A 576,716-nucleotide genomic window follows, 5' to 3' on the forward strand; every position below is an offset into this window, starting at 1 on the left:
GTGTATCTAATCCTCTCCTGTGTGATACTGACTGCTGAGCGGTGTATCTAACCCTATCCTGTGTGATACTGTCTGCTGAGCCGTGTATCTAATCCTATCCTGTGTGATACTGACTGCTGAGCCGTGTATCTAATCCCCTCCTGTGTGATACTGACTGCTGAGCCGTGTATCTAATCCTATCCTGTGTGATACTGTCTGCTGAGCTGTGTATCTAATCCTCTCCTGTGTGATACTGACTGCTGAGCCGTGTATCTAATCCTCTCCTGTGTGATACTGTCTGCTGAGCTGTGTATCTAATCCTATCCTGTGTGATACTGTCTGCTGACCGTGTATCTAATCCTCTCCTGTGTGATACTGACTGCTGAGCTGTGTATCTAATCCTATCCTGTGTGATACTGTCTGCTGAGCCGTGTATCTAATCCTATCCTGTGTGATACTGACTGCTGAGCTGTGTATCTAATCCTATCCTGTGTGATACTGACTGCTGAGCTGTGTATCTAATCCTATCCTGTGTGATACTGACTGCTGAGCTGTGTATCTAACCCTATCCTGTGTGATACTGTCTGCTGAGCCGTGTATCTAATCCCCTCCTGTGTGATACTGACTGCTGAGCCGTGTATCTAATCCCCTCCTGTGTGATACTGACTGCTGAGCTGTGTATCTAATCCTCTCCTGTGTGATACTGACTGCTGAGCCGTGTATCTAATCCCCTCCTGTGTGATACTGACTGCTGAGCTGTGTATCTAATCCTATCCTGTGTGATACTGACTGCTGAGCAGTGTATCTAATCCTCTCCTGTGTGATACTGACTGCTGAGCGGTGTATCTAACCCTATCCTGTGTGATACTGTCTGCTGAGCCGTGTATCTAATCCTATCCTGTGTGATACTGACTGCTGAGCCGTGTATCTAATCCCCTCCTGTGTGATACTGACTGCTGAGCCGTGTATCTAATCCTATCCTGTGTGATACTGTCTGCTGAGCTGTGTATCTAATCCTCTCCTGTGTGATACTGACTGCTGAGCCGTGCATCTAATCCTCTCCTGTGTGATACTGTCTGCTGAGCTGTGTATCTAATCCTATCCTGTGTGATACTGACTGCTGAGCCGTGTATCTAACCCTATCCTGTGTGATACTGTCTGCTGAGCCGTGTATCTAATCCTATCCTGTGTGATACTGACTGCTGAGCTGTGTATCTAATCCTATCCTGTGTGATACTGACTGCTGAGCTGTGTATCTAATCCTATCCTGTGTGATACTGACTGCTGAGCCGTGTATCTAACCCTATCCTGTGTGATACTGTCTGCTGAGCCGTGTATCTAATCCTATCCTGTGTGATACTGACTGCTGAGCTGTGTATCTAATCCTCTCCTGTGTGATACTGACTGCTGAGCAGTGTATCTAATCCTCTCCTGTGTGATACTGACTGCTGAGCGGTGTATCTAACCCTATCCTGTGTGATACTGTCTGCTGAGCCGTGTATCTAATCCTATCCTGTGTGATACTGACTGCTGAGCCGTGTATCTAATCCTCTCCTGTGTGATACTGACTGCTGAGCCGTGTATCTAATCCTATCCTGTGTGACACTGACAGCTGAGCCGTGTATCTAATCCAATCCTGTGTGATACTGTCTGCTGAGCTGTGTATCTAATCCTCTCCTGTGTTATACTGACTGCTGAGTGGTGTATCTAATCCTCTCCTGTGTGATACTGACTGCTGAGCCGTGTATCTAATCCTCTCCTGTGTGATACTGTCTGCTGAACTGTGTATCTAATCTTATCCTGTCTGATTCTGACTGCTGAGCCGTGTATCTAATCCTATCCTGTGTGATACTGTCTTCTGAGCTGTGTATCTAATCCTATCCTGTGTGATACTGACGGCTGAGCGGTGTATCTAATCCTCTCCTGTGTGATACTGTCTGCTGAGCTGTGTATCTAATCCTCTCCTGTGTGATACTGTCTGCTGAGCTGTGTATCTAATCCTATCCTGTGTGACACTGACAGCTGAGCCGTGTATCTAATCCTATCCTGTGTGATACTGACTGCTGAGCCGTGTATCTAATCCTCTCCTGTGTGATACTGGCTGCTGAGCCGTGTATCTAATCCTCTCCTGTGTGATACTGTCTGCTGAACTGTGTATCTAATCTTATCCTGTCTGATTCTGACTGCTGAGCCGTGTATCTAATCCTATCCTGTGTGATACTGTCTTCTGAGCTGTGTATCTAATCCTATCCTGTGTGATACTGACGGCTGAGCGGTGTATCTAATCCTCTCCTGTGTGATACTGTCTGCTGAGCTGTGTATCTAATCCTCTCCTGTGTGATACTGTCTGCTGAGCTGTGTATCTAATCCTATCCTGTGTGACACTGACAGCTGAGCCGTGTATCTAATCCTATCCTGTGTGATACTGACTGCTGAGCCGTGTATCTAATCCTCTCCTGTGTGATACTGGCTGCTGAGCCGTGTATCTAATCCTATCCTGTGTGATACTGACTGCTGAGCCGTGTATCTAATCCTATCCTGTGTGATACTGACTGATGAGTGGTGTATCTAATCCTCTCCTGTGTGATACTGTCTGCTGAGCTGTGTATCTAATCCTATCCTGTGTGATACTGACTGCTGAGCAGTGTATCTAATCCTATCCTGTGTGATTCTGACTGCTGAGCCGTGTATCTAATCCTCTCCTGTGTGATACTGGCTGCTGAGCCTTGTATCTAATCCCATCCTGTGTGATACTGACTGCTGAGCCGTGTATCTAATCCTCTCCTGTGTAATACTGTCTCTTGAGCTGTGTATCTAACCCTATCCTGTGTGACACTGTCTGCTGAGCCATGTACCTCATCCTATCCTGTGTGATACTGTCTCTTGAGCTGTGTATCTAACCCTATCCTGTGTGATACTGACTGCTGAGCTGTGTATCTAATCCTTTCCTGTGTGATACTGTCTGCAGAGCTGTGTATCTAATCCTATCCTGTGTGATACTGTCTGCTGAGCTGTGCATCAAATCCTATCCTGTGTGATACTGACTGCTGAGCCGTGTATCTAATCCTCTCCTGTGTGATACTGACTGCTTCTCTGTGTATCTAATCCTCTCCTGTGTGATACTGTCTGCTGAGCCGTGTATCTAATCCTATCCTGTGTGATACTGACTGCTGAGCCGTGTATCTAATCCTATCCTGTGTGATACTGACTGCTGAGCTGTGCATCTAATCCTATCCTGTGTGATACTGACTGCTTCTCTGTGTATCTAATCCTCGCCTGTGTGATACTGTCTGCTGAGCCGTGTATCTAATCCTATCCTGTGTGATACTGACTGCTGAGCCATGTATCTAATCCTATCCTGTGTGATACTGACTGCTGAGCTGTGTATCTAATCCTCTCCTGTGTGATACTGTCTGCTGAACTGTGTATCTAATACTATCCTGTGTGATACTGACTGCTGAGCCGTGTATCTAATCCCCTCCTGTGTGATACTGACTGCTGAGCCGTGTATCTAATCCTCTCCTGTGTGATACTGACTGCTGAGCCGTGTATCTAATCCTATCCTGTGTGATACTGACTGCTGAGCCGTGTATCTAATCCTCTCCTGTGTGATACTGTCTGCTGAGCCGTGTATCTAATCCTATCCTGTGTGATACTGACTGCTGAGCCGTGTATCTAATCCTATCCTGTGTGATACTGACTGCTGAGCCGTGTATCTAATCCTATCCTGTGTGATACTGACTGCTGAGCCGTGTATCTAATCCTATCCTGTGTGATACTGTCTGCTGAGCCGTGTATCTAATCCTCTCCTGTGTGATACTGACTACTGAGCCGTGTATCTAATCCTATCCTGTGTGATACTGACTGCTGAACTGTGTATCTAATCCTATCCTGTGTGATACTGACTGCTGAGCTGTGTATCTAATCCTATCCTGTGTGATACTGTCTGCTGAGCCGTGTGTCTAATGCTATCCTGTGTGATACTGACAGCTGAGCCGTGTATCTAATCCTGTCCTGTGTGATACTGACTGCTGAGCTGTGTATCTAATCCTGTCCTGTGTGATACTGACTGCTGAGCATTGTATCTAATCCTCTCCTGTGTGATACTGTCTGCTGAGCCGTGTATCTAACCCTATCCTGTGTGATACTGTCTGCTGAGCCATGTATCCAATCCTATCCTGTGTGATACTGTCTGCTAAGCCATGTATCTAATCCTATCCTGTGTGATACTGTCTGCTGAGCCGTGTATCTAACCCTATCCTGTGTGATACTGTCTGCTGAGCCGTGTATCTAATCCTGTCCTGTGTGATACTGACTGCTGAGCCGTGTTTCCAATCCTATCCTGTGTGATACTGACTGCTGAGCCGTGTTTCTAATCCTATCCTGTGTGATACTGACTGCTGAGTGGTGTATCTAATCCTATCCTGTGTGATACTGACTGCTGAGTTGTGTATCTAATCCTTTCCTGTGTGATTTGTCTGCTGACCGTGTATCTAATCCTCTCCTGTGTGATACTGTCTGCTGAGCCGTGTATCTAATCCTATCCTGTGTGATACTGACTACTGAGCCATGTATCTAATCCTATCCTGTGTGATACTGTCTGCTGAGCTGTGCATCTAATCCTATCCTGTGTGATACTGACTGCTGAGCTGTGTATCTAATCCTCTCCTGTGTGATACTGTCTGCTGATCCGTGTATCTAATCCTATCCTGTGTGATACAGTCTGCTGAGCCGTGTATCTAATCCTATCCTGTGTGATACTGACTGCTGAGCTGTGTATCTAATCCTATCCTGTGTGATACTGACTGCTGAGCTGTGTATCTAATGCTATCCTGTGTGATACTGACAGCTGAGCCGTGTATCCAATCCTATCCTGTGTGATACTGTCTGCTAAGCCATGTATCTAATTCTATCCTGTGTGATACTGTCTGCTGAGCCGTGTATCTAATCCTATCCTGTGTGATACTGACTGCTGAGCTGTCTATCTAATCCTATCCTGTGTGATACTGTCTGCTGACCTGTGTATATAATCCTATCCTGTGTGATACTGACTGATGAGCTGTGTATCCAATCCTATCCTGTGTGATACTGTCTGCTGAGCCGTGTTTCTAATCCTATCCTGTGTGATACTGACTGCTGAGCTGTGTATCCAATCCTATCCTGTGTGATACTGTCTGCTGAGCCCTGTTTCTAATCCTACCCTGTGTGATACTGACTGCTGAGCTGTGTATCTAATCCTCTCCTGTGTGATACTGTCTGCTGAGCCGTGTATCTAATCCTATCCTGTGTGATACTGTCTGCTGAGCCGTGTATCTAATCCTATCCTGTGTGATACTGTCTGCTGAGCCGTGTATCTAATCCTATCCTGTGTTGTACTGTGTGTTGAGCTGTGTATCTAATCCTCTCCTGTGTGATACTGACTGCTGAGCCGTGTATCTAATCCTATACTGTGTGATACTGACTGCTGAGCTGTGTATCTAATCCTATCCTGTGTGATACTGACTGCTGAGCTGTGTATCTAATCCTATCCTGTGTGATACTGACTGCTGAGCTGTGTATCCAATCCTATCCTGTGTGATACTGTCTGCTGAGCCGTGTATCTAATCCTATCCTGTGTGATACTGTCTCTTGAGCTGTGTATCTAATCCTCTCCTGTGTGATACTGTCTGCTGAGCCGTGTATCTAATCCTATCCTGTGTGATACTGTCTGCTGAGTTGTGTATCTAATCTTATCCTGTGTGATACTGACTGCTGAGCTGTGTATCTAATCCTATCCTGTATGATACTGACAGCTGAGCCGTGTATCTAATCCTGTCCTGTGTGATACTGTCTGCTGAGCCGTGTATCCAATCCTATCCTGTGTGATACTGACTGCTGAGCCTTGTATCTAATCCTAACCTGTGTGATACTGACTGCTGAGCCGTGTATCTAATCCTATCCTGTGTGATACTGTCTGCTGAGCCGTGTATCTAATCCTCTCCTGTGTGATACTGTCTGCTGAACTGTGTATCTAATCTTATCCTGTCTGATACTGTCTGCTGAGCCGTGTATCTAATCCTCTCCTGTGTGATAGTGACTGCTGAGTGGTGTATCTAATCCTATCCTGTGTGATACTGACTGCTGAGCTGTGTATCTAATCCTCTCCTGTGTGATACTGTCTGCTGAGCCGTGTATCTAATCCTCTCCTGTGTGATACTGACTGCTGAGCCGTGTATCTAATCCTTTCCTGTGTGATATTAACTGCTGAGCTGTGTATCTAATCCTATCCTATGTGATACTGACTGCTGAGCTGTGTATCTAATCCTCTCCTGTGTGATACTGTCTGTTGAGCTGTGTATCTAATCCCCAAATTCCTATAAAGATAGTCTCGGTATCCTCTAGTGGTTGGCACCCTATCTTCTAGTGGTCAGCACCATATTATCTAGTGGTCGGCTTTGTATCCTCTAGTGGTCGGCACCATATCCTCTAGTGGTCAGTACCGTATCCTCTAGTGGTCGGCACCATATCCTCTAGTGATCAGCACCATATCCTCTAGTGGTCGGCACCATATCCTCTAGTGGTCGGCACCATATCCTCTGGTGATCGGCACCATATCCTCTAGTGGTCGGCACCATATCCTCTAGTGGTCGGCACCGTATCCTCTAGGGGTCGGCACCATATCCTCTAGTGGTCGGCACCGTATCCTCTAGGGGTCGGCACCGTATCCTCTAGTGGTCGGCACCATATCCTCTAGTGGTCGGCACCGTATCCTCTAGTGGTCGGCACCATATCCTCTAGTGGTCGGCACCATATCCTCTAGTGGTCGGCACCATATCCTCTAGTGGTCGGCACCATATCCTCTAGTGGTCAGCACCATATCCTCTAGGGGTCGGCACCATATCCTCTAGTGGTCGGCACCGTATCCTCTAGTGGTCGGCACCATATCCTCTAGGGGTCGGCACCATATCCTCTAGTGGTCGGCACCATATCCTCTAGTGGTCGGCACCATATCCTCTGGTGATCGGCACCATATCCTCTAGTGGTCGGCACCATATCCTCTAGTGGTCGGCACCGTATCCTCTAGGGGTCGGCACCATATCCTCTAGTGGTCGGCACCGTATCCTCTAGGGGTCGGCACCGTATCCTCTAGTGGTCGGCACCGTATCCTCTAGTGGTCGGCACCGTATCCTCTAGTGGTCGGCACCATATCCTCTAGTGGTCGGCACCATATCCTCTAGTGGTCGGCACCATATCCTCTAGTGGTCGGCACCATATCCTCTAGTGGTCGGCACCATATCATCTAGGGGTCGGCACCGTATCCTCTAGTGGTCGGCACCATATGCTCTAGTGGTCGGCACCATATCCTCTAGGGGTCGGCACCGTATCCTCTAGTGGTCGGCACCGTATCCTCTAGGGGTCGGCACCATATCCTCTAGTGGCCGGCGCCATATCCTCTAGTGGTCGGCACCGTATCCTCTGGTGGTCGGCACCATATCCTCTAGTGGTCGGCACCATATCCTCTAGTGGTCGGCACCATATCCTCTAGTGGTCGGCACCATATCCTCTAGTGGTCGGCACCATATCCTCTAGGGGTCGGCACCATATCCTCTAGTGGTCGGCACCATATCCTCTAGTGGTCGGCACCATATCCTCTAGTGGTTGGCACCATATCCTCTAGTGGTCGGCACCATATCCTCTAGTGGTTGGCACCATATCCTCTAGTGGTTGGCACCATATCCTCTAGTGGTCGGCACCATATCCTTTAGTGGTCGGCACCATATCCTCTAGTGGTTGGCACCGTATCCTCTAGTGGTCGGCACCGTATCCTCTAGTGGTCGGCACCATATCCTCTAGTGGTCGGCACCGTATCCTCTAGTGGTCGGCACCGTATCCTCTAGTGGTCGGCTCCATATCCTCTAGTGTTTGGCACCATATCCTCTAGTGGTTGGCACCATATCCTCTAGTGGTCGGCACCATATCCTTTAGTGGTCGGCACCATATCCTCTAGTGGTTGGCACCATATCCTCTAGTGGTCGACACCATATCCTCTAGTGGTCGGCACCGTATCCTCTAGTGGTCGGCACTGTATCCTCTAGTGGTCGGCACCATATCCTCTAGTGGTCGGCACCGTATCCTCTAGTGGTCGGCACCGTATCCTCTAGTGGTCGGCTCCATATCCTCTAGTGGTCGGCACCATATCCTCTAGTGGTCGGCACCATATCTGTTATGATCCCAGTGGTAGAGGATCTCTGATATTCCGGCAAGATAGCAAAAACATAAATACTGCTCTAGGGAGGTGGAAACTGGGCTAACCGCATACCTGATCCTAACACAAACAACTAGAAGCAGCCGGTGAACGTGCCTACGTTGGTTCTAGACGTCTCGAGCCAGCCGGAGAACTGACTACCCCTAGAGGGAAAATAAGACCTCACTTGCCTCCAGAGAAATTGAACCCCAAAGATAAAGAAAGCCCCCAACAAATAATAACGGTGAGGCAAGAGGAAAACACAAACGTAGAGATGAACTAGATTCAGCAAAGTGAGGCCCACTAGTCTCGATAGGCAGAAAATAGATAGTGGACTATGCGGTCAGGAGAAAACTCTACAAAAACATCCACGCTGAACATTCAAGGACCCCCACACCGACTGACGGTGCGGAGGGAGAATATCAGCCCCCTAGAGCTTCCAGCGAGCCAGAAAATCCAATATAAAGCAAGCTGGACAAAAACACAGAAAAATGCAAATGATCCAAATTATTCAAAACGGACTTAGCTTTTCTTGCATGAGACAGACTGAAAGGAATCTGGAGGAGACCATATAGGTCTGGATACAACGATGCCAGGCAAGAGACTGAGTCCAGAGGAGACTTAAATAGGGAACACCCGCTGCTTAACGACACAGCTGGAGCTCAGGCCTGCAGCAAGACATGCCTAACACAATACCGTTAGTGACCACCAGAGGGAGCCCAGAAACACAGTTCACAACACATATCCTCTAGGGGTCGGCACCATATCCTCTAGTGGTCGGCACCATATCCTCTAGTGGTTGGCACCATATCCTCTAGTGGTCGGCACCATATCCTCTAGTGGTCGGCACCATATCCTCTAGGGGTCGGCACCATATCCTCTAGTGGTCGGCACCATATCCTCTAGTGGTCGGCACCATATCCTCTAGGGGTCGGCACCATATCCTCTAGTGGTCGGCACCATATCCTCTAGTGGTTGGCACCATATCCTCTAGTGGTCGGCACCATATCCTCTAGTGGTCGGCACCGTATCCTCTAGTGGTCGGCACCGTATCCTCTAGTGGTCGGCACCATATCCTCTAGTGGTCGGCACCGTATCCTCTAGTGGTCGGCACCATATCCTCTAGTGGTCGGCACCATATCCTCTAGTGGTCGGCACCATATCCTCTAGGGGTCGGCACCATATCCTCTAGTGGTCGGCACCATATCCTCTAGTGGTTGGCACCATATCCTCTAGTGGTCGGCACCATATCCTCTAGTGGTCGGCACCGTATCCTCTAGTGGTCGGCACCGTATCCTCTAGTGGTCGGCACCGTATCCTCTAGTGGTCGGCACCGTATCCTCTAGTGGTCGGCACCGTATCCTCTAGTGGTCGGCACCATATCCTCTAGGGGTCGGCACCATATCCTCTAGTGGTCGGCACCATATCCTCTAGTGGTCGGAACCATATCCTCTAGTGGTCGGCACCATATCCTCTAGTGGTCGGCACCATATCCTTTAGTGGTCGGCACCATATCCTCTAGTGGTCGGCACCATATCCTCTAGTGGTCGGCACCATATCCTCTAGTGGTCGGCACCATATCCTCTAGTGGTCGGCACCGTATCCTCTAGTGGTCGGCACCGTGTCCTCTAGTGGTCGGCACCATATCCTCTAGTGGTCGGCACCATATCCTCTAGTGGTCGGAACCATATCCTCTAGTGGTCGGCACCATATCCTCTAGTGGTCGGAACCATATCCTCTAGTGGTCGGAACCATATCCTCTAGTGGTCAACACCATATCCTCTAGTGGTCGGCACCATATCCTCTAGTGGTCGGCACCATATCCTTTAGTGGTTGGCACCATATCCTTTAGTGGTTGGCACCATATCCTCTAGTGGACAACACCATATCCTCTAGTGGTCGGAACCATATCCTCTAGTGGTCGGAACCATATCCTCTAGTGGTCAACACCATATCCTTTAGTGGTCTGCACCATATCCTCTAGTGGTCGGCACCGTATCCTCTAGTGGTCGGCACCATATCCTCTAGTGGTCAGCACCATGTCCTCTAGTGGTCGGCACCATATCCTCTAGTGGTCGGCACCATATCCTCTAGTGGTCGGAACCATATCCTCTAGTGGTCGGCACCATATCCTCTAGTGGTCGGCACCATATCCTCTAGTGGTCGGCACCATGTCCTCTAGTGGTCGGCACCATATCCTCTAGTGGTCGGCACCATATCCTCTAGTGGTCGGAACCATATCCTCTAGTGGTCGGCACCATATCCTCTAGTGGTCGGAACCATATCCTCTAGTGGTCGGAACCATATCCTCTAGTGGTCAACACCATATCCTCTAGTGGTCGGCACCATATCCTCTAGTGGTCGGCACCATATCCTTTAGTGGTTGGCACCATATCCTCTAGTGGTCGGCACCATATCCTTTAGTGGTCGGCACCATATCCTCTAGTGGTCGGCACCATATCCTCTAGTGGTCGGCACCGTATCCTCTAGTGGTCGGCACCATATCCTCTAGTGGTCGGCACCGTATCCTCTAGTGGTCGGCACCGTATCCTCTAGTGGTCGGCACCATATCCTCTAGTGGTCGGCACCATATCCTTTAGTGGTTGGCACCATATCCTCTAGTGGTCGGCACCATATCCTCTAGTGGTCGGCACCGTATCCTCTAGTGGTCAACACCATATCCTCTAGTGGTCGGAACCATATCCTCTAGTGGTCAACACCATATCCTCTAGTGGTCGGCACCATATCCTTTAGTGGTCGGCACCATATCCTCTAGTGGTCGGCACCATATCCTCTAGTGGTCAACACCATATCCTCTAGTGGTCGGAACCATATCCTCTAGTGGTCAACACCATATCCTCTAGTGGTCGGCACCATATCCTCTAGTGGTCGGCACCATATCCTTTAGTGGTTGGCACCATATCCTCTAGTGGTCGGCACCATATCCTTTAGTGGTCGGCACCATATCCTCTAGTGGTCGGCACCATATCCTCTAGTGGTCGGCACCGTATCCTCTAGTGGTCGGCACCATATCCTCTAGTGGTCGGCACCGTATCCTCTAGTGGTCGGCACCGTATCCTCTAGTGGTCGGCACCATATCCTCTAGTGGTCGGCACCATATCCTTTAGTGGTTGGCACCATATCCTCTAGTGGTCGGCACCATATCCTCTAGTGGTCGGCACCATATCCTCTAGTGGTCGGAACCATATCCTCTAGTGGTCGGCACCATATCCTCTAGTGGTCGGCACCATATCCTCTAGTGGTCGGCACCGTATCCTCTAGTGGTCAACACCATATCCTCTAGTGGTCGGCACCATATCCTCTAGTGGTCGGCACCATATCCTTTAGTGGTTGGCACCATATCCTCTAGTGGTCGGCACCATATCCTTTAGTGGTCGGCACCATATCCTCTAGTGGTCGGCACCATATCCTCTAGTGGTCGGCACCGTATCCTCCAGTGGTCGGCACCATATCCTCTAGTGGTCGGCACCGTATCTTCTTGTGGTCTGCACCCAAATATTCCTATCCAGGGCACAAATATGCAGGTGTTAACATTATAAATGGGGAACATTTCCAGTGAATTTGGGGCTGATGTAGACTACAGCACTGATGACTGGGGATAGCAATCAGCAGGCCCCTCTCTGCTGAGTGCCAAATCCCTGCACCCCAGTAGGGGCCCCTCTAAATAGGCACAGTCAATATTGTGGAAAGAACATATTGTCCATCCCCCACTACTACCCCCAGCATGCCCCAACAGGTTAGGCCGGCGTCAGCCGAGTGTATGGCATCGGATGCGATATGCTAATGACCCTCGACTCCTGTTCTGCTGCCAGTGGGAGCCGAGTGTCCTGCGCCTGTGATCCGAGCCTCTCGCACAGAGCTGATCAGAGCACAGCTGCGGAGGAGGCGGAGAAATTAACTTCTCTATGGCTGGAGTCACACTAGCGTATAATAGGGACGACACTCGGCCAGTATTAATCTATGGGGAAACTGAGATCACTGTTTTTTTCTCAGGCGTATTCAGCGTGCTGCGATTTTACGCGCATATCGTCTGAGTCCGGCCAATGCAAGTCTGTGTACAGCCGATGACGCTGATTCTCTGTGCTGCCACCTAGAGGAGAAGAAGAAAACTACATCATTGTCCACACTGATCTCCTGCAGAGCAGTGTTCGGACATCACAGAGGCTTCCGATGCCCGGCTGCTGCAGCGCTGAATCTGGGGCTCAGCCGATGGAGTGTAGCAGATGCCACAGAGCGGAGTGTGATACCGCAGAGCTGAGTGTAGCAGATGCTGCAGAGCTGAGTGTAGCGGATGCCACAGATCGGAGCGTAGCGGATGCCACAGATCGGAGCGTAGCGGATGCCACAGATCGGAGCGTAGCGGATGCCACAGATTGGAGCGTAGTGGATGCCCCAGATCGGAGTGTAGCGGATGCCACAGATCGGAGCGTAGCGGATGCCACAGATCGGAGCGTAGCGGATGCCACAGATCGGAGCGTAGCGGATGCCACAGATCGGAGCGTAGCGGATGCCACAGATCAGAGCATAGCGGATGCCACAGATCGGAGCGTAGCGGATGCCACAGTGCTGAGTGTAGCGGATTCCGCAGAGCTGAGTGTAGTAGATGCCGTAGAGCTGAGATTAGCGGGTGTGGCAGAGCGGAGTTTGTCACTCGGCATCCTTGTTGTGGTTTTACACATAACTGCAATTAAACCTCCACATTACTGTAACCTAAGACCGTGTCACGTATGTTGGGAGAATCCTGTGACCCCTGTGCCTCCGGTACACGTATACCTGCGCTTTCTATAAATTCCTCACATTGCTGCGATGCAGAAGACGTAAGGCCACGGATCCCCCGAAGCTGCGCTCTGTCACTGCGCTGCACCCCTGCGGGGCTTATGTCACATACAGAGCAGATGTGGAGGTCACTAGAGAATACAGGAGTGATCCAGAGGACTCCTGCTACAACAAAACTACAGTGTCTCCCTCACACGCTGCTCATCACACAACTTTCCTAGATTCATGAATGGCAGATCTATCAGGTGATGCAGAAATGCTGGAGAGGCATCGATGAGTCAAAGATAACATTATATAAAAGTCTGGGATTGCCCACCCGAGACGATAACGGACCTGCAGGCTGCCAGAACATGATGGGAGTTGTAGTTTTGCAGCAGCTGCAGAGGGCTGGGTTGGAGCCAGAGTCTCTGTTTTGAAAAGGGATTAGCGATCTCAGGTGTAGTACCACCTACGGCCTGGAGGAGCGCTGTGCTGGCAGTATAGAGCCGCTGAGCCCCCTACTACAGAAGGAAGCACTAAGCCTTGGTGATCGCTGGAGGTCCCAGTAGTCAGACCCCAGTGATCAGCAAGGTATCCTCTATGACACTGATTTTTGGGGAATATTGCATTAGGCAGGCTGCTGTGAGCACTAGAACACGGGAAATCATTTTTTGTCCATTTTGCAGAGCAGTAAACCAAATGACTTCTTCGCACAGAAGTGAGAGCGAATAGCTGAACAGCGGCCAGAGCGGGGAGTGCTCACCAAACATTGTCCAGAAATAGTGTATTTATGTCACCGCTAAGCTCAGCTTGTAATGTATTGGGCTCCCGATAGACTGAACGACCGCGCCTTAAAGGGCCCTGCCCCTAAAATATACACCGTGACTCTGTACACCCTAATACATTGATGATTCCCATTCTGACGCTTCCTCCATTCTTCACCCTTCACTGATCTTCTTTCCTTGTTTCGACATGGACGCGTGACTGCTGCAGCCAATCCCTCGCTGGAGATGACTGAAAACCTTAATGTTCCTTAAACTTACATCCATAATACAGGCTGAATCCTCAAGCAGAAAATCTAGAATTGTTACTTATATGTCCTGACTCCAGAGCCGGGCATTGTGTACTTCTACTTCCTTGGCCAGCCCCCTCTACCTTTTTATGGCCTTGGACTCTGTGAAAAACCCAGCTCTCTTACAGTATATCGCTGGGCCACACTGCCTACTGACTGTGCTATCGCTGGACCACACTGCCTAATGACTGTGCATGCTCTGTCTCAGACTCTGTGACAAACCCAGCTCTCTTACAGTATATTGCTGGGCCACACTGCCTAATGACTGTGCTATCGCTGGACCACACTGCCTAATGACTGTGCATGCTCTGTCTCAGACTCTGTGACAAACCCAGCTCTCTTATAGCACTGATCCACACTGCCTAATGACTGTGCATGCTCTGTCTCAGAATCTGTGACAAACCCAGCTCTCTTATATCACTGATCCACACTGCCTAATGACTGTGCATGCTCTGCCTTAGACTCTGTGACAAACCCAGCTCTCTTATATCGCTGGGCCTCACTGCCTAATGACTGTGCATGCTCTGTCTTAGACTCTGTGACAAATCTAGCTCTCTTATATCACTGGGCCACATTTCCTAATGACTGTGCATGCTCTGCCTTAGACTCTGTGACAAATCTAGCTCTCTTATATCACTGGGCCACATTTCCTAATGACTGTGCATGCTCTGCCTTAGGGCTCTTTTCCACATGCGAGTCACACGTCTGTATCTCGCATGTGGAAACCAAGCTCTGGAGCCGGCACTTGGGAGCGGAGTGTGCAGCTCCATGTGTTCCTATGCGGCCGCACGCTCCGCTCCTGAGTGCAGGCTCCACAGCTTGGTTTCCACATGCGAGATACAGACGTGTGACTCGCATGTGGAAAAGAGCCCTTAGACTCTGTGACAAACCCAGCTCTCTTATATCACTGGGCCACATTGCCTAATGACTGTGCATGCTCTGCCTCAGACTCTGTGACAAACCCAGCTCTCTTATATCACTGGGCCACATTGCCTAATGACTGTGCATGCTCTGTCTTAGACTCTGTGACAAATCTAGCACTCTTATATCACTGGGCCACATTTCCTAATGACTGTGCATGCTCTGCCTTAGACTCTGTGACAAACCCAGCTCTCTTATATCACTGGGCCACATTGCCTAATGACTGTGCATGCTCTGCCTTAGGGTATGTTTCCACTGTCAGGATGGCCGGCGGTATCGCCGCAGCGGCGAAGCCGCTCGGCGCTAAGCCCCGCCCCCTTTCTGGGACGCGATCATGCCGGATGTGTTAACTCTTCACATCCGGGATGATCGCTCTCTCCCATAGCGCCCTGTGATATGCCTTGCGGGGACGCTGCGTCCCCGCAAGGTGTACGGACATGCTGCGATCTGAAAAGACGCGCAGCATGTCCGTAGTCGCAGGGCCGCCGCGTGCGGGTTTCCACGCATAGTGGAGACGGGATTTCATAAAATCCCCTCCACTATGCTGGAACATCTGGACGCTGCTTGTTTGACGCTGCAGCTCTGCGCAGCGTCAAACAAGCAGCATTTCCTGACCGTGGAAACATACCCTTATATTGCTGGGCCACACTGCCTAATGACTGTGCATGCTCTGCCTTAGACTCTGTGACAAACCTAGCTCTCTTATATCACTGGGCCACATTGTCTAATGACTGTGCATGCTCTGTCTCAGACTCTGTGACAAACCCAGCCCTCTTATATTGCTGGGCCACACTGCCTAATGACTGTGCATGCTCTGCCTTAGACTCTGTGACAAACCTAGCTCTCTTATATCACTGGGCCACATTGTCTAATGACTGTGCATGCTCTACCTTAGACTCTGTGACAAACCCAGCTGTCTGATATCACTGGGCCACACTGCCTAATGACTGTGCATGCTCTGCCTCAGACTCTGTGACAAACCCAGCTCTCTTATATCGCTGGGCCTCACTGCCTAATGACTGTGTATTCTCTGTCTCAGACTCTGTGACAAGCCCAGCTCTCTTATATCGCTGGTCCACACTGCCTAATGACTGTGCATGCTCTGCCTTAGACTCTGTGACAAACCCAGCTCTCTTATATCGCTGGGCCACACTGCCTAATGACTGTGTATGCTCTGACTCAGACTCTGTGACAAAGCCAGCTCTCTTATATCGCTGAGCCACATTGCCTAATGACTGTGTATGCTCTGCCTCAGACTCTGTGACAGACCCAGTTCTCTTATATTGCTGGGCCACACTGCCTAATGACTGTGCATGCTCTGCCTCAGACTCTGTGACAAACCTAGCTCTCTTATATAGCTGGGCCACACTGCCTAATGACTGTGCATGCTCTGCCTCAGACTCTGTGACAAACCCAGCTCTCTTATATCACTGGGCCACATTGCCTAATGACTGTGCATGCTCTGCCTCAGACTCTGTGACAAACCCAGCTCTCTTATATCACTGGGCCTCACTGCCTAATGACTGTGCATGCTCTGTCTCAGACTCTGTGACAAGCCCAGCTCTCTTATATCGCTGGGCCACACTGCCTAATGACTGTGCATGCTCTGCCTTAGACTCTGTGACAAACCCAGCTCTCTTATATCGCTGGGCCACACTGCCTAATGACTGTGTATTCTCTGTCTCAGACTCTGTGACAAGCCCAGCTCTCTTATATTGCTGGGCCACACTGCCTAATGACTGCATGCTCTGTGTAATAATTATAGGGGATAATTCAGGAGACTCTTTGCGTGGAACAAGACAACAGGACACAGTTTTATAAGTGGTAAAGTTTATATTATCACACGGTGATTCAAGCAGGTGCAGAGAGAAACTCAAGTCCACATCACTTGGTGCAAATAATAAACGCAGCTTAGCAGTCTATAGGAAACTTCAGAGGTAGATGCAAACAAACAGAAAGTCTATGAAGCACAGTTATACTTGAGGAAACTTGACACGAATAGATCCTTGACTTAGTCCAGACACAGATAGATATGCTATTAGGCAGTTCAAATCATATCTTAGCTCAACCAGGGAGGCCTGGTTAATAGTCTCAGGTTTTGCACAGCAGAAACAGCTTACATGTCCAACAAATGCAGATGGAAGTAACACGAGCAGCAGATGAAGGAGGATTACTGAACACTGGTGTATGCAGCAGGAACTCAGAGCAGAGTGGCAGGATCTCCAACACAGGTTCGCAGGTGCAGGTGCAAGGCCAGGGAGTAATCAGGAGCTGGATGCAAAGCAGAATAATCTAGCACAGACTGAAGGCTGGGGTGGAGTTTTATAGCAGGAAGACAAGTGCACATGAGACCAAAGACGCCATGTTGGAAAAGGGCAGTAATGCACAAAAGGTAAAAAATGTTCCGAGTCCTGACACTCTGCCTTAGACTCTGTGTCAAAACCAGCTCTCTTGTATTGCTGGGCCACATTGCCTAGTGACTGTGTATGCTCTGCTTTAAACTCTGTGACAAACGCAGCTCTCTTATATCGCTGGGCCACACTGACTAATGACTGTGCATGCTCTGTCTCAGACTCTGTGACAAACCCAGCTCTCTTATATCACTGATCCACACTGCCTAATGACTGTGCATGCTCTGCCTTAGACTCTGTGACAAACCCAGCTCTCTTTTATTACTGGGCCACGTTGCCTAATGACTGTGTATGCGCTGTCTCAGACTCTGTGACAAACCCAGCTCTCTTATATCGCTGGACCACACTGCCTAATGACTGTGCATGCTCTGCCTTGAACTCTGTGACAAACCCGGCTTTGCTATATTGCTGGTAAAATCGCATTATTTCTCGGCTAGCTTTGTCTTTTGACACTGTGAAAAACCCAGCTCTGCTTTTTTGCTGTATAACCCTGCTTCTCCACTGTGCCAGCTCTATTTTGGTGTTGGTTACAAACTGAATTCTGCTACATAGCTATACCACAGAACCTCTGTTTCACCCACCTATCATTGCTGATTTGAGTTGCTGTGTCTTCAAATCTGCTTCATGGGACCCTCTGATTTCTATTTTCTGCCACATCATTCTCTGTTGTTCCACCCGGATCGCTCTGCCGACCTATGGATGATGCATAAGAACTACTCTTCCCGACCAAGGGCTTTTATATAATAAAGGTAGAGAGGACATGGACCTCCACTGGTTGCAGTTGTGCCCAGACTGCGGGTGAAGCAGCTCTCTCCCCCCCTATCACAGCAGTAACACAAGTAATGGTAACCAGCTGAATTCTCTCCATCCTTTCCCCATACAAGACCGGTAAGTGACAGAGGATGACTTAAGATGGGACGCTGTAACAACCCCATTATATGGCTTTTGACAGGTGGTAGCCTGTGGTTGACAGCAAGCAGATATATTGAAATGTTACTCTTATAAATGTTGGTGAATATGATTTATTTTCTCGGTGGCTCAGATTTTAGCTTCTGCACAGAGGACGTGGCTGGTTACAGCGGCTCTGGGCGGACTCCTCTACTCTCACGCAATTTGCACAGTTTTGTCTATTTAGACGTTTCAACTTGTTCTAAAGATTTCTCCTCATTTCCCCCGGGTGTGAGATAAATACTCTGTCCTCAGGGTGTTCTGCTAACATGTGTTTACCACAAAAACAAAACTTTACTTTTGGCTGCTCTAATTCAGGAGGACAACTTCTGTCCAAATTCTTGTTCACAAAGCAACTGATAAATAAATTCTATAGAATAGGATCTCTACCAGATTACTACAGGTTGTAAAACTACACACAAGGCTAATGCTGCTATAATACTGCCCCCATGTACAAGAATATAACTACTATAATATTGCTCCCATGTACAAGAATATAACTACTATAATACTGCCCCTATGTACAAGAATATAACTGCTATAATACTGCCTCTATGTACAAGAATATAACTACTATAATACTGCTCCTATGTACAAGAATATAACTACTATAATATTTCCCCTATGTACAAGAATATACCTACTATAATACTGCCCCTATGTACAAGAATATAACTACTATAATACTGCTCCTATGTACAAGAGTATAACTACTATAATATTTCCCCTATGTACAAGAATATACCTACTATAATACTGCTCCCATGTACAAGAATATAACTACTATAATACTGCTCCTATATACAAGAATATAACTACTATAATACTGCCCCTATGTACAAGAATATAACTACTATAATACTGCTCCTATGTACAAGAATATAACTACTATAATACTGCCCCTATGTACAAGAATATAACTACTATAATACTGCCCCCTATGTACAAGAATATAACTACTATAATACTGCTCCCATGTACAAGAATATAACTACTATAATACTGCTCCTATGTACAAGAATATTACTACTATAATACTGCCCCTATGTACAAGAATATAACTACTATAATACTGCCCCCTATGTACAAGAATATAACTACTATAATACTGCCCCTATGTACAAGAATATAACTACTATAATACTGCCCCTATGTACAAGAATATAACTACTATAATACTGCTCCCATGTACAAGAATATAACTACTATAATACTGCTCCCATGTACAAGAATATAACTACTATAATACTGCCCCTATGTACAAGAATATAACTACTATAATACTGCCCCCTATGTACAAGAATATAACTACTATAATACTGCTCCTATGTACAAGAATATAACTACTATAATACTGCCCCTATGTACAAGAATGTAACTACTATAATACTGCCCCTATGTACAAGAATATAACTACTATAATACTGCTCCCTATGTACAAGAATATAACTACTATAATACTGCTCCCTATGTACAAGAATATAACTACTATAATACTGCTCCCTATGTACAAGAATATAACTACTATAATACTGCTCCTATGTACAAGAATATTACTACTATAATACTGCCCCTGTGTACAAGAATATAAATACTGTAATACTGCCCCTATGTACAAGAATATAACTACTATAATACTGCCCCTATGTACAAGAATATAACTACTATAATACTGCCCCTATGTACAAGAATATAACTACTATAATACTGCTCAGTCTGTACAAGAATATAACTACTATAATACTGCTCCTATGTACAAGAATATAACTACTATACTACTGCCCCTATGTACAAGAATATAACTACTATAATATTTCCCCTATGTACAAGAATATACCTACTATAATACTGTCCCCTATGTATAAGAATATAACTACTATAATACTGCTCCTATGTACAAGAATATAACTACTACAATACTGCTCCTCTGTACAAGAATATAACTACTATAATACTGCCTCCTATGCACAAGAATATTACTACTATAATACTGTCCCTATATATAAGAATATACCTACTATAATACTGCCCCTATGTACAGGAATATAACTACTATAATGCTGCCCCTCTATACAAGAATATAACTACTATAATACTGCTCCTCTGTACAAGAATATAACTACTATAATACTGCTCCTATGTACAAGAATATAACTACTATAATACTGCCCCTATGTACAAGAATATAACTACTATAATACTGCTCCTATGTACAAGAATATAACTACTATAATACTGCCCCTATGTACAAGAATATAACTACTATAATACTGCTCCTATGTACAAGAATATAATACTGCCCCTATGTACAAGAACATAACTACTATAATACTGCTCCTGTTGTGAATTCTGTTGTGGGTTCTGCTCTTGGGCTCCCTCCAGTGGTTATAAGTGGTAGTGCTGCTGTTTGTCCTTCACAGCAGTCATCAGGTGCTTCCACTTTGGACGGGGCTATTTAGTCTGGCTTCACCCTTTAGTGAGTGCCAGTTGTCCATTGTTTTTCTGGAGGATTCACATCTCTGCTTGGTTTCTCCTGCTGGATTGTCCAAATCATCAAAGATAAGTCCTGGCTTTCTTTTTGCAGTCCACATGCGGTGGACTTTATAGTTCAGTGAATTGCTATGTTTTTTCTTGTCCAGCTTTGTCTGTGTAAGGATTTATTCAGCCAAGCTGGAAGCTCTGGAGTCGCAGAGTTACCCTCCATGCCTTTAGTTAGGTGTGGAGATTTTTGTATTCTCTGTGGTGGATTTTTGTAGTATTTTAATACTGACCGCACAGTACTCTGTCCTGTCTTTTCTTTCTAGGTAGCGTGGCCTCCTTTGCTAAATTCTGTTTTCAGTCTGCGTTTGTAATTTCCCTCTCCTCTCACAGTCAATATTTGTGGGGGGCTGTCTTTCCTTTGGGGATTTTCTCTGAGGCGAGATAGTTTTCCTGTTTCTTTCTTTAGGGGTAATTAGTCCTCCGGCTGTGACGAGGTGTCTAGGGAGTGACAGGAACATCCCACGGCTACTTCTAGTTGCGATGTTAAGTTCAGGGTCTGCGGTCAGTATAGAGGCCACCTACTCCAGAGTTCGTCCATGCTGCTCCTAGGCCACCAGATCATAACATGCTCCTATGTACAAGAATATAACTACTATAATACTGTCCCCTGTTGATATAATAAAGTAGGAGGAGGAGGACGAAAAGAAAAAGAACAAATCATAAACCATATACCCTTTTACGTGGGAAGTTGTGCATGGGAATACACAGGAAGCAAAGGAACATTTAAATTGGCTTTATTTTCCTCTGCTGTCCTCTGCTGGGATTGGGAAGTGTGGGCCACTCCAGACCTTGTCCATTTTGATAAGACTCAGCCTGTCTTCATTTTCAGTTGACAGGGAGCTGCTCCTATCACATATTCCCCTGGCGGCACTAAAGCCCGCTCTGACAAAACGCTAGTGGAAAGGCAGGCCAGCACCTCCAAGGCATAGATGGAGTGTTCATGCCACGTGTCCAGCTTGGATACCCAGGAGTTGTAAGGCACAGAGGAATCGTGGAGGACGCATGGAGGACAGTCGGCAAGGTACCCCTTCACCATCTTCCAAAACTTTTCCCTTCTTGTCAGACTACCCTGGGCATCAAAGCCTGGGCGCTGGGATGGTCTAATTAAGCTGTCTCAGACCTTTGATAGTGTTTCCCTGCCTCTGTTGGACCTGGTGTGTCTCCCTCATCTTTCCTCCATGGTTGCCAAAGGATCTATGACCTCTGCTGCCAGCATTTTCAGATGGAAATTTTTGTACTAATTGTTCCAACAAGTGCCTTCTGGTATAGCACCATTTTACTAGCCCTCTCCGCAGCAGGAAGGAGAGGTTTAAAGTTCTCCTTGTAGCGTTGGTAGTGAAAGACAAACAACCAGTGTTCATTATTCACTAGGGTTGAGCGAAACGGGTCGGCAATTTTCAGAAGTCGCCGACTTTTGGCAAAGTCGGGTTTCATGAAACCCGACCCGACCCCTGTGTGGGGTCGGCCATGAAGTCGGCGATCTTCTGAATCTGGAATCGGAATTCCGATACCGATTCCCGATATGTTTAAGATATCGGGAATTGGTATCGGAATTCAGATTTAAGTGTAAAATAAAGAATTAAAATAAAAAATATTGCTATACTTACCATCTGATGCGCCCTGGTACTAAGCGGGAACCTTCCTTCCTTAGAGTCAGCCTTCCAGGACCTTGCGGTGACGTCGCGGCTTGTGATTGGTCGCGCGAGCGGTCACATGGGCGGCCGCGCGACCAATCACAAGCCGCGACGTCACCGTGACGTCACCGAAGGTCCTGGAAGGGCTGATTCTTAGGAAGGAAGGCTGCCGGAAAGAAGCAGGGCATGTCCGAGGGTGAGTATATACCTAATAGGAATATACTCACCCTCGGCTTCTTTCCGGCAGCCTTCCTTCCTAAGAATCAGCCCTTCCAGGACCTTCGGTGACGTCACGGTGACGTCACGGCTTGTGATTGGTCGCGCGAGCGGTCACATGGGCGGCCGCGCGACCAATCACAAGCCGCGACGTCCCCGGGACGTCACCGCAAGGTCCTGGAAGGCTGATTCTAAGGAAGGAAGGTTCCCGCTTAGTACCAGGGCGCATCAGAGTGTAAGTATAGCGATATTTTTTATTTTAATTCTTTATTTTACACTTAAATATGGATCCCAGGGCCTGAAGGAGAGTTTCTGCTCCTTCAGACCCTGGGAACCATTGGAAACCCAATGCACTGCATTGGGTTTCGAGTTTCGGCCGACCCCAACCCCGACTTTTTTTATAGGATCAGCCGATTTCACTCGCCCCGACTTTTGAAAAAGTCGGGTTTCGTGAAACCCGACCCGATCCTATAAAAGTAAAGGTCGCTCAACCCTATTATTCACCAAAACGCGTATAACGTGTGGGTCACGGGAATGGTAGCGGGACATAAACTCAGCCACATGTGCCAGACACCCAACAGGCAAAACTTCCCTGATCCCACCAGGAGGACGACTCTCCATCTCCTCCCTTTCCTCCTTCTCTTCAGCCCATACTCACTAAACAGATGGGATGAAGGTACCCTCTGTAGCGCCCTCACCCATCTCCTGTTCCTCCTCCTCCTCACTATCACCCAATCCATGCTGAGAAGATGAGATGAGGCTGGGCTGCGAAGTATCACCCTGTGTATTCTTTTCCTCCATCTCCACCTGGTCCACATGCAAAGCTTCCTCTTTAATTGTGAGCAGCGAGCGTTTGAGTAGACACAGATGCGGGATGTTTACTCTGATTATAGCATCATCACCACTCACCATCTGTGTTGATTTTTCAACGTTTTGTAGAACCACACAAATGTCAGACATCCATGCCAACTTGTCGGTTGTTGTGCAGAGGCTGACCAGAATACCAACGGGCATGTTGTAGCTGGTATTCGACTACTGCCCTCTACTGCTCACAAAGCCTTTCCAATATATGTAATGTGGAGTTCCAGCACGTGGTCATGTCGTCGTTGGTGAGCTGGCACTTGCAAGCACTGTTGCAGCACTGACAGATCGGTGGAAGCTTTTGCTGACTTGCAGAAATTACCTTCACAAGTATCGTAGGCAAATCTAATGCTTAACAGGCGGACCTCTCTCAAAATATTGAGGGTAAACAGGTGGCCCTTGCTCAAAATTTTGAGAGGGTAAACAGGTGACCCTCACTTAAAATATTTAGAGTGTAAACAGGCAGCCCTTGCTCAATATCTTGAGAGGGTAAACAGGCAACCCTTGCTTAAAATCTTGAAAGGGTAAACAGGCGGTCCTTGCTCACAATAAAGAGAGGGTAAACATGTTGCCCGAGCTCTAAATCTTGAGAGGGTAAACAGTCGGCCCTCACTCAAAAATCCTGAGAGGATAGACCGGCATCCCTCTCTCAAAATCTCGAGACGGTATACAGGCAGCCATCACTTTAAATATTTAGAGGGTAAACAGGCAGCCCCCGCTTAAAATCTTGAGTGTGTAAACAGGTGGCCCTCTATCAAAATTTTAGAGGGTTATCAGATGGCCCTCTCTCATAATTTTAGAGGGTCATCATGCGACCCTCGCTCTTAATTTTTTCAGGGTGTGTATAATGCCCTCCTTCATAATTTTTATGGGATGTGTATGAGTCCTACATCTACAATTCTCTTACATATTTATATATGTATACCCCTCATATGAGATAAAACCAGTTCCTTTCAGCTCTGATATACAGCATTCCAATATGGTGTAAATATGCCCCCAATCCGGCCTGGAAAACAAGAAAAAGACCATTTATTACAGTCACCTATGGGGCGGTCCGGTCCGACGGTCGTTGCTGTCTCTCTTCTTCTTGCGATGCTGTCCTCCTTTTGCTTTGTGTGGATGATGCTTCCTATTCAATGCTCCTGTGCTGACATACTTTTATGTGCCCTGTCGAGAGCAGAGCAAAGTACTGCAGTGCGCATGCATCGGGAAAAGTCATAGTGCCCAGGCGCATGCGCACTGCAGTACTTTACTCTGCCCTGTTCAGTAGTGCGATACCGAGGACACTGTGTCTAAGCTGTAGGATGCATGATCCACATGAAGCCGAAGAGAGGAGGGTGGCATCGCAATAAGAAGGGAGGCACTGGACCAAGTCCAGAGATGACCATAGAACCGAACCGCCCCGAAGGTGAGTATTATAAAAGGTGTTCTTCTTTTGCAGGCCATATTGGAGGCATAAATAAAGCATGTTAGAATGTTGTACATCATGGCTGAAAAGTGGTGGCTGTATTCCATATGAGACACACCTGGTGACGGGTTCCCTTTAAAAATGGGAAAACAATGTTTTCTGATGGCCTCCTCTACGTCTCTTTCAGGGTGTATTGCAGTCTGTCCTTCTAATTTTTGGCAGCGCTTGCACTTAGTGCACAGGCTTTATGAGTCTTGGAGTCCCACTACATAACAATTTTAACGCCCCCAGAGTAAGCATGAGCGAAACGGTGTTGCTGTTTGGGAGGCATGGCACTTTACTTCTCTCTGGTCCTTTACACTACTTTTGAGATAATGTAGCTGCTATTAATATATATTATTACTATGCTGTTATCATGATTCTATTGCCATATATAGAGAGTAATTGCCTGTTTAATACTGACTATTGCACTGTGCACATTATTGACGTATTTTATAAGTAATTTGTTCTGATTTAGGAAATATCTTTTGTGGGTATTTATTGATTTTGATTGGAATGACGGCTACTGATTCCTAATGTTATATTATGTAATAGGGTTATGTCTATTTGCACTTGCACTTTATCTTTGATGCCCTTTAATAATATTGAATTACTTTAAGTGACTTCCTGGAAATTTCCATATATTACCCTAGAAATACACTGCTCTCAGCATACAGATTTATATTGACTCTCTTTGATCAGATGTAATGCAGCTATACTATAGGCCTCATTCAATATTTGGAGGTTTTCTGTTGTTTATGTCTATTTTTATTGCTTTTTCGATTTACCGTAATAATTATTACACTTTTAATCTGGCTAGAATCTCTTTTATTCTGTGGCATTATATTGAGCTGCTAGGGTTTGTGTGTATAATTTGTGCAGAATGTGTATGAGGCCCTCCGTTATGTCTAATACAGGGTTTATCAGAGTCCCTCTTCCTTCTGATTTTGTCCACATAGGCTTTGTGGGTTTCAGAGTCCCTCCTTCATGAATTATACAAGATATGTCTGACCGTTGGACACGCCACATACCCAGAAATGGTAGAATAATGGTAAAATTAGACTTACCGTTGACTACCGAGGGGTGTAGTTATATTTCCCCCTCTACTTTGTCATCGTCGACGAGGAAATACGGTAAGAGATGGCCATAGTATACTCCGAGTCCAGACTATACATTGGATTAAAGTGGCCTAGGCTTAATTATACCTGGGGCATATTATGGCCGAAACCAATTTATATTCTGGGGTACAGATCGGCTTTGGCTTTTTCATACTCCATTATGCCAGATTATATATGGACAGTGTCTGAATTGATCTTCTGCGCCCGTGCCGGCACTTCCACAGAAGATCAATTGAGATACTAACCACACAAGGGCGGACAGTGTTCGCGTAACTGCACGATCGCGCAGCGCATGCGCCAGATTACAGCGCTGACCAGGTCAGTATGACGCTGATGGCAGGAGGGTGATAGTATAATTAAGGGAGGTGGCAATGATTTCTTCCAGACATCCATGCCTCGGAGCCTGGAAGAAATCATGGACATAAAAGAATAAAAATAAGTTTCTCAATGTCCACACCACAGCTATGAGGCATACAGGTATTAACCATTCACTTACCTGTATGCCCATAGTAATAGATAAAAATCGTTCAGGGGTGACAGATTCCCATTAACATCCCGCCAGCTCACTGATAGACAAAGACTAGAGATGAGGTCTCTGTATTCAGCTTTCTGCGACAGGGGGCCGTTCTTCCTACGAGGTCCTCCTTATCCTTTCCCTGGTCCCTGGCTTGATCTGGGAACTTGTATTTATTGCGTCCACACACAGCGTCCTCCGCATCCTGTGGATCCTAGAAGCAGATGAAGGCGAAAGGTATGTCACCGCCTCTCCCGCGATTCTTCAGCTTGATGGTATGGATACACCCGTACCAATGGGACACCTCCTACAGCTCCTTGTCGCGCTTGATGCTGCGGGTCCCAAAGCAACCAACAAATCCTGGATTTGGGCTTCTTGGTACTGGGTATTTGCTTCCAGACTATCACTGGATCATTGATTTGGCCTGCAGTTCAGTTCCCTTTGGTCAAACTCATTGTCCTCCGCAATGTTCTGGGAATCCCAAAGGACCAATTCATGGATCAAATCCGACAGTGTCTGTGGCCCTGTATTCGATCCGTAGAAGCTGACATAACTCCTGTAGTTGCCGTTTCCTGTTCAGGCTGTATATCCACTTTGGTCCTCTTCTCAAGGCCAAGCTGGTGGGGTTGGGCATGGTGGTGTCCGAAACCTGCTGTGTATGCCACCCCTATAGTCTGATGAGTCTATCTGCTGTCTTTTTTGTGGAGCCCTTGGACGGTGTCTATGAACCCCTGTCCCCTGCAGCTCAATGATGGGCAGTAGATCAAAACTGTATTCCAGATGAGGCCTCTGTGTCCAGTTCTGGGAACCACATTTTAAAAAAGACTTTGAAAAACTGGTGCACGTTCAGAGACGAGCTACCAGGATAGTGAGCGGACTGCAAACTATGTCCTACGTGGAATGGTTAAAGGATCTGACAATGTTCAGCTTGCAAAAAAGAAGGCCAAGAGGAGACTTAATAGCTGTCTACAAATATCTGAAGGGCTGTCACAGTGTAGAGGGATCATCATTATTCTCATTTCACATGGAAACACGAGAAGCAATGTCATGAAACTGAAAGGGAGATACAGATTAGATATTAGAAAAAACTTTTTGACAGTGAGGGTGACCAATGAGTGGAACAGGCTGCTACGAGAGGTGGTGAGTTCTCCTTCAATGGAAGTCTTCAAACAGAGGCTGGACAGACATCTGTCTGGGATGGTTTAACACCTTTTTGACATCTGACGTACTATCCCGTCGAGGTGGGGTGGGCCCGTATAACCACCGACGGGATAGTACGTCATACGCGATCGGCCGCACTCATGGGGGGAGCGCGGCCGATCGCGGCCGGGTGTCAGCTGCATATCGCAGCTGACATCCGGCACTATGTGCCAGGAGCGGTCACGGACCGCCCCCGGCACATTAACCCCCGGCACACCGCGATCAAACATGATCGCGGTGTACTGGCGGTATAGGGAAGCATCGCGCAGGGAGGGGGCTCCCTGCGGGCTTCCCTGAGACCCCTGCAGCAACGCGATGTGATCGCGTTGCTCTGAGGGTCTCCTACCTCCCTCCTCGCCGCAGGTCCCGGATCCAAGATGGCCGCGGCATCCGGGTCCTGCAGGGAGGGAGGTGGCTTTCCGAGTGCCTGCTCAGAGCAGGCGCTGGTAAGCCTGCAGCCCTGCATAGCAGATCGTCGATCTGACAGAGTGCTGTGCACACTGTCAGATCACCGATCTGTAATGTCCCCCCCTGGGACAAAGTAAAAAAGTTAAAAAAAAATTTTTCCACATGTGTAAAAAAATAAATAAAAAATAAATTCCTAAATAAAGAAAAAAAATATATATTATTCCCATAAATACATTTCTTTATCTAAATAAAAAAAAAAACAATAAAAGTACACATATTTAGTATCACCGCGTCCGTAACGACCCGACCTGTAAAACTGTCCCACTAGTTAACCCCTTCAGTAAACACCGTGAGAAAAAGAAAAAAAAAACGAGGCAAAAAACAACGCTTTATTATCATACCGCCGAACAAAAAGTGGAATAACACGCGATCAAAAAGACATATATAAATAACCATGGTACCGCTGAAAACGTCATCTTGTCCCGCAAAAAACGAGCTGCCATACAGCATCATCAGCAAAAAAATAAAAAAGTTATAGTCCTGAGAATAAAGCGATACCAAAATAATTATTTTTTCTATAAAATAGCTTTTATCGTATAAAAGCGCCAAAACATAAAAAAATGATATAAATGAGGTATCGCTGTAATTGTACTGACCCGACGAATAAAACTGCTTTATCAATTTTACCAAACGCGGAACGGTATAAACGCCTCCCCCAAAAGAAATTCATGAATAGCTGGTTTTTGATCATTCTACCTCACAAAAATCGGAATAAAAAGCGATCAAAAAATGTCATGTGCCCGAAAATGTTACCAATAAAAATGTCAACTCGTCCCGCAAAAAACAAGACCTCACATGACTCTGTGGACTCAAATATGGAAAAATTATAGCTTTCAAAATGTGGTAACGCAAAAAATATTTTTTGCAATAAAAAGCGTTAGGGCTAGGGTTAGGGTTAGGGTTAAGGCTACAGTTAGGGTTGGGGCTAAAGTTAGGGTTAGGGTTTGGATTACATTTACGGTTGGGAATAGGGTTGGGATTAGGGTTAGGGGCGTGTCAGGGTTAGGGGTGTGGTTAGGGTTACCGTTTGGATTAGGGTAAGGGGTGTGTTTGGATTAGGGTTTCAGTTATAATTGGGGGGTTTCCACTGTTTAGGCACATCAGGGGCTCTCCAAAAGGGACATGGCATCCGATCTCAATTCCAGACAATTCTGCGTTGAAAAAGTAAAACAGTGCTCCTTCCCTTCAGAGCTCTCCCGTGTGCCCAAACAGGGGTTTACCCCAACATATGGGGTATCAGCGTACTCAGGACAAATTGGACAACATCTTTTGGGGTCCAATTTCTCCTGTTACCCTTGGGAAAATACAAAACTGGGGGCTAAAAAATAAGTTTTGTGGGAAAAAAGGATTTTTTATTTTCACGGCTCTGCGTTGTAAACTGTAGTGAAACACTTGGGGGTTCAAAGTTTTCACAACACATCTAGATAAGTTCCTTGGGGGGTCTAATTTCCAATATGGGGTCACTTGTGGGGGGTTTCTACTGTTTAGGTACATCAGGGGCTCTGCAAATGCAACGTGACGCCTGCAGACCAATCCATTTAAGTCTGCATTCCAAATGGCGCTCCTTCCCTTCCGAGCTCTGTCATGCGCCCAAACAGTGGTTCCCCCCACATATGGGGTATCAGCGTACTCAGAACAAATTGGACAACAACTTTTGGGGTCCAATTTATTATGTTACCCTTGTAAAAATACAAAGCTGGGGGCTAAAAAATCATTTCTGTGAAAAAAAAGAGGAATTTTTATTTTCACGGCTCTGCGTTATAAACTGTAGTGAAACACTTGGGGGTTCAAAGCTCTCAAAACACATCTAGATAAGTTCCTTAGGGGGTCTACTTTCCAAAATGGTGTCACTTGTGGGGGGTTTTAATGTTTAGGCACATCAGGGGCTCTCCAAACGCAACATGGCGTCCCATCTTAATTCCAGTCAATTTTGCATTGAAAAGTAAAATAGCGCTCCTTCCCTTCCGAGCTCTGCTATGCGCCCAAACAGTGGTTTACCCCCACATATGGGGTATCGTCGTACTCAGGACAAATTGCACAACAACTTTTGTGGTCTAATTTCTTTTCTTACCCTTGGGAAAATAAAAAAGTGGGGGCGAAAAGATCATTTTTGTGAACAAATATGATTTTTTATTTTTACGGCTCTGCATTATAAACTTCTGTGAAGCTCTTGTTGGGTCAAAGTGCTCAACACACATCTAGATGAGTTCCTTAAGGGGTCCACTTTCCAAAATGGTGTCACTTGTGGGGGGTTTCAATGTTTCGGCACATCAGGGGCTCTTCAAACGCAACATGGCGTCCCATCTCAATTCCAGTCAATTTTGCATTGAAAAGTCAAATGGCGCTCCTTCCCTTCCGAGCTCTGCCCTGCGCCCAAACAGTGGTTTACCCCCACATATGGGGTATTGTTGTACTCAGGACAAATTGCACAACAACTTTTGTGGTCTAATTTCTTCTCTTACCCTTGGGAAAATAAAAAAATGGGGGCGAAAAGATCATTTTTGTGAAAAAATTAGATTTTTTATTTTTGCGGCTCTGCATTATAAACTTCTGTGAAGCACTTGTTTGGTCAAAGTGCTCACCACACATCTAGATAAGTTCCTTAGGGGGTCTACTTTCTAAAATGGTGTCAGTTGTGGGGGGTTTCAATGTTTAGGCACATCAGGGGCTCTCCAAACGCAACATGGCGTCCCATGTCAATTCCAGTCAATTTTGCATTGAAAAGTCAAATGGCGCTCCTTTCCTTCCGAGCTCTGCCATGCGCCCAAACAGTGGTTTACCCCCACATATGGGGTATTAGCGTACTCAGGACAAATTGTACAACAACTTTTGGGGTCCATTTTCTCCTGTTACCCTTGGTAAAATAAAACAAATTGGAGCTGAAATAAATTTTGTGTAAATAAAAATGAACATTTAACTTTTTTTCAAACATTCCAAAAATTCCTGTGAAACACCTGAAGGGTTAATAAATTTCTTGAATGTGGTTTTGAGCACCTTGAGGGGTGCAGTTTTTAGAATGGTGTCACACTTGGGTATTTTCTGTCATATAGACCCCTCAAAATGACTTCAAATGAGATGTGGTCCCTGAAAAAAAATGGTGTTGTAAAAATGAGAAATTGCTGGTCAGTTTTTAACCCTTATAACTCAATAACAAAAAAAAAATTTGGTTCCAAAATTGTGCTGATGTAAAGTAGACATGTGGGAAATGTTACTTATTAAGTATTTTGCGTGACATATGTCTGTGATTTAAGGGCATAAAAATTCAAAGTTGGAAAATTGCGAAATTTTCAAAATTTTCGCCAAATATCCGTTTTTTTTAACAAATAAACGCAAGTTATATCGAAGAAATTTTACCACTATCATGAAGTACAATATGTCACGAGAAAACAATGTCAGAATCGCCAAGATCCGTTGAAGCGTTCCAGAGTTATAACCTCATAAAGGGACAGTGGTCAGAATTGTAAAAATTGGCCTGGTCATTAACGTGCAAACCACCCTTGGGGGTGAAGGGGTTAATGAATCCTTCGTTGAGCAAGGGGTTGGACATGATGACCCTGGAGGTCCCTTCTAACTCTAACATTCTATGAATCTATGTATTTGTCTGGTTGGAGTCATGGTCCATGGGCTACTGTAATCTAGAGTCAACCTGTAGAAAGAGAGAGGTCCCTTTTATACTTACAGCTGTCCTTCAAGTCATTATCCATAGGTTTGAGGGGGAGGGCATGGGAAAAGGTCACCTGTAGTGATGAGCGAGTATACTTGTTGCTCGGGTTTTCCCGAGCACACTCAGGTGGTCTCCGAGTATTTGTGAGTGCTCGGAGAATTCGTTTTTGTCCCCCCGCAGCTGCATGATTTACGGCTGCTAGACATCTTGAATACATGTGGGGATTCCCTAGCAACCAGGCAACCCCCACATGTACTCAGGCTGGCTAGCAGCCGTAAATCATGCAGCTGGTTGACAAAAACGAAATCTCTGAGCACGCTGAAATACTCGGAGACCACCCGAGCGTGCTCGGGGAAAACCCGAGCAACGAGTATACTCACTTATCACTAGTCACCTGTCATTGTTCGAGTGTCCAATTAGCCTGCATATTTTGTCCTTCAATGTCCTTGTCCTTTGCAGAACAACAAACTGCATGGACTGATACGATAGGTAGTTAGCAGGTATTCACCAAATTAACAAATATTGATTGTTCAATTAACCTTCTCCTTTGTCCCTCAAGGATAGCAGAACAATAAGCTGTAGGAGCTGATACAATGGGTAATCGGCAGCCTACTGAATAATAAGTCTGGCATTATTAAGAATAAACTTGGTGTCGCCACATTTACAATTTATAGTTCCTAATTTACAGCAGTCAGTAATATCATTCCACAGCATATCCCCTAATGTTTCAAGATATAAAATTAAAACAACTATTGTCTGAACCAATACATTTTGTTGCTAAAAAAAGAACCATTGATCGGGGATATACTATACTTTCGCTGAGGTTATATTTGAGTAATACAACAATATCCCCAAAAAACTCGCTATCACGTCAGGGCTCTTTTAACTGTGGACACACTGTATGTACATGAGCTAAACATACGGTACTAATAATACAGAAACTTTTCAGTACGCTGTCTGGGCTGTGTCTGCTGAAGAAACGTCAAACAGCACAGCGCACCCAGTATCAGGTCAGAATAGTGTTGAGGCAGGAGCGCTCCAGTGAGGGGCAACAGGACTCCAGTGAGTGGCAGCAGGACTACAGTGAGGGGCAGCTGGACTCCGGTGAGGAGCAGCAGGACTTCAGTGAGGGGCAGCTGGACTCCGGTGAGGGGCAGCAGGACTTCAGTGAGGGGCAGTTGGACTCCGGTGAGTGGCAGCTGGACTCCAGTGAGTGGCAGCAGGACTCCGGTGAGAGACAGCAGGACTCCAGTCAGTGACAGCAGGACTCTGGTGAGGGGCAGCAGGACTCCAGTGAGGGGCAGCAGGACCCCTGTGAGGGGCAGCAGGACTTCAGTGAGGGGCAGCAGCACTCCAGTAAGTGGCAGCAGGACTCCAGTGAGGGGCAACAGGACTCCAGTGAGTGGCAGCAGGACTCCGGTGAGAGATAGCAGGACTCCAGTCAGTGACAACAGGACTCCGGCGGGCAGCAGGACTCCAGTGAGGGGCAGCAAGACTCTAGTGAGGGCAGCAGGACACTGCTCACCTCCTGATAACTCCAGCCAGGTGTAAACATGTTAGGGGGGGTTGTCTGGTCTTAGGCTAAAAGTCTGCAGTCTCTGTATGTGACTGTAGACTTGTGAGTCCTCATGTTATGCATGCTGCCCGCTGTTAGGATTCTTCAGTGCCAAGAGCAGCGGGCGCATGACTACAAGCATGTGATTTGCATACATGCGATCTCTGGCCGACTAGATTTGCATGGCCTCACTCAATCCAAATATATTAAGCAACGTCGGAAACAGTCTAGTTGTAATGTGGCTGGGAGTATTTAAATCATATACTTGCGATCACATGATTGTCTGGCACCGGAGTGACTGTAGACTTGAAGCTTAACACCAGGAAACCCTTTTAAGGATGGGCCTCTACTCATGGGCCACTGCTGTGTGATTCCCCCAGGCTAAAATTTGCCTGCCAGCCCCTGAACATAATGGAGATGTTTCTATATTCCAAGTATCAGGCATAGAAAGAGGTAAGCCATCCATCAGAAGAGGAGACGACAAAGGAAAGCTAGTAAATCGGGAAACATGGTGGATCTATATACTACAGACTTAGATCACTGTCATAGAGCAAAATTAAAATCCACAAAGAAAGTCCAGAGAGGGGACATATCACCCTCACATTCAACATATGGGATTAATTGTTGTCGGGGAAGAGAGAAGCTAATTATAACTGGGGAAGTGAGAGAGCTGACACTTCAATCACCAACTACAACAGGAGATTTAGACATAACATAACCTAGACATAACCCTAACCCTTGACATAACCCTAACCCTAGACATAACCCTAACCCTAGACATAACCCTAACCCTTGACATAACCCTAACCCTAGACATAACCCTAACCCTTGACATAACCCTAACCCGACATAACCCTAACCCTAGACATAACCCTAACCCGACATAACCCTAACCCTAGACATAACCCTAACCCTAGACATAACCCTAACCCGACATAACCTTAACCCTAGACATAACCCTAACCCTAGACATAACCCTAACCCTAGACATAACCCTAACCCTTGACATAACCCTAACCCTAGACATAACCCTAACCCTAGATATAACCCTAACCCTAGACATAACCCTAACCCTAGACATAACCCTAACCCTAGACATAACCCTGACCCTAGACATAACCCTAACTTTTCTTCCCAAACTCGACATGACATGAGATGTGGTTTACATACCGTAAACCATTTCATATTCCTATTTTTGACTTATCCATCACTATTAATGTTAGTCGAGTCAGTGTACAAAATTTGGGGGCTCTAGCTGGTAAAATAAAGGGTTAATTCAGGGGAAAAAATGGCGTGGGCTCCCGCGCAATTTTCTCCACCAGAGTGGGAAAGCCAGTGACTGAGGGCAGATATTAATAGCCTAGAGGGGGTCCATGGTTATTGGCCCCCCCCTGGCTAAAAACATCTGCCCCCAGCCACCCCAGAAAAGGCACATCTCACTGATGCGCCTATTCTGGCACTTAGCCTCTCTCTTCCCACTCCCGAGTAGCGGTGGGATATGGGGTAATGAAGGGTTAATGTCACCTTGCTATTATTAGGTGATATTAAGCCAGGTTAATAATGGAGAGGCGTCAATAAGACACCTATCCATTATTAAACCTTTAACATATAAAGGGTTAATAAAGAAACACACACATGATTAAAATGTTTTAATTAAATAATGACACCTAGGTTTTGACCACATTTTATTGCACTGGTAATCCAAGGGTTAAAAAAAAAAATTGCATTAGTTTACAATGGAACCGGTGCAAATGCACCAGCCCCGCTGTAAACATCACTGCAGAATGATATACATCATCTCTGCGCAGCCTCGCCGGCTGACCGGAGATGAACTGATATAGCAAGGGAAAATTTCCCACGCTCCAGAGTTCACCTCCGGTCAGCCGGGGAGTCCGCGCAGCCGCAGTGAGTACCAAACGAGTTCCCCCGAACAGCGCGAGCTGCCTTCGGGAGAACTCGGTATACAGTGAACGGTGTCGCTTTACGATCCCGTTCATTGTATCGGCGGCCGCGGTTTAGAGCAGCCACATGTTATGTGGCTGCTCTAAACTCAAGATCATCGTGGGACACTCGTTTAGTTGGATGCTGCGGAGGGTAGGTATACATTGTGGTTTGTTTTTTTAATTTTTTTCTGACGAGGGATTCGTGGAATTGGGTGTTTAGGTGAGTATGGGTTTTTTTTTTTTTAGGCCTTGTTCACACTATCCTTTTTTTGCTGCGGATTTTTCAGCTGCGGGTTTGGAAAACCCGCAGTTGAAAACCGCGGTGGATTTCCCTGCGGTGTTTTGTGCGGTTTCTTCTGCGGATTCCACTGCGGTTTTCGAACTGCAGTTTCCTATTGGTGCAGGTGGAAAACCGTTGCGGAATCCGCAGAAAGAATTGACATGCTACTTCTTTTTTTCCGCAGAAAATCCGCGCTGATTTTCTAGTGGAAAAAAGCAAAGTGTGCACAGCGGTTTTTGTTTTCCATAGGGTAACATTGTACTGTACCCTGCATGGAAAACGGATGCGGATCCGCAGCTGCAAATCCGCTGCGGATCCGCAGCAAAAACCGCAGCGTGTGAACATAGCCTTATTTATTGTAGGTGGCGATCAGCGGGGACAGGTATATATAATTTATTTCCACAGGTAACCACTGGCCACCAATGAAAATGAATTTAACGGACTATTAAAAAATAGGGACACGACAGGGGGATAATTTAATTTATTGATTTTTACCACTGGCCACCAATGTAAATTACTACACACTGGCCACCAATGTAAACACTGGCCACCATTGTTTTTTAAGGGGACATTTTGTGGGGGAAGTTTTGTTACATTTTATTAGGATATTTAGGGGGAGGGGGCCACAACATTTCGGGGACGTACATTACAGCAGGGACAGTTCGATGGGAAATACTGCTCCCATCGAGCTGAGCCTGCTGCTGCGACTTGGCGGAAACAGACATAGGCCGATGGGAGTAGTAGTCTCATCGGCCTATGTCCGAACACACGCACACACATACACACATATATATATATACACACACACACACTTACCACACTTATCATCTGCAGCACATCCAGGCTCATCTGATCATACCACTCCATGTCGGCTGCCATGATACAGGAAGACGGGAATGATCTGGGAGTCTCGTCTTCCTGGATTATGGGATGCGCATGCATGGCATGATGGGATAGCCATGGGATGGACATTGTGTTGTCACTTCCTGTATTTTCGTGTATTTTACCGCTAAATTTAACGCTTGAAATCCGCAAATTTTTATATGTTTGCTGATTTCTAGCGTTGCAATGCAAGTCTATGTGTGCGGAAAATAAGCGATTTCACAAAATTATTGAACATGTTGCATTTTTTTCCGCGATGCCGTTTTTTTCGCGGAAAAAAATGCAACATTTGCACAAATTTTGCGGAATACATAGAAACTAATGGGAGGCATATGTAAGCGTTTTTTTGGCGTTTTTATAGCGAAAAATACTGAACGTGTGCACATAGCCTTACTCTGGTAAAAAGATACAAGGACTGAGATTCGTGTGTGCACAGGCGGAGAAATACTAATCCAAACCAAAGTGCTTCCTCAGATCAAAGCACGGTTCCCAGACCTTTTGGAGTCAGTGGGCAGTGATGAATATTGGGGTTTGCATTCATCCAATATTTATGGGAGATGTATTTTTGGCATCGTAGTGAAGTGGTGAATATAATGCGTTCACTTACATCACTGTGAAGTAATTCTAATCCCTTCAACTTAATAACAGTCTGAAGGATGATGCTATGCAGGCCATGTTTTCTCTCCATAGAATGGTAAAATTGCGATAAGAGATATGACAACAATGTCTACCGCCTGGGACTTCCAGGGGTGAAGATAACCTTAAAATTGGGGATCTCATAAAATTCTAAAAGACCTAGTACATCCCACAACCAGCCTCCACGCAAGCTCACCAAGGGGAGGTATGTGGGCATAACCTTGATCTAATAAAACACAGAATTTGGGTTTGGTCATTTGTCAATCCTGGAAGGTACAGCTTGCTGTGGTTCTGTCTGTTTTCTTATTGCATAGAATTGTATATACTGCATTGTTTTGTTCCCATTTTGTATCATCTTTGTGTATTTTTATAAAAAAAATTAATAGCTCTGTTCTTCTTGCTCTATATACCGCTCCACTGAAGCCATACGCTACCTTGTAACGGGTGTCCAATCAGCCTGAATAAACAATTGGTGGTGGCAGCTAGTAGTTCTTTTTGTTATTGTGAAATTAGCAGTGATCCATACCGAGGTATATATGTATTACAATCTGAGGTGTTTATACCATAAGCTCACTGTGAGTTCCCCAATAACAGAGCTGCTGTTCTTCAATACATAGAAAAAAACAATAAATACTCATACTCACCTTTACCCATCCAGGGACACACATCCAGCTGAAGTAGGGAATGGCGTCGGCGTCCGTACTACGGCGCCATTTTACTGAAGACACTCCAATTGTGTCCTTGCTGGGCTGAGTCCCAAATAATCAGAAACGCCGTCTCGAAGCTCTTAGGGAATGCCGATCTCTCCAACGCAGTACTTCCATAAGTCCTTAAATATAGGGCCTTTGGAGGCTTAGCCCAAGATGCTGTGTACTTGGTTGTCCTCACTGAGTCAGCTCATGTCAAGCTGAGCAATGTGTCCCAGTGTCACCAACAACAGATCCAGAGTCACACCGCCCTATCCAGACTTACTCCAAGGATCCGTAGCTTCACTTCCACCCAAACTCTCCTTCGACTCCTCACAACTGCCCACCAACTGCCAAAACCATCATGCTCCAACCTTGGCCTCTTGCTGCTGCACCCTACTGGCCAGATCACATATTACCTAATCTCCAACCATACAGTGAACTGTGATTAACCCTTACACTGTCTAACCCTTACACTCGCTATTGAGCTCATGATGGGGCCTGAGGCACTACCTATGTCTGACCCTGTATATGGGGGGGGTGCTTTCTGTCTGGCCCTGTGTGTGGGAAAACTTTCTCTCTAACCCTGTGTATGAGGGCACTCTCTATCTGACCCTGTCACTCCCTATGTATGGGGGGCTCTCTGTCAGTCCCTGTGTATGGAAGTGTCAGTCACTGCGTATGGGGTTACTCTGTCAGACCCTGTGTATGGGGTCGCTCTCTGCCAGATCCTGTGTATGCGGTTACTCTTTCAGTCCTTGTGTATGGGGGCGTTCTCTGTTAGACACTGTGAATGGAGGAGCTCTCTGTTAGACCCTGTGTATGGGGGTCTCTCTGTCAGACCCTGTGTATGGGGAGCTCTCTGTCAGACCCTGTGTATGGGGAGCTCTCTGTCAGTCCCAGTGTATGGGGGGCTCTGTCAGACCCTGTGTATGGGGTCACTCTCTCTCAGTCCCTGTGTATGGGGGCTCTCTGTCAGACCCTGTGTATTGGGTGCTCTCTGTCAGTCCCAGTGTATGGGGGCGCTCTCTGTCTGACCCTGTGTATGGGGGCACTTTCTGACCCATTAGCTGAGGTGGGGGCGCTCTCTGTCAGTCTCTATGTATGGGGGCGCTCTCTGCCAGCGCTGTGTATGGGGGCGCTCTCTGTCTGACCCTGTGTATGGGGGGCTCTCTGTCAGACCCTGTGTATGGGGTGCTCTCTTTCAGTCCCAGTGTATGGGGGCACTCTCTGACCCTGTGTATGGGGGCACTTTCTGACCCATTAGCTGAGGTGGGGGCGCTCTCTGTCAGTCCCTATGTATGGGGGCGCTCTCTGCCACCGCTGTGTATGGGGGCGCTCTCTTTCAGACCCTGTGTATGGAGGGCTCTCTGTCAGACCCTGTGTATTGGATGCTCTCTTTCAGTCCCAGTGTATGGGGGCACTCTCTGTCTGACCCTGTGTATGGGGTGCTCTCTGTCAGACCCTGTGTATGGGCGCTCTGTCAGTCCCTATGTATGGGGGGCTCTCTGTCAGACCCTGTGTATGGGGGCACTCTCTGTCAGACCCTGTGTATGGGGGCGCTCTCTGTCAGACCCTGTGTATGGGGGTGCTGTCTGTCAGACCCTGTGTATGGGGGGCTCTCTGTCAGACCCTGTGTATGGGGGCACTCTCTGTCAGACCCTGTGTATGAGGGGCTCTCTGTCAGACCCTGTGTATGGGGGTGCTGTCTGTCAGACCCTGTGTATGGGGGGCTCTCTGTCAGACCCTGTGTATGGGGGCACTCTCTGTCAGACCCTGTGTATGGGGGGCTCTCTGTCAGACCCTGTGTATGGGGGTGCTGTCTGTCAGACCCTGTGTATGGGGTGCTGTCTGTCAGACAGACCCTGTGTATGGGGGGCTCTCTGTCAGACCCTGTGTATGGGGGCACTCTCTGTCAGACCCTGTGTATGGGGGGTGCTCTCTGTCAGACCCTGTGTATGGGGGGGCTCTCTGTCAGACCCTGTGTATGGGGTGCTGTCTGTCAGACCCTGTGTATGGGGGGCTCTCTGTCAGACCCTGTGTATGGGGGCACTCTCTGTCAGACCCTGTGTATGAGGGGCTCTCTGTCAGACCCTGTGTATGGGGGGCTCTCTGTCAGACCCTGTGTATGGGGGGCTCTCTGTCAGACCTTGTGTATGGGGGCACTCTCTGTCAGACCCTGTGTATGGGGGGCTCTCTGTCAGACCCTGTGTATGGGGGGCTCTCTGTCAGACCTTGTGTATGGGGGCACTCTCTGTCAGACCCTGTGTATGGGGGCGCTCTCTGTCAGACCCTGTGTATGGGGTGCTCTCTGTCTGACCCTGTGTATGGGGGGCTCTCTGTCTGACCCTGTGTATGGGGGGGCTCTCTGTCAGACCCTGTGTATGGGGGCGCTCTCTGTCAGACCCTGTGTATGGGGTGCTCTCTGTCTGACCCTGTGTATGGGGGGGCTCTCTGTCAGACCCTGTGTATGGGGGGGCTCTCTGTCAGACCCGGTGTATGGGGGCGCTCTCTGTCTGACCCTGTGTATGGGGTGCTCTCTGTCTGACCCTGTGTATGGGGGGGCTCTCTGTCAGACCCGGTGTATGGGGGGGCTCTCTGTCAGACCCTGTGTATGGGGGGGGCTCTCTGTCAGACCCTGTGTATGGGGGGCTCTCTGTCAGACCCTGTGTATGGGGGGCTCTCTGTCAGACCCTGTGTATGGGGTGCTGTCTGTCAGACCCTGTGTATGGGGGGCTCTCTGTCAGACCCTGTGTATGGGGGCACTCTCTGTCAGACCCTGTGTATGGGGGCACTCTCTGTCAGACCCTGTGTATGAGGGGCTCTCTGTCAGACCCTGTGTATGGGGGGCTCTCTGTCAGACCCTGTGTATGGGGGGCTCTCTGTCAGACCCTGTGTATGGGGGCACTCTCTGTCAGACCCTGTGTATGGGGGGGCTCTCTGTCTGACCCTGTGTATGGGGTGCTCTCTGTCTGACCCTGTGTATGGGGTGCTCTCTGTCAGACCCGGTGTATGGGGGTGCTGTCTGTCAGACCCTGTGTATGGGGGGCTCTCTGTCAGACCCTGTGTATGGGGGCACTCTCTGTCAGACCCTGTGTATGAGGGGCTCTCTGTCAGACCCTGTGTATGGGGCGCTCTCTGTCAGACCCTGTGTATGGGGGGCTCTCTGTCAGACCCTGTGTATGGGGGCACTCTCTGTCAGACCCTGTGTATGGGGGGTGCTCTCTGTCAGACCCTGTGTATGGGGGGGCTCTCTGTCAGACCCTGTGTATGGGGTGCTGTCTGTCAGACCCTGTGTATGGGGGGCTCTCTGTCAGACCCTGTGTATGGGGGCACTCTCTGTCAGACCCTGTGTATGAGGGGCTCTCTGTCAGACCCTGTGTATGGGGGGCTCTCTGTCAGACCCTGTGTATGGGGGGCTCTCTGTCAGACCCTGTGTATGGGGGGGCTCTCTGTCAGACCCTGTGTATGGGGTGCTGTCTGTCAGACCCTGTGTATGGGGTGCTGTCTGTCAGACCCTGTGTATGGGGTGCTCTCTGTCAGACCCTGTGTATGGGGGGCTCTCTGTCAGACCCTGTGTATGGGGGGCTCTCTGTCAGACCCTGTGTATGGGGGCACTCTCTGTCAGACCCTGTGTATGGGGGGGCTCTCTGTCAGACCCTGTGTATGGGGTGCTCTCTGTCTGACCCTGTGTATGGGGGGCTCTCTGTCAGACCCTGTGTATGGGGGCACTCTCTGTCAGACCCTGTGTATGGGGGGGCTCTCTGTCAGACCCTGTGTATGGGGTGCTCTCTGTCAGACCCGGTGTATGGGGGTGCTGTCTGTCAGACCCTGTGTATGGGGGGCTCTCTGTCAGACCCTGTGTATGGGGGCACTCTCTGTCAGACCCTGTGTATGGGGGGGCTCTCTGTCAGACCCTGTGTATGGGGTGCTCTCTGTCAGACCCGGTGTATGGGGGTGCTGTCTGTCAGACCCTGTGTATGGGGGGCTCTCTGTCAGACCCTGTGTATGGGGGCACTCTCTGTCAGACCCTGTGTATGGGGGGGCTCTCTGTCAGACCCTGTGTATGGGGTGCTGTCTGTCAGACCCGGTGTATGGGGGTGCTGTCTGTCAGACCCTGTGTATGGGGGGCTCTCTGTCAGACCCTGTGTATGGGGGCGCTCTCTGTCAGACCCTGTGTATGGGGTGCTGTCTGTCAGACCCTGTGTATGGGGGGCTCTCTGTCAGACCATGTGTATGGGGGCACTCTCTGTCAGACCCTGTGTATGGGGGGTGCTCTCTGTCAGACCCTGTGTATGGGGGGGCTCTCTGTCAGACCCTGTGTATGGGGTGCTGTCTGTCAGACCCTGTGTATGGGGGGCTCTCTGTCAGACCCTGTGTATGGGGTGCTCTCTGTCAGACCCTGTGTATGGGGGCACTCTCTGTCAGACCCTGTGTATGGGGGGCTCTCTGTCAGACCCTGTGTATGGGGGCACTCTCTGTCAGACCCTGTGTATGGGGGGGCTCTCTGTCAGACCCTGTGTATGGGGTGCTGTCTGTCAGACCCTGTGTATGAGGGGCTCTCTGTCAGACCCTGTGTATGGGGGCACTCTCTGTCAGACCCTGTGTATGAGGGGCTCTCTGTCAGACCCTGTGTATGGGGGGCTCTCTGTCAGACCCTGTGTATGGGGGGCTCTCTGTCAGACCCTGTGTATGGGGGCACTCTCTGTCAGACCCTGTGTATGGGGGGGCTCTCTGTCAGACCCTGTGTATGGGGGGGCTCTCTGTCAGACCCTGTGTATGGGGGGCTCTCTGTCAGACCCTGTGTATGGGGGCACTCTCTGTCAGACCCTGTGTATGGGGGGGCTCTCTGTCAGACCCTGTGTATGGGGTGCTGTCTGTCAGACCCTGTGTATGGGGGGTGCTCTCTGTCAGACCCTGTGTATGGGGGGTGCTCTCTGTCAGACCCTGTGTATGGGGCACTCTCTGTCAGTCCCTGTGTATGGGGGGCTCTCTGTCAGACCCTGTGTATGGGGGCGCTCTCTGTCAGACCCTGTGTATGGGGCACTCTCTGTCAGTCCCTGTGTATGGGGGGCTCTCTGTCAGACCCTGTGTATGGGGGCACTTTCTGACCCAATAGCTGAGGTGGGGGCCTTACAGCTTTGTTCTCGGGGGTCTGTCTCGCTTTTTCTTTGTGTTATAACATCAGACGTGCCGCTTTCTGCTGAGCCGGGACATTTCGGATGATTTGCTGAGCGCCCCGCTGTGCATTACTATTGGCGTGTGGAGAAATGTCGGCTCAGCTGCCCCCAAACCTCAAGTATGCGACCACAGATCCCAATCCGCTACCTCAGTGTTTCTGGAAGTTATATTTAGCTTCTGCGAGAAGAGAACTGGAAGAGGCCGGGCCGCGGTCTGGAAACACGGCCATGTTGGCAGGATCCTCCAACACTTAGGGGCTCAGCCTGACAGCCCCCAACGTCTCCTCATGGAAGAAATGATGGCACCTTTATATCCAATGCCACACGTAGTATTCTTGGTTTGTTGGGAAAAAGGCGGCTTTCTTCATATGTGATGTTATAGGTTTGCATTTATTGAAAGCAGCATTAGCGGCTTCTCCTGCGTATTTCTATAAGCGATGGATCTATAGAGATCTCTCGGCCACTCTGCTTCTTCTTTACTCTACATAAACTGACCTGCGGCACTTGTTACATTTCTGAAGCCTATCAATTTCTCTGGCGGGGATGCTGAGTTTTCTGACAGGTAAAAAGAGCACAAAACCATGGGAAAAAAAACGCATCAAAAACGCATGTAAACCACACCTAAGTACATCAGTAAGGTTTTGATAAAGCCAAATACCAGGAAGTATAAAAAAGAAAGCAGCTTTATTTAAAGCATGACATATCAAAAAAAGACAAAAAAACACAAAATGTTGATAAAAACTCAATAAAAAAAGCACACAAAAAATGAACTTGATAAAAAACGGCATTCAAAAACCAAAAGAACTCAATAAAAAAACACACACAAAAACAAAATGAACTCGATAAAAACTCGATAAAAAACTGCACACAAAAACAAAATAAACTAAAAAAAAACGCACACAAACAAAATTAGCTCAATAAAAACTCAATAAAAAACGCACACACAAACAAAATGAACTTGGTGAAAACTCGATAAAACAACGCACACAAAAATATAGTAAACTGGATAAAAACTCAATAAAAAACACATAAAAACAAAATGAACTGGATAAAAACTCAATAAAAAACGCACACAAAAACTAAATGAACTCGACGAAAACTCAATAAAATGACGCACACAAAAACAAAATGAACTCGATTAAAAAACACCCCAAAAAATAAAATGAACTGGATAAAAACTCGATAAAAAACAACACACAAAAACAAAAACTCGATAAAACAACGCAGACAAAAACATAATGAACTGGATTAAAACTCAATAAAAAACACATAAAAACAAAATTAACTGGATAAAAACTCAATAAAAAACGCACACAAAAACTAAATGAACTCGACGAAAACGCAATAAAATAACGCACACAAAAACAAAATGAACTCGATTAAAAAACGCACAAAAAACAAAAACTCGATAAAAAAATGCACATAAAAAAATTAGCTAACAAAAAAATTGCACACAAAAACAAAATGAACTGGATAAAAACTCGATAAAAAATGCTCACAAAAACAAAATGGAAAAACTTAAATAACCTAATTTAGATAATAGGTACCGAAATGGGGCAGAAATTCTACAACGTAAAAAACACAAGGATAGATATTTCCAATTCTACAAGTGTCAGAGGATAATCTTTACATCAACAACTGAGACACTGAGCAACAAGAGAAATCTCCCTCCCAGGGTTGTGAGAATATGAACATAAAGGAGATGTTAACGACCAATTAAAGTCACGCCAACAAACACCGGTATTTATTCATTGACTTTCTCCGTTTGAGTTTGTACATTTCCAGTTTTTTTGTTTTTTTTGTAAAAACATATAAAACATAGAAAATATCGTCATCCACTACAAATAACTATAAATATTATTATTTTTTTTAAATTATAAGAAAAAAACATAGCTAGAAAATAGACTCTGAAGAAAAGTCCTTAGGTGTGGATCCGGCAGGTTGGAGGACACTCGGGTATATTGAAGGACCACCCATTGAAGAATGGCCATCTGTGTTTCCAGCTCCTATGCAGGTTTATGTGTCTCTATGGTTTCAGACTACAAACAATTCCTGTAGTCAGGGGGTTACAACCTTCGATCTGTGGCCTCTACGGATGGCTACAGGGCTGACAGCAGAGGAATGGGAGGTAGCGGAGTAAGAGATGACTGAGGGATCAAGCTACACAAAGTCTTTTATCTTGGATGGAGGGAGAGCAATAAAACAATTGGGCATTTTATGCTTTTTAATGGGTAAACTTTTAATTGATTTTGTGAGTGTCCACTACATGCTTTTATAGGTTTCAGAAAATGGCACTGCACGGCCAAATTTTTTTATAAAAAGATTGTTTTACCACACAATAAAAACTGCATTAAAAAAAACAATAGTAGTATTGAAAATTCTTTTCAATTTTTTTTTCACTATTTCAGTGCATTATCTGGTAAAAAGAATGGGGTCAATCAAAACTGCAACTCGTCTCGCGCAAAAAAATAAATAAATGAAAAAAATACAACCCACATATGGCAATAAAGACGAAAAAATAAAAAAAGGTTTTGCTTTTAAAAGAAGGGGAGGAAAAATAAATGGGAAGAGCAAAAATGAAAAAATCACGTGTGGAGGAAGGGGTTGAAGTGGCTCTGTCCAAAAGAAGGGAGACTTAAAAGGGTGACCCCCCTCGTCTATAGGCAAAACCTTCTATAGGTTGAAAGACCAGTGGGTGCCATATTAATATGGGGGAAGTTGAGTGGAAGGTTCCAAAATGTAAGATTTTCTTAAATATTTATTTCTCTGGTATGTTCTTTCTATGCTTTCTCCATTATTGATAGCCCTATACTGATCCTAAATGTTGGATTATTTGATTTGGCCAAAAATAGGTCAATAATTTCCAATGTAAAGTCCTATTGTGTGCCCTCAACAGTGGTGCAGCATTAAGCTTCTTGGCCCAGATACAAAATATTTACTAGGGTCCGTCCACCCAATATTTGCACTACATCTGGTCCTTTATGATCTCCACGTTGCAGAACTTCCCGAATCTAGGAGCTCCCACCCTTCATTCAATGCGCACATGGGAATGGTGACAGTCTGAAGGTCACGAGCAGTGTATTACCTAAGTTCAAGATAAACCAGTCCTTGGAAATATAGAAAATTAATGTCCATAAAGTCTTGGATTGTTCGATTCTTGTAGAAGATTCACATTGGCCATCATCACAATTCCTTGTCATGTCTCAGACATTCTTAGATAGTTGATTGACAATTCCCAAAAGACACCTAATGTTTTGGCGGTAGCGTCAAGTATTAGTACCGTAGTCATGATTAACAACAAAATGATTGCACGACGTAGCTCGACTTTTAATATCCTCGTCAGTATTAAGTCTCAAGGCTGAAGAAGGCATGTCAGAAGTGCAGAGGCTGTAAAGTGCTTGTCGAGCCTAGCGGTGTAGTGTTATCATCAAGGACATGCTTCCCATATAAGTTCAGGCACATTAGTTTAAACCAAAAATATCTTCAACTTTGTGCATAGAAAATACGCTAACCCCACAAGTCTCCTGCGCTCTCATCATCTGACTATGGCCACCGAGCCATTAGATGCCGTCACCGGAAACTGTCGAGCATCTAAGAGATCTTTATACTGCAGCTCTGGTGTTACCATTCGAACACAACGTGTCCGAACCTCAGGAGGGAGATCTTTCCGGACAGCCCATCCCAGGATCTTCTCCTGCCCAAACTGGAAAGGCTTAATGGCTTCTTCTTTAATGTGTTCTATCCCTACAGGCTCCGAGCCCTCAAAACAAAGTTTAGCCAAGTAATGTCTCCTATCTTTCAACTTTTTTACCTCAATCTCCATCTTTAGACGCCCAAAATGTTCCACCTTATCCCAGAACGTACGGTTAAAGTAAGAGTAGAGGTACCAGTCGAGAGTATTCCACGCCCTCAGTCTCTCGATGTCTCCACGATCCAGTGGTCTTGAGGTGCCACGGCTGTTCAGTTTGAAGGTCACTACATCATCGAGGTCCCAACACAACTCTTCCTTTAGGAGAATCACCGATTCATCAAAGTGTTCGGCAAGAAGAACCAAGTTGAATGTGTTCTCCACCGCTTGGATTCCGGCTTTTGCGTAAGTTTCCGTAAATGGAACATCAGAATTAAACCCTAGATCGTACCATAATGGGTTTCGGGCATAGTGGTTGGATCTCTCACCTTGTCGATAGTAATGAGATGGGTGAGAAATAAATGCTTTAAAGTTAGGTGCCTTCTTGAAGGCCGACGATACAGCACGATAATAGGAATAAGATGACTCGGCCATGGTGGCTGGGTCTCGAAGAATGGTAAAGTAGAAAGAGTCTGGAGGCATCACTTTCCGAACCTGTGAAAAAAAATATAATCTCATTAAAAGAATGTAAAATTGGAGCAACTCGATAACTTTTCAATGTCCCGTCCCCAGAGCAGTTACCTGAGTTATATATGTTTATATATATATATATAATATATATATAAATATGAACAGAATAAAGCAGGTGTGAATAGGTACAAGCAGCTATGACAGCATATATACAAACTAAAGCATACAGCAGCCTCTGTAAGTGCTAAGATGTCTGCAAACATTGAATACATGACATTTGGATGCACGATGACTGTATAGACTATACTTGTAAAAATGAAGGTGCTTAGTGAACAAATTGGCCAATTCATATGCGCTCACCAACCAAGACAAGGTGTACTTGTTTTGCATGAGGTGCTGGTCAGTTTTTTGTCATATACTGTTGGAGGTGGCAACTTCCTACATATTCGGCAGAGCTCACTCTCCTCCCATCAGTCGGAGGTTGTTTTTAATTAGTGTTGATTGTCACCTGCCTTTTATATTTGAAGCCTGAGAGAAGCATGCTTAATTAATATTAGGCATAAGGTCTCATGAGAAAAAAAAATTCACCTTGTGGTGGCTGGTGGGCTCTAATGAATTGGCCAAGAGCCCGATGGTGCAAAATCTTGAATGCAAGCCAATTGCAAAACTAATTTATAGCCCAAAATGCATGCAAACGGCTTCCATATATGTTAAAGGTTGTCCATAGAGAGTGTAACACTACTTTTCACTAAAGACATTTTTTATTTAGTGGATTCTTAACTGATGTGTTATTTCCTTACAGTGATTCGGTTTCATGGTACTGGCTGACACTGCTGATAGTAATGTTCTGTAACATGGAAATAGCTTGTAAAATAGACACGATGGAACGTAGGAGTAGCTACAAATCAAAGGCTTAGACATACTTGTAATGTCAGTCTGCTGCTTGTGTCAATCTGGTTAATATCAAGCCTTTTTTTCCTGAAAGTCAGAATGTTCTTCTAAAATTACTGGTACTGGAAGATGTGTAATAAGTACAATAGTGGACAACCGTCTAATGAGTATGGGGGCTTCCCGACAATTCCCCTAAATAAGATGTTGTGGGAAAGGAGGACTGTGCAGTTCTCAGGGGTGTCTTATGTTCTCAAGGATGAAGAGCCACCAACAACGACAATGGTCTGCTCCCCATCGAGAACACGTATCCTTGGCCAAGCAGAGCGTCCATGTTTGAGAGGGAGCAGTCAACTAAATAGACAGACAGGTAACGAGTGTGTATTGCCAGTCTAATAGAAAAAAATGATCTCTTCAACCTTTAATGCTCTGTAGGATAAGAAGAGGTGGGAGCAAGAGTGGTAATGCCAGAAGGCTGCACATAAAGGTATGGAAAAAAAGTAGGGTTTCTTTGGAGGGAATGAGGGGACAGGACTTGCCTTCTACATGGTAATGACAGCTTATCACAAGACTTAGGTGTTACCTCGGGATAATTGAAGCGCATATGGTGGCACAAGATGTCGTAGTGCGGCCGGGAGGATGCATTGTATCCCTTCACTCGATGAGACAAGAATGAATTCGGATAGTTGAATTGATACTTGTAAGGAAGAGCGAAAAATAAACCATTCAAGTCGCCGTAACGGTGCAGAAGGTTCAGTATGGTGCTCCCGGCTGTCTTGTGCGTCTTCAGAAACATGATGTGCCGCTTAGGTTGGCACGTCCGGTCGGAAGGCTGAGGCACCGTTACAAGGCGAAGTGGAGATATTTGGTGGGACCTGAAGACATGGAAAGGCCGCATTAAATTACAGTAAAGTTCGGGAACTAGAAGACACAAAAGTCCTTGCCCAATAGCACCGGAAGCCGAATGATACTCAAGAGCAGTATTCCCAATTCTGGTTGGACGCTGCCAACAAACTGATTCCGTATAGAAAATTGTTGGATAATTTTTCCTATTAGTGGTGCAACAATTGTCACACTGGAGTCTCGTGGGCACACAACATCCTTCTGCCCAATATAAGTGGACTAATTTTACAAATTTTGCAAGTTTAAGTGCTGGTGCAGATTTTTCTTGAGACAAAGGACGTCAAATCTACTCATGGGACGACAATGCAAATCAACAGACTCAACTTTTGCAGACACTAAACTAGCAGGAGAAGCTAGAAGATTTCATCTGTGAAGCAAGTGAATGCAGAAATACTGGCTCTAAGTAACGCTCATTGCAAGATAAGTAATGTATGTAGAATCAGTCACAACCCTAAACCTCTACATCACCCAGATTTCAGAGGAAAGGTCCTGTGTCGGTGGGCGACCTGCTCCATGTTGTGTTATGGCGATTGATAGTGTCAATCTCTTCAAGTCTCTTCCACTCATCAGAGCTCATTTTCTTACATTCAATGTTCAACCCCGATTTCCAAAAAGTGAAAAATGTGCAGAAAACAAGAATGCAATGATTTGGGAAACCCTTATCGCCATATTTAATCTACAACAGAACCTAGAACAGATGACAAGTTGGACCTTGGACATTTCACCATTTCATATGAAAAAATTAATTCATTTAGACATTGATGGCAGCGACACATCTCCAAAAAGTTGGTCCCGGGTCATGTCTACCATCCCGTCTTCTTCTTACAACAATCTGTAAACATCAGGGAAGTGAGGAGACAATTGCTGAAGTTTTGGGAGATGAACGTTGTCCCATTCTTGTCTGATGTAGGATTCTCATTGCTCCACAGTTCGGGGTCTTTGCCGGATTTTTTGATTCACAATGCACCAAATGTTTTCTATTGGTGAAAGGTCCGGACTGCAGATGGTTCTTCTTCTGTGGAGCCATGTTGCTGAGATGGATACAGTATGTGGTTTATGATTGTCCTGCTGAAATATACAAGGCCTTCCCTGAAATAGACATTGGCTGGATAGAGCACATTATTCTAACACCTCTATATAAAGCTCAACATTCATAGTTCCTTTCGAGATATGTAAACTGCTCAAATTGTAGACACTAATGCCCTCCATACCATCAGAGAGGCAGACCTGTGTGCTGATAACAAGCTGGATGGTCCTTCTCTTCGATAACTAGCTGGATGGTCATTCTCTTTGATAACAAGCTGGATGGTCCGTCTCCTCCACAGTGTTCGTCATTTCCATAAAAAATTTCACATTTTGATTCATCAGACCACAGAACAGTTTCCCATTTTTCCTCAGTCCATTATAAATGGGCTTTGGCCCAGAGAAGATGGCAGTGTTTATTATTCAGCTGTCACTTGCATTTGTGGATTGCACTGTAAACTGTGATCACAGGCAATGATTTCTGGAAGTATTCCTGAGCCCATGCAGTGATTTGCACGGCTAAATAATGCCAGTTATTAATGCAGTGCCTCATGAGGGCATGACATCCAATATTGACCTTCGGTCTTGTCCCTTGTGTGCGTGAATTTCTCAAGAATCTCTGAATCTCGTGATGATATTATGTACTATAGGTGATAGGATGTTCAAAGTCTTTGCAATTTCACGTTAACATTTTTCTCAAATTTTTCCACATTTTTTTAGTTGCAGTTGTTCACAGATTGATGACCTCTGACCATCTTTACTTCTGAGAGACTCTGCCTCTATATCATGCTCACAGTCATGTGACCTAGTTGAACATTGACCCTCCAACTGTTTTTCATTAGTACCACTTACCTTTGCGGCCTTTTTTCTAAAACCTGTCCCAACTTTCTTGAGATATGTCGCTGGCATCAATTTGTAAATTAGATTTTCAAATGAAATGGAACAATGTCCAATGTTCAACTTCTGATCCGTGTCCTATGTTCTGCTCTGAATAAAATATGGCAACTAGAGATTTCCAAATCATTCCATTCTTGTTTTTTTATATCTTACATAACATCCCAAATTTTGGGGGCTTGGGGTTTTATATTCTCCCTCTTCTTTGAGAACACCACTCCTTTAGATAACTATTACTTACTGTACATTTTTTTGTCTCTGAAAGGTTTCTATATCCGTACAGTATTTAGGCTTTATATACTCTATGGGTCCAATTCATTAAGACTGGCGTTGTACACACTAATCTTATGTTGGGTGTGAAGTAAGATGTGCATTCTTCATTCAGAGGCACAGGGCACTTAACGAATGAGGCGCATCTATCAGGAATGCTGTTACGCCACAACTCCTCATGAATCTGTATGAAGACAGGCTTTCCTCATCTGCCTCCTATATCTCCTTTTCTCAGCTTTCTATCTTTGGACCCAAGTTTTTTTTGTCTTTCTTACCTCCTGTTTCCCCTGCTACCTATGTATTTCTTGTCTCTTGTGTCTCTCCTTCTTCCTGAGTCACCTCAGCCTCCAGCATATCCTTTGCCTATGTGTCCCATATCTTCTATCTCTGTTCTGCTATTTTATCTACCCTATCTCCTATGTCTCCTCAACTTTCTGTGTCTCCTCTGCCTTCTCCTCGGTCCTTTGTTTTTCCTGTCTCCTATGTCTCCCCTACCTTCAATGGTCCTTGTTCTTCCTATGTCTCTCCAGCTTTCTGTGTCACCCCTGCCTCCTTTGTCTGCTGCTTCTCATATCTCATCTGCACTTATGTGTATCCGACCTCTGCCTCCTCTTTCTCCTATGTGGATCATGTCTCTTCTGTCTTTCTTAGCTCCTGTCTCCCCTGTCTTCTATCTCTTTCCTATCTCTTGTGTCTTCCCTGCATACTATGTCATTCCTACCTCTTGTCTCTCTTGCATCCTGTGTCTCCCCTACATTTTATATCTCTACTGCCTTCTGGAGGTCCGGCTCCTGGTTTTCGTGGGCCCTGGGCGAAAGAGTCTCAGTGGGCCCCTTTAACACATACCACAATTCATGATGCACAGATACGGCAGAGAAATCTAGGTATAGTACAATGCCAAAGATTTCACTTCCAACATTACATGAGTGATATCTATTGTACATTCTACAATAGGTCAGAAACCAGAGCGTATAGTCCTCTATATAGTATAATGAGCCTCATATAATGCTCCATATAGAATAGTGAGCCCCACATATTGCTCCATACAGTACAATGAGCCCCATATAATGCTCCATACAGTATAATGAGCCCCATATAATGCTCCAAATAGAATAGTGAGCCCCACATATTGCTCCATACAGTACAATGAGCCCCATATAATGCTCCATACAGTATGCTGAGCCCCATATAATGCTCCAAATAGAATAGTGAGCCCCACATATTGCTCCATACAGTACAATGAGCCCCATATAATGCTCAATACAGTATGAGCCCCATATAATGCTCCTAATAGAATAGTGAGCCCCACATATTGCTCCATACAGTATAATGAGCCCCATATAATGCTCCATACAGTATAATGAGCCCCCATATATTGTTCCATACAATATAATGAGCCCCATATAATGCTCCATACAGAATAGTGAGCCCCATATATTGCTTCATATAGTATAATGAGCCCCATATAATAATCCATACAGTAAAATGAGCCCCATATATTGCTGCACACAGTATTATGGGCACCACATAGTCCTCCATACAGAATAATGAGCCCCATATATTGCGCCACACAGTATTCTGGGCACCACATAGTGCTCCATACAGAATAATGAGCACCATATATTGCTCTATAAAAGTATTATGGGCCCTCATATATTGCCCCATACAGAATAATGAGCCCCATATATTGCTCCATATAGTATAATGAGCCCCATATATTGCTCCATACAGAATAATGAGCCCCATATATTGCTCTAAACAGTATAATGAGCCCCATATATTGCTCCACACAGTATTTTGGGCACCATATACTGCTCCATACTGAATAATGAGCCCCATATATTGCTCCAGTGCATAATGCGCCCCATGTATGATGTTCCAGTGTATAATGGGCCTCATATATCATGATTCAGTGTATAATTGGCCCCATATATGATGCACCAGTGTATGATGAGCCTATATATGATGCTAGAGTGTGTAATTTCCCCATATATGATGCTCCAGTGTATAATGGGCCCCATATATAATGCTCCAAACATAAAATAAAAAAGAAAGTGAAATACCGCTTGTCGCTGGCCGCTGCTCTGTTCCGGACTCCTCAGCATCTTCCGGCTCTCTGCACTGTGACCGCTCAGGCACAGGGCACAAAGTACTGATGTCATCGCATTCTCTGACCTGAACGGCACAATCAGGAGACGCGGAAGATGCCGCAGTGGTGGAGCAGAGAGGTATCGCAAATGCCAGGGCCATGAGCAAGCAGGGGTCTTACTCACGGGCATCAGAACTGGCACAGTCATTGGGCCCCCAGAACGCTGGTGTCCCCAATGGTGAGTGGGCCCCCTTGCCTGCTCAGGGCTCCAACACTTGCCAGGGTGCTGACACCGGCCTTGGCCTTCTGTATCTCTCCTGCCTTCTGTGTCTCCGCTGCTTCTTATATCTCACCTGCCTCCTGTGTCTCCCCTGTCTTTTATCTTTTATATCTCTCCTGCCTCCTGTGTCTCCCCTGCCTTTTATATCTCTCCTGCCTCCAGTGTCTCCTCTGCCTGTTATATCTCTCCTGCCTCCTGTGTCTCCCCTGCCTTTTATATCTCTCCTGCCTCCAGTGTCTCCTCTGCCTTTTATATCTCTCCTGCCTCCAGTGTCTCCTCTGCCTGTTATATCTCTCCGGCCTCCTGTGTCTCCCCTGCCTTTTATAGCTCTCCTGCCTCCTGTGTCTCCTCTGCCTTTTATCTCTCCTGCCTCCTGTGTCTCCCCTGCCTTTTATATCTCTCCTGCCTCCAGTGTCTCCTCTGCCTGTTATATCTCTCCTGCCTCCTGTGTCTCCCCTGCCTTTTATATCTCTCCTGCCTCCAGTGTCTCCTCTGCCTTTTATATCTCTCCTGCCTCCAGTGTCTCCTCTGCCTGTTATATCTCTCCGGCCTCCTGTGTCTCCCCTGCCTTTTATAGCTCTCCTGCCTCCTGTGTCTCCTCTGCCTTTTATCTCTCCTGCCTCCTGTGTCACCTCTGCCTTTTATATCTCTCCTGCCTCCTGTGTCTCCTCTGCCTGTTATATCTCTCCTGCCTCCTGTGTCTCCCCTGCCTTTTATATCTCTCCTGCCTCCAGTGTCTCCTCTGCCTGTTATATCTCTCCGGCCTCCTGTGTCTCCCCTGCCTTTTATAGCTCTCCTGCCTCCTGTTTCCTCTGCCTTTTATCTCTCCCCTGACTCCTGTGTCTCCTCTGCCTTTTATATCTCTCCTGCCTCCTGTGTCTCCCCTGCGTTTTATATCTATTCTGCCTCCTGGATCTCCTCTGCCTTTTCTATCTCTCCTGCCTCCTGTGTCTCCCCTGCCTTTTATATCTCTCCTGCCTCCTGTGTCTCCTCTGCCTTTTATATCTCTCCTGCCTCCTGTGTCTCCTCTGCCTGTTATATCTCTCCTGCCTCCTGTGTCTCCTCTGCCTTTTATATCTCCTGCCTCCTGTGTCTCCTCTGCCTTTTATATCTCTCCTGCCTCCTGTGTCTCCCCTGCCTTTTATATCTCTCCTGCCTCCTGTGTCTCTACTGCCTGTTATATCTCTCCTGCCTCCTGTGTCTCCTCTGCCTTTTGGATCTCTCCTGCCTCCTGTGTCTCCCCTGCCTTTTATATCTCTCCTGCCTCCTGTGTCTCCTCTGCCTTTTATATCTCTTCTGCCTCCTGTGTCTCTCCTGCCTTTTATATCTCTCCTGCCTCCTGTGTCTCCTCTGCCTTTTATATCTCCCCTGCCTCCTGTGTCTCTCCTGCCTTTTATATCTCTCCTGCCTCCTGTGTCTCCTCTGCCTTTTATATCTCCTGCCTCCTGTGTCTCTTCTGCCTTTTATATCTCTCCTGCCTCCTGTGTCTCTCCTGCCTGTTATATCTCTCCTGCCTCCTGTGTCTCTCCTGCCTTTTATATCTCTCCTGCCTCCTGTGTCTCCTCTGCCTTTTATATCTCTCCTGCCTCCTGTGTCTCCTCTGCCTTTTATATCTCTTCTGCCTCCTGTGTCTCTCCTGCCTTTTATATCTCTCCTGCCTCCTGTGTCTCCCCTGCCTTTTATATCTCTTCTGCCTCCTGTGTCTCCTCTGCCTTTTATATCTCTTCTGCCTCCTGTGTCTCTCCTGCCTTTTATATCTCTCCTGCCTCCTGTGTCTCCCCTGCCTTTTATATCTCTTCTGCCTCCTGTGTCTCTCCTGCCTTTTATATCTCTTCTGCCTCCTGTGTCTCCTCTGCCTGTTATATCTCTCCTGCCTCCTGTGTCTCCTCTGCCTTTTATATCTCCTGCCTCCTGTGTCTCCTCTGCCTTTTATATCTCTCCTGCCTCCTGTGTCTCCCCTGCCTTTTATATCTCTCCTGCCTCCTGTGTCTCTACTGCCTGTTATATCTCTCCTGCCTCCTGTGTCTCCTCTGCCTTTTGGATCTCTCCTGCCTCCTGTGTCTCTCCTGCCTTTTATATCTCTCCTGCCTCCTGTGTCTCCCCTGCCTTTTATATCTCTCCTGCCTCCTGTGTCTCCTCTGCCTTTTATATCTCTTCTGCCTCCTGTGTCTCTCCTGCCTTTTATATCTCTCCTGCCTCCTGTGTCTCCTCTGCCTTTTATATCTCCCCTGCCTCCTGTGTCTCTCCTGCCTTTTATATCTCTCCTGCCTCCTGTGTCTCCTCTGCCTTTTATATCTCCTGCCTCCTGTGTCTCTTCTGCCTTTTATATCTCTCCTGCCTCCTGTGTCTCTCCTGCCTGTTATATCTCTCCTGCCTCCTGTGTCTCTCCTGCCTTTTATATCTCTCCTGCCTCCTGTGTCTCCTCTGCCTTTTATATCTCTCCTGCCTCCTGTGTCTCCTCTGCCTTTTATATCTCTTCTGCCTCCTCTGTCTCTCCTGCCTTTTATATCTCCCCTGCCTTTTATATCTCTTCTGCCTCCTGTGTCTCTCCTGCCTTTTATATCTCTTCTGCCTCCTGTGTCTCCTCTGCCTGTTATATCTCTCCTGCCTCCTGTGTCTCCTCTGCCTTTTATATCTCCTGCCTCCTGTGTCTCCTCTGCCTTTTATATCTCTCCTGCCTCCTGTGTCTCTCCTGCCTGTTATATCTCTCCTGCCTCCTGTGTCTCCTCTTCCTTTTGGATCTCTCCTGCCTCCTGTGTCTCTCCTGCCTTTTATATCTCTCCTGCCTCCTGTGTCTCCCCTGCCTTTTATATCTCTCCTGCCTCCTGTGTCTCCTCTGCCTTTTATATCTCTTCTGCCTCCTGTGTCTCTCCTGCCTTTTGTATCTCTCCTGCCTCCTGTGTCTCCTCTGCCTTTTATATCTCCCCTGCCTCCTGTGTCTCTCCTGCCTTTTATATCTCTCCTGCCTCCTGTGTCTCCTCTGCCTTTTATATCTCTTCTGCCTCCTGTGTCTCTCCTGCCTGTTATATCTCTCCTGCCTCCTGTGTCTCCCCTGCCTTTTATATCTCTCCTGCCTCCTGTGTCTCCCCTGCCTTTTATATCTCTCCTGCCTCCTGTGTCTCCTCTGCCTTTTATATCTCTCCTGCCTCCTGTGTCTCCTCTGCCTGTTATATCTCTCCGGCCTCCTGTGTCTCCTCTGCCTTTTATATCTCTCCTGCCTCCTGTGTCTCCCCTGCCTTTTCTATCTCTCCTGCCTCCTGTGTCTCCTCTGCCTTTTATCTCTCCTGCCTCCTGTGTCACCTCTGCCTTTTATATCTCTCCTGCCTCCTGTGTCTCCCCTGCCTTTTATATCTCTCCTGCCTCCTGTGTCACCTCTGCCTTTTATATCTCTCCTGCCTCCTGTGTCTTTCCTGCCTTTTATATCTCTCCTGCCTCCTGTGGCTCCCCTGCCTTTTATATCTCTCCTGCCTCCTGTGTCTCCCCTGCCTTTTATATCTCTCCAGCATCCTGTGTCTCCCCTGCCTTTTATATCTCTCCTGCCTCCTGTGTCTCCTCTGCCTTTTATATCTCCCCTGCCTCCTGTGTCTCTCCTGCCTTTTATATCTCTCCTGCCTCCTGTGGCTCCCCTGCCTTTTATATCTCTCCTGCCTCTCGTGTCTCCTCTGCCTTTTATATCTCTCCTGCCTCCTGTGTCTCCCCTGCCTGTTATATCTCTCCTGCCTCCTGTGTCTCCCCTGCCTTTTATATCTCTCCTGCCTCCTGTGTCTCCCCTGCTTTTTATATCTCTCCTGCCTCCTGTGTCTCCTCTGCCTTTTATATCTCTCCTGCCTCCTGTGTCTCCCCTGCCTTTTATATCTCTCCTGCCTCCTGTGTCTCCTCTGCCTTTTCTATCTCTCCTGCCCCCTGTGTCTCCTCTGCCTTTTATATCTCTCCTGCCTCCTGTGTCTCCTCTGCCTTTTATATCTCTCCTGCCTCCTGTGTCCCCCCTGCCTTTTATATCTCTCCTGCCTCCTGTGTCTCCTCTGCCTTTTATATCTCTTCTGCCTCCTGTGTCTCCCCTGCCTTTTATATCTCTTCTGCCTCCTGTGTCTCCTCTGCCTGTTATATCTCTCCTGCCTCCTGTGTCTCCCCTGCCTTTTATATCTCTCCTCCCTCCTGTGTCTCCTCTGCCTGTTATATCTCTCCTGCCTCCTGTGTCTCCCCTGCCTTTTATATCTCTTCTGCCTCCTGTGTCTCCTCTGCCTTTTATATCTCTTCTGCCTCCTGTGTCTCCTCTGCCTGTTATATCTCTCCTGCCTCCTGTGTCTCCCCTGCCTTTTATATCTCTCCTGCCTCCTGTGTCTCCCCTGCCTTTTATATCTCTCCTCCCTCCTGTGTCTCCTCTGCCTGTTATATCTCTCCTGCCTCCTGTGTCTCCCCTGCTTTTTATATCTCTACTGCCTCCTGTGTCTCCTCTGCCTTTTATATCTCTCCTGCCTCCTGTGTCTCCCCTGCTTTTTATATCTCTCCTGCCTCCTGTGTCTCCCCTGCCTGTTATATCTCTCCTGCCTCCTGTGTCTCCTCTGCCTTTTCTATCTCTCCTGCCCCCTGTGTCTCCTCTGCCTTTTATATCTCTACTGCCTCCTGTGTCTCCCCTGCCTTTTATATCTCTCCTGCCTCCTGTGTCTCCTCTGCCTGTTATATCTCTCCTGCCTCCTGTGTCTCCCCTGCCTTTTGGATCTCTCCTGCCTCCTGTGTCTCCCCTGCCTTTTGGATCTCTCCTGCCTTCTGTGTCTCCTACGTTTCTTAAACCCTAATATGTTTTTCCTAGAGAGAGAAACTGGAGAGGAGACAAGGCGCAAATCTGGGTAACAATATAGAAGGATATGCACGATTGCGCTCACATGGATACGTGTACATGTATACAGTAGAGGAGCTCCCTGATATACCACCAATAATGGACCATTCCCATCTGGTCGCTCATGTACAGGTCCTTCTCAAAAAATTAGCATATAGTGTTAAATTTCATTATTTACCATAATGTAATGATTACAATTAAACTTTCATATATTATAGATTCATTATCCACCAACTGAAATTTGTCAGGTCTTTTATTGTTTTAATACTGATGATTTTGGCCTACAACTCCTGATAACCCAAAAAACCTGTCTCAATAAATTAGCATATTTCAACCGTCCAATCAAATAAAAGTGTTTTTTAATAACAAACAAAAAAACCATCAAATAATAATGTTCAGTTATGCACTCAATACTTGGTCGGGAATCCTTTGGCAGAAATGACTGCTTCGATGCGGCGTGGCATGGAGGCAATCAGCCTGTGACACTGCTGAGATGTTATGGAGGCCCAGGATGCTTCAATAGCGGCCTTAAGCTCATCCAGAGTGTTGGGTCTTGCGTCTCTCAACTTTCTCTTCACAATATCCCACAGATTCTCTATGGGGTTCAGGTCAGGAGAGTTGGCAGGCCAATTGAGCACAGTAATACCATGGTCAGTAAACCATTTACCAGTGGTTTTGGCACTGTGAGCAGGTGCCAGGAAGCATGAAGTGCTCCAAAATCTCCTGATAGCTAGCTGCATTGACCCTGTCCTTGATGAAACACAGTGGACCAACACCAGCAGCTGACATGGCACCCCACACCATCACTGACTGGGTACTTGACACTGGACTTCAGGCATTTTGGCATTTCCTTCTCCCCAGTCTTCCTCCAGACTCTGGCACCTTGATTTCCGAATGACATGCAAAATTTGCTTTCATCAGAAAAAAGTACTTGGGACCACTTAGCAACAGTCCAGTGCTGCTTCTTCTGCCGCTGTTTATGGTTCAAAAGTGGCTTTACCTGGGGAATGCGGCACCTGTAGCCCATTTCCTGCACACGCCTGTGCACGGTGGCTCTGGATGTTTCCACACCAGACTCAGTCCACTGCTTCCTCAGGCTCCCCAAGGTCTGGAATCGGTCCTTCTCCACAATCTTCCTCAGGGTCCGGTCACCTCTTCTCGTTGTACAGCGTTTTCTGCCACATTGTTTCCTTCCAACAGACTTACCATTGAGGTGCCTTGATACAGCACTCTGGGAACAGCCTATTTGTTGAGAAATTTCTTTCTGGGTCTTACCCTCTTGCTTGAGGGTGTCAATGATGGCCTTCTTGACATCTGTCAGATCGCTAGTCTTACCCATGATGGGGGTTTTGAGTAATGAACCAGGCAGGGAGTTTTTAAAAGCCTCAGGTATCTTTTGCATGTGTTTAGAGTTAATTAGTTGATTCAGAAGATTAGGGTAATAGGTCGTTTAGAGAACCTTTTCTTGATATGCTAATTTATTGAGACAGGTTTTTTGGGTTATCAGGAGTTGTAGGCCAAAATCATCAGTATTAAAACAATAAAAGACCTGACAAATTTCAGTTGGTGGATAATGAATCTATAATATATGAAAGTTTAATTGTAATCATTACATTATGGTAAATAATGAAATTTAACACTATATGCTAATTTTTTGAGAAGGACCTGTATATTTAGGAACGTTCCTCTGCGGAGGGTATAAATGCCAAACATTTAGTAAATATTTTAATCTTGGGAAGCATGAGAAGACGGGGTCCTATGGGGATGTGTCCTCAGAGACACACAGTGAGACGTGAGAACCAGTGAGTTATAGCTGGGAAGATGTCCTCACGTGGTGGTCACAGACATCCCCAACCTGCGGCTCTGCAGCTGACAAGCTACAACTCTCGACATGCCCCAACAGCTTCAGGCCCGCTACACAGGATCTGGGTTTTGTCATATAAAGCTGCAAATAAAATATTAATGACATTATCCACAGGGAGCAGACTGTCCGATGATCACTCACCTCCTCGGGAAGTGGATGCCCAGAATCTGAATAGTAATGGCGATGGCCATAAGAACTATGACGCCAAAACCCAGGATCTGCATCCGACAGAATTGACTAAGCCTCATTGTCCTGAATAGAAAGAAACAAAACATAATGTCACATATCATGATGAGTTTTGGCTTGATAATCTGAATAAATCCAGTGTCATTGCATATAGAGAGGCATAATATGGTTCTGTCTGCAGTCACCACTAGGGGGAGCTCCCTGTATACAGAGATACATGATAAGATCCTGTCTGCAGTCACCACTAGGGGGAGCTCCCTGTATACAGAGATATATGATAAGATCCTGTCTGCAGTCACCACTAGGGGGAGCTCCCTGTATACAGAGATACATGATAAGATCCTGTCTGCAGCCACCACTAGGGGGAGCTCCCTGTATACAGAGATACATGATAAGATCCTGTCTGCAGTCACCACTAGGGGGAGCTCCCTGTATACAGAGATATATGATAAGATCCTGTCTGCAGTCACCACTAGGGGGAGCTCCCTGTATACAGAGATACATGATAAGATCCTGTCTGCAGCCACCACTAGAGGGAGCTCCCTGTATACAGAGATACATGATAAGATCCTGTCTGCAGCCACCACTAGGGGGAGCTCCCTGTATACAGAGATACATGATAAGATCCTGTCTGCAGCCACCACTAGGGGGAGCTCCCTGTATAAAGAGATACATGATAATATTCTGTCTGCAGTCACCACTAGGGGGAGCTCCCTATATACAGAGATACATTATAAGCTCCTGTCTGCAGCCACCACTAGGGGGAGCTCCCTGTATACAGAGATACATGATAAGATCCTGTCTGCAGCCACCACTAGGGGGAGCTCCCTGTATACAGAGATACATGATAAGATCCTGTCTGCAGCCACCACTAGGGGGAGCTCCCTGTATACAGAGATACATGATAAGATCCTGTCTGCAGCCACCACTAGGGGGAGCTCCCTGTATACAGAGATACATGATAATATCCTGTCTGCAGTCACCACTAGGGGGAGCTCCCTGTATACAGAGATACATGATAAGATCCTGTCTGCAGCCACCACTAGGGGGAGCTCCCTGTATACAGAGATACATGATAAGATTCTGTCTGCAGCCACCAGTACGGGGAGCTCCCTGTATACAGAGATACATTATAAGCTCCTGTCTGCAGCCACCACTAGGGGGTGCTCCCTGTATACAGAGATACATGATAAGCTCCTGTCTGCAGCCACCAGTAGGGGGAGCTCCCTGTATACAGAGATATATGATAAGTTCCTGTCTGCAGCCACCACTAGGGGGAGCTCCCTGTATACAGAGATACATGATAAGTTCCTGTCTGCAGCCACCACTAGGGGGAGCTCCCTGTATACAGAGATACATGATAAGATCCTGTCTGCAGCCACCACTAGGGGGAGCTCCCTGTATATAGAGATACATGATAAGACCCTGTCTGCAGCCACCACTAGGGGGAGCTCCCTGTATACAGAGATACATGATAAGATCCTGTCTGCAGCCACCAGTAGGGGGAGCTCCCTGTATACAGAGATACATGATAAGTTCCTGTCTGCAGCCACCACTAGGGGGTGCTCCCTGTATACAGAGATACATTATAAGCTCCTGTCTGCAGCCACCACTAGGGGGAGCTCCCTATATACAGAGATGTATGATAAGATCATGTCTGCAGTCACCACTAGGGGGAGCTCCCTGTATACAGAGATACATGATAAGATTCTGTCTGCAGTCACCACTAGGGGGAGCTCCCTGTATACAGAGATACATGATAAGATCCTGTCTGCAGCCACCACTAGGGGGAGCTCCCTATATACAGAGATATATGATAAGATCCTGTCTGCAGCCACCACTAGGGGGAGCTCCCTGTATGCAGTGATACATGATAAGATTCTGTCTGCAGTCACCACTAGGGGGAGCTCCCTGTATACAGAGAAACATGATAAGATCCTGTCTGCAGTCACCACTAGGGGAGCTCCATGTATATAGAGATACATGATAAGATCCTGTCTGCAGCCACCACTAGGGGGAGCTCCCTGTATATAGAGATACATGATAAGATCCTGTCTGCAGTCACCACTAAGGGGAGCTCCCTGTATACAGAGATACATGATAAGATCCTGTCTGCAGCCACCACTAGGGGGAGCTTCCTGTATACAGAGATATATGATAAGTTCCTGTCTGCAGCCACCACTAGGGGGAGCTCCCTGTATACAGAGATACATGATAATATCATGTCTGCAGCCACCACTAGGGGGAGCTCCCTGTATACAGAGATACATGATAAGATCCTGTCTGCAGTCACCAGTAGGGGGAGCTCCCTGTATACAGATACATGATAAGATCCTGTCTGCAGCCACCACTAGGGGGAGCTCCCTGTATATAGAGATACATGATAAGACCCTGTCTGCAGCCACCACTAGGGGGAGCTCCCTGTATACAGAGATACATGATATAAGATCCTGTCTGCAGCCACCACTAGGGGGAGCTCCCTGTATATAGAGATACATGATAAGACCCTGTCTGCAGCCACCACTAGGGGGAGCTCCCTGTATACAGAGATACATGATAAGATCCTGTCTGCATTCACCACTAGGGGGAGCTCCCTGTATACAGAGATACATGATAAGATCCTGTCTGCAGTCACCACTAGGGGGAGCTCCCTGTATACAGAGATACATGATAAGATCCTGTCTGCAGCCACCACTAGGGGGAGCTCCCTGTGTATAGAGATACATGATAAGATTCTGTCTGCAGCCACCACTAGGGGGAGCTCCCTGTATACAGAGATATATGATAAGATTCTGTCTGCAGCCACCACTAGGGGGAGCTCCCTGTGTATAGAGATACATGATAAGACCCTGTCTGCAGCCACCACTAGGGGGAGCTCCCTGTATACAGATACATGATAAGATCCTGTCTGCAGCCACCACTAGGGGGAGCTCCCTGTATTCAGAGATACATGATAAGATCCTGTCTGCAGTCACCACTAGGGGTAGCTCCCTGTATACAGAGATACATGATAAGATCCTGTCTGCAGTCACCACTAGGGGGAGCTCCCTGTATACAGAGATACATGATAAGATCCTGTCTGTAGTCACCACTAGGGGGAGCTCCCTGCATACAGAGATACATGATAAGATCCTGTCTGCAGTCACCACTAGGGGGAGCTCCCTGTATACAGAGATACATGATAAGATCCTGTCTGCAGTCACCACTAGGAGGAGCTCCCTTTATACAGAGATACATGATAAGATCCTGTCTGCAGCCACCACTAGGGGGAGCTCCCTGTATACAGAGATACATGATAAGATCCTGTCTGTAGTCACCACTAGGGGGAGCTCCCTGTATAGAGATACATGATAAGATCCTGTCTGCAGACACCACTAGGGGGAGCTCCCTGTATACAGAGATACATGATAAGATCCTGTCTGTAGTCACCACTAGGGGGAGCTCCCTGTATACAGAGATACATGATAAGATCCTGTCTGCAGTCACCACTAGGGGGAGCTCCCTGTATAGAGATACATGATAAGATCCTGTCTGCAGACACCACTAGGGGGAGCTCCCTGTATACAGAGATACATGATAAGATCCTGTCTGCAGCCACCACTAGAGGGAGCTCCCTGTATACAGAGATACATGATAAGATCCTGTCTGCGGCCACCACTAGGGGGAGCTCCCTGTATACAGAGATACATGATAAGATCCTGTCTGTAGTCACCACTAGCGGGAGCTCCCTGTATACAGAGATACATGATAAGATCCTGTCTGCAGCCACCACTAGGGGTAGCTCCCTGTATATAGAGATACATGATAAGACCCTGTCTGCAGTCACCACTAGGGGGCGCTCCCTGTATACAGAGATACATGATAAGATTGTGTCTGCAGGCACCACTAGGGGGAGCTCCCTGTATACAGAGATACATGATAAGATTGTGTTTGCAGCCACCACTAGGGGGAGCTCCCTGTATACAGAGATACATAAGATCATGTCTGCAGTCACCACTAGGGGGAGCTCCCTGTATACAGAGATACATGATAAGATCTTGTCTGCAGTCACCACTAGGGGAGCTCCCTGTATACAGAGATACATGATGAGATCCTGTCTGCAGTCACCACTAGGGGGAGCTCCCTGTATACAGAGATACATGATGAGATCCTGTCTGCAGTCACCACTAGGGGAAGCTCCCTGTATACAGAGATACATGATAAGATCCTGTCTGCAGTCACCACTAGGGGGAGCTCCCTGTATACAGAGATACATGATAATATCCTGTCAGCAGTCACCACTAGGGGGAGCTCCCTGTATACAGACATACATGATAAGATTCTGTCTGCAGCCACCACTAGGGGGAGCTCCCGGTATATAGAGATACATGATAAGATCCTGACTGCAGCCACCACTAGGGGGAGCTCCCTGTATACAGAGATACAGGATAAGATCCTGTCTGCAGCCACCACTAGGGGGAGCTCCCTGTATACAGAGATACATGATAAGATCCTGTCTGCAGTCACCACTAGGGGGAGCTCCCTGTATACAGAGATACATGATAAGATCCTGTCTGCAGCCACCACTAGGGGGAGCTCCCTGTATACAGAGATACATGATAAGATTCAGTCTGCAGCCACCACTAGGGGGAGCTCCCTGTATACAGAGATATATGATAAGATCCTGTCTGCAGTCACCACTAGGGGGAGCTCCCTGTATACAGAGATACATGATAAGATCCTGTCTGCAGCCACCACTAGGGGGAGCTCCCTGTATACAGAGATACATGATAAGATCCTGTCTGCAGTCACCACTAGGGGGAGCTCCCTGTATACAGAGATATATGATAAGATCCTGTCTGCAGTCACCACTAGGGGGAGCTCCCTGTATACAGAGATTCATGATAAAATCCTGTCTGCAGCCACCACTAGGGGGAGCTCCCTGTATACAGAGATACATGATAAGATCCTGTCTGCAGCCACCACTAGGGGGAGCTCCCTGTATACAGAGATACATGATAAGATCCTGTCTGCAGTCACCACTAGGGGGAGCTCCCTGTATACAGAGACACATGATAAGATCCTGTCTGCAGCCACCACTAGTGGGAGCTCCCTGTATACAGAGATACATGATAAGATTCTGTCTGCAGTCACCACTAGGGGGAGCTCCCTGTATACAGAGATACATGATAAGATCCTGTCTGCAGTCACCACTAGGGGGAGCTCCCTGTATACAGACATACATGATAAGATTCTGTCTGCAGCCACCACTAGGGGGAGCTCCCGGTAAATAGAGATACATGATAAGATCCTGACTGCAGCCACCACTAGGGGGAGCTCCCTGTATACAGAGATACATGATAAGATCCTGTCTGCAGCCTCCACTAGGGGGAGCTCCCTGTATATAGAGATACATGATAAGATCCTGTCTGCAGTCACCACTAGGGGGAGCTCCCTGTATACAGACATACATGATAAGATCCTGCCTGCAGTCACCACTAGGGGGAGCTCCCTGTATACAGAGATACATGATAAGATCCGGTCTGCAGTCACCACTAGGGGGAGCTCCCTGTATACAGAGATACATGATAAGATTCAGTCTGCAGCCACCACTAGGGGGAGCTCCCTGTATACAGAGATATATGATAAGATCCTGTCTGCAGTCACCACTAGGGGGAGCTCCCTGTATACAGAGATTCATGATAAAATCCTGTCTGCAGCCACCACTAGGGGGAGCTCCCTGTATACAGAGATACATGATAAGATTCTGTCTGCAGCCACCACTAGGGGGAGCTCCCTGTGTATAGAGATACATGATAAGATCCTGTCTGCAGTCACCACTAGGGGGAGCTCCCTGTATACAGAGATACATGATAAGATCCTGTCTGCAGTCACCACTAGGGGGAGCTCCCTGTATACAGACATACATGATGAGATCCTGTCTGCAGCCACCACTAGGGGGAGCTCCCTGTATACAGAGATACATGATAAGATCCTGTCTGCAGCCACCACTAGGGGGAGCTCCCTGTATACAGAGATACATGATAAGATCCTGTCTGCAGTCACCACTAGGGGGAGCTCCCTGTATACAGAGATACATGGTAAGATCCTGTCTGCAGTCACCACTAGGGGGAGCTCCCTGTATACAGAGATACATGGTAAGATCCTGTCTGCAGTCACCACTAGGGGGAGCTCCCTGTATACAGACATACATGATGAGATCCTGTCTGCAGCCACCACTAGGGGGAGCTCCCTGTATACAGAGATACATGATAAGATCCTGTCTGCAGCCACCACTAGGGGGAGCTCCCTGTATACAGAGATACATGATAAGATCCTGTCTGCAGTCACCACTAGGGGGAGCTCCCTGTATACAGAGATACATGGTAAGATCCTGTCTGCAGTCACCATTAGGGGGAGCTCCCTGTATACAGAGATACATGATAAGATCCTGTCTGCAGCCACCACTAGGGGGAGCTCCCTGTATACAGAGATACATGATAAGATCCTGTCTGCAGTCACCACTAGGGGGAGCTCCCTGTATACAGAGATACATGATAAGATCCTGTCTGCAGCCACCACTAGGGGGAGCTCCCTGTATACAGAGATACATGATAAGATCCTGTCTGCAGTCACCACTAGGGGGAGCTCCCTGTATACAGAGATACATGATAAGATCCTGTCTGCAGTCACCACTAGGGGGAGCTCCCTGTATACAGACATACATGATAAGATCCTGTCTGCAGTCACCACTAGGGGGAGCTCCCTGTATACAGACATACATGATAAGATCCTGCCTGTAGTCACCACTAGGGGGAGCTCCCTGTATACAGAGATACATGATAAGATCCTGTCTGCAGTCACCACTAGAGGGAGCTCCCTGTATACAGAGATACATGTGTGTACCCCAAAAATGATACCGATATAACGTCAGCTCCATCGATGGAAAAATAAAAAAGGTACAAGTCTCGGAAGAAGAGCAGGAGAAAACGCAAAAAAAAAACCCAAAACGGAAGAATAGAACTGGATTTCTGATAAATCTGCGCATTCTTCCGATGTTCTGTAGCATCTGTTCCCCCCTTCCTTCTCCTAACTCAACATCTTACACCACGTGGGATTAACCAGCTGTAAATTTTTGACTTTTTTTTGTAAATTTTGCTCTAGAATTAAGAGGGCAGGACCCGGACCGACCATCTGTGAGATGACGCAGCCTTCATCCTGCTGGTGGAGATGCGAGAGCCGGGCATTAGGGAGCGGTGCTCCGGAGACTTAACGAGGCGACTTAGGATGGAGCCAGTTACTCATTGACAAGTTTAATTGCAGAGTGACATACAGAGTGCGGCCTGCGCTCAGTGGTTGTGACATATTTTATAATGGACCCCTTCCTCCTCCTCCTCCTCCTCCTCGTATTTATTATGTGGGATATCAATCTCTCTCCAGAACAACCTCTCCTCCCGATCTCAAGTGATCTTTTTATGGTCTCAGCCTCTTGTAACAAGGAACTGGCTTCATTAAGAGGAGAACGAGTAGTGTCCTTGTAAAGTGAGCGTCTTTGGCCCGCGCGCAGACATTTAATTAGATGTCCTAACAAGGGGCTATTTTATTATGAGCTACAGCCGCCCTCCAGAGGAATCTGCACCAAGGACAAACACAGACAACATACAGGAGATAGCAAAAATCTACACCCCCATTACATCACCAGGTAAAAAATCCGACCAAGAAGAATCATTTCAGAGCTTTTAACCCTTTAATCTGTACAAACCCACTGAGAAAGAAAATAAAATCATCAGAGGATACAAATAAGAGGCATTCGATAAGTAACTGTGAGGACGTCAACTAGATGAGGCTTAACTTTGGCATCATGGTGATATTACCTAGAACTAGACATTGCTCAAAAATGATGAAAAATTAAGAAGAAAAATTGGTACAGGAAGCTGTTGAGAGGCATACAGCAACATTAAAGGAGCTGCAGCAATTTCTGGCAAGTGCTGGCTATCTACTGCATGTGACAAAAATCTCCAGTATGCTTCCTATGTCTGGCCTGTGGGGTAGGGTGGCAAGATGGAAGCCTTTTGTTACAAAGAAAACCATCCAAGCTCAGCTATGTTTTGTCGAGACTTCCATCATGTCTGCCAAAAAGCGTGTTGGAAAACATGTTATGTCTGACTAGAGCAAGGTGGAACATTTTGGCTATAATTCCAAAAGCTTGAAAGCTAACACCAATAGAACATCATACCCACAGTGAAGCATGGTGGAGGCTGCATTGTGCTTTGGGGCTGTTTTTCAGCAGCTGGGAATGTGGCTTTAATCACGGTACAGGGAAATATGAATCGTTTCAAGTATCAGCCAATTTTGCAGCAAAATCTTCAGGTCTCTACTAAAAAGCTGCTGATGAAGAGGAATTTCATCTTTCAGTAAGACAACGACCTCAAAAGCAACAAAATAATTGTTTCTCCAGAAGAGGAGCAAAGTTTAGGAATGGCCCAGCCAGAGTCCAGATCTAAATCCAAGTGACAATCTGTGGGTGTCCTGAAGACGGCGCTGTACACAGGAGATGCCCCTGCAAGAGTATTTCTCTTTTCCCTCCCCAAAAGATTTCAGTTTATTTTTCAATTGAATTGTTCAGACTATGGGCAACATTAAAAGTGGAAAAAGTTCTTAAATGAAAAACCTGGCATTTCAACAGGGGTTTCTAGACTTTTTTTATATCCACTGTACATTTTTTTCATAACTAAAATAAATATATTACTTTATGAATCCTAAAAAGGAGCCTCCAATATAAGTTTCATTTGTAATTATATCATCCCTGGTGGTCTAGGGCTATATAAAGGTTAATGAGAGCCCATCCCTGGTGGGCTAGGGCAATATAGATGTAATGATAACATCCCTGGTGGTCTAGGGCTATATAAAGGTTAATGAGAGCCCATCCCTCGTGGGCTAGGGCTATATAGATGTAATGATAACATCCCTGGTGGTCTAGGGCTATATAAAGGTTAATGAGAGCCCATCCCTGGTGGGCTAGGGCAATATAGATGTAATGATAACATCCCTGGTGGTCTAGGGCTATATAAAGGTTAATGAGAGCCCATCCCTGGTGGGCTAGGGCTATATAGATGTAATGATAACATCCCTGGTGGTCTAGGGCTATATAAAGGTTAATGAGAGCCCATCCCTGGTGGGCTAGGGCAATATAGATGTAATGATAACATCCCTGGTGGTCTAGGGCTATATAAAGGTTAATGAGAGCCCATCCCTGGTGGGCTAGGGCAATATAGATGTAATGATAACATCCCTGGTGGTCTAGGGCTATATAAAGGTTAATGAGAGCCCATCCCTCGTGGGCTAGGGCAATATAGATGGAATGATAACATCCCTGGTGGTCTAGGGCTATATAAAGGTTAATGAGAGCCCATCCCTGGTGGGCTAGGGCAATATAGATGGAATGATAACATCCCTGGTGGTCTAGGGCTATATAAAGGTTAATGAGAGCCCATCCCTGGTGGGCTAGGGCAATATAGATGTAAGGATAACATCCCTGGTGGTCTAGGGCTATATAAAGGTTAATGAGAGCCCATCCCTGGTGGGCTAGGGCAATATAGATGTAATGATAACATCCCTGGTGGTCTAGGGCTATATAAAGGTTAATGAGAGCCCATCCCTGGTGGGCTAGGGCAATATAGATGTAATGATAACATCCCTGGTGGTCTAGGGCTATATAAAGGTTAATGAGAGCCCATCCCTCATGGGCTAGGGCTATATAGATGTAATGATAACATCCCTGGTGGTCTAGGGCTATATAAAGGTTAATGAGAGCCCATCCCTGGTGGGCTAGGGCAATATAGATGGAATGATAACATCCCTGGTGGTCTAGGGCTATATAAAGGTTAATGAGAGCCCATCCCTGGTGGGCTAGGGCAATATAGATGTAATGATAACATCCCTGGTGGTCTAGGGCCACTAAAAGGCTGAATATAGAGGTTCAAAATACCATTCCTGTTAAGCTAGGGTGATAAAGAGCGCAATGGAGACAATCATGTGGCCAACAGCAATTAAGAGGTGTATAATAACATCCCTTGTGAGCTAGGGCAGTACAGAGGTAATAATACCATCCCTGGTGGGCCAGTGCAGGGAAAAGGTTAGTTATGATATTCTAAGTGGTCAGTGGCAGTATAGAGTTCAATGCTAATATCCCTGGTGGGATAGGCCAGAAAAATGAAAAGATATAATCTCCATTGGTTTAGGGCATTATAGAGATTGACTATCATCCACTGTGAGCTATGGTGGTAAAATAATATACACGGCTCAAAAAAATAAAGGGAACACTTACACAACACAATGTAACTCCAAGTCAGTCTGTGAAATCAGCCAGTCCAGTTATAAAGCAACACCGATTGTGAATCAGTTTCTCCTGCTGTTGTGTAAATGGAACAGACAACAGGTAGAAATAATCGGCAATTAGCAAGATAACCCCTATAAAGGAGCGGTTCTGCAGGTGGGGACCACAGACCATTTCTCTGTTCTCATCCTTTTTGGCTGATGCTTTGGTCCCTTTTGCATTTTGTCATTGCTCTCACCCCTGTAGGTACAGTAGCATGAGGCGGTGTCTAAAACCCACACAAGTGGCTCAGGTAGTGCAGCTCATCCAGGATGGCACATCAATGCGGGCTGTGGCAAGAAGGTTTGCTGTGTCTGTCATCACAGTGTCCAGAGCATGGAGCAGATACCAGGAGACAGGCCAGTACACCAGGGAATGTGGAGGGGGCTGTAGGAGGGCAACAACCCAGCAGCAGGACCTGTACCTCCTGGTTTGTGCAAGGAGGAGCAGTGCCAGAGCCCTGCAAAATGACCTCCAGCGGCCACTAATATCCATGTGTCTGCTCAAACTGTCAGAAACAGACTCCATGAGGGTGGTATGAGGGCCCTAAATCAACAAGTGGGAGTCGGGCTTACAGCCCAACACTGTGCAGACCATTTGGCATCTGCCAGAAAACACCATGATTGGTGCCCTGTGCTCTTCACGGATGAGAGCAGGTTCTGTTGCCAGCAACATCCTTCAGCATGACCGGTTTGGCAGTGGGTCAGTAATGGTGTGGGGTGGCATTTCTTTGGAGGGCCGCAGAGCCCTCCATGTGGCCTGACTGCCATTAGGTACCGAGATGAGATCCCAGACCCCTTGTGAGACCATATGCTGGTGCAGTCGGCCCTGGGTTCCTCCTAATGCAGGACAATGCCAGATCTCATGTGGCTGGAGTGTGTCAGCAGTTCCTGCAAGATGAAGGCATTGAAGCTATGGACTGGCCGCCCGTTCCCCAGACCTGAATCCAATCAAGCACATCTGGGACATCATGTCTCGCTCCATCCATTAACGTCACGTTGCACCACAGACTGTCCAGGAGTTGGCGGATGCTTTAGTCCAGTTCTCAGAGGAGATCCCTCAGGAGAATCAGGAGCATGCCGAGGCATTGTAGGGAGGTCATACAGGCACATGGAGGCCACACACACTACTGAGCATCATTTCCTTGTCTTGAGGCATTTCCACTGAAGTTGGATCAGCCTGTAACTTCATTTTCCACTTTGATTTTGAGCATCATTCAAACTCCAGACCTCCGTGGGATATTAGTTGTGACTTACGTTGATAATTTTTAGGTTTTATTGTTCTGAACACATTCCACTATGTAATGAATAAAGATCTGCAGCTGGAATATTTCATTCAGTGATATCTAGGATGTGGGATTTTAGTGCTCCCTTTATTTTCTCAGCAGTGTATCTAGTGGTCTATGGCAATAATGAGGTTAATGATAACATCCCTGGTGGTCTAGGGAAATATAGAAGCTAACATTAGAAGCAGGTACTTTTTGGATACACCCTATGCCCATCTTTATATTATAAAACATATTGTTCATTAACCAACTAGATACCAGGGATATTATTATTATTTAATGTTTATTTAGCTGATTTAGTAATCTCTATAATACAGCATGCATTATTCACTAACCCACTAGATGCCAGGGGTATTATTGTTATAATTCATCACTATATTACAAAGGAAATGTTCATTAACCCACTAGAAACCAGGGATATTATTAGTATTTTAATTTCAAAACATACATATTGTTTGTTAACCCATTAGATGCCAGGGATATTATTTATGACGTCCCTAAACACTTTATGGAATATTAATAACCTGCTAGATACCAGGGATCTTTAGTGGGGATCTGGATCATTGAGAATAGTTTATTAAAAGACTTAGCAACCAGGGATTTTAATAAAAACAATCACCCCTCAGACATACTAGTAGGGTCATTATTCCTCAGTCAAACATCATAAATATTAAACCGTTGGACCAGTGAGAATGGCCAATGAGAATGGCCAATAAGACTACACTAGACCACCAGGGATGGACTGTGGCCAAATAACTAAATTGATTATCACAACTGGATGATAAAACCCAACGATTCGCATCAGTGAAGATCATTATTCAGTAAGTGGCTGCGTCAACAGGAACTGGAAACTACTGCAAATGTGCATTACACAAGTAAAAAACAACAGGTGGTCACTTCAACATAGATCTTCTAATATAACCTACATTCATCCTGACTAATGTGGTGTCCTTCACCTTACCCAACCATGTTCTCCTAGTCATAGGACCATACTGTGGTGTCTAGAGGTGTCCCTCACCTTATACAACCATGTTCTCCTAGTCATAGTACCATACTGTGGTGTCTAGAGGTGTGCCACACCTTACCCAACCATGTTCTCCTAGTCATAGGACCATACTGTGGTGTCTAGAGTTGTCCCTCACCTTATACAACCATGTTCTCCAGTCATGAGACCATACTGTGGTGTCTAGAGTTGTCTCTCACCATACATAACCAGGTTCCCCTAGTCATAGGACCATACGTTGGTGTCTAGAGGTGTCACTCACCATACATTACGAAGCTCCCTAGTCATGGGACCGTACTGTGGTGTCTAGAGGTGTCTCTTACCTTAAACAACCATGTTTCCTTGTCATACAACCATACTGTGGTGTTTAAAGGTTTCCTTCACCTTACACAAACATACCTTCCTATTCATGGGACCATATTGTGATGTATTGAGGTGCACCTCACCATACATAACCATGCTCTCTTAGTTATAGAACCATACTGTGGTATCTAGAGGTGTGCTCCACCTTACATAACCATGTTCTCCTAGTCATAGGACCATATTGTGATGTATTGAGGTGTACCTCACCATACATAACCAAGCTCTCCTAGTCCTGTGACCATAGTGTGGTGTCTAAAGGTGTCCTTCACCTTACAAAAGTGTGCCCTCTAAGTCATAGGACCATGCTTTGTGGTCTATAGATGTGCTCCACCTTAATCATGCTCTCCTAATGATAGGACCATATTGCAGTGTCTACAAGTGTCCCTTACCTACACAACCATGTTTTCGTAGTCATGGGACCATATTGTGATGTACTGAGGTGTACTTCACCATACATAACCATGCTCTCCTAGTCATAGGGCCATACTGTGTTGTCTAAAGGTGTGCTCCAGCTTACACAAGCATGCTCTCCTAGTCATAGTACCATGCTGTATGGTCTAGAGATGTCCTCCTAACACAATCATGCTCTATTAGTCATGGATAGGGCCATATTTTAGTGTCTACAGGTGTCCCTCACCTACATAACCATGCTGTCCTAGCCATGGGAATTTACTGTAGTGTCTAGAGGTGTCCCTCAACTACACAACCATGCTCTCCTAGTCATAGGACTATACCGTGGTCTCTAGATATGACCCACACCTACACAAGCATGCTCTTCTAGTCATGAGATCATATTATGACGTCTATAGGTATCCCTCACCTACACAACCATGCTTTCATGGTCCAAGGACCACATTATTGTTTCTAGATGCAGTTAACATCTTACATAACCATGTTCTGCTAGTCACGGGCCATATTGTTGTATGCTGAGGGGTCTTTCACAAAACACAACCATGTTTTCCTCGTCAATGGACATTGTGATGTCTAGAATTGTATTTACTATACACAGTCCTGCTCTCCTTAGCCATGGGACCATATTTTGGTGCTCCGAGTTGTCTCTCACCTTACACCATCATACTATCTGTATACCTGGAGACAAATAATATCTATTTATTGATGTTAGGAAACAGATCGATAACCAAATAAAAAGACAAAAAAATGGTCCACAGATGAAATTCCACAGGTCACCTAAAAGTCCACCCCCCACCCCACTCATGAACTAACTAGTCTAAAAGTATGTGGTGGCCCTCAAGGCAAGTAACCTCTGATCTCCAGCTCCCTCCTTTCTGTCTGATGATAATTACACACATTTATAAGCCCAGATTGCTTCCAGATGTAGGAACAGAGAGGATGTGAGGATCAGAGAACATGAGCTGCACTTTATAAACATCTATAGAGTCAGGAGGTTATATCACCCTGAAAGGCAGAGAGGGGTCTAGTGTGAGCCCTAATGGGGACAGGGATGATGAGGCCTGCAAAGCTGTGGACTAAGGGAGTAAAATACAGAAATAATTCACAGTGTGTTATAGAAATACTTTCATGTAATAGTAATAATCAGTACACCGAGAACTTTTTATCTATCTATTAATCAATCTATCTATCTATTTTCTATCTATCTATCTATCTATCTATCTATCTATCTATCTATCTATCTATCTATTATCTCTCTAATATCTATCTATTATCTATCTATCTATCTATCTATCTGTCATCTATCTATTATCTACCTATTATCTATCTATCTAACTATTATCTCTCTATTATCTATTATCTATCTATTTATCTGTCTGCTATCTATTAATCTATTATCCATCTATCTGTTATCTATTAATCTATTATCTATATATCTATATATCTGTTATCTATTAATCTATTATCTATCTATCTATTATCTATATCTATCATCTATCTATCTATCTATCTATCTGTTATCTATTATCTATCTGTTATCTAATTATCTATATATCTATTATCTATCCATCTATCTGTTATCTATTAATCTATTATCTATCTATCTATCTATCTATCTATCTATCTATCTATCTATCTATCTGTTTTCTATTAATCTATTATCTATATATCTATTATCTATCTATGTATTATCTATCTATTATCTGTCTATCTGTTTTCTATTAATCTATTATCTATCTATCTATCTATCTATTATCTATCTATCTATCTGTCTATCATCTATATATTATCTATATATTATCTATCCTTCTATGCTATCTTTCTATCCTGTAACTTGCTGTCTATCTTTCTATTTATCTACCTTCTATCTATCTGTCTATCCACATTTACCTCTCTCACATCTCACATCTGTCTCTCTCCTCAGGTTGCACTCACCTGTCTGGATGTAGTTGTGGAGGTGTCTCTTGTCCTTAGTTTATAGTGTTGTTGGTTGGCGTCCCTTTCCCGGTGTCCCCTCTCTCACAAGTCACGATGGGTGTCTTTCTTTTGTTCTTCATTTATCTCTGCTCTTTGTCCCTCTGTTTCGCTCTCGGTAATGGGACGGGGCCTCTGTCCTCTCCTGTTTCATTCATAGACCTCTGCCAGTCTCAGAACTTTCTGTCTGCTCCACTTGTCCTATATGTTCCCTCCTAGTCTCCTCTCTTCATAGTTGACTTCACTCTCTCTATCTCCGTCTCCCTCCCTTGATGTCCCTTTCACTGCTCTCTCTCCAGCCTGTGCCTCTGATTGTCTGCCCTCTGGTTCTTCTCCCAGTCTTCTTTATCCTTCTTTCCTCAGTTCTCCTCCATCTGTTCTCCTCTGATCCTCTCTTTAGTTTTTCCTAACTCTCTCCCTGCCTTGCTCTCTCTCCTGATGTCCCCTCCTTCCTCTTCCTCTGGTTTTGTCTACCCCTCCTTTCTTCATCTCTTCTTACTTCTCCATCTGTCCTCAGAATTCTTTCCTAACAAAAGTGCTATTTAGTGATCCTGCTGTTATTCACCAGGAGACAGGAGGAGGAGGAGGAAGAGGAGGGAGTTCCAGAAAGGAGAGAAAGAGGAGAGTGTGCTGTCTGTATCTGGGGAATCTCATTCCCTGGACACAGGAAACTTCCTGACTCCTAATTCAACCTGAGCCAAAGGAGACAGAGAGACAAGTAGTGGAGAAAGAAGAGGGAGCGTCCTGGAGAGTCATGGACACTTCTGTAGTCTCTACAGGAGGAAACATTTGGAAAGAGTCATAGACATTTCGGTAGTCTCTACAAGAAGGAGAGGTTGGAAAGAGTCATAGTACTGGTACTATGGTACATAGTACTGGAGGGGGCACTTGGGACGAGTCATAGACACTTCTATAATTGCTACCACTCGGGCCATTCGGAAAGTGTCACAGACACTTCTGTAGTCTATATTGGAGAGAGCATTCGGAAAGAGTCATAGACACTTCTGTAGTCTCTTCCAGAGTGTTTGGAAAGAGTCATAGACACCTCTGTAGTCTCTACAAGGAGGGGAAGTCGGGAAGAGTCGTAGTCCTGGAGGGGGCACTTTGGACGAGTCATAGACACTTCTGTATTCTCCACTGGAGGGAGCATTTGGAAAAAGTCATAAACACTTGAATAGTATCTACAAGAGTGGGCACTCAGGAAGAGTCATAGTACTGGAGGGAACAGTCATAGACACTTCTGTAATCTCTACCGGAGGGAGCACCCAGGAAGAGTCATAGACTTCTCTATAGTCTCTATCGGAGGGAACATTCGAAAAGAGTAATAACTCATGAAGACTTCTGTAGTCTCTATCGGAGAGGGCACTCAGGAAGAGTCATAGACACTTCCATAGGATCTACTGGAGGGAGCATTCAGAAAGAGTGATACACACTTTTGTAGTCTCTTTCAGAGGGAGCATTTGGAAAAAGCCATATACACTTCTTCAGAGGCAGCATTCGGAAAGAGTTAGACAATCCTGTAGTCTCTACTGGAGGAAACATTCACAAAGAGTCATAGACACTTCTGTAGTCTCTACCATAGGAAGCATTTGGAAAGAGTTATTGATGTTTCTGTAGTCTCTACCGGAGGGAGCATTCAGAAAGAGTCATAGAGTCATAGACACTTCTGTACTCTCTACCAGAAGGAGTATTCAGAAAGAGTCATAGACACTTCTGTGGTCTCTACTGGAGGGGACATTGAGGAAAAGTCTTATACTCTTCTGTAGTCTCTATAAGAGGAAGCATTTGCAAAGAGTCATAGACACTTCTGTAGTTTCTACTGGAGGGGGCATTCGAGATGAGTTATAGACACTTTTGTGGTCTAAACTGGAGGGGGCACTCTGGAAGAGTGATAGACACTTCGGAAGTCTACAAGAGGGTGCACTCAGGAAGAGTCATAGTACTGGAAGGGGCACTTGGAAGGAAAGAGTCATGGACACTTCTGTTATCTCTACCAGACGGAGCATTCAGAAAGTGTCACAGACACTTCTATAGTCTCTACAAGATGGGGTACTTGGGAAGAGTCATAGTACTGGAGAGGGCATTTGGAAACAGTCATAGACACTTCTGTGGTCTCTATCGGAGGGAGCATTAGGAAAGAGTCATGAACCCTTCTGTTGTCTCTACCCGAGGGGGCATTCAGGAAGAGTCATAGACACTTTGTGGGATCTACTAGAGGGAGCATTTGGAAATAGTCATAAACACTTTTGTAGTCCCTTCCAGAGGGAGCATTCGGAAAGAGTCATAAACAATTCTGTAGTTTCTCCCAGAGAGAGCATTCAAAAAGAGTCATAGAATCAAAGAACATTAGAGTTGGCAGGGACCTACAGAGTCATCGTGTCCATCTCCCTGCTCAATGCAGGATTCACTGAACCATCTCAGACACATGTCTGTCCAGCCTCTACATTTGTGTAGTCTCTATTAGAAGGAACATTTAGAAAGAGTCATAGACACTTCTGTGGTATCTGCCAGAGGGAGCACTCATAAAGAGTCAGACAATCCTGTAGTCTCTACGGGAGGAAGCATTCGGAAAGAGTCATAGACACTTCTGTAATCTCTACTGCTTGGGGCATTTGGAAAGAGTCATAGACGCTTCTGTAGTCTTTACCAGAGTAATAATACAGAAAAAATGGAGTAATGTCCGCAACATTTATTTTGATAAAAATGTATAAATTTATTAGATATACCTCAAAATTACATAAATCAATAATACCAATAAATAACATCAAGCTTTAGAATCAAGTAGACATGTGGCAGCAGTGTCTGCAACAATTAGATCATCAGTATTGATATAGTATCATGATTTAAATATGTGTCTGTGTAAGTGGGGGAAGAATATCCTATGAACTAATATTCCCGCTAAAGTGCGCATAAGAATTCATCAATCCTCAAACAAACCCCCAAAGCCCATAGCTGTCTATAAGCGCTTACCCATGATGGACAGAGCAGGACCCGTGCCACGCCGCTGTCGATGCGCGTTTCGCAGACGCTTCTTCAGAATGACCGTATTCTGTCTAGGAAGATAAAACTTGGAAAATGTCTTAGACACTTCTGTAGACTTTAATGGAGGGAGTACTTGGGAAAAGTCATTGACATTTCTTAAGTATTTATTAGAAGGAGCCATTGGGAAGACTCACGTCATGGACATTTCTGTAGTCTCTCCTGGAGGGGACAGTCGAAAGAGTTATAGACCCTTCTATAGTGTCTACCAGAGGAAGCACTTGGGAAGGCTCATAGAAATCTCTGTAGCCTCCATTGAAGGAAGCACTTAGAAATGGTCAGACACATCTGTAGTATTTACTGAAGAGAGCACTCTGCAAGAATCATACACACTTCTGTAATTTTTACCTGAGGAAGAATTCGGTGAAACTCAAACATCTATGTAATCGCTACCAGAGGGAGCATTCAAGAAGAGTCATAGACACACACTTCTGTAGTATCTACCAGAGACAGCATTCAGGTAGAGTCATAGACCCTTCTGTAGTATCTACCGGAAGGGGCTCTCGGAAAGAGTCATAGACACTTATGTAATCTCTACTGGAAGGAGCACTCAGGAAGAGTCATAGAGTCTTCTATAGTATCTACCCAAAGGAGCACTCGAGAAGAGTCATAGAAACTTCTATAGCATCCACTGGAAAGAGAACTTGGGAAGAGTCATAGCCATTTCTGTCTTATCTACCGGAGGGAACATTTGGGAAGAGTCATAGAGATTTCTGTTGTATCAACCAGAGAGAGCATTCAGGTAGAGTCATAGACACTTACAGGAAGGTGAACTCAGAAAGAGGCATAGACACTTCTGTAGTATCTACTGGAAGGAGCACTCGGGAAGAGTCATAGACACTTCTGTAGTATCTACTGGAAGGAGCACTCGAGAAGAGTCATAGACACTTCTGTAGTATCTACTGGAAGGAGCACTCGGGAAGAGTCATAGACACTTCTGTAGTATCTACTGGAAGGAGCACTCGGAAAGAGTCATAGACATTTCTGTAGTCTCTTCGGGATGGAGCACCCGGGAAGGTTTGCAGACACTTCTGTATTGTCTACCGTAGGGTGCATCCAGGAACAGTCATAGACACCTCCATAACTGTTTCCACTGTAAGTAGTGCACAGGAAACTTCATAGACACCTCTGTACTGTAATCTCCAATAGAGGGAGTGCTCCGGAAGAGTTATAGGGCTTTCTATAGTCTGTACCAGAGGGAGCGCTCGGGAATAGTCAAACATTTTATGGTCTCTTTGGGATGAAGCACTTGGGAAGGTTTGAAGACACTTCTGTAGTCTTCAATAAAGCTATTTCTGGCCTTTAATGAGTATTTACGACCATCAAAGAGCTCTTCTTCTTCATAGTCCATCTCCCTTCTTGGCCAGTTTGATTTGACTCCTTAAAAACGTACGGCTCTAAAGCTCAACTAGATTTCATATTCTTCCAAAAGCTGTGCATGGACATCATTTTCTGCTCAGTAGATCCCACTGGTATTGAGATTTTTACCTGTCTAATGGAGATAAATTGGTCCGGAGACACCCGGACAACATTTATTACTAACCCCCTCCTAACTTAACTACTATGGGTAGTCATATTTTTAACTTTTCAAGTCCCAAAAACCTGCACAAAGAAACTCTTCTCTTTCTGCAAATCATTATTTAGTTTTTGCCCCTTTGTTAGAACGGGATCATCAGCAACAATCAGTGTGGAGATCTGGCAATAAGTGTTCCGTTTCCCTCCAGTGCCATCACAGGTGGAATTAAGTGTTGCACAGTGTCCATTCACATCAATGTATTGTCTGCATAATCCAGGACAGGACAGGTCCTCCGGGGAAAGTGACGCTCTTTATAACCACTCTTTATAACCACCAGTAATGAAGATCCTAATCAGGGGATCCCTTATAATTCTATTATTTCCAATAAGGTGTATGACAACAGGATGTAGAAAAAAGCCAACATGATGAGCTAATAAGGAGGATGTAATAAAAGATGATCTAATACAGGAGGATCCCCCTTTCTACAGATTATTTCAGGCAGTCAAAGTAATTCATTACAGGAGGCAGAGAGATAAAAAGTGGTGAGAGTAGGAGAGAGAGCTTCCAGAAAGAGACCTCTGTAATCTCCACTGGATGGAGAGTCCAGGAAGAGTCATACACACCTCTGTAGTCTCCACTGGAAGAGTCATACACACCTCTGTAGTCTCCACTGGAAGAGTCATACACACCTCTGTAGTCTCCACTGGACGGGTCATACACACATCTGTATTGTCCACTGGTTGAATCATACACACCTCTGTAGACTCCACTGGAAGAGTCATACACACCTCTGTAGTCTCCACTGGAAGGGTCATATACACCTCTGTAGTGTCCACTGGAAGAATCATACACACCTCTGTAGTGTCCACTGGAAGAGTCATACACACCTCCGTAGTCTCCACTGGAAGGGTCATACACACCTCTGTAGTGTCCACTGGAAGGGTCATACACACCTCTGTAGTGTCCACTGGAAGGGTCATACACACCTCTGTAGTGTCCACTGGAAGGGTCATACACACCTCTGTAGTGTCCACTGGAAGGGTCATACACACCTCTGTAGTGTCCACTGGAAGGGTCATACACACCTCTGTAGTGTCCACTGGAAGAATCATACACACCTCTGTAGACTCCACTGGAAGAGTCATACACACCTCTGTAGTGTCCACTGGAAGAGTTACACACACCTCTGTAGACTCCACTGGAAGAGTCATACACACCTCTGTAGTGTCCACTGGAAGAGTTACACACACCTCTGTAGACTCCACTGGAAGAGTCATACACACCTCTGTAGTGTCCACTGGAAGAGTCATACACACCTCCGTAGTCTCCACTGGAAGGGTCATACACACCTCTGTAGTGTCCACTGGAAGGCTCATACACACCTCTGTAGTGTCCACTGGAAGGGTCATACACACCTCCGTAGTCTCCACTGGAAGAGTCATACACACCTCCGTAGTCTCCACTGGAAGAGTCATACACACCTCCATAGTCTCCAACTACAGTGTCCAAGAAGAGTCAATACAGCTTTGTAGTGTCCACTGGAGAGAGCATCCAGGAAGAGACACACACACCTCTGCAGCCTCCACTGGAGGGACTGTCCCTGGAGTCATATACACCTCTGCAGTCTCAAATAGAGGAACTGCCCATGAAGAGTCATACACACCTGTGTAGTGTTCAGTGGAGGGAGAGTCCATGAAGAGTCATACATACTTCTATAGTGTCCACTGGAAAGAGTGACAATGAAGAGTCATACAGTACACAGCTCTACAGTCTCCAATGGAGGGACTGCCCATGAAGAGTCATGCACATATCTGCCATGCCATCTCCAATGGAGTGACTGCCCATCTCTGTAGTGTCAACTGGAGGGACTGCCCATGAAGGGTTATACACACCTCTGTATGGTCCACTGGAGGTATTGCCCGTAAACAGTCATACACACCTCTGTAGTCTCCACTGGAAGGAGTGTCCAGGAAGAGTCATAGACACCCGTAGTCTCTACCAGAGAAGACGGTACTGAATTTCCAATTCTTTGCCCTCCTACTCAACCTCCTTCCTGCTTCCAGTAGAACCCTTCCTGGACTCCTTGCTGGTCTCGGTAGGACTAACACTGAAAGCTGTTGACCTTTAGAGTGGGTTAGTCAGTTTTCTTAAAGGGGCTGTCCACAGCTTTAGCAATTCAGGACCCCAATTGGGATAAAAGCAATGGCTACTCACCTTCCACAGTGGCGCCATTTCAGCAATGTTGGTGCTGCCATTCCCAGAGATTGAGGAGACATTGTTGTGCTTGCTGCAGCCAATCAATCAGTCCTCGCTGTTTGGCTGCAGCTGAACAACACCGCATCAGGGTGGAAGGCTTTTCTGACGAAATAGTAAAAACAGCAGCTAAATAGTGGCCACTCATTGGCTGCAATGGGAGAGGAGTGCCATTGTTTTTTTTAATTTTAATTGTGGTCCTTGTTAATTATGCAGGGGTTGACCAACCAGTAGTGGACGACTCCTTTAAATAATATTGATGCTCCTTCTGCACTTTTCTCATTGTGAGGTCATAACCAAGGAAACCAAGTGAGCATGGAGGCTTTTCGGAAATGCTTAATGGGAAAAAAATGCAAGTTAGCGCTCGTCTGGTAGGAGGGATGAATGGAGATGGTTACCCCCTAAGTCAATGTCCAGCCCGCTAAGCCTTGCCCCCTGCCCGGCCATTGTCCACAGTCATCTTTAAGGCTAGGACATTGACTTGTAGGATGACTCACTCTATATTTTTTTATATTCTGGATTTTTTTTTTAGCAACTAAAGTATTAAAAAAATGTACAAGTTTAGTGAATCGTGCTACTGAGTCATTTTTAATGATTGCCACAAAAATTAATAAATAGATAAAAATGAAACGTGGAATCGTGTTTTTTTCACCATTTCACAAAATTTGGATTTTTTTTCCTTTTTATCAGTACATTACACGGTAGAATGAATGATATAAGTCAATGCTACAACTTGTCCTGCAAGGAAAACCGAAAAAACAGATGATGGTAAAATAGAAATAGAAAGGTTATGGATCATGGAAGAAGGGGAGGGGAAAAAAAAATAAAAATACAAAAATGACCAGTTCAGGAGGAGTGAATGGGATAAGATGCAAGTTTTGGAATCAGATGAAAACTTTTTTTTTTCCACTGCGCCACTTTTTTCCAACAGCGCCACCCTTGTCGATAGGTCGTTTGTGGTATTGCAGAATTCTTATAAAAGGGGTTAAACTAGAATACCTAAGGAAAAGATAGACAAGAGATTCTCTGATTTCTAAAACTTTAATTTTATTAAATTTTTTTCATCATTCCAAATACTTCTGCATGAGTCCTAAAACAAGAGAGGGCTAAAACAAGTCTGTGTTGCATGGAGAGTCAGTCTATTGCACGGCAGATACAATTTGTCAACTCCACAGACTGTTAGATGCAGTAAATTAAAGGTGATGTTGTCCTTCCCCATTCTGCCACCGGGGGCAGTATGATAATTATCGTCTTCACAGCCTCATCCCATCTCAATGATATGATGGACGCTCCTGAAGAAGGACGCTATATACTGTGGCTCCCATGTGTCAGTATATGGCTGTGTCTGACAGCTATAAGTTTTAATTACTTACCTCCAGAGATAAGACACTTTGCTAAAGATCAGATTAAAAGCTTCGCCCTAAACCTGCCATCTGTACAGGACCGGAGATGAGACGCCAAGCGCTCCGAGAGGTCAGGATGAGGAGCTTATCAGACATGATGTGTGACAGGCTGGTGGGGACGTGGCGTGAGACTGACAAGGGTACGACAGGAGAAAATCACCGGATCAGGAGAGCCTTATGGCCGATCAGAAATAAATATATACACGTTACGGTAAAAATGCTCCATGATTCTTATTGAAAGGGTGAGACCCTCTGTGACTGGCGGAGAAGACCACCGACGTAGGCGATTTAGTCAGGAAAACAAATGGATTTTCCAATTAGGATCTCAAGTCCCCAATTAAAAAATATTATGTTTTATTATTAAATTATTTTTTCCCTGTAAAATGAAAATTCTAAATTAATTTTCACAGTGTTTTTAGTTAATTAACTTATGTGCTGCAGTGTTAATCCGGCTAATAAATAGTTAAGGTATTTAAATATTTGCATATAGTCGTAGAGGAAAATTAAACCCCATAAGACACCTCCAGAAGTAGAGAAGCTGACAATTCAACCGCACGTTAAACATAAGAGGAAGAGAGGAAACTAGTTGTAAAGGTGATAAAAACTATTTAAAATCTCTTTTGAAGCAGAGATCTCCTGCTATGGACAGGTAATTAAAGCTGGGGAAAAGACAGCTAGATAGAGATCTGTTTACTCATAGGCCTTCCTTTGTTTCTAGGAGGAGAATTGTGTTTCCCAGACATGGAGATTCCCTTCACACAGCACAGATCATAGACAGCCCGTCTCCGGGGTCCAGATAGGAATATTGGGATTTGTATCGATCTGACTTATATAGGATATAGATTTCAATTGTCATAGTGAAGGGGCAGATGTGACACATTTACTCACGTCACTGTGGTGCTGCTAAAACGCCTTCAACTTGATATGGGGTTGATAGATGATGTTAACCTGTTTGACCCTATGTAAGGATAAAATCATGATAAAAATACGTCATTATCTAACGCCTGGGACCTTCAGAGGTGAAGATCTCTTGTAAGTCGAGAATCTCATAGAGTCCTGGAGATCTGAGAACATCCTTTATACAGCCCTCACATGAGGTCATCAAGTGGTGGTATGTGGGTATAACTTAGAGCTAATAAAAAGCAGAAACTGGGGTTGGATCGTTTGTCAGCCCTTGGAAAACATGCAGGTGCTTCTCACAAAATTAGAATATCATCAAAAAGTGAATTTATTTCAGTTCTTCAATACAAAAAGTGAAACTCGTATCTAATATATAAAGCTGAATGTGTGTGTGTGTGTATGTATGTATGTATGTATGTATGTCCGGGATTGGCATCTGAACCGTAGCAGCTACAGCCACAAAATTTTGCACAGTCACACGTCTGGACCCCGAGAGCGTCATAGGCTATGTTGTGAGGTGAAATTTTAACCCCGCGCTTTCCAATTCACCAAACAATTTTGCCCCTATCTACATAATGGGGAAAAAGTGAAAGGAAAAGTGTTGGAGGCGTCGCAGCTACAGGCACAAAATTTTGCACAGTCACACGTCTGGACCCTGAGAGCGTCAAAGCTATATTGTGAGGTGAAATTTTAACCCCGCGCTTTCCAAGTCACCAAACAATTTTGCCCCTATCTACATAATGGGGAAAAAATGAAAGGAAAAGTGTTGGAGGCAAATTAACAGCTGCCAGATGTGAACAAGGGGGACTTAAAGAATGACAGCGATGGCACCAAAGAGTATATACTGTACAGTTGCTAAGGTGGGGCCCCAACATGGGATAATCACACCACCACGGGGATATGAACACACACACAAAATGCGCCACACACTACCACGTGCTCGAACACATATACCACCCTCAGTGCACATTTCACCACACATACACCAACCTCGCCACATAAAAGTAGAAACACAAAAGTCGCCGCTCAAAACTCGCCACGCGCAAAACTCTCCACATGCAAAACTCGCCACACGTGCAAAACTCGCCACACGCAAAACTTGCACACGCAGAAAAATTGCCACACGCAGAAAAATTGCCACATGCACAAAAGTTGCAACACATGCAAAAGTTGCCTCACACAAAACTTGCACATACTCAAAAGGCACCACACATAAAACTCGCCACGCGCAAAACTCGCCATGCGCAAAACTTGCTGCACACAACTTGCTACACTAACCTGTCACATGCAACTCGACACACAAAAAGTTGCTACACGCATGTCGCCACACAAAACTCATCTCACAAAAGTCCCTACATGCATGTCGCCACACGCAACTCAACACACACAACTTGACACACGAAACTCGCCCTAAAACACACACAAGTCTGGTATCCTTCAAAAATAAAAATCTGATTAATAAGCAGACAAACTACAAGAGCAACAAATGTACCATATAGGAATCCGGCAGCTGTCAGTCACATGACCAGTCTATTATGTGTATGTGTGAGCTAATATATACTGCCAGGGGGTGGGCTTACTGTTGGCTGGGGATTTATCAGGCTGCCATTTTAGCTTACAAATACTGAGGTAAAAATACTGACCAAATAACGTGTGAACGAGGGCTAATACAGGAGGAGATGGCATACAGCTATATACTATATACAGGAGATGACACACAGGTATATACTATTTACAGGGGAGATGACACACAGGTATATACTATATACAGGAGGAGATGACACACAGATATATACTATATACAGGAGAGATGACACACAGGTATATACTATATAGAGGAGGAGATGACATACAGGTACATACTACATACAGGAGGAGATGACATACAGGTATATACTATATACAGGAGGAGATGACACACAGGTATATACTATATACAGGAGCAGATTACCTACAGGTATATAGTATATACAGGAGGAGATGACACAGGTATATGCTATGTATAGGAGGAGATGACATACAGGTATATACTATATACAGGAGATGACACACAGATATATACTATATATAGGTGAGATGACACACAGGTATATACTATATACAGGAGATTACATACAGGTATATCTAATATATAAAGCTGAATGTGTGTATGTATGTATGTGTGTATGTCCGGGATTGGCATCTGTACCGTCGCAGCTACAGCCACAAAATTTTGCACAGTCACACGTCTGGACCCCGAGAGCGTCATAGGCTATGTTGTGAGGTGAAATTTTAACCCCGCGCGTTCCAATTCACCAAACAATTTTGCTCCTATCTACATAATGGGGAAAAAGTGAAGGGAAAAGTGTTGGAGGAAAATTGACAGCTGCCAGATGTGAACAATGAGGACTTAAAGAATGAGAGCGATGGCGACAAAGAGTATATACCGTACAGTTGCTAAGGTGGGGCCCCGACATGGGATACTCACCACACACGGGGATATGAACACAAACACAAAATGCGCCACACACTACCACGTGCTTGAACACATATACCACCCTCAGCACACATTTCACCACACACACACACCAACCTCGCCACATAAAAGTCGAAACACAAAAGTCACCACTCAAAACTCGCTACATGCAAAACTCGCCATATGCAAAACTAGGCTCACGCAAAACTCGCCACACGTGCAAAACTCACCTCATGGAAAACTCACCTCATGCAAAACTTGCACACACAGAAAAATTGCCACATGTACAAAAGTTGCACCACATGCAAAAGTTGCCTCACACAAAACTTGCACATACTCAAAATGCACCACACATAAAACTCGCCACGCGCAAAACTCGCCATGCACAAATCTTGCTGCACACAACTTGCTACACTAACCTGTCACATGCAACTCAACACACAAAATGTTGCTACACGCATGTCGCCACACAAAACTCATCTCACAAAAGTCGCTACATGCATGTCGCCACACGCAACTCAACACACACAACTTGACACATAAAACTCGCCCTAAAACACACACAAGTCTGGTATTGTCCTTCAAAAATAAAAATCTGATTAATAAGCAAACTACAAGAGCAACAAATGTACCATATAGGAAATACGGCAGCTGTCAGTCACATGACCTGTCTATTATGTGTATGTGTGAGCTAATATATACTGCCAGGGGGGAGGGCTTCCTGTTGGCTGGGGATTTATCAGGCTGCCAATAGCAACCAATCACAGCTCAGCTTCTATTTTGCTACAGTTAATTAACCTGAGCTCTGATTGGTTAATATAGGCAACAAAGACATTCTCAGTATAACAAAGCTAATATATGTTGTGAAATGCTTCTATTTGCTTAGTTTTTGCCTTTTAATAATTACATTTCTATCTATTTGTTTTGTGGTTTTTGTGTGCAGAATAAATTTTTGTTAACACATTCTATTTTGCTAACAGCAGTCATTAACCCGGGCGAAGCCGGGTAGTACAGCTAGTATTGTATAAAGTCATTACATGCAGAGTGATCTATTTCAGGTGTTTATTTCTGTTAATGTTGATGATTATGGCTTACAGCCAATGAAAACCCAAAAGTCATTATCTCAGTGAATAATTAGCAAAAAACACCTGCAAAGGCTTCCTAAGTGTTTAAAAAGGTCCCTTAGTCTGTTTCAGTAGCTCCACAATCATGGGGAAGACTGCTGACCTGACAGATGTCCAGAAGGCAGTAACAGATAAACTCCACAAGTAGGGTAAGTCACAAAAGGGCATTGCTAAAGAAGCTGGCTTTTCACAGAGTGCTGTATCCAAGCATATTACTGGACTAGATGGTGGCCTGCTTCTAACGCATCGGGTATTCTAGAATATGTATGTAGTTTATTTATGAAGTTTTCAGAATAATGCAATTTATACACAGGATTCGGCCGGGCCTGGCCAATTAGCGAAGCGTGGTTCAAATTCCGTGCCAATTAGCTGCCGGAATGCGCCTGTCACTGATTGTTCGTGGCCGGCCGGGCGTGACCAATCAGTGAAGCCAGGGCCAGCTGCAGGTTTTTGAGGGCCCCGGACGAAAGAGTCTCAGTGGGCCCCCCTCTTTAACACAGCCCACGATTCATGATGCACAGATACAGCAGAGAAATATAGCACAGCCAATTAGCATATAAGACAGTCCACGTAGTACATAACACAGCCCACGTAGCATATAACACAGGTCACATAGTATATAACACAGCCCACATAGCATATAGCACAGCCCACATAGTATATAGCACAGCCACGTAGCATATAACACAGCCCACATAGTATATAACACAGCCCACGTAGCATATAGCACAGCCACGTAGCATATAACACAGGCCACATAGTATATAACACAGCCCACGTAGTATATAACAGCCCACATAGCATATAACACAGCCCACATAGTATATAGCATAGGCACATAGTATATAGCACAGCCACGTAGTATATTACACATCCATGTAGTTTATAGCACAGCCAACGTAGTATATAGCATAGTCCACGTAGTATATAGCACAGTCCACATAGTATATAGCACAGGCCACGTAGTACATAACACAGCCACATAGTTTATAGCACAGCCCACGCAGTGTATAGCATAGCCCACGAAGTATATAACAGCCACGTAGTATATAGCACAGCCACGTAGTATATTGCCCAGCCACGTATATTGCACAGCCACGTAGTATATAGCACAGCCCACATAATATATAACAAAGCCACGTAGTATATAGCACAGCCACGTTGTATATAGCACAGCCCACGTAGTATATAACACAGCCCACGTAGTATATAACAGCCACGTAGTATATAACACAGCCTACGTAGTATATAGCACAGCCCACGCAGTATATAACACAGCCACGTAGTATATTGCCCAGTATATAGTACAGACATGTAGTATATAGCACAGAGACATAGTATATAACACAGCCCATGCAGTATATAACACAGCCCACGTAGTTTCTAACACAGCCAACGTAGTATACAGCAATGAGGGTACCATATCCCTGTTAAAAAAAAGAATTAAAATAAAAAATAGTTATATACTCACCTTCCGGCGGCCCCTGGATCCAGCCCAGGCCTTTAGCGATGCTCCTCGCGACGCTCCGGTCCCAAGAATGCTTTGCGGTCTCGCGAGATGATGACGTAGCAGTCTTGCGAGACCGCTACGTCATCATCTCGTGAGACCGCAATGCATTCTTGAGACCGGAGCATCGCGAGGAGCGGGAAAGGCGCCGGAAGGTGAGAATATAATGATTTTTCATTTTTTAATTATTTTTAACATTAGATCTTTTTACTATTGATGCTGTATAGGCATAACGCAGTGTAACACAGCCATTAACCCAGTGTGAGCGCTGACTGGAGGGAAGTAAGGAGGGGGCATTGACGGAGAGTAGGGGGGGCGAATTCGTGGCCGGACTGTGCCCGTCACTGAGAATCAGCGACTCGGGATTTCCATTACAAACAGACGGAAGTGACCCTTAGATGATTATATACAGAAGATTGAGTGTAAGGAAAAGTGTGGTAGAAAAAGGTTCGCAAGAAACCGGGATAACCGCAGCCATGAAAGAATTGTTAAGAAAAGGCCATTCAAAAATTGGGGGGAGATTCACAAGGAGTGGACTGCTGCTGGAGTCATTGCTTCAAGAGCCACCACACACAGACGTACCCAGGACATGGGCTACAAGTGTCACATTCCTTGTGTCAGCCACTCATGACCAATAGACAATGCCAGAAGCATCTTACCTGGGCCAAGGAAAAAAGAACTGGACTGTTGTCAGTGGTCCAAGGTGTTGTTTTCAGATTAAAGTAAATTTAGCATTTCATTTGGAACTCAAAGTATTATAGTAGTTATATTCCTGTACATAGGCAGCAGTATTATAGTAGTTATATTCTTGTACATAAGAGCAGTATTATAGTAGTTATATTCTTGTGCATAGGAGCAGTATTATAGTAGTTATATTCTTGTGCATAGGAGCAGTATTATAGTAGTTATATTCTTGTACATAGGAGCAGTATTATAGTAGTTATATTCTTGTACATAGGCAGCAGTATTATAGTAGTTATATTCTTGTACATAGGAGCAGTATTATAGTAGTTATATTCTTATACATAGGGGCAGTATTATAGTGGTTATATTCTTGTACATAGGAGCAGTATTATACTAGTTATATTCTTGTACATAGGGGCAGTATTATAGTAGTTATATTTTTGTACATAGGCAGCAGTATTATAGTAGTTATATTCTTGTGCATAGGAGCAGTATTATAGTAGTTATATTCTTGTGCATAGGAGCAGTATTATAGTAGTTATATTCCTGTACATAGGCAGCAGTATTATAGTAGTTATATTCTTGTACATCGCAACAGTATTATAGTAGTTATATTCTTGTACATAGGAGCAGTATTATAGTAGTTATATTCTTGTACATAGGGGGAAGTATTATAGTAGTTATATTCTTGTACATAGGGGCAGTATTATAGTAGTTATATTCTTGTACATAGGGGGCAGTATTATAGTAGTTATACTCTTGTACATAGAGGGCAGTATTATAGTAGTTATATTCTTGTACATAGGGGCAGTATTATAGTAGTTATATTCTTGTACATAGGAGCAGTATTATACTAGTTATATTCTTGTACATAGGGACAGTATTATAGTAGTTATATTCTTGTACATAGGAGCAGTATTATAGTAGTTATACTCTTGTACATAGGGACAGTATTATAGTAGTTATTTTCTTGTACATAGGGGCAGTATTATAGTAGTTATATTCTTGTACATAGGAGCAGTATTATAGTAGTTATACTCTTGTACATAGGGACAGTATTATAGTACTTATTTTCTTGTACATAGGGTCAGTATTATAGTAGTTATAGTCTTGTACATAGGAGCAGTATTATAGTAGTTATATTCTTGTGCATAGGAGCAGTATTATAGTAGTTATATTCTTGTACATCGCAACAGTATTATAGTAGTTATATTCTTGTACATAGGGGGAAGTATTATAGTAGTTATATTCTTGTACATAGGGACAGTATTATAGTAGTTATATTCTTGTACATAGGAGCAGTATTATAGTAGTTATATTCTTATACATAGGGGCAGTATTATAGTGGTTATATTCTTGTACATAGGAGCAGTATTATACTAGTTATATTCTTGTACATAGGGGCAGTATTATAGTAGTTATATTTTTGTACATAGGCAGCAGTATTATAGTAGTTATATTCTTGTGCATAGGAGCAGTATTATAGTAGTTATATTCTTGTGCATAGGAGCAGTATTATAGTAGTTATATTCCTGTACATAGGCAGCAGTATTATAGTAGTTATATTCTTGTACATCGCAACAGTATTATAGTAGTTATATTCTTGTACATAGGAGCAGTATTATAGTAGTTATATTCTTGTACATAGGGGGAAGTATTATAGTAGTTATATTCTTGTACATAGGGACAGTATTATAGTAGTTATATTCTTGTACATAGGGGCAGTATTATAGTAGTTATATTCTTGTACATAGGGACAGTATTATAGTAGTTATACTCTTGTACATAGGGACAGTATTATAGTAGTTATTTTCTTGTACATAGGGGCAGTATTATAGTAGTTATATTCTTGTACATAGGAGCAGTATTATAGTAGTTATACTCTTGTACATAGGAGCAGTATTATAGTAGTTATATTCTTGTACATAGGGGGAAGTATTATAGTAGTTATATTCTTGTACATAGGGACAGTATTATAGTAGTTATATTCTTGTACATAGGGGCAGTATTATAGTAGTTATATTCTTGTACATAGGAGCAGTATTATAGTAGTTATACTCTTGTACATAGGGACAGTATTATAGTAGTTATTTTCTTGTACATAGGGGCAGTATTATAGTAGTTATATTCTTGTACATAGGAGCAGTATTATAGTAGTTATACTCTTGTACATAGGGACAGTATTATAGTACTTATTTTCTTGTACATAGGGTCAGTATTATAGTAGTTATAGTCTTGTACATAGGAGCAGTATTATAGTAGTTATATTCTTGTGCATATGAGCAGTATTATAGTAGTTATATTCTTGTACATCGCAACAGTATTATAGTAGTTATATTCTTGTACATAGGGGGAAGTATTATAGTAGTTATATTCTTGTACATAGGGACAGTATTATAGTAGTTATATTCTTGTACATAGGAGCAGTATTATAGTAGTTATACTCTTGTACATAGGGACAGTATTATAGTAGTTATTTTCTTGTACATAGGGGCAGTATTATAGTAGTTATATTCTTGTACATAGGAGCAGTATTATATTAGTTATATTCTTGTACATAGTAGCAGTATTATAGTAGCTATATTCTTGTACATAGGGGCAGTATTATAGTACTTATATTCTTGTACATAGGAGCAGTATTATAGTAGTTATATTCTTGTACATAGGAGCAGTATTATATTAGTTATATTCTTGTACATAGTAGCAGTATTATAGTAGTTATATTCTTGTACATAGGGGGCACTATTATAGTAGTTATATTCTTGTACATGGGGCAGTATTATAGTAGTTATATTCTTGTACATAGGAGCAGTATTATAGTAGTTATATTCTTGTACATAGGGGGCAGTATTATATTAGCTATATTTTTGTACATAGGGGCAATATTATAGTAGTTATATTCTTGTACATAGGAGCAGTATTATAGTAGTTATATTCTTGTACATCGCAACAGTATTATAGTAGTTATATTCTTGTACATAGGAGCAGTATTATAGTAGTTATATTCTTGTACATAGGGGGAAGTATTATAGTAGTTATATTCTTGTACATAGGGGGCAGTATTATAGTAGTTATATTCTTGTACATAGGGACAGTATTATAGTAGTTATATTCTTGTACATAGGAGCAGTATTATAGTAGTTATACTCTTGTACATAGGGACAGTATTATAGTAGTTATTTTCTTGTACATAGGGGCAGTATTATAGTAGTTATATTCTTGTACATAGGAGCAGTATTATATTAGTTATATTCTTGTACATAGTAGCAGTATTATAGTAGCTATATTCTTGTACATAGGGGCAGTATTATAGTAGTTATATTCTTGTACATAGGAGCAGTATTATAGTAGTTATATTCTTGTACATAGGAGCAGTATTATAGTAGTTATATTCTTGTACATAGGAGCAGTATTATATTAGTTATATTCTTGTAAATAGTAGCAGTATTATAGTAGTTATATTCTTGTACATAGGGGGCACTATTATAGTAGTTATATTCTTGTACATGGGGCAGTATTATAGTAGTTATATTCTTGTACATAGGAGCAGTATTATAGTAGTTATATTCTTGTACATAGGGGGCACTATTATAGTAGTTATATTCTTGTACATGGGGCAGTATTATAGTAGTTATATTCTTGTACATAGGAGCAGTATTATAGTAGTTATATTCTTGTACATAGGGGGCAGTATTATATTAGCTATATTTTTGTACATAGGGGCAATATTATAGTAGTTATATTCTTGTACATAGGAGCAGTATTATAGTAGTTATATTCTTGTACATCGCAACAGTATTATAGTAGTTATATTCTTGTACATAGGAGCAGTATTATAGTAGTTATATTCTTGTACATAGGGGGAAGTATTATAGTAGTTATATTCCTGTACATAGGGGGCAGTATTATAGTAGTTATATTCTTGTACATAGGGACAGTATTATAGTAGTTATATTCTTGTACATAGGAGCAGTATTATAGTAGTTATACTCTTGTACATAGGGACAGTATTATAGTAGTTATTTTCTTGTACATAGGGGCAGTATTATAGTAGTTATATTCTTGTACATAGGAGCAGTATTATATTAGTTATATTCTTGTACATAGTAGCAGTATTATAGTAGCTATATTCTTGTACATAGGGGCAGTATTATAGTAGTTATATTCTTGTACATAGGAGCAGTATTATAGTAGTTATATTCTTGTACATAGGAGCAGTATTATAGTAGTTATATTCTTGTACATAGGAGCAGTATTATATTAGTTATATTCTTGTAAATAGTAGCAGTATTATAGTAGTTATATTCTTGTACATAGGGGGCACTATTATAGTAGTTATATTCTTGTACATGGGGCAGTATTATAGTAGTTATATTCTTGTACATAGGAGCAGTATTATAGTAGTTATATTCTTGTACATGGGGGCAGTATTATATAGTAGCTATATTCTTGCACATAGGAGCAGTATTATAGTAGTTATATTCTTGTACATGGGGCAGTATTATAGTAGTTATATTCTTGTACATAGGGGCAGTATTATAGTAGTTATATTCTTGTACATAGGGGACAGTATTATAGTAGTTATATTCTTGTACATAGGGGCAGTATTATAGTAGTTATATTCTTGTACATAGGAGCAGTATTATAGTAGTTATATTCTTGTACATAGGAGCAGTATTATATTAGTTATATTCTTGTAAATAGTAGCAGTATTATAGTAGTTATATTCTTGTACATAGGGGGCACTATTATAGTAGTTATATTCTTGTACATGGGGCAGTATTATAGTAGTTATATTCTTGTACATAGGAGCAGTATTATAGTAGTTATATTCTTGTACATGGGGGCAGTATTATATAGTAGCTATATTCTTGCACATAGGAGCAGTATTATAGTAGTTATATTCTTGTACATGGGGCAGTATTATAGTAGTTATATTCTTGTACATAGGGGCAGTATTATAGTAGTTATATTCTTGTACATAGGGGACAGTATTATAGTAGTTATATTCTTGTACATAGGGGCAGTATTATAGTAGTTATATTCTTGTACATAGGAGCAGCATTATAGTAGTTATATTCTTGTACATAGGGGGCAGTATTATAGTAGTTATATTCTTGTACATAGGGGCAGTATTATAGTAGTTATATTCTTGTACATAAGAGCAGTATTATAGTAGTTATATTCTTATACATAGGAGCAGTATTATAGTAGTTGTATTCTTGTACATAGGGGCAGTATTATAGTAGTTATATTCTTGTACATAGGGAGCAGTATTATAGTAGTTATATTCTTGTACATAGGGGCAGTATTATAGTAGTTATATTCTTGTACATAGGAGCAGTATTACAGTAGTTATATTCCTGTACATAGGAGCAGTATTATAGTAGTTGTATTCTTGTACATAGGGGCAGTATTATAGTAGTTATATTCTTGTACATAGGGGCAGTATTATAGTAGTTATATTCTTGTACATAGGGGGCAGTATTATATTAGCTATATTCTTGTACATAGGGGCAGTATTATAGTAGTTATATTCTTGTACATAGGAGCAGTATTACAGTAGTTATATTCTTGTACATAGAGAGCAGTATTATAGTAGTTATATTCTTGTACATGGGGCAGTATTATAGTCGTTATATTCTTGTACATGGGGCAGTATTATAGTAGTTATATTCTTGTACATAGGAGCAGTATTATAGTAGTTATATTCTTGTACATAGGAGCATTATTATAGCAGTTATATTCTTGTACATAGGAGCAGTATTATAGTAGTTATATTCTGGTACATAGGAGCAGTATTATAGTAGTTATATTCTTGTACATAGGGGACAATATTATAGTAGTTATATTCTTGTACATAGGAGCAGTATTATAGTAGTTGTATTCTTGTACATAGGGGCAGTATTATAGTAGTTATATTCTTGTACATAGGGGCAGTATTATAGTAGTTATATTCTTGTACATAGGGGGCAGTATTATATTAGCTATATTCTTGTACATAGGGGCAGTATTATAGTAGTGATATTCTTGTACATAGGAGCAGTATTACAGTAGTTATATTCTTGTACATAGGGGCAGTATTACAGTAGTTATATTCTTGTACATAGGAGCAGTATTATAGTAGTTGTATTCTTGTACATAGGGGCAGTATTACAGTAGTTATATTCTTGTACATAGGAGCAGTATTATAGTAGTTGTATTCTTGTACATAGGAGCAGTATTATAGTAGTTATATTCTTGTAAATAGTAGCAGTATTATAGTAGTTATATTCCTGTACATAGGAGCAGCATTATAGTAGTTATATACTTGTAAATAGTAGCAGTATTATAGTAGTTATATTCTTGTACATAGGAGCAGTATTATAGTAGACTAGCTGTACTACCCGGCTTCGCCCGGGTTAATGACTGCTGTTAGCAAAATAGAATGTGTTAACAAAAATTTATTCTGCACACAAAAACCACAAAACAAATAGATAGAAATGTAATTATTAAAAGGCAAAAACTAAGCAAATAGAAGCATTTCACAACATATATTAGCTTTGTTATACTGAGAATGTCTTTGTTGCCTATATTAACCAATCAGAGCTCAGGTTAATTAACTGTAGCAAAATAGAAGCTGAGCTGTGATTGGTTGCTATTGGCAGCCTGATAAATCCCCAGCCAACAGGAAGCCCTCCCCCCTGGCAGTATATATTAGCTCACACATACACATAATAGACTGGTCATGTGACTGACAGCTGCCGGATTTCCTATATGGTACATTTGTTGCTCTTGTAGTTTGCTTATTAATCAGATTTTTATTTTTGAAGGACAATACCAGACTTGTGTGTGTTTTAGGGCGAGTTTTATGTGTCAAGTTGTGTGTGTTGAGTTGCGTGTGGCGACATGCATGTAGCGACTTTTGTGAGATGAGTTTTGTGTGGCGACATGCGTGTAGCAACATTTTGTGTGTTGAGTTGCATGTGACAGGTTAGTGTAGCAAGTTGTGTGCAGCAAGATTTGTGCATGGCGAGTTTTGCGCGTGGCGAGTTTTATGTGTGGTGCATTTTGAGTATGTGCAAGTTTTGTGTGAGGCAACTTTTGCATGTGGTGCAACTTTTGTACATGTGGCAATTTTTCTGTGTGTGCAAGTTTTGCATGAGGTGAGTTTTCCATGAGGTGAGTTTTGCACGTGTGGCGAGTTTTGCGTGAGCCTAGTTTTGCATATGGCGAGTTTTGCATGTAGCGAGTTTTGAGTGGTGACTTTTGTGTTTCGACTTTTATGTGGCGAGGTTGGTGTGTGTGTGTGGTGAAATGTGTGCTGAGGGTGGTATATGTGTTCAAGCACGTGGTAGTGTGTGGCGCATTTTGTGTTTGTGTTCATATCCCCGTGTGTGGTGAGTATCCCATGTCGGGGCCCCACCTTAGCAACTGTACGGTATATACTCTTTGTCGCCATCGCTCTCATTCTTTAAGTCCTCATTGTTCACATCTGGCAGCTGTCAATTTTCCTCCAACACTTTTCCCTTCACTTTTTCCCCATTATGTAGATAGGAGCAAAATTGTTTGGTGAATTGGAACGCGCGGGGTTAAAATTTCACCTCACAACATAGCCTATGACGCTCTCGGGGTCCAGACGTGTGACTGTGCAAAATTTTGTGGCTGTAGCTGCGACGGTACAGATGCCAATCCCGGACATACACACATACATACATACACACATTCAGCTTTATATATTAGATATACCTGTATGTAATCTCCTGTATATAGTATATACCTGTGTGTCATCTCACCTATATATAGTATATATCTGTGTGTCATCTCCTGTATATAGTATATACCTGTATGTCATCTCCTCCTATACATAGCATATACCTGTGTCATCTCCTCCTGTATATACTATATACCTGTAGGTAATCTGCTCCTGTATATAGTATATACCTGTGTGTCATCTCCTCCTGTATATAGTATATACCTGTATGTCATCTCCTCCTGTATGTAGTATGTACCTGTATGTCATCTCCTCCTCTATATAGTATATACCTGTGTGTCATCTCTCCTGTATATAGTATATATCTGTGTGTCATCTCCTCCTGTATATAGTATATACCTGTGTGTCATCTCCCCTGTAAATAGTATATACCTGTGTGTCATCTCCTGTATATAGTATATAGCTGTATGCCATCTCCTCCTGTATTAGCCCTCGTTCACACGTTATTTGGTCAGTATTTTTACCTCAGTATTTGTAAGCTAAAATGGCAGCCTGATAAATCCCCAGCCAACAGTAAGCCCACCCCCTGGCAGTATATATTAGCTCACACATACACATAATAGACTGGTCATGTGACTGACAGCTGCCGGATTCCTATATGGTACATTTGTTGCTCTTGTAGTTTGTCTGCTTATTAATCAGATTTTTATTTTTGAAGGATACCAGACTTGTGTGTGTTTTAGGGCGAGTTTCGTGTGTCAAGTTGTGTGTGTTGAGTTGCGTGTGGCGACATGCATGTAGGGACTTTTGTGAGATGAGTTTTGTGTGGCGACATGCGTGTAGCAACTTTTTGTGTGTCGAGTTGCATGTGACAGGTTAGTGTAGCAAGTTGTGTGCAGCAAGTTTTGCGCATGGCGAGTTTTGCGCGTGGCGAGTTTTATGTGTGGTGCCTTTTGAGTATGTGCAAGTTTTGTGTGAGGCAACTTTTGCATGTGTTGCAACTTTTGTGCATGTGGCAATTTTTCTGCGTGTGGCAATTTTTCTGCGTGTGCAAGTTTTGCGTGTGGCGAGTTTTGCACGTGTGGCGAGTTTTGCATGTGGAGAGTTTTGCGCGTGGCGAGTTTTGAGCGGCGACTTTTGTGTTTCTACTTTTATGTGGCGAGGTTGGTGTATGTGTGGTGAAATGTGCACTGAGGGTGGTATATGTGTTCGAGCACGTGGTAGTGTGTGGCGCATTTTGTGTGTGTGTTCATATCCCCGTGGTGGTGTGATTATCCCATGTTGGGGCCCCACCTTAGCAACTGTACAGTATATACTCTTTGGTGCCATCGCTGTCATTCTTTAAGTCCCCCTTGTTCACATCTGGCAGCTGTTAATTTGCCTCCAACACTTTTCCTTTCATTTTTTCCCCATTATGTAGATAGGGGCAAAATTGTTTGGTGACTTGGAAAGCGCGGGGTTAAAATTTCACCTCACAATATAGCTTTGACGCTCTCAGGGTCCAGACGTGTGACTGTGCAAAATTTTGTGCCTGTAGCTGCGACGCCTCCAACACTTTTCCTTTCACTTTTTCCCCATTATGTAGATAGGGGCAAAATTGTTTGGTGAATTGGAAAGCGCGGGGTTAAAATTTCACCTCACAACATAGCCTATGACGCTCTCGGGGTCCAGACGTGTGACTGTGCAAAATTTTGTGGCTGTAGCTGCTACGGTTCAGATGCCAATCCCGGACATACATACATACATACATACATACACACACACACACATTCAGCTTTATATATTAGATATATTCTTGTACATAGGGGCAGTATTATAGTAGTTATATTGTTGTACACGGGCAGTATTATAGTAGTTATATTCTTGTACATAGGAGCAGTATTATAGTAGTTATATTCTTGTACATAGGAGCAGTATTATAGTAGTTATATTCTTGTACATAGGAGCAGTATTATAGTAGTTATATTCTTGTACATAGGGGCAGTATTATAGTAGTTATATTCTTGTACATAGGAGCAGTATTATAGTAGTTATATTCTTGTACATAGGAGCAGTATTATAGTAGTTATATTCTTGTACATAGGGGCAGCATTATTGTAGTTATGTTATTGTACATAGGAGCAGTATTATAGTGGTTATATTCTTGTACATAGGAGCAGCATTACAGTAGTTATATACTTGTAAATAGGAGCAGTATTATAGTAGTTATATTCTTGTACATAGGAGCAGTAATATAGTAGTTATATTCTTGTATATAGGGGGCAGTATTATAGTAGTTATATTCTTGTACATAGGAGCAGTATTATAGTAGTTATATTCTTGTACATAGGAGCAGCATTATAGTAGTTATATTCTTGTACATAGGGGGCAGTATTATAGTAGTTATATACTTGTACATAGGGGCAGTATTATAGTAGTTATATTCTTGTACATAGGACCAGTATTATAGTAGTTATATTCTTGTACATAGGGGCAGTATTATAGTAGTTATATTCTTGTATATAAGGGGCAGTATTATAGTAGTTATATTCTTGTAAATAGGAGCAGTATTATAGTAGTTATATTATTGTTCATAGGAGCAGTATTATAGTGGTTATATTCTCATACATAGGAGCAGTATTATAGTAGTTATACTCTTGTACATAGAGGCAGTATTATAGTAGTTATATTCTTGTACATAGAGGTAGTATTATAGTAGTTATATTCTTGTACATAGGAGCAGTATTATAGTAGTTATATTCTTGTACATAGGAGCAGTATTATAGTAGTTATATTCTTGTACATAGGAGCAGTATTATAGTAGTTATATTCTTGTACATAGGGGGCAGTATTATAGTAGTTATATTCTTGTACATAGGGGGCAGTATTATAGTAGTTATATTCTTGTACATAGGGGCAGTATTATAGTAGTTATATTCTTGTACATAGGGGCAGTATTATAGTAGTTATATTCTTGTACATAGGAGCAGTATTATAGTAGTTATATTCTTGTATGTAGAGTTTAGTTATTCAGTGTTTATATTGTTATTCCTAGGGGTCATTGATTGTGCAGATGGAGAGCATATGACATGTGATTTATCCTGAAATGTGATTAGATTATAGAATATAAACTCACAATCATGTTCAGTGGCGGATTATAATAGGGTCAATCTGGGCGGTAGCCCAGGGCCCAGCGGTGCTCAGATTGCCCGCCGCCATCAGGGCATTACTGCCCTGAGTGGCGTATGGGTTCAGTGGGCAGAGAGGGGGCCCGCATCGGGCCCCATCTCATCTGCTCACCGGGCCCCTACCGGCGCTGCGGCAGTTTCACCTAAGGACGTGCGGGCGCGTGCCCGCACGTCAATAGTTAACAACAGCCGCCAGCCAACTGGAGGCTGGCAGATGAAGACGGCCGCAGGCGCAGCGCACATGTCGCCGGTGTCTGACGTCATTCTCAGTTTCTGGCGAGTGCGTGCTGCTAGAGGGAGCTCGCCGCTGGAGCGCACAGGTCAGGTGAGGAGAACTCGTTTTTTTTGTTGTTGTTTTTTTTTGCTAACGGAAATCCGGGGGGCCCAGGCCAGAATGCTGGACACTGTCTGGGGGCAATATGCTGGACACACTGGGGCAGATTGCTGGACACACTGGGAGCAATGCTGGACACACTGGGGCAGATTGCTGCACACTGGGGCAATATGCTGGACACACTGGGGGCAGGACTGGAGGCATGGGCAGAATGTAGATACGGGGCATGATTGGAGACACGGGGCAGAATGAAAGACATGGGGCAGGATTGGATCATGGGGCAGGATGGATACGATGGAGACAGATGGGGCAGGATGGGGAGATCATATCGGGTAGAATGGATACTCATGAGGGCAGGATGCGAGAACATATGGCTGGAGCCAGGAATGAGATACACGGGGCCAGGTTGGGGAATATTATTATTACCATACGGGCTAATTAAGGGATATTATTACTGCAGTGATGTATTTATTTTATTTTTTGAGTATACTGTTTTAAATGGGGGGGCGGTCCTGTTACTGTGTAGAGTGACACTATGTCGCCTTTTTTTCATGTGGTGTAATGTAGAAGTTGGGAAAAATTAAGTAATGTGTTCTGCAAGCGGAGCTCGAGATAACTGTGTTATTTCCTGCAGAGACAATCCTGGCTGGAAGAAGTGACGGCGGTCTGTGCTGGATGAAAGATGAAGGACTTCACCTAGAGACGTCACTGGTGAGTCAGTGTGTTACCTATACACTGACACTATGCACTGTATACTATATACAGAGCTCCCGTGTATAATGTCACCAGTGATCTCTGTATTACCTCTACACAGACACTGCATACTAAGTACAGATCTCCTGTGAATACTGGCACTTATGGTGATATTAGTATTGTGGGTTTTTTTTATTACTGATCAGTATTGTAGTACTCAGTCACTTTGTGGTGGTAATATGTGGTCTGGTCATGGTGTTGCGGTATTTGTTCCTTGTATGTGATATTATTCGATCACTGTGGTTGTAATATGTGGTCTCGTCATGGTGCTGTGGTATTTGTTCCTTGTATGTGCAGCGCCCCCACTGTCGCAGGGCCAAGGGGTACCCGGTACCGGGTCTCTGAGTCTCTGTTCTGGAGTTGTCATGGTGGCTAGACCCGGTCCGTGACCCTGCTGAGGGGCGTACAATGAAGGTGGAGGTATGGGATGTCGTTATGGTGCGGTGAAGTGCCGGTCGCGGTAAATAACGAGGACACCAGGTTGCAGTCTCTTTACCTCTTTACTGAAGGCTTCAGGATCCTCAATCCGGAATACGGTTAACCGGGCCGCACAAGTCCGGCCGGTCCGATGGCACATCCAGAGCTCCCTTTGCAGGTGGAAATCTGTGCCTACCTTCTAGCGCTTGTGTGTTGTGGTCCTCCCCTGCTGTGCTTACGGGATAGTCCCCACAACTGTTGTGTCTGTTTCTCGTGTTCCCTCACAACTCGATTCTGATGTTCTTCTACGTCCCCCAGATCTTACGGTTAGGATGCACCCGTATGATGGGGAGGCTCGGAGCTCTTCCGGGACTCTAGCGTTGCCCCTCTCCTGTTGTTACCCCCCTGTGTCTTCCTAGGTCGATTGGGTGAGACAGCCCGCCTATAACTGACTGTCCTGCCGTAGGTTTGAAGTTTGGCTTGGAGCTCTATACTTCCTCGGTGTTCCGGCCACCGGTTATGCGCCTCAGTAGGATGTTGCCTCGTCTTACAGCACGACTCCTACTGGTATTCCCCTTGTTGCGTTGATCTCGTTTCTCACTCAGCACAATAAACCTCGCTTCTGATCCTTCCTTGGGCACCGCCGCTATATCGTGCAGGCGTGGTCCCGTAACGTTCTCTCTGATTGCTAGGCCTCTGTCAGGATCCCACCTCTGACAGGGACCCCTCTGAATCTTCCCCTACAACACCCTCTGCCACAAGGTGTTGCCTGGTTCCAACCCAGTCAGCTTTCTCTCTAACTTCCTATCCAACCCCCAGTTTTACCAGTATGTGAGGAGTGGCCTAATAAATAGAACCCTTAGCTCCTCCTGGAGGCCAGACTGTGAAATGTATTGGTGTCTGTGATACCTGGTCAGATGAACTCCTTCAGTGCCATCAGACGTACCATAGCTCCCCTTAGTGGCGGAGCAACAGTACTGCAACGACCAGGACTCTGGGGCGCTGCATATGTGATATTGGTCATTTTGAAAATTGAAAAATAAATCAAAATATACCTAAATTCTATTGCATATTTTAACAAATATTTAATAGGTTACAGTAGAGTAGGGCCCGGCCAAAATTGTCTACGTTATGTTATGGTGGCGGCTTACAAAATATTTGTAACATGACACACATGACCCCGTCGCATGACCTGGGGGGCCCACATTGTCTGAACAGCCCGGGGCCCTGGCTACCCTTAATCCACCCCTGATCATGTTACTTCTTTAGTGTGCAGTTGTATTATAAGACACACTGTAGCGCTGTCTTGTAATAAACCCTGCTTGTTATGGACTTGCCTCTGTGTCTGGGGACGATGCTTCATCCTACAATGTCTTGTGGTTGGGTATAACGACCACTTTACCTGGAGCTCTGATGAAGGCTTATACTCTGTACTGTAATATGCACCAACTGGACAGATTTTACATTTAATTGGTTATTTTGGATTGCAGCTTATTGATTTTTTACATCTTTCTGTAACGTCTCTTAGCTGCAGCGTAATGTCCGTACAGAATCTACTATGGACATTGAAGACTCAGGATCACACTTTATTTTAGACATATGTGACTTTATCACAAAGAATATAAATCTACAAAAAACCCACAAAATCACTAATATACAGTTTTAGTAGGTATTTCAAGCAATAAAAACCTAAAAGAATTCAATAACCAAATCAAGGGAGGATATAAATAGACTTGTATTAAATATATGACATTCATAAAAAAATTAATTAAAATTTAATGGGGAGCGTCAGACTAAGGGGACAATATATTTGGGCAGTAAAAGTCTATATTAAGTAACTGCTTGGACATTGAGGACATGGTTTTGCATAAGACTGTACTATATAATAGGTAATTTGGCAATGTGGGAGAACGTTAGCTCACACTGCAGATTACCTAGTGTGAATAGCACCAATCAACATATGAATAAATATCAATACAATAATGTCAGTACTATTGCAGCGCCCCAGAGTCCTGGTCGTTGCAGTAATGTCGCTCTTCCACTAGGGGGAGTGATATTACGTCAGATGGTACTAAAGGAGCTCACCTGATCAGGTATCACAGTCATACACTACACTTCACACTCCAGTCCACCAGGGGGAGCCTTGTTCCTATCTATTACAGCACTCCTCACAGTAGGGTAAAACTGGTGGGTTGGATAGGAAGTTAATCAGACGCTGCCTGGGTTCTGACCCAGAGAGGTCCTGTCAGGCAGACGGGGGAAAGGAGGAACATCTGAGCTGCAGACAGAGGGTCCCTGTCAGGGGTGGGATCCTGACAGAGGTCTAGCACGAGACAGAAAGACACGGAGCTGCGCCTGCCCCACGTGCGGCAACCTCCTAAGAAAGGACAAGAAAGGAAGTGTATTGTAGAGAGTGAGAAACGAAGTCACAGCACAAGGAGATAATACCGGGAGGAGTTCTGCCCCAAGATCGGCAGCCTCCTTCTGAGGTGCGTAGCCGGTGGCCGGAACACCGAGGGAGTAATAGACTCTACGCTTTACTTCAGAGACCAGCAGGACAGTCAATTCCAAGTTGGCTGCCCGACCTTAATACCTAAGAAGACACGGTGGCAAATTGTGGGGTCGGGGCGTCTCTAGGGTCCCTATAAACAAGCCTCAGGCCATCAGTCATATGGGTTTGTCCTATCCATACCATCTGGGGGACAGAGAGGAAGAAATAACATCAACAACATTTACAAAGGTTATGAGGACTATCCCGTGGTGCTCAGCAGGGAGGTACTACAACACACAGGCGCTAGAGGAAGGCTACTGATTTCCACCTGGATAAGGGGACTCTGGATTTGCCTTCAGACCGGCCGGACTCTGCCTGCCCTGTGATCTGTACTCTGGACTGTGGACGCTGAAGTCTTCAGTAAAGGTAAAGAGACTGTAACCTTTGTGTCCTCGTTATTCACTGCGCCTTACATCGTCCACCATCACCATCTACACTCCTGGGAAGCCCTGGGGACATACTTCACCTGTGGGAAGGTACACCATCTTGCTGCCATTCCATCTCCCCAGCGGACCCCTAAGCAGCGTCGGTCACCCTGACCGAATACCACAGGTGGCGTCACGAACAATTCCCTTATATATAAACTCTTTTAGCTGGACGTCCCTCAAAGGGCCACGGACCGGGTCGGGCCACCGTGACATCCCCAGAACCGAGAGAGACCCGGTACCGAGTACCCCATTGCCCTAAATGTGGGGGCGATCCACTATCATACCATAAATGGGACTCCATTGCATGTTTCGCCTTGGCTCCCTCAAGGGGACTGTAATCATAACAACCCCCACAATACACTGAGCACGATATTCTTCTGGGCACCTGAACTTGTGCATCATAAAATTTCCATGTTTAAATTCATGTGATTTGTGTATGTCCATGTAGTGTTATATCTAAAGGGGAAGGGTCTAAGCAGGCAGCTGTTATACTGACAGTGGTTTTGGTAATGTTTTTTCGTACTGATGTTGTTTGTGATGCTGTATTTCTGTACTGTTGGTGGTTGTGATGATATATTCATGAACTGTTGGTGGTTTTGGTGTTGTATTTATATTGTATTGCTGTTTCTGGTGCTGTACTCTTAAACTTATGTTGGTTGGGATGCTGTTTATCTGTGCTAATGGTGGTTCTATGATGTGTTCCTGGGCAGAAGGTGGTTGTGATGCTATATTTCTGTTCTGTTTCAAGTAATGTATTCTTGTATTTATAGTGGTTGTAATGCTGTATTTCTGTACTGTTGGTTGTTCTGGTGATGTATTTCTGTACTGATGATGGTTCTGGTGATGTATTTATGTTCTGTTGGTGGTTCTGATGCTGTATTCATGTACAGCTATATTTGCTCGCCTCTGGCACTTGGAATTGCCAGTGTTAGTTCTTATTGCCTGGTTTGGAGTTGGAGGTGTAGTTCATGGTTGTAGTTGGCGTTTAACGATTTGTTCAGGAGATTGTTGCTTGGAGTTTTGTTTGTGTGCACATCCTGATCCTTTCCTACTTTGTTTCTCCTTCCTTTAACTCCCCTGTGTTCCACTCTGCTGTTGGTGAGTAAATTTTGTATGGTTGTTATTTTAATTTGTCCCTGTCCGCCTCCCCTTGTTTGTCTGGTTAGTGTGCTCCTATTTACTTTAGCTTTTCCCTACCCTTGGTGGGGAGGGGAAAGATCAGGGTTGATGTATGATATGATGATGATATATTTCACATGTAAAGCGGCGTGGAATAAATAGCACTATAATAATAAATGCTAATAATAAATAATAATATATAAGCATAGTAAGTCATGTGAACCCGGCATCTCCACCCTCAGGAGTAATCTGCGGGACAGGGATATACTAGAGCATCCCTGGTTCTCGAGACCTGGTTAACCCCTTAGTGACAGAGACAATTTGGTACTTAATGACCAGGCAAATTTTTACAATTCTGACCACTGTCACTTTATGAGGTTATAACTCTGGAATGCTTCAACAGATCCTGCTGATTCTGAGACTGTTTTTTGTGACATATTGTACTTCATGTTAGTGGTAACATTTCTTCGATATTACTTGTGATTATTTATGAAAAAAACAGAAATATGGCAAAAAAAATTTCAATTTTGCAATTTTCAAACTTTGTATTTTTATGCCCTTAAATCAGAGAGATATGTCACAAAAAATAGTTAATAAATAACATTTACCACATGTCTACTTTACATCAGCACAATTTTGGAAACAAAATTTTTTTTGTTAGGGAGTTATAAGGGTTAAAAGTTGACCAGCAATTTCTCATTTTTACAACACCATTTTTTTTTAGGGACCACATCACATTTGAAGTAATTTTGAGGGGTCTATATGATAGAAAATAACCAAGTGTGACACCATTCTAAAAACTGCACCCCTCAAGGTGCTCAAAACCACATTCAAGAAGATTATTAACCCTTTACGTGATTCACAGGAACTGAAACAATGTGGAAGGAAAAAATGAACATTTAACTTTTTTTTGCAAACATTTTACTTGAGAACAATTTTTTTTATTTTCACAAGTGTAAAAACAGAAATTTAATGATAAATGTTGTTGTGCAATTTCTCCTGAGTACGCTGATACCCCATATGTCGGGGTAAACCACTGTTTGGGCGCACCGCAGAGCTTGGAAGAGAAGGAGCACCGTTTGACTTTTTCAATGCAGAATTGGCTGGAATTGAGATCGGATGCCATGTCACGTTTAGATAGCCCCTGATGTGCCTAAACAGTGGAAACCCCACACAAGTGACCCCATTTTGGAAACTAGACCCCTTAAGGAACTTATCTAGATGTGTGGTGAGCACTTTAAACCCCCAAGTGCTTCACAGAAGTTTATAACGTAGAGCCGTGAAAATAAAAAATCGCATTTTTTCTACAAAAATGATCTTTTTTCCCCCAAATTTTTATTTTCACAAGGGTAACAGGAGTAATTAGACCACAAAAGTTGTTGTGCAATTTCTCCTGAGTACATCGATACCCCATATGTGGGGGTAAACCACTGTTTGGGCGCACCGCAGAGCTTGGAAGAGAAGGAGTGCTGTTTTACTTTTTCGATGTAGAATTGGCTGGAATTGAGATCGGACGCCATGTCGCGTTTGGAGAGCCCCTGTTGTGCCTAAACAGTGGAAACCCCCCACAAATGACACCATTTTGGAAACTAGACCCCTTAAGGAATTTATCTAGTTGTGTGGTGAGCACTTTAAACCCCCAAGTGCTTCACAGAAATTTATAAAGTAGAGCCGTGAAAATAAAAAATCCTTTTTTTTCCCCTCAAAAATGATTTTGTAGCCTGCAATTTTTTATTTTCTCAAGGGTAACAGGAGACATTGGACCCCAAAATCTGTTGACCAGTTTGTCCTGAGTACGCTGATACCCCATATGTGGGTGGGGGCACTGTTTGGGCACCCATCGAGGCTCGGAAGGGAAGGAGCGCCGCTTGGAATGCAGACTTTGATGGGATGGTCTGCGGGCGTCATGTTGCATTTGCAGAGCTCCTGATGTACCTAAACAGTAGAAACCCCCCACAAGTGACCCCATTTTGGAAACTAAACCCCCCCAAAGAGCTTATCTAGATGTGTGATGAGCACTATGAACCCCAACTGCTTTACAGAAGTTCATAATGTAGAGCCATGAAAATAAAAAAAATCATATTTTTTCCACAAAAATGATTTTTCACCCCCAAATTTTTGCTTTCACAAGGGTAACAGGAGAAATTGGACCCCAACATTTATTGTGCAATTTATGCTGAGTAGGCTGATACCCCATATGTGGGGGTAAACCACTGTTTGGGCGCATGGCAGAGCTTGGAAGGGAAGGAGCGCCGTATTGGAATGCAGACTTTGATAGAATGGTCTGCGGGCGTTATGTTGCGTTTGCAGAGCCCCCGATGTACCTAAACAGTAGAAACCCCCCACAAATGATCCCATTTTGGAAACTAGACCCCCCAAGGAACTTATCTAGATGTGTGGTGAGAACTTTGAATGCCCAAGTGCTTCACAGAAGTTTATAATGCTGAGTCGTGAAAATAAAAATAAATTTTTTTTTCCACAAAAAAGATTTTTAAGCCCCCAACTTTTTATTTTGACAAGGGTAACAAGAGAAATTGGACCCCAAAAGTTGTTGTCCAATTTGCCCTGAGTACACTGATACCCCATGTGTGGGGTGGACCACTGTTTGAGCGCATGGCAGAGCTCGGAAGGGAAGGAACGCCATTTTGGAATGCAGACTTTGATAGAATGGTCTGCGGGCATTATGTTGCGTTTGCAGAGACCTTGATGTACCTAAACAGTAGAAACCCCCCACAAGTGACCCCATTTTGGAAGGTAGAGCCCCCAAGGAACATATCTAGATGTGTGGTGAGAACTTTGAATGCCCAAATGCTTCACAGAAGTTTATAATGCAGAGTTGTGAAAATAAAAAATATTTTTTTTTCCCACAAAAAAGATTTTTTAGCCCCCAAGTTTTTATTTTCACAAGGGTAACAGGAGAAATTGGACCCCAAAAGTTGTTGTCCAATTTATCCCGAGCACGCTGATGCCCCATTTGTGGGGGTAAACCACTGTTTGGGTGCACGGCAGAGCTCGGAAGGGAGGGAGCACCATTTGACTTTTTGAGCGCAAAAGTGGCTGTGGCGTTTAGAGACCCTCTGATGTACCTAAACAGTGGAAACCCCCCAAATTTAACTCCAACCCTAATCCCAAACCTAACCCTAATCCCAAACGTAACCCTAATGCCAACCCTAATCCAAACTCTAATCCCAACTCTAACCCTAACTTTAGCCGCAACCCTAGTCCTAACTTTAGCCCCAACCCTAGCCCTAACTTTAACCCCAACCCTAACCCTTACTTTAGCCCCAACCCTAACCCTAAATTTAGCCCCAACTCTAACTCTAGCCCTAACTTTAGCCCCAACCCTAACCCTAGCCCTAACCCTAAATTTAGCCCCAGCCCTAACCCTAAATTTAGCCCCAACCCTAACCCTAAATTTAGCCCCGACCCTAACCCTAGCCCTAACCCTAACCCTAGCCCTAACCCTAACCCTAGCCCTAACCCTAGCCCTAACCCTAACCCTAGCCCTAACCCTAACCCTAAATTTAGCCCCAACTCCTCTAGCTGCCGGCCGGCAGATCATGGCGGGCGCACTGCGCGTGCGCCCGCCATTTTCTTACAGAAGGAAGAAGCCGGCGGCCAGAAGAGGACACAGGAGGACCCAGGGACACCGGTAAGTATGATAGGGTCCCCAAATCCCCCTATTTCTCTGTCCTCTGATGTGCGATCACAGAATTACACATCGCTTTTTTTTTTTTTTGCTTGCAGTCGCCGGTAAACAGTTAATTACCGGCGATCGCAAAACAGGGGTAGGTAAAAACTGACTCCGATCATGTTCTTTGGGGTCTCGGCTACCCCCGGCAGCCGAGACCCCAAAGATCTCCCGGGTGCCGGCCGGCGGGCGCACTGCGCATGCTCCCGCCATTTTTTTGCCGGAAGAAGATGGCAGCGCCCATCGGGAGCCACGAGGAGCACCGGGAAAGACAGGTGAGTATCGGGGGGCTATCGGGGGCGATCGGCGACCCCATTTCTCTGTCCTCTGATGTGCGATCACATCGGCGGACAGAGAAATTAAATGGGAAATCGCGTTTTGTTTTTTTTTGTTGCGACCGCCGGTAAACGGTTAATTACCGGCGATCGCAACTCGGGGGTCGGTAAAAAACCCCCGAATCATGTTCTCTGGGGTCTCGGCTACCCCCGGTAACCGAGACCCCAGAGAAAATCCGACTCTGGGGGGCGCTATTCACTTTTTCTACAGCGCCGTTAATTAACGGCGCTGTGGTTTAAGTACCCTTAGCGGCCGCCGTTAAAAGGCGTATCGGCGGTCGTTAAGGGGTTAATGCCTGCAGTCTCAAGCCACTATGTGACAAAAACCTTCATCTTGCGCCTTTTGAGGTCATCTATTGTGGTTTTGGTGTGTGTTTATGATCATTATCCATTTGCAGAAGCCATCCTCTTCCTCTCTTCACCTTCAGCTTTTTTACAGGTGGTGTTACGTTTGCATCAAGAATTTTCTTAAGTTTCATTGAATCCATTCTTCCTTCTACCCTTGAAATGTTCCATGTGCCTTTGACTGCAACACAAGCCCCAAACATAATTGATCCCACCCCATCTTTTAAAGGAACCTGTCAGCAGGATTGTGCACAGTAACCTACACACAGTGTCAGGTCGGCGCCATTATACTGACTAAAATCATACCTTGGTTGATGAAATCCATCCTATGGTTGTTTCTTAATCTTTATTTTCAGTTTTGTGTTAATGATATGCAGACAGGTTTAGTCTGTTAGTGGCGACAGTGTGAATGTGCACCTACAACAGGTGTTTCGGCCCATTTTTCAGTTTTACAATGTGTATGTGTGCGTTTGCGTATAGTATATGTGAGTCTAGTATGTATGTGCTTAGTGTGTGGTGTACATATGTGTATGTTGTGCGTATACATGTGTGTACTGTATATGTCTATGCATAATGTGTATGTGTGATTGTAATATTGTGATAAATATTGTTGTACATGTGTAGTACTTACAAGCTCTTTTCTGTAGAGCTTGTAAGCACTGCTGGAGTGTGCTTTTGTTGTCTAATTCTGGCTAGGTTCAACACAGTTCTTACAAACAGGATGGCAGCGGTGGCCGGTCTCCTAGGCAACGAGCTGTAAACAAAACAAAAGTGTTAATATATCAAGAAAGGCTGCACATTTTGATAAGCAGTAAATTGCAGGCGTGCTTGTATTTAGAAGCTCTATCTGATGGTGTCCATCTAGGAAGATGGGAATAACCCTTTAAGGTTTGTTACAGTGTGTCAGTCCAGGCACAGCAGCTCTCAGTGATGCAGATTTTACCATCAGTCTCGTATTAATGTCCCGGATTAGTATCTCGGTGTGAGAACTCATGACTCTCATCATCCGCTGGGATCGCAGGGGGGAATTCCATGCAGCCCTGTGCACAGCGAGGACCCTGAGGGAAAAAGACTGATCCCACAGCCGGTCACAACGGTCAGGAGGAAGCCGCGCCTTTCATCTCAGTCAGGGGCGCAGATCTCCGCGCAGTAATGGCCGATCTTCTGCCAACTCCGGTCACAGCTGATGTATATCAAAGTGTTATAGCAGACCTCAACAATCCGACTCTAAATGACATTTATACAGTGCCCTGAAAAAATATTCATACTGTATTTTATTGGGATTTTTGGCGATACCAACACAAGGTAACAAGTATTTGTGAAGTGTGAAGGAAATTATACAGGGTTCACTAATTATTTAAAAAATAAAAATCTGAAAATTGTGACGTGCATTAGTATTCAGCCCCCTGAGTTAGTGGGGTCTGTCTCTCCAGCTTTGCACATCTACAGGTGACATTTTTGCCCCATCTTCTTTGAACACTCGCTCAGTGAGATTTGATGGAGATGTCTGTGATCAGTAATTTTCACGTCTGGTAACAGATTCTCAATGGGTTTTCGGTCTGGACTGTGACTGCGTCGTTCATACACATGGATATGTTTTCATCCAAACCATCCATTGTAGCTCTGGCAGGATGGATGTTTAGGGTCGTTGTCCTGCTGGAAGGTGAACCTAAGCCCCTGTCTCACGTCTTTTGCAGCCCATAACAGGTTTTCCTCCAGGATTGCCCTGCCTTTAGTGCCACCCATCTTTCCATCAATGCTGACCAGCTTCCCTGCCCCTGCTGAAGAAAGGCTTCCGCTCAGCATGATGCTGCCTCCTCCATGTGTGATGTTGGGGCTGGTGTTTTCAGGGTGATGTGTAATGTTAGTTTTCCACCTCGCATAATGCTTTGGGTTTAGCCCAAATAGTTCTCCTTTGTTCTCATCTGACCACAGCACCTTCTTCCATATGCTCGCTGTGTCTCCTACATGGCTTTTTGCACACTGCAAACACAACTTATTATCACTTTGCTTTGAAAAAGGCTTTCTCCTTGTCACACTTCCATAAAGACCAGATTTGGGGAGTAGACGACGACTAACAGTTGTCCTGTGGATAGATTCTCCCACCTGAGCTGTGGATCTCCACGGCTCCTCCACAGTGACCACAGGCCTCTTGGCTGCTTCTCTAGTTAGTGATCTCCTTGCTTGAGATGTCAGGTTAGGTGGACGTCCATGTCTTGGTAGGTTTGCAGTTGTGCCATACTCCTTCCATTTTTGGATGATGGATTGCACAGTGCTCCATGTGGTGTTCAGAGCTTTGGCTACTTTTTATAACCTAACCCTGCTTTACTCTTCTCCACAACTTTATCCTTGACCTGTCTGGTGGGCTCCTTGCTTTTCATGATACTGTTTGATCCCTAATGTTCTCACACAAACCTCTGAGGCCTTCACAGAACAGCTGTAGTTATACTGAGAAGAAATCACACACAGGTGGACTCAGTGTACTAATTATACGACTTCTGGAGGTGATTGGTCACTCAGGATTTTATTCTGGGTTATCAGACTACAGGGGTATGAATACAAATGTAAATCTCAATTTTCAGATTTATGTTTTTAAAACATTTAGAAAACCCAGTATGATTTCCTTTACACGTCACAAAAACTTGCTACTTTGTGTTTGCAACACATAAAATCCCATCTAAATATATTTTTGGGTGTAATGTGTAAACATTGAACAAGTTCATAGGGTATGAATACTTTTTCAAAGCATTGCATGTGTAGTTCACCAAGCACACACGCATATTGTATATAAAATTTACACGTAAACATTTTTGCGATGCATATTTTTTATATTTTTTTTACAAACAAAACTTTTTTTTTATTTTTCCACATTCTTCACTTTGGAAAGATGAGCTGCAGTATTTTTGGCATCATTTCCCCGTACACATGTGTAAGCGTTACATTTATGTTCATTTTTATGATGGATTCAATTGAAAAAAATAATTGTGTCATTTTTTTTTACACCATTTACCAATCAGTATAATGTATTGTATGGGGCGTGACGTGGAGACCAAATATGTCCGTGTTACTTACAGCTTTGTGACATTTCTTTAAAAAAAGGGACTAAGATAAATGCAATTATTGTTTTTCTACATCTTTACAGGTAGAAAAAAAAATTCTGTTTTTTAATTTGCAGCTTTTTTTAAGGTTTGTGTGAAGACATTAGGGATCAAACAGCATCATGAAAACGAAGGAGCCCATGAGACACGTCGGGAATAAAGTTGTGGAGAAGAGCAAAGCAGGTTTAGGTTGTAAAAAATAGCCCAAGCTCTGAGCATTTCACGGAGCACTGTTCAATCCATCATACAAAAATAGGAGTATGGCATAACTGCAAACCTACCAAGACATGGCTGTCCACTTAAACCAACATCCCAAGATAGAGGTACTCGGTACCGGGTCCGGTCGCAAGGGGGGATGTCACGGTGGCTGCGACCTGGTCCGTGTCCCTGGGCATCAACATTAAAGGGGTTAATGTTCAGGAGTTCGGTCAATAGGGGGACCGACGCTGCATTTAAGGGGTCCCCTGGGGGGATGTTACGGCAGCCCAGATGTAACACTTCCCACAGGTGAAGCGGGGTTCCCAGGGGTCCTACGGTGTGTGGTGTAGATGGTGTAGCCGGTGAATAAATGGAGGAGACAAGTGATAAGTCTTTACCTGGTTTACTTGTGGCTGACAGGCCACAGTCCAGGGTGCCAGCAACAGGTTCGTTAGGAGTCCGGGCAGTCCAGAGACAAGTGGGGTCCCTTGGGTAGGTCAGGTAGGGGCCTTCCACTCTGCGCTCACTGTCTCTGAGGTCCTTGCTGCCACTAAGTGTCTCAAACAAGGTCCTTATTCATTCTCCTGTCCTGGGAATGGTACCTGTATGGCAGGCAGCTTGAGCCGTGCCTACTGGGGTTCTTTCACGGTGACTCCAGGCTCCAAGGTGCTGCTGTGCCACAGGTAGCTATGGGCAAAGTCCATGTAATTCAATGCCCTTTCGGTTCTGCTCTGTGTATTATAATCCACATAAGCCTCAGGCTCCCGGTTCCCGGATTCTCTGCGCACTGACTCCCTGGGGGCCTACTCGTGGCCTCCTGGAGTCCTGTATTTCCACTGTGCTCTGTCCCTGTCTGTCCTCGCACACAGACTGTCTGCACTAACTGAACCCACTCCGCCTCCAAACCAGGAACTTTATCCAGGGAAGCTGCCCTAAAACAGGGTTTTGAGCTCCCCCTCCAGGCCTGGACTTGGAAGTTGTTGTATGTGTGTGATAACCTACCAAAGGGAACCTCACTTGTCTCCAGACATAGCTAGCACTACCCTGCCCAAGAGGAAGGCAGCATTACTGTGGCACCCGAACTCTTGGGGTGCCACAAAAGCACTAAATAGAGAAGCAGACAACAGATCTATGGTCACTAGTGAGTAGCTGCAGAGATCTACATCTCAGGTGGGAGAATATATTCACAGGACAATTTGTCTTATACCCCACAAATCTGCCCTTTTTGGAGAGTGGCAAGAAGAAAGCCATTTTTGAAAGTCATGAGAAGTCCTTTTTGCAGTTTGTAAAAAGCTGTGCAAGGGATACAGTGAGCATGTGGAAGAAAAGGCTCTGGTCAGATAGGACCAAAGGAGAACTCTTTGGACTAAATGCAAAACCCTATATATGATGGGAAACTAACACTCCACATCACTCTAAAAACACCATCCACACAGTCACACATGGTGGTGGCAGCATCATGCTGTGGGGAGGCTTTTCTTCAGCAGGGGCAGGGAAGATGGATGGTGCTAAATACAGAGCAATCCTGAGGGGGTCTGAATACAAATGCACATCACAATTTTCAGATTTGTATTTTTTAAATAATTAGAAAGTCATATATAATTTCCTTTACACTTGACAAATACTTGTTATCTCGTGTTGGTACCACAGAAATTCATAATAAAGTAAATTTAAGTTTGTGGGTGTAACGTGACAAAATGTGGAAAAGTTGATGGGGTCTGAATACTTTTTCAAGGTACTTTATTTGTGTGCAATGTGTGTACGTGTGTTATGTATTAACTTGTGCATATTCTTGTATAAGCAGCTGGAGCGTGACAGGGGTGGGCAGACACATCCCGCACGGGATAGATATGTCTTGTCTGTGATATATAGTCCATATACAGTACCTAGATTTGCAGTAGGTGGTCATGACGCCACTTTCCTAGAATCGTATGTATAATATGATACGGCTGAGACAGAAGAGCAGGAGGGATGAAGTAATGGGGGATTATGGGGGCCGTCCTGTGTACTATAGTGTCAGCTCCAGATGTAATAGCTGTCTACTGCCACCTAGTGCACATATAGTAAGAGGGGGACTCAGACTGTTTTCCCTGTGCTGTGTTGGAGCGTCCTCTCTCTGTCACTGTGGGGGTATCTTGTGCTGTGCTTCATGGAGACACAAGTCTTATGCAGGTTCAGTGCCGGCAAAAAAAAAATCTTTAGAACTTCATCAAGAAATCTTAACATTCAAGTGTTTTATTGTGAATATTTTGCTACAATTAGTATTGAGAAGTGAAAGGTGAGCTTTGATTGGTTGCTTTGGTAGTTTTGCAATCAGACAGTTTTAAAATATCTCCCCCATTATGAAATTATTACATGGATTTTACATGTAAAGTTTTTTTTAAATCTATTGCATTCATCCCGCTAAAGTCTGAACCTTCCTTTGAATCTGTGCATCAAAGTAAGCACATACTTCCCCGTATACACTGCTCAAAAAAATAAAGGTAACACTTACACAACACCATGTAACGCCAAGTCAGTCACACTTCTGTCCAGTTATAAAGCAACACTGATTGTGAATTAATTTCTCCTGATGTTGTGCAAATGGAACAGACAACAAGTAGAAATGATCTGCAATCAGCAAGACAACCTCTATACAGGAGTGGTTTTACAGGGGGTGACCACAGACCATTTCTCTGTTCTCATCTTTTTTGGCTGTTTTTGTTACTTTTGCATTTTGTCATTTCTCTTACCCCTAGAGGTACTGTACAGTCACATGGGGCATTGTCTACGACACACAGAAGTTGCTCAGGTAGTGCAGCTCATCAATGATGGCACATCAATGCGAGCTGTGGCAAGAAGGGTAGCTGTGTCTGTCAGCACAGTGTCCAGAGCATGGAGCAAATACCAAGAGACAAGCCAGAACACCAGCAGATGAGGAGGAGTCCATAGCAGGACAACAACCCAGTAGCAGTACCTCTACCTCCTCCTTTGTACAAGGAGAAACAGGAGAAGCAGTGCTAGAGCCCTGCAAAATGGCCTCCAGCAGGCCACTAACATACATGTGTCTGCTCAAACTGTCAGAAACAGACTCCATGAGGGTGGTGTGCTGGCCCTATTCTGACTCATGGATATGTAGAACGTAGTGGTGCTTGGATAGACCTCTACTTTTAGGCGCTTCCGTATTCACCTGTACTCACGTTCATACCGATTTAATCAGACAGCTTAACTCAGCCACGATCTCATGTAAGAAGACTCCAGGAAAAGAGGGTTGCTTTAACTGAAATTCTTGTATTATGATGAAAGTAGCAGGTAAAAAGGAATATTCAACAGAGGACATGCAGTAAGATGCATACAGATGGAGGAATGATGACAAAATGGAGACTAAGGGCGAGAACAAACATACATCACAAGACTACAGGGAGAGAGTTGGGACAAAATACAGAGAAAGGCAAACTTCTGCCTAGAAAAAAGGATTGAACACAAGCAATGCAAATATTAAATGATTTCTCAAGTCGTGAGACATGACACTCCCCGTCTGAAATCCTTGGATTTCACGATGTCCGCAATTCTTCGAAGTCGTTCGAACCTGGAAAGGCAAGAGAAAAGAAAACATGCGTGCAATAATAAACATCAAACATTTTTAAGTCAAACTCGTCGTCGACCCTTAAATCACAGCGAAAGATAAGTCCAAGTATATAAAACCCATATTCAGATTGGGGAAGCCGCAAACATGCCAACTCTTCCACCAACCCAGAATCCAAAGGGAATATTAACAGTTCAATCCAATGGAAAATGTCAATATCCAATAAAACTAGGGAACGAGGAGGAATGCTCCCCGCCGTGAGCAACGTCGGGAGCATGTTCAGTTCATGTGATGTCTTCCTTTAGTAGAAGCAGCACGAGTTCAGTCACCGGGCGGAAGAAGGTTCGGGTAGAGCCCCCTTTTGTCACCTTAACTTCTACCTTACGAGTCTTTCCATCCTCACTGGGTAGGACCTTAGTGATAAGTCCCATTGGCCAGTTATTACGATGAGCCTCTTTGTCCGTTTAAAGAACAAGGTCTCCTTCTTGGAGATTGGGACTGGGCGTCTGCCATTTGTGACGGTTTTGAAGCAAGTGCAAATATTCAGTCTTCCAACAATGCCAAAACACGTTAGCCAGATGTTGTACTTGCTGATCCACTGATGTTTGTAAATGTCCTTGTTATCGAAATTCCCAGGCGGAACTGTAGCAGCTCCAGTCTTCTGTGTAAGAAGTGTAGCTGGAGTAAGGATCGTTGGAGCATCGGGGGTCGGATGACACTGGAACCAAAGGTCTAGCATTTATTATGGCTGACACTTCTGCGAGGAAAGTGACCAGAACTTCATGAGTAAGGGGAAGTTTATGGTCCAGCAACATGGAGTCAAGGATCCTACGTGCAACTCCAATCATGCGTTCCCAAGATCCACCCATGTGTGAAGAGTGTGGAGGATTGAATACCCAAGTGCATCCATTGTCGGACAAGAAGTTGTCAAACTGCAGTTCCTTACAGGCTCCTACAAAGTTTGCGCCGCAGTCGGACCGGAGTTGCTTGGCAGGTCCCCGGATGGAAAAGAATCTTCTTAGGGCATTGATGAAGCTGGAGGTATCCATAGATTCAATTACCTCGATGTGAACTGCACGGATACTGAGACAGGTGAATAGGACAGCCCACCGCTTACTGTTCGCGGCTCCTCCACGGGTTTTCCTGGTAACAACTGACCATGGCCCAAAGACGTCTACACCAACATATGAGAACGGTTGGTCCATGCTTAGTCGATCTGCTGGGAGGTTCGCCATTTGTTGATGTTGGTGTTTTCCTCGTAACCTTCGACACTTGACACATCTATGGAGAACTGAGGAGACGCACCTCTTCATTCCCATGATCCACAAGCCAGCAGACCTGATGGCACCTTCAGTAAGATGTCTGCCTTGGTGCTGTACTCATTCGTGATAGTGCCGAATCAACAGAGTAGTGACGTGATGTCGACCTGGAATGATGATAGGGTTCTGCTCCTTATCGTATAGGTTTGATTTACTTAAACGTCCACCCACTCTTAGAAACTTGAGATGATCGACTACTGGGTTCAAGTCGAGTAGGGTGCTATTTTTGGACACACTGACTCCTTTGGTAATACTGCCAATCTCATGTGAATATTCTTCTTGTTGCACACACCTGATGATGACTTGTCCAGCATGGTTTCTGTCAAAGATGTTCTGCATAAAGTCAATGAAATGCTTCTCCATCTCTGGTTTCCTCTTTAGGGTACGCTTTAAGGATGAGAACCTCGCAGTTGCTTGCTGTAGGTTGTTCGGCAACCTCGATCTTGGGAAACGAAAGAGTAAAGGAGCTACCCAACTGTTGGAGTCATCTTGAACAAATTCTTTATCCATAACCTTTATGAATTCTTTATCTTCCCTTGTGGGTGCAAACTTGTTGTCATCATTACTTGTGGAAACGAACACTGATGACCCGAGGTTTTCATCCCAGGGCTGGTGCGTGTTCATGTTGTTGAAGGATTCCTGTTGCCACTTGGTGTTGCTCACTTTCTCTTTCACGCAGTAGTGATGTGGGCATGGTTGGAAATGGGTGCTGCGACCATTTGACAAGATGTGTGTCTTGTAAGAGGAGATGTTGTTAGGTCTCTTCATCTTGTGTATGCAAACATTGCCTATGATTACCCAGCCTAGATCTAAGCGTTGGGCAAATGGTGCATCGTGTGGTCCGTTAATTTGCTGACGTACCTTGTGCAGCCGGAGAATGTCTCTGCCCAGCAGAATCAGGATATCTGCATTGTTGTTGAGGGCTGGTATCTTGTTTGCTATCCTCTTGAGATGTTGGTGATGAAGAGCGCCTCTGGCGTTGGGATCTCTTCTCGATTGGACGGAATCTGGTTGCACTCGACCAATGTAGGTAACGGTATCTCGACGGTGTTCTCGAGAGATGTCGCTGTAAGACCACTGGCCCTTCTCCCAGAAACCTCTGTAACACCACTGCAGGTGCCTAAGGTGTAAGGGTAGGCATTTCCCTTTAAGTTAAACATATCAAAGAGTTCTGACCTTGCAAGTGATTGGTTGCTCTGATCATCCAGAAGGACGTACACCTTCACGGCTTTCTCTGGGTGACCGTTGGGATATACGTTCACCAGGCAAATCTTCGCACAGGACTTGTCCCAGAGGTCTTCTCCGCAGACTTCTGTGCATGAAGAAGATATTGTGGTATGGCTCGTGGTGGGGGAAGGAGTAAGTGTAGAGTCAGGACGGAATGGGTGGAGTGCTTGTACGTGGTCCTCACTGTCACACTCCATGCACTTAATTGTAGTTTTACAGTCTTTAGCAAGGTGTTCAGTAGAAGCACAACATCTGTAGCATACCCCGAACCTCTTTAGAAGCTCCTTGCGTTCTTGGAGCGGTTTCTTCCTGAAGCCGATGCACTTTTTTAAGGGATGTGGCTTCTTGTGGATGGGACACTCATGATTTGGGTTCTCTATCTTTTCACCCTTGTTACTCTTGTCTGGGGGTGATGTTGGTAAGGGAAGAATATCCGTCTTCTTCACTGACACTGGACCCCTGCGGTTTCTATCATTTGAGCGTGCGCTTACGTATTTAGAAGGAGGTGAAGCTGGGCCACTGGATTCTTCGTAGGAAAAGCTTGAGTCGTTCTTACGCTCTGCCACATCTTTTATAAACTCACAGAAGTAGGAGAACGGAGGAAATAACACTTGATGGTCTTTCTTGTATTTTGACCCTAGTGTAGTCCACTTTTCTTGTACATTGTACGGTAGCTTGGAGATAATGGGATTTACTCCACGAGCAGTGTCCAGATAGCTGAGGCCAGGTAGGTGGGTGTCTGCCTTGGCCAGATGGAGCTCTAACAGCAAGTCACTGAGCTCCAGGAACTTTGAACTGTCTCTGCTTGATATCTTTGGAAAACTCTGTAGTCGCTTGAACAGTGCGTCCTCTATGGCTTCTGGACTGCCAAAGTTTTTCTCTAGCCTTTCCCATGCAGCCATGAGACCAGCCGTTGGATTACTGATATGTACAGACCTGAGTCTCTTGACACGCTCGGTGGATTGTGGTCCAAGCCATCTGATTAGCAGGTCCAGCTCTTCGGCAGCAGTGATGCCGAGGTCACTAGTTACGGTTCTAAAGGCATTTTTCCAACCTCTGTAATTTTCAGGTTGGTCGTCAAACCTTGTGAGACCGGTTTTAGTAAGTTCGCGGCGAATCATGTACCTTGCGAAGTTGGACATGTCTGTTCCTTCTGACTTAGGATGCACGAATGTAGGCTGAGCAGTGTTGTACATAGGGGAGGAGACGTCCTGGCCTTGAAACGTGGGTAAGTATGGAGAGGCATATGCATTTAGTCCAGCAACTGGTTTGTTGGGTATAGTCTCTGCTACATGCGGAGCTGGTACTGCGCGGTTGTCGAGAGTATAATGACCTGCCGGCATATTGGGTTGCGTGTGGATATTAGCCTGTGGAGTTTGGTGAGATGCGGGGTCTTGGCGCATACTGGAATACGAAGGAAGTTCAAGTTTGGGAGCATTGTACTGACCTTGAATGCAGGGTTCTGTAAGTGGATCGGCATTTTGGTGCCCTGGAGAAGCATGAACGCCATCAGGAGTGTTAGTAATGATCTGCGGTTTGCCATTTTGGCTTAGCACGTAGTCTCTTGTGCGTTCAATAGGGTCTTCTGTCTCCACTTCACACAAACTGATGCTGTCTCTTTGACTCCCACTGATAGCTCGCTCCAGGATCCTTAACTCTGCCATGGCTGTTGCGTGCTCACATTCCTTCTCCAGAGCTTCCTTGCGTGCTGCATCCGCATCCATTTCTGCTCTCTTTTGTGCTGTGGCTGCATCCATTTCTGCTCTCCTTTGCGCAAAGGCAGCTTGTATCTTAGACGTTTCTGCCTTAGCACGTGCCCTTATAAGCTGCTCGCTGAGGGTGGAATATTTTGAAGAACTTGACCTAGATGAGCGTTTTGAGTGCTTGGACGATTTGGATGAGCGTGTTGATGCATCTGGTGTCCGTGCGATTTTAGCCTCTATCTTGGTTTTAATGTCGCGCACGGTGTAGTCTCTTTCAGAATTAAGCTGCTGGAAACTTTGCAATTCATTTAAAGTCTCTGGCAGATTCAGTTTTTTCAGGAGAGTAATGTATTGGTCAGTCTTCTCCATATACATTTGGTATGCTGTGCATAATTGTTCTAGGACTCCCTCTAGTGGTAACTCATGAGAAGCAGGCCTTGATACAGTGTCTATGTGATTCAACACTTTCTCCCACAGTGAAGACACATCACGATATACGACACCTTTTGCAGTCTCTAAATTCTCCATGACTTTCCATGTAGGTTTGACTGTACGTTTTCCTCTTTCACTAGCTGGTGGATGGGGATCTGGGTCTCTTTCCTGTGTTTGTAAGTCTGGTAGGGACATTGTATACCTCGCTTCAGACATGATTTGATTGCAGGCAGGAAGAGTGGATGATGAGGGTTATACTTCTGACTGTTTATCTGCAGTGTGTGCTTCTATGCACGCTGGGGTCTGGCTGGGAACTGGGTTACTATCTATCTGGGAAATGTCCTTTTCCACTGAGGTTCAGCACAGACCTTGAGTTACTGTCTCTGAAGGCAGGATATTCCTTTTTACTATTCTGACTCATGGATATGTAGAACGTAGTAGTGCTTGGATAGACCTCTACTTTTGGGCGCTTCCGTATTCACCTGTACTCACGTTCATACCGATTAATCAGACAGCTTAACTCAGCCACGATCTCATGTAAGAAGACTCCAGGAAAAGAGGATTGCTTTAACTGAAATTCTTGTATTATGATTAGTGTTGAGCATTCCGATACCGCAAGTATCGGGTATCGGCCGATACTTGCGGGTATCGGAATTCCGATACCGAGATCCGATACTTTTGTGGTATCGGGAATCGGTATCGGGATTAATATCAATGTGTAAAATAAAGAATTAAAATAAAAAATAGGGATATACTCACCCTCCGACGCAGCCTGGACTTTACCGCCGTAACCGGGAGCGGTTGTACCTAAGAATGCGCGCTTGAAGGGCCTTAGATGAGGTCACTGCGCTCTGATTGGTCCGTAGCGGTCGCGTGACTGCTACGCGACCAATCACAAAGCAGTGATGTCACCTAAGGTCTTTCAAGCGCTTGAAATACCTTAGAAGACGTCACTGCTTTGTGATTGGTCGCGTAGCAGTCACGCGACCGCTACGGACCAATCAGAAGCTGCGGACGTCTTCTAAGGTATTTCAAGCGCTTGAAAGACCTTAGGTGACATCACTGCTTTGTGATTGGTCGCGTAGCAGTCACGCGACCGCTACGGACCAATCAGAGCGCAGTGACCTCATCTAAGGCCCTTCAAGCACGCATTCTTAGGTACAACGGCTCCCGGTTACGGCGGTAAAGTCCAGGCTGCGTCGGAGGGTGAGTATATCCCTATTTTTTATTTTAATTCTTTCTTTTACACATTGATATGGATCCCAGGGCCTGAAGGAGAGTTTCCTCTCCTTCAGACCCTGGGAACCATACAGGATACCGTCCGATACTTGGTGTCCCATTGACTTGTATTGGTATCGGGTATCGGTATCGGATTAGATCCGATACTTTGCCGGTATCGGCCGATACTTTCCGATACCGATACTTTCAAGTATCGGATGGTATCGCTCAACACTAATTATGATGAAAGTAGCAGGTAAAAAGGAATATTCAACAGAGGACATGCAGTAAGATGCATACAGATGGAGGAATGATGACAAAATGGAGAATAAGGGCGAGAACAAACATACATCACAAGACTACAGGGAGAGAGTTGGGACAAAATACAGAGAAAGGCAAACTTCTGCGTAGAAAAAAGGATTGAACACAAGCAATGCAAATATTAAATGATTTCTCAAGTCGTGAGACATGACAGGCCCAACGTCCACAAGTGGGTGTTGTGCTTGCAGCCCAACACTGTGCAGGGTGATTGACATTTGCCAGAGATCACCGAGATTGGCGCCTTGGAGTCTTCAACGGATGAGAGCATGTTCACTCTTAGCACATGTGACAGACGTGATGGAAACTTGAGAAGCCATGGAGAACAATCTGCTGCCTGCAACATCCTTCAGCATGACTGGCTTGTCAGTGGGTCAGTAATGGTGTGGGGAGACATTTCTCTGGAGGGCCGCACAGACCTCAGTTTGCTAGCCAGAGGTACCCTGACTACCATTGGGTAGCGGGATGAGATGCTCAGATCCATTGTGAGACCTTATGCAGGTGCAGTTGGCCCTGGGTTCCTTCTGATGCATGATAATAATGCTAGGCCTCATGTGGCTGAAGTGTGTCAGCAGTTCCTGCATGATGAAGGCATTGATGTTTGATGTTATGGACTGGCCTGTCCATTCGCAGACCTGAATCTGGGACATAATGTCTCGTTCTATCCACAGACTGTCCAAAAGTTGACTGATGCTTTAATCCAGGTCTAGGAAGAGATCCCTCAGGAGAATCAAAACCATACCCAGGCATTGTTGGGAGGTCATACATGCAAGTGGAGGCCACACACACTACTGAGCATCTTTTCCTTGTCTTGAGGCATTTCCACTGACGTTGGATTAGTCTGTAATTTGATTTTCCACTTTGATTTTGAGAATCATTCCAAACCCAGACCTCCATGGGATATTAATTTTGATTTACATTGATCATTTTTATGTTTCACTGTTCTCAACACATTCCATTATGTAATGAATAAAGATTTGCACCTAGAATATGTAGCGCCGGTGCCTCTGCCTCCTGTCCCTATTGTCCGGCAGAGACACCGGTGTACTCATAACTGCAGCCCTGCTCTCTCCTTCTTCCAGGCCTGCAGCTCCCCCCGGGGTGCGCACAACTCATGCAGGTCCCCGGTCACTGTGCTTAGGGCGCACGCACTTTCCCTCTGTCAAAGGGGACGCGCGAGTCCTCGTATAATTGTCCCCAGCCAATTGCTGGAGAACACTTACTAGTTAAGGGACATCCTCCAGCATGAAGGTGCCTGTACAATGACTTAACTTTGTTCCTAAATACTATTGTTAGATCCCAGTGCTCATATACCAGTATACCTGCCTGTCTATCAACTGAGTCAGCCTGCCTGTCTGTCAGCCACGCCAGCCTGCCTGTCTATCCGCCGTGCCCACTTGCCTGTATACCAGCCACGCCCGCCTGCCTGTCTTATCAACCATGCCTGCCTGCCTGACTACCAGCTGTGCCTGCCTGTCTGTATGCCTGTCTGTATACCAGCTGTGGCCACCTGCCTATCTACCAGCCACACACTTCTGCGTGTCTACCAGCCGTGCAAGTACCTCTGCTGTTCCAGTCCGAATCAATGGTTCCTGTGTTCCATCAAAGCCTGTCCGTATCTACTGTTCCTTCCTTTGGGCCATCTTTGCTACCAATCTCTTGGGGGTCAGCTGCCATTTTCCCAAGGTTAGTCTTGGGGCTTGTTTCCATTTGCGAGAAACACGTCCGTGTGTCGCATGTGGAAACCAAGCTCTGGCGCCGGCACTTGCTATGCGGCCGCCCGCTCCGCTCCCAAGTGCCGGCACCAGAGCTTGGTTTCCACATGCGAGACATGGACGTGTTTCTCGCAAATGGAAACAAGCTCTTGGAGTCGCATCTGGTTCCCCCTCCTTATTCCTATCTTGGATCTCAGTATCGCTAGCTGCTGTGTACCTGAGCTCAGATTGGTGAGGCACCTAGCTTTACCCTTCCGGGCTCTGCTTGGTCCACAGCACACTGGTTCCACCACACAACCCATAACAGTTTGCACAGGCCATGGAATCTGCTTGTTCCCAGACCTCCCCTTTATCAGACCTGTACGCGGAGGTCTTCCGCCAGAAGAAACAGCAGGATAAAATGTCCTCCTACCTACAAACTGTAACCACTGTCTGGATGCATTGATAACTTTGGTGGCATCCGCTCCTACTCTAGCTGTGACCACCTTAGCCGTAAGCCAAATGCCTGCCAGCCATGTGCCCGGTCCTGGATCCGGTCTGTCTGTGCCTGCACGCTATGGGGGAGGCTATGCCCTATGTGCAAAGTTTATTAATCGGTGCACGCTGCACTTCAAACTTCTGTGTAATGCAACTGCAAGGCAGTTGCACGCAACCTCCACCAAGGGGTGCAGATAAGGGGCAAAAGGTAGCACTCACCTTGTAGCACCACAGTGCAAAGCGAGGAGCGCCACCAGGAGGCGGCAGAGTAGTCAGACAGGCCAGGTCAGCAACAAACAGGAAGACAAAGTACCAGAGGGCACAGCAATGCGCGAGGTCAGAGACAAGCATGAAATTCGAACCAGAACCAGAAACAGAAGGGAGCGCGGGATCCAAAACGTGAGACAAAAGACGTAGTCAGGGTGCGAGCCAGAGAGTCAAAGCCACCAGACGGGAAACGTAGTAACAGAGACGGAAAGCAGGATGCAGGGTTCAAAATATGAGCCAAGTCATACACTGTAGGAAACCACCACCACACACTAGGTCAGGGATAGGGAACGGGTCAGGCACAAATACAGGTAATCAGAGGCAGAAGGATCACTAGGGTATACGGGTCAGCTACTCAAGCCAGGGACTGGAACTATCACTGACACATGCTACCTGGAGTGGCACCAATAAATAGCCACCCATGAACCAAAGAAAGGCAGGAAAGGTTAACCCCACCATATCCAGGCCTGGAAAGAAAAGGCAAGAAGCAAACCCCGACCTGGATCATGACATTCTGGCTCATCAGTTCATCTCGACCTGGACAAAGTGGCTTTTAACATGCCCATCCTCTCTGGTGAGGCTTTGGCATGGCTCAATTCCCTATGGGAGAGAGGGGATCCCCTTGTATCAAATCTCCAGTCTTTCTTAGAAGCCTTCAGGAAGGTTTTCAATCACCTTGTATGTGCGTCCTCTGTGTCATCTTCTCTCCTCTGTGTCAGGAAAACCTCACTGTAGGCCAGTATGCTGTACGTTTCCACACACTCTCATCTGAACTCGCCTGAAACAAGGAAGCTCTAGTGGCCACCTTTGGGAGGGCCTTTCTGGGGGAATCAAAGACAAGCTGGCCTGTCACGACATACCTTCCTCTCTAGATGACCTGGTGTGTCTTGTGCTGACATCAGGTTCTAGGAGCGCTCCAGGGAGGTGAACTGTGAGGGAAGACCCTGATGCTTGGCTCCTACCCTCCAACGGCTGGTTTTACAGCAGGTCTCTGCCTTGGCTCCCTCCCAAGAGTCTATGCAAGTGGACCAGGTGATGATGGCCCAGCATTGCCATACCGAGGGCAGGTGCTTATATTGTGGCAGTTCCGACCATATCATCTGTTCCTGTCCTCAGAAACCAGGAAGCTCCAGAGCCTATGGTCTGTGGGAGAGGCCACTCTGGGCAAAAATTACCTCTCTTCATCACTGTCTCTGACAGTAGCTGTTTCCCATAGCAACAGTCATTTCTTTGAATCAGCCTTCCTGAACTCTGGGTCTTCAGGTAGTTTCATCCAATAGGCCCTTGTGGAGTGATGTAAGATTCCAGTCCAACATGTACAGGATCCGTTAGTGGTTTCATTGGTGGATGGAAGACCCTTCTCCGAGGCCATCCTTTCCGTGACCAAACCAGTGGAACTTCAGGTAGGAGTGCTGCATTCAGAAAAGATCTGTCTTTATGTGCTGTCTGGTCTGTCTCACCCTCCTAGGTCTGGTATGGCTGCAGAGACACGAGCCTGTCTTGGACTGGAAGTCCGGAGAAGTACTCCTCTTGGGTCTAGTCTGCCATGAGAGTTGCCTTGCTCCCATTCATCCTGCACGACCTTCGACTTCTCACGCTAACTTGCTTGATTTACCTGCAGGATATTGGATATACGTAGATGTCTTTGACAAGAGGGAGGCTGAGACATTGCCACCTCATAGGCTGCATGGCTGTCGGATTGACCTTCTGCCTGGTACATCACCTCCGCGAGGCCGAATCTATCCTCTGTCACAGACTGAGACTCGTGTCACGTCTGAATATATAGAAGAGACCCTTGCCAGTTGACTTATCTGGAAATACTCCTCCCCAGCCAGAGCAGGGTTCTTCTTTGTGAAGGATGGCTCTTTTCGACCCTGTATCGACTTTAGGGGTATTAACCAAATAACGGTTAAGAATAAGTATAATCTGCTTCTCATCATCGAGCTGTTTGAATCTATCGGTCACTGCTCCCTGCTGATTCTCTTGGATCGCTCTCCACCATTCGACACTGTGGATCTCCTCCTCACTATGCTCCACTCCATCGGCCTCAAGGACACCGTTCTCTCCTGGTTCTCCTTCTACCTCTCTGACCGCTCCTTCACTGTATCTTTTGATGGCTTATCTTTCTCTTTTCTTCCTTTACTGTCTGGGTTGCTCAAGGATCAGTCCTAGGCCCCTTCTTTTTCTCATTTTACACTGCCCCTCTCGGACAAACAATCAGTAGATTTGGTTTCCAGTACCATCTCTATGCTGATGATAGTGCAGCGCCCCAGAGTCCTGGTCATTGCAGTGATGTCGCTCTGCCACTAAGGGGAGTGATGTTACGTCTGATTGCACTAAAGGAGTTCACCTGACCAGGTATCACAGTCACACACTTCACACTCTGGCCACCAGGGGGAGCAAAGGGTTCTATGTATTAGGCCACTCCTCACAATCTGGTAAAACTGGGGGCTGGATAGGAAGTTAGAGAGAAGCTGACTGGGTTTTGCCCAGGCAACATCCTGTGAGAGAGGGAGTTCCTGGGAAGATTCAGGGGGGTCTCTGTCAGGGGTGGGATCCTGACAGTGGCCTAGCAAAAAGGACAGAACGTTACGGAGCCGCGCCTGCACCCGTTGCGGTGGCATCTTAAGAAAGGACACGAAGCGAGGTTTATTGTGGAGAAGTGAGAAACGAGATCGCAGCACAAAGGAGAATAGAACCAGTAGGAGTCGTGCCCCGAGATCGTGGCAACATCCTACTGAGGCGTGTAGCCGGTGGCCGGAACGCCGAGGAAGTATTGGGCTCCAAGCATTACTTCAAACAGCAGCAGCACAGTTAATTATAGGTTGGCTGTCTCACCTAAATCACCTAAGGAGACAACGGAGGCAATTGTGGGAGAGGGGCGTCTCTAGGGTCCCAGAATAACTCCAGGCCTATACCGTCATACGGGTGCGTCCTAGCCATATCATCTGGGGGACGGAGAGAGAAAGCACATCAGAAACAGACACAACAGTTGTGAGGACTATCCCGTGGTGCTCAGCAGGGAGGTACTACAACACACAGGCGCTAGAAGGTAGGCACTGATTTCCACCTGCAAAGGGAACTCTGGATGTGCCTTCGGACCGGCAGGTCTCAGCCAGCCCTGTTAGCAGCGCTCTGGATTGCAGATCCCGAAGCCTTCAGTAAAGCGGTAAAGAGACTGCAACCCTGTGTCCTCGTTATTCATCGCACCTTGCACCGCACACCATCATCACACCTCTCATTGGACGCCCCTTAGCAGGGTCACGGACCGGGTCTAGCCACCGTGACAACCCCAGGACCGAGACAGAGAGGCCCGGTACCGAGTACCCCGCGGCCCTGTGTCTGGGGGCGCTCTAACTTGGCGTCACGAACAGGATCTACTTAAGCCTGAAGAATCAGGTCATGTGTGCCTTGGAACTGTGTCTGAATTGTGCTTGAACCGTGATTTATTGCAAAGACTGTGTATTGCTATTTGCCGCCAAAAGTTCCCGCCAATACCGCCACCATTACAGCGCAACGTGGAGCGCAGGAGAAGAAGAAGGGCGTGGACTTGTGGGCGTGAACAAGCTGAAGAGCGCGAAGAGCAATGGCCGCCCAGTCTAAATATTTCTGTACTTTGAGGACGTGTCCGTCAGCAGCCGAGATCCGCCTCCTGATCCTCAATGGGGAGCGGCAACAACGCAAGCGAACATGCCCACAAAGGAGAGAGCGGGAAAAAGACCAGGAAGTGAACCACGTGGAGAATGCCATGGCTGATAGCTCAGAACCAGAGTGTGGGGTAGAAGCGGAGGACTCCCCCATTTACCCGGAAGAGCAGAACGGCCAAATCTCCACAGTCGGCACTAACCTCCTGCAGATCGAGATGGAGGGATTAATCGAGCAGCTCCTTCAACTGCGGGTGGAGACCAAGGCCGCACCCCAGGAGACGCCAGCGAAGGATTCCCCGACATCGGTTCCTGTGCCGCTGCCCGGACTACTGCCGATGTCTCCACCGACGCCACCGCCAGCGGAGCCAGCCACGATGGAGGAAGCCGCACCGGCCGGTGAGTCCGCCGACCCTGCCCCGCCAGTGGAGGACCTGCTGATAGGCCCTGTCGCGGCACCCCCTCTCCCTGGGACCTACAGACTCCAGCACCTTACCCCCTGGGACCAGGCCACGGGTATGGAGCACCTCCTAAAGGTCCCGATCTCGCCAATCATCTTGCCGGGCGAGGTCTATGCGGAGCGCACAGTGTGCCGCTGGGTGAACCCAGGATCCAACTTTATGGGGTTCCCCGGGGTGAAGACGCAGGAAGGGGAGATGGTGGAGGCCCTTAGCTGGGCGGAATACCCGGCCCAGCTAGACCAACGGTGGGAGCAGGAGGAGAAGGACTACCAGGCCCGACGGGAGGCCCATCACCAGCGGGACTTGGCAGTGAAGGACCGGGCCCGTAAGGACCGCACCACCACCAGGCCCCACGCAGGCAGGGCATCATCACCACCTTTAAACTCCGTGGGGGCTGGGGCTTTATTAAGGAGCCGGGCCTGTACGCTGAAGTTTTTGTGAATCGGAGGGATGTAGAGTCCCACCTTAAAGAGGGCCACCCGGATCGGGATCTACCCAGGGGATGAAGACACCTACACCCGGCACTTTGGGGAAAAGGGGTGGTTCGCCCTGAACGTTCACCAGAGGCGAAGCTCCATGACACCCCCGACTAAGGTGCCGGTGAAATTGTCCCCCATGGCGAAGGCGCCCCCTTGTGGTCAGGCTACGGTTACCACCAAGACCACCGTTGCCACCCCGACGTGCACCATCGTCAAGACCACGACCTGCACTATTGCCACCACCGCCACTGTGGTGGCTAGGGAAATGACTGCGGTGATGGCTAGTGCCCAGGCCATCCCAAGATCTAAAATTGTGGGTACCCAGACCCCTGTCTGGAGTGAGGAAGCTCCTGGAACAACATCTGGTAGCTGCAGGTACTCGGGCGGATGGCCTCGCCCACTGCTGCCTGTGGAGCTGCAGCCGCCTGAACAGGAGTAAACCTTAGAACCGGACCCAATGTATATAGTTCATTTAACTATTTGTCTTCTTGCGGTGTTGCTGCTCATACCCGACCAGGGTTGTCCTTAAAGGGATCCCTTAGTTGACCCGGGATCCCTATTGTTTTTGCTTTTTGTTTTTGCTTTTGTTCATCATTGTTACAAAGACTGCTGTTATGATCCGGTGACCTAGGAGCCGCATGAGAGACTTTATCAGGAGTAGTGGTATCTGTACTGACCGCGAACCCTAAACTGATACCGCAACTAGAAGTAGCCGTGGGGTGTGCCTGACCCGTCCTAGACACCTCGACACAGCCGGAGGACTAAATACCCTATAGGTGGAAATGGGAATTCTATCTTGCTTCAGAGCAGAGCCCCAAAGGATAGGCAGCACCCCACAAATATTGACTGAGAGTATAAGAGGGAAGACACACGCAGGCAGAAAAACAGAATTTAGCAAAAGAGGCACTTCTAGCTAAATAGAAAAGGATAGGACAGAATTCTAAGCGGTCAGTATTAAAATCCTAAAAATATCCACAGCAGAAAATACAAATATACTACATCTAACTAAAGACATAGCAAGTATATCTGCAACTCCTGAGAATCCAGCATGACTGAAAAATCCAAACAAAGTCTAAACTGGACAAAAACACAAATGAATTGCACTGAATTACAAGCACACTGCATGTGTGCACAGAGACAAAAAAAACAGACACTTAGCTGAATTGGCAGCAGAGCATGAGGAACCAGAGAGAGAAGCAATCCCTCCAAGAACAATGGACAACTGGCACTGACTAATGAATCCAGCAGCCCTAAATACCCCAGTCAGGCCTGCAATCATCAGGGACACCTGACCAGGATTGCAAGCCAGGGACAGCTGCAATACCACCAACAACCACTGGAGGGAACCCAAGAACAGAATTCACAACAGTACCCCCCCCCCTTGAGGAGGGGGCACCGAACCCTCACCAGAGCCCCCAGGCCGATCAGGACGAGCCAGATGAAAGGCATGGACCAAATCAGCAGCATGGACATCAGAGGCAAAAACCCAAGAATTATCCTCCTGGCCATAACCCTTCCATTTGACAAGGTACAGAAACCTCCGCCTCGAAAGGCGAGAATCCAAAATCTTCTCAACCACATACTCCAACTCCCCATCAACCAACACAGGAGCAGGAGGATCAACAGAGGAAACAACAGGCAGCACATATTTCCGCAATAAAGATCTATGGAAAACATTATGGATGGCAAAAGAGGCCGGAAGGGCCAAACGAAAAGACACCGGATTGATGATCTCAGAAATCCTATAAGGACCAATAAACCGAGGCTCAAACTTAGGGGAAGAAACCTTCATAGGAACATGACGGGAAGACAACCAGACCAAATCCCCAACCCGAAGCCGGGAACCAACACACCGACGACGGTTAGCAAAACGCTGAGCCTCCTCCTGAGACAACACCAAATTGTCCACCACATGAGTCCAAATCTGCTGCAACCTGTCAACCACAGAATCCACACCAGGACAATCAGAAGGCTCAACCTGCCCCGAAGAAAAACGAGGATGAAAACCAAAATTACAAAAGAAGGGCGAAACCAAGGTAGCAGAACTAGCCCGATTATTAAGGGCGAACTCGGCCAATGGCAAGAAAGCCACCCAATCATCCTGATCAGCAGACACAAAGCATCTCAAATAAGTTTCCAAAGTCTGATTAGTTTGCTCGGTCTGGCCATTTGTCTGCGGATGAAATGCGGAAGAAAAAGACAAATCAATGCCCAGCCTAGCACAAAAGGCCCGCCAAAACCTAGAAACAAACTGGGAACCTCTGTCGGACACAATATTCTCCGGAATACCATGCAAACGAACCACATGCTGGAAAAACAACGGAACCAAATCAGAAGAGGAAGGCAATTTAGGCAAAGGCACCAAATGAACCATCTTAGAGAACCGGTCACAAACCACCCAGATAACCGACATCCTCTGGGAAACCGGAAGATCTGAAATAAAATCCATAGAAATATGTGTCCAGGGCCTCTCAGGGACCAGCAAAGGCAAAAGCAATGCGCTAGCACGGGAACAACAATGCTTGGCCCGCGCACAAGTCCCACAGGACTGCACAAAAGAACGCACATCACGCGACAAAGAAGGCCACCAAAAGGACCTATCAACCAAATCTCTGGTACCAAAAATACCAGGATGGCCTGCCAACACAGAACAGTGAACCTCAGAAATCACTCTACTAGTCCATCTGTCAGGAACAAACAGTTTGCCCACTGGACAGCGGTCAGGTTTGTCAGCCTAAAATTCCTGCAGAACCCATCGCAAATCAGGGGAAATGGCCGAAAGGACCACCCCTTCCTTCAGAATGCCGACCGGTTCCAGTACCTCAGGAGAATCAGGCAAAAAACTCCTAGAAGGGGCATCAGCCTTAATATTCTTAGAACCTGGAAGATACGAGACCACGAAATCAAAACGGGAGAAAAACAAGGACTATCGAGCCTGTCTAGGATTCAGCAGTCTGGCAGACTCGAGGTAAATCAGATTTTTATGATCGGTCAAGACCACAATACGGTGCTTGGCTCCCTCAAGCCAATGTTGCCATTCCTCAAACGCCCACTTCATAGCCAACAACTCCCGATTGCCGACATCATAATTGCGTTCAGCAGGCGAAAACTTACGAGAAAAGAAGGCACACGGTTTCATCAAGGAACCAACAGAATTCCTCTGAGACAAAACGGCCCCTGTCCCAATCTCAGAAGCGTCAACCTCAACCTGAAAAGGAAGAGAAACATCCGGCTGACGCAACACCGGGGCAGAAGTAAATCGGCGTTTAAGCTCCTGAAAGGCAGAGACAGCCACAGAGGACCAATTCACTACATCAGCGCCTTTCTTCGTCAAATCGGTCAGGGGTTTAACCACACTGGAGAAGTTAGCAATGAAACGGCGATAAAAATTAGCAAAGCCCAAAAATTTCTGAAGGCTCTTCACGGATGTGGGCTGAATCCAATCATGAATGGCCTGAACCTTAACCGGATCCATCTCTATAGATGAGGGAGAAAAAATGAAGCCCAAAAAAGAAACCTTCTGCACTCCAAAGAGACACTTAGACCCCTTCACAAACAAAGCATTATCACGAAGGATCTGAAATACCATCCTGACCTGTTTCACATGAGACTCCCAATCATCGGAAAAAATCAAGATATCATCCAAATATACAATCATGAATTTATCAAGATAACTCCGGAAGATATCATGCATGAAGGACTGAAACACAGATGGAGCATTAGAGAGTCCGAATGGCATCACAAGGTATTCAAAATGGCCTTCGGGCGTATTAAACGCAGTTTTCCATTCATCACCCTGCTTAATACGAACAAGATTATATGCCCCCCGAAGGTCAATCTTAGTAAACCAACTAGCCCCCTTAATCCTGGCAAACAAATCGGAAAGCAAAGGCAAAGGTTATTGAAACTTGACCGTGATCTTATGCAAGAGGCAATAATCAATACAGGGTCTCAAGGAGCCATCCATCTTAGCAACAAAAAAAAATCCCGCTCCCAACGGTGAAGAAGATGGCCGAATATGCCCCTTCTCCAAAGACTCCTTTACATAGCTCCGCATGGCGGTATGTTCCGGCACAGACAGGTTGAAAAGTCGGCCCTTGGGAAACTTACAGCCTGGAATCAAGTCAATAGCACAATCACAGTCCCTATGCGGTGGAAGGGAACTGGACTTGGGCTCATCGAATACATCCTGAAAATCAGACAAAAACTCTGGAACCTCAGAAGAGGTGGAAGAGGAGATTGACATCAAAGGAACGTCACTATGAACCCCCTGACAACCCCAACTAGTCACAGACATAGACTTCCAATCCAACACAGGATTATGTATCTGCAACCATGGAAAACCCAGCACAATAGCATCATGCAAATTATGCAACAACAGAAAACGACAATCTTCCTGATGGGCTGGCGCCATGCACATGGTCACCTGTGTCCAAAACTGGGGTTTATTTTTAGCCAAAGGTGTAGCATCAATGCCCCTTAAAGGAATAGGGTTCTGCAAAGACTGCAAGGGGAAACCACAACGCCTGGCAAATTCAAAGTCCATTAGATTCAAAGCGGCGCCTGAATCCACAAACGCCATGACAGAAAATGACGACAATGAGCAGATCAAGGTCACAGATAACAGAAATTTAGGTTGTACAGTACTGATGGTAACTGAACTAGCGATTCTCTTTGTATGCTTAGGGCAGACTGAAATGACATGAGAAGCATCGCCACAATAAAAGCACAACCTATTCTGACGTCTGAATCCTTGTTGTTCCGTTCTAGACAGAATCCTATCACACTGCATAGGCTCAGGCATCTGCTCTGAGGACAACGCCACAGCGCGCACAGTTCTGCGCTCCCGCAAGCGCCGATCAATCTGAATGGCCAGAGACATAGAACAGGCGTGGGAAATCCCACCATAACATCTTTAACAGATTCAGAAAGACCCTTTCTGAAAATTGCAGCCAAAGCTTCATCATTCCATTTAGTCAGCACAGACCATTTTCTAAATTTCTGACAATACAATTCTGCCGCTTCTTGACCCTGAGACAGGGCCAACAAGGTCTTCGCCGCTTGATCCACAGAATTTGGTTCATCATATAATAATCCTAGAACCTGAAAAAAGGCGTCTACATTAAGCAAGGCCGGATTCCCAGATTCCAGGGAAAATGCCCAATCCTGAGGGTCGCCACGCAACAGGGAAATGACAATTTTAACCTGCTGAATGGGATCACCAGAGGAACGAGGTTTCAGAGCAAAAAACAGTTTACAGTTGTTTTTAAAACTCAAAAATTTGGACCTGTCCCCAAAAAACAAATCAGGAGTAGGAATCCTAGGCTCTAAAAGCGGAGTCTGAACAATATAATCCGAAATACCCTGTACCCTAGCAGCAAGCCGGTCTACACGAGAAACTAATCCCTGAACATCCATGCTAGCACAAGTCTCCTCAGTCACCCAGAGGAAAAGAGGGAAGGAAAGAAAAAACAGGCTACAGAAAAAAAAATGGCTCAACACCTTTCTTCCCTTCTTCTGAGATGCATTTAACTCATTGTTGGCCAGTTGTACTGTTATGATCCGGTGACCTAGGAGCCGCATGAGAGACCTTCTCAGGAGTAGTGGTATCTGTACTGACCGCCAACCCTAAACTGACACCGCAACTAGAAGTAGCCGTGGGGTGTGCCTGACCCGTCCTACACACCTCGACACAGCCGGAGGACTAAATACCCTATAGGTGGAAATGGGAATTCTATCTTGCCTCAGAGCGGAGCCCCAAAGGATAGGCAGCCCCCCACAAATATTGACTGTGAGTATAAGAGGGAAGACACACGCAGGCAGAAAAACAGAATTTAGCAAAAGAGGCACTTCTAGCTAAATAGAAAAGGATAGGACAGAATTCTAAGCGGTCAGTATTAAAATCCTAAAAATATCCACAGCAGAAAATAGAAATATACTACATCTAACTAAAGACATAGCAAGTATATCTGCAACTCCTGAGAATCCAGCATGACTGAAAAATCCAAACAAAGTCTAAGCTGGACAAAAACACAAATGAATTGCACTGAATTACAAGCACACTGCATGTGTGCACAGAGACAAAAAACCAGACACTTATCTTAGCTGAATTGGCAGCAGAGCATGAGGAACCAGAGAGAGAAGCAATCCCTCCAAGAACAATGGACAACTGGCACTGACTAATGAATCCAGCAGCCCTAAATACCCCAGTGAGGCCTGCAATCATCAGGGACACCTGACCAGGATTGCAAGCCAGGGACAGCTGCAATACCACCAACAACCACCGGAGGGAACCCAAGAACAGAATTCACAACAGACTGCCGAATCATGGACGGTGAATGGTTCACAAACTGTGTTGTAAATAGTTCGCACCTTCTTAAAGGTGCCCCCTACTGGTTTTACAAAAAGGAGAACTTTTTGAAGAGACTGTTCTTGAATACAGCACAGAAGTTCTTGCCTTAAACGACCTTGCAGATGAAGAGTCTGCACTACCTCAAAGAGACTTAGTTCCCTCTTAAAGGGAATGTTCACGTGTTGCACTTGAGTATGATGTTGCCTTAAGAAAAAGTTGGATTGTAATAATGTTTACATAGGAATAGTATGTAGTTAGTTAGGTAGCAATAGGAATTGTTTGATGATGTTACTAGAGATTGAGGACAGGAAAGAGTTGAAAGCCGAATTTCAATAAAGTGAACCCGTAGGGGTTAGTGAGTCCTCCTGGAAACCATAGAGAGATGGTTGATTGATCTTGTACTGTGAATAAAAATTGAGCTAATAGAAGAAAAGAGACTGTAGGCCCGGACGAGTAGCCAGGCGGTCCTGCATGTTCAAAGTCAGAGAATAAAGAAAAGTGTTGCATTTAGAAAAGAGAAATATATTGTAGAGTATTATAGTAAGCCTTTAGTGGGTTCAGCTTATACGCCCTTAAAGGAAAAGTTAAATTATTGTTCAAAATTTGCACTTAGTAGATAGAATACCCGGCTGGGTAATGATGGTTATTTATAGGTAAGTTAGTCATGAGTGTTATTTAAAATTTTAAACACTAAGTAAATATGTTTCCGTTTGTAATGTTCAAGTGTCCTTACCTCCCATAAAGGGAAGCACTGTTAAATTTACTTGTTTATTGCATTTCAAAATTTTGTATGTCTTTTGCTAACATGTATTGTTGTTCTTCTTCCCAGTCCGGGAGTACTGGATTTAACCGGGGAGGGGGGGAGTGCAGCTCCCCAGATTCCTGGTCGTTGCAGTACTGATGCTCCGCCGCTAAGGGGAGTGATGGTACGTCTGATTGCACTAAAGGAGTTCACCTGACCAGGTATCACAGTCACGCATTACACTTCACACTCTGGCCACCAGGGGGAGCAAAGGGTTCTATGTATTAGACCACTCCTCACACTCTGGTAAAACTGGGGGCTGGATAGGAAGTTAGAGAGAAGCTGACTGGGTTTTGCCCAGGCAACATCCTGTGAGAGAGGGAATTCCTGGGAAGATTCAGGGGGGTCTCTGTCAGGGGTGGGATCCTGACAGTGGCCTAGCACAAAGGATAGAATGTTACGGAGCTGTGCCTGCACCCGTTGCGGTGGCATCTTACTGCCCCTGAAGAAGCCAGTTCGCTGGCGACACGCGTTGGGCATTCTTGCCCAGTGCCACCCCTGCTGATTGCCATCTCTTATCAGCCCTGACCTACTTTGCAGGAACGCTACCTAGGAGGCCTGGTCTATTCATGTCAGGTAGTATAGGATGGGTTACTTTTCTTGGCTATCTATAGCTACAGAGGCCTGATACATTGGATTCTTTTCTATCCTCATATCTCCCAAATTCGTCTTGGTAGTCTGCATGTGGGGTGACACTGTGGCTTGACCTTATTATAGGTCGTGTTTTCTTGTTTGCTTTATGCTGTCATTTTAAGTGTTTTTAATACTTTTTTGTAGTGTATTCAAGTGTGATTCAATAAAAATTTGCTATATTTTGTTTATATTTTCTGTGGTGATCCCTTTCATTATGCATGCTACCCTTTTCTCTTTGTTTTGGGCCAGTGCTTCTCTGTAGCATGCTATAGGTGATCCCCGACGGTGGTGCCGACCTATATCTTGTTGGGCATCTTAAGAAAGGACACGAAGCGAGATTTATTGTGGAGAAGTGAGAAACGAGATCACAGCACAAAGGAGAATAGAACCAGTAGGAGTCGTGCCCTAAGACCGTGGCAACATCCTACTGAGGCGCGTAGCCGGTGGCCGGAACGCCGAGGAAGTATTGGGCTCCAAGCATTACTTCAAACAGCGGCAGGACAGTTAATTATAGGCTGGCTGTCTCACCTAAATCACCTAAGCAGACATAGGAGGCAATTGTGGGAGAGGGGCGACGCTAGGGTCCCGGAAGAACTCCAAGCCTACCCGTCATACGGGTGCTTCCTAGCCATATCATCTGGGGGACGGAAAGAACATCAGAAACAGACACAACAGTTGTGAGGACTATCCCGTGGTGCTCAGCAGGGAGGTACTACAACACACAGGCACTAGAAGGTAGGCAACTGATTTCCACCTGCAAAGGGAACTCTGGAGGTGCCTTCGGACCGGCCGGTCTCAGCCAGCCCTGTTAGCAGTGCTCTGGATTGTGGATCCTGAAGCCTTCAGTAAAGAGGTAAAGAGACTGCAACCCTGTGTCCTCGTTATTCATCGCACCTTGCACCACCTACACCTTTCATTGGACGCCCCTTAGCAGGGTCACGGACCGGGTCTAGCCACCGTGACAACCCCAAGACCGAAACAGAGAGGCCCGGTACCGAGTGCTCCGCGGCCATGCGTCTGGGGGCGCTCTAATACCCAATTATACACATCATCTCCTGACATCACCCCTGCATTATTACAAAATACCAGTGTTTGTCTTTCCACTATCTCTAACATCATGTCCTCCCTGAAACTGAACCTGTCAAAAACTGAACTCCTTGTGTTCCCTATACCCTTTACTATATGGAGGGCAATGTGGTGGCCCTTATAGTATTTGGAAGGCTATGTTGGGTGATTTTTATTATACTGTTTGGAGGGCAATATGGGGGCTATTATACTGTTTGCAGGGCTATGTGGGAGCCATTATACTGTTTTTAGGCTATGTGGGAGTCTATTATATTGTTTTCCGAGCTATGTTGGAGGGCATTAAATTATTTTGAGGGCTATATGGTGGCATTATACTGTTTGCAGGACTATGTGGGGGTCATTATATTGTTTGCAGGGCAATGTAGGGTGTCATGATTCCCAATGACTTAGGCAAAAACGGACTGCTCTAGGATGATGGAATCTCAGATGACCGCGATACTGAACCTAACACACAACTAATAGTAGCCGGGGGCGTGCCTACGTTTTATCCCTAGACGTCTCGCACCAGCCAGAGATCTAGCTACCCCTAGTAGAGGAATACAAAGACCTGGCTTGCCTCCCGGGAAACCCCAAAAGTGATAGTAGCCCCCCACATATAATAACGGGTAGGCAAGAGGAAAACACGTACGTAGTATGAATATAGGTTCAGCAAAGAGAGGCCCTCTGACTATATAGCAGAAGATACAAAAGAGGACTTTGCGGTCACCTAAAAACCCTTACAAGCCATCCTGAAATTACTTTAACTCCGATATCAACTCATGACACCGGAGTAGTAATTTCAGATCACTAGAGCTTCCAGCAACAAGAGTATATAAATGCGTGCTGGACAAACAAACACAAAAAATGCAGAAGATCCAACTTAGCTGAATTGCAGACTTGGAGCAGGTAGCAAGCAACAGAGGTACTCTGGTAACATTGATTGCCGGCACTAGAATGACTGAAAAGCCAGACTAAATAGGAAACTCCCAATACCTGATGGGAACAGGTGCACTGGAAATAAAAGACAAAAGTAAGCCAGTACCACCAGTAGCCACCAGAGGGAGCCAAAAACAGAATTCACAACAGTAGGGGCCATTATACTGTTTGGAGAGCTATGTAGGGACCAGTATTCTGTTTGGAGTGCTATGTGGAGACCATTATACTGTTTGGAGGCTATGTGGAGGGGGGCATTATACTGTTTGAACAGATATATGTGGCATTGTTGTATTTGGAGAGCTATGTGGGGGCTATTATACTGTATAGAGGGCTAGTATGACCATTTTACTGTATGCAAGCAGTTATACAGTATGTAAGTTTGTGTAAGTTCCATCATGCAGTGTGTGGAGGGCTGTGTGGGGGCCATTATACTACTTGGAGGACTAGTGGGGCCATTATATAAAATGGAGGATTGTGTTACAGCCATCATACTGCATAGAGGGTTGTCTTGGGTCCATGATACTGTATGGAGGGCTCTGTGGGGTCCATCATATTGTGTGGAGGGCTCGGTTGGGTTCATAGTTGTAACAACATACTATGTTGGGGTCACCATACTTTGCTGAGGGGTAAATTAGGGTAATCATACTGTGCATGTGGAGGGTACTGTGGAGTAATTCACTTTGGGGATATCATACTGTGTTTGGGGGAAACTTTTGTTTTGCATCATATATTATGGGGCAATGCAAATGAATACAGGGGCTTCAATAGGAGGAAAATTACTTTGCTGCAAAGTTGTGGAATTTGCTCCTCTGTGAACCCACCAAATATTATTATTACCTTTTTGTGGTGATGCGGCCCCAATTAGAACTTCTGCTGTTGAGCCCCATAATTTATATATATGCCCCTGCTTACTTGCTTACAGTGACCTGTGAAAGTATTTACCCTCTTGGCATTTTTCTTGTTTGGCTACCCTGCAACCTGGAATTACACTTTTATTTTTAGGGTTTGCATCAGTTCATGTAAAGAACATGCTTATAACTGTGAATATTTTTTTTTGTTTATCGTGAAGCAAACAACTAGGAAAAAATAACTGAAAACTTAATCTTGCATAATTATTCACCCCCTAAAGTCAGTACTTTGTAGAGCCTCTTTTTACAGCTGCAAGTCACGTTGGATAAGTCTCTATGAGCTTTCTATATTTTGCCACTGGGATTTTTGCCCATTCCTCAAGGCAAAACTGCTCCGGCTCCTTCAAGTTAGATGGTTTCCTCTGGTGAATAACAATCTTCAAGTCTAACCACAGATTCTCCTTTGGATTAAGGTCTGCGGAATATGTTAGCGCTATATAAGCGCTGCGGAATATGTTAGCGCTATATAAAAATAAAGATTATTTGTTTATTTATTAAGGTCTGGGCTTTGACTAGGCCACACCAAAACATTTACACATGTCCCCTTAAACCACTTGAGTGTTGCTTTAGCAGTATGCTTTGGGTTATTGTCTTGTTGGAAGGTGAGCCTCCGTTCCAGTCTCAAATCACTGACATACTGAAGCAGGTTTTGCTCAAGAATATCCCTGTATTTCGCACCATCCCTCTTCCCCTCGACTCGGACCATTTTGCCTGTCCCTGCTAACGAAAAACATTCCCACAGCATGATACTGTCACCACCATGTTTCACTGTGGGGATGGTGTTCTTGGAGTGATGAGTTCTGTTGGTTTGACACCAGACAAAAACTTTACCTTGGTGGATTAAAAGTTCAATTGTGGTCTCATCTGAATTTCATGTATGCCTATATTTTTCTCACTTTAACAACTTAGACTATTAAGTGTTATGCATCTCACACAAATTGGATTATAAAATCCCTGGTGTGCCTAATACGGTTTAGTGTCCGTGAAGTGTCCTTGACGACTGCACAGGTTCCCGGATACCTCTTATATCCTCAGGGGTGTCCTCTTCGGAGGTATATCACGGGCCTCCTCACTCTGGCTCTCACTAGCCAGCACTGCCTCCCTTGCACAAACACAGACTCCATCTTTGGGTTGGGTATGTAGGTGATCTCTCCAAGTCACCTGGAAGCCTTCTGAATGTATAGTAGTAGATCTGCTGAGCAAAAAAAGCCCAGGCTTCCATCACCGGGCCACCCACCTCTGTGATGCATAGCGCCCATTAACCAGATGGACAGTCGCCATATCACAAACAAAATAGGTAAAAAGCCAAGGCGGTGAATACTTTTGCAAACCACTGTATATAGTCTCATAATATCCTGCAGCGCTGTACAGACATCATCATCACTGTCCCCATTGGGGCTCACTATCCAAATTCCCGATCTGTATTAGAATGTGAAAACATTTTGCATTGGCATCAGGAAAAACGCTGCATAAAATACTAATGTATTAGAGGCGTTTTGTTGCTTTTTTGTCCCTCTTCTTTTGAGTGGGTGAAAAATGCTGCTAAAACGCTGGTAGCATTGACATGCTGCAAATCTGAAAAAAAATGTGATGGTTCAAATCTGAAAAGAAAAAAATAAGGAGTGTTAGCGTGAGACTTCTGACATCTCATTAACTTTGCCGGCACCGTAAAATGCTGATTTCGGTACATGGCGGAAACGCAATGTTTCAGAACTGCTTGATCTAAAATCTATATTGGCCTGACCTCACGTGACTTCGCCCAAGAGAACATGTTAGACAGCAAGGAACCTGGCGGCTATTTCTGTACTAACGACTATTCTTAGGGACTTCAAGATTTTTCATGACTGCGATGACTTTTATCAGGCATTAAGACAGATTTTTAATTCTGAAAATGAATTGGTCTGACCGGTGCACGGTTCTCTCCATTAGACGTCTATTTCTTATTGTCGCTTTGCACTTTATGTTTTGTGCACTAGATGTCACCTCTTCCATATTCTTGTGTTCTTCTGAATCATTGTCTAGAGAAGGGGTGAGCAATTCATTTTTCCTAGGGGTCACATGAGACACCGTGACTGTTGCAGAGGGCTGAACAATACATTGAAATTAATTCTGCTCAATATTAACATATTATTTGTTTTGATTTATGGTAATACTCATTTTATTGCTTATTGAGCAGATCAAAGCCATATAATTTACTGATTTCTATAGTTTATAGGTCATATTCAGCTCTTGTACTATGATCAACAGCTCCTTCCAAAACTGTATGATGTTCCCACAGCCCCCACACAGAATGATGACCCCACAGACCCCGAACACAGAATGATGACCCAAACCCCCCAAATACAAAATAATGACCCCACAGACCCCAAATACAGAACAATGACCCCACAGACCCGAAATATAGAATGATGACCCCAAAGCTCCAAACACAGAATGATGAACTCAAAGCCCCAAACACAGAATGATGACCCCAAAACCCCAAACACAGAATGATGACCCCAAAACCCCCAAATACAGAATGCTGACCCCACAGACCCCAAATACAGAATAATGACCTCAAAGCCCCAAACACAGAATGATGACCCAAAACCCCCAAATACAGAATGCTGACCCCACAGACCCCAAATACAGAATAATGACCTCAAAGCCCCAAACACAGAATGATGACCCCCAAACCCCCAAATACAGAATGCTGACCCCACAGACCCCAAATACAGAATAATGACCTCAAAGCCCCAAACACAGAATGATGACCCAAAACCCCCAAATACAGAATGCTGACCCCACAGACCCCAAATATAGAATACTGACCCCACAGACCCCAAATACAGAATAATGACCTCAAAGCCCCAAACACAGAATGATGACCCCAAAACCCCCAAATACAGAATAATGACCCTACAGACCCCAAATACATAATAATGACCCCACAGACCCCAAACACAGAATGATGACCCCATAATGCCGAAGTAGAGAATGATGACCCCACAGACCCCAAATACAGAATAATGACCCCACAGACCACAAATAAGGAATGATGGCCCTACAGCCCCCAAATACAGAATGCTGACCCCACAACCCCTGTCGGTCTATAATAGACTTAGCAGTGGAAGAAAGACCTGTCAGTCTATAGTACAATCAGCGGTGGAGGAAGGACCTATCTACCTATAGTAGACAGAGTGGTGGAGGAAGGAGCTGTCAGTCTATAGTAGATTGAGTGGTGGACGAAGGACCTGTCGGTCTATAATACACTGAGCGATGGAGGAAGGACCTGTGAGTCTATAGTAGATTCAACGATGGAGGAAGGACCTGTCGGTCTATAGTAGACTGAGTGGTGGAGGAAGGACCGGTCAGTCTTTAGTAGAATCAACAATGAAGGAAGGACCTGTCGGTCTATAGCAGACTGAGTGGTGGAGGAAGGACCTGTCGGTCTATAGTAGACTGAGTGGTGGAGGAAGGATTTGTCAGTCTATAGTAGAATCAACAATGAAGGAAGGACCTGTCAGTCTTTAGTAGACTGAGCGGTGGAGGAAGGACCTGTCAGTCTATAGTAGACTGAGTGGTGGAGGAAGGAGCTGTTCATCTATAGTAGACTGAGTGGTGGAGGAAGGAGCTGTTCATCTATAGTAGACTGAGTGGTGGAGGAAGGAGCTGTTCATCTATAGTAGACTGAGTGGTGGAGGAAGGAGCTGTTCATCTATAGTAGACTGAGCGATGGAGGAAGGACCTGTCCATCTGTAGTAGACTGAATGATGGAGGAAGGACCTGTCCATCTATAGTAGACTGAATGATGGAGGAAGGACCTGTCCATCTATAGTAGACTGAGTGGTGGAGGAAGAATCTGTTGGACTATAGTAGACTGAGTGGTGGAGGAAGGACCTGTCCATCTATAGTAGACTGAGCGATGGAGGAAGGACCTGTCCATCTATAGTAGACTGAATGATGGAGGAAGGACCTGTCCATCTATAGTAGACTGAGTGGTGGAGGAAGAATCTGTTGGACTATAGTAGACTGAGTGGTGGAGGAAGGACCTGTCCATCTATAGTAGACTGAGCGATGGAGGAAGGACCTGTCCATCTATAGTAGACTGAGCGATGGAGGAAGGACCTGTCCATCTATAGTAGACTGAGCGATGGAGGAAGAATCTGTTGGACTATAGTAGACTGAGTGGTGGAGGAAGAATCTGTTGGACTATAGTAGACTGAGTGGTGGAGGAAGGACCTGTCCATCTATAGTAGACTGAGCGATGGAGGAAGGACCTGTCCATCTATAGTAGACTGAGTGGTGGAGGAAGAATCTGTTGGACTATAGTAGACTGAGTGGTGGAGGAAGGACCTGTCCATCTATAGTAGACTGAGCGGTGGAAGAGGAAGTTTCTTGTCCCTACATATATCATTCCCCTTGTCAACTTCTGATCCAGCTGCTCCTCCCCCCTGCCAGGGACTTTTGCAGTGACTCGTGACTCATACATGGAAAATTGACCTCCTGTTTCTACATAGAGCTTAGAAGGATTCAGCTCGTCAGTTATTAATCATGTGATGTCATAGACCTATTGGAATAAAGAAGAATTAACTGGGTAAAAAGAGAAAATGAGCAATTGTGAGTACACAGTGCTATATTATGTGATGAGTGCATTATATTAAGATGAATTTGATGATGGGAGGAGGAAGAGGAGAAGGAGGGCTTTTTAGAAAGTTGGGAGGTATGCCTTTCTGTGACTTTTACTATGGGGCTCCTGTTATTTATATATACACCCCTGCTCAGGAGCATGATTACAATAAAGAGGCACTGAGCATCACTATTATAAGGAAGCACAATAGGGAGGCATTATTATAAAAAGACACACTGGGGGATCATTGCAAAAATGGAAGCTGGGAAAGGCTCTTAGAGGAAAAATTAGTGTTCCATAGGACCAAAGAATATCACACTTATTCATTGTGCTATTTCTCATGGCTTTGAAACAAAAATGGAAGCTATCACGTTTAGGCTGGCTGCACTGCGGGAATGAAGAGCCTTTGAAGAGCCATCCTCTGTGTCTAGATATAGCCCGATATCTCTTCTCCTTTATGCCTCAAAATTACTGGAACAACATGTCCATCTTGAACTGTCCTCCCACCTCTCCTCCTGCTCCCTCTTTGACCTGTTACAATCTGGCTTCCGACCTCATCACTCAACCGAAACTGCCCTAATTAAAGTCACCAATGACCTACTAACTGCCAAGAGCAAGCGACACTACTCTGTCCTCCTTTTCCTGGACCTGTCTTCTGCCTTTGACACTGTGGACCACTCTCTACCACAAGACATCAGACTCTCGCCTACCACAGAAATCTTCAAAAAGAACCGGAAGACTCACCTCTTCCGACAAGTCTAGAACCTGCAGTGATCCTCAACCTACTGAACCGCCACACGACCAGCTCTACCCTCTCCTAGTGTATCCTCACCCATCCCCTGCAGACTGTGAGTCCTCACGGGCAGGGTCCTCCCTCCTTATGTACCTGTGTGCCTTGTTTTTTGCTCATGTTTAGGTGTATTTGTCTATATTTGCCCCATTTTCACATGTAAAGTGCCATGGAATAAATGGCGCTATAAAAATGTACAATAATAATAATAAATAATAATAAAGTGAGTCGTTATCATTTTAGGGGAAGCAAACGAAGCATAACAATATTACTAATAATAAAACTTAACTAAAAAAAGCACCGGGGTGTTTTTATTGTTATAAAGTGGTACGGGATCATTATTATAAGTGTTCAAGGTGGAGTATTATTAAATGAGGCACAGGAGAATTATAATTATATATTATAAAGCAACACAAATGGATATTATTACTGTATGGTGCTGTATAGCTGTAAGGAGGCACAAGGGAGCATCTATATATATAACTAGCTGAAGAGCCCGGCATTGCCTGGGCATAGTAAATATCTGTGGTTAGTTATAGCACCTCACTTCTCTTATTTTCCCATCACGCCTCTCATTTTCCCCATCACATCTTTCATTTTCCCCCTCACTCCTCTTATTTTCCCCCTCACGCCTCTCATTCCCCCCTAACACTTGTCATTTCGACCTCACATCTGTCATTTTCCGATCACTCCACTATTTTCCCTCACTCCTCTCATTTTGCACTCACACCTTTTCATTTTCACCTCACACCTCTCATTTTCACCTCAGTATATAGATGTTTGTCATCTCCCTTATATATAGTATACACCTGTATGTCATCTCCTGTATATAGTATATACCTGTATGTCATCTCCCCTGTATATAGTATATACCTGCTGTGTGTCATCTCCCCTGTATATAGTATATACCTGTATGTCATCTCCTCCTATATATAGTATATACCTGTATGTAATCTCCTCCTGTATATAGTATATACCTGTGTGTCATCTCACCTATATATAGTATATATCTGTGTGTCATCTCCTGTATATAGTATATACCTGTATGTCATCTCCTCCTATACATAGCATATACCTGTATGTCATCTCCTGTATATAGTATATACCTGTATGTCATCTCCCCTGTATATAGTATATACTTGCTGTGTGTCATCTCCCCTGTATATAGTATATATCTGTGTGTCATCTCCTGTATATAGTATATACCTGTATGTCATCTCCTCCTATACATAGCATATACCTGTATGTCATCTCCTCCTGTATATACTATATACCTGTAGGTAATTTGCTCCTGTATATAGTATATACCTGTGTGTCATCTCCTCCTGTATATAGTATATACCTGTATGTCATCTCCTCCTGTATGTAGTATGTACCTGTATGTCATCTCCTCCTCTATATAGTATATACCTGTGTGTCATCTCTCCTGTATATAGTATATATCTATGTGTCATCTCCTCCTGTGTATAGTATATACCTCTGTGTCATCTCCCCTGTAAATAGTATATACCTGTGTGTCATCTCCTCCTGTATATAGTATATATCTGTATGTCATCTCCTCCTGTATTAGACCTCGTTCACACGTTATTTGGTCAGTATTTTTACCTCAGTATTTGTAAGCTAAATTGGCAGCCTGATAAATCCCTAGCCAACAGTAAGCCCACCCCCTGGCAGTATATATTAGCTCACACATACACATAATAGACTGGTCATGTGAATGACAGCTGCCGGATTCCTATATGGTACATTTGTTGCTCTTGTAGTTTGTCTGCTTATTAATCAGATTTTTATTTTTGAAGGATAATACCAGACTTGTGTGTGTTTTAGGGCGAGTTTCGTGTGTCAAGTTGTGTGTGTTGAGTTGCGTGTGGCGACATGCATGTAGCGACTTTTGTGAGATGAGTTTTGTGTGGCGGCATGCGTGTAGCAACTTTTTGTGTGTCGAGTTGCATGTGACAGGTTAGTGTAGCAAGTTGTGTGCAGCAAGTTTTGCGCATGGCGAGTTTTGCGCGTGGCGAGTTTTATGTGTGGTGCCTTTTTAGTATGTGCAAGCTTTGTGTGAGGCAACTTTTGCATGTGTTGCAACTTTTGTGCATGTGGCAATTTTTCCGCGTGTGCAAGTTTTGCATGTTGCGAGTTTTCCATGATGTGGGTTTTGCACGTGTGGCGAGTTTTGCATGTGGAGAGTTTTGCGCGTGGCGAGTTTTGAGCGGCGACTTTTGTGTTTCGACTTTTATGTGGCGAGGTTGGTGTATGTGTGGTGAAATGTGCGCTGAGGGTGGTATATGTGTTCGAGCACGTGGTAGTGTGTGGCGCATTTTGTGTGTGTGTTCATATCCCCGTGGTGGTGTGGAGATTATCCCATGTCGGGGCCCCACCTTAGCAACTGTACAGTATATACTCTTTGGCGCCATCGCTCTCATTCTTTAAGTCCCCCTTGTTCACATCTGGCAGCTGTTAATTTGCCTCCAACACTTTTCCTTTCACTTTTTCCCCATTATGTAGATAGGGGCAAAATTGTTTGGTGAATTGGAAAGCGCGGGGTTAAAATTTCACCTCACAACATAGCCTATGACACTCTCGGGGTCCAGACGTGTGACTGTGCAAAATTTTGTGGCTGTAGCTGCGACGGTGCAGATGCCAATCCCGGACATACACACATACACACATTCAGCTTTATATATTAGATTGTCTAAGGGGTATGCGGCGCCCCAGTGTCCTGGTCGTCGCAGTGATGTCATTATCCTTTCAGGGGAGAAGTGATGTCATGTCTGAAGGCAATGAAAGACAACCACATTCAGGTATTACATGCATGCAACATGTTTACACTCCAGACCAGAAGGGGGAGCTCTAAGCCTGTTTAGGGTGAGCTCCCCTATTTACATCCTGATCTGGAAGCAAAGGGGTTCAGTTCCTGTCAGGCAGACAGAAGAAGTGGAGCTCTGCTGGCTTGAAGTGCTGCAACTCCTGGAAAAAGACACTAAAAGGTGAACATACTGCAGAGAGTGTGCAGGAAAGCAGAGCACAGGAGAGGAATACCAGAGGGAGATCAGCCAGGAACAAGCTGCTCCTTTCTGAGGCGCAGAAGCCGGTAGCCAGGAACACCGAGGGAGCAACTGTCTGAGCCTTGCTCCAGAGACCGGCAGGACAGTCAATTCCAAGTTGGCTGCCCGACCTTAATACCTAAGAAGACACGGTGGCAAATTGTGGGGGTCGGGGCGTCTCTAGGGTCCCTACAAACAAGCCCCAGGCTATCCCAGTCATACGGGTTTGTCCTATCCATACTGTGATAGAAATATATATATCATGTAGATCTCACTTCCATGTATACTCCTCTATAATCATATCTAATATATAATTGCCTAGAATACTACTTCCTGCAATTTGTGCCAACTTCCGTGGCTTTGTCCGGAGCTAATGTCCGGAGCTAATGTCCGGAGCTAATGTCCGGAGCTAATGTCCGGAGCTAATGTCCGGAGCTAATGTCCGGAGATAAGTGACGTCACCAGTGTCCTACACCCAGGCAGAGCACAGGGGCCCCAGGCAGCATATGGGGCCCCAGGCAGAGCACAGGGGCCCCAGGCAGAGCACAGGGGCCCCAGGCAGCATATGGGGCCCCAGGCAGAGCACAGTGGTCCCAGGCAGAGCACAGGGGCCCCAGGCAGCCTATGGGGCCCCAGGCAGAGCACAGTGGCCCCAGGCAGAGCACAGGGGCCCCAGGCAGCATATGGGGCCCAAGGCAGAGCACTGGGGCCCCAGGCAGAGCACAGTGGCCCCAGGCAGAGCACAGGGGCCCCAGGCAGAACATGGGGCCCCAGGCAGAGCACAGGGGCCCCAGGCAGAGCACAGGGGCCCCAGGCAGCATATGGGGCCCCAGGCAGAGCACAGGGGCCTCAGGCAGAGCACAGGGGCCCCAGGCAGCATATGGGGCCCCAGGCAGAGCACAGGGGCCCCAGGCAGCATATGGGGCCCCAGGCAGAGCACAGTGGCCCCAAGCAGAGCACAGGGGCCCCAGGCAGAACATGGGGCCCCAGGCAGAGCACAGGGGCCCCAGGCAGAGCACAGGGGCCCCAGGCAGCATATGGGGCCCCAGGCAGAACACAGGGGCCCCAGGCAGCATATGGGGCCCCAGGCAGAGCACAGTTGCCCCAGGCAGCATATGGGGCCCCAGGCAGAGCACAGTGGCCCCAGGCAGAGCACAGGGGCCCCAGGCAGCATATGGGGCCCCAGGCAGAGCACAGTGGTCCCAGGCAGAGCACAGGGGCCCCAGGCAGCTTATGGGGCCCCAGGCAGAGCACAGTGGCCCCAGGCAGAACATGGGGCCCCAGGCAGAGCACAGTGGCCCCAGGCAGAGCACAGGGGCCCCAGGCAGAACATGGGGCCCCAGGCAGAGCACAGGGGCCCCAAGCAGGGCACAGGGGCCCCAGGCAGCATATGGGGCCCCAGGCAGAGCACAGGGGCCCCAGGCAGCATATGGGGCCCCAGGCAGAGCACACACCAAATCGGAGGCCGAGGGGCCCCGCCAACCAAATCGGAGGCCGAGGAGCCCTGCCCACCAAATCGGAGGATAAGGGGCCCCGCCAACCAAATCGGAGGCCGAGGGGCCCCGACAACCAAATCGGAGGCCAAGGAGCCCCGCCCAACAAATCGAAGGCCGAGCGGCCCCGCCCACCAAAGCGGAGGCCGAGGGGCCCAGCCCCGCCCACCAAAGCGGAGGCCGAGGGGCCCCGACCACGACATCGGAGGCCGAGGAGCCCCGCCCACCAAATCGAAGGCCGAGCGGCCCCGCCCACCAAAGCGGAGGCCGAGGGGCCAGGCCCCGCCCACCAAAGCGGAGGCCGAGGGGCCCCGCCCACCACATCGGAGGCCGAGGGGCCCCGCCCACCAAATCGGAGGCCGAGGGTCCCCACCCACCAAATCGGAGGCCGAGGGTCCCCGCCCACCAAATCGGAGGCCGAGGGTCCCCGCCCACCAAATCGGAGGCCGAGGGTCCCCGCCCACCAAATCGGAGGCCGAGGGTCCCCGCCCACCAAATCGGAGGCCGAGGGTCCCCGCCCACCAAATCGGAGGCCGAGGGGCCCGGCCAACCAAATCGGAGGCCGTGGGGCCCCGCCAACCAAATCGGAGGCCGAGGGTCCCCGCCCACCAAATCGGAGGCCGAGGGGCCCCGCCAACCAAATCGGAGGCCGTGGGGCCCCGCCAACCAAATCGGAGGCCGAGGGTCCCCGCCCACCAAATTATTCTTACATTTGAATAAATAAAGTATATATGGATTCTAGACTCCTGATTCTTTAGAATCGGGCTGCCATCTAGTATACTCATATACTCACAGCTAATATATACATTATAATCAATGGCTTAAAATGGCTGACAATGAACTAATATAAGCCAGACGGATTGTATGGGGGTTTTCCATCTCAAAAGCGGAAGTTGGGTCAGATGTCTGAAATAATGCCTAGAATATAGCTGAATCTTGCTGAAACGGCAGACCAACAGTGTCAGATGTCTCAACTCTGTCCTACATGCAGAGAGCTCAATTCTAGTTGCTTAATCAGCTTAATCAGCAGTCATATGAGCATTAATCACAATATTCCATATATGTTTAGATAACCAATGACAGAGGAGCTAGACAATATGGTAATTAACTAACCACCCCTGACAACCCCTAACCACTCCTTTCTATGTGAAAATATAAAACTATGTACGTACAATAAAGTACCAGTATTGATGGAATGTTGTTCTGACACAATGGTGTTGCAGTCTCATTCCTTTGAGCGCTCAAAATACTCAGTCTAATTGGGAGCGGCCACAGCACACACAGGGATATATTTATCCAACCCAAATATTTCCATATCAATACCATCTGGGGGACAGAGAGGAAGAAATAACATCTAGAACATCTACAAGAGTTGTGAGGACCTTACCGAGAAGCTCAGCAGGGAGGTACTACAACACACAGGCGCTAGCTAGCTACTGATTTCCACCTGGACAAGGGGACTCTGGAATTGCCTTCAGACCGACCGGACTCTGCCTGCCCTGTCATCTGGCGCTCCGGGCTGAGGATACCATCTGAAGTCTTCAGTAAACAAGGTAAAAGACTGCAAACCTGTCTCCTCGTTCTTTATTGCACCTTGCCCATATATAAACTCTTTTCCTGGACACCCCTGAGGGCCACGGACCGGGTCAGTCACCGTGACATCCCCCGAACCGCAGGACCCGGTACCCAGTACCCCATTGCCCTACACTGGGGGCGATCCATTTTGGCGTCACGAACAGGATTTACTTAAGCCTGAAAAATCAGGTCATGTGTGCCTAAGAACTGTGCTAGAACTGTATGTGAACTGCGCTTTGCTTAAAGACTGTGTGTTGCAATTTGCCGCCAAAATCCGCCATTGCCGCGACATGTGGAGCGCGAGGGGAGGAGCCATAGCTTTGTGGGCAGAGCCAGCCGAAAAGAGCGCGAAGCAAGAAGACCAGTGCCGTGCTGCTGCCTGGGAAAGCCGGAAGTGGAGACGCCGTGCAGCAGAGCCGCCAGAAGAGACGCTGCAAAGTGCCGATTCCAGAGAGGAGCTCCGACTTCCACCAGGTTAGCAGAGGGGAGGAATGGCCATGTCCGATCCGGGAAGGGAAGTAGCGGCGGTCGCAGCCGCAGACCTGGAAGCACCTCCAGGCCCCGCAATAGGCGCAGCCGCAGACCTTGTACCACCGCCGGGTTGCGCAGAGCTTGCTGCTTCCATCAGCCAGCCGGACACCGCCACGGCTACAGCGGCCATAATGCCCTTCTCCATGCCATACTTACCTGGAGCAGCCTGGCCCCCACGATACTCTGGAGAATCACATACATTAACTGACTTTAAGGAAGGGATCTGCAGCCTGCTTGAGTTTTATCCCTTGACAGAGCCCCAGAAAGTTCACATGGTAACGGGCCAACTGTTTGAAGCGGCTCTGAGAGAAGTGAAGTCCTGGCCCGCTGCGGATAAGAGAACTGCGCAGCAGGTCTTTGCAAAGCTTAAAACCACCTTTGACACCCGCACCGCTACAGAAATTAAATTGACGTTCTATGGGTGCAAGCAGAGGCCGCAGGATAGCTTACGGGACTATGCCCTTAATCTCCAGGAGGCACTGCGGGCAATCAAGCAGGATGATCCAAACAGCATGCAAGATGAGGATAAACTCTTAAAGGAGCGGTTCATCGAGGGGCTCCTGTGCAGTCACCAAAGGGCCCAACTGCACCTCCTGGCCATGCAGAATCCTGACCTGACCTTTGCGCAATTTAAGGACAAGGCCATCCAAGTGCTACAGGAGCGACAGCCCAGCCGTGCAGTACTTCCCAGGCGTGAAGCCCTCGCGTACCTCCAGGAGGTGGCGCCAGATGCTCAAGTGTCTGCCGAGGCCGATGCCCAGATCCTGGAAGACGATTCCCCTGCAGGACTACGCCTCCAGATGCAGGAGCTGAGCAAGAGCGTTGCAGCCTTAGCTCGGACCGTGCAGTCCCTACAGGAGGCCCCCAAGGAGAAGATCCAGCTGGCTTTCAGACCGGAGGATGTTCCCTGGTGATGACAGAGGAGGATCCCGCCAACCAGAGGCAGAGACGACGATCGCTTTCATCGGGACGGACGACCTATCTGCCGCCGCTGCCACCAGGTGGGCCACATTGCAAGGTACTGTCATTTAAACAAGCAACCCCTGGGGCAGAGGGCCAACCCCCAGGAGTAGGACGACCAGGCCCGCAAAACTGGAGAGCCAAGTACATTGGAGGATGACCTGTTCTCCCCATTGTGAACGCTCTGTTGGACACCGGTTCTCAGGTGACAACTATGCCTTACATCCTTTATAAACGTTATTGGGAGGACACCGACATTACTCGTGGCCCTGATGATGATTTCACCATAATAGCCAGTAATGGTCAGCCATTACCACAAGTGGGGTACAAAGAGGTCACCATTAAAGTGGGGCGGGTAGAATTGAAGGTACAAGGAATTGTAATTGTTGATATTGACCGACGTGAATGTAACCCCATGATGACCATTGGTACTAATGTCATAGAAAATTGTCTTGCAGAGGTTATTGTCTTGTTACAGCAGGTGGCAGACACAGCTGGTTACAGTAAACAACGTGCCCTTCAGAAAGAGATCCGGGCTCTGATGCAGAGACAGCAGATAGAACTGACTGGTGGAGAAATTGGCCGTGCCACAGTGAGTGATTCAATCCCTATTGCAATACCCCCAGGAGTGAAATGTTAATATGGTGTCGGGCAGCAATAGGCCTCAGAGGTAAACACTACCAGGCCCTGGTAGAACCTGTGTATTCAGATAGTAGGCCCACCCTCCTGACAGCCAGAGGGGTGGTTGAAGTCCGCAAGGGGAGGGTGCCAGTACGTGTCCTTAACTGTGGAGAGGAAGAGGTCCACCTAACCAAATATGCCACACTTGCCAAACTGTTTACTGTTGATAATAATGTGATACAGGCACCAGAACCCTTGGTCCCATCCAACCAGGCGGAGGACAATGGCTCTGCAGGGCAAACGGAAGATTGGTGTCAGAAGTTACACGTGGGCATTGACTCTACCCCATCACTCCAGAAACAAGGGGCTTACAGAGTGGTTCATGAGTATGAGCGGGTATTCAGCAAGCACCCCCTAGATTTTGGGCAGGTAAAAGGGATTCAACATCATATCCCCACGGGAGATCATCCACCCATTAAAGAGAGATACCGTCCTGTACCCCCAGCTCATTATCAGTGTGCCAAAGACATGTTGCGAGAGATGAAGAAGGCTGGGGTAGTGAGAGACAGTTGTAGCCCCTGGGCAGCTCCATTAGTCCTCGTCAGGAAGAAGGATGGCACGATGAGGATGTGTGCTGATTATAGGCAGATAAACCGCATTACGCATAAAGATGCATACCCACTGCCCAGAGTAGAAGAGTCCTTGGCTGCTTTAAAATCTGCTAACTACTTCTCTACCTTGGATCTCACCAGTGGGTACTGGTAGGTTCCCGTAGCAGAGGCGGACAAGGAAAAGACGGCCTTCACCACACCGATGGGTCTCTGTGAATTCAACTACATGCCATTTGGACTGTGCAACGCCCCAGGAACATTCCAGAGGATGAAGGAGTGCTGTCTTGGACACAAGAACTTTGAAACCATGTTTCTATATCTGGACGATGTCATTGTCTTCTCCAATACTTATGAGGACCATCTGAAGCACCTGGCCGAGGTGTTCGAAGCCCTGTCCAACTTTGGCCTAAAGGTAAAACCGTCCAAATGTCATCTGTTAAAGCCCAAAGTGCAGTACCTGGGCCATGTAGTGAGTGCTGAAGGTGTGGCCCCAGACCCTGACAAGGTCACTGTGATCAGAGACTGGCCGAAGCCCAGCAACCTCCATGAAGTCCGGCAGTTCCTCGGGTTGGTAGGCTACAACAGGAGGTTTATCAAAGACTTCACCAAGAAAGCCGCGCCATTGCAAGACCTGTTGGTGGGCCAATCCAAGAAAACCAAGGGTAAGAATACCTCATTTGACTGGAATGACGGCCTGGAAGGATCCTTCACTTGTTTGAAGTTGGCGCTGATGGGAGAAGAGGTGCTGGCCTACCCTGAATATGACCAACCGTTTGTGCTGTATACGGATGCCAGCAACATGGGACTGGGAGCCGTATTGTCCCAGGTCCAAAAAGGCAAAGAGAGGGTAATTGCCTGTGCCAGCAGGAAACTACATCCCACTGAAAGGAACCCTGACAACTACAGTTCCTTTAAGCTGGAGTTCCTCGCCATCGTTTGGGCAGTGACGGAGAGGTTCAAGCACTACCTGGCCTCAGCAAAATTCACCATCTTCACGGACAACAATCCACTGACACACTTGGACACAGCGAAACTTGGTGCCCTGGAGCAGCGGTGGATGGCCCAGTTGTCCAATTATGATTTCACCATCAAGTACCGGGCAGGGCACAAGAATGCGAATGCCGACGCGTTGTCCATGATGCCCAACTTGCCAGAAACCGGAGAAGACTCGGAAGCACTCGAAGAAATAGAGTTGCCAGCTTTCCATCGCCCCAAGGCCACTCAGTATTCCCATCATGTGGGGAACAGGCGCAAGAATAAGCAGGACGCCACGCTGAATCCCCTGCCCCACCACGGATGGGCAGAGACCCAGGACAGTGACCCCGCTGTCCGTCGGGTGAAAGAGCTCCTGACGCAGGCAGTTTCACACCCTGGCCCGGATGATCCACAAGAGACGCAACAACTGTGGAAGAGGAGAGGCAAACTGTTTATTTACGATGGTAAGCTGTGCCAAAGAAGCATCGACCCACGCACTCATGAGTTGGTATGGCAGATAGTAGTCCCAAGACAAGATGCCCCAATGGTTCTGGAAGCGTACCACGATGGAGCAGGACACTTAGGATGGAGGAAGTTGGAGAGTCTACTCCGTGGAAGGTTCTACTGGATTGGCATGAAGAAAGCCATCGAAAAGTGGTGTCGAGAGTGTGGCCCATGTAGCCTACGCAGGAAGGACCGTGACAGCCAAAGGGCTCCCCTGCAGCCTATCATCACCAAATGGCCGCTTGAACTGGTCGCGCTAGATCATGTAAAGCTAACTCCCAGCCGGTCAGGCTATGTCTACACTCTAACCATCGTGGACCACTACTCTAGATTTCTGGTAGTTGTGCCTGTCAAAGATCTGACGGCTAGGACAGCAGCCAAAGCCTTCCAGCAGTACTTCTGCAGACCACACAGGTACCCAGAGAAGGTACTGACTGATCAAGGACCAGCATTTGAAGCAGAAGTGTTCCAGGAATTCTGCAATTTATACGGGTGTAAGAAGATCAGAACGACACCGTATCACCCACAAACCAACGGGATGTGCGAAAAGATGAACCAAGTGGTAATCGACTTACTGAGGAACGGAACTTATGGCCAGCAAAGTTGCCTGACTTGGTAGACATGTACAACCACATCCCAGTGAATTCCACCAACTGCACTCCAGCATACCTGATGCGAGGAAGATCCAGTAAGTTACCTGTTGAACTAGACATGGGAGTCCTAACCCCAGAAGATACCTCGCCAGATGCAGATTGGGATACCGAAAGACATCAAAGGTACCGCAAAGTACAGGAATGCGTGGAAAGAAGTCTAGCCCAAGCCAGACAAAAAAAAGAAAGGGACTACAACCAGCATGCTCCTGCAATTCCCTTGTCGCCAGGTGAACAAGTACTCAAACAGAAGAGGAGAATACACAAACTTGACGACCAATGGGAAGCGGAACCATATACCATCCTGCCATCCGACTTTGACAATACAAAGGTCTGTCTCATCAGCAAAGATGGAGGAGAAACTTCGACAGCAATATCCAGAGACTACCTCAAAATATGCCCTGATAAGTTGAGAGATAGGGAAACAGATCCAGGAACATCTCTGTTATGACCCCAATGGCGAGGGTCTCAGAGAAACAAGTAAGTCTGCGACATACAAAAATCCAACTCATAGGGCAGTGGTAACTGGGTTGACCATATATCTACTCCTAACGCCAACACTAGCAGTAGCCGGGGAACATGCCTACGTTGGTCGCTAGATGTCTCGCGCCAGCCGGAGGACTAACTACCCCTAGAAGAGGAAAACAAAGACCTCTCTTGCCTCCAGAGAATAGACCCCAAAAGTAGGATAGTAGCCCCCCACAAATAATAACGGTGAGGTAAGAGGAAATGACAAACACAGAGATGAACTAGATTTTAGCAAAGAGAGGCCCACTTTACTAATAGCAGAATGTAGTAAGATAACTTATATGGTCAACAAAAACCCTATCAAAATCCACGCTGGAGATTCAAGAACCCCCGAACCGTCTAACGACCCGGGGGGAGAACACCAGCCACCCTAGAGCTTCCAGCAAGGTCAGGAAACAGATAATATGCAAGCTGGACAAAAATGCTAACAAAAACAAACAGCAAAAAGCAAGAAAGCAGACTTAGCTTAATCAAGCAGGAACCAGGATCAGTAGACAAGAGCACTACAGATTAGCTCTGAAATCAACGTTGCCAGGCATTGAACTGAAGGTCCAGGGAGCTTATATAGCAACACCCCTGACCTAACGACCCAGGTGAGCATACAAGGGATGAATGACATACCCAGAGTCAAATCACTAGTAGCCACTAGAGGGAGCCAAAAGGTAAATTCACAACAGTACCCCCCCCTTAGTGAGGGGTCACCGAACCCTCACCAAGACCACCAGGGCGATCAGGATGAGCGGCGTGAAAGGCACGAACTAAATCGGCCGCATGCACATCAGAGGCGACCACCCAGGAATTATCCTCCTGACCATATCCCTTCCACTTGACCAGGTACTGAAGCCTCCGCCTGGAGAGACGAGAATCTAAGATCTTCTCCACCACGTACTCCAACTCGCCCTCAACCAACACCGGAGCAGGAGGCTCAGCAGAAGGAACCACAGGCACAACGTACCGCCGCAACAAGGACCTATGAAATACGTTGTGGATGGCAAACGACACCGGAAGATCCAAGCGAAAGGATACAGGATTAATGATTTCCAATATCTTGTAAGGACCAATGAAGCGAGGCTTAAATTTGGGAGAGGAGACCTTCATAGGAACAAATCGAGAAGACAGCCATACCAAATCCCCAACGCGAAGTCGGGGACCCACACCGCGGCGGCGGTTGGCAAAACGCTGAGCCTTCTCCTGTGACAACTTCAAGTTGTCCACCACATGCCCCCAGATCCGCTGCAACCTATCCACCACGGAATCCACCCCAGGACAGTCAGAAGGCTCGACATGTCCCGAGGAAAAACGAGGATGGAAACCAGAGTTGCAGAAAAATGGCGAAACCAAGGTGGCGGAACTAGCCCGATTATTAAGGGCAAATTCAGCCAACGGCAAGAAGGTCACCCAATCATACTGATCAGAAGAGACAAAACACCTCAAATAAGCCTCCAGAGTCTGATTAGTTCGCTCCGTTTGTCCGTTAGTCTGGGGATGGAAAGCGGATGAAAACGACAACTCAATGCCCATCCTACCACAAAAGGATCGCCAGAACCTGGAAACAAACTGGGATCCTCTGTCCGACACAATATTCTCAGGAATGCCGTGCAAACGAACCACGTTCTGGAAGAACACAGGAACCAGATCAGAAGAAGAGGGCAGCTTAGGCAAAGGAACCAAATGGACCATCTTGGAGAAACGATCACATATCACCCAGATGACAGACATGCCCTGAGACACCGGAAGATCAGAAATGAAATCCATAGAGATGTGTGTCCAAGGTCTCTTCGGGACAGGCAAGGGCAAGAGCAACCCGCTGGCACAAGAGCAGCAAGGCTTAGATCGAGCACAAGTACCACAGGACTGTACAAATAACCGCACATCCCTTGACAAGGAAGGCCACCAAAAGGACCTGGCCACCAGATCTCTGGTGCCAAAAATTCCCGGGTGCCCTGCCAACACCGAGGAATGAACCTCGGAAATGACTCTGCTGGTCCATCTAGCAGGCACAAACAATCTGTCAGGTGGACAAGAGTCAGGCCTACCAGCCTGAAATCTCTGCAACACACGTCGCAGATCTGGAGAAATAGCAGACACGATAACTCCTTCCTTAAGAATACCCACAGGTTCAGCGACTCCAGGAGCATCAGGCACAAAGCTCCTAGACAGAGCGTCGGCCTTCACATTCTTAGACCCTGGCAAATACGAGACCACAAAGTCAAAACGGGAGAAAAACAATGACCAGCGGGCCTGTCTAGGATTCAGGCGTTTAGCAGACTCGAGATACATCAGATTTTTGTGATCAGTCAAGACCACCACACGATGCTTAGCACCCTCGAGCCAATGACGCCACTCCTCAAATGCCCACTTCATGGCCAACAACTCCCGATTGCCCACATCATAATTTCGCTCTGCCGGCGAAAACTTCCTAGAGAAAAAGGCACAAGGTCTCATAGTAGAACAACCAGGGCCTCTCTGTGACAAAACGGCCCCTGCCCCAATCTCCGAAGCATCCACCTCAACCTGAAAAGGAAGTGAGATGTCAGGCTGGCACAAAACAGGCGCCGAAGTAAACCGGCGTTTTAACTCCTGGAAAGCCTCCACGGCAGCAGGAGCCCAGTTAGCTACATCAGAGCCTTTCTTGGTCATATCCGTCAGCGGTTTAACAACACTAGAGAAATTTGCGATAAAACGACGGTAGAAGTTAGCAAAACCCAAGAACTTCTGAAGACTCTTAACTGACGAGGGTTGAGTCCAATCATGAATAGCTCGGACCTTGACTGGATCCATCTCCACAGCAGAAGGGGAAAAAATGAACCCCAAAAAGGGAACCTTCTGTACACCAAAGAGACACTTTGAGCCTTTTACAAACAAAGAATTTTCACGCAGAATCTCAAAAACCATCCTGACCTGCTCCACATGCGAGTCCCAATCATCAGAAAAAACCAGAATATCATCCAGATAAACAATCAAAAATTTATCCAGATACTTCCGGAAAATGTCATGCATGAAGGACTGAAAAACTGAAGGTGCATTAGAGAGACCGAATGGCATCACCAAGTACTCAAAATGACCTTCGGGCGTATTGAATGCGGTTTTCCATTCATCTCCTTGCTTAATGCGCACAAGGTTGTACGCACCACGAAGGTCTATCTTGGTAAACCACTTGGCACCTTTAATCCGGGCAAACAAATCTGACAACAGCGGCAAAGGATACTGAAATTTGACAGTGATCTTATTTAAAAGCCGATAGTCAATACAAGGCCTCAAAGATCCGTCCTTTTTGGCCACAAAAAAGAATCCCGCACCAAGAGGGGAAGAAGAAGGACGGATATGCCCCTTCTCAAGAGACTCCTTGATATATGAACGCATCGCGGTATGTTCAGGTACCGACAGATTAAACAGTCTCCCCTTAGGAAACTTACTGCCAGGAATCAAATCTATTGCACAGTCACATTCCCTATGAGGAGGCAATGCACTGGACTTAGACTCGCTGAAGACATCCTGATAATCAGACAAATACGCCGGAACTTCCGAAGGCGTAGAAGAAGCAATAGACAAGGGCAGGGAATCTCCATGAATTCCATGGCAGCCCCAACTTGACACTGACATAGCCTTCCAGTCCAAGACTGGATTATGGGTCTGCAACCATGGCAACCCCAAAACAACCAAATCATGCATTTTATGCAGAACAAGAAAACGTATTACCTCTCGATGTTCGGGAGTCATGCACATGGTAACCTGTGTCCAAAACTGCGGTTTATTTTTTGCCAATGGCGTAGAATCAATACCCCTAAGAGGGATAGGATTTTCCAATGGCTCAAGAACAAATCCGCAGCGCTTGGCAAATGACAGATCCATAAGGCTCAGGGCAGCACCCGAGTCCACAAACGCCATGACAGGATACGATGACAGTGAGCAAATCAAAGTTACAGATAGAATAAATTTAGGTTGCAAATTACCAATGGCGACCGGACTAACAACCTTAGTAAGACGTTTAGAGCATGCTGAGATAACATGTGTAGAATCACCACAGTAGTAACACAAGCCATTCTGGCGTCTATGAATTTTCCGCTCATTTCTAGTCAGGATTCTATCACATTGCATTAAATCAGGTGCCTGTTCAGACAACACCATGAGGGAATTAGCGGTTTTGCGCTCCCGCAACCGCCGGTCGATTTGAATAGCCAGGGCCATAGAATCATTCAGACCTGTGGGAATGGGAAAACCCACCATCACATTCTTAATGGCTTCAGAAAGGCCATTTCTAAAATTAGCAGCCAATGCACACTCGTTCCACTGGGTCAGCACGGACCATTTCCGAAATTTTTGGCAATACACTTCAGCCTCGTCCTGGCCCTGAGACATAGCCAGCAAGGCCTTTTCTGCCTGAATCTCAAGATTAGGTTCCTCATAAAGCAAACCGAGCGCCAGAAAAAACGCATCAATGTCAGCCAATGCCGGATCTCCTGGCGCCAGCGAGAAGGCCCAATCCTGAGGGTCGCCCCGTAAAAAAGAAATAACAATTTTTACTTGCTGAGCGGAGTCTCCAGATGAACAGGGTTTCAGGGACAAAAACAATTTACAATTATTCCTGAAATTTCTAAATTTAAATCGGTCTCCGGAAAACTGTTCAGGAATCGGTATCTTAGGTTCTGACCTAGGATTACTGGTAACATAATCTTGTATGCCCTGCACACGAGCAGCAAGCTGGTCCACACTTGTAATCAAGGTCTGGACATTCATGTCTGCAGCAAACACAAGCCACTCAGAGGTAAAGGGGAAAAGAAAAAAAAATGAGAGAGAGAAAAAAAACCCTCAGAACTTTCTTTCTTATAATCCCGCTTCTGCAATGCATTTAACATTTAATACTGGCCTGGCAAACTGTTATGACCCCAATGGCGAGGGTCTCAGAGAAACAAGTAAGTCTGCGACGTACAAAAATCCAGCTCATAGGGCAGTGGTAACTGGGTTGACCATATATCTACTCCTAACGCCAACACTAGCAGTAGCCGGGGAACATGCCTACGTTGGTCGCTAGATGTCTCGCGCCAGCCGGAGGACTAACTACCCCTAGAAGAGGAAAACAAAGACCTCTCTTGCCTCCAGAGAATAGACCCCAAAAGTAGGATAGTAGCCCCCCACAAATAATAACGGTGAGGTAAGAGGAAATGACAAACACAGAGATGAACTAGATTTTAGCAAAGAGAGGCCCACTTTACTAATAGCAGAATGTAGTAAGATAACTTATATGGTCAACAAAAACCCTATCAAAATCCACGCTGGAGATTCAAGAACCCCCGAACCGTCTAACGGCCCGGGGGGAGAACACCAGCCACCCTAGAGCTTCCAGCAAGGTCAGGAAACAGATAATATGCAAGCTGGACAAAAATGCTAACAAAAACAAATAGCAAAAAGCAAGAAAGCAGACTTAGCTTAATCAAGCAGGAACCAGGATCAGTAGACAAGAGCACTACAGATTAGCTCTGAAATCAACGTTGCCAGGCATTGAACTGAAGGTCCAGGGAGCTTATATAGCAACACCCCTGACCTAACGACCCAGGTGAGCATACAAGGGATGAATGACATACCCAGAGTCAAATCACTAGTAGCCACTAGAGGGAGCCAAAAGGTAAATTCACAACACATCTCCTCCCGTAGAAGAAGAGAAGATGATACACACTGTTCTTGGCGATTTTCCCCAGTCTTGGACTCAAATAAATCAGGCCATCGTGGTACCTGTTTTAACATTTCATCAGCCGAAGCCGCCGGAACCAAATGTGATGCCAGATCATATGGAGCCAAAAGAGACTCTGCACCAACAGATTCTCATAGCCGACGCGATCCCGGCTGTAACTCAACCACAGCAGACTCCAACAGAGGATGCCATGCCAACAGTTGAATCAGCAAGTCCTCCCTCTGCTGTCAGTGAATCTGCCATGCCCACAATTAGTAGCAGCAGTCCTGTGAGCTCCAGCATGCCAGTGCTACCTAGACTCACTAGAAGTGTAGCCAGAAGACAGTGCACTACACCAGCGATAGGAAGCACAGCGGACCCTGTTAGGTCACTAGCAATCCCTGCACTGCGGAGGTCTACACGTAGCACTAAAAATCAGACCCCAACTCGCTACAAAAATTGGAAATATTAATGGTTGCTGCTGTTTGTTTGAAAATGTCTGTATACATATCTTTGTCACAGGTTTAAAATGGACAATGGAGTAATGGACAGTGAATTACGCAAAAACTTTCATTATACTTTTAAAAGGATCCCTTTGTTTACCCGGGATCCTTGCTGTTTCAAGTTTGCACTCACTGAACTGGGAGTCATGAACTGTGTATGACCAAGACTTTAGCAACGTTCAAGTGTCCTCACTTCCCATAAAGGGAAGCATTGTTATCTTAACCTGTTTTAAAGCATTCCAAAAATGTGTATGTCTTTTTGCTAATGTATTGTTCTTCTTCTTTTCCCAGTCCCGGAGTACTGGATTTAACAGGGGGGGGGGGGAGTGCGGTGCCCCAGTGTCCTGGTCGTCGCAGTGATGTCATTATCCTCTCACGGGAGAAGTGATGTCATGTCTGAAGGCAATGAAAGACAACCACATTCAGGTATTACACGCATGCAACATGTTCACACTCCAGACCAGAAGGGGGAGCTCTAAGCCTGTTTAGGGTGAGCTCCCCTATTTACATCCTGATCTGGAAGGAAAGGGGTTCAGTTCCTGTCAGGCAGACAGAAGAAGTAGAGCTCTGCTGGCATGAAGTGCTGCAACTCCTGGAAAAAGACACTAAAAGGTGAACATACTGCAGAGAGTGTGCAGGAAAGCAGAGCACAGGAGAGGAATACCAGAGGGAGATCAGCCAGAAACAAGCTGCTCTTTTCTGAGGCGCAGAAGCCGGTAGCCAGGAACACCGAGGGAGCAACTGTCTGAGCCTTGCTCCAGAGACCGGCAGGACAGTCAATTCCAAGTTGGCTGCCCGACCTTAATACCTAAGAAGACACGGTGGCAAATTGTGGGGGTCGGGGCGTCTCTAGGGTCCCTACAAACAAGCCCCAGGCTATCCCAGTCATACGGGTTGTCCTATCCATACCATCTGGGGGACAGAGAGGAAGAAATAACAACATCTAGAACATCTACAAGAGTTGTGAGGACCTTACCGAGAAGCTCAGCAGGGAGGTACTACAACACACAGGCGCTAGTAGGAAGGCTACTGATTTCCACCTGGACAAGGGGACTCTGGAATTGCCTTCAGACTGACCGGACTCTGCCTGCCCTGTCATCTGGTGCTCCGGGCTGAGGATACCATCTGAAGTCTTCAGTAAACAAGGTAAAAGACTGCAAACCTGTCTCCTCGTTCTTTATTGCACCTTGCCCATATATAAACTCTTTTCCTGGACACCCCTGAGGGCCACGGACCGGGTCAGCCACCATGACATCCCCCGAACCGCAGGACCCGGTACCTACACTGGGGGCAATCCAGGTACTTCCGTCTTTCTGTCGGCAACTTCCGTCACGGAAATCCCGCGTCGCTGATTGGTCGCGCCAGCTGCCTGTCATGGCTGCCGCGACCAATCAGCGATGGCCACAGTCCGATTAGTCCCTCCCTACTCCCCTGCAGTCAGTGCCCACTCCATACTCCCCGCAGTCACCGCTCACACAGGGTTAATGCCAGCAGTAACAGACCGCGTTATGCCGCGGGTAACTCACTCCGTTACCATTGCTATTAACCCTGTGTGACCAAGTTTTTACTATTGATGCTGCCTATGCGGCGTCAATAGTAAAAACATCTAATGTTAAAAATAATTAAAAAAATAAAAAATCATTATATACTCACCTTCTGCCTCCTTTCCCGCTCCTCGCGATGTTCCGGTGCCAAGGATGGTATGTGAGAAGGACCTTCCATGATGTCACGGTCATGTGACCGCGACATCATCACAGGCCCAGAGCGCCTGCGTGAGAAGGACCTGCCATGACGTCACGGTCATGTGACCGCGACGTCATCACACCCTGGGACCGGAAGCTGCCGCCTGCACCGAACACAGGCGACAGAACTACAAGGGGCCCCTCGGAAGGTGAGTATATGTTTATTTTTTATTTTTTAACCTGTGATATACGTGGCTGGGCAATATACTACTTGGCTGGGCAATATACTACGTGGCTGGGCAATATACTATGTGGCTCTGTGCTGTATACTACATCCACTGGGCAATATACTACATAACTGGGCAATATACTACGTGGCTCTGTGCTGTATACTACGTCACTGGGCAATATACTACATGGCTTTGTGCTGTATACTACGTGGCTGGACAATATACTATGTGGCTCTGTGCTATATACTATGTCGCTGTGCAATATACTAAGTTGCTCTGTGCTGTATACTACGTGGCTGGGCAATATACTACGTCACTGGGCAATATACTACGTGACTGGGAAATATATTACGTGGCTGGGCAATATACTACGTGGCTCTGCTGTGTACTACGTCACTGGGCAATATACTACGTGGCTCTGTGCTGTATACTACATAACTGGCAATATACTACGTGGCTCTGTGCTGTATACTACGTGGCTGGACAATATACTATGTGGCTCTGTGCTGTATACTACGTCGCTGTGCAATATACTACGTTGCTCTGTGCTGTATACTACGTGGCTGGGCAATATACTACGTCACTGGGCAATATACTACGTAACTGGGCAATATACTACGTGACTGGGCAATATATTACGTGGCTGGGCAATATACTACGTGGCTCTGCTGTATACTACGTCACTGGGCAATATACTATGTGGCTCTGTGCTGTATACTACGTCGCTGTGCAATATACTACGTGGCTCTGTGCAATATACTACGTCACTGAGCAAAATACTATGTGGCTGGGCAATATACTACGTCACTGGGCAATATACTACGTGGCTGGGCAATATACTACATAACTGGGCAATATACTACGTGGCTCTGTGCTGTATACTACGTCACTGGGCAATATACTACGTGGCTCTGTGCTGTATACTACGTAACTGGCAATATACTACGTGGCTCTGTGCTGTATACTACATCACTGTGCAATATACTACGTGGCTCTGTGCTGTATACTTCGTGGCTGGGTAATATACTACGTCACTGGGCAATATACTACGTCACTGGCCAATATACTACGTCGCTGTGCAATATACTACATGGCTCTGTGCTGTATGCTACGTAACTGGGTAATATACTACGTTGCTCTGTGCTGTATACTACGTGGCTGGGCAATATACTACGTCACTGGGCAATATACTACGTAACTGGGCAATATACTACGTGACTGGGCAATATATTACGTGGCTGGGCAATATACTACGTGGCTCTGCTGTATACTACGTCACTGGGCAATATACTACGTGGCTCTGTGCTGTATACTACGTCGCTGTGCAATATACTATGTGGCTCTGTGCTGTATACTACGTCACTGGGCAATGTACTACGTCACTGGCCAATATACTACGTGGCTCTGTGCTGTATACTACGTCGCTGTGCAATATACTACGTGGCTCTGTCCTGTATACTACGTAACTGGCAATATACTATGTGTCTCTGTGCTGTATACTACTTCGCTGGGCAATATACTACGTCACTGGCCAATATACTACGTGGCTCTGTGCTGTATACTACGTCGCTGTGCAATATACTACGTGGCTCTGTGCTGTATGGTACGTAACTGGGCAATATACTACGTAACTGAGCAATATACTACGTGGCTGGGCAATATACTACGTGGGCTGTGCAATATACTACGTGGGCTGTGCAATATACTACGTGGGCTGTGCAATATACTACGTGGACATGCATATTCTAGAATACCCGATGCGTTAGAATCGGGCCACCATCTAGTTATTATTATGAGGGGGCACAGTGGGATGTTATTTCTATAGGGTGCTGTATAACTATAAAAAGGTGCAGCATTATTACTATGAGGAAGTACAGAGGGAATATTATTACTGTGTAGGGGCACAGAGGGGGCACTGTTATTGTGTGGGGCACAGTTGGAGGGTACAATTACTATATGGTCAGGGCCCGGAGTTAGGGGTAGGCTGACCAGGCAGCTGCCTAGGGTCCCGCTACTCCAGGGGCTCCCAGCCAGTGGTGTGCTACTAATAGCGGCACACAGCATGGCCACTATGGGGCCCTTAAGAGGGAGTCATAGATGCCGATGCAATTGAAAGCAGTGATGGAGATAGCATCTCCCATCACTTCCCCTCTGCTTGTGACTCAGCAGGTGCGAGATGACATCACTTCATTGTGTGGTAATCCCTTCATTAGCCTTGGCTTATTACCTATATCTGTCTCCCTATACAATGGAAATGTGTAGCTACACCTGGCAAGTTAATTTTTGCAAACAGCACAGTGTGATGTAATTTATCTTCAGTCATCATACCCATTGTGGACCTTGCATATTGCTGAAATTTATTGTTTTTCACGTTGCCACATTTACAGTTTTGGGACACATATATATTTCTTCTCTACACCATCCATACCTCCCAACCGTCCCGGATCCCGCGGGACTGTCCTGATTTTGACAGCCAGCCCCGGGATCCCGGGCGGGACACTAATGTCCCGTGCCTGGGGCAGGGACAATGCAGGGGGCGGCACCTGAGTAGCTTAGGTTTGTGGCTGTTTTTTTTTTTCTTATACATGCTGGGTCTCCTCCCGACCGATCCCTCCCCCCGCCCCCGCCCCCTGTGTGTGCGGCGCTGCCACGCTGAGGAAGAGAGCCAGCAGCGATCAAGATGAGAGGTCAGCGACTCACTTCCTCCTGTGTGTGCACGGAGCTCCGGCGTCTCCTGCTCTTAGCTGCTATCCCGGCAGAGAAGGAGAGACGGGGGAGGTGCCGGGACAGTGCAGAGCTGTGAGCAGCCGGAGAAACTGAAGAGCTGCACATGGACAGATCGGCCGCCCCTGCACCACAGAGGAGATTGTGTGTGTGTGTGATGTGTGTGTGATGTGTGTGTGTGTGTGAGATGTGTGATGCTGCATTTGTGTGTGTGTCATGTGTGTATGAGGTATCTGGTGTGTGTGATGGCTGGGTGTGTGTGTGATGGCTGGGTGTGTGTGTGTGATGGGTGTGTGTGTGTGTGTGATGGCTGGGTGTGTGTGTGATGGCTGGGTGTGTGTGATGGCTGGGTGTGTGTGTGTGTGTGATGGCTGGGTGTGTGTGTGTGATGGCTGGGTGTGTGTCATGGCTGGGTGTGTGTGTGTCATGGCTGGGTGTGTGTGTGTGATGGCTGAGTGTGTGTGTGTGATGGCTGGGTGTGTGTGTGTGTGTGTGATGGCTGGGTGTGTGTGATGGCTGGGTGTGTGTATGTGATGGCTGGGTGTGTGTGATGGCTGCGTGTGTGTGTGTGTGATGGCTGCATGTGTGTGATGGCTGCGTGTGTGTGTGTGTGTGATGGCTGCGTGTGTGTGTGTGTGTGATGGCTGCGTGTGTGTGTGATGGCTGCATGTGTGTGATGGCTGCGTGTGTGTGTGTGATGGCTGCATGTGTGTGTGATGGCTGCATGTGTGTGTGTGATGGCTGCGTGTGTGTGTGATGGCTGCGTGTGTGTGTGATGGCTGCGTGTGTGTGATGACCGTGTGTGTGTGTGATGACTGCGTGTGTGTGTGATGGCTGTGTGTGTGTGATGGCTGCGTGTGTGTGTGTGATGACTGCGTGTGTGTGTGATGGCTGCATGTGTGATGCATTTGTGTCAAAGCTGCATGTGTTTTTGAGCTGCGTTTGTGATGCTGCGTGTGTATGTGTGATACTGTGTGTGTGATGCTGCATGTGTGTGAGCTGCGTGCCTGTATGTCATTATACAGTATGGAGAACTGTGGCCATAATACAGTATGGAGCATCATGTGGGGTCATTATGCAGTATGAAGCATCATGTGCAGTCATTATACAGTATGGAGCATCATGTGCAGCCAGTATACAGTATGGAGCATCATGTGCAGCCAGTATACAGTATGGAGCATCATGTGCGGTCATTATACAATATGGAGCATCATGTGCAGCCAGCATACAGTATGGAGCATCATGTGTGGTCATTATACAATATGGAGCATCATGTGCAGTCATTATACAGTATGGAGCATCATGTGCAGCCAGTATACAGTATGGAGCATCATGTGCGGTCATTATACAATATGGAGCATCATGTGCGGCCATTATACAGTATGCATGCGGTCATTATACAGTATGGAGCGTCATGTGTGTTCATTATACAGTATGGAGCGTCATGTGCGGTCATTATACAGTATGGAGCATCATGTGCGGTCATTATACAGTATGGAGCATCATGTGCGGCCATTATACAGTATGGAGCATCATGTGCGGTCATTATACAGTATGGAGCATCATGTGCGGTCATTATACAGTATGGAGCATCATGTGCGGCCATTATACAGTATGCATGCGGTCATTATACAGTATGGAGCGTCATGTGTGTTCATTATACAGTATGGAGCATCATGTGCGGTCATTATACAGTATGGAGCATCATGTGCGGTCATTATACAGTATGGAGCATCATGTGCGGTCATTATACAGTATGGAGCATCATGTGCAGCCATTATACAGTATGGAGCATCATGTGCGGTCATTATACAGTATGGAGCATCATGTGCGGTCATTATACAGTATGGAGCATCATGTGCGGCCATTATACAGTATGCATGCGGTCATTATACAGTATGGAGCGTCATGTGTGTTCATTATACAGTATGGAGCGTCATGTGCGGTCATTATACAGTATGGAGCATCATGTGCGGCCATTATACAGTATGGAGCATCATGTGCGGTCATTATACAGTATGGAGCATCATGTGCGGTCATTATACAGTATGGAGCATCATGTGCGGCCATTATACAGTATGGAGCATCATGTGCGGTCATTATACAGTATGGAGCATCATGTGCGGTCATTATACAGTATGGAGCATCATGTGCGGTCATTATACAGTATGGAGCATCATGTGCGGCCATTATACAGTATGCATGCGGTCATTATACAGTATGGAGCGTCATGTGTGTTCATTATACAGTATGGAGCATCATGTGCGGTCATTATACAGTATGGAGCATCATGTGCGGTCATTATACAGTATGGAGCATCATGTGCGGCCATTATACAGTATGCATGCGGTCATTATACAGTATGGAGCGTCATGTGTGTTCATTATACAGTATGGAGCATCATGTGCGGTCATTATACAGTATGGAGCATCATGTGCGGCCATTATACAGTATGGAGCATCATGTGCGGTCATTATACAGTATGGAGCATCATGTGCGGCCATTATACAGTATGCATGCGGTCATTATACAGTATGGAGCGTCATGTGTGTTCATTATACAGTATGGAGCATCATGTGCGGTCATTATACAGTATGGAGCATCATGTGCGGCCATTATACAGTATGGAGCATCATGTGCGGTCATTATACAGTATGGAGCATCATGTGCGGTCATTATACAGTATGGAGCATCATGTGCGGCCATTATACAGTATGGAGCATCATGTGCGGTCATTATACAGTATGGAGCATCATGTGCGGTCATTATACAGTATGGAGCATCATGTGCGGCCATTATACAGTATGCATGCGGTCATTATACAGTATGGAGCGTCATGTGTGTTCATTATACAGTATGGAGCATCATGTGCGGTCATTATACAGTATGGAGCATCATGTGCGGCCATTATACAGTATGGAGCATCATGTGCGGTCATTATACAGTATGGAGCATCATGTGCGGTCATTATACAGTATGGAGCATCATGTGCGGCCATTATACAGTATGCATGCGGTCATTATACAGTATGGAGCGTCATGTGTGTTCATTATACAGTATGGAGCGTCATGTGTGGCCATTATACAGTATGGGGCATCATGTGTGGTCATTATACAGTATGGAGCACTGTGTGGCCATATTTTTTTGTTTATAACTATTGTATATGAAACAGTGTGATCAGCAGTGCTAAATGTGTGTGCTTGGGACGTGGATATGGGTGTGACTAATTATGAATGGGTGTGGTCAGAGGCGTGGCCTAAAATTTGCCGCGGCGCGCTAAGCGCGCCGCAAACTTTGTCCCTGTTTCCCATCTTCAAAAGTTGGGAGGTATGTTATTCTGATTGTTTATATACCTGTGCCTTGGTCTTATTCACACATATTTCTTACTATTCCTCCATACAACCCGTATGATTTTTTTACCAGCACCATGAACTATCAAGTTTTTAGCACCATGCTGATTTTTTTGCCCTTGCAATTTTTGACATCATCATTAATTTCACATGTTTTTTACTTTGTGCTTATCATGTTGTCCATGTTCCTTATAATATGTTGTTGTTTTCCTATGGTTCCCTTGTGGTTGCAGTATAATAGTATAAAATATTCCTACCACGCCATCCCCCTAATATGCTAAAACTGTGATACTGTCCTCCCTAATAAATTATATCTACCACACCTTCCTCATTGATGAACTATGATCTCCATGCTGCCCCCTCTCCCTCATGATACCCACTTTCCATACTGGACCCCACATGCTGCTCTATCTCTGCTCTGAACTTTCATGCTGCCTTCTGCATACTCAGCCTTCCAGGCTGCCCTCTCTCTATATTGAGCCCACCATGCTGACTTTTCTCCATATTGAGCCTCCATCTTGCTCTCTTTCCATATTGAGCACCCATTCAGCCTTTTTACTATACATAGCCCCCTATACTGCCCTCTCCCCATACTAAGCCCTCATCCTGCCCCTACTCCATAATGAGCCCAATATACTGTTCTCTCATCAAACTGAGCCCCCCATGCGTCCCCATCTCCACACTAAGCCCCCAAAATGACCCTTCTCAATACTGAGCCTCATATATTGCCCTCTCACCATTCTGAGCCCCCATGTTGCCCCATTTCCTTTCCTCCATACCGAGTTCTCCATGCTTCTTATTCTCCATTCTGAGCTACCTATGTTGTCCTCTCTCTATAGTAAGTTTCCCATGCTGCACTTCTCCATACTGAGCTGCTATAATGGTTCACTTCATATTGACCCCCCAATCTGCCCTCCTCTCCATGTTGAACCCACAATGCTGCCCTCTTTCCATACTGAGATTCCCATGCTACCCTCTCTCCACACTTAACCCCTTGCTGCTCCTCCATACTAAGCCATCCACGCAGCCCATTCTCCATACTGAGCCCCCGATGCTGCTCCTTTTCAATAATAAGCCCCCATGCCAAACCCTCTCCATACTGAGCCCTCCATGATGCCCTTTCACCATACTGAGCCCACCATGCTAACTCCTCCCCATGCTGAGCCCTCAAAGTCCTTCTCTCCGGAGCCTAGTGCCCAATATGGGCCTGGTTGTTTGATTTATACATGTGCTTTGTTATGTAAGTGTTAATTAATGTTTCCATGTATTTTATTTCTGTCTGTTTGAATATACAGTGGGTACGGAAAGTATTCAGACCCCTTTAAATTTTTCACTCTTTGTTTCATTGCAGCCATTTGGTAAATTCAAAAAACTTCATTTTTTTCTCATTACTGTACACTCTGCACCACATCTTGACTGAAAAAAAAACAGAAATGTAGAAATTTTTGCAAATGAATTTAAAAAGAAAAACTGAAATCTCACATGGTCATAAGTCTTCAGATCCTTTGCTCAGTATTGAGTAGAAGCCCCTTTTTAGCTAGTACAGCCATGAGGCTTCTTGGGAATGATGCAACAAGTTTTTCACCGATGGATTTGGGGATCCGTCAGGTTGGATGGTGAACGTTGGTGGACAGCCATTTTCAGGTCCCTCCAGAGATGCTCCATTGGGTTTAGGTCAGGGCTCTGGCTGGGCCAGTCAGGAATGGTCACACAGTTGTTCTGAAGCCACTCCTTTGTTATTTTAGTTATGTGCTTAGGGTCATTGTCTTGTTGGAAGGTGAACCTTCAGCCAAGTCTGAGGTCCGGAGCACTCTGGAAGAGGTTTTCATCCAGGATATCTCTGTACTTGGCCTTTCAGGTTTCCTTCAATGACAACCAGTCATCCTGTCCCTGCAGCTGAAAAACACCCCCATAGCATGATGCTGCCACCACCATGCTTCACTGTTGGGATTGTATTGGGCAGGTGATGAGCAGTGCCTGGTTTTCTCCACACATACCACTTAGTATTGTCACCATAAAGGTCTATCTTCGTCTCATCAGACCAGAGAATCTTATTTCTCATAGTCTGGGAGTCCTTCATGTGTTTTTTTTTAGCAAACTCTATGCGGGCTTTCAGATGGGGTGTGTTTTGAGCCCTTTCTACTAGTGGTTGTCCACCTTTGGAGACAATTTTTATTTTTACTTAAATGTACTGTACATCTTTGCAGCTAAAATAAATCTTTGCAATTGGGTTTCATTAAAAATTGTGTGTAATTTTTTTTGTTTTTTTTGTTTTCCTGCATGTTTTACTTTGATGTGGTCTGTGGTAATAAATTTGCTGAGGGAACTCAGAAAGACAGATACAAAAAGTTACAAATGCCCCATAAGAGTAATAGCATGTGAATGATTTACAGCTTTCTGGTAACTAGCCAACAAAGGCTTTGTTCTCCAAAACACAAAGTTTTATTGTAAAGTTATAAAACACTAAATGACTACACAAGATGTGGGCTTTGGAGGAGTTTCCAAAACTGATGACAGTCCTCTCTTCTGATTTCCATCCTTGTAAGGCTGTCATCTCATGTCTATAGTGATCAGTGTACAGGCGGTGTTATCCATTTACTCCTTATTTATTATGGATATGTTATCCGCAGTACGAGGTGAGAACCAGGGATAAAAGCCAGCTTTCTTATTATTTATTACATATTACACACTGATCTGATGCAGCGCCTTTCTGATAATTTATCATAAATCACTTAAATAGGACCTGCTGACAAAGTGAAGTAGACCAAAAGATCCTCAACAACTAGACACCATGCCGCAATCCAAAGAAGTTCTGGAACAAATGAGAAATAAAGTGATTGAGATCTAACAGTCTGGAAAACGTTATAAAGCCATTTATAATGCTTTGGAACACCGGAAAACCACAGTGAGAGCCATAATCCACAAATGGCCAAAGCATGGTGAACCTTCCCAGGAGTAGCCAGGTGATCAAAATTACACCAAGAGCACAGAGACGACTCATCCAAGAGGTCGCAAAAGACCCCACAGCAACATCCAAAGAACTGAAGGCCTCACTTGCCTCAGTTAAGGTCAGTGTTCATGACTCCACCATAAGAAAGAGACTGGGCAAAAAGGGCCTGTGTGGCAGAGTTCCAAGAGAAAACCATAATAAGAACATAAAGGCTCATCTTGGTTTTGCCAGAAAATATCTTGATGATCCCCAAGACATTTAGGAGTATATACTGTGAACGGACGAGACAAAAGTTGAACTTTTTGGAGGGTTTATGTCCCATTACATCTGGCGTAGAAGTAAAATAGCATTTCAGAAAAGGAACATCATACCTACAGTAAAATATGGTGGTGGTAGTGTGATGATCTGGGGCTGTTTTGCTGCTTTAGGACCTGAAAGGCTTCTTATGTAAATGGAACCAGGAATTCTGCTGTATACCAAAAAATCCTGAAGGAGAATGTCCGGCCATCTGTTTGTGACCTTAAGCTGAAGCGAATTTGGTTTATGCAGCAGGACAATGATCCAAAACACACCAGTAAGTCCACCTCTGAATGGCTTAAGAAAAACAAATTTAAGACTTTGGAGTGGCCTAGTCAAAGTCCTGACCTTAATCCGATTGAGATGCTGTGGCATGACCTGAACAGGGTGGTTCATGCTCAAAAACCCTCCAATGTGGCTGAATTACAACAATTCTGCAAAAATGAGTGGCCAAAATTCTTCCAGAGTGTTGTAAAAGACTCATTACCAGTTATCGCAAACACTTGATTGCAGTTGTTGCTGCCAAGGGTGGTCCAACCAGTTATTATTAGGCTAAGGGGGCAATCACATTTTCACACAGGCCCTGATGGTTTGGGACCCATTTTTCCATTAATAATAAAGACCTTCATTTAAAATCTTCATTTTGTGATTATTTTTGTTATTTTTGTCTAATATTTACATTTTTTTGGTGATCTGAAACATTTAAGTGTGAGAATCATGCAAAAGAATAGGAAATCGGGAAGGGGCCATGCCTTGACAGGTTTGTTGTGGTGCCATATTCTTTCCAGTTGATGATGGTGGATTTGATGATGCTCCGGGGGATCTTCAGAGATTAGGATTTTTTTTTATAACCCAACCCTGACTTGTACTTCTTATCAACATTGTCCCTGACTAGTTTGGAGATCTCCTTGGTCTTCATGGTGTTGTTTGGAGATCTCCTTGGCTGAATGGTGGTGTTTGGAGATCTCCTTGGTCTTCATGGTGTTGTTTGGAGATCTCCTTGGGCTTAGTGGTTTCGTTTGGAGATCTTGGTCTCCATGGTGTTTGGTTAGTGGTGTCTCTTGTTAATGGTGCTGCAGCCTCTGTGGCCTTTCAGTATAGGTAAAGTGTATATACTGACAGACATGTGACACTTAGATTGCACACAGGTGGACGTTCTGTCCCTAAGCATGTAACTTCTGAAGGGAATTGCTTGCACCAGAAATTTTTAGGGGCTTCATTGCAAAAGAGGCGAATACATATGCCCATGCCAATTTTTAGTTATCTGATCCCATAAATGTAATTTATTCCTATATTTTTCTCACTTCACTTCACCAACTTATTTATTTAGTGCTGATGCATCACAAATAGTGCTTGGATAATGCGTTATCCGAGGATGCTCGGGCGTTATTATCCGAGAAAGCTCAAGATACTCGGATAATACCCAAGCATGCTCAGATAACATGTAATCTGAGCACATTCGCTTATCACTAATCACAAACAAAACAGATTGCAAAAATATTTAAACATAGGTTGTAATGTAACAAAATAGATAAGAAGCCAAGGGGTGAATACTTTCGCAAGCCACTGTAACTATTCCATTAAATAATTCCAGGGTACTCTGGTAAACAATTCAAAAGTGATCCCATATAAATGGGCAATATTCCATGAATAGTGGTGGTAGGCAGTTAGCCCCCTATAAACAAATAATCCAATGTGTAACCACAAAACCCTCACTTTAACCATCTTCTAACTTTGTGGGAAAATCTGTTTCACCCTGGAGGTCTTTTACATTACATAAGGTACACCTTGTTTTTGACGACTGGAGGGTCCTGAGTGGATGTTGTCGGGAAGGTAGTGGTAGGATCTCATGTCCCAGACATCCCGGATTCTTACTATCATTCCCTTGATTTATCTTCTGTAAAATGCCTAGCTGAAGAGACAACCATTCACTGCCGTGTCTTGGCGCACTGTAGAATTTGCACTACCGATAAGACTTATTGACTCAACATGCTTGGTTTTGGTTGGCCAACTCATAAACAACCTTGTACTCTCAGCCAATCCCACCACATGAAAAGCTTCAAATATGATATCCATATAGTTACTGAATTAATACCTAAAAAGTTACTGAGGTTTTTGATGTAAATGGTATTCAGGAGAGACTTAGGGAGGGGTACCTTCCGATTGTGCAACAGGGCATCTTCTAATATGGGCAGACAGTCCAGGGCGCATTGGAGGACCTCTATGGTGACTAACCATATTATCTGTTTTGGAGGGATATCCATGTATATGAGGGTAGTATCGGAATATCGGAAGTGCCATAGAATAAGATATAGTGGATTTAGAGATAATCAATGTATATGAGGGTGTACTGTTGTGAAATTGGATTTTGGGCTCCCCCGGTGGCCACTGGTGGAATTGAACTGGTGTGCATCATCCTCTCTGTTCACCTGTTTCCATCAGGATGTGGGAGTCGCTATTTAGCCTTGCTCCTCTGTCACTTCCATGCCGGTCAACATTGTAATCAGAAGCCTTTCTGTGCATGTTCCTGCTGCTAGACAACTCCCAGCTAAGTTGGACTTTAGTCCTTGTTTGTTTTTGCATTTAGTTCCAGTTCACAGCTGTAGTTTCGTTTCTGTGTCTGGAAAGCTCTTGTGATCTGAAATTGCCACTCTGATGTTATGAGTTAATACTAGAGTCTTAAAGTAATTTCAGGATGGTATTTTGATAGGGTTTTCAGCTGACCATGAAAGTGCCCTTTCTGTCTTCCTGCTATCTAGTAAGCGGACCTCAATTTAGCTAAACCTATTTTCATACTACGTTTGTCATTTCATCTAAAATCACCGCCAATATTTGTGGGGGCCTCTGTCTGCCTTTCGGGGAAATTTCTCTAGAGGTGAGCCAGGACTATATTTTCCTCTGCCAGGATTAGTTAGTCCTCCGGCCGGCGCTGGGCGTCTAGGGATAAAACGCAGGCTACGCTACCCGGCTACTGTTAGTTGTGCGACAGGTTTAGTTCATGGTCAGTTTAGTTTCCATCCTTCCAAGAGCTAGTTCTGATGTTTGCTGGGCTATGTTCTCTTGCCATTGAGAACCATAACAGTTTGACCGGCCTCAAAAAGGGTTAAATTAATTGACAGAGAAAGGAGAGAAAAGAGAAGTCTGCTGAAGATTTTTTTTTTTTTTTTTTTTTTTTCCTTCAGTTCTGAGTGTGCTTGTAATTGAATCTCTTGCAAGTCTGCCTATATTGCAGCCTTTCTCTCTCTCTCTCCTTCTAATCCTGGAATGGCTCTGTGTTCACCTGTTTAAAATGGATATTCAGAGTTTAGCTGCAGGTTTGAATAATCTCACCACGAAAGTTCAAAATTTACAAGATTTTGTTGTTCATGTTCCTATATCTGAACCTAGAATTCCTTTGCCTGAATTTTTCTCGGGGAATAGATCTTGCTTTCAAAATTTCAAAAATAATTGCAAGTTGTTTTTGTCCCTGAAATCTCGCTCTGCTGGAGATCCTGCTCAGCAGGTCAGGATTGTGATTTCCTTGCTCCGGGGCGACCCTCAGGATTGGGCTTTTGCATTGGCTCCAGGGGATCCTGCGTTGCTCAATGTGGATGCGTTTTTTCTGGCCTTGGGGTTGCTTTATGAGGAACCTCAGTTAGAACTTCAGGCGGAAAAGGCCTTGATGTCCCTATCTCAGGGGCAAGACGAAGCTGAAATATACTGCCAGAAATTCCGTAAATGGGCTGTGCTTACTCAGTGGAATGAGTGCGCCCTGGCGGCGAATTTCAGAGAGGGTCTCTCTGATGCCATTAAGGATGTTATGGTGGGGTTCCCTGTGCCTGCGGGTCTGAATGAGTCCATGACAATGGCTATCCAGATCGATAGGCGTCTGCGGGAGCGCAAACCTGTGCACCATTTGGCGGTGTCTACTGAGAAGACGCCAGAGAATATGCAATGTGATAGAATTCTGTCCAGAAGTGAACGGCAGAATTTTAGACGAAAAAATGGGTTGTGCTTCTATTGCGGTGATTCAACTCATGTTATATCAGCATGCTCTAAGCGTACTAAGAAGCTTGATAAGTCTGTTTCAATAGGCACTTTACAGTCTAAGTTTATTCTATCTGTGACCCTGATTTGTTCTTTATCATCTATTACCACGGATGCCTATGTCGACTCTGGCGCCGCTTTGAGTCTTATGGATTGGTCCTTTGCCAAACGCTGTGGGTATGATTTGGAGCCTCTTGAAACTCCTATACCCCTGAAGGGGATTGACTCCACCCCATTGGCTAGCAATAAACCACAATACTGGACACAAGTAACTATGCGGATTAATCCGGATCACCAGGAGATTATTCGCTTTCTTGTGCTGTATAACCTACATGATGTGTTGGTGCTTGGATTGCCATGGCTGCAATCTCATAACCCAGTCCTTGACTGGAAAGCTATGTCTGTGTTAAGCTGGGGATGTAAGGGGACGCATGGGGACGTACCTGTGGTTTCCATTTCATCATCTATTCCCTCGGAGATTCCTGAATTCTTGACTGAATATCGTGACGTTTTTGAAGAACCTAAGCTTGGTTCATTACCTCCGCACCGGGAGTGCGATTGTGCCATAGATTTGATTCCGGGTAGTAAATACCCTAAGGGTCGTTTATTTAATCTGTCTGTGCCTGAACATGCTGCTATGCGAGAATATATAAAGGAGTCCTTGGAAAAGGGACATATTCGTCCTTCGTCATCTCCCTTAGGAGCCGGTTTTTTCTTTGTGGCTAAGAAAGATGGCTCTTTGAGGCCGTGCATTGATTATCGGCTTTTGAATAAAATCACGGTTAAATATCAATATCCGTTGCCACTGCTGACTGATTTGTTTGCTCGCATAAAGGGGGCCAAGTGGTTCTCTAAGATAGATCTCCGTGGGGCGTATAATTTGGTGCGAATTAAGCAGGGGGATGAGTGGAAAACCGCATTTAATACGCCCGAGGGCCACTTTGAGTATTTGGTGATGCCTTTTGGTCTTTCAAATGCCCCTTCAGTCTTTCAGTCCTTTATGCATGACATTTTCCGTGATTATTTGGATAAATTTATGATTGTGTATCTGGATGATATTTTGATTTTTTCGGATGACTGGGACTCTCATGTCCAGCAGGTCAGGAGGGTTTTTCAGGTTTTGCGGTCTAATTCCTTGTGTGTGAAGGGTTCTAAGTGCGTTTTTGGGGTTCAGAAGATTTCCTTTTTGGGATATATTTTTTCCCCCTCTTCCATCGAGATGGATCCTGTCAAGGTTCAGGCTATTTGTGATTGGACGCAACCCTCTTCTCTTAAGAGTCTTCAGAAATTTTTGGGCTTTGCTAACTTTTATCGTCGATTTATTGCTGGTTTTTCTGATGTTGTTAAACCATTGACTGATTTGACTAAGAAGGGTGCTGATGTTGCTGATTGGTCCCCTGCTGCTGTGGAGGCCTTTCGGGAGCTTAAGCGCCGCTTTTCTTCCGCCCCTGTGTTGTGTCAGCCTGATGTTGCTCTTCCTTTTCAGGTTGAGGTCGACACTTCTGAAATCGGAGCTGGGGCGGTTTTGTCGCAGAGAAGTTCCGATTGCTCCGTGATGAGACCTTGTGCTTTTTTCTCGCGTAAATTTTCGCCCGCCGAGCGGAATTATGATGTTGGGAATCGGGAGCTTTTGGCCATGAAGTGGGCTTTTGAGGAGTGGCGTCATTGGCTTGAGGGGGCTAGACATCAGGTGGTGGTATTGACTGACCACAAAAATCTAATTTATCTTGAGTCCGCCAGACGCCTGAATCCTAGACAGGCGCGCTGGTCATTGTTTTTCTCTCGGTTTCATTTTGTGGTGTCCTACCTGCCGGGTTCTAAGAATGTTAAGGCGGATGCCCTTTCTAGGAGTTTTGAGCCTGACTCCCCTGGTAATTCTGAACCTACAGGTATCCTTAAGGATGGAGTGATATTGTCTGCCGTTTCTCCAGACCTGCGGCGGGCCTTGCAGGATTTTCAGGCGGATAGACCTGATCGTTGCCCACCTGGTAGACTGTTTGTTCCTGATGATTGGACCAGTAAAGTCATTTCTGAGGTTCATTCTTCTGCGTTGGCAGGTCATCCTGGAATCTTTGGTACCAGGGATTTGGTGGCAAGGTCCTTCTGGTGGCCTTCCCTGTCTCGAGATGTGCGAGGCTTTGTGCAGTCTTGTGACGTTTGTGCTCGGGCCAAGCCTTGTTGTTCTCGGGCTAGTGGATTGTTGTTGCCCTTGCCTATCCCGAAGAGGCCCTGGACGCACATCTCGATGGATTTTATTTCGGATCTTCCTGTTTCTCAGAAGATGTCTGTCATCTGGGTGGTGTGTGATCGTTTCTCTAAGATGGTCCATTTGGTTCCCCTGCCTAAGTTGCCTTCTTCTTCCGAGTTGGTTCCTCTGTTTTTTCAAAATGTGGTCCGTTTGCATGGTATTCCGGAGAATATCGTTTCTGACAGAGGTACCCAATTCGTGTCTAGATTTTGGCGAGCATTCTGTGCTAGGATGGGCATAGATTTGTCTTTCTCGTCTGCTTTCCATCCTCAGACTAATGGCCAGACCGAGCGGACGAATCAGACCTTGGAGACATATTTGAGGTGTTTTGTGTCTGCAGATCAGGATGATTGGGTTGCTTTTTTGCCTTTGGCGGAGTTTGCCCTCAATAATCGGGCCAGCTCTGCCACCTTGGTGTCTCCCTTTTTCTGTAATTCGGGGTTTCATCCTCGATTTTCTTCTGGTCAGGTGGAATCTTCGGATTGTCCTGGAGTGGATGCTGTGGTGGAGAGGTTGCATCAGATTTGGGGGCAGGTAGTGGACAATTTGAAGTTGTCCCAGGAGAAGACTCAGTTTTTTGCCAACCGCCGGCGTCGGGTTGGTCCTCGGCTTTGTGTTGGGGACTTGGTGTGGTTGTCTTCTCGTTTTGTCCCTATGAGGGTTTCTTCTCCCAAGTTTAAGCCTCGGTTCATCGGCCCGTACAAGATATTGGAGATTCTTAACCCTGTGTCCTTCCGTTTGGACCTCCCTGCATCTTTTTCTATTCATAATGTTTTTCATCGGTCATTATTGCGCAGGTATGAGGTACCGGTTGTGCCTTCTGTTGAGCCTCCTGCTCCGGTGTTGGTTGAGGGCGAGTTGGAGTACGTTGTGGAAAAAATCTTGGACTCCCGTGTTTCCAGACGGAAACTCCAGTATCTGGTCAAATGGAAGGGATACGGTCAGGAGGATAATTCTTGGGTGACTGCCTCTGATGTTCATGCCTCCGATTTGGTCCGTGCCTTTCATAGGGCTCATCCTGATCGCCCTGGTGGTTCTGGTGACGGTTCGGTGCCCCCTCCTTGAGGGGGGGGTACTGTTGTGAAATTGGATTTTGGGCTCCCCCGGTGGCCACTGGTGGAATTGAACTGGTGTGCATCATCCTCTCTGTTCACCTGTTTCCATCAGGATGTGGGAGTCGCTATTTAGCCTTGCTCCTCTGTCACTTCCATGCCGGTCAACATTGTAATCAGAAGCCTTTCTGTGCATGTTCCTGCTGCTAGACAACTCCCAGCTAAGTTGGACTTTAGTCCTTGTTTGTTTTTGCATTTAGTTCCAGTTCACAGCTGTAGTTTCGTTTCTGTGTCTGGAAAGCTCTTGTGATCTGAAATTGCCACTCTGATGTTATGAGTTAATACTAGAGTCTTAAAGTAATTTCAGGATGGTATTTTGATAGGGTTTTCAGCTGACCATGAAAGTGCCCTTTCTGTCTTCCTGCTATCTAGTAAGCGGACCTCAATTTAGCTAAACCTATTTTCATACTACGTTTGTCATTTCATCTAAAATCACCGCCAATATTTGTGGGGGCCTCTGTCTGCCTTTCGGGGAAATTTCTCTAGAGGTGAGCCAGGACTATATTTTCCTCTGCCAGGATTAGTTAGTCCTCCGGCCGGCGCTGGGCGTCTAGGGATAAAACGCAGGCTACGCTACCCGGCTACTGTTAGTTGTGCGACAGGTTTAGTTCATGGTCAGTTTAGTTTCCATCCTTCCAAGAGCTAGTTCTGATGTTTGCTGGGCTATGTTCTCTTGCCATTGAGAACCATAACAGTGTACTACCCTATCCTGCTTAGTATGCTTACTAGACTCTCTCCATGTTCAGTTGGCCAAGTAGCGTACCTGAGAAACCATCCCAGCCGACAGACTGATTGTTTTCTTAAGCTCCACCCAACTCTCTTGGTTATTTTGCGATGGCAAACTTTGAGGAACAATGCGCCAACATCGAATTCTGTTTCCTGTTAAATGACTAGAGGGAGAACCGTCTCCCAGTGTGTCAGGATTTGAAAGAACAGGGACAAACTGAACTGATTTTTGTCGAAAGTCATCAGCGGGGATGAATCTTGGTGTTGATCCAGAAACAAAACAGCAGACCAGCCAGTGGAAGAAGCTTCATAGCCCAGACCAAAGAAAAGCACGGCAAGTGAAATCAAACTTGAAGTCCATGATGGTTTGTTTTTTTGGGCTACCCCTTCATAAATATAGGCTAATTACATTATAGGTGAAAAAAATATAAAATAAGTAAAAGAAATAGTAAAAACCCTGACAAAAATTTGTATTACTTTTTAAAAAATAAATAAACTGTATTAAATATAAGGACATAAATTAATTAACACACATTTGTTATCAGTACTGCAACAACCAGAAAAATAAAAAAGTTATTTTTTTTTCATCAATGTGGACATATGTGGGACAACATAAGGTCCACCTCATTCTTGATGACTGGGGGTCCTGGGTGGATGTCGTCAGGAAGATAGTGGCAGGATGTCATGTCCCAGACATCCAGGATTATCACCCTCATTCCCTTAAAGATCGCCCTTAATAAAATGTCCAGCTGAAGAGACAACCAGTCACTGCCGTATATTGACTTATAACCGGTATTGGCCGATTTGATGATCACCGTCGTCTCCGGGCTTCGGAATAGCAGAGAAGAGATTGCCTGCTGGAGTTTCTCCAGACGTTCTAGATAAACCCTCACAGGGTAGGTGGTAAAGTGAGCCCATAGAGTGAGCACGATCACAGTGTGGGGTCCTCCACCGATCCCAGCCAAGTCAGCCGCTTCATAGTGTAGGTCGGACATCATGGTCTTGGTAGTCCTCAAGGGCAGTCCATGAGCTTTCCATCGCATGACCAGACCAGCGTTGGTTTCTACAGCTATCAGAGGTCCTGACTGGTAGTTGACATGCAGGTCTATCCTCTTGAGGCCTACAGAGAAAATAAAACATTTTTGAGCTTTGTGGTTTTGTTTACACACAGGTAAAAACAACTGAAATTATCTATGTGCATTGTTGGTTAACCATTCCCAAAACATTCCCATTTTCTGTCATATAGGCCCCTCAAAGTCAATTCAGATGTGATGTGGTCCCTAGAAAATGGTTTTGTAAATTTTGTTGGAAAAATTAGAAATTTCCGATCAACTTTTCACTCCTCTAACTTCCTAACCCAAAAAAGTTTCCAAAATTATGCTTATGTAAAGTAGATATGTAGACATGTGGAAAATGATACTTACTAACCATTTTGTGTGACATAACTTATGTGTAAGGGCATAAAAGTAAAAAGCTTGAAAATTGCAAAATGTTCAACATTTTTGACAAATTTCCAATAGTTTTACAAATAAAAGTAAGTGGTATTGAACAAATTTTACTACTACCATGAAGTACAATATGTCACGAAAAAACAGTCTCAGAATCACTAGGATCCATTGAAGTGTTCCACAGTTATTACCACATAAAGGGACACTGGTCAGAATTGAAAAAATTGGCTTGGTCAGGAAGGTGAAAACAGTATTCAGGGTGAAGGGGTTAAAATAACATTATACCAAAATAGAGTCCAGTGTTCCAACAGCTTTATCTGGGCTTGACTCAAGGGAGTTTCCTGTGTAGTGTGGTCTTAAGGGGTCTGGCTAACTGGCTACAGCTCCCAAAGAACTGGATTTACTCAGACTGACACATCTTTTTGGATATGGCAACTAAAGCAACATTTTGCTTTCACCATTTTTTTAAGTAGAAAAAAAAAGCTTTTAAAAAAATGTACAAGTTCATTTATTTAAATAATTAAAAATAAACAGCATGGGGACCCCTCTATTCTTCATAACCAGCCATGATAAAGCTGACAGACGAGGGTTGCAGCCCACAGCTGTCAGTTTTGCCATGCTAGTTATCAAATTTAAAAAAAGATGTGAGGTCTTTCTATTTTTATTTATTTATAGCGCAGGCGCAAGCTGATTAATACTCTCATCAGTTGCACCTGTTGTCGTTGTTGTTAGCGGCAGCAGGTGTAGGCTGATGGGAGTAGTACTCTCATCAGCCGAAGCCTCTATGACTGGAGGTAAACTTTTTACTGCCGGTGACAGCTGCTGGCATTCTGATCAGCGGTAATAATCTTACCGCCGATCAGAGCCACCAGTGTTTCTCACGCTGTCATACAGATGACAGCGTGGGACACACCCGATGTTCAGGGTACCAAACCCAAACAGTAACATGAACTTCCTGGAGAAGTCTGTGTTGAGGGTTCGTGCTTGAACAGTAGGTGTTTGCTACGGACCCCGAACTTTACTGTTCGGTTTCGCCCATCACTAATCTTGACTGCTTTGCTAAAATGCTGCCCCATCAGAGAATCTTTAACCTGCCCCCTGATGCTCATCTCACCTCATGACAGAAGTGGATGGTATCGGCTGCCCTCTGCTCTTGGGGCACATGTCCTCCTATTCCCCTCCCCAGATACACCACTGCTCTAACAGCATATTGAGAGAACATTAACATGGATGAGAACAGAGGATTTGAGTTTGGGAACAGTGGTCAATTGTGAAGTTCTTTCCAGTCTACTGGTCACTGTACTATGGATTCATCTAGAAATTACACAATATCATCTTCATGATATATGTTCCTCTCAATCTACTTGTCCAATATCTTCTTCTGAAGATTCACTTCAAACCTAACTTGTTTCCATTGTAGTAGTATCAATGGACTCCATGAGCGGAAACCCCCTTATCGCTATAATTTAGCAGCCACCATGACTAAGACATTCCTGAGCCATGTTGTGTTCCGAATAAAATCAATGGGACTGTAATAAAAAGTGGTGAATGTAAGACAGCAAGATTCATACAATTGTAACTGTGTCTGGTACAGCAGCTCAGCCATGATAAAACCCAATAATTTGAATAAGCCTAACTGCAGTGCCAGGTACGGTCAAATGGATGTCACTCTTCCGGGTAGAGAGATTGTGGTACTCAGCTAAGGGTTACTTCCTCTTTGTTTTCCTCATTGATGGAGGTCATGGAAGTAAGCCCACTACCGATAACGTATTTAAGTCCAAGCCTTAAGAAGATCAAAGTGATGTTAAATCATAACAAATATTTAGTTCTTACTAGGTATGAACTTCTCCAAGTACTCAAACCACTGCCGCAGGGTTGAGTCTCCAAACATATGGATGTCTTTCCCCTTAAGACAGTCAAGGGCACCCGAAGGATGGGGAAAATGATGTCCCTGGCACACTAAGGATGTCCAAATGTCTCCATTATAAAATCCAGATGGTTGGGAGATATTTAGTCCAGATTTACAGATGGGAAGCTTGGAGAGGAGATCTGCAAGACAATGGAATGGTCAAGGTTATGAGATGAGATAAGGTCTGATCATGGAAATATGGTGTAAACGTGGCCCTCCTTGGGCTATCTGACATTATGGACCCTAGGGAGTCATGTCACCAGATTTTTATTCTGAGGTGGGATAATTAAATACTATAATCACTTACAGAATTTGAAGTTGATTCAAGAGCAAGCAAAACCTTTGGCTGATGCGCACGGATATTTTCTTGGCACAGCTCACAGTATGAATGTGGCCTTTGAAGTTAATAACTTTTCCCAAGGCAAGGTAAACAAAATGAAAATTTGTAGTGCCATGCCGTGGGTCACACCGGCCCAAATCCATCCTAAGGCATTTCATCCATAATTTCTAGTAAAGGTTGAACATCTTTTATTTTTGAGTAGCTGACCGAAGGAAAACCATGAACTTTGGGCCTATGCCACAACATGAAAAGATTCAACAACAATAGATACATCTTTATTGATACATAAAAGTGAAATAAAATTGGATTGCAAAAATCTGTAAAAATAAAGATAGTAAATAAAAAAAACCAAAAAGGAACATTGATTCATATGGCCAGTTAGGTTATTTGGAGCAACATCAGCAGCACACGCACCTCTGTCTCTTTCACATCTGGGCCGGCTGAAGAGGACTAGGCCATGGATTCTCTTTGATACGGTGTTGCATGATGGACACCACCCGTCACCATCAGGACACCCAACCACGGGATGCTTTACCTAGCAGCTGCAACTACCAGTCTAATATATCTAACTGATGTAAGTGTAATTTTCATCTACGAGTCTTACAATTTGAGTTGGTGGTTTCTATTTAATGGTATTTTAATACGAGCCATAGTCCAAAGCCTTGCCATCCGTGAGAGGAAAAATTAGTGTCACTGTTATATCTGTATACAATTTGGTAGACATTACAGCAGAATCGTAAAGACAAAGATCTGCCTCCATTTCTTCTATAGAGATAAAAACCTTCCACCACTTCCTCTAGATAGACGAAGAAACATCTCCACTGCCTGTGGAGAAACAAGCAAAAACCTTCACTTCCTGTTGAGGGACAAATATCCACCTCAACTTCTTCTAGTGAGACAAAGAAACACCTCTACTTCCTGTAAAGAAAAAAAGATGCAGCTCCACTTCCTGTAGAAAGACTACTTCCTGTATAGAGACACACCTCCACTTCATTAATGAAGACAAAGACCCCTCCATCTTCCTTTAGAGAAAAGAAGAAACACCTTCACTTCATGTAGAGAGATACAGATGCCGCCACTTACTGTAGAGACAAAAACTCTCTTCTACTTCCTGTAGAGAGACAAAGACACACCTCCACTTCCTCTACAGAGATAAGTACACACCTTCTCTTCTTGTCGTGATGCAAAGACACACCTCCACTTCCTGTAGAGAGACAAGTATGCACCTCTACTTCCTGTAGATAGTCAAAGACACGTCTCCACTTCGTGTAGAGAGACAAGTATACATCTTTACCTCCTGCAGACAAATACATGCCTCCACTTCCTGTACAGAGACAAGTTTACAGCTCCACTTCCTGTAGAGACAAGTACACACCTCCACTTCCTGTAGAGACAAGTACACACTTTCTCTTCCTGTAGAGATGCAAAGAAACGCCTCCACTTCCTATAGAGACAAGAATTCGCCTCCACTTCCTGTAGAGAGACAAGTACACACCGTCACTTGCTGTAGAGACAAGTACACATCTCCACTTCCTTTAGAGACAAGCACACCTCCATTTTCTGTAGAGATGTAAAGACACACCTCTAGTTTCTGTAGAGATGTGAAATACACACCTCCACTTCCTATAGGGACAAGTACACACCTCCACTTCCTGTAGATATGCAAAGACACACCTCCACTTCCTATAGAGACAAGTACACACCTCCACTTCCTGTAGAGCAGTGTTCCCCAACTCCAGTTCTCAAGAGCCACCAACAAGTCTTGTTTTCAGGATTTCCTTAGTATTGCACAGGTGATGGGATTATTACCTGTGCAGGTGATGCAATTATCACCTGTGTAATACTAAGGAAATACTGAAAACATGACTTGTTGGTGACTCTTGAGGACCGGAGTTGGGGAACACTGCTGTAGAGAGACAAGTATGTAACACCCCATGAAGCCGGTTGTAACATTGGTATTGCCTTCCTCATGGGGAGGGTGATGCCATGCCTCGAAGTGAGGAAGATCCCTTTAACAGGTGACACATACACACAACACTGTTCTGACTCCAGGCCAGAAGGGGGAGTTTTCATCCAGTTTGTGGGTGGCTTCCCTTGATATATTCTGGCTGGAGGAGGAGTTAAGTAGTCTGTCTAGAGAAGAGCTAGAGTCATGCAGACATGAGGTTCTGCAGCTCAGAAGTAAATTTGAGGGGGCACCACGGTCAGTGGGATCGCGCCAAGACCTATAAATAGACCAATGATTGAGAACAGAAGAAACAGACCAGGTCTTAAAAATGGGGATCACCACACATAAGGATAAGGCACAAATTAAGACACAACTTTATTTTGAAAACACAAATAAGTAGCAAAACACAGACAATTTAAAAACATTTAAAAACATTATTATACAAAAAGCCCATAATAAGGCTATAACCCGCACAGGACTCAGAAAAAAATATATTGAAGAAGGTGGCTGCAGCTCCTGACAGAGCAGTCTTGAGGAAAGCTGGGGCTGTGCATACATGAGGCTCTGTAGCTTCTGGAAAGAGCAGAAAGAGAGAGGCAGAGCAGTCTGTAGGAGACTGTGTAAGGAGGAAGGGGCAAAGGAGAAGTGAAGAGCTGAGGGCAGCTGCGACTGAGTTCCCTCCACGCTGAAGCGCAGAATTCCGAGGTTGTGGGGCTAAATGTATGCCCCAAAGCAGAATCCGGCGGGCAGGAGATTTCAAGTCTCCTAGCCACCATTACACCCGAAGGCACAGCAGCACATAGAGCCTGGAGTCATCACAGAGACACCTGTGAAAAGGCTGGAGTTGCCTGCCTTGCAGGTATTGTCCTATATATAGGACAGAGAGAGAGAGAGGACCTTGTGTGAAGCCTCAGGCAGCAAGGGATACACACTACAGCGCAGTAAGGAAGGCTTCCAACCCCACCTGGCTAGGGGGATTCCGAATCACTTCCAGGCTGGCCAGACCTCACCATCATATGTGATCCGTATCCTGGACTGTGGCTGAATACCATCAGTAAAAGGTAAAGAGACTGTAACCTTGTGTCCTCTCATTCTTTCTGGCATCATACCATCTATCATCTTTGCCACTACACTGCCATACCATCCCTGCTGCAATAACATCATCCCCGGAGGACTCCTTTAAGCAGTGTCGGTCATCCCTGACCGAATACCACAGGTGGCGTCATGAACATTCTTTATTCAAAACAACCCCCTTAAAGTCCTTCCCATTAACTTAGATGCCCAGGGTCACGGACTGGGTCACTGCCACCGTGACTACCCCTTTAACGACCACCGGACGCGATACCGAGTACTTCTAGGCCCTAGTGGGTGCTCCAAGTATATACCTCCACTTCTTGTGGAGAGACAAGTACACAACTCCACTTCCTATAGAGACAAGTACACAACTCCACTTCCTATAGAGACAAGTACACCCCTCCACTTCCTGTAGAGACAAGTACACCCCTCCACTTCCTATAGAGACAAGTACACACCTCCACTTCCTATAGAGACAAGTACACACCTCCACTTCCTATAGAGACAAGTACACACCTCCACTTCCTGTAGATAAACAAGTAGACAACTCCGCTTCCTATAGAGACAAGTACACCCCTCCACTTTCTATAGAGACAAGTACACACCTCCACTTCCTATAGAGACAAGTACACACCTCCACTTCCTGTAGATAAACAAGTACACAACTCCGCTTCCTATAGAGACAAGTACACCCCTCCACTTTCTATAGAGACAAGTACACACCTCCACTTCCTATAGAGACAAGTACACCCCTCCACTTTCTATAGAGACAAGTACACCCCTCCACTTCCTATAGAGACAAGTACACCCCTCCACTTCCTGTAGATAAACAAGTACACAATTCCGCTTCCTATAGAGACAATACACCCCTCCACTTCCTATAGAGACAAGTACACACCTCCACTTCCTATAGAGACAAGTACACCCCTCCACTTTGTGTAGAGACACAAAGATACACCTTCATCCACCACCACTTCTTCTAAAGATATAAAGACCCCCACTTCCTGTAGAGGCAAAGACAACGTTTCAATTCATCTACAGACACCTTCCCCCATTTCTTCTAGAGAAATAAATAATCTCCATATTTCCTCTAGATACATACATGCCACATTTTCTCTAGAGATATTAAAATCCATTAAACTTCCTGTAGAGAGATGAAGACCCACCTCCACTTCCTGTAATCCATCTTGGGGCCTGTGCAGCTAGAGGGGGACTAGACATGAGACTGGACAGTGCACTGCAAGTTAGAGTTCAGACACCTAGCGCTTGGCACTTTGGAGCAATGGATCAAAAATGAAGGTCTTTTTTTGGATTTTTTTTTAGTTTTTTCGAGTTTTTATGAACTAGCAGGAAATTTCTTATTTATAGTATATACACTTTTATTCGTTTTTATTCCCTTTTATTAGTGTTAATTTTTCACCTTACGTTCTTAGTAATAAAGCTTGTTTTAGCAGTTTTACCAACTAAATTAAATTTAATTATATACGTATTTTTTAACAGACACACATTTCCCTTTTTTTAATAAATCATTTATTAGTAAGCTCCGATTTCCACTCATTGCCCCCTGGCATGTTTATCACGCTGATTGCCCAACATACATGCACATGGAGGCTTGCAGGCTAGTTTCAGGCACCACTCTTCCTTTGTAATTGCTCCATTTGGTGGCAGCACAGTTGCTTATTATTGGACCATAGGTGTAGCGCGGTGTCAGGACTTATGGGCTGTCTATATCTATATATAGTTGGGTTCTCCAAGCATACGGTAACCCTGATGAAGAAGGACGGAGTTCCTTCGAAACGCGTTGGTAATCTTCTTGGTCCCAGTGCTGTCCTGTAGCCCCTGTGACATCACACACTAGGCGCTCCCTGTCGGCCATTTTTTCCTGTGTATATCCAGGGACGCCACCGGCCGGAGCGCTCCCTGTCTCTAGAAAGACTCACCGCTATGGTGCCTCGCTGCGGCTGCTGCCAGCCCATTCCATCGCCTACTATCCATTCGCCAGGACCGTCATCAGGACATTTGACAGGCAACCCACGTAGTCAGAGCCAGCCATGTGCATCCACTATGCCTCGGCAGACTGGTAAGTTAGACCAGAGTGACTGGTGCAGGACACCAGATAGTACCGTGCAGGCTTGCATTGTATATCTATACTTCACGACATACTGCATTATCTGGGCATATTTAGCAGTACTAGTGGGGGGTTCCATCTGTTTTTACATGCCCTCTTGCTAGTGGCATATCCTTTAGCGTGGTATCTATTCTGTTTGGCTTTCCAATTTTGTTTGTCATTGTATAAGCCTCTAGATGAGGCCATGTTACCGTGAAAAGAAAAGATGTCCGTAAATACTGCAGGCACATAACTATGCATTACTGTTTCATACTGTACAGTCTCATGATACCTAACAAGCCTAGCAAACTCTTAGGTTTTGGCCACTGGGAGTATACTGGTCATGGCATGCTTAGTCTGCTGCCACAGGAAAGCTATATATGTCTGTACCGTGTTAGCCAGTGGATAGAAAAATATTTAGAATTGAGAGTCCTCAGTGGCTGATACCTTTTAATGGCTAACTGAAAAGATGGTAACAAATTGCAAGCTTTCGAGACTACTCAGGTCTCTTCATCAGGCATAAACTAATACAAATTCTGAAGAATCACATATTTATGCACAACACATCACAGAAATAATGCCATAGATAAGACAGGTGACGTGAAGCAGAACTACCATTATGTGAGAGGGATAAACAGTTATGTCCATAAATATTGAAACAGTTCATAGATAAGGAGTGTGAATGTTTTATTGTCCTCTGATTGGGGTTGGTTCTATGTTATGATGACCCCACACGGTCTGAGGAGTAAATTCCTTAGTTGATGTAAAAAGACATAAATCCATGCGACACATTCTTTCCTGCACTGAGAGTGTCAAAGGTGATCATCAGCTTATATTCCCAGACTCTTCTGTCTCTCTGAGATTTGAAGTTACCTTTTAATTCAAGTAATTGTGCATCAGTGCCCAGGAGAGAAAGTCCATACTGTCTTTGAAAACCAACAAAGAAATCATCATTAAACCTGCTGACAAGGGAGGTGCAATAGTCATGATGAACACATCAGACTATATGAAAGAAGCAAACAGACAACTTATGGACACACGCTACTACAAAAAATTGGAGTCGGATCCTACACAGGACTATTACAAGGAACTAAGCAAGTTAGTATCTTGTCTGCCAGATGAATCCATAAGAGCCGTTGACCTGATACCAGAAAGTCCAAGAACAGGGACATTCTACATGCTTCCCAAAATCCACAAATCTGGAAATCCAGGAAGACCAATTATTTCATGTGTGGGCACCTTACTGAGCAGGTATCTGGATGGGTAGAGGGTATTATTAAACCCCTGGTAAAGGATACACCCAGCTTCATTCAGGACACAACTGACCTATTGAATAGACTATCAGTAATAGGTCCTCTACCAGAAGAAACCATCCTGGCCACCATGGATGTGGAATCTTTGTACTCTAATATCCCACACCAGGATGGATTAAATGCCTGCAAATTCTTCCTGGAAAACACAGGGACTGATGCGGATTCTGTGGTGAAACTTATAAAATTCATCCTCACCCACAATTACTTTGAATTTGACAAGAAGATCTACAGGAGACTGGCACAGCAATGGGAAGTAAAATGGCCCCACAGTATGCAAATCTTTTCATGGCCAAGCTTGAAAGCGACTTTTTGTCCTCATGTCCCATCAGGCCTCTAGCCTACTACCGCTACATTGATGACATTTTAATCATCTGGACGGAGTCTGAGTCACAACTAAAGACGTTCCATGAACAGTTTAATCAATTTCATCCAGTGGCGTAGGAAGGGGGGGCGGGGGGGGGGGCGGTCCGCCCCGGGTGGCACAATGTGGGGGGCGGCACTGCAGCTGTTTAAAGCTTGTTTCCATTTGCGAGAAACACGTCCGTGTCTCGCATGTGGAAACCAAGCTCTGGCGCCGGCACTGTGGAGCGGAGCGTGCGGCCGCATAGGAACACATGGAGCTGCACAGCTCCGCTCCAAAGTGCCGGCACCACAGCTTGGTTTCCACATGCGAGATACGGACGTGTTTCTCGCAAGTGTAAAGGGGCCCTTAACGCTATTGACGTGCGGGCCCGTGCCCGCACGTCAATAGTTAACAGCCGCCAGCCAATCTGAGGCTGGTAGCTGACGTCAGTCCCAGCGTGCATGTCGCCGGCGTCTGACGTCATTGTCAGTCGCTGGCAAGTGCACGCTTCAGCTGCATGAAGATCAGGAACGCGGCAGGTAATCAGAACTTGTGTTTTTTTTTTTTTTTTAATTGAGAGCGGCGATAGGGGGGCCCAGGGCAGAAAGCTGGACACTGGGGGGCAGAAAGCTGGACACAGGGGGGCAGAAAGCTGGACACAGAGGGGGCAGAAAGCTGGACACAGAGGGGGCAGAAAGCTGGACACTGGGGGGCAGAAAGCTGGACCCTGGGGGGCAGTATGCTGGACAAAGGGGCACAAAGCTGGACACAGGGGCACAAAGCTGGACACAGAAGGGGCAGTATGCTGGACACAGGGGGGCAGAAAGCTGGACACATAGGGGCAGAAAGCTGGACACAGGGGGGCAGAAAGCTGGACACTGGGGGGGCAGAAAGCTGGACGACACAGGGGGGCAGAAAGCTGGACACTGGGGGGCAGAAAGCTGGACACAGAGGGGGCAGAAAGCTGGGCACTGGGGGGCAGAAAGCTGGACACTGGGGGGCAGAAAGCTGGACACTGGGGGGCAGTGTTGTGAACTCTGTTTTCGGGCTCCCTCTTGTGGTCACTGGTGGTATTGTGTGACTTTTGCTTTGGGCTCCCCCTGGTGGCTTTGTTTGTTATCCTGCTGGTCTCTGGCTATCAGCTGGTTCGTTATCCTCTGGGAGGTTCCTATATAGCTCTGTTTTACTTCCACTTGTGGCCGGCTGTACTGTTATGATCCCTAGTGGCGGAGGATCACAAATAGATCAGCAAGTGATTAAACTAAGGACGAGCTCTAGGGAGATGGTAACTGGACTGATCGCAAATCTGAACCTATCCAAAACAACTAGAGGTAGCCGGTGAACGTGCCTAAAAAATTCTTAGACGTCTCGAGCCAGCCTGAGGAACTAGCTACCCCTAAAGAGAAAGAAAGACCTCGCTTGCCTCCAGAGAAATAATCCCCAAAGATATAGAAGCCCCCAACAAATATTAACGGTGAAGTAAGAAGAAGGCACATACATAGGGATGAAATCAGATTCAGCAAAAGAGGCCCACTAGTACTAGAAAGCAGAAAATAGAGCAGGGGTCTATGCGATCAATAAAAAACCCTTACAAAATATCCATCCTGAGATTTCAAGAACCCACACACCAACTAACGGTGTGTGGGGAGAAACTCAGCCCACTAGAGCAACCAGCAAGCGAGGGAATTAAATTTTAGCAAGCTGGAACAGAAAACATGATAAATACTGCTGATCAAAAAATGAGCAAACAAAACTTAGCTTATCCTGGATGGACTGGGAGCAAGGTAGTCAGAAGGAATCTGAGTAGCACTGATTACATCGACAGCCGGCCACAAGTGGAAGTAAAACAGAGCTATATAGGAACCTCCCAGAGGATAACGAACCAGCTGATAGCCAGAGACCAGCAGGATAACAAACAAAGCCACCAGGGGGAGCCCAAAGCAAAAGTCACACAATACCACCAGTGACCACAAGAGGGAGCCCGAAAACAGAGTTCACAACAGGGCAGAAAGCTGGACACAGAGGGGGCAGTATGCTGGACACAGAAGGAGGCACTATGCTGGACACAGAGGGGGCAGTATGCTGGACACAGGGGGCAGTATGCTGGACACAGAGGGGGCAGTATGCTGGACACAGAGGGGGCAGTATGCTGGACACAGAGGGGGCAGTATGCTGGACACAGAGGGGGCAGTATGCTGGACACAGAGGGGGCAGTATGCTGGACACAGAGGGGGCAGTATGCTGGACACAGAGGGGGCAGTATGCTGGACACAGAGGGGGCAGTATGCTGGACACAGAGGGGGCAGTATGCTGGACACAGAGGGGGCAGTATGCTGGACACAGAGGGGGCAGTATGCTGGAAACAGGGGGCAGTATGCTGGACACAGAGGGGGCACTATGCTGGACACAGAGGGGGCAGTATGCTGGACACAGAGGGGGCAGTATGCTGGACACAGAGGGGGCACTATGCTGGACACAGGGGGCACTATGCTGGACACAGAGGGGGCAGTATGCTGGACACAGAGGGGGCAGTATGCTGGACACAGAGGGGGCAGTATGCTGGACACAGAGGGGGCAGTATGCTGGACACGGGGGGGCAGTATGCTGGACACTGGGGGGGCAGTATGCTGGACACTGGGGGGCAGTATGCTGGACACTGGGGAAGCAGTATGCTGGACACTGGGGAGGCAGTGTGCTGGACACTGGGGCGGCAGTATGCTGGACACTGGGGTGGCAGTATGCTGGACACTAGGGCGGCAGTATGCTGGACACTGGGGCGGCAGTATGCTGGACACTGGGGCAGCAGTATGCTGGACACTGGGGCGGCAGTATGCTGGACACAGGGGCAGGATGACAGACATGGCAGCATGACTGGAGACAGATGGGGCAGGATTGAGACACAGGGGCATGATTGGAGACGGGGCAGAATGGTGATACGGGCATGATTGGAGACACTGGAGGCAGGATTGGAGACAGATGGGGCAGGATCATGGGGCAGGATGGATACGATGGAGACAGATGGGGCAGGATGGATACTCATTAGGGCAGGATGGGAGAACATATGGCTGACGCCAGGAATGAGACACATGGGGGCTAGAATGGCGAATATTATTACCATAGGGGCTAATTAAGGGATATTATTACTGCAGTGATGTATTTATTTTATTTTTTGAGTACACTGTTTTAAATGGGGGGGCATTCCTATTACTGTGTACTGTAGAGTGACACTATGTCGCCTTCTTCATGTGGTGTAATGTAGAAGTTGGGAAAATTATGTAATGTGTTATGCAAGTGGAACTCGAGATAACTGTGTTATTTCCTGCAGAGACAAGACCTGGCTGGATGAAGTGATGGCGGTCTGTGCGGGATGAAAGATGAAGGACTTCACCTAGAGACGTCACTGGTGAGTCAGTGTGTTACCTATACACTGACACTATACACTGTATACTGTATACAGAGCTCCTGTGTATAATTTCACTAGTGATCACTGTATTACCTATACACTATATACAGAGCTCCTGTGTATAATGTCACTGGTGATCACTGTATTACCCGTACACAGACACTGCATACTAAGTACAGATCTCCTGTGTATAATGGCACTTATGGTGATAGTATTGTGTTTTTTTTTATTATCAGTATTGTAGTATTCAGTCACTATGTGGTGGTAATATGTGGTCTGGTCATGATGTTGTGGTATTTGTTTCTTGTATTTGATATTATTTGATCACTGTGGTGGTAATATGTCATCTGGTCATGGTGTGGCGGTATTTGTGCCTTGTAGATAGTATTATAGGTCACTGTGGTGATAATATGGTGTCTGGTCATGGTGCTGTGGTATTTGTTCCTTGTATGTGGTATTATAGGTCATTTTAAAAATTGAAAAATAAATAAAAATATACCTAAATTGTACTGCATATTTTAACAAATATTTAATAGGTTACAGTAGAGTAGGGCCTGGCCAAAAGAGTCTACCTTGTCATTTTGGTGGCTTGAAAAAATCTTTTGAGCCGGGGGGGCGCCAAACTCGGGAACAGCCCCGGGCGGCAAAAGCTCTAGCTACGCCTCTGATTTCATCCCACCATCAACTTAACACTCAACTACTCCTGCACTGAAATTAACTTTTTGGACACCATCATTAAGCTGCAGAACAATAAAATAGAGACATCCCTGTATCAGAAGCCAATCGACCGTCCAACATACCTGAAATGGGACAGTTTCCATCCAAAACACATAAAAAACTATTGTCTACAGCCAAGCCATCAGATACAATCGTATATGTTCCAACCCCATGGATAGAGATGAACACCTTGGTCACCTCAGAAAGACCTTTTTGAATCAGGGCTACCATCCAAGAACAATTGAAAATCAGATCACAAGAGCCACCAGAATATCAAGGAATCACCTGCTACATTACAAAGCTAAAGAAGAAAACAACCGGGTGCCTCTAGGAGTTACCTACAATCCAAATCTGGAGGTGCTAAGGGAAGCTGCACAGTAATTACAACCTTTACTACAAAAAGATGCCCGATTACAGTCCATTTTTCCAGACCCCCCACTACTGTTTTTTAGGAAGCCCCCAAATCTAAGAAGCATCATTGTCAGAAGCTCCCTGTCCTCTCCAACAGCTGCAGGAACCTTTCCTTGCAACCAGAAAAAAAATGTAAAACCTGTCCGTTTATAATGACCACGGACAAGATAAAGGTCCCCAATTCACATCAGCACTACAAGATCCCAGGTACATTCAGCTGCGACACTTCTAATGTGGTGTACTTAATCATTTGTACTAAATGTCCTACTGGGGGTCTGTATGTTGGGGAGACAGGGCAGAAACTGAGAACAAGAATGAATTCTCATTGCCATACAATAAGAGAAAAAAGAATGGATCTACCTGTGGCAATACATTTCTGTCTCTCGGATCATAACATTATGGACATGAAATTACTTGTACTAAAAGGTAACTTCAAATCTCAGAGAGACAGAAGAGTCTGGGAATATAAGCTGATGATCACCTTTGACAGTCTTAGTGCAGGAATGAATGTGTCGCATGGATTTATGTCTTTTTACATCAACTAAGGAATTTGCTCCTCAGACCATGTGGGGTCTTCACAACAGAACCAGACCCCAATCGGAGGACAATAAAACATTCACACTCCTTATCTATGAACTGTTCCAATATTTATGGATATAACTGTTTATCACTCACATAATGGTAATTCTGCTTCACGTCACTTGTCTTATCTATGGCATTTTTCTGTGCTGTGTTGTGCATAAATATGTGTAATAGAATTTCTATTAGTCAATGCCTGATGAGGAGACTGGAGTAGTCTCGAAAGCTTGCAATTTGTTACCATCTTTTCAGTTAGCCATTAAAAGGTATCCACCACTGAGGACTCTCAATTCTAAATATTAGTCTGCTGCCAAAAATTTATCCTCATTTCCACCTTTCCTTTTTCAGTTCACATCTCTCCCAAACTGCTTCCATATCTTTTCTATTTGCCCTGTTTGCGTATTTGGACACTGGAACTCCATCATCAGCTATAGCATAATGCACAAGAAACTTTTCAAGAGATATTAGGTATCCATGGTGTGGAGAAACGGGGGCCAGTGTGTGCTCTTGTCCACTGGCCTGGCTGTCTTTAGCAAGACTGCGTGGACCAAGGCCCATAGCACTCAACGCCCATGCTCTCTCCCCGTGGGCGGGTCACTACTCAGATGACACACGGTGAGGGTAAGACAGTGTGGCAATACTTTATTGACCCACAACTCCCAATAGCACACAGAAACGTCCCAGCAAATACCCAAGATGATGAAAATGACAGGGTCTCACCCTTCCGCTGACTCGCCAGGATTAGAGCTGCCTACTGTGTTCTTTCAGCTGGGTCCATCATACCCTCAGCTGAGATCCTGAAGAGTCACACCGACCCAAAGAAAAAGTCTCTTGATATAGTGGCATGTACCCTAACAAGTGTCCTTTCAGTCCCGCATCACAGATAAGGGGAACAATGGGGATGAGATCAATAGCACTACTTGAATATTTAAACTATTTACATAGGTTTTCCCTGTCTGCTTTCGACGGCAACAAACTGGCTCTGTAACACAATGCATAGTTAACATATCAGCAGACCTCACTATTCATCAAGGATGAGAGCACACTTTGTTATATCAAATATCAGCTTATAAGTCAATATTCCAGGCTCACACAAACAAAAGCCTGTTTTCTTGACCAACCAGAAATTAACATTTAAATCCAAAAGCCAACATGCAGGTCAAAAGTCAATTCTTCTTGGTTTGCTAAACATGGTTGTCTGGATGATTAAGATATCATCTGGTTTCTTCACACAAGGCTATCATAAGAATGGCTGTTATAAGGAGCATGTGAGAAGCACTGATCAGACGAACTGGAGGAATTATTAGGTGGACAGACCAGATCAATACTCTAAAAACTGATCCAGTTATATATCACCGCCATTGTAAGCCTGGACAGAACTAAGTCCTATCCAATCTATAATTGCACAGACTGGAGGCAATCCTCTGTGAGCTAAGCAGTCCGGACTGATTCACTGACCCAGGAAAGGAAAAGATTTATGTACCTCATTCACTGGCATGTAGAAGAGATCTTGGATATGTTAAGGAAATGATTAAAATAATTTAACCTTATTTGTGTAAAACATAATCTAAACTTATCATAGTCTAGAACCTTACCTGAGAAGCGCTCATCAGGCTTGATAATGATTGGAGGAACTGTGCCAGATATAGTCTTGTCAGTGACGGAGCTGAAGGAGGAAAATCATAACTTTGAATTATTTGAATAGTTTAATATTATTTCTGGAGACTGTCTGAGCTACCATCCAACCCAGACTAAGGCTTACACCTCTACTTACTGAGTGACCAATCAGCAGTGCAGGCCAGCTGTATTGTATAAATCAATACGTTCTATGGGCCATATCATAAAGTAGAGCCACCAGGGGAGGTGGACCAGTCCATCTCTGGCACCATACCCGACTTGAGAGCATGAGGTGACAAAATGACCTTAATGACATTAACATAAATCACATGTGACTTTGAGTCCACTGATTTTTTCATGTTGGCATCTCTCCATGAAATTATTCTAAAGATTGAGGACAAATATTGGAAGTATGATAGTCCATCTAGTCAATCGTAATGTCCTACATTGTTGATCCAGAGGAAGGCAAGACCCCAATGAGGTGTTTTCTAATTGGCTCAAATTATTGGAAACATGGCCTTCCTGACATCAAATATGGAAATTGGATTAAGTCTTGTACACTGTCCCACAACCAGCCCCCATATGAGCTCACCAAGGGGAGGTATGTGGGCATAATCTTGATCTAGTAAGAAGCAGATTTGTTTTTTTTTGTAGTTTGTCAGTCCTAGAAGGTACAGCTTGTTGTACCTGCACTTGTTCTGTACCTCACCCCGCTAAGCTCTGAGCCATTTCGGTGACATTAGGTTTGGTACTTATCTTTCTTTATTCCTTTTCATTCTATATAAATGCATATATCATTTTTTTGCTCCCATTTTGTACCATCTATGTATATTTTTTTTATAAACACTGCCTAGCTCCTCTTGTTAACTATATAAAATTTGATAGCTCTAGTGCTCTTGTTCTGCAAACCGCACCCCTGAAGCCATATGCTACCTGTAATGGGAGGCCAATTGGACTGTATAAAGGATTGGTGGTGGCATCTAGTAATTTATTTGGTTTTTTTTGTAGTTTGTCAGTCCTGGAAGGTACAGCTTGCTATGGGTTCTGCACCACCCCCCGCTAAGCTCTGAGCCATTTTGGTGACATTAGGTTTGGTACTTATCTTTCATTATTCCTTTTTATTCTATTTAAATGCATACATAATTTTTTTGTTCCCATTTTGTAACATGTTTGTATATTTTTATAAAAGAAAGCAGCTAAGGCTTGTAATGAAACTTGCCGTATATAAATCCTCAGAATAAATATTACAAAAGCTATGGAGGATATCTATTAAATTAAAACTTAACCTTTAATAAATATGTATAAAATACTCGGGTCCTAACCAAACAGTGAAACAAAGTGCTCAAGTGAACCAGTGCTCAATATAAAAAAATTGGAACAGTCTTACCAATTTGGACGGACAGATGGAGGAAGTCTCACCAATATTGTAAGGTAGGTGGTTCCAGGGTAAATACATAAACTGAAAAAAGGGCCAAGGGTAGGGAATGATATATTACCTCTGTCTTCCCTGTAAACCCTTGAAGAGCTCCTGTCCTAACAAGGACAGGCCCCAAGTGAGCCCTGCTATGGAAACCCACCAACCAAAATATCTACCTAAATGTCTCTTTTCTCCCTACGCGTTTCAACTCCAATGAAGGAGAATCATCAGGGGAGTTATATACCATGTAAAAAATACCAATGGGTATTCTTATTAGTTCAGAAAAGGCAGTCCATTAAAATCCATACTGGTCCGTATGCATCTGAGCAAATTGGGTCCCGCAGTGGCTGGGAGTCCCACCAAAGTTCAGCAGAAGCAGTAGCTGTGTCCGCAGTTTAGAATAATCCTCGCATACTAACCGAAAAACCTCCCTATTTATATATTTATATATTTGTCCGCCGTTGGTCTATGCCCCAATTAAAGAGAGAGTGGTATTACATACCAGTTCCTAGCTGCGTCCATTACCTCGCCACGCGGTAAACTAGTTCCGGCAACTGTGACGCCTATACCGGAAGTTCCTACATCACTGCGAGAGGTCGTTTCCGCCCACCATGTTTTCGGAGCCTCCGCGGGTAGTAGCTGCGTCCATTACCTCCCCACATGGTAACCTCGTACCGACACCTGTGACGCGTATACCGGAAGTTCCTACATACTTGCAAAAGGTTCCACCCACCATATTTTCGGAGTCTCCGCTAAACAGAGGGAATATCCAAAATGCAACATAGCGCTTACAATGATATTGTGTGGATAAGGTGTAAATGCCCCAGTGCCATAAAGCCACTATGGACGCATATTTCCAGTCCACAACCAGCATTCATACGGGGCAAAGCAAGCGTTCACGCCATCTTGTGTGTGCCATTTCTGGCGGACATCATATAAACAATGCAACTGATTTGTATAACGGCGCCCTCTTATAAGCGCCATACTAACACTTTACCAAGATACTCCTACATCACCAAAGGAGAAATATCCTGTGCGTCTAACTCCATATTGCCGGAGCTCCGCGCCCCCATAGAGGGTAATAGTTGGTAGATAGGTAGAGGGTAATAGTAGCAAGGGGGAGGGGAGAGGAACGGGGGTATGGGGGGGGGGGAAGAATATGTTGCTATATAATCCCACCTAATGACGATAATGTATAGCATTCCCACCAATAACCCCAAGTGACAAAAAATTGAATAGCTAATCGTAATAGATGTAAAGTTGACCATAATGATGGTACAAAAAGGATCCATATATAGAAAAGTAATATTGCATGGACAAGTATACAGGAGGGGGCCAATATAGAGGATAGTGATAGTAACATAAATGATAGGTCCCAAGAAAGGAAAAGGGGGGGAAAAAATTACTTTCAAGGCTCCAAAGGGGTTCAATATCCAAAACGAGACATACATTAGGTGTTGCCACTGAAAGTAACTGTACGTAGGAGCAATGGCTCCATTACTGTATGATACACTTAAATATGACTTATTTTGTTCTCTTTGGCTGCTTCTATAGCTCAAGGCCTATGACAGAGTCCAGACACAGGGATGGAACATAGATATAAGTAGATATATATAGGGCCATATGAGATTTTCAACCATGCCCACTAGCAAGTGGTTCATGTTTATACAATAAATAATCCATTTTCAAATGGAGAAATATAATCAGATGCCTATGATAAAGAAATATGAGGAGGAAGGGAGAATAGAAAGAAAGAAGGGGAGGGGAGCATAATTATATTATAGAAAACATCCGAAGTTGATCTGATCGTTCAGGCCTCGGGGATGGCAAGTGTCCAACGTAAAGATCCAACTAGCCTCTCTCTGAAGCAGCAATCTGTCAAGGTCACCGCCTCTGACTGGCATGTCAATTCTGTCAATCCCCATGAATCGTATGGCTCTCACATCTCCCCCATGCATATTATTGACATGTTTTGCAATTGGGGTGTCTCTTTTATTTCGTATGTCACCTAAGTGTTCTCCCACCCTTCTCCTCAGCTCCCTTATTGTTTTACCAACGTAAGTGATGCCACATTGACAAATGGCTCTATAGATGACCCCTGTGCTTTTACAATTTATAAATTTCTTAAGTTTGAAGGTTTGTTGTGTACTTTCATTAAAGAATTCTTTACCAGTGTACATAGAGTCGCACATCATACATCCACCACATCTGAAACACCCCGCTGGTCTCTGTGGGAGCCAGGTCGTTTCCTTAGGTGTGCTGAAATGGCTATGTACAAGACGATCGCCTAGTGTCTTAGCCCTGCGATAGGTGATGACTGGTTCATTTCCCAGGGTATCCCTCAAATCCTCATCCATCTTTAGGATGCCCCAGTGTCTCCGTATGATATTTTTGACAGATAATGCACCATTGTCATAGGTGCAGATTAGTCTCGTCACCTTGGAGGGTTCAGTCTCCTCTCTCCGAGGTGTTAAAAGACTTTCCCTCTCCTGTTGGTTAGCGTGCCGGAATGCTTCCCGCAAAATCCGATCCGGGTAACCTCTGGCCAAGAACCTCAGCCTAAGGTCATCGGCCATGACTTTGAAATCTCTCTGGTTAGAGCAGTTGCGTCGCAATCTCAAGTACTGGCCCTTTGGGATGCCCTTCTTCAAAGAGTAGGGATGATTGCTATCCCATCTTAGGAGAGAGTTGGATGCAGTGGGCTTTCTGTATATAGTGCTCTCCAGGCGATCTCCATCCTTTGATTTAGAGATCAGCACATCCAGGAAGGGTAATTGTGAATCCTGTATGTCAAAAGTGAACTTGAGACCCACATCATTAATGTTTAAAGACCTCACAAATTCACTGAAATCATCTCTCGTCCCTTTCCACAAGACAAAAATATCATCAATATACCTGACCCATAGGTCAATATGGGCCAGGTAATTGCTATGTGCTTCTGAAAAGGCAATACAATCCTCCCACCAGCACAGGAACAAGTTTGCGTAGGTGGGCGCGCAAGGGTTCCCCATAGCAGTGCCCCTGAGCTGGTGGTAGGTCCTGCCATCAAAAGTAAAACAGTTGTTCGTGAGTACAAACTCAAGAAGGGTCAGAATGAATCCGTTATGGGCATTAAATTGACAACCCCTAGTACTGAGGAAGCGACGCACTCCCTCAATCCCGCAATCATGCGGGATTGAGGAGTACAAAGCCTCAACATCAATACTGGCAAGCAGTGTACCAGGTTCCAGGGAAATACCCTCTAGTTTGCAAAGTAGGTCCATCGTGTCCCTAACATATGATGGGAGTGATAGTACAAAGGGTCTAAGGACATCATTGAGATAAATACCAATGTTTTGCCCTATACTCCCTATGCCAGACACAATGGGCCTACCCCTAAGAGGGTCCAGGCCCTTGTGGACCTTAGGTAGGGCATAAAAAGTAGCCATTACAGGGTGACGGGGTAACAGGAAGGACAATTCATCCTCACTAATAAGCCTGTCAACCAAATTGGTAAGACTGTTCCAATTTTTTTATATTGAGCACTGGTTCACTTGAGCACTTTGTTTCACTGTTTGGTTAGGACCCGAGTATTTTATACATATTTATTAAAGGTTAAGTTTTAATTTAATAGATATCCTCCATAGCTTTTGTAATATTTATTCTGAGGATTTATATACGGCAAGTTTCATTACAAGCCTTAGCTGCTTTCTATTAACATTGCCTTTGTTATGGCTGGTTTCTTGGCAACAGGCCCAGACACAGAGTTATGGCTTACTGAAGCCAGGGACATTTTTTCAGAGAAGGAATTTTCTCAGAAGAAATATACACCCACTTACACCGCAGTGTTCAAGGATTTGAACAGACTCTATAGGGAACAGATAGTTTCCTGGTGGGAATTACAAAGCTTAGAAAACTATATTAAAAACGGGATTGTTCCAAGGGGACTACGCATCCCCCTACTTCCAGCCGTACGGTGTAGGACCCCTCAACTCATGAGCCTCTGGGAAAAAGAGGCCACCTGTAGTTCTCTGAGATTCATGCAAATACTGGCCAGTGAAGAAAAAATAAATCTTGAAAAACTAAATAACAAACTTAAAGAGCAGATTGACATTACAAAAAAATTCAAATCAGAAAGTGATTTCACAATTAAAGAGAGCCAATTACAGAACTCCATTGAGAAGTTCCAATACAATCTCAAGGAGAGAAAACACAAACAATATCTCAGAGACCTACAGGATTTTAAGGAAGGGAAAGTATACCAGACTGTGGTGGATAGAACAGAGAGAGAGAGGGAGACTGATCTATCCTCCACTGAAACGGATATCTCGGACACTGAGGGGAGAGGGAACTACTCCAGAGGTCGGCAAAGGGGTAGGGGAGGTGGATATCATAGAGGAAATAGATATCAATCTTCCAATCCAAGAACTGGTTTTTTAGACAGGCCATATCAACTCCGAAGTCAGACCACCTTCAACAGGGAGGAGAATTACAGGTTCTAAACCTATCAAGTAAGCGATTAACTACAGCAGAAATGACAGTACTGTCCAAAGGACTGTCATTTGTCCCTAGTACAGATTTTAAGATCTTTGAAATGATTAAAGATCTTAATCTTTTTGTTAGAAAACTCAGGTGGCACAAATTCTTTAAATTAAAGGACAAAAAAATGTGCGGTGATCTCAATATCCCGCAAGACATGTTATCTGATGTACGCCTGTTGGCGGATCTTGATACTGTACCTGACAATCGTAATGGATGTGGTCCTTTTACCCAACTAAAAAATCCAAGTAATAAAATGGCACCAGTAGGGGGCGATCTATCTGCTATAGATGTTTTTCTTAATTTGAGTGTTACTGACATTAAAAAACATGCGAAAAATCAGTCCAGGCATAATCTCACTAGGGAACAGATGACAGCACTTAGGGGCTTGGAAATGGATACATCTCTTGTCCTAAAACCTTCTGACAAGGGAGGAAATGTGGTCGTAATGGACGTGGACATATATAAAAACATGTGTTTATCACTCCTGAATGATCGCACGACATATGCGCGGGTGACCTCAAATCCCACTAATGACTGTTTGAAGACTTTGGGGACAATTCTTAGAAAAGCTAAGGTTGACAGGCTTATTAGTGAGGATGAATTGTCCTTCCTGTTACCCCGTCACCCTGTAATGGCTACTTTTTATGCCCTACCTAAGGTCCACAAGGGCCTGCACCCTCTTAGGGGTAGGCCCATTGTGTCTGGCATAGGGAGTATAGGGCAAAACATTGGTATTTATCTCGATGATGTCCTTAGACCCTTTGTACTATCACTCCCGTCATATCTTAGGGACATGATGGACCTACTTCGCCAACTAGAGGGTATTTCCCTGGAACCTGGTACACTGCTTGCCAGTATTGATGTTGAGGCTTTGTACTCCTCAATCCCGCATGATTGCGGGATTGAGGGAGTGCGTCGCTTCCTCAGTACTAGGGGTTGTCAATTTAATGCCCATAACGGATTCATTCTGACCCTTCTTGAGTTTGTACTCACGAACAACTGTTTTACTTTTGATGGCAGGACCTACCACCAGCTCAGGGGCACTGCTATGGGGAACCCTTGCGCGCCCACCTACGCAAACTTGTTCCTGGGCTGGTGGGAGGATTGTATTGCCTTTTCAGAAGCACATAGCAATTACCTGGCCCATATTGACCTATGGGTCAGGTATATTGATGATATTTTTGTCTTGTGGAAAGGGACGAGAGATGATTTCAGTGAATTTGTGAGGTCTTTAAACAGTAATGATGTGGGTCTCAAGTTCACTTTTGACATACAGGATTCACAATTACCCTTCCTGGATGTGCTGATCTCTAAATCAAAGGATGGAGATCGCCTGGAGAGCACTATATACAGAAAGCCCACTGCATCCAACTCTCTCCTAAGATGGGATAGCAATCATCCCTACTCTTTGAAGAAGGGCATCCCAAAGGGCCAGTACTTGAGATTGCGACGCAACTGCTCTAACCAGAGAGATTTCAAAGTCATGGCCGATGACCTTAGGCTGAGGTTCTTGGCCAGATGTTACCCGGATCGGATTTTGCGGGAAGCATTCCGGCACGCTAACCAACAGGAGAGGGAAAGTCTTTTAACACCTCGGAGAGAGGAGACTGAACCCTCCAAGGTGACGAGACTAATCTGCACCTATGACAATGGTGCACTATCTGTCAAAAATATCATACGGAGACACTGGGGCATCCTAAAGATAGATGAGGATTTGAGGGATACCCTGGGAAATGAACCAGTCATCACCTATCGCAGGGCTAAGACACTAGGCGATCGTCTTGTACATAGCCATTTCAGCACACCTAAGGAAACGACCTGGCTCCCACAGAGACCAGCGGGGTGTTTCAGATGTGGTGGATGTATGATGTGCGACTCTATGTACACTGGTAAAGAATTCTTTAATGAAAGTACACAACAAACCTTCAAACTTAAGAAATGTATAAATTGTAAAAGCACAGGGGTCATCTATAGAGCCATTTGTCAATGTGGCATCACTTACGTTGGTAAAACAATAAGGGAGCTGAGGAGAAGGGTGGGAGAACACTTAGGTGACATACGAAATAAAAGAGACACCCCAATTGCAAAACATGTCAATAATATGCATGGGGGAGATGTGAGAGCCATACGATTCATGGGGATTGACAGAATTGATATGCCAGTCAGAGGCGGTGACCTTGACAGATTGCTGCTTCAGAGAGAGGCTAGTTGGATCTTTACGTTGGACACTTGCCATCCCGAAGGCCTGAACGATCAGATCAACTTCGGATGTTTTCTATAATATAATTATGCTCCCCTCCCCTTCTTTCTTTCTATTCTCCCTTCCTACTCTTATTTCTTTATCATAGGCATCTGATTATATTTCTCCATTTGAAAATGGATTATTTATTGTATAAACATGAACCACTTGCTAGTGGGCATGGTTGAAAATCTCATATGGCCCTATATATATCTACTTATATCTATGTTCCATCCCTGTGTCTGGACTCTGTCATAGGCCTTGAGCTATAGAAGCAGCCAAAGAGAACAAAATAAGTCATATTTAAGTGTATCATACAGTAATGGAGCCATTGCTCCTACGTACAGTTACTTTCAGTGGCAACACCTAATGTATGTCTCGTTTTGGATATTGAACCCCTTTGGAGCCTTGAAAGTAATTTTTTCCCCCCCTTTTCCTTTCTTGGGACCTATCATTTATGTTACTATCACTATCCTCTATATTGGCCCCCTCCTGTATACTTGTCCATGCAATATTACTTTTCTATATATGGATCCTTTTTGTACCATCATTATGGTCAACTTTACATCTATTACGATTAGCTATTCAATTTTTTGTCACTTGGGGTTATTGGTGGGAATGCTATACATTATCGTCATTAGGTGGGATTATATAGCAACATATTCTCCCCCCCCCCATACCCCCGTTCCTCTCCCCTCCCCTTTGCTACTATTACCCTCTACCTATCTACCAACTATTACCCTCTATGGGGGCGCGGAGCTCCGGCAATATGGAGTTAGACGCACAGGATATTTCTCCTTTGGTGATGTAGGAGTATCTTGGTAAAGTGTTAGTATGGCGCTTATAAGAGGGCGCCGTTATACAAATCAGTTGCATTGTTTATATGATGTCCGCCAGAAATGGCACACACAAGATGGCGTGAACGCTTGCTTTGCCCCGTATGAATGCTGGTTGTGGACTGGAAATATGCGTCCATAGTGTCTTTATGGCACTGGGGCATTTACACCTTATCCACACAATATCATTGTAAGCGCTATGTTGCATTTTGGATATTCCCTCTGTTTAGCGGAGACTCCGAAAATATGGTGGGTGGAACCTTTTGCAAGTATGTAGGAACTTCCGGTATACGCGTCACAGGTGTCGGTACGAGGTTACCACGTGGGGAGGTAATGGACGCAGCTACTACCCGCGGAGGCTCCGAAAACATGGTGGGCGGAAACGACCTCTCGCAGTGATGTAGGAACTTCCGGTATAGGCGTCACAGTTGCCGGAACTAGTTTACCGCGTGGCGAGGTAATGGACGCAGCTAGGAACTGGTATGTAATACCACTCTCTCTCTAATTGGGGCATAGACCAACGGCGGACAAATATATAAATATATAAATAGGGAGGTTTTTCGGTTAGTATGCGAGGATTATTCTAAACTGCGGACACAGCTACTGCTTCTGCTGAACTTTGGTGGGACTCCCAGCCACTGCGGGACCCAATTTGCTCAGATGCATACGGACCAGTATGGATTTTAATGGACTGCCTTTTCTGAACTAATAAGAATACCCATTGGTATTTTTTACATGGTATATAACTCCCCTGATGATTCTCCTTCATTGGAGTTGAAACGCGTAGGGAGAAAAGAGACATTTAGGATATATTTTGGTTGGTGGGTTTCCATAGCAGGGCTCACTTGGGGCCTGTCCTTGTTAGGACAGGAGCTCTTCAAGGGTTTACAGGGAAGACAGAGGTAATATATCATTCCCTACCCTTGGCCCTTTTTTCAGTTTATGTATTTACCCTGGAACCACCTACCTTACAACATTGGTGAGACTTCCTCCATCTGTCCGTCCAAATTGGTAAGACTGTTCCAATTTTTTTATATTGAGCACTGGTTCACTTGAGCACTTTGTTTCACTGTTTGGTTAGGACCCGAGTATTTTATACATATTTATTAAAGGTTAAGTTTTAATTTAATAGATATCCTCCATAGCTTTTGTTATATTTTTATAAACACTGCCTAGCTTCCCATGTTAACTATATAAAATTTGATACCTCTAGTCCTTTTGTTATGTAAACCGCACCCCTGGAGCCATATGCTACCTGTCATGGGAGGCCAATTGGTCTGTATAAAGGTTTGTTGGTGACATCTAGCAAATTATTTTGTTATTGTGGAGTTATTGTGGCAGTCACCGTATCAGGGTATATATACACTGATGAGCAAAAGGGAAACAATGTTTTGAACTTTTGAATTTTAGGCTCCATATCTCACCATCCACTACTGCTTCTAACGTGAGACTACCATAATTTTATAGACCATCATCTTGGCTATCTCATTCGTAAATGTGACATGCAACTATTTAGCATATGATTAGTTATGCAGATTCTTGTCGTGTCACTGCATCGTTACTGCTTAGCTCCTGTTGGTGGAATAATCTTTTTCTTCCTGTATACTACAAATTACATCCTGTTCTCACATTCTCTAATAACTCAGTGTGTCATTAGGTTGATTCCCAAGTGTAAAGTCACTGGTTTGAATCGAAGAGCAGTCATGAAGAAGATTTCCCTAGAAAAGGGAAACAGCATCATCCAGCTCATCGATAGTGGTCTTTCAGCCAAGAAAATTGCCAAACTACATCATGTGAGCGCCATGACAGGTGGTAATATGCAAAAAGAAGTCCATCCATCCATCCATTCAAGAGCCAAGAGGTGGATGTCCAGGCAAAATACCGGATTCAACAAGTTGGCTTATGACAAGGTCTATCAGTTCTGGTGCGGCAAACATGACAGTGGAGGTGGCTCGTATACTTCATAATAAGTGTGATCACAGAAGTCCATGCAAGCACCGTGCAGCGCATGTTACACGGGTCTGGAATGGTGGCCCGAAAAAAGATGAAGAAGCCTCAACTTCAATATTGTCATAAGAAGAGTCGACTCGAGTTTGCAAACAAGTACGAAAAGGGGACAGTAGAAGATTGGAAACTGGTGATTTGGAGCAATGAGATGAAAGTCAATAGACCTCTCTGATGGGTGCAAATGGGTCTGAAAAAAACAAGGGATAAAAGGGCTAATGGATCAAGAAATTGAAGGAAATGTCAAGTTTGATGGAGGAAGCCTGATGATATGGGGTTGTTTCACAGCCAAAGGCGTTGGATACTTGACCAGGATCAATGGTGGCCTCAATGCTGAGCTATATATAAGTATCCAACAAGACGAGTTACTTTGTACCCTCAAGTACAATAGGTATGAAAAGGACAACAAAGTGTTTCAGCAGGACAACATGAAGCATGCGTCGAGATTGACGAAGAAATGGTTCATTGACAATGAAGTTGAGGTGCTGGATTGTCCCCACAGTCTCCAGACCTCAACCCAATCAAAGACTTGTGGATAGAGTTGAAGAAACAGCTGTACATATACCTAAGTGAGGCGACCAGTATGCACCAGCCATGGGAATGAGTAGAAGAGATCTTGGATCAGATTTTGGTCGAGAAAACTTGAATCTGATTGAGAGCATGCCCAGAAGAGATCAGGAAGTGCTGAAAGCAAAAAGGAGGATTAACAAAATAATAAAAAATTTGATTTTTAGGGGCAAAACAGTAACAATGCAGTGACATGACAAGAATATGCATAACTAATTATATGATAAATAGTTGCAAGCCAAATTTATGTATGAGATAGCCAAGATGTTTGTCTGAAAAATGTTGGCAGTCTTAGGTTTGAAACAGTAGTGGATGGTGAGATGTAGAGTCCGAAACTGAAAAGTTGAGAACATTGTTACCCTCTTGCTCCGCAGTGTATATTCCATACGTTGGAGTCTGAGGAGTATATACCATACACTCACTTTGAGTTCCCAAATAACTGGCCTAGTAGTGGAAGCAGTTGCGACTTGTCCATCACTCGTCTGTCAATTTTCAGCCTAAGTTTTCGTTCCCATAGTAAAACACTTCATACTAGAATCGAACTAGAATCGGCCAAAAATTATCCTGACGATTGGAGGTAGTGGAGTTGCGTCCCCTGACAAAGTGGTAACAGTGGTGGGATCTGTGGGATCTCCCTGGTGTTATCCATAACAATAATGTAATCCACTTTTTCCATTATCGTCCACCTCTGAACCTATTCATGACACGTAAATCATGTACTATCTACCGATTTGCTGCATGCTATTGCTCGTCTTGGCAGCAGCTGCCTGACGCTGTTTATTACTTTATATTGTCTAACAAGTCCGTGTAGTTGCGATGTCCATAGATACTTCCACTGCACGACTTTTTTGGTCTTTTCTATCTACTGAAATAAAGGTGTGATTAAACCTTTGGAGAAAGAAGGCATCACTCACCCACTAAATAAAGAGTCCTCCAGAGCGTTTGTCACTTTTCGGTATCCACCCATCGAGTGAAAGATTAATGAATGGCACGGCAGGTTCTGAGGTCTCACACAATGCCACTTGTCACCGCTAACAGGATCTATATATGTGCACACATCTTTTCCAGCAATCTGCAGATTACACTCTGCCACTGCGCTGCGGCCATTATAGCGGAAATATCCATTAAAATAGACCTAAAAGTAAAAAAAAAAAAAAAAAAAGTGAGAAAACCCAGGCAGAATGGAATTGGGCAAATTCGAGACATTAAAGGGGTCATGCAGTATTGGTGTTACTTAAGTGTCCTGGCTCCTGCGCCGGGCTTTGCTTTCTTCTCTTTTGGTTGGCTCCCTCTGTACTTGATTCCACACTGGGCTCCTAAGGTAACCAAATATGCACCACTGATGTCCACAGACATGAAGGGTTTTTACCTACATGGATTTACATATCGGGACAATATCTGGTCCTTAGACGGCCTTAAATGAAATACAACCTCAGATGAGGAACAATGACCAATTAAACCATTATTTAGTTATCAAAAACTCATCAAAAATGAATTTGCATTGTGCAAAAAATTAAACACACTCTTATTGCTTCCACAAGGTTAAGAGGGTGAGTAGCAGTCCATCACTCATTGTTCATCTGCGAGTGTGACCACTAGTGGTGAGCGAGCGTGCTCGCCGCTGTTCAGTACTTGATCGGTACCGGGGTATTTGGGCATGCTCGTTACTGGTTGAGAATCACTGATGCTTGAGCACCATGATGGAGTCCCCACCCCATATTTTTGGCACCTGTCAGACAGCCAAAAAACATGCGGGGATGCCCGTCACACACAGTAATGCTGTAGCATCACGTCATGGGGAGCTATATGAGACCTAGCGATGTGATGCACAGCACACTGTGTACAGGAAGCCGTGCAGAGAGAGCTGTTATAGGAGGGAGAGTGTCATTTACAGCAGGTATGTAGACAGGGTTTAATAATATTGCTATTACAGTACTTGTATACTGCTCCTGCACAGGGCTAAATGTTTTATTTTCTGTAGTAAAACTGCTGTTACCTGCATTCAGTGGAAGGAAAGTTTAGGCTCACAGGCATCTAGGCAGGGTTTAATATTACTATTGCAGTACTAGTATACCCCCGCTGCTGCAGCACCATTAAAACAACAGTTTTTGTCTGGGCTAAATATTTTTTTCCCATAAAGTTTGCAGACATATACAGTAGACCAAAAGTTTGGAGACACCTTCTCATTTAAAGATTTTTCTGTATTTTCATGACTATGAAAATTGTACATTCACACTGAAGGCATCAAAACTATGAATTAACACATGTGGAATTATATACTTAACAAAAAAGTGTGGAACAACTGAAATTATGTCTTATATTCTAGGTTCTTCAAAGTAGCCACCTTTTGCTTTGATGACTGCTTTGCACACTCTTGGCATTCTCTTGATGAGCTTCAAGAGGTAGTCACTGGGAATGGTCTTCCAACAATCTTGAAGGAGTTCCCAGAGATGCTTAGCACTTGTTGGCCCTTTTGCCTTCACTCTGCGGTCCAGCTCACCCCAAACATGTCGATTGGGTTCAGGTCTGGTGACTGTGGAGGCCAGGTCATCTGGCGTAGCACCCATCACTCTCCTTCTTGGTCAAATAGCCCTTACACAGCCTGGAGGTGTGTTTGGGGTCATTGTCCAGTTGAAAAATAAATGATGGTCCAACTAAACGCAAACCGGATGGAATAGCATGCCGCTGCAAGATGCTGTGGTAGCCATGCTGGTTCAGTATGCCTTCAATTTTGAATAAATCCCCAACAGTGTCACCAGCAAAGCACCCCCACACCATCACACCTCCTCCTCCATGCTTCACGGTGGGAACCAGGCATGTAGAGTCCATCCGTTCACCTTTTCTGCGTCGCACAAAGACATGGTGGTTGGAACCAAAGATCTCAAATTTGGACTCATCAGACCAAAGCACAGATTTCCACTGGTCTAATGTCCATTCCTTATGTTCTTTAGCCCAAACAAGCCTCTGCTGCTTGTTTCCTGTCCTTAGCAGTGGTTTCCTAGCAGCTATTTTACCATGAAGGCCTGCTGCACAAAGTCTCCTCTGTTGTGAATTTGGTTTTTGGGCTCCCCCGGTGGTCACTGGTGGTACTGGACTTGTGTGCTTCACTTTCTCTGTTCACCTGTTTCCATCAGGATATGGGAGTATCCTATTTAGCCTTGCTGCTCAGTTATTCTAGTGCTGGCCATCAATGTAACCAGAGCCTTTCTGTTGCATGTTCCTGCTTCTAGACTACTATCAGCTAAGTTGGACTCTTAGTCCTAAGTTTGTTTGCATTTTTGTTCCAGTTCACAGTTATGTTATTTTTCTGTAGCTGGAAGCTCTTGTGGGCCGAAATTGCCACTCCGGTGTCATGAGTTGACACATGAGTCTTAAAGTAATTTCTGGATGGTATTTTAATAGGGTTTTCAGCTGACCGTGAAGTTCCCTATTGTATCTTCTTACTATCTAGTAAGCGGACCTCGCTTTGCTGAACCTACCTTCATACTGCGTATGTCTTTTCCTCTGAACTCATCGTCAATATATGTGGGGGGCTTCTGTCTCCTTTTTGGGGGAATTTCCCTAGAGGTAAGCCAGGTCTGTTTTTTCCTCTATTAGGGTTAGTTAGTTCTCCGGCTGGCGCTGGGCGTCTAGGGATAAAACGTAGGTACGTCACCCGGCCACTGTTAGTTGTGTGGTAGGTTTAGCTCGAGATTCCATCACCCAAGAGCTAGTCTGTTATTTAAGTTCTCTGACGTTCCCTTGCCATTGGGAACCATGACAGTATGGCCGGCCAAGGGTTAAAACCGTTGGCAGAAGAAAGGAGAGAAAAAGAAGTCTGCAGATTTTTTTTTTTTTTTTTTTCTTCTGAGCTTGCTCTATTGTCGACTCAGTTGCATTTCTGCTCTAATTGCAGCCTTTGCCTCTCTCTCTCCTTCTAATCCTTGAATGGCTCTGATCTCACCTGATTAAAATGGATCCTCAGAGTTTGGCTACAGGTTTGAATAATCTTGCTACGAAGGTTCAAAATTTACAGGATTTTGTTATTCATGCTCCTATATCTGAACCTAGAATTCCTATACCAGAATTTTTCTCCGGGGATAGATCTCGTTTCCTGAATTTCAAATATAATTGTAAATTATTTCTTTCCCTGAGATCTCGCTCCGCTGGAGATCCCGCACAGCAGGTTAGGATAGTAATTTCCTTGCTGCGGGGTGACCCTCAAGACTGGGCATTTGCATTGGCACCCGGAAATCCTGCGTTGCTCAATGTGGATGCGTTTTTTCTGGCTTTGGGGTTGCTTTATGAGGAACCTAATTTAGAGATTCAGGCTGAAAAAACCTTGATGGCCCTATCTCAAGGGCAAGATGAAGCTGAAATATACTGCCAAAAATTTCGTAAATGGTCTGTGCTTACTCAGTGGAATGAGTGCGCCCTGGCGGCGAATTTCAGAGAGGGTCTCTCTGATGCCATTAAAGATGTTATGGTGGGGTTCCCTGCACCTACAGGTCTGAATGAGTCCATGACAATGGCTATTCAGATTGATCGGCGTTTGCGGGAGCGCAAACCTGTGCACCATTTGGCGGTGTCTTCTGAGAAGGCTCCAGAAAATATGCAATGTGATAGAATTCTGTCCAGAAGCGAACGGCAGAATTTTAGGCGAAAAAATGGGTTGTGCTTCTATTGTGGTGATTCAACTCATGTTATATCAGCATGCTCTAAACGTACAAAAAAGGTTGATAAGTCTATTTCAATTGGCACTTTACAGTCTAAGTTTATTTTGTCTGTGACCTTGATTTGTTCATTATCGTCAATTACCGCGGATGCCTATGTCGACTCTGGCGCCGCTTTGAGTCTCATGGATTGGTCCTTTGCCAGGCGCTGTGGGTTTGATCTAGAGCCTCTGGAAGTTCCTATACCTCTGAAGGGAATTGACTCTACACCATTGGCTAGTAATAAACCACAATACTGGACACAAGTGACTATGCGTATGAATCCAGACCATCAGGAGACGATTCGCTTCCTTGTGTTGTACAATCTACATGATGTTTTGGTGCTCGGATTGCCATGGTTACAATCTCATAACCCAGTTCTTGACTGGAAAGCAATGTCTGTGTTAAGCTGGGGATGTCAGGGGGCTCATGGGGACGTACCTTTGGTTTCCATTTCGTCATCTATTCCCTCTGAGATTCTGGAATTTTTATCTGATTATCGTGATGTTTTTGAGGAGCCTAAGCTTGGTTCACTACCTCCTCACAGAGATTGCGATTGTACCATAGATCTGATTCCGGGCAGTAAATTTCCAAAGGGTCGTTTATTTAATCTATCTGTACCTGAACATGCTGCTATGCGAGAATATATTAAGGAGTCCCTGGAAAAGGGACATATTCGTCCTTCTTCATCTCCCTTAGGAGCTGGTTTTTTCTTTGTATCTAAAAAAGATGGCTCTTTGAGGCCGTGTATTGATTATCGACTCTTGAATAAAATTACAGTCAGATATCAGTATCCTCTGCCACTGCTGACTGATTTGTTTGCTCGAATAAAAGGGGCTAAGTGGTTCTCTAAGATTGATTTCCGTGGGGCGTATAATTTGGTGCGAATTAAGCAGGGGGATGAGTGGAAAACCGCATTTAATACGCCCGAGGGCCATTTTGAGTATTTAGTAATGCCTTTTGGTCTTTCAAATGCCCCTTCAGTCTTTCAGTCCTTTATGCATGACATTTTCCGGGAATATTTGGATAAATTCATGATCGTGTATCTGGATGATGTTTTGATTTTTTCGGATGACTGGGATTCTCATGTCCAACAGGTCAGGAGGGTTTTTCAGGTTTTGCGGGCTAATTCCTTGTGTGTGAAGGGTTCTAAGTGTATTTTTGGGGTTCAAAAGATTTCTTTTTTGGGGTACATTTTTTCCCCCTCTTCCATTGAGATGGATCCTGTCAAGGTTCGGGCTATTTGTGATTGGACGCAACCTTCTTCGCTTAAGAGCCTTCAGAAATTTTTGGGCTTTGCTAATTTTTATCGTCGATTTATAACTGGTTTTTCTGATGTTGCTAAACCTTTGACTGATTTGACCAAAAAGGGTGCTGATGTTGCTGATTGGTCCCCTGCTGCTGTGGAGGCCTTTCGGGAGCTTAAGCGCCGCTTTTCTTCCGCCCCTGTGTTGCGTCAGCCTGATGTTACTCTTCCTTTTCAGGTTGAGGTCGATGCTTCCGAGATCGGAGCTGGAGCGGTCTTGTCGCAGAAAAGTTCCGATTGCTCTGTGATGAGACCTTGTGCGTTCTTTTCTCGAAAATTTTCGCCCGCCGAGCGAAATTATGATATTGGTAATCGGGAGCTTTTGGCTATGAAGTGGGCTTTTGAGGAGTGGCGTCATTGGCTTGAGGGGGCTAGACATCAGGTGGTGGTATTGACCGATCACAAGAATTTGATTTATCTTGAGTCTGCCAGGCGCCTGAATCCTAGACAGGCGCGCTGGTCGTTGTTTTTCTCTCGGTTTAATTTTGTGGTCTCATACTTACCAGGTTCTAAAAATGTGAAGGCGGATGCCCTTTCTAGGAGTTTTGAGCCTGATTTCCCTGGTGATTCTGAACCTACAGGTATCCTTAAGGATGGGGTGATATTATCTGCTGTTTCCCCAGACCTGCGACGGGCTTTGCAGGAGTTTCAGGCGGATAGACCTGATCGTTGCCCGCCTGGTAGACTGTTTGTTCCTGATGATTGGACCAGTAGAGTCATCTCGGAGGTTCATTCTTCTGCGTTGGCAGGTCATCCCGGGATCTTTGGTACCAGGGATTTGGTGGCTAGGTCCTTCTGGTGGCCTTCTCTGTCTCGAGATGTACGAGTTTTTGTGCAGTCTTGTGAGGTTTGTGCTCGGGCCAAACCTTGTTGTTCTCGGGCTAGCGGATTGTTGTTATCTTTGCCTATTCCAAAGAGGCCTTGGACTCACATCTCTATGGATTTTATTTCTGATCTCCCTGTTTCTCAGAAAATGTCTGTCATCTGGGTGGTGTGTGACCGTTTTTCAAAGATGGTTCATTTGGTGCCCTTGCCTAAGTTGCCGTCCTCTTCCGAGTTGGTTCCTCTGTTTTTTCAAAATGTGGTTCGCTTGCATGGTATTCCGGAGAATATCGTTTCTGACAGGGGGACCCAGTTCGTGTCTAGATTTTGGCGGGCGTTCTGTGTTAGGATGGGCATTGATTTGTCTTTTTCGTCTGCGTTCCATCCTCAGACTAATGGCCAGACTGAGCGAACTAATCAGACCTTGGAGACTTATTTGAGGTGTTTTGTGTCTGCGGATCAGGATGACTGGGTTGCCTTTTTGCCGTTGGCGGAGTTTGCCCTCAATAATCGGGCTAGTTCTGCCACTTTGGTTTCTCCTTTCTTTTGCAATTCGGGGTTTCATCCTCGCTTTTCTTCTGGTCAGGTGGAGTCTTCGGATTGTCCTGGAGTGGATACTGTGGTGGATAGGTTGCATCGGATTTGGGGACAGGTGGTGGACAATTTGGAGTTGTCCCAGGAGAAGACTCGGCATGTTGCTAACCGCCGTCGTCGTGTTGGTCCTCGTCTTCGTGTTGGGGACTTGGTGTGGTTGTCTTCTCGTTTTGTCCCTATGAGGGTTTCTTCTCCTAAGTTTAAGCCTCGGTTCATCGGCCCGTATAAGATTTTGGAGATTCTTAACCCTGTGTCCTTTCGATTGGACCTCCCGGCATCTTTTACTATCCATAATGTCTTCCATCGGTCATTATTGCGCAGGTATGAGGTACCGGTTGTGCCTTCCGTTGAGCCTCCCGCTCCGGTGTTGGTTGAGGGTGAATTGGAGTACGTTGTGGAGAAGATCTTGGACTCCCGTGTTTCCAGACGGAAACTTCAGTATCTGGTCAAGTGGAAGGGCTACGGTCAGGAGGATAATTCTTGGGTGACAGCCTCTGATGTTCATGCCTCTGATTTGGTCCGTGCCTTTCATAGGGCTCATCCTGATCGCCCTGGTGGTTCTTGTGAGGGTTCGGTGCCCCCTCCTTGAGGGGGGGGTACTGTTGTGAATTTGGTTTTTGGGCTCCCCCGGTGGTCGCTGGTGGTACTGGATTTGTGTGCTTCACTTTCTCTGTTCACCTGTTTCCATCAGGATGTGGGAGTATCCTATTTAGCCTTGCTGCTCAGTTATTCTAGTGCCGGCCATCAATGTAACCAGAGCCTTTCTGTTGCATGTTCCTGCTTCTAGACTACTATCAGCTAAGTTGGACTCTTAGTCCTAAGTTTGTTTGCATTTTTGTTCCAGTTCACAGTTATGTTATGTTTCTGTAGCTGGAAGCTCTTGTGGGCCGAAATTACCACTCCGGTGTCATGAGTTGACACATGAGTCTTAAAGTAATTTCTGGATGGTATTTTAATAGGGTTTTCAGCTGACCGTGAAGTTCCCTATTGTATCTTCTTACTATCTAGTAAGCGGACCTCGCTTTGCTGAACCTACCTTCATACTGCGTATGTCTTTTCCTCTGAACTCACCGTCAATATATGTGGGGGGCTTCTGTCTCCTTTTTGGGGGAATTTCCCTAGAGGTAAGCCAGGTCTGTTTTTTCCTCTATTAGGGTTAGTTAGTTCTCCGGCTGGCGCTGGGCGTCTAGGGATAAAACGTAGGTACGTCACCCGGCCACTGTTAGTTGTGTGGTAGGTTTAGCTCACGGTCAGCTCGAGATTCCATCACCCAAGAGCTAGTCTGTTATTTAAGTTCTCTGATGTTCCCTTGCCATTGGGAACCATGACACTCCTCTTAACAGTTGTTGTAGAGATGTGTCTGCTGCTAGAACTCTGTGTGGCATTGACCTGGTCTCTAATCTGAGCTGCTGTTAACCTGCGATTTCTGAGGCTGGTGACTCGTATAAACTTATCCTCAGAAGCAGAGGTGACTCTTGGTCTTCCTTTCCTGGGGCGGTCCTCATGTGAGCCAGTTTCTTTGTAGCGCTTAATGGTTTTTGCAACTGCAACTTTCAAAGTTTTCCCAATTTTTCGGACTGACTGACCTTCATTTCTTAAAGTAATGATGGCCACTCATTTTTCTTTACTTAGAATTTGTATTATGGCAAGAAAAAAGCAGCTAACAGTCTATTCAGTAGGACTATCAGCTGTGTATCCACCAGACTTCTGCTCAACACAACTGATGGTCCCAACCCCATTTATAAGGTAAGAAATCCCACTTATTAAACCTGACAGGGCACACCTGTGAAGTGAAGACCATTTCCGGTGACTACCTCTTGAAGCTCATCAAAAGAATGCCAAGAGTGTGCAAAGTAGTCATCAAAGCACAAGGTGACTACTTTGAAGAACCTAGAATGTAAGACTGTAAGGATTCTGGACTTTCCTGGTGCCTGCTCGCCCTGATCAAGATGTAGTCTTGGATCTCGCCCTGTCATGGAACTTCCTGTCTGTCCTGATTATTTAAGTCCGGGTCATGCGTTCTCATGTGCCTGAGTATTTTGTGCTGCTGGCACCTGAGCTTCTGCTGGTTTGCTGGTGAACTCCCTGCTTCTTCTGCTCACTACTCAGTGGTCTGCTTTTCCCCATTCAGCTACCTCTCGCCTCCGGAACTTCTGCGACGGACAGTGCACTAGTGGAAGTATCTTCTTTGTTTGCAAAACTTTTCCCAGTGTTGTGCCTCTTTGCACAACCACACCAGGTGAGCAAGATTCAAGCTGTGCTTGTCTCATGAAGAAAGATTTACTCATTTGCTACGCTTAGATAGCGCTCTCTCTCTTTTTCCCTCGTCCTCTCTTTCCCAGGACTGCATTCACATAATGCATCATCAGCGAATTATTGGACTCCTACTAACAAGTACTGTGCACATGTGTGATCAAGTTTTGCTGGACTTCCTCATTTAAGTACTGTGTGCATACACACTAATAACCTTATTGGACTTCCTTGTTTAAATATCTGTTCACCTCTCAGTCTGCTGTGATTTACTTTATTGTTCTGAGGACCTTGTTACTACTGCAGGAATATCTGTTTGCTATTTACTATATTGAGCTGAAGACCTCATTGCAATTGCAGAAATATCTGTGTCAATTCTGTTTACATTTCTGTTTCGAGTAAAAACATTCTTTGCTGCAACTTTGTTCTCGGACTGGCTTTATCCCATGCTATTAGATTCCGTAGTACCCATATACTGTAATTATTACAAAGACATATTTTCAGTTGTTTCACACTTTTTTGTTAAGTATATAATTCCACATGTGTTATTTCATAGTTTTGATGCCTTCAGTGTGAATTTACAATTTCATAGTCATGAAAATACAAACAAATTTTTTAATGACGTGTGTCCAAACTTTTGGTCTGTACTGTATATTTAATTTAAAATGTGCAAGGTGTGTGGTAAGGAACAGGAAAGTGGAGGTGCTGATGATGGTGCACGCAGAGGCCATGGTCATGGGCCAAGTGAACTGTGCAAACTGCACAACAAACATGCTCATCCACGAGACCTAGCTTCCTTTCCTACTTTGCAGGGAGGTGCAGGACACCACCCTTGATGCCAGAAGAGTGTGAAGAGGGAGTTGGTTGGATGGCAGATAATGCTTCCAGTATTTCTCTCAGCACCACCCTGTCTTCCACTAGCCAAGATCCTCCCTCTTATCCTCCTTCAGAGGCGAGTCCCAGGAGACAAGTGATCCCACACTCGGCCATTCCGAGGAGCTCTTTACATTTCCATTTATTGGTTCTGGCCTCTTGCTCTGTAGTGTTGCCCAAATATTTGAGCAGCCCCGGTCATTAGAAGATGACTTTGGAAAAATGTAATTAGTTTATCAAGAGTCAAGGGCAGCACGGTGGCTCAGTGGATAGCACTGCAGCCTTGCAGTGCTGGAGTCCTGGGTTCTAATCCCACCTTGGACAACTTCTGCAAGGAGTTTGTATGTTCTCGCCGTGTTTGCGTGGGTTTCCTCTGGGTACTCCGGTTTCCTCCCACACTCCAAAGACATACTGATAGGGGGACAGTGATGATAATGTGTGCAAAAACTGTAAAGCGCTGCAGAATATGTTAGCGCTATATAAAAATAAAGATTATTATTATTATCAAGAGTCAGATGATTGTGAGCAGGTTGCGGGATGCAGTAACGGACAGGAGACAGAGCAAGATTTAACATAGTTTTACTTGAACAGGGGTGTACTCCATGCAGGGAGGAGAGAGGATAAAACTGGGGTTTAACAGTTGGTATACGGGACTGGGTAAAGTTTGTAATAGAGATAACAACAGTTCTCAAGTGTTAAATTATCAGTCTGATGGCTTCCTGACTGAAGAGTCCACATGTCCCAGATCAATCTGAGAGCGAAACAGATGACTACTGTAACGCTCTATTAATTGGCCTCCCCCTCACGCGACTTTCCCCTCTCCAGTCCATCCTTTATGCAGCATCCAGGGTTGTCCATCTGGCTAATCGTTACTCGGACGTGTCCGCTCTTCGCCAGTCGTTACACTGGCTGCCCATTCATTACAGGATACAATTCAAAGTACTTGTTCTCACCCACAAAGCTCTCCACAGTGCGGCACCCCCTTACATCTCCTCCCTCATTTCTGTCTATCGGCCTAACCGACCACTGCGCTCTGCAAATCACTTCCGACTATCCTCTGCACTAATCCGTACCTCCCACTCCCGACTCCAAGACTTCTCCCGTGCTGCGCCAATCCTCTGGAATGCTCTACCCCAAGATGTTAGGACCATCCACAACTTGCATAGTTTTAGGCGCTCGCTCAAAACACATTTGTTCAGAGCGGCCTATCACATTCCCTAATCAAATTCATTTTATGTTTGTGTGTGTGTAGCCCATTCACTATCTCCATCTACCCCCCACCCCCTGAAGATGGCTGGACCATCATTGTAAATACATCATTGTAAATAAGCTCCTGTACTTTGTATCTCCCCACCTCATTGTAAATTGTAAGCTCTCACGAGCAGGGTCGTCTTATTTTGTCTTATTTTGCTTTATTACTGTATTGTTAACATTGTTACCCATGACTGTTGTGTTTGAAACTGTTAAACTGTAAAGCGCTGCGGAATATGTTGGCGCTATATAAATAAAGATTATTATTATTATAGATGACACTTCTGAGGCTTCACTTTCAGGCAGTGTTTCTGAAGACAACTCAACACCTGTTCCAGCCTTTGCAGATGTTCCTCAAATGTGTACACAATGATATCATCCAGATAGATGAGAGTGGCCTCAAAATTTAAATCACTTAGACACCTTTCTATGAGTCGCTGAAAGGTCCCGGATGCATTAGCAAGGCCAAACGGCATCCGATTAAATTCAAACAACACCATAGATAGTATGAAGGCTGTCTTCGCTCGCTCGTGCTCGGACATGGGTATTTGCCAATAGCCACTGGCTAAATCCAATAACGAGAAGTATTTTGCGTTTCCCAGGGGAGACAATGATTCTTCAATCCCGGGTAGAGGATATGAATTACGCACAGTGCAGGCATTTAATTTCCGATAGTCCACACAGAAACGCAGAGTCCCATCTTTATTCCGCACCAGCACAATGGGAGCCTCCCACGGGTTCTGGCTTTCTTGAATAACACCACTCTGTAGCATTTGTGTCAGCATCCCCTTCACCTCTTGGTATATTTGCGGTGGGATCTGTCGGTATCATTCTATAATGGGCGTGGCATTTCCTGTGGGAATTTCATGGGTGATTGCTGTAGTGCAGCCGAAATCATAATCATGACAGGCAAATATGTCCTGATATCGCCCCAGCAGAGCTTCCACCCGTTGTAACTGTTGAGGTGAAAGTTCTGTGAGTTCAGCGCACATTTGTTCCCAGATTCAGCACCCTTCCTGTAGGTGCTGGTGTTCTGATACAGTTAGCATTTCCACTGCCACTGTCCAAGGATCTCCCTGTTTCACTGTCAGTTGAACAGCCTCCGGTGGTATCAGCTCTTCCAGCATGCCCAGAATTTGCACCACTTCCCTCCTGGGCAGAAGCCTGAGGTTACCTTCTCCCAAGTTAACACATCGCACTGGTACAGTTCCGTCATGCACAGTAGCTAACGTTCGTGCAACAAGGAGACCTGGAAGTACAGTAGCTGCTCCATCAAAACTGGCACTATCTGAATCTCGACTTCCTCCAGGGGGGTGCAAGCTTGGATTGGGAGGGTGAGCACAGTTTGGCCCGGTGGTAGAACAAGGTTGGCTGTGGCTGGAACGGTCACTTTTCCCAGTGTTTTCCCATCACTAAAGGTTTTTTGGGATTGGGCCACGTGGATCAACTGCTGAAACACTCTCCTCTGAGGAGTACGAGGGCTCCACTGTTTCAGGAACACATCAGTCAACTCGTTGATAAGAAGACTCCCCAGTTTCTTCAAAACATTCATCCCCAGAGTAACAGCATGACCGTTGCCTGCATCTCCAGCGGTCAACATCACTCCCTTTCGACCCAGATCTTTGCCACAAACAGTAACTTTCATCCAGTCTACCCCTGCAAACGGGATAGGTAAATGATTAGCTGCAGTCAATTTTATCACCGGGCCCCATTTGGGCCATATCGTTTCGGGGAAATGTCGTCTGAAGTATGTCTCAGGCATCGTGGTTACTTGAGAGCTGGTGTAAACCAAACAACGTATGGCCCGGCCATCCATTTCAGCCCAAAAGAGAGGACACATGGAAACTAGTCTTGTGGGACTTCTAGTTCTCCTCTTGACTGTTCAGGCTCTGAGTAACGTCCCCCAGCCACGGAGCCTCCTAGTTTAATGGACGGTGTTGAAGGGGAATCCCCCATCATACACAACCCTAAGCCAAATGTCCAGTCTCACCGCAGTTGTAGCATGTAGGCAGTTCTTCTCTGCGGGACAGTTCTACCTCCGGACAAGTTTAATGATGCTGTTGGCTTTTTCTTTGACTCAATCAATTCTTCTTGCATATCCTGGATCTCTTTCTGCAGCTCAACCTCCCATCCTGGTTCGGTGGCCATGGTCACAGATACCTCCCCACTCCCGACCTTCCCCGTCGGGACTGTCAATCCCTGGTCCTGTTCGCGTGCACGCTTCGCTCCCTACTTCTAGAAAGGTAATGCGCGGATTTACCGGCAAGCGCTCCTGGAAGGCCTGTTTCAGTATCTCTCAAGCCTGTCACCAACTGATCCCGCAATACTACGTCAGTAGACTCTATACCTGCACCGTCTTTCTTAATAATTGCAGAATGGATTTCCTGTAGCACGTTCATGTACTGGGTAACTGTCTCCCCCTCCCTTTGAACACTGCTAAATAAACGCATACGTAATTCCCCTACGTCCATGGGGTCTCCATGGATTTCTTCCAGTATTTTAAGCACCTTGTCAAAAGTGTTAAACTCTGGAGGTCTGAGCATGACAGAATTCCTCGCCTCTCTGTCTAGAGCCAATATGGCAACCTCTGCCTCTAACACGGGGGTCATGGTGTGCATCCTCATCATTCCCCTGACCCACTCAGTCCAGTCCCAAAGCAGAGTGTTGCTTCCAAAAATTTTCAGGAGGTTATTTAACATTGCCCCAGGGATATGCTGAACCTTGGGGCTCCCCCAGCTGCCCCCCCAACTTCTTGCTCTACTGCCTCCATGCTGTTGGACTGCATCCTGCCAACTATGCGTAGTGTGAGCAGGTTGCGGGATGCAGTAATGGACAGGAGACAGAGCAAGAGTTAAAGTAGTTTTACTTGAACAGGGGTATACTCCACGCAGGGAGGAGATAGGATAAAACTGAGGTTTAACAGATGGTATATGGGATGGGGTAAAGTATGTAATAGAGAAAAAACAGTTCTCAAGGGTTAACTTATCAGTCTGACGGCTTCCTAACTGAAGAGTCCACAGTGGGTACGGTGGCGCCAACACAGTCAGTGTGGGGTGGATCCAGTGTCGTCCTGCGGGCGTCCTTGAGTCTAATCCGATTTCAGCGGCTTGTCCTCAGCATCTTTAATGAGTTCCTTGGTCCAGGGTTTGCTGAGTGGGGTGCAGTACAGTCCACAACACTAACGGAGCCTAATGTGGCTCGACAGATGTACACCGGGGAGTAAGAGCACAGTTGACGATGAGGTCCTTCCTAAGCGGTGCGCGCGCGTTACTCACGGGCCCGGAGCATCTGGCACCTCGCGTCACAGCAGCCAGCGGGCACATGGCAAGATACTAGTCACAGTCTTTGTGAGTTACCGCAGGGAAGCACGAACGCGGGCCTGTGCTATTCCGGTGCTCAGGAGTCGGAGCACTCACTTGTCCCTGCTGCGAGCTGCTTCTTCCCGCCAAGTCTGTCTGCTTACGTGCGCACTCAGGCTCCCCCTTGTAGCCATGCCCCCTGCTCTGTAGTGCAAAGGTTGGTCCGAGTCTCTAAGCTTTCCCCCAGACAACAGAGGAGACAGCTCCGACAGTTCCGGACCCGGCACAAGACAGTTACCCCCCAGTCTGATCCCTCTTTTTAAATGATGATGAGAGAAAATTGCCAGCAAGTGATGTTGTTAAGTCAACAAGTCAGTAGGAGGACCAGGATAAGGACATGGAAGACAAGGTGGTGGACAATGAAGTCACTGACCCAACCTGTGAAGGTGCCATGCAAAGCAAGGCCAGCAACAAAGATGTGGATGAATCCACAGCACTGCAACAGTTAGAAAGAGGTAGTGGTGTGGCCAGAAAGGGAAGGCAGGAAGGCAGGCAACTGTTCCCCAGATCAGACACACGCGTGAAGTTCCCAGGCCAAGGGTTAGGTGCTCCCCAATTTTTTGTTTTTTTAAAGAAAGCAGAGACGAAAAACTAATTGCCATTTTCATCCTGTGCCCTACCAAGATCAGTAGGGTTCACAATCAGTGTCTGCAGGTGATACCACTGCCTCTTCCCCTGTGCCTGATATACTTGTGAAGGTACGCCGCATGTGCGCCCATTTCTGCAAGTCAGGAACTAATACCACCAGTCTGGTAAAACTGCAGAAGCAATTTAAAGTGGCAGCTCACCTACTTGTGTGCGACATGACCGCATGCTGGAACTTCACATTACATATCTTGACAAGGCTCTGTGAGCATCAGAGGGCAGTTTGTATTCCTGCCAGCCTCTGCACAAAACAACCGACAAGCGGACAAGGATGTCTGACATGTGTGAGTTTCTACAAAACTTTGAGGAATCAACCAAGATGGTGAGCAGCGATGATGCCATAATCAGCGTAACCTTCCTGCTTCTGTATCTACTCAAATGCTCACTGCTCACAATTAAAGAGGAGGCTTTGCATGTGGACCAGGTGGAGATGGAGGAAGAAAGAACACAGGCTGATACTACCCAGCCCAGCCTCATCTCATATTCTCATCTCGGAATTGGTGATAATGAGGAGTAGGAGGCTGAGGAGGAATGGGAGATGGGTGCCTGCTCTACAGACGGTACTACCCACACCAGCTTCATCCTGTCTGTTCAGCATGGATGGGCTGAAAGGAGGAGGATGAGGGGGAGGAGGAAGAGATGGACAGTTGTCCTCTTGGTGGGGACAGGGAAGTCTTGGCTATTGAGAGTCTGGCACACATGACTGACTTTATGTTCTGCTGCCTTTCAAGTGACACTTCTTGACCCACAAGTAGAAGTTTCTATCTCTCCTTCCTGCTGCGGTGAGGGCTTGTAAAATGGTACAATAACAGAAGACTCTAGTTGAACAGTTAGCAAAAAAAAATCCCATCTGACAACACTGATGGCAGAGGTCATAAATCCTTGACCAAGGAGGAGAAGCGAGGGAGACATATACCAGGTCCAACAGAGGCAGATGAACACTACCAACAGTCTGGGACCGTTTCACTAGACCCTCTCAGCGGCCAAGCTCTGATGCCTGGATTAGCCTGACAAGAAGGGAAAAGATTTTGAAAATGGTAAAGGATTACCTAGCCAACAATACCAGCATCATCCGTCATTCCCCTGTGCTGAATAACTATTGGGTATCGAAGCTGGACATGTGGCATGAACTGACCCTCTACACCTTAGAGGTGCTGGCCTGTCCTGCCACTAGCGTTTTGTCAGAGTGGGTTCGACTGGCTTGATTCAAGTACTGAGCACTCAAGCATGTTAGAGTTTGATCATCACTAGTGATCACCTCTATAAAAGCAGACAATTTTTGCAGTACATTGGCCTGGATTATTCAGTAGTACGTTAATACAATGCCACTGTCACGGTGTGACCCGATCCAACGGGTGGCCGGTCAACGGACGGCACAACTCACAAACAACGGATGGAAAAGGTGAGAGGAAGGCCCTACCCGTAGGGAACGGGGGATGGTCACCACCTAAGCTCAAACCTGAGCCTGTCCCTGCACTCACCTAATGCCCTATGTGGGTCCTTTCCCCCAGGATACTGTTAGGATACCTCATCTCTAGTAGTCACCTATTAGTGCCCTGGCCGGCAAGGAGCACTAACCTCACCTCTGCAGATAATACACACAGGGGGAAGTGACAAACACCAAAAGCTTATGAACACTGCTGCTAAGCTCCACACCGCAGATAACAACAGCAACTGGACTCCAATCACCAGACGTGGCTGACACCAGAGAGCTGCTCCGGCTAGGCCGGTCTCCAGAAAGAAACTGTATCATCAACAATCAGCTGACCTGCATCAGGTGACCTTTTAAAGGATGGTGGGAGTGGTCACCACCTGCATCAGCTGACCCAGCAGCACTGCAGTAACACCAGATTGCCTTGGGGGGGGGAAACTGACATTGACCCCCGATAGTCCAAAAGGAAAAAAGTTTTAGTCTGAGTGGAACCAGAGCTGCCGCAAATCCAAAAATGGATTGTGACAGCCACAAATGAGAGACATTAGCCATGATCTTAGAGAAGTAATTGTTGCTTCCCATCAATCTGGGAAGTTTGGCAAATTTTGAAACCGTTTGGAGTCCATTGTTCTAAAGTAGGATTATTTACAATTAGAAAACTTTAAAGACATTTGATGACCTTTACAGGAGTGGACGACAAATATGCCCCCAGGTCAGACCGTGTAATTTTTTTGAAGAATTGCAAAAAACCTAAGAGCTACCCCTGCATAACTTTCTCTACCCTCTCCTAGTGTATCCTCACCCATCCCCTGTAGACTTTGAGCCCTCGCGGGCAGGGTCCTCCCTCCTTATGTACCTGTTAGTGCCTTGTTTTTGCTCATGTTTATTGTACTTGTCTATATTTGCCCCTTTTCACATGAAAGCACCATGGAATAAATGGCGCTATAAAAATGTATAATAATAATAATAATCATAATAAAAAAGCTACAGCTCAGACTCTAAAGTCCACATAAGCAAGGTAAATGATCAATTTGATGATAGTACTATTATATAAAGAATGAACAAGCATGGCTTGATCGAGAGGGTTGCCAAGTGAAAGCCTCATCTTTCTAAAAAGAACATGTCAGCCTGGCTAATATGTGCAAAGTTGAATCTGAAAAAACTACAAAACTTTTAGAAAAATGTCTTTTGGACAGATGAGACCAAAGTGAAGATATTTGGCAAAAAATAAACACAGCATATCAGCATAAACACTTCATACCAACTGTCAAGCTCCGTAGTTTAGGGAGGATGATTTGGGCTTGTTTTATAGCTACGAGAGCGGGGCATCTTCCAGTCATTGCGTCGACTATGAACTCCACTGTAGGCCAAGCTATTCCAGAGTCAAATGTCAGGCTAAAGTTTTCCCAAAAAAGAACTTTGACTTGAAAAAATACAAAGACTCCAAACGCACCAGCAAATCTACTTCAGTATAGAATGAAGAAACAAAATAGAATTAATGTATTGCAATGGCCAGGTCACATTCGAGTACTAAAACCCAAAAGGTAAGCTTAGGGAAGACCATAAGAAAGATGAGAATAAACAAGTGCACACAAACCACCATGACTGTAAGCACCGTTATAAAGAAGAGTTGGCCAAAATTCCTCCAGACTGATAAAGTCATACAGAAATCCATTACTGCAAGTCATTGATGCTACAAACTATTGATTTATGGAGTGTACTTATTTTTTTAGCACCCTGCTTTTGGATATAGAATTTGTCACATGTTGCTGTTCATCTCTTCATCAATTTGAAAAACTTCCCAAAGAAAGTTTTGCTTTCTAACATGTCCAGATGCGTGAAACCGTAGTGTTCAAGAGGGTGTACCTGGTTTTGTCTCATATAACCAGGTCAGATTTCTACTTCACGGAAGTAAAACAAAAAAGTTCCTTCCGATCACAGCATCTTTAAACCTTCATTAAAAACCATCCATTTCGCCTTCCGAAAGTGAAAAAAAAAAGAAAAATGTCTGGGTTTTTCAAGGCGTTAAGTTACCGATGAGCATTATTTTTTTGGGTCATGTAACCTACGTGTTCCACATTTGAGCCTACTCTGGACTGTAAAAAGGGTCTGCACTTTAAGCCAATAATGACTTTATAACTATATTTTGAATATACAGTGGGTGCGGAAAGTATTCAGACCCCATAAAATTTTTCACTCTTTATTTCATTGCAGCCATTTGGAAAGTTCAAAAAAGTTCATTTTTTCTCATTAATGTACACTCTGCACCCCATCTTGACAGAAAAAAACAGAAATGTAGTAATTTTTGCAAATTTATTAAAAAAACCTGAAATATCACATGGTCATAAGTCTTCAGACCCTTTGCTCAGTATTGAGTAGAAGCCCCTTTTGAGCTAGTACAGCCATGAGTCTTCTTGGGAATGAAGCAACAAGTTTTTCACCAATGGATTTGGGGATCCTTGGCCATTCTTCCTTGCAGATCCTCTCCAGTTCCGTCAGGTTGGATGGTGAACGTTGGTGGACAGCCATTTTCAGGTCTCTCCAGAGATGCTCAATTGGATATAGGTCAGGGCTCTGGCTGGGCCAGTCAAGAATGGTCACAGAGTTGTTCTGAAGCCACTCATTTGTCATCTTAGCTGTGTGCTTAAGGTCATTGCATTGTTGGAAGGTGAACCTTCGGCCAAGTCTGAGGTCCAGAGCACTCTGGAAGAGCTTTTCATCCAGGATATCTCTGTACTTGGCCGCATTCATGTTTCCTTCAGTGACAACCAGTCGTCCTGTCCCTGCAGCTGAAAAACACCCCCATAACATGATGCTGCTACCACCATGTTTCACTTTTGTGATTGCATTGGGCAGGTGATGAGCAGTGCCTGGTTTGCTCTACACATACTGCTTAGAATTATCACCAAAAAGGTCTATCTTCCGCTTATCAGACCAGAGAATTTTATTTCTCATAGTCTGAGAGCCCTTAATGTGTTTTTTAGCAAACTCTATGATGGCTTTCATATGTCTTCCAATGAGGAGAGGCTTCCGTTGGACTACTCTGCCATGAAGGCCCAACTGGTGGAGGGCTTCAGTGATAGTTGACGTTTTGGAACTTTCTCCCATCTCCCTACTGCATCTGTGGAGCTCAGCCACAGTAATGTTGGGGTTCTGCTTTACCTCTCTCACCAAGGCTCTTCTCCTACGATTGCTCAGTTTGGCTGGACGGCCAGGTCTAGGAAGACTTCTGGTGGTCCCAAACTTCTTCCATTTAAGGATTATGGAGGCCACTGTGCTCTTAGGAACCTTGAGTACTGCAGAAATTATTTTGTAACCTTGGCCAGATCTGTGCCTTGGCACAATTCTGTCTCTGAGCTCCTTGGCCAGTTCCTTTGACCTCATGATTCTCATTTGGTCTGACATGCACTGTGAGCTGAGAGGTCTTATATAGATATATAATAGATTGTAAACTTGCGAGCAGGGCCCTCATTCCTCTTGGTATCTGTTTTGATCTTTGTGTTTATTGTTATGCTGTAATGTCTATTGTCTGTACAAGTCCCCTCTAAAATGTAAAGTGCTGCGGAATAAGTCAGAGCTATAGAAATAAAATTATTATTATTATAAGTAGAGTGTCTGAGCAAAGGGTCTGAGTACTTACAGTACCGACCAAAAGTTTGGACACACCTTCTCATTCAAAGATTTTTCTGTATTTTCATGACTATGAAAATTGTACATTCACACTGAAGGCATCAAAACTATGAATTAACATATGTGGATTTATATACTTAACAAAAAGTGTGAAACAACTGAAATTATGTCTTATATTCGAGGTTCTTCAAAGAAGCCACCTTTTGCTTTGATTACTGCTTTGCACACTCTTGGCATTCTCTTGATGAGCTTCAAGAGGTAGTCACCAAAAATGGTTTTCACTTCACAGGTGTGCCCTGTCAGGTTTAATAAGTGTGATTTTTCTTGCCTTATAAAGGGGGTTAGGACCATCAGTTTTGTTGTGCAGAAGTCTGGTGGATACACAGCTGATAGCCCTACTGAATAGACTGTTAGAATTTGTTTTATGGCAAGAAAAAAGCAGCTAAGTAAAGAAAAACGAGTGGCCATCATTACTTTAAGAAATGAAGGTCAGTCAGTCCAAAAGATTGGGAAAACTTTGAAAGTGTCCCCAAGTGCAGTGGCAAAAACCATCAAGCGCTTCAAAGAAACTGTCTCACATGAGGACCGCCCCAGGAAAGGAAGACCAAGAGTCACTTCTGCTTCTGAGGATAAGCTTATCCGAGTCACCAGCCTCAGAAATCGCAGGTTAACAGCAGCTCAGATTAGAGACCAGGTCAATGCCACACAGAGTTCTAGCAGCAGACACATCTCTACAACAACTGTTAAGAGGAGACTTTGTGCAGCAAGCCTTCATGGTAAAATAGCTGCTAGGAAACCACTGCTAAGGACAGGCAACAAGCAGAAGAGACTTGTTTGGGCTAAAGAACACAAGGAATGGACATTAGACCTGTGAAAATCTGTGCTTTGGTCTGATGAGTCCAAATTTGAGATCTTTGGTTCCAACCACCGTGTCTTTGTGCGACGCAGAAAAGGTGAACGGATGGACTCTACATGCCTGGTTCCCACCGTGAAGCATAGAGGAGGAGGAGGTGTGATGGTGTGGGGGTGCTTTGCTGGTGACACTGTTGGGGATTTATGCACAATTGAAGGCATACTGAACCAGCATGGCTACCACAGCATCTTGCAGTGGCATGCTATTCCATCCGGTTTGCGTTTAGTTGGACCATCATTTATTGTTCAACAGGACAATGACCCCAAACACACCTCCAGGCTGTGTAAGGGCTACTTGACCAAGAAGAAGAGTGATGGGGTGCTACGCCAGATGACCTGGCCTCGAGATGGTTTGGGGTGAGCTGGACCGCAGAGTGAAGGCAAAAGGGCCAACAAGTGCTAAGCATCTCTGGGAACTCCTTCAAGATTGTTGGAAGACCATTCCCGGTGACTACCTCTTGAAGCTCATCAAGAGAATGCCAAGAGTGTGCAAAGCAGTAATCAAAGCAAAAGGTGGCTGCTTTGACGAACCTAGAATATAAGACATAATTTTAGTTGTTTCACACTTTTCTGTTAAGTATATAATTCCACATGTTAATCCATAGTTTTGATGCCTTCAGTGTGAATGTACAATTTTCATAGTTATGAAAATAGAGAAAAATCTTTGAATGAGAAGGTGTGTCCAAACTTCTTGTCTGTACTGTATGACCGTGTGATATTTTGGTTTTTCTTTTGTAATAAATTTGCAAAAATTTCTACATTTCTTTTTTTTTCAGTCAAGATGGGGGCAGAGTGTACATTAATGAGAATAAAAATAAACTTTTTTGAATTTACCAAATGGCTGCAATGAAACAAAGAGTGAAAAATGTAAAGGGGTCTGAATACTTTCCGTACCCACTGTATATTCAAAATACAGTTATAAAATCATTATTGGCTTAAAGTGCAGACCCTCAGTTTTAATTTGAGGGTATTTACATCCTTGTATGAGTAAGTGTTTAGGAATTACAGCTTTTTAACATGTGGCTGCCTTTTTAAAGGGACCAAAAGTAATTGGACATATATCTCAAAAGTTGTATAATAGGCTGCATGGGCTATTCTCTTGTTAACCCATCCTCAATTAAGCAGGTAAAAGGTCTGGAGCTGATTCCAGGTGTGGAATATGCATTTGGAAGCTGTTGCTGTGAACCCACAACATGCGGTCAAAGAGGCTCTCAATTGAAGAGAAACTGACTATGATTAAGCTGAAAAAAAGAAGAAATCAATCAGAGAGACAGCAGAAATGTTAGGAGCAGCCAAATCAACAGTTTGATACATTCTGCAAAAAAAGAAAAGAGTGCACTGGTGAACTCAAAAAGTCCTGGACATCCATGGAAGGAAACAGTGAAAGATGATGGCAGAAACCTTTCTATAGAAAAGAAAGTCCCTTCATAACATCCAATCAAGTGAAGAACACTGTCCAGAAAGTAGGTGTTTCAGTATGTAATCTACCACAAAGAGAAGACTTCATCAAAACAAATACAGAGGGTCATTGTCTTTCAACAAGACAATGGCCCTAAGCACACAGCTAAAATAACAAATAAGTGGCTTCAGAACAACTCTGTGACCATTCTTGACCGGCCCAGCCAGAGCCCTGACCTAAATTGAGCATCTCTGGAGAGACCTGAAAATGGCTGTCCACCAATGTTCACCATCCAACCTGACAGAACTGGAGAGGATCTGCAAGGAGGAATGGCAGAGGATCCCCAAATCCAGGTGTGAAAAACTTGTTGCATCATTCCCAAGAAGACTCATGGCTGTACTAGCTCAAAAGGGGGCTTCTACTCAATACTGAGCAAAGGGGCTGAAGACTTATGACCATGTGATATTTCAGGTTTTCTTTTTAAATAAATTTGCAAAAAATTACTACATTTCAGTTTTTTCCAGTCAAGATGGGGTGCAGAGTGTACATTAGCGAGGAAAAAAATTAACTTTTTTGAATTTACCAAATGGCTGCAATGAAACAGAGAGTGAAAAATTTAAATGGGGTCTGAATACTTTCGCTACCCACTGTATTTTCGTAAACAACTAAAATGCCAAAACTTGTGTAAACGTCCATATAGTTCTGAACTTAACAGTATGTCCACGGACATCTCAAGCGATAGCCCCACTTTAAACACTTTTAAAGTTTGTACCATTTGTAGGTGGGCTTACGGTTAGGTCACCATTTTGGTATGTTCTCCTTTTTTCCTGGAGAGTAGCTGTCTCCATTTCCTTACAGTCCAAGTTTTGAATAACATTGAAGCCTCTGAAGTGGTGCCAATAATATGTTTCCTACCCCCCAGTATTATACTGACTAGCTGCTGACTCCTACTGCTCCTCCCCATGTAGCTTCTGACTGACCGAAAATCAGAGGTAATGGTCACAAGCGCTCAATGTAAGTCTATGAGATCCTCATTTTGGTCTCTTTCCGGTACTCAAACACTTACATTGAGTTGTTACTTCCAGATTGCCCAGATTTACTTATTGTTTTTTTCTATCAAAAAGTGTAGAATCCATCCAACCATGTCAAGATGTACCTACAAAAGGATGGTCCCTGTCATTGATGTCCTACCTCTCCATGTGCCAAGCCAGGCCTCATCTGAATGGTGAAGCGAATGGTGAGACCTTGCTGGGAAAAAAGGGCGGAGAAGGGTTCTCAGCCCAGGAGGGGACCACATCCTAAATACGTACTACAGAGCTGAAAGTGAAGTAGCAGGGCTTCTTAATAGCTGATTTTCACAGAGAGCTTATTAAATAACTAATCCTAATCAAGTAAAAATTTTGGTAAAATTTATTTCTTTTTTTCAAAAATAATGAAATGCTTATGGCAGGATTCCTGCATAGACTCTCAAAAATTTCCTTTATGTAGGTCAACATTGTCCCAGTCTGTAGTACAGAAAGAGAATATATTCGTCACGTGAAAAGTGTATGATTTGGAAGTGACGGAATGATGGAATTGTAGAGTAGATACTCGGGGGGGGGGGACTCTGCTTTTCTTGGGACAAAAACCCCCCACTACAAACTACTGTATAAGTATAGAGGTGGAATCCCAGTCAGTCTGATCCTGTAGACTTGCTTCTTCCATCTATCCGCTATTTCAGTTGGGACTTACCTGTTAAAATGGATTCTCAAAGCTGCAGGAACACACAGACCGAGGGCAATGGCACAGCAGCCTGGAGGTTGAACAACAAGGGCCAGGACAGCAGGCAGGCGGAGCAGAACAGACCAGAAGACACCAAGCGAGGGGCGTAGGTACTGAAGATGTATAACCAGTCCAGGAATAGCAACAGCATTTGTAAAGCGAGCAAGTCACAGAAAATTTTTTAATGCTTAAAGCAGATGAAGGAATAATCAGCAAGCAAATGCGTAACTGCAGGCAGTAGTGATGAAGAGGTAAAGTTGTTTATAGAGCGTGTACCCACTAATGCAAGAGCATTTGAAGTATGAACAAGTCCAGATAAGAGTTCATTATGCTTACAGCAGATGAAGGGTTAATCAGCAGGTCTGAACTGGGAAGTAGGTGCAGGTTGTAGAAACTACAGCTATGTGCAGAGAATATAGCAATCTAGAAGAACTGATAATACCACCTGTGAAGCACATGGTAACTTGAACACTTGCTCACTTGGTTGAGAGAGTCACCCTCAAACGGTCTTGGGAGATTTGCCAGTAACATGTGAAACTCATTGTGTATCACAGCAAAGGAAGCTGGTCATAGGAGAAGGAAGCAGTGACTGGAGGTGAAGCTGGGAAAGGTGAGCAAAAATTTAATTCCAGGCTTGCAAGACGTAGGGGGGAGTTGGATGGTAACATGACTGCAGGACAAGACCACTCAAGGATTGTTTGCAGTTTGTTACCATGAAGACCCAAAGACCTGTTTATCCAAATCAGTAGGTTTGTGCAGTGACACATCAAGTCATTCTAGAGACTAAAAAGACTTGTAGACAACCTTTATGGTAGGCACTTAATGGGGTATTATTGGTTGTCACTCAAGGTTAGGCCACATTTGTAAGATATATGCTGTAACCTTCATGGATCACCTTTCCAGGATGACTTTCCCTCTTCTTCTTCAGAACATCCACAGCCTCACTGGAATGAATTAGCCTGATGTGCACTTCAGCTTCCCCTGTCCATGGAAGGAGGAACGTAGCTACATAACTACCATTACCATGGTCTTTCACCTGTCCGGTCACTCCGGCCTTCACTTTTCCGGAATGAAGCTTAGCCTGGAAGAAATCTCCACCATAGTTCTTAGGTTGTCCAAAGTGATCACGAGCCGTGATTAACACTTGCAAGGACTCGCCAATCCTATAGGTATCCCGTGGATTTAACAAATGGTAATCACAATTCTTGGGACTTGTTGAAAAACTAGCATGACTGACAGTTGATGGAGGCTCAGGCCAGTCAATGAGCTCAAGAAGTTCTGATAAATTGGACTTCATTGGTAATATCGTTGTAAAGGAGATGCTGATGTTGGGCTGTTTGAAGACCTTGAAAGGTGGAGGTCTGTATTTATCCAAAGTATCCAAGATTAGGAACCTGTAGAAATACTGAAGACACCAATAAATTAGGTTTTGGAATAGACAATTTGCAAGAAGTTTATATGGCTTGTTCAAAAGACTTTCTTATCATTCTATCAGATTGACTATTTATTTACATCTTCACAGATGTCCATTTATGGTCCTATCATTTACATCAAGCCTTCTAACTATTTTCCTCAGTGTTTGGGTGCTAATCTGCTCCGAACAGCCTTATAACCTAGTTCTATCCATGATCACCTGGTAGCTCTAAATGAGCTTCCACAGACAAGTGTTGCACTATCTATGCCAACTATCAGGACCCATATGAACCCTGGCCTTCACCCTTTGACCCATTTACAGTATTGTGGACTTATACAGGGGCACTAGGTTAAGTCCTTGGAATAGCTGCTGGCCGGTGGAGCCATCTAGTAGGAAAGATCATAACCAGGAAGGAACACAGGTTTTGCATTATCTACTCCAATTATCAAGTCCCAGAGGAATCCTGGCCTTCACCCTTTAACCCGCGTACAGGATAGTGGACTTACACAGAGGCACTAGGTTAAGTCCTCAGACTAGCTGCTGGCCGGTGGAGTAGTCTGGTGGGAAAGGTCAGAACCAGGAGGGGAAAAAAAGGCACAGGTATGGTCTGTGCTCTGCACGGTCTGCTGGAGTCTGCAATCTCACTTATGTCTAATGTTAGATCTGAGCTTAATATTAACCCCTTGCCCATATTCATACTGAGCCTCTTATTGCTCAGATTGGCCATTGTCCACGAGCCATACCCAACAGCTTGGTAGCCACTGGTCTAGACTGCCATCACTGCCTTGTCTTGCTGCTATGGATTTCTCAATGATTATCAGGCAATTTTCTGTTCCATATGTATCAATGAGTATTAACCCCTTTATGTGGTTTGCACGTTAATGACCGGGCCAGTTTTTACAATTCTGACCAGTATCACTTTATTAGGTAATAACTCTGGAACGCTTCAACGGATCCTGGTGATTCTGAGACTGTTTTTTCGTGATATATTGTACTTCATGATAGTGGTAAAATTTATTTCTATGGCTTGCGTTTGCGTAAAAAATGGAAATTTGGTAAAAATTTGGAAAATTTTGCAATTTTCCAACTTTGAATTTTCATGCCCTTAAATCAGAAAGATACAGTATGTCACACAAAAAAGCTAATGAATAATATTTCCCACATGTCTACTTTACATCAGCACAATTTTGGAACCACATTTTTTTTTGTTAGTAAGTTATAAGGGTTAAAAGTTGACCAGCGACTAGGGTTGAGCGAAACGGGTCGTTCATTTTCAAAAGTCGCCGACTTTTGGCAAAGTTGGCGTCTCATGAAACCGAGCCGATCCCAGCGTTGCATCGGCCATGCGGTACGCGACTTTCGCGCCAAAGTCGCGTTTCAATGACGCGAAAAGCGCCATTTATCAGCCAATGAAGGTGAACGCAGAGTGTGGGCAGCGTGATGACATAGATCTCAGTCCCCACCATCTTAGAGAAGGGCATTGCAGTGATTGGCTTGCTTTCTGCGGCGTCACAGGGGCTATAAAGGGGCGTTCCCGTCGACCGCCATCTTACTGCTGCTGATCTGAGCGTAGGGAGAGGTTGCTGCCGCTTCTTCAGAAGCAGGGACAGTGATAGGCAGGGTACATAAAGCTGCAGACCGCTTGTGCTGTAGCGATTTCCACTGTCCAACACCACCTTTTGTTTGCAGGGACAGTGGAAGCGAAATTTTTTTTTCCTCAGCGCTGTCGCTCATTGGGCTGCCCTAGAAGGCTCCCTGACCCTGATAGCTGCGTTGCTGTGCCTGTGTGTGTACGACGCTGTGCAAACCAACTGCTTTTTTCAAAGCACAAATCCTCTTGTTCCTTCCTTTCTGCACAGCTATCTTTTTTGTTTGTCCACACTTTTTATTTAATTTGTGCATCAGTCCACTCCTTATTGCTGCCTGCCATACCTGGCTGAGATTACTGCAGGGAGATAGTAATTGTAGGACAGTCCCTGTTTTTTTTTTTTTTTTGTGGGAGATTAAGATTGGCATTTCTGCTAGAGTGCCATCCTTGTGTGTGCCATCTCTCACTCAGTGGGCCATAGAAAGCCTATTTATTTTTTTGCTTGATTTGGGTTCTAAAATCTACCTGACAAAAAATCACTACATCAATCAGTGGGAGAAAAATATTGGCCTCAGGGCTTGTGTGCCACTCCTGACTCCTGTGTGTGCCGTCTCTCACTCAGTGGGCCATAGAAAGCCTATTTATTTTTATTATTTGGTTTCTAAAGTCTCCCTGAAAAAAAAAAAAAATTCAAACAGTGGGAGATTAATATTGCCCTTTCTGCTTGTGTGCCACTCCTGACTCCTGTGTGTGCCATCTCTCACTCAGTGGGCCATAGAAAGCCTATTTATTTTTTTGCTTGATTTGGGTTCTAAAATCTACCTTTAAAAAAATCACTACATCAATCAGTGGGAGAAAAATATTGGCCTCAGTCAGGGCTTGTGTGCCACTCCTGACTCCTGTGTGTGCCATCTCTCACTCAGTGGGCCATAGAAAGCCTATTTATTTTTTTGCTTGATTTGGGTTCTAAAATCTGCCTGACAAAAAATCACTACATCAATCAGTGGGAGAAAAATATTGGCCTCAGGGCTTGTGTGCCACTCCTGACTCCTGTGTGTGCCATCTCTCACTCAGTGGGCCATAGAAAGCCTATTTATTTTTATTATTTGGATTCTAAAGTCTCCCTGAAAAAAAAAAAAAAATTCAAACAGTGGGAGATTAATATTGCCCTTTCTGCTTGTGTGCCACTCCTGACTCCTGTGTGTGCCGTCTCTCACTCAGTGGGCCATAGAAAGCCTATTTATTTTTTTGCTTGATTTGGGTTCTAAAATCTACCTTTAAAAAAATCACTACATCAATCAGTGGGAGAAAAATATTGGCCTCAGTCAGGGCTTGTGTGCCACTCCTGACTCCTGTGTGTGCCATCTCTCACTCAGTGGGCCATAGAAAGCCTATTTATTTTTTTGCTTGATTTGGGTTCTAAAATCTACCTGAAAAAAAATCACTACATCAATCAGTGGGAGAAAAATATTGGCCTCAGGGCTTGTGTGCCACTCCTGACTCCTGTGTGTGCCATCTCTCACTCAGTGGGCCATAGAAAGCCTATTTATTTTTTTGCTTGATTTGGGTTCTAAAATCTACCTGACAAAAAATCACTACATCAATCAGTGGGAGAAAAATATTGGCCTCAGTCAGGGCTTGTGTGCCACTCCTGACTCCTGTGTGTGCCGTCTCTCACTCAGTGGGCCATAGAAAGCCTATTTATTTTTATTATTTGGTTTCTAAAGTCTCCCTGAAAAAAAAAAAAAAAATTCAAACAGTGGGAGATTAATATTGCCCTTTCTGCTTGTGTGCCACTCCTGACTCCTGTGTGTGCCGTCTCTCACTCAGTGGGCCATAGAAAGCCTATTTATTTTTATTATTTGGTTTCTAAAGTCTCCCTGAAAAAGAAAAAAAAAAAAAAACAGTGGCAGATTAATATTGACATTTGTGCTTGAGTGACAGTCCTGCGTGTGTGGCATCTCTGTGATTTGGTGCCACAGAAAACAGAGTGTGTAACATTGTGCCTGATTTTCCTTGTGGTCTCACCAACCTGTTAAGGGATATTGAAATCATACTGAAGTTATAGCTCACCGTGTAAGTTGTTTGACAGCAACAAATAAAGTTACTTTGGTTAAGATTTTAAAACAATGAGGAAGTCTGGTGCAAGAGGTTGTCGTGGCCGTGGGCGTTCATTGTCAGCTGGTAATGATGGTAGTGGTAGTGGAGCATCAGGTGGTCGTGGGGATAAAAATATTCCACCTAAGTCTGGAGCTGTGGAGCCAGTTTCGTCGTCTGGCTACACAAGGCCTCGAACGCTCTCTTTTCTGGGAGTAGGAAAACCGCTTTTAAAGGCGGAGCAGCAACAGCAAGTTTTGGCTTACATTGCAGACTCAGCCTCTAGCTCTTTTGCCTCCTCTTCTGAAACTGGTAAATGTAAAAGCAGCGCGTCGCTTGTGGATGTTCACGGTCAGGGACAAGTCGCTTCCTTGTCCTCCTCAGCAAAAACAACAACAAGAGAGAAGGATGCAGCAGGCGACACAACGGGTTACTCCATGGAGCTCTTTACACATACCGTCCCTGGCTTAGAAAGTGAAACACTTAACAGGCCATGCCCATTACAAGTAGATTCTGACATGGAGTGCACTGATGCACAGCCACAGCCAGAGTACTATGCTGCTCCTTTGACTCAGACCACCACATTGCCCTCTCAGGGTACTGATCCACAATCAGACCCTGATGAGACTATGTTGCCCCGCCACGAACGCTATACCACCGACCGACACAGTGACACAGACGAAGTTGCACACGAGCTCGAAGAGGAGGTAATAGATGACCCAGTTGTTGACCCCGATTGGCAGCCATTGGGGGAACAGGGTGCAGGCGGCAGTAGTTCAGAAGCTGAGGTGGAGGAGGGGCCGCAGCAGGCATCAACATCGCAACAGGTTCCATCTGCCAGGCCCGTATCTGGCCCAAAACGCGTGTCAAAGCCAAAACCTGTTGGAGGACAGCGTGGCCATCCGGTTAAAGCTCAGTCTGCAATCCCTGAAAAGGGATCCGATGCTAGGAAGAGTGCAGTCTGGCATTTTTTTAAACAACATCCAATTGATCAGCGCAAAGTCATCTGTCAAAAATGTTCAACTAGCTTAAGCAGAGGTCAGAATCTGAAAAGTCTCAATACTAGTTGCATGCATAGACACTTAACCACCATGCATTTTCAAGCCTGGACTAACTACCAAACGTCCCTTAAGGTTGTAGCACCCTCGGCCAATGAAGCTAGTCAGCAACGCAACATCCCTTCCGTCACTGTAAGGCCACCATTTTCCGCACCACCGGCAGTATCTGTGCAGGTTTCTTTGCCAGCCAAAAGCAGTCAGGGTCAGGGAATCACCAGTTTTGTAGGAGGAAATATTGCATCTAGGTCACCGGCGGAAACAATACCGTCTCCAACCGTCTCTCAGTCTGCCATGTACACCGGCACACCCGAAAGTTCCTTGATCTCCAGCTCTCCAGTCCAGCTCACCCTACATGAGACTCCGGTTAGTAAAAGGAAGTACTTATCCTCGCATCCGCGTACACAGGGTTTTAACGCCCACATAGCTAGACTAATGTCGTTAGAGATGATGCCCTACCGTTTAGTTGAAAGCGAAGCTTTCAAAGCCCTGATGGAGTACGCTGAACCACGATATGAGCTACCCAGTCGACACTTTTTTTCCAGAAAAGCCATCCAGCCCTGCACCAGCACATTAAACAGCGCATCGTCCATGCACTCAGGCAATCTGTGAGTACAAAGGTGCACCTGACTACAGATGCATGGACCAGTAGGCATGGCCAGGGACGTTATGTGTCCATCACGGCACACTGGGTGAATGTGGTGGATGCAGGGTCCACAGGGGACATAAATTTCGGGACAGTTGTGCCTAGCCCACGGTCTAGGAAACAGTTGGCTGTAGGCGTTCGCACCCCCTCCTCCTCATCCTCCTGCAGAAGCTACAGCTCTTCCACAGACCGCAGTCGGCCAACCACTCCATCGGCAGATGACACTGTTGCACACCAGTTGTCCCATTATGGGCCAGCTACTGGCAAGCGTCAGCAGGCTGTATTGGCTATGAAGTGTTTGGGCGACAACAGACACACCGCGGAAGTTCTGTCCGAGTTCTTGCAACAAGAAACGCAGTCGTGGCTGGGCACAGTAGATCTTGAGGCAGGCAAGGTAGTGAGTGATAACGGAAGGAATTTCATGGCTGCCATCTCCCTTTCCCAACTGAAACACATTCCTTGCCTGGCTCACACCTTAAACCTGGTGGTGCAGTGCTTATTGAAAACTTATCCTGGTTTCTCCGACCTGCTCCTCAAAGTGCGTGGACTTTGCTCACATATCCGACGTTCGCCTGTACACTCCAGCCGTATGCAGACCTATCAGTGGTCTTTGAACCTTCCCCAGCATCGCCTAATCATAGACGTTGCAACAAGGTGGAACTCAACACTGCACATGCTTCAGAGACTGTGCCAACAGAGGCGGGCTGTTATGTTTTTGTGGGAGGATACACATACACGGGCAGGCAGTAGGATGGCAGACATGGAGTTGTCAGGTGTGCAGTGGTCGAAGATACAAGACATGTGTCAAGTCCTTCAGTGTTTTGAGGAATGCACACGGCTGGTTAGTGCAGACAACGCCGTAATAAGCATGAGCATCCCCCTAATGTGTCTGCTGATGCAAAGTTTGACGCACATAAAGGATCAGGCGTCTGCACCAGAGGAAGAGGAAAGCCTTGATGACAGTCAGCCATTGTCTGGTCAGGGCAGTGTACAGGACGAGGTAGCGGGCGAAGAGGAGGTGGAGGACGAGGAGGATGATGGGGATGAGTATATTTTTAATGCGGAAGCTTTCCCGGGGGCACTGGAAATTGGTTGCGTGGCAAGGCCGGGTTCTGGTTTTTTGAGGGACACAAGTGACGTAGATTTGCCTGAAACTGCCCCTCAAACAATCACAACCGGAGATTTGACAACTGGAACTTTGGCCCACATGGCGGATTATGCCTTACGTATCCTAAAAAGGGACATACGCATTACGAAAATGATGAACGATGACGATTACTGGTTGGCCTGCCTCCTTGATCCACGCTATAAAGGCAAATTGCAAAATATTATGCCACATGAGAACTTGGAACTAATATTAGCAACCAAACAATCAACTCTTGTTGACCGTTTGCTTCAGGCATTCCCAGCACACAGCGCACGTGATCGTTCTCACACGAGCTCCAGGGGGCAGCAGACTAGGAGTGTTAGGGGTGCTCACATCAGAAGTGGCATTGGACAGAGGGGTTTTCTGACCAGGTTGTGGAGTGATTTTGCTATGACCGCAGACAGGACAGGTACTGCTGCATCAATTGAAAGTGACAGGAGACAACATTTGTCCAGTATGGTTACGAACTATTTTTCATCCCTTATCGATGTTCTCCCTCAACCGTCATTCCCATTTGATTACTGGGCATCAAAATTAGACACCTGGCCAGAATTGGCAGAATATGCATTGCAGGAGCTTGCTTGCCCGGCAGCAAGTGTCCTATCAGAAAGAGTATTCAGTGCTGCAGGTTCAATATTAACCGAAAAAAGGACTCGTCTGGCTACCCAAAATGTTGATGATCTAACATTCATTAAAATGAACCACAACTGGATTTCGAAATCTTTTGCCCCACCTTGCCCGGCCGACACCTAGCTTTCCTACGAAAAGCTCTTGCCTGTGGACTACTGTGAATTACTTTTCTAATGTCTAATTTGCTGCAGCTGATTGTCCAGCATACGACATGTTAACACCTCCCTAAATGGCCAAACTCCCCACACGGGGCCGTGGTATCGCGACTTGGCGCAAGCACCCGTGAGACTGCTGTTTGTCTGAAGAGGTGGGTGTGCTCGCTTTTGGTCGACGGCATTGCTACTGGGTCCCTCATAGTACAATAAAGTGTCTCTGGCAGTGGTGGTGCGCACCCAACGTCAGACACACTGTTGTAACATGAGGGGCCCTGGGCCTGTACCGCCGGCCACAAGAGAGTTCACCCACCCCCAGGTCAAACATTGCTCTACCACTTCCACAGTTATCTCTCACACTTCCACCAATGTTTAGTCTATGCGCTGACATCCTTCCATACCTGCCACTGACAATACCATTGTGTTGACATGTATGATGGTACTTAACATAGTCAGGGGCAGTGTCCTCTATTTACCACAGTAAATACTTTGCGCTAAATTAGTAGGTCTGAAACAACGCAGAGGATCCCACCCCTGAACCTAACGATTGCACCCTTTAGTGTTTTTGTTTTGTTTTAATGCGAGACATTCACATTTATTTTTTGTTTTTGACTACTAACTGGCAGACACTCATTCCACTAGGCCTCCACTGACCTGACCACTGCTGCCCGTGTACCCCTGGAGCCTATTTTACAGTGCCTACAGCCAGCCCATTTTATTATGTTAGGCCTTCGAAGCCTGTCTGCGGTCCCTCCTTCCACTAGGCCTCCACTCACCAGACCACTGCTGCCCGTGTACCCCTGTAACCAATTATAAAGTGCCTACAGCCAGCCCATTTTATTGTGTTAGGCCTTCGAAGCCTGTCTGCGGTCCCTCCTTCCACTAGGCCTCCACTGACCAGACCACTGCTGCCCGTGTACCCCTGGAACCTATTTTACAGTGCCTACAGCCAGCCCACTTTATTGTGTTAGGCCTTCGAAGCCTGTCTGCGGTCCCTCCTTCCACTATGCCTCCACTGACCAGACCACTGCTGCCCGTGTACCCCTGGAACCTATTTTACAGTGCCTACAGCCAGCCCATTTTATTGTGTTAGGCCTTCGAAGCCTGTCTGCGGTCCCTCCTTCCACTATGCCTCCACTGACCAGACCACTGCTGCCCGTGTACCCCTGGAACCTATTTTACAGTGCCTACAGCCAGCCCATTTTATTGTGTTAGGCCTTCGAAGCCTGTCTGCGGTCCCTCCTTCCACTAGGCCTCCACTGACCAGACCACTGCTGCCCGTGTACCCCTGGAACCTATTTTACAGTGCCTACAGCCAGCCCATTTTATTGTGTTAGGCCTTCGAAGCCTGTCTGCGGTCCCTCCTTCCAATATGCCTCCACTGACCTGACCACTGCTGCCCGTGTACCCCTGGAACCTATTTTACAGTGCCTACAGCCAGCCCATTTTATTATGTTAGGCCTTCGAAGCCTGTCTGCGGTCCCTCCTTCCACTAGGCCTCCACTCACCAGACCACTGCTGCCCGTGTACCCCTGTAACCAATTATAAAGTGCCTACAGCCAGCCCATTTTATTGTGTTAGGCCTTCGAAGCCTGTCTGCGGTCCCTCCTTCCACTAGGCCTCCACTGACCTGACCACTGCTGCCCGTGTACCCCTGGAACCTATTTTACAGTGCATAGAGCCTATTGTTTTATTTTATTTAATATTAATAAAGCCATGATGGACTACGCTGTACCACGCTATGAGCTACCCAGTTGACAATTCTTTTGCGAGAAAAGCCATCCCACCCCTCCACCAGCATGTTAAAGACCACATTGTCCTTTCATTCTGTCAATCTGTGAGTCCAAAGGTACACCTGACAACAGACAAATGGAGCGGAAGGCATGGCCACGGAAGGTTACGTGTCCTTTGTGGCGCAATGGGTTAATGTATTGCATGCATGGTCCACACAGGGGACAGCCTGGTAAGTCTGTCTGCAGTCCCTAATTCAAATTGTCCTCAACTGAATAAAGCTGAGCTTCTACCTTCTGGCTCTGATTAACTGCTGTTTTTAAAAAAATTGGTGGTTCCGGCCTACTATCGGTGTCTGCCCCTGCCTGGTGTTGTCCTCAACTGAATAAAGCTGAGCTTCTACCTTCTGGCTCTGATTAACTGCTGTTTTTAAAAAGAAATTGGTGGTTTCCGGCCAACTAACGGTGTCTGCCCCTGCCTGGTGTTGTCCTCAACTGAATAAAGCTGAGCTTCTACCTTCTGGCTCTGATTAAGCTTTTTTTTTTTTTTTTTTAATTGCTGGATGGGGCCTAATACCTCTGTTTGCTGCTCCCTGGTGTTTGTCCTCAACTGAATAAAGCTGAGCTTCTACCTTCTGGCTCTGATTAACTGCTGTTTTTAAAAAAATTGGTGGTTCCCGCCTACTAACGGTGTCTGCCCCTGCCTGGTGTTGTCCTCAACTGAATAAAGCTGAGCTTCTACCTTCTGGCTCTGATTAACTGCTGTTTTTAAAAAAATTGGTGGTTCCGGCCTACTAACGGTGTCTGCCCCTGCCTGGTGTTGTCCTCAACTGAATAAAGCTGAGCTTCTACCTTCTGGCTCTGATTAACTGCTGTTTTTAAAAAAATTGGTGGTTCCGGCCTACTAACGGTGTCTGCCCCTGCCTGGTGTTGTCCTCAACTGAATAAAGCTGAGCTTCTACCTTCTGGCTCTGATTAACTGCTGTTTTTAAAAAAATTGGTGGTTCCGGCCTACTAACGGTGTCTGCCCCTGCCTGGTGTTGTCCTCAACTGAATAAAGCTGAGCTTCTACCTTCTGGCTCTGATTAACTGCTGTTTTAAAAAAAATTGGTGGTTCCGGCCTACTAACGGTGTCTGCCCCTGCCTGGTGTTGTCCTCAACTGAATAAAGCTGAGCTTCTACCTTCTGGCACTGATTAACTGCTGTTTTTAAAAAAATTGGTGGTTCCGGCCTACTAACGGTGTCTGCCCCTGCCTGGTGTTGTCCTCAACTGAATAAAGCTGAGCTTCTACCTTCTGGCTCTGATTAACTGCTGTTTTTAAAAAAATTGGTGGTTCCCGCCTACTAACGGTGTCTGCCCCTGCCTGGTGTTGTCCTCAACTGAATAAAGCTGAGCTTCTACCTTCTGGCTCTGATTAACTGCTGTTTTTAAAAAAATTGGTGGTTCCGGCCTACTAACGGTGTCTGCCCCTGCCTGGTGTTGTCCTCAACTGAATAAAGCTGAGCTTCTACCTTCTGGCTCTGATTAACTGCTGTTTTTAAAAAAATTGGTGGTTCCGGCCTACTAACGGTGTCTGCCCCTGCCTGGTGTTGTCCTCAACTGAATAAAGCTGAGCTTCTACCTTCTGGCTCTGATTAACTGCTGTTTTTAAAAAAATTGGTGGTTCCGGCCTACTAACGGTGTCTGCCCCTGCCTGGTGTTGTCCTCAACTGAATAAAGCTGAGCTTCTACCTTCTGGCTCTGATTAACTGCTGTTTTAAAAAAAATTGGTGGTTCCGGCCTACTAACGGTGTCTGCCCCTGCCTGGTGTTGTCCTCAACTGAATAAAGCTGAGCTTCTACCTTCTGGCACTGATTAACTGCTGTTTTTAAAAAAATTGGTGGTTCCGGCCTACTAACGGTGTCTGCCCCTGCCTGGTGTTGTCCTCAACTGAATAAAGCTGAGCTTCTACCTTCTGGCTCTGATTAACTGCTGTTTTTAAAAAAATTGGTGGTTCCGGCCTACTAACGGTGTCTGCCCCTGCCTGGTGTTGTCCTCAACTGAATAAAGCTGAGCTTCTACCTTCTGGCACTGATTAACTGTTGTTTTTAAAAAAATTGGTGGTTCCGGCCTACTAACGGTGTCTGCCCCTGCCTGGTGTTGTCCTCAACTGAATAAAGCTGAGCTTCTACCTTCTGGCTCTGATTAACTGCTGTTTTTAAAAAAATTGGTGGTTCCGGCCTACTAACGGTGTCTGCCCCTGCCTGGTGTTGTCCTCAACTGAATAAAGCTGAGCTTCTACCTTCTGGCTCTGATTAACTGCTGGTTTTAAAAAAATTGGTGGTTCCGGCCTACTAACGGTGTCTGCCCCTGCCTGGTGTTGTCCTCAACTGAATAAAGCTGAGCTTCTACCTTCTGGCTCTGATTAACTGCTGTTTTTAAAAAAAAATTGGTGGTTTCCGGCCTACTAACGGTGTCTGCCCCTGCCTGGTGTTGTCCTCAACTGAATAAAGCTGAGCTTCTACCTTCTGGCTCTGATTAAGCTTTTTTTTTTTTTTTTTTTTTTAATTGCTGGATGGGGCCTAATACCTCTGTTTGCTGCTCCCTGGTGTTTGTCCTCAACTGAATAAAGCTGAGCTTCTACCTTCTGGCTCTGATTAACTGCTGTTTTTAAAAAAATTGGTGGTTCCGGCCTACTAACAGTGTCTGCCCCTGCCTGGTGTTGTCCTCAACTGAATAAAGCTGAGCTTCTACCTTCTGGCTCTGATTAACTGCTGTTTTTTAAAAAATTGGTGGTTCCGGCCTACTAACGGTGTCTGCCCCTGCCTGGTGTTGTCCTCAACTGAATAAAGCTGAGCTTCTACCTTCTGGCTCTGATTAACTGCTGGTTTTAAAAAAATTGGTGGTTCCGGCCTACTAACGGTGTCTGCCCCTGCCTGGTGTTGTCCTCAACTGAATAAAGCTGAGCTTCTACCTTCTGGCTCTGATTAACTGCTGTTTTTAAAAAAAAATTGGTGGTTTCCGGCCTACTAACGGTGTCTGCCCCTGCCTGGTGTTGTCCTCAACTGAATAAAGCTGAGCTTCTACCTTCTGGCTCTGATTAAGCTTTTTTTTTTTTTTTTTTTTTTTTATTGCTGGATGGGGCCTAATACCTCTGTTTGCTGCTCCCTGGTGTTTGTCCTCAACTGAATAAAGCTGAGCTTCTACCTTCTGGCTCTGATTAACTGCTGTTTTTAAAAAAATTGGTGGTTCCGGCCTACTAACAGTGTCTGCCCCTGCCTGGTGTTGTCCTCAACTGAATAAAGCTGAGCTTCTACCTTCTGGCTCTGATTAACTGCTGTTTTTAAAAAAATTGGTGGTTCCGGCCTACTAACGGTGTCTGCCCCTGCCTGGTGTTGTCCTCAACTGAATAAAGCTGAGCTTCTACCTTCTGGCTCTGATTAACTGCTGTTTTTAAAAAAATTGGTGGTTCCGGCCTACTAACGGTGTCTGCCCCTGCCTGGTGTTGTCCTCAACTGAATAAAGCTGAGCTTCTACCTTCTGGCACTGATTAACTGCTGTTTTTAAAAAAAATTGGTGGTTCCGGCCTACTAACGGTGTCTGCCCCTGCCTGGTGTTGTCCTCAACTGAATAAAGCTGAGCTTCTACCTTCTGGCTCTGATTAACTGCTGTTTTAAAAAAAATTGGTGGTTCCGGCCTACTAACGGTGTCTGCCCCTGCCTGGTGTTGTCCTCAACTGAATAAAGCTGAGCTTCTACCTTCTGGCTCTGATTAACTGCTGTTTTTTAAAAAATTGGTGGTTCCGGCCTACTAACGGTGTCTGCCCCTGCCTGGTGTTGTCCTCAACTGAATAAAGCTGAGCTTCTACCTTCTGGCTCTGATTAACTGCTGGTTTTAAAAAAATTGGTGGTTCCGGCCTACTAACGGTGTCTGCCCCTGCCTGGTGTTGTCCTCAACTGAATAAAGCTGAGCTTCTACCTTCTGGCTCTGATTAACTGCTGTTTTTAAAAAAAAATTGGTGGTTTCCGGCCTACTAACGGTGTCTGCCCCTGCCTGGTGTTGTCCTCAACTGAATAAAGCTGAGCTTCTACCTTCTGGCTCTGATTAAGCTTTTTTTTTTTTTTTTTTTTTTTTATTGCTGGATGGGGCCTAATACCTCTGTTTGCTGCTCCCTGGTGTTTGTCCTCAACTGAATAAAGCTGAGCTTCTACCTTCTGGCTCTGATTAACTGCTGTTTTTAAAAAAATTGGTGGTTCCGGCCTACTAACAGTGTCTGCCCCTGCCTGGTGTTGTCCTCAACTGAATAAAGCTGAGCTTCTACCTTCTGGCTCTGATTAACTGCTGTTTTTAAAAAAATTGGTGGTTCCGGCCTACTAACGGTGTCTGCCCCTGCCTGGTGTTGTCCTCAACTGAATAAAGCTGAGCTTCTACCTTCTGGCTCTGATTAACTGCTGTTTTTAAAAAAATTGGTGGTTCCGGCCTACTAACGGTGTCTGCCCCTGCCTGGTGTTGTCCTCAACTGAATAAAGCTGAGCTTCTACCTTCTGGCACTGATTAACTGCTGTTTTTAAAAAAAATTGGTGGTTCCGGCCTACTAACGGTGTCTGCCCCTGCCTGGTGTTGTCCTCAACTGAATAAAGCTGAGCTTCTACCTTCTGGCTCTGATTAACTGCTGTTTTAAAAAAAATTGGTGGTTCCGGCCTACTAACGGTGTCTGCCCCTGCCTGGTGTTGTCCTCAACTGAATAAAGCTGAGCTTCTACCTTCTGGCTCTGATTAACTGCTGTTTTTAAAAAAAATTAGTGGTTTCCGGCCTACTAACGGTGTCTGCCTCTGCCTGGTGTTGTCCTCAACTGAATAAAGCTGAGCTTCTACCTTCTGGCTCTGATTAAGCTTTTTTTTTTTTTTTTTTTTTTTTTAAATTGCTGGATGGGGCCTAATACCTCTGTTTGCTGCTCCCTGGTGTTTGTCCTCAACTGAATAAAGCTGAGCTTCTACCTTCTGGCTCTGATTAACTGCTGTTTTTAAAAAAATTGGTGGTTCCGGCCTACTAACAGTGTCTGCCCCTGCCTGGTGTTGTCCTCAACTGAATAAAGCTGAGCTTCTACCTTCTGGCTCTGATTAACTGCTGTTTTTAAAAAAATTGGTGGTTCCGGCCTACTAACGGTGTCTGCCCCTGCCTGGTGTTGTCCTCAACTGAATAAAGCTGAGCTTCTACCTTCTGGCTCTGATTAACTGCTGTTTTTAAAAAAAACACCAAGGTTACTTACCGGTAGCCGGTTTTTCCGGAGCCCATGACAGCACACCTGAGAGAGGGATCCGCCCAGTCAGGACAGGAAACCTACTGAAATAAAAGGGCAGTACCTCTCCCTCGCTTCAGTTGGTTTTCAGAGCATGAGAGGCCCTTTTGGTTAGTACATGGTAATCCATCACCACATTATAAATATAACAAAATACACCCAGCTAAAAAGTGCGCACCAAAGGGTGAAAAAGAGAAGGGAGGGAATATACAGGTGCTGTCATGGGCTCCGGAAAAACCGGCTACCGGTAAGTAACCTTGGTGTTTTCCCATCTCCCATGACAGCACACCTGAGAGATTTTTGGAGAAAGAACCACCTTAGGGAGGGACCACCGCTTGTAGCACCCTTCTACCAAAGGTAAGGTCAGACGAGGAGGATAGATCTAGCCGGTAGTGTCTAAAGAAGGTAGACGGAGAGGACCAGGTAGCGGCTTTACAAATTTGATCTATCGATACCTCTGCTTTTTCAGCCCAGGAAGTAGACACGGCCCTGGTGGAGTGAGCCTTGATGCCATCAGGGATCGGGGCGCCACAGGAAGCATAGGATAAGGAAATAGCCTCCCTAATCCACCTAGCAATAGTACCCTTGGATACCCCATATCCTTTCCTACTACCCTGGAAGGCTACGAAAAGGGATTGATCTTTTCTCCACTGATTAGTCAAGGATATGTACTGCACAATAGCCCTCCTCACATTCAGCACAAGGGGTTCCCATCAGGACAGGAAACCCAACTGAAGCGAGGGAGAGGTACCGCCCTTTTATTTCAGTAGGTTTCCTGTCCTGACTGGGCGGATCCCTCTCTCAGGTGTGCTGTCATGGGAGACGGGAAAATTGGTGGATCCGGCCTACTAACGGTGTCTGCCCCTGCCTGGTGTTGTCCTCAACTGAATAAAGCTGAGCTTCTACCTTCTGGCTCTGATTAACCCCTTCCTGACATCGGACGTACTATCCCGTCGAGGTGGGGTGGGCCCCCATGACCACGGACGGGATAGTACGTCCAGCGCGATCGGCGGCGCTCACGGGGGGAGCGCGGCCGATCGCGGCCGGGTGTCAGCTGCCTATCGCAGCTGACATCCGGCACTATGTGCCAGGAGCGGTCACGGACCGCTCCCGGCACATTAACCCCCGGCACACCGCGATCAAACATGATCGCGATGTGCCGGCGGTGCAGGGAAGCATCGCGCAGGGAGGGGGCTCCCTGCGGGCTTCCCTGAGCCCCCCGCAGCAACGCGATGTGATCGCGTTGCTGCGAGGGTCTTACCTCCCTCCCTGCCTGCTCCAGACCCGGATCCAAGTTGGCCGCGGATCCGGGTCCTGCAGGGAGGGAGGTGGCTTCACAGAAGCCTGCTCAGAGCAGGCACTGTGAAGCAGCCTGCACTTCTCTCAGATCGGTGATCTGTCAGAGTGCTATGCAAACTGGCAGATCACCGATCTGTATTGTCCCCCCCTGGGGCAAAGTAAAAAAGTAAAAAAAAAATTTTCCAAATGTGTAAAAAAAAAAAAAAAATAAAATATTCCAAAATAATGAAAAAAAAAAAAATAAATTATTCCCATAAATACATTTCTTTATCTAAATAAAATAAAAAAACAATAAAAGTACACGTATTTAGTATCGCCGCGTCCGTAACGACCCGACCTATAAAACTGGCCCACTAGTTAACCCCTTCAGTAAACACCGTAAGAAAAAAAAAAAAAACGAGGCAAAAAACAACGCTTTATTATCATACCGCCGAACAAAAAGTGGAATAACACGCAATCAAAAAGACAGATATAAATAACCATGGTACCGCTGAAAGCGTCATCTTGTCCCGCAAATAACGAGCCACCAATCAGCATGATCAGCAAAAAAATAAAAAAGTTATAGTCCTGAGAATAAAGCGATGCAAAAATAATTATTTTTTCCATAAAATAGTTTTTATCATATAAAAGCGCCAAAACATAAAAAAATAATATAAATGAGGTATCACTGTAATCGTACTGACCAGCGAATAAAACTGCTTTATCAATTTTACCAAACACGGAACGGTATAAACGCCTCCCCCAAAAGAAATTCATGAATAGCTGGTTTTTGGTCATTCTGCCTCACAAAAATCGGAATAAAAAGCGATCAAAAACTGTCACATGTCCGAAAATGTCACCAATAAAAACGTCAACTCGTCCCGCAAAAAACAAGACCTCACATGACTCTGTGGACCAAAATATGGAAAATTTATAGCTCTCAAAATGTGGTAACGCAAAAAATATTTTTTGCAATGAAAAGCGTCTTTCAGTGTGTGACGGCTGCCAATCATAAAAATCCGCTAAAAAACTCGCTATAAAAGTAAATCAAACCCCCTTTCATCACCCCCTTAGTTAGGGAAAAAAAAAATGTATTTATTTCCATTTTCCCATTAGGGCTAGGGTTGGAGCTAGGGTTAAGGCTACAGTTAGGGTTGGGGCTAAAGTTAGGGTTAGGGTTGGGGCTAAAGTTACAGTTAGGGTTGGGGCTAAAGTTACAGTTAGGGTTTAGATTACATTTACGGTTGGGAATAGGGTTGGGATTAGGGTTAGGGGTGTGTCAGGGTTAGAGGTGTGGTTAGGGTTACTGTTGGGATTAGGGTTAGGGGTGTGTTTGGATTAGGGTTTCAGTTATAATTGGGGGGTTTCACTGTTTCGGCACATCAGGGGCTCTCCAAACGCGACATGGCGTCCGATCTCAATTCCAGCCAATTCTGCGTTGAAAAAGTAAAACGGTGCTCCTTCCCTTCCGAGCTTTCCCGTGTGCCCAAACAGGGGTTTACCCCAACATATGGGGTAGCAGCGTACTCGGGACAAATAGGACAACAACCTTTGGGGTCCAATTTCTCCTGTTACCCCTGGGAAAATACAAAACTGGGGGCTAAAAAATAATTTTTGTGGGAAAAAAAATATATTTTTTATTTTCACGGCTCTGCGTTATAAACTGTAGTGAAACACTTGGGGGTTCAAAGTTCTTACAACACATCTAGATAAATTCCTTGGGGGGTCTAGTTTCCAAAATGGGGTCACTTGTGCAGGGCTTCTACTGTTTAGGTACATTAGGGGCTCTGCAAACGCAATGTGACGCCTGCAGACCATTCCATCTAAGTCTGCATTCCAAATGGCGCTCCTTCCCTTCCGAGCCCTCCCATGCATCCAAACGGTGGTTCCCCCCACATATGGGGTATCAGCGCACTCAGGACAAATTGGACAACAACTTTTGGGGTCCAATTTCTCCTGTTACCCTCGAAAAAATACAAAACTGGGGGCTGAAAAATAATTTTTGTGGGAAAAAATTTTAGTTTTATTTTTACGGCTCTGCATTATAAACTTCTGTGAAGCCCTTGGTGGGTCAAAGCGCTCACCACACATCTAGATAAGTTCCTTAGGGGGTCTACTTTCCAACATGGTGTCACTTGTGGGGGGTTTCTACTGTTTAGGTACATTAGGGGCTCTGCAAACGCAATGTGACGCCTGCAGACCATTCCATCTAAGTCTGCATTCCAAATGGCGCTCCTTCACTTCCGAGCCCTTCCATGCATCCAAACGGTGGTTCCCCCCCACATATGGGGTATCAGCGCACTCAGAACAAATTGGACAACAACTTTTGGGGTCCAATTTCTCCTGTTACCCTCGGGAAAATACAAAACTGGGGGCTGAAAAATAATTTTTGTGGGAAAAAATTTTAGTTTTATTTTTACGGCTCTGCATTATAAACTTCTGTGAAGCCCTTGGTGGGTCAAAGCGCTCACCACACATCTAGATAAGTTCCTTAGGGGGTCTACTTTCCAACATGGTGTCACTTGTGGGGGGTTTCTACTGTTTAGGTACATTAGGGGCTCTGCAAACGCAATGTGACGCCTGCAGACCATTCCATCTAAGTCTGCATTCCAAATGGCGCTCCTTCCCTTCCGAGCCCTCCCATGCATCCAAACGGTGGTTCCCCCCACATATGGGGTATCAGCGCACTCAGGACAAATTGGACAACAACTTTTGGGGTCCAATTTCTCCTGTTACCCTCGAAAAAATACAAAACTGGGGGCTGAAAAATAATTTTTGTGGGAAAAAATTTTAGTTTTATTTTTACGGCTCTGCATTATAAACTTCTGTGAAGCCCTTGGTGGGTCAAAGCGCTCACCACACATCTAGATAAGTTCCTTAGGGGGTCTACTTTCCAACATGGTGTCACTTGTGGGGGGTTTCTACTGTTTAGGTACATTAGGGGCTCTGCAAACGCAATGTGACGCCTGCAGACCATTCCATCTAAGTCTGCATTCCAAATGGCGCTCCTTCACTTCCGAGCCCTTCCATGCATCCAAACGGTGGTTCCCCCCCACATATGGGGTATCAGCACACTCAGAACAAATTGGACAACAACTTTTGGGGTCCAATTTCTCCTGTTACCCTCGGGAAAATACAAAACTGGGGGCTGAAAAATAATTTTTGTGGGAAAAAATTTTAGTTTTATTTTTACGGCTCTGCATTATAAACTTCTGTGAAGCCCTTGGTGGGTCAAAGCGCTCACCACACATCTAGATAAGTTCCTTAGGGGGTCTACTTTCCAACATGGTGTCACTTGTGGGGGGTTTCTACTGTTTAGGTACATTAGGGGCTCTGCAAACGCAATGTGACGCCTGCAGACCATTCCATCTAAGTCTGCATTCCAAATGCGCTCCTTCCCTTCCGAGCCCTCCCATGCATCCAAACGGTGGTTTCCCCCACATATGGGGTATCAGCGCACTCAGGACAAATTGGACAACAACTTTTGGGGTCCAATTTCTCCTGTTACCCTCGGGAAAATACAAAACTGGGGGCTGAAAAATAATTTTTGTGGGAAAAAATTTTAGTTTTATTTTTACGGCTCTGCATTATAAACTTCTGTGAAGCCCTTGGTGGGTCAAAGCGCTCACCACACATCTAGATAAGTTCCTTAGGGGGTCTACTTTCCAACATGGTGTCACTTGTGGGGGGTTTCTACTGTTTAGGTACATTAGGGGCTCTGCAAACGCAATGTGACGCCTGCAGACCATTCCATCTAAGTCTGCATTCCAAATGCGCTCCTTCCCTTCCGAGCCCTCCCATGCATCCAAACGGTGGTTTCCCCCACATATGGGGTATCAGCGCACTCAGGACAAATTGGACAACAACTTTTGGGGTCCAATTTCTCCTGTTACCCTCGGGAAAATACAAAACTGGGGGCTGAAAAATAATTTTTGTGGGAAAAAATTTTAGTTTTATTTTTACGGCTCTGCATTATAAACTTCTGTGAAGCCCTTGGTGGGTCAAAGCGCTCACCACACATCTAGATAAGTTCCTTAGGGGGTCTACTTTCCAACATGGTGTCACTTGTGGGGGTTTCTACTGTTTAGGTACATTAGGGGCTCTGCAAACGCAATGTGACGCCTGCAGACCATTCCATCTAAGTCTGCATTCCAAATGGCGCTCCTTCCCTTCCGAGCCCTCCCATGCATCCAAACGGTGGTTCCCCCCACATATGGGGTATCAGCGCACTCAGGACAAATTGGACAACAACTTTTGGGGTCCAATTTCTCCTGCTACCCTCGGGAAAATACAAAACTGGGGGCTAAAAAAATAATTTTTGTGGGAAAAAATTTTTGTTTTATTTTTACGGCTCTGCATTATTAACTTCTGTGAAGCCCTTGGTGGGTCAAAGCGCTCAAAACACATCTAAATAAGTTCCTTAGGGGGTCAACTTTACAAAATGGTGTCACTTGTGGGGGGTTTCAATGTTTAGGCACATCAGTGGCTCTCCAAACGCAACATGGCGTCCCATCTCAATTCCTGTCAATTTTGCATTGAAAAGTCAAACGGTGCTACTTCCCTTCCGAGCTCTCCCATGCGCCCAAACAGTGGTTTACCCCCACATATGGGGTATCAGCGTACTCAGGACAAATTGTACAACAACTTTTGGGGTCCAATTTCTTCTCTTACCCTTGGGAAAATAAAAAATTGGGGGTGAAAAGATAATTTTTGTGAAAAAATATGATTTTTTATTTTTACGGTTCTGCATTATAAACTTCTGTGAAGCACTTGGTGGGTCAAAGTGCTCACCACACCTCTAGATAAGTTCCTTAGGGGGTCTACTTTCCAAAATGGTGTCACTTGTGGGGGTTTCAATGTTTAGGCACATCAGGGGCTCCCCAAACGCAACATGGCGTCCCATTTCAATTCCAGTCAATTTTGCATTGAAAAGTCAAATGGCGCTCCTTCGCTTCCGAGCTCGGTCATGCGCACAAACAGTGGTTTACCCCCACATATGGGGTATCGGCGTACTCAGGACAAATTGTACAACAACTTTTGGGGTCCATTTTCTCCTGTTACCCTTGGTAAAATAAAACAAATTGGAGCTGAAGTAAATTTTTTGTGAAAAAAAGTTAAATGTTCATTTTTATTTAAACATTCCAAAAATTCCTGTGAAGCACCAGAAGGGTTAATAAACTTCTTGAATATGGTTTTGAGCACGTTGAGGGGTGCAGTTTTTAGAATGGTGTCACACTTGGGTATTTTCTATCATATAGACCCCTCAAAATGACTTCAAATTAGATGTGGTCCCTAAAAAAAAATGGTGTTGTAAAAATGAGAAATTGCTGGTCAACTTTTAACCCTTATAACTCCCTAACAAAAAAAAAATTTGGTTCCAAAATTGTGCTGATGTAAAGTAGACATGTGGGAAATGTTACTTATTAAGTATTTTGTGTGACATATCTCTGTGATTTAAGGGCATAAAAATTCAAAGTTGGAAAATTGCAAAATTTTCAAATTTTCGCCAAATTTCCATTTTTTTTGCAAATAAACGCAGGTAATATCAAAGAAATTTTACCACTATCATGAAGTACAATATGTCACGAGAAAACAATGTCAGAATCGCCAAGATCCGTTGAAGTGTTCCAGAGTTATAACCTCATAAAGGGACAGTGGTCAGAATTGTAAAAATTGGCCCGGTCATTAACGTGCAAACCACCCTTGGGGGTGAAGGGGTTAAGCTTTTTTTTTTTTTTTTTTTTTTTTTTTTTAATTGCTGGATGGGGCCTAATACCTCTGTTTGCTGCTCCCTGGTGTTTGTCCTCAACTGAATAAAGCTGAGCTTCTACCTTCTGGCTCTGATTAACTGCTGTTTTTAAAAAAATTGGTGGTTCCGGCCTACTAACGGTGTCTGCCCCTGCCTGGTGTTGTCCTCAACTGAATAAAGCTGAGCTTCTACCTTCTGGCTCTGATTAACTGCTGTTTTTAAAAAATTGGTGGTTCCGGCCTACTAACGGTGTCTGCCCCTGCCTGGTGTTGTCCTCAACTGAATAAAGCTGAGCTTCTACCTTCTGGCTCTGATTAACTGCTGTTTTTAAAAAAATTGGTGGTTTCCGGCCTACTAACGGTGTCTGCCCCTGCCTGGTGTTGTCCTCAACTGAATAAAGCTGAGCTTCTACCTTCTGGCTCTGATTAACTGCTGTTTTTAAAAAAATTGTTGGTTCCGGCCTACTAACGGTGTCTGCCCCTGCCTGGTGTTGTCCTCAACTGAATAAAGCTGAGCTTCTACCTTCTGGCTCTGATTAACTGCTGTTTTTAAAAAAATTGGTGGTTCCGGCCTACTAACGGTGTCTGCCCCTGCCTGGTGTTGTCCTCAACTGAATAAAGCTGAGCTTCTACCTTCTGGCTCTGATTAACTGCTGTTTTTAAAAAAATTGGTGGTTCCGGCCTACTAACGGTGTCTGCCCCTGCCTGGTGTTGTCCTCAACTGAATAAAGCTGAGCTTCTACCTTCTGGCTCTGATTAACTGCTGTTTTTAAAAAAATTGGTGGTTCCGGCCTACTAACGGTGTCTGCCCCTGCCTGGTGTTGTCCTCAACTGAATAAAGCTGAGCTTCTACCTTCTGGCTCTGATTAACTGCTGTTTTTAAAAAAATTGGTGGTTCCCGCCTACTAACGGTGTCTGCCCCTGCCTGGTGTTGTCCTCAACTGAATAAAGCTGAGCTTCTACCTTCTGGCTCTGATTAACTGCTGTTTTTAAAAAAATTGGTGGTTCCGGCCTACTAACGGTGTCTGCCCCTGCCTGGTGTTGTCCTCAACTGAATAAAGCTGAGCTTCTACCTTCTGGCTCTGATTAACTGCTGTTTTTTAAAAAAATTGGTGGTTTCCGGCCTACTAACGGTGTCTGCCCCTGCCTGGTGTTGTCCTCAACTGAATAAAGCTGAGCTTCTACCTTCTGGCTCTGATTAAGCTTTTTTTTTTTTTTTTTTTTTAAATTGCTGGATGGGGCCTAATACCTCTGTTTGCTGCTCCCTGGTGTTTGTCCTCAACTGAATAAAGCTGAGCTTCTACCTTCTGGCTCTGATTAACTGCTGTTTTTAAAAAAATTGGTGGTTCCGGCCTACTAACGGTGTCTGCCCCTGCCTGGTGTTGTCCTCAACTGAATAAAACTGATCTTCTACCTTCTGGCTCTGATTAACTGCTGTTTTAAAAAAAATTGGTGGTTCCGGCCCACTAACGGTGTCTGCCCCTGCCTGGTGTTGTCCTCAACTGAATAAAGCTGAGCTTCTACCTTCTGGCTCTGATTAACTGCTGTTTTTAAAAAAATTGGTGGTTCCGGCCTACTAACGGTGTCTGCCCCTGCCTGGTGTTGTCCTCAACTGAATTAAGCTGAGCTTCTACCTTCTGGCTCTGATTAACTGCTGTTTTTAAAAAAATTGGTGGTTCCGGCCTACTAACGGTGTCTGCCCCTGCCTGGTGTTGTCCTCAACTGAATAAAGCTGAGCTTCTACCTTCTGGCTCTGATTAACTGCTGTTTTTAAAAAAAATTGGTGGTTCCGGCCTACTAACGGTGTCTGCCCCTGCCTGGTGTTGTCCTCAACTGAATAAAGCTGAGCTTCTACCTTCTGGCTCTGATTAACTGCTGTTTTTAAAAAAATTGGTGGTTCCCGCCTACTAACGGTGTCTGCCCCTGCCTGGTGTTGTCCTCAACTGAATAAAGCTGAGCTTCTACCTTCTGGCTCCGATTAACTGCTGTTTTTAAAAAAAATTGGTGGTTTCCGGCCTACTAACGGTGTCTGCCCCTGCCTGGTGTTGTCCTCAACTGAATAAAGCTGAGCTTCTACCTTCTGGCTCTGATTAACTGCTGTTTTTAAAAAAATTGGTGGTTCCGGCCTACTAACGGTGTCTGCCCCTGCCTGGTGTTGTCCTCAACTGAATTAAGCTGAGCTTCTACCTTCTGGCTCTGATTAACTGCTGTTTTTAAAAAAATTGGTGGTTCCGGCCTACTAACGGTGTCTGCCCCTGCCTGGTGTTGTCCTCAACTGAATAAAGCTGAGCTTCTACCTTCTGGCTCTGATTAACTGCTGTTTTTAAAAAAAATTGGTGGTTCCGGCCTACTAACGGTGTCTGCCCCTGCCTGGTGTTGTCCTCAACTGAATAAAGCTGAGCTTCTACCTTCTGGCTCTGATTAACTGCTGTTTTTAAAAAAATTGGTGGTTCCCGCCTACTAACGGTGTCTGCCCCTGCCTGGTGTTGTCCTCAACTGAATAAAGCTGAGCTTCTACCTTCTGGCTCCGATTAACTGCTGTTTTTAAAAAAAATTGGTGGTTTCCGGCCTACTAACGGTGTCTGCCCCTGCCTGGTGTTGTCCTCAACTGAATAAAGCTGAGCTTCTACCTTCTGGCTCTGATTAAGCTTTTTTTTTTTTCTTTTTTTTTTTAATTGCTGGATGGGGCCTAATACCTCTGTTTGCTGCTCCCTGGTGTTTGTCCTCAACTGAATAAAGCTGAGCTTCTACCTTCTGGCTCTGATTAACTGCTGTTTTTAAAAAAATTGGTGGTTCCAGCCTACTAACGGTGTCTGCCCCTGCCTGGTGTTGTCCTCAACTGAATAAAGCTGAGCTTCTACCTTCTGGCTCTGATTAACTGCTGTTTTTAAAAAAATTGGTGGTTCCGGCCTACTAACGGTGTCTGCCCCTGCCTGGTGTTGTCCTCAACTGAATAAAGCTGAGCTTCTACCTTCTGGCTCTGATTAACTGCTGTTTTTAAAACAATTGGTGGTTCCGGCCTACTAACGGTGTCTGCCCCTGCCTGGTGTTGTCCTCAACATGAGCTTCTACCTTCTGGCTCTGATTAACTGCTGTTTTTAAAAAAATTGTTGGTTCCGGCCTACTAACGGTGTCTGCCCCTGCCTGGTGTTGTCCTCAACTGAATAAAGCTGAGCTTCTACCTCCTGGCTCTGATTAACTGCTGTTTTTAAAAAAATTGGTGGTTTCTGGCCTACTAACGGTGTCTGCCCCTGCCTGGTGCTGTCCTCAACTGAATAAAGCTGAGCTTCTACCTTCTGGCTCTGATTAACTGCTGTTTTTAAAAAAATTGGTGGTTCCGGCCTACTAACGGTGTCTGCCCCTGCCTGGTGTTGTCCTCAACTGAATAAAGCTGAACTTCTACCTTCTGGCTCTGATTAACTGCTGTTTTTAAAAAAAATTGGTGGTTCCCGCCTACTAACGGTGTCTGCCCCTGCCTGGTGTTGTCCTCAACTGAATAAAGCTGAGCTTCTACCTTCTGGCTCTGATTAACTGCTGTTTTTAAAAAAATTGGTGGTTCCGGCCTACTAACGGTGTCTGCCCCTGCCTGGTGTTGTCCTCAACTGAATAAAGCTGAGCTTCTACCTTCTGGCTCTGATTAACTGCTGTTTTAAAAAAAAATTGGTGGTTTCCGGCCTACTAACGGTGTCTGCCCCTGCCTGGTGTTGTCCTCAACTGAATAAAGCTGAGCTTCTACCTTCTGGCTCTGATTAAGCTTTTTTTTTTTTTTTTTTTTAATTGCTGGATGGGGCCTAATACCTCTGTTTGCTGCTCCCTGGTGTTTGTCCTCAACTGAATAAAGCTGAGCTTCTACCTTCTGGCTCTGATTAACTGCTGTTTTTAAAAAAATTGGTGGTTCCGGCCTACTAACGGTGTCTGCCCCTGCCTGGTGTTGTCCTCAACTGAATAAAGCTGAGCTTCTACCTTCTGGCTCTGATTAACTGCTGTTTTTTAAAAAATTGGTGGTTCCCGCCTACTAACGGTGTCTGCCCCTGCCTGGTGTTGTCCTCAACTGAATAAAGCTGAGCTTCTACCTTCTGGCTCTGATTAACTGCTGTTTTTAAAAAAATTGGTGGTTCCGGCCTACTAACGGTGTCTGCCCCTACCTGGTGTTGTCCTCAACTGAATAAAGCTGAGCTTCTACCTTCTGGCTCTGATTAACTGCTGTTTTTAAAAAAATTGGTGGTTCCCGCCTACTAACGGTGTCTGCCCCTGCCTGGTGTTGTCCTCAACTGAATAAAGCTGAGCTTCTACCTCCTGGCTCTGATTAACTGCTGTTTTTAAAAAAATTGGTGGTTCCGGCCTACTAACGGTGTCTGCCCCTGCCTGGTGTTGTCCTCAACTGAATAAAGCTGAGCTTCTACCTTCTGGCTCTGATTAACTGCTGTTTTTAAAAAAATTGGTGGTTCCGGCCTACTAACGGTGTCTGCCCCTGCCTGGTGTTGTCCTCAACTGAATAAAGCTGAGCTTCTACCTTCTGGCTCTGATTAACTGCTGTTTTTAAAAAAATTGGTGGTTGCGGCCTACTAACGGTGTCTGCCCCTGCCTGGTGTTGTCCTCAACTGAATAAAGCTGAGCTTCTACCTTCTGGCTCTGATTAACTGCTGTTTTTAAAAAAATTGGTGGTTCCGGCCTACTAACGGTGTCTGCCCCTGCCTGGTGTTGTCCTCAACTGAATAAAGCTGAGCTTCTACCTTCTGGCTCTGATTAAGCTTTTTTTTTTTTTTTTTTTAATTGCTGGATGAGGCCTAATACCTCTGTTTGCTGCTCCCTGGTGTTTGTCCTCAACTGAATAAAGCTGAGCTTCTACCTTCTGGCTCTGATTAACTGCTGTTTTTAAAAAAATTGGTGGTTCCGGCCTACTAACGGTGTCTGCCCCTGCCTGGTGTTGTCCTCAACTGAATAAAGCTGAGCTTCTACCTTCTGGCTCTGATTAACTGCTGTTTTTAAAAAAATTGGTGGTTCCGGCCTACTAACGGTGTCTGCACCTGCCTGGTGTTGTCCTCAACTGAATAAAGCTGAGCTTCTACCTTCTGGCTCTGATTAACTGCTGTTTTTAAAAAAATTGTTGGTTCCGGCCTACTAACGGTGTCTGCCCCTGCCTGGTGTTGTCCTCAACTGAATAAAGCTGAGCTTCTACCTTCTGGCTCTGATTAACTGCTGTTTTTAAAAAAAATTGGTGGTTCCGGCCTACTAACGGTGTCTGCCCCTGCCTGGTGTTGTCCTCAACTGAATAAAGCTGAGCTTCTACCTTCTGGCTCTGATTAACTGCTGTTTTTAAAAAAATTGGTGGTTCCGGCCTACTAACGGTGTCTGCCCCTCCCTGGTGTTGTCCTCAACTGAATAAAGCTGAGCTTCTACCTTCTGGCTCTGATTAACTGCTGTTTTTAAAAAAATTGGTGGTTCCGGCCTACTAACGGTGTCTGCCCCTGCCTGGTGTTGTCCTCAACTGAATAAAGCTGAGCTTCTACCTTCTGGCTCCGATTAACTGCTGTTTTTAAAAAAAATTGGTGGTTTCCGGCCTACTAACGGTGTCTGCCCCTGCCTGGTGTTGTCCTCAACTGAATAAAGCTGAGCTTCTACCTTCTGGCTCTGATTAAGCTTTTTTTTTTTTCTTTTTTTTTTAAATTGCTGGATGGGGCCTAATACCTCTGTTTGCTGCTCCCTGGTGTTTGTCCTCAACTGAATAAAGCTGAGCTGCTACCTTCTGGCTCTGATTAACTGCTGTTTTTAAAAAAATTGGTGGTTCCGGCCTACTAACGGTGTCTGCCCCTGCCTGGTGTTGTCCTCAACTGAATAAAGCTGAGCTTCTACCTTCTGGCTCTGATTAACTGCTGTTTTTAAAAAAAATTGGTGGTTCCGGCCTACTAACGGTGTCTGCCCCTGCCTGGTGTTGTCCTCAACTGAATAAAGCTGAGCTTCTACCTTCTGGCTCTGATTAACTGCTGTTTTTAAAACAATTGGTGGTTCCGGCCTACTAACGGTGTCTGCCCCTGCCTGGTGTTGTCCTCAACTGAATAAAGCTGAGCTTCTACCTTCTGGCTCTGATTAACTGCTGTTTTTAAAAAAATTGTTGGTTCCGGCCTACTAACGGTGTCTGCCCCTGCCTGGTGTTGTCCTCAACTGAATAAAGCTGAGCTTCTACCTTCTGGCTCTGATTAAGCTTTTTTTTTTTTTTTTTTTTTTTTTTTTTTTTTATTGCTGGATGAGGCCTAATACCTCTTTTTGCTGCTCCCTGGTGTTTGTCCTCAACTGAATAAAGCTGAGCTTCTACCTTCTGGCTCTGATTAACTGCTGTTTTTAAAAAAATTGGTGGTTCCGGCCTACTAACGGTGTCTGCCCCTGCCTGGTGTTGTCCTCAACTGAATAAAGCTGAGCTTCTACCTTCTGGCTCTGATTAACTGCTGTTTTTAAAAAAATTGGTGGTTCCGGCCTACTAACGGTGTCTGCCCCTGCCTGGTGTTGTCCTCAACTGAATAAAGCTGAGCTTCTACCTTCTGGCTCTGATTAACTGCTGTTTTTAAAAAAATTGGTGGTTCCGGCCTACAAACGGTGCCTGCCCCTGCCTGGTGTTGTCCTCAACTGAATTAAGCTGAGCTTCTACCTTCTGGCTCTGATTAACTGCTGTTTTTAAAAAAATTGGTGGTTCCGGCCTACTAACGGTGTCTGCCCCTGCCTGGTGTTGTCCTCAACTGAATAAAGCTGAGCTTCTACCTTCTGGCTCTGATTAACTGCTGTTTTTAAAAAAAATTGGTGGTTCCGGCCTACTAACGGTGTCTGCCCCTGCCTGGTGTTGTCCTCAACTGAATAAAGCTGAGCTTCTACCTTCTGGCTCTGATTAACTGCTGTTTTTAAAAAAATTGGTGGTTCCCGCCTACTAACGGTGTCTGCCCCTCCCTGGTGTTGTCCTCAACTGAATAAAGCTGAGCTTCTACCTTCTGGCTCTGATTAACTGCTGTTTTTAAAAAAATTGGTGGTTCCGGCCTACTAACGGTGTCTGCCCCTGCCTGGTGTTGTCCTCAACTGAATAAAGCTGAGCTTCTACCTTCTGGCTCCGATTAACTGCTGTTTTTAAAAAAAATTGGTGGTTTCCGGCCTACTAACGGTGTCTGCCCCTGCCTGGTGTTGTCCTCAACTGAATAAAGCTGAGCTTCTACCTTCTGGCTCTGATTAAGCTTTTTTTTTTTTCTTTTTTTTTTAAATTGCTGGATGGGGCCTAATACCTCTGTTTGCTGCTCCCTGGTGTTTGTCCTCAACTGAATAAAGCTGAGCTTCTACCTTCTGGCTCTGATTAACTGCTGTTTTTAAAAAAATTGGTGGTTCCGGCCTACTAACGGTGTCTGCCCCTGCCTGGTGTTGTCCTCAACTGAATAAAGCTGAGCTTCTACCTTCTGGCTCTGATTAACTGCTGTTTTTAAAAAAATTGGTGGTTCCGGCCTACTAACGGTGTCTGCCCCTGCCTGGTGTTGTCCTCAACTGAATAAAACTGAGCTTCTACCTTCTGGCTCTGATTAACTGCTGTTTTTAAAACAATTGGTGGTTCCGGCCTACTAACGGTGTCTGCCCCTGCCTGGTGTTGTCCTCAACTTGAGCTTCTACCTTCTGGCTCTGATTAACTGCTGTTTTTAAAAAAATTGTTGGTTCCGGCCTACTAACGGTGTCTGCCCCTGCCTGGTGTTGTCCTCAACTGAATAAAGCTGAGCTTCTACCTTCTGGCTCTGATTAACTGCTGTTTTTAAAAAAATTGGTGGTTTCCGGCCTACTAACGGTGTCTGCCCCTGCCTGGTGTTGTCCTCAACTGAATAAAGCTGAGCTTCTACCTTCTGGCTCTGATTAACTGCTGTTTTTAAAAAAATTGGTGGTTCCGGCCTACTAACGGTGTCTGCCCCTGCCTGGTGTTGTCCTCAACTGAATAAAGCTGAGCTTCTACCTTCTGGCTCTGATTAACTGCTGTTTTTAAAAAAATTGGTGGTTCCGGCCTACTAACGGTGTCTGCCCCTGCCTGGTGTTGTCCTCAACTGAATAAAGCTGAGCTTCTACCTTCTGGCTCTGATTAACTGCTGTTTTTAAAAAAATTGGTGGTTCCGGCCTACTAACGGTGTCTGCCCCTGCCTGGTGTTGTCCTCAACTGAAAAAAGCTGAGCTTCTACCTTCTGGCTCCGATTAACTGCTGTTTTTAAAAAAAATTGGTGGTTTCCGGCCTACTAACGGTGTCTGCCCCTGCCAGGTGTTGTCCTCAACTGAATAAAGCTGAGCTTCTACCTTCTGGCTCTGATTAAGCTTTTTTTTTTTTCTTTTTTTTTTAAATTGCTGGATGGGGCCTAATACCTCTGTTTGCTGCTCCCTGGTGTTTGTCCTCAACTGAATAAAGCTGAGCTTCTACCTTCTGGCTCTGATTAACTGCTGTTTTTAAAAAAATTGGTGGTTCCGGCCTACTAACGGTGTCTGCCCCTGCCTGGTGTTGTCCTCAACTGAATAAAGCTGAGCTTCTACCTTCTGGCTCTGATTAACTGCTGTTTTTAAAAAAATTGGTGGTTCCGGCCTACTAACGGTGTCTGCCCCTGCCTGGTGTTGTCCTCAACTGAATAAAGCTGAGCTTCTACCTTCTGGCTCTGATTAACTGCTGTTTTTAAAACAATTGGTGGTTCCGGCCTACTAACGGTGTCTGCCCCTGCCTGGTGTTGTCCTCAACTTGAGCTTCTACCTTCTGGCTCTGATTAACTGCTGTTTTTAAAAAAATTGTTGGTTCCGGCCTACTAACGGTGTCTGCCCCTGCCTGGTGTTGTCCTCAACTGAATAAAGCTGAGCTTCTACCTTCTGGCTCTGATTAACTGCTGTTTTTAAAAAAATTGGTGGTTTCCGGCCTACTAACGGTGTCTGCCCCTGCCTGGTGTTGTCCTCAACTGAATAAAGCTGAGCTTCTACCTTCTGGCTCTGATTAACTGCTGTTTTTAAAAAAATTGGTGGTTCCGGCCTACTAACGGTGTCTGCCCCTGCCTGGTGTTGTCCTCAACTGAATAAAGCTGAGCTTCTACCTTCTGGCTCTGATTAACTGCTGTTTTTAAAAAAATTGGTGGTTCCGGCCTACTAACGGTGTCTGCCCCTGCCTGGTGTTGTCCTCAACTGAATAAAGCTGAGCTTCTACCTTCTGGCTCTGATTAACTGCTGTTTTTAAAAAAATTGGTGGTTCCGGCCTACTAACGGTGTCTGCCCCTGCCTGGTGTTGTCCTCAACTGAATAAAGCTGAGCTTCTACCTTCTGGCTCTGATTAACTGCTGTTTTTAAAAAAATTGGTGGTTCCCGCCTACTAACGGTGTCTGCCCCTGCCTGGTGTTGTCCTCAACTGAATAAAGCTGAGCTTCTACCTTCTGGCTCTGATTAACTGCTGTTTTTAAAAAAATTGGTGGTTCCGGCCTACTAACGGTGTCTGCCCCTGCCTGGTGTTGTCCTCAACTGAATAAAGCTGAGCTTCTACCTTCTGGCTCTGATTAACTGCTGTTTTTAAAAAAATTGGTGGTTCCGGCCTACTAACGGTGTCTGCCCCTGCCTGGTGTTGTCCTCAACTGAATAAAGCTGAGCTTCTACCTTCTGGCTCTGATTAACTGCTGTTTTTAAAAAAATTGGTGGTTCCCGCCTACTAACGGTGTCTGCCCCTGCCTGGTGTTGTCCTCAACTGAATAAAGCTGAGCTTCTACCTTCTGGCTCTGATTAACTGCTGTTTTTAAAAAAATTGGTGGTTCCGGCCTACTAACGGTGTCTGCCCCTACCTGGTGTTGTCCTCAACTGAATAAAGCTGAGCTTCTACCTTCTGGCTCCGATTAACTGCTGTTTTTAAAAAAAATTGGTGGTTTCCGGCCTACTAACGGTGTCTGCCCCTGCCAGGTGTTGTCCTCAACTGAATAAAGCTGAGCTTCTACCTTCTGGCTCTGATTAAGCTTTTTTTTTTTTCTTTTTTTTTTAAATTGCTGGATGGGGCCTAATACCTCTGTTTGCTGCTCCCTGGTGTTTGTCCTCAACTGAATAAAGCTGAGCTTCTACCTTCTGGCTCTGATTAACTGCTGTTTTTAAAAAAATTGGTGGTTCCGGCCTACTAACGGTGTCTGCCCCTGCCTGGTGTTGTCCTCAACTGAATAAAGCTGAGCTTCTACCTTCTGGCTCTGATTAACTGCTGTTTTTAAAAAAATTGGTGGTTCCGGCCTACTAACGGTGTCTGCCCCTGCCTGGTGTTGTCCTCAACTGAATAAAGCTGAGCTTCTACCTTCTGGCTCTGATTAACTGCTGTTTTTAAAACAATTGGTGGTTCCGGCCTACTAACGGTGTCTGCCCCTGCCTGGTGTTGTCCTCAACTTGAGCTTCTACCTTCTGGCTCTGATTAACTGCTGTTTTTAAAAAAATTGTTGGTTCCGGCCTACTAACGGTGTCTGCCCCTGCCTGGTGTTGTCCTCAACTGAATAAAGCTGAGCTTCTACCTTCTGGCTCTGATTAACTGCTGTTTTTAAAAAAATTGGTGGTTTCCGGCCTACTAACGGTGTCTGCCCCTGCCTGGTGTTGTCCTCAACTGAATAAAGCTGAGCTTCTACCTTCTGGCTCTGATTAACTGCTGTTTTTAAAAAAATTGGTGGTTCCGGCCTACTAACGGTGTCTGCCCCTGCCTGGTGTTGTCCTCAACTGAATAAAGCTGAGCTTCTACCTTCTGGCTCTGATTAACTGCTGTTTTTAAAAAAATTGGTGGTTCCGGCCTACTAACGGTGTCTGCCCCTGCCTGGTGTTGTCCTCAACTGAATAAAGCTGAGCTTCTACCTTCTGGCTCTGATTAACTGCTGTTTTTAAAAAAATTGGTGGTTCCGGCCTACTAACGGTGTCTGCCCCTGCCTGGTGTTGTCCTCAACTGAAAAAAGCTGAGCTTCTACCTTCTGGCTCCGATTAACTGCTGTTTTTAAAAAAAATTGGTGGTTTCCGGCCTACTAACGGTGTCTGCCCCTGCCAGGTGTTGTCCTCAACTGAATAAAGCTGAGCTTCTACCTTCTGGCTCTGATTAAGCTTTTTTTTTTTTCTTTTTTTTTTAAATTGCTGGATGGGGCCTAATACCTCTGTTTGCTGCTCCCTGGTGTTTGTCCTCAACTGAATAAAGCTGAGCTTCTACCTTCTGGCTCTGATTAACTGCTGTTTTTAAAAAAATTGGTGGTTCCGGCCTACTAACGGTATCTGCCCCTGCCTGGTGTTGTCCTCAACTGAATAAAGCTGAGCTTCTACCTTCTGGCTCTGATTAACTGCTGTTTTTAAAAAAATTGGTGGTTCCGGCCTACTAACGGTGTCTGCCCCTGCCTGGTGTTGTCCTCAACTGAATAAAGCTGAGCTTCTACCTTCTGGCTCTGATTAACTGCTGTTTTTAAAACAATTGGTGGTTCCGGCCTACTAACGGTGTCTGCCCCTGCCTGGTGTTGTCCTCAACTTGAGCTTCTACCTTCTGGCTCTGATTAACTGCTGTTTTTAAAAAAATTGTTGGTTCCGGCCTACTAACGGTGTCTGCCCCTGCCTGGTGTTGTCCTCAACTGAATAAAGCTGAGCTTCTACCTTCTGGCTCTGATTAACTGCTGTTTTTAAAAAAATTGGTGGTTTCCGGCCTACTAACGGTGTCTGCCCCTGCCTGGTGTTGTCCTCAACTGAATAAAGCTGAGCTTCTACCTTCTGGCTCTGATTAACTGCTGTTTTTAAAAAAATTGGTGGTTCCGGCCTACTAACGGTGTCTGCCCCTGCCTGGTGTTGTCCTCAACTGAATAAAGCTGAGCTTCTACCTTCTGGCTCTGATTAACTGCTGTTTTTAAAAAAATTGGTGGTTCCGGCCTACTAACGGTGTCTGCCCCTGCCTGGTGTTGTCCTCAACTGAATAAAGCTGAGCTTCTACCTTCTGGCTCTGATTAACTGCTGTTTTTAAAAAAATTGGTGGTTCCGGCCTACTAACGGTGTCTGCCCCTGCCTGGTGTTGTCCTCAACTGAATAAAGCTGAGCTTCTACCTTCTGGCTCTGATTAACTGCTGTTTTTAAAAAAATTGGTGGTTCCCGCCTACTAACGGTGTCTGCCCCTGCCTGGTGTTGTCCTCAACTGAATAAAGCTGAGCTTCTACCTTCTGGCTCTGATTAACTGCTGTTTTTAAAAAAATTGGTGGTTCCGGCCTACTAACGGTGTCTGCCCCTGCCTGGTGTTGTCCTCAACTGAATAAAGCTGAGCTTCTACCTTCTGGCTCTGATTAACTGCTGTTTTTAAAAAAATTGGTGGTTCCGGCCTACTAACGGTGTCTGCCCCTGCCTGGTGTTGTCCTCAACTGAATAAAGCTGAGCTTCTACCTTCTGGCTCTGATTAACTGCTGTTTTTAAAAAAATTGGTGGTTCCCGCCTACTAACGGTGTCTGCCCCTGCCTGGTGTTGTCCTCAACTGAATAAAGCTGAGCTTCTACCTTCTGGCTCTGATTAACTGCTGTTTTTAAAAAAATTGGTGGTTCCGGCCTACTAACGGTGTCTGCCCCTACCTGGTGTTGTCCTCAACTGAATAAAGCTGAGCTTCTACCTTCTGGCTCTGATTAACTGCTGTTTTTAAAAAAAATTGGTGGTTCCCGCCTACTAACGGTGTCTGCCCCTGCCTGGTGTTGTCCTCAACTGAATAAAGCTGAGCTTCTACCTTCTGGCTCTGATTAACTGCTGTTTTTAAAAAAATTGGTGGTTCCGGCCTACTAACGGTGTCTGCCCCTGCCTGGTGTTGTCCTCAACTGAATAAAGCTGAGCTTCTACCTTCTGGCTCTGATTAACTGCTGTTTTTAAAAAAATTGGTGGTTCCGGCCTACTAACGGTGTCTGCCCCTGCCTGGTGTTGTCCTCAACTGAATAAAGCTGAGCTCCTACCTTCTGGCTCTGATTAACTGCTGTTTTTAAAACAATTGGTGGTTCCGGCCTACTAACGGTGTCTGCCCCTGCCTGGTGTTGTCCTCAACTGAATAAAGCTGAGCTTCTACCTTCTGGCTCTGATTAACTGCTGTTTTTAAAACAATTAGTGGTTCCGGCCTACTAACGGTGTCTGCCCCTGCCTGGTGTTGTCCTCAACTTGAGCTTCTACCTTCTGGCTCTGATTAACTGCTGTTTTTAAAAAAATTGTTGGTTCCGGCCTACTAACGGTGTCTGCCCCTGCCTGGTGTTGTCCTCAACTGAATAAAGCTGAGCTTCTACCTTCTGGCTCTGATTAACTGCTGTTTTTAAAAAAATTGGTGGTTTCCGGCCTACTAACGGTGTCTGCCCCTGCCTGGTGTTGTCCTCAACTGAATAAAGCTGAGCTTCTACCTTCTGGCTCTGATTAACTGCTGTTTTTAAAAAAATTGGTGGTTCCGGCCTACTAACGGTGTCTGCCCCTGCCTGGTGTTGTCCTCAACTGAATAAAGCTGAGCTTCTACCTTCTGGCTCTGATTAACTGCTGTTTTTAAAAAAATTGGTGGTTCCGGCCTACTAACGGTGTCTGCCCCTGCCTGGTGTTGTCCTCAACTGAATAAAGCTGAGCTTCTACCTTCTGGCTCTGATTAACTGCTGTTTTTAAAAAAATTGGTGGTTCCGGCCTACTAACGGTGTCTGCCCCTGCCTGGTGTTGTCCTCAACTGAATAAAGCTGAGCTTCTACCTTCTGGCTCTGATTAACTGCTGTTTTTAAAAAAATTGGTGGTTCCCGCCTACTAACGGTGTCTGCCCCTGCCTGGTGTTGTCCTCAACTGAATAAAGCTGAGCTTCTACCTTCTGGCTCTGATTAACTGCTGTTTTTAAAAAAATTGGTGGTTCCGGCCTACTAACGGTGTCTGCCCCTGCCTGGTGTTGTCCTCAACTGAATAAAGCTGAGCTTCTACCTTCTGGCTCTGATTAACTGCTGTTTTTAAAAAAAATTGGTGGTTTCCGGCCTACTAACGGTGTCTGCCCCTGCCTGGTGTTGTCCTCAACTGAATAAAGCTGAGCTTCTACCTTCTGGCTCTGATTAAGCTTTTTTTTTTTTTTTTTTTTAATTGCTGGATGGGGCCTAATACCTCTGTTTGCTGCTCCCTGGTGTTTGTCCTCAACTGAATAAAGCTGAGCTTCTACCTTCTGGCTCTGATTAACTGCTGTTTTTAAAAAAATTGGTGGTTCCAGCCTACTAACGGTGTCTGCCCCTGCCTGGTGTTGTCCTCAACTGAATAAAGCTGAGCTTCTACCTTCTGGCTCTGATTAACTGCTGTTTTTAAAAAAATTGGTGGTTCCCGCCTACTAACGGTGTCTGCCCCTGCCTGGTGTTGTCCTCAACTGAATAAAGCTGAGCTTCTACCTTCTGGCTCTGATTAACTGCTGTTTTTAAAAAAATTGGTGGTTCCGGCCTACTAACGGTGTCTGCCCCTACCTGGTGTTGTCCTCAACTGAATAAAGCTGAGCTTCTACCTTCTGGCTCTGATTAACTGCTGTTTTTAAAAAAATTGGTGGTTCCCGCCTACTAACGGTGTCTGCCCCTGCCTGGTGTTGTCCTCAACTGAATAAAGCTGAGCTTCTACCTTCTGGCTCTGATTAACTGCTGTTTTTAAAAAAATTGGTGGTTCCGGCCTACTAACGGTGTCTGCCCCTGCCTGGTGTTGTCCTCAACTGAATAAAGCTGAGCTTCTACCTTCTGGCTCTGATTAACTGCTGTTTTTAAAAAAATTGGTGGTTCCGGCCTACTAACGGTGTCTGCCCCTGCCTGGTGTTGTCCTCAACTGAATAAAGCTGAGCTTCTACCTTCTGGCTCTGATTAACTGCTGTTTTTAAAAAAATTGGTGGTTGCGGCCTACTAACGGTGTCTGCCCCTGCCTGGTGTTGTCCTCAACTGAATAAAGCTGAGCTTCTACCTTCTGGCTCTGATTAACTGCTGTTTTTAAAAAAATTGGTGGTTCCGGCCTACTAACGGTGTCTGCCCCTGCCTGGTGTTGTCCTCAACTGAATAAAGCTGAGCTTCTACCTTCTGGCTCTGATTAAGCTTTTTTTTTTTTTTTTTTTAATTGCTGGATGAGGCCTAATACCTCTGTTTGCTGCTCCCTGGTGTTTGTCCTCAACTGAATAAAGCTGAGCTTCTACCTTCTGGCTCTGATTAACTGCTGTTTTTAAAAAAATTGGTGGTTCCGGCCTACTAACGGTGTCTACCCCGCCTGGTGTTGTCCTCAACTGAATAAAGCTGAGCTTCTACCTTCTGGCTCTGATTAACTGCTGTTTTTAAAAAATTTGGTGGTTCCGGCCTACTAACGGTGTCTGCCCCTGCCTGGTGTTGTCCTCAACTGAATAAAGCTGAGCTTCTACCTTCTGCCTCTGATTAACTGCTGTTTTTAAAAAAATTGGTGGTTCCGGCCTACTAACGGTGTCTGCCCCTGCCTGGTGTTGTCCTCAACTGAATAAAGCTGAGCTTCTACCTTCTGGCTCCGATTAACTGCTGTTTTTAAAAAAAATTGGTGGTTTCCGGCCTACTAACGGTGTCTGCCCCTGCCTGGTGTTGTCCTCAACTGAATAAAGCTGAGCTTCTACCTTCTGGCTCTGATTAAGCTTTTTTTTTTTTCTTTTTTTTTTAAATTGCTGGATGGGGCCTAATACCTCTGTTTGCTGCTCCCTGGTGTTTGTCCTCAACTGAATAAAGCTGAGCTTCTACCTTCTGGCTCTGATTAACTGCTGTTTTTAAAAAAATTGGTGGTTCCGGCCTACTAACGGTGTCTGCCCCTGCCTGGTGTTGTCCTCAACTGAATAAAGCTGAGCTTCTACCTTCTGGCTCTGATTAACTGCTGTTTTTAAAAAAATTGGTGGTTCCGGCCTACTAACGGTGTCTGCCCCTGCCTGGTGTTGTCCTCAACTGAATAAAGCTGAGCTTCTACCTTCTGGCTCTGATTAACTGCTGTTTTTAAAACAATTGGTGGTTCCGGCCTACTAACGGTGTCTGCCCCCGCCTGGTGTTGTCCTCAACTTGAGCTTCTACCTTCTGGCTCTGATTAACTGCTGTTTTTAAAAAAATTGTTGGTTCCGGCCTACTAACGGTGTCTGCCCCTGCCTGGTGTTGTCCTCAACTGAATAAAGCTGAGCTTCTACCTTCTGGCTCTGATTAACTGCTGTTTTTAAAAAAATTGGTGGTTTCCGGCCTACTAACGGTGTCTGCCCCTGCCTGGTGTTGTCCTCAACTGAATAAAGCTGAGCTTCTACCTTCTGGCTCTGATTAACTGCTGTTTTTAAAAAAATTGGTGGTTCCGGCCTACTAACGGTGTCTGCCCCTGCCTGGTGTTGTCCTCAACTGAATAAAGCTGAGCTTCTACCTTCTGGCTCTGATTAACTGCTGTTTTTTAAAAAATTGGTGGTTCCGGCCTACTAACGGTGTCTGCCCCTGCCTGGTGTTGTCCTCAACTGAATAAAGCTGAGCTTCTACCTTCTGGCTCTGATTAACTGCTGTTTTTAAAAAAATTGGTGGTTCCGGCCTACTAACGGTGTCTGCCCCTGCCTGGTGTTGTCCTCAACTGAATAAAGCTGAGCTTCTACCTTCTGGCTCTGATTAAGCTTTTTTTTTTTTTTTTTTTTAATTGCTGGATGGGGCCTAATACCTCTGTTTGCTGCTCCCTGGTGTTTGTCCTCAACTGAATAAAGCTGAGCTTCTACCTTCTGGCTCTGATTAACTGCTGTTTTTAAAAAAATTGGTGGTTCCCGCCTATTAACGGTGTCTGCCCCTGCCTGGTGTTGTCCTCAACTGAATAAAGCTGAGCTTCTACCTTCTGGCTCTGATTAACTGCTGTTTTTAAAAAAATTGGTGGTTCCGGCCTACTAACGGTGTCTGCCCCTGCCTGGTGTTGTCCTCAACTGAATAAAGCTGAGCTTCTACCTTCTGGCTCTGATTAACTGCTGTTTTTAAAAAAATTGGTGGTTCCGGCCTACTAACGGTGTCTGCCCCTGCCTGGTGTTGTCCTCAACTGAATAAAGCTGAGCTTCTACCTTCTGGCTCTGATTAACTGCTGTTTTTAAAAAAATTGGTGGTTCCGGCCTACTAACGGTGTCTGCCCCTGCCTGGTGTTGTCCTCAACTGAAAAAAGCTGAGCTTCTACCTTCTGGCTCCGATTAACTGCTGTTTTTAAAAAAAATTGGTGGTTTCCGGCCTACTAACGGTGTCTGCCCCTGCCAGGTGTTGTCCTCAACTGAATAAAGCTGAGCTTCTACCTTCTGGCTCTGATTAAGCTTTTTTTTTTTTTCTTTTTTTTTTAAATTGCTGGATGGGGCCTAATACCTCTGTTTGCTGCTCCCTGGTGTTTGTCCTCAACTGAATAAAGCTGAGCTTCTACCTTCTGGCTCTGATTAACTGCTGTTTTTAAAAAAATTGGTGGTTCCGGCCTACTAACGGTGTCTGCCCCTGCCTGGTGTTGTCCTCAACTGAATAAAGCTGAGCTTCTACCTTCTGGCTCTGATTAACTGCTGTTTTTAAAAAAATTGGTGGTTCCGGCCTACTAACGGTGTCTGCCCCTGCCTGGTGTTGTCCTCAACTGAATAAAGCTGAGCTTCTACCTTCTGGCTCTGATTAACTGCTGTTTTTAAAACAATTGGTGGTTCCGGCCTACTAACGGTGTCTGCCCCTGCCTGGTGTTGTCCTCAACTTGAGCTTCTACCTTCTGGCTCTGATTAACTGCTGTTTTTAAAAAAATTGTTGGTTCCGGCCTACTAACGGTGTCTGCCCCTGCCTGGTGTTGTCCTCAACTGAATAAAGCTGAGCTTCTACCTTCTGGCTCTGATTAACTGCTGTTTTTAAAAAAATTGGTGGTTTCCGGCCTACTAACGGTGTCTGCCCCTGCCTGCTGTTGTCCTCAACTGAATAAAGCTGAGCTTCTACCTTCTGGCTCTGATTAACTGCTGTTTTTAAAAAAATTGGTGGTTCCGGCCTACTAACGGTGTCTGCCCCTGCCTGGTGTTGTCCTCAACTGAATAAAGCTGAGCTTCTACCTTCTGGCTCTGATTAACTGCTGTTTTTAAAAAAATTGGTGGTTCCGGCCTACTAACGGTGTCTGCCCCTGCCTGGTGTTGTCCTCAACTGAATAAAGCTGAGCTTCTACCTTCTGGCTCTGAATAACTGCTGTTTTTAAAAAAATTGGTGGTTCCCGCCTACTAACGGTGTCTGCCCCTGCCTGGTGTTGTCCTCAACTGAATAAAGCTGAGCTTCTACCTTCTGGCTCTGATTAACTGCTGTTTTTAAAAAAATTGGTGGTTCCGGCCTACTAACGGTGTCTGCCCCTGCCTGGTGTTGTCCTCAACTGAATAAAGCTGAGCTTCTACCTTCTGGCTCTGATTAACTGCTGTTTTTAAAAAAAATTGGTGGTTTCCAGCCTACTAACGGTGTCTGCCCCTGCCTGGTGTTGTCCTCAACTGAATAAAGCTGAGCTTCTACCTTCTGGCTCTGATTAAGCTTTTTTTTTTTTTTTTTTTTAATTGCTGGATGGGGCCTAATACCTCTGTTTGCTGCTCCCTGGTGTTTGTCCTCAACTGAATAAAGCTGAGCTTCTACCTTCTGGCTCTGATTAACTGCTGTTTTTAAAAAAATTGGTGGTTCCGGCCTACTAACGGTGTCTGCCCCTGCCTGGTGTTGTCCTCAACTGAATAAAGCTGAGCTTCTACCTTCTGGCTCTGATTAACTGCTGTTTTTAAAAAAATTGGTGGTTCCCGCCTACTAACGGTGTCTGCCCCTGCCTGGTGTTGTCCTCAACTGAATAAAGCTGAGCTTCTACCTTCTGGCTCTGATTAACTGCTGTTTTTAAAAAAATTGGTGGTTCCGGCCTACTAACGGTGTCTGCCCCTACCTGGTGTTGTCCTCAACTGAATAAAGCTGAGCTTCTACCTTCTGGCTCTGATTAACTGCTGTTTTTAAAAAAATTGGTGGTTCCCGCCTACTAACGGTGTCTGCCCCTGCCTGGTGTTGTCCTCAACTGAATAAAGCTGAGCTTCTACCTTCTGGCTCTGATTAACTGCTGTTTTTAAAAAAATTGGTGGTTCCGGCCTACTAACGGTGTCTGCCCCTGCCTGGTGTTGTCCTCAACTGAATAAAGCTGAGCTTCTACCTTCTGGCTCTGATTAACTGCTGTTTTTAAAAAAATTGGTGGTTCCGGCCTACTAACGGTGTCTGCCCCTGCCTGGTGTTGTCCTCAACTGAATAAAGCTGAGCTTCTACCTTCTGGCTCTGATTAACTGCTGTTTTTAAAACAATTGGTGGTTCCGGCCTACTAACGGTGTCTGCCCCTGCCTGGTGTTGTCCTCAACTGAATAAAGCTGAGCTTCTACCTTCTGGCTCTGATTAACTGCTGTTTTTAAAACAATTGGTGGTTCCGGCCTACTAACGGTGTCTGCCCCTGCCTGGTGTTGTCCTCAACTTGAGCTTCTACCTTCTGGCTCTGATTAACTGCTGTTTTTAAAAAAATTGTTGGTTCCGGCCTACTAACGGTGTCTGCCCCTGCCTGGTGTTGTCCTCAACTGAATAAAGCTGAGCTTCTACCTTCTGGCTCTGATTAACTGCTGTTTTTAAAAAAATTGGTGGTTTCCGGCCTACTAACGGTGTCTGCCCCTGCCTGGTGTTGTCCTCAACTGAATAAAGCTGAGCTTCTACCTTCTGGCTCTGATTAACTGCTGTTTTTAAAAAAATTGGTGGTTCCGGCCTACTAACGGTGTCTGCCCCTGCCTGGTGTTGTCCTCAACTGAATAAAGCTGAGCTTCTACCTTCTGGCTCTGATTAACTGCTGTTTTTAAAAAAATTGGTGGTTCCGGCCTACTAACGGTGTCTGCCCCTGCCTGGTGTTGTCCTCAACTGAATAAAGCTGAGCTTCTACCTTCTGGCTCTGATTAACTGCTGTTTTTAAAAAAATTGGTGGTTCCGGCCTACTAACGGTGTCTGCCCCTGCCTGGTGTTGTCCTCAACTGAATAAAGCTGAGCTTCTACCTTCTGGCTCTGATTAACTGCTGTTTTTAAAAAAATTGGTGGTTCCCGCCTACTAACGGTGTCTGCCCCTGCCTGGTGTTGTCCTCAACTGAATAAAGCTGAGCTTCTACCTTCTGGCTCTGATTAACTGCTGTTTTTAAAAAAATTGGTGGTTCCGGCCTACTAACGGTGTCTGCCCCTGCCTGGTGTTGTCCTCAACTGAATAAAGCTGAGCTTCTACCTTCTGGCTCTGATTAACTGCTGTTTTTAAAAAAAATTGGTGGTTTCCGGCCTACTAACGGTGTCTGCCCCTGCCTGGTGTTGTCCTCAACTGAATAAAGCTGAGCTTCTACCTTCTGGCTCTGATTAAGCTTTTTTTTTTTTTTTTTTTTAATTGCTGGATGGGGCCTAATACCTCTGTTTGCTGCTCCCTGGTGTTTGTCCTCAACTGAATAAAGCTGAGCTTCTACCTTCTGGCTCTGATTAACTGCTGTTTTTAAAAAAATTGGTGGTTCCGGCCTACTAACGGTGTCTGCCCCTGCCTGGTGTTGTCCTCAACTGAATAAAGCTGAGCTTCTACCTTCTGGCTCTGATTAACTGCTGTTTTTAAAAAAATTGGTGGTTCCCGCCTACTAACGGTGTCTGCCCCTGCCTGGTGTTGTCCTCAACTGAATAAAGCTGAGCTTCTACCTTCTGGCTCTGATTAACTGCTGTTTTTAAAAAAATTGGTGGTTCCGGCCTACTAACGGTGTCTGCCCCTACCTGGTGTTGTCCTCAACTGAATAAAGCTGAGCTTCTACCTTCTGGCTCTGATTAACTGCTGTTTTTAAAAAAATTGGTGGTTCCCGCCTACTAACGGTGTCTGCCCCTGCCTGGTGTTGTCCTCAACTGAATAAAGCTGAGCTTCTACCTTCTGGCTCTGATTAACTGCTGTTTTTAAAAAAATTGGTGGTTCCGGCCTACTAACGGTGTCTGCCCCTGCCTGGTGTTGTCCTCAACTGAATAAAGCTGAGCTTCTACCTTCTGGCTCTGATTAACTGCTGTTTTTAAAAAAATTGGTGGTTCCGGCCTACTAACGGTGTCTGCCCCTGCCTGGTGTTGTCCTCAACTGAATAAAGCTGAGCTTCTACCTTCTGGCTCTGATTAACTGCTGTTTTTAAAAAAATTGGTGGTTGCGGCCTACTAACGTTGTCTGCCCCTGCCTGGTGTTGTCCTCAACTGAATAAAGCTGAGCTTCTACCTTCTGGCTCTGATTAACTGCTGTTTTTAAAAAAATTGGTGGTTCCGGCCTACTAACGGTGTCTGCCCCTGCCTGGTGTTGTCCTCAACTGAATAAAGCTGAGCTTCTACCTTCTGGCTCTGATTAAGCTTTTTTTTTTTTTTTTTTTAATTGCTGGATGAGGCCTAATACCTCTGTTTGCTGCTCCCTGGTGTTTGTCCTCAACTGAATAAAGCTGAGCTTCTACCTTCTGGCTCTGATTAACTGCTGTTTTTAAAAAAATTGGTGGTTCCGGCCTACTAACGGTGTCTGCCCCGCCTGGTGTTGTCCTCAACTGAATAAAGCTGAGCTTCTACCTTCTGGCTCTGATTAACTGCTGTTTTTAAAAAATTTGGTGGTTCCGGCCTACTAACGGTGTCTGCCCCTGCCTGGTGTTGTCCTCAACTGAATAAAGCTGAGCTTCTACCTTCTGCCTCTGATTAACTGCTGTTTTTAAAAAAATTGGTGGTTCCGGCCTACTAACGGTGTCTGCCCCTGCCTGGTGTTGTCCTCAACTGAATAAAGCTGAGCTTCTACCTTCTGGCTCTGATTAACTGCTGTTTTTTAAAAAAATTGGTGGTTCCGGCCTACTAACGGTGTCTGCCCCTGCCTGGTGTTGTCCTCAACTGAATAAAGCTGAGCTTCTACCTTCTGGCTCTGATTAACTGCTGTTTTTAAAAAAATTGGTGGTTCCCGCCTACTAACGGTGTCTGCCCCTCCCTGGTGTTGTCCTCAACTGAATAAAGCTGAGCTTCTACCTTCTGGCTCTGATTAACTGCTGTTTTTAAAAAAATTGGTGGTTTCCGGCCTACTAACGGTGTCTGCCCCTGCCTGGTGTTGTCCTCAACTGAATAAAGCTGAGCTTCTACCTTCTGGCTCTGATTAACTGCTGTTTTTAAAAAAATTGGTGGTTCCGGCCTACTAACGGTGTCTGCCCCTGCCTGGTGTTGTCCTCAACTGAATAAAGCTGAGCTTCTACCTTCTGGCTCTGATTAACTGCTGTTTTTAAAAAAATTGGTGGTTCCGGCCTACTAACGGTGTCTGCCCCTGCCTGGTGTTGTCCTCAACTGAATAAAGCTGAGCTTCTACCTTCTGGCTCTGATTAACTGCTGTTTTTAAAAAAATTGGTGGTTCCGGCCTACTAACGGTGTCTGCCCCTGCCTGGTGTTGTCCTCAACTGAATAAAGCTGAGCTTCTACCTTCTGGCTCTGATTAACTGCTGTTTTTAAAAAAATTGGTGGTTCCCGCCTACTAACGGTGTCTGCCCCTGCCTGGTGTTGTCCTCAACTGAATAAAGCTGAGCTTCTACCTTCTGGCTCTGATTAACTGCTGTTTTTAAAAAAATTGGTGGTTCCGGCCTACTAACGGTGTCTGCCCCTGCCTGGTGTTGTCCTCAACTGAATAAAGCTGAGCTTCTACCTTCTGGCTCTGATTAACTGCTGTTTTTAAAAAAAATTGGTGGTTTCCGGCCTACTAACGGTGTCTGCCCCTGCCTGGTGTTGTCCTCAACTGAATAAAGCTGAGCTTCTACCTTCTGGCTCTGATTAAGCTTTTTTTTTTTTTTTTTTTTAATTGCTGGATGGGGCCTAATACCTCTGTTTGCTGCTCCCTGGTGTTTGTCCTCAACTGAATAAAGCTGAGCTTCTACCTTCTGGCTCTGATTAACTGCTGTTTTTAAAAAAATTGGTGGTTCCAGCCTACTAACGGTGTCTGCCCCTGCCTGGTGTTGTCCTCAACTGAATAAAGCTGAGCTTCTACCTTCTGGCTCTGATTAACTGCTGTTTTTAAAAAAATTGGTGGTTCCCGCCTACTAACGGTGTCTGCCCCTGCCTGGTGTTGTCCTCAACTGAATAAAGCTGAGCTTCTACCTTCTGGCTCTGATTAACTGCTGTTTTTAAAAAAATTGGTGGTTCCGGCCTACTAACGGTGTCTGCCCCTACCTGGTGTTGTCCTCAACTGAATAAAGCTGAGCTTCTACCTTCTGGCTCTGATTAACTGCTGTTTTTAAAAAAATTGGTGGTTCCCGCCTACTAACGGTGTCTGCCCCTGCCTGGTGTTGTCCTCAACTGAATAAAGCTGAGCTTCTACCTTCTGGCTCTGATTAACTGCTGTTTTTAAAAAAATTGGTGGTTCCGGCCTACTAACGGTGTCTGCCCCTGCCTGGTGTTGTCCTCAACTGAATAAAGCTGAGCTTCTACCTTCTGGCTCTGATTAACTGCTGTTTTTAAAAAAATTGGTGGTTCCGGCCTACTAACGGTGTCTGCCCCTGCCTGGTGTTGTCCTCAACTGAATAAAGCTGAGCTTCTACCTTCTGGCTCTGATTAACTGCTGTTTTTAAAAAAATTGGTGGTTGCGGCCTACTAACGGTGTCTGCCCCTGCCTGGTGTTGTCCTCAACTGAATAAAGCTGAGCTTCTACCTTCTGGCTCTGATTAACTGCTGTTTTTAAAAAAATTGGTGGTTCCGGCCTACTAACGGTGTCTGCCCCTGCCTGGTGTTGTCCTCAACTGAATAAAGCTGAGCTTCTACCTTCTGGCTCTGATTAAGCTTTTTTTTTTTTTTTTTTTAATTGCTGGATGAGGCCTAATACCTCTGTTTGCTGCTCCCTGGTGTTTGTCCTCAACTGAATAAAGCTGAGCTTCTACCTTCTGGCTCTGATTAACTGCTGTTTTTTAAAAAATTGGTGGTTCCGGCCTACTAACGGTGTCTACCCCGCCTGGTGTTGTCCTCAACTGAATAAAGCTGAGCTTCTACCTTCTGGCTCTGATTAACTGCTGTTTTTAAAAAATTTGGTGGTTCCGGCCTACTAACGGTGTCTGCCCCTGCCTGGTGTTGTCCTCAACTGAATAAAGCTGAGCTTCTACCTTCTGCCTCTGATTAACTGCTGTTTTTAAAAAAATTGGTGGTTCCGGCCTACTAACGGTGTCTGCCCCTGCCTGGTGTTGTCCTCAACTGAATAAAGCTGAGCTTCTACCTTCTGGCTCCGATTAACTGCTGTTTTTAAAAAAAATTGGTGGTTTCCGGCCTACTAACGGTGTCTGCCCCTGCCTGGTGTTGTCCTCAACTGAATAAAGCTGAGCTTCTACCTTCTGGCTCTGATTAAGCTTTTTTTTTTTTCTTTTTTTTTTAAATTGCTGGATGGGGCCTAATACCTCTGTTTGCTGCTCCCTGGTGTTTGTCCTCAACTGAATAAAGCTGAGCTTCTACCTTCTGGCTCTGATTAACTGCTGTTTTTAAAAAAATTGGTGGTTCCGGCCTACTAACGGTGTCTGCCCCTGCCTGGTGTTGTCCTCAACTGAATAAAGCTGAGCTTCTACCTTCTGGCTCTGATTAACTGCTGTTTTTAAAAAAATTGGTGGTTCCGGCCTACTAACGGTGTCTGCCCCTGCCTGGTGTTGTCCTCAACTGAATAAAGCTGAGCTTCTACCTTCTGGCTCTGATTAACTGCTGTTTTTAAAACAATTGGTGGTTCCGGCCTACTAACGGTGTCTGCCCCCGCCTGGTGTTGTCCTCAACTTGAGCTTCTACCTTCTGGCTCTGATTAACTGCTGTTTTTAAAAAAATTGTTGGTTCCGGCCTACTAACGGTGTCTGCCCCTGCCTGGTGTTGTCCTCAACTGAATAAAGCTGAGCTTCTACCTTCTGGCTCTGATTAACTGCTGTTTTTAAAAAAATTGGTGGTTTCCGGCCTACTAACGGTGTCTGCCCCTGCCTGGTGTTGTCCTCAACTGAATAAAGCTGAGCTTCTACCTTCTGGCTCTGATTAACTGCTGTTTTTAAAAAAATTGGTGGTTCCGGCCTACTAACGGTGTCTGCCCCTGCCTGGTGTTGTCCTCAACTGAATAAAGCTGAGCTTCTACCTTCTGGCTCTGATTAACTGCTGTTTTTTAAAAAATTGGTGGTTCCGGCCTACTAACGGTGTCTGCCCCTGCCTGGTGTTGTCCTCAACTGAATAAAGCTGAGCTTCTACCTTCTGGCTCTGATTAACTGCTGTTTTTAAAAAAATTGGTGGTTCCGGCCTACTAACGGTGTCTGCCCCTGCCTGGTGTTGTCCTCAACTGAATAAAGCTGAGCTTCTACCTTCTGGCTCTGATTAAGCTTTTTTTTTTTTTTTTTTTTAATTGCTGGATGGGGCCTAATACCTCTGTTTGCTGCTCCCTGGTGTTTGTCCTCAACTGAATAAAGCTGAGCTTCTACCTTCTGGCTCTGATTAACTGCTGTTTTTAAAAAAATTGGTGGTTCCCGCCTATTAACGGTGTCTGCCCCTGCCTGGTGTTGTCCTCAACTGAATAAAGCTGAGCTTCTACCTTCTGGCTCTGATTAACTGCTGTTTTTAAAAAAATTGGTGGTTCCGGCCTACTAACGGTGTCTGCCCCTGCCTGGTGTTGTCCTCAACTGAATAAAGCTGAGCTTCTACCTTCTGGCTCTGATTAACTGCTGTTTTTAAAAAAATTGGTGGTTCCGGCCTACTAACGGTGTCTGCCCCTGCCTGGTGTTGTCCTCAACTGAATAAAGCTGAGCTTCTACCTTCTGGCTCTGATTAACTGCTGTTTTTAAAAAAATTGGTGGTTCCGGCCTACTAACGGTGTCTGCCCCTGCCTGGTGTTGTCCTCAACTGAAAAAAGCTGAGCTTCTACCTTCTGGCTCCGATTAACTGCTGTTTTTAAAAAAAATTGGTGGTTTCCGGCCTACTAACGGTGTCTGCCCCTGCCAGGTGTTGTCCTCAACTGAATAAAGCTGAGCTTCTACCTTCTGGCTCTGATTAAGCTTTTTTTTTTTTTCTTTTTTTTTTAAATTGCTGGATGGGGCCTAATACCTCTGTTTGCTGCTCCCTGGTGTTTGTCCTCAACTGAATAAAGCTGAGCTTCTACCTTCTGGCTCTGATTAACTGCTGTTTTTAAAAAAATTGGTGGTTCCGGCCTACTAACGGTGTCTGCCCCTGCCTGGTGTTGTCCTCAACTGAATAAAGCTGAGCTTCTACCTTCTGGCTCTGATTAACTGCTGTTTTTAAAAAAATTGGTGGTTCCGGCCTACTAACGGTGTCTGCCCCTGCCTGGTGTTGTCCTCAACTGAATAAAGCTGAGCTTCTACCTTCTGGCTCTGATTAACTGCTGTTTTTAAAACAATTGGTGGTTCCGGCCTACTAACGGTGTCTGCCCCTGCCTGGTGTTGTCCTCAACTTGAGCTTCTACCTTCTGGCTCTGATTAACTGCTGTTTTTAAAAAAATTGTTGGTTCCGGCCTACTAACGGTGTCTGCCCCTGCCTGGTGTTGTCCTCAACTGAATAAAGCTGAGCTTCTACCTTCTGGCTCTGATTAACTGCTGTTTTTAAAAAAATTGGTGGTTTCCGGCCTACTAACGGTGTCTGCCCCTGCCTGCTGTTGTCCTCAACTGAATAAAGCTGAGCTTCTACCTTCTGGCTCTGATTAACTGCTGTTTTTAAAAAAATTGGTGGTTCCGGCCTACTAACGGTGTCTGCCCCTGCCTGGTGTTGTCCTCAACTGAATAAAGCTGAGCTTCTACCTTCTGGCTCTGATTAACTGCTGTTTTTAAAAAAATTGGTGGTTCCGGCCTACTAACGGTGTCTGCCCCTGCCTGGTGTTGTCCTCAACTGAATAAAGCTGAGCTTCTACCTTCTGGCTCTGAATAACTGCTGTTTTTAAAAAAATTGGTGGTTCCCGCCTACTAACGGTGTCTGCCCCTGCCTGGTGTTGTCCTCAACTGAATAAAGCTGAGCTTCTACCTTCTGGCTCTGATTAACTGCTGTTTTTAAAAAAAATTGGTGGTTTCCAGCCTACTAACGGTGTCTGCCCCTGCCTGGTGTTGTCCTCAACTGAATAAAGCTGAGCTTCTACCTTCTGGCTCTGATTAAGCTTTTTTTTTTTTTTTTTTTTAATTGCTGGATGGGGCCTAATACCTCTGTTTGCTGCTCCCTGGTGTTTGTCCTCAACTGAATAAAGCTGAGCTTCTACCTTCTGGCTCTGATTAACTGCTGTTTTTAAAAAAATTGGTGGTTCCGGCCTACTAACGGTGTCTGCCCCTGCCTGGTGTTGTCCTCAACTGAATAAAGCTGAGCTTCTACCTTCTGGCTCTGATTAACTGCTGTTTTTAAAAAAATTGGTGGTTCCCGCCTACTAACGGTGTCTGCCCCTGCCTGGTGTTGTCCTCAACTGAATAAAGCTGAGCTTCTACCTTCTGGCTCTGATTAACTGCTGTTTTTAAAAAAATTGGTGGTTCCGGCCTACTAACGGTGTCTGCCCCTACCTGGTGTTGTCCTCAACTGAATAAAGCTGAGCTTCTACCTTCTGGCTCTGATTAACTGCTGTTTTTAAAAAAATTGGTGGTTCCCGCCTACTAACGGTGTCTGCCCCTGCCTGGTGTTGTCCTCAACTGAATAAAGCTGAGCTTCTACCTTCTGGCTCTGATTAACTGCTGTTTTTAAAAAAATTGGTGGTTCCGGCCTACTAACGGTGTCTGCCCCTGCCTGGTGTTGTCCTCAACTGAATAAAGCTGAGCTTCTACCTTCTGGCTCTGATTAACTGCTGTTTTTAAAAAAATTGGTGGTTCCGGCCTACTAACGGTGTCTGCCCCTGCCTGGTGTTGTCCTCAACTGAATAAAGCTGAGCTTCTACCTTCTGGCTCTGATTAACTGCTGTTTTTAAAACAATTGGTGGTTCCGGCCTACTAACGGTGTCTGCCCCTGCCTGGTGTTGTCCTCAACTGAATAAAGCTGAGCTTCTACCTTCTGGCTCTGATTAACTGCTGTTTTTAAAACAATTGGTGGTTCCGGCCTACTAACGGTGTCTGCCCCTGCCTGGTGTTGTCCTCAACTTGAGCTTCTACCTTCTGGCTCTGATTAACTGCTGTTTTTAAAAAAATTGTTGGTTCCGGCCTACTAACGGTGTCTGCCCCTGCCTGGTGTTGTCCTCAACTGAATAAAGCTGAGCTTCTACCTTCTGGCTCTGATTAACTGCTGTTTTTAAAAAAATTGGTGGTTTCCGGCCTACTAACGGTGTCTGCCCCTGCCTGGTGTTGTCCTCAACTGAATAAAGCTGAGCTTCTACCTTCTGGCTCTGATTAACTGCTGTTTTTAAAAAAATTGGTGGTTCCGGCCTACTAACGGTGTCTGCCCCTGCCTGGTGTTGTCCTCAACTGAATAAAGCTGAGCTTCTACCTTCTGGCTCTGATTAACTGCTGTTTTTAAAAAAATTGGTGGTTCCGGCCTACTAACGGTGTCTGCCCCTGCCTGGTGTTGTCCTCAACTGAATAAAGCTGAGCTTCTACCTTCTGGCTCTGATTAACTGCTGTTTTTAAAAAAATTGGTGGTTCCGGCCTACTAACGGTGTCTGCCCCTGCCTGGTGTTGTCCTCAACTGAATAAAGCTGAGCTTCTACCTTCTGGCTCTGATTAACTGCTGTTTTTAAAAAAATTGGTGGTTCCCGCCTACTAACGGTGTCTGCCCCTGCCTGGTGTTGTCCTCAACTGAATAAAGCTGAGCTTCTACCTTCTGGCTCTGATTAACTGCTGTTTTTAAAAAAATTGGTGGTTCCGGCCTACTAACGGTGTCTGCCCCTGCCTGGTGTTGTCCTCAACTGAATAAAGCTGAGCTTCTACCTTCTGGCTCTGATTAACTGCTGTTTTTAAAAAAAATTGGTGGTTTCCGGCCTACTAACGGTGTCTGCCCCTGCCTGGTGTTGTCCTCAACTGAATAAAGCTGAGCTTCTACCTTCTGGCTCTGATTAAGCTTTTTTTTTTTTTTTTTTTTAATTGCTGGATGGGGCCTAATACCTCTGTTTGCTGCTCCCTGGTGTTTGTCCTCAACTGAATAAAGCTGAGCTTCTACCTTCTGGCTCTGATTAACTGCTGTTTTTAAAAAAATTGGTGGTTCCGGCCTACTAACGGTGTCTGCCCCTGCCTGGTGTTGTCCTCAACTGAATAAAGCTGAGCTTCTACCTTCTGGCTCTGATTAACTGCTGTTTTTAAAAAAATTGGTGGTTCCCGCCTACTAACGGTGTCTGCCCCTGCCTGGTGTTGTCCTCAACTGAATAAAGCTGAGCTTCTACCTTCTGGCTCTGATTAACTGCTGTTTTTAAAAAAATTGGTGGTTCCGGCCTACTAACGGTGTCTGCCCCTACCTGGTGTTGTCCTCAACTGAATAAAGCTGAGCTTCTACCTTCTGGCTCTGATTAACTGCTGTTTTTAAAAAAATTGGTGGTTCCCGCCTACTAACGGTGTCTGCCCCTGCCTGGTGTTGTCCTCAACTGAATAAAGCTGAGCTTCTACCTTCTGGCTCTGATTAACTGCTGTTTTTAAAAAAATTGGTGGTTCCGGCCTACTAACGGTGTCTGCCCCTGCCTGGTGTTGTCCTCAACTGAATAAAGCTGAGCTTCTACCTTCTGGCTCTGATTAACTGCTGTTTTTAAAAAAATTGGTGGTTCCGGCCTACTAACGGTGTCTGCCCCTGCCTGGTGTTGTCCTCAACTGAATAAAGCTGAGCTTCTACCTTCTGGCTCTGATTAACTGCTGTTTTTAAAAAAATTGGTGGTTGCGGCCTACTAACGTTGTCTGCCCCTGCCTGGTGTTGTCCTCAACTGAATAAAGCTGAGCTTCTACCTTCTGGCTCTGATTAACTGCTGTTTTTAAAAAAATTGGTGGTTCCGGCCTACTAACGGTGTCTGCCCCTGCCTGGTGTTGTCCTCAACTGAATAAAGCTGAGCTTCTACCTTCTGGCTCTGATTAAGCTTTTTTTTTTTTTTTTTTTAATTGCTGGATGAGGCCTAATACCTCTGTTTGCTGCTCCCTGGTGTTTGTCCTCAACTGAATAAAGCTGAGCTTCTACCTTCTGGCTCTGATTAACTGCTGTTTTTAAAAAAATTGGTGGTTCCGGCCTACTAACGGTGTCTGCCCCGCCTGGTGTTGTCCTCAACTGAATAAAGCTGAGCTTCTACCTTCTGGCTCTGATTAACTGCTGTTTTTAAAAAATTTGGTGGTTCCGGCCTACTAACGGTGTCTGCCCCTGCCTGGTGTTGTCCTCAACTGAATAAAGCTGAGCTTCTACCTTCTGCCTCTGATTAACTGCTGTTTTTAAAAAAATTGGTGGTTCCGGCCTACTAACGGTGTCTGCCCCTGCCTGGTGTTGTCCTCAACTGAATAAAGCTGAGCTTCTACCTTCTGGCTCTGATTAACTGCTGTTTTTTAAAAAAATTGGTGGTTCCGGCCTACTAACGGTGTCTGCCCCTGCCTGGTGTTGTCCTCAACTGAATAAAGCTGAGCTTCTACCTTCTGGCTCTGATTAACTGCTGTTTTTAAAAAAATTGGTGGTTCCCGCCTACTAACGGTGTCTGCCCCTCCCTGGTGTTGTCCTCAACTGAATAAAGCTGAGCTTCTACCTTCTGGCTCTGATTAACTGCTGTTTTTAAAAAAATTGGTGGTTCCGGCCTACTAACGGTGTCTGCCCCTGCCTGGTGTTGTCCTCAACTGAATAAAGCTGAGCTTCTACCTTCTGGCTCCGATTAACTGCTGTTTTTAAAAAAAATTGGTGGTTTCCGGCCTACTAACGGTGTCTGCCCCTGCCTGGTGTTGTCCTCAACTGAATAAAGCTGAGCTTCTACCTTCTGGCTCTGATTAAGCTTTTTTTTTTTTCTTTTTTTTTTAAATTGCTGGATGGGGCCTAATACCTCTGTTTGCTGCTCCCTGGTGTTTGTCCTCAACTGAATAAAGCTGAGCTTCTACCTTCTGGCTCTGATTAACTGCTGTTTTTAAAAAAATTGGTGGTTCCGGCCTACTAACGGTGTCTGCCCCTGCCTGGTGTTGTCCTCAACTGAATAAAGCTGAGCTTCTACCTTCTGGCTCTGATTAACTGCTGTTTTTAAAAAAATTGGTGGTTCCGGCCTACTAACGGTGTCTGCCCCTGCCTGGTGTTGTCCTCAACTGAATAAAGCTGAGCTTCTACCTTCTGGCTCTGATTAACTGCTGTTTTTAAAACAATTGGTGGTTCCGGCCTACTAACGGTGTCTGCCCCCGCCTGGTGTTGTCCTCAACTTGAGCTTCTACCTTCTGGCTCTGATTAACTGCTGTTTTTAAAAAAATTGTTGGTTCCGGCCTACTAACGGTGTCTGCCCCTGCCTGGTGTTGTCCTCAACTGAATAAAGCTGAGCTTCTACCTTCTGGCTCTGATTAACTGCTGTTTTTAAAAAAATTGGTGGTTTCCGGCCTACTAACGGTGTCTGCCCCTGCCTGGTGTTGTCCTCAACTGAATAAAGCTGAGCTTCTACCTTCTGGCTCTGATTAACTGCTGTTTTTAAAAAAATTGGTGGTTCCGGCCTACTAACGGTGTCTGCCCCTGCCTGGTGTTGTCCTCAACTGAATAAAGCTGAGCTTCTACCTTCTGGCTCTGATTAACTGCTGTTTTTTAAAAAATTGGTGGTTCCGGCCTACTAACGGTGTCTGCCCCTGCCTGGTGTTGTCCTCAACTGAATAAAGCTGAGCTTCTACCTTCTGGCTCTGATTAACTGCTGTTTTTAAAAAAATTGGTGGTTCCGGCCTACTAACGGTGTCTGCCCCTGCCTGGTGTTGTCCTCAACTGAATAAAGCTGAGCTTCTACCTTCTGGCTCTGATTAAGCTTTTTTTTTTTTTTTTTTTTTAATTGCTGGATGGGGCCTAATACCTCTGTTTGCTGCTCCCTGGTGTTTGTCCTCAACTGAATAAAGCTGAGCTTCTACCTTCTGGCTCTGATTAACTGCTGTTTTTAAAAAAATTGGTGGTTCCGGCCTACTAACGGTGTCTGCCCCTGCCTGGTGTTGTCCTCAACTGAATAAAGCTGAGCTTCTACCTTCTGGCTCTGATTAACTGCTGTTTTTAAAAAAATTGGTGGTTCCCGCCTATTAACGGTGTCTGCCCCTGCCTGGTGTTGTCCTCAACTGAATAAAGCTGAGCTTCTACCTTCTGGCTCTGATTAACTGCTGTTTTTAAAAAAATTGGTGGTTCCGGCCTACTAACGGTGTCTGCCCCTACCTGGTGTTGTCCTCAACTGAATAAAGCTGAGCTTCTACCTTCTGGCTCTGATTAACTGCTGTTTTTAAAAAAATTGGTGGTTCCGGCCTACTAACGGTGTCTGCCCCTGCCTGGTGTTGTCCTCAACTGAATAAAGCTGAGCTTCTACCTTCTGGCTCTGATTAACTGCTGTTTTTAAAAAAATTGGTGGTTCCGGCCTACTAACGGTGTCTGCCCCTGCCTGGTGTTGTCCTCAACTGAATAAAGCTGAGCTTCTACCTTCTGGCTCTGATTAACTGCTGTTTTTAAAAAAATTGGTGGTTCCGGCCTACTAACGGTGTCTGCCCCTGCCTGGTGTTGTCCTCAACTGAATAAAGCTGAGCTTCTACCTTCTGGCTCTGATTAACTGCTGTTTTTAAAAAAATTGGTGGTTGCGGCCTACTAACGGTGTCTGCCCCTGCCTGGTGTTGTCCTCAACTGAATAAAGCTGAGCTTCTAACTTCTGGCTCTGATTAACTGCTGTTTTTAAAAAAATTGGTGGTTCCGGCCTACTAACGGTGTCTGCCCCTGCCTGGTGTTGTCCTCAACTGAATAAAGCTGAGCTTCTACCTTCTGGCTCTGATTAACTGCTGTTTTTAAAAAAAATTGGTGGTTTCCAGCCTACTAACGGTGTCTGCCCCTGCCTGGTGTTGTCCTCAACTGAATAAAGCTGAGCTTCTACCTTCTGGCTCTGATTAAGCTTTTTTTTTTTTTTTTTTTTAATTGCTGGATGGGGCCTAATACCTCTGTTTGCTGCTCCCTGGTGTTTGTCCTCAACTGAATAAAGCTGAGCTTCTACCTTCTGGCTCTGATTAACTGCTGTTTTTAAAAAAATTGGTGGTTCCGGCCTACTAACGGTGTCTGCCCCTGCCTGGTGTTGTCCTCAACTGAATAAAGCTGAGCTTCTACCTTCTGGCTCTGATTAACTGCTGTTTTTAAAAAAATTGGTGGTTCCCGCCTACAAACGGTGTCTGCCCCTGCCTGGTGTTGTCCTCAACTGAATAAAGCTGAGCTTCTACCTTCTGGCTCTGATTAACTGCTGTTTTTAAAAAAATTGGTGGTTCCGGCCTACTAACGGTGTCTGCCCCTGCCTGGTGTTGTCCTCAACTGAATAAAGCTGAGCTTCTACCTTCTGGCTCTGATTAACTGCTGTTTTTAAAAAAATTGGTGGTTCCGGCCTACTAACGGTGTCTGCCCCTGCCTGGTGTTGTCCTCAACTGAATAAAGCTGAGCTTCTACCTTCTGGCTCTGATTAACTGCTGTTTTTAAAACAATTGGTGGTTCCGGCCTACTAACGGTGTCTGCCCCTGCCTGGTGTTGTCCTCAACTGAATAAAGCTGAGCTTCTACCTTCTGGCTCTGATTAACTGCTGTTTTTAAAACAATTGGTGGTTCCGGCCTACTAACGGTGTCTGCCCCTGCCTGGTGTTGTCCTCAACTTGAGCTTCTACCTTCTGGCTCTGATTAACTGCTGTTTTTAAAAAAATTGTTGGTTCCGGCCTACTAACGGTGTCTGCCCCTGCCTGGTGTTGTCCTCAACTGAATAAAGCTGAGCTTCTACCTTCTGGCTCTGATTAACTGCTGTTTTTAAAAAAATTGGTGGTTTCCGGCCTACTAACGGTGTCTGCCCCTGCCTGGTGTTGTCCTCAACTGAATAAAGCTGAGCTTCTACCTTCTGGCTCTGATTAACTGCTGTTTTTAAAAAAATTGGTGGTTCCGGCCTACTAACGGTGTCTGCCCCTGCCTGGTGTTGTCCTCAACTGAATAAAGCTGAGCTTCTACCTTCTGGCTCTGATTAACTGCTGTTTTTAAAAAAATTGGTGGTTCCGGCCTACTAACGGTGTCTGCCCCTGCCTGGTGTTGTCCTCAACTGAATAAAGCTGAGCTTCTACCTTCTGGCTCTGATTAACTGCTGTTTTTAAAAAAATTGGTGGTTCCGGCCTACTAACGGTGTCTGCCCCTGCCTGGTGTTGTCCTCAACTGAATAAAGCTGAGCTTCTACCTTCTGGCTCTGATTAACTGCTGTTTTTAAAAAAATTGGTGGTTCCCGCCTACTAACGGTGTCTGCCCCTGCCTGGTGTTGTCCTCAACTGAATAAAGCTGAGCTTCTACCTTCTGGCTCTGATTAACTGCTGTTTTTAAAAAAATTGGTGGTTCCGGCCTACTAACGGTGTCTGCCCCTGCCTGGTGTTGTCCTCAACTGAATAAAGCTGAGCTTCTACCTTCTGGCTCTGATTAACTGCTGTTTTTAAAAAAAATTGGTGGTTTCCGGCCTACTAACGGTGTCTGCCCCTGCCTGGTGTTGTCCTCAACTGAATAAAGCTGAGCTTCTACCTTCTGGCTCTGATTAAGCTTTTTTTTTTTTTTTTTTTTAATTGCTGGATGGGGCCTAATACCTCTGTTTGCTGCTCCCTGGTGTTTGTCCTCAACTGAATAAAGCTGAGCTTCTACCTTCTGGCTCTGATTAACTGCTGTTTTTAAAAAAATTGGTGGTTCCGGCCTACTAACGGTGTCTGCCCCGCCTGGTGTTGTCCTCAACTGAATAAAGCTGAGCTTCTACCTTCTGGCTCTGATTAACTGCTGTTTTTAAAAAATTTGGTGGTTCCGGCCTACTAACGGTGTCTGCCCCTGCCTGGTGTTGTCCTCAACTGAATAAAGCTGAGCTTCTACCTTCTGCCTCTGATTAACTGCTGTTTTTAAAAAAATTGGTGGTTCCGGCTTACTAACGGTGTCTGCCCCTGCCTGGTGTTGTCCTCAACTGAATAAAGCTGAGCTTCTACCTTCTGGCTCTGATTAACTGCTGTTTTTAAAAAAAATTGGTGGTTCCGGCCTACTAACGGTGTCTGCCCCTGCCTGGTGTTGTCCTCAACTGAATAAAGCTGAGATTCTACCTTCTGGCTCTGATTAACTGCTGTTTTTAAAAAAATTGGTGGTTCCCGCCTACTAACGGTGTCTGCCCCTCCCTGGTGTTGTCCTCAACTGAATAAAGCTGAGCTTCTACCTTCTGGCTCTGATTAACTGCTGTTTTTAAAAAAATTGGTGGTTCCGGCCTACTAACGGTGTCTGCCCCTGCCTGGTGTTGTCCTCAACTGAATAAAGCTGAGCTTCTACCTTCTGGCTCCGATTAACTGCTGTTTTTAAAAAAAATTGGTGGTTTCCGGCCTACTAACGGTGTCTGCCCCTGCCTGGTGTTGTCCTCAACTGAATAAAGCTGAGCTTCTACCTTCTGGCTCTGATTAAGCTTTTTTTTTTTTCTTTTTTTTTTAAATTGCTGGATGGGGCCTAATACCTCTGTTTGCTGCTCCCTGGTGTTTGTCCTCAACTGAATAAAGCTGAGCTTCTACCTTCTGGCTCTGATTAACTGCTGTTTTTAAAAAAATTGGTGGTTCCGGCCTACTAACGGTGTCTGCCCCTGCCTGGTGTTGTCCTCAACTGAATAAAGCTGAGCTTCTACCTTCTGGCTCTGATTAACTGCTGTTTTTAAAAAAATTGGTGGTTCCGGCCTACTAATGGTGTCTGCCCCTGCCTGGTGTTGTCCTCAACTGAATAAAGCTGAGCTTCTACCTTCTGGCTCTGATTAACTGCTGTTTTTAAAACAATTGGTGGTTCCGGCCTACTAACGGTGTCTGCCCCCGCCTGGTGTTGTCCTCAACTTGAGCTTCTACCTTCTGGCTCTGATTAACTGCTGTTTTTAAAAAAATTGTTGGTTCCGGCCTACTAATGGTGTCTGCCCCTGCCTGGTGTTGTCCTCAACTGAATAAAGCTGAGCTTCTACCTTCTGGCTCTGATTAACTGCTGTTTTTAAAAAAATTGGTGGTTTCCGGCCTACTAACGGTGTCTGCCCCTGCCTGGTGTTGTCCTCAACTGAATAAAGCTGAGCTTCTACCTTCTGGCTCTGATTAACTGCTGTTTTTAAAAAAATTGGTGGTTCCGGCCTACTAACGGTGTCTGCCCCTGCCTGGTGTTGTCCTCAACTGAATAAAGCTGAGCTTCTACCTTCTGGCTCTGATTAACTGCTGTTTTTTAAAAAATTGGTGGTTCCGGCCTACTAACGGTGTCTGCCCCTGCCTGGTGTTGTCCTCAACTGAATAAAGCTGAGCTTCTACCTTCTGGCTCTGATTAACTGCTGTTTTTAAAAAAATTGGTGGTTCCGGCCTACTAACGGTGTCTGCCCCTGCCTGGTGTTGTCCTCAACTGAATAAAGCTGAGCTTCTACCTTCTGGCTCTGATTAAGCTTTTTTTTTTTTTTTTTTTTTTAATTGCTGGATGGGGCCTAATACCTCTGTTTGCTGCTCCCTGGTGTTTGTCCTCAACTGAATAAAGCTGAGCTTCTACCTTCTGGCTCTGATTAACTGCTGTTTTTAAAAAAATTGGTGGTTCCGGCCTACTAACGGTGTCTGCCCCTGCCTGGTGTTGTCCTCAACTGAATAAAGCTGAGCTTCTACCTTCTGGCTCTGATTAACTGCTGTTTTTAAAAAAATTGGTGGTTCCCGCCTATTAACGGTGTCTGCCCCTGCCTGGTGTTGTCCTCAACTGAATAAAGCTGAGCTTCTACCTTCTGGCTCTGATTAACTGCTGTTTTTAAAAAAATTGGTGGTTCCGGCCTACTAACGGTGTCTGCCCCTACCTGGTGTTGTCCTCAACTGAATAAAGCTGAGCTTCTACCTTCTGGCTCTGATTAACTGCTGTTTTTAAAAAAATTGGTGGTTGCGGCCTACTAACGGTGTCTGCCCCTGCCTGGTGTTGTCCTCAACTGAATAAAGCTGAGCTTCTAACTTCTGGCTCTGATTAACTGCTGTTTTTAAAAAAATTGGTGGTTCCGGCCTACTAACGGTGTCTGCCCCTGCCTGGTGTTGTCCTCAACTGAATAAAGCTGAGCTTCTACCTTCTGGCTCTGATTAAGCTTTTTTTTTTTTTTTTTTTAATTGCTGGATGAGGCTTAATACCTCTGTTTGCTGCTCCCTGGTGTTTGTCCTCAACTGAATAAAGCTGAGCTTCTACCTTCTGGCTCTGATTAACTGCTGTTTTTAAAAAAATTGGTGGTTCCGGCCTACTAACGGTGTCTGCCCCGCCTGGTGTTGTCCTCAACTGAATAAAGCTGAGCTTCTACCTTCTGGCTCTGATTAACTGCTGTTTTTAAAAAAATTGGTGGTTCCGGCCTACTAACGGTGTCTGCCCCTGCCTGGTGTTGTCCTCAACTGAATAAAGCTGAGCTTCTACCTTCTGGCTCTGATTAACTGCTGTTTTTAAAAAAATTGGTGGTTCCGGCCTACTAACGGTGTCTGCCCCTGCCTGGTGTTGTCCTCAACTGAATTAAGCTGAGCTTCTACCTTCTGGCTCTGATTAACTGCTGTTTTTAAAAAAATTGGTGGTTCCGGCCTACTAACGGTGTCTGCCCCTGCCTGGTGTTGTCCTCAACTGAATAAAGCTGAGCTTCTACCTTCTGGCTCTGATTAACTGCTGTTTTTAAAAAAAATTGGTGGTTCCGGCCTACTAACGGTGTCTGCCCCTGCCTGGTGTTGTCCTCAACTGAATAAAGCTGAGCTTCTACCTTCTGGCTCTGATTAACTGCTGTTTTTAAAAAAATTGGTGGTTCCCGCCTACTAACGGTGTCTGCCCCTCCCTGGTGTCGTCCTCAACTGAATAAAGCTGAGCTTCTACCTTCTGGCTCTGATTAACTGCTGTTTTTTAAAAAATTGGTGGTTCCGGCCTACTAACGGTGTCTGCCCCTGCCTGGTGTTGTCCTCAACTGAATAAAGCTGAGCTTCTACCTTCTGGCTCCGATTAACTGCTGTTTTTTAAAAAAATTGGTGGTTTCCGGCCTACTAACGGTGTCTGCCCCTGCCAGGTGTTGTCCTCAACTGAATAAAGCTGAGCTTCTACCTTCTGGCTCTGATTAAGCTTTTTTTTTTTTCTTTTTTTTTTTAAATTGCTGGATGGGGCCTAATACCTCTGTTTGCTGCTCCCTGGTGTTTGTCATCAACTGAATAAAGCTGAGCTTCTACCTTCTGGCTCTGATTAACTGCTGTTTTTAAAAAAATTGGTGGTTCCGGCCTACTAACGGTGTCTGCCCCTGCCTGGTGTTGTCCTCAACTGAATAAAGCTGAGCTTCTACCTTCTGGCTCTGATTAACTGCTGTTTTTAAAAAAATTGGTGGTTCCGGCCTACTAACGGTGTCTGCCCCTGCCTGGTGTTGTCCTCAACTGAATAAAGCTGAGCTTCTACCTTCTGGCTCTGATTAACTGCTGTTTTTAAAACAATTGGTGGTTCCGGCCTACTAACGGTGTCTGCCCCCGCCTGGTGTTGTCCTCAACTTGAGCTTCTACCTTCTGGCTCTGATTAACTGCTGTTTTTAAAAAAATTGTTGGTTCCGGCCTACTAACGGTGTCTGCCCCTGCCTGGTGTTGTCCTCAACTGAATAAAGCTGAGCTTCTACCTTCTGGCTCTGATTAACTGCTGTTTTTAAAAAAATTGGTGGTTTCCGGCCTACTGACGGTGTCTGCCCCTGCCTGGTGTTGTCCTCAACTGAATAAAGCTGAGCTTCTACCTTCTGGCTCTGATTAACTGCTGTTTTTAAAAAAATTGGTGGTTCCGGCCTACTAACGGTGTCTGCCCCTGCCTGGTGTTGTCCTCAACTGAATAAAGCTGAGCTTCTACCTTCTGGCTCTGATTAACTGCTGTTTTTAAAAAAATTGGTGGTTCCGGCCTACTAACGGTGTCTGCCCCTGCCTGGTGTTGTCCTCAACTGAATAAAGCTGAGCTTCTACCTTCTGGCTCTGATTAACTGCTGTTTTTAAAAAAATTGGTGGTTCCGGCCTACTAACGGTGTCTGCCCCTGCCTGGTGTTGTCCTCAACTGAATAAAGCTGAGCTTCTACCTTCTGGCTCTGATTAACTGCTGTTTTTAAAAAAATTGGTGGTTCCCGCCTACTAACGGTGTCTGCCCCTGCCTGGTGTTGTCCTCAACTGAATAAAGCTGAGCTTCTACCTTCTGGCTCTGATTAACTGCTGTTTTTAAAAAAATTGGTGGTTCCGGCCTACTAACGGTGTCTGCCCCTGCCTGGTGTTGTCCTCAACTGAATAAAGCTGAGCTTCTACCTTCTGGCTCTGATTAACTGCTGTTTTTTAAAAAAATTGGTGGTTTCCGGCCTACTAACGGTGTCTGCCCCTGCCTGGTGTTGTCCTCAACTGAATAAAGCTGAGCTTCTACCTTCTGGCTCTGATTAAGCTTTTTTTTTTTTTTTTTTTTAATTGCTGGATGGGGCCTAATACCTCTGTTTGCTGCTCCCTGGTGTTTGTCCTCAACTGAATAAAGCTGAGCTTCTACCTTCTGGCTCTGATTAACTGCTGTTTTTAAAAAAATTGGTGGTTCCGGCCTACTAACGGTGTCTGCCCCTGCCTGGTGTTGTCCTCAACTGAATAAAGCTGAGCTTCTACCTTCTGGCTCTGATTAACTGCTGTTTTTAAAAAAATTGGTGGTTCCCGCCTACTAACGGTGTCTGCCCCTGCCTGGTGTTGTCCTCAACTGAATAAAGCTGAGCTTCTACCTTCTGGCTCTGATTAACTGCTGTTTTTAAAAAAATTGGTGGTTCCGGCCTACTAACGGTGTCTGCCCCTACCTGGTGTTGTCCTCAACTGAATAAAGCTGAGCTTCTACCTTCTGGCTCTGATTAACTGCTGTTTTTAAAAAAATTGGTGGTTCCAGCCTACTAACGGTGTCTGCCCCTGCCTGGTGTTGTCCTCAACTGAATAAAGCTGAGCTTCTACCTTCTGGCTCTGATTAACTGCTGTTTTTAAAAAAATTGGTGGTTCCGGCCTACTAACGGTGTCTGCCCCTGCCTGGTGTTGTCCTCAACTGAATAAAGCTGAGCTTCTACCTTCTGGCTCTGATTAACTGCTGTTTTTAAAAAAATTGGTGGTTCCGGCCTACTAACGGTGTCTGCCCCTGCCTGGTGTTGTCCTCAACTGAATAAAGCTGAGCTTCTACCTTCTGGCTCTGATTAACTGCTGTTTTTAAAAAAATTGGTGGTTGCGGCCTACTAACGGTGTCTGCCCCTGCCTGGTGTTGTCCTCAACTGAATAAAGCTGAGCTTCTACCTTCTGGCTCTGATTAACTGCTGTTTTTAAAAAAATTGGTGGTTCCGGCCTACTAACGGTGTCTGCCCCTGCCTGGTGTTGTCCTCAACTGAATAAAGCTGAGCTTCTACCTTCTGGCTCTGATTAAGCTTTTTTTTTTTTTTTTTTTAATTGCTGGATGAGGCCTAATACCTCTGTTTGCTGCTCCCTGGTGTTTGTCCTCAACTGAATAAAGCTGAGCTTCTACCTTCTGGCTCTGATTAACTGCTGTTTTTAAAAAAATTGGTGGTTCCGGCCTACTAACGGTGTCTGCCCCGCCTGGTGTTGTCCTCAACTGAATAAAGCTGAGCTTCTACCTTCTGGCTCTGATTAACTGCTGTTTTTAAAAAAATTGGTGGTTCCGGCCTACTAACGGTGTCTGCCCCTGCCTGGTGTTGTCCTCAACTGAATTAAGCTGAGCTTCTACCTTCTGGCTCTGATTAACTGCTGTTTTTAAAAAAATTGGTGGTTCCGGCCTACTAACGGTGTCTGCCCCTGCCTGGTGTTGTCCTCAACTGAATAAAGCTGAGCTTCTACCTTCTGGCTCTGATTAACTGCTGTTTTTAAAAAAAATTGGTGGTTCCGGCCTACTAACGGTGTCTGCCCCTGCCTGGTGTTGTCCTCAACTGAATAAAGCTGAGCTTCTACCTTCTGGCTCTGATTAACTGCTGTTTTTAAAAAAATTGGTGGTTCCCGCCTACTAACGGTGTCTGCCCCTCCCTGGTGTTGTCCTCAACTGAATAAAGCTGAGCTTCTACCTTCTGGCTCTGATTAACTGCTGTTTTTAAAAAAATTGGTGGTTCCGGCCTACTAACGGTGTCTGCCCCTGCCTGGTGTTGTCCTCAACTGAATAAAGCTGAGCTTCTACCTTCTGGCTCCGATTAACTGCTGTTTTTAAAAAAAATTGGTGGTTTCCGGCCTACTAACGGTGTCTGCCCCTGCCTGGTGTTGTCCTCAACTGAATAAAGCTGAGCTTCTACCTTCTGGCTCTGATTAAGCTTCTTTTTTTTTTCTTTTTTTTTTAAATTGCTGGATGGGGCCTAATACCTCTGTTTGCTGCTCCCTGGTGTTTGTCCTCAACTGAATAAAGCTGAGCTTCTACCTTCTGGCTCTGATTAACTGCTGTTTTTAAAAAAATTGGTGGTTCCGGCCTACTAACGGTGTCTGCCCCTGCCTGGTGTTGTCCTCAACTGAATAAAGCTGAGCTTCTACCTTCTGGCTCTGATTAACTGCTGTTTTTAAAAAAATTGGTGGTTCCGGCCTACTAACGGTGTCTGCCCCTGCCTGGTGTTGTCCTCAACTGAATAAAGCTGAGCTTCTACCTTCTGGCTCTGATTAACTGCTGTTTTTAAAACAATTGGTGGTTCCGGCCTACTAACGGTGTCTGCCCCCGCCTGGTGTTGTCCTCAACTTGAGCTTCTACCTTCTGGCTCTGATTAACTGCTGTTTTTAAAAAAATTGGTGGTTCCGGCCTACTAACGGTGTCTGCCCCTGCCTGGTGTTGTCCTCAACTGAATAAAGCTGAGCTTCTACCTTCTGGCTCTGATTAACTGCTGTTTTTTAAAAAATTGGTGGTTCCGGCCTACTAACGGTGTCTGCCCCTGCCTGGTGTTGTCCTCAACTGAATAAAGCTGAGCTTCTACCTTCTGGCTCTGATTAACTGCTGTTTTTAAAAAAATTGGTGGTTCCGGCCTACTAACGGTGTCTGCCCCTGCCTGGTGCTGTCCTCAACTGAATAAAGCTGAGCTTCTACCTTCTGGCTCTGATTAACTGCTGTTTTTAAAAAAATTGGTGGTTCCCGCCTACTAACGGTGTCTGCCCCTGCCTGGTGTTGTCCTCAACTGAATAAAGCTGAGCTTCTACCTTCTGGCTCTGATTAAGCTTTTTTTTTTTTTTTTTTTTAATTGCTGGATGGGGCCTAATACCTCTGTTTGCTGCTCCCTGGTGTTTGTCCTCAACTGAATAAAGCTGAGCTTCTACCTTCTGGCTCTGATTAACTGCTGTTTTTAAAAAAATTGGTGGTTCCGGCCTACTAACGGTGTCTGCCCATGCCTGGTGTTGTCCTCAACTGAATAAAGCTGAGCTTCTACCTTCTGGCTCTGATTAACTGCTGTTTTTAAAAAAATTGGTGGTTCCCGCCTGCTAACGGTGTCTGCCCCTGCCTGGTGTTGTCCTCAACTGAATAAAGCTGAGCTTCTACCTTCTGGCTCTGATTAACTGCTGTTTTTAAAAAAATTGGTGGTTCCGGCCTACTAACGGTGTCTGCCCCTACCTGGTGTTGTCCTCAACTGAATAAAGCTGAGCTTCTACCTTCTGGCTCTGATTAACTGCTGTTTTTAAAAAAATTGGTGGTTCCGGCCTACTAACGGTGTCTGCCCCTGCCTGGTGTTGTCCTCAACTGAATAAAGCTGAGCTTCTACCTTCTGGCTCTGATTAACTGCTGTTTTTAAAAAAATTGGTGGTTCCGGCCTACTAACGGTGTCTGCCCCTGCCTGGTGTTGTCCTCAACTGAATTAAGCTGAGCTTCTACCTTCTGGCTCTGATTAACTGCTGTTTTTAAAAAAAATTGGTGGTTCCGGCCTACTAACGGTGTCTGCCCCTGCCTGGTGTTGTCCTCAACTGAATAAAGCTGAGCTTCTACCTTCTGGCTCTGATTAACTGCTGTTTTTAAAAAAATTGGTGGTTCCCGCCTACTAACGGTGTCTGCCCCTCCCTGGTGTTGTCCTCAACTGAATAAAGCTGAGCTTCTACCTTCTGGCTCTGATTAACTGCTGTTTTTAAAAAAATTGGTGGTTCCGGCCTACTAACGGTGTCTGCCCCTGCCTGGTGTTGTCCTCAACTGAATAAAGCTGAGCTTCTACCTTCTGGCTCCGATTAACTGCTGTTTTTAAAAAAAATTGGTGGTTTCCGGCCTACTAACGGTGTCTGCCCCTGCCTGGTGTTGTCCTCAACTGAATAAAGCTGAGCTTCTACCTTCTGGCTCTGATTAAGCTTTTTTTTTTTTCTTTTTTTTTTAAATTGCTGGATGGGGCCTAATACCTCTGTTTGCTGCTCCCTGGTGTTTGTCCTCAACTGAATAAAGCTGAGCTTCTACCTTCTGGCTCTGATTAACTGCTGTTTTTAAAAAAATTGGTGGTTCCGGCCTACTAACGGTGTCTGCCCCTGCCTGGTGTTGTCCTCAACTGAATAAAGCTGAGCTTCTACCTTCTGGCTCTGATTAACTGCTGTTTTTAAAAAAATTGGTGGTTCCGGCCTACTAACGGTGTCTGCCCCTGCCTGGTGTTGTCCTCAACTGAATAAAGCTGAGCTTCTACCTTCTGGCTCTGATTAACTGCTGTTTTTAAAACAATTGGTGGTTCCGGCCTACTAACGGTGTCTGCCCCCGCCTGGTGTTGTCCTCAACTTGAGCTTCTACCTTCTGGCTCTGATTAACTGCTGTTTTTAAAAAAATTGTTGGTTCCGGCCTACTAACGGTGTCTGCCCCTGCCTGGTGTTGTCCTCAACTGAATAAAGCTGAGCTTCTACCTTCTGGCTCTGATTAAGCTTCTTTTTTTTTTCTTTTTTTTTTAAATTGCTGGATGGGGCCTAATACCTCTGTTTGCTGCTCCCTGGTGTTTGTCCTCAACTAAATAAAGCTGAGCTTCTACCTTCTGGCTCTGATTAACTGCTGTTTTTAAAAAAATTGGTGGTTCCGGCCTACTAACGGTGTCTGCCCCTGCCTGGTGTTGTCCTCAACTGAATAAAGCTGAGCTTCTACCTTCTGGCTCTGATTAACTGCTGTTTTTAAAAAAATTGGTGGTTCCGGCCTACTAACGGTGTCTGCCCCTGCCTGGTGTTGTCCTCAATTGAATAAAGCTGAGCTTCTACCTTCTGGCTCTGATTAACTGCTGTTTTTAAAACAATTGGTGGTTCCGGCCTACTAACGGTGTCTGCCCCCGCCTGGTGTTGTCCTCAACTTGAGCTTCTACCTTCTGGCTCTGATTAACTGCTGTTTTTAAAAAAATTGTTGGTTCCGGCCTACTAACGGTGTCTGCCCCTGCCTGGTGTTGTCCTCAACTGAATAAAGCTGAGCTTCTACCTTCTGGCTCTGATTAACTGCTGTTTTTAAAAAAATTGGTGGTTTCCGGCCTACTAACGGTGTCTGCCCCTGCCTGGTGTTGTCCTCAACTGAATAAAGCTGAGCTTCTACCTTCTGGCTCTGATTAACTGCTGTTTTTAAAAAAATTGGTGGTTCCGGCCTACTAACGGTGTCTGCCCCTGCCTGGTGTTGTCCTCAACTGAATAAAGCTGAGCTTCTACCTTCTGGCTCTGATTAACTGCTGTTTTTAAAAAAATTGGTGGTTCCGGCCTACTAACGGTGTCTGCCCCTGCCTGGTGTTGTCCTCAACTGAATAAAGCTGAGCTTCTACCTTCTGGCTCTGATTAACTGCTGTTTTTAAAAAAATTGGTGGTTCCGGCCTACTAACGGTGTCTGCCCCTGCCTGGTGTTGTCCTCAACTGAATAAAGCTGAGCTTCTACCTTCTGGCTCTGATTAACTGCTGTTTTTAAAAAAATTGGTGGTTCCCGCCTACTAACGGTGTCTGCCCCTGCCTGGTGTTGTCCTCAACTGAATAAAGCTGAGCTTCTACCTTCTGGCTCTGATTAAGCTTTTTTTTTTTTTTTTTTTTAATTGCTGGATGGGGCCTAATACCTCTGTTTGCTGCTCCCTGGTGTTTGTCCTCAACTGAATAAAGCTGAGCTTCTACCTTCTGGCTCTGATTAACTGCTGTTTTTAAAAAAATTGGTGGTTCCGGCCTACTAACGGTGTCTGCCCCTGCCTGGTGTTGTCCTCAACTGAATAAAGCTGAGCTTCTACCTTCTGGCTCTGATTAACTGCTGTTTTTAAAAAAATTGGTGGTTCCCGCCTACTAACGGTGTCTGCCCCTGCCTGGTGTTGTCCTCAACTGAATAAAGCTGAGCTTCTACCTTCTGGCTCTGATTAACTGCTGTTTTTAAAAAAATTGGTGGTTCCGGCCTACTAACGGTGTCTGCCCCTACCTGGTATTGTCCTCAACTGAATAAAGCTGAGCTTCTACCTTCTGGCTCTGATTAACTGCTGTTTTTAAAAAAATTGGTGGTTCCCGCCTACTAACGGTGTCTGCCCCTGCCTGGTGTTGTCCTCAACTGAATAAAGCTGAGCTTCTACCTTCTGGCTCTGATTAACTGCTGTTTTTAAAAAAATTGGTGGTTCCGGCCTACTAACGGTGTCTGCCCCTGCCTGGTGTTGTCCTCAACTGAATAAAGCTGAGCTTCTACCTTCTGGCTCTGATTAACTGCTGTTTTTAAAAAAATTGGTGGTTCCGGCCTACTAACGGTGTCTGCCCCTGCCTGGTGTTGTCCTCAACTGAATAAAGCTGAGCTTCTACCTTCTGGCTCTGATTAACTGCTGTTTTTAAAAAAATTGGTGGTTCCCGCCTACTAACGGTGTCTGCCCCTGCCTGGTGTTGTCCTCAACTGAATAAAGCTGAGCTTCTACCTTCTGGCTCTGATTAAGCTTTTTTTTTTTTTTTTTTTTAATTGCTGGATGGGGCCTAATACCTCTGTTTGCTGCTCCCTGGTGTTTGTCCTCAACTGAATAAAGCTGAGCTTCTACCTTCTGGCTCTGATTAACTGCTGTTTTTAAAAAAATTGGTGGTTCCGGCCTACTAACGGTGTCTGCCCCTGCCTGGTGTTGTCCTCAACTGAATAAAGCTGAGCTTCTACCTTCTGGCTCTGATTAACTGCTGTTTTTAAAAAAATTGGTGGTTCCCGCCTACTAACGGTGTCTGCCCCTGCCTGGTGTTGTCCTCAACTGAATAAAGCTGAGCTTCTACCTTCTGGCTCTGATTAACTGCTGTTTTTAAAAAAATTGGTGGTTCCGGCCTACTAACGGTGTCTGCCCCTACCTGGTGTTGTCCTCAACTGAATAAAGCTGAGCTTCTACCTTCTGGCTCTGATTAACTGCTGTTTTTAAAAAAATTGGTGGTTCCCGCCTACTAACGGTGTCTGCCCCTGCCTGGTGTTGTCCTCAACTGAATAAAGCTGAGCTTCTACCTTCTGGCTCTGATTAACTGCTGTTTTTAAAAAAATTGGTGGTTCCGGCCTACTAACGGTGTCTGCCCCTGCCTGGTGTTGTCCTCAACTGAATAAAGCTGAGCTTCTACCTTCTGGCTCTGATTAACTGCTGTTTTTAAAAAAATTGGTGGTTCCGGCCTACTAACGGTGTCTGCCCCTGCCTGGTGTTGTCCTCAACTGAATAAAGCTGAGCTTCTACCTTCTGGCTCTGATTAACTGCTGTTTTTAAAAAAATTGGTGGTTCCGGCCTACTAACGGTGTCTGCCCCTGCCTGGTGTTGTCCTCAACTGAATAAAGCTGAGCTTCTACCTTCTGGCTCTGATTAAGCTTTTTTTTTTTTTTTTTTTAATTGCTGGATGAGGCCTAATACCTCTGTTTGCTGCTCCCTGGTGTTTGTCCTCAACTGAATAAAGCTGAGCTTCTACCTTCTGGCTCTGATTAACTGCTGTTTTTAAAAAAATTGGTGGTTCCGGCCTACTAACGGTGTCTGCCCATGCCTGGTGTTGTCCTCAACTGAATAAAGCTGAGCTTCTACCTTCTGGCTCTGATTAACTGCTGTTTTTAAAAAAATTGGTGGTTCCGGCCTACTAACGGTGTCTGCACCTGCCTGGTGTTGTCCTCAACTGAATAAAGCTGAGCTTCTACCTTCTGGCTCTGATTAACTGCTGTTTTTAAAAAAATTGTTGGTTCCGGCCTACTAACGGTGTCTGCCCCCGCCTGGTGTTGTCCTCAACTGAATAAAGCTGAGCTTCTACCTTCTGGCTCTGATTAACTGCTGTTTTTAAAAAAATTGGTGGTTCCCGCCTACTAACGGTGTCTGCCCCTCCCTGGTGTTGTCCTCAACTGAATAAAGCTGAGCTTCTACCTTCTGGCTCTGATTAACTGCTGTTTTTAAAAAAAATTGGTGGTTCCGGCCTACTAACGGTGTCTGCCCCTGCCTGGTGTTGTCCTCAACTGAATAAAGCTGAGCTTCTACCTTCTGGCTCTGATTAACTGCTGTTTTTAAAAAAATTGGTGGTTCCCGCCTACTAACGGTGTCTGCCCCTCCCTCGTGTTGTCCTCAACTGAATAAAGCTGAGCTTCTACCTTCTGGCTCTGATTAACTGCTGTTTTTTAAAAAATTGGTGGTTCCGGCCTACTAACGGTGTCTGCCCCTGCCTGGTGTTGTCCTCAACTGAATAAAGCTGAGCTTCTACCTTCTGGCTCTGATTACCTGCTGTTTTTAAAAAAATTGGTGGTTTCCGGCCTACTAACGGTGTCTGCCCCTGCCTGGTGTTGTCCTCAACTGAATAAAGCTGAGCTTCTACCTTCTGGCTCTGATTAACTGCTGTTTTTAAAAAAAATTGGTGGTTTCCGGCCTACTAACGGTGTCTGCCCCTGCCTGGTGTTGTCCTCAACTGAGTAAAGCTGAGCTTCTACCTTCTGGCTCTCATTAAGTGCTGTTTTTTAAAAGATTGGTGGTTCCGGCCTACTAACGGTGTCTGCCCCTGCCTGGTGTTGTCCTCAACTGAATAAAGCTGAGCTTCTACCTTCTGGCTTTTGGCCTACAGTAGCAAATATTAAACTGCATTTGGCCTATTAGTGTGTTTGGGCCCTTAAAACAGTGTCTGCTGCTCCTGGGTTTGCTACTCCACTCAACAAAGCAATGCCGCCTGTTTAGTCCTGTTACCAATTTTGAACTGCATTTAGCCTACTTTATTCTTTGGCCCTATATCTGTTTCCTCCTCATCCTGCCCATTCCCCAGCCACTGCTAGATGAGTCTGCTGGTACATTGACCTAGACCACTACATTCCCCTTGTACTCTACACAGCCAGAATCTGACCCTGCTGAAAGTAAGGTTCCCCTTCCGGCATGTTATACCACCTTACACAGGGACAAAGAGGAAGGTGCAGATGAAAGTGCAGGTTCCTTCATCAGGTGGGGGGGGCATACTCGTTGGCGACGTCACTGGCACAGGGCCCCTCAGAGTACGCAAAAGTGTCGCTGCCGGTGGGAGGCGCCCCCGCCGTGCAAACACACCGCTGTACTTTGAGGGGCCCTGTGCCAGTGCCAATGCCAACGAGTGGGCCCCCCCTGCTTGCTTAGGATCACAGCACTTGCAAACTTGACATACTTACCTCTCACTGCTCCACCGCTGTGACGTAGTCCACGTTTCCTGTGCCCACTAAAACCTTGAACCAGCCCTACCCCCCACAACTTTTGCCAAATTACCCCAATTTCCAATGCCCAACTATTATTATAAAGTTAATTAAGATTGACAAGCTTCAGAAACAAGAATGGATGTTTTTGCCATTAAAATGGGCACTGTAGGTGTTTTCCTGGCCTCCACTCACTGCCGACTATGCTTCCCCATTGACTTGCATTGGGTTTCGTGTTTCGGTCGATCCCCGACTTTTAGCGATAATCGGCCGACTGCACTCGACTCGACTCTGGACAAAGTCGGGTTTCACAAAACCCGACTCGACCGTAAAAAAAAATGAAAGTCGCTCAACCCTACCAGCGACTTTTCATTTTTTTCCAGCAAAATTTACAAACCACCTCACATTTGAAGTCACTTTGATGAGTCTATATGATAGAAGATACCCAAAAGTGACACCATTTTAAAAACTGCACCTCTCACGGTGTTCATTCAAGAAGTTTATTAACCCTTTAAGTGCTTCAGAGGATTTTTTTTTTAAATAACATTTAATTTTGTTTTCACAAAAAAATGACTTCAGATCCAAATTTTTTATTTTGACAAGGGTAACAGGAAAAAATGGACCCCACATTTTGTTGTGTAATTTCTCCTGAGCATGCTGATACCCCATATGAGGGAGAAAAAACACTGAAGGGATCTCGGAATGGGAGGAGCGTCACTTGACTTTTGAAGGTAAAATTTCCTGGAATCATTAGCTGACGTCACATCCCATTTGGAGAGCCCCTGATGTGCCTAAACATTGGAATCCCTCCACAAGTGACACAATTTTGTAAACTAGACCCGACAAGGAATGTATTTTGATGTGTGGTGAGCACCTTGAACCCCCAGGCGCTTCACAGAAATTTATAACGTTGAGGCGTGAGAATAATAAAATCACATTTTCCTCACAAAAATGATATTTTAGCCCCAAATTTTGCATTTTCATAAGGGTAACAGGAGAAATTGCACAATACAATTTGAGTACGCCGATACCCCATATGAGGGAGAAAACTACTGTTTGGGTGCACAGCAGGGCTTGGAAGGGAAGGAGAGTCATATGACTATTTCAATGGAAAATTTCCTGGAATAATTAGTGGACGCCATGTTTGGAAAGCATCTAATGTGCCTAAACAGTGGAAATGTCCAACAAGTGACACCATTTTGGAAACTAGACCCCTCAAGGAATGTATTTAGATGCCTGGTGAGCACCTTGAACACCCAGGTGCTTCACAGAAGTTTATAACATTTAGTTGTGAAAATAAAAAAATCACATTTTCCCCACAAAAATGTTATTTTGTCCCCAAAATTTTGCATTGTCTGAAGGGTTACAGGAGTAATTGCCCATACAGTTTGTTGTAAAATTTCTCCTGAGTACACAGAAACCACATATGTGGGGAATGGTACTTTTGAGGCACAATGCCAAGCTCAGAAGGGAAGAGGCGCCATATTGGAGTTCAGATTTTACTGGAGTGGTTAGAGGGTGCCATGTCACATTGGCAGAGCCCCTGAGGTGCCAGAACAGCAGAACCCCCCTATGTGTGAACTCATTTTACAAACTACACTCACATGAAATCATCCAGGGGTGCAGGGATCATATTGACACCACATGGGCCTCACAGAATTTTATATCATTGGGCAGTGAAGACAAAATAGCTACATATTTACCCCCAAACTGTTGTTTTAGCCCCAAATTTTACATTTTCACACAAGAAGTGGGTAAAAATGGCACCAAAATGTGTCCCGCAATTTCTAGTGAATGTGGCAATACCCCATATGTGGCTGTACAGTACTACTTAGCCATATGGAGAGACTCGGGAGGGACGCAGCGCTATTTGCCTCCTGGAGCACAGTTTTTTTCTAGAACAGTTTGAGAACTCCATATACAGAACCCTTAATTGCTATATAAGCAGAATCCCCCCTTAAGTGACCCCATTTTGGAAACTGTACCCCTTGGGGAATTTATAGGTATAGTGATGATTTTGACTCTATCAGTATTTTCAAGAAACAAGCAGCAATAAATGTTGCCAAGTGAAAACTACAAACTGCTGCGGTAGTGACCACTACGTTGTAGTGACCAGTACGCTGTAGTGACCAGTACGCTGTAGTGACCAGTACACTGTAGTGACCAGTACGTTGTAGTGCCCAGTATGCTGTAGTGACCAGTACGCTGTAGTGACCAGTACGCTGTAGTGACCAGTACGTTGTAGTGACCAGTACGTTGTAGTGACCAGTACGTTGTAGTGACCAGTACGCTGTAGTGACCAGTACGCTGTAGTGACCAGTACGCTGTAGTGACCAGTACGTTGTAGTGCCCAGTATGCTGTAGTGACCAGTACGCTGTAGTGACCAGTACGCTGTAGTGACCAGTACGCTGTAGTGACCAGTACGCTGTAGTGACCAGTACGTTGTAGTGACCAGTACGTTGTAGTGACCAGTACTTTATGCCCAGCCTGTGCTTCTGGAGGCATGAACTGGTAAGCTCTCATCGCTTCAGAAATGTCAAATGTGGACGCAGTATGTGGTTTAGGTACACTGTGGAGTGGGGGCCTATAAAACTATTTTATAAACAAAATAATCATTTTTGCATTGCTTCATTCTGAGAGCTATACCTTTTAGGTTTTTCTTCTGTTGGAGCTGAGTGATGGCTTGTTTTTTGCTGGACAATATGATGTTTTCAGCGGTACCATGTTTATTTATATCCGTCTTTTTGATCACGTGTTATTCCACTTTTTGATTGGCTGTATGATGATAAAGCGTTGTTTTTTTGCCTTGTTTTTTAATTATTTTTTTATGGTATTCACTAAAAGGGGTTATATTAGTGGGATAGTTTTATAGGTCAAGTCGCTGCGGACGCGGCAATACCAAATATGTGTACTTTTTATTGTTTGTATATTTTTTTTTCATTGAAATATTTATTTATAGATAGAATATATTTTTATTTTATTATTATTATTTTTAATATTTGTACAATTATTTAAAAAAAAATGTTTTCCTTTTTTCTTACTTTTTTCTTTGTCCCACTATGGGACAATCATTTTTTGCAGGCTGATCGCTTTTATAGCATGCAGATGAAGCAGCATCTGGATGCCATATTATCTGTCAGCGCTGCACTCACAGGGAGAGTTGTGCATGATCAGCAAGTTTCCTAGCTCTGGTGACCCGGATGTCGTCATGACGACATCGGGTCACCATGGCAGCGATCAGGACCCCACGTCACGCCACAGGGTCTCCGAGCCAAAGGCAGAGGGGCTGTCAGCCCTCTGTGCAGAATGCTGCAATCGGAATGTTGTTATCATGTTCGATTGCAGCATTTCAGGGGTTAAAGTGCCAGGATTGGTGCAGGACCGCTCCTGGAACTTAGTGCCGGGTGCCAGCTGTCAGAATCAGCTGACACCTGGCGGCGATCGCCTACACACCACTTGCGTGCGCAGACGATCTCTCAGACATAATAATCCGTCTGTAGTCAAATAGCCCCAGGTCACATTATTGTTACTATTATTATTTATAGCACCATTAATTCCATGGTGAGGTACATGAGACGGGGTTACATCAAAATACAAATATCACTTACAGTACGCAAACTAACAATGACAGACTGGTACAGAGGGAAGAGGACCCTGTCCTTGCCGGCTTACATTCTACAAGATTATGGAAGGAGACAATAGGTCGTGGGTTGCAGTAGCTCCGATGGTGTTGTGGTGGTTGTGTGGTCATTACAGGTTGTAAGCTTTCTTGAAGAGGTGGGTTTTCAGGTTCCGTTTGAAGGATCCAAATGTGGTTGATAGTCGGATGTGTTGGGGCACAGAATTCCAGAGGATGGGGGATATTCAGGAGAAATCTTGGAGGCGATTGGATGAGGAGCGAATAAGTGTGGAGGAGAGAAGGAGGTCTTGGGAGGACCAGAGATTACGTGAGGTAAGATATTGAGAGATTAGTTCGGAAATATACTGAGGAGCAAGGTTATGGATGGCTTTGTAGGTCAGTGTTAGTAGTTTAAACTGGATACGCTGGGAAATTGGGAGCCAGTGAAGGGATTTGCAAAGAGGGGAATCAGGAGTGTAGTGAGGAGAGAGATTAATTAGTCGAACCACTTTGAAGGGTCCTACAAACTTAGGCCCCAGTTTTTTAGAAGGGATCTTCAAATGCAGATTCCTAGAGGACAACTAGACCATATCCCCAACTGTAAACAAAGCCTCCCTTCTTTTCTTGTCAAAATATTTCTTTGACCTCCTATTTGCCTCTTTCAGATTATGGCGTACATTGGTCCAAACCCTGTCCAAATTTCCAGCAAAACTCTCCTCCTCAGGCAACGCTGCCCCAATCTTAGAAAATGGACTGAAAGATGGATGCCTCCCTGTACTGCAAAAAAAAAAAAAGGAGAGCACCCAGCTGAGGAAGACATATGATTATTAAGAGCAAACTCAGCTAGTGGTAGATATTCCGACCACATCTCCTGATTGTCCGCTGCAAAACATCTCAAAAACTGATCGACGTCCTGGTTCTTCCTTTCGGTCTGCCCATTGGACTCTGGATGATAACCTGACAAAAATGATTATAATAATTTACCATACGGAGTGTTAGTAGGTGCAGCATTCTGGGCCTCTAGGATGCTACTCTTCAACTCAGAACCCAATGCTGCCACCATCACCCCTCTCTGCAAAATACATTCCTCCTTCTCAGTATTAACTGCTGGAGAGAAAATACGAGACAAAGCATCCACTTTAACATGCTTTGTCCCAGGGATATATGTTACGGAGAAATGAAACCGGGCAAAAAACAATGCCCACCTAGCTTGAAGGGCATTCAAACGATTAGCAGCATCCAGATATATCAGATTCTTATGATCAGTAAAAACCTGAATCGGATGTCTAGCCCCCTCCAAAAAAGTCGCCAATGCTCAAACGCGAGTTTAATGGCCATCAACTCTCTGTCCCCAACATCATAGTTGAGCTCAGTCTCCGAAAAATTTTTAGAAAAGAAAGCGCAGGGATGCACCCCATCCTCTCCCTCCTGGGACAGAACTGCCCCCACCCCTACTGAAGAGGCATCAACCTCTACCAGAAATAGCTTGGTCTCATCTGTCTGAATCAAAACAGGAGCAGAGCTAAACCTCTCCTTGAGATGCTCAAAAGCCTTAACAGCCTCAGAGGACTATTGGACAGTATTAGAACTCTTCTTGGTGAGATCAGTTATAGGATTAGCGATCATAGAAAAATTATTTATGAATTTTCTGTAATAATTAGCAAAGCCTAAAAATCTCTGAAGCGACTTTAAACATTCAGGCCTAGGCCACTCCAATACCTCCTGAACCTTCACCGGGCCCATCTCAAACCCATCACTGGAGATGAGGTACCCCAAAAACCTCATTTTCTGTACCGCAAACTCGCACTTCTCCAATTTAGCAAAGAGTGAGTTTTTGCTCAAAATCTGTAGAACTTCGCTGACTCTCTGCCAATGCGACTCCAGATCGGACGAGTAAATCAAAATATCATCCAAATAAACAATCACACTCCTACCGATCAACGACCTCAGAATGTCATTAATGAAATTTTGAAAAAACGCAGGCGCATTAGTAAGGCCAAAAGGCATCACCAGACACTCAAAATGACCTTCTGGGGTATTAAAGGCTGACTTCCATTCATCACCCTCTTTCATCTGCAGCAAATTATATGCCCCACGAAGGTCAATCTTAGAGAACCACTTCACTCTCGTTAGTTGGTTAACCAAATCCAGAATCAGCGGCAACGGGTAAGGATTGCACACAGTGATCTTATTAATCTCCCAAAAATCCAGACATGGCCTAAAGTCCCCAACCTTCTTTTTGACAAAAAAGAATCCTACAGCCACAGTGGACTTAGAGGGTCTTATATGACCTGCAGCTAAACTGGTCTGTAGGTATTCCTTTAAGACCACCCTCTCGGGAATCGTTAGATTAAATAAACAACTCTTAGGAAGTGTGGCACCTGGGAGGAACTCAATAGCACAGTCATAATCTCTATGGGGTGGTAGAGCATGCGACTCAACCTCCGAAAATACCCTCCAGAAATCCTGAATGGCTTCAGGTAGCTCCTTCTTCACAACAGCAGCAATGTGAACATTACAACAATTACCATAACACCCCTGACCCCAGGACCTTATAGTACTAGACGACCAGTCCAGCAAAGGATTGTGCATTTTTAACCAGGGTAAACCCAGGAAGACTGGGCAAGGTAATTTAGCAAGGACAAACAAGTCTATACACTCCTGATGTTCCATATTCACAGTAAATGGGAACACGGTAACCTTTCGAGAAATACACCCATGTTCCGGAGGAGTGTTATCAATAGCCACAACAGGAATAGGAGATGACAATGGTTCAGAATCAAACTTATATTTGTCTAGGAATTGTTGATCAATCAAATTAAGTGCAGATCCACAATCCACCATTACCTGAAAATCAATGAAATGACCATGATATTTGGTATTGCCAGAAAAAAAACTCCTGCGGATCGTAAAAATGCAATACGAACTGGAGTGTTACTCCTACTGACCTTTTTATTTTCTCTCCTTATGCGAACTTCACATTGCTTAATAAAATGGTCAGCCTTACCACAATACAAGCATAGCCCTTCAGAAATCCTCTTCTCTCTCTCCTGGGAACGAGAGGACATCGCCCCAAGTTGCATTGGTTCCCCTGTCGACGGGGCTATCCTGAGAGGCAGGGTTCAGCATTATAAGAGCCTTCTCTTAATTCTGTCTGTGTCTCAATCTTCTATCCACACGGATAGCTAAATGCATAGCAGTTTCCAAAGTATCAGGTGCAGGATATGCAATGAGCAAATCTTTAACTCTTTCACTCAAACCTGCTAAAAACTGACTCTTGAGCGCTGGGTCATTCCACCTGACCTCTGCGGACCATCATCTGAACTGGGTGCAATACCTCTCTACATCAACAGAACCCTGTTTAAGCCATCTGGGCTCTGCCTCAGCCGATGTGACCCAATCAAGATCAGCATATAACAACCCCATAGCAAAAAAAAAATGCTTTTACTGATGTTAAACAAAGATCATCAGGATGTAATGAAAATGCCCAGATTTGGGGTTAATTTCGCAATAAAGACATAATAATCCCCACACGCTGTAATTCACTCCCTGAAGATCTGGGTCTAAGCCGAAAATATAGTAAACATGCATTTTTAAACGTCAAAAATTTCTGCCGTTTACCAGAAAAAGCTCAGGTAATCCTACCTTAGGTTCTTCAGAGCATGCTCCAGATTAATAACTCACGTGGTGTTGCAGGTCGGCTACTTCCAAAGTTAACCCTTGCAAGCGTTGAGCTTGGACGTTGCACATATTGAAGGAATCCGGGAGAGAATTTTTTTTTTTTTTGTAAGGCTGGACAAACTGTTACGGAACTGCAACACAGAACTAGGATAGAAGGGGGAAAACTGACCCTGCACTGAGACTAGGATGATACCCTACGATGGAGTGGGCGACCAATTCCTTGGGAATACACCCACCGACGATCCTAGGTTAATCTCAGCGAAGACATAAAGATAGGGGGAAGGAGGTCCCTGAAAGATCTAAGGACTGGGTATAAAAACAGGTCACCTCCTAATAGAAAACACAGAGATGGCTGCAGAAACCAACTGAGAAACAGAAACTAAAGATAGCAGAACCAGAGGTACCAGCACTGCACAATATCAAACACAGAAAGCTATCAAAGCACCTAGCCAGAACTCTAGCGGATTAACACTGATGTCCAGCAAGGAATGGGAGGCAGGTGCTGGGAAATAACGGGTGATGCAATCACCTGACCTAAGACAACCCAGCACCAGGGGAAAAAGGCCAGCAGCCAGAAAACCACAACAAGATGGCGGATGGTCAAAAACAAAACAGATTCTAACAGGTATATGATGGCCATTTGAAGGTTGTAGGGGGAGTAGATGCGGACAGAGTGGACTTTAAAAGAGGGGAGGATAAGGGAGGGTAGAGGTGAGATTGGGTTAAAGATACAGTTGGAAGAAAGGAGAAGGCCCACTCCTCCACCATGTCTGTTGCCAGGGCGAGGAGTGTGGGTGAAGTGGAGGCCACCTTGACATATTGCAGCAGGGGAGGCTGTGTCAGAGGGTGTCAGCCAGGTTTTGGTGATGCCCAGGTAGGAAAGATTCCGAGAGGTAAAGAGATCGTGAATCACGTGGAGTTTATTGCAAATGGAGGGGGAATTCCATAGTGATTCAGAGAAAAGGTGCAGGGTGGTGGGCATCAAGGGCACGGATTTGAAGTGAGCAAGATTTTGGGTGTTTATATTGCGTTGGGAGAGATAGGAGGGGGTAATGGGAGGTATGAGCTGTGGGGGTCCAGGATTGGGAGATATGCCGCCAGCAGTGAGGAGAAGCAGAGAGAGACAGAGCAGGTGGGAGAAGGAGAGTGGGCGGCTTGTTTTGTGTTTTATTAGGAGAGATCTGAGGTTGAGGAGCAGCTCAGGAGAGAAGGTCAGGTGGGGAGGCAAGAGGGAAGGAGAGATTATTACTTGGTTAGAGGGTGTTGGGGTTTGGGGATAGCGAAGGAGAGTGAGGAGTAATGGAGCCAAAACTGATAGAGCGTATGTCAGCATGATGAGTGAGTGTGGAGGAAGAGAAAGAAGTTTAGTACATTTATTAACAGTGGTTAGTCGTACCTTCTGTTCTCTTCTGGCTCATTTCTGGCATATTTCAGCTTTATCCTTTTAGAGCCATCCTTATAGAGACAGACCACGGTCAAAACAGACCTGGAAGGATGGGTGATGGTATTGCAGTCAGTGGACATACCAGTAATAGCAGACAGATACAGGTCGAGTGGGGTCAGGAAAGGTGGGTGATGGTATTGCAGCCATGGACGGAATATTACGTCCGATCTCAGAAAGGGGTTAATGGGTAACCCCCAGGTTAATTTTTTTTTAAATAAATCAACAGTAGACACGAAAATAAGCAACTCTGTAATATATCTGAGCAGAGAAATCTGCTTCTTTCTGCTACTGGATGAATCGTTCGTTCTCAAAATTCTCAATTGAGGAGTAAAATCTGTTTTTTCGTGAGTACTGACTTTCCCATTACTGAGATATCAGATGACAGTTGGTGCTCATAAAGTTCTATAGAGAGGGGGAGGGGCTAGAGGCAGACAGAGGGGGAGGAGCTATATACAGACCCAAACATAGGAGGAGCTACAGGCACAAGGAGCTAAATACAGACACAAACTATGGTGGAAGGAGCTAGAAGCACAAACACACAGAGGAGGGGAGGGGCTAGAGACAGACACAGAGGGGGAGGAGCTAAATACAGATACAAATAAAGGGGAGGAGTTAGAGACAAACATACACAGAAGGGAAAGGAGCTTGAGGCTGACACAGACATAGCGGGAGGAGCTAGCAGCAGTTACAGACATAGCGGGAGGAGCTAGCAGCAGTTACAGACATAGCGGGAGGAGCTAGCAGCAGTTACAGACATTCTGTGGAAAGTTAACATAAAAGAGCAGTACAGTCCTCCATTGAACTTCATGAGCACCAACTGTAATCTCCTGTCTCAGTAATCGGAAAATCTGTATTCACTGCAGGTAGATTTTAGCAGTAATTAAAGATTTTACAGGAAGAAAAATCAGTCCAGCAGGAGAATTTATATTTATATTTACAAAGTTCCTTATTTTCACTTGCTTTATACTAATTCATATACTTTTGGTGCCAGCGTAATCGTGCTCGGCCACAGAACAGAAGGTGACACCTTATTTGTGCAGCACATGATTATAGGAAATATAAAACATTAAAACAAGAGCAGAAATTCTGTTTTTTTTTCTATTTCTCCCCATAAAGGGATAAGTAATAAGTTATATGCACCTGAAAATACACACCCTGACAAACACAACTTGGAAAAAAAACACAAGCCCTCATACAGCTTAGTTATAGATTACAGCTCCTGGAATTTGACAATGAAAAAACTAAAAAAGTGCTTTGTCCTAAAGGCCCAGAAATGGTCAAGTCCTTAAAGGGTTAATAGAGTTGTGCCCAATGAAGCAGGACTCATCAAGCGTGGCCTTCATTTACCTTTCTCTGTTATTTTCCATGCATATTAACCCTATGAGCGCATTTTTTCTGTGCTTTTTTTGTGTAAAAGATATAGATGCCATTGGAGCCATTTTTTAAGTACATGTATTATGGGCTAAAAGCCAACTTAGTAATTGGGTTCATTAAAAAATGCTCTAATTGGCTTTTTCCATGATCTTGACTGCTTGCAAATTGAGTTAACTGAGAATCCAACAGTGAGCTCGTTATGATAGGGAATTTGTAACTGTCATTTTTGTCTTTCCTCTCCACTGATTTCTGACCACAACGTTCAACTTTGATGTGGTCTGTGCTCCTAAATCGGCTTAGAGAAGGTCAGAAAGAGACAGATAAAAGTGTTACAAACTCGATCCTCACAATGAGCTCCCTGACAGATTCTCAGTTAACTCATTCTGCAGCCAGCAATAAACAGTCCGATATAAAGGCTGTAGAAAGCAACAGTGCAAAATATTTTAGATCGGCCTAGGTATATCAGGGTCCTCTATCGGGAGACAAACAAATATGCACACACCGAGTTTTCCTACAGAGTCTCTTATGAAGGCAAAGACGTGGTGATATGTGGCGATACGTGGTGGTAGAAACAATTATTTGGCAGAGATCTTGCATCCGTGTTATGATGGACAGACTGAATTACATGTCAAAAACCATTGTGCGCAATTAGTCCCTGGCCACATTCCCACTCCATCAAGGTCAAGTTTTACAATACAAAGATGTCTCCGGATATCTAGCGGCAGTGCTAAGCCATAAATACAGAGAGGTAAAAGCCGAAAGGCCTAATAACCTGGCTCTATCCATGATCACCTGGAAGCTCTAATTGGGCTTTCACAGACAGGTTTTGCATTATCTATGCCAACTATCAGGACCCAGAGGAACCCTGGCCTACACACTTTAGAACGCATACAGTGTTGTGGATTTACGCAGAGGCACTAGTTTAAGTCCTCGGAGTAGCTGCTGGCCGGTGGAGTAGTCTGGTAGGAAAGGCCGGAACCAAGAGAGAAAACAGGTTTTGCATTATCTACTCCAATTATCAAGACCCAGAGGAACCCTGGCCTTCGCACTTTAACCCATGTATAGGATTGTGGATTAAACACAGAGGCAATAGGTTTAGTCCTCGGAGTAGCTGCTGACCGGTGGAGTAGTTTGGTAGGAAAGGCAGGAACCAAGAGAGAAAACAGGTTTTGCATTATCTACTCCAATTATCAAGACCCAGAGGAACCCTGGCCTTCGCACTTTAACCCATGTATAGGATTGTGGATTAAACACAAAGGCACCAGGTTAAGTCCTTGGAGTAGCTCCTGGCCGGTGGAGTAGTCTGGTAGGAAAGGTCAGAACCAGGAGGGAAAACAGGTTTTGCATGATCTGCGCCAACTCTCAGGACCCAGAGGAACCTTGGCTTTCACCCTGTAACCCATGTACAGTGTTGTGGATTTACGAAGAGGCACTAGGTTAAGTCCTCGGAGTAGCTGCTGGCCGGTGGAGTAGTCTTGTAGGAAAGGCCAGAATCAAGAGAGAAAACAGGTTTTGCATTATCTACTCCAATTACCATGACCCAGAGGAACCCTATCCTTCACCCTTTAACCCGCGTACAGTGTTGTAGATTTACGCAGAGACGCTAGGTTAAGTCCTTGGAGTAGCTGCTGGCCGGAGGAGTAGCTGGTAGAAAAGGCCGGAACCAAGTGTTAAAACAGGTTTTGCATTATCTACTTCAATTACCAAGACCCAGAGGAACCCTGGCCTTCGCACTTTAACCCGTGTATAGGATTGTGGATTAAACACAGAGGCAATAGGTTTAGTCTTCGGAGTAGCTCCTGGCCGGTGGAGTAGTTTGGTAGGAAAGGCCGGAACCAAGAGAGAAAACAGGTTTTGCATTATCTACTCCTATCAAGACCCAGATGAACCCTGGCTTTCTCCTTTTAACTCGTGTACAGTGTTGTGGACTTACACAAAGACACTAAGTTAAGTCCGGAGAGTAACTCCTGGCCGGTGGAGTAGTCTGGAAGGAAAGGTCAGAACCAGGAGGGAAAACAGGTTTTGCATGATGGGGGTGGATGATGCTATTCTTTCCCTGTTACATAGTGTACATTCATTTCTGGAGACTGACGGAACCATGGTGCGAGCGATGTTCTTTGATTTCTCGAGTGCATTTAATTCCCTGCAGCCACCTTTACTACACAAAAAGATGACTGATATGAAGGTGGAGGTGGGGATGAGAAATTGGATAACTGACTACCTATCAGATCGGCCACAGTTTGTACAGATGGGAGCAGTTGTGTCAAGCAGATTATTGAGCAGTGTAGGTGCCCCCCAGGGAACGGTGCTTGTGCCCTTTCTATTCACACTGTATACATCGGACTTTCAGTATAAATCTGATCTTTGCCACCTTCAAAAATTTTCAGATGACTCCGTGGTTGTGGGATGTATTAGGGGAGATCGGGGGGATGAGGAATATAGAAGGGTGGTGTCGAATTTCGTGGATTGGTGCAATGGTAACTATCTACAACTAAATGTTAAGAAAACCAAGGAGTTGGTGGCCAACTATAGCAGGATTAAGTTGGAATGCTGACCGATCACTACTGCTGGTCAGGAGGTAGAGCAGGTGGAGAGTTACAAATATTTGGGGGTCCATTTGGACAGCAAACTGGACTGGAGATGCCACTCAGAGTTTGTCTACAAGAAGGGGATGAGCAGATTGTATTTCCTAAGGAAACTGAGGTCTTTTAATGTGTGCAGCAAAATGTTAGAAATGTTCTACCAGTCTGTGGTGGCAAGTGCCATCTTTTTTGCAATCATATGCTGGGGTAATAGTGTGCGGGCCTCTGATGCTAATAAGCTGAATAAGATTATCAAGAAGGCAAGCTCTGCTGTCGGCTGCAATCTGGACTCTTTTGAGGAGGTAGTGGAGAGAAGAACTCTGAGAAAGTGTAGGCCAATTATGAACAATAATGCACATCCATTATATGAGCTATTCATGAGACAGAAGAGCACCTTCAGTAACCGGCTAATACTTCTGAGGTGTAAGAAGGAAAAATTTAGGAAATCGTTTGTGCCAACTGCTATGGGATAACAATAACATTAGGGTTAAATCATAAAGGGGATTGTCTACTTTATTTCTTCTACTTTTCAGTTCACCCGCTGTGTATGTCCTATTCTAATGTATAATGTCCTTCTGTCAACAAACTGTCATGTCAATTAAGTAATTCATTTTATGATTCTTATGATGTAAGTTGTGCTGCTGTGATACCATAATTTCCCACGGGATCAATAAAGTGTATCGTATCGTATCGTATCGTAAGCCAACTCTCAGAACCCAGAGGAACCCTGGCCTTCACCCATTAACCCCTGTACAGTATTGTGGATTAAACACAGAGGAAATATGTTAAGTCCTCAGAGTAGCTGCTGGCCAGTTGAGTAGTCTGGCAGGAAAGGTCAGAACTAGTAGGGAAAACATTTTTTGAATGATCTACTCCAATTATCAAGACCCAGAAGAACCCTGGCCTTCACCTTTTAAACCATTTACAGGATTACACAGAGGCACTAGATTAAGTCCTCGGAGTAGCTGCTTGCCAGTGCAGTAGTCTGGTAGGAAAGTCAGGAGGGATATCAACTAACACAATTATAAGATAGAAGAAACGCTAGTAAAAAGGCCAATGTCAGAATATGAATCAAACAGTCAAACAGGCTGATCAGGAGTTGAACAATAAAAGTAAGCCAAAGCTAGTAAAAACTATTACAGGCAAATCCCAGCAGTAAGCTGGGAATTTAGTAGGGCGTGATGCTGCCTCATTGACCACAGAAGAGTGTACTCCTTCTGGACAGCACACACACCCATATCACCAGACACTACAGATCAGACGTCGCAGGAGCGGGTCCAGAGGGAGACGTGAGAAGATTTCAGTGCACTTGCAATTACTAGTGACTACAACCATTACCAGTGACTAAAACTGGTGGCATACAGTATATCAGAGTGAACTGCCAAATGCAATATATAGGGAAGCAGTGTATCTACTATATAATTGTCTAAGGGTCACTTCCGTCTTTCTGTCTGTCTGTCTTTCTGTCTGTCTGTAACGGAAATCCCAAGTCGCTGATTGGTCGCGGCAAAACAGCCACGACCAATCAGCGACGGGCACAGTCCGGCGGCAAAATGGCCGCTCCTTACTCCCCTCCAGTCAGTGCTCACACAGGGTTAATGGCAGCGGTAACGGACCACGTTATGCCATGGTGTAACGCACTCCGTTATCGCTGCTATTAACCCTGTGTGACCAACTTTTTACTACTGATGCTGCCTATGCAGCATCAATAGTAAAAAGATCTAATGTTAAAAATAATAAAAAAATAAAAAATAGTTATATACTCACTACGTGGGCTGTGCAATATACTACGTGGGCTGTGCAATATACTACGTGGGCTGTGCAATATACTACGTGGCTGTGCAATATACTACGTGGGCTGTGCAATATACTACGTGGGCTGTGCAATACACTACGTGGCTGTGCAATATACTACGTCTCTGTACTATCTACTACGTGGCTGTGCAATATACTACGTGGGCTGTGCAATATACTACGTGGGCTGTGCTATATACTACGTGGGACGTGGGCTGTGCAATATACTATGTGGGCTGTGCAATATACTGACGTGGGCTGTGCAATATACTACGTGGCTGTGCAATATACTACGTGGGCTGTGCTATATACTATGTGGCTGTGTTATACACTACATGGGCTGTTATGGACCTGGTGGTTAGGAGCACCCGAAGTGACCTGATGGTTAAAACAGAAAACCTGGGACAAGCTCTGAGGAAGTGGTAACTCTACTGACCGCAATCCCTAATCCTATCACCCACACTAGATATAGCCGTGGAGCCTACCTAACTCTCCCTAGATGCCTCTTCACAGCCTAAGAGCTAACTACCCCTAAAGATAGAAATAGCAGCCTACCTTGCCTCAGAGAAATTTCCCAAAGTAAAGGTAGCCCCCCACAAATATTAAGTGTGAGTTAAGAGGGAAGTGACAAACACAGGAATGAAACAGATTTTAGCAAAGGAGGCCGAATCTTCTCTAGAAAGACAGAGGATAGGAAAGGGAACTATGCGGTCAGTATTAAAAACTACAAAAACCACGCAGAGTGTGCAAAAAGACCTTCACACCGACTCACGGTGTGGAGGTGCAGCTCTGCACCTCCAGAGCTTCCAGCTAGCAAGGAAATATCATAATAGCAAGCTGGACTGGAAACATAGCATGTACTGAAAAATATATTCAAAAACCGATGAACAGCAAATGACTAGCATGGACTTAGCTTCTGCTGGAGTAGACAGGTCATCTGAGAAATCCAAGAGAGATCTGAACCAGTACTGAGACATTGACAGCTGGCATGAACTAACGACCTGGGCAGAGTTAAATAGGGAAGCGAGCAGAAGCAATAAACGAGGGCAGCTGAGAAAGCCAACCTCAAAGATCAGCAGTTCCACTCAAAGCCACCAGAGGGTGTCCAAGGACAGAACTCACCAAAGTACCATTCACGACCACAGGAGGGAGCCCGAGAACGGAATTCACAACAGTACCCCCCCCCCCTTGAGGAGGGGTCACCGAACCCTCACCAGAGCCCCCAGGCCGATCAGGACGAGCCAAATGAAAGGCACGAACCAAATCGGCAGCATGGACATCGGAGGCTTCAACCCAGGAATTATCCTCCTGACCATAGCCCTTCCATTTAACCAAGTACTGAAGCTTCCGTCTCGAAATACGAGAATCTAAAATCTTCTCCACCACATACTCCAACTCCCCGTCAACCAACACCGGAGCAGGAGGATCAACGGAAGGAACCATAGGCGCCACATATCTCCGCAACAACAACCTATGGAACACATTATGGATGGCAAAAGAAGTAGGAAGGGCCAAACGAAACGACACAGGATTGATAATTTCAGAAATCTTATAAGGACCAATGAAATGAGGCTTGAACTTAGGAGAAGAAACCTTCATAGGAACATAAAGAGAAGACAACCAAACCAAATCCCCAACACGAAGTCGGGGACCAACACAGCGACGGCGGTTAGCAAAACGTTGCGCCTTCTCCTGAGACAACGTCAAATTGTCCACCACGTGAGTCCAAATTTGTTGCAACCTGTCCACCACAGAATCCACACCAGGACAGTCAGAAGGCTCAACCTGCCCTGAAGAAAAACGAGGATAAAAACCAGAATTACAAAAAAAAGGCGAAACCCAAGTAGCAGAACTAGCCCGATTATTAAGGGCGAACTCGGCCAATGGCAAGAAGGTCACCCAATCATCCTGATCAGCAGAAACAAAGCATCTCAGATAGGTTTCCAAGGTCTGATTGGTTCGTTCGGTTTGGCCATTTGTCTGAGGATGGAACGCTGAAGAAAAAGACAAATCAATGCCCATCTTAGCACAAAAGGACCGCCAAAACCTAGAAACAAATTGGGAACCTCTGTCCGACACAATGTTCTCCGGAATGCCATGCAAACGAACCACATGCTGAAAAAATAATGGAACCAAATCAGAGGAGGAAGGCAATTTAGGCAAGGGTACCAAATGGACCATCTTAGAAAACCGATCACAAACCACCCAGATGACAGACATCCTTTGAGAGACAGGAAGATCAGAAATAAAATCCATGGAAATATGTGTCCAGGGCCTCTTCGGGACAGGCAAAGGCAAAAGCAACCCACTGGCACGAGAACAGCAAGGTTTGGCCCGAGCACAGGTCCCACAGGACTGCACAAAAGAGCGCACATCCCGTGACAAGGAAGGCCACCAAAAGGACCTGGCAACCAAATCTCTGGTACCAAAAATCCCAGGATGACCAACCAACACTGAACAATGAACCTCAGAAATAACCCTACTAGTCCATCTATCAGGGACAAACAGTTTCTCCACTGGGCAGCGGTCAGGTCTATCAGCCTGAAACTCCTGCAGCACCCGCCACAAATCAGGGGAGATGGCAGACAGAATCACCCCCTCTTTAAGAATACCAGCCGGCTCAGGGACTCCCGGAGAATCAGGCAAAAAACTCCTAGAAAGGGCATCAGCCTTCACATTCTTAGATCCCGGAAGGTATGAGACCACAAAATCAAAACGGGAGAAAAACAGTGACCATCGAGCCTGTCTAGGGTTCAACCGCTTGGCGGACGCGAGGTAAGTCAGATTCTTGTGATCAGTCAGGACCACCACGCGATGTTTGGCTCCCTCAAGCCAATGTCGCCACTCCTCAAATGCCCACTTCATAGCCAACAACTCCTGATTGCCGACATCATAATTACGCTCGGCAGGCGAAAACTTTCTAGAAAAGAAAGCACACGGCTTCATCAACCTCGACCTGAAAAGGAAGCAAAACATCTGGCTGACGCAACACAGGGGCCGAAGTAAAATGACGTTTAAGCTCCTGAAAGGCCTCAACGGCCGCAGGGGACCAATTCACCACATCAGCGCCTTTCTTCGTCAAATCAGTCAAAGGCTTAACCACACTAGAAAAATTAGCGATGAAGCGACGGTAAAAATTAGCAAAGCCCAGGAACTTCTGAAGACTCTTCACAGATGTAGGTTGAGTCCAATCATAAATGGCCTGAACTTTAACAGGATCCATCTCGATAGTAGAAGGGGAAAAATGAAGCCCAAAAAGGAAACCTTCTGAACTCCAAAGAGGCATTTAGAGCCCTTCACAAACAACGCATTAGCACGAAGGACCTGGAACACCATCCTGACCTGCCTTACATGAGACTCCCAATCATCCGAAAAGACCAAAATATCATCCAAATATACGATCATGAACCTATCCAGATACTTCCGGAAGATGTCGTGCATAAAGGACTGAAACACAGATGGAGCATTAGAAAGCCCGAATGGCATCACCAGGTACTTAAAATGGCCCTCGGGCGTATTAAATGCTGTTTTCCATTCATCGCCCTGTTTAATACGCACAAGATTATACGCCCCTCGAAGGTCAATCTTGGTAAACCAACTAACTCCCTTAATCTGAGCAAACAAATCAGACAACAGAGGCAAAGGGTACTGAAATTTGACAGTGATTTTATTGAGAAGGCAGTAATCTATACAGGGTCTCAGAGAGCCATCCTTCTTGGCCACAAAAAAGAACCCTGCTCCCAACGGCGACGAAGACGGACGAATATGCCCTTTCTCCAAGGACTCCTTTACATAACTCCGCATAGCGGCATGTTCTGGCACAGATAAATTGAACAGTCGGCCCTTAGGGAACTTACTACCAGGAATCAAATTAATAGCGCAATCACAGTCCCTATGAGGAGGTAGGGCACTGGACTTGGGCTCATCAAATACATCCTGGTAATCAGACAAAAACTCAGGGACTTCAGAAGGAGTGGAAGAAGAAATTGACATCAAAGGAACGTCACCATGTATCCCTTGACAACCCCAACTAGACACAGACATTGATTTCCAATCCAGTACTGGATTATGAACCTGTAACCATGGCAAACCCAACACGACAACATCATGCAAATTATGCAACACCAAAAAGCGAATATTTTCCTGATGTGCGGAAGCCATGCACATGGTCAGCTGAGTCCAGTACTGAGGTTTATTCTTGGTCAATGGCGTAGCATCAATCCCCCTTAAGGGAATAGGACTCTGCAAAGGCTCCAAGGAAAAACCACAGCGCCTGGCAAACTCCAAGTCCATCAAGTTCAGGGCAGCGCCCGAATCCACAAATGCCATAACAGAGTAGGACGACAGTGAGCAAATCAGAGTAACAGAGAAATTTAGGCTGCAAAGTACTAATGGTGACAGACCTAGCGAACCTCTTAGTGCGCTTAGGACAATCAAAGATAGCATGAGAGGAGTCACCACAGTAAAAACACAGCCCATTCTGACGTCTGTGTTCTTGCCGTTCAGCTCTGGTCAAAGTCCTATCACATTGCATAGGCTCAGGCCTCCGCTCAGAGGACACCGCCAAATGGTGCACAACTTTGCGCTCGCGCAAACGCCGATCAATCTGAATGGCCAAAGACATTGACTCATTCAGACCAGCAGGCGTGGGGAACCCCACCATAACATCCTTAAGGGCTTCAGAAAGACCCTTTCTGAAAATTGCTGCCAGGGCACACTCATTCCATTGAGTAAGCACAGACCACTTTCTAAACTTCTGGCAATATACTTCTGCCTCATCCTGACCCTGACATAGAGTCAGCAAGATCTTTTCTGCCTGATCCACAGAATTAGGTTCGTCATAAATAGTGTTGAGCATTCCGATACCGCAAGTATCGGGTATCGGCCGATACTTGCGGGTATCGGAATTCCGATACCGAGATCCGATACTTTTGTGGTATCGGGTATCGGTATCGAAACAACATTAATGTGTAAAATACAACATTAATGTGTAAAATAAAGAATTAAAATAAAAAATATTGCTATACTCACCTCTCCGACGCAGCCTGGACCTCACCGAGGGAACCGACAGCGTTGTTTGCTTAAAATGCGCGCGTTTCCTGCCTCCCGCGACGTCACGGCTTCTGATTGGTCGCGTGCCGCCCATGTGGCCGCGACGCGACCAATCACAGCAAGCCGTGACGTAATTTTGAGGTCCTGGAAGCCTAATTCTAGGCATTCAGGATTTTAAAATTACGTTCCGGCTTGTGATTGGTCGCGTCGCGGTCACATGGGCGACGCGACCAATCACAAGCCGTGACGTCACGGGAGGCAGGACACGCGCGCATTTTAAAATTACGTCACGGCTTGTGATTGGTTGCGTGCCGCCCATGTGGCCGCGACGCGACCAATCACAGCAAGCCGTGACGTAATTTTGAGGTCCTGGAAGCCTAATTCTAGGCATTCAGGATTTTAAAATTACATTCCGGCTTGTGATTGGTCGCGTCGCGGTCACATGGGCGACGCGACCAATCACAAGCCGTGACGTCACGGGAGGCAGGACACGCGCGCATTTTAAAATTACGTCACGGCTTGTGATTGGTTGCGTGCCGCCCATGTGGCCGCGACGCGACCAATCACAGCAAGCCGTGACGTAATTTCAGGTCCTGAATGCAGAAATAGGCATTCAGGACCTGAAATTACGTCACGGCTTGCTGTGATTGGTCGCGTCGCGGCCACATGGGCGGCACACAACCAATCACAAGCCGTGACGTAATTTTAAAATGCGTGCGTGTCCTGCCTCCCGTGACGTCACGGCTTGTGATTGGTCGCGTCGCCCATGTGACCGCGACGCGACCAATCACAAGCCGGAACGTAATTTTAAAATCCTGAATGCCTAGAATTAGGCTTCCAGGACCTCAAAATTACGTCACGGCTTGCTGTGATTGGTCGCGTCGCGGCCACATGGGCGGCACGCGACCAATCAGAAGCCGTGATGTCACGGAAGGAAGGAAACGCGCGCATTTTAAGCACAGAACGCTGCCGGTTCCCTCGGTGAGGTCCAGGCTGCGTCGGAGAGGTGAGTATAGCAATATTTTTTATTTTAATTCTTTATTTTACACATTAATATGGTTCCCAGGGCCTGAAGGAGAGTTTCCTCTCCTTCAGACCCTGGGAACCATCAGGAATACCGTCCGATACATGAGTCCCATTGACTTGTATTGGTATCGGGTATCGGTATCGGATTAGATCCGATACTTTGCCGGTATCGGCCGATACTTTCCGATACCGATACTTTCAAGTATCGGACGGTATCGCTCAACACTAGTCATAAAGCAATCCAAGCGCTAGAAAAAATGCATCCACATTAAGCAATGCAGGATTTCCTGGCTTCAAGTAGAATGCCCAGTCTTGCGGGTCACCACGCAACAAGGAAATAATAATCTTTACTTGCTGAATGGGATCACCAGAGGAGCGGGGTTTCAGAGCAAGAAACAGTCTGCAATTATTTTTGAAATTCAAAAATTTAGATCTATCCCCAGAAAACAAATCAGGAATTTGAATTCTAGGCTCTAACATCGGATTCTGAACTACATAATCTTGAATACTCTGTACCCTAGCAGTGAGTTGATCCACACAAGAGGACAAACCTTGAATATCCATATCTACACCTGAGTCCTGAACCACCCAGAGGTTAAGGGGAAAAGAAAGACAAAACAAGCTGCAAAGAAAAAAAAATTGACTCAGAACTTCTCTTATCCCTCTTTTGAGATGCATTAACACTTTGTTGGCCAGCTGTACTGTTATGGACCTGGTGGTTAGGAGCACCCGAAGTGACCTGATGGTTAAAACAGAAAACCTGGGACAAGCTCTGAGGAAGTGGTAACTCTACTGACCGCAATCCCTAATCCTATCACACACACTAGAAATAGCCGTGGAGCGTACCTAACTCTCCCTAGACGCCTCTTCACAGCCTAAGAGCTAACTACCCCTAAAGATAGAAATAGCAGCCTACCTTGCCTCAGAGAAATTTCCCAAAGTAAAGGTAGCCCCCCACAAATATTAACTGTGAGTTAAGAGGGAAGTGACAAACACAGGAATGAAACAGATTTTAGCAAAGGAGCCCGAATCTTCTCTAGAAAGACGGAGGATAGGAAAGGGAACTATGCGGTCAGTATTAAAAACTACAAAAACCACGCAGAGTGTGCAAAAAGACCTCCACACCGACTCACGGTGTGGAGGTGCAGCTCTGCACCCCCAGACCTTCCAGCTAGCAAGGAAATATCATAATAGCAAGCTGGACTGGAAACATAGCATGTACTGAAAAATATATTCAAAAACCGATGAACAGCAAATGACTAGCAAGGACTTAGCTTCTGCTGGAGTAGACAGGTCATCTGAGAAATCCAAGAGAGATCTGAACCAGTACTGAGACATTGACAGCTGGCATGAACTAACGACCTGGGCAGAGTTAAATAGGGAAGCGAGCAGAAGCAATAAACGAGGGCAGCTGAGAAAGCCAAGCTCAAATATCAGCAGTTCCACTCAAAGCCACCAGAGGGTGTCCAAGGACAGAACTCACCAAAGTACCATTCACGACCACAGGAGGGAGCCCGAGAACGGAATTCACAACAATGGGCTGTTATATACTGTTATATACTACGTGGGCTGTGCTATATACTACGTGGCTGTGTTATATGCTATGTGGGCTGTTATACACTCCGTGGGCTGTGCTATATACTCCGTGGGCTGTGTTATATACTACGTGGCTGTGCTATATACTCCGTGGGCTGTGCTATATACTATGTGGCTGTGCTATATACTACGTGGCTGTGCTATTTACTACGTGGGCTGTTATATAGTACATGGCTGTGCTATATACTACGTGGCCAGCCACGAACAATCAGCGACAGGCGCAGTCCGGCCGCGAATTGGCGCGGGATTTGAACCACGTTTCGCTAATTGGTCGCGGTTGGCCGAATCCTGTGTATTCAATGTATTTTTCTAAAATCTTCATAAATAAACTACATACATATTCTAGAATACCCGATGCGTTAGAATTGGGCTACCATCTAGTATACAATATATCTGTAGACATTACAGTACTTGTTACTCTCTGCCAGTATTTGGGACATGAAACGGACAAAACATATTTTTCCTTCCTTGAATGATGTTTTTTAGTGAAACAAGAAGTCCCGTACATGGTACAGTACACCCTCTGGCTGTCAGAGTCTTGTGATGTGTTCAATCATGCATACCAACCACAGCAGTCAGCTCTATCCACAAGGTCTTCACAAGTGAAGCTCTAGCCATGAGGTGTTCACCCTGCCAGACTCCAGTCACATGTAAATATTTATACCACCAGACAGTATGATGTCCACTCTTTCCTAGTTCAGTATGTACAATGTAGAAACAGAAACCTTAGACTATAGTGCTGGACTCCTGGATACATGGACATAACAATTCTTCATTTTTAGTTCATAAATTGATAATACACATAAAAATAAGAAACCCTGTAATATATCTGTCAGAGCAATCTGCTTCTTTCTCCCTCAGGACTTATTTTTTTTTATTCTCAAAATTCTCATTTCCTGGGCTAAATCTGTCAGATGGCAGATGGCAGTTGGTGCTTTTAAAATCCTATGGAGCTAGAGGGTTTTTTGTGGATACCTAGCAATATTCTTTGATATCTGATGTTGCATTACCACTACATTCCCCCTGCATCCAGGGCCACACCTGCATGAGGTGAGAAGAACATTTAGCCTCTGATGGCACTCTGAGATATCTCTCAGGGGATAGCACAATCCTCCTGCTCCTGACTCTAGCTAGACAGTTCTGCAGTGTCACCATGTTCTGCATGGGCGGAGTCTCCATTTTCCTGTAGCAGGATCTTTGTACCGCCCCCTAAGAGCTACCACTTTCAACAAGGAGTAGGAACAGGGCCAAACAGAGTGAGTTGAGCCTAAGTAAAGCACGGAGAGAGAAAAAAGACAGGAGGAAATAAAGAAAAGAGCAGGAGAGAGGATAGAAGGAATAAGTGTCGAGAGAGACAGGAGACAAGAACGAGGCTGTATAGATGTTAAGCAGTGGAAATCATGGTGCAAGTTTGGGAAACCACGTTAGGTGAGAGCCAGGGGCGTAACTACCGCGGTCGCAGGGGTCGCAATTGCGACGGGGCCCGCAGTGCCTAGGGGCCCCGACTCTGAACTACAAAATGGGCCGCCGGCCCTTTAAATAAACCTTCTTTACAGGCCCTAGTGCGCGTGCACTCTCTCAGTGCACGCGCGATCACGGGTGGGACTGCACTTGTCCTGCAGCAGAGCCCCTCCACCCCAGAGAGCCGCACACCGTCCACAACTATGGCTGCAGCTGCTCTGTGCACGCAGGACCTGTGATGAGGTCACAGGAGGGGAGGAGTCACATGATCAAAGGCTTCCGTGTAGTGCAGGACAGTAGTGCAGTGCTGGTCGTCATCTTGCTGGAGGAGGGTAAGCTTTTGTGTGAGGTCAGGATGGGTTTGTGTGGATGTAGCAGAGCAGTGTGTGTATGAGGTGTACAGAGCGGAGCTGTGTGTGTATGAGGTGTACGGAGCGGAGCCGTGTGTGTATGAGGTGTACAAGGCAGAGCTGGGTGTGTATGAGGTGTACGGAGCGGAGCCGTGTGTGTATGAGGTGTACAGAGCGGAGCCGTGTGTGTATGAGGTGTACGGAGCGGAGCCGTGTGTGTATGAGGTGTACGGAGCGGAGCCGTGTTTGTATGAGGTGTACAGAGCGGAGCCGTGTGTGTATGAGGTGTACGGAGCGGAGCCATGTGTGTATGAGGTGTACGGAGCGGAGCCGGGTGTGTACGAGGTGTACGGAGCGGAGCCGGGTGTGTACGAGGTGTACGGAGCGGAGCCGTGTGTGTGTACGAGGTGTACGGAGCGGAGCCGTGTGTGTACGAGGTGTACGGAGCGGAGCCGTGTGTGTACGAGGTGTACGGAGCGGAGCTGGGTGTGTACAAGGTGTATGGAGCGGAGCCGTGTGTGTACGAGGTGTATGGAGCAGAGCTGGGTGTGTACAAGGTGTACGGAGCGGAGCTGGGTGTGTACAAGGTGTATGGAGCGGAGCCGTGTGTGTACGAGGTGTATGGAGCGGAGCTGGGTGTGTACAAGGTGTACGGAGCGGAGCCGTGTGTGTACGAGGTGTACGGAGCGGAGCCGTGTGTGTATGAGGTGTGCAGAGCGGAGCCGTGTGTGTATGAGGTATACGGAGCGGAGCCGTGTGTGTACGAGGTATACGGAGCGGAGCCGTGTGTGTACGAGGTGTACGGAGCGGAGCTGGGTGTGTACAAGGTGTACGGAGCGGAGCTGGGTGTGTACAAGGTGTACGGAGCGGAGCTGGGTGTGTACAAGGTGTACGGAGCGGAGCTGGGTGTGTACAAGGTGTGCGGAGCGGAGCTGGGTGTGTACGAGGTGTACGGAGCAGAGCCGCGTGTATGAGGTGTACGGAGCGGAGCCGGGTGTGTACGAGGTGTACGGAGCGGAGCCGTGTGTGTACGAGGTATACGGAGCGGAGCCGTGTGCAAGGTGTACGGAGCGGAGCCGGGTGTGTAAGAGGTGTACGGAGGGGAGCCGCATGTGCAATGTGTACGGAGCTCAGCCGCATGTGTAGGAGTAACTATGTGTGGCCATTATACTGTAGGCAATATCATGTGTGGCCATTGTACAGTATGGAGCACTATGTGTGGCCATTGTACAGTATGGACAGGGGCGTAACTACTGCGGTTGCAGTGGTCGCCATTGCAACCGGGCCCAGCAGGTCAGGGGCCCGGGGCCGGCAGGTCAGAGCAGGGCCGGACTGGCCAATGCCAGAAGAGCCGGTGCCAGTCATGGGCCGCTCGATCCGCCTCCCCCCGCCGCCGACGACTCACCCCCCTGCCGTCGCATTCAACTATACCGGCGTCTATGACGCCGGTACAGTTGAATGCAATGACGGAGGAGAGAGCGTCTACAGATGCTCCCTCTCCCATCATTCCGCGCTCTGCCTCTGACACTGCGGGTGCGCGATCCCGGGCAGACTGCAGCCGAGCCTGAGACCGGAGCAGGAAGCAACGCTGGCAAGAGGAAAGGTAAGGAGAGTGGGGGGGGGGGGGGGGGGCGAGAGATGCGGGCTGTGCTGGATAGACCACTGTGCGGGCTGTGCTGGATAGACCACTGTGCGGGCTGTGCTGGATAGACCACTGTGCGGGCTGTGCTGGATAGACCACTGTGCGGGCTGTGCTGGATAGACCACTGTGCGGGCTATGCTGGATAGACCACTGTGCGGGCTGTGCTGGATAGACCACTGTGCGGGCTGTGCTGGATAGACCACTGTGCGGGCTGTGCTGGATAGACCACTGTGCGGGCTGTGCTGGATAGACCACTGTGCGGGCTGTGCTGGATAGACCACTGTGCGGGCTGTGCTGGATAGACCACTGTGCGGGCTGTGCTGGATAGACCACTGTGCGGGCTGTGCTGGATAGACCACTGTGCGGGCTGTGCTGGATAGACCACTGTGCGGGCTGTGCTGGATAGACCACTGTGCGGGCTGTGCTGGATAGACCACTGTGCGGGCTGTGCTGGATAGACCACTGTGCGGGCTGTGCTGGATAGACCACTGTGCGGGCTGTGCTGGATAGACCACTGTGCGGGCTGTGCTGAATAGACCACTGTGCGGGCTGTGCTGGATAGACCACTGTGCGGGCTGTGCTGGATAGACCACTGGGCGGGCTGTGCTGGATAGACCACTGGGCGGGCTGTGCTGGATAGACCACTGGGCGGGCTGTGCTGGATAGACCACTGGGCGGGCTGTGCTGGATAGACCACTGTGCGGGCTGTGCTGGATAGACCACTGTGCGGGCTGTGCTGGCACCCAACACCATGTTGCAGTGCAGGAGATTCCTCCTGCACGGCAACAGTCCGAGGCGTATCTAGGGGAAGGGGGCAGCCAGGGCACGTGAGAGACAGGAAGCAGCTCCAGTCATCACGATGAGACAGCTTCTCAGTCTGTATTTTTCCCCCCTCATACATCTCATGTACGTCTGAATGAGATCGTATTTAAGAGAAAGCCAAAATAACCCCGGGACAGAAGGCGAGAGCAGGGGGGAGGTGCGGGACAGAGCCGCTTTAGTCAGGAGAAGCTGAGGAGCTGCAGCCGGTTTACATCAGCCACCCCTGTACCAGAGAGGAGATTGTGAGTTGTGTATATGAGCTGGTATCTCTGGTGTGTGTGTGTGATATCTGTAGTATGTGTGTGTGTGATATCTGTAGTGTGTGTGTGATAACTGTAGTATGTGTGTGTGTGATATCTGTAGTATGATGTGTGTGTGATATCTGTAGTATGTCTGTGTGTGTGTGTGTGATATCTGTAGTGTGTGTGTGATATTTGTAGTGTGTGTGTGATATCTGTAATATGATGTGTGTGATATCTGTAGTGTGTGTGTGTGTGTGTGTGTGTGTGTGTGTGTGTGTGAGATATCTGTAGTATGTGTGTGATATCTGTATGTGTGTGTGTGTGTGTGTGATATCTGTAGTGTGTGTGATATCTGTAGTGTGTGTGATATCTGTAGTGTGTGTGATATCTGTAGTGTGTGTGATAACTGATGTGTGTGTGATATCTGTAGTATGATGTGTGTGTGTGTGTGATATCTGTAGTGTGTGTGTGATATCTGTAGTATGTGTGTGTGTGAGGCAGTGGCGTAACTACCACGGTCGCAGCTGCAAGCGGCTCTGGCAGGTCAGGGGGCCGTGTGTCCCCTTCAGCCTGTCTCCCTTATGCTTGTGTCCCCATGTGCCAGTCTCCCTTGCCCATTAGTCCCTGTGTGTCCCCATGTGCCTGTCTCCTATGTCCCCTTGTGCTTGTGTCAGTCTCCTTTGTCCCCTTGTGCTTGTGTCAGTCTCCTTTGCCCACTAGTCCCTGTGTGTCAGTCTCCCTTTCCCACTTGTCCCTGTGTGTCCCCTTGTGCTTGTATCCCTTGTCCCCTTGTGTCAGTCTCTTGCCCACTAGTCCCTGTGTGTCCCCTTGTGCCTGTCTCCCTTTTCCCCTTGTGCTTGTCCCTTATCCCCGTGTGTCTCCTTGTATCAGTCTCCATTGCCCACTAGTCCCCTTGTATCAGTCTCCCTTGCCCACTATTCCCCGTGTCAGTCTCCCTTGCCCACTAGTCCCTGTGTCCCCGTGTGCCAGTCTCCCTTGTCCACTAGTCCCCGTGTGCCCTTTGTGTCAGTCTCCCTTGCCCACTTGTCCCCGTGTGCCCCTTGTGTCAGTCTCCATTTTCCCCTTGTGTCAGTCTCCCTTGCCCACTAGTCCCCTTGTATCCTTCTCCCCTGCCTCCTAGCCCCCATGTGTCCCCTTGTGCCTGTCTTCCTTGCCCCCTTGTGCCCTCTCCCCACCATTTGCTCGTGTCTTTCTCACTGCCCCTGTATGGAGGGGCTGCATTATACTATGAGGGGGGCTGCATTGTATTCTACGGGGGTTACATTGAATTTTATGGCGGGGGGGGGGGCCCCATTTGGAAGTTCGCACCGGGGCCCATAACTTTGTAGTTACGCCACTGGTGAGAGCTCATGTGGGGTGGCCCTACGCACCCTTGACAATCAGCTCAACCCTAGTGTGAGAACAGTATATACCACTTCTAAAAGCTTGTACTGATACCTCATCGCATGTTATGGGTTTCATCTTTACAGGTGCACATCGCTGTGGTTTACTCTGCACTGTTGATTCCCCTTTTTCAATTCTCTTTCTGCTATTGTTAGCACCATGCACTTTACACATCGCTCACCTGTTAAGGAACCTTAAAGAAAACTGTCACCAGGTCACACGAGGACAAGTTGTGGTCTTATTATGGTGCTTGAACCCTCCTAGGTTCAAGCAACATATTGTAATCCGATTTCTTATATTTTATTCTTCTTCTTCTCCGCGTTTTCCGCAATTAATGCGGCCCGAACCGCTCGGCGCAGAGACCCCGTTCAGGCGGCGTTTCGAAGGTCTCGGTGGGGACAGGTGTGCTATGACTTTTATAGTCGATCCGATATGTAGATTTTATTTAAATCGCATTTAAAAAAAAAAAATTCCCATAGGAAATAATGGCGAACTTTCCATTACCCCCAGCTTGACCTTCCAAAGATGGCAGCTATGCAAATGTACGGTGTCCATTTTAGGACATGATCATTTATCAAAGTCAAACATCAGAATAAAGTGAATATGACACCCTCTCGTCCCGTGTGTGAAAAGTAAGTGCCCCCCCGGCCCCGTGTGTCAAAAGTAAGTGCCCCCCGGCCCCGTGTGTGAAAAGTAAGTGCCCCCCCGGCCCCGTGTGTGAAAAGTAAGTGCCCCCCGGCCCCGTGTGTGAAAAGTAAGTGCCCCCCCGGCCCCGTGTGTGAAAAGTAAGTGCCCCCCCGGCCCCGCCCACCAAATCGGAGGCCGAGGGTCCCCAGCCACCGAATCGGAGGCCGAGGGTCCCCGGCCTCCGAATCGGAGGCCGAGGGTCCCCGGCCACCGAATCGGAGGCCGAGGGTCCCCGGCCACCGAATCGGAGGCCGAGGGTCCCCGGCCACCATATCGGAGGCCGAGGGTCCCCGGCCACCGAATCGGAGGCCGAGGGTCCCCGGCCTCCAAATCGGAGGCCGAGGGTCCCCGGCCACCAAATCGGAGGCCGAGGGTCCCCGGCCTCCAAATCGGAGGCCGAGGGTCCCCGGCCACCAAATCGGAGACCGAGAGTCCCCGGCCTCCAAATCGGAGGCCGAGGGTCCCCGGCCACCAAATCGGAGGCCGAGGGTCCCCGGCCTCCAAATCGGAGGCCGAGGGTCCCCGGCCACCAAATCGGAGGCCGAGGGTCCCCGGCCTCCAAATCGGAGGCCGAGGGTCCCCGGCCTCCGATTAAAGTGGCTACCGAGGATTCCTAAATGCCAAAATGGCTACCAAGGGGCCAAAGTTGCTAACAAGGGGCCCCGCACATCAAAGTTTCTACCAAGGGGCCAAAGTTGCTAACAAGGGGCCCCGCACATCAAAGTGGCTACCAAGGGGCCAAATTGGATACCCAGGGGCAGGGCCCTGCATGCCAGACTTGCTCCTGAGGTTCATTGGCAGCTGGCAGTGCTGTTCAAGCACCATGTATTTCCTTCAGGAAATGCCCATCTAGTTTCATTATTGCTGTTCCTCTAAGTATTCCATATTTGTTGTTTTTTTTGTTTTGTTTGTTTTTATGTGCCATACAGGTCCAGAGATTTCCGCCTTTATATTTAGGACTAACTTTTCTGGTCTTTCCAGGAGGGCGGAGCTTGCAGGATCCTCTAGGGGCGTGTCTTTAGGATGCTCAGTAATATCACCCTGTGAGCCACGCCCCTTTGGGATAAAATCATGAAAATTTCCAATAATATAGAAAGGTTCATATCTCTGGAATCATTTGGAATCTTTAAAAAAAAAAAAAAATGGAACAAAATAAAACCAAAACTGTCGGCTTCATGTAATAAATAGGAAGATTCATCTGGAGATAACTCATTCACAGTCTTTGTGGCCAATGCAGGGATGGGAGGAGGGGGAAGCTGTGATATCTCCTATTGTGACTGGTGGATCATGTGTTATCTACTGTATATAGAGGTATTATCAGTCATTGTACAGGAGGAGGAGGAGGTGAGCTGTGACATCACCTATTGTGAATTGTGGATCCTGTGTTATCTACTGTATATAGAGGTGTTATCAGTCATTGTACAGGAGGAGGAGGAGGTGAGCTGTGACATCACCTATTGTGAATGGTGGATCCTGTGTTATCTACTGTATATAGAGGTGTTATCAGTCATTGTACAGGAGGAGGAGGTGAGCTCTGACATCACCTATTGTGAATGGTGGATCCTGTGTTATCTACTGTATAAAGAGGTGTTATCAGTCATTGTACAGGAGGAGGAGGAGGTGAGCTGTGACATCACCTATTGTGAATGGTGGATCCTGTGTTATCTACTGTATATAGAGGTGTTATCAGTCATTGTACAGGAGAAGGAGGTGAGCTGTGACATCACCTATTGTGAATGGTGGATCCTGTGTTGTCTACTGTATATAGAGGTGTTATCAGTCATTGTACAGGAGGAGGAGGTGAGCTCTGATATTACCTATTGTGAATGGTGGATTGTTATGATCCGGTGGTAGGATCACCAAACTGACCTGATAGGTAAACCTGAATAGTAGGACAAGCTCCGGGGATGTGGGAACTATACCGACCGCAATCCTGATCCTATCCACACACTAAAGGCAGCCGTGGAGCATTACCTAAAAACCTAGACGCCTCTTCACAGCCTGAGAAACTAGCTACCCCTAGAGAGAAAGCAAAGCCTCACTTGCCTCAGAGAAATAACCCCAAAATTTAGACAGCCCCCCACAAATAATAACGGTGAGTTAAGGGGAAAATACAAACGTAGGAATGAAAAACAGGTTTAAGCAAATGAGGCCCGCTAACACTAAATAGACAGAAGATAGCAGGGATCTGTGCGGTCGGTACAAAAACTATCCACGCAGAAAGTACAAGAACCCCCACACCGACTCACGATGTGAGGGGTGCACTCTGCTCCCCAGAGCTACCAGCAAGCGAAAAATCACATATAAGCAAGCTGGACTGAACAAATCATATACTGAGAAACATTTTCAAGGAAACAATGAGCAAAAAGAACTAGCAAGACTTAGCTTCTCAGAAATAGACAGGTCACCAGGAAAATCCAGGAGAGGTCAGAACCACTACTGAATACAACGACAGCAGGCAACAAATAAAGGTCCAGGTGGAGTTAAATAGGAACCAGCATAGCAGGAAATGAGGGAGCTGAGCCCAGCTCCAGACCCGTAGTATTGCTAAAGGCCACCAGAGGGAACCCAGACGGAATTCACAACAGTGGATCATGTGTTATCTACTGTATATAGAGGTGTTATCAGTCATTGTACAGGAGGAGGAGGTGAGCTGTGACATCACCTATTGTGAATGATGGATCCTGTGTTATCTACTGTATATAGAGGTGTTATCAGTCATTGTACAGGAGGAGGTGAGCTGTGACATCACCTATTGTGAATGGTGGATCATGTGTTATCTACTGTATATAGAGGTGTTATCAGTCATTGTACAGGAGTAGGAGGTGAGCTGTGATATCAGCTATTGTGAATGGTGGATCCTGTGTTATCTACTGTATATAGAGGTGTTATCAGTCATTGTACAGGAGGAGAAGGTGAGCTGTGACATCACCTATTGTGAATGATGGATCCTGTGTTATCTACTGTATATAGAGGTGTTATCAGTCATTGTACAGGAGGAGGAGGTGAGCTGTTACATCACCTATTGTGAATGGTGGATCCTGTGTTATCTACTGTATATAGAGGTGTTATCAGTCATTGTACAGGAGGAGGAGGTGAGCTGTGATATCACCTATTGTGAATGGTGGATCCTGTGTTATCTACTGTATATAGAGGTGTTATCAGTCATTGTACAGGAGAAGGAGGTGAGCTGTGACATCACCTATTGTGAATGTTGGATCCTGTGTTATCTACTGTATATAGAGGTGTTATCAGTCATTGTACAAGAGGAGGAGGTGAGCTGTGACATCACCTATTGTGACTGGTGGATCCTGTGTTATCTACTGTATACAGAGGTGTTATCTGTCATTGTACAGGAGGAGGAGGTGAGCTGTGATATCACCTATTGTGAATGATGGATCCTGTGTTATCTACTGTATATAGAAGTGTTATCAGTCATTGTACAGGAGGAGGAGGTGAGCTGTGACATCACCTATTGTGAATGATGGATCCTGTGTTATCTACTGTATATAGAAGTGTTATCAGTCATTGTATAGGAGGAAGATCTGTGTAATCTATATTTCGGTCTCTCCTGTCTGTAATGATTATTAGATTGTTTATGGTAATTTCAATAGTAAAATATATGTGTGCCTTTTTCTACATTTATAAACCATAACTTTTCTTACTTTTCTTTTGCCATAGCCTTACCAGGATTTGTTTTTCTTCTGAGGTCAGTTGTGTATTTTTTGATGGTGCCATTAATGTAATTATGATCTCATGGGCTGTTTGCTGTCGCAATGCCTGAGAATCTGCCAGCGGCTGCAGAACAGATTCAGAGAGACTGGACAGACGTCAATCTTTCCCAGTATATTGCGCCACTGTACAGGGCTGGACTTACAGGGTCTTAATGAGCTTCATATTACCACCAGCATAATGTGGGACATCTAGTTTGGGATCTCAAGACCTACATTCTGGCCATATTGGAGTGCTGAAGATTAGACAGAGGTCTTTATGATAACCTGGAATCAATGGACCAGCTAACTCTGGGTGATAGCAGATACAAGACATGGCGGACACAGCACTAGACATGGGTGCCATTAGGACTTTCTGAGCCGTAGGAGTCTCGGGTGGGGACAGGTGGTTTACGTTGGTAAAGGGGGGGAATCAAGATGGTGGAGGGTAAGGGTATTTAGGGTAACAAATTAGCAGGGCTTTGCTGGAGTAAAGTGGGGGTAGGAGGAACATAAAGTGGTCGGAGGGGAAGCAGGAGGCAGGGGAGATATTAGGTGGCCAGGTTCTTTGGTAGTGGAAGAAACCCCAAGCAATTTTCCATATTTTCTGTAATAAAGATATTGCTTTGTGAATATTGGTTTTTATTGATCATGCAGGCAGGAAGGAGTTACTGTTTTGCAGGCACAAATCTCCAGAGAAGTTGGAGGAATTAGTTGATTTATGGGGAATATTCAGTTTTTTTGAAAAAGTCCAGCATGAGAGAGACAAGGGCAGCTATGGAAGAACGAAGGCAGTGTAGGGTTAGCGACTTCAGGATCCAGAGGGCCTGGAGACATAGACCCTGGAACCACCCAAAACAGAGACAACATAAGGTACGGAATTGATGAATCAGTTGACAGAAGAGAAGTCCACCATACCATATGGGTTGACCCAGCGAGTCTCCCTGGAAGAGTGAGATGGGACCGAGACCCAAGTGATGGACGTGCCAAGGACCTTGCTTCTCCTGTTTCCAGCGCTGCTCCGCTCCTCTTCTTCCTAACCTGAAACCAGACTATCCGGCTCACACAGAGGTTTTAGTGTAACAGGAGGCACTTTCTTGGTGTCTATGGAACCTTGTTCAGAATATCATAGACATACACCGAAAAGGCGGCACAAAGACGGCAAAGCTCCAGTGGGGCCGGGGGGCGCTGAGGATCGGAGAAAATGGTTATCATGCACTCACCCTCCGTTACATGGATAATAAGAGGGGAATAAGAATAAACATTCTGACAAGATGCCTTCTTTTCATCTATTTTTTATTTAGCCTTTGTAAAGTAATGAATTTTTGAATTGGAGATAAAAGTGGAAGGGGGCTCTGTATAAGGAATGGGAGACAGTAGGTGGGAGGGGGTTATGTATAAGGAAGGGGAGACAGTAGGTGGGAGGGGGTTATGTATAAGGAAGGGGAGACAGTAGGTGGGAGGGGGTTATGTATAGGGAAGGGGAGACAGTAGGTGGGAGGGGGTTATGTATAAGGAAGGGGAGACAGTAGGTGGGAGGGGGTTATGTATAAGGAATGGGAGACAGTAGGTGGGAGGGGTTATGTATAAGGAAGGGGAGACAGTAGGTGGGAGGGGTTATGTATAAGGAAGGGGAGACAGTAGGTGGGAGGGGGTTATGTATAAGGAAGGGGAGACAGTAGGTGGGAGGGGGTTATGTATAAGGAAGGGGAGACAGTAGGTGGGAGGGGTTATGTATAAGGAATGGGAGACAGTAGGTGGGAGGGGTTATGTATAAGGAAGGGGAGACAGTAGGTGGGAGGGGGTTATGTATAAGGAAGGGGAGACAGTAGGTGGGAGGGGGTTATGTATAAGGAAGGGAAGACAGTAGGTGGGAGGGGGTTATGTATAAGGAATGGGAGACAGTAGGTGGGAGGGGTTATGTATAAGGATGGGGAGACAGTAGGTGGGAGGGGGCTCTGTATAAGGAATGGGAGACAGTAGGTGGGAGGGGGTTATGTATAAGGAAGGGGAGACAGTAGGTGGGAGGGGGTTATGTATAAGGAAGGGGAGACAGTAGGTGGGAGGGGGTTATGTATAAGGAAGGGGAGACAGTAGGTGGGAGGGGGTTATGTATAAGGAAGGGGAGACAGTAGGTGGGAGGGGGTTATGTATAAGGAATGGGAGACAGTAGGTGGGAGGGGTTATGTATAAGGAAGGGGAGACAGTAGGTGGGAGGGGTTATGTATAAGGAAGGGGAGACAGTAGGTGGGAGGGGGTTATGTATAAGGATGGGGAGACAGTAGGTGGGAGGGGGTTATGTATAAGGATGGGGAGACAGTAGGTGGGAGGGGTTATGTATAAGGAAGGGGAGACAGTGGGTGGGAGGGGGTTATGTATAAGGATGGGGAGACAGTAGGTGGGAGGGGGTTATGTATAAGGATGGGGAGACAGTAGGTGGGAGGGGGTTATGTATAAGGATGGGGAGACAGTAGGTGGGAGGGGGTTATGTATAAGGAACGGGAGACAGTAGGTGGGAGGGGTTATGTATAAGGACAGGGAGACAGTAGGTGGGAGGGGTTATGTATAAGGACAGGGAGACAGTGGGTGGGAGGGGCTCTGTATAAGGACAGGGAGACAGTAGGTGGGAGGGGTTATGTATAAGGTAGGGGAAACAGTGGGTGGGAGAGGGCACTGTATAAGGACAGGGAGACAGTAGGTGGGAGGGGTTATGTATAAGGAAGGGGAGACAGTAGGTGGGAGGGGGTTATGTATAAGGAAGGGAAAACAGTAGGTGGGAGGGGGTTATGTATAAGGATGGGGAGACAGTAGGTGGGAGGGGGTTATGTATAAGGAAGGGGAGACAGTAGGTGGGAGGGGTTATGTATAAGGAAGGGGAGACAGTAGGTGGGAGGGGTTATGTATAAGGAAGGGGAGACAGTAGGTGGGAGGGGTTATGTATAAGGAAGGGGAGACAGTAGGTGGGAGGGGTTATGTATAAGGAAGGGGAGACAGTAGGTGGGAGGGGTTATGTATAAGGAAGGGGAGACAGTAGGTGGGAGGGGTTATGTATAAGGAAGGGGAGACAGTAGGTGGGAGGGGTTATGTATAAGGAAGGGGAGACAGTAGGTGGGAGGGGTTATGTATAAGGAAGGGGAGACAGTAGGTGGGAGGGGTTATGTATAAGGAAGGGGAGACAGTAGGTGGGAGGGGTTATGTATAAGGAAGGGGAGACAGTAGGTGGGAGGGGTTATGTATAAGGAAGGGGAGACAGTAAGTGGGAGGGGTTATGTATAAGGAAGGGGAGACAGTAGGTGGGAGGGGTTATGTATAAGGAAGGGGAGACAGTAGGTGGGAGGGGTTATGTATAAGGAAGGGGAGACAGTAGGTGGGAGGGGTTATGTATAAGGAAGGGGAGACAGTAGGTGGGAGGGGTTATGTATAAGGAAGGGGAGACAGTAGGTGGGAGGGGTTATGTATAAGGAAGGGGAGACAGTAGGTGGGAGGGGTTATGTATAAGGAAGGGGAGACAGTAGGTGGGAGGGGTTATGTATAAGGAAGGGGAGACAGTAGGTGGGAGGGGTTATGTATAAGGACAGGGAGACAGTGGGTGGGAGGGGTTATGTATAAGGACAGGGAGACAGTGGGTGGGAGGGGCTCTGTATAAGGACGGGGAGACAGTAGGTGGCAGGGGGCTCTGTATAAGGAAGGGGAAACAGTGGGTGGGAGAGGGCTCTGTATAAGGAAGGGGAGACAGTAGGTGGGAGAGGGCTAGATAAAAGAAAAAAAGCAGTGGAACTAGCGTACAAATCTTCTATTAGCGCAAACTTACATGAAAATTATTTTAAAATGTTATCTTGGTGGTTCTACACTCCCGCTAGACTTAAAAACGCATTTCCCTATCAATCTATGCTGGAGGAATTGAGGTCAAAGAGGTCATCTTCTTCACATGTTCTGGGAACGTCCCAAACTTTCGATACTTAGGAAAGATGTGTCTTTACTTTGGAATAAAATCAATGAGTCTCCTGTCAAAATTTCTCCCCAACTGGCTCTCCTTTTTCTGGAAGCTGATGACCTCCCTCAAAAATTAGACAAGTTTCCTTACATATTTCTTCTGTCATAAAAACCTGTATTACATCAAAGTGGAAATTGCTGGATACTCCCTGTATTTCTGACATAATTGATATTATGTTCTCTCATAACTCCTTTGAAGAATAACTCTCTACCTAAATATACTCTAATTCCAAATTGTCCTCTTGGAACGTAATTTTTTCTCCAAGCAAGAAAAGCCTCTTTTTTTATGTCTTATAACTTTGCCGGAAAACTTTTAATCTATACTTTATTTTATGTTGTTTTTGCACTCACTATGTTAATTATTGTGGTGCAACTATGTTAAGATGATCTTCATTTCCCTTCATTTCCTTTCTCTCCTCTTCCTCCCTAGGATTCTTTCCTTTCCCTTCATTACCTTCCTGACCCATTATCCTCTATACTGTAAAAATCCCCTAATAAAAATAATTTTGAAGAAATGCAGCAAAAATATTACAGAGTTTTATGTATTAACCCCTTAATCCCATTGGACGTACTATCCCATCAAGGTGACCTGGGACTTAATTCCCAGTGACGGGATAGTACATCCAGCGTGATCAGCTGCGCTCACGGGGGGAGCGCGGCCGATCGCGGCCGGGTGTCAGCTGACTATCGCAGCTGACATCCCCCGGCACATTAACCCCTGGCACACTGCTATCAAACATGATCGCAGTGTTCCGGCAGTATAGGGGAGCATCGCGCAGGGAGGGAGCTCCCTGCTGGCTTCCCAGAGACCCTCAGAGTAACGCTATGTGATGGCGTTGCTCCGAGGGTCTCCTACCTTCTTCTCCCTGCAGGCCCCGGATCCAAAATGGTCGCGGGGCTGCTTCCGGGTCCTGCAGGGAGGTGGCTTACCAGCGCCTGCTCAGAGCAGGCGCCGGGAAGCCTCCAGGAGTGCACGTCAGATGGCTAATCTGACACAGTGCTCTGCAACATGTCAGATCAGGGATCTGACCCTAAAACATGATGCCCCCCCCCCCCCTGGGGCAATGTTATAAAGTAAAAAAAAAATTATTCACATGTGTAAAAAAAAAAAAAAATCCTAAATAAAGAAACAAAAATAAAAATATTGTTCCCATAAATACATTCCTTTATCTAAATAAAAAAAACAATAAAAGTATACATATTTAGTATCGCCGCGTCCATAAAGACCCGACCTATAAAACTGTCCCACTACTTAACCCCTTCAGTGAACACCGTAAAAAAATTAAAAAAAGAAGCAAAAAACAACCCTTTATTATTATACTGCCAAACAAAAAGTGGAATAGCACGCGATCAATAAGACAGATATAAATAACCATTGTCCCGCAAAAAACGAGCCACCATACAGCATCATGAGTGAAAAAATAAAAAAGTTATAGTCCTCAGAATAAAGCGATGCAAAAATAATTCTTTTTTCTATAAAATAGTTTTTATCGTATAAAAGCGCCAGAACATAAAAAAATAATCTAAATGAGGTATCGCTGTAATCGAACTGATCCGAAGAATAAAACTGCTTTATCCATTTTACCAAACGCGGAACGGTATAAACGCCCCCCCCACAAAGAAATTCATGAATAGCTGGTTTTTGGTCATACTACCTCAGAAAAATCGGAATAAAAAGCGATCAAAAAATGTCACGTGCCCGAAAATGTTACCAATAAAAACTCGTCCTGCAAAAAACAAGACCTCACAAGACTCTGTGGACCAAAATATGGAAAAATTATAGCTCTCAAAATGTGGTAACGCAAAACAAATTGTTTGCAATAAATAGCATCTTTTAGTGTGTGACGGCTGCCAATCATAAAAATCCGCTAAAAACCCGCTATAAAAGTAAATCAAACCCCCCTTCATCACCCGCTTAGTTAGAGAAAAATAAAAAAAAATAAAAAATGTATTTATTTCCATTTTCCCATTAGGGTTAGGGCTAGGGTTAGGGCTAGGGTTTGGGTTAGGGCTAGGGTTAGGGTTAGGGTTAGGGCTGGGGCTAGGGTTAGGGTTAGGGCTGGGGCTAGGGTTAGGGCTAGGGTTAGGGCTAGGGTTAGGGTTGGGGTTAGGGTTAGGGCTAGGGTTAGAGCTAGGGTTAGAGTTGGGGCTAGGGTTAGGGTTGGGGCTAGTGTTAGGGTTTGGATTACATTTACGGTTGGGATTAGGGTTAGGGGTGTGTCAGGGTTAGGGGTGTGGTTAGGGTTATGGTTGGGATTAGGGATAGGGGTGTGTTGGAGTTAGGGTTGGGGTTAGGGGTGTGGTTGGGGTTAGGGGTGTGTTTGGGTTAGGGTTTCAGTTAGAATTGGGGGTTTCCACTGTTTAGGCACATCAGGGCTCTCCTAACGCGACATGGCGTCCGACCTCAATTCCAGACAATTCTACGTTGAAACAGTAAAACAGTGCTCCTTCCCTTCCGAGCTCCCGTGCGCCCAAACAGGGGTTTACACCAACATATGGGGTAACAGCGTACTCAGCACAAATTGTACAACAACTTCAGGGGTCCAATTTCTCTTGTTACCCTTGGAAAAATAAAAGTTTTGTGGGCTAAAAAAAAATTTTGTGGGCCAAAAATAATGTTTTATTTTCACAGCTCTGCGATATAAACTGTAGTGAAGCACTTGGGGGTTCAAAGTTCTCACAACACATCTAGATAAGTTCCTTGGGGGGTCTAGTTTCCAATATGGGGTCACTTGTGGAGGGTTTCTACTGTTTAGGTACATCAGGGGCTCTGGAAATGCAACGTGATGCCTGCAAACTAATCCATCTAAGTCTGCATTCCAAATGGCGCTCCTTCCCTTCTGACCTCTGCCATGCACCCAAACGATGGTTTCCCCCACATATGGGGTATCAGCGTACTCAGGACAAATTGGACAACAACTTTTGGGGTCCAATTTCTCCTGTTAACCTTGGGAAAATACAAAACTGGGTGTTAAAGATAATTTTTGTGGAAAAAAAACCATTTTTTATTTTCACGGCTTTGCGTTATTAACTGTAGTGAAACACTTGGGGGTTCAAAGTTCTCACAACACATCTAAATAAGTTCCTTGGGGGGTCTAGGTTCCAATATGGGGTCACTTGTGGGGGGTTTCTACTGTTTAGGTACATTAGGGGCTCTGCAAACGCAATGTGACGCCTGCAGACCAATCCATCTAAGTCTGCATTCCAAATGGCGCACCTTCCCTTCCGAGCTCTGCCATGCACCCAAACGGTAGTTACCCCCACATATGGGGTATCAGCGTACTCAGGACAAATTGTGCAACAACTTTTGGGGTCCAATTTCTCCTGTTACCCTTGGGGAAATACAAAACTGAGGGCTAAAAAATAATTTTTGTGGAAAAAAAGAAGAATTTTTATTTTTACCGCTCTGCATTATAAACTGTAGTGAAACACTTGGGGGTTCAAAGTTCTCACAATACATCTAGATAAGATCCTTAGGGGGTCTACTTTCCAAAATGGTGTCACTTGTGGGAGGTTTCAATGTTTAGGCACATCAGGGGCTCTCCAAATGCAACATGGCGTCCCATCTTAATTCCAGCCAATTTTGCATTGAAGAGTCAAATGGCGCTCCTTCCCTTCCGAGCTCTGTCATGCACCCAAACAGTGGTTTACCCCCCATAAATGGGGTATCAGCGTACTCAGGACAAATTGCACAACAATGTTTGGGGTACAATTTCTTTTTTTGGGGAAAATAAAAAAAATTGGGAAAATAAAAAATTGGGGGCAAAAATTCATTTTTGTGAAAAAATATTATTTTTTATTTTTACGGCTCTACATTATAAACTTCTGTGAAGCACTTGATGGGTCAAAGTGCTCACCACACATCTAGATAAGTTTCTTATGGGGTGTACTTTCCAAAATGGGGTCACTTGTGGAGGGTTTCAATGTTTAGGCACATCAGGGGCTCTCCAAACGCAACATGGCGTCCCATCTCAATTCCAGCCAATTTTGCTTTGAGAAGTCAAATGGCGCTCCTTCCCTTCCGAGCTCTGCCATGCGCTCAAACAGTGGTTCCCCCCACATATGGGGTATCCGGGTACTCAGGACAAATTGTACAACAACGTTTGGGGTCCATTTTCTCCTGTTACCCTTGGTAAAATAAAACAAATTGGAGATGAAGTAAATTTTTTGTGAAATAAAATTAAATGTTCATTTTTTTTAAACATTCCAAAAATTCCTGTGAAACACCTGAAGGGTTAATAAACTTCTTGAATGTGGTTTTAAGCACCTTGAGGGGTGCAGTTTTTAGAATGGTGTCACACTTGGGTATTTTCTATCATATAGACCCCTCAAAATGACTTCAAATGTGATGTGGTCCCTAAAAAAAAATGGTGTTGTAAAAATGAGAAATTGCTGGTCAAATTTTAACCCTTATAATTCCCTAACGAAAAAAAAATTTTGCTTCCAAAATTGTGCTGATGTAAAGTAGACGTGTGGGAAATGTTATTTATTAACTATTTTTTGTGACATATCTCTCTGATTTAAGGGCATAAAAATTCAAAGTTGGAAAATTGCGAAATTTTCAAAATTTTCGCCAAATTTCTGTTTTTTTCACAAATAAACGCAGGTAATATCAAACAAATGTTACCACTATCATGAAGTACAATATGTCTCGAGAAAACAATGTCAGAATCACCAGGATCTGCTGAAGCGTTCCAGAGTTATAACCTCATAAAGAGACAGTGGTCAGAATTGTAAAAATTGGCCCGATCATTAACGTGCAAACCACCCTCGGGGCTTAAGGGGTTAAAGATGTTCAAAGATGGAGATTGATAGAGATGAGGAACATGATAGATGATAGATAGAGATATGTCAGGGCGATTTCGAATCAATGCTTTGCGTGCTTATTTTTCTTTCAAATAAATAAAAAAAAATAAAAAATGGTGAAATTGTGAAAAAACTCAATTCCGACATTGTTTTTTGCATTTTGTTTTTGTGACGTTCACTGTGCAGTAAAAATGACCCGGTAATATAATTCTCCACGTTAGTGCGATTACGTCGGTGCAAAACTTGAAACTTTTTTTCTTGTTTTTTTGGTTTAGTGCTTCAAAAATTTGTTAAAAAAAAGAAATGTTATCACCATTTTCTGTAACTTTTACATTTTTCCATCAGTAGCCATGTGGAGGCTTCTCCCTGTGCGCCGAGCGGTATTTTTTATTGATCACATTTTGGGGCACATAAGACATTCTGATTGATTTTTTTATCGTATTTTTTTAAACCAAAAAATGTCATTTCTGATTTTTAAATTTTTACTTTCCGGGGTTTGTCGTATGGGGCTTCACTGCTTTAAATGTATGGTTTGTTTTTTTTAATTTTTTTTACATTTTTTTTAGCCCCCTTAGTAATCACTTAGTAATTTTGGTCTGCTTGATTTTTTTTTCCATTTACGGTGTTTACTGATCAGTTAATTATTTTTTTATTTTGATAGCTCACACTTTTCTGAAGGCGGAGACACAACATACTGTATGTGTATTTTTTTAAATTTCTTTATTTTTAATGGGGGGAAAGGGGGCGATTTGAACTTTTATGTTTTTTTATATATAGTCCCCTTAAGGGACTGGAAGCTACGATGGTCCGATCACTTATGCTCCATACACCAATGCTAGAGTGTTGCTGCTTACAGTAAAAATCACCGTCTCCTTTGAAGCCCGACCATGACAAACACGGAGGTCTTCAATAGACCCCCCGGCTTTTACAGCAATCCATCGACGATGGTGTCACGAGTGTGCCGATGGGCGCATGCAATGATGCTCCTCCATGCTGGAGCATGTCGCACAGATTTTTTTCCCCACCCCTGAGGATCACAAGCTGTAAATTAACCCCCCAAAAACTACTCCGTTTTTACGTCACATGCGAATTCAGACTAAGAAGCCACAAAGGCGTTTCAGGATTTGAAGTTACTCTTACCTCTCTGATTTATCTCCGTAGTTTCGCGCGTAGTCGAATGCCTGACGCCACTTTTATTGCCCTTTTCTTGGGCACTTGCTTTTACCCCTGAGCCATTAGGTGCCTGGTTCTTGGTTGCGTCCCCCGTGTGCACACATTTCCAATCTTTACGTATGCTAAAATTAAGTAATTTTTCATCTAATTTTTGCAGCTGTCATTTCCGATGACCAGTCACTCCCTGAAGGTTGCGGTGGTCTCCCGGCTCTTAGATAATTTCCTACTTTCTCTTCCTTCTCCTATTACGTAATCTCTCATTTCTAACAACCAAACGGTTAAGTCGTTCTTCCGTCCTCTGGAAATGGTTTCATTTTGCCTCTGTTTCTGTTTTTATACATTTTGGACTTTTTTTTTTTTACTACCAAGCACTCATTCTCATCCTTCTACGCTCTCAGTCTGTTAGTGATATTTGTGTCTTTAGCCGTCCATTAATATGCAGATACTTTATCTAGAATAAGTCTTGCACTTGTATTTCCAGCATCTCCGCGCCCCCGGGGGAGTGTAATAAGTCTTATTACGAACTCGTTACTTATGTAATAAGATTACTCTGCTGTATACATGGTAGAAAACACATCGTTTCCGGCCCCGGATGTCATAAAATAATATCAGTCGTATTTTGGAAAATATTTACAGTGAAAACCTAAAAACACAGTCCTAGACTACTACCCCCATCAGGTACTATCCCTTACACTATGGTCCCCCACGTACTTACCCCTCCAATGCATCCCATACAGCAGAGCAGGAGCAGGAGTCTCTTGCTGGTCCACATCTGTGACTGTCGGAGGACGGGTGTGTGACTGTCGCACTTACTAACCGGACACACCTCACGTTACTCGCTCCTGGCAAGACTTTAGCTTCTCACACAGCCCCACCGTCAGCTCACTGAGCTCGCCTGGGATTTCTGGACTTATTTCTAATGATGAGAAGCTGGTAATGATGAAATGTCCCACTATTAAATATAATTTGCATGCGTTGCCTCACTGGTCAGACACTTATGGTATGTTTTGGGGTTATGCCAGGGAAATCGTGTGGCTGCATGAAGAAAGTACAAATTGCCCAACTCCGCAAAAAAATAAAAAGTGCAGTGGAGTAGGCACAACACAGAGGGGCATAACACCCAACTTTTAAAGAAAGAGGGAAGGACGTGTATTGGGACACCCACACAGAAATAGTGCAGCCGCCGGAGCCACTTAGTGTTCTCACCACTACGATGCCACTTTCTTGGACCGCATAAATAAGAAGCCTTCAAAAGTGCACCCCCGCAGTATGATGCCCCCTACAGTCTCCTCCATATCCTGATTATGATTCCCTCTAGTAGCGTAGATACCAGGGGGACAGAGGGGGCAGTCGCCCCGGGCCTTGCAATCTGAGGGGGCCCACCTGGAGCTACGCTACTGCAACTGTCTCAGCGTGCACAGCCATCGTTATCGCAGGTTCAACTGTATCGGCTGGATGCCGATACAGTTCACGGCATTGATGAAAGTGGGAGCCTTTTGCACCCTCTCCCATCACCGTCCCACTCAGCGTCTGACGTCCCTGATGCAGACACTGACAGGGGGTCGCATTGACGTCACTATTCGGCTCCCGCTGTCCATAGATGTGCAGGCGCTGGGAGCAGCAGAGGAGCAAGGAAGAGAGGTGACTCAGGTGAGTATTGTAAATATTTATTTTTTATGGGGTGCAGAGTCTGCTTATGGGTGGTGTGTGACACCCCAGGTTCCTGGTTGCCACAGTGGCATTGCTTTCCTCACGGGGAGGGTGATGTCACGCTTGGAGGCGAGAAAGGATCTCTCTTATCAGGTAACCACAAGCATGCAACATGTTCATACTCCAGGGCAGAAGGGGGAGCTCTGATCCAGTTTGTGGATGGCTCCCCTATATATATTCTGGTCTGGAGGGAAAGTCAGTTAGTCTGCCAGAGACAGGTACTGAAGTCAGTCAGTCTGTCAGAGGGACAGAGAAGAGAGCAGTCAGACAGTGAGAGTCAGAAAGACTGAAGGGGCCGTGCAGCCATGAGGGTGCTGCAGCTCCTGGACAGAAATAGCACGGAAAGCAGAACAAGCTGTAGAGAGCGTGGAGGGGAAGTGGAGCTCAGGAGAGTGAAGAGCTGGGAGGTTAGCTGCGACTGAGCTACCTCCCTACTGAGCGCAGATACCGGAAGACCAGGGCTGTGAAGCACTCCACGGCTCACAGCAGAAATCGGCAGGACATCTGGATTACAAGTCACCTGTCCACCATTGAAACCTGAGCACACAGTAGCACATAGAGCTTGGGTCATGAAAGAGACACTTTAAAATGGCTCGAGCTACCTGTCGTACGGGTAGTGTTCTACCTGCAAGGAGGACAGAGAGAACACATGAGGACCTTGTGTGAGGCCTAAGGCAGCAAGGGACTACACCACAGCGCTAGAAAGAAGGCTTCTAACCTCACCTGGTAGGGGAACTCCCAACTCGCTTCCAAGCTGGCCGGACCCTACCTGTACCTGTGATCTGGTACCCTGGACTGTGGCTGCCTGAACTCATCAGTAAACCAGGTAAAGAGACTGCAAACCTGTGTCCTCCATTTCTTGCTACACCACCCACCATCTTTATCTATACATTGGGAGCCCTGGGGATCCAGCTTTACCTGTGGGAAGTTATGACATCTTAGCTGCCATAACATCACCCCAGCGGACCCCTTTAAGCAGCGTCAGTCATCCCTGACCGAATACCACAGGTGGCATCATGAACAAACTTTATTCTCAAAACCCCTTTAAAGACATTCCCTTTTACTTGGGTGCCCAGGGCCACAGACTGGGTCGCCACCACCGTGACCTCCCCTTTAATAACAACCAGACCCAGTACCGAGTACCCCTAGGCCCTGGCGGGTGTCGCATGGTGCATTATATTACAGTCAGCCTATGGGGGTGCATTATACTATAGAGTCTGCCTATGGGGGCGCATTATACTATAGAGTCTGCCTATGGGGGTGCATTATACTATATTTCTGTGTTGCTGAAATAAATTACCTATTGAGGTATGAAGTGACACATTAGCGGATGACAGTAAAAAAGATCTTTATTAACCAATAATTTAAAAATAACAATTTTTTAAAATAGACAGGATGGTGTAAATATATATATATATATATATCTGTGTTGCCAATACCGTGGAAGCATCATTCTGTGTTGGGGCCAATGTGGGGATATCATATTATGTCAGGGGCATTACGGGGCATAATTCTGTAAAGCTAGTATTGTGGAACTGTAATTCTGTGATGGGGTCAATGAGGAGGCATCATATTATGTTGGTGGCATATGGTAATTCTGTGTTGCTGGTATTATGGGAGCATCATTCTGTGTTGGGACCAATGTGGGGGTATCATTCTGTGTTGGGGCACGGTGGGGTATAATACTGTGCTGCCAGTATTATGAGTGCATCATTCTGTGTTGGGGCCAGAGTGAGGGTATCATATTATGTGGGGGGCATTATGAGGCATAATTCTGTAAAGATGGCACTGTGGAACCATCATTCTGTGATGGGGTCAATGAAGAGGCATCATATTATGGTGGGGGCATAGTTCTGTGTTGCTAGTTTTGTGGAGCATCATTCTGTGTTGGGACCAATGAGGGGGGGATCATGTTAGGGCACTGTGGGGGTACAATACTGTGCTTCCAATATTGTGGATCCATCATTCTGTGTTGGGGATATTGAGGGGGAATCATACCGAGTTGGGGAACTCTGAGGGCATAATTCTGTGATGTGGCCAATGTGGAGGCATCATATTGTGTTGTGGGCACTGTGGGAGCATCATTCTGTGTTGGGGCCAATGTGGGGGCATCATATTGTGTTGGGGCATTGTGTGGTATAATTCTGTGTTTCTGGTACTGTGGGAGTATTAATTTCTGTTAGGGGCAATGTGGGCACATCATATAGTGTTGTGGGCTCTGTGAGGGCATACGGTAATTCTTTGTTGTTAGTATTGTGGGAGCATCATTCTGTGTTGGGGCCAATGTGGGAGCATCATATTGTGTTGGGGCCCCTGTGGGAGCATCATTCTGTGTTGGGGCCAATGAGGGAGCATCATATTGTTTCAGAGGATCTGTGGGAGCATTATTCTATGTTGGGGCCGATGCGAGAGCATTATATTGTGTCGAGTCCCCCGTGGCATCATCATTCTGTGTTGGGGCCAGTGTGGGAGCATCATATTGTGTCGGAGGCCCTGTGGGAGCATCATTCTGTGCTGGGGCCAATGTGAGAGCATCATATTGTGTTGGGGCCCCTGTGGGAACATCATTCTGCGTTGGGGCCAATATGAGGCATCATACTGTGAAGGAACAAATTAAGAAAGATTCTCCAGTTTGTGCTTATCAACTCCATTTTGCTGTTTTAAGATAAATTTTGTTACTAGGCTAAAGTTCACAGCTGTTATGAGACCTTGATTGTTGCAATCTGGACAGGACATGAGACTGAGGGTGTATTGTTCTACGAGACTTTGACGTACAGACTGTTCCTGCATTCTTATAGGTTAAGAACTGTGAGCGTGTTCTTATGCTGATTGGTTGAAGTATAATTTCTATGATTATGAAAAGTGATACACAATAAACGGGGGCCAGAGATCTGCTTGATCCCCCCAAACAGAGACACACGTCTCCGTCTGGTCATTTTCAGTTGCCGGCAACGCCCTGTAGATTAATTTGGAAATCACTGAGTTAACCATGAAGGATCACTTTAGATCCTCCCTCAACAATACTTTGCTGGGGTAACTGTGGACATCATACTATGTTGAGGGCAATGAAGAGGCATCACTCTGTGTTTGGGTCACTGTGGGAACACTATTCTTAATTGGGGGTACTGTTATGATCTGGTGGCTTAGGAGCAGCATCAGACGTGCTCTGGAGGAGGTGGTACCTGTACTGACCGCAGACCCTGAACTTAACACCGCAACTAGCAGTAGCCGTGGGATGTACCTACCAGTCCTAGACACCTCGACACAGCCGGAGAACTAATTACCCCTATAGATAGAAACGGAAAACTATCTTGCCTCAGAGAAAATCCCCAAAAGATAGACAGCCCCCCACATATATTGACTGTGAGAGGAGAGGGAAAAAACATACACAGGCTGAAAACAGGATTTAGCAAAGGAGGCCAATCTAGCTAAATAGACAGAATAGGACAGAGTACTATGCGGTCAGTATTAAAAATCACTAGAAAAATCCACCACAGATAATACAAAAATCTCCACCCCTAACTAAAGGCATGGAGGGAAAATCTGCTTCTCCAGAGCTTCCAGCTTGACTAAATAAATCCACACTGACAAAGCTGGACAAGAAAAACATAGAAATGCACTGAACAATAAAGTCCACAGTATGTGGACTGCAAAAACCAAGCCAGGACTTACCTTTGATGATTTGAACAGATAAGCAGGAGAATCCAGGAAGAGATGTGAATCCACCCAGGAACAATGGACAACTGGCACTAACCAAAGGATCTGGCCAGACTAAATAGCCCAGTCAGAATTGGTAATAAGTGAAAGCACCTGATGACTGCTGAAATCCAAAGGAGCAGCAGTACCACTTATAACAACCGGAGGGAGCCCAAGAGCAGAACTCATAACATTACCACTTATAACCACCGGAGGGAGCCCAAGAGCAGAATTCACAACAGGGTACTATGAGGGAATCAGAGGCGTAGCTAGGGTTTTGGTTCAGGGGTGAAACTTCTGAGTGGGCCCCTAACCAGGTAACCTTGATTACAACTGGGTGACACATCCTAATAGTGGATGTAGGAGAACCTCAGCAGATGACCGCACTGTTACTGACAATAATCTCTATATAAAGACCAACATTGATATTACAGCCATATGGTCAGTGGTAGATACCAGTCCCACGGAACACATAAGTGATCACAGCACAGTTACAGATAATAACCGCTGATGTTTTTTTCTGATGGAATCGTTTACTTTTCATATTTTTTAATCTGGCCCAGACCGACATGACAACTTCTTCCAGCCAGGACTTCTCTGCAGAGATTACAACAATGACACATTTCACTTCTCACATTTCCATCACTGTCCCCAATGGGACTATTCCCAACCTACACAAACTGCTCATCCTGCTGATACCCCAATGCTGAGCCGCTGATACCCCAATGCTGAGCCGCTGCTGCCGTATGTGTCCCTATTACTGCCGCTGATACCCCAATGCTGAGCCGCTGCTGCCGTATGTGTCCCTATTACTGCCCCTGATACCTCAGTACTGAGCCGCTGCTGCCGTATGTGTCCCTATTACTGCCCCTGATACCCCAATACTGAGCTGCTGCTGCCGTATGTGACCCTATTACTGCCCCTGATACCCCAATACTGAGCCGCTGCTGCCGTATGTGTCCCTATTACTGCACCTGATACCCCAATACTGAGCCTCTGCTGCCGTATGTGTCCCTATTACTGCCCCTGATACCCCAATACTGAGCCACTGCTGCCGTATGTGTCCCTATTACTGCCCCTGATACCCCAATACTGAGCCTCTGCTGCCGTATGTGTCCCTATTACTGCACCTGATACCCCAATACTGAGCCTCTGCTGCCGTATGTGTCCCTATTACTGCCCCTGATACCCCAATACTGAGCCGCTGCTGCCGTATGTGTCCCTATTACTGCCCCTGATACCCCAATACTGAGCTGCTGCTGCCGTATGTGTCCCTATTACTGCACCTGATACCCCAATACTGAGCCGCTGCTGCCGTATGTGTCCCTATTACTGCACCTGATACCCCAATACTGAGCCGCTGCTGCCGTATGTGTCCCTATTACTGCACCTGATACCCCAATACTGAGCTGCTGCTGCCGTATGTGTCCCTATTACTGCCCCTGATACCCCAATACTGAGCTGCTGCTGCCGTATGTGTCCCTATTACTGCCCCTGATACCCCAATACTGAGTCGCTGCTGCCGTATGTGACCCTATTACTGCCCCTGATACCCCAATACTGAGCCGCTGCTGCCATATGTGTCCCTATTACTGCCCCTGATACCCCAATACTGAGCCGCTGCTGCCGTATGTGTCCCTATTACTGCACCTGATGCCCCAATACTGAGCTGCTGCTGCCGTATGTGTCCCTATTACTGCCCCTGATACCCCAATACTGAGCTGCTGCCGTATGTGACCCTATTACTGCCCCTGATACCCCAATACTGAGCCGCTGCTGCCGTATGTGTCCCTATTACTGCCCCTGATACTCCAATACTGAGCTGCTGCTGCCGTATGTGTCCCTATTACTGCACCTGATACCCCAATACTGAGCCGCTGCTGCCGTATGTTACTGCCCCTGCTGTGTGGTTCTCTGTGATTTCTAAATTCTAAAACACCCCTCTAGAATATAGTAATGCAGGGTGCAAGTTCCCTAGAAAACAGGGCCCACGTTTTGTCCCCTAGAAAGTAATATTGCCCTGTGTGCCCCTTTGACAGTCACAGTAACCTGCGTTCCCCTATAACAATAAGTGCCCACTTTACATTTAATAATGTCCCTAGTCTCCCCCTGTACAGCTCCCCTATACACAGCATGATGCTCTCTTATACACAGAATAATGCCCACTCACTGTATATATTCTGACCCCTTAGTATCCCCAAATTGTTTGATGGCTCCAGCACTGTATGATGGCCCCGTCACTGTAATCTTCACACAGTATGATGGCTCCCTAGATAGCCTCCATATAGCATAATACACCAGATAGTCCTCACTATAGTATAATGCACTCCCCATAGGCCTCCATATAGTATAATGCACTCCCCATAGGCAGACTCTGTATAGTATAATAAACTCCCCATAGGCAGACTCTGTATAGTATAATACACTCCCCATAGGCAGACTCTATATAGTATAATGCATTCCCCATAGGCAGACTCTATATAGTATAATGCACTCCCCATGGGCAGACTCTATATAGTATAATGTACCCCTTATAGGCAGACTCTATATAGTATAATGCACTCCCCATAGGCAGACTTTATATAGTATAATGCACCCCTTATAGGCAGATTCTATATAGTATAATGCACCCCTCATAGGCAGACTCTTTATAGTATAATGCAGCCCTCATAGGAAGATTCTATATAGTATAATGCACCCCTCATAGGAAGATTCTATATAGTATCATACACTCCCCATAGGCAGACTCTATATAGTATAATGCACTCCCCATTGGCAGACTCTATATAGTATAATGCACTCCCCATAGGCAGACTCTATATTGTATAATGCACTCCCCATAGGCAGACTCTGATTACACAGCCATTTAACCCTCCTAAGAACAGTCCACCTGTAGAGACTTACATTTCATTGGTCGCAAAAGAAGTAACTAAATTTACTAGACAGATCTCGAGAGGTGAACTGTTATTTCAGTCTAATATAGACTGTGATGAACGCATAGCACTTCGGTCTTTAATATCTAATAAAGATATCATTATAAACTGGCTGACAAGGGGGGAGCCACAGTCATTATGGACCGTTTCAAGCACCGAAACGAAATTCTATCCCAATTCAATAACAGAGAAGTTTATTTACCCTTATCTCACAATCCCACTGCCTCCATAAGGGATAAAATAAGCTACACTCTTGAACAAGCGGTACTGTCAGGTATTATAGACAAAAAGACTCTGGAATTTCTCACTAAATACGATCCCATTACACCAGTTCTCTATACATTACCAAAAATTCATAAACAATTTGATGATCCTCCAGGGAGACCTATAGTGGTGTCCATGGACTCTATCCTGTCACGACTATCTATACTACTTGAAAAAATACTGACACCTTTGGTTAAAAATACATCATTTTTCATTTTTGACACTGGAGCCTTGGTCAACTATCTGATACTCTTCTAGTCACATTGGATGTAAATAATCTATATACTTCAATACAAAACAATAAAGATATTTTAGCAACTAGGATTCTCCTAGAACAGTCTTCCACAGAACCCCAGGTAATCAACTTTCTATCTACAGATCCAAGGTACAGCTATGGGGTCCAATGTGGCCCCACCTTATGGAAATGCTTATATGTCATATTTCGAATCCAAATTCATATACTCCAACTCTTTGTACTATGCCCATTGTCAACTTTGGCTTAGATATATAGATGATGTGTTCTGTATTTGGAAGGGGTCTTCCGAAACTCTTCAATCATTTTACGATCAAATTAATAGTGTGTGTGGGGGTGTGTGGCTATGTAGCCAGAGAAGGAAGACTGTTGTGAAATTGGATTTTGGGCTCCCCCTGTGGCCACTGGTGGAATTGAACTGGTGTGCATCATCCTCTCTGTTCACCTGTTTCCATCAGGATGTGGGAGTCGCTATTTAGCCTTGCTCCTCTGTCACTTCCATGCCGGTCAACATTGTAATCAGAAGCCTTTCTGTGCATGTTCCTGCTGCTAGACAACTCCCAGCTAAGTTGGACTTTAGTCCTTGTTTGTTTTTGCATTTTGTTCCAGTTCACAGCTGTAGTTTCGTTTCTGTGTCTGGAAAGCTCTTGTGATCTGAAATTGCCACTCTGATGTTATGAGTTAATACTAGAGTCTTAAAGCAATTTCAGGATGGGTTTTGATAGGGTTTTCAGCTGACCATGAAAGTGCCCTTTCTGTCTTCCTGCTATCTAGTAAGCGGACCTCAATTTTGCTAAACCTATTTTCATACTACGCTTGTCATTTCATCTAAAATCACCGCCAATATTTGTGGGGGCCTCTGTCTGCCTTTCGGGGAAATTTCTCTAGAGGTGAGCCAGGACTATATTTTCCTCTGCCAGGATTAGTTAGTAGTCCGGCCGGCGCTGGGCGTCTAAGGATAAAACGCAGGCAACGCTACCCGGCTACTGTTAGTTGTGCGGCAGGTTTAGTTCATGGTCAGTTTAAGTTTCCATCCTTCCAAGAGCTAGTTCTTATTTTTGCTGGGCTATGTTCTCTTGCCATTGAGAACCATAACAGTTTGACCGGCCAAAAAGGGTTAAATTAATTGACAGAGAAAGGAGAGAAAGGAGAAGTCTGCTGAAGATTTTTTTTTTTTTTTTTTTTTCTCAGTTCTGAGTGTGCTTGTAATTGAATCTCTTGCAAGTCTGCCTATATTGCAGCCTTTCTCTCTCTCTCTCCTTCTAATCCTGGAATGGCTCTGTGTTCACCTGTTTAAAATGGATATTCAGAGTTTAGCTGCAGGTTTGAATAATCTCACCACGAAAGTTCAAAATTTACAAGATTTTGTTGTTCATGTTCCTATATCTGAACCTAGAATTCCTTTGCCTGAATTTTTCTCGGGGAATAGATCTTGCTTTCAAAATTTCAAAAATAATTGCAAGTTGTTTTTGTCCCTGAAATCTCGCTCTGCTGGAGATCCTGCTCAGCAGGTCAGGATTGTGATTTCCTTGCTCCGGGGCGACCCTCAGGATTGGGCTTTTGCATTGGCTCCAGGGGATCCTGCGTTGCTCAATGTGGATGTGTTTTTTCTGGCCTTGGGGTTGCTTTATGAGGAACCTCAGTTAGAACTTCAGGCGGAAAAGGCCTTGATGTCCCTATCTCAGGGGCAAGACGAAGCTGAAATATACTGCCAGAAATTCCGTAAATGGGCTGTGCTTACTCAGTGGAATGAGTGCGCCCTGGCGGCGAATTTCAGAGAGGGTCTCTCTGATGCCATTAAGGATGTTATGGTGGGGTTCCCTGTGCCTGCGGGTCTGAATGAGTCCATGACAATGGCTATCCAGATCGATAGGCGTCTGCGGGAGCGCAAACCTGTGCACCATTTGGCGGTGTCTACTGAGAAGACGCCAGAGAATATGCAATGTGATAGAATTCTGTCCAGAAGTGAACGGCAGAATTTTAGACGAAAAAATGGGTTGTGCTTCTATTGCGGTGATTCAACTCATGTTATATCAGCATGCTCTAAGCGTACTAAGAAGCTTGATAAGTCTGTTTCAATTGGCACTTTACAGTCTAAGTTTATTCTTTCTGTGACCCTGATTTGTTCTTTATCATCTATTACCGCGGATGCCTATGTCGACTCTGGCGCCGCTTTGAGTCTTATGGATTGGTCCTTTGCCAAACGCTGTGGGTATGATTTGGAGCCTCTTGAAACTCCTATACCCCTGAAGGGGATTGACTCCACCCCATTGGCTAGCAATAAACCACAATACTGGACACAAGTAACTATGCGGATTAATCCGGATCACCAGGAGATTATTCGCTTTCTTGTGCTGTATAACCTACATGATGTGTTGGTGCTTGGATTGCCATGGCTGCAATCTCATAACCCAGTCCTTGACTGGAAAGCTATGTCTGTGTTAAGCTGGGGATGTAAGGGGACGCATGGGGACGTACCTGTGGTTTCCATTTCATCATCTATTCCCTCTGAGATTCCTGAATTCTTGACTGAATATCGTGACGTTTTTGAAGAACCTAAGCTTGGTTCATTACCTCCGCACCGGGAGTGCGATTGTGCCATAGATTTGATTCCGGGTAGTAAATACCCTAAGGGTCGTTTATTTAATCTGTCTGTGCCTGAGCATGCTGCTATGCGAGAATATATAAAGGAGTCCTTGGAAAAGGGACATATTCGTCCTTCGTCATCTCCCTTAGGAGCCGGTTTTTTCTTTGTGGCTAAGAAAGATGGCTCTTTGAGGCCGTGCATTGATTATCGGCTTTTGAATAAAATCACGGTTAAATATCAATATCCGTTGCCACTGCTGACTGATTTGTTTGCTCGCATAAAGGGGGCCAAGTGGTTCTCTAAGATAGATCTCCGTGGGGCGTATAATTTGGTGCGAATTAAGCAGGGGAATGAGTGGAAAACCGCATTTAATACGCCCGAGGGCCACTTTGAGTATTTGGTGATGCCTTTTGGTCTTTCAAATGCCCCTTCAGTCTTTCAGTCCTTTATGCATGACATTTTCCGTGATTATTTGGATAAATTTATGATTGTGTATCTGGATGATATTTTGATTTTTTCGGATGACTGGGACTCTCATGTCCAGCAGGTCAGGAGGGTTTTTCAGGTTTTGCGGTCTAATTCCTTGTGTGTGAAGGGTTCTAAGTGCGTTTTTGGGGTTCAAAAGATTTCCTTTTTGGGATATATTTTTTCCCCCTCTTCCATCGAGATGGATCCTGTCAAGGTTCAGGCTATTTGTGATTGGACGCAACCCTCTTCTCTTAAGAGTCTTCAGAAATTTTTGGGCTTTGCTAACTTTTATCGTCGATTTATTGCTGGTTTTTCTGATGTTGTTAAGCCATTGACTGATTTGACTAAGAAGGGTGCTGATGTTGCTGATTGGTCCCCTGCTGCTGTGGAGGCCTTTCGGGAGCTTAAGCGCCGCTTTTCTTCCGCCCCTGTGTTGCGTCAGCCTGATGTTGCTCTTCCTTTTCAGGTTGAGGTCGACGCTTCTGAAATCGGAGCTGGGGCGGTTTTGTCGCAGAGAAGTTCCGATTGCTCCGTGATGAGACCTTGTGCTTTTTTCTCGCGTAAATTTTCGCCCGCCGAGCGGAATTATGATGTTGGGAATCGGGAGCTTTTGGCCATGAAGTGGGCTTTTGAGGAGTGGCGTCATTGGCTTGAGGGGGCTAGACATCAGGTGGTGGTATTGACTGACCACAAAAATCTAATTTATCTTGAGTCCGCCAGACGCCTGAATCCTAGACAGGCGCGCTGGTCGTTGTTTTTCTCTCGGTTTAATTTTGTGGTGTCCTACCTGCCGGGTTCTAAGAATGTTAAGGCGGATGCCCTTTCTAGGAGTTTTGAGCCTGACTCCCCTGGTAATTCTGAACCTACAGGTATCCTTAAGGATGGAGTGATATTGTCTGCCGTTTCTCCAGACCTGCGGCGGGCCTTGCAGGAGTTTCAGGCGGATAGACCTGATCGTTGCCCACCTGGTAGACTGTTTGTTCCTGATGATTGGACCAGTAAAGTCATTTCTGAGGTTCATTCTTCTGCGTTGGCAGGTCATCCTGGAATCTTTGGTACCAGGGATTTGGTGGCAAGGTCCTTCTGGTGGCCTTCCCTGTCTCGAGATGTGCGAGGCTTCGTGCAGTCTTGTGACGTTTGCGCTCGGGCCAAGCCTTGTTGTTCTCGGGCTAGTGGATTGTTGTTGCCCTTGCCTATCCCGAAGAGGCCCTGGACGCACATCTCGATGGATTTTATTTCGGATCTTCCTGTTTCTCAGAAGATGTCTGTCATCTGGGTGGTGTGTGATCGTTTCTCTAAGATGGTCCATTTGGTTCCCCTGCCTAAGTTGCCTTCTTCTTCCGAGTTGGTTCCTCTGTTTTTTCAAAATGTGGTCCGTTTGCATGGTATTCCGGAGAATATCGTTTCTGACAGAGGTACCCAATTCGTGTCTAGATTTTGGCGAGCATTCTGTGCTAGGATGGGCATAGATTTGTCTTTCTCGTCTGCTTTCCATCCTCAGACTAATGGCCAGACCGAGCGGACGAATCAGACCTTGGAGACATATTTGAGGTGTTTTGTGTCTGCAGATCAGGATGATTGGGTTGCTTTTTTGCCTTTGGCGGAGTTTGCCCTCAATAATCGGGCCAGCTCTGCCACCTTGGTGTCTCCCTTTTTCTGTAATTCGGGGTTTCATCCTCGATTTTCTTCTGGTCAGGTGGAATCTTCGGATTGTCCTGGAGTGGATGCTGTGGTGGAGAGGTTGCATCAGATTTGGGGGCAGGTGGTGGACAATTTGGAGTTGTCCCAGGAGAGGACTCAGCTTTTTGCCAACCGCCGGCGTCGGGTTGGTCCTCGGCTTTGTGTTGGGGACTTGGTGTGGTTGTCTTCTCGTTTTGTCCCTATGAGGGTTTCTTCTCCCAAGTTTAAGCCTCGGTTCATCGGCCCGTACAAGATATTGGAGATTCTTAACCCTGTGTCCTTCCGTTTGGACCTCCCTGCATCTTTTTCTATTCATAATGTTTTTCATCGGTCATTATTGCGCAGGTATGAGGTACCGGTTGTGCCTTCCGTTGAGCCTCCTGCTCCGGTGTTGGTTGAGGGCGAGTTGGAGTACGTTGTGGAAAAAATCTTGGACTCCCGTGTTTCCAGACGGAAACTCCAGTATCTGGTCAAATGGAAGGGATACGGTCAGGAGGATAATTCTTGGGTGACTGCCTCTGATGTTCATGCCTCCGATTTGGTCCGTGCCTTTCATAGGGCTCATCCTGATCGCCCTGGTGGTTCTGGTGAGGGTTCGGTGCCCCCTCCTTGAGGGGGGGGTACTGTTGTGAAATTGGATTTTGGGCTCCCCCTGTGGCCACTGGTGGAATTGAACTGGTGTGCCTCATCCTCTCTGTTCACCTGTTTCCATCAGGATGTGGGAGTCGCTATTTAGCCTTGCTCCTCTGTCACTTCCATGCCGGTCAACATTGTAATCAGAAGCCTTTCTGTGCATGTTCCTGCTGCTAGACAACTCCCAGCTAAGTTGGACTTTAGTCCTTGTTTGTTTTTGCATTTTGTTCCAGTTCACAGCTGTAGTTTCGTTTCTGTGTCTGGAAAGCTCTTGTGATCTGAAATTGCCACTCTGATGTTATGAGTTAATACTAGAGTCTTAAAGTAATTTCAGGATGGGTTTTGATAGGGTTTTCAGCTGACCATGAAAGTGCCCTTTCTGTCTTCCTGCTATCTAGTAAGCGGACCTCAATTTTGCTAAACCTATTTTCATACTACGTTTGTCATTTCATCTAAAATCACCGCCAATATTTGTGGGGGCCTCTGTCTGCCTTTCGGGGAAATTTCTCTAGAGGTGAGCCAGGACTATATTTTCCTCTGCCAGGATTAGTTAGTAGTCCGGCCGGCGCTGGGCGTCTAGGGATAAAACGCAGGCAACGCTACCCGGCTACTGTTAGTTGTGCGGCAGGTTTAGTTCATGGTCAGTTTAAGTTTCCATCCTTCCAAGAGCTAGTTCTTATTTTTGCTGGGCTATGTTCTCTTGCCATTGAGAACCATAACAGAAGACGCACTAAGTGGAAGCTCAATCGATCCTAAAATAATCCTGCCACATATTCCGCACTTCAGCGGGTGTTATCGACAGGGGCTAGAACCCCTCGCTCTAAGGAACCTTGTGAGCCCTCTGGACGGCTGTTGCAGTGATCCGAGGCGGCAGGAGCTGCAGGGACCGAGACGCCAGGAGCATTTCACGTGCAGCAGCGGCCATCTTCGGCGCGCGCGCTCCGGGACACAGGACGCGGCGCCACCATCTCCTGCCGAAGCCGGACTCTCTCCTCACCGGAGCCAACGGAGACAGGACCGCAGCGGTGAGAGCTGTGCCGGTGCACAGAAGTTGGGAGGCCTGAGGGGGATAGCGGTACTCACGGGGAGCAGCGGCCATTAATACAGCGCGCTCCCTAACGGCAAAGGGAGCGGCGCTTTGTACACCTGCAGTGCTGCTTTGGAGGAGACCAAGCATTCAAGAAAACTAAAGGGGTGGTGCGGTGTGTGCCCTGAAATATTGGGCCCTGTACCCCCCCTGCCATACAGCCGCTTCATTGACAGCACTATAATATCGGGAATTAACCCCCTCCCTGCTGCTTCCCCTCTGTCCATAGACTGAGTGCCCGCCCAATCCATATAGGGCCTAAGCTATCATCCAGACAACCACCCTGTGATCCTTATTATCAATATTTGTCAAGTTTGTGGAGACTTGGAGCACGGTCCAGTACTATACGGGACCTGGGGTCAGAGTTCGGTCCATTTACAACCATAAAATCAGAGCACAGCGTATCTACAACTACCTCTGAAGTTGCTTTGTGGGATCCCCTTGTGTATACCCGCCATGCAGCATCCTAGAGGAGCAACGGCGGCTGAAAAACTTAAAAAATATGCCAAGGATGATTCTCATGATAATGTACGCAACCTTAGGAATAACCCTGCATCATCTCAGCGCAGGGGTCGCCCCTCTGATGGTACTGGGGAGGGGGAGGAGGATGAACTGACTCTTAAACAGGCATCGGAGCAATTGATGCAGGCTATCTCCCTCACTAGATCATCTCTTACGGAGAAAATAGAAGATGTGCATACTGAGGTGGGCCGCCTGCGACATGACATGCAAGCTATGAGGGGGCGCATTTCTGAGGTTGAAACGAGGGTGTCTCATATAGAAGACACTATCACTCCTATGGAGGCTAAACTGACTAAAGCTACTGGATCCGTAAATGCTTGGAAGCAAAAGGCAGATGACTTGAAAAATAGACTACGTCGCAATAATATCCGAATTATAGGTCTTCCGCAGCGGTCAGAGGGTCAGCGGCCTGAACAATTCTTAGAAGAATGGCTTAAGTCTTCACTGGGGGATGGATTCTCCTCAACTTTTTCGGTGGAGAGGGCCCATAGGGTACCGACGAGGCCCCTCCCTCCCGGAGCCCCGCCGTGACCTTTCCTGGCACGTCTCCTTAATTGCAGAGACAGGGATGCCATCCTTCGCTTGGCGCGACAGAAGGGCCTAATTAAATTTGATAATGCCACCATATCAATTTTTCCAGATTTTTCCATGGAACTCTAAAAGCAGCAGGCACGATTTATGGATGTTAAGAAGCAACTCAGAGATAAGAACATCGTCTATTCTATGCTCTATCCGGCCCGGCTCCGTGTCGTCCATAAGGGCTCCTCCTTGTTCTTCACAGACCCAGCGGAGGCGACCGAGTGGCTACGGTCTCACGGAGGACCGAATGTGGAAGATTCCTAACTTGGGCTCCTTGACTAATGGCAACATACCTAGAGCTTTCCGCATGGGTGCGGAAAATGTCAATACCGGACACTGAATCCAGTGAGGGTATCCCCTTTTCAATCTGACTGTGGGAGTATGAAAATACTCTCCCCTACTGTTCAAGTTTTTTCGTTTAATTTGGTTTTATGTACCAGTTTTGATTGTTTACTAAGTAAGACTGCCGCTGATACTAACTCTTTGCCCTGCATGATGCTGCCGAAATCCACCCGAATGATAATGATATGCATTAACTCTTCCTTTAAACATGGGGGCTGAAATTATATGCATGACATGGAATATACGAGGTATCAAAACCCCTAGAAAGAAAATTAAGGTATTTTCACAGATAAAAAGGTGCCGCCCTCACATCGTAGCGCTAATAGAAACACATTTAACAAGTGACACGGCTCGATGTATGCAAAAACCGTGGGTACAGTGGTCCCTACATGCCTTCCACACTAGCTATTCAAGAGGGGTCTCTCTACTGATACACAAGGAGGTCAGATGGGAGGCCAAGGAGGCGAGACGTGATCCTGAGGGTCGTTTCGTTTTTGTGCATGCATTCATCAACTCACGAGAGTATGTGTTGTTATGTATCTATAACCCCCCCCTGCCAATATGTCAATCCTCCGTATGGCTCTAAGTTTCTCCTTAAAATATCCGGAAGCCAACGTTATCTGCATGGGAGACTTTAACTTAGTTATGAATCAATCCATGGATAGATTGAGATTAGATGACGCAGCATCAGGGGAAACTCTACCTCAACCCCCCTCTCAATTGGCACTGTTTATGGATGGTAGTGGTTGGCTAGATTTATGGAGAATAAGTTACCCAGAGGTCAGAGGGTATACTTGCCATTCATCTACTAGGCAGTCATTATCTCGAATAGACTATATATTTGGGTCGGGCGGTTTGGCATTGTGGGTGGATAATATTGAACATGGTAATCGGGGGATCTCAGATCACAGCCCAATTATTCTTAAACTTAAATTTGGACAATCCGATAATAATAATAGATCCTGGAAATTGAATCCCTTTTGGTTAAAATTAATAGACTCTAGTGATAGGACGATTGACCAGTTGAATAGTTTCACTCTTTAACACATTCGGAACTCCAAAATTTCGGTTTACTCTGGGACACCCTGAAGGCATACTTGAGGGGGTGCCTGTCCTCTACTATCTCCTATATTAAGAGGGTAACGGCGAGGGAGGATGAAGAGATAGAGCAAAGATTAAAAGATTCAGAGGCCACTTATATAGCTAATCAGTCCAGCAGTAATAGAATTGAATGGCTTACTTCCCAGAGACTATATACCCAACACGCAGATGTTAAGTCAAAACGCAAATTATTTTTTACTCGTCAATCCTATTTTGAGCTGGGGAATCAGGCCAGTACACTTCTGGCCTTCTTAGTACGCCAACACAATACCTCCAATACAATATTGCAGATCCGGGTGTCTGATGGCTCTTTAGTATCCTCTACTGATGGAATACTTCAGGGCTTTTATGATTATTATACCTCGTTGTACAAATCTAGCAGTGGCTTTGATATTGATGAATGCCTGGATTATTTATCAGATATAACATTCCCCTCGCTAAGTCCATCCCAACAAGCCCTTATGGAGGCTGAATTTACCCTGGAGGAGGTAGAACACGCTATAACAGATATGGCATCTGGGAAGGCCCCGGGACCTGATGGGTTTCCCATTGAGTTCTATAGGAAATACCGTGACAAAATGTCACCTATACTGCTGAAGGTACTCAGGGGAATATGGGAGGGGGAATCTGTACCCGAAACATTTTATGATGCTAATATTGTCGTGCTTAGGAAGGAGGGGAAGGATCCTCTGGATTGTGGATCATATAGATCAATCTCTTTGGTAAATGTAGACTATAAAATTTTTAATAAAATCCTAGCCACTAGATTGAATATGATCATATTAGATCTCATACACCAGGATCAAACCGGTTTTATGCCTGGGAAAAATACTTCTATCAACATCAGACGGGTGCAGTCGGTCATTCAGTATAGTTCTCTGGAACCGGATAACAGGTGGGCATTGGCTTCGCTGGACGCAGCCAAGGCTTTTGACTCCCTCGAATGGCCCTTTTTAATTGCATGTCTGCGGAAATATGGGTTTGGGAATAAATTTTTGAGAGGGATAGATACAATATATGCGAAGCCTAGGGCACGTATGGTGGTGAATGGCTCTATGTCTGCACCATTTTCTTTACACAGAGGAACTCGACAAGGATGCCCTCTCTCCCCAGCTTTATTTGCCTTGGCGATAGAGGCCTTGGCAATACGAATGAGGTCCTCCGTAGATATTAAAGGGATACATATTGCTGATCGAGTGGACGTCATTGGTCTCTATGCTGATGATATGGTGGTGTTTATGGATCAAACGGAAGACACATTACCAAAAGTGATAACGATGATTGATAAATTTAGTAAATTTTCTGGCCTCTATATAAATTGGGAGAAATCTGCTCTGATGCCTCTCTCCCATACCCCAATGTCCTGCCTTGAAACCCTCTCGCTGCTGCCCATTGTCTCCCAGTTTAAATATCTAGGAATACATATGTCCCAGCGTAGTCACCTAGATTTGCATCTTAATATATTTCCGCTACTGGATGTGGTTAAATCCAAATTTGCTACCTGGGACAAACTCCCGCTGTCTGTGGCCGGACGTATCAATCTCATAAAGATGATATTGCTCCCAAAACTGAGCTACTGTTTTCAACACAGTGCGGTTATAATACCTAAATCTTTTTTTGCAACCCTAAATTCTCTTACCACATCTTTCATATGGGGAAAGGCTAGGCCCAGACTTAAGTTATCCACCCTACAAAGACCCAAACAAGGGGGTGGGGCGGCCTTACCAGACTTCTATTTATATTACCTTGCTGGTCAGGCTAAAATGTTGAATATGTGGATGCCCGGGAAATCCCTTCCCAACTCTGAAAACCATATTCTGCATTCAGCTAAAATTGATTGTCCGCTGGGATTTTTGGAGATGGAGAGAATTGCTGCTTCTCGTTTACTACCTTTGCTTCGGTTGGCACGATCAGTATGGAGGCAAATAAAAAAGGTAACAGGATTTGCCGATATAGCAGCTGAAATGCCATTGTGGAACAATAGTTATTTTCCGGTATTATTGGGTCATCCGTCCACTGAATTCTGGATATCGTATGGTGTCCTTACAGTGAGTAATTTACATAACCGGGGAATTTTTTCCGCTACTTACAATTAAGGTCAGCCTTCCAATCACATGTACGGAATGTGGGTACAGGTCGAGCTATTTCAGATTTACCGTTAATAGGTATCCTTAATTCGCAGGGTCCCCAGGGACTTATTTCTTCTTTATATACCTATCTGTTATCCATAGGTGAAGGATCTACCATAGATTCAATTAAGGGGAAATGGGGACAGCTTCTTCCAGATACACTGGGAGAGGAACGGGATGAAATCTTGGAATCTCCAACTAAGGTCTCCCCATCAGTTAATAATAGGATGACCCAACTGTATATCATATACCAATCCTATTTGACCCCGACTCGTCTTTTTAAAATGGGCCGTCTTCATTCATCGGACTGCTTGAGATGTCACTCCAGTGATGCAGATTTTATCCATATGATATGGAAATGTCCTGTTGTCTTTCAATACTGGAGTGAGGTAACAATATTATTGACATCATTGGTGTTGATCCCTGTCCCACTTGAACCCTTGGTATGCTTGTTTGGGGTGTGGGAGGCAGAGACTTGGGATCATCATACGGGAATTTTTCCGAGGGAGACGCTGTTTTTGGCACGAAAGGTGTTGGCTCTGCGATGGATGGGTGGTTCTTGTCCAACTCTTAGAACATGGGTTGACTTGGTGAATTCAATTATTCCGTATGAGCAGACACTATATCAGAATAGAGGTAATCCGGCCAAGTTCGAGAAGATATGGGGAAGATGGAACTCCTCCTGCCATACTATTTAGGTTAAAACGACTCAGCATTTGCATAAGAAATGGGTGTACGATTATGCGGACATTATTTACTTACAGGGCAGAATCTATTTAGAACTCTCCTTCAAGCGGCAGCATGTTAATGTTAGTTTTAGAGGTTTTATTAGAAGTTAACGTAGTTAAGGTTCAAATAGGATATGAACAAATGATTGACATGCATTGCTTATTACCTTTGCAATACTCCAGACATGGTTATGTATGGAAATTCTATGTCCCTAATGGATAATAATGAATACAAGCAAATGTGTGTATGATTTATACTGTACTTAATAAACTAATTTAAAAAAAAATTAATAGTGTGTGGCCGGAACTAACATTCACTATCAATAGTAGTCCGGATCAAATTAACTTTTTGGACACGACAATTATTAAGAGTACTGATTGCATTCTGGCAGTTGACTTATTTACAAAAAGTACAGACCGTAATAATCTTCTGTTATACCAAAGTTGCCACCCATCATCAATAAAGAAATCTATTCCTGTATCACAGTTTCAGAGGGTAAGGAGAATTGTTAGCAATCCTGACAAGTGTCAACAACGTCTTGATGATGCAAATGAAATTTTTACATAGGGGCTATCCTGGAAAACTACTCCATAATTGTCGTACCACGTCCGGTCCCACTAGAAACACAAACATTACGCACAGAATACCTTTTGTCCACACTTTCCACCCTTTCTCATATAGATTGCATAAAAAAATTCGTAAACACTGGCCACTCCTACATACCAGTTACCCAGATATTCCTGAATTTGGAGGACTTTTTTGACCTTGTTTCAGAAGACCGACCAATTTGAGAAATAAACTTGTCAAAGCTGACATAGGATCATCTCAAAGAGTTTCTATAGTCTATGCTATCAAATGCCCATGTGGCAAGGTTTATGTTGGTGAGACGACACAGGCAGCAAAAGACCGAATTTCTCAACATAAATCCGACATTCGGATTCCATATCATTTCACAATGCAGGACACACTATTGCAAAGCTCAGATTTTTGGTATTAGATCAGGTTCAGCAGAACAGGAGAGGAGGGAACCAGGTTAGGCAACTCAAGTTTAGAGAGGCCTTCTGGATCCACCATCTACAGAGCGTGGAACCGAAAGGTCTAAGCAGGGAATACAACGTCTGGAGTTTCTATTGATTTATTTTGATTTATTGTTCTGTACATATCATAGAATCATAGACACACATGAGGAAGGTCTGACTGTATGACCGAAACGTTACACAAGATATTGGGATTATTGACCTTTAATAAAATTCTCTGCAAACATTTTTTAGAGTGCCAGAACTGATTTTGTCAGGAGGCATTCCTGTAGTGTTGTAGAAAACTTCAGTGCTATGAAGGCACTGGGTATTTCAAGATTGTAAAAATGTAGCAGAGCTGAATTTGCTAGGAGACACACTTCTAATGAAGTAGCAGAGTTTCAGTACATCAGAGCTTTGTCAGAGGAAACACTTATGGAAATGTAGCAGAGACCAATAATATAGTAGTGCTGAGTTTGTCAGGAGACACACTCCTGGTGATGAAGCATAGTTCTTTGATATATCAGAGGTGACTATGTCAGGGGAAACACTTGTGGAAATACAGCAGAGCCCAGTGATGTAGCAGAGCTGAGTTTGCCAGAAGAAACACTTCTAATGATGGTACATCAGAGCTGAATGTCAGGGGAAACACTTGTGAAAATATAGCAGAGCCCAGTGATATATCAGAGATGAGTTTGCCAGGAGACACACTTCTAATGATGGTACATCACAACTGAATGTCAGGGGAAACACTTGTGGAAATACAGTGCAGTGCCCCAGAGTCCTGGTCGTTGCAGTACTGACGCTCCGCCGCTAAGGGGAGTGATGTTACGTCTGATGGCACTTAAGGAGTTCACCTGACCAGGTATCACAGTCACACTTTACACTTCACACTCCGGCCACCAGGGGGAGCAAAGGGTTCTATGTATTAGGCCTCTCCTCACACTCTGGTAAAACTGGGGGCTGGATAGGAAGTTAGTGAGAAGCTGACTGGTTTGGATCCAGGCAACATCCTGTGGCAGAGGGTGTTGCAGGGGAAGATTCAGGGGGGTCTCTGTCAGGGGTGGGATCCTGACAGTGACCTAGCGAACTGAGAGAACGTTACGGAGCCGCGCCTGCACCCGTTGCGGCGGCATCCTAAGGAAGGAAACGAAGCGGGGCTTATTGTGGAGAAGTGAGAAACGAGATCACAGCAAAAAGGAGATAAAGCCAGTAGGAGTCGTGCCGTAAGATCGAGGCAACATCCTACTGAGGCGCGTAGCCGGTGGCCGGAACGCCGAGGAAGTATTAGGCTCCAAGCATTACTTCAAACAGCGGCAGGACAGTTAATTATAGGTTGGCTGTCTCACCTAAATCACCTAAGCAGACATAGGGGGCAATTGTGGGAGAGGGGCGTCACTAGGGTCCCGGAAGAACTCCAGGCCTACCCGTCATACGGGTGCGTCCTATCCATATCATCTGGGGGATGGAGAAGAACATCAGAACAGATACGAGTTGTGAGAAAGAACATCAGGAACAGACACAACAGTTGTGAGGACTATCCCGTGGTGCTCAGCAGGGAGGTACTACAACACACAGGCGCTAGAAGGTAGGCACAGATTTCCACTTGCAAAGGGAACTCTGGATGTGCCTTCGGACCGGCCGGTCTCTGCCAGCCCTGTTAGCAGTACTCTGGATTGTGGATCCTGAAGCCTTCAGTAAAGAGTTAAAGAGACTGCAACCCTGTGTCCTCGTTATTCATCGCACCTTGCACCACGCACCCTCAGAACACCTTTCATTGGATGCCCCTTAGCAGGGTCACGGGCCGGGTCTAGCCACCGTGACAACCCCAGAACTGAGACAGAGAGGCCCGGTACCGAGTACCCCGCGGCCCTGCTTCTGGGGGCGCTCCATACAGCAGAGGCCAGTGATATAGCAGAGCTGAGTTTGGCAGGAGACACACTTCTAATGATGGTACATCAGATCTGAATGTCAGATGAAACAATTGTGGAAATATAGCAGAGGCAAGTGATGTAGCAGAGCTGACTTTGCCAGGAGACACACTTCTAATGATGGTACAGCAGAACTGAATGTCAGAGGAAACTGTTACAAAGAGAAAATATAACACGGCACTGCTACCGCTTGTATCCCCATATGTCCACTGCTATGTTCCGCTGCTAAGCCTGTTGAACGCCTGAAAAGGACGTACGGGTGCACCAAATCCAGTCAGGTATAGAAATCCATATGCAGAAAAAATGAAAGTGCACTCACCAGTCCTCTATGTTTATGATCCTTTATTTAGAACATATGCAGGTGACTTAGGGGAGAACGTGGAATGGACGGACGACGGCCGTTTCGTGCTGCTGCACATCTACGGGTCCTAATGCCGACAGGAAATGGGAAAGCACCCTTTAACTGCCAAAATCAACAGGGAACTCCCCCCTCCCGTGACAAAACCATGAAAGTGAAAACCCACCCACCAAAATGTGAAATACCATTAACAAAACGCAAAACCACGGACAAATAGAATAAATAAACTAAATTATAAACATGTAATATGCAATACCCCAAAAAAACATTAATCATAAAAACACTGCCATATCTATCTTTTCATTTAGGCCTAAAGGGCCCATTGCATTTGAGTGCAGGATCCATCTACCCTCTGCTCTTAAAAGCAGTCTGTGGAGATTCCCCCCTCGTTGCGGTAAGGACACTTGTTCCAACCCTGCAAAACGCAGTACATTTGTGTTTCCTGCATGTACTTGTCTAATGTGGCTAATTAGCCTAGGGGCTCCCCTTCCCGTCCGTCCGTCTGTCAGAGGAAACACTTGTGGAAATATAGCAGAGCCAAGCGATGTAGCAGGGCTTAGTTTGCCAGGAGTCACACTTCTAATGATGGTACATCATAACTGAATGTCAGAGGAAACATTTGTGGAAATATAACAGAGCCCAGTGACGTAGCAGAGCTTAGTTTTCCTGGAGTCACACTTCTAATGATGGTACATCAGAGCTGAATGTCAGAGGAAACATTTGTGGAAATATAGCAGAGCCCAGTGATATAGCAGAGCTGAATTTGCCAGGAGACACACTTCTACACACTTCTTTTATCAATGATTTAGATGAAGGAATTGAGGGTGAACTGATTCAATTTGCTGATGACACAAAGCTAGGAGGGATAGCAAATACTAAAGAGAGAGGATTCAAAGAGATATAAATAAACTGGAGCAGTGGGCAGCAACTAACAGAATGGTTTTTTAACAGAGAAAAATGCAAAGTACTACATCTGGGCAATAAAAATGAAAAAAACATATACAGAAGGGGCACCTGTAAAAAGGCTCGAGCTGCCTGCCATGGGGGTAGTGTTCTACCTGAGGGACAGCTTGAGGGACTTGAGGTAAGCTAAGGCATCAAGAACCTAGAATTCAACACAGTAAGGAAGTCTTCCAACCCCACCTGGCCAGGGGGATTCCAAAACGCTTCCAGGCCGCCTGGATTTCAAAGATCACCTGTAACCTGTGCCCCGGACTGCACTGGCAATTAAAAGGTACAATGACTGCAATTCCTGTGTCCTCCAAATATTTCCTGCACCCCAACATCTACAACCCCTCCTAGACTGTCCTGGGGCCTCCGCTCCTTCTGTGGGGAGCAAAACCATCTAAGCTGCATTACCATCGGCCCCAGCGAATCCCTTCGAGCAGTATCAGCCATCTCTGGCCGGGTACCACAGGTGGCGTCACGAACAATACTGTTATGGTTCTCAATGGCAAGAGAACATAGCCCAGCAAACATACGAACTAGCTCTTGGAAGGATGGAAACTAAACTGACCATGAACTAAACCTGCCGCACAACTAACAGTAGCCGGGTAGCGTAGCCTGCGTTTTATCCCTAGACGCCCAGCGCCGGCCGGAGGACTAACTAATCCTGGCAGAGGAAAATATAGTCCTGGCTCACCTCTAGAGAAATTTCCCCGAAAGGCAGACAGAGGCCCCCACAAATATTGGCGGTGATTTTAGATGAAATGACAAACGTAGTATGAAAATAGGTTTAGCAAAATTGAGGTCCGCTTACTAGATAGCAGGAAGACAGAAAGGGCACTTTCATGGTCAGCTGAAAACCCTATCAAAATACCATCCTGAAATTACTTTAAGACTCTAGTATTAACTCATAACATCAGAGTGGCAATTTCAGATCACAAGAGCTTTCCAGACACAGAAACGAAACTACAGCTGTGAACTGGAACAAAATGCAAAAACAAACAAGGACTAAGTCCAACTTAGCTGGGAGTTGTCTAGCAGCAGGAACATGCACAGAAAGGCTTCTGATTACAATGTTGACCGGCATGGAAGTGACAGAGGAGCAAGGCTAAATAGCGACTCCCACATCCTGATGGAAACAGGTGAACAGAGAGGATGATGCACACCAGTTCAATTCCACCAGTGGCCACCGGGGGAGCCCAAAATCCAATTTCACAACAGTACCCCCCCCTCAAGGAGGGGGCACCGAACCCTCACCAGAACCACCAGGGCGATCAGGATGAGCCCTATGAAAGGCACGGACCAAATCGGAGGCATGAACATCAGAGGCAGTCACCCAAGAATTATCCTCCTGACCGTATCCCTTCCATTTGACCAGATACTGGAGTTTCCGTCTGGAAACACGGGAGTCCAAGATTTTTTCCACAACGTACTCCAACTCGCCCTCAACCAACACCGGAGCAGGAGGCTCAACGGAAGGCACAACCGGTACCTCATACCTGCGCAATAATGACCGATGAAAAACATTATGAATAGAAAAAGATGCAGGGAGGTCCAAACGGAAGGACACAGGGTTAAGAATCTCCAATATCTTGTACGGGCCGATGAACCGAGGCTTAAACTTGGGAGAAGAAACCCTCATAGGGACAAAACGAGAAGACAACCACACCAAGTCCCCAACACAAAGCCGAGGACCAACCCGACGCCGGCGGTTGGCAAAAAGCTGAGTCTTCTCCTGGGACAACTTCAAATTGTCCACTACCTGCCCCCAAATCTGATGCAACCTCTCCACCACAGCATCCACTCCAGGACAATCCGAAGATTCCACCTGACCAGAAGAAAATCGAGGATGAAACCCCGAATTACAGAAAAAGGGAGACACCAAGGTGGCAGAACTGGCCCGATTATTGAGGGCAAACTCCGCTAAAGGCAAAAAAGCAACCCAATCATCCTGATCTGCAGACACAAAACACCTCAAATATGTCTCCAAGGTCTGATTCGTCCGCTCGGTCTGGCCATTAGTCTGAGGATGGAAAGCAGACGAGAAAGACAAATCTATGCCCATCCTAGCACAGAATGCTCGCCAAAATCTAGACACGAATTGGGTACCTCTGTCAGAAACGATATTCTCCGGAATACCATGCAAACGGACCACATTTTGAAAAAACAGAGGAACCAACTCGGAAGAAGAAGGCAACTTAGGCAGGGGAACCAAATGGACCATCTTAGAGAAACGATCACACACCACCCAGATGACAGACATCTTCTGAGAAACAGGAAGATCCGAAATAAAATCCATCGAGATGTGCGTCCAGGGCCTCTTCGGGATAGGCAAGGGCAACAACAATCCACTAGCCCGAGAACAACAAGGCTTGGCCCGAGCACAAACGTCACAAGACTGCACGAAGCCTCGCACATCTCGAGACAGGGAAGGCCACCAAAAGGACCTTGCCACCAAATCCCTGGTACCAAAGATTCCAGGATGACCTGCCAACGCAGAAGAATGAACCTCAGAAATGACTTTACTGGTCCAATCATCAGGAACAAACAGTCTACCAGGTGGGCAACGATCAGGTCTATCCGCCTGAAACTCCTGCAAGGCCCGCCGCAGGTCTGGAGAAACGGCAGACAATATCACTCCATCCTTAAGGATACCTGTAGGTTCAGAATTACCAGGGGAGTCAGGCTCAAAACTCCTAGAAAGGGCATCCGCCTTAACATTCTTAGAACCCGGCAGGTAGGACACCACAAAATTAAACCGAGAGAAAAACAACGACCAGCGCGCCTGTCTAGGATTCAGGCGTCTGGCGGACTCAAGATAAATTAGATTTTTGTGGTCAGTCAATACCACCACCTGATGTCTAGCCCCCTCAAGCCAATGACGCCACTCCTCAAAAGCCCACTTCATGGCCAAAAGCTCCCGATTCCCAACATCATAATTCCGCTCGGCGGGCGAAAATTTACGCGAGAAAAAAGCACAAGGTCTCATCACGGAGCAATCGGAACTTCTCTGCGACAAAACCGCCCCAGCTCCGATTTCAGAAGCGTCGACCTCAACCTGAAAAGGAAGAGCAACATCAGGCTGACGCAACACAGGGGCGGAAGAAAAGCGGCGCTTAAGCTCCCGAAAGGCCTCCACAGCAGCAGGGGACCAATCAGCAACATCAGCACCCTTCTTAGTCAAATCAGTCAATGGTTTAACAACATCAGAAAAACCAGCAATAAATCGACGATAAAAGTTAGCAAAGCCCAAAAATTTCTGAAGACTCTTAAGAGAAGAGGGTTGCGTCCAATCACAAATAGCCTGAACCTTGACAGGATCCATCTCGATGGAAGAGGGGGAAAAAATATATCCCAAAAAGGAAATCTTTTGAACCCCAAAAACGCACTTAGAACCCTTCACACACAAGGAATTAGACCGCAAAACCTGAAAAACCCTCCTGACCTGCTTGACATGAGAGTCCCAGTCATCCGAAAAAATCAAAATATCATCCAGATACACAATCATAAATTTATCCAAATAATCACGGAAAATGTCATGCATAAAGGACTGAAAGACTGAAGGGGCATTTGAAAGACCAAAAGGCATCACCAAATACTCAAAGTGGCCCTCGGGCGTATTAAATGCGGTTTTCCACTCATCCCCCTGCTTAATTCGCACCAAATTATACGCCCCACGAAGATCTATCTTAGAGAACCACTTGGCCCCCTTTATGCGAGCAAACAAATCAGTCAGCAGTGGCAACGGATATTGATATTTAACCGTGATTTTATTCAAAAGCCGATAATCAATGCACGGCCTCAAAGAGCCATCTTTCTTAGCCACAAAGAAAAAACCGGCTCCTAAGGGAGATGACGAAGGACGAATATGTCCCTTTTCCAAGGACTCCTTTATATATTCTCGCATAGCAGCATGTTCAGGCACAGACAGATTAAATAAACGACCCTTAGGGTATTTACTACCCGGAATCAAATCTATGGCACAATCGCACTCCCGGTGCGGAGGTAATGAACCAAGCTTAGGTTCTTCAAAAACGTCACGATATTCAGTCAAGAATTCAGGAATCTCAGAGGGAATAGATGATAAAATGGAAACCACAGGTACGTCCCCATGCGTCCCCTTACATCCCCAGCTTAACACAGACATAGCTTTCCAGTCAAGTACTGGGTTATGAGATTGCAGCCATGGCAATCCAAGCACCAACACATCATGTAGGTTATACAGCACAAGAAAGCGAATAATCTCCTGGTGATCCGGATTAATCCGCATAGTTACTTGTGTCCAGTATTGTGGTTTATTGCTAGCCAATGGGGTGGAGTCAATCCCCTTCAGGGGTATAGGAGTTTCAAGAGGCTCCAAATCATACCCACAGCGTTTGGCAAAGGACCAATCCATAAGACTCAAAGCGGCGCCAGAGTCGACATAGGCATCCGCGGTAATAGATGATAAAGAACAAATCAGGGTCACAGAAAGAATAAACTTAGACTGTAAAGTGCCAATTGAAACAGACTTATCAAGCTTCTTAGTACGCTTAGAGCATGCTGATATAACATGAGTTGAATCACCGCAATAGAAGCACAACCCATTTTTTCATCTAAAATTCTGCCGTTCACTTCTGGACAGAATTCTATCACATTGCATATTCTCTGGCGTCTTCTCAGTAGACACCGCCAAATGGTGCACAGGTTTGCGCTCCCGCAGACGCCTATCGATCTGGATAGCCATTGTCATGGACTCATTCAGACCCGCAGGCACAGGGAACCCCACCATAACATCCTTAATGGCATCAGAGAGACCCTCTCTGAAATTCGCCGCCAGGGCGCACTCATTCGACTGAGTAAGCACAGCCCATTTACGGAATTTCTGGCAGTATATTTCAGCTTCGTCTTGCCCCTGAGATAGGGACATCAAGGCCTTTTCCGCCTGAAGTTCTAACTGAGGTTCCTCATAAAGCAACCCCAAGGCCAGAAAAAACGCATCCACATTGAGCAACGCAGGATCCCCTGGAGCCAATGCAAAAGCCCAATCCTGAGGGTCGCCCCGGAGCAAAGAAATCACAATCCTGACCTGCTGAGCAGGATCTCCAGCAGAGCGAGATTTCAGGGACAAAAACAACTTACAATTATTTTTGAAATTTTGAAAGCAAGATCTATTCCCCGAGAAAAATTCAGGCAAAGGAATTCTAGGTTCAGATATAGGAACATGAACAACAAAATCTTGTAAGTTTTGAACTTTCGTGGTGAGATTATTCAAACCTGCAGCTAAACTCTGAATATCCATTTTAAACAGGTGAACACAGAGCCATTCCAGGATTAGAAGGAGAGAGAGAGAGAAAGGCTGCAATATAGGCTGACTTGCAAGAGATTCAATTACAAGCACACTCAGAACTGAGAAAAAAAAAAAATAAAAATCTTCAGCAGACTTCTCTTTTCTCTCCTTTCTCTGTCAATTAATTTAACCCTTTTAGGCCGGTCAAACTGTTATGGTTCTCAATGGCAAGAGAACATAGCCCAGCAAACATACGAACTAGCTCTTGGAAGGATGGAAACTAAACTGACCATGAACTAAACCTGCCGCACAACTAACAGTAGCCGGGTAGCGTAGCCTGCGTTTTATCCCTAGACGCCCAGCGCCGGCCGGAGGACTAACTAATCCTGGCAGAGGAAAATATAGTCCTGGCTCACCTCTAGAGAAATTTCCCCGAAAGGCAGACAGAGGCCCCCACAAATATTGGCGGTGATTTTAGATGAAATGACAAACGTAGTATGAAAATAGGTTTAGCAAAATTGAGGTCCGCTTACTAGATAGCAGGAAGACAGAAAGGGCACTTTCATGGTCAGCTGAAAACCCTATCAAAATACCATCCTGAAATTACTTTAAGACTCTAGTATTAACTCATAACATCAGAGTGGCAATTTCAGATCACAAGAGCTTTCCAGACACAGAAACGAAACTACAGCTGTGAACTGGAACAAAATGCAAAAACAAACAAGGACTAAGTCCAACTTAGCTGGGAGTTGTCTAGCAGCAGGAACATGCACAGAAAGGCTTCTGATTACAATGTTGACCGGCATGGAAGTGACAGAGGAGCAAGGCTAAATAGCGACTCCCACATCCTGATGGAAACAGGTGAACAGAGAGGATGATGCACACCAGTTCAATTCCACCAGTGGCCACCGGGGGAGCCCAAAATCCAATTTCACAACACAATACTACATTAGACTTTATCCCCTTAATTGGACGCCCAGGGCCACAGACTGGGTCACTGCCACTGTGACTTCCCCTTTAAGAACTGTGCCAACCTGGTACCGAGTACCCCACTGTCCTAGCGGGCTCTCCAATAGCAGAGCCCCATAATGTAGCAGAGCTGAGTTTGCTATGAGACTCACTTCTGATGATTGTAGCAGAGTTCATCAGTACATCAGAGCTGACAATGTCAGCAATAACAGCTGTGGAAATGTAGTTCACCACAAAGAAAATAAGGCTGGTACTTCTATGTCAGATATAAAAGGCAAAATCCTTGGGCATATGGGAGGTACATGTGCAGTAGCAGAGCACAGCAATGTAGCAGAGCGCAGCTATGTAGCAGAGCACAGCAATGTAGCAGAGCACAGCAATGTAGCAGAGCACAGCTATGTAGCAGAGCACAGCAATGTAGCAGAGCACAGCAATGTAGCAGAGCACAGCTATGTAGCAGAGCACAGCAATGTAGCAGAGCTGGGTTTCTCAGGTTGGACACTTGTAAATAGATGCAAAGCCCAGGGGTGTGGTCGGGGCATATAGCCACCTGAGGGTATGAAATTAGAGGTGCATGTCAGGTTACCATGATAAGAGGGAGGCAGATGGAGCTGACATTAAGGAAGGAGGATACAAAGCCCGGCTCTAGAGCCTGGACAGATGAGTAACCATTCTGAAAAGACGGGTATGCTGTAATGCTATTCCACTATAACCATTTGTACTAAAGAGATTCCAGTTTAGAAAACTCATTTCCTAATAATCTATAAGGAGATTCTGAGTTCATCAATTAGCGGGAGCAGAGCAGCCACAGTCTCCGTGCCCACGCCAATCATTATCTTGTCCGTGGAGGCAACTGCAAGGAAGTGAGCACGGAGATAATATAATTGTCCATAGAAATGTCCATCTGTCTGTCGTCACATCCAGCCCATAGTCAGTGGTCAGACTGGGATAAGTGCCCATCACCAGTATACCAGCACCATCATAGATGACCTGGTGCGCTCAGGATCAGTCCTGACTCCTGACATGTCTGCTGTAATAAATATTTTTGGGATATTTCTCCATTCATTTCTATCAGAGGTATAAAATCAGCAGAGCAGAAAATACCTCCCCAGAAGCACCACAGTGCAGCAGAGTGAACACAATGAAGAGGAGCCGGTGTAGCAGAGCTAATTTAGCAACAATGGCTAAGTGCAGTAGAGCTGACACAGGGTTGTAGCAGTGTTGTCTGAGGATTGAGGAATCGCAGAGCAGAGCTGAGCTTTGAACACAGGCTCAGTGCAGCAGAGCTGGCAGATTGTTGCAGCAGAATTGCACAGTGGGGTTTGATGTAACCACAATGACTGGAATAACAGATTTATACAGCAGAGCATGATGTAGTAGTGTTGTGACCACGATGACTGGAATAGTGGAATAGCAGAGTTGAGTTTATAGTGCAGTGTAGAGGCAGGAATACCAACTACCCGAATACTCAGGATGTGCCCTGCTGCCTGAGCAGGGTTTAAATTAACTAAGTGTATGATGTCAATAGAAGGACGACCTGAGGATCAGGAGAAGGGACAGGGCTGGACAAACTCAATGCTGGAAGTGGGACAGATGAGCAGCGGGTATAATGTTGGAAAAGCAAGGTAGATAGAGTTGACACCTGACCACTAGGGGCAGCACAGGGGGAATAAATATAAGGATGGACCAAATATTTCACCAGGACAAGGACATAGATTAGAAAAGAACGTGGAGTCCTGAAGGTGAAGATCTGGCCCCGAAGCCCTGATCTCACATCATCCAGTGTCTGGGATCACATGAAGAGAGAGATCCGCACAAGCCTCATACTCAGAAGATCTGGGGCAGTTCTCCAAGATGTTTGGAACAATCTCCTGCTGAAATCCTTCATAACCTGGGTACAAGTGACGAGAAGAAGGGATGGAGGCGATGGGCGGTTACCAGATACTAATGATGGAGGTGACGGGCAGTCACCATATACTGATGATGGAGGTGACGGGCAGTCAACAGATACCGATATCTGAGGCGATGGGCAGTCAGCAGATACCGATGATGGAGGCGAAGGGCGGTCACCAGTTACTGATGTTTGTGGCGACAGGCAGTAACCAGATACTGATGATGTAGGCGATAGGCTGTCAATACTGTATCTGTATCTGCCTCTAGCTCCTCCATGCCTGTATCGGCCACCAGCTCTTCCCTCTATAACTGTATCTGCCTCTAGCTCCTCCCATATATGTCTGTATCTGCCTCTAGCTCCTCCCTCTATAACTGTATCTGCCTCTAGCTCCTCCCATATGTCTGTATCTGCCTCTAGCTCCTCCTCTTTATGTCTGTATCTGCCTCCAGCTCCTCCCTCTATGTCTGTATCTGCCTCTAGCTCCTCACTCTATGTCTGTATCCTCCTCTAGCTCCTCCCTCTATGTCTGTATTTGCCTCTAGCTCCTCCCTCTATGTCTGTATCTGCCTCTAGCTCCTCCCTCTGTCTGTATCTGCCTCTAGCTCCTCCCTCTATGTCTGTATCTGCCTTTAGCTCCTCCCTCTATGTCTGTACCTGCCTCTAGCAGATATAGTTTCTATAAAAGTCCGATCTATGAGAATATACAATTGTGCTCAAAAGTTTACATACCCCGGCAGAATATTTGAATTTTTGGCCTTTTTTTTCAGAGAATATGAATGATATCACCATTGTTAGTGGTTGGGTGAAGCCATTTATTGTCAAACTGCCGTGTTTTCTCTTTTTAAATTATAATGAAAGCCCAAAACATCCAAATGACCCTGATCAAAAGTTCACATACCCCATTTCTTAATACCGTGTATTGTCCCCTCTAACATCAATGACGGCTTGAAGTCTTCTGTGGTAGTTGTGGATGAGGTTCTTTATTTTCTCAGATGGTAAAGCTGCCCACTCTTCTTGGCAAAAAGCCTCCAGTTCCTGTAAATTCCTGGGCTGTCTAGCATGAACTGTGCGCTTGAGATCTCCCAGAGTGGCTCAATGATATTGAGGTCAGTAGACTGAGATGGCCACTCCAGAACCTTCACTTTGTTCTGCTGTAGCCAATGACAGGTCGACTTGGCCTTGTGTTTTGGATCATTGTCATGTTGGAACGTCCAAGTCTGTCCCATGCGCAGCTTCCAGGCTGATGAGTGCAAATTTGCCTCCAGTATTTGCTGATAGCGTGCTGCATTCATCTTTCCTTCAACTTTGACCAAGTTTCCTGTGCCTTTGTAGCTCACACATCCCAAAACATCAGCGATCTACCTCTGTGCTTTACAGTAGGAATGGTGTTCCTTTCATCATAGGCCTTGTTGACCTCTCTCCAAATGTAACATTTATTGTTGTGGCCAAAAAGTTCAATGTTGGTCTCAACACTCTAAATTAACTTGTTCCAGAAGTTTTGACGCTTGTCTCTGTGCTGTTTTGCGTATTGTAGGTGAGATACTTTGTGGCATTTGCACAGTAATGACTTTCTTCTGGCGATTCGACCATGCAGCCCATTTTTCTTCAGGTGCCTCCTTATTGTGCATCTTGAAACAGCCACACTGCTAGTTCTCAGAGAGTCCTGTATTTCAGCTGATGGTATTTGTGGGGTTTTCTTTGCATCCCGAACAATTTTCCTGCCAGTTGAGGACGACCTTTAAGTTGGTCTACCTGACCGAGGTTTTGTTTTTACAGAGCCCCTGATTCTCCATTTGTTAATCACTGTGTGAACGCTGCTGACTGGAATTATCAATTCCTTGGATATCTTTTGTATCCCTTTCCTGTTTTATATAGTTCAACTACCTTTTCCCGTAGATCCATTGACAATTCTTTTGCTTTCCCCATGACCCACAATCCAGAAACATCAGTGGCTGGATGAAAGATGCAAGAGTCTGTCTGGATCCCAGAAACTCACTCAGCTTTTATGCACACACACTGATTACAAGCAAACAGGTCACAGGTGAGGATGTTACCTTTAGTAGCCATTAAAACCCATTTGTGTCAACTTTTGTGCACGTTATCAGGCCAAAATCACCAGGGTATGTGAACTTTTGATCAGGGTCATTTGGATGTTTTTGGGTTGTCATTATGATTTATAAAGAGAAAACACAGTAGTTTGACAATAAATGGCTTCACCCAACCACTAACCATGAGTGGAGAAAAAGTTTTGGTGTTACCTTTCACATTCTCTGAAAAAAAGCCAAGAAAGCAAAAGTTCTGCCAGGGTTTGTAAACTTTTGAGCACAACTGTAAAATTAAGTAACCAGTACTGTATGGAGTGGAAAGTCAAAATTGCCAAAATTCGACATTCCCGAACTTCTCCACTTGTCTCCTGATAGGACGGCTGGGAATCTTAATTGACCCCTGAGCACTGTGTTGGGTTGTTGAGCGCCGTCCCCGTTCTGTTTCTTTCTGTCCCATGACCTCAGTAGACATAGTGGGCGAGCAGACGGCTAACAATTCATATACAGGTTTTCACTCCTACATCAGTAGAGCGTAGCAAGTGTTACCGGAACCCCCAACCTTGTGCCAACATTCACAGTTTCATCAAAGCTGCAGCATCTCTAATGTTTGTTTCCTGTTTCTCAGCCTCATAGGCGACGGCGTCTGTACTTCTCCAAATTCTTTTCTCCTGCAGGTCTCTGTACTTCTGTTTTTAGCCTCTACTCTCCAGGCCAACCAGTAAATGACACCGCTGGAATCAGGGTCTCTGCCCCTACGTCACTGCTGCTTTCAGTTAAGGTAGAAAAAACATGGTGACAGATTCCCTTTAACAGCCTCCTGTGTGCTATGCAATTATTTGTATGTGTTTGTATAAGGAGTAACGATTCGCCTTGTGGAGAGTGACAAGCCAAGCCTGGCATGTCAGTGTGAGGAGACTTTTATATGTGCCTCTGGGAAATTAAATATACAAATTGTCTCTTCAAAGACAAAGATGACTAGAACTCTAGTGCCACCTATTGGAAGTAGCGATCCTAAAAGTCAATATCGACTCCCTAACGAGCCTTGTCACATGACTTAGGATAAAAGCCAAACCAGAAACTCAGTTTTCAGACACAGTTTTTCTGGGTATGTCATGTCAGACGCTGTTCAGACCAGGTCGTTCGACAGACAGCGGTAATTCCACTTTTGACCACTATTTGCTCAGTGGCGTCGGCTAGAGTTTATCTAGCTGTTCCGGGGTTAATTTACCTGATCCTCGGATTGGAAGCTGGGCCATGCCCATTGCCTTTAAATAGTTCTCCTGATCATTGGGCGTCGCCGATTATAGCTTCTGTCTTGTGCGTTGTTATCTCGGTCTGGAGTGGAGAGCTGGTTGTTGGAGATTCGTTGCTGGTGGTGTATTTTCCTTTGTCTTATTTACTCCTTCCTATATTTGTATTTATTTTGCCCTGCACATTTATAGTGTATTCCTGAGTGACTGCGGTGTGGTATATATTTTCCTTTATCCTTGTCTGTGCTAACTGTGGGTATTGGAATATTACCTCTTCACTGGGTGGTGGGCGGAGGTTTCAGCCTAGGGTTGAAACAGGAGACAGGGTGAGGTTCGAGGCCTGGACATGCACACCATCAGTGTACACTCCAGGTAGAGGGTCAGTCAGGATTTCCCTAGTCTGAGGGAAATTGCAGGGGTCCGGGTTATTAGCTCTCGCTCACCTAGTCTTCCCGTGACATTTTAATCGGCCCAACAACAAAAGAAAAAAAAAAAAGGGGGGTTTTTTTTGTGTTTTGTCATGGATCCCATGACTTCCATAACCCGCCAGTTGGAGGCGCTGTCCCTGCAGGTCACTGAGTTGAGGGGGGCAGTGCAGCAACAGGGACTAGCAGTATCTAATGTGCAAGCTGGAGCGACAGAAAGAGTTGCTGACCCTAAATTCCCTTTGCCTGAAAAATTTTCTGGGGAACGCAGTAAATTTGTTTCTTTTCGTGAAGCTTGCAAACTATATTTCCGTATGCGCCCGATCTCCTCGGGTAATGAGGCTCAGCGTTTGGGCCTGGTGTTGTCATTGTTAAGCGGGGATCCCCAAGCATGGGCATTTTCTTTGCCATCTGATTCTGCTGCATTTGACTCTGTGGAGAGTTTTTTTTCCTCTCTTGGAAAAATCTACGATGAACCTGACAGAATGGCTCTAGCAGAATCTAAGATACGCACTATTCGCCAGGGGGAGTGAGTTGCAGAGGATTACTGTTCTGAATTTCGTCACTGGGAGATCGAAACACAATGGAATGATCCAGCATTGCGGAGTCAGTTTATTCATGGGGTTTCTGGAAGGGTTAAAAAAGCCCTTCTGATGTATGAGACTCCTGCTTCTCTAGATTCCGCTATGAGTCTGGTTGTCCGCATTGATCGCCGTTTGCGTCAGGGGGAGCATGAGACACCACCTATGGGAGAGGGTTTAGGTTCACGTGAGGTTGCTGCAGGTGAGCCCACCGAACCTATGCAAATTGCAGGGGTGTCACATGTGAAGCATTGAGCTCCTGAGCTCAGGAAGCAGGGAGCCTGTTTTTACTGTGGTAAAACTGGTCATTTTATTAACATCTGTCCTCTGCTGTCTAAGAAAAACGCAACGGCGGAAAACTTCTAAGCTCAGTGGGTGTGAAGGAGACCAATCGGAGCTTATGTATTTCCTCCATGGTGGTTTCGCAATGCATGCTCCCTGCTAAGGTTTTTATCGCTGGCAGTGAGCTGCCAATTACTGTTTTTGTGGATAGTGGTTCAGCCACAAATCTCATTGATGAGGAGTTTGCGCGCTCAGCAGGTTTTAGGATTGAAAAACGTTCTCATCCTATCCGCGTGGTCACCATCAATGCTGCTCCTCTCTCTCAGGGGGAGATTACTGAATTTGTTGCTGAGGTGAAACTCCACATTGGGGTTCTACATTCCGAGCGGGTTACATGTAAGGTGCTCAGGAATCTTCCTGCTCAGGTGGTTTTGGGTTTTCCTTGGTTGTCTATGCACAACCCGGTAATTGACTGGAAAACTCAGGACATAATTCAGTGGAGCGAGTTTTGCCAGGAGAATTGCCTGGCCACATGTGTGGCTGCGGTGACTTCAAGCGTTCCGGAGTCACTTCTGGATTTTGTGGATGTGTTCTCTGAAAAGGGTTGTTCAGAGTTCCTAGGACTGTTCTATCAGGTTTAAACCAGGGGCCAAGTTGCCTAAAGCAAGGATGTTTAACATCTCCGGTCCGGAGAGACAAGCGTTAAAAGATTATATTGCTGAAAGCTTGAGCAAAGGGCACATCAGGCCGTCATCCTCGCCGGTGGCAGCAGGGTTCTTCTTCGTGAAGAAGAAAGATGACGAATTACGCCCGTGTTTGGATTTCAGGGAGTTGAACCAGATTACGGTTCGTGATCCATACCCTATGCGACTGATACCAGATTTGTTCAACCAGGTGGCAGGTGTTAAGTGGTTTACCAAGCTTAATCCTTTATCAAGGATTTTTCCATCATTGCTAAACCGCTAACTGACATGACTAAAAAGGGTACCAATTTCTCCGTTTGGCCTGAGGCTGCTGTGCGCGCATTTGAATTTCTTAAGAACAGTTTTGTTTCAGCCCCCATTCTTGTGCAGCCAGACGTATCAAAACCCTTTGTTGTGGAAGTCGATGCATCTGAGGTTGGTGTGGGGGCGGTACTATCTCAAGGCTCATCTTTGAGTGGTTTGCGTCCGTGCGCCTATTTCTCCAAGAAACTGTCGTCCGCCGAACGTAACTACGATATCGGCAACAGGGAGTTGTTGGCAATCAAGTTGGCCTTTGAGGAATGGCGACACTTCTTGGAGGGGTCGGTACATCAGGTTACTGTTATTACTGATCATAAGAATTTGCTTTATTTGGAGTCTGCCAAGCGTCTGTCTCCCAGGCAGGCTCGCTGGACATTGTTTTTCACGCGGTTCAATTTTGTTGTCACTTACAGACCGGGGTCTAAAAACACTAAGGCGGATGCTCTGTCCAGGTGTTTTCGGGGGGGTGAACCTCGGGAAGATCCAGTACCCATCCTCCAAAAGGGTGTTGTGGTTTCGGCTCTCACTACCGAGGTTGAGGCTGAGATTGCCGAGGCTCAGGAGGAGGTACCATCTGAGCTTCCCATCAACAAATCTTTTGTACCGCTTCATCTCCGCTTAAAGGTTTTGGCGGAGCATCATGATGCTGTCCTGGCTGGCCACCCAGGGGTTAGAGGTACCTTGGAGTTGGTGTCACGTCGGTTTTGGTGGCCCAAGATCCGACAGGACGTGGTCTCATACGTGTCAGCTTGTACCATGTGCCCTAGGGCTAAGACGCCCCGCTCCCGTCCTGTTGGCAAACTACTTCCTCTTGAGGTACCTAGTAAGCCATGGATGGAAATCTCCATGGATTTCATCACTGATTTGCCCTCCTCAGCTGGGAACATGGTCATCTTGGTGATTGTTGATCGGTTTTCAAAAATGTCGCACTTTGTGTCTTTGCCTTCGTTGCCTAACGCTAAGACTCTGGCTCAGGTATTTGTGCAGGAGGTGGTCAGACTTCATGGGGTTCCATCTGGCATCGTGTCTGATAGGGGGTCTCAGTTTGTGGCAAAATTTTGGAAAGCATTTTGCTCACGGCTGGGGATCAAGTTGTTTCATTCTTCGGCGTTCCATCCTCAGCAAATGGTCAGACTGAGCGTATGAACCAAAATTTGGAACAGTACCTACGCTGCTTTGTCTCTGATAACTAGGAGGAGTGGTCTACCTTTCTTCCTTTGGCTGAGTTTACCATCAATAATCACCGCCAGGAGTCGTCTGGGGAGTCTCCTTTTTTTGTGTTTACGGGCTACATCCTCATTTTTGTACCTTGAGTAAGAGGGGCTCTTCCGGCGTTCCGGAGGAGGATCAGTTAGGAGCACTATTGTCATCAGTCTGGAGGAGAGTTAAACAGCGCCTGTTGAGTGTGGGTGCTAGGTACAAACGTGTGGCTGACAGTAGGCGTGTGCCAGGTCCGGACCTGAGTGTGGATGACTGAGTGTGGTTGTCCACAAGAAACATAAGACTCAAAATACCGTCCCTTAAATTGGGTCCACGGTTTATTGGTCCATTTAGGGTCACCGCCGTCATTAACCCAGTAGCGTACCGATTGGAGCTCCCTACGGTGTATAAGATACACAACGTGTTCCACAGGTCTCTTCTAAAGAAGGTGGTGGGTTCTGTGGACGCGGCGCCTATGCCACCTCCAGTCTTGGTGGATGGTAATTTGGAGTTTGAAGACTCCAAGGTGGTTGACTCTCGTGTAGTGCGTCGCACTTTACAGTACTTGGAACACTGGCGTGGTTATGGGCCTGAGGAGAGGTCCTGGGTACCAGCCTCGGATATTCATGCGGATCGGCTGGTCAGGTTTTTTCATCGTCCCCATCCAGACAAGCCGGGTCCTATAAGCCGTGAGGGCCCTGGGGTCCCTCGTAGAAGGCGGGGTACTGTCATGTCAGATGCTGTTCAGACCAGGTCGTTCGACAGACAGCAGTAATTCCGCTTTTGACCACTATTTGCTCATTGGCGTCGGCTAGATTTTATCTAGCTGTTCCGGGGTTAATTTACCTGATCCTCGGATTGGAAGCTGGGCCATGCCCATTGCCTTTAAATAGTTCTCCTGATCATTGGGCGTCACCGATTATAGCTTCTGTCTTATGCGTTGTTATCTCGGTCTGGAGTGGAGAGCTGGTTGTTGGAGATTCGTTGCTGGTGGTGTATTTTCCTTTGTCTTATTTACTCCTTCCTATATTTGTATTTATTTTGCCCTGCACATTTATAGTGTATTCCTGAGTGACTGCGGCGTGGTGTATATTTTCCTTTATCCTTGTCTGTGCTAACTGTGGGTATTGGTGTATTACCTCTTCACTGGGTGGTGGGCGGAGGTTTCAGCCTAGGGCTGAATCAGGAGTCAGGGTGAGGTTCGAGGCCTGGACATGCACACCATCAGTGTAAACTCCAGGTAGAGGGTCAGTCAGGATTTCCCTAGTCTGAGGGAAATTGCAGGGGCCCGGGTTATTAGCTCTCGCTCACCTAGTCTTCCCGTGACAGGGTATTGCCCATCATCAGTTCAAGTATGAAATCTGATGTAGCTATATGAGAGGCTCTGGACTGGGGTATAAGGGATAATATTTCTCCTTGTAAAGAGTGAGAAACCAAGCCTGGCATGTCCACTTCCTTTCTGATGAGACAATTTGCACATTTAATTTCCCAGAGGAGCGTGCATGGCTTATAAGTATCCTCACTCTGACATGCCAATTTGCATATTTAATTTCCCAGAGGAGCATGCTTGGCTTATAAGTCTCCTCACTCTGACATGCCAATTTGCATATTTAATTCCCAGAAAAGCATGCGTAGCTTATAAGTCTCCTCACTCTCACATGCCAATTTGCATATTTAATTTCCCAGAGGAGCATGCTTGGCTTATAAGTCTCCTCACTCTGACATCCCAATTTGCATATTTAATTTCCCAGAGGAGCATGCATGGCTTATAAGTCTCCTCACTCTGACATGCCAATTTGCATATTTAATTTTCCAGAGGAGCATGCATGGCTTATAAGTCTCCTCACTCTGACATGCCAATTTGCATATTTAATTTCCCATAGGAGCATGCATGGCTTATAAGTCTCCTCACTCTCACATGCCAATTTGCATATTTAATTTCCCAGAGGAGCATGCTTGGCTTATAAGTCTCCTCACTCTCACATGCCTAATTCATATTTAATTTCCCTGAGGTGCATGCTTGGCTTATAAGTCTCCTCCCTCTGACATGCCAATTTGCATATTTAATTTCCCAGAGGAGCATGCATGGCTTATAAGTCTCCTCACTCTCACATGCCAATTTGCATATTTAATTTCCCAGAAGAGCATGCATGGCTTATAAGTCTCCTCACTCTGAGATGCCAATTTGCATATTTAATTTCCCAGAGGAGCATGCATGGCTTATAAGTCTCCTCACTCTCACATGCCTAATTCATATTTAATTTCCCAGAGGTGCATGCTTGGCTTATAAGTCTCCTCCCTCTGACATGCCAGGTTTGGCTTTCTGCACTGAGCTATTATTCTCTGTTTTTGACTGAAAGTTTCTGAATACTAATTGCACCTTAGAAAATGATCTATAGTTTAAATCAGGTTTTTGTGTTACATGTGTTTTGTTTTTTCCTAAAAGTTGTCATTTTTTTTATCATATTACATAATCATTATTAAAGAAGAAAACGAGTAACTATTGCAAGATTTCTATACCTTTATAATAATACAGTTTGTGAAATAAATACAATAATTCGAAAATAAAACCATTTCTATGCACCTAATACAGTGCTAAAAATAATACAATTTCTCCCACATAAAAAAAAATCTCGTTCTGCTGCATCAGCAAAAAATAGAACGTAACATTATGGATGCTGAAAACCCAAGAGGCAAAAATAAAAAAGTGTTAAAGAAGCTTTTTAGGTTTATTAATGAATACAGTTTATTGTTTCATTTAATAAAATACCCTGCACATGGGAACAGGTATGTGACCGACTGATGCCCCAGGAGAGGATGTGGCCATAACCTGGCAATCAGACTTAATAAACATCAAGGCCCCAATTCATCAAGGTTGTTGTTTTGTATGTTAGTCCCAATGCAAAGTGTGCTGAAAAAAACGCGCTAAATTCATTAAGAGGTGTGAGCCTTTCAATGAATTTGTGGCATCATTCAACTACTGTGCCACTACAAACAAGGGCTGGGGTACATTTCTGTGTAGGGTTGGACTGGCCCATCGGAGGACTGGACAAACCTATGGTGGGCCTAAGCACTACACTGCTTATTGCAAAGAGATGTAAGCTGCAGTTTCTTGAGACTCAGGTCCTATGTGTCACAGTCATTATCTGTCGGGTATGGGCACTCTCACACAGTAAGTCCACACCATACATACGCTCCCGAATTGCGCCATTCATGTACAGCAGGTGTCGGTAAGGGGTTAAAGGCAAAAATAAGGAGCATTTTAGATTTTGTGACAAATTCATGAACCAGGTGCGCCATTGTCAAATAAATTGGAGTCAAACAATATCAACAAATATCAAAAGACAAACATGAGTTTTGTTCCTTTTGGTCTTCTTGGATCCTCGGGTCACCTTAATGGTCGGAATCATCGAGATGAACTCCACCAGGATGCTTGAAGAAAAAGACAATTCATGCTTTTGGGCTGCGCTAACCGAAATGAACATCCTTCATCCAGTCTTATAAAGGAGTAGTTCTTAGAACCTCTCCTTTATATTATTGGATCAAGGTGTCATGATCCAGTCCGGAGTTTGTTTTCTGCTATCTTCTCTCTGGGGACTCACCAAGGATAGAATAGTCCAGAACCCGAATGCAGTTCAGTAACAGGATAAAAGCCCAGGGAGATGAGAGTCCATATACTCTCCATATATTCTTCTTTCTCTCTGTGTTCACATTGCAGCGCCCCAGAGTCCTGGTCGTTGCAGTATCATGGCTCAGCCACTAAGGGGGGCCATGGTGCGTTCGATGGCACTGAAGGAGTTCTCTGAGCAGGTATCACAGTCACCAAGACATTTCACAGCTGGGCTTCCGGGGGGAGCTAAGGGTGCTATTCATTAGGCCACTCCCCACCATAGTGGGTAAACTGGGGGTCAGGCAGGAAGTTAGAGAGAACGCTGACGGGATTGAACGGAGCAACACCCTGTGGCAGGGGGTGTTGTGAAGGGAGAGACTGTAGGGTCTCTGCCAGGGGTGGGATCCTGGCAGAGGCTTGGCATTGAAAGAACGTAACGGGTCCGCGCAGGCTCCTGGAAGCGGCGGGACTCAAGAAAGGACTAGAAGCGAGATAGATTGTGCTGAGTGAGAAACGAAATCAAGCGAAAGGAGATACCAGTGAGGGTTGTGCTGAAAGAGGCAGCACCTTACTGAGGCGCACTACCGGTGGCCGGAACGCCGAGGAGGTAAAGAGTTTCAAGCCATACCTCAGACCTACGGCAGGGCAGTTAGCTTGAGGCGGACTGTCTCACGCATCACCCAGGAAGGCAAAGGGGGGTACCAACAGGAGAGGGGCGCAGATAGAGTCCCGGAAGATCTCCGAGCCTCCCCGTCATACGGGTGCGTTCCTACCATAGTATCTGGAGGGACGAGGAAGATCATTGCGAATTAAGTTGTTGTGAGGGAACACGAGAAACAGACACAACAGTTGTGGGGTACTTTCCGTAAGCACAGCAGGGAAGGACTGCAACACATAGCGCTAGAAGGAAGGCACCGATTTCCACCTGCAAGGAGAGCTCTGGAAGTGCCATTGGACCGGCCGGACTTGCGCAGCCTGGTGAGCCGTATTCTGGACTGAGGACCCAGAGAGCTTCAGTAAAGAGGTAAAGAGACTGCAACCTGGTGTCCTCGTTATTTACCGCGACCTGCACCCCACAACTGCACCGCTACACCGTTACTACACCACTTATTGCACCGGACGTCCCCCACTGACGGACAGGGCCACGGACCGGGTCTAGCCACCGTGACAACCCCAGGACTGAGACCTAGAGGCCCGGCTCCGGGTACCCCTCGGCCCTGCGGCGGTGTGGGGGCGCTCCAACTTGGCGTCACGAACAGGATCTACTTAAGCCTGAAGAATCAGGTCATGTGTGCCTAGAGACTGTGATTTGTTGTGCTTGGACTGTACTTTATTGTAAGACTGTGCTGCGCCATTAGCCACCAAAAGTTCCCGCCAAAAGGCGCCGCCATTGCTACACCCAAGGGGAAGGAGGGCGTGTTATGGGCGGAGACTCCCAGTGTGGCGCGAGAAATGGCTACCGCCCCCTGCACTTCTGGCTGCAGAGGAATGACCTGCCCGAAAGCAGAAGAGAAACACCCCTTGATATGCAACGGCGAGAGGCTGGTGATGGAGAAGCCCGACCTCAGAGAAATGGCGGAGTTAGGTGCATGCACTGCCAGCGGCTATCAGGCGGCGATGATGAACGGCGAGTGCCTGAGCGAGGAAGAAGCAGTTCCGGCCTGCCCTTCTTCACCGGAGATGGACCAGAAGCCTGCGGACTCGACAGCGGAGTTACGTCCACCAATCCCGACCTCGGAGTTAGAGGAGGAGGAACCACAGCCAGCGGAGCCGAGTCCGAGCTTCCCATTGGAGGAGCCCCGGTCCGGGCTGCAGCAGACTCCAGCGTCCTCGTTAACGGACCGGAGCGGCACCGATGGAACCACATCAGGCGCAGGTATGGGCGGCGCCCCTACTCCCCTGGACGGTTCTGCTCTCCCGACCGATCCTCCCCACAACAGTAACCCCGCGTTTACAATCGACCGAGCGGTTCTCACCCCCGGTGCGTTGGGGAAGTTGTTACCACCATTGCCAACCAGGTGGGGAGAGCCCATAGAAATGGACTCAGGAGGGGTGATGTTCCGATGGGATGTTCCCTGGGTCGAGCAAGATGGGATTCCAATGGAAGGTCTCACTATTGCAATACTTACCTGGGACCAATACAAACAATGTGTGCTCCAGCATTGGGGACAGCGCACTGAAGTTGAAAGACAGGAACTGCAGAGCAAAAAAATGATCTATGATGGGACGGATGCTGTCAGGCGAGGGACAGTGGCGGCATTCCACCCAAAGAAGGGGTGGGGTTCCATTTGGGAGTCGGGTCTACCTACTGGCATCTTCGTTGCCGGCTATGATGTGGAGACTCCCTGCTGTGATCGAGAAGGTGAACCACTCCGGGAGGGGGATCAGGTGACGTATACCCGTCACTGGAACACACAAGGATGGCGTGCCCGGAAAGTTCAGCGATACGAGTCTGAGGGAATGGCACCTGTGGCCCCAACTGTGGTCAATCCAGGGCTGCCAGATCTTGTTACTGTTTCTACTGTACGCTTTGTAGCAGCTCCTGAACTTGCCGACAGAGTTAGGCTTCAAATTCAGACAGCAGGCGACCGGGTGGTCCCTGCGGAACTTGCTGCTGGTGTCCGTGCTACAGTGGCCGGGGTTCAGGAGCCCGAGCCACCAGAAAAAGAATAAACCTCGATACCATGAAAATGTAAATAGTTAACTGTTCATTCCTTTAACTGTTCCTGTTTGCTACTAAACCCGTCTAGGGTTAAAGGTGACCCCTTTGTTGACCCGGGGCCACTATTGTTGTTTTCAAAGTTTTGCACAAGTTTAAAAAAACTGCAGAAATCATGGACTGTGCATGATTCGAACTTCCTTTGTAAATAGTTTGCACCTTCTTAAAGGTGCTCCATACTGGTTTTAGCCAAGGACACTTTGCGAAGATATTTGCCCTATTTGTTTGAGCCAAAGACACTTTGTGAAGATACCTTTCCTACCGGTTCTAGTTAAAGACACTTTGCGAAGATACCATACCGGAACCTTTGCATGGACTGGTAGGCTGAGAAGACGAGCTACCTCAGAAAGACTTGGTCCCCTCTTAAAGGGGATGTGACGAAGTAAATTTGAAAGAGATACTGTTACCGAACAGTAATGTGATAATGATGCCTTGAAAAAGAAAATGTAACTGTTTTACATGCTGAGTTATATGTGTTGGAGTTGTTGAAATGTGAAATCTGAATAATGTTTTGTAGAAAGGAAAGATGCAGAGAGCCCGTAGGGGTAGATGTAGAAGCCTGCATAGTTGAAAGTAAAAGAAGTAATAATGAAGGTGAGGATAGAAGGTAAACCCCGCGTCCCCATTGAAAAGTTACTTTGTTACTAAGGACAGAGAGTGAACCCGTAGGGGTTAGAGAGTGAGTCCTTAAAGGAGCCGAGTAGAGCGGGCTCAGAGTTCTTTAAATGAAAGGAATGTTATGTCTATACTGTGTATAGTAGCGAAAGGCAGTAGGCCCTGGCTGAACAGGGCGGTCCTGTAAAAGAAAGGAGAGGCAGTAGGTCTGGTGCCGTAGGGACAGGCGGTCCTGCAGGTTCACAAGAAGGAGAATGTAAAGTTGAAATGCCTTATAATGTGATTATAGGAAGGCCTTTGATAGACTAAGAGTGTGAGTTTCTTAAAGGCAATGTTAAGTTATTGTTCCAAAAATTGCACTAAATAGAATACCCGGTTGGGTAACAGAAGTTATTTACGCTCTGTAATTTATAATGTTGATTATGTTTGTAACGTTACAAGTGTCCTCACCTCCCATAAAGGGAAGCTTACTTAAGTATACTTATTGTTATTTGCACTCAACAAAATTGTATGTCTTTTTGCTAACCTGTATTGTTGTTTTTCTTCCCAGTCCCGGAGTACTGTGTTTAACCAGGGGGGAGTGCAGCGCCCCAGAGTCCTGGTCGTTGCAGTATCATGGCTCAGCCACTAAGGGGGGCCATGGTGCGTTCGATGGCACTGAAGGAGTTCTCTGAGCAGGTATCACAGTCACCAGGGCCGTTTCTTCAACAGGGCGGGCAGGGCGGCCACACGGGGCGCCGTGGGGCCGGGGGGCGCAGGAGAGGCCTCGGGCCCCGGTGGTCCCCTGCCCGCTGCTGCTGCTGTTTAAGGGCTGTCAGGGGCGCGGATGCCGCGCTCAGTGCTGAGCGCGGGCGCGCCCTGCCCGAACTCAGCTGCAAATCTGACAGCTGAGCGGTCAGATCATCGCCTCGCGTCGCCGCGCCCCCCCCCCCGCACCGCACATAATGGTTGCGGCCACCTCGGCGCCGCCACTCACCCATACCTCCCAACCGTCCCGATTTCAGCGGGACAGTCCCGCTTTGGCACCGGGGTCCCGCTGTCCCGCTTCGGGCATTTAAAATCCCGAATTTGCGGCCGCCGGTGAAGCCCCGCCCACTTCCGGGACGTAGAGAGAGCCTGTTTTTTTTTTTTTTTATATAAAAGCTGCCTCCTGACCGCCCGCGCAACACCCCCCCCCCCTCCCGCCCCCTGTGCGGCGCTGCCACGCTGAAGGAGAGAGCCTGCAGCAATCAAGAAGAAAGGTCAGCGATTCACTACCTCTGGCTGTGTGTGCACGGAGCTCCGGCTTCTGCTCTTAGCTGCTATCCCGGCAGAGAAGGAGAGACGGGGGAGGTGCCGGGATAGTGCAGAGCTGTGAGCAGGAGACTGAAGACTTCAGCAGAGAGCTGCACATGGACATCAGCCGCCCCTGCATCACAGAGGAGATTGTGTGTGTGTGATGTGTGTGATGGCTGCGTGTGTGTGTGTGTGATGGCTGGGTGTGTGTGTGTGATGGCTGTGTGTGTGTGATGGCTGCGTGTGTGTGTGTGTGATGGCTGCGTGTGTGTGATGGCTGCGTGTGTGTGTGTGATGGCTGTGTGTGTGTGATGGCTGCGTGTGTGTGTGTGTGATGGCTGCGTGTGTGTGTGTGTGATGGCTGCGTGTGTGTGTGTGATGGCTGCGTGTGTGTGTGATGGCTGCGTGTGTGTGTGTGATGGCTGCGTGTGTGTGTGTGATGGCTGCGTGTGTGTGTGATGGCTGCATGTGTGATGGCTGCGCGTGTGTGTGTGTGTGTGATGGCTGCGTGTGTGTGTGTGATGGCTGTGTGTGTGATGGCTGCGTGTGTGTGTGATGGCTGCGTGTGTGTGTGTGATGGCTGCGTGTGTGTGATGGCTGCGTGTGTGTGATGGCTGCGTGTGTGTGATGGCTGCGTGTGTGTGATGGCTGCGTGTGTGTGTGATGGCTGTGTGTGTGTGATGGCTGCGTGTGTGTGATGGCTGTGTGTGTGTGATGGCTGTGTGTGTGTGATGGCTGTGTGTGTGTGATGGCTGTGTGTGTGTGATGGCTGTGTGTGTGTGATGGCTGCGTGTGTGTGATGGCTGCGTGTGTGTGTGATGGCTGCGTGTGTGTGTGTGTGTGATGGCTGCGTGTGTGATGTCTGCGTGTGTGTGTGATGGCTGCATGTGTGTGTGATGGCTGCGTGTGTGTGTGTGTGTGATGGCTGCGTGTGTGTGTGTGATGGCTGCGTGTGTGTGTGTGTGATGGCTGCGTGTGTGTGTGTGTGATGGCTGCGTGTGTGTGTGATGGCTGCGTGTGTGATGCATTTGTGTCAAAGCTGCATGTGTTTGTGAGCTGCGTGCGTGTGAGCTGCGTGCCTGTGTGTGAGCTGCGTGCCTGTATGTCATTATACAATATGGAGCATCATGTGCGGTCATTGTACAGTATGGAGCATCATGTGCGGTCATTATACAGTATGGAGCATCATGTGCGGTCATTATACAGTATGGAGCATCATGTGTGGCCATTATACAGTATGGAGCATCATGTGCGGTCATTATACAGTCTGGAGCATCATGTGCGGTCATTATACAGTCTGGAGCATCATGTGCGGTCATTATACAGTCTGGAGCATCATGTGCGGTCATTATACAGTCTGGAGCATCATGTGCGGTCATTATACAGTCTGGAGCATCATGTGCGGTCATTATACAGTCTGGAGCATCATGTGCGGTCATTATACAGTATGGAGCATCATTTGCGGTCATACAGTATGGAGCATCATGTGCGGTCATTATACAGTATGGAGCATCATGTGCGGTCATTATACAGTATGGAGCATCATGTGGGGTCATTATACAGTATGGAGCATCATGTGCGGTCATTATACAGTCTGGAGCATCATGTGCGGTCATTATACAGTATGGAGCATCATTTGCGGTCATACAGTATGGAGCATCATGTGTGTTCATTATACAGTATGGAGCATCATGTGCGGCCATTATACAGTATGGAGCATCATGTGGGGTCATTATACAGTATGGAGCATCATGTGCGGTCATTATACAGTATGGAGCATCATGTGCGGTCATACAGTATGGAGCATCATGTGTGTTCATTATACAGTATGGAGCATCATGTGTGGCCATTATACAGTATGGAGCGTCATGTGTGTTCATTATACAGTATGGAGCATCATGTGTGGCCATTATACAGTATGGGGCACTGTGTGGCCATATTTTTTTGTTTATAATTATTGTATATGAAACAGTGTGATCGGCAGTGCTAAATGGGTGTGGTTGGGATGTGGATATGGGTGTGACTAATTATGAATGGGTGTGGTCAGAGGCGTGGCCTAAAATTTGCCGCGGCGCGCAAAGCGCGCCGCAAACTTTGTCCCTCTTTCCCATCTTCAAAAGTTGGGAGGTATGACTCACCTCCGCTCCGCGCTGGATGAACAGCGAGAATGAACAGCCAGGATGAGGCAGCTCGGCCACTCCCACACTGATAGCAGGGGCGCCGCGCTCTCGGCTGAGCACGGGCGCTCCCTGAGACAGTGATCAAAGAGCTAAGCACACACACTATCACTGTCAGACTAGGCTGCCTGGCTGTTGCCAATTTCAATGCTGGACAGGACAGGCTGCAGTCTAGTCTGACAGTGGTAGCAGTATAGCAAAAATGCCCACCCCCTGCCTATGGATTAGTCCTTCCCTTCCCAGCAGCCCCATTTAGCAGTCTGAGCGCGCTCAGACTCAGAGGGCAGAGGGCACTGACACACTGAACAGGTGAGGGGGTCTGAGGGATGGGATGGGTTGGGCTAGCCTTTTTTTTTGGATGGGGACCCCCACACCTGCCCCCCCCCCAACCACCCTTGGGGCATGCTGATTTGGCATGCCCCACAGCATGAAACCCGGGAGGGGGCCCAGCTGACTTACCTCATCTTTGGCAGTCTGGTGGCATCCTCACCCAGGCGAGAAGTGTTGGAAAGAGTTATGGCAGTAACTGTATACCTGGCAACCAATAATTTAGCTTTTCGAGGATCGTCAAATACATTGTTTACACCAAATAATGGACATTTCCTTGGGCTTATAGAGCTTCTTGGAAAATTTGAACCAGTAATGAGAGATCATTTAAAACGAATTACTTCCCAGGAAATCCATACACATTACTGTGGAAATTTAATTCAAAATGAAATTATCTGCTTGATGGCCTCTCAGGTGAAGAAATGTATTCTAGAAAAAGCCAAAAGATCTAAGTATTTTTCAATAATGTTGGACTGCACACAAGATGCAGGTCACACTGAACAGTTGTCATACACCTTAAGATTTGTTGATATAGATGATGATCACGTAGCAATAAAGGAACATTTTATTGGCTATCGTCCTGCTACTGATACATCTGGGGAAAGTCTCGCCAATCTCCTTTTAGAAGAGATTAGTAAATGTGACCTGGAATTAGAAAATGAACTGGCAGAAAAGCTGAATTATTCGGAAGCTATTAATGCTTTTGCAGCGGCTAAATCTAGAAGAGTCAGTTTCTCATAAATCTGCAACCTACAATTTTTAGGATCTGTTTCCAAAATAATTAATAGATATTATTTACCTACAACTTTGTTCTCACCGTTAATAATTAGCATACTTGTCCCTTTTCCCCAAGTTCTATATAAGTTAAAGGCAAATTATAATTTATTAAAAAAAGGGAAGATACAAGCCTGCTCTCTATTTATTACTCAAGCCCACAAAAATAATGTTTATTATTTTCGGTGCCGGGGGGGGGGGGGGGGGGAGAAATTTCCTACTCTCGCCCTGTGTCATTTTTGGGCTAGAAACTGCCCTGACAGTCACCAAGACATTTCACAGCTGGGCCTCCGGGGGGAGCTAAGGGTGCTATTCATTAGGCCACTCCCCACCATAGTGGGTAAACTGGGGGTCAGGCAGGAAGTTAGAGAGAACGCTGACGGGATTGAACGGAGCAACACCCTGTGGCAGGGGGTGTTGTGAAGGGAGAGACTGTAGGGTCTCTGCCAGGGGTGGGATCCTGGCAGAGGCTTGGCATTGAAAGAACGTAACGGGTCCGCGCAGGCTCCTGGAAGCGGCGGGACTCAAGAAAGGACTAGAAGCGAGATAGATTGTGCTGAGTGAGAAACGAAATCAAGCGAAAGGAGATACCAGTGAGGGTTGTGCTGAAAGAGGCAGCACCTTACTGAGGCGCACTACCGGTGGCCGGAACGCCGAGGAGGTAAAGAGTTTCAAGCCATACCTCAGACCTACGGCAGGGCAGTTAGCTTGAGGCGGACTGTCTCACGCATCACCCAGGAAGGCAAAGGGGGGTACCAACAGGAGAGGGGCGCAGATAGAGTCCCGGAAGATCTCCGAGCCTCCCCGTCATACGGGTGCGTTCCTACCATAGTATCTGGAGGGACGAGGAAGATCATTGCGAATTAAGTTGTTGTGAGGGAACACGAGAAACAGACACAACAGTTGTGGGGTACTTTCCGTAAGCACAGCAGGGAAGGACTGCAACACATAGCGCTAGAAGGAAGGCACCGATTTCCACCTGCAAGGAGAGCTCTGGAAGTGCCATTGGACCGGCCGGACTTGCGCAGCCTGGTGAGCCGTATTCTGGACTGAGGACCCAGAGAGCTTCAGTAAAGAGGTAAAGAGACTGCAACCTGGTGTCCTCGTTATTTACCGCGACCTGCACCCCACAACTGCACCGCTACACCGTTACTACACCACTTATTGCACCGGACGTCCCCCACTGACGGACAGGGCCACGGACCGGGTCTAGCCACCGTGACAACCCCAGGACTGAGACCTAGAGGCCCGGCTCCGGGTACCCCTCGGCCCTGCGGCGGTGTGGGGGCGCTCCAACATCATGGTCCCACACAGGATCTGCTCTCTTGTCTTTCCTCCCTGATATTTTAAAAGTCCCTCTCCTCATTCACAGGTCAGGGGGGAAGGTCGCAGGACCTCACTGTTTTAGCATTTTATCAATTTGCATTGTGCATCTTCCATTGCTGTACAAAATTAACAAGCTAGTTCAATATGTCATTAGCATATTATCAACCAGCATTATTCCCTGACCCTGTGGAAAGATAACAATGCAGTACTGTGGGGGGCTGATATCAGATGGGAATAACAGCTGTTCATCAATTAACAAATATCAACTCATCCCACAAGAGAAGTCAGCATTAGAGGGAAAGCACAGAGGGACACAGAGCCACAAGAGTAAAATATGAATATAGACAAAATGATAACCACATAACATATCCCACCATCACACCAACGTGGAGCACAACAGAGAGCAGAGGCCATGGGGGAAGGAGGCTGAGCGCTCAGGAAAGGTGCATAACAGATCCTAAGTCGTTGTTCTTATATCTGAAGTACAAATGAAATTCGTGCACACAATAAAGCTTCCCCCATATAACAAATACCTCAGGTCATTTGGATACACTGAATATACTGTAAATCAATGTTCAATATTAACCCTGCTGACTGCCTGCATGAGATATGTCAGGTACAGGGGCGGGCTGGGCCGGAGGTCAGAGAGGCAAATGCTCTCTAAATAACTGTTTAGGGCTGTCCCCCGGGTGCTTTACCAGCCTGTACCTTTAAATCACCTGTGGCCACATTACAATATGTAACATGCAATGTCTTTGTCTTCCAACCTCAAGGTAAAGAAGGTAATTTTTCTTGAACTTTCTACATGAAGTAAATGCATACCAACAAATGGCTCCAAACTTACAACAAAAGGGTTGATGCTGAAGATGATTAAATAGATTTAATCCATTTTGAATTTGAGTAGAATTTTGGGAAGTTCGCAGATCCTGGTCAATGTGAACAATTTGCAATGCAGTTTAAGCAAATAGCCAAAAAACTACCTGCCAACTGTTCTCGCATGGCTGAAGATTACACTAGTCACAGAAGGCTGACATAACCTCTGGCATGGCCCCTCGGGCCTTGCCTAATGCCTTGCAGATATTTAACATGGTATAGTGTAGCCAATTAGGAGTGACTATCATAGCCTGTATAAAAGCAAAGGCAGGGAATACAGCAGCCATTTTAGAGTCATTTTAAGATAGTGAAAATAGGACAAAGCTCACAGCTCAGCAAAAGAGATAGGGGGAAAAAAATCCATAAAACATTGGACAAATATTCCAAACAGTGATGTGTTACACAAGTGCAGCAGTGAAGATGAGAGTAGTAGTCTGCGAATAATAGCAATTTAATCTGTAGAGGGAGATAGAGATAGGAGAGGAGCCAGAATCAGTGTGATTGATCAGTGATACGGTGGATCTGGAAAGGGTCCTGTTGTAGCAGAAGTACCACCACCACCACTGGCACCAGAGAACGTTATAGAATATATGACTCATCACTCATTTAAGTCATTGCAGGATGATGTTACCTCTGATAGCGACATAGTCAGCTGAGTCAGTATTCTGCACAGAATGGTCTGCCTGATCACAAATGATTAAGAGAGATATTGTTTGTACCTTTTTTAAATTTTATAGAGCAAAATAGGCTGTCCTTACACTGTGTTATTAAATGGGCTGTTGGTTACAATCGGGTTATTACCATCATTTCTAAGATAAAGGTCACTTTCAAATTACTAACTGTGTTTGCATTGAAGAGAATTAAAGGGGTTGAACATAGTCTTAGGAGACCTCAAAGTGTCATTCTTATCCTTTCAGGGCATTTTGAGTGCTTGCGATTTGAAGCCAATTTATTCGCCGAATTCGCCAAATTAACATTTCAAATGAATCTATCATCTCTTGATGCAACAAATTTTGATCATATAAGGTTATCAATCAGGGTAAGAACACAAACATTTCAGACAGACACAGCCTAAGTAGATGCTTAACAACTCCAAAGAATGTTAACCGAGGCAGGATATGAGGAAGGAATTGAAACCTTCTAGTAATTTGCACCCTATACTTGGTGGACAGTCCTCCTGGCAGTAGATGTGATGTCACTACTACTACACACTTTTCATAGCCATTATTCCATCCCTCCATCATCCCGGTTACAAATTTGGTAGTTGGGGTAATGTCTTGACTTCAACTGTATCTGTGTCTTCATGACCCAAATTCAGTCCACCAAAATTGTGGAGCAGGTTGCTGTCAGACCCCTGCTCCATTATTCTGACTGAAGAATCTACAAAGATCTACAAGGTAGCCGACATACAGGTCCTTCTCAAAAAATTAGCATATAGTGTTACATTTCATTATTTACCATAATGTAATGATTACAATTAAACTTTCATATATTATAGATTCATTATCCACCAACTGAAATTTGTCAGGTCTTTTATTGTTTTAATACTGATGATTTTGGCCTACAACTCCTGATAACCCAAAAAACCTGTCTCAATAAATTAGCATATCAAGAAAAGGTTCTCTAAACGACCTATTACCCTAATCTTCTGAATCAACTAATTAACTCTAAACACATGCAAAAGATACCTGAGGCTTTTAAAAACTCCCTGCCTGGTTCATTACTCAAAACCCCCATCATGGGTAAGACTAGCGACCTGACAGATGTCAAGAAGGCCATCATTGACACCCTCAAGCAAGAGGGTAAGACCCAGAAAGAAATTTCTCAACCAATAGGCTGTTCCCAGAGTGCTGTATCAAGGCACCTCAATGGTAAGTCTGTTGGAAGGAAACAATGTGGCAGAAAACGCTGTACAACGAGAAGAGGTGACCGGACCCTGAGGAAGATTGTGGAGAAGGACCGATTCCAGACCTTGGGGAACCTGAGGAAGCAGTGGACTGAGTCTGGTGTGGAAACATCCAGAGCCACCGTGCACAGGCGTGTGCAGGAAATGGGCTACAGGTGCCGCATTCCCCAGGTAAAGCCACTTTTGAACCATAAACAGCGGCAGAAGCGCCTGACCTGGGCTACAGAGAAGCAGCACTGGACTGTTGCTAAGTGGTCCCAAGTACTTTTTTCTGATGAAAGCAAATTTTGCATGTCATTCGGAAATCAAGGTGCCAGAGTCTGGAGGAAGACTGGGGAGAAGGAAATGCCAAAATGCCTGAAGTCCAGTGTCAAGTACCCACAGTCAGTGATGGTGTGGGGTGCCATGTCAGCTGCTGGTGTTGGTCCACTGTGTTTCATCAAGGGCAGGGTCAATGCAGCTGGCTATCAGGAGATTTTGGAGCACTTCATGCTTCCTGGCACCTGCTCACAGTGCCAAAACCACTGGTAAATGGTTTACTGACCATGGTATTACTGTGCTCAATTGGCCTGCCAACTCTCCTGACCTGAACCCCATAGAGAATCTGTGGGATATTGTGAAGAGAAAGTTGAGAGACGCAAGACCCAACACTCTGGATGAGCTTAAGGCCGCTATTGAAGCATCCTGGGCCTCCATAACATCTCAGCAGTGTCACAGGCTGATTGCCTCCATGCCACGCCGCATTGAAGCAGTCATTTCTGCCAAAGGATTCCCGACCAAGTATTGAGTGCATAACTGAACATTATTATTTGATGGTTTTTTTGTTTGTTATTAAAAAACACTTTTATTTGATTGGACGGGTGAAATATGCTAATTTATTGAGACAGGTTTTTTGGGTTATCAGGAGTTGTAGGCCAAAATCATCAGTATTAAAACAATAAAAGACCTGACAAATTTCAGTTGGTGGATAATGAATCTATAATATATGAAAGTTTAATTGTAATCATTACATTATGGTAAATAATGAAATTTAACACTATATGCTAATTTTTTGAGAAGGACCTGTAGTCAGGACACATGACTGGGCAGCACAGAGGAGCTCATGGCAGAGGAGCAGGAATGTGGCAGGACACATATGCAATTGGGATAAATTCTGTGGGGGGCAGCATATTTTGTGGGAGGCATTGATGATGGCATTATATTATGTGGGAGCATCATACTTGGTGGGGGATGTGGAGGTTTCATAATGTGTGAGCGGCTGTGGGGACTGGACTTTGGAGGCATCACACTTTGTGAGGGTATGTTGGGGCATCATACTGTGTGTAGGGGAGGGCTATGAAGGAATCAGTCTGTGTGTTGAGGTGTGCAAGGAAGGAACACCATACTGTAGGGAGAGGGTCTGCGGGCTTCATAATGTGTTTGGAGGTACTGTGGAGGCCATGAAAGCAGTTTTGCACTGTACGGAAACACTATTGGGTTTCACTAGTTGCAACATATCTGGGTGGACCTAAACAAAGGACTGGATGATGTTAGGGAAATGGTTCCGCACAAAATATAAATTGCAGAATATTTCCCTCTTTCATAACTTTCACATTTGTGAGGTATGACAATTCTGTGTTGGCCGAGTAGAGTATTTTTCCATATTTATGCAAATGAATGATAGGAAACTGTGTTATCTCAAGGAAGCCAAAGTTGTCAACTTCCTGAGGAAATGGTTGCTATTCTACTGAAGTCCAAGGGATTGTCTCATGAATGCGAAATGACCAAAGATTTCCAACTGATAAGAGTTCCTCCAGGAATATAGTTTTATTTATAGACGTCATGGATCAAAAATCTGCTTGTTATTCAAGAGGACCTTTCACCAATTTTTTCATTTTGAACTGGACACACGAAATAATAGTGGCTGCATAGCAGATTCTTATTTTTTCATTTCACCTCTGTTAGATGTAAGCAAGTAATAGCACATAAACATTTTTTGTTTTTTTAAGTTCAAGTGGATGTTATTAGTCAGTTTTCACTGGGGGCGTGTACTTCTTCTCCCTGTATGAGTTGCCCAATCATAAGCAGGCAGTGACACACTGGAGAAAGAACACGCCCACCATAGCTTACAGCAGGTTTCTCTGTGTGAGATGTAAGGATACAGCTCTGATCTCATGGTCTCACCTCCTTCATCATTAGACAGTGCTCAGTATAAAGCACAGATGACTCACACCTGTCAGATAAGGCCGATATGTAGCTGTGACCGCCTCTCATAACACTATCAGCTCTGCTATACTGATCTGTTGTACTGCGCTTTCCCCTCTCACTGCCTGTCCAGAGGAGAGTGCTCAACTTGTCAGCTCAAGATAGACAATGCCATAAACTCAACCAGATAAGCTGATGATGCATTACGCAATGAAATTCATAATTGTACCCATATACCATGAAAGGAATGTAAATTTACCCTGATATATAGCAATACATTTTTTTAGTCTATTTTAAACCTGGCATTCTGTACATGAACCAGGAGGCTCAGGAGGAAAATATTATACATCCCACCTAATGAAATATGAATTAAACGGATAGAAAAATACATTTACACTAGTGTAACAGGGTCTACCGTGCTGTAGTACCTCTTACAGTACCACCCCGTGGTTCAGGAGGTCCACTCTGCTTTGGCTGGATTCTGAATGAAGGACGCTGGCTGGAATTCCTTGGTTACATGGGCGCATATAAAATATCACTGCTTCTCCATGTATTTCCAGTGTGACAACACTTTACTCACAGGACACAGAATATATCACACAGATACAGAGGGCAGGCCAATAGAAAAGCGGCAGGCCAGACATACATTACAATAGCTGCAGGTGGCCGGAGCCTGCCGATATTTACTATGGGAATTATAAAGGTGGGGGAGGTCAGAAGGAGAATATCTTGTCCAGGTGCGCAGCCTGTGAACTGATGCATTTCACATGGAACCTATTATACATACATATACTGCATAACATATTCTTGGTGCTGGGGGGTTCTGTAACACGGCTCCCCTTTTCAGCGACGCGATCGGCATACACAGTCTGATCCTTAACGGATCGTTTGGGGATGACCGAAGTTTATGGGGTTGGTACAAGTTCCGTTTGTCGACTTAGTCCATCGGCGTTACCGTTTTGTTTGCCGGGTCTGTAGTGGATGGTGAAGTCCAGAGGTTGTAGGGCTAAACTCCACCGCAGTAATCTGGCGTTGTCTCCGGAGATCCGATTAAGCAAGACTAGGGGATAATGTCCGTTAGGAGGGAAAACTGTCGTGCATACAAATATGTTTGGCAATAGTATGGGCACTCAAAAAGTTACAGACACTCCTTCTCGATGGCCGCATAGCTCACTTCACGGGGCAGTAGTTTCCGACTCAGGTAAGCTACCGGGTGTTCTTGGCCGTCCGGCCCGACTTGGCTTAGTACTGCCCCCAATCCAAACATAGAAGCGTCCGTGTGAACAAGGAAACATTTAGTTGGATCGGGTGCGGCCAATACAGGGGTATTGGTGAGGGCGTCCTTTAGCTGGCGGAAGGCTTCCTCACACTCTGCGGTCCAGGTTACCTGGCGGGGTTGGTTCTTATGGGTCAGATCAGTGAGGGGCTTGGCTACGCTGCTGTAATTGGGAACGAATTTCCTGTAATACCCCGCTGTCCCTAGAAACGCCATGACCTGGGTTTTAGTGCGTGGGGTGGGCCATTTGGCTATGGCCTCAATCTTGGCTGGTTCTGGTCTCTGTTTCCCACTTCCCACCCAATGCCCTAAATACTGAACCTCTGCTTTGCCCACGTGACACTTGTTTGGGTTTAGGGTGATTCCGGCCTTGTGGATCCTGTCCAACACTGTCTCTAGGCGATTTAGATGCTCTTCCCATGTCGCACTGTAGATGGCGATGTCATCGAGGTAGGCACAAGCATAGTCCTGGAGACCATCCAGAATCCGGTCAGCCAGCCTCTGGAAGGTCGCCGGGGCAGTCTTCAACCCGAATGGCATAACTCAAAACTGGAATAAGCCGAATGGGGTGACAAATGCAGACTTAGGAATAGCGTCAGGACTAAGGGGAATCTGCCAGTAGCCTTTGCATAGATCGATGGTGGTCAAATACTTTGCCCCTGCCAGCCGGTCTAACAACTCAACCACACACGGCATGGGATTCGCATCCGTCACCGTTTTCTCATTGAGCTTACGATAGTCTACACAAAACCGTGTGGTCCCATCCTTCTTGGGCACTAACACTACGGGGGATGCCCAGGGACTATCTGACTCTTCAATGACCCCTAAACGCAACATCTCTTGTATCTCTTGTCGCATCCCTTCTTGTACAGACTCCGGGACGCGGAAGGGGGGTTGTCGCAGGGGGGTCTGATCCTGGGTCTCAACCTTGTGTTGTGCCAGGTGAGTGTACCCAGGTTTCCCAGAAAACATCCTCTGTCACTGCCTCAACAACACCTCCGCCTGCTGTCTCTCCCGGGGGCCTAGGTCTTCACCCAAGTGTACCTGGTCCCATGTTTTAGACAGTCCTTTCCCCTAAAACATCAGGCAAAGGAAGTCCGGCTAAATCCTCTGCTTCAGGTGCACAGATGGCCACCACCTCTTCAGAGCGCTCCCGGTAGGGCTTCAGCATATTCACATGGAACATGCGGATAACCCTGGGGTCGTCACAATCGGCGGCATTATAGGTGGTGTCGGCTATTTTCCCCACTACCTGGTAGGGCCCCTGCCATGCAGCTTGGAACTTGTTCTGCCTAGTGGGCTCTAACACCAGGACCTTCTGTCCTATTTCCAAGGTGTGCTCTCTGGCCCTCCGATCGTACCATACGTGCTGGCGCCGCTGAGCCTCCTGCATGTTCCCACATACAGCCTGGGTCAGCTCCTGTAGGTGGTCCCGGAATTTCAGCACATAGGGTACAATAGGTACCCCTTCTATGATGCCCTCCCCTTCCCAGTGTTCTAGCACTAAGTCTAGGGGTCCCCTTACCCATCTCCCGTATACCAGTTCGAACGGGGAGAACCCTGTGGATTCTTGGGGCACCTCCCAATAGGCAAACAGGAGGTGAGGCAAGAATTTCTCCCAGTCCTGTAGGTCCTGGTAAAAGTCCCAATGAGTTGTTTTAACGTCCCGTTAAAGCGTTCACACAACCCATTGGTTTGCGGGTGGTACGGGGCGCTTCTAATGGACTTTACGCCGCACAGCTTCCACAGTTGGTTGGTCACCTCTGCTGTAAACTGGGTACCCTGGTCCGAGATAATCTCCCGGGGAAATCCAACCCGTGAGAAAACCTGGAGCAGGGCAGCCACCACCGTCTCTGCCAGTATGTTAGGTAATGCAACCGCCTCTGGATACCGTGTGGCATAATCTACCACTGTCAATATATACCTTTTCCCTGACGGACTGGGTTTGGCTAACGGCCCTATCAGATCGACCGCTACTCGGCTAAATGGTTCCTCCACAATGGGGAGGGGGCGTAATTTGGCCTTGCATCGATCTCCCCTCTTGCCAATGCGCTGGCAACTGTCACAGGTCTGGCAGTACTGACGAACATCATAGGTTACCCCCGGCCAAAAGAAGTTTTGTGTCAGACGATGCCTGGTGCGACTGACGCCGAAGTGCCCGGCCAAGGGTATGTCATGAGAGATTCGCAGTAACTCCTGCCTGTACTTCTTGGGAACTACCAGCTCTCGTTTTATAGTGGGGCTCGTCCCTGTGTGGTGCTGCTCTGTGATCCGGTAGAGGAGTCCTTGCTTCCATATAAACTGTTCCCCTTCCAGTACCCCTCTCCCCTCTTGTGCCTTCCCACGATATCCCTCCAATGAAGGATCCTCAAGTAACTCCCTCTTAAATTCATCTGGTGTGGCCCAAGAAATGTGCCTGGCTATGGGAATACGTGTAGGGCTGGGATGTCTTACCTGGGCCTCCTCTGAGTGTGATTTCACCTCCGCAGCTCGAGCTTGTCTATGGGTGGTCACAGGATATGTCTCAACTAGATGGGCAACCGAGAAGGCAGACAACATGGGCCCCAAGTCATTTCCCAGCAAGACATCTGTGGGCAAATCCTCCATCAAGCCGACCTCAACAAGGCCATCCCTGACTCCCCAGTTCAGGTGAATCCGGGCAGTGGGCAGTCGATGTATGGCTCCCCCTGCTACACGGACTGCCACTGTCCGGTCCGTCTTCTCTTGGTCCCGGACAAGATGAGGCTTCACAAGGGTCAAAGTTGCCCCGGAATCTCTTAGTCCCTGCGTACGTTTCTCATTAACCCACACTACTTGTCGATGCTGTTGTCAATTATCTGCCTGGGCTGCCTGCACGGGGTCCACTTCATGCAGCACTTCCTCCATCTCTTCCACCCCTTGGTTAGTCGTAGCCCTCAATGTCGGGTCAACTTCGCCTTGGTAGCAGTGTACAGCGGCCCGGCTGAAGGTAGCTATTCCTGCCTTTGGCCACTGGGTATGCTGAGTCCGGTTGGGACATTGTCTTTGCAGGTGGCTCAGCTGATGGCAGGTGTGGCATAGCGCCCCAGGGGAACTGTGGTAGGCCGGGTTTCTAGCTGGTCCCCCTACAATCTTCGGTGGTTTGGGGCCCTCCAGGTCCATGGGCGGACCCCTAGTGACCATCTTTGATCCAGACAACTGAGGCCTCCTGGCATCATGATGTTCATCGGCCAGATGAGCGGCTTCCTCAAGAGTCGTTGGCCGCCTGTCCCGAAGCCATTCCTGTGTCTCGGGGGTTAGTCCATTAAAGAATCATTCTAACAAGACGAGCTGGAGGATGTCCTCCTTAGTGGTTGCTTGGCTCCCTTGTACCCACTGTAGCAGTGACCGCCGTAATTTACAGGCCCATTCAGCATGGGTATCGATTACTTGTTTTATAAGTCCGCTGAACTTTTGGTGGTATGCCTCTGGTGTCAGCGCATACCGGGCCAAGATCACTTCTTTGATCCGCTCATAGTCCATACAGTCCTCATCAGGTACCGCGCGATAGGCGTCCGCTGCCCGGCCTGTCAGCTTGCTGGCCAGAATCTGAACCCGTTCCTCCGGCTTCACTTGATGAAGGGCACACTGCCGCTCAAAGTCCTGCAGAAAGCCATCAATGTCTTCCTCTGCCTCCCCCAACTGTCGGAAGGCATTATACTGGATCTTTTTGTGGCTTACTGTTGAAGGTACCGGGACGGAGGCCAGAGCTCCCCCTGCTCACTGACTCTCCTCTCTCCGCTCTGCCATCTCCATCTTGGCCAGCTCCACTTTGGTCCGCTCTGCCATCTCCATCTTGGCTAGCTCTATCCTGATCTGCTCTGCCATCTTTTCCTTCAAATCAGTACCCACATCAGCCATCACCTCTCATATGATCTCTACTGCAGGGTTTGCGCCATAGAACGCCAGTCTGTTCTTTACCTCCCTCTGGAATTCAGTCTCCTCCACGTTCACATTGGGGGGCGCTGCACTGTCGTGTTCCATGATGGCTGCTATCAAATCCGCTTCTGTTTTGTTGCTGGCGATTAACCCTCGGGCTTCCACCAGATCTTTTAATGTAGTCCTCTTTAACTTCTGGTAGTTGTTTTCCATTCATTCCTTTCCTCCTGTAGAAGGGGTCTCACATTCCGCTGTCTACCACCAGTGTAACGGGGTCTACCGTGCTGTAGTACCTCTTTCAGTACCATCCCGTGGTTCAGGAGGTCCACTCTGCCTTGGCTGGATTCTGAATGCAGGACACTGGCTGGAATTCCTTGGTTAAATGGGTGCATATAAAATCTCACTGCTTCTCCACGTATTTCCAGTCTAACAACACTTTATTCACAGCACACAGAATACACAGATACAGAGGGCAGGCCAATAGAAAAGCGGCAGGCCGGACATACATTACAATAGCCGCAGGTGGCCGGAGCCTGCCGATATTTACTGTGGGAATTACAAAGGTGGGGGAGGTCAGAAGGAGTTTATCTTGTCCAAGAGCGCAGCCTATGAACTGATGCATTACACATGGAACCTATTATACATACATACACTGCATAACATATTCTTGGTGCTGGGGGGTTCTGTAACAACTAGTATGTATGAAAAGCTGGGAAATTTGCATCATCTGGCCTAATAATGATAGTGAAAAAGCCATGAGTGATGGATTAGTGAGCTGTGCTTCCCAGTAAGTGTAATAGGATGCAGGTACTGAGTATGTCACCACGGAACAGACAGACCAACTGTTGAGGGGAATTTATTAACAGGGGTAAAATTCTCCTCGCAGGGAGTAAACAGGGGGTTAATGGAGTCAAACAGTAAACAGTAAACAATTAAGCGGAATCAAAAGGGTTAACGAGTGTTCTGGTAACTTATCAGCCCAGGGAGATCCTGACTGGAGGGTCCTTTTTCCAACGTGGATACAGTCACCAGCAGGGCTTGAGATTCTGGTCTTTTCTGTGTCTCCTGGAAAGTCCAGGGTTAAGTCTCTGCAGCCTGCTCTTCTCAAAGTGAATCTGGAACCAGGAAATAACAGTCTCTCCGTCACTGCTGCAGGAGTCTCCGTAAGCCTGGCAGCTTCTCTGTAGTAACGATGTCACACACACACTGGGCAGTTACTTATCACACTCAGGGATCTTTGCTTGTGACTGCGATCACCAGGGCTGCACTGAGTCACTGCCTCTGCACTGTCAGGGGAAGAGTCTTCTCAGATTATGGAGGCTTCCAAGTCCCCACTCTCACTCCAGCCTTAGTGCCCTCACGGGGAGCACTCTGTCATGGGGAGCGCGGCGCTGCAGCCTGCTTTCTCTCTGGCACGCTGTCCCCTCTCTGGCGTGCTCTCTCTCCCGCACTTTTCTGACCACTCCCCTCTCTTTTCCCAGCAGTCCTCACCACGTCCCCCCTGTCCAGGGCAGAAAGTCTTCCCCCCAACAACCCAGCTGTCTGACTAAGTGGTTCCAGGCAAGGAGCAGGGAAAGCAATCTCCTTACATAAGTAAAAGACAAACACACATACTGCGCGACGTGGGTTTTATTAAGTAAAATCATTTATTTTTTACAATCCGGGCACTTTCCTTGATTTGTATGCTGCAAAATCACTAATGATGTCACTAAAGTCCAATTCAAGGCAGTATATCTGACCTTGTCAACACTTGAAGTCCTGAAAGGGCGTTAAAGATAAAAATATGCACATATGTATGTATATTGTAAAAATTTGGGCTGTCTATATCAAAGACTGCTGCTGGGCTTTATATGTCAGAGGCTTCTGCTGGGCTGTATATGTATGAGGGGCTTCTGCTGGGCTGTATATATATGAGGGGCTTCTGCAGGGCTGTATATGTATGAGAGGCTGCTGCTGGGCTGTATATATATGAGGGGCTTCTGCTGGGCTGTATATATATGAGGGGCTTCTGCTGGGCTGTATATATATGAGAGGCTTCTGCTGGGCTGTATATATATGAGAGGCTTCTGCTGGGCTGTATATATATGAGAGGCTTCTGCTGGGCTGTATATATATGAGGGGCTTCTGCAGGGCTGTATATATATGAGGGGCTTCTGCAGGGCTGTATATGTATGAGAGGCTGCTGCTGGGCTGTATATATATGAGGGGCTTCTGCTGGGCTGTATATATATGAGAGGCTTCTGCTGGGCTGTATATATATGAGAGGCTTCTGCTGGGCTGTATATATATGAGGGGCTTCTGCTGGACTGTATATATATGAGAGGCTTCTGCTGGGCTGTATATATATGAGGGGCTTCTGCTGGACTGTATATATATGAGAGGCTTCTGCTGGACTGTATATATATGAGGGGCTTCTGCTGGACTGTATATATATGAGGGGCTTCTGCTGGACTGTATATATATGAGAGGCTTCTGCTGGGCTGTATATATATGAGAGGCTTCTGCTGGGCTGTATATATATGAGAGGCTTCTGCTGGGCTGTATATATATGAGGGGCTTCTGCTGGACTGTATATATATGAGAGGCTTCTGCTGGACTGTATATATATGAGGGGCTTCTGCTGGACTGTATATATATGAGAGGCTTCTGCTGGGCTGTATATATATGAGAGGCTTCTGCTGGGCTGTATATATATGAGAGGCTTCTGCTGGGCTGTATATATATGAGAGGCTTCTGCTGGGCTGTATATATATGAGAGGCTTCTGCTGGGCTGTATATATATGAGAGGCTTCTGCTGGGCTGTATATGTATGAGGGGCTTCTGCTGGGCTGTATATATATGAGGGGCTTCTGCTGGGCTGTATATATATGAGAGGCTTCTGTGGGGCTGTTTATATATGAGAGGCTGCTGCTGGGCTGTATATATATGAGAGGCTTCTGCTGGGCTGTATATATATGAGGGGCTTCTGCTGGGCTGTATATATATATATAAGGGGCTTCTGCTGGGCTGTATATATATGAGGGGCTTCTGCTGGACTGTATATATATGAGAGGCTGCTGCTGGGCTGTTTATATATGAGAGGCTTCTGCTGGGCTGTATATATATGAGGGGCTTCTGCTGGGCTGTATATATATGAGGGGCTTCTGCTGGGCTGTATATATATGAGAGGCTTCTGCTGGGCTGTATATATATGAGGGGCTTCTGCTGGGCTGTATATATATGAGAGGCTTCTGCTGGGCTGTATATATATGAGGGGCTGCTGCTGGGCTGTATATATATGAGAGGCTTCTGCTGGACTGTATATATATGAGGGGCTTCTGCTGGGCTGTATATATATGAGGGGCTTCTGCTGGGCTGTATATATATGAGAGGCTTCTGCTGGGCTGTATATATATGAGGGGCTTCTGCTGGGCTGTATATATATGAGAGGCTTCTGCTGGGCTGTATATATATGAGGGGCTGCTGCTGGGCTGTATATATATGAGAGGCTTCTGCTGGACTGTATATATATGAGGGGCTTCTGCTGGGCTGTATATATATGAGGGGCTTCTGCTGGGCTGTATATATATGAGGGGCTTCTGCTGGACTGTATATGTATGAGAGGCTTCTGCTGGACTGTATATATATGAGAGGCTTCTGCTGGGCTGTATATATATGAGGGGCTTCTGCTGGGCTGTATATATATGAGGGGCTTCTGCTGGGCTGTATATATATGAGAGGCTGCTGCTGGGCTGTATATATATGAGAGGCTTCTGCTGGGCTGTATATGTATGAGAGGCTTCTCCTGGGCTGTATATGTATGAGAGGCTTCTGCTGGACTGTATATATATGAGGGGCTTCTGCTGGGCTGTATATGTATGAGAGGCTTCTGCTGGGCTGTATATATATGAGGGGCTTCTGCTGGGCTGTATATGTATGAGAGGCTTCTGCTGGGCTGTATATATATGAGGGGCTTCTGCTGGGCTGTATATGTATGAGAGGCTTCTGCTGGACTGTATATATATGAGGGGCTTCTGCTGGGCTGTATATGTATGAGGGGCTTCTGCTGGGCTGTATATGTATGAGAGGCTTCTGCTGGGCTGTATATATATGAGAGGCTTCTGCTGGGCTGTATATATATGAGAGGCTTCTGCTGGGCTGTATATATATGAGGGGCTTCTGCTGGGCTGTATATATATGAGAGGCTTCTGCTGGACTGTATATATATGAGGGGCTTCTGCTGGGCTGTATATATATGAGGGGCTTCTGCTGGGCTGTATATATATGAGGGGCTTCTGCTGGACTGTATATGTATGAGAGGCTTCTGCTGGACTGTATATATATGAGAGGCTTCTGCTGGGCTGTATATATATGAGGGGCTTCTGCTGGGCTGTATATATATGAGGGGCTTCTGCTGGGCTGTATATATATGAGAGGCTGCTGCTGGGCTGTATATATATGAGAGGCTTCTGCTGGGCTGTATATGTATGAGAGGCTTCTCCTGGGCTGTATATGTATGAGAGGCTTCTGCTGGGCTGTATATGTATGAGAGGCTTCTGCTGGGCTGTATATATATGAGAGGCTTCTGCTGGGCTGTATATATATGAGAGGCTTCTGCTGGGCTGTATATATATGAGGGGCTTCTGCTGGGCTGTATATATATGAGAGGCTTCTGCTGGACTGTATATATATGAGAGGCTGCTGCTGGGCTGTATATATATGAGAGGCTTCTGCTGGGCTGTATATATATATGAGGGGCTTCTGCTGGGCTGTATATATATGAGGGGCTTCTGCTGGGCTGTATATATATGAGAGGCTTCTGCTGGACTGTATATATATGAGAGTCTGCTGCTGGGCTGTATATATATGAGGGGCTTCTGCTGGGCTGTATATATATGAGAGGCTGCTGCTGGGCTGTATATATTAGAAGCAGCTGCTGGGCTATATATATATATGAGGGTCTGCTGCTGGGCTGTATGTATCAGAGGCTGTTGCTGTGCTGTATATATATGAGGGGCTGCCGGGCTGTATATATCAGAGGCTGTTGCTGTGCTGAGCTGTATATGTATGAGAGGCTTCTGCTGGGCTGTATATATATGAGGGGCTTCTGCTGAGCTGTATATATATATATATGAGGGGCTGCTGCTGGGTTGTATGTATCAGAGGCTGTTGCTGTGCTGTATATATATGAGGGCCTGCTGCCGGGCTGTATATATCAGAGGCTGTTGCTGTGCTGAGCTGTATATGTATGAGAGGCTTCTGCTGGGCTGTATATATATGAGGGGCTTCTGCTGAGCTGTATATATATATATATGAGGGGCTGCTGCTGGGTTGTATGTATCAGAGGCTGTTGCTGTGCTGTATATATATGAGGGCCTGCTGCCGGGCTGTATATATCAGAGGCTGTTGCTGTGCTGAGCTGTATATGTATGAGAGGCTTCTGCTGGGCTGTATATATATGAGGGGCTTCTGCTGAGCTGTATATATATATATATGAGGGGCTGCTGCTGGGTTGTATGTATCAGAGGCTGTTGCTGTGCTGTATATATATGAGGGCCTGCTGCCGGGCTGTATATATCAGAGGCTGTTGCTGTGCTGGCTGTATATAGAATAGAGGCTGAGGGGCTGTATAAAGTGTATACACAGCACTATACTGTAAACAGGTCCACACTATATACATACAGTATACACAGCCACACTGTAATGCAGGATATAGTGTGGACCTGTATATACAGTATGGTACTGTGTAGGAAAGGAGCTGCAAGAAAGATACACAGACAGACAGACACACAGACAGAGATCATACTAACTCACCCACCACAACACTGTGAAGACTGAACCACTTCACCTCTGGATCTTCAGTGACTGAAGATCCAGAGAGAAGTCTGCCGCTCTCCGCGGTGGAGAATCCTCTTCTCACGCCAACATCGTGGCTCTGCCTCCTTCCTCGTAGGTAGCTGAACAAACTCTCATCTGATCTAATCCGAGGGAGCGATCATATAGCTGAATAGGTAGCGCCTAGAAGCTTCTGTTGGGATCGGAGAAGGCTGCCGCACGCCATAAGCTAAGCATTAGGTACAGGGAGGGCACTAAGGAAGTCTGGCTAGGCTAGCCAGGTCAGTGGATGCTGACGCAGGTCTGGTGCCATGACTCTGCCGCTCTGCGCCAGCCACTGAGATGTAGGACCGTAGCCAGGTCCCTACACTTTCAATAGTTTCTCTTTTAAGTGTTCCTTATCATTAGAAATGGTTCACAGCAAAGAGACGTCTATTTTACATGTTTTGAGATATTTATCCCTATATTGGTGGGAGGTCCCTACTTGGTGGGTTGCCCAGAGCCTAGGCCCCTTGGGCCCACCCCTAAATCCGGGCCTGCACAGCAGCCTTTATTAAGGTAACAAACGGTAACAAGACAGTACATAATTTGCAGATTACCATCCTTCCGGAGATGTGGCATATGAGCCCCCTTCCGCTCATCCAAGTAACAAAAAACCTGCCCAATAATTTCCTCAGCTGCAAAAAACCTGTAGCTCAAGGAGAAACATGGGTCTATTGGCTGAATCATTTCCTTTTCTGGTCCATTGAGTTCTACCCCAAGCACCCATATTCCTCCATCCATTGAGTCCACCCCAGAGACCCATAGTCCAACACCATATTCCACCACCCTAGGGACCCATATTCCACTGTCCACTGAGTCCACCCCAGGGACCCATATTCCACTGTCCACTGAGTCCACTCCAGGGACCCAGTTCAATGTGCTTGCCACCGCAGACCATTGTATTAAACTGCTTGCTGCGTCAATGGCAGAGACCACAGAAATTTGAGACGCTTCACACCTTGGACCTCCACTATCGGCACCAATAAACGGTTTCTGTCCCACTGAAAACGAGATAGCGACTCAACCACTGAATTACAGACACCAGGAACACGAACAGCCATCATGTGACAATTTAAAATCAAACAATGCGGCACCAAAGGACGGAGTAATGAAACCACCGGAGGTGAAGAAGCTGATTTATGACTTCTACAACTCCCAAGTTAACAGGGGAGTCCCCCGTGGGCCCCTGGGCAGATCTGGCCCCCAACCCCATTATATGGGCTGTACTTTGCATAATTCACTTGATTCACTCTGTACAGAAAAAAAGCAGCATCTCATTACTCACTAACCAAACTACCCAGTTTATTATTACATAGAGATATAGGTATTGTAAAATTGTGGATGAGGGTCGTGTAATATTTGTATGCAGGTGTAAAGTGGGCCCCCAAAAGTCAATATTACTGGTGGGCCCTATTCACCCCTGTCCGACACTGACTGTGGTAGATCGCCTCACTCGGCTGGTAAACTAGCTAGCCAAAGGAATGTTTTTTGTTTAAGTCTTCAACTCATTTATTAAAACATGCCTCATAAACCAGTCCAAAAACAAAATAGACATATTCAGCCTTGGTGGCCTAAATAAAGAGCGTACATTACAGTCCATATAACTGCGGGCTCAGTCTGCTTAGAAATCAGGGTCCAGCTCTTTTAAGCAAGGTCAGCTCCCCTTCAGATCCCACAGAACAATCATTAAGTCCTGAGGCTTCACTTTTACCTCCTGGACCCTACCACAGGGTGAAGAGATGGTGAACAGCGGTTCCGCCCAACTCTTCAGCTGTTCACAATAAACCTGACCCTCTCATGGCTAATTAACCCCCCTCAGCACATAACATGCTGGAGCAAACCTTCCAAGGCTCATATCACTGAAGCTAATAGCCTCAGTGAAACATATCTCCTCTCCAGCACATTACTAGTAACCCTCTTACAGCACATATGTCGTTTTGATCTCTCATTTTTTGCCTTTCTTAGGGAGAGTGTGTCAATGATTGATCACTGCATTTAAATAGTTGAACAGCTGCGATTAGGAGCAACACATCTGGCCTCTGCATTGGAACCTGTTAAGGGGTTAAAATGTTTTCTAAACTAAAAGTTAGAAACAAATTTAGAAAAATAACCATTGGCAGGCATCCCCCTAATAGCGGCACCCTGGTTTCATTCACTGCTTCTCCGGCAGCTGCCGGTCTGATAAGAGGCAGGAGGACGACTGCCGCGTCCTGATAAGACGCCAGGACACACACTGAGGAGCAAGAGGGTGACTATGGATTGAACCTTTGACTTTCAGGCTCCATATCTCACCATCCACTACTGCTTCTAACGTGAGACTGCCATCATTTTATAGACAATCATCTTGGCTATCTCATACATAAATGTGACTTGCTGCTATTTAGCATATGATTAGTTATGCAGATTCTTGTCAAGTCACGACATTGTTACTGTTTTGTTCCTAAAGATCTAAATTTTAATTTTTATAATTTTGTTAGTATTTTGTAAATCCACCTTTGACTTTCAACACTGCCTCGACATGCTCTCCATCAAATTCAAACTTGTGTCCACCGAAATCTGATCTCAGGTCTCTTCTACACGTTCCCCTAGTTGGTGCACACTGGTCGCCTCACTTGGGTATGAATACAGCTTTTTCTTCATCTCAACCCGCAAGTGATTGATTGGGTTGAGGTCTGGGGACTGTGGAGATCAATCCAGCAGCTCAACTTCATTGTCACGGAACCATTTCTTAGCCAGTCTTGATGCACGCTTAGTGTTGTTGTCCTGCTGGAACACTATGTCGTCCTTTTTATACCCATAGTACTTGAGTGTACGAAGTAACTCATCTTGTAGGATACTCACATATACAGTTATGCTCAAAAGTTTACATACCCCAGCAGAATTTTTTGCTTTCTTGGCCTATTTTCAGAGAATATGAATGATATAACCAAAACTTTTTCCCCACTCATGGTTAGTGGTTGGTTGAAGCCATTTATTGTCAAACTACTGTGTTTTCTCTTTTCAAATCATAATGAAAACCCAAAACATCCAAATGACCCTGATCAAAAGTTCACATACCCCACTTCTTAATACCGTGTATTGCACCCTCTAACATCAATGACAGCTTGAAGTCTTTTGTGGTAGTTGTGGATGAGGTTCTTTATTTTCTCAGATGGTAAAGCTGCCCACTCTAGCATGAACTTTGAGCTTGAGATCTCCCCAGAGTGGCTCAATGATACTGAGGTCAGTAGACTGAGATGGCCACTCCAGAACCTTCACTTTGTTCTGCTGTAGCCAATGACAGGTCGACTTAGCCTTGTGTTTTGGATCGTTGTCATGTTGGAACATCCAAGTACGTACCACACGCAGCTTCCGTGCTGATTAGTCCAAATTTCCCTCCAATATTTGCTGTTAACGTGCTGCATTCATCTTTTCTTCAACTTTGACCAAGTGTCCTGTGCCTTGGTAGCTGACACATCCCCCAAAACATCAGCGATCCACCTCCGTGCTTTACAGTAGGAATGGTGTTCCTTTCATCATAGGCATGTCCGCTCTTCGCCAGTCATTACACTGGCTGCCCATTCATTACAGGATACAATTCAAAGTACTTGCTCTCACCCACAAAGCTCTCCACAGTGCGGCACTCCCTTACATCTCCTCCCTCATTTCTGTCTATCGGCCTAGCCGACCACTACGCTCTGCAAACGACTTTCGACTAACCTCGGCACTAATCCGTACCTCCCACTCCCGACTCCAAGACTTCTCCCACGCTGCGCCAATCCTCTGGAAGGCTCTACCCCAAGAAATTAGCACCATCCACAATTTACATAGTTTTTGGCGCTCCCTCAAAACATATTTTTCCAGAGCGGCCTATCACTTTCCCTAATCAAAGTCATTTTATGTGAAAGTGTGTGTGTGTAGCCCATTCACTATCGCCATCTACCCCCCACTCCCTGAAGATGGCTGGACCATCATTGTAAATACATCATTGTAAATACACACCTGTACTTTGTGTCTCCCTCACCTCATTGTAGATTGTAAGCTGTCACGAGCAGGGTCGTCTTATTTTGCTTTAACTATTGTATTGTTAACATTGTTACTTATGACTTGTGTTTTGAAACTGTTAAACTGTAAAGTGCTGCGGAATATGTTGGCGCTATATAATTAAAGATTATTATTATTATTATTGACTACCTTTTCCCATAGATCTGTTGACAATTCTTTTGCTTTCCCCATGACTCACAATTCAGAAACGTCAGTGGCTGGATGAAAGATGCAAGAGTCTGTCTGGATCCCAGAAACTCACTCAGCTTTTATGCACACACACTGATTACAAGCAAACAGGTCACAGGTGAGGATGTTTAGTAGCCATTCAAACCCATTTGTGTCAACTTCTGTGCATGTTATCAGGCCAAAATCACCAGAGTATGTGAACTTTTCATCAGGGTCATTGGGATGTTTTGGGTTGTCATTATGATTTAAAAAGAGAACACACAGTAGTTTGACAATAAATGGCTTCACCCAACCACTAACCATGAATGGAGAAAAAGTTTTGATGTTATCATTCATATTCTCTGAAAAAAGCCCAAGAAAGAAAAAATTCTGCTGGGGTATGTAAACTTTTGAGCACAAGTGTGGCTTAGCATTGAGGCCACCATTGATTCTGGGAAAGTATCCAAAACCTTTGGCTGTGAAACAACCCCATATCATCAGGTGTCCTCCACTAAACTTGACAGTTCCTTCAATTTTTTCCCTTGTTTCTTCCAGACCCATTTGCACCCATCATAGCCTAGTCTACTGACTTTCATCTCGTCGCCCCCAAATTACCCATTTCCAATCTTCTGCTGTCCACATTTCTTTCTTTCTTGCAAACTCTTATGACAATACTGAAGTTGAGGCTTCTTCACCTTTTTTTAGGCCACCATTCCAGACTCGTGTAACGTGTCGCACGGTGCTGCCATGGGCGTCTGTGATCTCACTATTAGGAAGCAAACGAACCATATTCTCTGCCATGTTTGTTGTGCCAGAACTGATAGTCCTTGGGATAAGCCGACTTGTTGACACTAATACTTTTCCTAGACGTCCACCTCTTGGCTTCTGAATGGATGGATGTGTATCGCCCCCACCGTCGCAGGGCCGAGGGAGTACCCGGTACCGGACCTCTGAGTCTTAGTTCTGGGGTTGTCACGGTGGCTACGCCCGGTCCGTGACCCTGCTGAGGGGCGTACAATGATAGGTGTGAGGGAATGGTGATGATGTAGTGGTGGTGCGGTGCAGGTTGCAGTAAATGACGAGGACACCAGGTTGCAGTCTCTTTACCTCTTTACTGAAGGCTTTCAGGGTCCTCAATCCGGAATACGGTTAACCAGGCTGCGCAAGTCCGGCCGGTCCGATGGCACCTCCAGAGTTCCCTTTGCAGGTGGAAATCTGTGCCTACCTTCTAGCGCTAGTGTGTTGTAGTCCTTCCCTGCTGAACACCACGGGATAGTCCTCACAACTGTTGTGTCTGTTTCTCGTGTTCCCTCACAACTCGATTCTGATGTTCTTCCACGTCCCCCAGATCTTATGGTTAGGACGCACCCGTATGACGGGGAGGCTCGGAGCTCTTCCGGGACTCTAGCGTCGCCCCACTCCTATTGTTACCCCCCTGTGTCTTCCTAGGTCGATTGGGTGAGACAGCCCGCCTGTAACTGACTGTCCTGCCGTAGGTTTGAAGTTTGGCTTGGAGCTCTATACTTCCTCGGCGTTCCGGCCACCGGTTATGCGCCTCAATAGGATGTTGCCTCGTCTTACAGCACGACTCCTACTGGTATTCTCCTTGTTGCGTTGATCTCGTTTCTCACTCAGCACAATATACCTCGCTTCTTATCCTTTCTCGGAGTACCGCCGCTATATCGTGCAGGCGCGGTCCCGTAACGTTCTCTCTGGTTGCTAGGCCTCTGTCAGGATCCCACCCCTGACAGGGACCCCTCTGAATCTTCCCCCTACAACACCCTCTGCCACAAGGTGTTGCCTGGTTCCAACCCAGTCAGCTTTCTCTCTAACTTCCTGCCTAACCCCCAGTTTTACCAGTATGTGAGGAGTGGCCTAATAAATAGCACCCTTAGCTCCCCCTGGAGGCCAGGCTGTGAAATGTATTGGTGTCTGTGATACCTGGTCAGATGAACTCCTTCAGTGCCATCAGACGTACCATAGCCCCCCTTAGCGGCGGAGCATCAGTACTGCAACGACCAGGACTCTGGGGCACTGCAGATGGACTTCATTTCCTAGTCTTCCATCTGTCATTGCACTCACATGATGCAGTTTGGCAATTTTCTTGGCCGTGAGAACGCTATCAATAAGCTGGATGATGCTGGTTTTCACTGGGAAATCTTCTTCATGGTTACTCCTCGATTCGAACCAGTGACCTTTCTCTTCGACATCATCCTAATAACACACTGAGCTATTTGAGAATGCGAGAACAGGTTGTATTTTGCAGTATATAGGAAGAAAAAGATCTTTCCACCACCAGGAGCAAAACAGAAACAATGTAGAGACATGAGAAGAATCTGCATAACTAATCATATGCTAAATAGTTACAAGTAGGGTTGAGCGACCTTTAGTTTTTTAGGGTCGAGTCGGGTTTTGTGAAACCCGACTGTCTTAAAAGTCGAGTCGAGTGAAATCGGCCGACCACAGTGAAAAGTCAGGTTTCGGCCGAAACACGAAACCCAGTGAAGATAATTTTTTTTTTTTTTTTAATCTCTCTCTCTCTCTCTCTCTCCTCCGTCCCAGAACAGAAAATTTCGTATCGCACATTCCAAATCGCTACTGCGCACAAGCGATAACATGATGATAGGCGTTCACTCCGTTCACTCCCCTAACACCTATGTCATCACTCTGCCCACGCTCATTCATTGGCTGAAAAAATGGCGCTAATCGCGTCATACGAAACGCGACTTTGGCGCCAAAATCGTGTACCGCATGGCCGACCCCACACAGGGATCGGGTCGGGTTTCATGAGACGCCGACTTTGCCAAAAGTCGGCGACTTATGAAAATGAACGACCCGTTTCGCTCAACCCTAGTTACAAGGTCAAATTTCTTTATGAGATAGCCAAGATGATTGTTTATAAAATGATGGTTGTCTTATGTTAGATGAAGTAGTGGATGGTGAGATATGGAGCCTGAAAATCAGAAGTGCAAAACATTATTATCCTTTTGCTCGACAGTGTAGTACTTGCCACTAAAGAAACATATAATAATTATAGACACAAGAAGATTTCCTTACCTCCCATTCCACATCCATATATATTAATATGGAGTCACCCATCTTCAGATATAACGGCTCCCACTCTTCTTGGTTTTCTACAAGATTTTGGAGGCTTCAGTGGGAATTTTTATCCCTTCATCCAGTAGAGCGTTTGTGGGGTCAGACTCTCATGATAGGGAGAGGCCGGGCTCACAATCTCCATTCAAGGTGTTGCATGGGGTTGAGGTCCAGACTCTGTACATGTTCTTCCCACTCCATATCTATGTGGACCTTGTGCACAGCTATGGGGAAAAGAAAAGGGCTGTACTTGTGCTGAAGTAATAACATTTCCCTTCACTGGAACCAAGGGCCCAATACCGACCCCTGATAACAACTCCATAGCATTATCCACTTTCACTAAACTGTATAGCGGGCACGATACAGTCAAGGGGTAACATCCTTGTGGAATCACCAAACCCAAACTCCTCCATCAGACAACAGATAGAGAAGTGTGATCCATCACTGCACAGAAAACATCTCCAGCGTCCAGTTGCAGCTTTACACCACTCTGTCAGACACTCAGCATTGTGCTTGAGAAAGTAAGAATGCATGCAGCTGCTCGGCCATGAAGCTATTGGTGGGAGTGCAGTGTTTGTGCTGATGTTATTACCAAAATAGGTTTGCATTGTTTTTGGCTGTCATGTACTGGACTGATGCCATCCTTTTCCTGCTACGGTCTCAGAAAAGCAGAATGTGCTACAGCAATAAGTGTACAACTCCAGTCCTCAAGAGTCATCAACCGTGCATGTTTTCAGGATTTCCTTAGCGTAGCACAAGGTATTGAATTCCTCACCAGTGCAAAACTAAGGAAATCCTGAACACATAACTTGGTAGTGGCCCTAGAGGACTGGAGTTGTGCACCCCTGTGCTACAGAAATAATCTTCCTTGTTTCCCTTTACATTACTTTCTGCACAATCATTAAACTGAGACTCCTGTGCTCAACGATAGAAGAAAACTAAGGTATCATTAAGTTGGGGTAGGATCCAGGGCGACTTCTCTCTTGCAGAGGATAGCAGATACAAATTGAAGATGTTTTTACACCTATCGATCCTCGGTGCTCCACCAGTGATTGTATGATCGTCCAAGTACAATACACTTCAAAAGTACATTTATTAGACACATAAAATTAAAAATATAAGTTCTTTTAAAAGCGTTTTAGGGGGTAAGAATTCCCTACTTCTGCAGACATAGTGTACTTGTGAGGGAGGGCCAGGACCATAGTCGTGGCTGAGAGTATGTGCTTTATCGTGCCCTGGTCTCGTCACATGAATATAATGTCCCTTCTGCGGCATACCTTCTGCTTTGCCCTCTGCAATGTCAGGGTTCTATCAGGCTGGCCGAAGCCCTTCTGCTGGTGATGCTGCATACAAAGAGAAAGAGTCCATTACAAACTTATAACAAATAACTTTACTTTCCTTTATTCGCAGCACATCTTTATCAGTATAGAATTTAATACAGTTTGCATTCTCTACTTTCCCTGCACTTCTTTCTACGGTCCTCAGTATGTGCCTGGGTCATACTGCCTCTTGCGGTAACGCAGCATCCTCTCTGTCCAGACTCGTCCATTTTGCCCCGGATCTGAGGGCATCAGCCCATGCGATGATCTGACACATGATGAGCGACCCACGTCCCCATACTGTATAGCACCTATCCTCTCACTTCTGCTCTACACTGCTGTACCCCTGGCCCCTCTTGACCCTGGATGGCTGGGCTTCCCTCTTAAAATATTACAGAGCAACTGGGTAGCTCAGGCTCTAAGGCCCACCCAAGCTGTTCGGGCTCCCTAGCCCCACTGACTCTAACCAGGAAACTGTTCCTTCCTTATCCCCTGTAAACTCCTCCTATAATCCACTATTTACTATTCACCCATCTTGTGGCCCAACTAAGGTACTACACTGTCCCTATATAATTATAGAAATACACTATACACAGTAGTACCACACGTTATATAACAGCATTTAGAAGACACATATACAAGCTTAAAAGAACTTATCCGTACACAGTGCAGCAACCAGGACATAAAGGGGTAGGGGCATACACCAGTCTTTGTGACCCCCTTACATACATGCAAACGGTCCTGACTAATAGTCACATATCTTACACCCAGGAAGTGTCCGGGACTGGAAGTGACATCACATTGACTTTTGGACTTTGGGTTGGATTTGTTAATCACTTAAAATGTTGTGATATATGTGATGGTGTAGTGACCCCTGTGGCAGCTAGGGGGCGCTCTGTGCGCTCTGCGAGATATGCATGGAGGCGTATCTGTTGTGGTGATATTCGTGGTGAACCTGTGATCGGCAGTGTTGTAAATGGCCGATATGTGTCGCAGAGGGAGTCTGCGTAGTAAGTCTGATGTTTTGTGTTTATGCTGGGACCTGTAGTCCCTCAAGAGTTTCTGTAATGTGTATAGTTAAGTTTGGGTGACTTACTAGGCTAGTCATGAGAGACGGGAGGGTCAGACTAGCCACACATCCACACACACATCCAGGGGTGTGGTTTCAGGTATATAATGTGACCAGGATGTGGGTCACAGGGGAGGCGTGTCCGGCAGGTCCTGTGTGGTACCTGTGTATGGACCTGACCGGTGAAGGTGCTGGATCGTCCTAGGAATGACTAGGGTCCAGAGAGCACCTGGGAATGGTGCGGGACTGTCCTAGGAATGACTAGGGTCCCGAATGGTGCTGGATCGTCCTGGGAATGACTAGGGTCCGGAGAGCACCTGGGAACGGTGCGGGACTGTCCTAGGAATGACTAGGGTCCCGAATGGTGCTGGATTGGCCTAGGAACGACTAGGGTCCGGAGAGCACCTAAGACCGTGAGACTTGGCTTCGGGTGGCCTGGGTATTGGACGTGCCCGGCTGCGGAAGGACGTCCTGAAGAATACCCGGACTAGGCCACCGGCGTGATCCTGGTAACCTGAGGTAACGGGTGGAGGACGGGGTCCAGGATCTAAGCTGACAGGTGGAGGACGGGGTCCAGGACCTAAGCTGACAGGTGGAGGACAGGGTCCAGGACCTGTTGTGACAGGTGGAGGACGGGGTCCAGGACCTAAGCTGAAAGGTGGAGGACGGGGTCCAGGACCTAAGCTGATAGGTGGAGGACGGGGTCCAGGACCTGTGGTAACGAGGTGAGGACCAGGATCTGCGGGGCCAGAGACTGACTACTGTGTGCCGGACAGGCAAGTTGGGGACCCCCGTTAGGCAGCTTACCCAGAAGCATGTTAACAGAGTGTGGGGAAGCTGGAGTCCTTCGGTGAGATCTGGACTGACTACTGTGTATTGACCAGGCGAGTTGGTGATCCCCGTTAGGCAGCTTACCCAAAGGCTTTTGGAAGAGTCGGCAAGGTGGAGCAGGAGCTCCCGTCAGGTACCAAAGAGACTGTTGGTGCCTGTTGTATTCTATGTAATGAACTGTGCTTAAACCCGGTTTATGTGGCTTAATAAACCGTATGGACTGCTTTCTTTTATAAACCCGTGCTGTGTGCTTAAATATCGCGGTCAAGCGAGTGTCCCCCAACACTCTCAGTAAGAGAAACCTTACAATGTCTAAAAGCCTCCTTAGATAATTACCTAGTGGGGAAAAAGACTTGGCCTATTTGTCATATTGTTGATAATATTACATTTAATGTTGTCCCCAAAATGCAGTGTGCTCCAAACAGGAAATCTGTTCAACAAACAGGAAGAATAGAGCGACAGAAAATGTCTGAAGACATGAGTCCTGGACCGCTGAAGTGTGGAAACGCGAAACGGCCGTCGTCCACTTCATCCTCTCCTCGCACCCCTCCGCATGCCTATGTAACTGACCCGCTGATATGAAAGTCATGCAATCAAGGACTGAAATTAAACATGCCTTGGTGAGTGCTGCATACTTTTTCTTTGTTTGGAGGTTTCATGTGGATATATAGAGAGCACCGTTAATCCAGGCAGTCAGCCTGATATACAGCTCTTTCCCTGGCTCACGTCCTCCGAACTAAATGTTTGGGCTACGCGCACGCTGGTGCCCCTTTTCTGGAATCCTGTGAGTAATACATAAATCTGCATAGTCACTGCCAAATGTTCTGAGACTGACACAAATTTTAGTTTTCGCAAAGTTCACGGCTTCATTGTAGGTAGCTCTTTTAGCCGAATGTTTCTCTGGCTAATAAAGTTCAATTGTCAGCATTTTATAAGTTTTCATACTTTTTATTCACAAATATATAAAGTTTCTGTAGAGCCTCAACATTTCCAGTGCTGCCCCTTATTCTCCAGACTTCAGCTCTCTTAGCCCTGGCAGCTAGACATCGATTTCTGGGCCAGAACCCAACATTCTTGTCCCATCAAGGCTCGTTGGTTATCACAATTTCTGGGTTTTGGTTTGTTTCTCTTTGAAAAAACAACCACAGGTTCTTTTGAAATTTGGGACGTGTCCTGGCCATGTCCTAAATATTTTATTTTTTTACTCACTGAGCCATTTAGTTGTCACTTTTTCCTTGAGACCTGGTCTGCCATTCTGCAGGAAGTAGAGAGATTGGACAGCAGAGGATGTTTGGATCTAAACATCTTCCAAGAGGAACTTCTCCCATCACCCAGGACAATGTGATGATGATGGAGACCAGGTCAAAAGGCAAAAGTGAGAACCAAGTGGTTCCGAGAACAAGAAATTGAAATTTTGGGCCGATGACCAGAAAACTCTCCTGATCTCAATTCCATTCAGAACCTTTGGTCAAATCTCAAAAAAAAGATTAGACGAAAAGAAAACCAAACCAAAATTATGATAAACTCCAGGCACTGATGAGACAATAACGGCCGGTCATCAATCAGAATTTGGCTCAGAAGCCAATATGCAGCCCCCGGGAGAAGGGCAGGAGTCTGGAGAAATAAGGAGCAGCGCTGGGAATATTGAGGCTTTACAGAAACTTAATGGAGTTGTCAATAAAAGTGTAAACATTTATGAAGTGTTGATAATTGTACGTCAGTAACCAAAGAAACATCTGAGTTAAAGATTGAAGTAGCAAAATGTGGAAATGAAAATTTCTGTAAGTATCAGAACTTTTATCCACAAATGTGTATATCAAGGCAAAAAAACAAACAAATTAAAGTGTCTTTAATAAATGAATAAATATATCTTAGAAATTTATTTAGTCCCCTTGGCGATAAGGAGTCACACCTAAAAACCCCAAATATCTCTTTTTGAATAAGTTTAACATTTTTATTCACTATTTGTTTCAAGCGGATAACTCCAAGGACCGTGGGATCGTACATTGTGAAGTATCTGAAGACGCTGTGCTGGAGGAAGCTGTTTATTAATATTTGATCAGATGTTTACTGATTCATTCTCTGAGGTTCTTCATTCCCAACATATTTCACCCACACGTGGGCATCCTAACAAATATACAAAATAGCATGATGCATAGCTAAGGTAAGGAGTGATTTGTGGTGAAAGGTTTGCTATCATCATTCATATTCAGTGTTTTGATATTATGCGCAATAGACTGAGATCATTAACATATTTGTACATAATATTAAGTCCCATTGTTCTCAGATAAGTAACTAGAGGAGGTAATTGGGGTTGCAAGGTAAAGGGTAGGGTTTTGGGGGTATGAAGGTGCCAGGTAGAGATGAGCGGATCAGGAAAAATTCTAGTTCATTTGTTCACACTGGTTCTTCATACTATGCTCTGAAGTCTCTTAAGTCCCAGAGCATAATAAACAGAATATGTTAAAAATGAAAAATCCTTATACTCACCTTAATGCTCACCTCAACAGCACCATCACCCATCTGATTCTTGTTGCATCTTCTTATCTTGTCTCTAACACTGATGATGTGCGCATATAGTCGCATGTTCTGATTGCATTTATTGTAATCTAGTTACAGAATTTAGTTTACCTTTACTATCATTATACTCAGAGATCTGAAGCTGCTTTTTGGTATCATCCATAAAAAGTTTATAAATTACCACTTCTGGGTCACATATGTAACTCTCAAAAGCCTCCATAAACAAACAAGTGTAATATGGCACAGATTTCGTGCCCATAGCGGTCCCTCTAGTTTGAGAATAATTTTTTGCCATTGTTATTAAAATAATTGTGATATAAAATGAAATGGATGGAGCCTAAAATAAATTGTTATTATTTGGGGGGCATCAAGGAATTGCATTTTAGAAAGTAAGGTATGGATTTTATGTCTTTGAAGTGGGGGGTATTGCTATATAATGATGTTACATCAAGGGTAGCCCATAAATAATTATCTTTCCAAGTGAATTGACCAATTTAAGTAATCATCCTGTGTCTGTTCGGTATGCTGGGAAAGTGGTGGCATACTTTTGTAGTTGATCTAAATATTTGGATAGGGTAGAGGTAGTTAACACCAGCTATTATTAGTCTCCCATCTTCCATAGAAGATTTATGTTTCTTAGGGAAAAAATGAAAATACAGAATGTTTAGATTTGTTCTGTCATTCTTTTCTGGCAAGGCATTGGTTTTCTCAGTGCATTATTAAGTAGATTTTTTTTGTATTCTGTAGTAATATCCCTCGTTAATGTTTTGTAGTAGTTTGTATCGGAAAGAATTTGAAGAGCTTTTGTCTCACAGTACTTATAGTCCATTATCACAATTTCCCATCCATTTTCAGCATTTTTTACGACAATATCATGCTTGGATAAACATAAGAATACAGCCGCCTCTGCAAGCACGAAGATGTGCAAACATTGACTACATGGGATGTGAACTGCATTACTGCTATACAGACTAAACTTATACAATGAAGGTACTTAGCGCGCTAATTGGCCATTAGTAATGCAGTCCAAATTCAAGTATTCAATGTTTGCACATCTTACGGAGTGCGGCCGTGTTCTTTTATTTATGGATTGTGTAGTCATGGCAGCAATGTTTTCAAAATATATAAAAAAATAAGTTTTAATCAATTATTTTGGTGGTGCCGCATAGGCAAAAGTCCCATCTATCTAAGCATAAAGATATTTAACCTTCACGATAAATGCCATAAAGAGGAAATAACCGAGACTCCAGAATTGGATGAGCCCCCACTCAGCTCCATCGATGACAAAATAAAAAAAGTACAAGTCTCAGAAAATGGTGACACAATCCAAAATTATTTTTTTCATTTCCAAATTTTTGAATTTTTGTGAATTTTTCAAAAAGTTTTTAACCACTTACATAATAAAAACTACAAATTTGTATCGATGTAATGTAATTTTGTGCGACTCAGTAAATAAAACAAAATTCCGAAGATATAAAATTTACTGTTTTTTCTTCATTCCATCACAAAAGAAATGTAATGAATTAATCTTTCGTAACCCCAAAACGGTGCCAGTAAAAACCACAGCTCGTCCATATAAGGCGTTTGCATGAAAATGTTGCCCTCTGCTGGTGGAACACATATATAAAACAACAGTTCAGCATTGATAATAATAATTTGTCCACTAGTGGGCAGTGGTGATGCAATTATTAAATTAGGGCTTTAACCTCTTGGGTGCCAAAGTCATTTTTGTTAACAACTTTTTCATTTTTTTTAATCACTTTCTAAAAGCCAAATTCTTTTACTTTTTCTGTTGACTGAGCGTTTTAGGAATGTTTTTCCAGACTGAGGTATGACGTTTTTTAACAGTTCCATATAATATGTTGCATAACATAAAAAAAAGATTATTATTTTAATGAAGAAAAAAAAATCAAAACTATTATTCGGATAGTTTCATGGATTTTGTTTTAGCGGCATTCGCTCTGCGGTGAAATGTTGGTTGCAAGAGTTTGACCCGGCTGAGGACCCACATCAGGTGCCGATGGTCTTATAGAGTCAGCACCTCGGCTGACATCAGCTGCTGAACCTTGCTCCAATCACTGCTGCTTAACCCTTTAAATGCCTCTGTCTTTTAATGACAGTGGTCTATAAGTGGCGAGATGATAGAATGGCGTGTCAGCCGAGGCACTGTTTTCTCTTTTTAAATCATAATGACAACCCAAAACATCCAAATGACCTTGATCAAAAGTTCACATACCCCATTTCTTAATACCGTGTATTGTCCCCTCTAACATCAATGACAGCTGGAAGTCTTTTGTGGTAGTTGTGGATGAGATGATCACTCCAAAACCTCCACTTTGTTCTGCTGTAGCCAATGACAGGTCGACTTGGCCTTGTGTTTTGTATCGTTGTCATGTTGGAACGTCCAAGTACGTCCCATTTGCAGCTTCCGGGCTGATGAGTGCAAATTTACCTCCAGTATTTGCTGATAACGTGCTGCATTCATCTTTCCTTATACTTTGACCAAGTTTCCTGTGCCTTTGTAGCTCACAGATCCCCAAAACACCAGTGATCCACCTCCATGCTTTACAGTAGGAATGGTGTTCCTGTCATCATAGGCCTTGTTGACCTCTCTCCAAATGTAACGTTTATGGTTGTGGCCAAAAAGTTCAATTTTGGTCTCATCACTCCAAATTACCTTGTTCCAGAAGTTTTGAGGCTTGTCTCTGTGCTGTTTTGAGTATTGTAGGCGAGATACCTTGTGGCATTTGCACAGTAATGGCTTTCTTCTGGCGACTCGACCATGCAGCCCATTTTTCTTCAAGTGCCACACCGCTAGCTTTTAGAGAGTCCAGTATTTCAGCTGATGTTATTTGTGGGTTTTTCTTTGCATCCCAAACAATTATCCTTACTGTGGGTTCTGAAATTGTACAGACCCCTATAAATTTTACTGTGGGTTCTAAAAGTGTTCAGACCCCTATACATTTTTCACTCTTTGTTTCATTGCAGCCATTTGGTAAATTCAAAAAAGTTCATTTTTTTTCTCATTAATGTACACTCTGCCCCCATCTTGACTGAAAAAAAAAACAGAAATGTAGAAACTTTTACACATTTTTTGAAAATGAAAACCTGAAATATCACATGGTCATAAGTCTTCAGACCATTTGCTCAGTATTGAGTAGAAGCCCCTTTTGAGCTAGTACAGCCATGAGTCTTCTTGGGAATGATGCAACAAGTTTTCACCCCTGGATTTGGGGGTCCTCGGCCATTCTTCCTTGCAGATCCTCTCCAGTTCCATCAGGTTGGATGGTGAACATTGGTGGACAGCCATTCTCAGGTCTCTCCAGAAATGCTCCATTGGGTTTAGGTCAGGGCTCTGGCTGGGCCGGTCAGGAATGGTCACAGAGTTGTTCTGAAGCCACTCCTTTGTTATTTTAGCTGTGTGCTTAGGGTCATTGTCTTGTTGGAAGGTGATGGTGAACCTTCGGCCAAGTCTGAGGTCAAGAGCACTCTGGAAGAGGTTTTCATCCAGGATATCTCTGTACTTGGCAGCATTCATGTTTCCTTCAATGACAACCAGTCGTCCTGTCCCTGCAGCTGGAAAACACCCCATAGCATGATGCTGCCTCCACCATGTTTCACTGTTGGGATTGTATTGGGCAGGTGATGAGCAGTGCCTAGTTTTCTCCACACATACCGCTTAGAATTATCACCAAAAAGGTCTATCTTCGTCTCATCAGACCAGAGATTCTTATTTCTCATAGTCTGGGAGTCTGTTCTGTTTTTTTCAATCAAGATGGGGTGCAGAGTGTTCATTAATGAGAAAAAAATGAACATTATTGAATTTACCAAATGGCTGCAATGAAACAAAGAGTGACAAATTTAAAGGGGTCTGAATACTTTCTGTAACCACTGTACCTTTAATAGCCATTTAAACCCATTTGTGTCAACTTCTGTGCATGCTATCAGGCCAAAATCACCAGGGTGTCTGAACCATTTTTTCATTGTGATTTGGATGTTTTGGGTTGTTGTCATTATGATTTAAAAAGAGAAAACACAGTAATTTGACAATAAATGGCTTCACCCAACCACTAACCATGAGTGGAGACAAAGTTTTGGTGTTATCATTCATATTCTCTGAAAAAAAGCCAAGAAAGCAAAAATTCTGCCGGGGTATGTAAACTATTAAGCACACATGTGTATCTATAATATAACGCTGGGAGCGTCACTCTGTCCAAAGCCTTTATAGACTGAGCAAGCGCCGGCGCATTCTGGACCCCAAAGAGTGATGCAGACCAGAGGAGATCGCGGTATGCGTAAGCACTGAACGCATACCATGATCTCGAAGCAGGGACATGCCAGGAGGGAGTGAGTATATGCTATAGTCACCTGTCTCCAATCCACCAGCGCTCCATCTGCCGCATTCTCTGCCTGTGACGTTCAGGTCAGAAGGCGCAATGACTCGATTAGTGCGCGCCGGCGCCGCCCTCTAACTGAACAGTCACAGCCAGAGGACCTGGAAGATGGAACGCCGGTGGATCGGGAACAGATGACTATACCAAGTGCCGGGGACCTGAACAAGCGGCGACTCCGGCACCTGACCCCCATAGCGCCCTGGTGTCCCTGCCTACTCAAGCCCCTGGCACTTGGCGCCCAGCGACGATAGGTGAGTATGTCATCTTTTTTATCGCAGCTGCATACGGGGCATATAATACTATGGAGCATCTTATGGGGCCATCAACCTTTATGGAGCAGCATAAGGGGCATATGAATGGGAGCAGCACATGACAGGATGGGAGTACAAGATGGGAGCAGCACATGACAGAATAGGGGCGCAGGATGGGAGCAGCACATGACAGAATGGAGGCGCAGGATGGGAGCAGCACATGACAGAATAGGGGCGCAGGATGGGAGCAGCACATGACAGAATAGGGGCGCAGGATGGGAGCAGCCCATGACAGAATGGAGGCGCAGGATGGGAGCAGCACATGACAGAATAGGGGCGCAGGATGGGAGCAGCACATGACAGAATAGGGGCGCAGGATGGGAGCAGCCCATGACAGAATGGAGGCGCAGGATGGGAGCAGCACATGACAGAATAGGGGCGCAGGATGGGAGCAGCACATGACAGAATAGGGGCGCAGGATGGGAGCAGCCCATGACAGAATGGAGGCGCAGGATGGGAGCAGCACATGACAGAATAGGGGCGCAGGATGGGAGCAGCACATGACAGAATAGGGGCGCAGGATGGGAGCAGCACATGACAGAATGGAGGCGCAGGATGAGAGCAGCACATGACAGAATGGAGGCGCAGGATGGGTGCAGCACATGTCAGAATGGGGCCGCAGGATGGGAGCAGCACATGACAGAATGGGGGCGCAGGATGGGAGCAGCACATGACAGAACAGGGGCGCAGGATGGGAGCAGCACATGACAGAACAGGGGTGCAGGATGGGAGCAGCACATGACAGAATGGGGGCGCAGGATGGGAGCAGCACATGAGAGAATAGGGGCGCAGGATGGGTGCAGCACATGACAGAATGGAGGCGCAGGATGAGAGCAGCACATGACAGAATGGAGGCGCAGGATGGGTGCAGCACATGTCAGAATGGGGCCGCAGGATGGGAGCAGCACATGACAGAATGGGGGCGCAGGATGGGAGCAGCACATGACAGAACAGGGGCGCAGGATGGGAGCAGCACATGACAGAATAGGGGCGCAGGATGGGAGCAGCACATGACAGAATAGGGGCGCAGGATGGGAGCAGCACATGACAGAATGGAGGCGCAGGATGAGAGCAGCACATGACAGAATGGAGGCGCAGGATGGGTGCAGCACGTCAGAATGGGGCCGCAGGATGGGAGCAGCACATGACAGAATGGGGGCGCAGGATGGGAGCAGCACATGACAGAACAGGGGCGCAGGATGGGAGCAGCACATGACAGAACAGGGGTGCAGGATGGGAGCAGCACATGACAGCATCTGGGCGCAGAATGGGACTAGCATATGACAGCATGGGGGCGCAGGATGGGAGCAGCACATGACAGAATGGGAGTACAGAATGGGAGCAGCACATGACAGAATAGGGGCGCAGGATGGGAGCAGCACATGACAGAATAGGGGCGCAGGATGGGAGCAGCACATGACAGAATAGGGGCGCAGGATGGGAGCAGCACATGACAGAATAGGGGCGCAGGATGAGAGCAGCACATGACAGAAAATGGAGGCGCAGGATGGGAGCAGCACATGACAGAATAGGGGCGCAGGATGGGAGCAGCACATGACAGAATAGGGGCGCAGGATGGGAGCAGCACATGACAGAATAGGGGTGCAGGATGAGAGCAGCACATGACAGAAAATGGAGGCGCAGGATGGGAGCAGCACATGACAGAACGGGGGCGCAGGATGGGAGCAGCACATGACAGAATGGGGCGCAGGATGGGAGCAGCACATGACAGAACGGGGGCGCAGAATGGGAGCAGCACATGACAGAACGGGGGCGCAGGATGGGAGCAGCACATGACAGAACTGGGGTGCAGGATGGGAGCAGCACATGACAGCATCAGGGCGCAGAATGGGACTAGCACATGACAGCATGGGGGTGCAGGATAGGAGCAGCACATGACAGGATGGGGGCGCAGGATGAAAGCAGCAAGTGATAGCACGGAGGCGCAGGATGGGAGCAGCACATGCCAGAACGTGGGCTCAGGATGGGAGCAGCACATGACAGAACGGGGGTTCAGGATGGGGGAAGCACATGACAGAATGGAGGCGTGGGATGGGAGCAGCACATGACAGCATGGGGGCGCAGGATAGGAGCAGCACATAACAGAACTCAGGCGCAGGATGAGAGCAGCACATGACAGAATGGGAGTGCAGGAATGGAGCAGCACATGACAGAATGGGGGCGCAGGAATGGAGCAGCACATGACAGAATGGGGGCGCAGGATGGGAGCAGCACATGACAGAATGGGGGCGCAGGATGGGAGCAGCACATGACAGAACTGGGGCGCAGGATGGGAGCAGCACATGACAGGATTGAGGCTCAGTATGGGAGCAGCACATGACAACTGGGGCGCAGGATGGGAGCAGCACATGACAGAACTGAGGCGCAGGATGGGAGCAGCACATGACAGCATGGGGCGCAGGATGGGAGCAGCACATGACAAGATGGGGGTTCAGGATGGGGGAAGTACATGACAGAACGGGGGCGCAGGATGGGAGCAGCACATGACAGAATGGGGCGCAGGATGGGAGCAGCACATGACAGAACTTGGGCACAGGATGCGAGCAGCACATGGCAGGATGGGGGCGCAAGATTGGAGCAGCACATGACAGAATGGGGGCGCAGGGTGGAAGCAGCACATGACAGAATGGGGGTGCAGGATAGGAGCAGCACATGACAGCATGGGGGCGCGGGATAGGAGCAGCACATGACAGCGTGGGGGCGCAGGATTGGAGGAGCACATACCACAATGGAGGCGCATGATGGGAGCAGCACATGACAGGACTGGGGTGCAGGATGGGAGCAGCACATGACAGCATGGGGGTGCAGGATGGGGAGCAACACATGACAGGATGGGGCGCAGGATGAGAGCAGCACATGACAGGATGGGGGCGCAGGATGGGAGCAGCACATGACAGGATGGGGGCGCTGGATGAGAGCAGCACATGCCAGGATGGGGGTGCAGGATGGAAGCAGCTCATACCAGGATGGAGACCATATACCAATATAAATGCCCGCCACCTGGGCGTAGAACGGGTTCAATAGCTAGTATATATATATATATATATATATATATATATATATATATATATAGTGGTAGGTCGACTCAATTGGCTTCTTAAAGAGGTAGAAACAGGGACTGCTTCTACTTAAACCATGTTACTAGAAATTGTAAATACAGCCTTTGTCCTGCACAAAGTAAAATATAAAATAACAAGTCCATACAATAGTGCTGGTTAGCCTGCCTGTCTTAGAGTCCAGCCTCTTAGTCCTTTTAACAAAGGCACTCAATCCAGGAGATCTGTAACCTCCACACACACAGGCCTGTGTGAGTGAAGAAGCTCTCAATATGCAAAGTGAACCACATCCAGGGGTGGAGATATACAGTGAGCAGCATCTCTCCCAACTCATCAGCTACTCACAATCAATCTATCAGGGCCGATTAACCCCTCCCAGCACCTAGTGTGCTGAAAATGTTTCCTATATGTACTAAAGTATTATTTGAAGTTTATCTCCAAACCATTAGGTGTTCGACAGCCACCTTATAATTATATATATACATACTGTATATATATATAGATATATATATATACGTATATGTTTTCTTTGTGGTACACAGGAAGCCTTGATTACTTCTAACCACATTTTATTGTGGGATATATTGTGATTGAAACTTGACAATTCTGTTGTTTCAATAATTTTTACAGACATATATATATATATATATATATATATATATATATATATATATATATATATATATATATATATATATATATATATATTGTAAAGCCACCACCACTGGACTCTGGAGTAGACGTGTTCTGAGCAGTGATGGATCGCACTTCTCTATCTGTGTCTGATGGCGTAATCTGGGTTTGGTGACTCCAGGAGAACGTTACCCCCTGACTGCACTGTGCCCCCTGTACATATGATGGAGCAAGATAATGCTATGTGTTATCAGGGGTCGGCATTGGGCCCTTAGTTCCAGTGATGGGAAATCTTATCTATAATATAACGCTGGGAGCGTCACTCTGTCCGAAGCCTTTATAGACTGCGCAAGCGCCGGCGCAGTCTGGACCCCACAGAGTGACGCTCCCTGGAGATCGCGGTAGGCGTAAGCGCTGAACGCACACCGCGATCTCCAACGGAGAAGCAGGGACGAGCCAGGAGGGTGAGTATGCAATACTTACCTGTCCCGTTCCACCGACGCGATTCCGGGCCATGAATGTCCCCCTGCTCCCGGAATCGGCGCCTGCACAGTCCGCGCTTTCCAGCGCCATTTTCTTGAAGACACACTGCGTGTCTTCAAGAAAATGGCTCCGGAAAGCGCGGACACCTGTGACGTTCAGTTCAGAGGGCGCGATGACGCGCTTAATGCGCGCCGCCCTCTGACTGAACAGTCACAGCCAGAGGACCCGGAAGACGGAGTGGTGGAACGAGGACAGGTAAATATAGCAAGTGCCGGGGGCCTGAGCTAGCAGCGACTCCGGCACCTGACCCCCACAGCGCGCCGGTGTCCCCGCCTGCTCAGGCCCCCAGCACAGCCGCCCGCAATCTCAGCACCACCACGCACAGCCGCCCGCACTCACCACCGCCATGCACAGCCGCCCGCACTCACCACCGCCACGCACAGCCGCCCGCACTCACCACCGCCACGCACAGCCGCCCGCAGTCACCACAGCCACGCACAGCCGCCCGCAGTCTCCACCGCCACGCACAGCCGCCCGCACTCACCACCGCCACGCACAGCTGCCCGCACTCACCACCGCCATGCACAGCCGCCCGCACTCACCACCGCCACGCACAGCCGCCCGCACTCACCACTGCCACGCACAGCCGCCCGCAGTCACCACAACCGCCCGCACTCACCACCGCCACGCACAGCCGCCCGCCCTCACCACCGCCACGCACAGCCGCCCGCAGCCCGCACTCACCATCGCCACGCACAGCTGCCCGCACTCACCACCGCCACGCACAGCCGCCCGCAGTCACCACAGCCACGCACAGCCGCCCGCACTCACCACCGCCACGCACAGCCGCCCGCACTCACCACCGCCACGCACAGCCGCCCGCACTCACCACCGCCACGCACAGCCGCCCGCACTCACCACCACCACGCACAGCTGCCCGCACTCACTACCGCCATGAACAGCCGCCCGCACTCACCACAGTCACGCACAGCCACCCGCACTCACCACCGCCACGCACAGCCGCCCGCACTCAACACCGCCACGCACAGCCGCCCGCACTCACCACCGCCACGCACAGCCGCCCGCACTCACCACCGCCACGCACAGCCGCCCGCACTCTCAGCACCACCATGCACAGCCGCCCGCACTCACCACCGCCACGCACAGCCGCCCGCACTCACCACCGCCATGCACAGCCGCCCGCACTCTCAGCACCACCATGCACAGCCGCCCGCACTCACCACCGCCACGCACAGCCGCCCGCACTCACCACTGCCATGCACAGCCGCCCGCACTCACCACCGCCACGCACAGCCGCCCACAGTCACCACAGCCGCCCGTACTCACCACCGCCACGCACAGCCGCCCGCACTCACCACCGCCACGCACAGCCGCCCGCACTCACTACCGCCACGCACAGCCGCCCGCACTCACCACTGCCACGCACAGCAGCCCGCAGTCACCACAGCCACGCACAGCCGCCCGCACTCACCACCGCCACGCACAGCCGCCCGCACTCACCACCGCTACGCACAGCCGCCCGCACTCACCACCGCCACGCACAGCCGCCCGCACTCACCACCGCCACGCACAGCCGCCCGCACTCACTACCGCCACGCACAGCCGCCCGCACTCACCACAGCCACGCACAGCCGCCCGCACTCACCACCGCCACGCACAGCCGCCCGCACTCACCACTGCCACGCACAGCCGCCCGCACTCACCACCGCCACTCACAGCCGCCCGCACTCACCACCGCCACGCAAAGCCGCCCGCACTCAGCACAGCCACGCACAGCTGCCCGCACTCAGCACAGCCACGCACAGCTGCCCGCACTCAGCACAGCCGCCCGCACTCAGCACAGCTGCCCGCACTCAGCACAGCCGCCCGCACTGAGCACAGCCGCCCGCACTGAGCACAGCCGCCCGCACTCACCACCACCACGTACAGCCGCCCGCACTCACCACCGCCACGCACAGCCGCCCGCACTCACCACCGCCACGCACAGCCGCCCGCACTCAGCACAGCCACGCACAGCCGCCCGCACTCAGCACAGCCGCCCGCACTCAGCACAGCCACCCGCACTCAGCACAGCCGCCTGCACAGCTGCCCGCAGTCACCACCACCACGCACAGCCGCCCGCACTCACCACCGCCACGCACAGCCGCCCGCACTCACCACAGCCACGCACAGCCGCCCGCACTGAGCACAGCCGCCCGCACTCACCACCGCCACGCAAAGCCGCCCGCACTCAGCACAGCCACGCACAGCCGCCCGCACTCAGCACAGCCACGCACAGCTGCCCACACTCAGCACAGCCGCCCGCACTCAGCACAGCTGCCCGCACTCAGCACAGCCGCCCGCACTGAGCACAGCCGCCCGCACTGAGCACAGCCGCCCGCACTCACCACCACCACGTACAGCCGCCCGCACTCACCACCGCCACGCACAGCCGCCCGCACTCACCACCGCCACGCACAGCCGCCCGCACTCAGCACAGCCACGCACAGCCGCCCGCACTCAGCACAGCCGCCCGCACTCAGCACAGCCGCCCGCACTCAGCACAGCCGCCTGCACAGCTGCCCGCAGTCACCACCACCACGCACAGCCGCCCGCACTCACCACCGCCACGCACAGCCGCCCGCACTCACCACAGCCACGCACAGCCGCCCGCACTGAGCACAGCCGCCCGCACTCAGCACAGCCGCCCGCACTCAGCACAGCCGCCCGCACTCACCACCGCCACGCACAGCCGCCCACACTCAGCACAGCCGCCCGCACTCAGCACAGCCGCCCACACTCAGCACAGCCGCCCGCACTCACCACCGCCACGCACAGCCGCCCACACTCAGCACAGCCGCCCGCACTCAGCACAGCCGCCCACACTCAGCACAGCCGCCCGCACTCAGCACAGCCGCCCGCACTCAGCACAGCCGCACTCGGGCAGTAGAGCCGGAGAGAGAAAGATGGGAGCAACATATGGCAGAATGGAAACAGGAACAGGCAGAATGGGTGCAGCACATTACAACAGAATGGGGGCACAGGATGGGAGCAGCACATGACAGAATGGGGGCACAGGATGCGAGCAGCACATGACAGAATGATTGCGCACGATGGGAGCAGCACATGATAGGATGGGGGTGCAGGATGGGAGCACATGACAGGATGGGGGCACACACATGACAGGATGGGGGTGTAGGATGGAGCAGCATATGACAGGATGGGGGCGCAGGATGGGAGCACATGACAGGATGGGGATGCAGGATGGAGCAGCACATGACAGGATGGGGGTGCAGGATGAGAGCACATGACAGGATGGGGATGCAGGATGGAGCAGCACATGACAGGATGGGGATGCAGGATGGAGCAGCACATGACAGGATGGGGATGCAGGATGGAGCAGCACATTACAGGATGGGGACGCAGGATGGAGCAGCACATGACAGGATGGGAGAGCATGATGAGAGCAGCACATACCTGGATGGAGGCCATATACCAATATAAATGCTCGCCACCCGGGCGTAGAACGGGTTCAATAGCTAGTTTCTATAATATAAGACATTGTGGACAATTGTAATTTCCTGCTTTGCGGGAATATTTTTGGGAAAACCCTTTTCTGTCCCCCATGACTGCGCCCAGTGCACAAGATCCATACAGACATGGAGGGGGAGAACATAATCGGCCGCACAGAGCCCGGACCTCAGCCTCATTTGACACCTATTATGGAGATTGTGAGCCCGGCCGCCCCCAGTATCAGTGTCTGACCCCACAAATGGACAAAAATTTCCACAGAGGCCTCCACAATCTTATAGAAATTCTTCCCATCACGTGTTGGCCGATATATCTGCAGAGGGGGGACTTCATATTAATGTCTATGTAGGTCGGATGGGAGTGCAAATGTGATTCTGTAGTATGATGTGGAGGGGGCACATACTTTTCTTTTGGCCATACAGTATAGACTTAGAACACAAAACTTCTACCCATAAACACTAGAAATAATTTCCATTATAAGGATGAGTCAAATATCCAAATCTGAGTTTATTCACAAATTAACATCAATAGAAATGATAAATAACAATATGTCCGGTATATAAGTTATTTACACATTGGAAGAGACTCCCAGAAGCCTTAGTGCAAAAGTGAGTCTGTCTGGGATACAGGCGCCCTTCATCCTGACTCTCTGGGGTCCTCAGTCATGCTTGGCTAGGTAGACAGCTTCAACCATCCAGCTTTGGGTTGTCAAAGGATCCAGCCTTTGACGTCAGCATGAGAGGAGTGTTGATGGGATGTGTGGGGGCAGGTTGGGGACGGGGTCGGAAGGGTTTCATTGATGAAGTTATCTGTAAACCAAACCATAACAATCAATTAACACAACTGCACATAAAATCCTCATGTTTGTCACCAGCTCTAATCCGAGGATGAGGAGGCTCTTTCCCACCCCTCTAACAGTGGAAAATCCAAGCAAAGTTTCATCATTTTCTATGGCAGTTCCAAAGTTCTAAATGAAGGTTAATCTGGAAGCTATGAGATAAACCAGGGGTTATGGCGGACCCCATGGCCTTCCCAGATGGGCAGCTCACCATTTATTCCTTTTTCCGGCAGGTTCCGCAGAGACATCCAAAGAGGCCGTTCAGCATCTGGATAGTGCACAGGACCAGGGTGATGGCGGTGGAGGCCAGGACCATAGAAAACAGGATGATGTTAAACTCCACCACACCTTCCGGCTTCTGACAAAAACTCCAATCAACTTTGTTGAACAGGTAATTGTCATCACTGTAAGAGCAAAGAGAGAGAGAAAGAGTTAATCAGGTCTGAGAGGGGAATAACTCCAATCATGTTATACTCCAAACACATCCAAAGCTGCATTCATAGCTCACCACTGCCCTCTACTGGGCATGTTCTGTAAATGTAAGTGTAACTGTGCATGTGACTGGAGTATAAGATAGGATGTAGTTATAATAATCTAATTATTTGTAATGAGGGAAGTGGCGCAGCGCGAGCTAATTGGGGAACTATCACCGCTCCCTGAGTCGCTTCCACCATTCCAATATTGGACCCCTCATCCCCCCAACAACAGGTGTTGTATTATAAGAAAATACTGGTGTAATTCCAGTTTGCCATTGGCTGCTTAGCTCTGTGTAGGCAGCAAAAGAAATGTCAAAACTCACTTCATCATACTGAACTTTGTCATCTCGACCCCTGCCTATGCGGAGTTCAGCAGCCAATGACAAACTCTTCTCAACTGCTGCGCTCTGTAAAAGCAGCGACCGAGCGGAGAGAAGCGGAGCAGGTAATGAACGAGCTCTGCACACCATTCAGTACACAAGGAGGCATTAGGACTTACGCTCCATTATCACAACAAGTGGAAGGTGAAGCGAGAGCAGTGTGAACGGTGATCAGAGGAGAAGACGTCGTCTACAATAAATCCATACCTGAGATCTTTCAGGTCGGAGTAAAAGGGCCGCCCCCAGGCTGTATCATCTTTTTGGGAGGTTTCATTGAAGAACGTGTAGAAGCACTGAGGTCCTCGCACCATCGCCAGCACAGACGTCGCAAAGCCGTACACGGATCCAGCAACGCCAACAGCAGCGAAGATGATGGAGAGGAACATCTGTGGGAGAGGAGGGGTTAAATGCTGCGTTCATGACCTGAACCGATGGTATCATACACGATAGGATTAGATGCAGCGGAAAGTGTCACACAAGATAGGCTTAGATGCATTACATATTACAGGGTTAGATACTGCAGATACTATCACAAACTATACTCTTAGATACAACAGATAATATCACACATAATAAGTTTAGATACAGCAGAGAGTATTAATACACATCATAGGCTTAGATACTGCAGATAATATCACATATGATAGACTTAGATAGAAGAGGTAGTATTGTACATGAAAGGTTTAGATACACCAGACAGTATCACACATGATAGGCTTAGATACAGCAAGTAATGCCACACATGGTAGGCTTAGATGCGACAGGTAATAAGCTTAGATACAGCAAGTAATACCACACAAATGTATGTTTAAATATGACAGGTGATAGGCTTAGATACAGCAAGTAATGCCACACATGGTAGACTTAGATACGACAGGTGATAGGCTTAGATATAGCAAGTAATTCCACACATGGTAGACTTAGATACAATGGTGATAGGCTTAGATACAGCACGTAATACCATACATGGTAGGCTTAGATACGACAGGTGATAGGCTTAGATATAGCAAGTAATACCACACATGGTAGGCTTAGATACGACAGGTGATAGGCTTAGATATAGCAAGTAATACCATACATGGTAGGCTTAGATACGACAGGTGCTAGGCTTAGATATAGCAAGTAATTCCACACATGGTAGACTTAGATACAATGGTGATAGGCTTAGATACAGCACTAAATACCATACATGGTAGGCTTAGATACGACAGGTGATAGGCTTAGATATAGCAAGTAATGCCACACATGGCAGGCTTGGATACAATAGGTGATAGGCTTGGATACAGTGGCTCGGCAGCACTAGTGATCATGTTATACCGGTGTAATATTATGGCAGAGGTGTACCCGGTGTACTCACCCCGCAGCGGTTGTTGCAGCAGCCCTCTCGCCCGGTGGCTTGGATGTGAATGGCCGGGATGAGTACCTGGGATAAGAAGAGTTCAGAGTTATCAGGACGCCGGGTTCTAGGCTCACGAGACCACAGAATGGAGGTTAAAGGGTTCTAGGTGCCAAGTGTCTATTGGCAGCCTGAAGAAGGGCCACAAAAGAATAAAGAACCGGCCACTTACTCACCACCTAATGGCCACCCCTAATGCCCTGGTCCTTTTACTTCTAAGCTGGCTCAACAGGACTTCCAGAATAAAACACCTTCTATGCATTGATGGCAAAAAAGGCCCCAGAACATTGGACCCAGAGTACGTTCTATATGGTATAAAGCCGAAGATCTTACCAGTAACCCGCCTCCTATAACTCCTCCTAAATACAGAACTTCTGGTGTCATCTGTTCCGATGGCTCCTTGATGAACTCAACATCCCATGATGGAAAGAGCAGGATCAAATTGCAGACGATGGAGATGAGACAAAAAGGGTAGAGGGAGATCCCGATAAACTTGGAACATTTTCCGGTACACATGGTGATGAGAGATGGATGAGCTGGTGGCTGAGACTGTGGTGAGGACACTGATCCTGGTCCCTTATATCTCCTGACCCAACCCCATGGAGTCATAGATAACAGAGCCTGCGTCACCGTGGAATTTGGACTACAATTGACACAAAGGAAAGACAGCGATACAAGCAGGGGGTGTAGTCTCAGAAAGGTTGATGTCATCGTAAAAGTATAATAAAAAATAAGGTAAAATAAGAAATATAATAAACCTATCTGACCATAACTGGTCTAAGTGGCCTCATAGCTCAGTAACTGAAAACTAGAAACGTCCTTCATAAAAAAGGAATAAAGAATAAACAACAAACCAATGGATCACAAATGACAGAATCTAGAAAAGGAAATACACCAAAACAATGGATCACCAATAATAGAATCCAGATAAGAAAAATCAACCAAACAAGTGAATCACAAATGACAGAATCTAGAAAAGGAAATACACCAAACCTATGGATCACCAATGACAGAATGTAGACAAGGATATACATCAAAATAATGCATTGACAAGTATTAATTCCGGACGAGCAAGAATGAACATCAAACCAATGGATGACCAAGGATGGATTCTAGAACAACACACACATCAAACCAATGGATGACCAAGGATGGATTCTAGAACAACAAACACATACATCAAACCAATGGATCACCGAGGATGAATGGTAGAAAAATGTGACTTAATATCAAATCAATAGATCATTAAGGACCCTAAATTAAACTAAGGTTGACTACAGAACAAAGAAAATTGACAGATTGCCAATGAATCAACAACAATTGATTCTGGTACAAGGAGAATATACATCAAACGACTAAATCTGAAAGGATAAACTTAAGAACAACAGGAATATCCATCACACCACTGGATCACTAAGGAGAAAGTCTAGAACAAAAAAAGTATTAAAAAAAAAACCTAAATGGATCAGCAAGAATGGACTCTGAAACCAGATTGGACAAGAAAATAATAAATCACTAAGGATGGACACAAGAAAAACAAAAAACACATCAAACCAATGGATCACTAAGGACGGACTCTAGAAAAATTGTCATGCACGTAGGTGGCGCATGTGGTTTGTGGACCCATTGTGCCACGGGGCTGGGCTTACCTAGGAGGGGCGTAGCTAAGTGGCTACCTGGTGTTCACTGGAGCTCCTGATGATGGAGTCAGGCTTGGCTGCAGGTAGCCACCAGGTACCACTCCTAGGCAGTACCTGGCACTGTAGCTGCGGACCCCAAGGGTCAGGTACACAGACAGGGATAGGACTAAGGATCCGTTCAGATTACTAAGTTTTGGATCCTTTGCAGAACAGTTACAGACAGGGACACGGACTCGGGCTCCATTCAGGCTACTAGGTTCTGATCCACGGATAGAATAGATAATGACCAGAGTCTCAGACAAGGCTTATTCGGAGACTGGTTGTAGCCATCCGGCTATATGGGATGCTCGGATAGGCATTCAGTAAAACACATGGGTCTTGGATACTAATTCAGGGACTGGAAGCACACAGACTGGAAAACAAGGTTAAACCACTGGACACACTAGGACCAGGGACTTTGGGTCTAGGACTGGCCACACAATAACCAGGGACTTCGGGTTCAGGACTAACTGCCCAAGGACCGTGGATTTTCAGTTCAGGATTGACCACACAAGTACCAGGCATTTCCGGTCCAGGACTGGCCGCACAAGGACCAGGGACTTTCGGTTCGGGACTGACCGCAAAAGGACCAGGGATTTCCAGTTCAGGACTGGCCACAAAAGGACCAGAGACTTTCGATTCAGGACTGGCTGCACAAGGACCAGGAACTTTGGGTTCAGGGCACTGGCCATACTAGTACCAGGGGACCTCACAACTCACTAGGAGACCATATAGAAGTGAACTTCCAGCAACAGGTCGGTGAGAACGCTGATTAAAAACAAAAATGTATTTTAAATTAATTAAAAGGCAAAAAAGAGACATAAAAGAAAAAGAGAAAATTGGGGCAATCCCTGGGGAACTGTTAATCCAGCAGATCTGAGACGTTTCGAACTAGGTAGTTGTTATTCATAGTCTGGCATGGTTCCATGTCACAAGTATGGTAGATGTCTTAAATAGTAAAAAGAAAGATAATGACGTATCAAACTGGCTAAAAAAAGGAGGATGGAAAGAAAGAAAAAATCTGAAATATTCAGTAAACACTTAATATATATAAATGAGATCTGTTCTAGAGTCTAATTAGAAAATCCACATGGGTGTGCGGACTTTCTCAACAGCATCAACCCTAAGAGCGCTGACATCACCCTGATGGTGATTTCAGAAATGCTGACAAATACCTGCAGGTCGTATTGTTCTGGGCATCATAGAAGGCCTAAAGTTCCAAATGACACATTTCCTTTGAATTTTAGGCAGAAAAATATATATATTTTCATCTCTAACATTTTGTAAATTACAAAAAGGAAAATGGTCCGATACAAATGTTTGTGCACCCTGCATGGTTAGTACCTTGTAGCACCGCATTTTGCAAGTATTGCAGCTTGTTAACACTTTTTGTAGCCAGACAATTCTTGTTTGACGGATTTTCATCCATTCTTCCTTGGAAAATCCTTCCAGTTCTGTGAGATTCCTGGGCCGTCTTGCAGCCACTGCTATTTTGAGGTCCAACCACAGATTCTCAATGATATTCAGATCAGGGGATTGTGAGGGCAATTGTAAAACCTTCAGCTTGCGCCTTTTGAGGTCGTCTATTGTGGATTTTGATGTGTGTTTAGGATCAATAACCATATGTAGAAGAAATTCTCTTTTCAATGTACCACAACTCCAGAGTCTGCTAAATCTTTCTGAAGGTCTGTTGCAGTGAAGCAGGGGTTCTGATTTGCCTCTCTAGCAAACCTATGTGCAGCACTGAGGTTTTGCTTGGTCTTCCAGACCTTATCTTGACCTCCACTGTTCCTGGTGACTGCCATTTCTTAATTACATTTTAAACTGAGGAAAGGGCAACTTGAAAACACTTTGCTAGATTTTTATAGTCTTCTCCTGCTTTGTGGGCCTCCACAACTGCAGCCCTTATTCCGCACTCCATCCTCCTTCTCCTGTTGCTCGGGGTCTCCGCACGACTTGCAGATCTCCAAACACTGTGCTTAGAATGCGCTAGGGTACTCCCACCCTCTTAAAGGGACAGTGCACACCGTCCTAAAGTGTCCCCAGCTAATGGCTGGAAGACACTTATTATTTAAGGCACCTTCACCTGAAGGGAGGTGCCTGAGCAATATGTTTAGCCAGTTACTCTGCACGCTTGCTACATCTCTGGTCCCCTGTCTGTGTGTAACTGCTAGTACCCGCTAGTACCTACCTGTATCCGTTTGCTCTGCTCATTCATACTTGTCCCTGCCTGTGCCTTCCAGAATACCTGGCTGTGACCACCTGTATACCATCCGTACCTGCCTGCACCTGCCAGTGCCTGTCTGTATACCAGCAGTGCTTGCATGCACCTGCCTGTTCCTCCATCTGGATACCAGCTGTCCCTGTCTGCACATGCCAGTGCCTGCCTGTCTACCAGCTGAGCTCCCCAGCACCTGCCACTCTTCCTTCCTTCCATGCCTGCTTGTGCCTGCTGAGCCTTCCATTTTTGGCCATTCCAGCTTCCTGTCCTTGAGGGTCAGCTGCCATGCATCCGAGGTTTGTCCTGTTGTAGCATCTGGTGTCCATATGGAGCCAAGTCTAACTCCACCATCAGGGGCTCTAGTGAAGAGTCAGGTGTTCACCTAGTTAGGCCCCTACAGGCTGTCCTCTGACCATGGCGCAGTGGTCCCACCACTCTCATTACACTAGGTAGCCGCTTAGAAGAACCCATGGCTGCTGTTTTTGGCTCAAGGTTAGAGGAGGCTGGGTTTTTATAAAGCTGGGAAATTTGCATCACCTGGCCTTTCCTAATGATGATAGTAAACAAGCCATAACCCTAACAGGCTAAATAAGGTCTGAAACCTTGGTCCAAGTTATCTGAAGTTATCCGAGGCAGGGAGCAAGCTGGGAACCATGCCGAGCGGCTGGGGTGGTGAGCATGTCGGGGTGCTTGTATGGAGGGAAAAAGTAACCATGCAGGGATGCCAACAAAAGCGTCACAACAAAAATGTACATCATATTATTGCATCAATGAAACATGAAGAAACTAAAGAAACTGAGAAACTGGAACACTAAGGATAGAATCTGGGTCAATATGGAAGACAAAGCAATGGAGATACTATGGATGGACATTCAATACCCATTGAGCATGAACGGAAATACTATAACTTTGCATCTGAAGGTCAAGGAGTCGCGTAAGTCATTACTACTGGCCTACCACACTGCCACTACATTACTAGGTTTTCAAGGGCTGGGCACAATGCCATTGGGTCAGAGGACAATGTATAATGGTGTGTACCACCATTCTTCAAGAATCAAAATATTCCCAGCCCGCCTAAATAATGACTTGTAGTACATGTGGGCAATGGTCCCAGTGAGCATGGTAGCCACAGCTATATCCTTGGATTCTCAGGTGTTATGGAAACCTAACAACGACCTAAGCTCAGTAGTAATAATTTTTTGCTTTAGAATCCAAATTAAGTCTTTTTGAAGAAGAAGAACAGTTACGCCACTTCAAAAAAGTCTGCCGGTGACTATCTGCAGGTTATCTGCCCCATTCAGCAAGTTCTGCTCATTATCTGGGATCCCCATTGCTCCTCTGTACAAGGTCTGTGAATTTTATGGCTCTATCACGTTGCTTCTGACGACTTCATGTAATTATAGATCAGTTTCATGGTCACTTTTACTGGAGAGTATCTAAAAAGGATAAGATAGCAGCCAACTGATACGGAAAATACTCTTCAGAAACACAGGAAGAAATTGCCTTGGGCGTTCCCGAAGGACTTTGATATCCATGGTCTGTCTTTACAGTAGTATAGACCATCCATAATTGATTGGTGGGACCTTCAAGTAAATGGTACAAGCTGTAGTACCAGGCTAAACCACTTGTACGAAGAAGGCGATGTGCCTAAGTAGGCCATGAAGGCGACCAATTATTTTGCTGATTGGTGAGAGGTCCAGACATTAGACTTCCAACAATCAAATAGTCATGGTCTTCCTTAAAGAGATTCCATCAATGTTATAGTCCTGAAAATCCCTTTGAAGTCTTCTCCTGTTCGACACCATGTCCATGTTCTCTCTGGTACAGTATGTGATGCCTCCTCAACAACAAACCTGCCTGGTCTGTGGTTAGAAATGGTGGAAATGGGACCAGCATTTTCTCTTCAGTCTCATTATTTTTTTTTTAGATTTGTCTTGAGGGACTCTTTTAATGTCCACCTTCTCATAAGGCATGTTGTTCATTTTCCAAAATGGCATCTGATATTAGGTAACTTATGCTAGCTGAAATAATCACAATGCACATCCTTCAGATTATTTTATCATCCTAAGTAGCTTATGGAGGAACCTTTACCCCGTCTATGAATCGCCTTCCTTCATGGTTGGTGTTACTTGGTTCTCTAAGGCCACGTTCACACGGAGTTTTTTGAGACACTCAAAAACAAGTTTTTTCAAGTGAAAGAAAGGCTCCTTTTTTAGGGAGTTTTTGGAGCAGATTTTCTTTTTCTGAAGTATTCTTTTGCAACCTTCTGGTGGGGCAGTGACGAGTTTTGAATGGATTCCATCAGGAGCCACTTCAAAGAAGTGACGTGCACTTTTGTGTATTTTTCCAACAGGTGATTCTTAATACCTCGTCTGGTCAGAAAAGTGGATTTCCTGTCGAAATACACAAGAAGATTTTTTTTAAGTAGTTTTAAAGGATCTGCTCCAAAAAAAAACATCAAGAAACTCTATGTGAACATAGCCTTAAGGAATGTCCACTCTATGTTTTTTCCAGTGTTTTTTTTGTGTGTGGAAAACACTGGAAAAAGTGGGGAGAAAATGCTCAAAAGAATGGTGCCTACACCTGCTGCTGCTAATAACAGTGACAGCAGGAGCGGCGGATGGGAGTATTCATCTGCCTCTCCTGCGCTGTAAATAATTTTTAAAAAATGGCATGTGTCCCCTCTATTTTTGATAACCAGCCATGCAAAAGTCACAGCTGGGGGCTGCAACCCTCAGCTGTCAGCTTCAGCAAGGTTGGATATCAATAATAGAGGGGTCCATATGCCATATTATTTTTTAATTATGGCATGGGGTCCCCCCCTTTTTGACAACCTGCCTTGCTAAAGCTCACAGCTGGGTGCTGGTATTCTCAGGCTGGTAGGGTGCCATAGATATTGACACCTCCCAGCCTAAAAATAGCAGCCCACAGCTGCCCAGAAAAGGCACATCTATTAGAAGCACCAATTCTAGCTCTTTACCCGGCTCTTCCCACTTTCCCTGTAGCGGTGGCAAATGAGGTAATAGTTGTGGGGTTGATGTCACCGGTGACATCAAGCCCACAGCTTATTAATGGAGAAGCAGCTATAAGACACCTATCCATTACTAATCCTATAGTTGTATGGTAAGTTTTTCCTTACCTGGCCGAAATACAGGGATGTCCTCGGCTCGATACATCTGAAGCGCATAGTATCATTCCAGCATATGACAGTGACGTCATACGCCGGTGACGTGCCCGCTGACGTTAACTGCTGGCATGTGATTGGCTGGCGGCATTAATCTCCTGCACGGCAACAAATGTTAACTGCCCATGCATCGGAGGACGCACCGGCAGTTAATGAGCCGGCAGAATCCTGCCGCTGGGACCCGGTGAGCAGAACAGAGGGGACCCCCTGCAGGTCCCCTCTGCACATCGAGCCCCATACGCCAGTAAGGGTAGTAATGCCCTGATGGCGGCCCTGGTCCTCAAAGGTAACTTGACACTGTCTGTGATCATCCTGGAGCTGATCGTTGCCTGAGGCTTTGCCATTCTGGCTTATCTTCCATCCATTTGAATGGTTGTGTTCAATCACCTTTTTAATCGAAGTACGTTGTTCTTCTGAACAATGTCTCGAACGCCCCATATTTCTCAGGCTTTCAATGAGAAATGCATGCACAACATGTCCTGGCTTCAACCTTAAAATCTGACCTCACTAATTGATCTCCACTATTATTGTGAACACTTCCCCCTTTCAATTAATTATTCTAATGCACAGACTCAGAAACCTGCAGATCATGAATGCGGAGTTTGGTGATTTTCTTAGAATCTCCTGCACTAACTGGTAAATTGTGTGACGTGTGGGAATAACATTTATACCATAAACAGGGATTGATCTGGTCAGTCACATTGGGCGGCTGGTATTTTGAACACTACTGTAGGTGGTTTTAACAAATGAGGCAAACTCATTTTCCAGTGAATCTAGCGCAGGCTACTGAGAAGATCTCCTCCGGCTCCATAAGTGATGTCTGCTCAATTCGGAAGGCACAGGACCGCTGCAGCCTGTGATTGGCTGCAGCAATCGGGTGACCGGAATATCATATGTTTCTTTGATGATATGCTCTTTTAGCCGCCTGACTGCAGTAGTCCTAAAGTCACAGGATTTTAGAACAGAGAAGACATCACCTCTGAACTTCCTGAGTAGCCTTCGCTGGATCCACGTGAAAGTTGGAAGGTGATTCCAATTATTATTTTATGCCCCTAAAAAACTATTTCACTGTCCGACAACCCCCTTAAGGACATCATGCCAACGTAACAGCATCCCGCCCAACCCTTTAAGGGAGTGCTACAATGAGGACTGTCAGACGACTGGATCACCTCCATGTGACATAATGTATTCTTGGACTGTGATCCACAAATGATGTGACCGGTGGCCTCCTTCTTGATATGTCCCGGTATGCGAGTTACACCACGTGACGCCATGTTATATGTGTTATTTATATATTTTATTGCAGGCATTGCACAATGTATCTGCATCATGGTGCCGTTACGCCTGTAGTTCATGTGAAGGTCTAGGATCTGGGGTTCTGCTCATTGAGAAGACCAGCAGCCCTGAGATCTAAAAGGGGCTTTCAGACCACCTGCTGGAGTGAGGGTCCAGGGACAAAAAGTAGCCCTGGATATCACAAGTGCTTGCGGACCACTTAATGGAGCCTGTGAGGAAGTGCCATAAGAAGCTCCGCAGCCGTGACCTGCAGACACTGTGACAGTATGTGGTTTAGGATATTTCCAGGTCGCAGAGTCCTACTGCACATGCTCACAGGCACCTGACCTGTTAACTTTTTAGGACAGAAACAAGATATCGTCCATTTTAATCTACTATAGTGATTACCTCTCTAACAAAACACAAGTGATTTGCTAACTAAAGGAATTGATGGAATGTGATCATTTTATTTATTTTCCTTTTTCTGGAAAAACCCTTTAATTGGGGCACCCGCTAGGACCGTGGGATACTCGGTACCGGGCCAGTTCTTAAAGGATGTGTCACGGCAGCCGTGACCCAGTCCGTGGTCCTGGGCGTCCAAAAAAAGGGGATGAATGGAAGTGGAAATAAAGTCTAATTTAGGAGTGTTCGTGACGTCACCTGTGGTACTCGGCCAGGGATGGCCGATGCTGTTTAAAGGTATCCGCTGGGGCCGATGGTAATGCAGCTTAGATGGTTTTGCTCACCACAGGTGAAGCGGAGGCACCAGGGCTTTCAGGACAGTCTAAGAGGGGTTGTAGATGTTGAGGTGCAGGAAAGAATTGGAGGACACAAGGTTGTAGTCTCTTTACCTTTTACTGATGTAATTGCAGTCCAGGGCACAGATTACAGGTGATCTTGAAATCCGGGCAGCCTGGAAGCGGTTCGGAATCCCCCTAGCCAGGTGGGGTTGGAAGCCTTCCTTACTGCGCTGTGTTCTCAGTCCCTTGCTGCCTGTGGCTTCACACAAGGCCCTCTCTCAATCTGTCCTTTTAGGTGGACACTACCCACATGGCAGGTAGCTTGAGCCTTTTTATTGGTATCCCTCTCTCGTAGTGACTCCGGGATCTCATTTGTTGCTCTGCCTTTGGGTGTCAGTGGTGACCAGGAGACCTGCAATCTCCTGCTCTCCGGTTTCTGCTGTGGGGACAGTTCCGACACAACCTCGGACCCCGGTGTCCGGTTACTTGCCCTCAATCTTGCGAGGAAGCTCAATCGCAACTTCACTCCCAGTTCTCCTTTCCTCACATGGTTGCTCTTCCTCAGACTAGCTCTGACTAACTCCTTCTCCAGACCAGAACTTATAGCGAAGCTACCCTGAAACAGGGTCTAGAGCTCCCCCTTCTGGCCTGGAGTCAGGAAAGTGTTGCGTGCTAGTGCTACCTGCTAAGGGGACTCCTTCTCACTTCCAGGCATGGCATCCCCATCCACGGGAGGGAGGCAATACCACTGTGGCATCCGGATTCCTGAGGTGTCACATAATTGCCAAGGGACACTGACAGAAATAGGCTACTAAGCTCTGCAGCTGTCTGGTGTGAGCTAGGTATGAACTGTAATAAGAGTCTATTGCTTTTTCTGCAAGTAATTACCAAGCTCTGTGCATTAACTCAGAAGTGTAATTGTAGGGAGGAGAGCCAGTCTAACGGTCCCTCTTGCGTGTCTGGGTTGGAACTGTCGGGGCTGTCACCATTATTCCGGGGGAAGAGATTTCTGACTGGAGCAGTTCAGGACACGTGACTGAGGGGGCGGTTCCAACTTAAATAGCGGTGTGTGTGGGAAGACGGGGCTTTTGGCGAGGAACCAGCGTGAGAACAAAGACGGTTGACTCCCTCTCGACTTACCCACTCCAGCTATCCGTGCCTTCTTACTCAGTTAGCAGTGCCATCACAACTGACGACACAGAGCCCAGGCCCAGAGAGATTCCCGCACCGCACAGTGACCAGTATGGACTTCAGAGCATGGTTCCACTCACTGCCGCGGAGGCACCGCTGAGTCCTATCCCTGCGGCGCCTACTGAGTGCCGGCCTGCTCCTGTGGTTGTAACTTCTGGACTGCATATACTTCTGTGGCCTTGTCTGCTGAATTGTTTGCTATGTCCGCTGTGCTGCGGACCTACACCTCCACAACATCTCGTGCCCGCACTAGGAGACCACGTGCCGAGGGACCCAGAGGGTTCACCACCGCCACAAGGAGGCAGTGCATCGCCTTTCTGTGGGTCTGTAATGGAGACTTCTCGCTCCGTCTGCGGTGCTACCGAGGGTTCTTCCAGCCACCTCTTACCAAGGCCCAGAGACTGATAAGTTGAATTGTTGTCACCTTTATATTAATGCCCCCTGCTTGATATATTGTTGTGTTACTTAAAATGCCTGTTAACTCTTGCTCTGCCCCCTGTGTGTCACTGCACGCTATGCACCTGCTAGCATCCTACATAATCACCAAGCTCTGTGCCTCTACTATGATGGGTAACCACTAAGCTCTGTGCCTCTACTATGATATGTAACCGCTAAGCTGTTTCTCTGCTATGATGCGTAACCGCTAAGCTCTGTGTCTCTACTATGATGTGTAACCACTAAGATGGGTGTCTCTACTATATGTAACCGCTAAGCTCTATGTCTCTACTCTGATGTGTAACCGCTAAGCTCTGTGCCTCTACTCTGATGTGTAACCGCTAAGCTCTGTGCCTCTACTCTGATGTGTAACCGCTAAGCTCTGTGTCTCTACTCTGATGTGTAACCGCTAAGATCTGTGTCTCTACTCTGATGTGTAACCGCTAAGATCTGTGTCTCTACTCTGATGTGTAACCGCTAAGATCTGTACCTCTACTCTGATGTATAACCGCTAAGATCTGTGCCTCTACTCTGATGTGTAACCACTAAGATCTGTACCTCTACTCTGATGTGAAGCAGTGAGACTATGGATTGTTTTCTGTGTGAGCAGTGATACTATGGAACTTTTTGCCTCATGAAGTTGCAATAATTGATTCACTAAAGCAGTTTAGGAAGGGCCTGGATCGCTTTCTTGAAAAATGGAAAACAAAAGGTTACGGGTAGTGGATTGTGTGATGGGGACGATGACCCAGGGAACTAGTCTTCACACAGACCTAAATGGAAAACTGGACAATGGCAAATACCAATGTATGTGTCTCAGAAGAAATTCCCACAGATTCCAGGGAGTGGAATTGGGAACAGCCCAGCAGATATTTCCTATTACGGCCTTTATGAGATGGAGATAATGTTGGTGCCTGTCACTGACTGTGGGTGATTCTCTCTTATCTAAGTCATAAACAGATCAAACAACCAATAAACCCCCGACTGCACCACTACAAGGGTCACACACTGCAATACACTGCACACAACACAACACAACACAACACACCGTGGGTCACACACTGCAATACTCACACTCCAGCCCGTACACTACACCACGAGTCACACACTGCAATACTCCCACTCCAGCCCGTACACTACGCCACGGGTCACACACTGCAATACTCCCACTCCAGCCCGTACACTACGCCACGGGTCACACACTGCAATACTCCCACTCCAGCCCGTACACTACGCCACGGGTCACACACTGCAATACTCCCACTCCAGCCCGTACACTACGCCACGGGTCACACACTAATACTCACACTCCAGCCAATACTCTACACCACGGGTCACACACTGCAATACTCACACTCCAGCCCGTACACTACACCACGAGTCACACACTGCAATACTCACACTCCACCCACACACTACACCACGGGTCACACACTGTAATACTCACACTCCAGCCCGTACACTACACCACGAGTCACACACTGCAATACTCACACTCCAGCCCGTACACTACACCACGAGTCACACACTAATACTCACACTCCAGCCAATACTCTACGCCACGGGTCACACACTAATACTCACACTCCAGCCAATACTCTACACCACGAGTCACACACTGCAATACTCACACTCCAGCCCGTACACTACACCACGAGTCACACACTGCAATACTCACACTCCAGCCCGTACACTACGCCACGGGTCACACACTAATACTCACACTCCAGCCCGTACACTACGCCACGGGTCACACACTAATACTCACACATGGGACTATGACCATTGGGTTCGGCATAGTGACTCCTTTTTAGGGTCAGATATCTGTGCAGCGCGGTTGTCACCTCCCCTCCCCCGTTCCATCCCTGACAATGAGTACATTAGAGCTGTGTATGTGGCGGTCACACACCTGCTATAACTGGAAGCAGCGGCTCTATTTACAACCTCCGATAAGATGCTCCGATGATTTCCGTGAGAGATAAATTGAGGGCGCCCTGTGATAGCGGCACCCATCCCCCTGAACTCTGCCCGTGAAGACAAGAACAGCAGGACGGCACAGTAAGAGGCGGCCTCTCCAGACCGGATCAATGATGTCACAGATTTCAACTCACGCGGGTTATTGGTTTATTGATTTCCCCAAAAGATAAAACATGAACAGCATTTTCCATGATGCACATCACCAGGAGACACGTTAATTCCCACAGTATTTAAAGGGGCTGTCCAGTTTAGACCCCCATCAAGAGTCCTCCAATAAAAAGGCCAATCTCAATCAGTGGGAGTCATTATGGTATATCAGCTCGCTTGTCTGGGGAAGCGCATTCCAGAGAACTGGTGCAGCACAGGAGGAGACAAGTGTGGGAGGTTAGGATTATAGAGGATGGCAGTCTTGATAGCGTGCCAAGACAGCGATGGACTGTTTTTTTCTTACTAAAATGCATATATGTTGGCAAAAAATTATTTGTGCAATTAGGTTTCATTAAAAGCACTGCAGTTTGCCCTCTATAGCCTCTGTCTATGGCTCTCTGCAGAATGAGTTATCTTAGAGTCCATGAGCGAGATCATTCTGTAGTGAAGCAGAGCTGAGCAGCAGAACTGGAATAGTGGAGACCTGGATGTAGCAGAGCTAAGCATTAGAACTGGAGTAGTGGAGACCTGAATGTAGCAGAGCTGAGCAGCAGAACTGGACTAGTGGAGACCTCAATGTAGCAGAGCTGAGCAGCAGAACTGGAGTAGTGGAGACCTGAATTTAGAAGAGCTGAGCAGCAGAACTGGAGTAGTGGAGACCTAGATGTAGCAGAGCTGAGCAGCAGACCTGGACTAGTGGAGATCTGAATGTAGAAGAGCTGAGCAGCAGAACTGGAATAGTGGAGACCTGAATGTAGAAGAGCGGAGCAGCAGAAATGGACTAGTGGAGACCTAGATGTAGCAGAGCTGAGCAGCAGAACAGGACTAGTGGAGACCTCAATATACCAGAGCTGAGCAGCAGAACTGGAGTAGTGGATATCTCAATGTAGAAGAGCTGAGCAGCAGAACTGGACTAGTGGAGACCTAGATGTAGAAGAGCTGCACAGCAGAATTGGATTAGTGGAGACCTGGATGTAGCAGAGCTGAGCAGCAGAACTGGAGTAGTAAAGACCTATATGTAGCAGAGCTGAGCAGCAGAACTGGAGTAGTGGATATCTCAATGTAGAAGAGCTGAGCAGCAGAACTGGACTAGTGGAGACCTAGATGTAGAAGAGCTGCACAGCAGAATTGGATTAGTGGAGACCTGGATGTAGCAGAGCTAAGCAGCAGAACTGGAGTAGTAAAGACCTATATGTAGCGGAGCTGAGCAGCACAACTGGACTGGTGGAGACCTATATGTAGCAGAGCTGAGCAGCAGAACTGGAATAGTGGAGACCTGGATGTAGCAGAGATGAGCTGCAGAACTGGACTAGTGGAGACCTAGATGTAGCAGAGCTGCGCAGCAGAATTGGATTAGGGAAGACCTGGATGTAGCTGAGCTGAGCAGCAGACTGGACTAGTGGAGACCTAGCTGAAGCAGAGCTGAGCAGCAGAATTGGATCAGGGAAGACCTGGATGTAGCAGAGCTGAGCAGCAGAACTGGAGACCTATATGTAGCTGGGCTGAGCAGCAGACTGGACTAGTGGTGACCTAGCTGTAGCAGAGCTGAGCAGCAGAACTGGACTAGTGGAGACCTAGATGTAGGAGAGCTGAGCAGAAGAACTGGACTAGTGGAGACCTAGATGTAGCAGAGCTGAACAGCAGAACTGGACTAGTGGAGACCTAGATGTAGCAGTACTGAGCAGCAGAACTGGAATAGTGAAGACCTGGATGTAGCAGAGCTGAGCAGCAGACTGGACTAGTGGAGACCTAGATGTAGCAGAGCTGAGCAGCAGAACTGGACTAGTGGAGACCTGAATGTAGCAGAGCTGAGCAGCAGAACTGGAGTATTGGAGACCTGGATGTAGCAGAGCTGAGCAGCAGAACTGGACTAGTGGAGACCTAGATGAAGCAGAGCTGAGCAGCAGACTGGACTAATGGAGACCTAGATGTAGCAGAGCTGAGCAGCAAAACTGGACTAGTGGAGACCTGAATGTAGCAGAGCTGAGCAGCAGAACTGTAGTAGTGGAGACGTCGATGTAGCAGAACTGGACTAGTGGCGACCTAGATGTAGCAGTGCTGAGCAGCAGAACTGGAATAGTGGAGACCTAGATGTAGCAGTGCTGAGCAGCAGAGCTGAGCAGCAGAACTGGAATAGTGGAGACCTGGATGTAGCAGAGCGGAGCAGCAGAACTGGAATAGTGGAGACCTGGATGTAGCAGAGCGGAGCAGCAGAACTGGAATAGTGGAGACCTGGATGTAGCAGAGCTGAGCAGCAGAACTGGAATAGTGGAGACCTGGATGTAGCAGAGCTGAGCAGCAGAACTGGAATAGTGGAGACCTGGATGTAGCAGAGCTGAGCAGCAGAACTGGAATAGTGGAAACCTGGATGTAGCAGAGCTGAGCAGCAGAACTGGAATAGTGGAAACCTGGATGTAGCAGAGCTGAGCAGCAGAACTGGAATAGTGGAAGCCTGGATGTAGCAGAGCTGAGCAGCAGAACTGGAATAGTGGAGACCTGGATGTAGCAGCGCTGAGCAGCAGAACTGGAACAGTGGAGACCTGGATGTAGCAGAGCTGAGCAGCAAAACTGGACTAGTGGAGACCTAGATGTAGCAGAGCTGAGCAGCAGAAATGGACTAGTGGAGACCTAGATGTAGCAGAGCTGAGCAGCAGAACTGGAACAGTGGAGACCTAGATGTAGCAGAGCTGAGCAGCAGAACTGGACTAGTGGAGACCTGAATGTAGCAGATCTGAGCAGCAGAAATGGACTAGTGGAGACCTAGATGTAGCAGAGCTGAGCAGCAGAACTGGAACAGTGGAGACCTAGATGTAGCAGAGCTGAGCAGCAGAACTGGACTAGTGGAGACCTGAATGTAGCAGATCTGAGCAGCAGAACTGGACTAGTGGAGACCTGGATGTAGCAGAGCTGAGCAGCAGAACTGGACTAGTGGAGACCTGGATGTAGCAGAGCTGAGCAGCAGAACTGGACTAGTGGAGACCTGGATGTAGCAGAGCTGAGCAGCAGAAATGGACTAGTGGAGACCTGAATGTAGAAGAGCTGAGCAGCAGAACTGGACTAGTGGAGACCTGAATGTATAACAGCTGAGCAGCAGAACTGGAGTAGTGGAGACCTAGATGTAGCAGAGCTGAGCAGCAGAACTGGACTAGTGGAGACCTGGATGTAGCAGAGATGAGCTGCAGAACAGGACTGGTGGAGACCTAGATGTAGCAGAGGAGCAGCAGAACTGGACTAGTGGAGGCCTAGATGTAGCAGAGCTGAGCAGCAGACTGGACTAGTGGAGACCTAGATGTAGCAGAGCTGAGCAGCAGAACTGGACTAGTGGAGACCTGAATGTAGCAGAGCTGAGCAGCAGAACTGGAGTATTGGAGACCTGGATGTAGCAGAGCTGAGCAGCAGAACTGGACTAGTGGAGACCTAGATGTAGCAGAGCTGAGCAGCAGAACTGGACTAGTGGAGACCTGGATGTAGCAGAGCTGAGCAGCAGAAATGGACTAGTGGAGACCTGAATGTAGAAGAGCTGAGCAGCAGAACTGGAATAGTGGAGACCTGAATGTATAACAGCTGAGCAGCAGAACTGGAGTAGTGGAGACCTAGATGTAGCAGAGCTGAGCAGCAGAACTGGAACAGTGGAGACCTGGATGTAGCAGAGCTGAGCAGCAGAACTGGACTAGTGGAGACCTAGATGTAGCAGAGCTGAGCAGCAGAAATGGACTAGTGGAGACCTAGATGTAGCAGAGCTGAGCAGCAGAACTGGAACAGTGGAGACCTAGATGTAGCAGAGCTGAGCAGCAGAACTGGACTAGTGGAGACCTGAATGTAGCAGATCTGAGCAGCAGAACTGGACTAGTGGAGACCTGGATGTAGCAGAGCTGAGCAGCAGAACTGGACTAGTGGAGACCTGGATGTAGCAGAGCTGAGCAGCAGAAATGGACTAGTGGAGACCTGAATGTAGAAGAGCTGAGCAGCAGAACTGGACTAGTGGAGACCTGAATGTATAACAGCTGAGCAGCAGAACTGGAGTAGTGGAGACCTAGATGTAGCAGAGCTGAGCAGCAGAACTGGACTAGTGGAGACCTGGATGTAGCAGAGATGAGCTGCAGAACAGGACTGGTGGAGACCTAGATGTAGCAGAGGAGCAGCAGAACTGGACTAGTGGAGGCCTAGATGTAGCAGAGCTGAGCAGCAGACTGGACTAGTGGAGACCTAGATGTAGCAGAGCTGAGCAGCAGAACTGGACTAGTGGAGACCTGAATGTAGCAGAGCTGAGCAGCAGAACTGGAGTATTGGAGACCTGGATGTAGCAGAGCTGAGCAGCAGAACTGGACTAGTGGAGACCTAGATGTAGCAGAGCTGAGCAGCAGACTGGACTAGTGGAGACCTGAATGTAGCAGAGCTGAGCAGCAGAACTGTAGTAGTGGAGACGTCGATGTAGCAGAACTGGACTAGTGGCGACCTGGATGTAGAAGAGCTGAGCAGCAGAACTGGACTAGTGGAGGCCTAGATGTAGCAGAGCTGAGCAGCAGACTGGACTAGTGGAGACCTAGATGTAGCAGAGCTGAGCAGCAGAACTGGACTAGTGGAGACCTGAATGTAGCAGAGCTGAGCAGCAGAACTGGAGTATTGGAGACCTGGATGTAGCAGAGCTGAGCAGCAGAACTGGACTAGTGGAGACCTGGATGTAGCAGAGATGAGCTGCAGCACAGGACTGGTGGAGACCTAGATGTAGCAGAGGAGCAGCAGAACTGGACTAGTGGAGGCCTAGATGTAGCAGAGCTGAGCAGCAGACTGGACTAGTGGAGACCTAGATGTAGCAGAGCTGAGCAGCAGAATTGGACTAGTGGAGACCTGAATGTAGCAGAGCTGAGCAGCAGAACTGGAGTATTGGAGACCTGGATGTAGCAGAGCTGAGCAGCAGAACTGGACTAGTGGAGACCTAGATGTAGCAGAGCTGAGCAGCAGACTGGACTAGTGGAGACCTGAATGTAGCAGAGCTGAGCAGCAGAACTGTAGTAGTGGAGACGTCGATGTAGCAGAACTGGACTAGTGGCGACCTGGATGTAGAAGAGCTGAGCAGCAGAACTGGAATAGTGGAGACCTAGATGTAGCAGAGCTGAGCAGCAGAACTGGAATAGTGGAAACCTGGATGTAGCAGAGCTGAGCAGCAGAACTGGAATAGTGGAAACCTGGATGTAGCAGAGCTAAGCAGCAGAACTGGAATAGTGGAAACCTGGATGTAGCAGAGCTGAGCAGCAGAACTGGAATAGTGGAAACCTGGATGTAGCAGAGCTGAGCAGCAGAACTGGAATAGTGGAGACCTGGATGTAGCAGCGCTGAGCAGCAGAACTGGAACAGTGGAGACCTGGATGTAGCAGAGCTGAGCAGCAGAACTGGACTAGTGGAGACCTAGATGTAGCAGAGCTGAGCAGCAGGAATGGACTAGTGGAGACCTAGATGTAGCAGAGCTGAGCAGCAGAACTGGAACAGTGGAGACCTGAATATAGAAGAGCTGAGCAGCAGAACTGGAGTAGTGGAGACCTCAATGTAGCAGAGCTGAGCAGCAGAGCTGGACTAGTGGAGACCTGGATGTAGAAGAGCTGAGCAGCAGAACTCGACTAGTGGAGACCTGAATGTCGAAGAGCTGAGCAGCAGAACTGGACTAGTGGAGACTTAGATGTAGCAGAGCAGAGCAGCAGAAATGGACTAGTGGAGACCTAGATGTAGAAGAGCTGAGCAGCAGAAATGGACTAGTGGAGACCTAGATGTAGCAGAGCTGAGCAGCAGAACAGGACTAGTGGAGACCTCAATATAGCAGAGCTGAGCAGCAGAACTGGAGTAGTGGAGACCTCAATGTAGCAGAGCTGAGCAGCAGAACTGGAGCAGTCGAGACCTGGATATAGCAGAGCTGGGCGGCAGACTTATTAATGTAGTAGCCTAAAAAGTTCCAGAGAGTGAAAGAAACAATGGAGGAAACTGAATATAAGTTTCTGATAAATTCCAGGGAGTCCTTGAGCTGATAATGGCGGGTTACCATAGGTCATTAGTATCACTGATGGAGCTGATAATGGTGGGATGCTCAGACTGTGAGATCATCAGATTGCGTCACCAGTGAGAACAATGTAACACTAATAGCCAATTTATAATGTAAACGGAAAAGGTGAAAAATGCACCTGACATTAGTGGAAACAAACAAGCTAGCCTATGTTCAGGCTTCCCTGGTTGTCTCCAGTAATTTACTTTTTTATTCTAGCATTCTTGGTGGACTGTTAGTGGAGATATTCAGTCCAGATTCTCAGGTTTTCTAGAGTAGAGGTGGTTTCCATTCCAGATTCCTTGGGGTCTAGAGTAGTGGAGGTCTTCCTACCAGCTTCCTTGGTGGTCTAGGGTGGTAGAGGTTTTTACTACAGCTTTCTTTGGGGTCTAGAGTAGTGGAGGTCTTTCTTCCATCTTCCTTGGTGGTCTAGGGTGGTAGAGGCTTTTATAACAGCTTCCCTGGGGTCTAGAGTAGTGGAGGTCTTCCTTCCAGCTTCCTTGGTGGTCTAGGGTGGAAGAGGCTTTTATAACTGCTTCCCTGGAGTCTAGAGTAGTGGAGGTCTTCCTTCCAGCTTCCTTGGTGATCTATGGCAGTAAAGAATTTAATTCTAGCTTCTCCGATTGTCTATGGTAGCGGATGTTCATATCAACTTTCCCGGTAGTTTGGGATAGTGGAGGTGTCCTCAGAATCATTAACAAAACGGACGACCACGAACTGCATAACAAGTCACTTTAATTACACAGATATTAATATTTCACCAAAAACAGAAAATAAAATAATGAAGAAATGAAAACAAACAATTCACTACAGTACCACAGCAATAAAGTATAGAAGGACCCACTCCTCCATACAACGATGGCAGCCAACTTGGAGGTAGATCTGATAACCAAGTATTAACTTAGCACCATCAAGGCTCTCACTGGCGCCTAGCAATGAGGAAACTGGCTTTTGATGAGGTCATCTTGGATGATATCACTGACTCCTGGTGATGAGGTTAACATCAATAACGTCACTGGCTCCTGGTGATGAGGTCACTGGCTCCTGGTGATGAGGTCACCCTCAATGACATCACTGGCTCCTAGTGAGGAAGTCACTGGCTCCTGGAGATGAGGTCACCCTCAATGAGGCAACAAGCTCTTGGTGAAATCACTTGCTCCTGGAAATGAGATCACCCTCGACTATGTCACTGGCTCTTGGAGATGAGGAATGAGGACGCCCTTGATGAAGTTCACTGGCTCCAGCTCATGAGGTCAAACTGGATGACATCACTGGCTCTTAGCGATGAAGTCACTCTCAATGATGTCACTCTCAATGTGGTCACTCTCTCCCGATAATGAGGTCACTCTCAGTGAGGTAACTTGCTCTTGGTGGTGATGTCCCTGGCTTTTGTTGATGAGGTCACCCTTGATAATATCAATGGCTCTTGGAGATGATGAATGAGGATGCCCATGATGAGGTTCACTCGCTCCTGCTGATAAGGTCACACTGGATGAGGTCACTGGCTCCTGGTGATGAGATCACCCTCAGTAAGGTCCTGGCTCCTCGCGTTGAGCTCACACTCAATGAAGCTGCTGTCTCTGGTGATGAGATCACCCTCAACGAGGTCACTGGCTCCTGGTGATGAGATCAGACTCAATGAAGTAACTGGCTCCTGGCGTTGAGATCACACTCAATGAGGTCAATGGCTCTTGGAGATGAGGAGGGAGGACGCCCTTGATGAGGTTCACTGGCTTCTGCTGATAAGGTCACCCTTGATCATGTTGCTGGCTAATGGCAATGAGGTCACCCTCAATGATGTCACTGGCTACAGGCATAATGGCTGGATTCTGACTGGGCAGATCGACAATTCAGGAATCTGGGAAAGCTGGATGACAATCCAAAAATCGTATTATCGTGTAAACTGAAACATGGCTTTGAATTATTAAGAAGGGCTCTAACCACCACAAATGTGTTTATGCAACTTTGAGGACTGACCGGTCAAGGTTGCTCCTTACAGTAAAATCCCTTTAATCTGGTATTAGTAGGTCCTGCAATATCCTCCACTTTCTGATCCTTCTTGTTGACCAGACTTCATGATGTCACAGGTTCTTGTCCAGCACGGATGACCCTGAACGGAGGTCCATGTCCGGGCACAATGACGTCGGCCAACCCCAGAAGGTTCCTCCGACTTTTCTCCTGTACTTCTGGGTTTTCGCTGAGTTCCCTCCAGGTGTCTTCATCACCTTCTCTTTCAAACACGTCCCCAGCAACTGCCACCGTGCCGAGCGTTGTCCCCGGGACTAGGAGGGTGATGTCGCTCCCTGTATGCCCCGGGGTGGGCACAACCTTCAGACCTTCTCCTCCAGGTAAGAAGTAGGGTTCTCCACCCCGGAAGTTGTGGGACACGTAGGAGCCGTCACGCCACAGATCATAAGACACCAGGATCTCAGCGTTGGGGAACAGGTTCAGGTTGCCCACGTGATCAGAATGTCCATGAGTGCAAATCACGTGCGTCACGTCCTCAGGGGACACCCCGTAGCTCCTCAGAGCGTCCAGGATGAAGTCTCGAGACCAGGGGCCGGCGGTGTCCACCAATACAGTCAGGGGGCCACGGACCAGGGTGACGGAGCCATCGGCCTGGAAGCGATCAACACCCACGTCCCTGCAGTAACCTTCCAACAGGATGTGCACAGAGTGAGGGGAGCCAGCTATGTGGTGGGAGGAGAGAGGAGACGTCACATACTGCGGAGAGAGAGGAGAGAGGAGAGGTCAAGAATTGCAAAGAGGGGGGAGAGAGGAAAGGTCAAAAACTAAGGAGGGGGAGGAGAGAGGTCACATACTGCAGATAGGGAGGAGAGGTCACATACTGCAGAGGGAAGAGAGGAAAGGTCACGCACTGCGGGGAGAGGAGAAGTTACATACTAGCGAGAGAGAGGAGAGGTCACGAACTGCAAAGAGGAAGGAGAGAGGAAAGGTCAAATACTGCAGAGGGGGAAGAGAGGTCACATACTGCAGAGATGGAGGAGAGAGGAGAGGTCACATACTGCGGAGGGAAGAGAGGAAAGGTCACGCACTGCAGAGAGAGGAGAGGTTACATACTGGGGAAAGAGGAGAGGTCACGAACTGCAAAGAGGAAGGAGAGAGGAAAGGTCAAATACTGCGTAGGGGGAGAATAGAGGTCACATACTGCAGAGAGAGAGGAGAGGTCACATACTGCAGAGAGGGAAGAGCGGAAAGGTCACACACTGCAGAGGGAGGAGAGAGGAAAGGTCACACACTGCAGAGAGAGGGGAGATTACATACTGCAGAGTGGGAAAGAAAGCAAAGGTAAAGTACTGCAGAGAGAGGAGCGAAGAAAGGTCTAGTACTCCAGAGAGAGCGATGGGAGAGGAAAGGTCACGTACGCAGAGAGGGAGGAAAGAGAAGAGGTCACATACTGTAGATAGAAAGGAGAGAGGAAAGGTCACATACTGCAAAGGAGGCGAGTGGAGAGGTCACATACTGCGGAGGAGAGGGGAAAGGTCACTTACTTCAGAGAGGGAGGAGAGGTCACATACAGTAGAGAAGGAGGAGAGGTCACATGCTGCAGAGGAAGGAGAGGTCACATACAGCAGAGAGGGAGGAGAGAGGAGACGTCTCGTACTGCAGAGAGGGAGGATAAAGAAGAGGTCATGTACTGCAAAGAGGGAGGAGAGGTCACACATTGCGGAGAGAGGAAAGGTTATGTACTGGAAAGAGGGAGGAGAGGTCACGCACTGCAGAGCGCGGAAATGTCACATACTGCAGAGAGGGAGGAAAGAGGAAAGATTACATGAGGCGAGAGAGAGGAAAGAAAAGGTCACACATACTGCGGAGAGAGGTCACAAACTGCAGAGAGGGAGGAGAGAAAAAAGGTCACGTACTGCGAAGAGAGAGGAGAGGTCAATTACTGAAGAGAGGGAGGAGAGAGGAGAGGTCACAGAGAGGGAGGAGAGAGAACACATACTACAGAGAGAGAGGTAAGACAACATAGTTAGTAAGGCCGAAAAAAGACATTTGTCCATCCAGTTCAGCCTATATTCCTATATTCCATCATAATAAATCCCCAGATCTATATCCTTCTACAGAACCTAATAATTGTATGATACAATATTGTTCTGCTCCAGGAAGACATCCAGGCCTCTCTTGAACCCCTCGACTGAGTTCGCCATCACCACCTCCTCAGGCAAGCAATTCCAGATTCTCACTGCCCTAACAGTAAAGAATCCTCTTCTATGTTGGTGGAAAAACCTTCTCTCCTCCAGACGCAAAGAATGCCCCCTTGTGCCCGTCACCTTCCTTGGTATAAACAGATCCTCAGCGAGATATTTGTATTGTCCCCTTATATACTTATACATGGTTATTAGATCGCCCCTCAGTCGTCTTTTTTCTAGACTAAATAATCCTAATTTCGCTAATCTATCTGGGTATTGTAGTTCTCCCATCCCCTTTATTAACTTTGTTGCCCTCCTTTGTACTCTCTCTAGTTCCATTATATCCTTCCTGAGCACCGGTGCCCAAAACTGGACACAGTACTCCATGTGCGGTCTAACTAGGGATTTGTACAGAGGCAGTATAATGCTCTCATCATGTGTATCCAGACCTCTTTTAATGCACCCCATGATCCTGTTTGCCTTGGCAGCTGCTGCCTGGCACTGGCTGCTCCAGGTAAGACAAGAAGTCACATACTGCAGAGAGGGAGGAGAGGACACGTCCTGCGGAGAGGAAGGATATAGGAGAGGTGATGTATAGCAGAGAGGAAGGAGAGGTCACGTACAGCAGAAAGGGAGGAGAGAGGAGAGGTCACGTACAGCAGAAAGGGAGGAGAGAGGACATGTACTAAAGAGAGGAAGGAAAGGAAACGTACTGCAGAGAAGGATAGATGGAAGGTCTGCAGAGAGGGAGGATTGAGGAGAGGTCACGTATAGAGATGGGCGAACCCGAACAGTAAAATTTGGTGTCTATACCGAACACCTACTGTTCAGGCACGGACACGGTCTTCACCAGGACATGTGCATGACAGCGCAGAAAACACGGCTTCTGATCAGCATTAAAATCATTACCGCCGGTCAGACAGCCGCGGTTCCCATGACAGTGTGAGCCAGCAGCTGTGATCGGAGGTGTAAAGTTTACCTCCAGTCACTGGCGTCGGGTGACTGGACTACTGCTCCCATCAGCCGACGCCTGCTGCCGCTAATAACAGCGAGAGTAGGCGCGGCTGATGGGAGTACTCATCAGCCGATGCATGCTCTCTAAATAAATAATTTTTTTAAAAAAGGTGTGGGTTTCCCCTTTTTTTGATAACCAGCCAGTCAAAACTGATAACTGGGCTGCAACCCTAAGCTGGGGGTAACCCCCCCCCACCCCCCCACCCCCCCAGCCCTTTTTTAACAACCAGCCTGCTAAAATAGCTGGGGGCTGGTATTCTCAGGCTGGTAAGGGGCCATTGATATTGCCTCCCCTCAGCCTAAAAATAGCAGCCCGCAGCCACCCAGAAAAGGCGCATCTATTAGTTAATAGTTATTTTAATTCTAATTAATTAGTTAATTCTAGCGCTTTGCCCGGCTCTTCCCACTTGCCCTGTAGATGTGGTTAATATTTGTGGGGTTGATGTCACCTTTGTATTGTCAGGTGACATCAAGCCCACGGCTTAGTAATGGAGAGGTGTCTATAAGACAACTATCCATTACTAATCCTATAGTTATACATAAGCGAGTTGTTGGGCGCAGTGTCCCTATATCCGGTCTGTTACACGGGATGTCGGGGGCACGTCCCTATATCCGCTCTGTTACACGGGATGTCGGGGACACGTCCCTATATCCGCTGTGTTACATGGGATGTCGGGGGCACGTCCCTATATCCGGTCTGTTACACGGGATGCCGGGGGCACGTCCCTATATCCGCTCTGTTACACGGGATGTCGGGGGCACGTCCCTATATCCGATCTGTTACACGGGATGTCGGGGGCACGTCCCTATATCCGATCTGTTACACGGGATGTCGGGGGCACGTCCCTATATCCGGGCTGTTACACGGGATGTCGGGGGCACGTCCCTATATCCGGGCTGTTACACGGGATGTCGGGGGCACGTCCCTATATCCGCTGTGTTACACGGGATGTCGGGGGCACGTCCCTATATCCGCGCTGTTACACGGGATGTCGGGGACACGTCCCTATATCCGCTCTGTTACACGGGATGTCGGGGGCACGTCCCTATATCCGCTCTGTTACACGGGATGTCGGGGGCACGTCCCTATATCCGCTCTGTTACACGGGATGTCGGGGGCACGTCCCTATATCCGCTCTGTTACACGGGATGTCGGGGGCACGTCCCTATATCCGGGCTGTTACACGGGATGTCGGGGGCACGTCCCTATATCCGGGCTGTTACACGGGATGTCGGGGGCACGTCCCTATATCCGCTCTGTTACACGGGATGTCGGGGGCACGTCCCTATATCCGCTCTGTTACACGGGATGTCGGGGGCACGTCCCTATATCCGATCTGTTACACGGGATGTCGGGGGGCACGTCCCTATATCCGCTCTGTTACACGGGATGTCGGGGGCACGTCCCTATATCCGCTCTGTTACACAGGATGTCGGGGGCACGTCCCTATATCCGCTCTGTTACACGGGATGTCGGGGGCACGTCCCTATATCCGCTCTGTTACACGGGATGTCGGGGGCACGTCTCTATATCCGCTGTTACACGGGATGTCGGGGGCACGTCCCTATATCCGGTCTGTTACACGGGATGTCGGGGGCACGTCCCTATATCCGCTCTGTTACACGGGATGTCGGGGGCACGTCCCTATATCCGGTCTGTTACACGGGATGTCGGGGACACGTCCTTATATCCGCTGTGTTACACGGGATGTCGGGGGCACGTCCCTATATCCGCTCTGTTACACGGGATGTCGGGGACACGTCTCTATATCCGCTCTGTTACACGGGATGTCGGGGACACGTCCCTATATCCGCTCTGTTACACGGGATGTCGGGGGCACGTCCCTATATCCGCTCTGTTACACGGGATGTCGGGGGCACGTCCCTATATCCGGTCTGTTACACGGGATGTCGGGGACACGTCCCTATATCCGCTCTGTTACACGGGATGTCGGGGGCACGTCCCTATATCCGCTCTGTTACACGGGATGTCGGGGACACGTCCCTATATCCGCTCTGTTACACGGGATGTCGGGGGCACGTCCCTATATCCGCTCTGTTACACGGGATGTCGGGGGCACGTCCCTATATCCGGTCTGTTACACGGGATGTCGGGGACACGTCCCTATATCCGCTGTGTTACACGGGATGTCGGGGGCACGTCTCTATATCCGCTCTGTTACACGGGATGTCGGGGACACGTCCCTATATCCGCTCTGTTACACGGGATGTCGGGGGCACGTCCCTATATCCGCTCTGTTACACGGGATGTCGGGGGCACGTCCCTATATCCGCTCTGTTACACGGGATGTCGGGGGCACGTCCCTATATCCGCTCTGTTACACGGGATGTCGGGGACACGTCCCTATATCCGGTCTGTTACACGGGATGTCGGGGGCACGTCCCTATATCCGCTCTGTTACACGGGATGTCGGGGACACGTCCCTATATCCGGTCTGTTACACGGGATGTCGGGGGCACGTCCCTATATCCGCTCTGTTACACGGGATGTCGGGGACACGTCCCTATATCCGCTCTGTTACACGGGATGTCGGGGGCACGTCCCTATATCCGCTCTGTTACACGGGATGTCGGGGGCACGTCCCTATATCCGCTCTGTTACACGGGATGTCGGGGGCACGTCCCTATATCCGCTCTGTTACACGGGATGTCGGGGACACGTCCCTATATCCGCTGTGTTACACGGGATGTCGGGGGCACGTCCCTATATCCGCTGTTACACGGGATGTCGGGGGCACGTCCCTATATCCGCTGTTACACGGGATGTCGGGGGCACGTCCCTATATCCGCTCTGCTACACGGGATGTCGGGGGCACGTCCCTATATCCGGGCTGTTACACGGGATGTCGCGGGCACGTCCCTATATCCGGTCTGTTACACGGGATGTCGGGGGCACGTCCCTATATCCGCTCTGTTACACGGGATGTCGGGGGCACGTCCCTATATCCGCTCTGTTACACGGGATGTCGGGGGCACGTCCCTATATCCGCTCTGTTACACGAGATGTCGGGGGCACGTCCCTATATCCGCTCTGTTACACGGGATGTCGGGGACACGTCCCTATATCCGCTCTGTTACACGGGATGTCGGGGACACGTCCCTATATCCGCTCTGTTACACGGGATGTCGGGGGCATGTCCTTATATCCGCTCTGTTACACGGGATGTCGGGGGCACGTCCCTATATCCGATCAGTTACACGGGATGTCGGGGGCACGTCCCTATATCCGCTCTGTTACACGGGATGTCGGGGGCACGTCCCTATATCCGCGCTGTTACACGGGATGTCGGGGGCACGTCCCTATATCCGCGCTGTTACACGGGATGTCGGGGGCACGTCCCTATATCCGGGCTGTTACACGGGATGTCGGGGGCACGTCCCTATATCCGCTCTGTTACACGGGATGTCGGGGGCACGTCCCTATATCCGCTCTGTTACACGGGATGTCGGGGGCACGTCCCTATATCCGCTCTGTTACACGGGATGTCGGGGGCACGTTCCTATATCCGCTCTGTTACACGGGATGTCGGGGGCACGTCCCTATATCCGCTCTGTTACACGGGATGTCGGGGGCACGTCCCTATATCCGCTCTGTTACACGGGATGTCGGGGGCACGTCCCTATATCCGCCACGTTACACGGGATGTCGGGGGCACGTCCCTATATCCGCTCTGTTACACGGGATGTCGGGGACACGTCCCTATATCCGCTCTGTTACACGGGATGCCGGGGACACGTCCCTATATCCGCTGTGTTACACGGGATGTCGGGGGCACGTCCCTATATCCGGTCTGTTACACGGGATGTCGGGGGCACGTCCCTATATCCGGTCTGTTACACGGGATGTCGGGGGCACGTCCCTATATCCGCTGTTACACGGGATGTCGGGGGCACGTCCCTATATCCGGGCTGTTACACGGGATGTCGGGGGCACGTCCCTATATCCGCTCTGTTACACGGGATGTCGGGGGCACGTCCCTATATCCGCTCTGTTACACGGGATGTCGGGGGCACGTCCCTATATCCGCTCTGTTACACGGGATGTCGGGGGCACGTCCCTATATCCGCTCTGTTACACGGGATGTCGGGGGCACGTCCCTATATCCGCCACGTTACACGGGATGTCGGGGGCACGTCCCTATATCCGCTCTGTTACACGGGATGTCGGGGACTCGTCCCTATATCCGCTGTGTTACACGGGATGTCGGGGGCACGTCCCTATATCCGCTCTGTTACACGGGATGTCGGGGGCACGTCCCTATATCCGCTCTGTTACACGGGATGTCGGGGGCACGTCCCTATATCCGCTCTGTTACACGGGATGTCGGGGGCACGTCCCTATATCCGCTCTGTTACACGGGATGTCGGGGGCACGTCCCTATATCCGCTCTGTTACACGGGATGTCGGGGGCACGTCCCTATATCCGCTCTGTTACACGGGATGTCGGGGGCACGTCCCTATATCCGCCACGTTACACGGGATGTCGGGGGCACGTCCCTATATCCGCTCTGTTACACGGGATGTCGGGGGCACGTCCCTATATCCGCTCTGTTACACGGGATGTCGGGGACACGTCCCTATATCCGCTGTGTTACACGGGATGTCGGGGACACGTCCCTATATCCGCTCTGTTACACGGGATGTCGGGGGCACGTCTCTATATCCGCTGTTACACGGGATGTCGGGGGCACGTCCCTATATCCGGTCTGTTACACGGGATGTCGGGGACACGTCCCTATATCCGCTCTGTTACACGGGATGTCGGGGGCACGTCCCTATATCCGGTCTGTTACACGGGATGTCGGGGGCACGTCCCTATATCCGCTGTGTTACACGGGATGTCGGGGGCACGTCTCTATATCCGCTCTGTTACACGGGATGTCGGGGACACGTCCCTATATCCGCTCTGTTACACGGGATGTCGGGGGCACGTCCCTATATCCGCTCTGTTACACGGGATGTCGGGGGCACGTCCCTATATCCGCTCTGTTACACGGGATGTCGGGGACACGTCCCTATATCCGCTCTGTTACACGAGATGTCGGGGGCACGTCCCTATATCCGCTCTGTTACACGGGATGTCGGGGACACGTCCCTATATCCGCTCTGTTACACGGGATGTCGGGGACACGTCCCTATATCCGCTCTGTTACACGGGATGTCGGGGGCACGTCCTTATATCCGCTCTGTTACACGGGATGTCGGGGGCACGTCCCTATATCCGATCAGTTACACGGGATGTCGGGGGCACGTCCCTATATCCGCTCTGTTACACGGGATGTCGGGGGCACGTCCCTATATCCGCGCTGTTACACGGGATGTCGGGGGCACGTCCCTATATCCGCGCTGTTACACGGGATGTCGGGGACACGTCCCTATATCCGGGCTGTTACACGGGATGTCGGGGGCACGTCCCTATATCCGCTCTGTTACACGGGATGTCGGGGGCACGTCCCTATATCCGCTCTGTTACACGGGATGTCGGGGGCACGTCCCTATATCCGCTCTGTTACACGGGATGTCGGGGGCACGTCCCTATATCCGCTCTGTTACATGGGATGTCGGGGGCACGTCCCTATATCCGCTCTGTTACATGGGATGTCGGGGGCACATCCCTATATCCGCTCTGTTACACGGGATGTCGGGGGCACGTTCCTATATCCGCTCTGTTACACGGGATGTCGGGGGCACGTCCCTATATCCGCTCTGTTACACGGGATGTCGGGGGCACGTCCCTATATCCGCTCTGTTACACGGGATGTCGGGGGCACGTCCCTATATCCGCCACGTTACACGGGATGTCGGGGGCACGTCCCTATATCCGCTCTGTTACACGGGATGTCGGGGACACGTCCCTATATCCGCTCTGTTACACGGGATGCCGGGGACACGTCCCTATATCCGCTGTGTTACACGGGATGTCGGGGGCACGTCCCTATATCCGGTCTGTTACACGGGATGTCGGGGGCACGTCCCTATATCCGGTCTGTTACACGGGATGTCGGGGGCACGTCCCTATATCCGCTGTTACACGGGATGTCGGGGGCACGTCCCTATATCCGGGCTGTTACACGGGATGTCGGGGGCACGTCCCTATATCCGCTCTGTTACACGGGATGTCGGGGGCACGTCCCTATATCCGCTCTGTTACACGGGATGTCGGGGGCACGTCCCTATATCCGCCACGTTACACGGGATGTCGGGGGCACGTCCCTATATCCGCTCTGTTACACGGGATGTCGGGGACTCGTCCCTATATCCGCTGTGTTACACGGGATGTCGGGGGCACGTCCCTATATCCGCTCTGTTACACGGGATGTCGGGGGCACGTCCCTATATCCGCTCTGTTACACGGGATGTCGGGGGCACGTCCCTATATCCGCTCTGTTACACGGGATGTCGGGGGCACGTCCCTATATCCGCTCTGTTACACGGGATGTCGGGGGCACGTCCCTATATCCGCTCTGTTACACGGGATGTCGGGGGCACGTCCCTATATCCGCTCTGTTACACGGGATGTCGGGGGCACGTCCCTATATCCGCTCTGTTACACGGGATGTCGGGGGCACGTCCTTATATCCGCTGTGTTACACGGGATGTCGGGGACACGTCCTTATATCCGCTGTGTTACACGGGATGTCGGGGGCACGTCCCTATATCCGCTCTGTTACACGGGATGTCGGGGGCACGTCCCTATATCCGGGCTGTTACACGGGATGTCGGGGACACGTCCCTATATGCGCTCTGTTACACGGGATGTCGGGGGCACGTCCCTATATCCGCTCTGTTACACGGGATGTCGGGGGCACGTCCCTATATCCGGGCTGTTACACGGGATGTCGGGGACACGTCCCTATATCCGCTCTGTTACATGGGATGTCGGGGGCACGTCCCTATATCCGCTCTGTTACACGGGATGTCGGGGGCACGTCCTTATATCCGCTCTGTTACACGGGATGTCGGGGGCACGTCCCTATATCCGCTCTGTTACACGGGATGTCGGGGGCACGTCCCTATATCCGCGCTGTTACACGGGATGTCGGGGGCACGTCCTTATATCCGCTCTGTTACACGGGATGTCGGGGGCACGTCCCTATATCCGCTCTGTTACACGGGATGTCGGGGGCACGTCCCTATATCCGCTGTGTTACACGGGATGTCGGGGGCACGTCCTTATATCCGCTCTGTTACACGGGATGTCGGGGGCACGTCCCTATATCCGCTCTGTTACACGGGATGTCGGGGGCACGTCCCTATATCCGCTCTGTTACACGGGATGTCGGGGGCACGTCCCTATATCCGCTGTGTTACACGGGATGTCGGGGGCACGTCCCTATATCCGCTGTGTTACACGGGATGTCGGGGACACGTCCCTATATCCGCTCTGTTACACGGGATGTCGGGGGCACGTCCCTATATCCGCTCTGTTACACGGGATGTCGGGGGCACGTCCCTATATCCGCTCTGTTACACGGGATGTCGGGGGCACGTCCCTATATCCGCTCTGTTACACGGGATGTCGGGGGCACGTCCCTATATCCGCTCTGTTACACGGGATGTCGGGGGCACGTCCCTATATCCGCTCTGTTACACGGGATGTCGGGGGCACGTCCCTATATCCGCTCTGTTACACGGGATGTCGGGGGCACGTCCCTATATCCGCTCTGTTACACGGGATGTCGGGGGCACGTCCCTATATCCGCTCTGTTACACGGGATGTCGGGGGCACGTCCCTATATCCGCTGTGTTACACGGGATGTCGGGGGCACGTCCCTATATCCGCTGTGTTACACGGGATGTCGGGGACACGTCCCTATATCCGCTCTGTTACACGGGATGTCGGGGGCACGTCCCTATATCCGCTGTGTTACACGGGATGTCGGGGGCACGTCCCTATATCCGCTCTGTTACACGGGATGTCGGGGGCACGTCCCTATATCCGCTGTGTTACACGGGATGTCGGGGACACGTCCCTATATCCGCTCTGTTACACGGGATGTCGGGGGCACGTCCCTATATCCGCTCTGTTACACGGGATGTCGGGGGCACGTCCCTATATCCGCTGTGTTACACGGGATGTCGGGGGCACGTCCCTATATCCGCTCTGTTACACGGGATGTCGGGGGCACGTCCCTATATCCGCTCTGTTACACGGGATGTCGGGGGCACGTCCCTATATCCGCTCTGTTACACGGGATGTCGGGGGCACGTCCCTATATCCGCTCTGTTACACGGGATGTCGGGGGCACGTCCCTATATCCGCTGTGTTACACGGGATGTCGGGGACACGTCCCTATATCCGCTCTGTTACACGGGATGTCGGGGGCACGTCCCTATATCCGCTGTGTTACACGGGATGTCGGGGGCACGTCCCTATATCCGCTCTGTTACACGGGATGTCGGGGGCACGTCCCTATATCCGCTGTGTTACACGGGATGTCGGGGACACGTCCCTATATCCGCTCTGTTACACGGGATGTCGGGGGCACGTCCCTATATCCGCTGTGTTACACGGGATGTCGGGGACACGTCCCTATATCCGCTGTGTTACACGGGATGTCGGGGGCACGTCCCTATATCCGCTCTGTTACACGGGATGTCGGGGGCACGTCCCTATATCCGCTGTGTTACACGGGATGTCGGGGACACGTCCCTATATCCGCTCTGTTACACGGGATGTCGGGGGCACGTCCCTATATCCGCTCTGTTACACGGGATGTCGGGGGCACGTCCCTATATCCGCTCTGTTACACGGGATGTCGGGGGCACGTCCCTATATCCGCTCTGTTACACGGGATGTCGGGGGCACGTCCCTATATCCGCTCTGTTACACGGGATGTCGGGGGCACGTCCCTATATCCGCTCTGTTACACGGGATGTCGGGGACACGTCCCTATATCCGCTCTGTTACACGGGATGTCGGGGGCACGTCCCTATATCCGCTCTGTTACACGGGATGTCGGGGGCACGTCCCTATATCCGCTCTGTTACACGGGATGTCGGGGGCACGTCCCTATATCCGGGCTGTTACACGGGATGTCGGGGGCACGTCCCTATATCCGCTCTGTTACACGGGATGTCGGGGGCACGTCCCTATATCCGCTCTGTTACACGGGATGTCGGGGACACGTCCCTATATCCGCTCTGTTACACGGGATGTCGGGGGCACGTCCCTATATCCGCTGTTACACGGGATGTCGGGGGCACGTCCCTATATCCGCTCTGTTACACGGGATGTCGGGGGCACGTCCCTATATCCGCTCTGTTACACGGGATGTCGGGGGCACGTCCCTATATCCGCTCTGTTACACGGGATGTCGGGGGCACGTCCCTATATCCGCTCTGTTACACGGGATGTCGGGGACACGTCCCTATATCCGCTCTGTTACACGGGATGTCGGGGGCACGTCCCTATATCCGCTGTTACACGGGATGTCGGGGGCACGTCCCTATATCCGCTCTGTTACACGGGATGTCGGGGGCACGTCCCTATATCCGCGCTGTTACACGGGATGTCGGGGGCACGTCCCTATATCCGCTCTGTTACACGGGATGTCGGGGACACGTCCCTATATCCGCTCTGTTACACGGGATGTCGGGGGCACGTCCCTATATCCGCGCTGTTACACGGGATGTCGGGGGCACGTCCCTATATCCGCTCTGTTACACGGGATGTCGGGGGCACGTCCCTATATCCGCCACGTTACACGGGATGCCGGTCCCTATATCCGGTATGCCCCACAGTCTCGGCTCCCCGCACACAGTCCCGGCCTCCATCCTCCCGCCATGTTCCCCCTTCACCACTCTCGGTCTCCCACCTCCATTCTGCCGCGAGAATCGTTGCACCGGTATGTTTCCCATTTGGAGGATCCTGATTGGATCATGCACCCGTCCATCATACAATATAGTATTCCTTTAGCCAATTACAGTGGAGAAGGGCGTGTCCAATCAGCTTTAGAACTACAACTCCCACAATCCACCTCCGTTCTTTTATATGAGTCATTTTGATTGATTGAATTATTTTTGAAATCTTTTTCTTCAATTCTGTTCTTATTATTTCATTTTTACATGAATGTTCTGTTGGTATGTTGATGTATTTTTTGCGCATGCGTTAAAAATCATCCCGCTTTCTTTATTACGCATGCGTAAAGCATCTGGAGACGACCTTCTCAGGTCCTGGCAGATACACACTAGCCTCTTCTCTATCCTAGGTGATGGCGTCAGTCGTGTGTTCCTGAGCCGGTCATCACCACAGCTCCGTGTCTGCAGATGTCGGGATGATTTTTATTTATCGTCTTCACCCCTGTGTAGTGCCCCGGGCCGGTGAGGTGGGCACAGTCCTGACAGGATGTTATTGAGGCCGCCGGAAGTTTACCTGGGAACCGGAAGTAGTTAGGCAGCAGCCCGTCCAGGAGAGCGGCGGTGAGTGCGGGGGCGGCTGGTATTGGGGGTCTGTAGGGATGTGCTGCCCCCAGGGATGGCGCCGGGCTGGTAATGGTGGACAGAGCTGCACGGTATCTGGTCACCTCAGCTGCTGCAGAACGTCTTGTGTTGTAGAAACCTCATGTCTATCAGTCTCTTAAGAAGCTGAGTTGTATGTTGTTCCCCTGAGGTAACGGGGGCTGACGTGGTCCTGCCTCCCTCAGGCTCTCCTGTCATGGCGGAGGGGAAGAAGATTGGGAACGCCGTCCTCCCCAGCGAGTCCATGAAAGTGATCGCCGAGTCCATCGGAGTCTCCCAGATATCGGAGGAGACGTGCCAGCTGCTCGCCCAGGAGGTCAGCTTCAGGATCAAGGAGGTCTTCCAGGTCAGAGGTCACCGCCACTAGAGGGCGGCGCTCTCCTCTCCGCTCCCGCCACTAGAGGGCGGCGCTCTCCTCTCTGCTCCCGCCACTAGAGGGCAGCGCTCTCCTCTCCGCTCCCGCCACCTAGAGGGCGGCGCTCTCCACTCCGCTCCCGCCACTAGAGGGCAGCGCTCCTCTCCGCTCCCGCCACCTAGAAGGCGGCGCTCTCCTCTCCGCTCCCGCCACCTAGAAGGCGGCGCTCTCCTCTCCGCTCCCGCCACCTAGAAGGCGGCGCTCTCCTCTCCGCTCCCGCCACTAGAGGGCGGCGCTCTCCTCTCTGCTCCCGCCACTAGAGGGAGGCGCTCTCCTCTCCGCTCCCGCCACCTAGAGGGCAGCGCTCTCCTCTCCGCTCCCGCCACCTAGAGGGCGGCGCTCTCCTCTCCGCTCCCGCCACTAGAGGGCAGCGCTCTCCTCTCCGCTCCCGCCACCTAGAGGGCGGCGCTCTCCTCTCCGCTCCCGCCACTAGAGGGCGGCGCTCTCCGCTCCCGCCACCTAGAGGGCAGCGCTCTCCTCTCCGCTCCCGCCACCTAGAGGGCGGCGCTCTCCTCTCCACTCCCGCCACTAGAGGGCAGCGCTCTCCTCTCCGCTCCCGCCACCTAGAGGGCAGCGCTCTCCTCTCCGCTCCCGCCACCTAGAGGGCAGCGCTCTCCTCTCCGCTCCCGCCACCTAGAGGGCAGCGCTCTCCTCTCCGCTCCCGCCACCTAGAGGGCAGCGCTCTCCTCTCCGCTCCCGCCACCTAGAGGGCAGCGCTCTCCTCTCCGCTCCCGCCACTAGAGGGCAGCGCTCTCCTCTCCGCTCCCGCCACCTAGAGGGCGGCGCTCTCCTCTCCGCTCCCGCCACCTAGAGGGCGGCGCTCTCCTCTCCGCTCCCGCCACCTAGAGGGCGGCGCTCTCCTCTCCGCTCCCGCCACCTAGAAGGCGGCGCTCTCCTCTCCGCTCCCGCCACCTAGAAGGCGGCGCTCTCCTCTCCGCTCCCGCCACCTAGAGGGCGGCGCTCTCCTCTCCCGCCACTAGAGGGCGGCGCTCTCCTCTCCGCTCCCGCCACCTAGAAGGCGGCGCTCTCCTCTCCGCTCCCGCGACATAGAAGGCGGCGCTCTCCTCTCCGCTCCCGCCACCTAGAGGGCGGCGCTCTCCTCTCCCGCCACTAGAGGGCGGCGCTCTCCTCTCCGCTCCCGCCACTAGAGGGCGGCGCGCTCCACCCCCCATCTTCCTTACCACTTTCCCACTTCTTCTCTTTCCTCCAGGATTCGATGAAGTTCATGCATGTGGGCAAGAGACAGAAGCTGAACCCCAGCGACATCGATGCTGCCCTGAAGCTGAAGAATGTGGAAGTAAGGAGCGGGGGGCACCATTAGGCCCTGGTGTCCCTGCGCGTCCCCCCACAGCTGCTCCTATACCTGTACGTCTCAGACTTAACCCCTGCATCTCCCGGCAGCCAATCTATGGATTCCACGCCAAGGAGTTCCTGCCCTTCCGTTACGCCAGTGGCGGAGGACGAGAGCTGCACTTCTATGAGGAAAAGGAGGTGGACCTGTGTGACATCATCAGCACCCCGCTGCCCCGCGTGCCCCTCGACGTCTCCTTGAAAGGTGAGTGACCTGCAGATCTTGTCCTGGTGACCACACCGTGATCTGTGGGTGTGGAGTTTAGCTTTTAGTGTCGACCTGCTGGAGAAGTATTTTTTTTTGCCCACTTGATATAATAGAAATCCGTAGGGTCTGATGTCACCGTGTTGGCACGTGCCTGAAGGGTCGCAGCTTCCAGTGTATTGTGTCTGTCAGAAAAATTTAACTTTTAGTCATGAATTTGCAGCTCTCTGGCGCCCCCTTACCCTGCTGGCCAATAAGGGTATTGACAAAGGATAAGAAAAATGGTGCAGCTGCTCTAATTTATGCAGGCAATAAAACTCACATTCCAAAGCTGACCTTCTGCCTGAAAGGAGGGGTGGGGTGGAAATCCACAGAGAGAGAGAGAGAGAGGGGGCTGTATGTAGGATTCGGTCCCACAGAAACCTATGGTGGGAGGAGTAGTAGGCCGGCTCAAGCAATGGAAAATAATTCATATTTTCCTGACAATGTCACGCAATGAAAACAATCCTGCAATTTGCTGGATTTTTCTTTTTTCCACAAATTCACCACACTTAGATTTTTTTCCTAATTTTTCATTAAATTATGTGAAAAAGTAATTGGCGTCATTGAAAACTACATCTCGTCCTCGTACGGTTGTGTGGATGGGAAAATTAAAATGTCATGTCTCTTGGAAGAAGGGGAGGTAAAGATAATGGTCAGGGCAGTGTTATAGATGAATAATTCCTGATTTTCGTTTTTCCCTCACAGCTCACTGGCTGAGTATAGAAGGAGTGCAGCCGGCCATCCCCGAGAACCCTCCGCCAGGTGACATGTCTCCCCCTTCATCGTACATTATATCCTCCTGTTTATTTATTTATTTTTTAATTACTTTTTTTCTTTTTCTTCTCCAGTTCCTAAGGAGCAACAGAAGATCGAGGCCACCGAGCCGCTGAAGGCCGTGAAACCAGGACAAGAGGAAACCCGAGGACTCGCGGGGAAAGGCCAGGGGTCCGGTGCGGTGGACGGTAAAGGTGAGCACGCTTCTGGTGTACCCGCTCCTCCTCCTCCATGGTGTCACCTGGTGGTTTACATGCCGCCCGTGTCTCTGGTCTTTCCAGGGAAGGATAAGAAGAACCCCATCCTGGAGGGCACTCCTCTGAAGCTGAAGCCGCGCAGTATCCACGAGCTGTCCGTGGAGCAGCAGCTGTACTACAAGGAGATCACCGAGGCTTGTGTGGGCTCCTGCGAGGCCAAGAGAGCGGTGAGTGGCGGCGTCCTCTCCTGGAGTCATCCACGGCGTCTCCTCACATTCCCTCATCTGTGGTTCTTCTGTAGGAAGCCCTGCAGAGCATCGCCACCGACCCTGGCCTGTACCAGATGCTGCCGCGCTTCAGCACCTTCATATCAGAAGGGGTGAGTATTAGCCATTTTTTCACAGGGTTGGAGGACATCTGTGCTGTGAACGAAAGACCCTGGTCCAGCAGCCTTCCACCTTCTTAAGGGGTCTTCTGCCTCATTGTACCCTAATCTTCACGTCTTCCTATCATTAGTTGAGATTTTCCACCCCGTTCTGTCTCCCGCTCAGGTTCGTGTCAACGTGGTCCAGAATAACCTGGCCCTACTCATCTACCTTATGAGGATGGTCAAGGCTTTGATGGACAATCCCACCCTGTACCTGGAGAAATACGTAAGTGTGGGGGGTCTTATATAGAGCATGATGCATCCTGGGCTGCAGGTCATATAATGTACAGGTTATAACACGGTCCTCTGTACCAACTCTACTGCAGCTGCATGAGCTGATCCCGGCAGTGATGACCTGTATCGTCAGCCGGCAGCTGTGTCTGCGGCCAGATGTGGACAATCACTGGGCGCTAAGAGACTTTGCAGCCCGACTTATAGCGCAGATCTGCAAGAACTTCAGCACGACCACTAACAACATCCAGTCACGAATTACCAAGACTTTCACTAAGGTGAGGAACTCGGTCATATCAGCTACTGAACAGTATGTTACTACTATAATACTGCTCCTATATACAAGAATATAACTACTATAATACTGCTCCTATGTACAAGAATATAACTACTATAATACTGCTCCTATGTACAAGAATATAACTACTATAATACTGCTCCTATGTACAAGAATATAACTACTATAATACTGCTCCTATGTACAAGAATATAACTACTATAATACTGCTCCTATGTACAAGAATATAACTACTATAATACTGCCCCTATGTACAAGAATATAACTACTATAATACTGCTCCTATGTACAAGAATATAACTACTATAATACTGCTCCTATGTACAAGAATATAACTACTATAATACTGCTCCTATGTACAAGAATATAACTACTATAATACTGCCCCTATGTACAATAATATAACTACTATAATACTGTCCCTATGTACAAGAATATAACTACTATAATACTGCTCCCTATGTACAAGAATATAACTACTATAATACTGCCCCCTATGTACAAGAATATAACTACTATAATACTGCCCCCTATGTACAAGAATATAACTACTATAATACTCCTCCTATGTACAAGAATATAACTACTATAATACTGCCCCTTTGTACAGCAGTATACATATATACTATAGTGCCGCCTCCTGAGTGTTGGGATGTGCCGTCTCTCCTCCTCTGTATATTCTCATGCTTTGCTCTCTCTCGCTCAGAGTTGGGTTGATGACCGCACTCCCTGGACCACACGATACGGGTCTATTGCCGGTCTGGCCGAGCTCGGGGCTGATGTGAGTTGCTGGACATTAGTTACTCTGGGGATTGGGATATAAATCCTATTTTTGATTTAATTGTGTTATTTTTTTTCTTGTAGGTAATTAAAACTCTGATTGTCCCCCGTCTGCAAATAGAAGGCGAGCGGCTGCGCAACATCCTGGAGGGTCAGGTGTTGTCCAACATCGATAAGATCGGAGCAGACCACGTGCAGAGCCTCCTGCTGGTAATGTGCAGAGTATATACGGCCCCCCGCATGCTGTACGTGGCCCCCACATAGTCTATACCGGGGCTCTGTGCACATTATTACCGCGGCTCTTGTGTGTTCCTGTAGAAACACACCGCCCCGGTTGTGGTGAAGCTTCGCTCTCCTCCTGACGTGCCAGATGCTTACCGGGCCGATTACGGCTTTCTGGGCCCTACACTCTGCTCTCACGTGTTGAAAGCCAGAGCTCAGAGCGCATTACAAGGGCCACAGGTGAACCGGACCACCCTGACCGTGACGCAGGTACCTCTGAGCAGTATGCCACGTGTAGTGGCCCCTGGGGTTAGCACGTGGCCCGGGAACCCTTAACCACGGACGGACCTGTAATGATGTGTTTTTGTGTCTCCTCTCATCCCCATGTTCCTCTCTCAGCCTCGTCCCACCCTCACGCTGTCTCAGCCGTCCTCCGGCTCCCTCACGCCGTCCCCTCGTACTCCAGGAATTATTAAGATGCCGGGGTCCTTGACTGGATCCTTGTCTTTGCCAGTGCAGACCTTAGTGAGTGCCCGGTCTGCAACTCCCACCCAGCCGTCACCACCGCCCACCAAGTACATCGTGGTGTCCTCAGCCGGGAGCAGCGGGACCCAGGTAACGTCCTTTGGTGCCTCCACCGCTCCGTACTGAGGTTGTGTTATTTTCTTCGGCTCTTGCGTCTTCTTTTCTTCCTCCCCCTCCATGTTCTCTGCTCGTGCCTCTTGCCCAGTCCTTGTTATGCCATTTTCTCCTCCCTATGAGTCACTTTCTTCAGCTCTCTCTGCTGTTCCCTCTCCGCTCGCCTCCTCGGCCCGCACCGTCACTGTTATGCCCTCGGCTTGTCTGCTCCATTGTCTCTGCACCTCCAGTCTTGTGCTCTGCAGTATTTCTTAGCTCACTGTTGTAGCGCTTTGCTTTTAACCCTCCACCACACACCAGTATGGCGTTCTGACTCCTCCCCATGTTGCCATTTGCCTTCTCCTTCCACCATGTCGCGCTCTGTGCCCATGTTGCGCTCTTGCTCTATTACCACATCCTGAGCACCACCATAGCGCCCTCTGACACGTGCGGACCATCCACCATGGTGCACACAGCCTCTCCCCTTTTATTTTACACACCTCATCCTCCTCTCTCTATGGTATGATGTGCCCATCCCCCCCCCCCATGGAACTTCCTGCCTACTTTATCCTCTTTTTACGGAAAGCTCTGCCTCTTTTACACCTCGATCCCTCCCCACTTTGGCATGCTCTGCCTCTTTGCTATTTCTCCCCCCTCCCGATTGCACGCTCCACTTCATTTGCATCACCTACCCACCCTTTTTTTTTTTTCTGACCGCCTTCATGGTGTGATCTGCCTCGTTTGCCTCCCATTGCTTGCCCTGCCTCGTTCTGTACCTTTTCCAACCATCATTTCACACTCTTCAGTCTTCCCCCTACTGTGGCTCGCCCTCCACTCTGCCCCCTCCCTTGCCGTGGCTCGCCCTGCGCCCTCTCTGGCCCCTTTGCCGTGGCTCGCCCTGCACTCTGGCCCCTTTGCTGTAGCTCGCCCTGCTTCCTCTCTGTCCCCCCCTGCCGTGGCTTGCCCCTCTTCCTCTCCAGCGCCTTTGCCGTGGCTTGCCCTGCGCCCTCTGCCCCCCCTGCCGTAGCTCGCCCTCTGCCCCCTTGCCGTGGCTCCCCCTGCTTCTTCTTTGGTCCCCTTGCCGTGTCTCGCCCTGCGCTCTGGCCCCCTTGCCATGGCTCGCCCTGCACCTTCTCTGGCCCCCTTGCCGTAGCTTGCCCTGCTTTCTTTCTGACACAAACCCCCCCCCCCCCCCCCCCCCCCCCGCCGTGGCTCGCCCTGCTTCCTCTCTGGCCCCCTTGATGTAGCTCGCTCTGCTTCCTCTCTGGGCCCCCCCTGCCGTGGCTCGCCCTGCTCCCTCTCTGGTCCCTCCTGCCGTGGATCGCCCTTCTTCCTCTCTGGCGCCTTTGCCATGGCTTGCCCTGCGCTCTCCTGCTTCCTTGCCGTGGCTCACCCTGCGCCCTCTGTCCCCCCCTGCCGTGGCTCGCCCTGCGCTCAGGCCCCCTTGCCATGGCTCGCCCTGCACCCTCTCTGGACCCCTTGCTGTAGCTCACCCTGCTTTCTCGCCCCCCCCCCCCTGCCGTGGCTCCCCTGCACTCTCTTCCCCCCTTGCCGTGGCTCGCCCTGCTTCCTCTCTGGCCCCCTTGCCGTGGCTCGCCCTGCTTCCTCTCTGGCCCTCTTGCCGTGGCTGGCCCCGCGCTTGCTCTGGCCCCCTTGCCGTGGCTGGCCCCGCGCTTGCTCTGGCCCCCTTGCCGTGGCTGGCCCCGCGCTTGCTCTGGCCCCCTTGCCGTGGCTGGCCCCGCGCTTGCTCTGGCCCCCTTGCCGTGGCTGGCCCCGCGCTTGCTCTGGCCCCCTTGCCGTGGCTGGCCCCGCGCTTGCTCTGGCCCCCTTGCCGTGGCTGGCCCCGCGCTTGCTCTGGCCCCCTTGCCGTGGCTTGCCCCGCGCTTGCTCTGGCCCCCTTGCCGTGGCTTGCCCCGCGCTTGCTCTGGCCCCCTTGCCGTGGCTGGCCCCGCGCTTGCTCTGGCCCCCTTGCCGTGGCTGGCCCCGCGCTTGCTCTGGCCCCCTTGCCGTGGCTGGCCCCGCGCTTGCTCTGGCCCCCTTGCCGTGGCTGGCCCCGCGCTTGCTCTGGCCCCCTTGCCGTGGCTGGCCCCGCGCTTGCTCTGGCCCCCTTGCCGTGGCTGGCCCCGCGCTTGCTCTGGCCCCCTTGCCGTGGCTGGCCCCGCGCCCGCTCTGGCCCCCTTGCCGGGGCTGGCCCCGCGCCCGCTCTGGCCCCCTTGCCGGGGCTGGCCCCGCGCCCGCTCTGGCCCCCTTGCCGGGGCTGGCCCCGCGCCCGCTCTGGCCCCCTTGCCGGGGCTGGCCCCGCGCCCGCTCTGGCCCCCTTGCCGGGGCTGGCCCCGCGCCCGCTCTGGCCCCCTTGCCGGGGCTGGCCCCGCGCCCGCTCTGGCCCCCTTGCCGGGGCTGGCCCCGCGCCCGCTCTGGCCCCCTTGCCGGGGCTGGCCCCGCGCCCGCTCTGGCCCCCTTGCCGGGGCTGGCCCCGCGCCCGCTCTGGCCCCCTTGCCGGGGCTGGCCCCGCGCCCGCTCTGGCCCCGCGCCCGCTCTGGCCCCCTTGCCGGGGCTGGCCCCGCGCCCGCTCTGGCCCCGCGCCCGCTCTGGCCCCCTTACCGCGGCTGGCCCTCCGCCCTTTGTCGCCCCGCTCCTGCTCACACTGACTCCTTTGTTCTTTGCTCTTTTCCGTCCCTGTTTTCTACTCTCTGCATTCGCTGTTGTTTTCCTTCCACATCTCCATTTATAATTTTTGCTTATTTAGTCTCTTTCTTTCCAGGTCCTCACGTCCTCCAGCGGTCCCTCCCCATCTGTATCTTGCCCCCCAGTGGTCCAGCCCATTGTGAAGCTGGTGTCAGGCGGTCAGAGCGCTGGTGTTGGTTCCACCACCGGGGGCAGTAGTGGGATGCAGAAATACATCGTTGTGTCTCTTCCAACTGCTGGAGACAGCAAGACCCCCCAACCGTCCCCTCCCCCATCCATAGAGACCCCTGGCTTGTGACACAGATTTTTTTTTTTTTTAACGTGTGTATGATGTATGACTGAGTATGAGTGTCGTCGTGTCCGCTGTGGGTTACAGCTTGTGTATTTGGTGTAAAACTACAAATATCATTTTGTTAATAAAATTCTAAAACCTTTTCTATTATTTTGCATTATAAAACCCAACTTATAAAAAATGAGACCCCCTGGGGCACTACTTGGGGCGCCCTCTGGTGGTCGCCCCTACAGGGTTTCTAGTGCCCCCTATTGTAGGTCAAAGCCTTCAAGTCGATATTGACCCTGCTTTCCCAAGACAAAGGAACCAGAGGTTTCTCCAGTTGCGGACTGGTGTATCGGGTTCTTCTCTTTGGTCAGAGCACGGTCCCTGTAAGGAAAAACAGATGTCTTGTTTCCAAAAATGACTTCCAAAATTCCCGCTGTCCACCAGAAGATTGGTTGGCGCGGCACTCGCGGTTGCTTCTCGTCTGGAGAAAGTGCGCGGCCTCCATATTGAGTTAGTGCTGACTCTTGGCTCCCGTGAACTCCTCTATCAATCACCTGGTCTTCTTAGATCTTAAGGGGAACCTGTGTGAAATCCAGTCCTGGGAGGGCAGGCACTTGTGCATATAGGCTAGGAAGTACTGACAGTGCTTCCACCTCTGGACCCAGTGATCATGTAATGACTGAGTCTAGGAAGGGAGCAAGAACTGCTGGGTCCCAGGAAACCCAAACATCTCAGCTGTGTAGACAGGATGCCGGATTTCCCCTGTAACTAGACCTAATATACCAGCCCTGATTACAGGGGAAATCAGCAATAAAAATAAATGCATTAATATATAGACTAGGAAGTACTGATAGTGCTTCCACCTCTGGACCCAGTGATCGTATATTGACAGTATAGGGGAGGGAGCAGGAACTGCTGGGTCCTAGGAAACCCAAACATCTCAGCTGTGTAGCCAGGATGCTGGATTTCCCCTGTAACTAGACCTAATATACCAGCCCTGATTACAGGGGAAATCGGCAATAAAAATAAATGCATTAATATGCCAGAATGCTACTCAAAGGCCTTTCAAGATATTTCGGGCGGGGGTGTATAAAATAAATGAATAAGCAAATAGAAAATAGAAAAAAAAAATCATAAAGAAAACTAAGCAAAAAGGACAATTTCTGAATCGCTGTTTCTAGCTCAGAAAAATCACTGCACTCGTATGCTTTTTAGATGCATAAATTGAAAAGTTTATTCAAATTGAAGAGAGTAAGATACTAGGCGAATTTAAATTCGCCTAGTATCTTACTCTCTTCAATTTGAATAAACTTTTCAATTTATGCATCTAAAAAGCATACGAGTGCAGTGATTTTTCTGACTTTATGATATATGGGATCAAAACATCCCGTTCACTAGCACCGCAGACTACATCAATTGAGTGCTGGCTTTGATTTCTTCTCTACAGCTGTTTCTAGCTCCACCCCCTGTAAAAAGAAATGTGTATAATTATGTCCAATATGTAAAAATAATTTCTATATAATGAAAACACAATTTCAAATGGTTTTCAGTGGTTTTTCGCCGATGTGAAAAATAAAGGCATAAATACAATTTTTCTTTTTTTACCCCAATATACGCAAAAAAAAGGAATATGCAAATGACATAAAAAAATTAAGCTCCACATAAGGAGCAAAAAATAATTAGATAACTAAACAAGAATTTTTTTTCTAGACCCGTTAAAAATACATATATGATAAAACCCCAAAATATGCCTGGTCAGGAAAGTGAGTCGCACCAGTGTCATGTGAACACAATCCGATTTTTCACATCGGCAATTCATGTGCCGCGTACAGTAAAATCAGAGTGACAAGTTAGAAGAGAATGGATATCTACACATAGAATACATAGATACAGTATATAGCTATCAGTGACATATATATGTATTTAGATTACATAGATACACAAAACCTGACCAGCACCTCCTAAGCGTGAATAGGCGTAAGCTGAGACAACTGCAAAATATGTATAATAAAGCACAGCAGCACTCTAAATGCCAAGACAATGGAAATAATGCGCATTGTCCCCCAGCAAGGTGCACTTACAGAAAAAGGTTCTTGGAGCATAAAGTGGCCAATTCATGTGTGCCCATCAACCACGGCAAGGTGACACTTCTCTGATGGGTCCTATCGTAACTCTTCCCTATCCTACTGTACATGCCACTTTTGGGCTAAAACGCCTACAATAATGGACAAACGTGTCTCTCCTGGGCTGCAAGCCTACAATTTGGGCAAGTAGAATTGGTTGAGAATGCCGGCACCTGAAAATTTTCCACGGTGCTTGCACTGACATCAGAAAGGTTGAAGTGAGTTCATTGGCCGTGAAATCGCAGGACCTGTGTGACATCACTGCGAGCAGGAGAACTTTCTCACGCTCATGTTGCCGTCAGATTGGTAATAGGAGTTCACAGGGAGAAACTGAGCATATGGTGCTCAGAGTCTGCTGGATGACAGGCTGTATGGTCGCATCATGCAATCATGCTGCCTGCCATCTAGATGTAGCAGAGCTAGACCCGTTATGGGACAAATGGATTAAAAGCATCTCTGCAGAAAGGTGAGGAATATTGTTTTTTTTATTTTTAACTCTTGCAGATGACGAGGGCGTCGAGGGAATGGGCGAGGTCGTAAATATGGTTTAAGATTCTGTGTCATTCTTTGAATTAAAGGACTTTTTCTGGTTGGCTGTGTTTTCTTACAGTGTGACTATGGGGTTAGTAATGAGGGCGTCTTATTGACGCCTCTCCATTACTAACCTCAAGGCTTGATGTCACCTGACAAAACAAAGGTGACATCAACCCCCCAACTATCACCCCACTTGGCACCACTACAGGGCAAGTAGGAAAAGCTAGGCTAAGTGCCAGAATTGGTGCATCTTATATATGCGCCTTTTCTGGGGCGGCTGAGAGCGTTTTTTAGCCTGGGGGGGCCAGTATACCTGGTCCCTTCCTAGGCTATTAATATCGGCCCGCAGCTGTCTGCATAGCCTTTGCTGGTTATTAATTATAGGGGAACCCTATGTCATTTTTTTTAGAATCCTCCATTTTATTAGTAAAGGCTAAGTATACAGTTGTGAGCTGATATTAATAGCCTGGGAAGCTCCATGGGTATTACCCCCTTCCCAGGCTATGAACATCAGCCATCGGCTTTCCCTCTGCTGGTTATGAAAATTACACGGGAGCCAACACCATTTTATTCAGAAAAAATATTGTATTAATTACATGTACAGTAAGCTGAACACACACTATTAATTATATTTGTCACTGACATCTGTATATCTGCCTATTCTATTTGTGTATACTGTATGTAATCCGTCTCGTCTGTCCTGTTGGCTCCTGCAGTGATTTTACAGTACATGGCACATGAATTACTGGCTTTTATTCTATCTACTGTATGTAATATAAACATATATATATATTTAAGCATAAGAAGATAAGCACTGATGTGAGCTGCCCCATAGATTAACACTGGGCCGTGTGATATGCGATGTTTTCTCACATAGCACTTGCCCGTATTCTATGGTAGTGTGCCGCTGGCCTTAGATTAGGGCACAGGAGAGGCTGCAGCTGCGCCTGTTGCTGCAGCGTGCCGCATGTCACAAGCAGTGTGCGACGGACAGTCCAGGGAAAGCAGAGATGACTGGCAGTGACTGTACCCAAAAATTTGGAAACAACTTGGGGAAAATTCAGTAACAACAGCAGAAGACACCGGTCTAGGAAAATTTGTGGTTGTTGTCGGTTGTAGACTCGTCCCAATATTCAGGACTCTACAACAGCCAGTTGGCAAATCAAACACCTGATTAGAGGGGTTGTGGGAAACGATGGCCTTCACCGAAACTTCCCCTTTGTGCTCGTTATCGTGCACTGGAGCTTGTGTGATGGGATCGGCAGTACACGGCTAACGAGGTGTAATATTCCTGCCCCAGCCATGAGCCGCCGATCCTGGAACATCACATCTGAGAAATCCGACTGATAAGACCTTTATCAGGGAGCAGGGTTCACGTGTGGAGCGAAGAGCAGATGTGGCTGATGAACGACATGAGAGCTGCAGACATGATCCGGGAAGGGAAGTCCCCAATGATCACGGCCATTGCTCATGGATAAGCCCTGTTAGGATACATTTATACTATTAAAGGGCTATCCCCATCTTACATGGCTAAAATTGCAAAATGCTTGTAAAAACAATCAACGTCACAATTACTAAAATTCCTCTTCATTTCAAGAATGTAACACATGCGCATTACATATCAGCTATTTCCAATAGAGCTTGTAAGCACTGCGCTGCAGGCAGCCCGGGATCTCGGGGGCGCACTGTAAGCCAACTTCAGTGCTACTTCTCTTATTGGAGGGAAGAAGGCTAGCGCCGAAACGTGCGAAGGGACCAGGCAGCACGTTTTCTAGTTAAAAATGCCCCTCTGATATCTTTATTATCCTCAGACATGCACCTTATCTTTATCAGCACTTTATGTCCCTAATTTCATAGCTGCTTATGCACTCTAGCACTTTGATATAAATTAGCACTTTGTGACTATATTATTTATTATCATTAGCACCTTGTGCCCATATATTTTTTTGCCTCATAGTTGCTTGTGCACTTCAGTGCTTTCACATATACAGCTCTGGCAAAAATTAAGAGGCCACTGCACAGTTTTACAACAATCCGCTTCTCTACAGGTCTGACGGCCATTCCATTCCAGTGTCAGCTGAATTCCAACCAGAGTTCACCTCATTCTACTTAATGTGCTTCTGGTTAGGTGATCACCTGAACTAAACCTTAATTAACGAGGGAAAGTATAAAAAAAACACTGATGTTGTGTTCACAATCCTCTTGCAATAGGACAAGCTGGATGGCAAAACAAGTGCTAGTAATATCCCAAAAGTAATAGGAATGAAAAAATAACTTTTAACCGTGCCAAAGGAGTTGAAAAGAAAAGTCTTGAGTGAGGAAAATAAGGGTTCAATTCTGGCTTTTCTAGCAGAGGGACACAGTGAGCGTCATGTTGCCTCCAAACCTTAACATTTCTAAGATGGCAGTCCATTACAACAAGGTCAAGCAGCAGACATTGAGGACAACAAAGTTACAGACCGGCAGAAGGGCAAAAACGACTCTCCACTGACAGGATGACCATCATCTTATTCGAATGTCACATCAAGTGACCTACAAAAGGAATGGCAAATAGCAGCAGGGTGAAGTGCATGGCAAGAACAGTTTGTAACAGGCCCCTAGAAGCAGGACTCAAGTCATGTACACCTAGAAAAAATCCTTTCATCAATGAGAAGCAAAGGAGAGCCAGGCTGAAGTTTGCCCAAGACCATAAGGATTGGACCATAGAGGACTGGAGTAAGGTAATCCTCTCTGATGAGTCTAGTTTTCAGCTTTGTGTTGCTTCCTAAGTGGACAGTTTGATTTCACAGAAGTTTGATTTACTTGGAGTTATATTCTGTTGTTTAAGTGTCCCCTTTATTTTTTCGAGCCGTGTATATATATATATATATATATATATATATATATATATATATATATAGTACATTGTGCTCTTTTCTTTCTGGGCATTTTTTTCAATATTATTTCTCCTTATTAGAGGCTTAATATTAGATACTATTTTTACATGCGCCATTGTTTGACTCAGCTGCTATTGTTTATTTACTATTATTTATTATAATAAAATATTTTTAATTTACGACGTTACTTATTGGTCTTTATTGCACATTTTTCTATATGATCATTTTCCAAAAATGTTCCTATGGTCTCACATATGTCTTGTATTGGTGACCTGTGTTCATGCTCCTGTGGTGGAAGTAATGTTGAACTTTGGGTTCCTGAAAAGCGCAGATTTATCTTTACTGCCAAGACAGCAGGTTTTCCTGCAGAAAAAAAAAACGCAGCAAAAACGCAACATTAGAACATAGCCTTATATTTGTGTTCCCTGCTGCAGTATTATTTGTAGTTTATTCATGCCTCCTGTATATCATTTTCTTGTTAGGATCCTAGCTGTGAGATTATTAGGCAGTATGGTTGGAAGTGTAGTAATAGATCGTGGTAGTGTTGGTGGATCACCTCGTATAGTGCACATATCTCACACATGCGTCCTCAGTGCAGGTGAATCACAGATGGGTGTGGACACTGCCCCGACCTGCTTACACCTGACAGCTTCCCTTCTGTCACTTTCCTCCATGATGGTTTGTGTGTCATTGATTTGTGAGCACCTACTGTTACTGTCTACAAGATGACCTCCGCCTGTCTCCGCACCACCTTGTGTGGTCTCATGAATCTCTAGCTCATATGACGTTGCGGTAAGTCTCTGTCACTCTTTGATGTATCACTGTCCACTTTTTGTCTTTATCGTGTTGTCTTCTCTCTCCCGTCTCATGAGTATATGTCTTTCTCTGTTTATACCTGTACAACTGTGTTTTAACCTTTGTCCTGGTGTCTAAATTTACCCTCCCTCCAGAACCACAAATAGTAACTCTGTAGAGTCACCTAATCGTTATCTCTGTAATGCTCGGACTTCTCTGGAATACAGGTTTTACCTTCCCTAATTACTACGGTAATTTGTCATATTGTCTGTCTTTGGTTGAAATACTTTACTGTTTTGCTGTCTACATTTTGGGTGACTACTCCTCTTTTTCTCTATCTGGGTGGACTATTCTGTCTGTTATTGGGTGGACTATTCTGTCTGTTATTGGGTGGACCACTCGTCATACTATTTTTCTTTAGGTAGGTTACTCTTCTGTCCTACTGTGTTTGGGCCGATTAGTTCCCTCTCTTTGGGTGCACTGTCAGTCTTTGTTTAATCTACTCTTCTGTTTGTATTCTAGTTGACTACTCTTCTTTCTGTGTCTTTCTCACTTGTCTTTCTTTCCTTGCATGGCCAACTGTCTTTAGGCATGCTACTCTTCTTTTTTATCTTTCTATATTTGGGCAGATCACTTTCTGTCTTTGGATATGTTGTTAAGTGGCCTACTCTTATCTGACTGTCTAGGTGGACTGTTCTTCTTTCAAACTGTCTATCTGTGGATCAACTTTTCTTCCTGTCTGTCTTTGGGTGGACTACTCTTCTGACTTTGTCTTTGGGTGGACTGTTATTATCTGTTTGTCTTTGGGTGCACTACTATTATTTGTCATTGGGTGGACTTCTCTTCTTACCTACTGTCTGTCTTTGGGTGTACTAGTCTTCTATCTTTCTGTCTTTGTGTTGACTACTCTTCTGTCATTCTGTCTGTCTTTGGGTGGACTACTATTCTGTCTTTCTGTCTGTCTTTTGGTAGATTACTCTTCTGTCTTTCTCTCTTTGGGTGGACTACTTTTCTGTCTTTCTCTCTTTGGGTGGGCTACTCCTCTGTTTTTGAGTGGACTACTCTTATCGATCTATCTTTGGGTGGACTACACTTCTGTCTTTCTGTCTATTTTTGAGCCCACTACTCTTCAGTGTTCCTCTCTGTTTTTGGATGGCCTACTCTTCTGTCTTTGAGTGCACTAGTCTTCTATCTTTCTGTCTTTGGGTGGACTTCTCTTCTATCTTTCTCTCTTTGGGTGGACTACTTCTCTGTTCTTCTGTTTTTAGGTGGACTACTCTTATTGGTCAGTCTTTGGGTGGACTACACTTCTGTCTTTCTATTTTTGAGCCAACTACTCTTCAGTGTTTCTGTCTGTCTTTGGGTGGACTACTAGCTGTCTGTCTTTCTCTCTAGCTTTGGGTGTTGCTGATAAAAACCAGCTTGGCAGGTTATGTTTACCATCACACCCTCTGATAATTCCAGGACAGGGAAATTCATCAAGATCCCTGATACAAAAATGGAGAAACTTTGAACCCTTGGACTAGCATGGTCTGGATAATTTTCAGCAAATTTGTTGGTGGCTAATGGAGTGTGTTGCTGGCATAAATACAAGACAAGCAATTTACCTTTAATAAAAGTAATTTCTGGACTTATCCTCCATTAACCTGATGCAACACTTCCTTCACTGTATGGTGGTGGAGAGTTCACACAATGGTGGTTCATTTCCAAGATCAACATTATGACCATCTCAAAAAGCAGTGTCGTCAGAGAAGTCATCTCTTTGAGGACCCCAACTTTCCAGCAAGTAACCAGTCCCTTTACTATAGCAGAAGTCCTCCCAGAGTTGTAGAGTGGAAGCGTCCCCAGGTAATTATGATGCTGTGTTATCGGTACACTCATTTGACTGGTCTTCATTCGGGGTGGTTGTCCTTGCTTTAAGCAAGTTGTGGGGAGATTTTCAAATTTTACCATGGGTTTCTTTAATATTTGGTCATACATTTTCTCTTGCTACTTGATCTCTAGCAGTATGGCACAACTGTGGTTCCCAAGGCCACAGAAGCTAAGGTGCCCCCTTCCACTCCCACCCAAAGCTCTTAGAGGAGCTCAAGTACTGTGTGCTCTCGAAGGGAATGTGCCCACCCAACAGATCCAGGAAAGGTACTTTGGAGAATTATGTTTCCTGTCTTCTTTATAGGATCTTGTGCGGTCACCTCATCTATTTTCCGATGGTGGCATCAGTCCACGGGACCTGCAGCAGGGCAGTCTGGGCAATTGCTGGTTTGTAGCTGCTGTTTCTTGTCTGGCTGGAGATCCATCAATTTGGAAGAAGGTAAGTTGCCTCCATTCCTGATGTGGCCTCTCCAATAACGTGACTGATTGGTGTTTAGGGATAGCGGCACACCTGCCCAGGGGTTGTGTCTAATATTGCAGCTTGGCTCCATTAAAGACCCCAATACTGCACACTATCTGAGGATAAGTAGGGTAGCCATGTTTTCTAATATTTGTAAACCATGTTGACTTTATTGGGCCAGTTTAATGGCACATGGATGGTTTCGGATTTTCACCAAATGTAAGGCTGGAGATTCAGAACAAGAACTTATTGGAACTTGGACAGCAAAAATTTAGAGTTGAGCAAAAAGATTTGAAGAAGTCTTATCCAAAGGGGACATCGATACTCTGAGGCTGCCAGACTGGAGCCATGGGAGCCTCCTCCTAACTGCTGGTATCCCCGGTGCGTCTTCTGATTAGTAGACCCAGGGCAAATTACATAATTGGAGGAGGTTTGCAAGGCTCTAGCTCGCCGGTCACTGACTACTGCCGATTGTGTATATTTGTGTTCAACCTGGTTCTGCTGCATGCAGTGAGTCAGTGGTTGTGCTCTGCTTGGGTGGGAAATTATACCCTGACTCCTTCCTTTCGGATGAAGGCTTCATTTACTGCATGTTACAGGTTAGGAAAACTGTTCCATATAGTATTTAAGCATGCCGGTATAACCTGATCATCTCTTGTACATAATTCTATATGCACAGCTTGTATAACCTGGGCATCTCCTGTATATAATTATATATTTACTGAAGGTATAACCTGGGCATCACCTGTATATAATTATATATGTACTGAAGGTATAACCTGGGCATCACCTGTATATAATTATATATGTACAGCTGGTATAACCTGGGCATCTCCTGTATATAATTATATATGTACAGCTGGTATAACCTGGGCATCTCCTGTATATAATTATTATATGTACAGCTGGTATAACCTGGGCATCTCCTGTATATAACTATATATGTACAGCTGGTATAACCTGGGCATCTCCTGTATATAATTATATATGTACAGCTGGTATAACCTGGGCATCTCCTGTATATAATTATATATATACTGAAGGTATAACCTGGGCATCTCCTGTATATAATTATATATGTACAGCTGGTATAACCTGGGCATCTCCTGTATATAATTATATATGTACAGCTGGTATAACCTGGGCGTCTCCTGTATATAATTATATATGTACAGCCGGTATAACCTGGGCATCTCCTGTATATAATTATATATGTACAGCTGGTATTACCTGGGCATCTCCTGTACATAATTATATATGTACAGCTGTTATACCCTGGGTATCCTCTGTATATAATTATATATAGTTGTGTGAAAGTGTTTGCCCCTTCCTGATTTCCTAGCCTTTTGCATGTTTGTCACACTTAAATCTTTCAGATCACCAAACAAATTTAAATATTAGACAAAGATAACAGAAGTAATCACAAAATGCAGTTTATAAATGAAGGTCTTTATTAGGGAAAAAGAAATCCAAACCTACAGGGCCCTGTGTGAAAAAATAATTGCCACTAAACCTAATAACTGGTTGGCCCGCCCTTAGCAGCAACAACTACAATCAAGCATTTGCGATAACTGGCAATGACTCTTTTACGATGCTCTGGAGGAATTTTGGCCACTCATCTTTGCAAAATTGTCGTAATTCAGCCACATTGGAGGGTTTCTCAATCGGATTAAGGTCAGGACTTTGACCAAGCCACTCCAAAGTCTTAATTTTGTTTTTCTTAAGCCATTCAGAGATGGACTTACTGGTATGTTTTGGATCATTGTCGTGTTGTATAACCCAAGTGCGCTTCAGCTTGAGGTCATGAATAGATGGACATTCTCCTTCAGGATTTTTTGTAGAAAGCAGAATTCATGGTTACATTTACCACAGCAAGTCTTCCACGTTCTGAAGCAGCAAAACATCTCTCCACACCATCACACCACCACCATATTTTACTGTTGGTATGATGTTCCTTTTCTGAAATGCTATGTCACTTCTTCACCAGATGTAATGGGACATACGCCTTCTAAAAAGTTCAGCTTTTGTCTTGTCAGTCCACAGAGTATTCTCCCATAAGTCTTGGGGATCATCAAGAGGTTTCCTGGCAAAACTAAGATGAGTCTTTATTTACTTAATCTTATTGCTCGGCAGTGGTTTTCGTTTTGGAACTCTGCCTTGCAGGCCATTTTTGCGCAGTCTGTTTCTTATGGTGGAGTCATGAACACTGACCTTAACTGAGGCAAGTGAGGCCTGCAGTTCTTTGGATGTTGTTGTGGGGTCTTTTGTAACCTCTTGGATAAGTCATCGCTGCGCTCTTTGGGTAATTTTGGTCAGTCAACAACTCCTGGGAAGGTTCACCACTGTACCATGTTTTCGCCATTTGTGGATAATAGCTCTCACTGTGGTTCACTGGAGTCCCAAAGCTTACTTTTTCCACACTGATCAATTTCAATTACTTTGTTTCTCATTTCTTTGGATCGCGGCATGATGTCTAGCTTTTGAGAATCTTTTGGTCTACTTCAGTTTGTCAGGCAGGTCCTATGTAAGTGAATTCTTGATTGAGAACAGATACGGCAGTAAACAGGCCTAGGTATGGCTGGGGAATTTGAACTTCGCTTCTCAAAGATATGATAAACCAGTTAGTTTTTGGTGATCTGAAATATTTAAGTGTGAGAAACATGCTAAATAATAGGAAATCAGGAAGGGGGCAAACACTTTTTCACACAATTGTATACATTTATAGCTGGTAACCCAGGTATCAACTGGTATATGGTTATATGTGTACAGCTGGTATAACCTGGGCATGCTCTGGTATATAATTATATTCAGTACATATATAGCTTGAATAACCTAGGCATTCTCTGGTATAGAGTTAAATTTACAGCTGGTGTAAGTTCTCCATCTTGTATATAGTATTTTGATCCCATCTCAATGATGCCTTCTGTTACAGGTTATACCTTCTCCTGAAGAACAGGACTGGCCTCGCTCAGGTTCAGGTTCCCCACACTCTGGCATCTTCAGGTTCCGCTTTTGGCGTTTTGGTCGGTGGGTGGAGGTTGTGATTGATGACCTTCTGCCCACATCTGGAGGGGAGTTGATATTCTGTCGGCCTGGTCAGAAGGGTGATGTGTTTTGGTGTTCTCTTCTTGAGAAGGCGTATGCAAAGTAAGATTCGCTGTACTTCTGTGGTTTCATGCTGCTGATCTTGATTCATCCTTGTTTCTATTCTTCCATCTTTTACTACTGTATGTTTTTTTCACAGACTTATTGGGAATTATGAAGCTTTGGATGGAGGCAGCACAGCCGAAGCTCTAATTGACTTCACTGGAGGGGTGTCTGAGGCCATCAATCTTTATGAAGGAAACTATAGGTCGGATGAGGAAAAGAAGAAGTTGTTCAAGTTGTTGATGAAAGCCCACTCCCGAGCATCTCTCATTTCTGCTGCTATCAGGGTAAAGCCTTTATGCAATGAACGATACTGCCTGATACAATGATTGAGCCCAGTGGTCAATATGGAGAGGAGATGATTGATGGTACCTCTGATTTGGGTCATGTTGATGGGAGAAGAAGAGGTGACCATTAGGCGAGGTAGTAGACAATGCTTGCGTAGAGGACCACATCCCATGTTCAAATATTCAGTGGAAATATTGAGCATTTTCAATGATTGAGGGTAAGACTCTGAAGACTTTCAATAATCTTGCTGATAACCAATGTTTATGAGGAAAGTAATGAATGGATCAAGGTCAGATAAGTAGTGATCTTGATATCTACACTTGCCTGGGCAGGTTAGCAAATCTGATACTTGGACCTGGCAGGGAAAGACTATCACCAGGAAAGAACTTTGTAGAAGAGATGGGAAAATCGATTTGTAGGACACCTGTCCATCGGCAAAATCAGTAATCTGTGATTATTGGAAAGGAGGGCCTCCTTACTTCCCGGCATTCCTTGGCCGTTCTTATGACTAGCCATTCTAGGGCACCATCATCATTGCAGTGTAACACTCATATGACACTGCGCCAGATCTACTAATCAAAAGAGGAGTCAGAAATGCCAGGAGGAAATGAGATATGTGGGCATATCATTTAGCGGTCACAAATTACTGACCAGGCCGATGGACCGGAGTCCCTCCTATCGCTTCTTCTGTCTCTTAGCATTTTAGGAGCTGAAGATTACAGTCCCCAACATTGAGATTAAAATTGTCCAAGAATCTTACCAAATAGATGGAGATTTAGAATCTAGTAGGCATCTCTAGAAGCCATCATCCACATTTGATGAAAGTCAGCCCAACCTATTTATTTCAGCCGTCTTGACTATGCTTTTAGCGTTGTATAAGGACCTCCCACTTCCAAAATAAGGGTTTCATAGCTTGTTTAATCCTTTTGTACACCTTCTTCTTCCGCTTTTACCATAGAGAACACATCAAGGCTTGGCTAAATGTTTTGTGTATTGGGGAATCTTTAGAGATTACAGTAGGTGTATAGGGGCAGCTCAAGGCTTGGCCAAGAGCTAAGTTGTAGCATTAACGAGAGGTCCTAAAGAGCTAACCAGAATCAAACCATAGAGAATGTGGTAAGAATTGAGGGATATAGAGGAGATAATGAGCGTTTGTAATGAATAGGACAAAATAAAGCTCGTAGAGATAGGATAAAATCGAGTCATGTAATTTTCAAATACCTGGGCAGAATATTGGTGATTCCAAAGTTTAGAAGCTGTTGAAATTTCACAAAGAGACACTACTTGACTGTTTCCATGCTGAAAAATGCAACTCCATTTCCATTCAGCCAAGTCCAAGTCAAGGTATTGAAGAGGTCCTTTCCAGCGGCCTCGTCACCGGTCATGCCTACAGCGTTACAGCCATTAGGAATATTAACCTACACTCCGGACTGTTATCCCTTTTTCGGACACATAAATTACGACTTATTCGTCTACGAAATCCATGGGGGAGCGGAGAGTGGACTGGAGCCTGGAGCGATAAGTAAGAGATGAACTTAGCTACTAAGGAAAGCTAGAAGCTGTACGTTTATGGCAATTTATATGGACAGATACTCTGTTTTTGTAGGTCAGAAGAATGGACGAAAGTGAGTCGAAGACAAAGAGAGAAGCTCGGGGTCACTGTTGACGATGATGGAGAATTTTGGTAAAGAAGTTTTGCTTTGGACCATAAGCTGGGTATAGGGAAGGTTCGTAGGGCACATCCCTAAATGTCCACCACTGCCTTGGGAAAAAAGGAACTCTTCACCACTTATCATTCCTTTCAGACTGGTTTATCTGCTCTGTTAAGGTGAACTGGTTGTCTGGAAGATATAAAGTAGCCTTCATCTTCACATGCATTCACCATCATTTTTCTTGTAGACCTAGCAGTCACTATTTGTATGACTTGTGTATACACAGCTCACCTCCTTGACCCCACCTTAGAAAGTCAGGGGTCAGCTAATGACCATTTAGAAATCATATCCACATGAGAAGAGGTGAAGTCTTAAGACATTTCTTTGGCTGTCCCTATAAATTCTGTGGACTCAAGAGGGTTGTCAGGATTTGGGCCCAACTCTTCTCTGTGTGGTTGCAACAGAAAGTGAAGTGGAGTTCATGAGCTAGGTATGAGATTCCTACCAAAAGTTTTTCTCAGAGACCTCCACCAACCTTTATGTGGTCCTATGTAAAGAAATATATGCAATTACTCCATAGTTCCAGGGTTTTGTGGTGATTCCGACTCATGGCCTGTTTACTTATGCACATTTGAGGAGCAGTATGCCACTAGTGCTAACAAAAGTCATAATTCTTACTCTTTACTAGGATGTGTTGGGATGATTTCTGCTCTCATTTCACCGATATCACTCTCTGCCGAAGAGTCAACACTCACCTTCTAAGCACTCAAAAGACGTGGAAAGAAGAGTCAGTTTTCTCAGCTTGGAAGCAGCATCAGGATCCCTTGAAGGACAGGAGTGGTGGCTGCCCAAATAACAAGGCTACCTACCTACACAATCCACAGGTATAAAAATGCATCATAATGAAAGAAAAAGCTAGGTCTTTGATGATCATGTCAACACCATACAAAGCGCAATGCCAGAAAGCCTCTGGTAAAGCCTCAACAAGAAGCAGGCTGTGGGTTGTAAATAAGTCTCTTGTGTTGCAGTTCTCCTTTGACGTCACGTTAGACCACGACAATGTTCTCATTTCCTTGGAGCAGGAGGACCAAAGAACTCAACGAACAGCAGGAGGTGGCGAAAATCTGCCCATTGGATTCTTTGTCTTCAAGGTGCCAACACTGAAATTCAAGATCATTCTTGTTCTCTTTCATACTCTGTTGTTGATCCTTCATTGTTCCCTTCTTTGGTCAGGTGGAGATGAATCGTAAATACCGTTTACACTGCACTGCTGCTAAAGTTACTTCTTCAACTTATATAAACTCTCGCAGTGTCTTGGTTCATACGGAGCTACAGAAAGGGCGCTATGTCATCCTACCGACAACTTTTCAACCAGGACTGAAAGGCTCTTTCTTTCTGCGACTGTATACAGACCGTGCCAGCCACCTAAGGTACAAAATTAGACAGCTATTTTCAGTACTTGTGCCCCTCCTGATAGATTGCACTGGATGATTGTATGGAGTTAAATATGTAAAAACTGAATTCCTGCCCACAGGGAACTGACACAAGATGCTCCTCAGCCGTCTTGCATGTCCTTTTTGGTGGGTACTCCGCGAGTGGTCACCTCTATCACAGTGCATGCAGCATCTGGAATATCAGTTCCAGGAGGTAGCAGAGGTACAGTAATACTGCTATACTGACCCTTTTAAGACTTTTTACAGGACCTGACTAATATTCTTTCTACTAGACCCCGCTTTCTATGCTACAGTTCATTGCGAGGGCAAAAGAGTGACCTCGAGGACAGTCAAGGGACAAAATCCGGAGTTTGACCTGAAAGCAGTATTCTATCGTAAGAGTGAGAAAAAACCTCTTATTGTTCAGGTTGGTATCATGTAAATGTAATGTTTTATGTATTTTTTACTCACTGCCTACGTCCGGTTCTCTCAATATTCTTGACATATCCAGATTGCCACGTGTGCAAGCAGGATCTCCTTGAGGAGGACTTGATAGTTCATAAATGTCAAGTTAGCCTTGTAGGCTATTTGTTTAAAAAAAAAGACCTAAAGTGAAGCTATGGGAAAACGGTCATCACTGGGGCTCAGCAGTGTATAGGGATCACATTAACTAGACCATGACCTCTCCCCAACCTAAAATTCAATGTTTTCCACTGAATGACAGAAGAAAATTAGGTCAACTTGAAAAATAGCAGACCCAAGTTTATTGGTTGGGTTTGTCTTCCTCTATGTATCATTTTTGGTTCCGTTCTCTCACCTGTTTCTAGATTGCACATTCTAGATATCCCTATGATATTTGCAAGTGGACAATTACCGAGAGCAGCATTTTCGAGGTCAATAATGAGGAAGATGACTATGTACCTACTAGGACATTATCAAAAACAGGACAAAAATGTTTTGGCTCTTGTTTACCCATTAGTTTCTTCCCCTACAGGAAGAGGAAGGCCTCTTCTAGGGCCCATTAGTATCCACAGGCGCTCTCTTTATGATGTTAACTAACCAAGAACCTTTCCTAATGATGTGTTTAACTTCAGGTCTGGCTTTCACGTTGGTCCAGGAATGTTCTATTGGGAAGTGTATCCATTCCTTGTGCCGTTGGAGAATCCAACCAGTCCTCAGTCCTGAGACTGCAGAGGAAAGATCTGACATCTGCTGGATACATCATGGTGGAGACGTCGAGCAGTTCAGACCTGATTGCTCTCTGACTCTTTCCATTCCTTCTTGTCTTTCTCTCAGCTCTTTATTTTACCACGTACATTCTGGTTGTAGCTTTCTCGTTCTCTCCCCCTCTTTCCTGTTTTGCAGTACTGTCTCTCAGCATTTCCTTTCTACTTGTCAGTATCTCTCGTCCATTGCGTCTGAAGATGAAGAAACTTCTCCTGGTAGTCCTCTACTTTCTAAGTGGAGCAGGGTCAGGTAAGAGATTTGTTTTGTTTTTATCTCCTTGGTCAGTCTGGTGGTAGAAGATCAAAAACCATAACTAGTCATGTTTTTTTCTGTGATGGTGGCCTCGTAGACATGTAGAGTCTTGGACCATACTGGAAGACATGTGGTTGTTTCAGGACCACCTTATGCTCTACTCATAGTGCACTAAAGGTTCAACACAGTCTAATAGCTAAAGGGGGCTTATGAGGGTATGTTGGTGTTCTATGAGGACAATAATACTAACAATGACCCCATGAAGGTTGGGGCCTAGTACAGTTTTCACACAGCAAACAACATGCTTCACGTAATGTAGGATTACACTTAGAGACAAGCCCATAGAGTGAGCAATTGACCCACCACTGACGTCTGGAGATGGTGGACTAAAAATGATATTGTCTTCTTCATTTATTGACCAGTGCAAGAATCATCTCCTCTTCTGGATGTACAATTCACTCAAAGATCATCCGATTCCTACCTGGTCATATGCACCATTCAGGTCCCTTCAGAAGAATTCGTGACCCAGGTGCATTGGAAAGAAGAGCACACCAACGGAACGTACAGTGTCATTGCCGTACTAAACCCTCACTGGGGGAATTACACCAAATCTCCTTATCAAGAGGTGGTGAGATTACACAAAAAGGGGAGCAAAACCTACGAGATGGATGTAAAAGCCCTGAAGATGCACGTCTGCTGTGAGGTGGTAACATTCCCATACGGGAGTATTCACAAAAGCTGCATAACTGTGGAGGGAGACTCAGGTAAAACAGTGTTATCCTTAAAAGTTAGAGACAGATATAATGATAGTAAACTAATATTATAACACATATGTCCAAAGGACATTACATGAATACTGCTCCCTATGTACAAGAACATAACTACTATAATACTGCCCCTATATACAAGAATATAACTACTATAATACTGCCCCTATGTACAAGAATATAACTACTATAATACTGCCCCTATGTACAAGAATATAACTACTATAATACTGCCCCTATGTAAAAGAATATAACTACTATAATATTGCCCCTATGTATAAGAGTATAACTACTATAATACTGCCCCTATGTACAAGAATATAACTACTATAATACTGCCCCCTATGTACAAGAATATAACTACTATAATACTGCCCCCTATGTACAAGAATATAACTACTATAATACTACTCCTATGTACAAGATTATAACTACTATAATACTGCTCCTATGTACAAGAATATAACTACTATAATACTGCTCCCTATGTACGAGAATATAACTACTATAATACTGCTCCTATGTACAAGAGTATAACTACTATAATACTGCCCCTATGTACAAGAATATAACTACTATAATACTGCCCCTATGTACAAGAATATAACTACTATAATACTGCCCCTATGTACAAGAGTATAACTACTATAATACTGCCCCCTATGTACAAGAATATAACTACTATAATACTGCTCCTATGTACAAGAATATAACTACTATAATACTGCTCCTATGTACAAGAATATAACTACTATAATACTGCTCCTATGTACAAGAATATAACTACTATAATACTGCTCCCTATGTACAAGAATATTACTATAATACTGCTCCTATGTACAAGAATATAACTACTATAATACTGCTCCTATGTACAGGAATATAACTACTATAATACTGCCCCTATGTACAAGAATATAACTACTATAATACTGCCCCTATGTACAAGAATATAACTACTATAATACTGCTCCTATGTGCAAGAATATAACTACTATCATACTGCTCCTATGTACAAGAATATAACTACTATAATACTGCCCCTATGTACAGGAATATAACTACTATAATACTGCCCCTATGTACAAGAATATAACTACTATAATACTACTCCTATGTACAAGATTATAACTACTATAATACTGCTCCTATGTACAAGAATATAACTACTATAATACTGCCCCTATGTACAAGAATATAACTACTATAATACTGCCCCTATGTACAAGAATATAATTACTATAATACTGCTCCTATGTACAAGAATATAACTACTATAATACTGCCCCTATGTACAAGAGTATAACTACTATAATACTGCCCCTATGTACAAGAGTATAACTACTATAATACTGCCCCTATGTACAAGAATATAACTACTATAATACTGCTCCTATGTACAAGAATATAACTACTATAATACTGCTCCTATGTACAAGAATATAACTACTATAATACTGCTCCTATGTACAAGAATATAACTACTATAATACTGCTCCCTATGTACAAGAATATTACTATAATACTGCTCCTATGTACAAGAATATAACTACTATAATACTGCTCCTATGTACAAGAATATAACTACTATAATACTGCCCCCTATGTACAAGAATATAACTACTATAATACTACTCCTATGTACAAGATTATAACTACTATAATACTGCTCCTATGTACAAGAATATAACTACTACAATACTGCACCTATGTACAAGAATATAACTACTATAATACTACTCCTATGTACAAGATTATAACTACTATAATACTGCTCCTATGTACAAGAATATAACTACTACAATACTGCACCTATGTACAAGAATATAACTACTATAATACTGCCCCATATACAAGAATATAACTACTATAATACTGCCCCTATGTACAAGAATATAACTACTATAATACTGCCCCCTATGTACAAGAATATAGCTACTATAATACTGCCCCTATGTACAAGAATATAACTACTAGGGGCAGTATTATAGCAGTTATATTCTTGTACATAGGGGCAGTATTATATGTACAAGAATATAACGGCTATAATACTGCCCCTATGTACAAGGATATAACTACTATAATACTGCCCCTATGTACAAGAATATAATTACTATAATACTGCTCCTATGTACAAGAATATAACTACTATAATACTGCCCCCTATGTACAAGAATATAACTACTATAATACTACTCCTATGTACAAGATTATAACTACTATAATACTGCCCCCTATGTATAAGAATATAACTACTATAATACTGCTCCTATGTACAAGAATATAACTACTATAATACTGCTCCCTATGTACAAGAATATAACTACTATAATACTGCTCCCTATGTACAAGAATATTACTATAATACTGCTCCTATGTACAAGGATATAACTACTATAATACTGCTCCTATGTACAAGAATATAACTACTATAATAGTGCCCCTATGTACAAGAATATAACTACTATAATACTGCTCCTATGTACAAGAATATGACTACTATAATACTGCCCCTATGTACAAGAATATAACTACTATAATACTGCCCCTATGTACAAGAATATAACTACTATAATACTGCTCCTATGTGCAAGAATATAACTACTATAATACTGCCCCTATGTACAAGAATATAACTGCTATAATACTGCTCCTATGTACAAGAATATGACTACTATAATACTGCCCCTATGTACAAGAATATAACTACTATAATACTGCTCCTATGTACAAGAATATGACTACTATAATACTGCCCCTATGTACAAGAATATAACTACTATAATACTGCCCCTATGTACAAGAATATAACTGCTATAATACTGCCCCTATGTACAAGAATATAACTACTATAATACTGCCCTTATGTACAAGAATATAACTACTATAATACTGCTCCTATGTACAAGAATATATACTATAATACTGCTCCTATGTACAAGAATATAACTACTATAATACTGCTCCTATGTACAAGAATATGACTACTATAATACTGCCCCTATGTACAAGAATATAACTACTATAATACTGCTCCTATGTACAAGAATATAACTACTATAATACTGCTCCTATGTACAAGAATATAACTACTATAATACTGCTCCTATGTACAAGAATATAACTACTATAATACTGCTCCTATGTACAGGAATATAACTACTATAATACTGCCCCTATGTACAAGAATATAACTACTATAATACTGCCCCATATACAAGAATATAACTACTATAGTACTGCCCCTATGTACAAGAATATAACTACTATAATACTGCCCCCTATGTACAAGAATATAGCTACTATAATACTGCCCCTATGTAACTATGTACTATAATACTGCCCCTATTTACAAGAATATAACTACTATAATACTGCCCCCTATGTACAAGAATATAACTACTATAATACTACTCCTATGTACAAGATTATAACTACTATAATACTGCCCCCTATGTATAAGAATATAACTACTATAATACTGCTCTCTATGTACAAGAATATAACTACTATAATACTGCCCCTATGTACAAGAATATAACTACTATAATACTGCTCCCTATGTACAAGAATATAACTACTGTAATACTGCTCCTATGTACAAGAATATTACTATAATACTGCTCCTATGTACAAGGATATAACTACTATAATACTGCCCCTATGTACAAGAATATAATTACTATAATACTGCTCCTATGTACAAGAATATAACTACTATAATACTGCTCCTATGTACAAGAATATAACTACTATAATACTGCCCCCTATGTACAAGAATAAAACTACTATAATACTGCCCCCTATGTACAAGAATATAACTACTATAATACTGCCCCCTATGTACAAGAATATAGCTACTATAATACTGCCCCTATGTAACTATGTACTATAATACTGCCCCTATTTACAAGAATATAACTACTATAATACTGCTCCTATGTACAAGAATATAACTACTATAATACTGCTCCTATGTACAAGAATATAACTACTATAATACTGCTCCTATGTACAAGAATATAACTACTATAATACTGCCCCTATGTACAAGAATATAACTACTATAATACTGCCCTTATGTACAAGAATATAACTACTATAATACTGCCCCCTATGTACAAGAATATAACTACTATAATACTACTCCTATGTACAAGATTATAACTACTATAATACTGCCCCTATGTACAAGAATATAACTACTATAATACTGCCCCTATGTACAAGAATATAACTACTATAATACTGCCCCTATGTACAAGAATATAACTACTATAATACTGCTCCTATGTACAAGAATATAACTACTATAATACTGCCCCTATGTACAAGAATATAACTACTATAATACTGCTCCTATGTACAAGAATATAACTACTATAATACTGCCCCTATGTACAAGAATATAACTACTATAATACTGCTCCTATGTACAAGAATATAACTACTATAATACTGCTCACTATGTACAGGAATATAACTACTATAATACTGCTCCTATGTACAAGAATATAACTACTATAATACTGCCTCCTATGTACAAGAATATAACTACTATAATACTGCTCACTATGTACAGGAATATAACTACTATAATACTGCTCCTATGTACAAGAATATAACTACTACAATACTGCCCCTATGTACAAGAATATAACTACTATAATACTGCTCACTATGTACAGGAATATAACTACTATAATACTGCTCCTATGTACAAGAATATACTATAATACTGCCTCCTATGTACAAGAATATAACTACTATAATACTGCCCCTATGTACAAGAATATAACTACTATAATACTGCCCCTATATACAAGAATATAATTACTATAATACTGCTCCTATGTACAAGAATATAACTACTATAATACTGCTCCTATGTACAAGAATATAACTACTATAATTCTGCTCCTATGTACAAGAATATAACTACTATAATACTGCCCCTATGTACAAGAATATAACTACTATAATACTGCCCTTATGTACAAGAATATAACTACTATAATACTGCCCCCTATGTACAAGAATATAACTACTATAATACTACTCCTATGTACAAGATTATAACTACTATAATACTGCCCCTATGTACAAGAATATAACTACTATAATACTGCCCCTATGTACAAGAATATAACTACTATAATACTGCCCCTATGTACAAGAATATAACTACTATAATACTGCTCCTATGTACAAGAATATAACTACTATAATACTGCCCCTATGTACAAGAATATAACTACTATAATACTGCTCCTATGTACAAGAATATAACTACTATAATACTGCTCCTATGTACAAGAATATAACTACTATAATACTGCCCCTATGTACAAGAATATAACTACTATAATACTGCTCACTATGTACAGGAATATAACTACTATAATACTGCTCCTATGTACAAGAATATAACTACTATAATACTGCCTCCTATGTACAAGAATATAACTACTATAATACTGCTCACTATGTACAGGAATATAACTACTATAATACTGCTCCTATGTACAAGAATATAACTACTATAATACTGCCCCTATGTACAAGAATATAACTACTATAATACTGCTCACTATGTACAGGAATATAACTACTATAATACTGCTCCTATGTACAAGAATATAACTACTATAATACTGCCCCTATGTACAAGAATATAACTACTATAATACTGCTCACTATGTACAGGAATATAACTACTATAATACTGCCTCCTATGTACAAGAATATAACTACTATAATACTGCCCCTATGTACAAGAATATAACTACTATAATACTGCTCCTATGTACAAGAATATAACTTCTATTATACTGCCCCTATGTACAAGAATATAACTGCTATAATACTGCTCACTATGTACAGGAATATAACTACTATAATACTGCCTCCTATGTACAAGAATATAACTACTATAATACTGCCCCTATGTACAAGAATATAACTACTATAATACTGCTCCTATGTACAAGAATATAACTTCTATTATACTGCCCCTATGTACAAGAATATAACTGCTATAATACTGCTCACTATGTACAGGAATATAACTACTATAATACTGCCTCCTATGTACAAGAATATAACTACTATAATACTGCCCCTATGTACAAGAATATAACTACTATAATACTGCTCCTATGTACAAGAATATAACTTCTATTATACTGCCCCTATGTACAAGAATATAACTGCTATAATACTGCTCACTATGTACAGGAATATAACTACTATAATACTGCTCTCTATGTACAAGAATATAACTACTATAATACTGCTCACTATGTACAAGAATATAACTACTATAATACTGCCCCTATGTACAAGAATATAACTGCTATAATACTGCTCACTATGTACAGGAATATAACTACTATAATACTGCTCCTATGTACAAGAATATAACTACTATAATACTGCCCCCTATGTACAAGAATATAACTACTATAATACTGCCCCTATGTACAGGAATATAACTACTATAATACTGCTCCTATGTACAAGAATATAACTACTATAATACTGCCCCTATGTAGAAGAATATAGCTACTATAATACTGCCCCTATGTACAAGAATATAACTGCTATAATACTGCTCACTATGTACAGGAATATAACTACTATAATACTGCTCTCTATGTACAAGAATATAACTACTATAATACTGCTCACTATGTACAGGAATATAACTACTATAATACTGCCTCCTATGTACAAGAATATAAGTACTATAATACTGCCAATATGTACAGGAATATAACTACTATAATACTGCCCCTATGTACAAGAATATAACTACTATAATACTGCCCCTATGTACAAGAATATAAGTACTATAATACTGCTGCTATGTACAAGAATATAACTGCTATAATACTGCTCACTATGTACAGGAATATAACTACTATAATACTGCCTCCTATGTACAAGAATATAACTACTATAATACTGCTCCTATGTACAAGAATATAACTTCTATTATACTGCCCCTATGTACAAGAATATAACTGCTATAATACTGCTCACTATGTACAGGAATATAACTACTATAATACTGCCTCCTATGTACAAGAATATAACTACTATAATACTGCCCCTATGTACAAGAATATAACTACTATAATACTGCTCCTATGTACAAGAATATAACTTCTATTATACTGCCCCTATGTACAAGAATATAACTGCTATAATACTGCTCACTATGTACAGGAATATAACTACTATAATACTGCTCTCTATGTACAAGAATATAACTACTATAATACTGCTCACTATGTACAAGAATATAACTACTATAATACTGCTCTCTATGTACAAGAATATAACTACTATAATACTGCTCACTATGTACAGGAATATAACTACTATAATACTGCTCCTATGTACAAGAATATAACTACTATAATACTGCCCCTATGTACAAGAATATAACTACTATAATACTGCTCACTATGTACAGGAATATAACTACTATAATACTGCTCCTATGTACAAGAATATAACTACTATAATACTGCCCCTATGTACAAGAATATAACTGCTATAATACTGCTCACTATGTACAGGAATATAACTACTATAATACTGCCTCCTATGTACAAGAATATAACTACTATAATACTGCCCTTATGTACAAGAATATAACTACTATAATACTGCTCCTATGTACAAGAATATAACTTCTATTATACTGCCCCTATGTACAAGAATATAACTGCTATAATACTGCTCACTATGTACAGGAATATAACTACTATAATACTGCCTCCTATGTACAAGAATATAACTACTATAATACTGCCCCTATGTACAAGAATATAACTACTATAATACTGCTCCTATGTACAAGAATATAACTTCTATTATACTGCCCCTATGTACAAGAATATAACTGCTATAATACTGCTCACTATGTACAGGAATATAACTACTATAATACTGCTCTCTATGTACAAGAATATAACTACTATAATACTGCTCACTATGTACAAGAATATAACTACTATAATACTGCCCCTATGTACAAGAATATAACTGCTATAATACTGCTCACTATGTACAGGAATATAACTACTATAATACTGCTCCTATGTACAAGAATATAACTACTATAATACTGCCCCCTATGTACAAGAATATAACTACTATAATACTGCCCCTATGTACAGGAATATAACTACTATAATACTGCCCCTATGTAGAAGAATATAGCTACTATAATACTGCCCCTATGTACAAGAATATAACTGCTATAATACTGCTCACTATGTACAGGAATATAACTACTATAATACTGCTCTCTATGTACAAGAATATAACTACTATAATACTGCTCACTATGTACAGGAATATAACTACTATAATACTGCCTCCTATGTACAAGAATATAAGTACTATAATACTGCCAATATGTACAGGAATATAACTACTATAATACTGCCCCTATGTACAAGAATATAACTACTATAATACTGCCCCTATGTACAAGAATATAAGTACTATAATACTGCTGCTATGTACAAGAATATAACTGCTATAATACTGCTCACTATGTACAGGAATATAACTACTATAATACTGCCTCCTATGTACAAGAATATAACTACTATAATACTGCTCCTATGTACAAGAATATAACTTCTATTATACTGCCCCTATGTACAAGAATATAACTGCTATAATACTGCTCACTATGTACAGGAATATAACTACTATAATACTGCCTCCTATGTACAAGAATATAACTACTATAATACTGCCCCTATGTACAAGAATATAACTACTATAATACTGCTCCTATGTACAAGAATATAACTTCTATTATACTGCCCCTATGTACAAGAATATAACTGCTATAATACTGCTCACTATGTACAGGAATATAACTACTATAATACTGCTCTCTATGTACAAGAATATAACTACTATAATACTGCTCACTATGTACAAGAATATAACTACTATAATACTGCCCCTATGTACAAGAATATAACTGCTATAATACTGCTCACTATGTACAGGAATATAACTACTATAATACTGCTCCTATGTACAAGAATATAACTACTATAATACTGCCCCCTATGTACAAGAATATAACTACTATAATACTGCCCCTATGTACAGGAATATAACTACTATAATACTGCTCCTATGTACAAGAATATAACTACTATAATACTGCCCCTATGTAGAAGAATATAGCTACTATAATACTGCCCCTATGTACAAGAATATAACTGCTATAATACTGCTCACTATGTACAGGAATATAACTACTATAATACTGCTCTCTATGTACAAGAATATAACTACTATAATACTGCTCACTATGTACAGGAATATAACTACTATAATACTGTCTCCTATGTACAAGAATATAAGTACTATAATACTGCCAATATGTACAGGAATATAACTACTATAATACTGCCCCTATGTACAAGAATATAACTACTATAATACTGCCCCTATGTACAAGAATATAAGTACTATAATACTGCTGCTATGTACAAGAATATAACTGCTATAATACTGCTCACTATGTACAGGAATATAACTACTATAATACTGCCTCCTATGTACAAGAATATAACTACTATAATACTGCTCCTATGTACAAGAATATAACTTCTATTATACTGCCCCTATGTACAAGAATATAACTGCTATAATACTGCTCACTATGTACAGGAATATAACTACTATAATACTGCCTCCTATGTACAAGAATATAACTACTATAATACTGCCCCTATGTACAAGAATATAACTACTATAATACTGCTCCTATGTACAAGAATATAACTTCTATTATACTGCCCCTATGTACAAGAATATAACTGCTATAATACTGCTCACTATGTACAGGAATATAACTACTATAATACTGCTCTCTATGTACAAGAATATAACTACTATAATACTGCTCACTATGTACAAGAATATAACTACTATAATACTGCTCTCTATGTACAAGAATATAACTACTATAATACTGCTCACTATGTACAGGAATATAACTACTATAATACTGCTCCTATGTACAAGAATATAACTACTATAATACTGCCCCTATGTACAAGAATATAACTACTATAATACTGCTCACTATGTACAGGAATATAACTACTATAATACTGCTCCTATGTACAAGAATATAACTACTATAATACTGCCCCTATGTACAAGAATATAACTGCTATAATACTGCTCACTATGTACAGGAATATAACTACTATAATACTGCCTCCTATGTACAAGAATATAACTACTATAATACTGCCCCTATGTACAAGAATATAACTACTATAATACTGCTCCTATGTACAAGAATATAACTTCTATTATACTGCCCCTATGTACAAGAATATAACTGCTATAATACTGCTCACTATGTACAGGAATATAACTACTATAATACTGCCTCCTATGTACAAGAATATAACTACTATAATACTGCCCCTATGTACAAGAATATAACTACTATAATACTGCTCCTATGTACAAGAATATAACTTCTATTATACTGCCCCTATGTACAAGAATATAACTGCTATAATACTGCTCACTATGTACAGGAATATAACTACTATAATACTGCTCTCTATGTACAAGAATATAACTACTATAATACTGCTCACTATGTACAAGAATATAACTACTATAATACTGCCCCTATGTACAAGAATATAACTGCTATAATACTGCTCACTATGTACAGGAATATAACTACTATAATACTGCTCCTATGTACAAGAATATAACTACTATAATACTGCCCCCTATGTACAAGAATATAACTACTATAATACTGCCCCTATGTACAGGAATATAACTACTATAATACTGCCCCTATGTAGAAGAATATAGCTACTATAATACTGCCCCTATGTACAAGAATATAACTGCTATAATACTGCTCACTATGTACAGGAATATAACTACTATAATACTGCTCTCTATGTACAAGAATATAACTACTATAATACTGCTCACTATGTACAGGAATATAACTACTATAATACTGCCTCCTATGTACAAGAATATAAGTACTATAATACTGCCAATATGTACAGGAATATAACTACTATAATACTGCCCCTATGTACAAGAATATAAGTACTATAATACTGCTGCTATGTACAAGAATATAACTGCTATAATACTGCTCACTATGTACAGGAATATAACTACTATAATACTGCCTCCTATGTACAAGAATATAACTACTATAATACTGCTCCTATGTACAAGAATATAACTTCTATTATACTGCCCCTATGTACAAGAATATAACTGCTATAATACTGCTCACTATGTACAGGAATATAACTACTATAATACTGCCTCCTATGTACAAGAATATAACTACTATAATACTGCCCCTATGTACAAGAATATAACTACTATAATACTGCTCCTATGTACAAGAATATAACTTCTATTATACTGCCCCTATGTACAAGAATATAACTGCTATAATACTGCTCACTATGTACAGGAATATAACTACTATAATACTGCTCTCTATGTACAAGAATATAACTACTATAATACTGCTCACTATGTACAAGAATATAACTACTATAATACTGCTCTCTATGTACAAGAATATAACTACTATAATACTGCTCACTATGTACAGGAATATAACTACTATAATACTGCTCCTATGTACAAGAATATAACTACTATAATACTGCCCCTATGTACAAGAATATAACTACTATAATACTGCTCACTATGTACAGGAATATAACTACTATAATACTGCTCCTATGTACAAGAATATAACTACTATAATACTGCCCCTATGTACAAGAATATAACTACTATAATACTGCTCACTATGTACAGGAATATAACTACTATAATACTGCCTCCTATGTACAAGAATATAACTACTATAATACTGCCCCTATGTACAAGAATATAAGTACTATAATACTGCTCCTATGTACAAGAATATAACTTCTATTATACTGCCCCTATGTACAAGAATATAACTACTATAATACTGCTCCTATGTACAAGAATATAACTACTATAATACTGCTCCTATGTACAGGAATATAACTACTATTATACTGCCCCTATGTACAAGAATATAACTACTATAATACTGCCCCATATACAAGAATATAACTACTATAGTACTGCCCCTATGTACAAGAATATAACTACTATAATACTGCCCCCTATGTACAAGAATATAGCTACTATAATACTGCCCCTATGTAACTATGTACTATAATACTGCCCCTATTTACAAGAATATAACTACTATAATACTGCCCCCTATGTACAAGAATATAACTACTATAATACTACTCCTATGTACAAGATTATAACTACTATAATACTGCCCCCTATGTATAAGAATATAACTACTATAATACTGCTCTCTATGTACAAGAATATAACTACTATAATACTGCCCCTATGTACAAGAATATAACTACTATAATACTGCTCCCTATGTACAAGAATATAACTACTGTAATACTGCTCCTATGTACAAGAATATTACTATAATACTGCTCCTATGTACAAGGATATAACTACTATAATACTGCCCCTATGTACAAGAATATAATTACTATAATACTGCTCCTATGTACAAGAATATAACTACTATAATACTGCCCCCTATGTACAAGAATAAAACTACTATAATACTGCCCCCTATGTACAAGAATATAACTACTATAATACTGCCCCCTATGTACAAGAATATAGCTACTATAATACTGCCCCTATGTAACTATGTACTATAATACTGCCCCTATTTACAAGAATATAACTACTATAATACTGCTCCTATGTACAAGAATATAACTACTATAATACTGCTCCTATGTACAAGAATATAACTACTATAATACTGCTCCTATGTACAAGAATATAACTACTATAATACTGCCCCTATGTACAAGAATATAACTACTATAATACTGCCCTTATGTACAAGAATATAACTACTATAATACTGCCCCCTATGTACAAGAATATAACTACTATAATACTACTCCTATGTACAAGATTATAACTACTATAATACTGCCCCTATGTACAAGAATATAACTACTATAATACTGCCCCTATGTACAAGAATATAACTACTATAATACTGCCCCTATGTACAAGAATATAACTACTATAATACTGCTCCTATGTACAAGAATATAACTACTATAATACTGCCCCTATGTACAAGAATATAACTACTATAATACTGCTCCTATGTACAAGAATATAACTACTATAATACTGCCCCTATGTACAAGAATATAACTACTATAATACTGCTCCTATGTACAAGAATATAACTACTATAATACTGCTCACTATGTACAGGAATATAACTACTATAATACTGCTCCTATGTACAAGAATATAACTACTATAATACTGCCTCCTATGTACAAGAATATAACTACTATAATACTGCTCACTATGTACAGGAATATAACTACTATAATACTGCTCCTATGTACAAGAATATAACTACTATAATACTGCCCCTATGTACAAGAATATAACTACTATAATACTGCTCACTATGTACAGGAATATAACTACTATAATACTGCTCCTATGTACAAGAATATAACTACTATAATACTGCCTCCTATGTACAAGAATATAACTGCTATAATACTGCCCCTATGTACAAGAATATAACTACTATAATACTGCCCCTATATACAAGAATATAATTACTATAATACTGCTCCTATGTACAAGAATATAACTACTATAATACTGCTCCTATGTACAAGAATATAACTACTATAATACTGCTCCTATGTACAAGAATATAACTACTATAATACTGCCCCTATGTACAAGAATATAACTACTATAATACTGCCCTTATGTACAAGAATATAACTACTATAATACTGCCCCCTATGTACAAGAATATAACTACTATAATACTACTCCTATGTACAAGATTATAACTACTATAATACTGCCCCTATGTACAAGAACATAACTACTATAATACTGCCCTTATGTATAAGAATATAACTACTATAATACTGCTCTCTATGTACAAGAATATAACTACTATAATACTGCCCCTATGTACAAGAATATAACTACTATAATACTGCTCCCTATGTACAAGAATATAACTACTGTAATACTGCTCCTATGTACAAGAATATTACTATAATACTGCTCCTATGTACAAGGATATAACTACTATAATACTGCCCCTATGTACAAGAATATAATTACTATAATACTGCTCCTATGTACAAGAATATAACTACTATAATACTGCTCCTATGTACAAGAATATAACTACTATAATACTGCCCCCTATGTACAAGAATATAACTACTATAATACTGCCCCCTATGTACAAGAATATAACTACTATAATACTACTCCTATGTACAAGAATATAGCTACTATAATACTGCTCCTATGTACAAGAATATAACTACTATAATACTACTCCTATGTACAAGAATATAACTACTATAATACTGCTCCTATGTACAAGAATATAACTACTATAATACTGCCCCCTATGTACAAGAATATAACTACTATAATACTGCCCCCTATGTACAAGAATATAACTACTATAATACTGCCCCCTATGTACAAGAATATAGCTACTATAATACTGCCCCTATGTAACTATGTACTATAATACTGCCCCTATTTACAAGAATATAACTACTATAATACTGCTCCTATGTACAAGAATATAACTACTATAATACTGCTCCTATGTACAAGAATATAACTACTATAATACTGCTCCTATGTACAAGAATATAACTACTATAATACTGCCCCTATGTACAAGAATATAACTACTATAATACTGCCCTTATGTACAAGAATATAACTACTATAATACTGCCCCCTATGTACAAGAATATAACTACTATAATACTGCTCCTATGTACAAGATTATAACTACTATAATACTGCCCCTATGTACAAGAACATAACTACTATAATACTGCCCCTATGTACAAGAATATAACTACTATAATACTGTCCCTATGTACAAGAATATAACTACTATAATACTGCTCCTATGTACAAGAATATAACTACTATAATACTGCCCCTATGTACAAGAATATAACTACTATAATACTGCTCCTATGTACAAGAATATAACTACTATAATACTGTCCCTATGTACAAGAATATAACTACTATAATACTGCTCCTATGTACAAGATTATAACTACTATAATACTGCCTCCTATGTACAAGAATATAACTGCTATAATACTGCCCCTATGTACAAGAATATAACTACTATAATACTGCCCCTATATACAAGAATATAATTACTATAATACTGCTCCTATGTACAAGAATATAACTACTATAATACTGCTCCTATGTACAAGAATATAACTACTATAATACTGCTCCTATGTACAAGAATATAACTAGTATAATACTGCCCCTATGTACAAGAATATAACTACTATAATACTGCCCTTATGTACAAGAATATAACTACTATAATACTGCCCCCTATGTACAAGAATATAACTACTATAATACTACTCCTATGTACAAGATTATAACTACTATAATACTGCCCCTATGTACAAGAACATAACTACTATAATACTGCCCCTATGTACAAGAATATAACTACTATAATACTGTCCCTATGTACAAGAATATAACTACTATAATACTGCTCCTATGTACAAGAATATAACTACTATAATACTGCCCCTATGTACAAGAATATAACTACTATAATACTGCTCCTATGTACAAGAATATAACTACTATAATACTGCTCCTATGTACAAGAATATAACTACTATAATACTGCCCCTATGTACAAGAATATAACTACTATAATACTGCTCACTATGTACAGGAATATAACTACTATAATACTGCTCCTATGTACAAGAATATAACTACTATAATACTGCCTCCTATGTACAAGAATATAACTACTATAATACTGCTCACTATGTACAGGAATATAACTACTATAATACTGCTCCTATGTACAAGAATATAACTACTATAATACTGCCCCTATGTACAAGAATATAACTACTATAATACTGCTCACTATGTACAGGAATATAACTACTATAATACTGCTCCTATGTACAAGAATATAACTACTATAATACTGCCCCTATGTACAAGAATATAACTACTATAATACTGCTCACTATGTACAGGAATATAACTACTATAATACTGCCTCCTATGTACAAGAATATAACTACAATAATACTGCCCCTATGTACAAGAATATAACTACTATAATACTGCTCCTATGTACAAGAATATAACTTCTATTATACTGCCCCTATGTACAAGAATATAACTGCTATAATACTGCTCACTATGTACAGGAATATAACTACTATAATACTGCCTCCTATGTACAAGAATATAACTACTATAATACTGCCCCTATGTACAAGAATATAACTACTATAATACTGCTCCTATGTACAAGAATATAACTTCTATTATACTGCCCCTATGTACAAGAATATAACTGCTAAAATACTGCTCACTATGTACAGGAATATAACTACTATAATACTGCCTCCTATGTACAAGAATATAACTACTATAATACTGCCCCTATGTACAAGAATATAACTACTATAATACTGCTCCTATGTACAAGAATATAACTTCTATTATACTGCCCCTATGTACAAGAATATAACTGCTATAATACTGCTCACTATGTACAGGAATATAACTACTATAATACTGCTCTCTATGTACAAGAATATAACTACTATAATACTGCTCACTATGTACAAGAATATAACTACTATAATACTGCCCCTATGTACAAGAATATAACTGCTATAATACTGCTCACTATGTACAGGAATATAACTACTATAATACTGCCCCTATGTAGAAGAATATAGCTACTATAATACTGCCCCTATGTACAAGAATATAACTGCTATAATACTGCGCACTATGTACAGGAATATAACTACTATAATACTGCTCTCTATGTACAAGAATATAACTACTATAATACTGCTCACTATGTACAGGAATATAACTACTATAATACTGCTCCTATGTACAAGAATATAACTACTATAATACTGCCCCTATGTACAAGAATATAACTACTATAATACTGCTCACTATGTACAGGAATATAACTACTATAATACTGCTCCTATGTACAAGAATATAACTACTATAATACTGCCCCTATGTACAAGAATATAACTACTATAATACTGCTCACTATGTACAGGAATATAACTACTATAATACTGCCTCCTATGTACAAGAATATAACTACTATAATACTGCCCCTATGTACAAGAATATAACTACTATAATACTGCTCCTATGTACAAGAATATAACTTCTATTATACTGCCCCTATGTACAAGAATATAACTGCTATAATACTGCTCACTATGTACAGGAATATAACTACTATAATACTGCCTCCTATGTACAAGAATATAACTACTATAATACTGCCCCTATGTACAAGAATATAACTACTATAATACTGCTCCTATGTACAAGAATATAACTTCTATTATACTGCCCCTATGTACAAGAATATAACTGCTATAATACTGCTCACTATGTACAGGAATATAACTACTATAATACTGCTCTCTATGTACAAGAATATAACTACTATAATACTGCTCACTATGTACAAGAATATAACTACTATAATACTGCCCCTATGTACAAGAATATAACTGCTATAATACTGCTCACTATGTACAGGAATATAACTACTATAATACTGCTCCTATGTACAAGAATATAACTACTATAATACTGCCCCCTATGTACAAGAATATAACTACTATAATACTGCCCCTATGTACAGGAATATAACTACTATAATACTGCTCCTATGTACAAGAATATAACTACTATAATACTGCCCCTATGTAGAAGAATATAGCTACTATAATACTGCCCCTATGTACAAGAATATAACTGCTATAATACTGCTCACTATGTACAGGAATATAACTACTATAATACTGCTCTCTATGTACAAGAATATAACTACTATAATACTGCTCACTATGTACAGGAATATAACTACTATAATACTGCCTCCTATGTACAAGAATATAAGTGCTATAATACTGCCAATATGTACAGGAATATAACTACTATAATACTGCCCCTATGTACAAGAATATAACTACTATAATACTGCCCCTATGTACAAGAATATAAGTACTATAATACTGCTGCTATGTACAAGAATATAACTGCTATAATACTGCTCACTATGTACAGGAATATAACTACTATAATACTGCCTCCTATGTACAAGAATATAACTACTATAATACTGCTCCTATGTACAAGAATATAACTTCTATTATACTGCCCCTATGTACAAGAATATAACTGCTATAATACTGCTCACTATGTACAGGAATATAACTACTATAATACTGCCTCCTATGTACAAGAATATAACTACTATAATACTGCCCCTATGTACAAGAATATAACTACTATAATACTGCTCCTATGTACAAGAATATAACTTCTATTATACTGCCCCTATGTACAAGAATATAACTGCTATAATACTGCTCACTATGTACAGGAATATAACTACTATAATACTGCTCTCTATGTACAAGAATATAACTACTATAATACTGCTCACTATGTACAAGAATATAACTACTATAATACTGCTCTCTATGTACAAGAATATAACTACTATAATACTGCTCACTATGTACAGGAATATAACTACTATAATACTGCTCCTATGTACAAGAATATAACTACTATAATACTGCCCCTATGTACAAGAATATAACTACTATAATACTGCTCACTATGTACAGGAATATAACTACTATAATACTGCTCCTATGTACAAGAATATAACTACTATAATACTGCCCCTATGTACAAGAATATAACTGCTATAATACTGCTCACTATGTACAGGAATATAACTACTATAATACTGCCTCCTATGTACAAGAATATAACTACTATAATACTGCCCCTATGTACAAGAATATAACTACTATAATACTGCTCCTATGTACAAGAATATAACTTCTATTATACTGCCCCTATGTACAAGAATATAACTGCTATAATACTGCTCACTATGTACAGGAATATAACTACTATAATACTGCCTCCTATGTACAAGAATATAACTACTATAATACTGCCCCTATGTACAAGAATATAACTACTATAATACTGCTCCTATGTACAAGAATATAACTTCTATTATACTGCCCCTATGTACAAGAATATAACTGCTATAATACTGCTCACTATGTACAGGAATATAACTACTATAATACTGCTCTCTATGTACAAGAATATAACTACTATAATACTGCTCACTATGTACAAGAATATAACTACTATAATACTGCCCCTATGTACAAGAATATAACTGCTATAATACTGCTCACTATGTACAGGAATATAACTACTATAATACTGCTCCTATGTACAAGAATATAACTACTATAATACTGCCCCCTATGTACAAGAATATAACTACTATAATACTGCCCCTATGTAGAAGAATATAGCTACTATAATACTGCCCCTATGTACAAGAATATAACTGCTATAATACTGCTCACTATGTACAGGAATATAACTACTATAATACTGCTCTCTATGTACAAGAATATAACTACTATAATACTGCTCACTATGTACAGGAATATAACTACTATAATACTGCCTCCTATGTACAAGAATATAAGTACTATAATACTGCCAATATGTACAGGAATATAACTACTATAATACTGCCCCTATGTACAAGAATATAACTACTATAATACTGCCCCTATGTACAAGAATATAAGTACTATAATACTGCTGCTATGTACAAGAATATAACTGCTATAATACTGCTCACTATGTACAGGAATATAACTACTATAATACTGCCTCCTATGTACAAGAATATAACTACTATAATACTGCTCCTATGTACAAGAATATAACTTCTATTATACTGCCCCTATGTACAAGAATATAACTGCTATAATACTGCTCACTATGTACAGGAATATAACTACTATAATACTGCCTCCTATGTACAAGAATATAACTACTATAATACTGCCCCTATGTACAAGAATATAACTACTATAATACTGCTCCTATGTACAAGAATATAACTTCTATTATACTGCCCCTATGTACAAGAATATAACTGCTATAATACTGCTCACTATGTACAGGAATATAACTACTATAATACTGCTCTCTATGTACAAGAATATAACTACTATAATACTGCTCACTATGTACAAGAATATAACTACTATAATACTGCTCTCTATGTACAAGAATATAACTACTATAATACTGCTCACTATGTACAGGAATATAACTACTATAATACTGCTCCTATGTACAAGAATATAACTACTATAATACTGCCCCTATGTACAAGAATATAACTACTATAATACTGCTCACTATGTACAGGAATATAACTACTATAATACTGCTCCTATGTACAAGAATATAACTACTATAATACTGCCCCTATGTACAAGAATATAACTACTATAATACTGCTCACTATGTACAGGAATATAACTACTATAATACTGCCTCCTATGTACAAGAATATAACTACTATAATACTGCCCCTATGTACAAGAATATAAGTACTATAATACTGCTCCTATGTACAAGAATATAACTTCTATTATACTGCCCCTATGTACAAGAATATAACTGCTATAATACTGCTCACTATGTACAGGAATATAACTACTATAATACTGCCTCCTATGTACAAGAATATAACTACTATAATACTGCCCCTATGTACAAGAATATAACTACTATAATACTGCTCCTATGTACAAGAATATAACTTCTATTATACTGCCCCTATGTACAAGAATATAACTGCTATAATACTGCTCACTATGTACAGGAATATAACTACTATAATACTGCTCTCTATGTACAAGAATATAACTACTATAATACTGCTCACTATGTACAAGAATATAACTACTATAATACTGCCCCTATGTACAAGAATATAACTGCTATAATACTGCTCACTATGTACAGGAATATAACTACTATAATACTGCTCCTATGTACAAGAATATAACTACTATAATACTGCCCCCTATGTACAAGAATATAACTACTATAATACTGCCCCTATGTACAGGAATATAACTACTATAATACTGCTCCTATATACAAGAATATAACTACTATAATACTGCCCCTATGTAGAAGAATATAGCTACTATAATACTGCCCCTATGTACAAGAATATAACTGCTATAATACTGCTCACTATGTACAGGAATATAACTACTATAATACTGCTCCTATGTACAAGAATATAACTACTATAATACTGCCCCTATATACAGAATATAACTACTATAATACTGCCCCTATTTACAAGAATATAACTACTATAATACTGCTCTCTATGTACAAGAATATAACTACTATAATACTGCTCACTATGTACAGGAATATAACTACTATAATACTGCCTCCTATGTACAAGAATATAAGTACTATAATACTGCCAATATGTACAGGAATATAACTACTATAATACTGCCCCTATGTACAAGAATATAAGTACTATAATACTGCCCCTATGTACAAGAATATAAGTACTATAATACTGCTGCTATGTACAATTATATACAGGTGCTTCTCAAAATTAGAATATCATCAAAAAGTTAATATTATTTCAGATCTTCAATACAAAAAGTGAAACTCATCTACTATATAATTGTCTAAGGGTCACTTCTGTCTTTCTCTCTGTGTGTCTGTCACGGAAATCCCAAGTCGCTGATTTTGCCGCGACCAATCAGCGACGGGCACAGTCCGGTGGCAAAATGGCTGCTCCTTACTCCCCTGCCGTCAGTGCCTGCTCTATACTCCCCTCCAGTCAGTGCTCACACAGGGTTAATGGCAGAATTAACGGACCGCATTATGCCACGGTGTAACGCACTCCGTTAACGCTGCTATTAACCCTGTGTGACCAACTTTTTACTATTGATGCTGCCTAGGCCCTCAAAAACCTGGAGCCGGCCCTGGCTTCACTGATTGTTCGTGGCCGGGCATGACTAATCAGTGACAGTTGCAGTCCACCCGCGAATTGGCGCGGAATTGCTGCTGCACCTCTGACCTTCTGTCTCTTCCCCACTATCCCATAGAATGTAAGTCCGCAAGGACAGGGTCTCTTTCCCCTCTGTACCAGTCTGTCATTGTAAACTTGTTTACTGTAAATGATATCCATAACTTTGTATGTAACCCCTTTCTCATGCACAGCACCATGGAATTAATGGTGCTATATAAATAAATAATAATAATAATAATAATAATTTGAACCACGCTTCGCTAATTGTTCGCGCCCGGCCGGCCGAATCCTGTGTATAAATTGCATTATTCTGAAAACTTCATAAATAAACTACATACATATTCTAGAATACCCGATGCGTTAGAATCGGGCCACCATCTAGTATATTATATAGAGTCATTACAGACAGAGTGATCTATTTCACATGTTTATTTCTGTTAATGTTGATGATTATGGCTTACAGCCAATGAAAACCCAAAAGTCATTATCTCAGTAAATTAGAATAATTAACAATAAACATCTGTAAAGGCTCCCTAAGTGTTTATAAAGTCTGGTTCAGGAGCTCCACAATCATGGGGAAGACTGCTGACCTGACGGATGTCTAGAAGGCAGTCACTGACACACTCCACAAGGAGGGTAAGCCACAAAAGGTCATTGCTAAAGAAGCCGGCTGTTCACAGAGTGCTGTATCCAAGCATATTAATGGAGAGAGTGGAAGGAAAAAGTGCGGTAGAAAAAGGTGCACAAATAACTGGGATAACCGCAGCCTTGAAAGGATTGTTAAGAAAAGGCCATTCAAAAATTTGGGGGAGATTCACAAGGAGTGGACTGCTGCTGGAGTCATTGCTCCAAGAACCACCACACACAGATGTCTCCAGAACATGGACTACAAGTGTCACATTCCTTGTGTCAGCCACTCATGACCCATAGACAACGCCAGAAGAGTCTTATCTGGGCCAAGGAGAAAAAGAACTGGACTGTTGTCAGTGGTCCAAGGTGTTGTTTTCAGATGAAAGTAAATGTTGCATTTCATTTGGAAATCAAGGTTCCAGAGTCTGGAGGAAGAGTGGAGAGAGGCCACAATCCAAGCTGCTGGAGGTCTAGTGTGAAGTGTCCACAATCAGTGATGGTTTGGGGAGCCATGTCATCTGCTGGTGTAGGTCCACTGGGTTTTATCAAGACCAAAATCAGTGCAGCCTTCTACCAGGAAATGTTAGAGCACTTCATGCTTCCCTCTTCCGACAAGCTTTTTGGTGATGCAAATGTCATTCTCCAGCAGGACTTGGCCCCTGTCCACACTGCCAAAAGTACCAATACCTGCCAATACCTGGTTAACAAACAACAGTATCACTGGGCTTGATTGGCAGCAAACTCACCTGATCTGAACCCCATAGAAAATCTACAGAGTATTGTCAAGAGGAAGATGAGACACCAGACCCAACAATGCAGATGAGCTGAAGGCTGCTATCAAAGCAACCTGGGCTTCCATAACCCCTCAAGCGTGCCACAGGCTGATCGCCTCCATGCCACGCCGCATTGATGCAGTAATTGATTTCAGTAGGCCAATATTTCGGATTTTAAAATCATTTTTTCAAGGTGGTGTTATAAAGTATTCTAATTTACTGAGATAATGACTTTTGGGTTTTCATTGGCTCTAAGCCATAATCATCAACATTAACAGAAATAAACACGTGAAATAGATCACTCTGTGTAATGACTCTATAGAATATAGGAGTTTCACTTTTTGTATTGAAGAACTGAAGTAAATTAACTTTTTGATAATATTATAATTTACTGAGAAGCCCCTGTAACTTTACAGATATAAATATGTAGCTGTAGCAAATCCAAAATACGTAGATACTCCAGCTTCGATAAAATTGGTAAAGTCTTTATTTTTCCAAAGTGGTTAAAATATGATCCTTACAAACAATGGACCACATAGGTGCTTATAAAGAAATTTAGCAACGCGTTTCGACCTTATCGGTCTTACTCATGCCTAAGTCAAAGCAGGAATGACATTTCATATATAGAGCTCATGGTTTAAGATTATTTTCCGCATTTTTTGATGTACTAGATACCAGCATATCCTCTCTGCATTTATGGTCCACTATATTTGTGGCTCTCTCTAATGTCCAGTTTGGACTTTTAATTTATTTTTTAATTTTTGAAATTCCTTTAGTTTGTCTTCCTCCTGACTGCAGTTACGTTTTAACCTAGTGAGTTCCCCCACAGGTATGGACTTGATGGTGTGGGCTGGGTGGCTGCTATTCGCGTGTAAGATTGTATTTCCACTAACTGGTTTCGTATGGGTACGACTAATAACATATTTGTATTATAAGTCAATTAAGTGTAGATATCTGCAGGACCTATATGGTGGATCATGTGACTCTTAAGGGGCGGGTCTTAAACCATGAGCTCTATATATGAAATGTCATTCCTGCTTTGACTTAGGCATGAGTAAGACCGATAAGGTCGAAACGCGTTGCTAAATTTCTTTATAAGCACCTATGTGGTCCATTGTTTGTAAGAATCTTATTTTAACCACTTTGGAAAAATATAGACTTTACCAATTTTATCGAAGCTGGAGTATCTACGTATTTTGGATTTGCTACTGATGTTCTACGTCTGGGTCAGGACGGACTCCTCTGCTTCGTGCTTTTGGTCTGGTTGGTGAGCTGGCTGCGGCTTTTTAGCCGTTTTTTTGTTTGTGCTTTATAAATATGTAGCTGTTGATGTATTTTGCTATATAATTGGTCATACTCATTGTGAAGGAAACCCCATTCCTCCCACGTCACCAATCCATGATGTAACTACACAGGCACAGCTCTCCGGCGCCCCCTTTGTCTCTCAGGTCAGTAAGGGAACTGCACCTAGAGCAAATGGCCGCTGGGGAGACTGCCCTGTTACCCACGCTGGGTAATCTAAGATTCGCAATCAGAGTAAAAGGATCAGCCCAAAATTAATTTATGATTTAATTGCCTTAATATACAGTGAAAATATATCAAGAGTTACAGTCAGAGTAAAATATAACAATCATAAGACAAGGCTTAGAGGTATAAAGCTGGAGGTCAATTTACCAGGTTGAAGGTCGCTTGTGGAAGCCGGGGGGCTTAGCGTTCCGCAGGTCCAAGACTTAGTTGCCGGGCAGCCCCCAGAAAGCGTGTGCTTGCTCCCCTCTGGCTGGCATACCCTCTCCCTTACTTCCTTAGTCATCTTCTGTTCTGACCCACTCTGAGGGTCCCAGCTCTTAACCCTGCTGTGTCCCTCCCCCCTGTACCTGGGCGGGCTAAGAATCTCCACCCCTCAGCTTCCCTGCAAGATCTGTATCCAATATCTAATAAATGGGATAACTTCTCTCAGGATGATCAGATCAGCACACGGGCGGTACCAGCGCACGAGGTTTGTTCTGCCGGTCGCACGGGGACCAAACCTGGACCCATTCGGTCGCTGTGGGAGGCTGATCTCCATATCTCAGAGTCCAGAACTCCCATGGACCTGGGAGTTGCACTGTCAGATGTGCAATTTCTTTAGGGCGAGGGGGATATTTTTTATGAGCCTGTACCTTGGACAATGCGTCCATAATTCACGATTCCATGTTGGAGACGGTTCGACTGGAAGGCCACAATAGACGTGTATCCTGTGGCCACTTGACATGCGTGCTTTAATTGAGCCCCCAGGTGTCTCCTTGTCCCCTGCTGGTGTCGCTTCCTCATTGAGCTTTGAAGTGCCTTCTGCCTGCTACACTGAGCTTAATTCCATTACCATGCTAAAAGGAACTTTATTCATGAGAAAAGGTGGGGGCCAGGAGCACTCATCTCTGCAGACCTGTGACCAGGAGACAAAAAGGAGTCACGCCAATCTCTGTTAGTATGCCCGTATCCAAGATGGCGGCTGCTCCCTCATCACACTCATTATCTATTCTTTCCCCAGATGTGAACACGTTCCGGTATGCCGTCCTGGGGACATTATTGGTCGGAGGATTTTTTGCTCTCGGTTCTTTTGTCCTCATTTGTCATATCTGTTGGATAAGGAAGGTTTCCCGGTAAGGTCTTGCGATGCTACTCACGGTTTAGGACTTTTTGTCTTCTTTTATTATTGAAGTGTTGATGTTTGTGGTAAATGAGGACATGTATTATCTGACCTGAATTATAAGCTGCCAGGAGAAAGCATTTAGGAGCTAACGCCAAATCCGTATATGCAGGGGCCATATCTGGCGGTTGTTTTTCTATAACGCTCCTCGAGGTGAAAAATGGGAGAGTTATTGTTCGTTTTTTAGATATAATAATACTTTTGTGTCAGGGTGTAAGACATGTGTATTGTATTATTTTTTTTACCAGGAAAATGACTGATTAGATTTTTACTACCTTGTGGGTGGGGGATGGACTTTCTGTACTTTGAAATTACCACACCAAGAAGTAAAAGTCGTGAAAATCACTGGATGGAGACATTTCTGATCTGCAAATGGTGGAAAAATAAAGAGAGCATTTTCAGAACATCTCAATTTGCCGACTAATGACGTCCCAGATGTGTTTGATGGGAGCACATCGGGGACGTCATTGATCGGTGATTACACAGAAGCTGCCAGCAGCGGATCTTGATGATTTGTACATTCAGCAGCAGAACCTTCCTCAAACAACCATTAATAACCTCAGAGATTGCAGCCTAGGTTGGAAGTGCCGGGATTTCTGTACGTGACTCAGATTCAAGACTGAAGAAACCCAGATGTTCTGATAATGTAGTTTCCTTTTTTATCATTTGCAGATCAGTAAGGTCTCCATCCTGTGATTTCCATGACTTTTAATTCTTGGTGTGGTAATTAATTACAAATGTTGAGAATTGTATTTATATGGCAGTAATGCAGTTTACAGTGGTTACAGAAAGTATTCAGACCTCTTTACATTTTTGACTGTTTCATTGCAGCCATTTGGTAAATTCAAAAAAGTTCATTATTTTTCTCATTAATGTACACTCTGCACCCCATCTTCACTGAAAAAAAACCCAGAAATGTAGAAATTTTTACAAATTTATTAAAAAGGAAAAACTGAAATATCACATGGTCATAAGTATTCAGCCCCTTTGCTCAGTATTGAGTAGAAGCCCCTTTGAGCTAGTACAGCCATGAGTCTTCTTGGGAATGATGCAACAAGTTTTTCCCCCCTGGATTTGGGGATCCTCGGCCATTCTTCCTTGCAGATCCTCTCCAGTTCTGTCAGGTTGGATGGTGAACGTTGGTGGACAGCCATTTTCAGGTCTCTCCAGAGATGCTCCATTGGGTTTAGGTCAGGGCTCTGGCTGGGCCAGTCAAGAATGGTCACAGAGTTGTTCTGAAGCCGCTCCTTTCTTATTTTAGCTGTGTACTTAGGGTCATTGTCTTGTTGGAAGGTAAACCTTCAGCCAAGTCTGAGGTCCAGAGCACTCTGGAAGAGGTTTTCATCCACGATATCTCTGTACTTGGCCTTTCAGGTTTCCTTCAATGACAACCAGTCGTCCTGTCCCTGCAGCTGAAAAACACCCCCATAGCATGATGCTGCCACCACCATGTTTCACTGTTGGGATTGTATTGGGCAGGTGATGAGCAGTGCCTGGTTTTCTCCACACATACCGCTTAGAATTATCACCAAAAAGGTCTATCTTCGTCTCATCAGACCAGAGAATCTTATTTCTCATAGTCTGGGAGTCCTTCATGTGTTTTATTAGCAAACTCTATGCGGCTTTCATATGTCTTGCACTGAGAAGAGGATTCCGTCGGGTCACTCTGCCATAAAGGCCTGACTGGTGGAGGGCTGCAGTGATAGTTGACTTTGTGGAACTTTCTCCCATCTCCCTACTGCATCTCTGGAGCACAGCCACAGTGATCTTGGGGTTCTTCTTTACCTCTCTCACCAAGGCTCTTTTCCCACGAGTGCTCAGTTTGGCTGGACGGCCAGGTCTAGGAAGACTTCTGGTGGTCCCAAACTTCTTCCATTTAAGGATTATGGAGACCACTGTGCTCTTAGGAACCTTGAGTACTGCAGAAATTCTGTTGAAACCTTGGCCAGATCTGTGCCTTGCCACAATTCTGTCTCTGAGCTCCTTGGCCAGTTCCTTTGACCTCATGATTCTCATTTGGTCTGACATGCACTGTGAGCTGTGAGGTCTTATATAGACAGGTGTGCGCCTTTCCAAATCAAGTCCTATCTGTTTATTTAAACACAGCTGGACTCCAATGAAGGAGTAGAACCATCTCAAGGAGGATCACAAGGAAATGGCGAGCATGTGACTTAAATATAAGTGTCTGAGTAAAGGGTCTGAATACCTATGACCATGAGAGATTTCAGTTTTTCTTTTTTATTAAATTTGCAAAAATTTCTACATTTCTAACTCTAACCTTAGAACTCACACTTACCCTATCTCTTGCTCTAACCTTAGCAATTGCCCTAACCCTGACACTCTGCCTAAACATAGCACTTGCCCAAACTCTTGTACTTACACTAACCGTAGCACCCGTCCTAATCCTAGAACTTGCCCTAACTCTAGAGCTTGCCCTAACTCTAGAACTTGCCCTAAACCTAGCACTTGCCCAACCCTGGCACTCAGTGTAACCCTGGCACTCAATGTAACCCTGGCACTCAATGTAACCCTGGCACTCGCCCTGACCCCAACACTCGCCCTGACCCCGGCACTCGCCCTAAACCTTGTACTCACCCTAACCCTAGCACTTCTAGCACTTGTCATAACCCTGGCAATCGCCGTGACCCTAGCACTTTCCCTAACACTATCTCTTGCTCTAACCTTAGTACTTGCCCTAAAGCTGGTTATGGTTAGAAAAATGCAAACAGATAAAATTAGCTAATGAAGATAATATTGCATCTTGTGCAGTGCACCGATATTGACTTCATTTATTACCTGCTCAGCTTTCTTATTTCAGGCGTTGGCTTTGCAGAGTGCAGCAGCCAATGACAAACTCATCTTGACTACTGCGCTCTGCATATTAGATGTTGAAGCTCCAGGCTATGTATAATGCTACTGTACTGTTACTATGTGGGTGCCTTGGCTAACCTATGTTATATTTCCATAGTAGAAACTTCAATTTACGAAGTACAAGACATCAAGTGTTGACTAGAAGTGACAGATCCCAAGTGCCCTACAGAAGAACTTCACCCTCCATGAACCTCGCATATGAGCCTCCTCACGATACCGATCTCCAAGATGACACTCCACCAAGCTCCAGGGCTCATATCCTGCTATCAAATGAGGATCTACCACCAAGAAACCCTACTCTGAACAGTCACTGGGCTTCTGAAGACCTTTCTCCAATAAATCCTTCATTTCGTAATGTCACACCTCTGAGGCACCATGCCATACATGAAGTCTTACCCAACCCACACCAAATCTATAGTAATATTCAAAATCGCAACAAGCAATACACAAAAGAACGCCATGTCAAAAGCTTGCAGATTGAACCAACCATAAACCAACATCACCCTGAGGTGTTCTCATATAAAGGTACAGACTCTTCGTCATGCATACCACATTACCATGCAAATTCATGCCCTTGGTTATACAAGGGTACATCTTTTTCCACAGGAAATACTACTCTACATCCATCCAGATTAAATAATCCAAGGACACCAGAATCTCCCTTCTCGACCATCAATCCCATGTACCATAGTGGGGCGGGTTGGGCTTCACATCTTAACAATCCCCCTCCAAAGTATGAAGCTTCCATGAACTTTTGAAAAACTATCATTTTGTAGGAATTTTGTAGATACTCATAATATTGACTTTGAAATGTCATCTGGTGCCAACTGACCAAGGTGAAAGCCTTAATGATAGATACCATTTGGGAGCAATTCTATTCTATTTATGACCCTTCTCCAGACTTGCAAATCTTATTGAGCTTGGAAATGAGCACCTTACCTCTATGCTTCTGTTACTCCGCACACCTGAGCATTGGATTACTTAAAGGACTCATGCACTGGTCAAGGACAGATTTTGTTCAGAATCATTAATGAGAATGCTCAGAGTGTTCAGCCAAATGTATATCTTCTACTGAGAGTGCTCAACTAAGAGAAGATCCTCAACTGAGAGCGGAGTGCACAACCAAGAGAAGATCCTCAGAGTGCTCAACCAAAAAACGATTCTCAAAAGAAAGTGCTCAAACAAGAGAAGATCCTCAACTGAGAGTGAAGTGCACAACCAAGGGAAGATCCTAAACTGAGAGTGGAGTGCTCAACCAAGAGAAGATCCTCAACTAAGACTACTCAACAAAAAAAAAGATTCTCAACTGAGAGTGCTCAACCAAGAGAAGATCCTCAACTAAGAGTGGAGTGCACCACCAAGAGAAGACCCTCAACTGAGACTGCTCAACCAAAAAAAGATTCTCAACTAAGAGTTCTCAACCAAGAGAAGATCCTCAACTGAGAGTGCTCAACCAAAAAAAGATTCTCAACTAAGAGTTCTCAACCAAGAGAAGATCCTCAACTGAGACTGCTCAACCCAAAAAAAATTCTCAAATGAGAGTGTGCAACCAAGAGAAGATCCTCAACTAAGAGTGGAGTGCTCAACCAAGAGAAGATCCTCAACTAAGAGTGGAGTGCTCAACCAAGAGAAGATCTTCAACTGAGATTATTCAACCAAAAAAAGATTCTCAGCTGAGAGTGATCAACCAAGAGAAGATTCTCAACTAAGAGTGCACAACCATAAGATCATCCACTGAGAGTGCTCACCCAAGAGAAGATCATCCATTAAAAGGAAATTCCAGTATGGTGTGTAACATGGGGTTTGTGTGGATGGGTGACACCAGTAGAACTCCACACTCCAATGTAGATTCATTAGAATCATTACCATTTAGTGGAAGGACTTGTTACCAGTATTAATACAGACCACTATTGGCACCCTTTAACCCTGATGCCAGGGTGATGAGATGCCACCTAATGATTGAACATGAAGTGTTCAATAAGTGTTGGGGAAGGTTCAGGTGTCGAGGATACGTGGGTGCGACCAGCTGGGAACTTTTTGGTTTTCTCAGCTTGGGTCTGATCACGATGGATTGTGGTACCAGTTGCAGTTACGAATGTTACAGACCCTCGTTACATTCACTTCTATTCTCATTGTTCTAATAAAATTGTAAAAATAATGTAACCAAAGTCTGAAATATTTTGGGGGGTGTCAACCAGAATACATGGATGAAAAAAGCATGGAAAGGGACAGGTCTTATTATTGGGGGAAATTAATGGAGACAGTGGGAGATCTTGAATAGATCGATGTCTTTACATTGAGAGAGGGAGCCCCTAACGGTATCATCGTCAGGCCTGTACCGTACTACCAGATACCAGCGCTCGGAGCAAGGCAAGTGTTGTGCTCTCTAACCCAGACATAATGCTCCCCTGTGTGTGCCAGACAAATAAGGACCAATAAGGACCCCTTTTAGAAAGCTTTTATGCCCACAGTGCCCCTAATAAAAACTGTTCATACCATACTAGCGTCGACTCAAAAATTAATAATGTGTCCCCCCCCGGTAAAAGAAATACTCGTCTGAGCTGAGCAATCAAGTCTTCTTCTCGCCTACACAAAAGGTGTCCCAGCACAGACCGAGCATTAAAAGGGACATAATTGTGCCGCTTTCATCGCAATGTTGACGCTATGCAGTCTATAGACCTACAGCAGCCTGCCCCCTACAGGACGGAGAGCAGCCTGCACCTACAGGACAGAGAGCATCCCGCACCCTACAGGACAGAGAGCGGTCTGCCCCCTACAGGATAGAGAGCAGTCTGCCCCCTACAGGACAGAGCGGCCTGCCCCCTACAGGAGAGAAAGCGGCCTGCCCCCTACAGGAGAGAAAGCGGTCTGCCCCCTACAGGAGAGCGAGCAGCCTGCCCCCTACAGGAGAGAAAGCGGTCTGCCCCCTACAGGAGAGAAAGCGGTCTGCCCCCTACAGGAGAGAGAGCGGTCTGCCCCCTACAGGACGGAGAGCGTTCTGCCCCCTACAGGACGTAGAGCGGTCTGCCCCCTACAGGAGAGAGAGCAGCCTGCCCCCTACAGGAGAGCGAGCGGCCTGCCCCCTACAGGAGAGAGAGCAGCCTGCCCCCTACAGGAGAGAGAGCGGTCTGCCCCCTACAGGAGAGAGAGCGGTCTGCCCCCTACAGGAGAGAGAGCGGTCTGCCCCCTACAGGACGGAGAGCGGTCTGCCCCCTACAGGACGGAGAGCGGTCTGCCCCCTACAGGAGAGAGAGCGGTCTGCCCCCTACAGGAGAGAGAGCAGCCTGCCCCCTACAGGAGAGCGAGCGGCCTGCCCCCTACAGGAGAGAGCGGCCTGCCCCCTACAGGAGAGAGAGCAGCCTGCCCCCTACAGGAGAGAGAGCGGTCTGCCCCTTACAGGAGAGAGCGGTCTGCCCCCTACAGGACGGAGAGCGGCCTGCCCCCTACAGGAGAGAAAGCGGTCTGCCCCCTACAGGAGAGAGAGCAGCCTGCCCCCTACAGGACAGAGAGCGGCCTGCCCCCTACAGGAGAGAGAGCAGCCTGCCCCCTACAGGAGAGAGAGCGGTCTGCCCCCTACAGGAGAGAGAGCGGTCTGCCCCCTACAGGAGAGAGAGCGGTCTGCCCCCTACAGGACGGAGAGCGGCCTGCCCCCTACAGGAGAGAAAGCGGTCTGCCCCCTACAGGAGAGAGAGCAGCCTGCCCCCTACAGGACAGAGAGCGGCCTGCCCCCTACAGGACAGAGAGCGGCCTGCCCCCTACAGGAGAGAAAGCGGTCTGCCCCCTACAGCAGGGAGAGCGGCCTGCCCCCTACAGGAGAGAAAGCGGTCTGCCCCCTACAGCAGGGAGAGCGGCCTGCCCCCTACAGCAGGGAGAGCGGCCTGCCCCCTACAGGAGAGAGAGCGGCCTGCCCCTACAGGAGGGAGAGCGGCCTGCCCCCTACAGGAGAGAAAGCAGTCTGCCCCCTACAGCAGGGAGAGCGGCCTGCCCTCTACAGCAGGGAGAGCGGCCTGCCCCCTACAGGAGGGAGAGCGGCCTGCCCCCTACAGGAGGGAGAGCGGTCCGCCCCATACAGGAGGGAGAGCGGTCCGCCCCATACAGGAGAGAAAGCGGTCTGCCCCCTACAGCAGGGAGAGCGGCCTGCCCCCTACAGGAGGGAGAGCGGCCTGCCCCCTACAGGAGGGAGAGCGGCCTGCCCCCTACAGGAGGGAGAGCGGTCCGCCCCATACAGGAGAGAAAGCGGTCTGCCCCCTACAGCAGGGAGAGCGGCCTGCCCCCTACAGGAGAGAAAGCGGTCTGCCCCCTACAGCAGGGAGAGCGGCCTGCCCCCTACAGCAGGGAGAGCGGCCTGCCCCCTACAGGAGAGAGAGCGGCCTGCCCCTACAGGAGGGAGAGCGGCCTGCCCCCTACAGGAGAGAAAGCAGTCTGCCCCCTACAGCAGGGAGAGCGGCCTGCCCTCTACAGCAGGGAGAGCGGCCTGCCCCCTACAGGAGGGAGAGCGGCCTGCCCCCTACAGGAGGGAGAGCGGTCCGCCCCATACAGGAGGGAGAGCGGTCTGCCCCCTACAGGAGAGAGAGCGGTCTGCCCCCTACAGGAGAGAGAGCGGTCTGCCCCCTACAGGAGAGAGAGCGGCCCGCCCCCTACAGGAGAGAGAGCGGCCCGCCCCCTACAGGAGAGAGCGGCCCGCACCCTACAGGATGGAGAGCGGCCCGCACCTTACAGGATGGAGAGCGGCCCGCACCTTACAGGACGGAGAGTGGCCTGCACCATACAGGAGGGAGAGCGGCCTGCCCCCTACAGGAGGGAGAGCGGCCTGCCCCCTACAGGAGAGCGGCCCGCACCTTACAGGATGGAGAGCGGCCCGCACCTTACAGGACGGAGAGCGGCCTGCACCATACAGGAGGGAGAGCGGCCTGCCCCCTACAGGAGAGAGAGCGGCCCGCACCCTACAGGACGGAGAGCGGCCTGCACCTTACAGGATGGAGAGCGGCCTGCACCCTACAGGAGGGAGAGCGGCCTGCCCCCTACAGGAGAGAGAGCGGCCTGCCCCCTACAGGAGAGAGAGCGGCCTGCCCCCTACAGGAGAGAGAGCGGCCCGCACCCTACAGGACGGAGAGCGGCCTGCACCTTACAGGATGGAGAGCGGCCTGCCCCCTACAGGATGGAGAGCGGCCTGCCCCCTACAGGAGGGAGAGCGGCCTGCCCCCTACAGGAGAGAGAGCAGCCTGCCCCCTACAGGAGAGAGAGCAGCCCGCACCTTACAGGACGGAGAGCGGCCTTCAAATGTAAAAAAAAAGTACACCCCATAAACCTCCCCTGTGCTCCCCTGACGCCATTGAGTACATAACACTGCCATACTGTGCACACTTAGGTTATGTCGGCACTAACAGTAGGTAAGAACAGTAAAGCCGTCAGACACGGCGTCACCTCACACTAAGCAGGACTAGTCCGGGCTGTCACTGAGCTGGTGGTGCCCTGTGCTGTCCGCCTGTCATAGCGCCATCTACTGAGCTCTCACTATACCGCTAAGGCTGCGGTCACACTGTCAGTATTTGGTCAGTATTTTACATCAGTCAGTATTTGTAAGCGAAAACCAGGAGTGGAACAATCGGAGGAAAAGTATAATAGAAACATATGCTCCACTTCTGTAATTATCACCCACTCCTGGTTTTGGCTACAAATACTGAGGTAAAATACTGACCAAATACTGATAGTGGGACCGTAGCCTAAGGACTACCCGTAACCAGTCTGTATGGATATTAGGAGCAATATACCGCCATAGACATGTGAGGCCGGGGTCACACATGCGAGTTTTACGGACGTAAGAGCGCAGAAACTACGTCCGTAAAACTCGCATAACATACGGCACAATTATTCTCAATGGGGCTGCTCCTATTAGCCGTATATTACGGTTCAGTATTATACGGCTTTCTACGGCCGTACAAAATCGCAGCATGCTGCGTTTGTCAGCGTACTGCGCAAAAAAATCGCCAATGAAAGTCTATGGGGGCGAGAAAAATACGGATTCCACACGGACCAGCAGTGTGACTTGCGAGAAATACGCAGCGGTGTTAGTGAAAAGTCGGTAATTCAATTGCCGGCTTTTCATTTCTCCTGCACAAACCCGACAGGATATGAGACATGATTACATACAGTAAACCATCTCATATCCCCTTTTTTTTTGCATATTCCACACTACTAATGTTAGTAGTGTGTATGTGCAAAATTTCAGCGCTGTAGCTGCTAAAATAAAGGGTTAAATGGCGGAAAAAATTGGCGTGGGCTCCCGCGCAATTTTCTCCGCCAGAATGGTAAAGCCAGTGACTGAGGGCAGATATTAATAGCCAGGAGAGGGTCCACGGTTATTGGCCCCCCCGTGGCTAAAAACATCTGCCCCCAGCCACCCCAGAAAAGGCACATCTGGAAGATGCGCCTATTCTGGCACTTGGCCACTCTCTTCCCACTCCCTGTAGCGGTGGGATATGGGGTAATGAAGGGTTAATGCCACCTTGCTATTGTAAGGTGACATTAAGCCAGATTAATAATGGAGAGGCGTCAATTATGACACCTATCCATTATTAATGCAATTGTAGGAAAGGGTTAAAAAACACACACACATGATTTAAAAGTAGTTTAATGAAATAAACACAGCGGTTGTTGTAATAATTTATTGTACTCTCAGTCCATCAGGAACAACCTCGCTTGGAAAAATAATAAACGCACAATATACATACCTTCTGCTGTCAGATCAGGTCCCACGAAGTAATCCATCTGAAGGGGTTAACTAATATTACAGACAGGAGCCCTGCTAAATGCAGCGGTGCTCCGTGCCTGTAATCCCCGGCGAATGAATGAAATGTAGGTCATTGACCTACATTTCCTTCAGTCGCGGTGATGCGCCCCCTGGTGGATGTTCTCATGAACTGCAGCCTGGGAACTTTTTCCCACGCTCCAGGTCATATGAGGACATCCACCAGGGGGCGCATCACCGCGACTGAAGGAAATGTAGGTCAATGACCTACATTTCATTCATTCGCCGGGGATTACAGGCACGGAGCACCGCTGCATTTAGCAGGGCTCCTGCCTGTAATATTAGTTAACCCCTTCAGATGGATTACTTCGTGGGACCTGATCTGACAGCAGAAGGTATGTATATTGTGCGTTTATTATTTTTCCAAGCGAGGTTGTTCCTGATGGACTGAGAGTACAATAAATTATTACAACAACCGCTGTGTTTATTTCATTAAACTACTTTTAAATCATGTGTGTGTGTTTTTTAACCCTTTCCTACAATTGGATTAATAATGGATAGGTGTCATAATTGACGCCTCTCCATTATTAATCTGGCTTAATGTCACCTTCCAATAGCAAGGTGGCATTAACCCTTCATTACCCCATATCCCACCGCTACAGGGAGTGGGAAGAGAGTGGCCAAGTGCCAGAATAGGCGCTTCTTCCAGATGTGCCTCTTCTGGGGTGGCTGGGGGCAGATGTTTGTAGCCACGGGGGGGCCAATAACCATGGACCCTCTCCTGGCTATTAATATCTGCCCTCAGTCACTGGCTTTACCACTCTGGCGGAGAAAATTGCGCGGGAGCCCACGCCAATTTTTTCCGCCATTTAACCCTTTATTTCAGCAGCTACAGCGCTGAAATTTTGCACATACACACTACTAACATTAGTAATGTGGAATATGCAAAAAAAAAGGGAATATGAGATGGTTTACTGTATGTAATCATGTCTCATATCATGTCGGGTTTGTGCAGGAGAAATGAAAAGCCGGCAATTGAATTACCGGCTGTTCACAGATATCGCGCTGAATGAAATCTAAATACAGAATATATATATATGTGTCTCAATGACATATATATATATATATACTGTATATATGTTTTCCCAAACATTTGAGCACATAAATCCATTAGATGTCGGTTTTGCAAGCCTGCGCGAAAATCTCGCAGTACGGATGCCATACGGATTACATACGGAGGATGCCATGCGCAAAATACGCTGACACACCCTGACTACGGATCACTATTTTGGGAACATTTCTCCGTATTACGGCCGTAGTACGGACGTATAATACGTGGCGTATTGTCTTACGCCAAGTGTGACCCCAGCCTAACTGTGTTATTATAAGACATTTCACCGGCTAAGAATATAAATAGCTGCTATAAATCATCGCCGTCCGGAGTAATCTGTGCACACAAGAAATCTGCACAAACTTTAAAAGGTTAGTGAGCCACCTAGTGGTGCGTGTGTGCATAGCAGTCATCCGGTACATGTCACCTCCACATCCGGTCCTGTGCTGCAACCTGCGAGTGATCACAGCACAGACCGCGGGAAAGACTGACACTGACCCACAAGGCACCGCTCCCCGACCTCCACTGTGCTCTCCTCCAACACCACCGGGGTGCACATCACTGCTCATATAGTATCTATGTGTGTGAGAGGCACAGTGCCCCCATAATAACAGTGATATCCACAGTGCCCCATAATAACAGCGATATCCACAGTGCCCCCATAATAACAGTGATATCCACAGTGCCCCCATAATAACAGCGATATCCACAGTGCCCCATAATAACAGTGATATCCACAGTGCCCCCATAATAACAGTGATATCCACAGTGCCCCCATAATAACAGTGATATCCACAGTGCCCCCATAATAACAGCGATATCCACAGTGCCCCCATAATAACAGTGATATCCACAGTGCCCCCATAATAACAGCGATATCCACAGTGCCCCATAATAACAGTGATATCCACAGTGCCCCCATAATAACAGTGATATCCACAGTGCCCCCATAATAACAGTGATATCCACAGTGCCCCCATAATAACAGTGATACCCACAGTGCCCCCATAATAACAGCGATAGCCACAGTGCCCCATAATAACAGTGATATCCACAGTGCCCCCATAATAACAGTGATATCCACAGTGCCCCCATAATAACAGTGATATCCACAGTGTCCCCATAATAACAGTGACATCCACAGTGCCCCATAATAACAGCGATATCCACAGTGCCCCCATAATAACAGCGATATCCACAGTGACGTATAACGTAATATTAGTCTCCATACACAGATGTAGCTGAGCTGACTTTATTCTGTGACTGATCTGTTTGAGCTTTATAATGTTCTAGTGCTGCCTGCAGTCCCATGTAAAGTGTGATTGTGCTGCCATTATTTGATGTGACACATCTGTAGATCGGAGCTCTCTCTCTCTCTCTCTCCCACGCTCGCTGCTATTTTTTGCATCTTGGCTTCATGACTTCCTTTCTACAGTATTTAACTTTGCTCTCACTGGACCCCCTCCCCTCCGCTCTCACTGCATCCCCTCCCCTCCGCTCTCACTGCACCCCCTCCCCTCCGCTCTCAGTGCACCCCCTCCCCTCCGCTCTCACTGCACCCCCTCCCCTCCGCTCTCACTGCACCCCCTCCCCTCCCCTCTCACTGCACCCCCTCCCCTCCGCTCTCACTGCACCCCCTCCCCTCCGCTCTCACTGCACCCCCTCCCCTCCCCTCTCACTGCACCCCCTCCCCTCCGCTCTCACTGCACCCCCTCCCCTCCGCTCTCACTGCACACCCTCCCCTCCGCTCTCACTGCACCCCCTCCCCTCCATAGTGGTGCTATTTAGGCATCATGTAGTAGTATTATTTATTCATAGTACGTTTTTTTCAGTCACTGTTTGGTGGTACTATATGTCATTGGATTGTGACATTATTTGTCACTATTTAGTGGTTTTATTTGGTCTGTAGTGCAGCGGTGCTCACACAGTACGACATATAGGCAGGGACCACAGAAAGTTCAACATTCCAAAAAACTCACATAAACAGGTAAGCGATATCTTCTGGTTTGCAGCCGGGTCCTCCAAACAGTCCGTGTTTCAACCCGTTGCCGAGGGCAATGGCACCGCTGTAACTCCTGGGTGCGTCAGCTGCTATGTAGTCCCTGGCTCTGTGTTGGCTTGACACAGGCCTGGGTTGCACAGAGCCTCCTGCTCTGCAGCTTGCAAAAACCAAACTGACACACCCAAGACAAACCTGGGAGATTAAATGGGAATCATTGACATAGAGACACTTACAAAACCTGGAGCGGAGGGTGGGATTCGCCCCACTACCAAACCTGCAGATCCCTCCAAAAATAAAAGCCCATGTCAGGTTTTCCTAAAATCTGACTTGGTCAACTACTTTGACTAAATCCACACTCACACGGTATGGCTTCATTGTCCCCTTTCCTGAAGCTCGGTGACAATGTCATGCTGGATTACAGAGATACGGCTGGGTAGTACCAAGAATACATCCGTATTCTCTTACACTAATTTCCGAGTCTCTCGTCACTGCTGTTTTGAGAGGGTGTCTCCTATCTTTACCTCTCTCTTGGCCTTTGTCCGGGCCGATATCGAAGAGTCCCCAGATGATATGTTTGGAGTGGCATCTGTAAGCATACTCTCCCGGTCCTTCCACACTTTTAACAGATTGATATGATACAACTGTTCAGGTTTTTTATTTCCGGGCTGGTAAACTCGGTAGTGCACCTTCCCAACCTTGTCCCGAACGTCATACGACCCTTGCCACTTGGCCATAAGCTTGCTTTCGGTGGTGGGTACCCAGATTAAAACCCGTTCTCCTTTAAACAAGCGTATCGTGGCCTTTTGTTATATACGCGGCCCTGCGCTGCCTGAGCCTCCACCAAATGCTCCTTTACTATAGGCATGACCGCTTCGATCCTGCCCTGCATACTGGCCACGTGCTCAGTGACCCTCTTATGTGGCGTAGGTTCCTGCTCCCACGTCTCGTTGGCTGCATCCAGCAGACCACTAGGATGCCTGCCATACAGTAGCTTATAGGGTGAGAAGCCTGTTGAAGTCTGCGGTACCTCCCTACATCAAGTAGGGCGACACCATGTCCCAATCCCTTCCATCCTTGGAAACCACCTTTTTCAGCATTGTTTTGAGGGTTTTGTTAAACCACTCGACTAATCTGTCTGTCTGGGGGTGATACACCGACAAGCGAAATTGTTTTATTTGCAAAAGCTTGCACATGCAGCGCCCCAGAGTCCTGGTCGTTGCAGTACTGTGGCTCCGCCGCTAAGGGGGGCTATGGTACGTCTGATGGCACTGAAGGAGTTCATCTGACCAGGTATCACAGACACCAATACATTTCACAGTCTGGCCTCCAGGGGGAGCTAAGGGTACTATTCATTAGGCCACTCCTCACAGTCTGGTAAAACTGGGGGTTAGGCAGGAAGTTAGAGAGAACGCTGACTGGGTTGGAACCAGGCAACACCTTGTGGCAGAGGGTGTTGTAGGGGAAGATTCGGTAGGGTCCCTGTCAGGGGTGGGATCCTGACAGAGGCCTGGCAAACAGAGAGAAAGCTACGGGACCGCGCCTGCACTTCATAGCGGCGGTGCCCTAAGAAAGGACAAGAAGCGAGATTTATTGTGCTGAGTGAGAAACGAGATCAACGCAACAGGGAGAAACACCAGTAGGAGTCGTGCTGTTAGACCGAGGCAACATCCTACTGAGGCGTAACTAACCGGTGGCCGGAACACCGAGGAAGTACAGAGCTCTAAGTTTTACTTCAAACCAATGGCAGGACAGAGAGCTATAGGCTGGCTGTCTCACCTACATCACCTACGCAGACATAGGGGGCAACTTGTGGAGAGGGGCGACTCTAGGGTCCCGGAAGAGCTCCGAGCCTTCCCGTCATACGGGTGTGTCCTACCATAAGATCTGGGGGACGAGATTCAGAGGAACATCAGAATCGAGTTGTTGTGAGGGAACACGAGAAACAGACACAACAGTTGTGGGTGCTATCCCATAAGCACAGCAGGGGAGGACCACAACACATAAGCGCTAGAAGGAAGGCACAGATTTCCACCTGCAAAGGGAACTCTGGAGGTGCCATCGGACCGGCCGGACTTGCGCAGCCCGGTTAACCGTATTCCGGACTGAGGATCCAGAAGCCTTCAGTAAAGAGGTAAAGAGACTGCAACCTGGTGTCCTCGTTATTTACTGCACCGCACCACTACCACCACCACCACCATCCACATCTATTATTGTACGCCCCTCGGCAGGGTCACGGACCGGGTCTAGCCACCGTGACAACCCCAGAGCAGAGACTCAAGAGGCCCGGTACCGGGTACCCCTCGGCCCTGCGGCAGTGGGGGCGCTACAACTTGGCGTCACAAACAGGATCTACTTAAGCCTGAAGAATCGGGTCATGTGTGCCTTGGAACTGTGATTTTTTATACTTGGACTGTGACTTATTGCAAAGACTGTGCTGTGCCACTTGCCGCCAAAATCCGCCGCCATTACAGCGCTGAGGAGAGCGCAGGAGAAGGAGAGAGGCGTGGAGTGGGCGTAGACAAGCTGAAGAGCGCGAAAGACAATGGCCGCCCAGTCTAAATATTGTTGCATCCTAAGGGCGGGCCCGTCAACAGGGGAGATCCGCCTCCTGATCTTCTATGGCGGGCGGAGACCGAAGAAATGAAACTATGACTCAGATGAGGTGGGGCTGGAGACTAGAGAAGGCCTGCAGAAGAGGATGGCCCCGCATCGACCCCCGTCACCGGAACATTACTCTGATATGCCCCCGCTGGAGGATTTGGATCCGTGGGAGCTGTCGATGGGGCATCCGTCGCCTGCGTGGTCCCCAGCCCGTGTGCCTCCCCCAGGGGAAAGGAGTGACGCTGGAGGAGTCACCCCAGGTAGGGGTACTGAGTGCCGCGACCCCCAGGGAGACCGCCTCACCTCTGCACCAGACCCGGCCGCCGCTGTGGCCACTGGTGCCCCAGCATTCTTGCCGCTTGATCCCAAGGAACCGAGAGGACCAGACATGGGGCCCTTCCCTTGGGGAGAGTACAGGAATCACCTGATTGCAGAGTTCCAGCGGGAAGTGGAGCGAGAGGCGCGTGGTGAGCTGCTGGAGGGCTCCCTGCCGAAGTGGGGCGTCGTCATTGTTTACCTGCCCCAGACAGGAAAGGGCTTCGTGCAGGAGATTGGAACAGCCCTGAGAGTCCGCATCACCCGGGATGAGGTGGAGCCCTGCCTGCGTGGAGACGGCGCCAAGTCCCTCCTGAAACCGGGGGATGTGGTCACATATCGCCGGCACCTAAAGGGGAGCAGCTGGTGGGCCCGGGATATGCAGCGCTGCACAGCCGTTCTGGCAGTATCCCGAACCGAGGGGGAGGAGCTCGCCACTGAAGCCGCTGCTGCCGCCGCTGCCGCTGCCAGCATCATCCATCGACCCACACAGACCCTCATTGCAGCGCACGACGTGGTCGTGCAGAAGACCCGAACCCACGGGGTACACCTGGCCGCGGGAGTGGACTTGGAGTTCAGCCTGTCCGGGCCGCAGAAAGCCACCTGCCAGGTAAAGCCTCGGTGGGGGCTGCCAGAAACTGAGTAGTGAGTAAGCTTTAATGACTGTAAATAGTTCCTTGTTTTCTTTGTTATTTTGCTGCTAAAACCCATCTAGGGTTACTCTTAAAGGGATCCCTTTGTTGACCCGGGATCCCTATTGTTTCTTGTTTTTGTTTGTTTTCTACTTTTTGCACAAGTTATCCAGGACTGCTGAATCATGAACAATGCATGATACAAACTCCTTGTATATAGTTTGCACCTTCTTAAAGGTGTTCTCTACTGGTTTTACATAAAAGACGGACTCTTTGCGAAGATACGGTTCTTGGAACCTGCATTGGAGTCCTTGCTGCATACGGACTTGCAGCTTGAAAAGTTGCACTACCTCATAGAGACTTGGTCCCCTCTTAAAGGGGATGTTCACATCCTGCACTTATGAACAGTGTTGCCTTAAGATGCTTGAATGGCAATAATGTCCTGAAAAGAAAGTATTGATGATGTTGATATGTGAAAGTTAAATATAACCAACTAGTTGATTGTAAGAAATGTTCAATAATGTTACTAGAAGAATGAGGACAGGAAGTGAACCCGTAGGGGTTAGTAGTGAGTCCTCCTAGGAGCCATACAGAGATGGCTCAGTGATCTTAAACTGAAAGAAAAATGATATGTTCTATACTGTGTATAGTAGTGGAAGGACAGTAGGCTCGGGCGGAAAGGAGCGGTCCTGTAACAGAAAGGAGAGGCAGTAGGTCTGGAGCGGTTAGGACAGGCGGTCCTGCAGATTTAAAGAAGGAGAATGCATAAAAGTTAATTAGCCTTATATGTGATATAAGAATGTCTTTAGTGGATTTAGCGAGTACGTCCTTAAAGGCAAAGTTGGATTATTGTTCAAAAATTTTGCACTTAGTAGAATACCCGGTTGGGTAAGAAAAGTTATTTATAGTAAAGTTATTTAAAAAAGTATTTAACCATGTTTGTAACGTTCAAGTGTCCTCACCTCCCATAAAGGGGAGCTCTGTTAAAAAGTTGACTTGTACTTGCATTTTTAAAATTGTATGTCTTTTTGCTGACATGTATTGTTGTTTTCTTCCCAGTCCAGGAGTACTGGATATAACCGGGGGGGGAGTGCAGCGCCCCAGAGTCCTGGTCGTTGCAGTACTGTGGCTCCGCCGCTAAGGGGGGCTATGGTACGTCTGATGGCACTGAAGGAGTTCATCTGACCAGGTATCACAGACACCAATACATTTCACAGTCTGGCCTCCAGGGGGAGCTAAGGATACTATTCATTAGGCCACTCCTCACAGTCTGGTAAAACTGGGGGTTAGGCAGGAAGTTAGAGAGAACGCTGACTGGGTTGGAACCAGGCAACACCTTGTGGCAGAGGGTGTTGTAGGGGAAGATTCGGTAAGGTCCCTGTCAGGGGTGGGATCCTGACAGAGGCCTGGCAAACAGAGAGAAAGCTACGGGACCGCGCCTGCACTTCATAGCGGCGGTGCCCTAAGAAAGGACAAGAAGCGAGATTTATTGTGCTGAGTGAGAAACGAGATCAACGCAACAGGGAGAAACACCAGTAGGAGTCGTGCTGTTAGACCGAGGCAACATCCTACTGAGGCGTAACTAACCGGTGGCCGGAACGCTGAGGAAGTACAGAGCTCTAAGCTTTACTTCAAACCAACGGCAGGACAGAGAGCTATAGGCTGGCTGTCTCACCTACATCACCTACGCAGACATAGGGGGCAACTTGTGGAGAGGGGCGACTCTAGGGTCCCGGAAGAGCTCCGAGCCTTCCCGTCATACGGGTGCGTCCTACCATAAGATCTGGGGGACGAGATTCAGAGGAACATCAGAATCGAGTTGTTGTGAGGGAACACGAGAAACAGACACAACAGTTGTGGGTGCTATCCCGTAAGCACAGCAGGGGAGGACCACAACACATAAGCGCTAGAAGGAAGGCACAGATTTCCACCTGCAAAGGGAACTCTGGAGGTGCCATCGGACCGGCCGGACTTGCGCAGCCCGGTTAACCGTATTCCGGACTGAGGATCCAGAAGCCTTCAGTAAAGAGGTAAAGAGACTGCAACCTGGTGTCCTCGTTATTTACTGCACCGCAACCACTACCATCACTACCACCATCCACATCTTTCACTGTGCGCCCCTTGGCAGGGTCACGGACCGGGTCTAGCCACCGTGACAACCCCAGAGCAGAGACTCAAGAGGCCCGGTACCGGTACCCCTCGGCCCTGCGGCAGTGGGGGCGCTACACACAGTTCCTTTGTCACCTTGGACATAAATGGAATCCCCTGATCAGTGAGGATCTCCTTCAGTAGCCCAAGGCGACAGAACATGGTAAACAAATCCAGGGCGATCAGCATAGCTGAGGTGTGGCCTCCAGGTACCGGGTGGCATAGTCTACGACGACCTTTATTATGTGTTGGTGGTTCTGGGCGAATTTTACTATTGGCCCAACCCGATCCATAGCAATCTGCTCAAAAGGTACTTCTATAATGGGTAGAGTTACCAATGGACTCCAGAACTTGGCAGCGGGTGAGGTCACTTGATGCTCAGGACATGTCTTACAAAACCTCTGAACCTCGGCATAAATCCCAGGCCGAAAGAACCGTTGTAAAATAGGTGCTTGTGTCTTTTTAACCCCTAAGTGCCCACCCAGCATGTGTGTGTGAGCCATTTCGAGCACCGCCCGACGGTAGGATTGGGGCACTACCAGCTGTTCCACTACTTCATCCCAGATTTTGTCAACCCTATAAAGTAACTCCTGGTTGGCCGCCATGCGCGGAAAAAACACCACCGCGCCCGAATGTTGTAGCACCCCATTTACCTCTATCACCCTTTCCCATGCCCGGTTCGGAGTGGGATCCTGGAGCTGAGCCATCCCACGGTGTGATAACCGCAGTGGAGCAGAGTCTCATATGGAGTCCTGAGTGGCCATATACCACTCAATCAGGCTAACCACCTGGTCTAGGGTGCCTGGGTCCCCTTGCCCCATTAAACACTGTATAGCTGCTGGCAGAGTTCTCACCACCCGATCGACCACCACCCTCTCTACCATCTGGGAACAAGTCAAAGTCTCAGGTTGGAGTCATTTTTTTTTTACTAGCTGCAGCAAGTCATATGCCTGAGACCTGGCCTCCACAAAGGACCACGGAAACACTTGCTGAGCCCGTACATATGTGTTATCCCCCAGTCGGGCAAGGATCTCAACTTTCTGTTTCCCATAGTCCAGGGCATAATCCCGACTGAGGTCAAAATAGGCCTTCTTGGCATCTCCCATCAGGAATGGGGCCACCATTTCAGTCCACTGAGAAATTGTCAAACTTTCCCGCTTTGGTCATGATATGGTGGTCTTACTAAGACACCATGTAGTGCTCTTACAAAAAGAGAAAAGTGCCTTTAAAAAAATAAACCCCGCCAATGATGAATCATACCTTTTATATGGTGGCATCTCATAGGTACTATGTAAATCTGATTGTTGACCATGATATGGTGCTGTCATTGAGCTCAGTGTGAGCAGGTTGACGAGCTGTGCGGTAATGTTTGTCATCTCTCAGCAATGCAACCAGATGTAGCTGAATTGGAGCTCTTCGTGGAGCATATGAGTATAACTTCGTGAGTATAACTTTGTTTTTTTAGTTTTACTTGGATTTTAATAAATGGATAAAAGAGGGTGTTGAGTGTTTACATCAATGAAAGGACTTTTCTCTGTGTGTGTCTTTATTAAATTTGACAACTGGGTAAGTAATGGGGGTGTCTGATAGATGCCTCTATATTATTAGCCCCTGGGCTTCATGTCAGTCGCCTTAAACAGCTGACATCAACCCTAAAACTATTACCTCACTAGCCACTGCACCAGGGCAAGTAGGAAGAGCCGGGCAAAACTCCGGAATTGGCACATCTAATGGATGTGCCTTTTCTGAAGCGGCTGCAGGCTGCTCTTTTTAGGCGGGGGGCCAATATCCATGGCCCCTTACCAACCTAAGAATACCAGCCTCCAGCTGACTGCCTTAGCTTGGCTGGTCATCAAAAATGGGGGGACCCCACACCACTTTTTAATTATTTAAATAATTTAAAAAAACTAAATTGATCTCTCTATTCTTGAAAACCATCCATGATAAAGCTGACAGCTGAGGGCTGTCAGCTTTACCTGCGCTAGTTATCAAGAATAAAAGAGTCCATTTTTTAATTTTATTTATTAGCCTATTTGACAGGTGCCAGACTGTGAATACTCTCATCAGCGTGTGCCTGCTATGACTACTCTCAGCAAGACCAGGCGTGCGCTGATGAGACTTGTACTCATAAGCCGACACCTGAGCGATGGTAACCTTTTCACTGCTGGTCACAGCTGCTTGCTCACACGCTGTCATCTATATGACAATGTGGAAACCACAGCGGTAACTTGTATGGTTTCCGCTGATCAGAGAAGGTGTGTATCGCGCTGTCATACAGATGACACTGTGGGAAATGCTGGATATTCAGGCCCCCCATTCATTTGAATGGGGTCTGAGTTTGGGTTCGAGCCGAACCTGACGGACCTGAACATCTATGGGTTCATCCATCACTACTTCCTAGCACTCTGAAAATGAAAATGGTGGAGGCCCACAAAGCAGTGGAAGGCTACAAGAAGATAGCAATGTATTTTCAAGATGCCCTTTCCTCAGTTCAAAATGTAATTAACAAATGGCAGTTATAATGAACAGTGGAGGTCAAGATAATGTATGGAAGACCAAGCAAAATTTCAGTGAGATCTGCTCGTAGGATTGCTAGAGAGGCAAATCAGAACCCCCACTTGACTGCAAAAGAACTTCAGAAAGATTTAGCATCCTCTGGAGTTGTAGTACATTGTTTTACTGTTCAGAGACACAAGCAGAAGTATGGCCTTCATAGAAGAGTCATCAGAAGAAAACCTCTCCTGAATCCTCAACAATGATCAAAGGTATGTGTGGAGAAAAAAGGGAAAAGAATTTCAGGAAAAGAACATCTCACCAACCATTAACATGGGGTGGGTGGATCAATCATCCTTTGTGGTTGTGTTGTAGCAAATGGCATAGGGAACATTCCATGAGTAAAGGGAAGAATGTATTCAATGAGAATTCAACAAATTCTTGATGCAAACATAACACCATCTGTAAAAAAAAGCTGAAGATGAAAATAGGATGGCTTCTACAAATGGATTATGATCATAAACACATGTCAAAATCCACAATAGACTACCACAAAAGGCGCAAGCTGAAGGATTTACAATGGCCCTCACAGTCCCCTGATCTGCACATCATTGAAAATCTGTGGTTAGACCTCAAAATAGCAGAGGAGGCAACTGGAATCTCACAACTGGAAGAATTATTCAAGGAAGAATGGATGAAAATGCCTCAAACAAGAATTGAAAGACTTTTGTGTGGGTACAAAAAGTGTTTACAAGCTTTGATACTTCCAAAAGGGGGTGCTACTAGGTACTAACCATGCAGGGCTCCCAAACTTTTACATCAGCCCATTTTCGTTTCTGTAATATTTAAAAATGTAAAAGATATATATATATATATATATATATATATATATATATGCATATGGTCATGGTTTAGTGGTATTATTTACTATACAGTGGTATGATTTAGCAGTATTATTTCACCATATAGGGGTAATATTTGGTTTTAATTGGAGGTACTTTGTACTCATGGTATGGTATAGAGGTATTACTTGGTCGCTGTGTGAATGTATTATTTATTGGTAAACACGGATTCATGTTTCAGTTAGAGTTAATTATTTATTGATAGGGCATATGTGGGTAATATACGGGACACTGATGAGCACCCCGCTCTTTTTCAGCAGTCTAATAAAGCTTCGTGATCTCACATTCTAGGGCACAGCTTACAAGACAGGGACCCGATCTGCTGCCTGACATCGATCCTAAAGTATGCTGTTTGTCCACTGATTATCCCAAGGGCAGGAGCTAATGGACGGTTCCATCACATGAGGATTACCATGGATTTGACACATTATAATGCAGATGATCTTCCACTGACCCTGACAAAGCGCAGCTAAACTGTGATCTTCACTCAAATGGACATGGGAAAAACAGAAAGGAAAAAGAGACCCGGAAATAAAGGAACTTACTGATGAAAATGTGCAGATGTCAGATCCAGACCTGAGATCCACTAACAAGAAGAGGAATGATTCTCTCAGGAAAATCGGTAACACAAAAGTGTAAAAGCGCATTATTACGGATATATTCCTGTATATACAAGCAGTATTATAGTAGCTATATTCTTCTACATAGGGGCAGTATTATAGTAGTTATATTCTTGTACATAGGGGCAGTATTATAGTAGTTATATTCTTGTACATAGGGGCAGTATTATAGTAGTTATATTCTTGTACATAGGGGCAGTATTATAGTAGTTATATTCTTGTACATGGGGGCAGTATTATAGTAGTTATATTCTTGTACATAGGGGCAGTATTATAGTAGTTATATTCTTGTATATAGGGGGCAGTATTATAGTAGTTATATTCTTGTACATAGGAGCAGTATTATAGTAGTTATATTCTTGTACATAGGGGCAGTATTATAGTAGCTATAGTCTTGTACATAGGAGCAGTATTATAGTAGTTATATTCTTGTACATAGGGGCAGTATTATAGTAGCTATATTCTTGTACATAGGAGCAGTATTATAGTAGTTATATTCTTGTACATAGGGGCAGTATTATAGTAGTTATATTCTTGTACATAGGAGCAGTATTATAGTAGTTATATTCTTGTACATAGGAGCAGTATTATAGTAGTTATATTCTTGTACATAGGGGCAGTATTATAGTAGTTATATTCTTGTACATAGGGGTAGTATTATAGTAGTTATATTCTTGTACATAGGGGGCAGTATTATAGTAGTTATATTCTTGTACATAGGAGCAGTATTATAGTAGCTATATTCTTGTACATAGGGGTAGTATTATAGTAGTTATATTCTTGTACATAGGGGGCAGTATTATAGTAGTTATATTCTTGTACATAGGAGCAGTATTATAGTAGCTATATTCTTGTACATAGGGGCAGTATTATAGTAGTTATATTCTTGTACATAGGAGCAGTATTATAGTAGTTATATTCTTGTACATAGGGGCAGTATTATAGTAGCTATAGTCTTGTACATAGGAGCAGTATTATAGTAGTTATATTCTTGTACATAGGGGCAGTATTATAGTAGTTATATTCCTGTACATAGGGGCAGTATTATAGTAGTTATATTCTTGTACATAGGGGCAGTATTATAGTAGTTATATTCTTGTACATAGGGGCAGTATTATAGTAGTTATATTCTTGTACATAGGGGCAGTATTATAGTAGTTATATTCTTGTACATAGGAGCAGTATTATAGTAGTTATATTCTTGTACATAGGGGCAGTATTATAGTAGTTATATTCTTGTACATAGGAGCAGTATTATAGTAGTTATATTCTTGTACATAGGAGCAGTATTATAGTAGTTATATTCTTGTGCATACAGTCATGGCCAAAAGTATTCACACCCCTGCAATTCTGTCAGATAATACTCAGTTTCTTCCTGAAAATGATTGCAATCACAAATTCTTTGGTATTATTATCTTCATTTAATTTGTCTTAAATGAAAAAAACACAAAAGAGAATGAAGCAAAAACAAAACATTGATCATTTCACACAAAACTCCAAAAATGGGCCAGACAAAAGTATTGGCACCCTCAGCCTAATACTTGGTTGACCAACCGCTTCCGGTAACCATCAGTGAGTTTCTTACAATGCTTTGCTGGAATTTTAGACCATTCTTCTTTGGCAAACTGCTCCAGGTCCCTGATATTTGAAGGGTGCCTTCTCCAAACTGCCATTTTTAGATCTCTCCACAGGTGTTCTATGGGATTCAGGTCTGGACTCATTGCTGGCCACCTTAGAAGTCTCCAGTGCTTTCTCTCAAACCATTTTCTAGTGCTTTTTGAAGTGTGTTTTGGGTCATTGTCCTGCTGGAAGACCCATGACCTCTGAGGGAGACCCAGCTTTCTCACACTGGGCCATACATTATGCTGCAAAATTTGTTGGTAGTCTTCAAACTTTATAATGCCATGCACACAGTCAAGCAGTCCAGTGCCAGAGGCAGCAAACAACCCCAAAACATCAGGGAACCTCCGCCATGTTTGACTGTAGGGACCGTGTTCTTTTCTTTGAATGCCTCTTTTTTTCTCCTGTAAACTCTATGTTGATGCCTTTGCCCAAAAAGCTCTACTTTTGTCTCATCTGACCAGATAACATTCTTCCAAAACGTTTTAGGCTTTTTCAGGTAAGTTTTGGCAAAATCCAGCCTGGCTTTTTTATGTCTCGGGGTAAGAAGTGGGGTCTTCCTGGGTCTCCTACCATACAGTCCCTTTTCACTCAGACGCCGACGGATAGTACGGGTTGACACTGTTGTACCCTCGGACTGCAGGGCAGCTTGAACTTGTTTGGATGTTAGTCGAGGTTCTTTATCCAACATCCGCACAATCTTGCGTTGAAATCTCTTGTCAATTTTTCCTTTCCGTCCACATCTAGGGAGGTTAGCCACAGTGCCATGGGCTTTAAACTTCTTGATGACACTGCGCACGGTAGACACAGGAACATTCAGGTCTTTGGAGATGGACTTGAAGCCTTGAGATTGCTCATGCTTCCTCACAATTTGGTTTCTCAAGTCCTCAGACAGTTCTTTGGTCTTCTTTCTTTTCTCCATGCTCAATGTGGTACACACAAGGACACAGGACAGAGGTTGAGTCAACTTTAATCCATGTCAACTGGCTGCAAGTGTGATTTAGTTATTGCCAACACCTGTTAGGTGCCACAGGTAAGTTACAGGTGCTGTTAATTACACTAATTAGAGAAGCATCACATGATTTTTCGAACAGTGCCAATACTTTTGTCCACCCCCTTTTTTATGTTTGGTGTGGAATTATATCCAATTTGGCTTTAGAACAATTATTTTTGTGTTTTTTCATTTAAGACAAATTAAATGAAGATAATAATACCAAAGAATTTGTGTTTGCAATCATTTTCAGGAAGAAACTGAGTATTATCTGACAGAATTGCAGGGGTGTGAATACTTTTGGCCATGACTGTAGGAGCAGTATTATAGTAGTTATATTCTTGTACATAGGGGCAGTATTATAGTAGCTATAGTCTTGTACATAGGAGCAGTATTATAGTAGTTATATTCTTGTACATGGAGCAGTATTATAGTAGTTATATTCTTGTACATAGGGGCAGTATTATAGTAGTTATATTCTTGTACATAGGGGCAGTATTATAGTAGTTATATTCTTGTACATAGGAGCAGTATTATAGTAGTTATATTCTTGTACATAGGGGCAGTATTATAGTAGTTATATTCTTGTACATAGGAGCAGTATTATAGTAGTTATATTCTTGTATATAGGAGGCAGTATTATATTAGTTATATTCTTGTCCATAGGGGCAGTATTATACTAGTTATGGTCTTGTACATAGGGGCAGTATTATAGTAGTTATATTCTTGTACATGGAGCAGTATTATAGTAGTTATATTCTTGTACATAGGGGCAGTATTATAGTAGTTATATTCTTGTACATAGGGGGCAATATTATAGTAGTTATATTCTTGTACATAGGGGCAGTATTATAGTAGTTATATTCTTGTACATGGGAGCAGTATTATAGTAGTTATATTCTTGTACATAGGAGCAGTATTATAGTAGTTATATTCTTGTACATAGGGGCAGTATTATAGTAGTTATATTCTTGTACATAGGAGCAGTATTATAGTAGTTATATTCTTGTATATAGGAGGCAGTATTATATTAGTTATATTCTTGTCCATAGGGGCAGTATTTTACTAGTTATGGTCTTGTACATAGGGGCAGTATTATAGTAGTTATATTCTTGTACATGGAGCAGTATTATAGTAGTTATATTCTTGTACATAGGGGCAGTATTATAGTAGTTATATTCTTGTACATAGGGGGCAATATTATAGTAGTTATATTCTTGTACATAGGGGCAGTATTATAGTAGTTATATTCTTGTACATAGGAGCAGTATTATAGTAGTTATATTCTTGTACATAGGCGGCAGTATTATACTACTTATATTCTTGTACATCGGGGCAGTATTATAGTAGTTATATTCTTGTACAAAGGGGCAGTATTATAGTAATTATATTCTTGCACATAGGGGCAGTATTATAGTGGTTATATTCTTGTACATAGGGGCAGTATTATAGTAGTTATATTCTTGTACATTGGAGCAGTATTATAGTAGTTATATTCTTGTACATTGGAGCAGTATTATAGTAGTTATATTCTTGTACATAGGGGCAGTATTATAGCAGTTATATTCTTGTACATTGGAGCAGTATTATAGCAGTTATATTCTTGTACATTGGAGCAGTATTATAGTAGTTATATTCTTGTACATAGGAGCAGTATTATAGTAGTTATATTCTTGTACATAGGGGGCAGTATTATAGTAGTTATAGTCTTGTACATAGGAGCAGTATTATAGTAGTTATATTCTTGTACATAGGAGCAGTATTATAGTAGTTATATTCTTGTACATAGGAGCAGTATTATAGTAGTTATATTCTTGTACATAGGGGGCAGTATTATAGTAGTTATATTATTGTACATAGGAGCAGTATTATAGTAGTTATGTTCTTGTACATAGGGAGCAGTATTATAGTAGTTATATTATTTTACATAGGAGCAGTATTATAGTAGTTATATTCTTGTACATAGGGGCAGTATTATAGTAGTTATATTCTTGTACTTAGGAGCAGTATTATAGTAGTTATATTCTTGTACCTAGGGGGTAGTATTATAGTAGCTAATTTTTTGTAAAGTACCAGTCAAAATTTTGGACACAAATAATCTTGCAATATTTTCCTTATTCCTTTTGGAATGTACACATTGCAGAATCAATCTGAAGGCAGCAAAATCAGGAAGGATCACATAAGGAGACAAGCAGTAAAGAAACAAGTGTGGAAAAAAAACAGAATTTGTGTTAACTCTCGGATTCCTCACAGGACTCCCTTTTACTGTAATGATAGTTTTAGACCTCCCTGTTATTCTTTCTAGCAGGTTCATCAGGTCTTCACCTGGAATGACTTCCAAGAGTCCTGTATCCGTTCCATGAGGTGCTGTGAACTTGCTGGCTGCTTTGCCTTCATTTTGCATCCAACTCACCCCAGACCATCTAGTTTGGGTTTAGGTTGGTTGATTATGGAGACCATATTATCTGATGCAGCCTCTATCCCTCTCCTCGTTGGTCACACATCCCCGATATACCCCAGAGACAAGTTTTGGGTCATGGTCCTGTAGAAACACAAATGATGGTGTCACTAAGCGCAGACCAGATGGTATAACATGTAGTTGCAGCACGCTGTGGTCACCATGCTGGGTAAGTGTAGACCTCCACGTCCACTTTCATGGTGGGCCCCACACATGTAGGAACCATCCGCTCATCTTTTCTGTGTTTCAATAAGACATAACTGTTGGTACCAGAAATCTCAATTTTTGTCTCATCAGAGCTCAGTACAGATTTCCACTGATCTGATGTGCAGTCCTTGTGTTAGCCAAAAAAGACACGGAGGTGTTTTCTTTGTGGCAATTCAACCAAAAACATCGCTTCTTGCATTCCCCTCTGGACAGTTGATGTTGAGACGCCTCTGCTACTTGATGATTGTGCATTTATAAGGATTGTCATCTGAAGTGCTCTCAATTTGTCAATAAGACTAGTATTTGATGAACTTATCCTCTGCAGCAGAGGTAATTATTGGTTTCACTTTTCTGGGGTGGTCCCCATGAGAACTAGTTTCTTCATAGCAATTGATGGTTTTCATGATTGTACCTGTGGACACCTTCAAGGTTCTACCAATTTTCTGAATTTACTGGCCACCGTCTTTTTAAGTAATGGTGGATTGTCATTTTTCTTTACTTGGTTGAGTGGTTCTTGCTGTACTTTGGCTTAGAATGAAAGTGGAGTATGGCATAGCACTGTATGGAGCTGTGAACCAATACTGCCTCTGCAAAACACACCTGATGATCGCATGCAATTTCCGGTGATTCTACAAATGACGAGGCGACCTGTTCATTGGAAATTATTCCATGTGTCGACCTGATGAAGGTGCTGGAGAGAATGCCAAGGGGTGTGACACTGTCATCAGAGTAATAGGCTGTAACACATATTCTGCTTTGTTTCTTTACTTCTTCTTCCATATTTGTTCCTTTGTGACTTTGCCGCCTTCAGTCTGAATTTACAATGTGCACATTCCAATAAGAACAAGGGAAACCATTGCATGAGCAGGCGAGTCCAAACCTTTAACTGGTACTGAAGACTGAAAGCTATATTATAATTGTACAAGTACATAATTGTCACAGGGTCCTACTCCGGTACCACACAATCAACAGAGCAAGAGAATAGTGAATAATTCCAGAACCTTTATTTAGGCAAAAACACGAAAGGTCCATATAATCCACCACACAAAGGATAAAATAGTCCAGAACACGAATGCAGTTCAGTAACAGGATAAAAGTCCAACAATCCAGCAGAGAGGATAGCATAGTCCATATACTCTTCTTTCTCTCTGATATACTCTTCACATCATTCCACACAGGATCTGTGTCTCACCTCCCTGATATTTACAAGTCTCCCTCCTCATTCACAGGTCAGGAGGGGGAAGGTCTCAGGGGCTCGTTGTTTCAACAAGCTAGGTCAACATGTCATTAGCATATTAGCAAACAACATTATTCACTGACCCTGTAGAGAGATAACAATACAGAACTGTGGGGAGAATATCAGATGGCAAATAACAACTCATCCTACAAGAGAACACCATAAAAATAAGTAAAATAGAAATATACACAAAAATGATACCCACATAGCATATCTCACAATCACAATAATAAAAAAATATTCAGTTTAGTTCTTTCTTTTATTTTGCGCTACATTGATTTTCTTTCCTTTGTTCGTCTGAAGCAAAGTTTATTTTTAATCATGACGATTTGTAATCTTACGCTCTGATGTATTCCTGTGAGTCATACTTGAATGTTACTTACATATAATTACGGACACATTTCTCAAGACAAAAAAAAGAGTTTTACATATGTCAGTGCTTTCTGTAATTATAAAAGATGCTACAATCTTCATTCCTTCGTTTTCTTTTTTCTACAAAAGGTTATGTAATTCGCTCCTCGTTTCCTGCTGATTTTGTAGGATTATAGTCCGTCATATGAGTAACCACTTGTATCCTAAAGTTGATAACGATTATTGTTATCATATGTAGGTTGTAAAACTGTCATTCACTGAAACAGAAACGGCTGTGTAGGAGGCTTAAAACTGGGTGAGGAACAGCCAAACACTGCTACAAGGGTGAGGTTGTGGAAGACAGTTTCATTTCACAGGTCATACACTATGACAAGACTGAGCACAGCAACGAGACACAAGGTAGTTATACTGCATCAGCGTGGTGTCTCCCAGGCAAAGATTTCAAAGCAGACTGGAGTTTCAACATGAGGCCGTTCAACCTTTTTTTTAAAGAGACACCAAAATATGGGCAACTTTGAGAACCGTAGATGCAACTGTTGGCCAAGGAAACGTAGAAAGGCATATCAGGATTACTTACCTTCAAAATGAGATGTCCAGCAGTGCCATCAGTTCAGAACTGGTAGCAACCAGTGTTTCCCAGTCACAGTCATCTACTGTTTTAAGAAGTCTAGTCAGAAGCGGTCTTTATGGAAGAATTGGACCCCAAAAGCCATAACTACGACGTGGAAACAAAGCCAAGAGATATTAACCACTTCACCACTTTGGGTTTTTCTGTTCTTGAGTTTTTCTTTTTTGTTCCCCTTCTTCCCAAAGCTATAACTTTTTTATTTTTTGTCAATATGGCCATGTGAGGGCTTGTTTTTTGTGGGACGAGTTGCACTTTTGAACAACACCATTGTTGTTACCATATAATATACTAGAAAACAGGGAAGAAAATCAAAGAGGGGTGAAATTGCAATTAAAGTGCATGCTCTCTGAATGCTAAGAAAAAGTACGTGTTCACTAAATGCTAAAACCGACCTGCCGTTATGATTCTTCTGGTCAGTACGAGTTTGCAGATACCAAACATGTCTAGGTTCTTTTACGTTTAACGGGGGTTCTGCCATCGGACGGAATAGTACAATTATATCTACACCAAAGTGGTATCATTAAAAATGTATAAGGGCTTCAGCGCTGCTCTGTGAAGCTAAAATGTTCATTATTTATGAGCGCCGGCCACTGGGTGGCGCTCATAGCTATCCAGCAATGACAACCACAGGCATCTCCTGCAGACCCCAGGTTGTCATGCCAACCCATCGCCGACCCGTGGTCATGTGACATGGGCGACGATGGGCGAGGTTTGTGACGCGCTTCCGGCATGGACATGTTACATGCAGCTGTCAGAGATTTACAGCGGCAGTTAACATGTCAACAGCCACGGTTGGATTGCGATTCCACCCGCGGCTGTTGGGGGCACATGTCAGCTGATGAAATCAGCTGAGTCATACCCGAAAAGTTGTGAGTTCATCGCCGGAGCCACAACAAATGGGGAGGTGAGCACAGACTGTACAGCAGCTGTCACGACACAGCTGTCAGGTGATCCGGAACCAGGGGCTCCTTCCCTGTCCCTAACAATAGGGGGCACACGAGCTTGCCCTGCTCCCCTGGATAATTCAGATGGCGAAGGTGACAGGGCCTCTGCCCTTTCCTTATATCCTAAATTAGCTCTCCATCTGTTCTCCTCCCCCTACCGTTGGAAGAGGGGGCGCTACTGTGCACCGTAGTACACCAACCCGACAAACAAGGCAACACGCACAAGGGTTAACAGAAAACTCCAGACATACAAAATATTCACTCACATATAACTGAGGAATGCATCAGGGCGTGGAGGTAGGGGAATAAACAAAAACAAAGAAGGATAAGGAATTACCACACATACAAACCAAGCAACAGTCACAGATAAGTCCTTCAACTCTCCTTCTCATATGAACTCCTCTCCCTCCATTGACCATGCAGCAAATGCTAGCTCTGACAAAGATTAGTAACGGAGCCCAGATTATAGAGGGAAAAGGAGTGGCTAACCGAGCTTAGCTTTGAGCACAGGGATTTCTAACATGGCCGATTAACCTCCGTTCTGCCAGAAGAAATATACACATTTAAAACGAAGGAGAAGTGCTTCTTCTTGGTGCCAGTGTAGGAGCAATCAGACGCAGCGGTCTTCTGGCTCCACACTGTTACGGTAACCCATGACAGCAGCACTGCCAGTTATGTGAGGGAGTTACACAGACTGCACAGCAGCACAGCCAGTTATGTGAAGGCGTTACACAGACTGTGCAGCAGCACAGCCAGTTATGTGAGGGAGTTACAGAGACTGTGCAGCAGCACAGCCAGTTATGTGAAGGAGTTTCACAGACTGTGCAGCAGCACAGCCAGTTATGTGAAAGAGTTACACAGACTGTACAGCAGGACAGCCAGTTATGTGAAGGAGTTGCACAGACTGTGCAGCAGCACAGCCAGTTATGTGAAGGAGTTACATAGACTGTTCAGCAGCACAGCCAGTTATGTGAAAGAGTTACACAGACTGTACAGCAGCACAGCCAGTTATGTGAAGGAGTTGCACAGACTGTGCAGCAGCACAGCCAGTTATGTGAAGGAGTTACACAGACTGTGCAGCAGCACAGCCAGTTATGTGAAGGAGTTACACAGACTGCGCAGCAGCACAGCCAGTTATGTGAAGGAGTTACACAGACTGTACAGCAGCATATCCAGTTATCTGAAGGAGTTACACAGACTGCGCAGCAGCACAGCCAGTTATGTGAAGGAGTTACACAGAATGTGCAGCAGCACAGCCAGTTATGTGAAGGAGTTACACAGACTGTACAGCAGCATATCCAGTTATGTGAAGGAGTTACACAGACTGTGAAGCAGCACAGCCAATTATGTGAAGGAATTACACAGACTGTGCAGCAGCAAAGCCAGTTATGTGAAGGAGTTATTCAGACTGTGCAGCAGCAAAGCCAGTTATGTGAAGGAGTTATACAGACTGTGCAGCAGCACAGTCAGTTATGTGAAGGAGTTACACAGACTGAGCAGCAGCACAGCCAGTTATGTGAAGGAGTTACACAAACTGTACAACAGCACAGCCAGTTATGCGAAGGAGTTACACAGACCGTGCAGCAGCACAGCCAGTTATGTGAAGGAGTTACACAGACTGTACAACAGGACAGTCAGTTATGTGAAGAAGTTACACAGACTGTACAGCAGCACAGCTAGTTATGTGAAGGAGTTACACAGAATGTGCAGCAGCACAGCCAGTTATGTGAAGGAGTTACACAGACTGTACAGCAGCATATCCAGTTATGTGAAGGAGTTACACAGACTGTGCAGCAGCACAGCCAGTTATGTGAAGGAATTACACAGACTGTGCAGCAGCAAAGGCAGTTATGTGAAGGAGTTATTCAGACTGTGCAGCAGCAAAGCCAGTTATGTGAAGGAGTTACACAGACTGAGCAGCAGCACAGCCAGTTATGTGAAGGAGTTACACAAACTGTACAACAGCACAGCCAGTTATGTGAAGGAGTTACACAGACCGTGCAGCAGCACAGCCAGTTATGTGAAGGAGTTACACAGACTGTACAACAGGACAGTCAGTTATGTGAAGAAGTTACACAGACTGTACAGCAGCACAGCCAGTTATGTGAAGGAGTTACACAGACTGTGCAGCAGCACAGCCAGTTATGTGAAGGAGTTACACAGACTGTACAAGAGGACAGTCAGTTATGTGAAGAAGTTACACAGACTGTACAGCAGCACAGCTAGTTATGTGAAGGAGTTACACAGACTATGCAGCAGCACAGCCAGTTATGTGAAGGAGTTACACAGACTGTACAGCAGCACAGCCAGTTATGTGAAGGAGTTACACAGACTGTACAGCAGCACAGCCAGTTATGTGAAGGTTTTGCACAGACTGTACAGCAGCCCAGCCAGTTATATGAAGGTTTTATACAGACTTTACAGCAGCACAACCAGTTATGTGAAGGATGTACACCGTTTGTGCAGTAGCACAGCCAGTTGTGTAAGGAGTTGCACAGACTGTACAGATTCAAAGTGGTAGGACATTTTTAATGTAGGCTATTTAGAAAATTAATAAATATTGCACTTAGGAAGCAAAAATTCATTACAAAGAAGAACATATATTTGCAAGACGAACTCAACCTTTGAAGGGGAACCCACAGATGCAATTCTCTACACCGTGCATAACAAATATTATTATTAGATTGTAGGCTTCATGTTTCCTAATATTAAGTTATATGACTGCTATCTGGTTAGAGTATACTCCGCAGCTTTATGACACAGCACTGAAAGTACAGGACAAGCCCCTGTACAACCATTCTCTCATTCCTTTTCCTTTAAACTCAGTTCCCATCCTCAAAAAATAGCAGGAAAATAAGTTTTCCAAAATTGCTTAATTGCTGGCAACTCAGGGGTCCATAGAAATGATATGAGGTCAGATAAATAACTTTTTCCCTCTTTTTAGATTGTAGATTGGGAGCCCCGTTATGGATTTTCCATGGGGATTTAGAAGCATCAAGCTGCACCTTAAGTGGATGAAAAGCTTCAAATGAGGAAGAGGCAGAAAAAGTAGAAAAATGATGAAACCAAGATAAGCAGAAAGGGCAGGGCCTGGGCAGACATGTATCCAGGTGGGGGACTAAGCTGCATAATTCCAATATGGCTGAGCAAGGGGGCAATTACTGGAAGGGAAGGAACATAAATAAGCCAAGGGCGAACATATCACTGGGACAACCTGTGCAGCCACACAAGGGCTCCAGGTGTAAGCGAGCCCCTCAGCACTACGAGGAGTTACTGGACGGCATAGGGCCCATATACTGTCCTTGCACAGGGGCCGCTCCTGTCTGTGTCCGCCTCTAACAGAAGCCCATAATCTGGGTTTAAAAGCAGACGAAGGAAAGAGCCTGGAAGTTTGGAAATGTAAGCGGGTGATGAAACGAAGTTCATGGCACCAATGCGCTGTGATGAAACAAGTAATACTAAAAACAATGGAGCAATACTGAACCGCAGAGATGGCCAGTCTGGTTCCTGTAGATGGTGACACACAAGCTGATGCCTGCTCTAACATAGGCGTAACTCAACCTCCGGCATTTCACAAACTAACACATGCTGACCTAGAATCTTCAAGGTGCGATCATGTGGGCGGCGGAGGTGGGGGGCGATATTTCCTGATTATGGGGTGGGGAGGGGGTCTCATGACCTAAAAATGTTATCTGGCTAGAGACTGTTTCTGGGTCTCTGTACAGTCAGAGCAGATCATGCGGACTACCCAGGTTATATCGCTTCTTCTCTCAGGTGAACAAACTTATACTAGACAGTATCACTTTCTAAGAAGTCATTAAGTGTATATTCTTGTATGCAAAGATATGGCGCATGCTGGTATAACCTGGGCATCTCCTGTATATAATTATATATGTACAGCTGGTATAACCTGGGCATGTTCTGTATATTACTATATGTACAGCTGGTATAACCTGGGCATCTCCTGTATATAATTATATATGTACAGCTGGTATAACCTGGGCATGTTCTGTATATTACTATATGTACAGCTGGTATAACCTGGGCATCTCCTGTATATAATTATATATATACAGATGGTATAACCTGGGCTTCTCCTGTATATAATTATCTATGTACAGCTGGTATAACCAGGGCATCTCCTGTATATAATTATATATGTACAGCTGGTATAACCTGGGCATCTCCTGTATATAATTATATATGTACAGCTGGTATAACCTGGGCATCTCCTGTATATAATTATATATGTACAGCTGGTATAACCTGGGCATCTCCTGTATATAATTATATATGTACAGCTGGTATAACCTGGGCATGTTCTGTATATTACTATATGTACAGCTGGTATAACCTGGGCATCTCCTGTATATAATTATATATGTACAGCTTGTATAACCTGGGCATGTTCTGTATATTACTATATGTACAGCTGGTATAACCTGGGCATCTCCTGTATATAATTATATATATATACAGATGGTATAACCTGGGCATCTCCTGTATATAATTATCTATGTACAGCTGGTATAACCAGGGCATCTCCTGTATATAATTATATATGTACAGCTGGTATAACCTGGGCATCTCCTGTATATAATTATATATGTACAGCTGGTATAACCTGGGCATCTCCTGTATATAATTATATATGTACAGCTGGTATAACCTGGGCATCTCCTGTACATAATTATATATGTACAGCTGGTATAACCTGGGCATCTCCTGTATATAATTATATATGTACAGATGGTATAACCTGGGCATCTCCTGTATATAATTATATATGTACAGCTGGTATAACCTGGGCATCTCCTGTATATAATTATATATGTACAGCTGGTATAACCTGGGCATCTCCTGTATATAATTATATATGTACAGCTGGTATAACCTGGGCATCTCCTGTATATAATTATATACGTACAGCTGGTATAACCAGGGCATCTCCTGTATATAATTATATATATACAGCCGGTATAACCTGGGCATCTCCTGTATATAATTATATAAGGACAGCTGGTATAACCTGGGCATCTCCTGTACATAATTATATATGTACAGCTGGTATAACCTGGGCATCTCCTGTATATAATTATATACGTACAGCTGGTATAACCAGGGCATCTCCTGTATATAATTATATATATACAGCCGGTATAACCTGGGCATCTCCTGTATATAATTATATATGTACAGCTGGTATAACCTGGGCATCTCCTGTACATAATTATATATGTACATAATTATATATGTACAGCTGGTATAACCTGGGCATCTCCTGTATATAATTATATACGTACAGCTGGTATAACCTGGGCATCTCCTGTATATAATTATATAAGTACAGCTGGTATAACCAGGGCATCTCCTGTACATAATTATATATGTACAGCTGGTATAACCTGGGCATCTCCTGTACATAATTATATATGTACAGCTGGTATAACCTGGGCATCTCCTGTATATAATTATATATGTACAGCTGGTATAACCAGGGCATCTCCTGTATATAATTATATATGTGCAGCTGGTATAACCTGGGCATCACCTGTATATAATTATATATGTACAACTGGTATAACCTGGGCATCTCCTGTACATAATTATATATGTACAGCTGGTATAACCTGGGCATCTCCTGTACATAATTATATATGTACAGCTGGTATAACCTGGGCATCTCCTGTACATAATTATATATGTACAGCTGGTATAACCAGGGCATCTCCTGTATATAATTATATATGTACAGCTGGTATAACCTGGGCATCTCCTGTATATAATTATATATGTACAGCTGGTATAACCTGGGCATCTCCTGTATATAATTATATATGTACAGCTGGTATAACCTGGACATCCCCTGCATATAATTATATACATACAGCTGGTATAACCTGGGCATCTCCTGTATATAATTATATACCTACAGCTGGTATAACCTGGGCATCTCCTGTATATAATTATATACGTACAGCTGGTATAACCTGGGCATCTCCTGTACATAATTATATATGTACAGCTGGTATAACCTGGGCATCTCCTGTATATAATTATATATGTACAGCTGGTATAACCTGGGCATCTCCTGTATATAATTATATATGTACAGCTGGTATAACCTGGGCATCTCCTGTATATAATTATATATGTACAGCTGGTATAACCCGGGCATCTCTTGTATATAATTATATATGTACAGCTGGAATAACCTGTGTATCTTCTGTATATAATTATATATGTACACCTGGTATAACCTGGGTATCTGCTGTATATAATTATATATGTACAGCTGGTATAACCTGGGTATCTGCTGTATATAATTATATATGTACAGCTGGAATAACCTGTGTATCTTCTGTATATAATTATATATGTACACCTGGTATAACCTGGGTATCTGCTGTATATAATTATATATGTACAGCTGGTATAACCTGGGTATCTGCTGTATATAATTATATATGTACAGCTGGTATAACCTGGGCATCTCCTGTATATAATTATGTATATACAGCTGGTATAACCTGGGCATCTCCTATATATAATTATATATGTACAGCTGGAATAACCTGTGTATCTTCTGTATATAATTATATATGTACACCTGGTATAACCTGGGTATCTGCTGTATATAATTATATATGTACAGCTGGTATAACCTGGGTATCTGCTGTATATAATTATATATGTACAGCTGGTATAACCTGGGCATCTCCTGTATATAATTATATACCAGTATATGTACAGCTGGTATAACCTGGGCATCTCCTGTATATAATTATATGTACAGCTGGTATAACCTGGGCATCTTCTGTATATAATTATTATATGTACAGCTGGTATAACCTGGGCATCTTCTGTATATAATTATATATGTACAGCTGGTATAACCTGGGCATCTCCTGTATATAATTACATATGTACAGCTGGTATAACCTGGGCATCTCCTGTATATAATTATATATATACAGCTGCTATAACTTGGACATCTCCTGTACATCTATATATATAATTGTCTAAGGGGTACTTCCGTCTGTCTGTCCGCAACGTCCGTAACGGTTATTCATTCGCTGATTGGTCTCGCCAGCTGCCTGTCATGGCTGCCACGACCAATCAGCGATGGCCACAGTCTGATTAGTCCCTCCCTACTCCCCTGGAGTCAGTGCCCGGCTCCCGCTCCATACTCCCCGCAGTCACCGCTCACACAGGGTTAATGCCAGCGGTAACGGACCGCGTAATGCCGCGGGTAACTCACTCCGTTACCGCCGCTATTAACCCTGTGTGACCAAGTTTTTACTATTGATGCTGTCTATGCAGCGTCAATAGTGAAAGGATCTAATGTTAAAAATAATAAAAAAAATAAAAAATCATTATATACTCACCTTCCGCCGCCTTTCCTGCTCCTCGCCACCCTCCGGTAACCACTCTGTGCAAGCGGCAGGTTCCGGTAGCAAGGATCGTATGGCAGAAGGACCTGCCATGACGTCACACCCTGGGACCGGAAGCTGACGCCTGTACCGCGCACAGGCGACAGAACTACAAGTATGGTGAGTATGTTAGAACTACAAGGGGCCCTCTTATCGGAAGGTGAGTATATGTTTATTTTTTATTTTTTAACCTGTGACATACGTGGCTGGGCAATCTACTACGTAGCTGGGCAATATACTACATGGCTCTGTGCTGTATACTACGTCACTGTGCAATATACTACGTGGGCTGGGTAATATACTACATAGCTGGGCTATATACTAAATGGCTGGGCAATATACTACGTGGCTCTGTGCTGTATACTACGTCACTGTGCAATATACTACGTCACTGGGCAATATACTACGTCACTGGGCAATATACTACGTAACTGGGCAATATACTACGTCACTGGGCAATATACTACGTAACTGGGCAATATACTACGTCACTGTGCAATATACTACGTCACTGTGCAATATACTACGTCACTGGGCAATATACTACGTCACTGGGCAATATACTACGTCACTGGGCAATATACTACGTAACTGGGCAATATACTACGTGTCTGACCAATATACTACGTCACTGGGCAATCTACTACGTGGCTGTGCTATATACTACGTCACTGGGCAATATACTACGTAACTGTGCAATATACTACGTCACTGGGCAATATACTACGTAACTGGGCAATATACTACGTCACTGGGCAATATACTACGTAACTGTGCAATATACTACGTCACTGTGCAATATACTACGTCACTGTGCAATATACTACGTCACTGTGCAATATACTACGTCACTGGGCAATATACTACGTCACTGGGCAATATACTACGTCACTGGGCAATATACTACGTAACTGGGCAATATACTACGTGTCTGACCAATATACTACGTCACTGGGCAATCTACTACGTGGCTGTGCTATATACTACGTGGCTGGGCAATATACTACGTGTCTGACCAATATACTACGTCACTGGGCAATCTACTACGTGGCTGTGCTATATACTACGTGGCTGGGCAATATACTACGTGTCTGACCAATATACTACGTCACTGGGCAATATACTACGTCACTGGGCAATCTACTATGTGGCTGTGCTATATACTACGTGGCTGGGCAATATACTAGGTGTCTGACCAATATACTACATGGACATGCATATTCTAGAATACCCGATGCGTTAGAATCGGGCCACCATCTAGTAATTACATATGCACAGCTGGTGTAACCTGGGTATCTTCTGTATATAGTTATATATGTACAGCCGGTATAACCTGGGTATCTTCTATATAGAGTTATACAGTTGTGCTCAAAAGTTTACATACCCCAGCAGAATTTTTTGCTTTCTTGGTCTTTTTTCGGAGAATATGAATGATAACACCAAAACTTTTTCTCCACTCATGGTTAGTTTTAGTGGTTGGGTGAAGCCATTTATTGTCAAACTACTGTGTTTTCTCTTTTTAAATCATAATGACAACCCAAAACATCCAAATGACCCTGATCAAAAGTTCACATACCCCATTTCTTAATACCGTGTATTGTCCTCTCTAACATCAATGACAGCTTGAAGTCTTTTGTGGTAGTTGTGGATGAGGTTCTTTATTTTCTCAGATGGTAAAGCTGTCCACTCTTCTTGGCAAAAAGCCTCCAGTTCCTGTAAATTCCCTGGCTGTCTAGCATGAACTGCGAGCTTGAGATCTCCCCAGAGTGGCTCAATGATAATGAGGTCAGGAGACTGAGATGGCCACTCCAGA

The 576,716-nt window shown here is 45.6% G+C and overlaps 6 protein-coding genes across 14 annotated transcripts; 2 read left to right on the forward strand and 4 right to left on the reverse strand.

Annotated features, from left to right (window-relative positions):
- Positions 1 to 44,874: 44,874 nt before the first annotated feature.
- GAL3ST4 (galactose-3-O-sulfotransferase 4) lies at positions 44,875 to 76,629 on the reverse strand. Its single transcript, XM_077261722.1, has 4 exons — positions 76,060 to 76,629; positions 60,664 to 60,774; positions 48,946 to 49,237; positions 44,875 to 47,498 (listed from the first exon to the last, which is right to left on the reverse strand). Exons 2-4 carry the CDS (start codon positions 60,768 to 60,770, stop codon positions 46,692 to 46,694), a joined length of 1,206 nt encoding a protein of 401 aa, XP_077117837.1. The 5' UTR covers positions 60,771 to 60,774; positions 76,060 to 76,629; the 3' UTR covers positions 44,875 to 46,691.
- A 108,882-nt stretch (positions 76,630 to 185,511) lies between these two features.
- Positions 185,512 to 429,074, reverse strand: LOC143774301 (NXPE family member 3-like). 4 transcript variants are annotated; one of them, XM_077261746.1, is made up of 6 exons: positions 428,536 to 429,074; positions 239,650 to 240,159; positions 214,744 to 214,964; positions 202,224 to 202,294; positions 188,318 to 188,533; positions 185,512 to 186,156 (listed from the first exon to the last, which is right to left on the reverse strand). In XM_077261746.1, the coding sequence occupies exons 1-6, from the start codon at positions 428,575 to 428,577 to the stop codon at positions 185,624 to 185,626; spliced, it is 1,593 nt and encodes a 530-aa protein (XP_077117861.1). In that variant the 5' UTR covers positions 428,578 to 429,074; the 3' UTR covers positions 185,512 to 185,623. The 4 variants fall into 4 exon arrangements, with proteins under 4 accessions (XP_077117861.1, XP_077117860.1, XP_077117862.1 ...); XM_077261745.1 differs by lacking the exon at positions 428,536 to 429,074 and adding an exon at positions 353,306 to 353,455; XM_077261747.1 differs by lacking the exon at positions 428,536 to 429,074 and adding an exon at positions 352,558 to 353,257.
- An 18,155-nt stretch (positions 429,075 to 447,229) lies between these two features.
- On the reverse strand, positions 447,230 to 450,397 carry LOC143774291 (transmembrane 4 L6 family member 5-like). The gene is made up of 5 exons (XM_077261723.1): positions 450,166 to 450,397; positions 449,794 to 449,859; positions 448,644 to 448,822; positions 447,792 to 447,984; positions 447,230 to 447,551 (listed from the first exon to the last, which is right to left on the reverse strand). The coding sequence occupies exons 1-4, from the start codon at positions 450,346 to 450,348 to the stop codon at positions 447,795 to 447,797; spliced, it is 618 nt and encodes a 205-aa protein (XP_077117838.1). The 5' UTR covers positions 450,349 to 450,397; the 3' UTR covers positions 447,230 to 447,551; positions 447,792 to 447,794.
- A 19,033-nt stretch (positions 450,398 to 469,430) lies between these two features.
- On the reverse strand, positions 469,431 to 483,835 carry MBLAC1 (metallo-beta-lactamase domain containing 1). Of its 2 annotated transcripts, none has more exons than XM_077261729.1 (2): positions 483,721 to 483,835; positions 469,431 to 471,436 (listed from the first exon to the last, which is right to left on the reverse strand). In XM_077261729.1, exons 1-2 carry the CDS (start codon positions 483,799 to 483,801, stop codon positions 470,786 to 470,788), a joined length of 732 nt encoding a protein of 243 aa, XP_077117844.1. In that variant the 5' UTR covers positions 483,802 to 483,835; the 3' UTR covers positions 469,431 to 470,785. The 2 variants fall into 2 exon arrangements, with proteins under 2 accessions (XP_077117844.1, XP_077117843.1); XM_077261728.1 differs by lacking the exon at positions 483,721 to 483,835 and adding an exon at positions 472,225 to 472,446.
- Positions 483,580 to 493,041, forward strand: TAF6 (TATA-box binding protein associated factor 6). Of its 3 annotated transcripts, XM_077261726.1 has the most exons (16): positions 483,580 to 483,750; positions 484,114 to 484,324; positions 484,549 to 484,709; positions 485,989 to 486,075; positions 486,180 to 486,333; positions 487,081 to 487,137; positions 487,224 to 487,343; positions 487,431 to 487,573; positions 487,648 to 487,725; positions 487,898 to 487,999; positions 488,100 to 488,282; positions 489,009 to 489,083; positions 489,167 to 489,292; positions 489,401 to 489,574; positions 489,704 to 489,919; positions 492,684 to 493,041. In XM_077261726.1, the coding sequence occupies exons 3-16, from the start codon at positions 484,560 to 484,562 to the stop codon at positions 492,903 to 492,905; spliced, it is 1,887 nt and encodes a 628-aa protein (XP_077117841.1). In that variant the 5' UTR covers positions 483,580 to 483,750; positions 484,114 to 484,324; positions 484,549 to 484,559; the 3' UTR covers positions 492,906 to 493,041. The 3 variants fall into 3 exon arrangements, with proteins under 3 accessions (XP_077117841.1, XP_077117840.1, XP_077117842.1); XM_077261725.1 differs by lacking the exon at positions 483,580 to 483,750 and having other exon boundaries at positions 484,037 to 484,324; XM_077261727.1 differs by lacking the exon at positions 483,580 to 483,750 and having other exon boundaries at positions 484,316 to 484,416.
- Positions 493,042 to 499,030: 5,989 nt separating this feature from the next.
- On the forward strand, positions 499,031 to 540,714 carry LOC143774300 (calpain-5-like). Of its 3 annotated transcripts, XM_077261743.1 has the most exons (17): positions 499,031 to 499,212; positions 499,371 to 499,466; positions 500,680 to 501,063; positions 501,392 to 501,526; positions 504,480 to 504,694; positions 504,792 to 504,981; positions 506,311 to 506,504; positions 506,589 to 506,666; positions 507,323 to 507,518; positions 507,663 to 507,785; positions 507,868 to 508,064; positions 508,169 to 508,290; positions 508,361 to 508,494; positions 509,162 to 509,543; positions 509,969 to 510,310; positions 536,412 to 536,523; positions 539,539 to 540,714. In XM_077261743.1, exons 3-14 carry the CDS (start codon positions 500,908 to 500,910, stop codon positions 509,330 to 509,332), a joined length of 1,911 nt encoding a protein of 636 aa, XP_077117858.1. In that variant the 5' UTR covers positions 499,031 to 499,212; positions 499,371 to 499,466; positions 500,680 to 500,907; the 3' UTR covers positions 509,333 to 509,543; positions 509,969 to 510,310; positions 536,412 to 536,523; positions 539,539 to 540,714. The 3 variants fall into 3 exon arrangements, with proteins under 3 accessions (XP_077117858.1, XP_077117856.1, XP_077117859.1); XM_077261741.1 differs by lacking the exon at positions 499,371 to 499,466; XM_077261744.1 differs by lacking the exon at positions 499,371 to 499,466 and having other exon boundaries at positions 539,542 to 540,714.
- The last annotated feature ends 36,002 nt before the right edge of the window (positions 540,715 to 576,716 follow it).

This window comes from Ranitomeya variabilis, chromosome 5 (assembly GCF_051348905.1).
Source record: "Ranitomeya variabilis isolate aRanVar5 chromosome 5, aRanVar5.hap1, whole genome shotgun sequence".
NCBI lineage: Eukaryota > Metazoa > Chordata > Amphibia > Anura > Dendrobatidae > Ranitomeya > Ranitomeya variabilis.

Bases quoted from the DNA above. Each gene is read 5' to 3' on its own strand.
- LOC143774291 (XM_077261723.1), bottom strand. From the start codon at position 450,348: ATGTGTACCGGAAAATGTTCCAAGTTTATCGGGATCTCCCTCTACCCT. The intron at 449,860-450,165 runs GTAAGATCTTCG...TTCTTATCCCAG, and splicing joins TTATAGGAGGCGGGTTACTG to GTACTCATCCCGGCCATTCA. The intron at 447,985-448,643 runs GTATGGATTTAT...TTGCTCTTACAG, and splicing joins TCCGACCTGAAAGATCTCAG to TGATGACAATTACCTGTTCA.
- GAL3ST4 (XM_077261722.1), bottom strand. From the start codon at position 60,770: ATGAGGCTTAGTCAATTCTGTCGGATGCAGATCCTGGGTTTTGGCGTC. The intron at 49,238-60,663 runs GTGAGTGATCAT...CCATGTCTTCAG, and splicing joins GGCATCCACTTCCCGAGGAG to GTCCCACCAAATATCTCCAC. The intron at 47,499-48,945 runs GTAACACCTAAG...TTTTTTTCACAG, and splicing joins TGCGCTTCAATTATCCCGAG to GTTCGGAAAGTGATGCCTCC.
- LOC143774301 (XM_077261745.1), bottom strand. From the start codon at position 353,362: ATGTGGACCAGCAAGAGACTCCTGCTCCTGCTCTGCTGTATGGGATGC. The intron at 240,160-353,305 runs GTAAGTACGTGG...TGGTGTCTTCAG, and splicing joins GTATGGGATGCATTGGAGGG to TATTTCTACAGGTTCCTAAT. The intron at 214,965-239,649 runs GTGATCCATGAA...TTTTACTTTTAG, and splicing joins GGGAAAGTCATCCTGGAAAG to GTCTATTTTAATGGATATTT.
- MBLAC1 (XM_077261728.1), bottom strand. From the start codon at position 472,398: ATGTGTGACCTCTCCTCCCTCTTTGCAGTACATGACCTCTTCTTTATC. The intron at 471,437-472,224 runs GTAAGTGACCTT...CTCTCTCCGCAG, and splicing joins ACCTCTCCTCCCTCTCTGAA to TATGTGACGTCTCCTCTCTC.
- TAF6 (XM_077261726.1), top strand. From the start codon at position 484,560: ATGGCGGAGGGGAAGAAGATTGGGAACGCCGTCCTCCCCAGCGAGTCC. The intron at 484,710-485,988 runs GTCAGAGGTCAC...TCTTTCCTCCAG, and splicing joins GGATCAAGGAGGTCTTCCAG to GATTCGATGAAGTTCATGCA. The intron at 488,000-488,099 runs GTAAGTGTGGGG...ACTCTACTGCAG, and splicing joins CCCTGTACCTGGAGAAATAC to CTGCATGAGCTGATCCCGGC.
- LOC143774300 (XM_077261743.1), top strand. From the start codon at position 500,908: ATGGTGGTTCATTTCCAAGATCAACATTATGACCATCTCAAAAAGCAG. The intron at 506,505-506,588 runs GTAAGAGATGAA...CTGTTTTTGTAG, and splicing joins ACTGGAGCCTGGAGCGATAA to GTCAGAAGAATGGACGAAAG. The intron at 508,065-508,168 runs GTACAAAATTAG...TCCTGCCCACAG, and splicing joins GACCGTGCCAGCCACCTAAG to GGAACTGACACAAGATGCTC.